Raw genomic sequence first — 576,716 nt, 5'->3', positions numbered from 1 at the left:
TTATAATATGGGAACAAGTAAATAACTTTTCCTTATTCACTTCATCCACACCACTTGTGATTTTATATACTTCTATCATATCCCCCCTTAGTCTCCTCTTTTCCAAGCTGAAAAGTCCTAGCCTCTTTAATCTCTCCTCATATGGGACCCGTTCTAAACCCATAATCATTGTAGTTGCTCTCTTGTTAAGACCTATGTGAATACTTGGAGCTAAGTAGTGACCCTCTGAACAGAAGGATTTATAATAAAAACACTGAACTGTACTGCTTTAAAAAAATGGAATAGAATACTAATTTTCACTTATTTTATTAGGGAAAGATATTGTTTTGTTATCTAGATTTAAAAGGATATTTTGAAGCACAAAAGAAATACCACATTAGCTTAATAAATGAACATTTTCTGGGAGCATGCTCCTTTAAGAGGGCCTGCTTAGCAGTTGTGAAGCACCCCAGTTTTCTCTTTCTCTCATACACAAAGGGAAAGCATGTAGGTCAAGATTCAGAATCCAGAAACAAACACAATCATCATTCTTGCACTGGTTATTGGGGGCATGCAGCACACAACTCTTATGTATTTTGTTTAGATCTACAGATGATTACCTATAAGGAAAGAACACACTTGTACATCAAAGAAAATCAAATATTGTCCGAACAGGTATATGAACATAAAGTACCTGGCTCCAGGGTGATTCGTGGAAGACTGGTTTTGCATAAGTAATTTTCTCTTCTCCTTGTCTAGTTCTGCCAAGATTGCAACCCTATTTTTATTCTGAAAACCTGGTAAGAATCAGAAAAATATTAGATTTGCCTTTTTACATGGGGCACCTATAACCTTATGGAATTAAAGTCACTGCACAGTATGACATTATGATGAATATACTAATCTTCAAAGCTTTGCACCAATCTGAAAGGCTATTAATAAATAGGTTTTATTTTTCACTCTCATTTTACAACATGAAATGGCTTCCTAAAGATATCATACATATTAATATATTTTAAAATATATTAGCTATCATCTCTAGTTAGGTTTTGTTCAGGAACCAGTTTTACAGCTATAGCCAAGAGGTGTATCTGCTAAATATTTGGCTTTTTGATAGTGTCAGAGACTAATTTTATTTTATTTTTTAAAGTGAATGGACATACAATTGAAAGCATGACAAGAATGAATGAATGCATTCATAGGGCATTACTCTTTATACCGGAGTCAGGGAGAACTCTGGAACTATAATGAGAGTTTTGCTTGAATAATGAGTAAATGATAAGGTCCATTTGCTCTAAAATTAGACACGACAAAATTCTCCTTTCTGATATATCTAGTCCTATCTCAGACGCAAGTATTCTGCTTTCTCTACACCACCATAACCTCTCACTGAAGTCAGGGAGTTCTGGCATGACTGGTAATCAGAGTATTGCAGTTAAGTTCTACTGTATAGATCTAAAAAATTTTTTCCCTTACTTGGTTCATTGAATGTTCTTAGGGAGCAGAAAGGAATCTTTGGCGCAAGGGATGGTTTCAGGAGACAGAATGAGTAAGGAGGGAAACTGGGACACACTTAAAATGGCTGCCATCTTAAGGAGCCACTATTTGTGTATTTTATATCTCTTTTAAAAGACTTGTACCACTACAAATCTGCAATAAGGCTTGGTCCACCGCAAGGACCAACTGTCAAGAAACTTACTGCCTGTTACTCTGATTTCTCTCACTGCCTCATTCCTAAATCACAAAACACCGTCGAAAAAAAATAGCCCCACATTTAGGCTTCAGTGACCAATGCAAGATCAGTTGTCAAGAAAATGAGAAACCATCCATCACCCGAAGAACCTGAGGTTTTCAGTATAACATCTCTCTAGATGACTCAGTTGCCCCTGCTCTAAGACAGCTGAGCCTTGGGAGAGAAAAAACAGCTGTAATTTTGCACTCTGACTCAAATATTTGAGATACCAGTACCAACCCAAGGACATTTTAAGTACGTCTACATATTATACAAGGTCTGAGCTAAATCCAAAATGTCAACAGCGTATCTACTACAAGTAACACACTAGATCAGGTCAGTGGAATGGGGGTAGGCTTTGTATAGAGAACCACCCCCACTGCAATCTGACCTTTCTTAAATACATGGACCAAATGCATACTTGAAAATCAGAGCACCAGGTGGGGTAAATGAGGGACACCTTTTTAACTGGTATTTTTAGCTAAGATTTACATTATGCCGGTTATATAAATTCATGGAATCATAGGACTGGAAGGGATCTTGAGATGTTATCTAGTCCAGTCCCCTGCACTTATGGCAGGATTAAATACTAACTAGACCATCCCTGACAAGTGTTTGTCTAATGGCTCTTAAAAATCTCCAATGAGGGAGATTCCACAACCTCTCTCGGCAATTTATTTCAGTGCTTAACCACCCTGACAGTTAGGAAGTTTTTCCTATGTCCAACCTAAACCGCCCTTGCTGCAATTTAAGCCCATGGCTTCTTGTCCTACCTCAGAGGTTAAGAAGAACAATTCTTCTCCCTCCTCCTTGTAACAACCTTTTATGTACTCGCAAAAGTGTGATCATATCCTCTTGGTCTTCTCTTTTCCCAGACTGAACAAACACAATTTTTTCAATCTTCTCTCATAGGTCATGTTTTCTAGACTTTTAATCATTTCTGTTGCTCCTCTCTGGACTTTTTCCAATTTGTCCACATCTTTCCTGAAATGTGTGCCCAGAACTGGACACAATACTCCAGCTGAGGCCTGAGCAGAGCGGAAGAATTACTTCTCGTGTCTTGCTTACAAACACTCATGCTAATACATCCCAGAATGATGTGTTTTTTGTTGTTGTTTTTTGCAACAGTTTTACACTGTTAACTCATATTTAGCTTGTGATCCACTATGACCCCCAGATCCCTTTCTGTACTACTCCTTCCTAGGCAGTCATTTCCCATTTTGTATGGTGCAACTGATTGTTCCTTCCTAAATGGAGCACTTTGGCATTGTCCTTATCGAATTTCAGGCTATTTACTTCAGACCATTCTCCAGTTTGTCAAGATCATTTTGAATTTTAATCCTATCCTCCAAAGCACTTGCAACCCCTCCCAGCTTGGTATCACCCACACATTTTTAAGTGTACTATTATCTAAATCACAGATTAACAGAATGGGACCCAGAACTGATCCCTGCGGAATCCCACTTGTTATGCCCTTCGAGCACGACTGTGGACCACTGATAACTATTCTCTGCGAATGGTTTTTCAAACAGTTTTGCACCCCCAATTAATCGTGTTTTCATCATGAAACTGGTTGTGTGCCTCAATAATTTTAGAGATGTAGGATAAAATAAGCTATTTTAAACTGCAATGCAAATGTCTGAAAAGGATTATGAATTAAGTATGATTAGCACATACTTGCCACAGTGGAAGATAGTGTTATATACTGAAAACACTACAGGGGAACAGCAGGGATCTTTGTCCTACTACCTCGTCTATTTCCCCATCCCCAATACTACAGCGTAAAGTGATTGTTTGCTCTGAAACTATATAGTCAGGCACAGCAAAAAGGGAGGAATAAAGCATTGGCAAGGCTGCTGTCCATTAAGCAATTGATTCAGTAATTATAATTTTAACTGTAAGTATCTGATTAATAGTATTCATGTAATTGAAGGGTGTTCTGTGGGGGAAAAATACCCAAACATTTATATAAAATCACAGGAAAAAGGTCTTATTAGAGAGAAACTGGCATCTTTAGGTAAATTCATTCTTATCAGATCTGGCAATACTTAAGAGGAAGACAGCCTTGCTTAAAAGCACTTCATTAAAGACCAACTGAAGAAGCTACAGAAATCCCATGCTGCAATTATAATGTTTTTAATTCCTCTGTTCTGCCTTTATACAATTCCTATACCAAAATGTGGTTATACAAGAAGCATATTACCGCTGTCACTAAGGGCCTGATTTAAACATAAAAACGCAAAGGGCTTTAGACTAAGAATTCTTCTAATGAAGAACTTTCAGTTCACACCTTCACTAATTGAGTAGTTTCCTTTTAACAGCCTTATAATGTCTACACTTTACCAAAATTTAACCTCAGAACATCCCTGTTATGTAGATGGGCAAGCAGTATTATTCCTCTTTTGCTGACAGGGATGGTGAGATGTGGCCCAAGGCCACATAACAAGTCAATGGCAGAGCTGGCTCTAAAACTCAGGACAAGATATTTACAGCTCAAATCTGCCCTTTTAAAAGTTTGGCTTTTTTAACTTCAAGTGCCACGTTCTGTACTCAGTGGGTGAGCTGAAAACCTGCTTGCATCATTTTGATTTTTCACATGCAAAACAAATGTGGCACATACCCTGAATTACATGAGAATCCACTTCAGAGAAGCAAAAAGCACAGTTTACTGAAACTGATGCCATAGAGGGCTTAGCTTACACAAGGGGGGGAATTCCTGTTCATGGAATTCTGGACTTGGGGCACCAAAGCAAGAGAAGCAGCATGGATTTCTTTACAAACTATCTTCTGCTTCCCCAATGGCCTTTTCTTTTCCCAGAGTGAACGTGACCCCTACCCGAAGGATATTTTTACAAGAAAGTCTGAAACAATAAAGCAATGACCTATGAAGAGTCCCTCATAAGACTTTACCAGGCTTGAACACCAAGTTACAGATTGTATAAATGTGACTGATGGCCGAACTTGGCCCACAAAACCATGTTTCCCCTACTGATGAGGCTATGGCAATATGGGGCAGATGGGGGGAGAGGGGGAGGAACGGGACACTGGCTTTTAGAAGGTGAGGTTGAGATAGCAGGGTTGGCAGTTAGAAGAATCTTTTTACTTGTAATCTGAGCACATGTGAACTGGAAATCACTGAGAAACAATGAAACTCGTAATGCCACTTTGACCACTTTTCAGAAAAGAGCCACACCTTGAACCCAGATGTAGATACATACTATACAGCGTCTCAGAGCATTTAAAAATATACCACCACCACATTCCTTGTCCTTTCTGCTCAATTCAGAATACATTTCAAAGTAATTTCTCTATCAAAATACAAATCATCATCATCATCATCATCATCATAATGGCGATCTTCATTCTATGAGGCAATATCTGAAACAGCAGAATCCTAACAACTTATGCAACATATTTTGGGTTTCTAGGCAATGTGTAAGTAATTATTCCACCATTTTTCATATGTTAATTGCGACTACTGCAATCACAAAATACGAGATAGCAGACTATTACACAATTTTTGTGGTGATTTACAGTCTATGGTCTCACATATGTTCTGCAGCAGTTAAGCAAAATGAATATTAGTAACTCATTAAATTACACTTGAATTATTAAAGGATTATTAATGTTTTATCATGACTATGGCCGCATATACATATGAATATAATTTGTTCATTAGGTTATGGATGCAAAGTCCTCCAGGAATGTCAAATCTACTAATGCCCCTCAAGGGCGAGGTCTTGCGTTTGGATCTCTGAAGAGTTGTACAATTGCTAGATGACTCCCTCTTGATTACATCATTCAAAGCAAAAGTACAATTTTCTTCTTTACACTGAATTGTGGCTTAAATTGGATTAATGATTTGCCAGTTTCTTAAGACTGCACTTGGCTAACATACATTTTTAAACCAATCCCTGCACCCTCTATATGAGGCTTTGTCAGCATGAAAGAAAAAAATGTTTAACCAAAAATCAGTACTACTTAAAGTGAATAAATAGCTAGAAGACATACAAGAGTACCTAACAAAGGGAGAATAACAGCCATTGAAAATTACACTTTGGGCCAACATCAGTGCCCTCAGAAGTTTATCTTATGTTAAATTGCAGAGATCTGTTGTGCAGGTCAGCTGGCAGAATTAGCTCTGTGAGAGAAAAATAGGCAGCACGTATTTCTTCCATTTCTCTGAAGTGGGGCCTAGAGGAAGAGTACTTTCTCAAAACGTAACTATTGTGTTGCTACCATCACACTAATGCTTACAGGAAGGTCACATGTAGAATAAAACCTATGATGCTGTCACCCAAGACAGATGCCTTCTTTGTTCCCAGCTTTGTGCATGAGTATATCAGCAGCAGCAGCACCAGTCCTAATAATACATGTAACAAATGGTTAAGAATGTATTACCATTTATTGCCAAGCACTCAGTTTACTTCTTGCTTTAAAAGCTTATTTCAAAGCCACCGTGGTCTGTAAACACTTCCTAAAGACACTGTACACCACACTAAAAGCTTTTCCTTTTCTTTATTAGAGGAAATTTATAAGGCTCCATGATATAAAAGCCACAAAGTAAGGCTTTTATTCAGAGTCCTATTGGCTTTTCAGTCCTCCTACATATCTCATCTTTGGAACTCTAATGAAGGAGTATTTTGTCATGTGTTCCAATGAAACTAAAATAAACCTGTTTAGCAAAACCTAACATTTATAGTTTGAGTTCACAGCTGTAAGGACATGGAGTTACACTGCTGATAAAATAATTTTTAAAAGTTTGCTCAATTGCTTGAAGCAAAAATATACAAGATGCTGTTTACTATATAACAAGTGTGTGTGTGTATGTTTCTTTTGGTAAGTCTGAATAAGTTACCTGTTCAAAAATTAAGCAGAATTGGGTGTGAAGTGAAGTCTTTAACCTTATACTTTTAATTAAGAAGCAACGCATCAAAGAATAAATTCCCTGAATAGCGTCAATATTTGTCCTATACTGCAAGCCTGATAACAACAAGCCAGGCATGAGCCAAGTGTGTCTATCAGTCTGCACCTAGGCTAGTCCTCTTGGCCAGGCAGAACTAGGAGATCATTGCTGAACCCTTCTGACATCCGATTTCTTCTTTTTGTCTTAGAGTCCTGTTCTTTTGCCCATTACCTTTTGGTTCTTTAAAGAGTTACGAGGCTTTTTGAATGCTTTTGTTTATAATATTTATACTATAAAATAAATATTCAGCCCCTTGAGTGATTCTTAAGGGAGTACTTGAGCAATAAAATTAAATAATTGCAGTTTTCCTTTCTAAGCTATAAGCTACCTAAACTTTAGGGGAGGAGGAAGAAGAAATAATCACGTGAGTCAGACTTGTAAATTGGTATTCAAATCTTGGGAGGTGAAGCTCTAAATTCAGCACTGGAATATTTGTTAGTCTCTGTAATGATGGAGTTAAACTGATTTTTTACAGCCAAAAACAAGGTTTATTATGTATTTACAAGTTTGATGTTAAGGCCAAATCCTACAAAAGTATGCCCATGCTGAATCCCATTTGAAGTCAATGGGACTATCCTTCCATCTTTTTTGCAAAATTCTACAAAGCTTTTTATAAGTACTTTCTTTTGCAGATCAGCACATCTGCCCCCCCCCCGCCCCATTCCCAAATCCATCTATTTGATACAACAATCTCTTTCCTTCATGTCCAATATTGGTCTGGGCTTATAAACAAGTCCTATGTTCCACTTCAGAGGTGGCTGTACTTCAGTGGCAGGTGAAGCAACTTCTGTATTTAAAAGTCTGGTATTGCAATGGGGCTACTCTCCCACATAAGTGTTTGCATTTGGGTGTACAGTTACTTGTGTGCTAGTGTTAACCACGTTTAGGGGCACAGACCACTACCTTGGAAGACATTCAGTGCAGGGGGCTGCTCATGGACTCTACCCACACAGGACAACTTGGAATTGGGGCCATACTTTGTAAACCACATTGGGATCACTGTGTTCAACAAACCAGTATTTCTCAATAACCAAGCACACTATTTTTTGTCTCCTGTTGCTGTTCTTTTATTTCAATCTTTGCCATGGTAATATGTTAAAATAAGCCAGATTTTCCATTGAGTTCTTTGGTTATTAAATTTGCACTTAGACAAATTTAAATATACAACAATTGTCATAATATAAACAAGCTTTATAAAATAGTTAGCATTACTTTGTTTTGTGTTTCTTTGTGGTCTCAAGCTCTTGTTATCTATTCTTGATGGCTAATATCTCTTCTCATCTTTTGTTCTCACTCGCATAACTGTGCCTCTTTGGACCTTCAGTATGCTCCCAGATGCACAGCTTGGCAACCAAGAGCCAAATTCAGTGTACAAGAGAATAGCAAAATAACTGGAACTTAAAAAAAAAAAAAAAACTACATCACTGTAAAGTCTCATTTGTTTTCTTTGGGATTTGAGTTTAAAGAGACATGCACTAACTCTGTGCTCCCAGTATAATTAGTAGTTTTGTATTTCTCTTACCCCTTTTCCCACCCTTAAAAAAGTTAAAACAAAAAAGGGAATCTAGTCCTATTGAAATCTTGCTTGTTTTCTGATCTACAATCTTGGAAATGGGATTCCTGCCTCAAAAATTGTTTCCCCTTAAGTTATACTTATAGGATGAAATCCTGGTCCCAATGACTTCAATGGGACCAGAACGTCACCTCTAATTTTTCTCCTTAAACACACCTGAACAATGAATGAATACAACGAAAGCAAAGTGTCTGCAGTTCAACAGATATCAACAAGAATACCTAGTTTAAAAATTACCTTGACTTGGAGGGTTTGCTGCCATCTTGCTACTTTCAGTAGTAATTACCCAATTGCCATTTGGAACTCTCAACTTAATGCAAATCTGCAAAAATGGACAAAACATAAAATATTAACATTCTCTGAAATTAAATCCTAGCTCTCATTCAATGTGGGTTATGAAAGAGACCGTACTTTTAGCACCTGTTACAATGTGTCACTCTGATTCAATGTAACAGTTGATCAGATTGTTGAATTCCCTATTATTGTATTGTTGGCTGAGTGTTATTTTGAAATCTGAGTTTTTACAAGACAGTCTTTTGTGACAGGAACCAACAGCGTTTAATATTTGTTTCTCCCACTCCTGTCTTCTACAGGGTTTACACCAAGAACATATTTAGGTTTATTAAATGGGACATTAAGTTTCACTTATATACTTTTCTATCATTAACTCATCTAGAAAGATTCCAAAGTGTTATTAGCTAGACAATTAAGTTCCTAATCAACGCATCATCTCCCTAAGAGAGCCAGAACCACTTTCTGACTCAGTCATGAGAGACTTGATTTTGCTCCCAATGAGTTCCGTTATGAGACTTGCATAGACTTCAGGATCTGATCCATACTTTAAAATCTGCTGCAGTACCTTAGTTGCATGCAGAAATTAATTTAAGAACTTGTACTGTGCAATTTTTTATTGTATGTTATTTATATAGCACCAAAACCCTATTACACACACTTTATGATTTATTATTTATATGAGGCCATCCAGGCAACACAATATGCACTGATCTCTCTCTCTCTCTCTCATACAGAAAATCCCTACCCTAAAACATTTTATTATTTAAGGTGCTGATTCTTCAAACCCTTATTACTGGGTTTAATGCTTATTACCTGTAAGGTAACAACAAGGTACTAAGGCTACACCTGGCAGTAAGTATTTGAAACAGCAGAACCTAAGGCTTTATTCCCTTAGACTTTATTCCCCAACATTGATGCCACTGGTGCAGGTCCACCAAGGAGGCAACAGTGGGACTGCTAGCACAGACTTAGGGCTTGATCCGTGTTGTCTAATCCTGCTCAGAGCAGGATTAGCTGCAATGGTAAGTGAAGTGACAAGGACTCACCAGTCACCTGATCTCACTGGTTGGTGCCAGTGATGGTAGCAACAGTGGGTTGTTTTAGGTAGAAATATTAATGGCAAGAATGGCAAAGGGAAGGTAAATACAGAGGGGTGGGGAGAGGAGCAGGTCAACCTGTGGCAGTAAGATCAGGTGGTTGCTTTGCTTCTCAGGGAGTGTAGCCAGAGCAGTGTAGGCTTGTTCTGGTGTGGTGTGGTGTGGTTCACAGGGGAGCCTCCAGTATCGAGAGGGACTCGGGAAGGAGACAGGAGGTGGGGGCTGCAGGTGTAGGAGGGATTGAGGAAATGGGGCAGACCAGGCCTGGAGATGTCAGGGCAGGTCCACAGAGGCTCCCTCCTCCTGACACAGCACCCCCCACTGGCTGCCAGAGAACCAGGCCGGGGCTCATGTCCAAACGGTCCCGGTGGGCCCGGGAGCCAGGAGTGCTCGTGGCCCAGATCCCGCCAGCAGCCTGGGCACACCCAGGCCGTGGAAGGCCAGTGAGTTGAGGGGCACCTACCCCCAGGGCCAGCCACCGCCCGCCCCAACCCATCGCTGAGTCTCACCCACCCGCACTGACACTGCTTAAGCCCCCGCCCCCCCACGCAGGCTGGACTCTTCCCTCCCCCCCGCGGTAGGCTTGGACTCTTCCCCTCCACCCCTCAGCTCCACATCACCCTGCTCTACCCCGGTCCTTGCTTCAGGGATGGACTCTTCTCTCCTCCCCTCCCGGGCTGCAGGCTTGGACTCTTCCTTCTCCCCCCCCCCCCCATCTGCCTCACGCCCCTCAAGGTCGCGCGCAAGGTTAGACTGTTCCCGCCCGCAGAGCTGGGCTCTTCCCCCTCCCTCCGCTGCACGGTTGGACTCCCCCAAAGCAGATGAACTCACCCCACACCCCGCTCATGACGCAAAGCACGGGCGACACTCACGCCCAGCCTCCGTTTTGTTCCCCGGGCGATACTGAAACACGTCACCGCTTCCGTGGGCGGAATCAAGCTTGGTTTGACGGGCAGCCTTTGGTGGCCAATCACCTTCAAGGCGTTCAAGCGGCGAGTCCGTTGCGCAGCGCCACCTTCCGAGCGTGCGGCGAGCTGGAGGGCGGGAGAGAGGGGTGGGTGGGGGCCTGTGTCTTGGCAACAGGAAGGGGGCGGAGCGACCGTGCTACGCCGTATCAGTGGCCGGGCTGCGCTTGACTCGAACAACCTCGGCCGCTAATAGGGCGCAGCGGACCGGGGCGGCTCCCCAACCTGGGGTAGTGGAGGGAGGGAGGGAGGGAGGGGGAGCTGGCTACGGAGGCTGGGGGGCATCTTGCAGTGGGGGACCTGGCAGTAGAGCCTCGGGGCCCCCTGGGGTGGGGGACCTGGCAGTAGAGCCTTGGGGCCCCCTGGGGTGGGGGACCTGGCCACAGAGCCTTGGGGGGCACCCTGGGGCGGGGGACCCGGCCACAGAGCCTTGGGGGGCACCCTGGGCGGGGGACCTGGCCACAGAGCCTTGGGGGGCACCCTGGGCGGGGGACCTGGCCACAGAGCCTTGGGGGGCACCCTGGGGCGGGGGGACCTGGCCACAGAGCCTGGGGGCACCCTGCAGTGGGGACCTGGCCATAGAGCCTGAGGGGCACCGTGGGGTCGGGGGGGAGTCAAGTCACAGTGGGAGGCAGCTGCTAGGGGAGGTCCCAGGCAGAGGCACATCAGGGCACGAGTGAGAGTGGCCTCTGACCTGAGGGCAGCTCCCTTTCTCTCCTTAGCTTGCGGGAGCTGCACCTAGTTTTGAAAATCCAGGCCCCTGATTTCCTTTTAAGTTATGTCTTTGATTTTATTGACCCTACGTTAAACCCCTTTTAATCCTTACGCTCCCCCTGTTTAATCTAACGTTCTTGATGCTGTCAGAACATTTAGAATACAGATTTTTCCTGTAACTGAAAACAAAATGTAAGGCGTTAGAGCCCTGGTCCTGCAATGTGCTTTGTGTGGTTCTGTGCCAGTGTGAACCCACAGAATGTGGGGTGCTATGCAGCGTCCCAGGACAGACAAACGGCAGAACTACAGCCATTATGAATCATTGTTTAAAGGTATTGCAGTGATTTCATAAATTCAAACAGACTGCAAGTGGCTTGTTGTCTGATTGCTTGTTTTTCCTAGAAGGTCTTGAAGTGAAATAGATAGTACTGTGATTTTGCAAATAATAATGCAAGCCCCAGAAAAATATATAGAGGAACATACATTCAGGGGCTACAACACTAGACCCTGATCTAGCACAGTAGTTGAGCATGTGCTTAATTGTAAAGTGATTTTCCTTACTGAAGTCAATGGGACTCCTGCTTAAATCCTTTGCTGGATTGAGGCTTTATTTAATGTTTAGAACCAGAGAATAGCTTACTTAGAGGAGGGTGAGTGTTTTCCTGGCTTACACTTATGCATGTTTATTTTTTTAAAATATGGCACTACAGAGTGTGACACTGGCAGATTAGGTGCCAGCTCTTGCCAAGGCTTTAGGCCTCAGTCAAGCACTGACAAATTCATTGCTGAAAACCAATCCAGCTCACCTGAGTGTTAAGGTGGGTATTGGACTTATAATAATGAGTTTAGACTTTATGAACTGCTTGTAAATGGCTACATCTGTTAATCCTATGTATAATACCATAGCCTGTGCTATAAGATAGTACTTGAGTGTGGCTATATAGCTGTAAATGTTTGTTCTGATCTATGTATCTTACCAAACGAGAAAACATACCCACTGTAAAATGCTAAATTGCCTAAGAAAGGTATCACTCTTCTTGCCTGTCAAGAAGGACTATCAAAACTAAATGGGCCATTGTGAAACATCACAATACAAAGACTTTACTAACTGCCATGCACAGATTATGTTCAAAAGGGCTTCTCCCATCTTAAATTAATTCTGAAAGAAGGAAATAAAGTAGCTGACTTGAAAACTGTTCATCTCTTTGCTGTTTGCACTCTCACAGGGCTGGAGCTAGGAAACAGAAGGAGGGATTCCCTGGAATCAGCTGGTTTAGCCATAAAAGATATTCAGAGATGACAGATTACTACCACTCTGTCATCTTTGGAACCACAGAATGTAACTCATTTGTGTGTATATGTTTGCCTGCTTTAACCTGTAATAATTTTCTAATTTCTTTTTCCTAGTTAAAAAATCCTTAGCTAGTTTCCTATAGGATTGTCTACAAGCGTTGTCTTTGGTATGAGATCTGATGTACAAATTGTCCTGGGGTAAGTGAGTGGTCTCTTGGGACTGGAAGCAACCTGAATCTTTTGTGATCATTGGTGTATGGCAATCGGCTATTGCTAAGTCCAGCTCGCCAGGGTGGCAAGATAGACTGAAATGCCCAAGGGGACAGTGTGTGACTCCATGGTAAGACTTTTATAGTGTTTCAGGAATTCACATTTGTACTAGGTTGGTGAAATCTAATTATAGACTTATACAAGCTGTATGGGTGTCTGCCCTGCCTTTTTGACAGTCTGCTCTGAGGTTGGCATGCGTGGTTGTGACCAACTCCAGGCAGCGTGATACAGAGCTTAAAACATTAAAAAGATTTTGAATGGTTTACATGTGACACACCAATATGAATACAGGAATAATTTATGGCAAAGTGCAAAGATCACAGATTCTGAGGGTATTTGGGGCATGCTGCCTCATAGCTAATTTTAAATGGAAAAAAATGTGGTCAAGAATTGAACAGACCTGTTTAATTTTTAATGATGGCCATGGATTCTAGAAAGACTATCTTGCATGAATTCCAGAAGAGTTTGTATATCCATGTTGTAAATCATTTTTTTAATTTTTATTTATGAGCACCAAGTGACCGCATTGCAGATAAGCACCATCCTTTGGTGGGAGATTAATACTAACCTGAAGAACAATCATCCCATCATCTACAGATTAATTGTTACCTTATTTGGTACCTAAAATACTTTAAACCCATCAAATCAAAATCAGTAATACTGTTATTTGAAGGTGGTTCCTTTATACGTGTAAGTTTGCTCACCTAATAAAACCTCTCAAGAACAAATAATCCGCTGCTAAAATATAAATAAATATTTTACCCTTAGGCTGCAACAGGTGTGGAGGGGGGAGTTAAATTAGCAAACCAAAAATAGAAGGTTTATATATTCAAATCTCTTTTTCAGGCTGATACCACATAGACTCTATTTAAGTTTTCAACTCCATTTTTTTAAAGCAGCAGCACGCTTTTTCATGAAGTAAGGGAATTTATGCAAATCAAGTGGAAAATATAAGTACAGAAAATGTTACAGGGTAATAATGGCAAGTGTCAGATCAAAGGCTCTGACCAGCCAAAGACTGGAGTTTATTACTGGCAGTCAAATCTTGTAATATTGAGGTTTTAGGAATCAGGTGATCTGAGTCAATTTATATGACAGACATCTTAAGAGTTTTACAAAAATGAGAGACTGTGTTTACAAACTATTTTATCTTACATCTTTCTCATTTGAGTGATTTTTAATGTATTAACCAGTGAGCTAGATGGCCCATGGCAACATCCAGAGATTTAAAAAAAGGAAAAAATGTTAAAACCTTTTTGTATGTTCATACCGTCTTGACTTGAACAGGTGTTTTGCTCTGGTTCACAGGACAGCTAGCATATCATTTGCACATTGTTGCTAAGGCAATCACGTGTATACCTGAAGCTTTGCCTGTTTGCTGAATGTGGTGCCTATAATAGAGGCAGTTTATGCGTGATGGCATAAGCAAATTCAACTCATGTGCAAATGCAACAGTAAAATTGTGCAATTAGGTGAAATAGAAAAAGTCTGATACATATGCAGGAATTAAAGCTGTGCGAGTCTAGAAATTCTCAGAAAGAAGTTCCAGGACTTTTTATTAGGTAGGAAACAATTCTGCATGTTGCTGCGTGCCTCAACCAAAATGCTAGTGTCAACACCCAGTCTGAATAGCATGTTGATGCTCAATACCTGTCTACATTAAGTGTTTACAAGACTCTAGTTTTACGGTAGTATCTGAGTATCTCACAATCTTTTATTATGTTTACTCTTACAGCACACCTGTGATGTAGGAAAGTGCTGTTATCCCTCTTTTACAGATGGGGAACTGAGGCTCAGAGAGATTGTGACTTGCTCAAGGTAACAGGGAACTGAACCTGATTATTGTACCCAACACTGTAGCATTTTTCCTTTCTATTGTTTGTTAGTGCTCATTACCTTGATGGATCAGGCACCAAACTGGAACAGTGGCCGTTTGGCCCTTGTCCACTTGCCAATTTTACTTAAGATGGAGGTTTCCTTGCTATCTATGCTATTCTTTTGTACAGTATTTTCCTATACTTACTATAGGAAATACCTGGAATATATCAAATACTGAGATTATCTAATTGCAAATACTTATTTAAGTAAGGTATATGGCAAGTTTTCAAGGTCCACCACTATAACCAGCTATAGAAAACAGTGAAAATCTACATATTTCTGGTGCACAAATATCCTGTCAATAATAAAAATAAGTGACTATTTTACATTGGGATGGACTGGACTGCATTTTGTTTTGAAATAAATTTAATTCAAAGTGTCATGTGCGTTCGGCCTCAGTAAGAGGAGGAGAATACTGTATCCTATTAACCAAGGATGCCCTCTGCCAGTGACGTTTGTACATGCTTTTCAAAACTTCAATAAGGTTTAAAACTGGACAAGTTCCCCACTATCAATTCATAACTTTTAGGTTTGTAGTTAGATTATGCAACCAAAATCAACACGTGAACAGCAAATAAACATCTGGCAAACTTAGAGCTGCCTTGCTGTTTGTTTTAGGACAGTTTAAAAGTTATGCTAATAACGTTCTACTGTTGAAAGTAAATGGCTGACATTACAATGGATTTCTGTTGTTTTCAGCTCTTTTCTATGACTATCTAAATGCTGTTAAAGTCAATGGAAAAAGCTCCCGTTAGCTGGGGAGCTGGATCAGTCCCTAAGGCAACAAGCTGACAATTTTTATGCTCCTCTCCCTTGCGCATCAGGGAGGGGAACAAAATTGCATTAGTGATTGTTCAAATGCAGTGGCATTCAGAGGGGAATGGTGGCTACTTGGCATGTCTCTTCCATGCTCTTCTGTGTAACTACTGACAGCTCCCCTGTGCCACCAAGATACGATGGAGTTCAGTGCATACCCAGAGGCAGATGCAGAGGCTTTTCCCGGATTTCACCTGCAGTGTCATGTCCCATAGGAAAGAATTATACTGTAGCAAACTGGCAGCGTAAATTGATGCTGAAAGTTTAAACATGAACTACTCCTGCAAATTTCATATGTGCACAGAGGGGTCAAGGGACAACCTAGATGGGAGAGCAACTGAAAGGCAAACAAAGGGACAGATATTATTCATGGCTGTAATGATATCTCTGTGGTTTGGCCCACATACTTCCAGCCACTGTGTGTCACACATTTTCAGGGCAAGGACTGCCCTCCTCTCCTTTCCTCTTCTAAACGAGTGTTGTTTTAGCAATTTGTCATCTCCTCCCTCATTTGTCAGTTTGCAATAGTTTGCTTTTCCTGGGGCTATCAGGTCCTCACTTGTACTTTTGATTATTATGTTACTCTGTTACCTATACTCAGTGATCTAGATCAGAGTATATTTTGGTTTTTCAATAAAGGTAATGAACATCACCTACAATTGTAGCACTGAGTATCTGGTTTGAAAGAAGACCCTATGGCTGCAGTTAAAATTATCCTGCAGCATTAAAAATATTTCTGTTATCACTGACTCATGTGATGTATCAGCATTAAAGATTGCTTCAAAAATATTGTTTAGGTGAAATGTTAATACTTGATTCTTAAAGATTTTGTGTTGATATTTGTCATGTTTCATGCAACTGATAGGTTATATTTTAACCATATTGTGATAATCCTATTTTTTCTAATTTTCTATAACTTTTACAAAAATTCATGACAAAATCTTAAGTTAGAAATGTCTTGAAACTCACCTAACCAATCTGACCATGTTTCTGCCCATCTGCTCTAGCTATCTATTTGTTAAAGCTCCTGTCACCATAGTATTGAACATAAATACAATGCTCAAAGCTCATGAGATACAGCCTTTCAGGGTGAGTTTGGCCAGCAGCATAAACATGTTACCCACTAAGGCTGCTGTGGCTGGAGGAAGTTTACATCAACAATTTACAGATTGCTTGGCATATGTGTAAATGGTATACATGATGGCTCACTGGGCTGTAAAGGCTTAGCAGGAGTTTGGGATGGATCCATTACTCATGAGTGATAATTCAGTGAGTTATAGAGGTCACTGCAATACACCCTCTTGTATTCTGTATTTGCCATGTGTATTACAAAACAAACAAACTATTCTGGGAATGTTTTAGTGAGTTAAACATTTTATTAAAGATATTTTCTATCCCTTTGCCTGTAAAGCCAGATGCCTTAGTTACCATGAATCCAACTGTGCAAGTTAAGGCACATAATCAATTTATTCTTGCTTGACTGCATTTTATTACAACCTTCCATAATTTTTCACATGCTTATTAGCGTCACACAAGTGCATGTATTACCCCACAGCTTTAAAGGCTTGAGCCCGGCAAAGATTCACAAACAATACTACATGCTTAACTTTATATGTACATCACTAGCCCCACTGACTTCAATGGGACTTCTCCCATGTATAAAGTTAAGCGTATATGTCAGTCTTTTTAGTAGGGGCGGGGGGGGGGGGGAAACCTTATCCTGCAGCTCTGCAGGACAAGAAACAGGAGCTGCATGCTGTTGGGAAGGAGCTATTCTGTCCTTCCAAAAGGGACACATGAAGTCATTGTACCTTATATCATGAGTCATTATGTACTTCATGATAATTTTATACATGCATATACACGTGTGTGTAAAATACCTACATAGATACTATGCCTCTCTGCAAATAGAACAATAAGAAAAATGAAGACTAAGGAAGCAGATAAGGGAGAGTGTCAAGGGAGGAGCATCAAAAAGAGGGGAGAGATTTCATTTGCAGACATGACCAACTGGCTAAACTTTAAGATACGTTTCGGACACACTCTAACTCACCTTATCTACAGTACCTTTACTGTAGGAAGCAGGGTGGATTTGATTGAAATCACTAGTCAGGAAGACTCGATTTAATGTATTTCTATATAAAAGTGCATTCTTATTGGTTGTTATAACCTTAATACATATTCTTCACAACTCAGAGATAGATGTAGGTTTCATTTTAAGAAGGTACATGCTATACATTTTTTAAGTGATTTATTTGGAAAACTTTTCAGATTCGTTTTACAGCTATATCAGAAAATGAATGATTTGGTAAATGAAACAACCAAGGTAATTGAAGCAGATATTTATGAAGTGATTGGGAGGTGAACTATCTCCAGTTCAACAGGTTATCATTTATATTTTGAAGGACTTTTTTGCCATGATGTATTAGGAGGAGAACATAACCAGACAGACGTTTAAATTGTTTTGTTTAACTAAACAACAATGTTATGTATTCTGGATTTTTTCTTCAACAGCAAACAATATTTTAACAAAACAAGCATGTAAATGTTTGAATTTAGTTAAGCATTCAAGGTTTTTAAAGCAGATTTGTTTTTCTTAAAATTAACAGAAATAGTTAAATAATTAAAAAAATTAAATTGACTACGTGAGCTAGGTCACATGAGAAACTTAAAATATTGGTTTCTGAAGCTCAGTCATCTTCACTTTCATTTTCCTGTTTGTTCATAATCTGGAAAAGAAAATCAAGCTTTCCTGCTTTTTCAGGTCCCAAACGATTTCTCAGTTTGGAATGAATAAGTCCAAAGGAAGAAAATATTCTTTCTATACGGGCAGAAGAAGCTACTGCTGTTAAAAGTGAGATTATCACTTCAACAGTCTCTGAATCCAAGTTGTCATAACAGATAGCTAAGGGTTAATGTCTCTTTACCTGTAAAGGTTAAGAAGCTCAGTAAACCTGGCTGACACCTGACCAGAGAACCAATAGGGGGATAAGATACTTTCAAATCTTGGTGGAGGGAAGTCTTTTGTTTGTGCTCATTGTTTTGGGGGTTGTTTGCTCTTGAGACTAAGAGGGACCAGACGTCAATCCAGGCTCTCCAAATCTTTCTGAATCAGTCTCTCATGTTTCAAACTTGTAAGTAATTGCCAGGCAAGGCGTGTTAGTCTTATTTTGTTTTCTCAACTTGTAAATGTTCTTTTTGCTGAGAGGATTTTACCTCTGTTTGCTGTAACTTTGAACCTAAGGCTAGAGGGGGTTCCTCTGGGCTATATGAATCTGATTCCCTGTAAAGTATTTTCCATCTTGATTTTACAGAGATGATTTTTACTTGTCTTTCTTTAATTTCTTTTTAAGAACCTGATTGATTTTTTCCTTGTTTTAAGATCCAAGAGGATTGGATCTGGACTCACCAGGGATTGGTGGGGGGAAAGGAGAGGGGATGGTTAATTTCTCCTTGTTTTAAGATCCAGGGATTTGGATCTGGTTCACCAGGGAATTGGTGAAGTCCCTCAAGGCAACCCAGGGAGGGGAAAGTTTTGGGGGGACAGAAAGTGCTCCAGACACTGAAATTCTGGATGGTGGCAGTGTACCAGATCTAAGCTAGTAATTACGCTTAGAAGTGTCCATGCAAGTCCCCACATTTGTACCATAAAGTTCAGATGGAGAAGGAACCTTGACACAAGTGCTTAAGTGACTTCCACCAGTTCATTGGTGTGACTTTCTTTAAACATCATCAGCAAACATATATTTCCTGCTGCATTATAGGTTTTCCAATCTAGTGAGAGAAGGGTATGGTAAATCTCAAAATCAATGAAGGCTACACTCAAGAAGACTTCTGGAATAGTTGGTATGGCTACTTCCACCTTTTCATGTTCTCTGTATGTATAAATATCTTCTTGCTGTATGTTCTAGTCTATGCATCTGATGAAGTGGGCTTATGCTCAAATAATTTTGTTAGTCTCTAAGGTGCCACAAGTACTCCTATTCTTTTTGCGGATACAGACTAACACGGCTGCTACTCTGAAAAATTTCACTTTTGTTTCTACTGCCTATCCCTCCCTTCTCCCATTTATCTGCAGACTTCTTCTACTTGTCCAGATCTATTCCATCTCCAACAATCTTCTTCTATTCATTGAATTTTTTGAAACTTTGCACCTTGAGAGAGGTAAGGGATTGATTCTGTGTACACAAATTTGCAGAGGTACAATAGGGTGGAGGTCTGTTATTTCTCACCTCTATATATTTATTTAAAAACATTTTTTCTCTTAAGCATGTTATCTCAGAAGACACAAATGCACAGTCTGAGAACTGTAAAACTAAGCATCTCTGATGGTATCTTCTAGACTGAGCATGGAGTCCCATTGGGTAGATAGAAAGATTAACCTAAGTAATCTATACACCAAGCCCCTGAAACCTCATAAAATTGGGTCCCTAATCCATGAACTCATTTACAAACTTTTCTTAAACATTACATGACTATATTGTCTCATACTATAGAATTAGAATTATACACTGGAGTAGGCTCCTAAATACTTATGTGTTAATGTTAATAACATACTAAACAATAAGATGTAGAGCTATGGCATCTCCTGTAGAGCAACAGCTGTTCTGGAAAATAAATTGAACCTCAGTCATTCCTCTCCCGGCTCTCTCCCTCTACAATTATAAGCCTAGGTGCCATTTTACACATTATCCTCTAAACAACTAGGTAAAGATGAAGGCAAAGAGACATAATCAGAAGAGTTCTTATGATTTATTGTAAGCCAATTGAGGGACTCCTCATCTCCCACACTGAGCAACTGTGATGCCATCTGCCATGGCAAATACATACTTGGAATAAATACCCAATGTCTGCAACTCCAGGGACAAATAGCAGTTTTGCATCAATGCCGGTTTATGGTGCCTACCCTTGGATCTGTAAATGGGCTATCATGCAAGTATTTCCCATTACTCATAAGAAGATTAATAGCAGTTGCTAGAATTCCTGCTGTGAATAAAAGCACCTTATTACCTGAATGTTGTGTTGCTGACTTTTGTTAGTGCTGGTGCTTGTTGCTGTTTTATTCAGTTCTCTTTTCTCCTCCAACATCTTTTAAAATAGTAATTATATATAAATATAAAAATGTGTAAACCTGTTAGGGATTTTGATTAGCAGTAAATGAAAGACCAAATTCTGCCCCGCAGGTCTGTACAGACAGCTGCTACCAAAGTCCCCTATGTATCTGAGGGTGGAGTTTGTCTATACTGAGATTTTTGCATATAAATTCCCACTCTTGCCAGCGTTGGCCCATTTCCAGCGATGATCTGTAGCAACCACGGGAGCTGTGGTGAAGAGGAGGCTTCTGTGGCTGTCAGTTTTTAACACTGTGGTTTAGACTGCTCTGAGGAGGTTAAGACAATATAGCATTAAACACCAAAAGCAGCACTGCCTTGTCTACACTAGTGCCCATGATTGCTGCCACCAGTGGAAGACCAAGAATGGGACTTTTTTTCCCAAACAATCTCTAGGGTAGACACCAGTATCTCTGAGTGAGGCAGATTTCCAAGAGTGCATTTTAAGTGTGTAGTTGGGGCAATGATGACCACATGCAAGAGATCTGAATTATGTCCAGGAGTTAATTGAATCGTGCTGCAAATCAGAATGTAGACTATAAGCTGACCTGGTTTTATACTGATCTTACAACCACCCTCTACATGAAGAGCTCCCAGGGAAGGCAAATGGAGTGGGTGCAGGATCAGGGCTAGGCCCCTAACAGACTGAACAGCTTCTCAGATTTTCAACAAATGTCAAGAAAAATGTAAGTGTCCCCAAGTGGACACCTGTCCATACCCACTTGCTCATTAACACAGGGGCCCCATTCAATTTGTGTTCTCATTTGAGCTGCAAGTCAGATTGTGACATTTAGCTGCATGTGTGAATGGAGGTAGTGCAGAGCTGAGCGCCCCAAGGAGCTCAGGGCTCTTTGAACACTAACCAGGCCCCTGTGTCCACACAGTATCTGTGATGGGTGGTGCACTATCCAGGCCAGTGTGTGCATCATCCAGGCCAGTCTAATAAATAGAGAAAGTCCTAGCCCCAGATTATCCCTGCCCCCTTAGGACCACACTGAGAAGCAATCCTTATGCTCCCCCAAGCAGAGAGCCTACCGTCACGTGAGGCTCTTTGCTCACTCCCTCCTCATACATCCATGTAAAGACCTATCACAGCCTGGCCCTGCTTAGACAGCTGCTACTGGATCTTTCCCCTCCTCATTTAAGCAAACAACAATCCTTGCAATAAATGGGGGGAAAAAGCAAAACAAAGTAGCATGTGAAAATTTATGTGAAGTGATGCAGAGATGAAAGGTTTTCTTCCAAAATAGTCATTGTAATTCAACATATACAATATCTGAAACTCTTGATCCCCTGAACCAGCTCAGAAACTAACCCTTTGCCTGTTTACCCAATTATAGCAGCATTAAAATGTCCTTTGTTCTGTTTGTTGTTTTTTCAGTAGGTATGATGGAAGAATGAATAATTGTTAGGATTTTGCTTAGCGTGTTTGTCAGCTTTTCATTTGGCATGAGAGAGAGAGAAATTGAAATTTAAGCCTCTCTTGAATTAGTTATTTGGCATGTCATTACTTAATTTTCATCTCACATGCTGTATTTTGATAGGGTTGGTTGTTTGGCAGCTGATTTTCAAACTTGGTAACACCCTAATTCAAAATAAATTAAAAATAAAAAGAGCAATGAAAACATTTTCTATATATGGTCACAATCAGACTCATAGCATGGTAATTTGACCTATAGGGAACAGAACAGAACATTGCAAACAGCACTTTTAAATCACAATTTCTTAAGTATGAGATCCCTAGACAAACTGTAGAAGCCTATTTCTGTACTCCTAACTATGTAGAAAATATACTTTTCTTCTTCAATACTTGGCTGTCACTCTCTAGGCCTGCTTGCATAGGACCAGATCTTGCAACTGGATCTTTATCCTAGAATTGTAGATTATTAGGGTTGGAAGGGACCTCAGGAGATTATCTAGTCCAGTCCCTTGCTTAAAAGCAGGACTAATCCCCAAATGGCCCCCTGAGTTTAGGAGGCTAATGCTCAAACCACTGAGCTATCCCTCCCACTTCTAAACAATTGAACACAGAGGCAATGAGATCTTATGAGAAGACCCATGCATCCCAGTCTCTGATGTAATAGGAGTGCTGTGTGGGTTGAGGGGTCCTGCCACCTGGATTCAGGACCTGGCTATATTTTTTGTTCTTTTATTTAATGCACAATAGGTTTTGGGCTTCTCAGTGCTCCCTGTTGAAAAATGTTGAAGCTCACACAAGTGCTTCCAATCAAGCTTATAACAGAGTGTTGCCAACTCTTGTGCATTTAACACAAGTCTCATGATATTGTGGGCTTTTCCTCAAAGCACCAGCTCCCAGAGTCAAGTGATTACATGACAACCTCAGTTCCCTTTAAAAAAAGAAGAAATGAAGTTCCTGTCTGTTTGTCATAAATAGATAGTTAAGAGTTAATAGAACAAAAGTACTTCATGTCTCTTTTGCCTGTAAAGGGTTAACAGTTCAGTGAGCCTGACTGTCACCTGACCAGAGGACCAATCAGAGGACAGGATACTTTCAAATCTTGAGGGAGGGAGGTTTGTGTGTGTGCTCTTAGTGTTTGGTTGTTGTTCACTCTGGGGGCTCAGAGGGACCAGATGTACAACCAGGTTTCTCTCCAATCTCTCTAATACAGTCTCTTATTTGTCCAGAATAGTGAGTACTAGGTAGATAAGGCGAATTAGGCTTATGTTTGTTTTCTTTATTTGCAAATGTGTATTTGGCTGGAAGGAGTTCAAATGTGTATTTTGCTGAAAGGATTTTAATTTGTACTTGTATACTTAGGCTGGGAGGGTATTCCCAGTGTCTATAGCTGAAAGACCCTGTAACATATTCCATCTTAAATTTACAAAGATATTTTTTACTGTTTTTCTCTCTTTAATTAAAAGTTTTTCTTATTTAAGAACCTGATTTTTTTTTATTCTGGTGTGAGACCCCAGGGGACTGGGTCTGGATTCATCAAGGACTTGGTGGGGAGAAAGGAGGGAAGGGGGGGAGAGAGGTTATTTTCTCTCTATGTTAGAATTGCTTTCTTTCTCAGGGAGAGTCTGGGAGGGGGAGAGAGAAGGAGGGGGGAAGGTGGATTTTTCTCTCTGTTTCAAGATTCAAGGAGTTTGAATCACAGTGATCTTCCAGGATAACCCAGGGAGGGGGAGCCTGGGAGAGGCAACGGTGAGGGAAAGGGTTTACTTTCCTTGTGTTAAGATCTAGAGGGTCTGGGTCTTGGGGGTCCCCGGGCAAGGTTTTGCGGGGACCAGAGTGTACTAGGCACTGGAATTCCTGGTTGGTGGCAGCGCTACAAGTACTAAGCTGGTAATTGAGCTTAGAGAAATTCATGCTGCTACCCCATCTTTTGGATGCTAAGGTTCAGAGTGGGGAATTATACCATGACACTGTTGCAGTTCAGGAGAAAGCTGGAAAGTGTGACTTGAGTCTCCGAGACCAGAAAGCAAAGAAAAAGAACCCAAGTGTTACTGTTATTTTTAAAAAGTCCCAGGATTTCTAAGCTAATTTAATGATTTTTTGAGGCCTAACTCCTGATTTTTGAACTTTTTGGGTTGGCAATGCTATGTTTTGTACCTGCAACTCAACCAGCTACACAAACATCACTGGAAGATTGGAGTGTAAAATATCTTTTAGATCTGAACCCTTCACCTTTAAGAGACTCATGTTAATACTAATCAGTACAAAATTGTGGATATTCAAGGTTTTGCAGAACACAATTTATTAAGAAAAAAGTTATTTGGCAAAGGTTCAAAATTAAATAACCCATGAATAATACAGCAAAGAGAACTACTGTACAATTAAATTTCTTGGCATTATAGTGAGGCGCAGAAAAATCAGAAATGTGTAAGTGAAGCATGGGAATAATTTCTGTCCCTCTGCACTGTAAGACATTAGAACATAAACAAGATAAAAAGCAAAGTGTGGTCATATAATCTGAGATTTGTATGAAGACTTGCAGCCTTCAATCTGGCAAAATTACTGTGGTTTAAATTTAGTGGTGTTTGTTTGTTTTCCTTAGTATGAACTGCAGGATCAAGTGTAAAGTTATCTAAAAAGGAGGAAAAAAACAAATTTTACTTTGCATTTGATCTGTTCTAACAAACCCAGTACACTGCACGATTTTCATAACATGTAAATTTAACAAAGCATATTCATAGAAAACATAGAACTGGAAGGACTTTGTAACCGTGCCTTAGTGGGTCATAACTGAGAATGCCAAATTCAGGATGAACTGCTGAGATATAGGGCAAATACAACCCAAAACTGGTGGTTATTCTTTTATAAAAGATATACCAAACCAGCCACAAAATTAAACTCCTGTTTGATCACACTGGCTAACAAGAAAACAAAAGCAGTTTCCTCAGGCAGGGCTGCCCGTTGGGGAGGCATGTGGGGCAATTTGCCCCAGGCCCCGGACCCCACAGGGGCCCCGCGAGCTCTGGCCCGGTGGCGGTCTGGGCCTTCGGTGCCATTTCGGAGATGGTGGCCCTTCACTGCTGCCGAAAATGCGGAGCGACTGAAGGGTCCCCCGCTGATGAAATGCCAACTAAAACCCGGACCACCGCTGGGTGAGTACAAGCGCTACAGCTCCCCTGCTTTGCCCCAGGCCCCCTGAATCCTCTGAGCGGCCCTGTCCTCAGGCATTCCAGTTCTTATATCACCGCCAAAAACACTGGATTCAGAGATGAGTGGTTCTTTACAACTGGTCTAGGGCCGGTGCTACCATTAAGGCAAATTAGGTGGTTACCTAGGGCGCCAAGATTTGGGGGCACCAAAAAGCAGTGCGCCCAATATTTTTTTACAGTGGTTCCTCCCCAAGCGTGCAGTCTCTGCTCCACTTCTCCTGCTTCCCAGGCTTGCAGCACCAATCAGCTGTTTGGCGCCGCAAACCTGGGAGGAGAGTTAGAGCGGATGTGGCGTGCTCGGAGAGGACGTGGAGCAGAGGTGAGCTGGGGTGGGGAGGTGCCGCACGGCTCCCCGGGTCGGGGGGTGGAGAGCTGCTGCAGGGGTGCCTCAGGGTGAGGACGGGGAGCTGCCACAGGGCTCCCCACCCCAGTTCACCTCTGCTCCGCGTCCTCCCTGAGCACGCTGCCCCCGCTCTAATTCTCCCACCTGCCAGGCTTGCGACGCCAAACAGCTGTTCGGCGCCGCAAGCCTGGGAGGGGAGGAGAATTAGAGCAGGGGCGGTGTGCTCAGGGAGGATGCGGAGCAGAGGTGAGGAGGTGCTGCATGGATCCCCGGGGGGGAGCTGCCATGGGGTGAGGTGCCTCAGAGCGGAGTGGGGGGCAGGGAGCTGCTGCAGGGCTGGGTGGGGGCACAAGGTGGAAGTTTCGCCTAGGGCGCGAAACTTCCTTGCACCGGCCCTGAACCAGCCTCATCATAGAATAGGTTCTGCTGATCCCAAACAACCAGCCCCCTCACCCAGGTCAATATATAACTTAGAGTCTAGGGGTAGGCAATCTATGGCATGCGTACCGAAGGCAGCACACAAGTTGATTTTCAGTGGCACTCACACTGCCCAGGTCCTGGCCACTGGTCCAGGAGGCTCTGCATTTTAGTTTAATTTTAAATGAAGCTTCTTGAACATTTAAAAAACCTTATTTACTTTACATGCAACAATAGTTTAGTTATATATTTTAGACTTATAGAAAGAGACCTTTTAAAAATGTTAAAATGTATTACTGGCACACGAAACCTTAAATTAGAATGAATAAATGAAGACTCAGCACATCACTGCTGAAAGGCTGCCGATCTTAACCCCTGACTTAGACCTTACCCAAAAATCATGCTGGTGCCAATCCTTTAGTAAGTAAAATCTACAGGTTTACTCATAAAAGGAAAAGTGAGAGTTAAAATTGGTTAAAGGAATCAATTACATACAGAAATGGCAAAGTTCTTGGTTTAGGCTTGTAGCAGTGATGGACTAAACTGCTGACTTAAGTCTCTGAAGTACGTCCACAGCTTGGATGGGTCATTCAGTCCATTGTTCAGAGCTTCACTTTGTAGCAAACTTGCTCTAGAGGTAAGAAGCAGGATTGGAGACAAAATGGAGAAAATGCAGCTGCCTTTTATAGCTTTTGCCATGCAGAGGGCATCCCATTGTTCTTACTGTTGAAAATTACAGCAACAAGATGGAGTTTGGAGTCACATGGGCAAGTCACATGTCCATTCATTTTATCTAGTCACAGAAGGAAATTCCATTAAGTGTAGATGGGCGTCTCCCGTGGTCCATTCAATGTTCTTTGGATGGTCCACTCAGTTTGAATAGTCCCTCCAAGATGTGCTGGCTAATTACTTTGTGGGAGTTACCCCTGGAGCAAACATTTCAAATCCAAGTATAGAGCAAATACTTATATCTTCACATACAAAAATGATGCACGCATGCAGATAGCATAATCATAACCAGCAAATCATATCCTTTTCATAGACACCTCACTCTACAACCTCTGTACAATATTTGCTACAAATATATAACTGGTTGCAACAATGATCTATATGGTCATATTTTAATCAGATAACCTCACAGACCTCAAGAGGTCATCTAGTCCAATCCCCTGCACTCAAGGCAGGTCTAAGTGTTATCTAGACCATCCCTGACAGGTGTTTGTCCAACCTGTCTTAAAAATCCCTAGTGATGGAGAATCCACAATCTCCATCCGCAATTTAGTCCAGTGCTTAACCACTCTGACAGTTAGGAAGTTTTTCCTAATGTCCAACCCAAACCGCCCTTGCTGCAATTTAAACCCATTGCTTCTCATCCTATCCTCAGAGGTTAAGAAAAACAATTCTTCTCCCTCCTCCTTGTAACAACCTTTTATGTACTTGAAAAGTGTGATCATATCCCCTCGGTCTTCTCTTTTCCCAGACTGAACAAACAAAATTTTTCAGTCTTCTCTCAGGTCATGTTTTCTAGACCTTTAATCATTTTTGTTGCTCTTCTCTAGACTTTCTCCAATTTGTCCACATCTTTCCTGAAATGTGGTGCCCAGAACTGGACACAATACTCCAGTTGAGGCCTAATCAGCATGGAGTAAAGCGGAAGAATTACTTCTCGTGTCTTGCTTACAATACTCCTGCTAATACATCCCAGACTAATGTTTGCTTTTTTTGCAACAGTGTTACACTATTGACTCATATTTAGATTGTGATCCACTATGACCCCTAGATCCCTTTCCACAGTACTCCTTCCTAGGCAGTCATTTCCCATTTTGTATGTGTGCAACTGATCGTTCCTTCCTAAATGGAGTACTTTGCATTTGTCCTTATTGAATTTCATCCTATTTACTTCAGGCCATTTCTCCAGTTTGTCCAGATCATTTTGAATTTTAATCCTATTCTCCAAAGCACTTGCAACCTCTCCCAGCTTGGTATCGTCTGCAAATTTTATAAGTGTACTCTGTATGCCATTAGCTAAATCATTGATTAAGATATTAAACAGAACCGGACCCAGAACCGATCCCTACAGAACCCCACTTGTTATGCCCTTCCAGCATGACTGTGAACCACTGATAACTACTCTCTGGGAACAATTTTCCAGCCAGTTATGCACCCACCTTATAGTAGCTCCATCTAGGTTGTATTTCCCTAGCTTGTTTATGAGGTCATGAGAGACAGTATCAAAAGCCTTACTAAAGTCAAGATATACCATATCTACCTCTTCCCCCCTATCCACAAGGCTTGTTACCCTGTCAAAGAAAGCTATCAGGTTGGTTTGACATTATTTGTTCTTGACAAATCCATTCTGATTGTTATTTATCACCTTATTATATTCTAGGTGTTTGCAAATTGATTGCTTCATTATTTGCTCCACTATCTTTCCAGGTACAGAAGTTAAGCTGACTGCTCTGTAATTCCCTGGGTTGTCTTTATTTCCCTTTTTATAGATGGGCACTATATTTGTCCTTTTCCAGTCTTCTGGAATGTCTCCCATCTTCCATGACTTTTCAAAGATAATTGCTGATGGCTCAGATATCTCATCTGTCGGCTCCTTGAGTATTCTAGGATGCATTTCATCAGGCCCTGGTGATTTGAAGACATCTAACTTGTCTAAGTAATTTTTGACTTGTTCTTTCCCTATTTTAGACTCTGGTCCTACTTCGTTTTCACTGGCATTCACTATTTTAGACGTCCAGTCGCCACCAATCTTCTTGGTGAAAACTGAAAGAAGTCATTAAGCACCTCTGCCATTTCCACATTTTCTGTTATTATCTTTCCCCCCTCATTGAGTGATGGGCCTACTCTGTCCTCGGTCTTCCTCTTGCTTCTAATGTATTTGTAGAATGTTTTCTTGTTTCCTTTTATGTCCCTAGCTAGTTTGATCTCATTTTGTGCTTTGGCTTTTCTAATTTTGTCCCTACATATTTTTGTTATTTGTTTATATTTATCCTTTGTAATTTGACTGAATTTCCACTTTTTGTAGGACTCTCTTTTGAGTTTTAGACCATTGAAGATCTCCTGGTTAAGCCAGGGTGGTCTCTTGCCATACTTCTTATCTTTCCTATGCAGTGGGATAGTTTGCTCTTGTGCCTTTAATAATGTCTCTTTGAAAAACTGCCAACTGTCTTCAGTTGTTTTTCCCCTTAGACTTGCTTCCCATGGAATTTTACATATCAACTGCCTGAGTTTGCTATATTCTCTTATGCAAATAAAACTACCTGTCGCCTATGTCAAGAGCTACCCAATGCTAAACTCCAGGCATGGGACAGAGAGGAAGAGAAACAGATATAGCACAAATAGAAAGAACAATTGATTTTATTATACAACAAATGCAGAATGGACCTACAACTGAGTCTTAACTGTAGCTGGGTTTGCCTGTTTGTCTGAGTCAGGGAGGCCCATGTTAAGTGCCTTTGCATTTCTTCCAACAAGACTTCAGCCTGTTTGTATCCTGGAGTTCGTAAATCTTCTTGCAGTTTGCATCTAGTGAGACAATTTATTACTTTAAAAATTGGTTTGGATCTAAAAGACTCCTTTCCCTCAGTAGTTAGTGTCAGATAGGAGGATAAGGATGACATGTATCAGATCCAGTTGGACACAGTCCAGGCAACTTACGGAAATGAGATTAGTAAGCAGAGAGGCAGAAGAATATACTGCTTGCACATACTACATTCTCTAGACCAATAAATAAATCATTGCGACAGAGCTCTGAGTTTTAACCGTGTGCTGGGAAATTATACTAAGTAGTGACCTCACAACATCATTCTACAAAGTGGTTGCTCAGGCATAGTGGTGGATGTGATATTAAAATATGCCTAGATAGATGGGTATAAATGAGAATGGTTTTCTGGTGTAATGGAGAGCAGAATTTTGCCCCAGAGAGGCAAGTTCTGAAATCACTGCTTGCATGCTTCATTTGGAGATTTGGTCTGGAGCTGGTAACAGTGGCTGTGGTTGAAGGAATGGATGAGAAGAACTGCTGCTAACTGGTAAGCCTCTGGTAAAAGAGGTATGGCATCCAAGGTTGCACATATCCTTCTTTGAGGTCACCCTAAGGAAACTAATTCCCAAAAAGCATGCCAGATGAGAAAACCTGCCCAATGGGTGATCACAGTGGTTTCCACATCATCTGTGTAGATTTTAGTTACATAGGAAAATAATTTAGAGAGTCTATTAAGATATGTGTAAGATGATTTGTGGTCTTGGTATTGGTTTTTTTTCTGAAACAGTTGTTTAAAAAATATAGCTAGCAGGGGCGGCTCCAGGCACCAGCACGCCAAGTGCATACTTGGGGCGGCAAGCCACAGAGGGTGCTCTGCCGGTTGCCGCAGGTGTGCCGCCGAATCCACGGGACCGGGGACCTCCCGCAGGCAAGCCGCTGAAGGCAGCCTGCCTGCAGTGCTTGGGGCGGCAAAATACCTAGAGCCGCCCCTGATAGCTAGCAAGATATATAGTACAACACACACAGCATTATGGCAACTGGATTCTGACTGGGGCCTTTTGAGTGCTATCACAACATAAATATTAAATAATAGTAAAGTTATTTATAGTAGGAATTCAATTTCATAGCTTTTTGTTCAAAAAACAGCACTTCCTTGTGTAATGATTGTGGATTCCTATATTTATACCTCTGCCATATTTATGTAGGGCCAAACCTGTTTACTCACATGCTTAACTTTACACAGTCAGTATGTACTACTCACATGCAAAAAATTACATACCTGCATAAATGCTTGCAGGATCAGGAGCCTAGGCTGTAATATTTTAAAGGGATTATAATCAGAAGAGTTTTGCTTAATAGTGATCCTCTCTCCATAACATACTACTCTATTACAACTAATTAGTGCTGAACAAATAACAATTTATCCAACAACTGTAGCTTCTTTATCTGCTCAGGGAATATTTGAAAACAGGCCGCAATTTCCCCCAATTTATTAATTATTCAAAAGCTTTCAGCACATTTTTAACTTTATGCATTGATGGCTAAATTCTCTCTGAGTTTTTGATACATGCTATCCAAATCGTGTTGGTTAGTTATGAAAGTTCACACAAATTGCTCATGGGTAAAGGTGCATAGGCATACAAAAAGGGCTGAGTTAAATAGTCCCAATTTAAGTTTGTTCTAAAAAGGAAAGTTTTTACAAAAACTAATATGAATGAAAAATATAAAATATATTTTCTTTTCAAATGTAAATTTTTAAAAAAATGTAAGTGTTCCTTTGCAGGGAAGTCAAAAATATGACCTGATGGTGAAACTGACTAGTGGTGACAGAGCTGCTGAGTGATAGAGCTTGAAAAGTCTCCCATCCTCAGGCCTAATTGGTCAGGAGATATGCCCCATTACTAGGCCAGAATGAGGTTTGGAAGTCAATGAGCTAATTAGCCAATTAACAGACAAGGGGTTTCAAAAGAGCACAGGAAGAGGAAGGAAGTGAGTGAGAAAAAAGGAGAGAGTGGGAGAGTTAACGGTCGGACAAGGGGTGCTCTCTGGTAAAGGCCTCAGCAAAGGTGTGCTGATATGTATTGGTGAGGGGAATTAGACACTGTAAATAAAGTACATTCTGATGTTTTCAAGCAAAATGGTTTCAGAGCCATTTGTGCTCATGGAAGAGATGAGCATAGTGGATGTACCCTGTCTTGCTAATCTAGTATCAATGTTCACGTGGAGTGAAAGTAAACAAAGGAGAAATATTGAAAAGGGCATTATTTGATTTATTACAGAAACACCTAGTGGCCCCATTTGTGCAAGGCTCTGTACAAATACACATCTCAGTGTTGGATACTCTACAGATACGGAGCTGGTTGCAACATTTCAATCTGGAATTTTCAGTGAAAAAAGGTGAAACATTTTCCTAGTATTTAATACCAGCTCCTTTTATAGTCTAAGGCCCAGATACTGTATATCGATGGAGCTGCCTACAGTGCATAAAGTTAAGCACATACATAAGTCTTTTCAGAATCGGGGTTAAATATACAAGATGGAGAAAGGAAAATTGAGGGGTAAAGTGACTTGCCTGGGATACTATAGCAACTCAGTGGTAGACTCTAGGAGTGAAATCCTGGACACACTGAAGTCAATTGACTTCACTGAGGCCAGGATTTCACCCAGGTCTCCTGAGTCCCTGAGCAGTGCCCTATCCACTGGACCACATTACCTGTAAGGGGACCTATTGCTACTCCCATTAAATTACATGGGATTTTTGTTGAGCAGAATTGAGTCTAGGGTATCATATATTGATTATGTTTTAGGAATCTGAAGTTTTATCCAAAATACAGAATAGGCATTTGTTAAATATATGATTTTTACCTTGATAGTGTCTCTTTTACAATTACTGGTGATCATAGATTAACATAATTTGTTGGGAAATAGTCAACATTTTTTTTTGTAAAGGGAAATCATGCCTCACCAATCTACTAGAATTTTTGAAGAGGTCAACAAAAATGCAGACAAAGGCGATCCAGTGGGTGTAGTGTATTTAGATTTTCAGAAAGCTTTTGACAAGGTCCCTCACCAAAGGCTCTTAAGCAAAATAAACAGTCATGGGGTAAGAGGGAAGGTTCTCTCGTGGATTGGTAACTGGTTAAAAGATACGAAACAAAGGGTAGGACTAAATGGTCAGTTTTCAGAATGGAGAGAGGTAAATAGTGGTGTCATCCAGGGATCTGTACAGGGCCCAGTCCTATTCAACATATTCATAAATGATCTGGAAAAGGGGGTAAACAGTGAGGTGGCAAAATATGCAGGTGATACAAAACTACTCAAGGTAGTTAAGTCCCAGGCAGACTGCAAAGAGCTACAAAAGGATCTCACAAAACTGGATGACTGGGCAACAAAATGACAGATGAAATTCAATGTTGATAAATGCAAAGTGATGCACTTGGAAAACATAATCCTAACTATACATATACAGTTATGGGATCTAAATTAGCTGTTACCACTCAAGAAAGAGATCTTGGAGTCATTGTGGATAGTTTGCTGAAATTATCCAATCAATGTGAAGTGGCAGTCAAAAAAGCGAACAGAATGTTGGGAATCATTAGGAAAGGGATAGATAATAAGACAGAAAATATCGTATTGCCTATATATAAATCCATGGTATGTCCACATCTTGACTATTGCGTGCAGATGTGGTCGCTCCATCTCAAAAAAGATATTTTGGAATTGGAAAAGGTTCAGTAAAGGACAACAAAAGTGATTAGGGGTATAGAACAGCCTCCATATTAGGAGTGATTAATAAGACTTGGACTTTTCAGCTTGGAAAAGAGACGACTAAGGGGGGATATGATAGAGGTCTATAAAATCATGAGTGGTATAGAGAAAGTAAATAAGGAAGTGTTATTTACTCCTCATAATACATGAACAAGAGGCCACCAAATGAAATTAATAGGTAGCAGGTTTAAAACAAACACAATAAAGTATTTTTTTCATGCAACACATTGTCAACCTGTGGAACTCCTTGTGAGAGGGTGTTGTAAAGGCCAATACTATAACGGGATTCAAAAGGGAGCTAGATAGATTCATGGAAGATAGGTCCATCAATGGCTGTTAGCCAGGATGGGCAGGGAGGGGTGTCCTTAACCTCTGTTTTCCAGAAGCTGGGATTGGGTGACAGGGCATGGATCACTTGATGATAACCTGCCTGTTCTTTCCCTTTGGGGCACCTGCCCTTGGCTGCTGTCAGAGTACAGGATACTGGGCTTGATGGACCTTTGGTCTGACCCAGCATGGCCATTCTTATGTTCTCTGAAATTCAGATTCCCCTTGCAAAGATTTGTGCATATACTTAGCAGTTATTCACTGTGAGTATTCCCACTGAAATTCTGAAAATACTTATGTGCATAATGGTCCTGACATGGTCTCCGGTTGGGCAAAGATTCATCTTTAAGTATGTTAGTACTCCCAAATTAAGCCAGGTGCAAATGTTTGCTAGATTGGGGCCCTAACCAGCCAGACAAGGACTGGTTTCATAGATTCATAGACTCTAGGACTGGAAGGGACCTCGAGAGGTCATCAAGTCCAGTCCCCTGCCTGCCTTCATGGCAGGACCAACTACTGTCTAGACCATCCTGGATAAACATTTATCAAACCTACTCTTAAATATCTCCAGAGATGGAGATTCCACAGCCTCCCTAGGCAATTTATTCCAGTGTTTAACTACCCTGACAGTTAGGAACTTTTTCCTAATGTCCATCCTAAATCTCCCTTGCTGCAGTTTAAGCCCATTGCTTCTTGTTCTATCATTAGAGGCTAAGGTGAACAAGTTTTCTCCCTCCTTCTGATGACAAGCTTTTAGATACCTGAAAACTGCTATCATATCCCCTCTGTCTTCTCTTTTCCAAACTAAACAAACCCAATTCTTTCAGCCTTCCTTCGTAGGTCATGTTCTCAAGACTTTTAATCATTCTTGTTGCTCTTCTCTGGACCCTCTCCAATTTCTTCACATCTTTCTTGAAATGCAGTGCCCAGAACTGGACACAATACTCCAGTTGAGGCCTAACCAGTGCAGAGTAGAGCGGAAGAATGACTTCTCATGTCTTTCTCAAAACACACCTGTTAATGCATCCCAGAATCAAGTTTGCTTCTTTTGCAACAGCATCACACTGTTGACTCATATTTTGCTTGTGGTCCACTATAACCCCTAGATCCCTTTCTGCCGTACTCCTTCCTAGACAGTCTCTTCCCATTCTGTATGTGTGAAACTGATTGTTCCTTCCTAAGTGGAGCACTTTGCATTTGTCTTTATTAAACTTCATCCGGTTTACCTCAGACCATTTCTCCAATTTATCCAGATCATTTTGAATTATGACCCTGTCCTCCAAAGCAGTTGCAAACCCTCCCAGTTTGGTATCGTCTGCAAACTTAATAAGCGTACTTTCTATGCTGTTGATGAAGATATTGAACAGAGCCGGTCCCAAAAGACCCCATGCGGAACCCAACTTGTTATACCTTTCCAGCATGATTGGGAACCATTAATAACTACTCCCTGAGTATGGTTATCCAGCCAGTTATGCACCCACCTTATAGTAGCCCCATCTAAATTGTATTTGCCTAGTTTATCAATAAAAATATCATGCAAGACCGTATCAAATGCCTTAATTAAGTCTAGGTATACCACATCTACTGCTTCTCCCTTTGCCACAAGACTCATTATCCTATTAAAGAAAGCTATCAGATTGGTTTGACATGATTTGTTCTTTACAAATCCATGCTGGCTATTCCCTATCACCTTACCACCTTCCAAGTGTTTGCAAAAGGGCTTCTTTGGTTTGATCATTATTAGCTGTGTTCCAGCAACACCCCTGCAGTCCCAACCAGGAATGCTGACCCATTGTGCAAGGTGCTGTACAAATAAAGAGCAAAATTTAGTTCCTTCCCCCCAGAGTTTACAGTCTAACCCCCTGACCCTGGGATTATGCCCTGCACATTGGTGAGGTGTCCTCCAAAATCTAACCGCACCTGCCAGCCCAGGGCCCCTCCCCCCGCCGTGGAGGGTGCAGCCACGCCCAGCCGGTGCTGGCAGAGGGCGCGGGCGGGCAGCCCCAGCCGGAGGAGGCGGAGCTCTCCGGGAGACCTGCCCTGGCTGCCGCGGCGGCTACATTGTATCTTCCGCGTCCGCCCCGGCGCTGCCCGCTCCCTGCGCGCGGCCGGGCGTGGAGCGAGTGAGCAGCTCACGGGCTCTGGCCCCGCCGGGCTGCAGCGGCCTCTGCTTCGAGCCGCCAGCAGCTGCCTGGGCCCGGGGTCCTTGCCCGCCTACTGCCGCCGCTGAGCGCAGCCATGTCGGCCGGGGGCGGCGGGCTGGGGACCCCCCGGGCCCTGCCCTCCTCCGGGCCCCGGGCTCTGCGGGACATGCCGCACCCGCTGGCCGCTTCCAGCAGCGAGGAGGCGGCCTCCGAGCTCACCCCCAGCCCGGACCTGCTGCTGCCCCGCAGCTTCGCTGACAAGGTACGGCCCGGCCGGGCTGGGGTGCGGGATTTGGGGTGGGGGATTGCGGGGCTTATTCTCCTGCCAGCTGCATCCCTGGTATCCCGGGGCTGGCTCCGCCTGCAGAGGAGCCCCCCCGGCGGTGCTACTGACCGCTCAGCAGGCGCGCTGGGCTGCTCCAGGGCGGTTGTCCCCCCCGCAGCCCACACACCCGCGTGGGTTCGAGTCGCGCCCGGGAGTGCGGTAGGAAAGACTTGAGCAGCGGGCGAAATCCCAGCAAACCCGCCTCGGTCTGTTGTTGGCTTGGCTGCTGGTTAAACGGGCAGGATGTGATCAATGCTCCTCTTCTGTTCAGTGTTAGGCCTTTATTGCACATGATGGATGATGTATCGATCCCTACTCGCAAGGTGTAGCCTGTAGCCCAAGGGGGAAAGCTCTGTGCTGCTGCTGTTCTTGCTTACCCTTAGGCTTGTCATCCATTTGAATGTGATCCTTTCCCCTGGAGCCGCTCTCCTTGCCACTTTCCCTTCTCACAATAATAATATGGCAAGTAGGCTGTGCTATCTCCACATCCCTTCTCTTTCCTGGCGTGTGTGCATGCATACTGTGAGTATAGGTGTCTTGAGAAGTGCTACATTTCTAAATACCCTGTGACTCTCTTCTCTCTCGGGGGAACTTGGAGCAACATTGATTGCTTTCCTGGGCAGACCTTGCTGGTGTGCTGGTTCCTGCAATGGTTAGGTATTCTTACTGAGTGTGCATGCAGGCTTTTTTTTTTTCTCTTTTTTTTTAGTTGTAGTTGAATAAAGAAATCTGGTTAGGTTGGGTAGTCATTATGTTTTGGACGGCTTGTGGGGGTGGGCCTGAAGCTTTCTCAAACTAAATTTCATTCAGTTAATTGGCAAGTATAGGGCCTGGTCCTGCAAGGTGCTGCAGTCTTCCTGAACTCTGAATGGCATCCTCTGCTCTCATTGACTTGTGCAGGATGGGGCTATGTGTCAACAGTTACAAATCTGCCGTCCTTTGTTCTGGAGGCTTTGTGGCAGCCCCGGCTTTGTCTAAAGCCACGTGAGTGGAGTTCTCTACAGGGCAAGACTGACGTGTTCTGGAGCCTAGGCATACTCTTTTTGCCCTGCCACGCTTCTCATTGCGGTGGCAGAGGTTCTCCCTCCACATACAAGAGCTATCTGGTGTCACTGCTCCTCTCCTTTATCCCTGATCCACCATTCCTCCTCTCTGAGGGGAATGGTGCCTCTCCTGGAGGAGAGGGGACTTGCCCACCTGAGCCGAAGACTCTGTGTGGCACCCTTCTGTGACTTGATCAGCAGTCAAATAGTTGACGTAGGTTATTGATGTTAGGCTTGGCAGTTGGCACCCTTTGAGATGGCATGGGGCAGCTCACACCTCAGATCTGCGTAGTAGGTTGTCAGTGCACTGAGGTGGATGTTACTGCCTTGGTTTACCTTCAGGTTGTGAACTAACATGTTGTTTTTGCATCCCTAAGGCCTGGAGGCTCCAGCCTTGTCTCCCCCGAGGAGATTTGTATGAATGTAACTGTAGTGGTGCAAACTCAATGTGCTGCACCAATATTGCTGATCCTGGTATGTTACTGATGTAAGTCGTCCTCTGAGACATAACTACACTGGTGTGAATTTCCCTAGTGTAAACAGGGCCTTAAACTCAGTCCTTAAATTAAAGCTTAAATTCTGGAGCACAAGCAGTGCACATCTCTTTTTATGAGGCAGCTGAATCAGGTGAGCTTTGTCACCCTGATAATTTTTTGGGGGGTGGGGGGATTGGGAGAAGGAGGGCTCTGCCCAACAGTAGCCTCAGGCCAGCTGACAATATGCTCGTAGGAAGCAGTGCAGGTGAACCCATCTGTGCTGCTGGAGTGATCTGTGTAGGGTGTGGATGAGTGCTAGCTGCTGAAATTGCTGTGTGTGTGATGGGGGAATAGATGCTCATAGTAATTGGCCTTATTCAAAGCTTGTCTGAGTAAAATATTCTGACACTAAAGCAGTGGAGAACAGCAGACTCAATTAGCTCTCTACCTGAAGGCCATATCTTTTGTATAACCTCTCAAATAAAAAGAGATTACCTGAGCCTAAAAACCCAGTAGGTCAGACATGAGGAAAGAGCCGAGATGCTCCAGTGCTTCAGAATCTGGGGGAGGATTTGGAAGTAAAATCCAAAAGACAGTGAATTTGAGAGCATCTCTTTGGGGTGTTCTGCCTTTCTGTCCCAGAACTCTCCCTCCTCTTTTTCCTGCCACTCCTGTGAACATTAAACACTCAGCTTCTCTTTTGCAAGAATATTGGGGCTTTCTAAATAAGCAATATCTCTGTCTCTAATCTTATGGTAGCAGTTAAGTTTAAACTGCTTGTGTGGCTAATGCCCTTTCCCAAGACACCTCAATAGGTTAAATTTAATGCCTGCTAGCTTGCCGACTGGCATGATTGTCTTAATCTTCGGCTGTGACTTTTTCATCTCTTGGCAGGTTAATTCACTGGTTTGAAAAAATGGGTAAGAAGATGCAAGTGTGGCTGAATTCTGCTGCCATTCTGGGCTAGGTTCATAGCTCTTTCCACTGCCTCTCTAACTACCATCTGTGCACAGAAACTACATTTGTTTGCTCTTTGCCTCCCCTGCCTCCAGCAAAATGCATTTGCCAGGTATGAAGAGCTATAATACTCTCCTCTGTACAGGTTGAGATTGGGGTCCCAATTCTCCCTGCTGTAAGTAGATATAAGCCCACTAACTGAATGGGGCTGTGCCAGGACTGAATTTAGCCTTGACTGTCTGCTCCATGTCAACCAGAAAAGCCCTGCAATCCTGATGCCTATTTAGTAGGGGTAGGACAGTTTACTGAGCCACCCTGATTATGGACCTGTTAAGGATCTTTCAAGCAATGCTTCCGAAACACTTTGAAAGTGCCAACCCTGCCGTGTTGGCTGGACAGCATAGAGGAAACTTGCATTGCCACTGTTTTGTGCCCCACCCCAGAAGGGATGTGTGCCCCCCATATTCAGCAATGCTGCCTTAAATGGTAAAGACAGACCTAGTTCTGTTTCCTGTAAGCAGGCAGAACTCTGTTCGTTGCCTTTATTTCCCCACAGTGCTCTTCTCCTTTCTTCTCTTTGGCAGAGCTGGATAAGGAGCCAGGCTGCTGACAGATAAAGCTTCTAGTGAATTCATTTCATGTGCAAGTTTCTGGAGAGTCAGTCAGTGGTAGTTAGTATACAGAGAGCACTGGGGTACCACGCCCACTGAAGTATGCAAAGTGACTTATATGACTAAATATGAATCGTGAACACCTCTGTGCTTGTGATTTGTAGTTAGTAGCAGCCTCGGGGTGTTCTCTCCCTGTGGCACACGTACAGACGGCACCATCAAACCTAATGAAAGGTAAGCCCCAGGGATTTTGAGTGTGGTCTGGAGTGTAGAATCTACGTGGGGCTGTTAGAAAGCCCTACAGCAGGCCTGCACAACTCAGTGGCGAGGGCCGTATTACTGCAAAGAAAACTGCTTAGGGCTGACCCCTGCCAGTGCCGCCAAAACACTACGACCCCCAGGCCCCCTAAACACAAAACCATGAAATAAGGGGAGGGGAAAAGGGGAGCAGTTTGAAGGAATTTTCTGGGGCTATGAACTATGGGGGAAGGAGGGCAGTGTGAAGGGCTTGGATGTGACTGTCCAACATGGGCCACAGGGAGCTGGGGTGGGGTGGGGGAAGTGTGATGGGGCTGCAGAGGGGGAAGGTCCCTGGACCAGGGAAGGGGCAGCAGTTGGGGCAGGGCAGGTGCAACACAGACACTCACACATCTCCCCCAGGTATTTCCTGGCTGCTCAGACAGTTCAATCCCTTCCCCTCCCCCCCATCACTATGGAGGCCGCCCTGGGAGCAACCAGCGCAGTAACCACCCCGTCCTCAACCAAAGGAGGGGTTGGGGGGGGGGTCTTGGCCCAGTCCCGTCCCCCAAGCTGCGGCTTGAGCCCAGGCCGGGTGCCCCTCCCCTTGCTTGGCACTTACCGGCTTTGCTCCGTGTCCCCTGGCTGCTCCGATCCTTTTCCACACCCTTGCCCCATGACAGTCCCCTCGGAACTCCCGACCCATCCAGCTCTCCTCCTGCTCCCTGACTGCCTCCCGGGACTCCCCTTACCACCACTGGCCCTGGGCAAACCTAACAGCCCCACCCCGCCGCTTGCCTGTGGGTTGCATAGTGAGCCCATGAGCGTCGCATGTTGTGTAGGCCTGCACAACAACAGTCACTGCAGCCTGTAGCTTGAGTGGTGAATCCAGAGCCTCAGACCCCACTCACAATCCGTGCAGCTTTTCTCCTATCAGACTTTGACTGTGGAGTCTGTAGGGGGGGAGAAACTGGAGGAGAAATGGACAAGAAGCTGCAGGAGGCTCTGGGGAAGCCAGGAATAAAGGCCAGATGGTCAGGAGAAGAGCCACCCTAGTGAACTGATAAATCTGTCAGTCTAGCCCTGGGGAGAGCTGGGGGAGCCCTAGGGGCTTGCGTGGTGATGAAGCCTCAGGGACTTGGGGCTAATGGCAAGTGAGGGGGAGGGGAGTAAGCTCCTGGGTCTGTGGAGAAGGGAGGAATTAGGGTGAAGAGAGGAGGGAGACCTCAGGGGCCAGGGCTGAGCATGGTAGAAGTTTGGGGGAAGAGGCCCCAGAGGTCTGGGACTAAGCAGGGAGTTACCCGTGGGGCTTTCCCACATTGTTTCTTTTACACTCACTTGCCCCAAACTTCACAAGCTGTCAATGGTCAGTGTGCAATTAGGGTGCCTCCTATGTTTAATTTACTGCTGCAGGAGCAGTAGTACTCAGTAGAAGGATGGCTTGCCTAGTATCTATATTCAGACTTGTGAACCTGCAATAATTTCTTCTTCTTTCTCTCCGCTTCCCTATTTGGGGTCAGCAACTTCTGTAGCCATCTCCCAAAACTCATAACTGTACGCCTGTCTGTTGTGCAGACTGATCTCTGTAAAGGCTGCTGATATGTGGTCCATATACCGAGTCTTTGGCCTCCTCCTTGGTCGTCTTCCATCCACGATCATAGCAAAGGCCATCCTACCAATATAACTTTCAGGTCTCTGCAGGAAATGTCCATACCAATGCAATGTAGCCTTCTTCAGCATGTCTTCACCTAGGGGCACCCTCATTAAGCCCCTCACAACTTCATTTCCTTATCAAGGAGCATCTAACTGTTTGACCATCTCAAGGTCTCTTTTCTTGTGTCTGGCCAAGTCTCTGTTCATAGGTTAGGATGGGACAAATTATAGTTTTATGCAGTCTGCCCTTTTGGCATCTTTTTCTCCCGGAGAATTGGGGTCAGTTCCCTCTATTTGCACCCGAAGCAGCTTTGGTATGATGTGCATCACTCAGGAGGCCACCATTGTCAGCAACCATTGATGCTAGGTATGTAAATTCTTTCACTCTCCTAAGCTCTCTGCCTATAATATCCTTTATGGTAGGTGGTCGTCCCCCAGTTACCTTATTAATGTTCACTCCGTGTCCTGCCTGCTGAAAATTGTGATGCTGCTGTTCAAAGTTGGCTTTCAGGGTGTCTCAGTCTTCTACACACATGACTGTTATCAGCAAACAGCATATTCCTGGGTGTCTCCATATATTCTCACTTATCACGTCTGTGGACAACTGCTAACAAAAAAGACTCAGTGCTAACCCCACAAACAGGTCAATGTTTACTGGAAACTCTGTTATAGTCAAAACCAAATGGGGCTACACTAGCTGCTCCTTTGCACATTTCCTGAGTAAGATAGACTTATCCCTCAGGCACACCTCTGTCTCAAATTCCTATTTGAATTCTCTTATACACAATCATATGCCCTCTCCATGTCTATAAAGATCATACTCAGATGCTGTCTCTCTTCTCTGAACTTCTCCATAAGAATTCTTAGAGGATTCTGACTGCAAGAAACTGGGACTGGATGACAGGATGGATCACTTGATGATTGCCCTGTTCTGTTTGTTCACTCTGAAGCATTTGGCACTGGCCACTGTTGAAAACAGGGTACTGGGCTAGATGGACCACTCATCTTACCCACTATGGACATTTTATGGTCTTATGATAAATATAGCAAAAATCATACTTCTTTCTGGCATAAATCCTTACTGACCGATTCAAACTTCATCCATTCCATGCAAATGCTTTTCAGTAATCATCTCATACTTTCATAGTATGACATCAGCTTAATTGAATGATAATTAGAACACAGTATATTATCTCCTTTGTTTAAAAATGGGCAGCACAAAGCTTTTGTCACTCATCCAGCATTTTCCTTCTTAAGAATCATTGAACAGACTTGTAAAATACTTGCTGCCTTCCCTTCCCAGTGATTTCAGTGCATCCACCCATACTTCATGTATTCCTAAGTGCCTCTGCAACCTCTCCCTTCTGCATGCAATCTGTCAAGCCTGGTTTCGGCTTGTGTGTTAGTTCCTTCCTTGGCTTCTCCTCATTCTGCACTCATTCAAAATTATCACACCAGGCTTTGTTGATTTGTCATATACCATGTTCATTTCTAATAGAAGCAAACTGATTCACATCCCTCATTATTTCTCTTGCCTTAATGAGTTTGTAGATGGTCTCTTCTTCCTCCTATCCTCCTAGTTGGTTATGTAGCCCATTGCAGGACAAATTTTTAGCTGTTGCAACACTTTGGCTGTGTTTCTTTTGCCTCCATATGCCTCTTATCCTTGCTCAAGCCACTGGCCTGCCATTTGTTGACCTTGTTCTTCTCAACTGAAGCTCCACCCCAAGTCTCCCTCCTTATCCTTTTCAGCATCGTTTAATCACTCTTAGGGCTTCATGTGCCGTTTCCAGCTACGATGATTTGTGAATCCACAGGTGCTGTTCAATAATGTAACCATGTAGCTTGTAAGAAGAAGCCTGGCTAGCCATGGTTGAAAGTCTTCTGGAGCCTCTCACACTTTGTCCTGCTTTACCTAGCATCGTCTCTGCAGTTTGGAGTAGCATAAAACAAACTTAGTTTTGCAAGTATCTTGAGCTATGTTGGAACAGGATTGCAGAACTGGTTCTCTACAGCCTCCAATGCCTATCTTGTTGGCACAGCTCCTTCATTCTGACTGACCTGTAGGGGGGAAAAAAATCTTGGCCCTTAAAATAAGGTCTGTAAATCTCTGCAGCTTCTACAGTCTTGGCTGTCCAGTACGCGTTTTCCTTTGTATGCTGCTGCCTCTATGACTCCGAAACTGGGCCGTTGGGCACCAACCATCCCTGTCTCTCTGCAGTGAATCCATCTAAACCAGACTCCTGCAGAAGGCTGGTTCCTTCAGGATGCAATGCACTTAGTAAGTATTTGCAGTGATATCAGGGAGCCTTTTCAAAACAAGGTCACAATTAGTTGGTCACCTGGCCTACAGAATCTGAAAGTCCTTAGGTTACCAGAGAGCAGCCCCTGATCCATGCTGCTGTAGAAACTATCATTGCTTCCTTTCTCTCTTTGTCTCTTTTGTCTGTCAGTCCCAAGTCAGAGCCCGGTGTCTGAGAGCTCAGTTCTTAACACATCACCTGCCACCTCTTGTCTTTGTTCTCTGAACACAGCCATGCTGTTTTCACATGTTCAGTTCCCTCTGCACTAAGGTGTATGTTTTTGGTCATTGGGATTGGTTCCCAGGGGGTGTCATTCAAATGTGTTGATTCCATTCTGGAGAGCCATAGCGTGCAGATTTCTCAAATATCTACCCTGATCTCTCATGTCCTAGGGGAAAAAAGGAATTCTTTCCCCTACAGTGGATAACGATGCCAGGGTCATGGGTACAGAGCAATGCATAGCACAGAAAATTCCTAGATTTGGCAGATGCATACTTAACTGAGATTTTGGCATTTTAAAGGTGCAGACATCCAGTCATAACTCTTCTTGCCACTCTTTGTGCATATACGTTTGAGGCACCCCCAAATGAGGGCCTGGTCCATCTTCTAGTACAAAACAGTGTGCAAGCTTGTAGTGCTTTTATTTGTCTGCCAGCTTTCATCCCCAGCACACTTGTAGGGTCCCAGTGAGTGGCACTTTCGAAAACTTCGTGGCTTTACTTCCAGTGGAATTATTGCTATTTAACTGACTTAGTAGGTTGTGGTTAGGTACAATACAGTCTCCATCCTTAAAACTGAGCTCTCTGCTCCTGTCTGTCTGTCTGTCTGTCTCTCTCTCTCCTCCCCCTTTCTTGGGTCTCTTGGTTTCTGCTGCTTCTCTGTGGAATTCTCCCCCCCAGCTTATTGGCTCTCCTTGTCATCCCTTGATCACTTGTACTGTCCACCTCGCATCTGACGAGAAGCTTTAGGGTGAGATTCTCTGGCTTAAGTCTGTTCCCATTGAAATGAACAGTAAAATTCCTATTGACTTCAATGGGAACAGAGTTATGCCAATGTGGAATGATTTTTATTTTTTTAAATACCACCCAAGAAATAGAAATTCTAGTAAACCTTAGAATCGTTGCCTATCAGGATTGGAAGGGACCTCAGAGGTCATCTAGTCCAACCCCCTGCTCAAAGCAGGACCAATCCCCAACTATATCATTCCAGCCAGGGCTTTATCAAGCTGGGCCTTAGAAACCTCTAAGGAAGGAGATTCCACCACCTACCTAGGTAACCCATTCCAGTACTTCACCACCCTCCTAATGATATTTTTTTTCCTAACATCCAACCTAGACCTCCCCCACTGCAACTTGAGACCATTACTTCTTATTCTGTCATCTGGTATCACTGAACAGTCTAGATCCATCCTCTTTGGAACCCCCTTTCAGGTAGCTGAAAGTAGCTATTAAATCCCCCCTCGTTCTTCTCTTCTGCAGACTAAACAATCCCAGTTCCCTCAGCCTCTCTTCATAAGTCATGTGCCCCAGCCCCCCAATCATTTTTGTTGCCCTCCGTTGGACTCTTTCCAATTTTTCCACATCCTTCTTGCACTGTGGGGCCCAAAACTGGACACAGTACTCCAGATGAGGTCTCACCAATGTTGAATAGAGGGAGATGATCACGTCCCTCAATCTGCTGGCAATGCCCCTACTTATACAAGTGCCTCTTCACTTAGCTACGCCTGCTGGGGCACATCAGATACAACATCAGAAGAAACCCATAACTAATAAGTTACGGCAGGTGGGGAAGAAAAAACTCCCCATCTTCTGTGCTCTAAAGGTTAACAGGATTACGCCTCTCTCTTGTGTATCTTGTTGAATTACTTCTCTATCCACTAAATACTTTACAGGAGTCCTCCATTGTATTGATTTTTTGCTTGCAAAGATAAGGCTAGACAGATGCTGAACTCCACCCAGAAATTGATCTATCACTTCACAGCCCTAAGAACATTTTAGGGCTTCCCCTGCTCCAAAGTGCAAGTATTAGAATGGATGAGATCCAGAAACCACTGCATATTAACAGAAATGAGTTACAAGCTATATTGTCAGTGTTGGCTCTTAATTATGGTTCCAGAGAAGCAATTCCTAGTTCTAAGGCATTTTTCAAAATGCTGATGAGTTTAGAGGGACAGGCAAATATTTAGTGGCTTTCTGTGTTATGCTATATCTCGCTAGATAAAACTTCAAAATCTCTCATTTCCATGACAGATCTATCTTCCACAGAAATAATCTCAGCTGCTGTAGTCAGAACTATATTTAAATGTGCATCTCAGAACCAAAAATCTGCTCTCCAAACGATCCCTTCTGTATAAAGGATTCTGTTTAAGAACAGTAGAAACTGTTGACTTCTTGTTTTGAAAAGCCTTACTTTCCTCCCCTCCTTTTTAACTGGAAGAATGGGACTCAAACCTTGGCTTCGGTCAGCACTCCTTCTAGCAGTCTTCCTTCACAACCAGGCTGCTAGTAAATCCTGTCAGCATTTCCTCTATATAACTTCCACACTCAATCTCTTCTTCTGCCATTCCTGCTGCTGACACCTTGCTCCACATCCTAGTTACCTCACCATCCCCAGACGGTTGCATCACACCAGATTCCATTCACTATGCTGTAGTTGAGCTTCCTTTGTGCAGATGACTCTTCCAAACTCAATCCTTGCATTGGCTCAAGATTTCTCTTTTGCACTATATTCTAACTCCTAATTTCCTGACCCAGCCTCAATAGAACCTGTCATGTTATGCATCCTGATCTTTTGCCATAAGGAGCTTTGACCCTTTGTCAGGATGCCCCATATTTCTGAAATCTCTCTGGATCCTGTCTTTTCTCTTTCAAACCCAAGGAAAACTGGAAGAAACAAATCAATGGTGAGCTCTGCTTCTCCTCTTATTGAACTCTGCTCTTACAAACTGACAAGATGTGGGCATACATTAGTGTCTTGTGCTCTTGTTATAACTTGTCTTCCTGTAACAATCTTTCCTTTGCTTTCCTACATCTAATATAGGGCATGATCCTGCAAACAAGATATAACTTTTACGCATTGAATTATTCATTGGCATTGCTGATCTTAAAACAATTATAGGGTTTTGGCTTCTTTTAACCACTGTCCTGAAAAAGCCTACCTAGACACTTCTAGATTACAACAGGACTTCATTAAATGTCCATCTCTATTTTGTGGCCCTTAAAAATTCACCAATAGCCCTACAGTACTGCATTTGAAGCTTGCTTTGGATTTTAAGGTTCACACACAGTAACTCCTCACTTAATGTCGTCCCAGTTAACTTTTGTTTTGTTGTTACATTGCTGATCAATTAGGGAACATGCTTGTTTAAAGTTGTACAGTGCTCCCTTCTAATGTCGTTTGGCAGCTGCCTGCTTTGTCTACTGCAGTGTTTCTGGGCTGGTCCACACTAGGGGGGGGAAATCGATCTTAGATACGCAACTTCAGCTACGTGAATAACGTAGCTGAAGTCGAATATCTAAGATTGGATTACTCACTTGTCCACACCGCGCGGGATCGATGTTCGCGGCTCTCCCTGTCAATTCCGGAACTCCGTTGGGGTTGATGGAGTTCCGGAATCGATATAAGCGCGCTCGGGGATCGATATAGCGCGTCTAATCTAGAAGCGATATATCGATCCACGAGCAATCGATTTTAACCCGCCGATACGGCGGGTAGTCTGGACATGGCCTCTCAAACTGGAGTCGCCAGTTGTGTAGGGAAAGCCCCTGGTGGGTCAGGCCAGTTTGTTTACCTGCCTTGTCCGCAGGTCCAGCCAATCGCAGATCCCAGTGGCCGCGGTTCGCCGCTGCAGGCCAATGGGGGCAGCTGGAAGTGGTGTGGGCTGAGGGACTTAGCAGCTGCCGCTTCCAGCAGCCCCCATTGGCCTGCAGCGGCGAACTGCAGCCAGTGGGAGCCGTGGTGGCCAGGCCTGTGGACGGGGCAGGTAAACAAATTGGCCCAGCCCACCAGGGGCTTTCTCTACACAACCGGCAACCCCAGTTTGAGAAACACAGATCTATTGCTTGCAGAAAGAGCAGCCTGTTGCAGCTTGCTGTTGGGGGCGGCGGGGGGGGGGCTTGGAACAGGGTGGACCAGCAGCCTCCTTGTCAGCTCCCCGCTCCCCAAGTTCTCTGTGCTGCAGCCACCCAGCAAGCTATCAATTGCAGCTGTCCCTCCCCTCACTGTCATGTGCTGCTCCTGCCCTCTGCCTTGGAGCTGCTTCCTGAGACTCCTACTTGCTGTGGGGGGGGAGGGGGGAAGGAAGAAGGGGGGCTAATGTCAGGGTGTCCCCCTGCTCCTACACCCCACTTACCCCATCTTCCATAGAGCAGGGGGGGACATACCAGGGCTCAGGACAGAGGGAGCTTGCAGCCACTGCGGGTCTCAGCAAGCTGATCTAATTAACAAGGCAGTGTGCTTAAAGGGGAAATGTGCGTATCTCCCTCCATTCCTGCTGTCTTGTAGAATGAGAGAGTTAATCCTTGAGGGCTCAGCCAATGGTTAGTTTATGATTTAGCAGTAAGGGAAATATCCCACCCTCTGACTCCTCCACCTCAACCAAGCTTCTCAGTCATCATCACTGTGTACCAGTATTAAATGTTTGTTTAAAACTTATTCTGTGTGTGTGTGTGTGTGTGTGTGTGTGTGTATATATATACACACGTCTTTTGTCTGGTGAAAAATTCCCTGGAACCTAACCCCCTCATTTGCATTAATTCTTATGGGGAAAGTGGATTTGCTTAACATCATTCTGCTTAAAGTCACATTTTTCAGGAACATAACTACAACGTTAAGTGAGGAGTTACTGTATACTCTTTTTCCCAGAAGTAGAAAGATTGGGGTTTCTTCTAATTTTATTGGGAAACTTTGCCTTATCCACATTCCATATGAGGAGAAATGGGGTCTTTCTTCAGAATTACGTTCTCTCTTCCCACATACATAGCTGTCTTTAAAAATTAGGTATAGAAATAACTGTCAATTTAAAAACTGAGGGCTGTGCAGATCATCTATCAGCTGACTTGGGGTGGGGCTTGCCTGAGTTTTAGGAGGCTGGCTTTAGTGTCAGACAGCTGTTGCATAACAAACTCAAAGATTGGAAGTGAGGCAAAAAAATTATGGAATATATGTATATAAAATAAACCTGATCTGTTTAACTAAAGGCATTATTTAGAATTTGTCTTCCTGACTGCATCTTAAAAGTTTTAGTCCTGGAAACATCTTGCTGTTAAAACATTGTGGGGAAAAAACTCACATCTTTAAATATTCCATTGCTATCTAGTGGTTGGAAGGAATTTTTAAGGCTCTTTATACCACATCTATTTGTGGCTGCATCTGTGTGGTGGGTTTTCATGAATATTTCAGAGTTAAGGCTCTCTTTCTATACAAGGTAGGTTAATTTTCATCTTTACTGGAGACTATGTACTCATTTTGCACACCTCCATCTTTAGTGTAGCTAACCTTATAACATCCTTATGAAGTGGGTCAGCATTGTTATCCCATTTTACACGAGCTAAAGTCACAGATCTGCCCAAAGTGACATAGGAGGGGGTCTCTCGTGGAGCAGGGAACTGAACTCAGGTCTCCCAACTCCTAGGCTAAATAGCTAACCGCTGGACCAACCTCCATCTCATTGTGGTTGGGTGTTATGTGTGTGCCTGTCTTGCACATGAGAGCATGTGGTTAGTTTGATGGGCAAATTCTGTAAGCTTTAGCTGGATGAGAGTGGAGGGTTTATATACAAAGAGGCTGGCGGGTGTGAGAGGGTGTCTCATCAGGCCGTGGCAGATAGTATTAAAACATCACTGACAGGCATTGAGGAAGTGAGCCGCTCTGCCAGGAGAACAGGGCCATTCTATGAATGTGGGCGTTGCTCTGGGCTGTAAAGTAGATGCACCAGATGGCAGAAAGACTGAGAGGGGAGGATTTGATTTGTTTAGGTTGGGGCAGGGAGAGGGCTGCACCAGCAAAAGTGGTCAAGAGTAAAGAGCCCATAGGAAGAGATCAGTCCTCCTTTGTTTCCCCCCTCCCCCAAGCACATACATTCTTCAAAGAGGAGACAAGCAAACCTTCTCCCCTCCCCCCCCCCCCCCCGCACCCCAACCCTGTTCCCTGGCTGGAGCACCAGGCAGGCAGACTCAGAACTAGTTGCTTTTCCGGTTCTTAAAAGCAGGAATTCTCAATGAACTAGCCGCTAGCAGCACTTGAGGGCAAATGATGCACTTATGGTAATCAAGACCTAGAGTAAATGAATGTAGAATCTGGCCAATTGTAACCTGAAGTTAGTTTTAACTGGCTTAACAAGCCAGCATTTTCAGTGCCACATCCTCGAGTTGTGAAGCATGTATTGATGCAGTGACTATATTCTGGTGAGCAGTTCCTGGCTGGGGGTAGGAAGTGGCATACTTGTCTCCATCAGTACTGAGGCATGTAGTTCCACAGTGGTTGGCCTACTTCCATATCCTACACACAAACTCTAAAAGGCCAGGAATGCCTGAATTGGCATATGGGCCGCATATGGAGGAAAAAGGTTTGTTAAATTCACACTAAATAGAAGAACTAACAATAATCCTGTGACTCTCTGGCAACTTTCTCGCATGTATGTAAAGGATGGTGTCTATGTTCCTGGAAGCACCTCTTCTCTGATGGCTTCTGTCCAGTTAAGGCAATGGTGAAATCTTAATGGATCTGTTTGTCACTTAGGCCTGGTCTCTACTAGAAAACTAGGTTGGCTTACTTTTGTTGCTTTGGGGTGTGACAAATCCGCATCCCTGAGAGATGTAGCTCTGCCACCCTTAACCCCTGGTGTAGACAGCACTAGGTGGATGGAAGAATTCTTCTGTTGACGTACCTACCACTTCTTGGGGAGATGGAATAACTGGGGATGGGAGAACCCCTCCCATCAGTGTAGGTAGCAGGGGCATGGCCACAGCCCACCCACTTAGCATCCAGGCCCACCCCTGGCTCTGCATCCGCCCAGTGCTCCAGATGGAGAGCTGGGTGAGTAGAGTGGGACAAGTCCTCATGCCCTAACCCTGCTCCTTGGGTGTCCTCCTGGGCCCTGGGGGGGGGCCCTGGCCAGCATGTCTATTCCCTCCTGCAAGGCCAGCTGGAGAAGGTGTGTGGGGGGGGGAGGGGGGAAGCAGCCCTGATCCCTCCTGCCCCCTGTCATTGCCCATCCACCTGAAGTTGGGGCCCACCAACTGTCCCATCCGGGCTACGCCACTGGTACGTAGTGTCTACACTGAAGCATTACAGCAGTGCAGATGCGGCACTGTAGCATTCAGTGTAGACATACCCTAAGAATGGATCTGACAAACCCTCAGGCAGTGAGGCTTTGAGAATATGTGTAGCACTCTGGTCCTCCAGAGGGCATGCTAGATATAACAAGGGGAATATTTGTGTCTGAGTAGAAGACCCACTCATGGCAGTGAATAGACTAGCCCTCATTCCTAGGGAGGACAGAAAGAAAGCCCAACCCCATCTTGCAGTAAGAGCATGTGTCTGGGTCACATTAAGAGTTAGTGGTGCCTGACTCTGCTTGTGTACTGAAGGATGTGGAGGTAGGATTAAAGCTGCTGTTTGCTTGACTCTTGGCTGACTGTCTTTAGTGTCGCATCCTTTGCATCAACATTTTCAGTCAGCTTCTTCAGATAGTAACACCTGTTTACAACCCTTCTGTACTGCATCTTTCATTCTGGAAGATGGGGCTTTTTAATGCAAGGCCATCCAGTCTTCTTTCATAGGGTCCAAAACACTGGCCTGAGGAAACTGAGTGACCAAGTTTGCTATTTATTTACATCTCCCTTGCAAGTTAGCTATTGAGATTCAGTATGATGTCCTAAAAAGGCCAACCAATATGACCTAAGACTACTTGGCAAACTGAATTTACTGAGCACTGCCTCATTGTTTTCTAAAGTATGTTTAGGGAATGTAATATATAAATTTATCTTCTAAGATTTGGGATTTGGAACTTTTTATTTATTCTCTTTTTGTCTTTCATCATCTCATTCTGGTCAGGAGGAGCAGGACAACCATGTTCTTCCACTGGCAGCAATGTTTTCTTCTCGTGGAGGTCCCAATAATAATCTCCTCTTCTCCCCCCCCCCCCCCCCAGCAAGAGGAGCACCAAATTCTCTGGCTACTGCTGTGTGCAGATCTGGGACAGTAACTGGGATAGGGTATCTTCTGTTTGTTCTGCACAGCAGCCCCTAATGGTGCAAGGCACTGCCACTCAGAAAATGGGCCAGTTCTTGTGGCTTAAGATGGCAATCAAGGCTGTAAATACTCGTGAATGGGTTTGCAAAATCTAGGATGGTTCTTGCCAGATTGGAGCGGCTGGAAAGTGCTTTGGGTTCAAGATTCTAGTATCCCAGCAAGATATTAGAATCCAGAATGTTACCAATAGTCAAGCAAATAAAAATGCACCTGTCTTTAAAAAAATAAAAAAAACCAGAAAAAGCTTGCGCTGAAATTAATTTCCCTTGGCAATAGATGAGAAGCACTGCTATTCTGCATAGGTCTTCTAGGACTAATATACTATCACTTGTTACAGACCAACTTGCCCTCAGATCAATGTATTTCCTTAGCCCGTGGTTATGAGTGGGAAACCACAGCTCCTACCACAATGGCTCTGCCAGGAACTGGATGCATATACAGAGGCACTTTTCCTGATTGTTAGGATACAGGTGGGCCTATAGTCTGTCTTGTCAACACAGACCTTGTTAATCTCTAAGAAGTGGTGAGGCAGTGATTGGGATAGCGTAAGGAGCAGTCCTGCAGCACAGAAACAAACTTTATTTTGTTGTCTCGTCTCTCCCGCTTCCCCACCTCCCCATGGCGCGCTTCTTCTCACAAAAAAAAGACAGTCTTGTCAGAAGCATTGCAGACAATTAACAGAGGAGTTGCTTGGAGTCTCTCTCATCTAGTGCTTGTCTTTCCATGCAGTGATGCTATTCCTGGATCTCCCTTGCTCGTGTCTGTACCTGGCTGGTAGGGAGTGAGGTGGTATAAAGTGTCCTTTCAGTTTGTTTGCAACTGGCCAGCTTAGGTCTTGCTCCTGTCATGCCTTATCCAAGCTGGGAGAGGTATTGCTTCAGTTACTGACTCCTGCTGGAACTGTGGGTGCTGCCCCCACAGGCACCAGAAGGGATCATGCTCTGTCTGCAAAGCACCCCAGAAAACTAGGTCTTGACAGAAATTTCCTCACAAGCCTAAGCTATCAAGATGCCTTTCTCCAAGTATTCGTTAGAATAGCAATTAGCACTAATTTGCATTCCTACAGCTCTTCCTTTCCGAGGATCTCAAAGCATTCAAACACTCCTGTGAAGTTGGTAACTAGTGCCTTCATTTGCCTTCTGTGCTTCAGTTTCCCCATTTGTAGAGTGACTAGCCCAAAGTTGATGTAGGGCAGGGGATGTAACCAAGCTCCCTGACTCTTTCCTGTGCTCTGCATTTTAGCACTGTGATAGTGTAGAAGTGCCTTTCATTCTGTAAACATAGCGCTGGGTGTGGTATCCTGCTTGTCTCACTGATATTTTTCTGAGTAGCATCTTGATTTGCACCTGCCTTCTCCTTACTCTTGCATAACCCCTAATAAAGCTGACTCCACTGACATGTAGTTAGTATGAAATTGAGAGTTAACCTAAAATATCTCAGGTGGGTCAGTTACAGGCAGTGGAGCTGGAACAGGAATAAATACACCAGGGGTTGGCAACCTTTCAGCAGTGGTGTGCCAAGTCTTCATGTATTCACTCTAATTTAAGGCTTCGCCTGCCGGTAATACATTTTAATGTTTTTTAGAAGGTCTCTCTCTATAAGTCTATAATCTATAACCAAACTACTGTCATATGTAAAGTAAACAAAGTTTTCAAAATGTTTCAGAAGTTTTACTTAAAATTAAATTGCAGATCTTATTAGTTTAGTGTGATCCTTTCCCTTGCTTTTCCTTGCTGAGTTTTCCAATATCTGGTGGCACATATTTGGATACTTTAAGCTGCACACAGGCTTCTGAGTTATCAGTTGATAACTGGCTGGCAGGAGGTCAGCGGCTGGAACCCCAGATCCGCAGCTGAGGTGAGTGGAGCAGGGGGCTGCTAGGGCTGAGCAGGGCTGGAAGCCTGGACCCTGTCTGGTAGGGGGCCTGTGCTGGAACTCCAAGTGGAAACAAGGTGAGTGGAGCTGTGGCGGGACCCTGGCTGGCAAGGGGCCAGCAGCCGGGACCCAAGAGCGGCAACGGGCTGAGCAGGTCAGCCCACCCAGCTCTGGGGCTTCAGGGGTGGGCTGAGCGTCTCTGTCAGCCCCCCTCTGGGGTTTTGGCTGAGGGCTCCTGCCAGCTGGGGACTCAGCCCGCTGCCAGCCTGGGGTTCCTTTCCCCAGGCCAGCAGCGGGTGCTGAGTGGGACTGGTGGCGAGACCCCTGCTGGCAAGGGGCCAGCAGCAGGAACCCCCATAGCAGCGGCGGGTTGAGCGGCTCAGAGTGGCGGTGAACCAATTTTTGATGGCCCACGTGCCACCTTTGGCATGTGTGACGTAGATGGCCGACCCCTGAAATACACAATGACTTCCAGGTCCCAAATTTTAATTTGTAGGCTCTCTGTTACATGGAGATGGGCTATGTGGTGGTAAAACCATTGAGTAACTGCCACTTTTCTTTCTTGAGCCTATTCCTAAGAAAACCAACTTACACCCACACACACACACACGGCTGACTTTGCATTTTTAAAATGCAAACTGTTAATGCTTCATTTACAGAGTCTGCTCTCTGGAAAGCCTCACTACTTCAAAAGTATAGTAGAAGGAAGTGCGCTTCAGTTCTCAGACCAGCTGCCCATTTCCCCACTTCCTTCTCTGTACTGGGAGACAGGATTTTGCCCCTGAGGTATGCAAGTTGTGCGTACTAACAGCTTTCCCTCCCAGTAGAGCATTGAGGAGAAGTGGGAGTGAGGGTATGTCTAAACTGTCCACATTACAGCTGCCACGGCCGTGCTGTTGCATGGGCAGTGTAGTCACGCTTTATCCTCCTCCTCCAAGCAAAAAGGAAGATACCAGTGACTCAGATACTTAGTGCAAAATGCTAGTTATTCTCTTCCAATGAAAGAAAATAATCCCACAAAGCATTGCAGTGAGGGGAGAGGGAAACCTCTGCCCTCCCTGGAAGATGTTTCGCATAGACAGGATTCACATGTTCACAATAAAAGGCTTCCTCCTGCAAAGGAAGGGCCGGTGTTCTTGGAGTAGTTTTATGTATTGGTGTCAAATGTTCCTGTGGAATTCAGAGCACTCTAGGGGTATGTCTACATCTACAATTTTGCAGCGCTGGTTGTTACAGCTGTATTAGTACAGCTGTATAGGGCCAGCGCTGCAGAGTGGCCACACTTACAGCAACCAGCGCTGCAAGTGGTGTTAGATGTGGCCACACTGCAGCGCTGTTGGGCGGCTTCAAGGGGGGTTCGGGGAACGCGAGAGCAAACCGGGGAAGGAGACCAGCTTTGCCACGGTTTGCTCTCGCGTTCCCCGAACCCCCCTGCAAATCGCAGGGAAGGAGACCTGCTTGCTCGGGGATTCGGGGAACGCGAGAGCAAACTGCAGGGAAGGAGACCTGCTTGCTCGGGGGTTCGGGGAACGCGAGAGCAAACCGGGGAAGGAGACCTGCTTGATTACCAGAGGCTTCCTCAGGTATGCTGGGATACCTGCTTATTCCACGGAGGTCAAGAAAAGCGCTGGTAAGTGTCTACACTTGATTACCAGCGCTGGATCCTCTACACCCGAGACAAAACGGGAGTACGGCCAGCGCTGCAAACAGGGAGTTGCAGCGCTGGTGATGCCCTGCAGATGTGTACACCTCCTAAGTTGCAGCGCTGTAACCCCCTCACCAGCGCTGCAACTTTGTGATGTAGACAAGCCCTAAGTTGTGTAAGTGTGTCTTAATTCTTCTGCTAACTTGAAAGTTTTAATGAATTAGCTTTTCATTGCTTCAGAACCATCTGATGGCAGGATAGAGCAAACTATCTATGCTGTATGTGGGTATGTATAGACGAGGGGTTCTCAAACTGGGGAATGGGACCTCTCAGGGGGTCGTGAGGTCATTACATGGGGAGGGATCATGAGCTGTCAATCTCCAGCCCAAACCCTGCCTGCCTCCAGCATTTATAATGGTGTTAAATATATTTAAAAGGGTGTTCAATTTATTAAGGAGCTTGTACTCAGAGGCTTGCGATGTGAAAGGGGTCACCAGTAAAAAAGTTTTGAGACCCACTGGTATAGACTCTGGGGGAGTGGTAACTGTTTCTAGCTACATAGAAATGTAAACAGTCCTTCAAAGAATAGAAGTATCCAGAGCAGGGGTCTCAAACTGAGTTTACCTTAGGGCCAGTGCCAGCCCTCAGATCCTCCCAGCGGGCCAATAATGTCACTGCAGATGGTATTCATAAACATTTTCTTTTCTGTTGTATTTTTTTTTGAATTTTTTAGAAATAAAACTGTCATACAACTTTATACAATTCTCCTGCCAGAGGATTTTTAGTGTTTGCCAGACACCTGGCAACTCTTCAGTTCTGTCAGTTTGTTCATATTTGGCCTCAGTGACTGAGCAGTTGAAACCTTCAGGATTGCAGCAAGGTGTGTGTCAGACAATTGTGTTCGGTCTTTTGACTTGTTTATATTCATCGTGGAAAAAAGTAACGTTGCTTCTGTGGCTGACTGCCCGGCAACTAATGATGCTGACTCTGCCTGGTCACTAGTGATGGTATCTCTGTCCCTGTCCACCGCCAATGGGAGCTGTGGGGGGTGGTGCCTGCAGCAGACAGAGCTAGCAGTGTGGTTGCATGCATTTCTCCTCCATGGGCTCAGCAGCGGGGAGGTTCTCGGGCTGCAGATGACCCGCGGGCCGGGACTTTGAGACCCTTAATCCAGAGTGTTGATCTGTGGGATTTTCAGTGCGGGACTTCTGTGTGAAGCGGAGCAGCTGCTTGTTATCCCTTGGAATTTTTCTGTGTCATTTAGTCCACTCCAGGTGAGGCAGGTCTGCCTTTCTGCAGCAGCTGTCAACTTCCGCTGGCGCTGTGGGAACTTCTGGAAAAGGGCAGAACCTCTGGGGCAAAAAGATGGCAGGATATTTTGGCTCCAAAACTTTGTTTTAAAGGCTGGATACTCTTGCATCCTGATCCTTATTTTGTAGGAAAAGAGACCCCAGTGGCTCAGTTACCTGTTAACCTCTGCCAGTGACATAGCTGCTGTTCTGGGTGGTGGCAGCTCCCCAACTGGAGGCAGCATGGGAGTGCTGAACTGTCAGATGCTAGTGGGTGGGTTTTTGCTGGAGGCTACTGAACTGTCCCATGAGCTGACTCAGGATTTAAATACCAGTCTCCGAAGTTAAAAGGTCACTAGTGCGTAAGCCTCCTTTGAGTTTGTGGTTTGACATTTTGCAGTGACCCAATACGCTACAGCAAGGTGTGCATTCGTGATCTAGTCATCAACTCATCGTGAGGCCTAAGGTCAAGTGCAAGAAATGAACACACTGTTGTGACCCTAGGGTGTAGCTGCTGCAATTTAAATAAGCTGTCCCCTGCATCCTGGCCCCAACAACTGGGATGAGGAGACATGGGGGTTGGGGAGGGTTTCTCTAGTCAAGAGGGTGCTCACCAAGGACAAATAAGGAGGAAACATGCTGTCAGCGAACACTACTTGGCCAAAAAGGGAATTCAGGGTGTGTTGGCTCTTCTGGAAAAGGTGTGGTTTAAGAAGGGGCTTCAAGAAAGAAAATCATGTGCATAGTAGACCAGGGAGGGGGTTCTAGGTAGATGGGGCCACTTGGGAGAAGGGCATGCAACTTGGCTGTTTCACAGCTAAAACTTTTGCTGAACTGTACTGGACAGAAATAGTGTTTTATTTTTGGTCTTCCTCCAGGATCTCAGTCTGCCCAATGGTACTCCTGTAGATACTTCCAGCCCAGCCTCCTCCTCCTCACTGCTCAACAGACTGCAGCTGGATGATGACTTGGATGGGGAAACTAGAGACCTCTTTGTCACTGTTGATGATCCCAAAAAACACATCTGTACAATGGAGACCTACATCACGTACAGGGTTACAACAAAGGTACCAGGCAAAGTTTGAATGTGTTACCCCTGAAAAAGGAAAGCGCTTGCTATTTTTTGAGGGGAGGGAAGGTCTCTTAAACTCCAGCATAGAAGTAGTGACTTAATTTGTCCCTTTTGTCAGTTAATGTGCCAAGGATGTGATTGCTTTCAATAGACTCATTGAAGTGTGGTGTTTGTTGAAACTATGCAAAATTGTTAACATCCCCCTAGATTTTATCTTTAGTGGCTTTTTAAAAAATTGGTTAACAATTGGAGTCTTCAAGAAACCCTTGATTAACTCTCTTAGACTGAATTCATTAGTTTAAAGAGTATCAGATTACCTCTTGCATAACCTGACTGGGGTGTATAGAATCATGTTTCATATAGCTCAATTTTGCTCTCTGTAGCAGAGAAATATTCCCTCACTGCTGTCTTCATAATCTCTTATCTTCAGCACTGTGCCTCCTATTATATTGCTTCTGCACTTGGCTGACAATTAAATGTCTCCATGTGTGCGCTCCTCTGAATGCTTCTTAAAATTCACTCTCTTCCTTTCTGTAGTCTCCTCTGGTGTCCTAAATATTAGCCTTCCTTTCACTTTTCCACATAGGTCTTTGTGATGTGTTAGAGGTAATGGATGGTATTACATGAGCTACTCATAACAAGTGTGGTCCAGGAATGCTCCTGATTGCAAGGAAAGAAGTGTATATACTGTGGTGTTGTTTTTCTCTCTCTCTTTCTCTCTCTCTGTGTATAGCGCATTCATTAGTTAGATGTCTATACGCTAGTGAGAAGAAAAATACACAGTTAGACTAGAAGAAAATGGGAATGGAACCTTCTATAGGATTGAGCGGCAGACTGCTACAGGTGAGACAACAACTGGAATCTTCCCAGTTGTCAGGTATCAGAGGGGTAGCCGTGTTAGTCTGGATCTGTAAAAGCAGCAAAGAGTCCTGTGGCTCCTTATAGACCAACAGACATTTTGGAGCATGAGATTTCATGGGTGAATACCCACTCTGTCAGATGCATGTAGTGGAAATTTCCAGGGGCAGGTGTGTGTGTGTGTGTGTGTCTGTATGTATATATGCAGGCAAGCTAGAGATAATGAGGTAGTTCAATCAGGGAGGATGAAGCCCTGTTCCAGCAGTTGTGTAACTCCCAAGAGTCAGCCAATCTATCTCCCAAATTATGGGTAGGATGTGTCCTTTGTATGGTATGAAGAGACCTAAACCAATACAGTACTATGGCTAGATAAACTAAGGGCGTCATGCCTTCATGAGAAGGAGATGGCTAAGTGATCTGAAGAGGAGTTTCTGTATTTTTTTTCTCTTTTGGGGAACATCTTTGGCACTGCCTTTGGTACTTCAGTGGTGGCACCAAGAGGAAGGCATATGCTACTGGAAGTCACTTGGCTGTGCGTGTAGAGGGGAAAAGCGTGGCCTTGCATTGACCGCATAGACCACCTGAGAGCCAAAAAGCTGCTGCCAACTTTAGAGGGTATAGAAAGAGGCTCCTTCACTCACCAATCAAAAGTTTTGGCAGATGACAGCACAGGGTACCCTGTACCCTTGATGTATCTGCTGGTGACGAATCAGTCTGATTTACGTGATCTACTCCTTCTGCTAGAGGACAAATTTTTGGAATTAGTCTTAATTTCCAGCTGAGGAGTCTCATGATTATTTCCTGAATATTCTGATCCTGTAGTTGAAATTTGTGTACATGTATGGGCACAGCAAGATTTGCATGGAATAAACCAATCCCTTGAGAACTATGTTTCCAAAACCTAAAACAGCCACTAGGCTTGTTGCTGTTGATCTTACTTTGAAGGCTCTCTGATACTACCATGATGGACAGCAGTATAGAACTCAGAGCAACAGAACTACTATCAGAGGCGTTTCTAATATGGTTGAGAAACTTGGTTTACCTGGCTGAAAGGCTAGCTAATAGAAATGCTACAGACTACAAAAACATCAAACCCATATAGTTTCAGTACTTCAGAAGCACTCAAAGCTTTAAGTTTTAATTGCAAGTAGAAGGGTATTTACCTTCACTTTACTGATCATGGAGAAAAGTGAAGCACAGAACATGTGTGAGCTCCAAAGTCACGTAAGACGCTTGTGGGAACAGAACCCAGATTTGATTCAGTCATGTGCTTTATTCCATGTGGCCGTATCTGCAATTGCTGCCTTCTGCTCTCCAGCTACTAAGTACATCCTTCCCTTAAGTAGCGTACACCTCACAGAGGACTTGAAAAGCCATTCTTGCAGCACCAGATTGAACTCTTTCTGCCTGGCTGTTTTGAAAAATTTAAGGCCTTGTCTACTGGAAGGGCTAACTGGAGAACTGCTGAAACCTGAGAAGATGGAAACTGAAAGCTAAACAAAGAGGAATGGGTATCTTAGATTGGTCAAACAACAATTCTTTCTGCTAAAACTCCTTTTTAAAATTCCAGTGCCTAATGCATTGTGGAGACGGCATGCCTCTTAAGAGTCAAAATCCTCATGCCTTCAGTTAGGGTGAAAGGTTTATAATGCACATTTTTGATGATGAGAGAAAATGAGTCTCAGACCTCTAGTAAATCCAGGCTTGACCTTCTTTCTGAGGCTTTAGGGGAAAAAAGCAGCAAGCCTATCTCTTCTCTCTAGGTCATAGGCAACCTTTCAGTTCTTTATGCACTATAGAGAAATGACGACATTGACACCAGATTTATAGACCCTCTGTGGACCACCTTTCTGATACGTGTGTCCAAGAATAAGTGCTGCTCATAATGCAAAAAGTCCTTGAAATACTAAAAATGCTCACAGACTAGTGGTTTGAAAAACTAAACCAGGCAGCTAGTTCTTATTATAGGAATTTCACTTTAGTGGTGAAGCTGATACACTGGAGGCTAGAGTTGGCAAATAGAATTGTTCTAAACAAATCAAGCTGGAGTCCATGTGACTGTTACTAATTTAGAATGTGCTAGAGAGGAGTGTTTACCTTACTGATTTCTTTTTAATAACTTGCTGGTTAGAAGATGCCAAGGTGGCATAGATATATGAACAAATGTGTTTTACTGCTTAGCTCTAGAATCTCTAATATGTTTCTCTCCTTTAGCCTGACCAACTTATTGAGGTTGCTTAAGACTGACACTTACATGAAAAACTATCTTCCAAGGGTTAAAATGTTCCCAGTGGTCTACTAGACAGCATGCATGAACTGAAACATTTTACTGTGTCCTGGATAATAAAATCAGCATAATGATAGAATCATAGAAGATTAGGGTTGGAAGAGATCTCAGGAGGTCAGCTAGTCCACCCCCCTGCTCAAAGCAGGACTGACCTTGACTAAACCATCTCAGCCAGGGCTTTGTCAAGCTAGGCCTTAAAAACCTTTAAGGATGGAGGTTCCACCACTTTCCTAGGTAACCCATTCCAGTGTCTCACCACCCTCCTAGGGAAATAGTTTTTTTTTCCCCCTAATATGCAACCTAGACCTCCCGCACTGCAACTTGAGACCATTGCTCCTGTTCTGTCATACCCCACCACTGAGAACAGCCGAGCTCCATCCTCTTTTGGAACCCCCCTTCAGGTAGGTGAAGGCTGCTATCAAATTCCCCTGCCCCCCTTCTCCTCTGCAGACTAAATAAACCCAGTTCCCTCAGCCTCTGCTCATAAGTCATGTCCCCCGGCCCCCTGATCATTTTCGTTGCCTTCCGTTGGATTCTCTGGTTTGTCCACATCCTTTCTGTAGTGGTGGGGTGCGAGGGGCAAAACTGAACACAATGCTCCATATGTGTCCTCACCAGTGCCGAATAGAGGGGAGTAATCACTTCCCTCAATCTGCTGACAGTGTTCCTACTAATGCAGCCCAATATGCTGTTAGCCTTCTTGGCAACACAGACACACTGCTGACTCATATCCAGCTTCTCATGCACTCTAATCCTCAGGTCCTTTTCTGCAGAACTGCTGCTTAGCTAGTTGGTCCCCAGCCTGTAGCAGTGCATGGGATTCTTCTATCCTAAAGGCAAGACTCTGCACTTGTCCTTGTTGAACCTCATCAGATTTCTTTTGGCACAATCCTCCAATTTGTCTACATCACTCTGGACCCTATCCCTACGCTCCAGCATATCTACTTCTCCTCCCAGCTTCCTATCATCTGCAGATTTGCTGAGGGTGCAGTCCATCCCATCATCCAGATCATTAATGAAGATGTTGAAAAAAACTGGCCCCAAGACTGACCCCTGGGGCACTCCACTTGATTCTGGCTGCCAACTAGATGTCAAGCCGTTGATCGCTATCCATTGAGCCTGACTGTCTAGCCAGATTTCTGTCCACCTTATAGTCATTCATCCAATCCATACTACTATAACTTGCTGGCAAGAATACTCTGGGAGACCGTATCCAAAGCTTTGTTAAAGTCAAGGAATATCACATCCACCGCTTTCCCCATATCCACAGAGCCAGTCATCTCGTTATAGAAGGCAATCAGGTTGATCAGGCATGACTTGCCCTTGATGAATCCATGTTGACTGTTCCTGATCACCTTCCTCTCCTCCAGGTGCTTGAAAATGGTTTCCTTGGCCTGCTCCATGACTTTTCCAGAACTGAGGTGAGGCTGACTGGTGTGTAGTTCCCCGGGTTCTCCTTCTTCCCTTTTTTAAAGATGGGCACTAATTTGCCTTTTTCCAATTGTCCAGGACCTCCCCTGGTTGCCACGAGTTTTCAAAGATAATGGCCAGTGGCGCTGCAATCACATCAGCCAGCATCCTCAGATGCATTGGATCCGGCCCCATGGATTTGAGCATATTCAGAAAAGCTGGACAGTTCTTAACCTGTTTTCATCACTGAGGGGGCTGCTCACCATGCTCTGCTGCCCAACAGGCTAGAGCTGGAAGGGAAAAGGGCATTTTAAAATTGGGCGAGTGTAAGTGATTATATTAAATATCCTCTTGGGATAAATGGGATGTGGCTGGAAAACCTCTGTTTTGTGTACAGGACATGTACAGCGGATTTACTGTCATAAAGTAGCATTGACCTTGGCAGAACTATACTCCTGAAGACAATGACTTAATCATAATTGATGATAGGGGATAGTGGGAGACTGTATCTCTAGATCTGCCCACTTCCTGACCATGAAAACTGACTGTACTAACACTATTACAGCTAATGCTGTTAAGATAACACATTGATCTGATCTCTTCCACGCTGGGAAAGTTTGTCTAGTTAAAACCATATATTCATTAGAATGTTTTTTGAAGTATTTTAGGAGAGGCACTTAAAATTTGCCACAGACATGAATGGGTAGGGTATGGACGGAAAGAATAGTCCTTAAAAGTGGAAAACAAAAGTTAACCTGACCTGAGTGGGGATATTGTATCCACTAAAAGCGGCTTATCCCCGTGCTCTTGTAGAGCTTGGATCTTGTCCTGATATGTATAGATTCCTGGCTACCCTGAGACGTGTCCCTGTTGACATTCTGACACTAGGCGTGATGAATGTGCTACAGGGCATATCTCCCCCCGCCCCCTTTTTCCCCCCCTCTTATCCATGCCAGCGTTGGCAGAGGAGTTCACACGTGTTTGAAAGTTTTTTAAAACTATCTCCTAGAATGCCCCATTGTAGACACCACTCGGGAATGGCAAGCTCCTAGGCATGGGACTGGAAGGGACCTCCTGGGTCTTAGAGTCCAGTCCCCTCATATCCCAGGCAACCCTATTTCCTCCCACTTGCATAAGTTTGGGTTGAGGTTTTGAATCCTTTTCAAAGTACCCTTGTATCCCTGTGATACAGGAAGAGCATTTCTAGTTTGTCTCAAATATAAAACAGGTGCCTGGTCAAGGTTAAACACTTAATTGTTCTGAAAACTTATTCTTCACTACCCAGTGATGGTCAGGACATTCTATTACTGTCTTGTCTTGCTGTGTTAATATGCTATATTTTGTGTTAGTATTCATCAAAGGACACAGCCTGCCATCCCAAACACACAGCAGAAGCTGCAGGAATATCTTCCTGGGGCCTTGGTTACACTTGCAAGGTAGAGCACATTAAATCAACCCCCAGCGCCCTAACTCCTGAGGGGTCCACACTGGAAAGGCACGTAGAGCATCTGGACTCTGCAGCTGGAGCGCTCCTGGTTATCCACCTCCACGAGAAGCATATAGCTTGTTGTGCCCCGGCCGAAATGCCCAGGTGTCGGTGTGGACGATGGGTTGCATTACTGTGCTCTGGTTGTCCTCTGGAAACGTCCGATAATCCCTTGAAATGAAGTGGCCACTTGTCATTGTTTTGAACTCGGCTGCAGGCATGAGGATATTCCCTTGCAGAGCTCCGTTTCTGACAGCTGGCGTGCTTATCTGCTCTGGGACAAAGCAAACCATTACTGTGGAATGCTCCTGCTGCAGAGGGGTGTAAGGTGGGGATGAGGGCTGATGTTGGGGATTCCCCTTCCCCCTGCTGCTGTCCGAACTTACGTAACAGCATGCTGACAGTCTCTTCCACCCCCCCCTTCACACACATCCCTGTCACACTCCACCACCACCCCATTTGAAAAGCATGCTACAGCCACTTGCACACTGGGATGGCTACCGCAATGCACTGCTCTCTCTGGCACTGTAAGAGCTGCTAATGTGGCCATGCCACTGTGCTTGCAGCTGACAGTGTGAACACACAGCAGCGTTTGCCTTGCTGTGGTTGCCGAGGGCTGGTTTAATGCCTAGCGCTCTACACTGGCAAGTGTAGCCAAGCCCCAGCTGCTTTACTGTTTATATTTTTATAGAATATCAGGGTTGGAAGAGACCTGAGGAGGTCTCTAGTCCAACACCCTGCTCAAAGCAGGACCAGTCCCCAGTCAGATTCCACCCTCCTCCCCTCAATCCCTAAATGGTCCCCTCAAGGATTGAACTCTCAACCTTGGGTTTAGCAGGCTAATGCTCTAAACCACTGAGCTATCGCTCCCCCTCCCTGCTTTTCCCTGAACATAAACAAGGTCCCCTCTCCTGTCTAATTCTCTCCAACTGGTGTTTAACCAGCCAAATGCAAATATATCTGGTCTTCCCAAGCCATGAAACAACAAATGACTTCTGATGCCACTGAGTGAGGCATCAGACACCAACTATAGGGGAGGTGCCAGTCAGAATGCATGAGCTTCATCTTAAGTTTTAAGCATCTTGGCTTCGAAGAGTTTAAAAAAAAAAAAAAAAAAAAAAGCTTTCACCCATTCAGACTCTCTATCTGTGGAGCAATTAATGTAGCAGCTGCAGAACTGTTGCAAAGTCTCAAAGTGGAATTTGCAAATCCTAAACAATTTAAGATGAGCTCCCAGTGTAATGCTGTGGCAGAGAGCACAAATGGATATGTAAATCGTGAAGGTGGGGGATAAGAGTAGGTGCATGGTTTTGTTTTGTTCTTTTCTTTTAAATATCTGCAGATGGAGTTGGTGAGACTGATGCTGGAATACAGCATCCAGTTCTGGTATACACTTGAAACAATTGGAGAGGGGGCAACGAAGATCCACAACTGCTTGCATGTCTTAGCGAGACTTTGAGGGGGCAAACAGATTGAGCTCTAAGATTGAGAGGTGACTTGTTTACAGTATAGAAAGTACATTCATAGGGAGAAAACATTAGGTCTTAAAGGGCTCTCTAACGTAGAAGAGAAAGGTATAACAAAAACAGAAGCTAAAACCAGACACCAGGTGCACACTGATGGTGGATTCTCAGTCTCATTATGTCTTTAAATCAAGAGCAGATAATTGGACACTAGTTACTGGACAAAATAAAAAACTAACTGGATGAAATTCTGTGGCCTGTGTGATGCAGGAAGTCAGACAAAATGATCTAATGATCTTGTCTGGCCTTAAAATCTATGCATTACCGCAGTGCGCTCAGACATAGCCTGCGACTCTTTCCAGCTGACTTTTGTCAAATGGAACTTACTGACAACCTGTAAATGTGTGTTCCAATGGCACTTCCAACACTCTTCTCATTGAAATGGATCAGTCTGCAGGCTCTTCAGTGGGGGGGTTCTGTACTTTGCCACATGTGGTAGCCAAATAACAGGCTATGGCTTCTAGTTTCTCCTTTGGTAGCCGATCTTCTCTCATCAGGGCATTGAGTTTCTGTTGGAAGATCAGCAAAGTTATGAGAGCCCTCTCTGCCTTATGGCCCAAGGGAATCACTAGATACTTGAGCTCCTAGCGCACACATACCAAAACCACAAACAAGGCACTGATCAGTGCCTGGGAGCTGGGACTTGTGAATAGTCTGGTAGATGCTGTACAAGCAACTCCTGGCTTGCTTACTTGGCTGCAGCCTATCCAAGGAACATACTGTATGCATTATCTATTTGTAGTTTTGCTCCAATGAAACTAAACTTGGCCGTTTTGCAGCGAGGAGTTTCTCTGGTTCAGGACATTTCTTGCCCTTACTGTTAATGCCTTCTTCATTAGTGGTTATCTGAAAATTGATTATTTTTTTTAGCCCCAAAGTACTACAAAATTATGGCTTAAGTTGGAATTGTCTTTGGTGCTGACTTTATTTTGGAGAAATGTCTGCCCAAGGACTGTTAAATTGAGCGAGGGTTTTAAGATATCTAATTTCTCAGCCTTGCATAGAAATGAAACTGTACTAAACCTGGGGCTTTGGCAGAGCCCAGCAATGACACATGCATGTTCTCGCCCACGATTAATCTGTCTCTTGAGTAAACAAGTCATGAGTAATCTTGGTGTGTTTTAATCTTCTGTTGCTAAAAGTATTTTGCTCTCTTGGAATGAGAGAAGATTTCATGGAATTCCCCCAAATGTGTATGTTTCAGTGGGTTTTTTTAATACTGACTTATCAGCCCCACACATTTTCCCTTAAGGAAATGTTCTGCTCTGCTAACTCAAAGTAGACATTAAATAGAAGCCTTCTCTAACTAACTAAACTGAGTGTGTTTCCAAATATTTTATCAGTGGTACTTCCATGGCCTGAAGCTGAAAAATAATTTTTTCTCCCATACTGGCATTCCAAGGACTCAATTTGAGGCATGAATTCTGATTGCCAGGTTTTTTTTTTTTTTTTTTCTTCCTAGTCTTTTGCTATACGTCCTAAAATGAAAAGAAAAGCATTGTTTACTGTATCTCTCTTTAAATTTTCATTCGTTTTCTATGGGATACTGTCTAATCTCTTTTGTTACTATTTCCAGACTACACGGGCGGAGTTTGACTTGCCAGAATACTCTGTACGCCGACGGTACCAGGACTTTGACTGGCTGAGGAATAAGCTGGAGGAATCTCAGCCAACACATCTCATTCCCGTATGTAGTAAGCCAGAGTCAGTTGTTGCTGAACACTTATGTGTTCAGAGTGTCTGCTTAAAAACAGTTAAACTTGTGGTTGTTTGGCAGTTAAGGATTCAAGGCGTGTAAAAAAGCAAAGCCTCGTTCTGTTGTCTTCTAAAGTGGAATGTTCTAACTTCAGAAAGCAAAGCAGCACAAAAAGGGCTTACCCTGATCTGTCCCAGCCAGCTTTGAAATGTTATGGCTCTTAAATACCAAGCACTTGCCCATATGATGCAGCCTAAACCACTAAAAGTCACTCAGGTTTAACTCTGGTTGAAAGGACACCAGTGGAGGTGGCATCTTCCTAGTTTGCCTTATAATATAACAAATGTTTAGCCATTTGGTTGGTTAGATACCCTATTCCGTTTGCCCAGCTGTTGGCTTCCAACAGCACTGTCCATTGCCAACGCATTCCCTCTATAGCATCACTCCTCTGGGTTCCCTTTGAGTGGGAACACCCTTCCCTATGGCACACTTAAAAGTTATAATATCTAGTATTTAAACTACATGCTCTCTCTGATTTGCATGTGTAAGGGGTTATAAAGAAAACTCCCTGCTAACTCTGTTTGGGCTACTCATGCTATTTGGAGGACTTCTCTTACAGGGAAAGGAACTAACTGTTCCAAATTTTAGAGGAGGCCTGTGCCTTGCTCATGCGTGTGCATTCAGTGCTTGGGCAGACGGCTGGGCCTCTGTCCACTGAAAAATTGGCTAAATAAGGCCCTAAATCAGGGGCAGGCAACCTATGGCATGGGTGCCGAAGATGGCACACAAGCAGACTTTCAGTGGCACTGACGCTGCCCGGGCCCTGACCACTGGTCGGGGGGGGAGGGGGGCTCTGCATTTTAATTTAACTTTTAAATGAAGTTTCTTATTTACTTTACAAACAACAATACTTTAGTTTATATATTATAGACTTATAGAAAGAGACTGTCTAGAAACATTAAAATTCTATTACTGGCACGCAAAACCTTAATTTAGAGTGAATAAATGAAGACTCAGCGCACCACCTCTGAAAGGTTGCCAACCGCTGCCCTAAATAATTATCCTTTTTCTCTGAAACGGACAGCTCTGTGTGTGTGTGTGTGTGTGGTCTGAAAGGAGTGGTGTCTCCTTTCTTCCTCTTAACATAGTAGCTGGTCTTCACTCTGGGCCTTTGAGGCTTATAAGTAAGGTTCCATGAACTCCTAGCCACAGGGCAGACTGAAGTAAAACATCACTCTTGGTGTGTAGAAGGCACAGTTAGCAATGTGTGTATCCATGTGCTTTGTTACTCATAAAATTTAAAGGGAAATCCTCCTGGAGCTAGGCTGTGGAAGATGCTGAGTGAGCCTTTGTGTACTTAAGAAAGCTTGCTTGTGAAAAGGCTTTCCTTCTGATTATTTCCTGTCTTTTAAATAGTAGTAATCAACTCCCCTCTCGTTACCTAAAGGGCCGCTGGAACCACTCCTTGCATCCATTTATGTGATACCTCTATCTGGACAATGAACTAAAATACCAACGTTTAACTAAATTTAAAAAAATTTATCCCTCTCTTTTGCACCTTTTTTGTTTTTAATTTTAAAGCACTAGAATAATGCAAAGAAAATCTAGCTATATTGTATTGCATTTGGGACCAGTGCTGGCAAACCTGCATCACCGCTCCCCTTGTTCTTTCTGCGGCCATCTGAGACTCCACCAATGCTAGTGTGGTATGAAACTGTCCTGTTCAAGTCCTGGGCATGTTGCAGATCATCCTGCGGCTCTTCTTGTTTTTAGTAGTAAATCTCAATTTGCTGTTCCCCTAACCCCCTTTACAAACTGCCACTATTTCTGGAGACACAAGCTGCATCCCCTTGGTACTGAACAACTTTGGCTTAAGAATTCAGGGCAGGAAAAATAAGGAGGAAAAACCTCCATGCTGAACCATCAAGAAGCATGAGGCTTGCCTGAAAAAGCACTAAATAGACTTAGAATACTATTTGATTTCACTTCCCCAAGGACTTGTCTAGGAATATGAAGCCATGATGAACTTTCACTGATGTAAGAGTGCAGTTGGGACTAAGTCAGCTACAAAGAGGGATAAATTTTTTCCAAATTGGATACAGAGAATTACTGTATATGTTGCTGGTCACTCAGCTACTGGTGTCTTCTACACTGGATTCCTTAGCTGCAATATAGTAGCAGAAAATCTTTCAGCAATTCCCTCTAGGTGAGTTGAGTGTCAGAATGTAGCTGGGTTGGGGGCAGGAGGCAACAGCACTCGGTGCTGATTTTAGTGTGCGCACAGAATGATTTTAGTGTGCTGGTTTTTCGCTCAAGATACAAATGCATCTATCCGTGGTGTCTGTCGCTGCCCTCTTGTTGGAATTCTAAGCGTGAGTGGTTATTGTAGGCCTTCAGAAAGGAGTGACAGGGATAAAACAACAAACATGAATTAGGGTGATCATGCTGGGGTCAAATCTGGGATGTTGGCTGGGTGTGCTGACAGCTAGAGATGCAAGGAGGCTCATCGGGGTAGAAGGGTAGCTCCTCTCTGCCAGAGGTTTCCACCTACTGTCTTGAGTTCTGTGTTCTGCCCTTAGTCTCATGCATTTTTTCCTCCCCTCTCTGCCTCTGTGTAATGCCCAAAGCCCAACTGTCCCCCTCGACTGCCAGTCTCCTCACTCGAACCAGTAGACTTGCTCTGATATACCATATTATGGGGCATCTAAATTCAGTAGTATCTCACCATTGGGCTTCCAGGGCTTTTGAGCCCAAATGAAGTGTGTTGCCACTAGCCCTTTGATTTATTGTAGGCATGTGTTAAGTGGCACAACAGCAGAAGGACCACATGAAATTGGAGTGGGAGGAAACCCTCGGGTTTGTGTGTTATCTCACAATTGCTACACTTTCTCTCCTCGTGGCTGGGTGATGTGCTGGGTTCGTTCTTTGTGCAGCTGCCTGTGATGGAATCTAGGGCTTCACAGTTCAGGTGGCAGATTGTCAGAGTATTCCAGCATATGTCAAGAGAAGACCTCTGAAAGCAAACAAGGGTGTGTGGTACAGTGTAGGTGGCTGGATAGAGGTAGAGGGCTGTATTTAGGTGGAGTGGCAGGGAGGGCAAGAAACTAGAAGGGATAGGTGGACATATGAGTAGCTTTTTCCATTTAAGCACGAACAAACCAAGTTACAATACAATCTCTGGCAGCAAACTGGGGTAATCCTTGTAAATGAACATCTAGTCACCCTAGCTATAAAGCACACACAGCCTTTGCCTTAACTTTCTTTTTTTTTAGAGGTGATTTTTCATCGAGGTTAGAAATGAGGAAAATGTATTGCAGCTTCCTGTATCCCCTCGTGGTGGAGTTGTGTTAAGCTACAGCACCTGCCCTTCCTAAAAATTCTGAGTGGGGAAAATGGAGCAATTGCAGAAGCTCTCTAGTTTGACGCTGGCAAGTATGGAGCAGTGCACTTACAAATTACAGATAAATGGTTTCTGTGTTTGCATCTGCTGTCATGTTTGCTTAGATGTCTTTTATGCCAAGTACTATTGCATATTTGCCTTGGAAGCAGAAATTATTTAATCAGTTTGCGCTGTAAGGAAATATACTGATGTACTTGCACACACGTCTTGCATAAGGATCTTTGGTAGCAGTTGGAAAGGGCTTTCTCCTGACCGTCTGGTCTTGGATACCCTTTTTTCTTAGGGAAGGGTACAAAATAAACACATTAAGCCAATGAATAATTGAGTTCCCCCTCCCCAATCCTCCAAAATCCTACCAGGCCAAATTCTGCTCTTAAACCTGGGCAAGTCCATTGAAGTAATTATTTGCATAGATGTAACTGAAAGCACAGTTTAGCTCATTGTGCAATACTTCTGCAGTTCAGTATTGATCTGGTCCATTTTAATAGTTGGGGAAATCACTCTCATCTCTTATTTACAGACCTGTATCTTTAAGTCCTTTATGTAAAAGGTTTCAGAATTAAGACTACTTAATTAAAGAACGTGGAGTCAGTTTACAGATATCGGAGAATAGTTCAATCCATTAAAGAGCAATTGACTTCCAATATCTCTCCATAGGCCTAAATATGAAGTACTGCACTCAAGTGACTAAATGAAACTATCACAATTTGCTTATTTTTGCTTGTAATAAGATTCCCAGGATCTTTAGACTTTATTATATAAACCACCTTAGCTTTTATATGCATCTTCTCCATAAAATACATTTTTTCCACTTTATGGTATATTGGGCATTGCCAAAGATTCATTGTAATATTTGCAGGACTGTTTGGAAAGTGCTGCTGATTTGCTGTCAGAGTACTTGGCTTGATTTTTGTCACAGGCATTACTGGCTACACATAGTAAGTAGCATGGATCCCAACCATTTGTGTTTATAAATGACCAATTTGTTTGCTTCTTGGAAATTATGTAAATGAACTTATTGGGAGTGGTCAAGTAAAAATAAATAACATTTGTGGGGAAACATTAGGGTGACCAGATACCAAGTGTAAAAAATCGGGATGGGAGTGGGGGGCTATAGGCGCCTATATAAGAAAAAGCCCCCCAAATCAGGACTGTCCCTATAAAATCAGGACATCTGGTCATCCTAGGAAACGCAACTGACCTCGGAGTGCATTTTTTTAAATCTACCGTCATTTTAAAAAGTAAGGGTTTGTAATGATTGGTCGGTGGTTTCCCATTCATTTAATCAACACAACAAGAATCTATCAAAAGAATCAGACTGGTTCAGTGTCCCTCTTCCTCCCCTTTTGTGGGGTTGGTGAAGTTGTACAAACTTATTGCTTAGCTTGCATTGTCTCACTGCAGTTACAAAGTATCAGGAAACTCCCTTTTTTTTCCCCCTCCAAGTAACTCATGGATCTTAAAGAAGAGACTGTTAGGATCATCTAGTCTGACCTGCGAGAAACATTTCACTGCTCCAATATGCCATTGCATAAATCCAATAAAAATGTAAATTTATGGAATTTCTTGTTCAGATACTTGATGTAAACCATCAAAATTAGAATCTTTCCAAGTTCATGTCCAGCAGAAACACCTAAGCTTAGATTTGTCCTAACCATCTGTGGGATGGATCAACTAACCTTGGCAAATGACCCTTTTTTTTTTTTAATGGTAATGCTTACTTTGCTGTGGTCCCATATGGTACCCATTAAAATGCTGGATAAACTAAAGTGTTTCAAAACTAGTAATGGTCTGGCACTGTTTCCAGTGTGGAAGTCCTTTCACTTTATTTTTACCACAAGTTTCCTCTTTCCAACTTCAGATGGCAAGAAAAATTCTCTTCAGTGAGAGACTTCAGCCTAAGTTGCTGAGTTGATCTTTATTTAATGATGGGGCTATATTGCAGTCTGCACGGTCTCTGACATTCTTTCCACTCTGACAGAATAGGAAAGCAAACTTGGAACAAAACCATGGTGTGTGGCTTTTAAGGACAAACCCCCCCCCACCCCCAAAACCTGGTATCCCAGCTTTGGTGCCCAGGCTGCTCTACAGAGATGCTCCTAATGTCTCAAGTACAAAATGATCAAATTAATGCTTCCTTCAATTGCAGGCATGGTATCTAGAGGAGTGCCAAACTCTTGATTAGTATTTGGCTTTGGTCACTGCTTCTATTCATGCTAATCTGAATGAGAGGGTGAAAATGTGATTAGATGTTAATGCAGCTGTACTGTAGCTTGTGGTATTTGCCCTCTCTCTCAGTGCAGAAGGCTAAGTGAATTACCCAAGGTCCTGCTGCCTCTACCAGACCACAGTTCCCCACAAATGTAAAGCTTTTGTTGCATATTATGTAAATATAAACCCTAATTAATGGGAAACGAAACAGATGGCCAGTTCATGTTCCAGAATTAGTCATTCCAGAGCTTGTGATGGATATCTACTGCAGGGGTTAGTGCTCTTCACCCATCATGTTGAGGGAGGAGTTGAGCACTAGGGCATTGCAGATGTGTACAAGTGAAAAAGAACAGGCCCAACTGGCAGGCACTACTTTAAAGAAAAACATATCCCATACTTAACTTTCACTTTCGTTGGCAATGACCGCACACTTTACCATGGTACAGGCCTGATCTTCCAATGGGGCCTCTACCTGGCCTTCATTTAGTTGCACATGTTCTCTTAACAGTAGGAAGAAGAGAAGCTTAGAGGTTTTACCTTCAGCTTCTCTAGAGATGGTTGAGCCTAGAAGCTCAAGTAAGTGTCTTTGAACTGGTAAACTACTTTGTCACAATTTTTAAAGGAAAAAATGCTTGCAGAAGTATACTGCTTCTTCCAACCCACTCTGAAACATTTGAACTTTCAGATGGTTTTCCAAACTTTTTTAGGGTTTGCCTGAAACGTCTTAGCAATGAGCTGGTACAGGAAGGCATCTCTATTCAGAGCCATGCTTAAGCATGGGCAGAAGACCCACTGAGGTGAATGAGATTTAAGTACATAAAGTTAAGCATGTGTTTAAGTGCTTTCCTGAATTGGGGCCTAAATGCAGGTAAACTGGGTACAGTAGAGGGAAGTTTTATTCCCTGGTCCACTCCACCCCAATATGAGCTACATTTGTAATGTCTCTATGGGCCAGTTTTTTGTTTCTGCTATATTGATGTGACTTTGGAATGACACCACTGAGTTAAATTGAATTAGTCCAGATTTATTTCAGGATAACTCAAAGAAAATGCAGTTCCAATTAACAGTGTCTCTATTTACTCGTGTCAAGACTGAACTAGCTAATTAATGGAAACAAGGAAGTATTAGCAAAAGCAGTTGGCTTTTATTCTACTGAAAACAGAGTCTCTGTCCGCCTTTATTTCACAGCCTCTTCCTGAGAAATTTGTGATGAAGGGAGTTGTCGATCGCTTTTCTGAAGAATTTGTGGAGACGAGGAGGAAAGCTTTAGATAAATTCTTGAAAAGGATTGCAGATCATCCAGTACTTTCTTTCAATGAACATTTCAATGTGTTTCTCACAGCAAAGGTAAGCATATGAACTTAAACGTACAAAACCTAAAGAGATCCGAGAAACACGAGCTGTTGAAAATGAACATGATAAATGAGACTAAAGATAAGAAACACAACACATCATGTTAGACCTAGGACAAGTCCATGCTCAGCATAGCAGAGAGAGCTGCTGCAGATGCAAGGGCAGCTGTAAATAACCTTTCTGCCTTCCCTCTATAGACATTCAACCCTATGAGCTGCTCTAACTTTGGGGGCTATTACATCAGTAAGGATCTCCCAGTGTGCTCTGGCCCTGTTTATTTCACACCCCTGTGTTTGTAGGCAGGATTCCTCTTCTGCAAGGGTGTGGGGCTGAGGGTCTGGCTAACTCTCTTCAAAAGCATATAACACCAAATGGTTATTAACAGTGACAAAAGTGTGTGTTTTTATATATACAATATAAAAGTTGCACTTACGTTCTCTGTGGTGTGCAAATATGCCACCTATGCAGGAACTGTTGTGAAAAGGAAGGGGTTCATCCACAGAGGTGTGGGTGATGGAAGTCTGCCTGTTGGCACTGGCTCCTGGGAATGGGGTACACTTACTGTACCCCTGAGTCATCCTTGAACAGAGACCTTTCAGACATTTTTACTTTTAAACACTGTTCTTTAGTATCTCAATCCCTCCACCAATACATTGTTTTCCAGCTTTCTGGCCCCTTCTCTAAAGGTTGGGGCTGTGTTTGGGGTGTGTGTGTGTGCGTGTGATGGGTGCTGTGGTGTCTTTACTCAAGCTGCTCCTCATGTCAGGCTCTCCTTGCCGCCTTTCTCTTCCCCCTTCATTCTTGAACACTTCCTTCCTATGTTCTCTTTAAGCTTCCCTCCTGCTAATAGGCGGAGTAGCTCGGTAACTTCCTAACCCTTGCTACCCTAATGTACAAGAGGGTGGCAAGGCTGTAAAATATCTCATTGTTTGCAGATGTCTGATGCACTCTGTGTGCCTAGCTTTATGTGAGAAGCAGAGGTGAGCTTTTGAATCAAGTCCTGCATCTAAATCCTAACAGCCTACGTTCAGAAACTTTCTCTGCTGTGCTCAAATTGAAGCATGACTCTTTAGACCGGGGGTGGTACTTGTTTTTTTTCTACATGCAAACAATATATTTCTTGTCATTGCCAGGATCTTAATGTCTATAAAAAACAAGGAATGGCATTGCTCTCCAAGATGGGAGAGTCTGTAAAATATGTCACAGGCGCTTATAAACTCAGAAGTCGACCGTTGGAGTTTGCAGCCATCGGAGACTACCTAGATACATTTGTTCTCAAGCTTGGAACCATTGATAGAATAGCACAGCGGATTATCAAGGAGGAACTGGGTAAGAACTCTGGATATTTCATTATGCAGATGTCTTGCACACTACAAGCTTCGTATGAGGCAGTACACTGGTGGTACTGCTGGACTTACCTGCATTTAGTGATTCTGGCCTATTTTTTTTAAGTGGGTGCATCAAAAGGAGGATTCTGTAAAGACTCGTGTCATTTTATGACAGTTATATAATGCGTATGAATTGGGTACTTGTTAAGGTGCAAGCAAAAGGGGGTATTGTGTTGATTCCCAGTGTTTTTTAACTCTGTTGGATCGCTCTTTAACTGTTAGAAGAGCAGGTTATTCTGTTTCTCAGCAATAAACAACAAAACAGAGTAGGGTAAATAATGAAGAGTTAATCTCTTGCAGTCCACCAAATTAAGTATAATTGCTGACCCCTATGTCTAATTCCAGGATTAGACAGCTAGAATCTATAGACTTTGAGAAATCCCTACTCCAGTATAGTCTGATGTACTCATACTTGGTTGTCTCAAGCTTCTTTGACAGGACTAACTAGAGCCTATTACAAATCAGCTAAAATTCTCATTTTAGGCTGTGAAGGGAAATAAAGCTCACCCGAGCTCAGGGATCGGAAACCTTTGGCATGTGGCCTGCCAGGGTAAGCATCGTGGCAGGCCAGGCCAATTTATTTACCTGCTGCATCTGCAGGTTCAGCCGATCGTGGCTCACACTGTCTGCGGTTCGCCATCCCAGACCAGTGGGGGCTGTGAGACGCCACGGCCAGCACATCCCTTGGCCTCTGCAGTTTCCAGCAGCCCCCATTGGGCTGGAGCGGCGAACCGCGGCCAGTGGGAGCTGCGATCGGCCAAACCTGCGGACAGGGCAGGTAAACCAGCCCACCCCATCACGGTGCTTGGCACACAGCCCATCAGGGTAAAGGTTGCCGATCTCTGCCCTAGCTTCTGCATAGGTTACATGTAGAAGCTCATACAGTAGCTCTTGCCTGGCCTAATATTATAGAAGCAGTAAAACAGGAGGAATCCTACATACTTTGGTCCCCTTACACTTTGCTCTCACTAATACTATCCCATCTTTATTACTGGAGTTCTTTACTACCAGTTCAGATCAGACTTTTGGGCTTTGTGTGATTCTGTTTTGCTGCTTTGAGGAAAGCAGCTAATCTAATGCAAGCGCTGATAAACCTGACCTCTGTCTGAAGAGGCTTGGTGGGTAATGGGGATTAATATCCATTTTATGTTCACTGGGAAAGAAGGGTGCTTTGTAAAGTCTAGAGTTTTTCTCGTAAAATCTGCCTTACTTACCACTGCTCTGCATCTGGTTGCATGCATCGATTAATGGTGGTGAGCTGATTAGCCCTTTGAAACGTTTGAGTGGAGTATGATGGTTAAATCAACATCTCTGCTTTTTTAAACCAAATTGCCTAGAACGTCACTGTAGAACTGAAATTTGTTTCCTGTTAATGTCTCTTCCAGAATACCTGTTGGAACTGCGAGAATATGGACCAGTTTACTCCACCTGGGGTGGGTTAGAAATGGAGCTAGCAGAACCCCTGGAAGGAGTGTCTGCCTGTATTGGGAACTGCTGTACCGCTCTTGAGGAACTGAGTGATGACATGACAGAGGACTTCTTGCCTGTACTCAGAGAGTACATCCTGTACTCAGAGTCCATGAAGGTAACGGACCATTTGGCAGAATTCCACAAGTGTTCAGAAACTGGGAGTGTAATAAGGATAGAGAAACCGAGCCATGAAGTGTCATCTCGTAGGGATTGTTTCTCCTAATAAAGATAAGCTTTTTATTCGTAGTCGTTTTTAACCAGGATCAGACAAATGTTATGCACATAAAAATATTAAATTTGTTTCAGTATTTTTCTGCCTAAATAGACGTAATGTGCATTTGATCTAAATTTTAGAATTGTTCTATTGGTAATGGCAATGTTCTTGTCTTTCAACATGCTGTGCTTTTTAGGAGTCAAACTTGAGTCTTGGAGAGCCCTATCTAAAACTGTTTATATGAAAGCCCGATACTACCAAAACGTTACTAAAATATGTGACTGTGATAAGCTGGACTCTGCATGGAACCTTCTTACAAATCTATCTCCCTTGGGTGTCTAGCATTTAAATTCTGTGAACCAAAACAGTGACATAACTTTTAAGTAATGGTGTTCAATGACCTAGCTTTGGTGTGGCTTTTTTTTTCCCCTTACAAAACCAGGAACATCTTGGATAAAATCCTAGCATACTACTTGGACATGGTACAAATCTGCATGCATGTTCTGTACAGAATGTGCCTCTTCAGTGAATAAGAGCATTGATGCAGTCTGTTCAATATGCAGGATCAGTTAATAGGCATTGCTTTTGTGCTTTAAATTATTCTTAAGTCTCACTTGGGATATTAAGGAGTTAATTGATACCCTCACTAAAACTCTCTGTCATGTGCTTGCATAAGTGTTAAACTCCTGCATTACAAGTACATTTCTTTCTGTTCAGATTTGAGGCACGTATTAGGTTTTTTGTTCAATGAAGCATGCTTCATTGAATTGGGTTAATCATGTTGAGTGCTGAAATTAATCGCTCTGGTTTTGGCTTGTTTGAGTCTGGGGCAAAGCTTTACAGAACACAAGCCAACATAGATGCAGAGCATGACACTTTCAAACATGAGGTGGAAGTAGAAGAAGACAGTCTTTTCTCGTCTAGAGAGAGCAGCTGTGGTGAGCCCTTAACCAGGCAATGATATGCTTATCCATTACATGTGTTTCAGTTGCTGGTTCTGGAATTACAATCCTCCTTCAAAATGTTTTAAGTTCTAGGACTTTTTGAGGACAAAGTAGAAACACTAAAGACTGAATTTTAGTCCTTTTCCATCTTTTTCTTTTAAAAGTAAAACCTGTATGCAAGCTATCTAATGAAAAATTTAATTACATATGTTAGTTGGAGCACAGTATTTTAGTACAACAAGGCGAAGGTCTGACTTCAATCCGCAAAACCTTGGAAGAAAATTCCTTTCCTATTGAGTGGTGAATCTCTCACCGTAAAAAAGAGTTAGAAAGATGGTGGTGATTGTAATAGCAGTTTAAATACTTACTTTACACTCTGCTGTACATGAAGGCATGAGACCTCTTCCAAAGAGCTTGGTGTTTCTTCAGGTCAGTCAAGGATGGAAAAACCATCTGTAGATGGCAACTTCTTACTTCAAATAGCTTCGGCTGGGAGTGTTGTCATGCTCTGCTTATACCCAGGCACCAGTGTGTCATGATGGCATGTTTGCCTTCTCCACCGGACTGCTTCATGAAGCATGTAGGAGTGGGAAGCTAGTGATCACAGGAGAGGACTATTAAAGTACGAGTAACAAACTTTAGACTTTTTAGTCTCTTTGCACCGCTCATCTCAAAACCTCAAAGTTCCTTACAACTTCTCCACCTTTTGTCCTTAATTTGCAGATAGTGGAACTTAGCCACAGAGAGGTTAGGCAACTGCCCAAGGTCAACTAGAGAGCTGGTGGGATTGTCAGGAATAGGGCCTGTCAAATGAAGTCCAGTCTTTTTTCTATAAACACTAGTCTTCCACATGCTAAAGCACCTTGCTTCCATGACTAAATGTGTTCTGTTGTAACATGAAAATTTTGTAGATAACTTGGTAGCCTTAGAGGTTTGTATTTTCTGTCTTAAATCTTATGATTAAATCTAAACCTTTAATTTTTTTAACCTGGTTTTGCTTCTCTTCGCCTTTGCCTCCTACATGTTACTCACTTGTGCCTTAGTCAAAGGACTACCCATAAAATGACAACCTTTTAAACTCCTATTAGTATCAAAGCAATTGTGCACCAGAGCCATCCATATCTGACTGAGAAGAATGGGTCAGTCTCCCTTTGGAACTGCTCAGATCTTTTATCTTGGATTGATGGACAGGGACTGCTATCTGGTGAAGTGAGGAATGCCACTGCACATGTGCAAAGCTCCAAGCTTAGAGGTTCTGTTAGCCCAGTGGTTCCCAAACTTTAACAACCTGTGAACCCCTTTCACTAAAATGTCAAGTCTCACAAACCCCCTCTTAAAATTAATATTTCCAGGGATTTTCTCCTTTACCTGAGTATAAAATATAAAAGCAGTGATCTTGGAAATACAGTTTGTTTTTATGACATGCTTATTACACGCTATTATTAATTGTTATTTATTATTATAGTATTTTAATTAGTTATGAAAATGGCAACGCTATTCCAAGATCTCACTTTCATAGCTCGTATCACTTTGAATAACCCTCTTATAAGACAAGGCTGCTATGTTTCATCAAGGAGTATCAGATGTGAAACAGCAGGAAGGTATTTTAAGAAGCCAGCTCAAAGAGTTCCTCCTATACAAGCATTCAGGTCTTGAGCAGTCCAGGCAAACAACTCACATTATAACAAAGCTTAAACTTGTTGTTCATAATCATTTTAAAAACAACACTAACTGCCTATTTAATTTTAAAAACAGCAAAAAAAAATCCACCTCCCTTTCCATTTCTTAAGGGAGTCTTGAAGTTTAAATCTCCTCAGTGTGATAGATATGCTTGCTTTGATCTGGTTAGCTCTTGGAAGTCCAGGGGTTCTGGGCTGCTGGCCCCATGCGGCCCGGGGTCCCTAAGGACAACTCTGTCTGCCATTGAGGAATTTTTTCTTGAGAACCCCCTGTAACATTTCACAAACCCCAGTTTGGGAACCACTGTGTTAGCCTGATCATATCTAACAATTGAAAAGGAGACTTGCTGCTAGGAATTGTAACAGAGTAGTAGGAGCGTGTGAAAACATTGACTATAAGCATACACCGGGCTTTTGTTAACAATTGGTCCTGATTTGAGCAGGGAGTTGGACTAGATGACCTCCTGAGGCCCCTTCCAACCCTGATAGTCTGATTATTTTGCTATAGGGAAGTCTGTCAGGTGCCCTTCGCTTATAGCTGCTCTTATTCAGTTTTAACCCAGACTCAATGACTAAACTTTAATTAGAGGAGAGATTGTTTCTTAGGGCACCCTCCTAGCTGGAGCTGAACAGTTCCTGAGTCTTCGAGAACTAGAAGAACTAGTTTGACACAAGACCTCAAAGATCTGGAGAGCAATGAGGATGTTTAGGAGGCTTGTGTTTAAAACAGTTGCCATATTTGGAATGTCCCAGCAGTAACTGAACAATCATGGTAAAGCTCTTCTCGTAAATAGAAGTAGCTAACCTGCCTTGCTTTCTGATTGCAGATATGCTATATTCCATGGGGAAGTGCATGTGAAGGGTAAGAAACCCTGTAATATGTAATTTATACTGACTGTTATTAAAATGTTGGGATTAAACAAAGGCATATTGGCAGCATTAGTACATGCCATCCCCAACTGTATGCTTGGATATTGGGTCAATGGCATAGCTCTAAAATAGCATTATAAATATTTAAAGTACCTGATGGTTTAAAAAAAAAATTCCATGATTGGGTTGGATAAACAGATATGTCATGGGAATGAGTGTTTGAAAAGACCTTCTCTAGGATGTCTGAACAGTTGTTTGTGAACCTACTGGGGTGTGCTCTGGATTGAGTGAGTGGAAAGCCACATATAGGTCTGGAAGCTGTGGACCAAGGTAAAGAATATTATTTCAGTATGTAAAAAACATTTGAAAGACCTCCTAGAAGGGGAAGGGACCTATGCCAGCATTGCCTTCTATCCTTTGAGAATGGCCTAGCACAGGACCAGGAGTCAATTTGGGTTATGTTCCCAAATCTGCCATTGATGTGCTGTGTGCCTTGAGCAAGTCCCTGAGCTGTAAGTGCCTCGGTTTCCCCACATTATTAAATAAGATCCCTATTTCACCGGAATGTTGTGCAAATAAGTGTGGTGTACTCTTGGATCCTTGGCTGGAAGGTGGTCCAGAAGTGTCAAGTAGTTAATTCCCAGCAACTGTAAAAAGAATGCTAAGTATTTTGGGCCATAGTTGAGAACAGATAACACGGTGATGCTAGAGAAATTCCTCTTTCTCCTGTACCTTTATTTGGTGGGATGTTTTGCATTTTTTTCTTTATCTGCTGGAAAAATATTAACTGGCACCCAGACCTGCGCAGTCAGTTAGCGTATGCTTCTGACTACATTGTCTTTCTTTTCTCTCCCTCCTTCACCCCCAAGTGTCAGTACTCTCCAATCACTTTTCCTGTGAATCTGCTTTACTGATACAGTGCCTGTTAATCACTGGACCTTGCTGGTACAGGTCCAACTTACTTGACTGGTTCCAAACATCTGTACCCATGCTGTGTGCTGGCCAGTTACTACAAGGCAACTATTAATTTAAAAAAATCCTCAGTAAGATTTACTTTCTCCCAATATCCCTTTTTTACGTGAGCGGAAATACCTGTTAAATACCAGTCATGCTTTTGGGGCACTACAAATCTCAAACAACTGCAGGGAAAAATTTTACCTAGTCTCCTATTGAGAACTGATGTCTCTCATTTTGCTGCAGGCAAATGTAGCCAATAACATGCTTAATTTTAGAAACTGGAACTAAAGGGTTTTTGATGTATCAAACTTTCTCTCCTTTATTGCCCCCGTGTCCTGGGGGAGATTGTGTGGTATCCTCTCTGGAGCAGAGATATTGTCCTCCTTTGTCATGCTCAACTCTGAGTATGTGCTTGGCATTTAAAAGAAGTATAGTCCTGGAGGTTACAGTACTGGGATGTTAGTCTTTAGGAACATGAATCCTCCTCTGCTACGCTTCAAACTGAAAAAAACAGACTCTGGTAGTAATGGTTGATTCTTCATGTTTCTTAGTCTCCCAGGGCATCAATTACTCCCCTCTCAAGCAAAAATTTTTACAAGTCATTGCCCAGTATGGATGTCATGTTTAATACAGCAAGCAACAGCTACCATAGACAAAGACACAACTACTTCTCTATGACAAACCTCTATGTAATTGGTTACTCCCTAGTCTTGTTAATATTGTAACTATCCTTACTGGATATCTTATACTGCTTGTAAAGTAAAATTAGCAGTTTTCTAACTTTATTAATATATCTGGAGATACTTATTCAGTGACGGCTAGTCAGTTAGAAAGCATAAACTTTAGTCATTCAAAAATTGAACGTTTCATGTAGAAAAGTGGTAACCTTTTTCACCATTACATAATGCAAAAACAAGGGAGAGGAGGATTTTGTCTAAAATTGACCTTTAGTCTGAGACTCAGCATGGAAATTCATTTCAAAAGGACTTTTCAGCAAGCTATGAGTGGGTGGGCTGTAGTAGAAGTTCATAGCTTTAGGAGCAACGGTGCCTACCAATTCATTCCTTCCTTTGTTGCTTGGGCACCTTGGAAAGCTTTACAAATTAACCCTCTCGGTGTTAATGTTTATCCTTGTCATCCTTTTCATCTTCAGGAGAAGATCAGTGACTTGCCAAAGGTCACAATGAAGGCATTCGCAAAGCTTGGAGTTTTGACTTTCTCTATTCAACAGCTACAGACGTCATCTGACATCTGCTCACAGGCTAAAGCATTCAGCCTTGAGTATTTTTTTAATTTTTTATTCATAAGTTTCTTCATAAACTCCTGTAAAACAGGAATGGCTTCTGAAAGACAGACCTGTGACTTTAGTGGCACTTCAGTTGCTGAATCCAGTCTGCAGCTATTGTGGGGTGAGGAGGAAGGGGGAGTCAAAATTTCGTACATTTTCAGTCTGATGATTTCGGATTTTTTCTTTCCTAGAACGTACTAAAGAAAAGAGACCAAGTTCAAGCAGAGTATGAAGCAAAATTGGAAGCTGTAGCTTTGAAAAAAGAAGACCGCCCCAAGGTTAGCATTTGAAACCACTTCATAAAACTAGTGGCATATTTGTCGTTCAGTCCCTCTCAACTGAACACTCTCTGGAGAAATGGAGATGATTTTTGTTTCTAGATCTGTATTCAGTCTCGTGCCTTTGCCAAAAAAAAACAAAACAGTGCACGACAGAGCAATGTCTTGTCACATAGCTGCAAGCTGGCTTTAGAAGGCGAGCCAAGGAGAGTGCGTTAACAGCCAAATTCAGTGTAGAAAGGAGTCAGAGTAAGGGGAAGATGAGTTGAGTTAGAAATACTTTATAAACTACAGATATACCACTGCAGTAAATGGAATTCCTTGGCTGTTCCACATGGGTGACACTTTGTCCCACTATAACACCTAGCTGCTATAGGTCTGATCCGAAGCCAATGGAAAGACTCCCATTGATTTCAGTGGACTTCAGATCAGGCCCTTTAAGAACAAGTGATCTTTCTTACGTAATTTACGTTGGACACAAATGTGTCCTTCAGTAGAAAAACAGCCACTTCCACTTATGCTATATAGGATTTGAGACATTCAGTGCTGAAGAGTTTAATACAACATTGTGTTTTTAGTAGCTATTTTCATTATCTTGGCCCTTTCGTGTTTTCCAAAATAGCAAAGTTTTTTGCTTCCCTTTAAATGGTGACCGCTTACAAATTTAACTTAACAACTTTCCAGCTAGACTTGTGCAAAAGCCTTCCAACACAATGAGATCATCCTAGTTTGTTTCCTTAAGCACTCAAGTACAGCTGAGCAAATGGACATTCTAACATTTTCTGTTCAAACAATGCTGCCGGTGCTTCCTAGAACCTGGGACAAGTTGGAAGTTTTTTAAAATAGTTAAGTCTTCTAAACCTTTGAAACAATTTTAAAATGAAAAAGCTGATTAGCAATCACTGCTATACTGGGCAAGGTTATCATCTGATCTCCTGGCTTTGTCTTGCTTTCACTGAACTCTTTTAGCTGTTTGCATGGTCTAATGCAGGGGTTCTCAAACTGGGGGTTGGGACCCCCTCAGGGGGGTCGCAAGGTTACTACATGGGGGGTCATGAGCTGTCAGCCCCCACCCCAGACCCCGCTTTGCACCCAATATTTATAATAGTGTTAAATATATTAAAAAGTGTGTTTAATTTATATGTGGGTGTCACACTCAGGCTTATGTGAAAGGGGTCGTCAGTACAAAAAGAATCACTGGTCTAATGGAATGTAGAAACGAAACAAAAAACAGGCCAGAAGAACTGGACTTTGCAGTGAGTTGCCACATTGCAGTTGTACTGTTCTGTTTGTTTTTGGATCTGTTGAAGTTAATATGTCGTCAAGATAATTCTGTCAAAAATCTTTCTGGTGGTCTAGCTGAAGTTTCTTTGCTGGTGATTTAAAAAGGATCCAGGAAATATTTTCTTTCCTTCACCACTGGAGGGCATTCTAGGATTTGCTGTACTTCATAACCTGACCTGATTCCCAACAGACTCTTGAGTCCATGTGCAAATTCTAACAGTTTGCCTTGATAGTCTTTTTTTAAATTATTTAAGCTCAACAAGTGTGTATGTATTATATCAGATTCTGTGATTAAAATAATTCTAGTGTTTAAGCCAGCAGATACTAAATCAGGATATACTTTGCTTAGCTTCAGATAGTCCTCATATGTATCCAATATAATTGTATTTGGTGTGGCAGTCCATTTGCTATCTCTGCAGTGTTTTGCCTTCAGAAGTTGCAGGTATAGAAGGATCTCTCCCATTCTCTCCTAACTTGGCCCTGGGATTCAGTATTAGAAACATTGTATGTATTGAAATCTCTATTACTAATGTAATAGAAGTAAAATAATAAACTCTGAACTAAAGGGACTTAATGAGCACTAAGCACCAATTGTGGCATCTGGCTTTGTCCCAAAGCTTAGAGGCACAATGAATCTGTGGGAACAGTAAATAGTCTGATTATACAGAACTTCTGGTTGAATTCAAGAAAGCAGACTTGAGTTTTCACATATTATTGGCAATGTAAACTGAATTGCACATAGTCAAAGTACACCCATAAGAAGGAAATGCAAATTCCTATCCTTGAGTAGCTCGCAATGGGTTAGTTCAGGGATCGGCAACCTTTCAGAAGTGCTGTGCCGAATCTTCATTTATTCACTCTAATTTAAGGTTTTGCGTGCCAATGATACATTTTAACGTTTTCAGAAGGTCTTTCTATAAGTCTATAATATAGAACTAAACTATTGTTGTATGTAAAGTAAATAAGGCTTTTAAAATGTTTAAGAAGCTTCATTTAAAATTAAAATGCAGAGCCCCCCAGACCAGTAATCAGGACCCGGGTAGTGTGAGTGCCACTGAAAATCAGCTTGCTTGCCGCCTTTGGCACCTGTGCCATAGATTAGGGACTAACCCAGGGGTAGGCAATCAGTGATCATATGTGCATGGGATTTTTAGCCTTAATTCTGATTTTTTTTTTGTTTTTGTTTTCTATCTCTTAAGGACTAAACCTACTGCCAAACTCATTACACATTAATGAAGTGCACCATAGAGAGCTAGACAAAATCATCATGTCCATTGCTGCATAAATGGAATTCTAGACATGGTACCAATTCTAAACCCAAAGTCCTAAGGTTACAGAGAGTATGTAGAGTAGGGATTTATTCATACAACTTCCATTAGTGCTTAAATCATCTTGACTATCTAATGAAGAATATCAGCTATATTTTTGATCACTCAACTGGATACACATTTCCACTTTCCTCATTCCACATATACTTAATGTCAGAGTTTGTCACAGCAGCACATTTCTTCTTTCCCCATGATGGTATCTTTGCTGCCAGAATTAAAAGGCTTAAATCAATAGTTGGTTGAATTACCTCATTTTTAGGCTAATGAAAATTTTAAAATACTCAAGCTCTACTCACATCTTGAATTAGAACAAGATTACTGAAAGCAGATGCATGTAAAAACTAATTCACAGCTGTGTCAGTTGGCTTCCTTGCAGTGGGTTAAAATATTCAGGGGCCAAAAGGACACATTGTAATTTAAGCCCCAAATTGGACCCAGTTTTATTCTCTTGCATTCACAAATTCAGATAACATTTTGGTAGTTGCTGCCTGTCCTGGGTGTATGTTCGAGTTACTGTCCTCTACTGGACGCACACCCTTCTTGCCTGGCCTTCACGAGATGGAATCTGTCTTCCAGGCTAAGCACCTCAGCTCCCATTGACTTCAACAGGAGCTGCAGGTGTTTGGTATCTCTGGAAAACCAAGGGTAAAACCTTGATCCCACTGAAATAAACAGAAGTTGACTTCAGTGGAGCCAGGTGTACCTGCAAAAATTATACACTGGTCCATTTACCTCATCCCCATCCATAATCTCTACCAACCTACAGTTAATGGAGAACAGCTTTTCGGTCAGCCCATAGAGTTTTTGGCTATGATCCCTGATGTAGAGCACGCATGGCTTAGCTGGTGACCTTCGGTGTGTCCTTGCCACCAGGGATTTGTTATGGGACAGGGATTCTGAACCTCTGGGTTGCAAGACCCTCTCTAGGAAGGGGCTGGTGGTAGGCTCACCAACAGGTCTTTCAGTGGAGTTTTGATAACCTTCCCTATTTCTCCTTTTCATTTAGGGGGAAAAATGTGTATACAGCCCTTATGGTTTCAGAGATCCCTGCCTGAATCTATGGGCAGCCTGAAATAAAAGATCTGAGGCGTTAATTGTCACACCAACCTCCGTCACAGCGATGTCCATTCAGTGGCAATGGAGTTTGACTTTTTTTCCTAGTATGCCTTGAAATTTGGTCAAAGTTGTCTCGTCTCTGTCTTGGGTCTGCCTACAGCTGCATCTTGCCCTTCCCTCAGGGGTGTTAATCGTGTTTCATGGTATGCTCCCTGCACTGTTTATGGAGTGAGGTGGCAGGCTGGTATCCTCCACTCTTCCCCCTTTGTATCTGTCCCTCTGTGGGCTCAGACCCACGCACGCGTCAGAATGCTTGTTAGCTATTGTGATATCTCTAAGGCGTTCTCAGTAGCTGGCAAAGAATTCTGGGGTTTGTATATGGCCACTAAAAGAGAGAAGCACTGAAGCAAGAATTATTGTTACAAAAGAAATCCACTGAATTCCCCCAAAAACATATGGGTTCACAAAATCAGAAGCCTGTTTTACTAAATGGCAACACTATAATCATGAAGTCCTCCAAGAGTCAGACTTGCTATCGCTGTGAACGGTGAAATCAGACAAGCCACATGTAACTGGGGAGACACTGATTGTGCCCCGTCTTAAATGTTCTGTTGGGATCTACCAATCAAATAGAAATAGACAGTCTCTGCACCAACAGTTCCTCTTCCAAGTTCAAGTGTGACTTTCATGTAGCAAAGTTCTGAATCCATTCCTGAGCTCAGAACGCATGAGATCTCCTTGCTGACATGGCTCTGCTCCTGCAGAATATTTCCCTGACCAGCACTGGCTTGCTCTGAATGCTTCTCTCCAGGGAGGGACTGAATATGATGTGGATTCTCAACAAAAGGGGTGCAAACAAGTGTAAAAGTGCTCCTGAACCATGTTGAAAGAGCTATATCTCAGGGGGCTTGGGAGCATTACTCAGGGTATGTCTGTGCTGCGAAGTTGTCTAACAAAACTTTTTTGTCTTTCACGAGTACTTAAAAAAAATGTTGCTGATGCAAGTGGCAGTGTGAATGCGGCTTTGTCGGCAGGAGCACTCTCCTGCTGACAAAGCTAACGCCGCTCGCGGGGCTGGAAGTATTTTGTTGGCAAAAGCATAGGTGCCGACTCCATGGGTGCTCGGGCTGGAACACCCCTGGGGAAAAATTGGTGGGTGTTAAGCACCCACCGGCAGCCAAGCTAAAAGCTGCCTGGTGTAGACAAGTCCTCAGTGTTTGAGAAGCAAAGTATGCTCCCCCTCTGCCCCCACCTCTTTTCCCCAGAGGGGAAGCTGAAACGGGCTGTGATCTGCCGTAGGCCAGAGGGGGATGTCGCTGTCAGATGTGGTCTAAGCACAAGATTGGGAAACAAGAACTCAATGGATTTCTAATCTCAGCTCTGTCAGCAGGTAAGCATTCTGCCTGCACGACCTCACAATAACTAGCGTTCCTAGGCTCAGTGAATTCCGATAAGGAAAGCATTCCTTGTAATCTTCTGGAGGGATTCAAACAGGTGACAAACATTTTGAAGTAACAGAAAATGCAATGTCTCCTTTGCTACTTAAAACGTAAGCGAGGGCTAAAAAATAAACACTTACAGGGCAGATGTGTAGATACTGTGCTTTCTTGCCCTGTGCTTATCAAAATACAGCACTACTTGATTGTAGGGTGGGTTAGACATTGCACACTGATGATAAACTCATTTTCTTGATCAAATATTTAAACGTGTACAAAGAACTCCAACTTGGAGCAGGAGCTGGTTGCAGAAATTATTTGCTGGACTGTCTCTACATGGGAGCTTTCCCTGGCTTATAAACCTACCTTTTTCAAATGAATGTAGTCAAATCAGTACAAGTCAGTATGTAGACAAGACCATTGGTGGTAGATTTTAAAGTGTTCGATACTAAAATCCTAAAAAAATCATGATTACTAAGTATCTTTTATATTGATCCATAAATGGTAGACATAGTTCAACAGTAAAACTGAGCCATTGGAATTCAGCTGAGTTGCTGCAGAATTAAGTTTCCCTTTCCTTGCAGCTCTGTCTCCTGTTCAGAAGGGGCATGGCTCTCCCTGAAGTATCAAACTCCAGTATAATCCTGACAGTTACCAGTTTAGAGGAAGCTGGCAGATGTGAACCTCCTAAGATAGAAGTGTATCTTCTTGAAGAGACCAAAATGAGCCGCCTTGTTGGGACAGTGTTTCTGTTTTGGTGTCCTGAATATTGTACTCTGGAATGGTCATGGCTTATACTACGCACCTTCAGGTGGGCTCTGCAGAAGTGCCCAGTCTTCGGTTAATGTCTCTCACTGAAGTCAATGGTAAGATTCCCATTGCCTGCAGAGAATAGAGTTGGCCTCGCCAGCAATGAGTACTTCTGAGAACTCTAGCCTTTGTCCCTTTATTAGTTGGCTAGTTGCCTAGGGATCAGGTTGACGAGAGGCTGCTCTTCAGAGGAGCTGAGCATCCACATCTTCATTTGACTTCATTCAGAGTTTCCATCTCCTCTGAAAATTGGGCCTTTTGGCCCTTGTTCTGCCAGTTGCTGAAGTGATTAGCAACTTAGGAGGTATTTCTATCTAGCTGCCCTAGGTATTTCTAATGCGCCTGTTGCTGTAGCTGGCTTTTCTGGCTATCTGCCCTCTTCATTTCTGCATACAGAGCCAGGTTTGTTGGGAGTGGTGTGCACCCAAGTCACTGCAATCTGTGATGCAAAGAATTTCCAGTGTAATATATGCTTGTTTTTTAGTGCTGTTCCTGGGATCAGGGGACCTTAATGCAGATAGTGGAACCTGGAATGTTAAGGTCTTCACTTAAAATGCTGCATTGGCACAGCTGCAGCGCTTTAATGAAGACGCACTCCCATCGGAGTAGTTAATCCATATCCGCAAGAGGCAGTAGCTATGTCAGCAGGAGAGCTTCTCCCATCGACCCAGCTCTGTCTACACTGGCGCTTAGGTTGGTATAACTAGGTCGCTCCAGGGTGTAGATTTTTCACATGCCTGAAATGTAGGTATATCAAAATAATTCTGTAGTGTAGGCCTGCCCTCGGTCTGTTATATGTACACTTTGTTCCAGACTTGTGCCTTGTCTGGCCCTCAACTTCTGCCTTCGTAACTGCACATTGGATGTGCTACAGAGCAGCCTACTTGTAATTGTACCTCTTAATCCACTGGTCACTAAGCAGACAGTATGTATGTACCCAGAATTCTTAGTTGCTGCTTATGGATATAGGCAGGAATACCGTACATCTGGACTATTCATCTGGAGCTACATTAGTATGTGTAGCCTCAAGGTATTAAAAGGAATATGTAAACAGACAATCCTTTTTGAGAGAGATCTTCAGATTTTGTATGGAGTTGTCAGACATGGAAAATCAAGGGGGTGGCTTACCCTCTGTAAAGAACTAACACTGCTGAGAAATAAGGTTGATCTCTTTTCAAGGAATTTTTCTCATGAGGCTTAAGTGCTTTTTGTTTTACTTGTGTCAAATTCCCCTAGAACTTGCTGTCTATTGATGCTGTGTACGCTGGTGCTTGCAGGGGCCCCATCTCTGCCCTCTGTCCTTTGTGCTAGGTGCGGAACAGACAAAGTTTCTGCCCCAAAGATCGTACGGTCAGACACTCGAGAGAGAAGGTAGAGGAAAGGAAGCACTGTCACCATTGCCCAGATGGGGAGCTGAGGGACAGTCTTGCCCAAGGCCACAGTCAGTTTGTGGCAGAGCCAGAAATTGAACCCAGATGTCCAGAGTTCTAGTCTCTAGTGCTTAAAGCACAAGACCATCTTTCCATTCACTGTAGCTTGACTAAGCTTCCCTTGGCCTAGCTTTGTGCCTGGCGCCAACTAAAACTTAGGGAGTGTGGAGACACACAAAGCAACCTACATTTTCCCAAACTACTCTGGATGGAGTAAATTTGGGTGCAGGTGAGGATTTGGCTCTACCTGTTGCTTTTTTCTTCTGCTCCTTTCAGTAACTAAAAGTGTGTGTGTGTGTGTGTGTGTGTGTGTGTGAGATAGAAGGTAAGGAAGTGGAAGGATGAAGTGACGCTAATATATTTTTATTCATAATTTTTTACCTGTTTAACATGGTCTGGATAATTCAAATTCATTAAATGAAGGGGGACACATGATTGGGTGGGAGGGGAACCATTATTCCCAATAGCCATTATCTTGCTGAAAAATTTGCTTCTTGTTTCAGGTGCCAGCAGATGTTGAAAAATGTCAGGACCGAGTGGAATGCTTCAATGCTGACCTGAAAGCCGACATGGAGAGATGGCAGAACAACAAGCGCCAAGATTTTAGGCAGCTGCTTATGGGAATGGCCGATAAAAACATCCAATACTATGAGAAGGTATTGCCCTGAGCTGCAGCCACAGTGGATGGTCTCATACAAACCCCTTTGAGTGACTTAGTCGGGTGGCTTTCCAAAATTGCAAACCCTGCATTGCAGTAAAGAACTAGTGCTCAGTGTGAGGACTTCACATCAGGTGTTTAAGGTTTTTAGGTTAGCTGCCGAATCAGTAAAGGCTTTTGATCAGCCTGTGGCTTCCACAGAAAGTTTCCGGTATTACCACTTCATTATGGCTTGAGCTGTAAATCATTAGACAGTGGCTAAATGTAATGGGGCAATGGAGTTACACAAGGGAAGGAGTTAATCCAGTAATTGACGTTTTCTACCTGATGGAGATTTTTTTTCACCATCCCTTATGTTTTGCCCCCTATTTGTCTGAACCTGATGCTGCTAGACTTGTCTGACAAGTAGGAGCATGTGTACCAGATGCTGCCCCTGCCGCCAGGTTAACTTGGTCCTGCATATACTTACTGTTGAGCTTATTAGAGTAAGGAAGGAGTCTGTGCCCCGTTCTGCTTCTGACTTTCACTGAGTCACTGAAGCAAGAGCCAGATATGCTACATGGTCCTATGGGAGGATTCCTTATATGTTAAGGAAATGGAGGTTGGGGAATAACAATCTTAATTTTACTCTTGTGCATCATGATTAACTTCTGGCTTCTTGATGTACTGTTTCTGAAATCCAATATTCTTTTCCCCTGCAGCCTATGCTGCATGTGTACCATAATTTGCCACAGTAAACGGTCTCTTGTTATATAAGGTCATTGATTCATCCTCCGTGTTATGAGATTACTATAAGGTGAATGTGGGTGCACAGATTTTTGAAAAATCACACTCGAGTAGTTATCAGTCGTTCATTGTTAAACTGGAATGATGTATCTAGCAGAGTCTGTCCTGTGTCCAGTACTAGTCAACACTTCAATCAGTGACTTGGGTAATGGAGTGAAGAGTACATTTAAAATTTGTGGCTTTCACTAAACTCGAAGATATTGCAAGCGCTTGAGGACAGGATTAGAATTCAAAGAAATGTTGATAAATTGGAGACTTAGGGTATGTCTACACTACGTGATTATTCCGATTTTACATAAACCGGTTTTGTAAAACAGATTGTATAAAGTCGAGTGCACGTGGCCACACTAAGCACATTAATTCAGCGGTGTGCGTCCATGTACCGAGGCTAGCCTCGATTTCCGGAGCGTTGCACTGTGGGTAGCTATCCCATAATTCCTGCAGTCTCCCCCGCCCATTGGAATTCTGGGTTGAGATCCCAATGCATGATAGTGCAAAAACAGTGCCGTGGGTGATTCTGGGTAAATGTCGTCACTCATTCCTTCTTCCTCCGTGAAAGCAACGGCGGGCAATCATGTCACGCCCTTTTTCCGTGGATTGCCCTGGCAGATGCCATAGCATGGCAACCATGGAGCCCATTTTGCCTTTTGTCACTGTCACCGTGTGTGTACTGGATGCTGCTGACAGAGGCGGTATTGCAGCGCTACACAGCAGCATTCATTTGCCATTGCAAGGTAGCAGAGATGGTTATCAGTCGTTCTGTACCGTCTGCTGCTGTCATGGGTGCTCCTGGCTGGCTTTAGCTGAGGATGGCCGGAGGTGCAAAGACAAAAGTCGAAATGACTCCCCGAGTCAATCCCTCCTTTATGGTTTATCTAAAAATAGTCAGTCCTGCCTAGAATATGGGACAAGTGTACTAGAGAACCAGTGTATCAGAGAACCAGAGAGCACAGCCGCTCCATGTCAGATCCCGCAGAAATGATGAGCTGCATGCCATTCATGGGGGGGTGCCCCTGCAACAACCCCACCCATTGATTCCCTTCTCCCCCAACCTTTCTGGGCTACTGTGGCAGTGTCCCTCCATTTGTGTGATTGAAGTAATAAAGAATGCAGGAATAAGAAACACTGACTTTTTAGTGAGATAAAATGAGGGGGGGCAGCCTCCATCTGCTATGATAGTCCAGGAAGGACATTAAAAGGTGGAGGGGAGAGGAGCCCAGCATCCCGCTGCTATGATAGTCCAGGTAATACAGAATCTTTTCTTTAGACATAAGGGGGGGGGCTGATGGAACTCAGCCCCCAGTTGCTACGATGACGGTTACCAACCGTTCTGTACCATCTACCGGGAATCATTCCTATTTTTACCCAGGCTTCCCCGGCCAGCCTCACCTGAGGCCAGCCAGGAGCACTCATGGTCTGATGATGACGATGGATAGCAGTCATATTGTACTGTCTGCCACAGGGGAGGGGAGGGGAGAGGAGAGGATGTTGCTATTCATTGCCACAGCACCTCGTCTACCAGCAGCATGCAGTAGACATAGGGTGACACATAAAGTCAAGAAACTATTTTTTTCCCTTTTCTTTCACGGGGGGTGGAGGGGTGGGGGTAAATTGACGACAGATACCCTGGACAATGTGTTTGAGCCTACAGGCATTGGGAGCTCAGCCAGGAATGAAAATACTTTTCGGAGACTGCGTGGACTGTGGAATAGCTGGAGTCCTCAGTACCCCCTCCCTCCCTCCATGAGCGTCCATTTGATTCTTTGGCTTTCTGTTACGCTTATCGCACAGCACTGTGCTGTGGCCTCTGTCTATCACAGCCTGGAGATATTTTCAAATGCTTTGTCATTTCGTCTTCTGTAACGGAGCTGTGATAGAACAGATTTGTCTCCCCATACAGATCAGATCCAGTACCTCCCGTATGGCCCATGCTGGAGCTCTTTTTGGATTTGGGACTGCATCGCCACTCTGGGAAAACAGGAAATGAAATTCAAAAGTTCGTGGGGCTTTTCCTGTCTACCTGGCCAGTGCCTCTGAGTTCGGATTGCTGTCCAGAGCGGTCACAGTGGTACACTGTGGGATACTGCCCGGAGGCCAATACCATCGATTTGCGGCCACACTAACCCTAATTCGATATGGTAATACCGATTTCAGCGCTACTCCTCTTGTTGGGGAGGAGTACAGAAACCGGTTTAAAGAGCCCTTTATATCGATATAAAGGGTCTCGTGTGAACGGGTGCAGCATTAAATCGGTTTAACGCTGCTAAAATCGGTTTCAACGCATAGTGTAGACCAGACCTTGGTCTGTAATCAAGATGAAAGTCAGTAAAGACGACAAACTACTTTGCTTAGGAAGGAAAAATCAAATGCACAAACGCAAAATGGGAGATAACTGGGTAGGCTGCTGAAATGAATCTGGGGGTTGTAATGTATCACAAATTGAATATGATGCAGTTGCAAAACAGGCGACTATCATTCTGGGGCGTATTAACAGGCACATCATATGTAAGACATGGGCGATAACTGTCCTGCTCTTCTTGGCACTGTTGAGGCCTACGCTGGAATATTGTATCTGGTTCTGGGTGCCATGATATAAGAAAGATATGACCAACAGGAAAGAATTCAGAGGAGAGAACCAAAAATAATAGTTTAGAAAACTTCATTTCTGAGGAAAGGTTTTAAAGAAAACTGGGCATGAGATAGGACAGAGGGAGGACGCACATCTTCAAATATGTTAAGTGCTGTTAAAGAGGATGGTGATCGCTTGTTCTCCATGTCCACTTAAAGGTAGGACAAGAAGTAAACGGTTTAATCTGCAGCAAGGGAGATTTAGATTAGATATCAGAAAAAAACTTTCTTACTCTAAAGATAGTTGAACAGGTTGTGGAATTCCTGTGTTCAGAGGCTTTAAAGAACAGGTTAGACAAACACCTGTCAGGGATGGTCTAGGTATACTGGGTCCTGTCTCAGCACAGAGGCCTGGACTAGATGACCTCTCAAGGTCACTTTCAGACCTGCATTTCGATGGTTCTTCACTATTTATTATTTGTGTTACTGTAGCACATAGGAGCTCTTACAATATCCATGGTTCTTTACTTCATTCACTGCCCATCTTAGCAGTTGTGCCTTATGAGAGCACAGAAAAGGTATGAGATAATAGTGTGTAATATCTAAATGTCTGTTTAAATGCCGTTTGTAATCTAGATGCATGAGGAGGGCAAAGTTAGTTTTGGCACTTCTTGATTCGAAAGCTGAACCCCACAGCCTGAATGAAGTTTTTTAATAGCATTTCCTAGGTTTGCTTTAAAGGAAAATGATTCTGTTGTCCAACACTATTTAACTAGGCCCTGCTCGAATGCCATATTCTGAGCAAGGTGTGCTACTGAAAGTGGGAGTTGCTGACAGGTGTGCCTGAATGAGTATTTGGGTCTAAGTAACCATAAAAATAAACCTGGAATGAAAAGTACCTGTGTTGCTGCCCCCCATTCTGTAGCATCTACCTATGTTTGTAGGGATTGGGGGTGGTCAGGTTAGTCAGAAGCCTGGAATCAGTGTCAGGTGTTGCACCATGGGTCAAAGCAGGAGTGAGTGTCGGGAATAGGATGTGCTTTGTTACATCACCTTCCCCGTACTAGCTTCACTCTTTTTTTCTATGCAGTGTGTCTAATTACCTCCAAAGTATTCTCTAGCTCTTCTCTGGCTTTCTTCTCTTAGAATTTGCATCTCAGGGTTGTACCTAACTCATTAGACAGATTCTCTCTCCCATGGGACTTGAAAACTTTACCAGACATCAAGAGTTAGAGTTCCCTTTTCCTACCCCCAAAGAGTTCGCCCTGTTGGGGATTCACCTAGAAAATCTGGCATCACATTGGGAGCTCCTGGGATCTGAGCACTCTAAAAAACCTTGGCTCTTACTGAGATTCCTAGGTGGGAGTGGAGCTCTCTTGAAATTTTGGCTCCTAATAGCCAGTGGAGTGAGGTCCAACTTTTTTTAAAAGTATTTCGGCCTCACAGCGCTGTGTGTTGCAATGCCCAAGTCCGATCTCAAATGTTAATAGGATTAAGGCTCCCAATTGCCTAAATCCCTCTTGAAATTGAGACTTAGGTTCCTAAATCTGTTGGGTGTTGCAATGTTAAAGAAATGCCAAAATCTTTAAAAGGCTGGGCCCAAGCCTATTAGATCTGCATGAAAGATGTTGCCCTGGATGATGATTTTATTTGCATAAGAAACCCCAGATAGTTGGATTCCTATCCAGAGGTGTCTCTGGATCCTAACTAGATACTCCCTTTATTCTGCTAGGCAAAGGCTTCTTTGAACAATGAATCCCTCCCTATAGGTGCCAGAAGGGAAGTAGGAGTAGTTTCTCTATTATGTCTTTAACACTCTGCCCAGCCTCCTCTCTAGGGCATAAACCCAGTGACTGTGTCTCTGCTTAGACAGCTGTAAGTGGCTTACAGCTTTTAGAAACCGTTTTTGCCCTCAAAATAACATCTTGCAAAGCCACTAGGGAGCCTTTCCTTGCTACAAGGAGCCTGTAGTTGTGCCCGTTCATGCTTTCTAAATATTGTCTGACGTCCTTTCAGTTTAACTTCGGAATTTCTGAAGTTTCTAATCCTTTGGAATTTTTGATGACTAAAGTTCTTAGTGTCCAGCCTAGCAACTTTTTTTATCTGGGAATTTAGAAAACTATTTCTTAACTTCCTGTCTTTTGAGCTACTAAACTGATGGCTAACAAGACCACAGTTTGTGAGGCCTCTTAACTTGTATGCCTGGGTGGTGGGACAAGAATGAGGAGGCTGTGATATGTAATGTAGTCCTATTGTTTGGTTTTTTTGCAGTGCCTTACGGCGTGGGAGTCAATTATACCACTATTACAAGACAAACCAGAGACCAAATAAGAAGCTCCGTAGCCCACAGACTTCTCTACACAAGTGCACAGTACCACTAAACAACCTACTGGAGCTGTGTGATGCACTACTTTGTTGAGAGTTACCCTGAGAAATGCCAGCTATGCCCAGTGTGGTTTAGACCCATTGAAAAGCATTTGAACTACTTCCTCTTTTTTTGTGTTAAATTGGTATGTTACCTCTTTTGAGTTACCATAATGGTTCCTTCTCCAGCCTCTGGAGTGATCGTGAGCTTGTAATGGAAATACACAAGGATCAAGTTGCTTCTTGATAAAGAAAACGTTACCTCTTTATTCTAGAAGGAACTAATGAGTGGAATACGAAAAAGATGAGAATAAAACTCTAAACTGCAGAGTGCCAGTATGACATCTTTATTACCATCCTCCTTGTTTGCTAAATAAGGGTTGATTCCCATGAAACAGTGCCCACCAACCCACCCTTGTTTTTTTTGTGTTTTTTTTTTAATGGAGAGGGAATGGCCAGAAGTGGACCCTTACGATTTGTAAACTCTCTGGATTAAGCAATTTTGGAGCTGAATCTTTGTGTGGGAGTTTGGGCTGGTCCTAGATTAGAACATACTGACACTTCTGCAGAAAGCTCGTGATGCAAACCTGAACTGTGATTCAAGAGCATGGCATGCACTCTGTTCATACTCATTTGTTTACCTTTGGTGATATGAAGTAATGTAAGTTGGCTGCAGGACACATGAGAGATTTGGGGATCAAAGGAGGACTGGTGTGTGTGTGTGGGGGGGTGAGTTTATGATATGGCCTTACAAGTTGTCATGAGAACAAACACTAGCCTGTTAACATTTTATCCCCAAAGTGAGCGGAGAGTTCTGTGATAGGATTCTTTGATCCATGCTTTTACTTGTTTTCAGAGCAATATAAGCTAGATCGGAATCCCTCTGAACCTCTCTCTGGCCTCAGTCATTTAAAACATGCCCATGGTAGTAAAGATGGGTTCTTGATTTCTGCCCTTTTTCTTTCACAGCAGCCAAACCCCCCCAAACAGTCAAGAGCTTGCTGACACCAGGTATCATTGTGCATGTGTGAAACTTGCCGTAAACATGTCAATGGCAGATAATAGAGGAAATATCTTTTTCCCCATTATATACGTTTAGTGGTCATTCTTGTCTCTGATCCTCATTGAAAAGTCTTCTTAAGAGTTGCCCTTTTTAGGTATGAACCGTTTTTCCTACCAGGTTTTGTCAACCTTAGTCTGCAGAATCTTTTCTTTTCCTTTACTTATCCAGTCTCTCCAGTTCACGACCTTTTATTGCTAGTGGCTTTAGTACCTGCCAAAGGAAGGAGCACTGCCAAGACTGGTTACAGATACTTTGAATCTGTTAAGTCTTCGTTTGCTGCTTGACCAGCTTGTTTCCTCTGATAGGAACTCCAGGGTTTGTTTTTGTTTTTTGGGCAAACAGGAGTGTAATATTCAGGCTTCTAGGGTCAGCAAACAACTTTTTGTTGTTTTTTAATATCTCATTTTCTGTCAAAGCTATTGGAATGCTCAGTTGATCCCTGGCACAATTCTGGCAAGGAATCCAAAGTTTAATTAAAAAGAGAAAAACCAACTCATTTCTTATTGGTATCCCATTTACAAAGACCATGCAAATTCCATTTAATTTTTGGATTGTCCCCAGTTAAAATAAATGCTACAATATTTACCTGAAGTTTCTTCAGGTTTGCATAGTCTCTGTTCAAACAACTATTACATAAAAGTTGGGGCTGTTAAATTATTAACATGGGGGAATCACTGGGCATAACATTTGTCACGTTTAAGGCAGTTTTTCTACTTGACTATATCATTTTCATTGATGGAGTTTTGTGATTCTAAACCTGCAGTTCCAATTTCTCAGCATACGTTTGCTGGGTGAAATCAGGGATCTTGCCTCAGGTGGCTGATTGAAATTGCAGCATAGTAACAATATTGTGTTAGTAGAGCGAGGGGAGACTTCAGTAAGAAATGATTCTCTAACAATCACTGATTTTTTTTCCTCCGTTCGTCCTCTCTCCAATTGTTTGATATTAGGATTTGATAATTAAGGCCTAGGTGACTTGCTGGGGCATGTTGGATAGGAGTCACTCTGATTTGCTGTGCTGTGCTTTGTCATTAATTCATGTCATTTAGCTTATGAAAATGATAGAAAACAAAAGGTTTCTTGGTGAAACCAGCGAGTTTAACCCCTCTGAATACAGTTTCTACCCTGTCAAATTGGTTAGGTTTTTGAACATAATTGTCTCTGAAACATCAGCATAAACCTAGGGTCAAGTAAATTCGACTTCCCAATGAACAGGAAAGACTGATTAGGGGTTGAGAAATGATGGCTTTTTCTAGCACTGTTCTCTCTCACAATGATCAACTAAGCTGCATTTCTGCTGAGCATTTAAAAAAAAAAAAGGCACTTTTCCACAAGAGAACATTTGAAAAATGCAGTGGTTCTGTTTAGAGGCAAGTGAATTTAATCTGTTTAGTTGTTTCTTCTGAGTTCCCATGTTCCTGCCTTTTGCCTTTCAGGTTTAGTTAGAAAATTGAAGACCAGTCATAGCTTGTAGTTCCAGGGGCTTGGTTCTTTAAATACATTTGCCATTTCTCAGAAAATACATATTACAAGGTACTGTTAGCAAAGGACACTGCAGCATCAAGTAAGGATTTTCGTGAGTAGCAGGAGAGCTTTTAGAGATTCACTTAAGGCATTTAAGTATGGTAACAATTTCACCTTTTGCAAAGATGGTGGGGTTTCTGGCCTTGACTCCAGTCAACATACACCTAATGTTTTACCTAATACTTGCACTTAGTGTTAACATTGTTCTGCGGTACAGTCTCTGGAGCCAGCTGATCTTTACATTACTAATTGAGTGAATGAAGTGACTTGTTTGTTGTCAAGCAAATGCCTTTTGCGGCTAAGCCATTAGAAAGCTGGCACTTCCTCTATAACCAACCAAACGACTGGCTAGGAGGGGTTCACTGTAAGTACACATGTCTGGAACCCCTTAAAGGGGAGAGATGTGGACTGCAAGTTTGGGTCACAGATCAGAGGGTGCAGGCCCTAGTTCATGTTGCAGGTTGGATGTTGCTCTAGTGTGAAGCAGATGCCTCCTGCTGCTGTGCTAAAGAACATAAATCATGGTTTAAATTGGAAGCAAGCTTTAGAAACATGTTGCAAAAGGGGAGTTCTTACCTGTAACTGCAGTCAGACAAGTAGGCTACGCTGTGGTGGTTCCCCCTTAGATGCAACTAGCCTGTTGCTGAGTCTGTCTTAAGCCCTCACAATATGAACCATGTGACAATGGTGGCAAGCCAGGTATTGTTTCATGGTCTGGATGTGAGATTTTGTGCCACTTGTTAGTAGCACAGAGCAGCACAACTCACTTACAAAATGACAAGTGTTTTCAGGTCTGAATTCAGTTGTCACAAGTGACTTTTCCTGTTCATGCTGCATCAGATTCTACCCCTTTAAATGCAGGTTTAAAATTCTCTTGCAGTTCATGGTATGTGTGTGGCTATCAGGGTCTAAGTTTGGCAATGTGTAAATAGTCTCACTAATTTGTGTGACTGTAGAAAAGCAAGCCCTTCACAAATACTGAGCAGAAATCCATTGAAAGAGTAAATTTTGTTTCACTCTCTTCCCCCCCCCCCCAATCCCCATAGGCGTTTAAGCATCGTTCAGTATATCCCAATGGGCCTTTCTCTGTATACACAGATTGATCTGGCTCAAAAACTGAGTCTCTCCAATATGGGGCCAAACTCTGATCAACCCAGACAGTGGATATGTACTTCCCAGAGATGAACTTTCTGTGGCCTGGGCCCATCCATAGCTTTAAGGCGTCTTACGCTTCCTTTTAATAAATCTTGCTCCACAGCTGCCCTGTGCCACACACTGACCCAAGGCATGAGCAATTTCTTGCTGTCTCTCCATCAGTTCTGATAGAGGGGCAATTTGGAAAGTTGTGACTCTCTTGAAATGGCACCAGCAAATCCAGGCAAGCACTGTTTAGCTCTGATTTTTATATATAGTCTTAAAAAGGTGTAGCGGGGTGTATGTGTCTCTGTTCTCTCATCAGGATTTAACTGATGCAATAAACTTAGGAGGCTTAAGAAAATAAAAAATTATGGCCTTCTCAAGTAATCATTTTAAAACAAAAGCTTTCCAGGTCTGCTCCATTTCATAAAGCAGTCAGTTCCTTCTTTTACTATTGATAGTTACCAGAGGGTAAATTGTGCTATGTTTATACTTAAGTTCCTTGACAAAATCATTTTGTTATCACAATATGTGATAGTTGTGATAGAGGGAAGAAAAGAGATGGAACAAAAAAACCAAAAACTAGGAAAAGTTCAGCGAGGGTTTAGGTTGTGTGAATGTGCAGTTTGTCCATCAATGAGTTAATTCATTGGCCTTTCACCTCTGGAAACATGACTTCAGTGCCAAATGCAACTTGGTGGCCTCCATCACAAACCTTTGTCTGCATCACTAAAACACTGTGCACACATTGGCATAAATGGAAGGCCCTGTGGAGGTAGAGCTGGCAGTGTTGTAGAAGGAGCTCTGTGGTGGTCTTTTTGCATAGCCTGTCCACACTTACATACTTGTTTAGGACTTGGTTCTGCAAATACTTGTGTGTGAAGGGTTCAGTTCAATTCAGTGGGATGATTTGTGTATGTTTGCAGGATTGGGGCCTTAATCCAGTTTACCCATGTAACTCAAGAAATGATGCAAAATTAAAAGAAAATGGGCTGCAGACTATTAAATGGAAACTTTGTCTTCAATGGGTGGTGCTTTTGACTGTGTGTGTTTGTGTGCGTGCACACGTGCAAAACTGTGGGCCCAGATTCTGAGTTTTATTTAACAAGCTGTTTTGATGTTCAGCTGCCTTAAACACTACAAGGTAGGGAGACAGTCTTCTTCCTTTTTGGTTTTAACCAGATTTTTTTTTATTTTTATTATTTTTTTTACTATAAACAACTGAAGGTCATTCAAGAAGGGAAATAACTTTTTTTTTTTTTTCAGGAGAAAAATTACAAGTATTTGCCAAGTACACTTCTGATCATGTGAAACTGGGCACCTCCAGAATATTTTGGTCTTTTGGGAATATATGAAGGTTTAAATAAATATTGATATTTTAAATGTATTTTTGTCACTTTTTTTTTTAAATTTTGGTTGGAAGGAATAATAGACCATTATTGATAAATACCTGCTGGACACTATAGTTTTGGCAGGAGGTATATGTTATATAGAAATATTCACAATTAACAGTATTAGTTTGGGGTTAAGACAGACGGTGCTTATCAAAATCGCAGCTTTTTGAATAACTCCTTCTTGCTTAAACTATAACACCAAAAAACATAAAAATCAAGGGTGATTGTGTCCTCCTGGACCTGGATTGCTGAGGCCCTAAACTTACACTGTGGTACAGTGAGACACTTAGGTCAATAGTTGCATTGGGGACAAGGTTCTACCTACACAGATTGCAGGATCTGAGCCAGTCATCCACAGCGTACGACTCCGTGATGCTGGTTTTGTTATGCAACCATGAAGGCGTTACAGTATTTCATCTCTTTCATGGGTGGAGATTGGACAACATTGTCCTTTCATTCTACTTCCTATGTGCCTGCATCCATGGTCCCTTTAACATTCAGGGAAGTTTATGCCATGAGGCAAGTCAATGTTGCCATGACATTTAACTTCTGCCAGCATATTTTTAGGAATTCATCCCTTTTGTTGCTCTGCGCATGACACCATGAATGGAAATATTGCTGCCTAGGTGCCCAACCAGTGTACTGTATTTTTGACTTTTGTAAAATCAGTTTCTAGAAACTATTTTCATACTCTGGTCACCCTCACGTCACCTCCCATACCAGGATAAACCAAAATGAAAGCTGTGAAGACTTGTCGTTGTGTATGAATTAGCAAATGGATGATGTACAGATTGGAGTTTTTTTTCCTACACTCCCACCAAATGTAACTTTTTTGCTTTCCTTGTTAAGCTCACAGGATATAAAATGTCTTTGATTTCAGGTGCTGGCATGTTTCTATTCCTTTTCATTTAGCCCTGTATAAACATACTCTGTGCATTGTTACTATGGAACTAGTATTGATAAAAACACTTTGAGGTAAACTCTTTGTAATGCTTGATTATTAGTGTGTACATTTTTGTAAAGACAGTTTCTTTACCTCAATTAATTTAAAGGAATGGACCAATAAATGTATTAAAGGGTGACTTCTTTACCTAATTTCATTTTGTGTAGTCTTTACCACATCTACAGTATGATGCATGCACTTTTGCTCAAATGATTACTGTCCCCTTCCCCTCTCCCACACACGACTGCATGGATATGTTGGTTTGGTGGGCCTGGTGTTTGGCAGAGAATTTCTGAATCCTGTTATCTATGTCCTGCAGATGCTGTCTCCAACAGCACTGTGTCAAAGCATTTAGCACATACACCTGTTCAGTAATTCTTTATTGATGCATTGATTTACAACTTACTATTTATACATGGAGGAAGTCAGTTTAATTGCTAAATTCTACATATTGGGATTTCTGGGTCCTCATGCCTTTCAGAAATAGTTTAACACTGTTAATAGTGGCTGCTGATGAAGTAACAACTTCAATTTTGCATCTACAGTATGCTCTGAAAGAGTATCCTGCATGAGCTCTGCTCCTATTTAATTGCAGGTGCAGAAGCTGTGCCTGTCCTGGTCCTGTATAACAGTCCCTGATGGTCTATAATCCAGCTTATAAAACGTGTTGTGGTTTCTCAAGATGATCAATAGGTTTACAGTGGTGGGGGAGGTGGAGAGGAGAGAGAAGGAGTTAGGCTGTTCTACAACCACAGAATAAGACAGTTCAGGCCCTGAAGGGCTTGCAATCATCTCTAGAGTGACAAAACAGGATTGAGCTCTGTATCTTCCCTTCAGGTCAGCATCACTCTGAAAAGGGGTTTCCTTCTATAAAAGAGTTTGCCCCGTTTTATATCCCTCTTCTCTTTCTATGCCTTACCCTCCCCTTGCAGTTTAAATTGGAGGGTAGGTAAGGGAAATTTTTAGGCTTATGTAAACTGTACCTATTCTGACAAACCTAATCCTCCCTTCCAGGACTGACTTGGCAGCAATTCTCCTTCCCTCTTGCCTGTCCGTAAATTCCTCCAGGCAGTGCTGCTGCTGAATGGAGGTGGTTATTTCTATGGCCTGGCTCCAAATATTACCACCGCACTAAAGGTTTTTGGGACTAGCAGCCAGGATGGTGTCGTCCCCTCCACTGGCATAAATTTGAAATCAAGTACTGCTGGACTAAGTCCAGCAAAGATCGTCTACCACTTCTGTGCTGCAGATGCAGCAATACAAGCTCCTCTTCCCTCGGGTGAGGGAGATGGCATGCTCATTGGCCTCAGCCTATGGGCTACCCGGGAGAACAGTCTGTGGCATGGATACCTGTCTGCTGTCACCTAAACTAACATGTTTAATTTCAGCCTAAATCCATAGTGACTAAAACTAGTGTGGCGGGCGTGAAGAGCTGACTTCCATCAGCTGTTGTCTTGAGCTGCCTAGTACAGTAAGGTGCTCTAGCCTAATGCCTGGAGCTAAAACTTGCAATGACAGATCATCATTCTGCTAGGATTTCAAGGGAGCCTGACGTTGAGCGTTGCTTGTAGGCCACAATGCTGCAGAAAATAAAATGTGGATGAGAATGTGAACATCAGCTCAAAAGTCAGAAGCTTTGATGGGTTCTGGTATCACTATTCTAGTAGGAATTTGGCATAATGGGAAGTTGGTTTCAGATTGCTAACCGGTCTGCCTGGTTTCTCTCAAGTATTCGTACAGTCACTTTTATGCGTGCTAGCCATGCACTAGGTCACAGAAATTGCACGTTGTAAGCTAACTGCTACAGGAAGGAGCCATATGTGGTTCAGTATGTGTAATCGCCTTGAACCGCTTTGAGCAGTGGTGCTTGCTTAAAACTAGTTGGTAACTGGTAATTGTGCACAGGGAAAAGTCCCAGCTCAGTAACTGGCACATACAGGAGAAGGGATAGGTGTGAAGGTTGCCTCTCCTGATGAAGACCCAGTACTCACAGGTGGTGGATTGTAGTAGCAGCAGCCACCAGCATAGGATTCAATGGGCCATAAGAGTTACAGGAGCATCCTTTTGTAAGGATTCTCACTAGGGGCCAGAACTGCAGTTTCCACTTTTATTGCTGTTAATTAACTCATGGGCGTTTAGTTGTAGAGATGCCACTATTTGACACAATGCCCCAGGAGTTGCATGCTAGGGGGTGGCCTGGTAAGTGACCTCACCTGAGACCAGACTGCTAGGTACTGTGAAAGATGTAGATGAGTAAAGCCAGGGCTTTTTGTCTGGGAGCGGCCTTGTGTTGAGAACTAACACCCTGTTCCAGTTATGGAACCACATGCAGTGCTGCTGTGGTGTTAAATACATTGTAACTTCTTGCATGTTGTAACTACGCTGTCACCTGTACCATAGGGTTGCTGGGCTGATTGAGAGGGCACAGAATGATTAGGTGGCTATTCCTGTCTCCCTGTTCCCCCTCAGTCAGCATGAAGGACAGGTAGCCAGAGGAAATGTCACATGTTTTGCCCATACAAACATGTTTAAATTGGCTTCCATTTAAGAAGCATTTATTTTCTTTTTTTTCTAAATGCCTCTGCCTCTGCCATTAGCACTGCGTAATTACAAACTGAGGGGAAAATATCTCAGCATATTTCCTGTCTGTGTTCCATTCTGTGCATCCGAAGAAGTGGGCTGTAGCCCACGAAAGCTTATGCTGAAATAAATTTTAATCTCTAAGGTGCCACAAGGATTCCTGTTCTTCTTGCGGATACAAACTAACACGGCTACTACTCTGAAACCTGTCTCAGCATGGTCTCCTCTAAGGTAAAAATGGCTTTAAGTTGCTCATTGACTCAGCTCTGTCCTTCTAGAGGAAAAAATATCCAGAGGTGGGTACTGTACCTGGCTGTGGAAAAAACAATGATTTCCTCTTTGAGCCTATGTATTGCTATTGCATGTCATGCAGCTTGGAAAGGAATGTCAGGGTCCTGTTTCCTCTGCTAGGTCTGTTGAAGTCTAGGCTATGGCTGTACTAGAGAGCTTACAACTACACCCTGTAAGCTCTGTAACATAGTCGCTCTAAGCCGATCGTGGAGAGCTCTCCTGTCGACTTAATTACACCAGCCCCTGTGACCAGCACTAGAAGCTCTCTTGCAGCCATAGTGCTGTCCACACTGTGCTTAAGATGGCATAAATTATGTCACTCGGGACATGACTAATTCACACTCCTGAGCATCAGAGCTTATGTCGACTTATGCTGTAGTGTGGCCCTAGTCTTCCCTGTGGTGTGTTGGACTCACATTTCTTTTAACTGGTGGCTTTTTGCTGCTTTGATATGTAAAGAAGGCCAGAATGTTGTGTTTTTTGTTTTTTGTTTTTTTTCCCCTGTCCACCTGTTATCTTTTGTAATATCAAATCTGCTCTTGCTGGGACTTGCAGAGGATATCAGCGTATGTTAACACTCGCACTCCTTCGGGTAAAGATATCATTTCTCCACCAAGTGAATGACAGGTGCTAAGTGTGTTAAAGTATAAAACTGGCTGACTAGAAATCCTTCCTCCCTCTGTTTTCATTCTGTTGCACATGATGCTAGTTTAAACTCTATCCAGGAATGCTCCAATGCCTTTTTTTAAAGGAACAAGTTGGCCCAGGGTGCCTTTGTTTTTAGATATGTAATCTGATTTTTCTCCTTCCCTCCTTTTGCAAGTCACTTAAAGGGGGAAAAAAATATCCCTTAAGCAAGATCCTTCCCCCTCCTTACCTGATGGGGATGATACTTAAGCAGCCAGCGACACAAGACAAAATGAAACAGAACCCGCTGAACCAGTCCAGTATGTTTTGATAGATCTTGTTGTAGGCTGTGGAGGTCGCTACCCCGGTGATCACTAAAGACAGCTGCAGCAAAACAAACACCTTACCTGTAAACAAGCAGATAAATAGTTACTCTCTTAGCTAGAGCCTCAAAGAAAAGGAAAACCACTCTAGGTGGAGTTAACATGGACAGAACGCCACATCCATGTCTAGAGCCGGGCCCTTTGACACATAATAAATGTCATTGTGGATAACATGGAACTGGTACACAAGACCACCCTTGTGCCAGGTCTGAAGAAGGTGCCTCAGCTCCTCCCCAGTAGCTGTGGACCACCTCTGTTAAGAATCAACAAAAACTCATTTAAGTAGTTGCGATTTGTGTGGGTGTTGGAGCTTTCTTCTTTACTAATGCCCTAGTCATCCGTTCTCATGAAAAGCAAATTCATCTTTATAACTGGAGACAGGCCCTGAAGCAAAATCTCAGCACCACATGCTCTTGGAACAGTTTCATTTCAGTTGAATTTAGCTGCTAGGACTTTTCTTAGGCAGCTACTTAATCCCGTAGCTGCATATGCCCATGGCCATTAGGATAAGATCTGAATGTAGTGATTTGGATCTCTAATTACCCACAACCTTTCTGCAGGGTCAAACAGGAGAAGAAAAGGTAGGGGTAACTGGTTAAAGCAGGGGTTCTCAAATGGGGTCAGGACCCCTCAGAGGGTCACAAGATTATTATATGGGGGGGGTTACAAGCTGTCAGCCTCCATCCCAAACCCCGCTTTGCCTCCAACATTTATAATGGTGGTGTAGTGTACATTAAAAACACTTTTTTAAAAATATATTTAAGGGGGGTTGCACTCAGAGGAATGGCATGTGAAAAGGGCCACTACTACAAAAGTCAGAGGACCCTTGGATTAAAGCATTATTATGCAGGTCAAACTTCTGAAACATGCTGTCACAGTGCCAAAAGGTGACACTTTCCTAGGAAAGAATTAACGTGATTATGATCAGAAGGCTGCTTGGGGGCTGGGGAAGAAGTGGTGATGTGCTATTAAAACTCATCCCAGCTGACTTTCTGCAGTGTCAGTTAAGTGGTGATATTTTAAGCCTCATCACTAGGTTTCAGAGGCAATAGCATATTATGATGAATAGGTACAAATTATATTGGCCGTAGAGCTACGGTTTCATTGTGGCTTGGCTGTAGATTCTGTAAGAGAACATTTCACATGCGGAAGCTTTTATCTTGAGGACTGTGTGTGTGAGAAATCTAACTATTTTAAAGGGAAAACTTAAATTCTGCAACACCAAACAGGGTCCTAGCTATGAAGCACTATTAGATGCCATTGTTCTAGCTTGTGCTTCTGCTGACTATGATGGAGCACAAAGACTGATAACTCTAATCTCCTTCCTTCAGAGAGCAAAGAAGAATTGTAGCTGGCCACAGTTTAAGGATCCATTTACAAATGGTTTATAAATGCTTGTTGTTTTAATAAATGGTGAATGGTTAGCATCTAACATCTGCTTATAACTCTGGTTTCATCACTGTACTGCCTCTACTATCCGTGTCTAGAATATCCCAATCCTATCTATTAATTAGCCCTTTGTAAAGGGAACCTGAGCCTATTATGACCACTTAGACTTGTCCAGGGCTGTGATTAGGGCCTGGTCTACCCAGCTCCAATTTCAGCCATTGGTTGCCAGCCACTGGTGTGCTGATGTGGCTACACCCTTCTAGTGTAGACAGGGAAAACTTTCGAAAGGAGAAGCAACCCCGCCGTTGCAAACTAGTCTACCCTTGCGGCTCTGAGTACATGGGCAAAAAAAGGGTGAGTTAGCTAGAGTGGAACCCCCTCTTTAGGCCTGTTTGGGCACAGTTCTGCACCTTTAAGATCTCACAGTGCAACCAGCTCAAAGGTATTCAGTTGTTTCTACACAGCTGGGGGGAGGTTTGATTAAAGTAGCTGTTCAAAAAGCCTCTCCTCCCTTTTGCCGGTGGAGACGGTCTAGGTGTTTGCACTACCACAGCTATACTAGTGGCTTGTTGCCAATGGCTGAGACAACAGGCCTAGGGATCAGGGCCAACATATCTAAACATCCCTGTGCTAAGTAGCTCTGATAACTCTGGAATCATCAGTGTTTGAATGGGAAGGCAGGGTAGGTAGAGAGGTATTGGTGGTTTGTTCCAACCTTACTTCCTTTCTGTCCAGCCGGTAGGGGCATGAAGCTGAGCTGTGGCATAACTGCCTGCAGTAGTTCCTTCTCCTACTGCAATTTGACCATCGAGTAATGTCCCACAACGTGCTGAAAGAGCTGGGGTAGGGACAAGGACTGGATAAACTGAGGGGGAACGGTGACCAGCTCATCCTAACACTCCAAATGGTTTTCCCCAGTTCTAATTGTTATGATTTTACTAAGCAGATGGCAGCACTTGATACTTAACCGGTTCTTCCACCCGACAGTGAATGAGAGCAATAGTCATAATTGGGTTTCTGTCCCATTTCCTGAACCTCCTTCCCCGCACACCCACAAATCTTACTCACCATAGGATGATCCTTGTACATGTTTGGATAACATAGATCTGATGGTTGGTAAAGGGATGAGAGCAAACAGCATTATGGCCCGAGCTGTAACACAAATAAATGGGTAGCGTTCATCAGTACCTGTTGTCAAAACAGCAGCCTACTGCCCCTTATGGCGAGACCATAAATTGCAGATCAGGGGTGAGGAGGTGTTGAGCAAATCACAGGCAACAGCTGTTGACTCTAGGATTCAGTGTGTGTTGTGGGCAATATGGTTCTTTTGGTCGTAGCAGCTTTACTTGGTTTCAGTTCCTCCACAATATTAAAAAATAATCCTTGTGTTCAGGAAGGTCATTGTCCCATTCCAGTGGCTGGCCCGCATGAGTGGAGGGGAGTCTACCAGTCAGCAAAGAGCTCATGCCCTCTGGAGCCCATGCCCTTAGGGTCCTAGCTTCATGCACAGGCAGGATGTTTTATAGGATGATTGTTTTATCTAGGAAAGCGATAATTCTGCTGTTGGTTGGGCCTTAGACTGTAACCTCTGTGGGGCACGGCTTGTCTTTTTGTTCTGTTTGTGTACAGCACCTAGCACAACAGGGTCGCGGTCCATGTGACTGGGGCTCCCAGGTGCTATTGCAATACAAGTATTTAAATAACATCTTACAAACCATGCAGGATTAGAGGTTGGTGATGGAAGCTATTTAACCAAGTACCCTTTTTCCTACCCCATTCCCCTGAAACCTTGTTCCCTCAACATGTCTATGTTGAATGAGCAAAGCTGTTTAGAAAGTCCATTCCCCTTGTGTTTCTTTACTATTCCACCTTGTCTCGAAAAAGAATAATTTTCAGTGGACCTTCAGCTTCCATTGATACAGGGTACAATAGCATCACACAGACCTTCTGTTTGGTTTGTTTTTGTTTTGCTCTCCCTTAGTACTGTGTCCCTGTCGGGGTCTTTCAGCACGACGATCTTAAGCTGAATGGTAGAGGTCCCCCTCTCTCTCTCGCTATGTTTACCAAACTTTAATCTTGCAGCTACCCACTGTCACTAAAGGATACAGACTTTATGCTGCAGCAACTGCTTCCTACCGCCAAACTCAGCCAGACCCTCCCTCTCTACCCTGAGAGGGTCAAGAGGCTGCCTTGGTCTATCCCTGTCTAACCCTTGTCCATTTATGCCTGTGACCCACTAACCCCCTCTTTTTGTCCAGTGACTGCAGCAGTGTTAATGGGATACTCTACATGGAATGGTCCCTTACAATATGTGCGAACGACTTACGCTAAACAATCTGTTCCATCTGGCATTTGTGCTGGGAGTGCCTTTCCCAGACCTGAAGAAGAGCTCTATCTGGCTCGACAGCTGTCTCTCTCACCAACAGAAATTGGTGCACTAGAAGATAATTCCCCACCCACCTTGTCCAATTTGGCCATGTCTATACGTGCAGCGTCACAGCTCTGACAGTACAGCTGTACCTCTGCAGTGTGTGTGTAGTGAAGATGCTTCGGGCTAATGGGAGAGAGCTCTGCCATCGGCATAAAAACTACACCTCTATGAGCGACAAGCTATGTCAGCAGGAGAAGCTCTCCTGCCAAAATAGCGCTGTGCACATGAATGCTTATGTCACTCGGGGGGAGGGACGGGGGAATTATTCACACCCCCGAGCACCATCCATTTTGCCGGCATAGGCTGTAGTGTAGACAGAGTCTGTCTTACTTAAAGTTCAGGATTTCGGGTATGTAATGCTAATCTTTTAAACTGCTACACTAGCTCTAGTTGACAATTAGGCTTCCCACCTACCATAGCTGTTCCTTATTGTTAAACAACAACAAAACTTTGTCCAATCAGTTCAAGGCCCTAGGATGCCTCCATTTCATCTTTGCCAAGGTAACCAAAACTTTCTTCCTTCTCATCCACAGGCCTTTCCTTACAAGGAGCAATATTACCCATAGTTTGGACACTAAGTTGTTTGACCAGTATTAATAGCTGAAAAGGTTTTTTTCTCCTATGCAAAGCTGCTTTTCAGCAGTTTAGATCTGGGATATGATCTAATGAAAAATTATCAGCACTAAGTCTTTAAAACAAATGATTTTATAAACCCCCCTCCCCCTGGTAGGTAGAACACCCAAATCCCTCCTTGAAGCCAACATGTGACATGAAGTTTAACACTTTTCAGCAAAGATGGGGTAAAGATAGGGCTGACCAACACCTCAGAGCTAAGGGTCCACAAATTTAGGTAAAATTCAGAGCTGATCAGAGTTTTGCACCTTAGCTCAAAGTTGCTGCTGAGGTAGCAGACCCCTTGCTGCCATCTCAGGAGGAGCAGAGTGAGGAGTCACAGGTCTGCTCTTGATGGCCTTTCTGCTGCCCCCACCCCCACCCCCACCCCCACCCAGGAGAAGTAGGGACAACCCTGTAATGAGATTGCAAGGATGAGATATGCATGAGGGAGGACACAGAAGGAGGAAATTCCTTCTTACACTGTCACCATGCTGACCTTTTAATCTTTAAACCCTGATGTAATATGAGAATTCTGTGTGGGTGAATAATTTACTGGGGCTAGAAGAGCCTCTTTGGAAAGTGTCTCTCTCACAGTGTTTCCTACTCTGAGGTTTTCATTGAAGTGACCAGCACAGAGCCTTACACTACTGCTGAAGCATGTCACTTAATCATCTCCCTTCTCTCAGCCTGCCTGCCACCTAGGGTACATGGGGATCAGTAATTCTCACTGGCAGTGGCTGTGACCAATCATGTCACAGTTCGACTCACCCACGTAGAACAGGAATGTCCGTCGCACAAAGGCCATGATGAGAATGCCGACGCTGAAGGACAGTATCCCAATGATGATCATAGTCGTGTCCCTTAAATACTTGGAGAACACAAAGACCCCCAGGAAACTGGTAATAAAGATCATATAGCCAGCAGCATTGCCATAGCCAATCTCCACGGGGCCCCAGCTCAAAGGTTTCTTAAGCAAAAACAGCGGGAGCACATCCATAGCTCCCACAACTGCTAGGTCATACAAGACCGCCCCAGTGAAGAGCATTGCAATGATGAGTTTTGATGGTGGCAGGGGGCTGCGCCCCTCATCCTCACAGGAGCCTGAACTCCCTGCAGTTCTTTCATTCTCAGCCAGCTGGTTGTCAGGTTGATCTATGTCCTTGAGTTTGCTGTGAGCTGTGGAAGCTGGGCAGGTGCCTTCAGGCGTCGGGACTTTCAGAACGAAGAAGCTGTAGAGGAAGCAGAAGGCATAACAGCCAATGCTGCAGGCCACTAGCACGGTTCCCTGTCGATAACTTATCTGGGAATGGACGAAGATGTGCCCAGACAATATGCTTCCCAAGAAGCCCGCCATCCCATAGGTCAGCTCAATAACAATCAGCCGCAGAGACCTCCTGCGTTCAGAGGAGCCCAGAGACCCCAGAGCCATGACGCCAGCCCAGTAGGTGGTGAAACCTCCTGTCAGACCATTCAAGGCCGCAGCTCCGTACATCACCTCAATAGGCCACTCCAGCAGGATTAAGAGGAGCAGGAGGGACCTGGAGACCAGATAGCCGAGGAGAGGTAAGCAAATGGTGAACTTCCTGTTCTTCTTGTCGCCGAGCTTTGCCAGGCCGTAGGCCGTCAACAAGGGGCTGAGGCCCAGGACCAAGTTGTAGATGATGTAGAAGTCAGAGACAGCTTTCTGCTGCTGATCCTCAAGCAAGTGCGCCGGGGCGGTTGAGTTGGTCCGGTTGTAGTAGTTCTTCACCACAAGCAGCAGCCCTGTGTCGTAAAAGGAGCTGGCTACCTGGGCGCCGGCCACCACGGGCTCAATCCAGGTCCTCGCCGCCATCCCTCCAACCATGATGGCTACTGGCAAGGAGGTGGGTGGGGAGGGAAGAGGCACAGGGAGCTGTGCTGGAGCCAGCAGGTCCAAAAGTTCTGATCTTAAAACCGAAAGTCGCTAACGTCTGCAAGTTAGCACAGAAACAGAGTTGTGTGAGAGCAACGCTGGCTGCACCTCCCCTCCAGCCACACGCAGCCCCGTGCAGCAAATGACTCTGCTCTCAATCCTGCCTGTGCCCAGGAAGCTTTTGTGTGGATGGAGCACATTCTCCACTCTCTTCCTGGTGTGCATTCAGAAAGGTCACATGGCCCTGCCTTGGGGAATTTGTCTCACATGAGGAAGTGACTGTCCCCTGGTTGTGGCTTATGTTTCACCACCCCCGAGCTGAAGCGTGCAAAAGGAATCACAGCAAAGCAGTAGCCGTGTCTAGCTGTGGGGGTGGTGGAGAGGGCTGAGACCATGGGACAGTAGCCCTCCCCCTCCCCCACACTCTGTTGCCCCCTTCACGCACCCCCTGTTTGCTGCTGGTGGCTTTTGAACCTGTTTAACCTACTCCTCCCCCTGCAAAAAAACCAAAACAAAAACCCAACAACCAAAAAAACCCCTTTTCAACAATTTGACCAGCAAATTGAGGCAGGAAATTCAAACAAACAAAACAAAAACAAAGCTGTTGCACTGACCTGTCTCCACAGCCACTCCTGTGTGCATTCAGCTTTACTGTGCTTCTCAAATGCAGAAACTCCTGATGGGAAAGCCGAGTCTAGCAATAACCCCCCTTCCCACACTAGCTGAGTAACCAGTGAGATGAGGAGTTAGTAGCCGTGGTGAGTAACAGGACCCATACTGGAAAATGTGTGACAACATCACCCGCTCCCCTGCATTCTCCTGCGTGCTGAGACACCAGGAGCAGCAAGGCAACTGGAAAAGGGAGGCTGACTCGCAGGATACGTTCTGTGACCAGCTGTGCTTTTGCAAAATCGTCTTGCCCAACCCGTCTCCCAAAGCAGCCTCTTTCCATCAAATCAGCCCACCATGAGGGCTACACGCCAGCCTAGCTCCATTTCTGCTGCTGGGAAAAAATACTGACTCCATCTCCATGTCCCACCCCCTCTTTTCTTTGCCCTGAGGCATTGGGTCCTGCCTAGGGCTCCCCTGCCTCTTTGCTGCCTTGTCGCTGGGCTGGTGGGCCGAGCAGTTGTACGCAGGGAGCGTTTTGGCCCCACTGCTATCGGCCCCATGGGAGCACTGTGCTCATTGATCCAGGGAGCAGGGGAAGGGCCCATATTCTGCATACACTGCAGCATTCCCCAAGAGAGGGAGCTCTTATCCTCTTTCTCATCATCAGCAAGATTTGGCCAAGCAGGGTTCCGAATGGTTGATGTAGGGAAATGGAAAGCGACTTCGAGTCGCCTCCAGTGCTGTATCAGCTCTGGAAGCAGAACTCAGAGGCAGCATGTTGGTAAGAGCCCCTCGAAGTACATGCAAGACTTTGACATCATTGCCTTAGCCAGATCTGCCTGGTGCCTAGCTCCCAGGGTGACAGTACGCTAGAAATAACCAGGAGTGAGCCCCTGGAAGAAAGTAGCTAATGGTTGGTATCCAACCATCTGCAACACAGTGGAACTATCGAGTCCATAACGTTTTTAATGATAGGACTGGCTAAGCTCAACAACCATGACTGAGCCCCCCACCGATATCAGGGTGGGGAGAGGAAACAGGGAGGGACAGAAGGAGAAATAAAATCTGTGTCTAACCCTAGGCCTAGCCCTTGAGGGGAGGGGACTTGGACAGTGGGGGGGTGGTATTTTATACAGTTTCGTTCAATAAATTAACCCCTTGGGGGATTTTTTAGTTGCATCCTCCTACAGACATTTAAATCCAATGCAAAAGAGCAGCAAAATACCAGGGACTGATTGGCCAATGATTTCACTATTTGTCCCATTGCACTGGGAGGGGAGGGGTGTTGTGTTTGCTTTGTGTAAACCAGGATCTCTTCTCTCTCCCATCGCTAGAATTTCCAGTGTCTAAGAAACAAAAGCAGGTGAAATACACCCAGAAATGGCTGCAAGGACAGGCCCAGGGGCACCGCTATACCCAAATGACAGGTGATTAGGTGAGAGCAACCTTTAAGTAGCAGTAGGAAGGTCAGCAAAGGCAGAAAACTTAGTTAGCATGGCCTGTGCCTGGCAGCTCTTGCTCGTGGCTTTGCTATATACTGCAGCTATCCCAAAATCATGCTGATGCAGGGACAGACGCCGATCTCTAAACTTCAGTGGTGTTACTTGAGATCATGGGCAGTGCGTGACCCACCGGCTGGGGGGGGGGCTAGCCCCCAGCCCTGCAGCCACTAGCCCCTGTTCCAGGCTAGTGCCCCCCCAGCCCAGAGCGAGCACCAGGAGGGGCCACCACACTGGGGAGCTGCAGAGAGGGCCTGGGGGCAGAGCATGGGCATGGCCACACCTGGCTGTTTGGGGAGGCACAGCCTCCCCCTGCCTTTGATACCCACTGCCCATGCTTGAGATGCAGACCAGTTTTATGTAACACTTCCCCGTTGGGACCCAAACCTTTCTACCAGGCTGCACTATCATCTCTGAGTATAGCCATAGAGCTGCACAACATACATGAGAAATCAAACAGCATCAGCCACCTTTCTCAGCCAAATCACTTTGAGGCCAACGAAGCGGGGCTCTCGCAAGTCAAGGTGCTTAGGAAGGAAGGAAGGGAGTCACCCAGCTGACAACGCAGCAACTGAAACTGGCCCTCTCCCTTGAGCACCTCTGAGCACACTTGTGGCAGTCTGGCCTCTCATTTAGGCAGGTCTGAAATTATTTAGGCCAAGTCAACACCTTAAACTCCACCCAGAAACTGATCCAAAATCAGGCCAAGGAGATATGGTGTAACATGCTGTGTGGGTGAAGAACTCTTTACTGTAACAAAGCAAGAAAACCCTCAGTTTTCATTAAGGCAAGACTGCCACTGACTCCGATAGTTCAGACACCCCCTTACATGAGTATCCAGAGGTGAAAGTAAGCCTGTACGGCGAACTGGCAAGAGCCAGTACACAGCCAACTGTACCGGCAGGGGACAGCTTCCCCAGTCCAGCAATTTAAAAGGGCCCTGGGCTCCCGTAGCCCCTGGCCCTTTAAATTGCCACCAGAGCCCCAGGGTAGCAGCAGTGGCAGGGAGCCCCAGGACTCTGGTGGCAATTTAAAGGGCCTGGGGATTTAAAGGCCCCACTCCTTCTGCCAGAGGCCCTGCCCCTTCTGGTCGAGCCCCACCCTTGCTCAGGACCCCGGCCTTGCGTACCAGTAACTCCCTTAAATTACTTTCACCCCTGTGAATAGCTTTTTGACTTTAATGGAAGCAGCATGTATGTCTCCCTAGACTTGAGCACTCAGCCTGTAGGGCACCACAGCAGGAGGAGGAAATGAGATGGGTTTGGATACCTACTAGGAGTGAGTGCGTTGATCCTGCAGTGGAAAGTTATTCATGCCTTGTTAGCATTTGTAACCAGCTCTATGGGTTTGGGTCCCTGTGATGCAGAAGCTGCACTAGTGTTCTTGTAACACTGACGGATCCCGGTCATCGCTGGACAGGATCAAACCTGGGACCTTGGGAACCAAGTGCATGAGCCTCTACTGCATGAGCGAAAAGCCACATGGCTGCTGATGGACGGTATTGACTTGTCAAACATTCCCGGTGAGGAGGATGGACAAGTAGAACCAGAGCTAGCCTAACTAATGGTTGTTTTACTTCCCTTTCCAAACCACAGACCAGCTGAACAGCAGAAGCAAATATCTCCTGGTTTTTCTCTCCTGCCGCCTTTATTTATTTTTCAGTCCAGAGTTCTGTGCTGAGCCAGGAAACTCCTTGGGTTGCACTCAATTGTAGGCAGCTCTCTCTAGTGGAAAAATCAGAACTCTGCAACCTCCAGATTATTTGGAGAATTTTCTGCAGGATTTGGTTCTCCCTTGAGGAACTGGAAGTATATAGGCGACTAACGCCTCGTATGGTTAATGGGACTTCCCCACATTAATCCTCTACCTGTAGAGAGGAAAATATCCCTTTAGCATGTTGACTATAAGCTAGGCTTAATTGAGGATTAAATCTCATCACAATTCCTAAATAATCCCCAAATATTCCTCACTTTACGTATTGCTCTGTGCATCACCTGACTTTCATGTAACTTTTTGGGAAGGGGCAGATTTAGGCATGGAAAGGAGATGACACACCTCTCTGTCCATGCAGTGGCATACAAGAGGAATGTGATGACTAAAACAACAGCCATGTTAGGTTAAAAAATTCCAGGGCTGATAAAGTAAAAGGGGCAGCTGTGGCAAGCTTACAGCCATGACACAATTAAAAGAACAAAAAGGATCACTGTTGACTCTAAAGAGCTGTTGAAGCCTAATTTTAAAAAAGTCATTCAGAGACAATGCTCCTTATATACCGTGTGTCTGTATTTTATTTCAGAAAGCTCTACAAACGTATGATAACAAACAAACTAAAAAGACAGGCCCTGCTTTGAAGAGCCTACGGGGTTAGAGGTAGTAAGAGGACTGGAGAAAAGACACCAGAGAGGGGGAAGGGTTGTGATAAGATCATGTGAGTTACTCTGGTTAGGAGGAGACATCTTTTAATAGTCTTTGTGTGTTTGTTTCAGGGGAAGATGCAGCTGTTTAGGTTTCATGGATGTAAGCAGAGTCAGGATAAGCTCTACCCTGACATCTGGTGGAAAGAATTTCAGAGAGTGTATTTGCATAGGCACGCCTACCCTATCCCAGACTCCCAAGCTGTGGGACTGTTTGGTGACAAATTGCTCACCCTTAGTTGGGCGGTACTGGCTAGACATGGGACATGGGTTCCAAAACCCAGAGAATTGAGAGAGGCTGGGGACGGGTATGTGTGCCTGGTGGTGCAGTCTCCTTGTGGAGCCAGAAGCACCAGTTGCACCCCCTTCTCTCTCCACTGTGGAATGTCAGAGATGATTTTATTTTATTCCCTCAAGAATTTAAATACAGGTTACTGAGCTGAACTCACTTTGGGCTAATGGTGCACTAGCAGTGGGGCTCCCCTACTATGAGCTGGAATCACTAAGAGCTGAAAATTGCTAAAATCACTGAGCTGAGAGCACTGAGTATGGTGCTAACTAGTGGGGAGCCCAAAGCTATACTGTGGAACAGAGCTGCTGGCGGAGTGGAGCAGTTTGTGGGGATGGCTGGAGTGGATCATGGGACAGCTGGTGGCAGCAGAGTGGCTGACAGAGCGGAGTAGCTGTGGGACGGGTGGAGGGGCCCACAGACCGAGCAGAGCCGAGCAGTTTGCAGAGAGAACCGGAGCAGCTCATGGAGCAGAGCAGCTGGTGGAGCGGAGCAGTTTCTGAGGACAGCTGGAGGAGCAGCGTGCAGCGGCTGGTAAAGCGGAGCAGTTCGTGGAGAAGGCGGAAGCAGAACCCACGGAGAGGCAGGGCAGTTGGCCCAGGACCATGTAAGGTGCCCCTTTCTATCCAGGCTGGGGGGAGGGACCTCTACAGATAAACTCTCGAACTCTGGGGTGGCATTGACCAGAGACTTTTGGGTTGTTGGACTCTGGGGTGATTGGACTTAAAACCCTAAGGGGAAAAAGGACAGTGCCAAAAGTACTTGGAGGTGGGGTTTTGTTTATGGTTTGTGTTATAACCCTGTTTGTGGTGTTTCTCCAATGGGATGCCATATTAATTCCTTCCTTTATTAAAAAGATTTTGCTACACTCAGACTCCGTGCTTGCGAGAGGGGAAGTATTGCCTCCTAGAGGCGCCCAGGGGGGTGTGGTATGTGAGTGTCCCAGGTCACTGGGTGGGGGCTCGAGCCGGTTATGCATTGTGTTACTGAAACGGAACCCCTGGATACTGAACCCGGCCCTTGTTGCTGCCAACTCAGGGGCAGAAGGGTTACATGGAGAAAATGTGTCTTTAGCTAGGACCTGGGTGGTGAGAGTGGAAACATGTCAGGCAGGAAGTGGCCACACAGAGGAAGGAACTGAGGCTAGAGTGGGAAAACAAAGTGAGGTTTTTAAGGTTGGGCGGGTGAAATAGGAGAGTTGGAGCAAAAAGGGACTGTGGAAGGGAGGCTCAGGACCGTGACACCGATACGAAAGGCCGGGCAAAGGACTTGAAGAGGACAATCTGGACGTGGGCAATGCAGATGATTTTTGTGGATGCTTTGTGGATGGATGGAGACACGAGGAAGCGCTGATAGTTGAGGCAAGAGACGATTAGGAGCCGGGCGCGCGTTTGAGCAATGGGAATGAACGAATGAGTTCTAAAGATGCTGCCGAAGAAAACCTGGCACCAGGAACAATACAGAAGGAGAGGATTCCAGACTAATAGAGTTTGAGGGAGGATGGTGAAGTTGGCAACAGTGAAGAAAAGGGATTATGATAGGAGAGTCCAAGAGGAAAAATGAAGAGTCTGTTTTTCACTGTGCTCTGTTTGAGTTGGGGGCCTGATATCCAGGAAAAGATGCTGGGAAGGCAGCTGGAGAATACAAGATTGCCTGAAGGGGGAGGAAAGTAGCTCTGTGAGTCCAACGTATAGAGGGAGTATTGGTAACTGTAACCAGATGAGGTTGCCTGGGGGAAAGTGTGTATAGGAAAAAGAAGAGGGAACTGAGCTAAGAACAGTCACTGAGTAACTCCGTGAAGAAGCAGAATGGGGATGGAGAGAGAACCAGGAATATCTATAACTGTGACTATGATACCTAGGGCTGAAGTTACTTTCTTTCTTAATGACAAAAGCCCCAGGAGACACCCCACCCCTGAAAATCCATCACACAGTAAATTAGCAGAGACATTTCACTTTACCACAACACAGCAAGGGCTAACTCTGGATTTATAAGCCCCAATCTGCCTCGGCTGGCAAAAGGCACAGTGCTAGAGTCACCACCAGTATTAGGCACATAAACTGCAACAATTTCTAATGCCAAGACCAGCAAGAGCCTCTAACACCATTTGTTTCTCATGTGCCTGGGTATTATGCTGTACTAGAGCCTGAAACAAAAAAAAATGGCAGGAACACGACACTTGTTTCTAGTCATGGAGCTGTTTAAGTTTGCCAGGCTCCTCTCTGCTTCATGTCAAGTCAAACAAGTGCGCTTCAGTTGTAAAATTATCTACAGGTTCCACGCTAATACTGCACTGCTGGTGATGTTTACAAGTTTAATTGATCCCTTTTTCCACTCAACAGTTCTTCTCACTAGGGTGTGTTTGCTTAACACCTAGAACACACAAACAAAGCTTTTCTGGTATAAAGAAAGTCAACTGCCCAGAGCATGTCCGATGCCCTGCTTGTTTGTAATGAAAGCTGTGGGCTTCCACTCGGTCCACCCGAGTGGCAAATGTAACAACGGCAAATGTGTTATCACCGTGTCAAAGGGATCACAGAGCATTAGGCTGAACACATGCTCCTGCTTCTCAATGTGAACCCTCATGATTATGAGATTCCAAAGCTAATGGCAGGCTACCAACCCACCCATCAGCGTCTGCATCTCCAGTGATGCAGCCTCTACCAGCAGGTACATCTCCTAGTGCCTGGAAGAAATTAAGAGCAGCTGACTCAGAAGTAATCAAAGAAAGCTGGAAATGGCAATGCTAAGAAGAGGGGAGAAACTGACAAACTTGCTGTCACAATAATCTCACCTCAGTTGGGGGAAATCCAACCACCAATCATCGAGATACTACAGAGCCTTGGGGTCTGCTGGCCTTCTCACTAGTCCTGGATGTGCCGATTGCTTCATTGGGGACGGATATTTTCTCCATCCTTAGCTGGCTGGGGGCCTATGCCTCTGTGATCCTTAATTTAATCAGCACTGCCAGGTCAGGCTGTTGCATTCTGCTCTTGGAAGGTGATTGCCACTCAGAAGCTGCGAGGGGAGGTGCACCCTGCAGCCCACATATTGTACCAACATGAATGTTTTGCACCAGCTCGCTGCAAACTCCACTGACTCCCTAGGCCTTATTCCCACGACGTTAACATCCAAGTCCTAACCCACAACACCTTTCACAGGCTAGATTGGTTGTTATCAGCTCACGAAGCTGTGACCCACCAAGACAGCTGCCTGTCACAAAGCGGCCACCGCTAAATGGGCCCAAGTAAAGGCATTTGGGAGCATAGGTGCACGCCCTGGTTTGGAGTAGTTTCCATTCTATACAGAGTTTACAGTTTGGTTCAATGGCCCTCAGCACGCTCTACTATAAAACTTGTTCCATGACTCCTGCTTGGGAGCGGCTCTTTACCTTCCACAGGAGAACAGACTGAGTCTGGCTTACCCATGTTTAAATGCCACAACCCGTTCCTGCCACAAGGTTTCCCCCCTGGGCAGAGAGCGACCGAGAGGGGGCCAAGAGGACTCAGACAAGAGAGTCCATTTAGGGCATACTCACTATTACTCAATACTTGGACATGTCGCTTATGAGATTAACAGTGTATGTGTTGCAATAAATCCTAGGGCGTATATATCATGGTATTGTCCAGCCATTTCCTGAAGTCTTTTAACTAGACTGATTCAGGAAACAAAGGGCCAAGAGTTGAATCAGGGATAGCCTTGGCCCCCAAGATCAAATGTCTGCTTTAGAAAGCACATCAGACTTGTGCCATTTGAACTGCTTGGATTTCGCTGGGCTTGCGCTGCCCTTGGCCAAATGCATTAGCTGCTGTTTCTCTCTAACCCCTGTTCTGTGTCACATAACATGCAATTTCAGCTGGCTTCAGAACCTGTTCCCTCAACATCACAAGAATAAACTAGGTTAATAAGTCTTTCCTGGAATTATCATTCTGCCTGTCTTTTATTTCCTTTTCTGACATCACAGTTTTTCCACTGTTTACAACACTTCCCCATCTGTCTTACTTCTTGCTTTGAGTGTTTTCTTTCTTGATCTGCAGTGTCCCAGGACCTTTATTTTTTTTTACAAAGGTACGAGTAACTAAGTGTAACTTTCAAACATATTAGGCAGCTGCTTTGACTACAGTCAGGTTACATGGAAAATCACTCTGGCCCTTTTCCCCCAGCTCTTGCATTTTCCTTTGTCACACAGTTTTCATCTGCAAGGGGGGAAGTTGGGATTGTGGCTCTTGCATGTCCTTATGATGTACAGAAAGCTTGCTCCTTCCTGCTCTTTTTGTCCAAATTGTTTTATCGTCAAACTATCAGGAATATAAAGTTTCATCATGCCTGGTTTTGCTGAGGCCTCCTTGAAAGAGCAGATCGCTGGAGTGAGGACTTTTCCTGGCCTGTAACTGAATGAATGGGATGCTGAATCTTAAACTAACAGAACTTAAGTTTGTCAGGTGTTAGAGGCATGAACAGGTGTTAAAAGAACCAAGCAAAGCCAGAGCTTTAAACAACCTGGGTAAAAAATGTTTGTCCGTCAGAATCTCTGTTCTAGGTCTATTCTATATAGATTCTTGTATCTATAGTATCTGAGCACCTCGGGTTTCAGTTCCATGGTACCTGGGATATCGTACAATCATAGATTCACCAAGTACCCACAGAGTCTCCCAGCAAAAACATAGAACTGAACGGACATGAGAACTCCTTCACTTGCAGAAAGAGAGAGAAAAGATTAATCTGACAGGGCCAGGCCTGGCTGGAAACTGGTACAAGCAAGGAGCCCCACTCCTGTCAGTAATAAGTCAGGAGTAGTCGGTGAGGGGGTAGGGATGGGGAAGTGGGCTGGTGAGTGCAGGCTACAGCCTTCACTGCTCGGCAATATCTTTCCTTGCGTCAATGCGCAGTGAAAACAGGAACTGGGCACGGTGGTGTAAACAATTTCTGCTATAGAACCATTTTAAAAAGACCAAAAACAAATGGAGGAAAGGCTGAAACAGAAGAGCACATGGAGGTGAGGTGCAAGGGAGATGGCACCAGCACATCGTTGACAGTCTGGGACTGGCTCTGTGCTGATGCTCTGTCTTAGAGTCTTGCTGCTGAAAGCAAACTGCGTGAGCTACCCTACTTTCTTCCAGCTTTAACAACCTCCCTCTCCCCTTCCACCTTAAAGAGGGTTGGTTGAGTTCTCTCTGCCTCCTACACAGAACACCTGGGTAGCAAAACTGTGACATGCAAGTCATCACGGCATGTGTTGGGAGGCTCCACCTTTCTCCATGGATATACTTAACAGGAGGGCTGGGAGGCTTCACTGCCAATTAATGACTCATAATGAGCAATGTTCACAAGTGCTTTGAAAGCCTTAGCGGAATTGTGCTAAGTGCTACTCACTAGGCTGTTGCTCTTTGATCATAGTGCGAACTCCCTAGTTTGGGCATCATGTTAAACTATGGGGGCATTTAATGACAGCTCAGGCCTTTGCTCACCCCAGTGTGCGGCAGCTGGAGTTGTTCATTTACCATCTGCTGTAAATCAGCTCTGGCCTCTCTGTAGCTGCCAGCTTTGTCTAACCACGTTTAGCTGGCACCGGCCTGGATGCCCACTGCACTGGATTACACAGAATTCAGCCCTGCGTGACCCTAAGGGAGCTCTGAGGATGAGCTCATCACACTATGTCTACACTGCAGTTAGACATCCTGGGCTGGCCTGCGCCAGCTGACTCAGGCTCCTGGTGGTCAGGCTAAGGGGCTGTTTAATAGCAGTGTAGATGTTCAGGCTGAACCTCGCGCCTCTCAGGGCCTCAGAGCCCAGGCTCCATCCCAAGGTGGAACAATTAAATGGCCTCTCAGCCTCAGCCCGAGTCACCTGGCACGGGCCAGCCGCTGTTTTTTAGTTGCAGAGCAGGGTGGGGAGGTAGGGGTTCAGGGCAGGATGGAACGTAGCCCCTGGAAGTGTGAGTTAATCAGACTGGACCCTTGAAGTGAGGGGGTAGGGGCTGCACTGTTCTCAGGGGCCTTGTTTCCTGTGTGTTATGGCTAAAAGCTTCCATTTTCAAAAGTAATTAGTGATTTTGGAGGCCTCAACATTAGGACACCTGGACATATGTTGGCAAATGGCATTTGTCCAGCTCTGCCATGCGAACTAGCGATGATTAGTTGTCCTGAAAAGGTGACGAGGCTGAAGTTCCTAACCCATATTCAATAGCTATGGCCTAAGTTTTCAGACACAAGTTTGGAGGCCTCATTTTTGGGTGCTCAACTTGGGACTCTTTAGAGGGCCCTGCTTCCCTGACTCTAAATCCTGTGTTCTTTTGGAGTGGCCAATGCTAACGTTACTCTTTGTATTGCAATAGTGCCCAGGAGCCTCAGTGATGGACCAGGCCCCCATTGTGCTAACCACCCAGAACCAGAACCAAAAGACAGCCCCTACCTCAAAGAGCTGGGCTGAGAGATGCCCATAACTCTAACACTGATAATGACTTTTAACAAAGTAAAATAAAACCAGCTCTTGTAACTCTATTTGGTAACAGAAAATTACTTTGCAGGAACAGGGGATGCGGTGGCTCCCCACTGTTGCATAGACAGGAATTGTCACATAAAGCTACCCTTCCTTCTGATTGCTTTCGCAGGTAAACCCCGGCACAGAGGGTGGGCGAGTTTTGGTTGTAGACCATTCCAAGAGGGCACATCATGGATCCCCATTCAGCCATGTTAGAGAACTAACCTGATTTCCATCTTTCCTCACGCTTTGACCCAGAAACACGTTTTAGTGAAGCAGCCACAGAATGGTTTGACTTACCTGATGGCTCTTGCATGGCCTAGTGATCTGGCACCTAGTGAGAGAGAGTGAGAGAGACAGATTTTTTTTTGTTGTTAATCAAGCTGGATGCTAGGAATCCTGGGTGTTAAACCAAAACTGAGCCATACCCAGCATGGTCAGATTTCACGAGTGTGTGTTTTTGGCATCAGCAGTTGGCTGGCATAAGACACTCTTATTTCCATTTCCCCCACCAGGACAAAAATCCAGCCAGCTCATTGTTAGAGAGGAACAAAGGTGCTGCAGCTCTGCATTATGACCCTAATTACAGGGGCGCACGTCACTCCAGATTTTTCTTTCTTGCCTCTAGCTTCATAAATTTAGAGGGCCACATTCAGAGGCTGGCAAGGGGAATGTTGGACAGTGGGCATAACTGACCTGCCAAGGGGTCTTAGCAGGAAAAGCAGGTAACAGGCAAGTATAAACAACAGTAAGTGGAGGGGACACCTGTTTGTTCTTGTCACCTTCCTGTTCTTTGCTGCAACCCTACCTGCCCCTGTGGCAGGAAACTGATACCCAGTTACTGTTGTATAACTTACCCAACCTGTTACATCACTTACAAACACAGACCAATCCATCTGAGTCTAGTTTCAAAGTTGCATTCTGATGCTAACGCCTGTGCTAATATATTACACCAAGAGTACTCCGTGAGAGAGAGCAGGAAAAAATTAACTGAAAGCTGATTTTTTGTTTTGTTTTTGTTTGGGTCTGCTGCTTCATTGCCACTTAGTTCCCTTAAGAAATGTTGTTGCATGAAACTGCATGTAAGATGCAAGTCCAAGGTGGGTATATACATGACAGCCAGTCGCCGCATTCACCTACTTCCTAGGACTGGATGGCAGGGATATTTCTTGGGAAGTAAAACACCTACTTCTGTACAACCTAGTGTGCCCTCTAGATGTCACTGTTACTGCACACAGATCCATATGAGCCAGTCTGTTTGGCGCATCTGCCAGTAAGGGAGGGTTATGGGCCTTAGGTAGCTTTTGGGCAGTTCCATTCTTCTCTCATTGATTTTTCTGCCATTTCACTCTGTTATGGATCCGTCTATGAGAAGGGGATAGATATAGCAGCTGGGGCTGGCACAATACAACTGCTTCTGCTCTGAGATATTGGATACTGAGCTGTACGTGGGTATGAAACAGAACTCTGGCGCTGAATGCCCCCTGAAATCTGGGGAAATTCAGCTCTGGCTCCAAACTCTGTGCCTCAGCTCCAGCTCTAAGATTAACCCCAGGAACTGTCAGGATAGACTCACTCGTTAGATTTCTGAAGTGATAGGAACCAAGGCCCAGAGCCGCAAAAGTGGCAAACGCTCACTGAAATCAAGCACCTCAATCTTGTTGATGATCTGGGCCCAAACAGGCCCAGTTCCTCTCTTTGCCCACTCCCCAGCATGAGTCCTGCCACCCTGCTTGTCTTATCTGTAGCCATCCCATCGCTGCATATGGTACACACACAGTTGGCCAGCTGCCTCCGTCTGTGCCCACCTTCCCCATGCTACAGACCCCCCTCTCCCTGCTCACATGTATTGCTAACAACATGCTGATGCTGCCTACCTCCGACCTGACTACCTAATGTATACCACCCTTCACCTACTGCCTCACTGGCTGAGAGGAACTGGCTCCATGTCTGATGGTGGGTCAGGAACGCTTTGGCATCATAGCGGAGGCTGGCACCTCAGCCTGCCTTTGCCTCCCAGCCTCCAGGTAGCCTCCCTTCTCGCTAAGCAACTGGCTACATGAGTCTGTTTGGAGATTGCCGGCCATTACAATAGCTGTGCATGGACATTTTGCAGAATAAGGTGGCACTAGCCCGTCAGGTGCCAGAGGACTCTGCACGGTGTCTGGTGACTTTGAGGTTATTTTAAACAGGACTAGTTTAAATACCACAATGTGTAAAGGTCTCTGAGTCGGCCAGCGTGCCTCCCCGCCCCCCGAATTGGGAGCCAGTCCTCTGTACCCCCCAAAACATCCCTGCTTACCTGTACGCCTCTTCTGACAGAAAGTGGGGAGACCTAATGGTCTGTCTTTTCCTCCAGCAACTTCGGGGGCAACTCTGCCATCTGTCTTGCCAGGGTTTGGAAATGCTCCCAGCTGAGAGTGCTCTGGCCACAGATTCTGAAGAAGCCAAAACTGTTGTGTCACTGAGTGCTGAGGTTTTGGGGCAGGCCAGAGGCCCTGGAATGTTCACCCAGGAGAAAACCTGAGGTTAGATAGCTGTGAGCCGGGGCTCCTCCTCCGCCAGGCATGAAGGCAGTTTGGGGAGTCCTCTATCTTAGGTGGGTCTCTCCCCTCCCTCTCTCATCATCTGAATCCTAGACCTCCCCTCCCCATTTCCCTAACCATGTCCTCCTGCATCGTGTTCTCCTCATGTGTGTCCCCCACACACCCTTCAAGGGGGGGAGGCTTTCTTTTCTCATCTGCACCCCCCCCCCCAAGTGCTATCCCTCATTGCGCCACCCAGCCCTTAGTCAAGGCCCGGAAGGGATAGCAGAGATGCCCGCCCTTCCTCCAACCGCAATCCCTCAGGCAGCTGCCACCTGGGATCTGGTGGCTCACAGCTGAGCTGAGCTACCCCAAGGGACAGCAAGCAGCAAGCTGTCCCCAGTGGCACAAGGGTATTTGTTTTAAATGGAGCATTTGGGGGTCAAAGGGAAGCGATCATATTTAGTGCTTGAAAGGTTGGAGGGAGGAAGGGCAGTTTGGAAATGGGGCACAGAGCATTTCACTGGTACATCATATGATGACAGGGTGGAAGCCCTCGTGCATTAGGTGTTAGATGCTCTTAATGCAGCTCTCAGCCCATAGGTATTTACTCCAACTGGACCACTTTAGCCAAGACAGGTGTTGTCAGTGGCCATCCCAGCAGAGGCGCCGAAGAGGTAGAACAAATGAGCTGCAGTTTCTTTTCATGCTGTAGCACAGTGGTGAGGAAGGCTGAACAGCCAGTGCTTGTGCTGGGTCAGTTTTGCCAATTCTCATGACTTCATCACACCTTGGGTCTACTCTGCCCTTGCTCCAACTCAGTCTCTCTGCAAAGCCAGGCTTGATGGATCTGAGCATTCCCCACCAAGCCTGGGACAGAGGGGATGCAGTGCCCTTGGAGGTGCGGTTCCCCCTGCTTCTCAGTGCCTGAGATGAAGGGAGCAAAGAACCGAGTTGAGCTAGGGGTGCAGAATCAATGTGGGGCTGGCAGATGTGAGGACTGGAGGACAGTTAATGGAAGTGAGGTGAGGCTAGGAGTCCATAATTATTGGAAGGACTGGAGCCAGGCATAGAATTAATTAGTTGGCATTTGGGGCTTTGAGAAGTTGGGAGCCAGCTGAACCATCAGCAGAAGTGTTTACAGCTTGATGTAATTTGAGCTCATTTAGGTCTTCTAGCAAGTTCTCCTGCAGCTGGGGTCAAACCCACCATACTCAGTCACGGTACATCTGTGAGAGTGGGCAATGTCCCACATGCAGACTGGGGGAAGAAAGGGGGACTTCAAAAATCAGACCACCACCAAAAAAACCCCAAAAACAAAAATGAAAAAAAAAACCCAATAGAATTTTTTAAAATCTCATGATTTTTTCAACTGGTTTTTGAATGTTGGGGCTGGCAATAGTCTTGAGCCTTCAGACACCAGGGCTGCCCATCATGTCTCTTTCATGCACACTAAATGTACATGGAAAAAATTAATTCATACCTTGTGCTCCCCCATTGAGTCTTGGGTTGCAAACTCAGTGCAAACTGGAGATGGGTCCAGAGCTGAACACATTTGAATTTTTGCTTAAATTCAAATCCACATTTGTGGCTCACGGCCTACTCCCTCTGTTACTATGCGTGTTGGTTCTTCTGCCTTTAGGGACGTCTACCAGGCCCTGGCTGAAAGGGATTCTGCTACCTGTGGTGCAGGGTGAGGCGAGGAAGTGGCTACTGCAAAATCACAGAGGGATTGTCCAGGCCCAGCTAAATAGGACGATGGTGGGGAGTAACAGGAAAATTTGTCATCGCAACTAGAATACACTAGATTGGCCTTGTGCTGCATTGGTCCTGTGATTGGACTTGCTCAGGCCTCATTCAGCTAGCAAAGTAACTACAGGATGAATGGGAGTCAATCCAGGTCATGGCCACTGTCGTGCCATGTGGGCGGAGGTCCAGAGCAGAGCCAGACCAGCCCCTGGGAGAACTCTGCCATCCTCGCGCTATTCAGCACACACCTCTGCTGAGTTATCAAACAACAATGAACGTTCTCTGGGAGTAGCAAAGCCAGAACATCTTGCACCACTTCATAATGTTTGGTCATTATTAACATTATTCATATACGGTAACTGTGCAGGTGGGCATCTCTTAAAAATGCACCAAATTCCAACTGCTTTAGTGCATTAGTCAAGCCATACTCTGCAGTGGGCAGAAACATGATTGGGGCAGTGTTCTGATTTCACAATGGAAATGGTGTGGGACTGAAACCCTCAGGATGACTTTATGATGTAGAAAGATACAGATTTGGGTTCTTACACTCGCCTATTTAGTCCAGTGTACCCATTTGTTAGGATTGATGAACTGGAAGCTCCTTTAACAGTTGTCTAAAATCTATGACCATGTTGGGGGGGTCTCAGCTCTGGGCTTTGGTCTCTATTGACGTTACATCAGCCTTCATATATCGATATTCCAGCCACTCTGGATATATCATGTAAAAATGCTCAATATTCGACACAGAGGCATTCTACAGCTGGGACCAAAACATCTCTGACATGTTTCCTGAGATGGGCACATCCGTTTCCAAGTTGAATTGTGCAATTTAAACAAGACCCGGTGCCTTGTGCTTGTCTCTGGTTTTTGCAGGCCGTAGCCCAAGCAAACACTTAGCTAGAGAACACTGAAAAAAAACTATTTCTCATTGTGAGATATGAGGTGCCCAGATACTTTGAGGGCAGGTTGGAAAATCCCAATTGGTAGGTTTTGTAGGAAAGAAAACAGTAATTTACCAAATGTCTTTGTGTGTCCAATAGAACGTGGTGACCCTCAGCTGTGTCTGTCTTGCAGCATGGTTGGACCTGCAGCTAGAGCATTTTTTTGGTGTGTGCCTGGCTGATTTCCTATGATAAGGTCGGCGAGGCCATGTCAATGGTTAAGGCCTGATGCAAAAGCCCTTAGTGGGAGTCCTTTAACTGATTTCCATGGGCTTTGGGTCAAGACCTGGTTGGGAGATCTTCAGGGAACTCCAATAGGCACTGTGAGGTCAGTGATTTGGTGGGCATTGCTCATCCCTCAGAAGATACCCTAGCATTGTGTTAGGGGGCACGCTTGCTGCATGTACTTTCTTTGTGATGAAACAAAGTCGAGTTCTGTTGTGGCCATTGATGTTCCCATGGCACTTCTAGTGCCAATAAGGATAATGTTAGTGCTCTGGTCAGTACGGTGATTATAGTTTGACAGAGTCTGAGTCAATGCGGAGTTCTCCATTTCTATCGTGCAGCTGTTCTACCCCCGACATAGCTGCATTTCAGTGGTGGCTGAAGTAATGCCTTTCTGGGGGGGAATTTGGGACTGAGTGTGTGTGTTGGGGCTCATCCTGTGGTAATTTGTAAGGCTGGTAAGAGCCAAGGCATGGCCAGCTGGCTGCAGTGCACACAGACACAGCTGAGAGTGACTTACATATTGGACCCTGTGAACAACCCCAGGTTACAGGGCAGGGGTGACAAAATGACTCTTTAGTCTGGCTTGTAGCCTGGTGTGTCAGCGAGCGTTTTATAATCCTTAGCTACTTGTCAGGGTGCTCTAAGGCAGAGTGAATGTACATTGGACAGGTGCTTTGGCAGCTTTAGATGACAGCGATTTTAAAAATGCTAGGTGCTAGCATGAAACACAAACAGCTGGTAACAACCAGTTTTGTTGCACAACATCCTGATCCAGTGGAACAAATGGACACTGTAAGGTTATTTTAAATAGTGCGTAAACCTGTCCCACTGTAGCCTTCCAATGTGCTGTTACCCATTTCTAAATGTCTTAAAATTCAAAGATGCTGTGAGCTGGGAACACTGGATTTGCCACCCAGGATCCTGTCTCCTTTAGTGTGGTGCAATGAGGGGAAGATTTTCTTTCCTTTCTTTTCCTGTAGTTAAAAGCTGACAGCATTGTCCTGTTTTAGCTTGGATAACTACACCTATTGGTATGGAGAGTGAAACTAACCAGCCCCTTCTTATATCCTGTCACTGTACTTGATTAACATGTGACAGGAAATCCATACCCAATATTGACTTTTCTCTGCAGGAATTTTGGATAGTGTGTATACAAGTGAAAATACCTGCATCTACTGATAGGATGTCTGCATCAGCTCTTCTTACTAAGAACCTGCAGTCAAGAGGCCACATCTAGGGCTCTAGACAACTCTCATCGATGTCACAGGAGTCTTTCCCTTTACTTCAATGGGAGTTGGGCCCATAAATAATATGAATGTGTGGTATTTCCCGCACAGTACAGAGGGCCAGATCCTGAGCTGGTATAAAATGGCAAAGCTCCAATGAAGTCAACTGTGCTATGCTGATTTCCAGCAGCTGAGAATCTGGCTCACAATACAGTAGAACCTCATTGTTACCAACACCAGAATTACGAACTGACCAGTCAGTCACACACCTCATTTGGAACCAGAAGTACACAACCAGGCAGTAGCAGAGACCTAAAAAAAAAAAGCAAATACAGCAAAAAATAAAGAGAAAGCAGCATTTTTATTCTTCATTGTAAAGTTTCAAAGCTGTATGAAGTCAATGTTCAGTTGTATTTTTTTGAAAGAACCACCATAATATTTTGTTCAGAGTTATGAACAAACTCCACTCCTAAGGTGTTCGTAACTCTGAGGTTCTACCGTACTGTATTTGGTATTTACTTCTAGAAGACGATCAATAGGTGGCCTGGTGTCTGTGGATAGTCAGGCTGTACAAGGCAAGCTCAGCCACTGATATTTTAGCCAGAATGAAATGACTTTGTTCATGGCCAGGTTATATCCATTTGTTCTTGTAGGAAGAACATTAATACACATATTGAATAAGATGGGTCCAAAGACCAAACCTTGAGGAACCACTAGTAATCTCTCTCCAATCTGATAATTCACCTTTCAACACAACCCATTGCCTTGTTCCCATTAGCCAATTCCTTATCCCCATTACAATGCTTATACTGATCCCCATCTTCCCTAATTTAACTAATAATTTCCCACGTGGCTCTGTGTCACATACTTTACTGAGATCTACTGCACTTCCCTCAGCTAAAAAATCAGTTATTTTCTCAACGAAATCAGATTAGTCTGACTTGAGCTACCTTTGGTAAACTTATGTTGAATTACATTCCCTTTACTGTTTACCACTATGAATACCATTCTTTCCTTCACAGTTTACTCTAAAACCTTGCATATTCCTGAGGTCAGACTAACAGGTCTGTAATTGACCGAATCACTCTCCCCACAGGCCTCTTAAATACAGGTATGACATTAGCTATTCTCTAGTCATATGGTACTACCTCCCTCCCCCCAGAGATCAGACTTTCCGCTTACCTAGATGAAAAAAACAGCAAGACTGAGGCTGAAAACCGTGGGAAAAGAACAGCAGGTACACTATTTAGGACCTCATGCAACACATGTCTTTTAGCAGCTGTTTGCGTTGATGGGATAAGAGCATATTTCTCCTCCCCATGGTATCTACCTCCAATTTTACCATCCAATCCAGTTTGGGATTGGCAGCTGCCAATCCTATTAAAGAACATTGCAAGCATTTCTAAGGACCAGCCCTTATTATAGAAACTCAACACAGGTTTCTGTTTTAATAAGAAAATAACAATATACTTGCTTTGTATGCCTCACAGTCACTAGGAAACAAAAGCAGAATAACAACATTTAAATGGTTAATATATACAGAAAACCAGGGCTGGTCAGATTGGTTGATAAAACACGACAACAGCGCCACCTTTTGGCTGTAAAACAAATCACTGTTTTTGTTTTTACTGTCGCATAATCTGGATAAGGAGCAAGATGAAGCCAAAACTTGTTTCAAAAAGTTGCAACTCAGGAAACCTGCATTTGTAACCAAAAACTGGATAGTTACAATTCTAATGCTTAACTATTTTTCATTACACACTTGCACTAAAACCAGTTTTGTCACAGAAAAGGTTTTTTTTATAATTTCTTTTGCGGAGACCAAGTTAATTTGGCAGTAGTGTTCCTTTGTTACATTTGATTTATTTATATATAGAGACCTATGCCTGCCTATATTTATAGACCTATACGCTTGGTAGCATGCAACTGAAATAAAGAGGCAAGTAAACTGCATAGCATTTAAGTTATCATAGCACTGAACCATGTGCTGCTGCCAACAATGATTTTGCTTCCATAATTTCTGGAAGAGAAAGGGATGGGTGGTAGAGATTAGCTATACTTGACTGGTGCATGCAAACATTTTTTTATTGCAGGATATGTGAAAATGCTGCTTAGATTCAATCCCAGCGCAAAGGATTCCAAGATGGCAAAACCACACAGGTTTTATAGGCGATTGACTTTATTTTCACAGAAGGAGTTGGGGGGGGAAGGAGCAGACAAAGCAGGAGATGCCCCGTGACAAGCAATATAAAGCTGAAGAAGTGACATCCAATGTTTTATTTATTTATTTATTTATTTTTTACTTACAAAAAATAATCCCTCAAGAAAACAACAGATGCATGTTTCTTAAAAGGTAAGAGAGAGCCAGGAATTCCTGATAATGCCCTCAACTCTAGGAAATGGCAACCATGCAGAGGGAGAAGCTAATTCATTTCAAAGGGAGCAAAAGCTGTAAGAATCCAAGCATTGCAGTGAGAAGTTCAAATGTACGTGCCTTGATGTAAGACCATTTCTCAGTAATGAGCCACTTATGACATACAGCTTGATACTATGTAACATTGCTAGAGAAGTGGTTTCCAAGATTCATCTATGTTCTCCTCAAACCAAGAGGGATCGAAACCCCCTCTCAATACGGGTGTGCAACTCCTGTAAGTGTTACCACACACAATACCTGCCCATCAGCTGGGAAACAGACTGCTGAGTGTGTGGAATTATACTTCCTATAGTCTACTGGTAACACTAACACACCTTTATTGAACTGGATCAGAATTGAGTAGATTGGCATTTACAGCTGGTCTATGTGTATACTCTTAAGTATGACACACTTTAAAAAAATCAATACAAGACAATTGCCCAGTTCAAAAGAGTTTTCTTTTGTTAATAGGTAATTCACAGAACAGCTTTAATGAATGCTTATTGTCACTTTTACTACAATCCCTGAACACAGGCTTCAAAATCTTTGATCGTGTAAAGGAACCTGTGAGATGTGTGTCAAACCACAGGCTGGAAAGAAATTAAAAACAATAAATTGTTTTGGTTGCAGGCTTTATGTTTGCCCAATAAAAGCACCAGAATAATGTTCACAGTATCTAAAGCCATTTTAGATGAGCCTCGGAATAAAACACCATGTCAGGTCACAGAGCAGTATGAAAACAGAAAAGGGATTTCAGGGAGCGTCAGCCTCTTGGCTGATTTAAAAAGAAGTTAAAATAATAAATTTAGGTTTATAAAAACAATACATACATGTATATGTCTCCTAAACTTGGTAATTTCTAGTCCAGAAATTATGGTTCCCGGCTGTAAAATACGTATTGTATTGCTTTGCATGAAAAGAAAGAGTAAACCTGGCAGCCTCTATACTACGTATGAATACAAAGCACAAGAATAAATACATTTCTTTTCTAAATGTCAGATTACAAAACTGCTCAATACTTCGCAATTGTGATTCATGCAAATACCGTGTCAGGTCAAATTTTAATATTACAAATACTGCATCAGCTCAGTGCCATTTTATATCCCTTTTCATAAAAAAGAAATTCTCACTCACCCCCATAGCTGGCAAACAGCTTTGGAGAAAATAAATCTGTACACCCATAGCTCTTGTTCATTCTAGGATTCCAACCTCACACATGTGCTCGCTCACACCCAGACACACAACACCCTTCGTCACTGATTCCAAGCCTGCGCACAAACTAAAGGTTCTCTATTTTGCTTTTAGCTCTCAAAACACTGAACAGCAAAAATAATCCTTTTTCTTGCTTCTCTCTCACACACACTCTCTATTACCCTCTTTAAACTTTTTATTTTCTGGAAACCTGCATACTTTACATTAACTCCAAGGCCTTTTACACTGTACAAATATAGTTAAAGCCATAACTTTTTCCTTTATTTCATACCTCTGTTTGTGCCAGCATCTGGCTTGGTTAAATTATTGCCTCAAAAAAATTAAAGGTCTTTTTTTTGAGTGTGTTCCCCTCACCTTTCTGACTTAGGTTATTCAATCTTTATTCATTTTGTACATATGCCTCTGCCCACACCCATCATAAAAATAGGCATTGCCCGCTAAATACAGATTGTATATTTAGAAAGTTATGTAAATATGCACTGAGAAACTGGAGACCAGTTCATATTGCAAGTATACAGGATTCTAAAGCTAAGGTTATCCGTTTGGCTTGGCATTCCCCCCAGCTCTCTCCTAAACTGACAGATTGTGTTTGCAACAGACCAGGATACTTTATTAAATATTCTGACTGCAAAACATGGATTGTACATTTGCAATAACAGCCTCCAATTTTTAAAAGAAAAATTAAGAGAAAGGGGGAAAAAATCTTCAACCCCCCCACTCCGCAAATAAGAGCAAAAACAACAAATCATTGCATTTTATGGCTCTCTAGAGTAAACCAAAGTAACATTAACGCTCTTAATGCAGCAGGTGGAATGATGGAGAAGCTACAGGCAAGTCCAAAGGAAGCCCGGTGACACAACAGGCTACCCTGGGCCAAACTCTCTTGTTGATACAAAGCAGGACTGGAAATTTAGTTAGAAGGAAGCACATATATTTGCCCTGCCTTAAGTTTTTGCCAACTCCTTCAGCCTCTTGTGCTGATCTGTTGCAACGGGTCTGCTGCTGCTGCTTCTGCCAATGGCGATGACACCCTTCCTTGACCAGTCCACACCTAACATCCTCTCATTCTTTTTTGGGGTGTGTGTGTGTGTGTGTGTGTGGATTTTGTGGGTGGGTTTTTCTCTTTCGCTTAATGGTGCCTGGAGATGGCGCAATCCCGTCTCTGTGGATCAGTGAGCTTGCTGGATCTTTAATAAATATCGGATTAAATGATGCTGCTTTTTTTGTTTGTTTGTTTGTTTGTTTGTTTGGTTCGTCAGTCCGAAACACCCGTTTTATTGCAAGGGGATTATTCATTCTCTTCCTGGTTGGCATAAATTCCAGCCTCCCAGCGCAGTGCCAGGGCACTCTTCCTGCGATTCACCCTGGTAGCCTCAAGGACCTGGAAAAGAAAAAACACTGCTTACTTTGGTTCCCTTCTTCCACTCCTCTCTCCTACCCATCTTCCCCCCCAACCCAATTACTAGCACACACAGAGATTAATTATGCAGTCCACGCTCACCACGCCATCACACGAGCAACATGACAGAGGCTACTTATGTCTCTAAGGGCTTGCCAGTGTGAGCAAGGGTTACGCCAAATAGCTCCTAAGGTCAAAGCTGGACTATTTAAATCCTAATATTCATACAGCAGCCTAAGTTAGAAGTGGAGAAGTCAAGTCTAGCTCTGCAGGCCTAACTCAGGCTGCTGCATGCTCCCCATCCCAATTCAGACAGGCCAAGTGACAACCAGCAGGGGGAGGATGGTTACGAAGGATCAATTTTCACCTACGTGTGGGGATTACGTACAGCACAAGGTAACCATATACATACATGACACTCATCAGAGGCACAGTTCCAGCCCACTGTAGACAAGAGGAGCCTTGTCATTGACTTCAATCAGCTTTGGAGCTAGCTCTTTGTCTGGCAGATTGTTTTTCATTTAAACGTGTCATTACCTGTAGACACAAGGGTCCTTCACACTGGCTTGCTGTGGTGTTTGGATTGAAGCAAAATCAATGAAAAAGCCACTGCTTGGAACACATGCATGGAAGAACATAGAGTCCTCTGGGTGAAAGAACCACACATTACATGCCTAAAGAGGGATGATTTGATACACAGGCCCGGTCTTTGCCACCGGCACAAGGCTGAATTTCCCCCTTGGGGAATAAAAGGAAATCTCAGACATACTCCATCAGATCCTTCCTTCAGCATGCTGTTTGTCCTGACTTCTCCATGTCTCACCAAACCTTTTAGAACGTTCCTAGGCTTAACCAATGCCAGACAAGAACCACATGAGTGAGCTTAAGTTTGAACCTGATCCAAAGCCCACTGAAATCAATGGAAAATTGCTCAATGACTTCTAGGGGCTTTCAACATGAGAAACATTTTCAAGGGGATTATAGATTTAGGTTAAAAAAATCCAAATCAACCATGATGCCGCTAAAGCGTCCAGGTTAGCTAGTGCATGCAGCCCTGTATTCCTATTACTGTCACCCTCGCTGTCCCCCGCCCCACCAGTGTGTTCTACACATATATGGCACGTCTTGGCATTGCACAGACTGTCCACCCTCTGGGGCTGGGATTGTGTTATGGTATGTTTATAGACAGCCCAGCACACTAGGGTTCCAATCTGATTACAAATATCTGAATGTAAGAATGAGGACACTAGCTACAAAGAGCATCTGAAGGTAACCTAGCTGCCAGTTGGTGAGTGAGTAGAGGTTATTTGGTCTTGCAACTTGTAACAATCCATGACTGCACTCGTTCACAGATGTCAAGGTCTCTAGCTAGGCTGCATATATGCAGTAAGGCGTCTACAACTCCTGACAGCCAGCTACAAATCAATTGCTACGTGTGCTAAAGGAGTATATTCTCTGTGGTCTAACACTAGGATCCAAACGTTCATTTAGAGCTCAGGGACACTCAGCAGTTTGGGGAAAGAAGGGGTTTGGCAAAGCTTTGTGCCATGTAGTTTGCATGCCCTCTAAGTTCTTTTGAGCCGGTGGATCAACAAACCCCAAAACTCAAGGTGAAACTAAGCCAGCACACGCAGTATTGAGTTGAAACCGTATCACCTTTCCTGGCAGCAATGGGGAGGGACTATTTGTGCCCAAAACTCAGTCCAGGTTTACTGGAATGTTATATTACTGAAGATCTGCATAAAGCTACTTATAGCCTCTTTGTAAACCATTAGAAGGCAAGACCATTCAAATGGAAGCAGGTCTGATTCCATCCAGCAGAGGGAGGTGATGCTCACACGCCCACCAATATGTTTACAAGATAAAACCCCACACCATTTCTTGCATAAAACTCCACAGAGACACTACAGCCGCTAATGGCATATTGATTCTGCTGCAGCTACAAAGCTGGGGACTGATGGTTCAAATGAGGTGTCAGGGATTCTGATTGGATAAACCATGCCCTCGAAAAAGCTCTCAAAGGGGTTCGGCACCAGTGCTCAGGTTTTCTTGACAACTTGTTCAGAAGGACAAAAGGAACAGTCGCTCTTTCAGCGTCAGCACAATAGGAAATAAATGTTGGTGCTTTCTTAGCTTCAAAACTGGGGAATGTTGCTGAGCAGTGGCAGAAGCAGGGGAAAATGGGAATGAGGATGAAACAGAAGTGCAGGATAAAGGAAAAGTTACATTCTAACAGGATATGAAAAGTAAATACAAAAGACACCAAACTCAGGGCAAAAACCTGAGGCCCTTATCGGAGCAAAACCACCATGGCAGTAGAGGAGAGTTTTAGGGTATGGCTACACTTGAAATTTCAAAGCGCTGCAGCCGTGCTCCCAGCACTGCGGCACTGATTACACTGAGGCTTTACAGCGCTGTATCTTGCAGCACTCAGGGGGGTGTTTTTTCACACCCCTGAGCACAAAAGTTGCAGCGCTGTATAGTGCTAGTGTAGCCAAGGCCTTACTTAAGTAAGGACTGCACAACTTGGGCCTTAGTTTTAGGCTAATGTAAAACATAATGGATTTTGTTTGAGTCCCAGTGTTCTAGGGCCAGATCCTCATCTGGTGTGAAATAAACATGGTTCCACTGACTTCAGTGCTCGTTTTTAACCAGCTGAGGATCTGGCCCAGAGTTCGCATAGCTCCAATAGCATCTCCCGCTACAGCTTTGTTATTAGCATTTCTATAACCTTACAAAATTAGCATTAGAGATTGACTAGTCATTGGAGAGGATGAAGCAGGATATTTATTTTCCCTGTGTGAGAATTACCAACACTGTATTGAGGCATGATAGCAAACAACCATCATGTCTATTAGCTGGTCTCCAAAGCCTCTACTTAAGTTTTAACTTGGTCATAACTCTCATTGGGCCAAAGAATGAGAAGTGCGAGGCACCCCAGCTTCCAACGACTTTAATGTCTCTGTTGATGTACTATATTTCAGACTTCAGTCTTCATGAAAAATATTGTCAAGGCACACATTAAATGGATTAAAAACTGGCTAACTGATAGGTCTCAAAATGTAATTGTAAATGGGGTATCACCATCAAATAGGTGCGTTTCTACTGGGGTCCCACAAGGATCGATTCTCTGCCTTATGCTATTTAACATTTTTATCAATGACGTGGAAGAAAACAAAATCATCACTGATAAAGTTTGCAGATGACAAAAACTGAGAGTGGCAAAGAATGAAGAGGACAGGTCACTGATTCGGAGAAATCTGGGTCACTTGGGTAGACTGGGTGCAGGCAAACAATATACCTTTTAATATAGCTAAATGCAAATGTATGGGTGTGGGAACAAAGAGTGTAGACTCTATGTGGGAAGCAGACTCTGCAAAAGATTTGGCGGGGTGCATGACGACTTGATAATCAGCTGAATTTGAGCTCCTGTTGTGACACTGTGGTGAAAAGAGCTAATTTGATCCTGAGATACTAAACAGGGAACTCTTGAATAGGAGAAAAGTGCCTATACAGTTGGGACTGGTGCGACCACTGCTCGAAAACTGTGTCCAGTTCCAGTGCTCACAATTCAAGAAGGATGTTGAAATAATGAAAAGAGTTCATTGAAGAGCCACTAGAATGATTAAAGGATCATAAAACACATGATGTAATGACAGAGTCAAGAGCTTATCCATTTAGTTCAACAATAACAAGGATAAGGGGTGATTTGATTGCGTAGTCTATACATACCTAAATGGGGAACAAATATTTAATAATGGGCTCTTCAGTCTAGCAGAGAAAGGTCTAACGTGATCCAATGGCTGGAAGTTGAAGCTAGACAAATTCAAACTGGAAATAAGGCACAAATTCTTAACATGAGCGTAATTAACCAGGGGTCATGGCAGGTTCTCCATCACTGACAACTTTAAAATCAAGATTGAAAGTTTTTCCTAAAAGATCTGCTCTAGGAATTGTTTTGGGGAACAATGTGGCCTGCCAGAGGTCAGCTGAGGTGATCACAATGGTCCCAAACTGGCCTTGGAATCGACGAGCAGCAGTTCCATTGCTTACCTCTCCTCAGCATTTCACCTGTTAAAATCAATGGCAGCTTTTGCTGGAAAACTGAGCAAAGACTTCAAGACCTGGCCCCGCATTATTTTAGAAGAGGGAATGGCCCAGAAGGAAGGGACACTAAAAGGAAGAGTAGGATAAATCAAAGGAATTCTGGCAGAGAGGAACATGGAGTTAATTCTCTACAGCGCCAGCTCCAGGCACCAGTGAAGGAAGCAGATGCTTTGGGCGGCCAATGGAAAGGGGCAGCACGTCCGGGTCTTTGGTGGCGGGTCCCTCAGTCCCTCTCTTCCTCTTTGAGCTGCCGCCGAAGAGAAGAGAGGGAGTGAAGGACCAGCTGCTGAATTGCCGCCGAAGACTGAAGCGGCGCAATTGAGCTGCTGCCAAAGTGCCGCCGATCGTCTGGTTTTTTTTGTTTTTTTCTCCCGTTTGCCACTCGGGGCGGCAAAAAAGCTGGAGCCAGTCCTGATTCTCTATAAATCAATAGATTTACTGGTAACCAGCTTATTGTTAAGTTTTGATAAGATTTTCATAAGCTAACCCTTTAACTAACCACCACATTGGAAGCTCCCAATGAAGAGAAACCAAAGAGAAACCTGGCCCAGATTCACCACTACATCACTCCAGTTTTACACCTGTCCCTGAAACCAATAGGATTACATTGGTGTAAAATTGGCCTAACGCAGTGGTGAAACACGCCTTCTATATTTACCATTACACTCATCAGATACAGTAGAACGGTGGCGATACAAACACCAGAGTTACAAACTGACTGGTCAACTGCACACATGTAGTTTTGGGGAGCTGCGGGAGGGAATTGCCCCCCCAGTCAGAGCTAAGGCATGTGGGCGGCACAAGGGATCAAGTGCCACTGCCCTGCCGATTTCTGCAAGCACTGAGCAGTGCAGGGCTTGCTCTGCTTGGCCTGCTGGAGCAGAGGGGAGCTCTGTTGTTCCCATGCTGCATCTCCTCTTGGCATCTTTCTGGGGGGATGGAGCTGCCTCTCCTGCCAGGTGAGGGAAGGTGGCCACTGCCTCTGCAGCTGGATGCCATCTCCTTGTTCCTAGTGCTGGTCACCTTCCCCCTCTGTGTGTCTTGGCGCCCTGCATGACCACCACTCTGTTATGGAGAGTGCCTGCGGTGGGGCAGGGTCAGGGGAAATGAGGGAAGGGGGTCGGGTGGTGGGAAAGAGGCAGTGGGAAAGTAGGGGGATGGGATAGGGCAGAGGGAAGAGAAGAGTATAGGGGAATAGGACAGAGGGGAGAGGAAAGGGAGGGGATGGGGCAGGGGACATTGGGGAGTAAATTTGCAAAGCTGTATTAAGTCAATATGCAGGTGTGAACTTTTGAAAGAACAACCATATTTTGTTCAGCGTTACGAACAACCTCCATTCCCCAGGTGTTCGTAACTCTGAGGTTCTACTGTAAGAAGTCACCGGCCTAACTGGGAACGGCTCAATTTCTCTACTAAAATCTGTGACATGGACAGCAAAATGGACTCCAAACCAGTCCTGTGTCAGATATTCAAGGAAGCCTCCAAACAGGCTGAACTAGGTCCTTTTTCTTTTTTTTTGGAATGCCCATAATACACCCAGTTCTGGCCCTAAACACCTATTCCAATTGAGTAGCTATTTACTCCCACTGATGACCTCTGGCGTCTGTATAAGTATCCAGCAATGGAGTGAAGTAAATGGACTACTCGCTGGGGAAAACACATCAGAATCTGGCCCGCTACTCAGAGCTCTAAATATAGGCCTGGGTCCTAGCGTTAGACCATAGCAATTCTCATTTAGCAAAAGTAGCAAAGACCTATAATTTGGAGCACACAGTCAGGAACTATATGCCCCTTGCTGCATTTATGTGGCTTTGGGTGGCGACACTGGTGTATGCTGAAGTGTCCAGCAAGTGGATTTAAGTCAAGAGGACTATTCATGGAGTAAGATGCTAATCAATGCAAGTCAAGATATTGGAATCTTGCCCTCTGCTCTCGGCTACACTCATGCATGGCGTAGCATGAGTGGAGCTGACAACAGATTTATCCCTACAGGAGTTGGGTGCCTAACTCCCAGATAACTCGCATCCTGCATGTAAAATGCACATGCTGAAAAATAGGACTGGGAATGGACATCTCCTTTGCTGTTACTGCTCTCTGGGTTTTGTCACTTGTCTGGAATTGCCTCTAAAATTGGCACATAGGCTCCACAAAGATTATAATGTTAACAAAGCGAGGAGTGGTTCTCTCAGGCTTCGGCTGAATAATTGACAAGGCTTCCTCGTAATGGAAAGAGTTCTAAGGAAAACAGGGAAGTGATGTAAAAAATATATTCTGTTTGGAAAAACTAATTTGACCACAAAGTCACATTAATCAGAGAGATTTCAGATGGCAGAAATGTTGAAAGGACAGATAAATATTTGGAATGATTTAGAACTGTGAAAACTGTTCTTCACCTCTCTTACTACACACATGCTGGGGTTTCAGCTCGGAGACCTTAAGAGTTACAGAACATTGTTTTAATGCCAAGTTTTATTTTAAAGTAGATGGTTAACAGGATAAAAAAAAAATGACTGAAGCAGTCACTATAGTCAGGTAGAAGCTTTAGCCACCGGCCCCCTAGTGGAGGATAGAGAGAAACAAATTTAATGGTGAATTATCCCATACTTGCTTGCTCATTGGCACCAGCAGATGAAGAATGCAAGGGAGGACAGAATTCAGTTCCACTGCATCTCACTCCAGAACCTGTTATTAAATGAAACTGACTAGTATTCTGCAACCCTAGTTAATTTCTCTCCATAGCAGAGGCAGTATTGATGTGAACGAGCTGAATCTCTCTTGATGCTGCTGACCTGAGCTTGACAGAATTAAACACAGAAGGATTTCAGAGATGACATACAAGCAGAGAGACTGAAATCCTGGCACTCCTGAAGTTAATGGCAAAATCCCCAGGGACTTGTGTGGGGACAGGATTTCACATATATTGTCTAAATTGACTAGGAAGATTAGCTATATTCCAGCTAATTGTACAAGTGAATTCAAGAGAACTTTTGCCATCAGGAGTAATTCCATGAGCATGAGGGGTTTGTAAACTACAAAACAAAGTTAGATCTTATTTCCTCACCGTGGTTAGAGCTTGCCCCATTCTTTGGAATAATGGATCAACTGACTAGCACTCAATGCTAACAACTTCTTAAAGCTTACAGGCAAGTGAGGGGAAAAGCCAACAGGTGATGGTGGCATCCAGTTGTTTGTTTTTAAGTCTTCATGCTGATAAATATTGAGGAGGCTTCCAGCAAAATTCTCACAACTCTTCCCATGCAAACACTTGCAAATTCAATTTGTGTGCTCTCTCACCCATTCCAATTAAGTCTGAGGGTGTAAGTTCTACCAGCAGTGCGTACAAGGGACTGTGCACAAAAAACCTTTGCATGAATGAACTGTGCACATGTGACTGCCAGCACAAATGCAGTAGACAGGGTGGCCGCTCTTGAGAAATTCACCACAGCTGTCCAATAGAAAGTTAAATGCTTGAGTATTGGCCAGACAGACAAGATGCTAACAGCACCAGCAAAGAAAACTCTGTTTCTGCAGCATGAAGATATTTTATTTACAGTACATACTTAGTGCTAATTCCTGCTTTTACAATATATGCACATACTGGGCTTCTGCAGAGTGCAGTGGGAGCCTCGCTTACATCTGGAAACCCTAACAGAAGAACGTGTTATTGGTGCTGTGCAGTGTGTTGGAATGTGGTCATAGTCAACGGCAACCAAAACGAATCTGTCTTGCTATTCTGTGATTGGTAGATGTACAGTGGTCACCTTTACAAACTTTTCAGTTGCCTCTGTAACTAAACATTCCCAGAGTGTTCCTTATAGTATAGTAGGTGGAAGGAACGCTAAGAATTAGAGCTGCTGATGTAATGTAGTCATTCGAGACAAAACTTGGAAGTTTGCATGATAACCATACCGCAGGTGTATGCAAGCATGCAGTTATTAGCAGTCCTTTTAAAAAGTGGAACAACAAAAGAAGGTCTGGCATGCTTTTAATGTACAACCTAGGATTCTGAAGGATAAACCACAGCAGACTATGGGGAATATTCACAGCTCAGCAGTGTTACAGGACTCCAGTTAATACTGATCAGAGCTGTGTTGCTAAGGACCTCCACAATGAGTGGAGAACCTATTCCAGAAACACCAGGATTGAAAAGCTATTTCACAGGGTTGAGGTTTAGTGACAGGGATTACAGTTCGCAGATTTTCACCTTAGTCAATTTTCAACTCTCACTCCTTTCCCACTTATCACCTCCCTCCCCGCCCCTGCCCTTACTGTCAGATTATTACCCATGCCATGTGGGAGGCACAGAGACATCTCCACCCAAAGCACATGTATCAGAAATCTAAACTCTACTAGCTCTTACAGGCAACATATACACAGATATTATGTTGGCCATTCATAAATGACACTCAAAAGGAGGAGGAAAGCATGTGTGGTGAGGGGAGTCCTCTGCGCTGTCTACCTGGGGAGTGTGTGGGGGGGTCTTAGGTCCACACAGCTGTCTCTCTCAGGGATGCTTTGCAGAGGTAAGGGCTGTGCAAGCATCCCCTTAAATGCTTAGTCAATACACTTCAATCCTGACTTAAAATGCCCCTGCTTCTGCAGCCTTGGGTCTCTTGGCTGTCAATAGTGCGAACTTGCATGCTGGGAATGCTCATATTGTGAGGTGGAACAAACTACTCAGGAGAGGGACATGGATTTGTCTATGGAAGAAGTCACCAAACTCCTTTGTGACTTGGAACTGGGATTTGAAGCTATACTGTCAAAGAGGGAAATGTCAGTGAGTTTATCCTTTGTACAAATGTAGATATCTTTGAAGACACTATCACTAGAGAAGCGCAAGAATCAGAATATTTGGATCTGGGTCCATAACTTCTCCAAGGTTGGGGATGTTTGGATCCGAGGTTTTACATTTGCCCATTACAGAGGGTTTCATCTGGGAAGGTCAGAGCTGAATCTGGATGCTAACTCACCCAATGCTCAGGAAAGTTCCCATCCTGGGTTTTGGTTTGGTGCCTTCCCTCTAATCACAATCTTCATCACTCGAAAATTGTAATTAGAATCCAAGGATAAGGGGGGGGGGGAAAGGTGTCGCTGGATAAGAGGAAATATCCCCCTGTGACGCATGATCAGAAAGGGTTACACATCCTGCAGGATGAATGATTCAAATTCAACCCTTAAAAACATATGGGGAGACAATGTTTGTGTTTTTGGCTACGTCTTCACTACCCGCCGTATTGGTGGGTAGCAATCGATTTCTCGGGGATTGATATATCACGTCTCATCTAGACTCGATATATCGATCCCCGAACGAGCTCCTATCGATCCCGGAACTCCATCAACCTGAACGGCGGTAGCGGAGTCGACATGGGGAGCCACGGACGTCAATCCTGCGCCATGAGGACGGTAGGTAATTTGATCTAAGATACTTCGACTTCAGCTATGTTATTCACGTAGCTGAAGTTGCCGTATCTTAGATCGATTTCCCCCCGTAGTGTAGATCAGCCCTTTGTATAATTACATATATATGGGTAGAGATCAACAATGTAATCAACAATCCCTGTCTATGCTGTAGTCTGTTAATTCAGAGATCAAAAGAAATTCCTAACATTTAAATGAACTGCAAACCTAGGATATAGCTGTATTCATCTCTCTTTGAAATGTATAGCCAATCATCTGTGAATGGTGGAAAAACAAGCAATTGCCTTGTGTGGATAATTACCAACTATGCTTTAGGAAATGAGTGACTACTATTCATAGAGGGATTCCAGGCTGTCACAAGAAGGCCTGAGACTGCATAAAATGCAGGACCGGCTCTAGGCACCAGCAAAGCAAGCATGTGCGTGGGGTGACACAATTCCAGGGGCGGCATTCTGGCAAATTTTTTTTTTTTGCACTTGGGGCAGCAAAAAATATAGAGCCAGCTCTGACAAAATGGGCCTAGGTCCTGGTCCTGTCATCTCGGATCTGCTTGAGGCTTTATGCAGGGGAAGCCTAAGTCATAAGGACCGAGATCCCAGTGCTGACTGGCCCGCCCTGAATACAAACATTGGACTATAACCTATGGACTTAATTCTGAAAGAACTCTGCAACTACAAAGCTCCCCATCTCTGCCCTGAATCTGAATCTCAGAACTTTACTCATGTCTGTGTGTATACTGATCTTTTACCCAAGGTGCTCGCTCTTTTCTTTTTAAATACATTTTATTTTAGTTTATAAGAATTGGCTGTAGCATGTATTTGGGTAAGATCTGGAATATTCGTTAACCCGGCAGATAATGTGTCTGATCCCTTGGGATGGGTAGAACTTTTTACATGATGAATAAGATTTTCAGTAATCTTCATCATACTTGACTTGGGTATCTGGGTGGAGGCCTGAGGCTGGTTTACTTTAAGGGAACTGTGTTGTTGGCTTCTGGGTAACCAGTGAGGTATTATAGAAGCTGTTTTGTGCTGGGTTGGTAAATCTAAGTATTGGAATATCCACCAGCTTTGGGGATTGTCTGCCCCATTCTTTGCAGTTCACCCCAGTTGAGTGACCTCAGTTAGCTCCCCTGAGACCCCAGTCCCACCCCCATACACATCCTCACCCCTATTTTGATGTGAAAGAGCACCGACACTCAGTATGGAAATGCAAACTGAAACATCATGCAGGTGGAATGAGCATGCAAGAGAAAGCAAAGATAAGCAGTTGAAAAGTACCTCGGAAGTAACCTTGCTAGACAGTAATTGACAGGTGTACTGGTGGAAAGGAAGAGACCAGCATTAGTACATTGAAAGACGTGTTGAAGTTGGAAACAAAACAAAAAAACCGGGAGCAGAACTTGAAGCAGTTTGGACCTGTTTACAAGGTTAGTTTTTTAATGTATTTGTTTTTAAATGAAGTTGCTTAGCCAATTGCCATCATGTTTACTCTTATTGATCAAACTATTTCAGTCGTGCTGCTTGGCAGCGAATCAGGTATCCTCTTCCCATCGTCTCCCGCCCAGTGGCTTCTTCTTTGGAAGACACAGCTAGAGAAAGAGAACAACGTTTTCTCCCCTTACGGTGCGAAGTCTTTTAAATGGCAAATACACTGGATCTGACCATTGTCAAAGCAGTCTGCTCTGACCTGAAAGACAAAAGCTGACAATGCCGACAGGAGCTGCCATGTTGAACAACAGCACACCGAAATTAGAGCAAAGCAAAGCGCCTTTTTGTGCCACTGGAGCAGGGAGCACCAAAGGCCCCGACCCTGCAAACACTGACTTTACTATTATTTATTATGTGCTGCAGGACTTATGCCTGTGGTTAATTTTAAGCACACAAATAGTCCCATCTTGCATATGTTAGTGTTTGTAGGACTGGGACTGGAGTCTGTTCAGCTTTGCTCCCTTCTGTATTACCCAGCAGAAAGGAGCATTTGACCCAATAGAACTTATCTGCCAACAATTTAGAAAGTCTCTCATTTTCCTTGCATTCAAACGGGTGATCGAGCTAGAGGCCTGCTCTACACAATCAGATTTTCAAAATGGGAGCTGCCTCTTTGCCAGTTAATTATGCTTTTTTTCAGTATATTGCAGACGCTTGAAAATGGTTCAATGAGTTGCTCTCGTATGTAACTAGATCCAGAGATTACTCTCTTTTGCCTGAAACTGCATTTTAAAAGCCTCTGCTGACAAATCAGAACTAGTGGTTGTTTAAATAATTATTGCTTAGCATGGCACATAAAATATTGCCTCTAACTAAGGACGGTGCAAGCTTAGCGTGGCAAAGCTACATCTTTATATTGTAATATCTTATTCATCCTCCCAACCCCCCCTTTCAGAGTAGTTTATACAAGAGAAAAGAAAAATATAGGGAGGAGAAAGAAAACATTCCAGCAGTTTAGGGGAGGCTCACTCTGGTCTTACAAACACAGCCCTATGATAGGATTTTAGACAAGCAGAAAGGGAAACATAAATACATTTTTTTAAAACAATTGGCTCCAGATGAGCTTCCAGAACATGAGAAAGAAAATAAAACTGGGCCAGATCTTTAGTGGGGGTCAATCAGTGTAGCTCCTTTAATTTCAATGGAGCTACGTCAATTTAGCCAAGTGCAGGATCTGGTGCACAATTTGTTTGATGGTGCTAATTGTATGGCAGTAAAAATTCTAATTAACAGAGGCTTTTAATAGTATTATCATAACTGAGCCACCGTGATACGCAGAGTTCTGTCTCTATGGCATGATGCTCTTCATTTGGACCAAAGTTCTCAATCAAGACACAGAAGCGTGTTTCAAACACAGACAATCTTGGCCAACTTCTTTTCGAGAAGGCACCTGTGCAATCCCGCTGACTTCAGTGGAGATGCACTGGTGTAACTGAACAGAGAGTCTGGCCCTCAGCATCATGACATCTCTCTGAGAGTAGCAGCACTCATGCGTGCTACATGGTAAACCACATACAGCAGGGGACAATGTAATGACTGCAACAGAGAATTCCAGTCATAAATCATTGCTTGGTAAGTAACCTGCACCAACCAGTGCCACAAGGAAAAGGTTATGATAAGCGTGCAATCAGTCTTCATCTCTTTGCAAAGCAACTTCTGAACAATATCAAGATCTAAGGCAAAAAGGCTGATGGAAATAAACTCCAAAGTTATTAAGGCCACGTAAGGACCGATTCTCCTCTCCCATATGCTGGTTTTACTTCACTAACTTAAATGAAGTTACTCCTGGGTTATACCCAGAGAAAGTGAGAGAAGAATGAGGCCCCAAATCTCTTGAATGAAAGGTTTGACAGCATAATTCAACAGGCATTAGCACAGCAATACACACAAGGGGAAAATCCTAATAACGCCCAATGAAAACTATCCACTTGCACCCAGGGGATCGAGGCCATTGGACAGTCACCTCTTCTGAAAGAGGCAGAGGGCACTGGCGAGTAACTCATTCTTGAGACGTCCTCACTGTAGAAAGGCAACAAGCCAAGTTAGCAAAATTTCTTGTGTCAGATGAAGTCCATGGAAGCAGGTGAGCGGAGACTACTCACATCCTACAGGGGAAGCCTGCTTACGGGCTTGATCCTGCTCCACTGAAATCAATGGCAGTTTTGTCAGGCTCCGACCCTAACATCTGTCTGCACTTCAAAGCCACCCTTCTATTTTGCATTAATTTACAACCAAAAATGGAGTGGGACCTTTTTACATTTCACTGTTTCTAATCTGAAGTCTGATACTCTGTTGATATAATGTTGAACACCAAAGATTAAAATCCAGCATATTCTGTAGGCTACTGTTTGCAGTATGAACTTTAAAGACTATAGTCTTAACAGGGCTGTAACCTCTAGTGGAAGTGCTTAGAAGGTGGTTCCCTTCTATTATGAGCTCCTTGGATTGGGATTTCAGAGTAGGAGCCGTGTTAGTCTGTTCTTTTGGGATTGGGATTGGGATTGTTTTTCTGAAGTGTTTGAAGAGAGTCTGGCACATTGTGGGTGCTAGAGCAAATAAAAAACAACAACGGCCAATAGTAACCACTAACAATAATCATACACGTGTAAGGGTTTATACTACCCATTTATCCTACCCACACAGCATTTATGCTCACAACAGTCATGAGCGGCACCTTGATAAAGTCCCAGTGTAATGATGGGAGAACAGTTTGCTTACTGTATGCATCTGAAGTCTGACAGTCATTAGCCATGAAATTTATATCCATTCCCCTATTCTGATGACCATCTGAACATCAATGCTGGTAGTTCAAAAACTTGAACTGCAGGCACCTACATGAAGAACTCAGAGCAGAATTTTTGTCAATTTCCCCTTTCTGCTTGTAGGAAAGAACAGATCAGACTCAATGGGAAACAGCATTCTGTCCACTGTAAGTCCAGGATCCCATTCCACAAGTTCCTAACCAGATCCTGGAGCAACCCAAGAAGATATTGTCCTCAGGGAATCCATCCTAGGTCTTACACTGAACCCACAGCATACTGGGAGAGGACTTTGGGAGTCTAATGAGTGCTGGGTGAATACTTATAGTGCACAGATATAAGCCATAAGGCTCATCCTGTGGTTACATAGTTCATTGCAGGATTTCAGCGAGCAGTGAATTCACATGTGATCCTCTGATCACAGAGGGCAACTAGGCAGAGTTTATTATTATACGATTGCCATTATGATTGATTGATTTCTCCCCCTTCAGATAAACTGATACTGCAGGTTTTTAGGTTTTTTTAAATTCTTCAAACATCTTTAAGGCACTCAGCGAATCATTCTCAACAGAACAATTGATCTTTAAGAGGCCAAATTTTGTCCTACCAACCACAGCGATCTGCCTGTCGTGAAACACACACTGAAGAGGGGAAGGGAAGAGTGTACTTACACTGCTGTCATCCATCCTCTCACGCCTCTTAGTTTTGTGTGTTTCATAATCCTCCATGAGGGTCTGCAGCAAATTCTTGGGCCTCTGGGATCCTGCAGCCTCGTCAGGCAGTAAGTCAGACTGGGAGAGGGGACCTTCTGTTGTCGGGGATGGAGGAGGCCTGATCTTCTCTATCTTCCCTGAAACGACATGAAGGGACCCCTTTCTAAATGGACAGGTTCCCAAGTAGTTTCCAACTGAAGACACAGCTTGCAAAAGGAACGAGTTGGAGCAAAATTTCCAGTGTGGCTTGAACAGAGAGAAATACTGAAACGTAGTCTATAAAATAATGCATCGAAACAAACACGGCCAAAGTGACTTTCAAGTCCCTCCTTTTCCCCTCCCGGACCAGACTCACACAAACATTTAAGTGATGTTATTTCATAACACCTAGCAAAGCTGTCAAGTGATATATATACGAATCTACCCTATCACTGCTCATTACTAGAGCTCTGGTTAAACCACCCCACCCCCAACCCCTAATGTCTCACTTCTGTGCTCTGGACATAGATGCAAGCTTATGGAAATCGCTGGACTTATTTTTATTGAATAAGACACACAAAAAACTGCACAGTGTCACAGTGCAGGGGCCCCCAAACTGTGTTCCATAGAGCACCTGCAGTTCAAGAAGGGCTGTCCGGTTACATGGTTCTGGCTCCTTCTTGTTTCCAGCTGCTAAATTGCATGAAAAGAGCTAAAAATATCTTTGATACATTTCCTAGTATTTCTTTTCCGTGCAAGTAGTTGCTGGTCCATGTGACTGTGAATGGGAGGGGAAGGTGATCTGTGAAACACGCTCTCTATTAAGATGTAGTCCAGGTGAGGGAAGAGTTTGTGAACCCCATGTCAGTAGTTAGATGAAAAGCCTGGGAGCCAGGATGAATTCAGGCTGTAGCTCTGACAGGACCACTTGTTCACTAGGCAACGTGCTCACGCCTTAACTACCCTAGCTGGAGAACTGGGTACAAAGCAGGCACGTGGGGAAGACTGATCTTACAAGGAGACTATTGCTACTGCTCTGTATACTGTGTGACCCCACCCCACCCCAGATTCAGCTGTGGACCTGAGGCTTTCGTTCTCCAGGCTGGCAGATGCTGGAAGGTCTCCTGGGAAGAGAGATTTATCTTATGTCACCAGGCAGCAACTCCTCTGGCTGAGGGAAGGGTAGTGTCAACAGACTGGGAGGAAGCCCTGTCTAGCCTTCCTCATCTGAAAGGATGAGGACCATGACTGCAGGCAAGGAAACTGATGAGCTTGGAAATAAGGACTTCAGGGCAGTGAGAAGAGGGGGAGCCCCTTTTACAGGAAGCAAAACAAATAAAGGAGAATTCGTCTGTTTAAACCTAAATATAATCAGCTACAGCGGGAAAAGGAACTGTAGAGAAAGTCACACTAACTTTCCCTAGATGTGGAGGCTTTTTAAAACAAAACCATGCACAGACACAAATGGGTTAACTAGGACTGCGAATGGATTTTCAGTTGTTCCTTTGCAGAGAAAAATCAAAAAGCTAGTAACTTTTGAAACAAGTCACGGAAAGCTGCGGCCACCAGAGGTCACACACAGCAAAACAGTGCATGCTGTTTAGAAGCTATAGGCTCTCTTTTAAAAGAAAGAAATTAAATCTTAGCAAAGACCTTTAACAAGAAATCCCCTTGCTGGGCTTGGTTCATTTCTGACCCAACAGGGAAAAACCCAACAACACTGATAGATATAATGTTACAAATCTTGCTTAAATTCACAAATACAGAGATTCATCTGGAAACTCCATCCCCAGACCTACTGGGATGTCCCTAGAAATTGCAAAGGGTCTCTGAGGCCTGGTCTACACTACGCTGTTAAACCGATTTTAACAGCATTAAATCGATTTAACGCTGCACCCGTCCACACTACACTGCTCTTTATATCGATTTAAAGGGCTCTTTAAATCGATTTCTGTACTCCTACAAAATGAGAGGAGTAACGCTAAAATCGATATTACTATATCAGATTAGGGTTAGTGTGGACGCAAGTCGACGTTATTGGCCTCGTTATTTTACAGTAGCTACCCACAGTGCACCGCTCTAGAAATCAACGCTAGCCTCGGACCATGGATGCACATCACCGAATTAATGTGCCTAGTGTGGACGCGCACAATCGACTTTATAATATCTGTTTTATAAAATCGGTTTAAGCTAATTCGAATGTATCCTGTAGTGTAGATGTAGCCTGAGGCTTGTGGGATTTTCTATGCCATGGGAGCAGAGTCTCATCTTGAGTAATTCCACAGACATCACAGATTTGTCTCAACATAATAGAGCTCAGCATGAGAGCCTGGCTAGCTAGGGCTACGGGTATCCAAAAGAAGAGAATGAAAGAAACTCCCAACTACTGACAGAACTAATGGAAAATCGTGTCTGTGTTAAAAGTGAAAGGTTCAGGGCTTGATTCCCCACTGCATTACTGCATTTGAATGCTGGTGCACAAACTTATACTGCAGGGATGAATCAGGCCCTCAGTGTTCCCAACAAGGCCTTTTGTGATTTCTCCCTCAGGCATAAACAACACGTCACCTTAACAATCCCTCAGAACTGTACAAAATGCTCATAACTGAAGGCGGCTCCTTCCACCCCTAAACAATCTCAAACTCTGCGCCTGCTGGAAAACCCTGCAAGGTGGAGGCTTTGGAAATCTGATTAGAATTAAACAAAAGAAACATTGCCAGGTATTCCCCATCAAGGTGAGCCTGCCTCTCCCTTGCAAGGAGCTCCCCATAAACATCCACAAAGTCACTACAGTTTTTTCCTTCAAATCCCTCCTTAAAACTTTCCTTTGCAGTGGTGCCGACACAAATCCTGACAACAGTTAGGCTGCTGATCTGCTGTGACCGCTGTCTATCATGCTGACCAGTGCTGTCTCATTGTTTCCTTACAGAACGTTGTCTGTATTCATTTGCTGTCTCTTATTTTATACTTACATTGTAAGCTCTTTGGGGCAGGGAATGTCTTTTTGTTCTGTGTTTGAACAGCCCCTAGCACAATGGGGTCCTGGTCCATTATCAGGACTCCAAGAAGCTACGATAATTCCTATATTGCCGCTAGGAGTCCATCCAGGAAAGCGTACTGTTACATGTACATTTCACTGCAGTATCATCATTATTCCAGTTTTCTAGATGGGGAAACTGAGACAAAGAGGTGCAGAGACTTGCCCAAGGTCAGACAGTGGCTTTTCCAGTCCTTTTAAAAAGCAATCCAAGAAATCCAGAAAGCGTGCACTGCTTGTGATCCAACAATAACAAACCAGAACAACGGTATTTGCTGACACATGGGCCTGGGTTGCCAGCTAGCGCTCCTGTGACATGGCTTGGCCTCATGTGGCTCTGTTCAGTTCTTGTGCAAAGGCTGCAAAGTAAAATGAGGAATCTTGCTCCTAGAGGAAAAACCTGGGTGAGCCAACGAGGAGACTGGGAGTTAAAGGTTAGGAGTCTTCTGCTGCTCCCATGGCAGAACTCCCACTTCAAGAGAAATGGGACCAAGCACTCAGGGTGCATGCAAAATTGCTATCCAAATCACAGCCCATTGGCCACCTTTTTGGCCTAACAGCCTTGACATATCTCCCTTTGGATATATATTGTGTTCTCTAAAACCCATAATGCCTCCTTTGGAAGGGTTACAGGTCATCAAGAAAGGGCAGAGAGCAAACATCATAAACCCCTCTCTTCAGAGTTATGTTTCTCGAACTTGTCAACAGGACAAGAAATCGTATGTTGTGGTTCCTCTGTGGCTGTGATGATGGCTGACCCCCAGTTTCCTGGAACTGAGAAGTTACTGGGAAATGATTTCTCTCCCCCTCTCTTTTCAATTTCTGGGCAGCCACGCTTCCTGTCTCATGCACTCTTTGGAGGGCTGGGGATGCTCTCGTGAAGGCTCTTCCAGGCCCTGTAGGAGGGTGCTCAGCTGACACAGCAGAATTGCTGTTTCTTCCAAGTTTGGTGCTAGAAGGATGTTTCCTGGGACGCCTGTGCCAAGCTAAGGGGCACCAGGAGCCGAGACCCTTTCTTAACTCTCCAAACCTCTGGATGGGTCTGGGAAGAAATGTGAGCCTTGGTGAGGGAGCCCTCTCCCCTCCCTGGTTCTCCTCTGGGATCAGGGAACTGTTCTTCCCTCCCCTCCCTTCTACACAGGTGAGCAATAGAAGAATGGATTGCCCCCATCTTCCCTCACAGGATTAGGGAGCCCAGAGGGTAGAGCAGCAGGTGCTTGGGAAATGGGTTCTTCACTCCCTGAGATTCCTCTGCATGTCCCAGGGAGGAGTTTAGAATAAAGTTCAAGTTGACATTGTCCCATAAATAGAAAATGTATTTTCAAAGCACCAAAAGCAATCACATCACAATAGTGGATCTCTGGTCTAATATCTTTTAGATCAATAACATTTCCAGCCTATATTTTCCCTCACATGACTTAACACTGGACAAACTGTTTAACTTCGATATAGCCTTTAACAATGAAAACTGCACAACAGAAATAAGATGCAGGATGAGATTGTCCGCACCATTTCTACCAGGAGCGAATTATAAACCAGCCACATTATAAACTTCTGAAAAACAGGATTGATGATGATCATGCTGATATAAGCTGACCAGTAGCAGTGCTACTGGAGACCAGTGTATTTTAGGGAGGCAGGGTGTAACGGTTCCCCTGCAAACATGAACGCCTTCCATCGCCGTAGCAAGTGTCCACACTACAGTGCTATAGTGGCGCAGCTTCGTGCTGTAGTGTAGACAAGTCCTTAACCACATCCTGCCCCTGCCTTGGTCTGCAGCACAAAGCCAGCTGTGTTCAATGGCTGCAGATCCTTGCCCTCATGCTGAGGGAGAGTGTCCCACTCTCAGGGAGGGAGAGGTATCCATTCCTTTCACAGCTACAAACCACTCCTCTGAGATCAAGGCCATGACTCATGGTTAGGGCCCCTGCAGAAGTCATGGAGTCCGTGACTTTGTGTGACCTCCATGACTTCTACATGGGCCAGTGTGGCTGGCCCCAGGACCGGTGTCAGTCTGGTGTCACTGGCCCTAGGCGCCCATATCATCCTCCCCTGGTGCCCTCCCCACCAAAAGATTTAATCACAGGTATTTTTAGTATAATTCATGGACAGGTCCCGGGCCGTGAATTTTTGACCTGTCCATGACTTCTACTAAAAATACCTGTGACTAAGTTGTAGCCTCACACATAGTCCTCATCTGCCTTATATAATGTGGGATGCCTTCAGAGACAGTGCAGTGCTGATGTCTCAGCAGATGAGGGTTCCCCATGTGTGAACAACAGCCAGGACAACTGAGTGGGTCATACACCCCACTGAGTGCTGAAAGGGTTTCACTGTGCAGCCTACGCAAATCTGCGTCAAAGCTCTGCATTACTCCATGGAGTTTGGTTCCAAGATGGCGAGTCCTCCCTGTCCCATCTCTGGCCAGGGTTTCTCTGTTGGCTTCATCCCATGGCTCCCACCTTAACTGCGGTTCACCTGCTCCACTCCAAATCTGAGCTGAAATAGTTATTCCTGTAGTAGTAGCTGTCACATTTGTCCCAGGGATGTGTGGCCTTAGAGTTTGAACCTACACTCACTGAAATCAACAGCAAAGCTCCCATTAAAAACATAAGGCGATAAGACTGGCCATACTGGGTCAGACCAATGATCCATCTAGCCCAGTATCCTGTGTTTTGACAGCGGCTAATACCAGATCCTTCAGAAGGAATGAACAGAACAGGGCAGTTATCAAGTCACTCTCGCTTGCTGTTCAGTCCTAGCTTCTGACAATCAGAGATTTAGGGACAACCAGAGCATGAGGTTGCATCTCTGACCATCTTGGCTGATAGCCATTGATGGACCTGTCCTTCATGAATTTATCTAGTTCTTTTTGAACCCAGTTCTACTTTTGATCTTCACAACATCCTCTGGCAGAGTTCCACAGGTTGACTGTGTGTTATGTGAAGAAATACTTACTTTTGTTTGCTTTAAACCTGCTGTCTATTCATTTCATTGGTTGACCCTGGTTCTTGTGTTATATGAAGGGGTAAATAGCACTTCCTTATTCACTTTCTCCATCCCATTCATGATTTTATAGACCTCTATCATATCCCTCATTAGTCATCTCTTTCTAAGATGAACAGTCCCAGTCTTTTAAATTTCTCCTCATATGGAAGATGTTCCATACCCCTAATTATTTTTGTTGTCCTTCTCTGCACTTTTTCCAGCACTGACTTTCAAGGTGAAGGACCAGGGCCTTAATACACTTTACTTTGGTTCTGTAAGTCCCAGAATTTGCCATGTTATTTGACAGTGTAAGGGTGTAGGCAGTCCCTGTGCACAATCCTTGTGGTCTCGTGGTGTTGTAAGTGTTCCCACCTTAACTCCTCTTGCTTGGGGTGGCAAGAGATTTGCTTTTGCAGCCCAGGTGAAAGAATAAGCCCATACACACTAACAAAATAGCATATCCTCTTTTAACAAGGCTCCAGGACAGAAGCAATTACAGTTCGGTTGGTCTCCTAGAGCCTAAGAGAAAACCACCACTACTCACTGCAGCCTCTGTGTCTTCTGCTTCCCTCTCAGCAAGCATCCTCTTTGCGTTTATATAGCCCACTTCTGGGGGGGGGTGGGGGCCTCCTTGATTGCAACCCCAGCCAGTCCCTTAAAGTGGCAATACACTCCTTCACAAACGGGAAAATTCTCTCTCTTCCAGTTTAAGTGCACGGTGTTACACCCAGCTGGTGTGCTGTGAAATAGTGGGGAATGAAAGGAAGGCTGAGGAGAAACACCACAGACAGTACTGGCACTTGGGAAAAATTCAGTAGCCACCATTAAGAAGGCTGCAGCTACCAACAACCACCAAACAATGGTACCTGAGATACTAAGCGTGGGGGTGAGGGGGGGGGTGCATACAGGAAACAGTTGTATTCACTGCGTAGAAGCTGTTGTCTTGTTTTACGGTGACAGCTACACGTGAGGAAAACCATTTCAACAAAAGCTATTTCAACAAAACGGCTTGTGGCAGGGTTTTTTTTTGCTTCTTCTTTTGAAACAGTTGTCCTCATGGATTGTGGTTGCCATTAAAAAGGCAAATTTGCCAACAGTTAATAGACAGTTACCATTCTTCTTTCTTATTCTTTGAACTGGAGTAAATGACTGCACAACACCCACGGCCTCAGAAATACCTAAAAGTGCAAGCTGCAGCATTCTGACTGCGTCTGATCCCTAGCACCTGCCCAACCACCACAGCCGGGACAGCTGAAGTTAAGCCCTTGTTTCTGAGTTATGCATGCACACAAAAAAAAAAAAATGCATCTCCCTTTCTTTTTGAAGGGTCGTATTTGGTTCCCAATCTTCCCTTCCTCATGCTTGCACAAATAATAAAATGACTCATCCACTTTTGCTGAGACCTCCCCCTTCCCTTGCCTCCAAGTTAATCTTTGGAGTGAGACTGAAACTGAGAAATTTCAGCTGGATAGTAGTTTATCCGAGGGGAAAAAAGGGTGGGAGAAAAAGAGATTTTAGACTGAAGTGGTTTTTCTATGTAGGCTTATGGTAGCTGTGGTGGCTGTTATTCTGGCAAAGAGAAGTTCCCAAGTTCAGATTTCTCAGCGCTTTAGGGAAGTAATTATCTCAAATTTAGTGAAAGTACAATCATTATCAGCATTTAAAAACAACTGCCACAGACTTGGGTTTTTATTCTGTACTGAAATCTTCCAAACAAGTTAAAAATAGTCTTTGCAGTTCATTTCTAAGGAGGATTAATTAGCAAGGGAAGTCACAAAAAGGAAGGTATTTACACATCAGATACAGCCGAGTTTTTGCATGCAAGGGAGAAAGATACAACTTGATTTCTGCCTCATGAACATCAACAAGGAACATAAATGGCAGCTTAGGGAAAGCTATGACTACCATGAGGCATCAGTCACATCCTGTTAAGAGATTTCCCATATTCACTGATGAAACATCTGGTACACAGAGATGGTTTTGCTCTAACCAGCTTTCTCACTAAAAGCTGTGCAAAAGACGTAGCAGAATAAAATCTTGTGACTCTTAATTCTTTGACAGCTCAAATACCCATATCCTTCTATGGACAGCATGGTCAAGGTCAGAGAAAGAAACGTACATTTACAATGATGCTCGCAAGAAAGGTGTGAAAGATGCAGAAAGCAATTAATTTGTAACAGGGCCACCCAGAGGGGGGGGGCAAGAGGGGCAATTTACCCCAGTCCCCGGGCTCCGCAGGGGCCCCCACGAGAGTTTTTCGGGGCCCCTGGAGCGGGGTCCTTCACTCGCTCGGGGGCCCCAGAAAACTCTTGCGGGGCCGGGCCCCGGAGCAACTTCTGCTCCCGGTCTTCGCTGGTGGGGGAGTCCTTCCGCTCCGGGGTGGAAGGACCCCCCACCATCGCATTACCGCCGAAGCGGGACCTGCCGCCGAAGTGCAACCCGGTCTTCGGCGGTAATTCGGCGGTGGGGGGGCCCTTCCTTTCAGGGACCTGCCGCCGAAGTGCCCCGAAGACCCGCGGCGGGGGCCCCCTGCCACCGAATTACCGACGAAGAGTGGGCTGCACTTCGGCAGCGGGTCCCGCTTCGGCAGTAATTCGCCGGCGGGGGGGCCCCCGCCGTGGGTCTTCGGGGCACTTCAGCGGCGGGTCTCAGAATGGAAGGGCCCCCTGCTGCCGAGCAGGGCCGGCTCTAGACATTTCGCTGCGTGGAGGGCCCCCTGCCGCTTGCTGGTCCCACGGCGCTGGTGGACCTCCCGCAGGCATGGCTGCGGATGGTCCGCTGGTCCCGCGGCTCCAGTGGACCTCCCACAGGCGTGCTTGCGGATGCTCCACCGGAGCCGCGGGACCAGCGGACCCTCTGCAGCCATGCCTGCGGGAGGTCCACCGGAGCCGCCTGCCGCCGATGGCCCCAGCCCCTGGAATCCTCTGGGCGGCCCTGATTTGTAACAACACAAACCAGATTTTCTAAGATCAGCACCCAATCCAGAGTGTAGTTGGGACATGGCCTGCATTTCTGGGTCACAGCCTATATGATTAGCTAGTGCTTTTCGGAGAGCTACCTTGGCACCATTGCTGCTGCCCTTCAAAAGGAAGGGGGCACATACTTTGGATGGGGGTAGGGTAAAGCGAAGAGTGACTTCTTTAATTTATAGAAACAATATGTTTTGTTGAAATAGCAGCTTCAACCTGAGGGAGTCCATAACGCTACACAAGCTGCATGTATCCAGCACCAATGAAATGCAGCTACCTCTGGGATGGGGAGTGGGAAATCGTGTGGGGGACTATTTGGATAAAGAACACAAGGCCCCTTATTTTACAAAGAGGCCCCTGCAGTGGAAACAGGCCCTCACCCAAATTATCTGCATGCAACTTTGTATATCATTCCTGGAAGCAGTGCTGCCAATCCCAAGCATCGAAAAATTGTGAGTCAGGCTCTCCGGTATCATGAGATGGGCTTAAACATCATGAGCTTTTAAAAAAATGTTGAGGTTCTTTTCATTTTCCTGTTGCTCCTTCAGAGATCAAAGCTGTGGGCTTTACAAAAAAAGCTGAACTTCTTTTATAATCATATGACTCCAGAAGCTGGTGCTTTAAGAAAACCACCCAAGGACTGGTCCTCAGCTGAAGATCTGTCTCAAGGGTGAAATCCTTGCTCCACCTAAGCCAATGGTAAAAACCTCCTTTACTTCTATGAGGCCAGGATTTCCCCTAGGTATTGTGAGAGTTGACAGCATTTCTAGAAGGGCAAAGGTCTGAGCTCACCTCGCTTGGGTTATTTACCTTTTGTTCACAGTTGCCAACTTTCACGTGGTAAATAAGCACCCTGACTTTCACAGTAAGCCAAAAATCCAGCTAATCTCATTTCAAAACAAGGCCAAAACAAGCCAATCCCTAAGAACCCCAACACTCTATATGACTAGACCCCCCCCGGCATGCAGTCTGGGACTGTGGTGGGCCCGCTGTGCACCCCTGACACTCTCCCCGCCTTCCCCCTGCTTGCTGGGAGCTGATCAAAAAAAAAAGAAAAAAAGAAAAAAAAAAAGGCAACAAGCTGCAAGCCACAAGCCAAAAACTAGCCCAATTTCTGTGTTTTTTCCCGGGTTTGGCATGTCTGCTTTCATTCAGGAATGTGTAGGGCCTGATTCTAATTGACACTAAGGCCTATTTACATCATTCTGCCAGTGTAAGTTACATTGGCTCCCACTTTTCAGGCCCCTTTACACTGTTAAAGGTGTGTAAAGTGGCCTGAGTGTGTAAATGAGACTCAGGCCCACGGCATTTAAAACCAATGATTTAGATCACCCAAGCTCCCCGCCTCCCCTAATGTTATAAGACACAGAGCATACGTGAGCAAGAGCCAAGGCTGTTGTTTCAACCAGAGCATTTCAGTCAAGATGATCAGTTAATTACAGACATCTCTGTATTTTATGCTGCTTCTCCCAAGATTGCAGAAAAACCCGATGACAGTGCCTTTAGTCTGTTGGCTAACAGGGCAAGAAAAGCTAAAATGACCTGTCGGGATTCATCCTGGAACACCAACTTCAGGTGAGCTATGCTGATTTATACCAGCTGAGATTCAATCCATGCTGGTTAAAATACAGTTGATCATGGGCCTTTCAATGCGAGTTTGCCAGAGTTCTTTTTCCTATCTTTGTTTGGGGAGATGCTTATGCATTGGGGTGGATTAACTGCCCCCAAGGAACCCTCAATTCCCATCAATGCCGCCTATAACAGAGGCCTGATCGAGCAATGCAGGCGGTGCCAAAGGACCCGAGATCTTTCTTGAACTGTCAGTGCTAGGACACGCTTAGGGAACCCTGTCCAAACTGGCTCATTCCAAATATAAATGTCGTCTTCCCATAAAAATATAATTTATATTTGGCATCTCAACATTAAAAACAAGGTAACTATTTGTTGCCTGGAAAAATAAGAGCAAGAGAAACACACACTTTTCCAGCAGCACTATTCAAATAAATATTGGATTCAGCAGTCTTTCCAAAATACTTACAAATGAAATGCAACCAGCCCCAATCACATTTCTCCCACCTGGAGCTGCAACCGAAGCAGTTTTTCAAGGCAGGGGCCAACATGTCTTATCTTGTGAGGTGTTATCATATTCTTTAATATAGGTTAGGCAAACAAGTTACTGAGCTCACTACAGGGGTAACTGAATGAAATTCTATGGCCTATGCTAGGCAGGATATCAGACTAGAGGATCTAACGGTCCCGGCTGCCTTAAAACCTCAGAATCTTTGTTGAGTCTTTAAAATTAATGGGCCAGTTCCTCTGCTGGTGTAAACTGTCATAGCTCCTTTGGAGCAAATACAGCGGTGACAATTGACTCCATTTGAGGATCTGGTCCCACATTTTGCCACATGGGATAACAAACCCTGCAGGGTCATAGGGCAAAATATTCTATTTGGTTCAATTTATGGAGCTCCCTCTACGTACTGTTTTTTGGGATAATAATAGCACTTCAAAGAAGTTACCAACATCTGGTACATTTTTTCCTCAAGAAACACAGACCAAAACCACACTCTTTACATAAAGGAAACGAAAATAAATGTGAGCTATTTATGTTATGGATACCGTTCACATCTGGATTCACTACAGGAGTGCAATCTAAACCCAACTCCTGTTGAAGTCCACATTGACATCCATGGGAACAGGGTCCCTGGTAATGGGTTCCTCAAATGAGAATCCCCCCCTACTGGGAATTGGCCCTCCAAGATCTTTTCAAGTTTCTTGCTTCTGATTCCATCAGTGGAAAGGAAAACAAAATGTGGATCAACATTTACATCTTCCTACAATTTTAATGAAACTTTTCTCCCCTAGGATCTCTGTTAATGAGACATTTAGAATACTGTTGGACCATACAGAGTCTATAGCCATAAACAAGACCTGCAAAGAAAAAAAAAATTGGTCTTGTGTCATTTCTGTCTTTTTTATGATGTATGAAGGGGGCCTTTGAGTTTGTTTTTGTTTTGGAGAAGTTGGGGCAGGGAGGGAGATTTTCTGCTGCTTTTAACCATTAAAAATAGGAATACTGCTGCAATTACCACAAGAAGAAACAAGAGAGCAAAAGATGAGCCACCGAGACAGGAAGATATTTTTAGTCAGTCTATTAAGAACTTTGTTTACTTTTAATAACTAAGTCCAATACTCAATGCACCTTATCAGTTAAGGTGTAGGAACTCATAATATGTATCCGTGGAAACTCCTCTCCCATGTGAAGCTCTCCAGCAAAACCAGATTTGATAGATCTGCTATTTCCATGGTAAAATCCAAGCAGAATAAAACCTGGAGGTTAGGTGGTAGGGGCAAGACTCAAGAAACCTTTCAGGTCCTTAAACATTATAACAGCCAAAAATGGGCACAAGTGGAACTAAAAAAATCTTTGAAGGTTGCCTTTTAAATAGGCATACGGTTGCAAAAAGTACCGTTATTTTCTTCCATGCTTCATCTGACTGTCCTAAATTATAGCGCAAGATTCAAGCACCAGGACCACAAATGTTATGCTAGGAAGTGGCAAGGAATTAATCTATCTTCAGAGTTTTCTACAGACTTATCCTGGTAGTATCTAAGCCCTGTCCCTGCTACGCTTGGGGAAAAGAGTATATATCCACTTGCGGCAGGCATACACCACTCCCATTAAGTGTAATGGGATAATGTGCCTGCCTTGGATGAATATACACTCTGCTGTCTTTGGATATTGCAGTTTCCATTCATGCAAAGTCATGCAATAAACACACCTGAAGATGGCAGACAGGAAACCATATAGAAATAAAACTAACCTGACCCTACACCACATCTCTTATTCTGCCAGATATTTAACTTCAGGATCTTACCTGGAGCAGTTTTGTAAGCCACCGTTCTGGTAGGCAGTGGAGGTGCACTCTTTGTGATGGGACTCTGTGCCATCTGTAGACCTTGCCTCTGTCTCTTCAATTCCTCCTCTCGTTCCTGGGCTGCTCTGATCTCTTCTTCTATCATCGACAAAGTCCGCTGTTTTCTTGACCTTAGCTTAAAAGGACCCACGGTCACCTCGGGCTCTTGCGTAGCCAGGATGGAAGCAGTGCTTCTAAGCTCAGCTGCCTCAGAGTACTTGCTAAAATAGCTGACCTCCTGCCTGTTTTCCTCCACAATGAATGGCTGGCTGGTGGGGGATACAGAAGATTGCTGTGAAGTCTTCCCTTCCCTGAGTCCTGAGTCTTCATCTCTTGAAGTCTTTGGTATCGTGTCCTTTTTTTCTTGAACAGGAGAAGACACCTGAGGTGGCTCAAACATTGTGCTCTGCTCCTTCACAGAACACGGTGCTGTGCTGACTTCTTCCTGGCCTTTGACAGAGTTCTTCCGCTCAGCTTTGTCTGTCGCTTGTTTAGAGCCTGTCTTGTCAGCTTGCTCAGCTATGGCTTGTTGAATTGCGTTTTGAACTAGTAGGCCAGCATGGTAGTCCAGCTGGTCATCAACCAGCATGGAGTCTAGCAATGTAGAGGAAGGGGAGTAAAAGCCATGGTCACTAAATGACTTGGAAACACCTACCCGGCACTCTGAGGGGGTGTCCATTTGTGGGGTCTGTGGTAGAGAGAAATCTGCAAGTGAATTTTCTTGGAGGGGATTCATAGTCTCATTAGAAGCACCACTGTCACTGATATTATCCATGCTGAAATCATTGGAAAGAGTTTCCAAGACTGTGGTATCCTGAGATCTCACCGACAATTCATCCAAACCAGAGTCCAGCTCCTCTGGAGGAGAAGACACATTGACTGACCTCGAAAACTGATCTAAAATGCCAGGGTCGTCGTCCTTTACCACCATGAAGACGGCTCTCGCACTCATGAATTCACTGTCATCTGCCCACAATTTTGTGGTCTGTCCAGTCTTTGAGGTATCACCGTAAGACAATTCTCTTACTGGGTCTGTTGGACTAGTCTGAATATTTCTAGGGTGACCCTCTGAGACACAGGAGACCTTCTGAGCTTTTACAATGGTTATATCATTATTCTCAAGTGGTACAGAAGCAGGTCTTGTCATGGAAACTGTTGGCCTGTCTATTTGCGATGGGCCAATGGGTTTGTAGAAGGGTTTGATGGAGAACATTTTGGGTGCCCCTGATCTCTTTGGTGCAATCTGGCTGTTAGACTGACCTGAATTTTCCATTAACTGAAACTGTTTCCTGGCCGCTGAAAAATCTATCTGTTCTGTGACAATATCTTCTTTTTTAACACAGCCTGGCTCTGGAGGTACAAAGGAATAGGCCATCTGTTTTGGTGACGTTGGTGTTGTGTTTTGCTGCTGCTGCCTCTCCTTGCGTTCCTTGTACTTCTTGTGGGACTCTAGATGCTCTTCATCTAATTGCTCCTCCAGTGTCTTTTCTTGGGGTGGGTTCCACCATTTGGCTGCAATGCCAGGATTTTTCTTTACTGCTTGGCTTTTAATAAGCTCCCTTCTTTCCATTTCAAGTTCAATAATTTCCTCTGATGGCCTCACTTTCCGGACGCTGTACTTCTCCTTCTCGTTATCATTGTCAAAGAGCTTGGATGGCTTCTTTTCTTCCTGGAAGGCTCGCAGTTCAAACTTAGCTTCTTTCTTAATAGTAGTTAAGGTCAGTTCTCCATCCTTGGAGGATCTTCTTGAACTTGTTGAAGAACTTGGACTCAACGGCATTTTTAGATTGCCACAAAGCTCCTCTTTCTGTCCATCTGAAGAATGGCCATTGGGTTTCAGCTTCTCAGCCATTACACTGGTTTCATTCTGTTCAGTGATTGGGGATGCTTGCCTGCCAGCTACTATGGCGTCCTTTTCATTGGGTACAGACTCACTGTTAACAGGAACAGGTGGACCAGAGGCATCCACAAGGATTGCACTTGGCTCAGGGGAGCATGTCCCATTGAAGGTGTTATCTGCAGCAGAATCACAGCAGTTGGCCTCCAGCACTTCATCTAGATATCTGATCTCTTTAGCAACTTCACTGTCCAGGGATTCATGCCTGTCCTTCAGTCCATTGTGACTGGCAACAGGCGAAAAGAAGTGGGTTTGATTGTCTACAGGATGTGTTGAATCCACCACAGTGATGTTTTTATGTTCCGAGACTGGGACTTCAATTTCCATTTTCTCTTCCTTTGCAGCAAGTACACTAACAGGCTCCGGGATATTGGCACAGTTTTGGTCTTTGTCTTTTCTTAACCTGATGTCATTCTCAGGGATTCTCGATGATTTCTAAAAGGAAAGAGAACAAAACCATGGTAAAGTCCTATGAAGAGAGATTTTCTTTTATGCAGAAAGCCAAGAGCAAAAATAGTAAACACCATCTGGAAAGCAAATCCTAGTGTTTCCTAAAGTTAAGATTAAAGCAACCATATGTAGTGAAGGAAGGAAAGACAAATCAATAATGCTTTTATACTAAAGAATATACATCTTATAATAACTTGGAAGAGATATTGCAGCAACAGCAAAACCATCATTTAAATATCTCCCATCTGGATACCATACACCCCTTCTGATCATTTTATACAAGTGCTCAAGATTTTTGCTGAAATTTTAGCTTTGGGCTTCCAAGTCATCAAGGGCTTGACAGATTTTTTTTTTAATGCCAGCACTACCGCTTAGCATATAGTACCTTTCACCTCATCACTTGGAAGAGCTTTATAGGCATTAATTAAGTCTCACAATACCTCTGCTCAGTTGATTCCAGTTCCCAATTTACAGATATGTAAGTTAAAACATAGAAAGATCAGATGACTTGCCCAAGGTCACAGAGTGAGTAAGTAGCATAGCTGACATTAGACCTCAGATCTCCTGCCTCCCAGTCCCCCAAACTATGTCCACTGGGTCACATTCTTGCCTGATACAATGCCACTGACTTCAATGAATTATTTTAAAGAACATAATAAATACCATTCCTATTCTGGAATGGGCCAGATTCTGAATCTCTTCTTCAGGCAAGTATTCAACCTGAATTTCATGGGATTACTCACATGAGTAAAGTTTTCAGAAACAGGCTTTACTCATTTTTTAATTTTAGCAAATCAAGGGAGAATACATGAATTCCTAGATTTATTAAAAGCCAGCAAAACCCAGTAGGTGTTATCAAAAGCAGGGTATTTTTTAACTCTTCTTTTTAAGTACAGGAATTTGGCAAATCATCATTGCAATCTGAAAACAGACACAATCCCAAAGTGGCATTTCTGTTCCCTTTGTCTAAAATATTATACAGAAAAGTGACCTATTAGTGCCTTTGAGGAATCTGGCCTTTCCCCCCACTTGTGCTGTTGCAGAATGGCTGCTGAGGCAATGGTTTCAAAAATCACTAATAAAACTGTAGACCACAGTGCAGATCCACAATGTTCCCTATTGTCAGCTAGTCTCAGTGCTACTGCTGTCATTTATGATGTATGCTATTGATAAACAGCACAGCAGGAAGCGCTCAGCTTGAGACTCAAAGACTTGGTCACCAGGGGCCCAAATAACTGCAACACATATAGGCTGGAATGGGAGCTGCGGACAGCTGGCACTTTGCAGGATTGTGTCCTAAAAGAATAGCTCTGTTTTTCAAGAACCTTTGAAGGAGTTTTGTTCACAACAGGGAGCAACAAATATATGAGCCATTAGCTGAAAGTACATTTAGGGTGACCAGATGTCCCGATTTTACAGGGACAGTTCTGATATTTGGGGCTTTTTCTTATATAGTCACCTATTATCCCCCAACTCCCTGTCCTGATTTTTCACACTTGCTATTTGGTTACCCTATGTAAATTTTAAAGAAACTGTCGAATTTGGCTATTTGATATTTTCTGCTTTTTAACTGTATTTAAGTAGGAAGGAATTTTTTAAAAAGCTCTTTTATGTATTTATTTATTGTGCACAACCAAGTTTTACTGGTCTTACTTTCATTAAGTCTCAGTTCACTTTCTGAACCAATTTCCTAACCTAACTGAAAGATTTTAAACTGAAGTTTCTAAAATTCCTTTTTAAAAACTATTTTATTTTGTACATGTTACAAATCTAAACTTGCTTCTATAGCTTTTGACCAGTGCGATATAGTACTGGTATCCTAAAGAGGGGTCTACTTAAATCATGGCGAAATCACATTTTTCATTGGTTGGTCACGGCATAAAGAGCAAATTTTGTGGATGTGTTCATATGTATTCCATGCCACTTTTACTTCTGCGCTGCTGCCTTCAGAGCTGGGCGCCCAGGCAGCAGCCGCCACTTTCCAGCTGCCCAGCTCTAAAAGCAGCACAGAAGTAAGCAACAATAGCCAGATTTCATGGTTTGTGAATTTGGTAGGGCCCTAATCATAAATGCTGATTTGCCTCAGATACAGATAGGAGGGAGGGGTGAGTACGTTCGGTTGGAGCAGGATGCAGAGTCCAGAATGCTCCACATATCTGTTGGGGAATTCCTCTAACACAGGAAAATCCTCAAGTCTTGCCTCATAGCAGTTTGAAATGCCCTTGCATCACTGCAGCAGTGTAAAGGGGTCTTACAAGTGGATGGGGATCTGGACCTGACTTTTACCACAAAGAATATAGGCAGCACCAGTCTCTGGGACCCAATAAAGATGACTCCAAACTAACCATCTACCACACCTAACTATCAGTGAACTATGGGAAAGTCTGGATCCAGAACCGAATTGTGTGGCACTGGCCTCTCTCTACTCAGGAACAAGTCAGGGATCCTTTTTCTAAAAAAAGTCCAATCTCTACTCCTTGTATCAGCACATATGCCACAGAACATTTCTACAGCTTTTCCAAAGCTATAGCTCTAGCAATGGCATTTGTATTAACTCATAACTTTTGTTTCATCTTGTGTAACTATTACAGGTAAATTAACTTCCTAGTAGGGCTGTCAAACAATTAAGAACAATGAATTGTGATTAATCGTGCTGTTAAACAACAATAGACTACAATTTATTTAAAATATTTGTGGCTGTTTTCTATATTTTCAAATATATTGATTTCAATTACAACACAGAAAATAAAGTGTACAGTGCTCACTTTATATTTATTTTTTATTACAAATATTTGCACTGTAAAAAACAAAAATAGCATTTTTCAAATCACCTATTAAAAATAATGTAGAGCAATCTCTTTATCATGAAAGTTGAACTTACAAATGTAGAATTATGTACAAAATAAATAACTGCACTCAAAAATAAAACATTGCAAAACTTTAGATCCTACAAGTCCACTCAGTCCTACCTCCTGTTCAGCTAATCAAGTTTGTTCATATTTGCATGAGATAATGCTGCCTGCTTGTTTACAATGTCACCTAAAAGTGATAACAGGTGTTTGCATGGCACTGTTGTAGTCAATGTCTCAAGATATTTACATGCCAGATGCACTAAAGATTCATATGTCCCTTCATGCTTCAACCACCCTTCCAGAAACATGCGTCCATGCCGATGATGGGTTCTGCTCAATAACAATCCAAAGCAGTACAGACTGATGCATGTTCATTTTCATTATCTGAGTCAGATGCCACCAGCAGAAGGCTGATTTTCTTTTTTTGGTGGTTCAGTTCTGTAGTTTCTGCATCGGAGTGTTGCTCTTTTAAGACTTCTGAAAGGATGCTCCACACTTTGTCCCTCTCAGATTTTGGAAGGCACTTCAGATTCTTAAACCTTGGGTCGAGTGTTGTAGGTATCTTTAGAAATCTCACATTGGTACCTTCTTTGCGTTTTGTCAAATTTGCCATGAAAGTGTTCTTAAAACGAACACCATGTGCTGGGTCATCATCCGAGATTGTTATAACATGAAATATATGGCAGAATGTGAGTAAAACACAGCAGGAGACATACAATTCTCCCCCAAGGAGCTCAGTCACAAATTTAATTAATGTTTGTTTTTTTTTTAAATGAGCGTCATCAGCATAGAAGCATGTCCTCTGGAATGGTGGCCGAAGCATGAAGGGGCATATGAATCTTTAGCATATCTGGCAGGTAAATACCTTGCAATGACAGCTACAGAAGTCTCATGCAAATGCCTGTTCTCACTTTCAGATGACATTGTAAATAAGAAGCAGGCAGCAGTATGTCCCATAAATGTGAATAAATTTGTTTGTCTTAGCGATTGGGTGAACAAGAAGTAGGACTGACTGGACATGTAGGCTCTAAAGTTTTAAATTGTTTTGTTTTTTTGAGTGTTGTTACGTAACAAAAAAATCTACATTTGTAAGTTACACTTTCATGATAAAGAGATTGCACTGCAGTACTTGTACGAGGTTAACTAAAAATACTATTTCTTTGTTTACCATTTTTACAGTGCAAATATTTGCAATAAAAATAATAATATAAAATGAGCACTGTACACTTTGTATTCTGTGTTGTAACTGAAATCAATATATTTGAAAATGTAGAAAAATATCCACAAATATAATAAATTTCAGTTGGTATTCTATTGCTTAAAAGTGCGATTAATTGCGATTAATTTTTTTGAGTTAATTGTGTGAGTTAACTGCGATTAATTGACAGCCCTACTTCCCGGTAACATGAAGGGTCATAGATCACTGCCAGAGACATGCAGAACTCCCAGGGATCTGAAACAGACAGGGTAATACATGGCTTAAGGTTGTGACTCCATTCTTTTATTAGAGTCAATCTTTCTCTGGCTGACACATGGATGCACAGCCAGAGAAACTGCTTGCTGGTGAATCCTGCGCAAAAGGAACTCTATAGGGACAAGAGCAGGATTTCTTGCAGTGACTGGAGAGATGCAATGTGGGGCACATTTTGCTGCTCCTTTTAGCAGAAAGTATTCTCAATATATGCTTGCTTCTGACTACAGCATATATGCTAGCTGGCTTTCGGTCTCTACACACTCAACCACCAATAGACGATGCCTCTACTGGAGATAAGATGCACAAAATAGATCCAATCACCAGATAGATCACACACTCCCGCAGAGCTGAGACAAGGGCCAATTTACACTATGCCTTTCAATAATACCTCAGCACAATCAGTTAAAGGATCATTCACATGAGTGCGTTATATTGTCCAGACAAGGTTTACATTGAAGCAGGTCTATCTCCTTCAAGGTACAGTATCAGTTTGTGTTCAAATTTGATATATTGTTTCATATCCTAGTTTTGTTTGCAAATTATTTTTAGTGCATAGAACAAAAGGTCAAGAACTATTTTATTACCTATTTACATAAACTTAATTAGTAAAAACTCGTCCTCTAATCACAATCCACAACGCATAATTAGGTAGTTACATGTATTTGCAGTAATTAGGCATGCAATTACGGCATTATATAATGACCTAAGTACAACAGACTGTATAATTAGTACCATGCATGTAATTATGTAATATTGTATCTATTTACACACTAAAACAAGTAAGAGGCTATTCAGGAAAAGTGGTAATTTACAAGTCTTTGTCATGGATTAGTAGTGATGGAGGGAGAATTGGGAAGAAATGGCTGATTTTCAGCATGGAAGAGAAGCCAGTAAAAAAAAAAAAGTGTGTGTGGGGGGTGGGTGGGGGGGGGTTACAAAAAATTCTGATTCTTTTTTCTGCACTGTTTTCTCCACAGAATGTGGACAAATTTCAACCAGCTCTAGTTAACAGTGTGGTGTCCCGGAGATCCGTGTTAGAACCAGGAGTCAATATATTTATTAATTATCTTGAGGACACAGTGAATAATGGGCTGGCAAAATTTGCTGCTGACACCTGAGAATATTATGGGGAGTCCTGAAGGACCCAGTAAAACTCTTTGGGGATGAACATTTAGCAGACACCTGCTGGTTAGAGGCAGCTGTGGAAGAAGGGGAATGGGCAGGGAGCTGCACGGATAATGTCATACTAAGGCGCCCAGGACTGTTGCCATCTAGTGGACAGGAGGAGCAGCACTGGGATTTCCACCAGAGTAATGTCCTGACCCTGCTTGGGAGTCCTGACTTTTCAATCATGTGTGGGAAATGTGTAGCTCCATCACATTCTTGCTGCTGGAAGGGAGAAAGAGCTTTCTCTTTCTTCTACTTTCTTCAGAGCCTCCGGCTTCCATGAAGTAGGGAAGGTCTGTAAGTGGAGAGAGTTTGTGCTTGAACCTAACTACAGCCAGTGCTATAGCGTTAAAGGTCTCCATATACCGTTAACCAGACTTACACTTCTCAGGAGACATGCTAATATTTACTGGCCCTCTGCACGTGCCTTCCTTGTTTTCTCCTTTTAAACCAGATGTATTGGGGTAACCAGTGTCATTCCAACGGCGTTGCAGAACTTTGATGAAGTGCAATTATTAGCTTCTTAGGAAATCATTAGCATATTTCCTCCTTTGTTGAATTCCTCAACTACAAAGTGTAAGTGTTTGAGAGAGCAGTTCATTTAGGAAAAAAATGTGGGAGTAGAACTAGAGAGTCCCACTGAATATATTGCCAGCTCTTTCTCCCTTTTGTTTTGACTCAACAGAAAATCCTTCCAAACCACAGAAACATTGTCCTTAAACAATGACATTTAAGGCAAAGTTTAACTAGCACCGTAATTGGTCATGAACTACAACATTATTGTTAATTTATCTACCAGCTTAAAAGAGCTAAAACAACACATTTTCACCACTGAGGGTCTCTCAAATGGCCACTTCCTGGCCATATGTCAGAGCCTGTTCTCTACTTTCACCCTTCTTGACCTCTTGGCAACTTTAGACACTGTCAAACATGCCTTATTTCTTGAAATTTTGTCCTTTATTGGCTTTTATGGCTCTGTCCTCTCATAATTTTCCTCCAGCCTCTCTGGTCTCTCTGTCAGTGTCTCCTTTGGTGGGTCATCTTTAGGGTGCCCAGATAGCAAGTGTGAAAAATCAGGACAGAGGTGGGGGGTAATAGGAGCCTACATAAGAGAAACACCCCAAAATCAGGACTGTCCCTATAAAATTGGGACATCTGGTCACCCTAGTCATCTTCCTCCACTCACTCACCTTCTCTGCGTATCTCTTAGGCTCTATCCTGGGCCCCCTTCTCTTCTCCTTCTACACAATCACCCTCTGTACTCTTATCCACATGTATGGCTTTAACTGCCATTTTTATACAGATGACTTTCAAACTTACCGCTCTGCTGATCTCCCTTCACCTAATCTAGTTTCTTGGCCTGTCTTTGTAATACCTCTTTATGCATGTCCAATTATCATCACAAACTCAACAACGCCAACATTGAGCTCTTGATCTCCCAAACCCTTCCCTCTCTCACCTTCCTCTATTGCCATGGATACAATCACCATCCTCCCAGTCAGTTAGACCCATAACCTGGGCAACACTTCCCACTCCAGGAGTCTCACTGGGCCCACACATTAAGGCCATTTCTAAATCTTGTGACTTCCTTACATAACATCTCTAAAATTCAGCCTTTCCTCTCTGTCCACAACACAACTCTCAGCCACATCCTTGTCATTTCACATCTGGCTTTTTCCTCCTCCTTCTTGCTGACTTTGACTACTGCAAAGTTGCTTCAGTGAAGTCTGTTCAAAATGCTGCTGCTGCTAAAGTCACCTGCTTGGCTCAATGCTCTGACCACATCAGCCTCATTTTCAAATCCCTACACTGGATTCTCCCCTTTACTTCTGCATAAAATACAAGTTTCTTGTCTTTTCCCTTCCAGGCTCTTTGAAACTTAGCCCTGTGGTTTGAGCATTGGCTTGCTAAACCCAGAGTTGTGAGTTCAATCCTTCAGGGGTCCATGTGGGAAACTGGGGCAAAAAGTCTTTCTGGGGATTGGCCCTGCTTTGAGCAGGGGGTTGGACTAGATGACCTCCTGAGGGCCCTTACAACCCTGACATTCTATGATCCTATTTCGGTGATCTAGTAACCTATTGTAATGTTGACCCTGCCTTCCCTCAATCACCCTGCCCAGCCTTTATTGTCCACCAGTTAGCATCTGCCTTAAACGCTCCCAGCCTCTCTCCCATGCAGAGTCAAACAGAACTCGTCTCTCCCAAGTGCCAGTTCAGTGCCTTTACCACACACTACCTTATTCCATAGGCATGACGTTAAGCAGTTGCCTAGGCTTTCAGAGCTCCAGGGATAGTATTGAAAACACTAGGACCATTCACCACCAGGTCAGTCTCAAACTTTTATCTGGCTGTGGAGTTTCATTCCTCCCACCCAAATCCCTCTTCCAAAAGTCTGTTTCTGTTTTGGCTCAGCTGTGTGCAATGGGAACCCCTAGATCTCAGTGCATCTCAGACAGTGTAAAAGCATCTGAGGCCATGTGGAAAGTACTGGTGCTGACTACAATGAGATGTGCAGAAATAGGGCCCTTAATAGGAAGAGAAGATGACAGAGAAAGCTGAGTGGCTGCCTGAGCTGGAGAGGCTGAGAAGAAAGCATTGCAGGGAGAAACCCAGGACTGTTTTTGCTTGGGGTTGTTTCTGGGTGGGTTAACTTTTGTAGGATTTGCAGAAGGGTATTTTCATTCAAATTCCCCTCTTTCAAAGAGGGTAACTGCCTTGTGCATCACAGATGGGAGGAAGTTCCAAGCGCCTTCTAGAACATTATTAAAGCTTAGGATTTCCAAATATTTGGCACCCCTAAAGAGCACATCTCACAGTTGCCAAACTACTTAGCCATGCTTATTCCATCCCCACAGTTACATTAAATGTTTCTCTGAGCTGGTCTTCTTCATATGAACAGATCACTACACTGCACTGATGTACAAACTCCCTGGGTGCCATTCCTGTCTATTTCAGGAGCTCCTTGCCACACTCCCTTTCTGACACAAGGAGTTTTGTGTGCCCCAATTTCTCCCTTCATGTTTTCCAAATTTCACCAAAATCAGTATGGTTCTTCCTATTGATGTCTAGAACACACTGTTACATTTTGGAATTGATTGGATGCGGCGTTGAAAAGTTATCATATTGCAGCGAAACAAACATCCATACGCCATCAATTTGAGCATAGCACTGTGTTTCGCCCAGCCAATTAAAATACTCAATTATCAAAGCAGATATTTTAAATGCCAACTAAAAAGCTTAAGCTTTGTACCTTGAAAACTTATAGCAAAGTCAATGGGAATTTGGGGCACATAAGAAATGTAGGATCTGGTCCCTGTCCACTTAGAGGAATATAGGAAACCTGCCTCATTAGGGGAAACTCCTGTGATAAACGTGTTGCTGAATGTTTGCGGGAAGTGTTACCATGATCCAGCAGGTAAGGCACTCGACTGGGACTTAGACCTGGGTGTTATTCCTAGCTCATCGGTTCACCTGCTCTATGACCTTGGACATGTCACTTCACCTCTCTGTGCTTGTTTCCCTTCTTACCCCTTGTCTTGTCTATTTCGAATATCGGCTCTTTGGTGCCAGGCCTGATGCTTACTATGTTTAGAGTGCCTGTGGGTGAGAAAGCTTCAATGGCCAGCATGAGTCAGTGTTTGAACCAACAATGAAGGGGACAGAGTGCAATGAAACAAAACACATATGCAGGATTGGAACCACTGTCCAGACCATCTTGGCTGCTTTCAGCTCACAGCCACCCATCTACATAGGTTCTCACACCCATTCTGATGGTATCTGAGCACTGCCCAACATTCTGAAGTATACATGCTCTACCCTCTCTCCCAGCAGGGACTGGGCTGCCTTTGTCTCTGGTGCGGCTAGCGTGAAAAGGCTATTTTGAAGAAATGGGTTTGGCAGTTTGCTCTTTTGAAAGCTCTTCAGGGAAGCTGAAAATGAGCAAAGCGATAGGGAAAGCTATACTCCGGTGGTGGCGAAAAGAGCGCTGGGAGCTCAGAAGGAAGGAGCAATGGATCCTGGGGATTGTGGAGGAAGGGCAAAAACACTAGTAGAGAGAAAGGAATAGGGTAAGAGGTCTGCCGCTGACAACTATGAGGCACTCCCAGCCACAGGTGCTAGGAACATACAAACCTAGGCTCCTGAACAATGTAGTAGTTGTTTTTCAGTCAAAGAGCATGAAACTGACCTGTTTTTCATTTATGGCAACATTTTTTTTTATATCTTTTCCTGAAAACATTATTGTGAATGTTATAGAAATAGTTATTGAAGTTTTCCATTTGGTGAAAACTGGGTTAAACTTCTTTTTGAAAGGCATGAGATTTTTTGAAAAATACTGTGGTTTTGAAAAAGGTCACTTTTACACACACACACTCACTTACTTGGCCAGTTCTATTCCCAACTCTTACCACTGGGGAATGAAACCTAGAACTCTTATGTGGCAATGCAGAAAATCATTATTGCTATATCACAGGGACAGGCTGACACAAAGTCTTTTCATACAGTGATGGAAGCAACTTTTGATGACTAAAACCCACTCGATTTGGACGCCAAAAGTAATATTTTCTAGCAGTTAACCATACTCTTGATTGACTCAATTCAGTTGGCCAGACAGGCTTATTGGCAGGTTTCCTTCATAAACAGCAGATTTCTTTGCCCTCAGGAAACCAGAATATATTGCCTAAAACCAACTCAAAAACCTCACAAACCAAAACCAATTTTGAGTATGTAGATAGATAGATTAGATGTATAGGGTTTTCAAGGCACACAATGTATATACTGACTACTACCTTGGGGGCATGCTTGAGGAAATCTGTTCAACAATTCTTCAGCTGTCTGTCTATTAAAATGAAGGTGTAGTGATCCCATTTGCTTGGAAAGCATGCACACAGCTTAGCAATATTCCCCTTACTTCCAGCCTGAGCCACAGACTCCAACTTCCTCAGGGAGTACATAATACTATGCTTTTATCAAATCAGAATGTGATTCTTTTATTGGTATAATAAATAAAGGCTGGAGAACAGTGGCTCAAGAAAAGGAAAAAAAATATTCCAAATTCTCAACTGTCTACACGGTGGAACAGGATTTTTTTAAAACTGTCTCCATAGCTTAAATGTAAACTGTGACCTGAATGACAAAGCTTCTGTGGCACAGTCGGGTTTCTATTTTCTGAACAACAAAGATTAACTCCCACTAAAACCAAGGTACGCAAAATGGAAACAGTTTTCTCCAGGTAATTGGTGACCTGATCCTTTAAGCCAGTTATTTTCTCTAAAAATATAAACTTGTTCAGCCTATGAAGAATGTGTTACGCTATCAGATTAGATGTAATCATTGCTATGGGAACAGGTACAGTACATTTCTACCGTCTGTAAATTAAAGACAAAAGTCTCATGCAGCTGTTGAAAAGAGCCTAAGTAATTATTCATGGACTTCCATCCCTGCATAGGACTTGGATGGTCTGAAAAAGCTACACATGCAAGCGGATTTATATGAAAATGTATGATTTGAAATTCAGAAGGTAATCATAAAACATGCTTTTAACTGCTGGATTAGAAAACAAAATGCCGGCTATGACAAAAATAGATTGTAGTCTCTGTACCGCTCAGCTGGTACTAGTCGAAAAGTCACAGGTTCAAATTGTGTTTCAGGACTCCAGTCCAGTACCTCTGCGGATGTGTAGTATTCGGGGCTGCAAGAGATGTGCCTCTCTTAAATTCAGAGCCTTCCACTCAATACCTGGTGGAAGTTTATGTTCCCAAATCACTTTTTGTACAGGGTGGAAGAGGACAACCCCAGGATGCTACTCAACAACCTCTCTATCAATAAGACCAGTTCTAATGCCCTATGTGTAGAGGTTGCCAACATATTAAAAAGATATATTTCCAGGTAGAGCTTCCCAAATAAGATAGGGAGCTGCTAGCAGGGTTCATTCATTTGCACTGCCAGCTATCTTGACTCTTTATTCAGAGCTCAAAAGGTGTTTGGAAAAACATCCAGAAACAGGGATGCTTATCCAAAGCAATGGTGGCCTGTTAGCCTCCAATCATCCTGGCAGACCCCTAGTTGTTTGCTACTCTCTGTCCCGTTGTGTTCAGGAAAGACGGCAGCCCCATTCTCACCACTCTGGCATCTTTAGGGGATCTCTCCTCCTCTCTGTTCCTGAGGAATAATGAAGGGCTTCTCCCCACATCATGGAAGGGGCATGGATTTGGGTTTCTGTCCTCATGTTATGTGCCTTTCCCCTTGGCTGCATCTCTTTTGCTCCTGTTGCTTCCTCTCTCCTCTCACTCCTGTATCTTTCTTGCTATCGCCACCTCCCCTCCCCACCCCTTCTGGGTCACTGCAGCAGGGACTCTGCTGCCTGGGGAAGGCTGATGCTCCTGATGCTGTGTTGACTGGGTTGCTCCTTGCAGCTCCTCCATCACTCTTAGGCCTTGGCTACACTCACACTTTACAGCGCTGCAACTGGGGTGTGAAAAAACACACCCCTGAGCGCTGCAAGATACAGCGCTGTAAAGCGTCAGTGTAATCAGGGCAGCAGCGTTGGGAGCACGGCTCCCAGCGCTGCATGCTACACCCGTAAGGGATGTGGTTTACATGCAGCGCTGGGAGAGCTCTCTCCCAGCGCTGCCGCTCTGACTACACTCACACTTCAAAGCGCTGCCGCGGCAGCGCTCCCGCAGCGCTGCCAGGGCAGCGCTTTGAAATTCCAAATGTAGCCATACCCAAAGACATCAGCAGAAAGGTGACAGTGGCTCAGAGTGGGAATGAGCCATTTCGCCACCTGATTACCGTAAATCCTAATGGAGGACTATATAATTCCCCCAATTTCTCCCCGCACCATTTAAGTTATTAGATAAATCAGCAGCCAGCTTGAAACCAGTACCCAAATTCTCCATTATCCTGCATCTTGCATCTGTACAAGCTGAATCAAAATAATGACCCTTCTGATCTGGTAGCATTTACACTCACTGTGCCTGGTGTAACGCACAGGACCAGGTGCAGGGCAACACAGAATCATGTCACAGATCTTTAGCTGGGAGCATCAGCCACCAGGCCTTGATTTAACAGACCCAGCCAAAATGGGAAAGTTGGCAAGTACCTGTCTGTTAATGCATAATGGATACCTATATATTCCTGCAGTATCTGTGTTCCACCCATGGTTTTGCCAAGTGCTTAGACGTTCCTTGGATAGCAGAACCAGTAGATAAATCTCAATTCTAGTCTATCTGATGTTCCTTTGTTCTTTCATTTGTCTTCAACAAAATAGTCAAAATGCAAACCTGAACTTTCAGGAAGCTGTGATTCAACTTTTGTCTTCAAGAAATTGTGGAATTATTTCTTACTGGCACAAGTCAGCCCCATTTCCTACAGGTAGCCAGATACCTATGGCCTTCGAAGAACCCAGCAGCAAAGTTCCACACACCACTGCAGGAAATGGAAGCTTTTAATAGCCAAAAAGAGACGCAAAAGGTAATTAAGATGGTGAGGAGACTTGAGATACAAGAACTCATATTCAAAATTTATTCTCATTCTCCGCTCTCTTGCTCTTTCTTGTCACCTATTCCAGCCTGAAATTGAAATCGAATTATAGCAACTGTAGGAAAGAGGTTTGGCTGGAGCAGGTTTTTTTCAGCTCTCTCATCATACGTTTCATCAGTTCAAATTCCAATCCCAATGCTCCTTTGCCTCTGCACTGATTGCTGAGCAACTGAAAATGTTAACACATCATTTAGCATTATTGCCTGTTTGCCATTGATCTTTATTGCTCTAAGTGTAATGGCCAGTACAGGATGTGCTATGTGATGACAGGTCATAATCCAAAATGCTGTAGGAGAGACAGCATTAGCTTAAGGTTCATTAAAATATATATCTATATACTATGCACTGATGGCTATTGGTTACTACCTGGTAACACTATTCTTGTTACGTAGCTGTTGGCATTTCCGTTCTAAATTCCTATTTATGATAACTTGCCTGTAAAATCTGTATTTGAGCTGAAACTAGGCTAAAAAATTCCCAGGGATGGGGCATCTCATTTATATAGCATCTTTCATTCTGAATCACAATGAATACAAACTTCATACAGGACACACTCTACCGTAATGCAGCCTCTACGGGGGTGAAATGAATTGCAATTGTTTAGGCCAGGAAATGACAAATTCCATACTTAAGCGAAGCAATGGGGGGATTTAGAGACAGAATGCACTTACCCCTGTACAAATCTGGCCATGGTACGGGGGACAACATTCTGCTTACACCAAGGGCCATGGAATCTTTAATGACCAGGATTGAGGCCCTCCCTCTGCACATGTCCCAGTCCTGCATCAGGAGCCACTACTCTGTACTTACATTTGTGTAGAGTCCATTGAATCCAATGGGACTCCACATGGATGCAGAGGACCAATCCTAGTGGATCCTGATGCAAGATCTGGGCTTAAAAGAGCACCTGTAACAACACAGCCCTCAACACCATGCTGTGCCATGGAGTCAAAGGGGAGAATACGTTGCCTACTGAATCACCAACACCTGTCCCTAAGGGTTACTTATGCTCTTCGCAAGACCAAAGTTCCACTCTGCTCCAACCTGGCTTAGCTGGTGAGCTCTAAGGGGATTACAGCACATTTAAAATCTTTTTTAAATCACTCTTTAGGTGAAGGGGTGCGTATCCCCACACACAGCCCTATTATTTTTGTGCACTGAAATAACTTCTTTTAAAATATACATATATATTTGCTAGACAGTCTTATAAACTTACATCGACTAGGCCCTTCGGGTATTTTTAGTTGTCATGCAACAGAAAAAGCTTTCTTTGGTGTCTGCAAACAGAATGGTCTCCAGTTCCCAAGTCTTTCAAATGGTAGAGGGATCTCTGGGAAGAGCGGTGGAAACTGGAGCTTCCATAAAATGTATAGTGACTGCCAAAGATTGGATTACTACTTTTGTATGCAAATTCAGCTAGTTAGGTAGAATCCTTCCCTCACCAACCTGCATTACAGTGTTATCACTACTGTGTATATTAATAAATATTATGAAATATGGGCATGTTAAGAGGCCAGATTTGACTTTTTAATAACACGAGTATTTAAGATACCTTAATACCATGACAACCAAACAAAACTGCTCTATCCCCAATCCCTTTTTTCCAGACACATAAAACGGAGTAGGCAGTGTTCGATTTTAGGCCATTTTGTTATAAAATTTCATGGAAGAGCCAATAGAAATCTTGTACCCATCCCTGGATATAGTAGAAAGAACCCTCACCCCCCGCACACCCTTAAGAATACATGTTAAAATCCAGGTTCAGGACAGCACAACATGCTGCCACTGGATTTACCTGTATATCATCTATGTTATTTGGGAAACAAGGAGGCAATTCCCAAGATCGAGTCACAGCTTCTGAAATTATTATTGAGAATATCCTCTGCAAAGAGGAGCAGAGAAGAATTTAGGCTGAGATTTTCTAAGCTGTCTTGTGGATCATCAGGTCTAGTTCCCATGGGTGGGTGTTCAACTTCTTAGGCAACCTCTGAAAAATCTCAGGACTTAAATTCCAATGAGGCAAGCATGTCTCTGCATCAATGTTGCTGCAAGGCAACCTCGCTATCATAGCCAGCATTTGAGAGAGCGATAGCTCAGTGGTTTGCGTATTGGCCTACTAAACCCAGGGATGTGAGTTCAATCCTTGAGGGGGCCACTTAGGGACCTGGGACAAAATCAGTACTTGGTCCTACTAGTGAAGGCAGGGGGCTGGACTGGATGACCTTGCAAGGTCAATTCTGGTTCTGTGAGATAGGTATATCTTTATTTATTTACTGTAAAGGATGTTATGAGACATGCACATACAAAGAAACAGAAGGAAAATGGAAGGGGAATCACAGCATTATTTCTCCTCCTCAGAACATCATCTACATCCAGCAAGGCTATAGGAATAATCTGTGAACTTTTATTTCATTACTAAAAAGAAAATCATAATCTTCCCTTCTGCCTCTGTAATGAAGTTATAACATCCATAAAACAGAAACTATTTATGACATGTTTCTCCACCCACTCATGATGGGACTCATTGCTATATACAGATTCATCAATTTACCTTGGTACTTTAGAAGCACAATCTCTATAGGAAAGAACATTGGAGTTTAATATAGCTCCTGTATACACTTGGGCTGTGTGGCCTAGTGGAGAAAGCATTGGACTGGGACTCAGCGGACGAGTATTTCCATCTCTGCCATTGGGCTGCTGGGTAACTATGGGCCAGTACTTTGCCTCCATCTGCCTCAGTTTCCCAATCTGTAAAATGGGGATAATGATATGGACTACCATTATAAAGCACTTTTGAGGTGTACTGATAAAAGCACTGTATAAGAGCTTGGTTTTGTCATTGCTATTTATGGATGAATAGAGATTGGATTGCAATAAACGTAAGAATGGCCATACTCGGTCAGACCAAAAGTCCATCCAGCCCAGTATCCCGTCTACTGACAGTGACCAATGCCAGGTGTCCCAGAGGGAATGAACCCAACAGGTAATGATCAAGTGATCTCTCTCCTGCCAAATTATCATATGTTTCTGTATGCTAACTTTATAGTGCTTCATATGTAAATTAACATAAAACTGAATAATAAATAATGATGCCCTAGAACGTGGGCTCCATGAACAGCTTGTCAGTGTAAGAGAATACAGATTTACAAAGCCGTCTAGGACTAGTCTTAATTTTAATGAAAGATGTGTCTAAATCTCCTAGATTGCCTTTAAAATCTTAACCACATCCTCTCACTAAGTGTATATATAAAAATACCCATTCGGAAATACAAACCGACCAACTGAGAAATATTTCCATGCTAAATAAGCAGCATGTGGCCAAAATAACTAGCAGCATTTGACATATTGGTCAAACAAAAGAACAATGAAAATCTAAATAAGCAGCATTTTCAAAGAAATGAAGTCAGGCTGCACAGATTCAAGACAGGAGGTTTATTAGTAATAAATCAAATGTCTACAGTTTCTTGTAAGCAGTGACATGGCAGGATGCTGGTGAATGCGCCACACACTATTGCTGTCCCCAGGCTGCAACATATGACCTACCATGTGAGCCTAGCACCGTAAGCAGCTAGCAACTCCATCTAAGATTCCAAGTTTTGTTCTGATTACAGCCTAAACATTGCAGTCATCTACCTCACACCCCTAGGGAGATATACCACTGGAAACAAGACTGGGAAATTTCTCTGCTCCTTATTAGTGAAAAAGGTAACTGGGAAATCCTAATGAATAAAACACTCTCTCATATAACCCACTCTCAATTCCCACCACCTCAACACTCCTTTTCCTGCTGAAAAAGCCCCTGATGAAATGACCTGTGGCACATCTGGACTCTGTAAAAGGGTTATTTCATTAAGACAGTCATCACTTGTTCTTGCAGCAAAGCTGAGAATTCACATAACAGTGGAGAAAAAATTCAGACAAATGTTGTGAACTGATTATATTTTAGTACAAGTCTTGAACAGTGTGAACTCTCCAGACTCAGATAGCTGGTTGCTACAATATGAAGTTGAGGGTTTTCTTTTTCCCTAATGAGAGAGGACACTGAAGCAGCAAATAAAGGAAGCACTGGGCAATTCACTTTGCATTGGAATGATCGTTACCGCAAATCCCACCTGTTAAATGAAGAGCTGTCACCACATGCACTTCTCAGACAGTTCAATATTCCACTGAAAATAATTTGCAAAAGCAGTTTCTAAAAGGGCTCCCCATTAAGCTGAAAGCAGAACCTCTCATTTTCACAGCATTCTGGTTTACTAAAGCAATCTGAACCAGGCGACTATTGATTCAAAGAAAACCAACAGGCTGTACCCTCCAGCACCGCACCTCCTGGTCCACCAAAGTGGCTGATTGTATGCAAATAGTCCAGGATCTTATAAGTGACTTCTCACATCTAAAGCCAGTGATCAAAGCTTAGCGTTATGGAGTAGTGCATGAATGCTCCAGCACATACTGGGGGACAGTATAATGCTCTGAGTTCTTAGACATTTTCCCCAAATGCTCATTTTTCTTAAGTTCTTGGAAGTTGAAGCATGTGCTATCTCCGTGCATTCAAGAGACTCCAAGCAACCCGTCACAGCTCATAGGAAGCACTGTAGAAACCAGTAATGTGTCTGTTGCTAAATGTGACTGTCTGTGATGTTGTTTCAATGTATTTTGGTACTAAACAAATAAAAGAACAAGCAATATTTTAAACAAGCTCATTAGAAAGACTAAAATGCTTCATAGCCCTACGAAGTTGTTCTCTGAAATACAGTTTATACTGCGACAAGAGAACAACGTCTGAGTCACTGGAAAAGGTATGCAAGCAGTTAGAGAATGAAATCAGCTAAAGATGTGGGAAGTAGTGATAGCTCAGTGGTTTGAGCATTAGCCTTCTAAACCCAGGGTTGTGAGCTCAATCCTTGAGGGGGGCCATTTAAGTATCTGGGGTAAAAATCTATCTGGGAATTGGCCTGCTTTGAGCAGGGGGTTGGACTAGATGACCTCCTGAGGTCCCTTCCAACCCTGATAGTTTATGGTCCAAAGAGCACACACAGTGCATATATAACCCCTATGCCTCCTAGGGAGATCTCTCTTTTTAAGAGACCCACTGTGGGGAGGTAGGAGTGAATTGTGTCTGGGTCACTGTTGCTAGGCAGATTAAGCACTTCACATCCAGGAGCTTCTGGAATTGAGTGTGGACAGTAGTGTTGGGTCTGCTCCAGTAGGATCCCTGTTGCAGGGGTCGGACTCTGTGAGGGGGAGCAGGCAGGGCAGCTGCTTTGCAGGGGGCCATGTGCCCTGTGTGAGTTGGGAGAAGCTGAGCCAGGAGCAGGAAGCAGGCTAACTCTGAAGCACTCTGCAGCAGTTTAGTGATATTGTTACCCTCCAATGGGGAAGCCTGGGCAATGCTAATTATAGCCAGGGGAAATTGGGAGGGAAAAATAACCACCTCTATTTTAATTGTAGGCTTTGAAGGTTGTTTTGATTTTAGTCAAACTGTTCCAGTCATATTGTCTCAACTAGTACAGTTCATCAACTTTTCTTTAAACGCAGTAATGAGGAAAGAGTCATTTCTGTTTTGCTATTCTCACTTTTGTATGTTCTTGTAACAGGTTTTGTTTAAATCTATACAGGTAACCGAGTGGTTGGTTAATCAGTCAGCTGACTGGCTAGCAGTGATTTCAGCAGAGGGAGAGTCTGCATGGATTCCAGCTGAAGGTGCCTACAAGCCAGGGGAGGGAACTTCCAGTTTCTTTTCACTGTGTTTCTGTGGGGACTGAATTGTTCAGATTTTAATTTGTTTTCTTTCTTTATGTTTATGTATAACTGTGAAGTTAATGTCTGTGAATTATAAAATAGCCATGTCATGTTGTAAAAATTAGATTGTTTCTTTATCATAAGATTTAATAAAGTTATTTATTTAAATTCATTTGTTTACTTCCTTTTGGGACTTGAATGTGGGGAGGTTGACCCTGTGCAATCCTTGCTGAAAATCCTTAGAGGTTGAACTCTGGCTCTCCAGCTACTTTCTATGGGAGTTGGGTTTGGTTTTTTTGTTTTAAGGCACTGGACGTGGGAAATGAGGTGAATTTTAGCCCACCCAAGGTTACACATACATCAAATGATGTCCTGATTATCAAATATATTTCAAATAATCTCTTTTGTATCTGTAACCAGAACTAACCAGGATGCCCCTGGATTATGCAGAAGTGACAAGAGGCAGAGATTTCAGCAGTGCTGTTTGCGATCTAGAGCACTGTATAGAAAACGGCCCAGCCAAAGAACTACAAATTCCTCTGTGAGTTGTTTTCTCCTGTAATGGGATTTAAATATACCTCCCTCTTTTGAACCAGAAAGACTTAATAAAGGCACAAGCCCACAGGTCAGGAAACTTAGCTTATCCCCTCACCCCTCTCTATTTTGGTGCTTGTAAACTCTGAAGCAAGAAAGTGGTTTGGTTCCCCCCCCCCCCCCCCCCACAAAGCCTCCTTTTATTTTTCCCCCTCCATCTCATTAAGTCAAATGCCTTCCCTGTCTCCTTACAGGATGGTGATGTCATGGAGCTGAGGGCTTGTTTAAAAAAACCCAGCCCACCCTGCGAGGCCATTCACACAGTGAGCCCTTTAAAAAAAAAAAAAAAAAAAAAAGACAGGCCTCGGTGCAATAAAACAGCACAATTTAACTTAAAGACTAAGCCCTCCTGTCAATGTTACCTTCCTGCACTTCACGTGGGCAAGGTGCTCAATGAACTGCTTGCAGACAGCATTGGTAGGAATTTTCCGATCGTGTCTTTATGTGAAAAAAATTGCAGCAGGTCTCTTTGCATCAGCAAAGAGGCAATTAAAGGAACGGTCATCGTGAAAGACACTAGCCACGTGTGACATTTTACACCAAATGAGAAATAACTAACGGGTTGCCTTTATTCCTCCTACAAAAGGAGGCTTAAATGCCAACGGCAATGTTTGGGGCTAGCCTGGTGACCTCGTGGTTACTGCGGAGTTGGATTAAAGCGTGATGGGGGCCTGAACATGAAAAGCAGTATAAGCTACATTGCCAGGGTGCTCTCTGTGAGGGTTCTGGGACTCTGGAACTTGTTCCCTGCTTTGATCCAAAATAGTCTGTATTTGGTGATTTTCCACCAACGCTGCAAAAGACACCTGTCAGAGATGGTTTCTGGAGGGGGTTGAGAATATAATTCCCACGACGATGAAGGTCTGGAAAAGAGTGTCGGTAGGTGTCTGACTGGCTGAGTGCCTGCTAAAATTATTTTGATGCTGCTGGTATTTTATTCTCTGTGTTAACTAATGACCTTAATGCACCTACAGCCATGGATAGGCATCTTTTTAGTATTTCAGATTTAAATAAAATGTTGACTTAACACCATTGGTGCTTCTGTCTCAGATGTGTCTCCTGCCCCGATCTCCTTGTGGCTGGCACGCTCTTTGGGGGAAATGAGGATTAAAAACCCTGCAACTCCGTGCAAGGTCAAAACTCTGCTTTCTAGGATCTGTACTTCAGTGAGGACTGGTGCTTGAAGACACCTCCCAATGGGTAAGGACCCTTGGGATGTGCTCTGTTGAGGGTCAGATTAATTTTACCCATCTGTGGTGTCTGTCTCTCTATGGCAGTGGTCACCAACATTTTTGTGGCCAGTAGCACATTCATGTTTTCAGAAGTGTGGCGGGCGCCAACAATTTTTCAAGGCTTATTTTGTATTTGTACATTAAATAATATGAAAAACATCATATTTAATATTACATAATATATGAAACCAGAGAGAAGCTGGAGAGAAGCCCTGAGGACAGAGAACATTGGAGTCTGCAGCACTCTGTCCCCAGCAGGCGCAGGGCCACAGCTTCTCTCCCCTGCTGAGCACTAGGCGGGCGCACATAAATGCCCCGGCGGGCGCCATGGCACCCGTGGGCACCGTGTTGGGGACCACTGCTTTATGGTATCTGCGTGAGGTTTGCCTAAAGGTACCAAAGGCAACAGGAAGTGAGTGCAGGTACTGATCTAATCTGGCCTTTAGCTGCACTGTGCTTTGCCAAGTGGGACTCCCCGCCAACTCAGCTCCCAGCAGAGGCTAGAAGGGCTGCGGAGCGACCCTGTAGGAAGCAGGAAGCTGTATCATCCCATGTCACTGTGCAGCTGACCCATCTGATCTAGCAGCCATGCTGACGGGGTCCAAAAGGAGTCTGAACCAGTGCACAGCTTGAAAGAGTCGGACGGTAAACTAGGTAATTCAGAAATCCCTTCGGTACTTGTTACCTGCTGAATGAATCTGTGGAAAATGGGCCAATGGGAAGCAGAGGATCCATCTATGTTAAAACAACATCAGTGTATGTCTTAAGTGAAAATTAAAGCCGTCCTTACTGGGTCTACTATTGCAAGGGTTTCTGAACAATGAGTGATTTCACATTCTGTACTACGAGTGGAAACACTAGCAAATTTAATAGAAATGACAACTTTTTTTGTATGGCTATTTTCTTGGATCATCCTAGAACTCTATAAAATGGTTAAAAAAAAAGCTTATCAGAGAGAGGTTTAATTCTCTATTAATCTATACAGGTTTTAGGGTGATTTCCACAGTACCTTATTGGTTTAATCATCGGTAAATTGTATAGGATGTTAGGGTAGGTAGAACCAGCTGAGATTAGAGGTGGAATATTAATAACACATGTCATCTGGCCTTCATACACCATTTCACTTATTACATCAGTTAGATTCTGCTTAATAGCAACTCAGGTCTTAACAACTTCAGGTTAACAGCAACATTTTGTTGTTAACCAATCTTGTTCCCCTGACTCTAATGTGATTGGGATTTGGATATTGGCAGCAGTATGCTGCTTATCAAGAATATTTTTTGCAAGAAAGGGCCCAGCTACAGGCAAGTTTGTGAAGCTGCAGCAGGGAAAGCAGCTCTGGAATGTACTTTCCCTGGCTGTAGCCCTGCAAACCTGCCTGTGCATCTCAATACTTTCTAAACCTGCTTTTGCATGGGCACTGAACAGGGGGCAAGGGACGGCAGGCTGGGAGGGAAGGCTGTGGGCAGAGCAGTAGTGGGAGGAGAGCTACCATGCTGGAGCTGCATGGTACCTCTCCCTGCGCGCTCCCAGCTGTGCCATGCCTGGGGCCATACTCAGGGAAGGAAGGGCTGCCTGAGACTTGCTGAGCTCAGAGCCCCGGAAAGTGCAGGGAAAGGTACTGTGCACTCTGGTTTACAGACCCCTCCCTACAGGCAGGTTTGCAGAGCTGCAGCTAGGGAAGGTAGGTGCCAGCGCTTCCTTCCCTGGCAGCAGCCTTGCAAACCTGCCTTCTGCTTATTGCAACTGCATGATAATGGCAACTTTTTGCTGGCAACAGAGGGGTTGCTAATAAGTGGGATCTCTTGTACTTCCCAACACCTCCCTACCATCACTCTAACCCAGAGGGCTCCGTAACACTGCTGTAGCCGTGGCATCTAGAGGAGTGGAATCTCAACAATGTCACAAGACCTGAATCTTAAGCAGCTTCCCAAAGCCCAGTTTTCAGCAGCAGACATGCCCAGGACATCAATTTGCAGAGATGGTCCCAGCTCCCATGACCAGAACTCATTGAATTTGAGGAGTGGTGCAGTGGTGTGGAATTCTGGTCTGGTCCTTCAATTCCCTACTCTGCCACAGACTTCCTAGGTGCCTTTGGGCAAGTCATTTAGTTCTCCATCTGCATAGTGCTGGTAACAGCACTGCCCTATCTCATGGGGATGCTGTGGGGAGAACATAAGAACAGCCACACTGGGTCAGACCAATGGTCCATCTAGTGCAGTATCCTGTCTTCCGACAATGGCCAATGCCAGGCACTTTAGAGGAAATGAATAGAAGAGACAATCAACAAGTGATGTATCCCCTGTTGTCCACTCATAGCTTCTGGCAGATATCCAGAGCACAAGGTGGCATCCTTGACCATCTTGGCTGATACTTGCATGAACTTAATCTAATTCTTTTTTGAGCCCCATTTTAGCTTTGGCCTCCACAACATCCTCTGGCAACAAGTTCCACAGGTTGACTGTGCATTGTGTGAAGAAATACTTCCTTTGTTTGTTTTAAACTGCTGCCTGTTCATTTAATCAGGTGACCTTGGTTCTTATGTTAGGTGAAGGAGTAATTAACACTTCTTTCTTCACTTTCTCCACAGCATTCATGATTTTATGGACCTCTGTCATATCAGCCCTTTAGTCATCTCTTAGTCATCTCTTAGTCATCTCTTTTCCAAACTGAAAAGTCCCAGTCTTAATAATCTCTCCTCATATTGAAGTTGTTCCAGATTCTTAATCACGTTAACCATTTTTGTTGCCCTCCTCTGTATCATTTCCAATTCTAATTTTTTTTTTGAGATGAGATGCAGTATTAAAGGTGTGGCATAACGTGGGAAATACATTAAAGATTGCAAAGCATTCCGATACTATGGCAACAGGAGTCATACGTACTTAAGACAGAAGGTATATGTTGCCCATTCCTGTAACACAGTGATTCTCAAAATTTTGTGCTGGTGACCCCTTTCACACAGCAAGCTTCTGAGTGCAACACTCGCCCCCTCCAACTCCCCACAAATTAAAAACACCTTTTAATATATTTAACACCATTATAAATACTGGAGGCAAAGCGGGGTTTAGGGTGGAGGCTGACAGCTCACCTCCCCCACATAATAACCTCACGACCTCCAGTCTGAGAACCCCAGCTGTAACACCACCACTGCCCTAAAGAAAAGAAAGAAAGAAAAAAGGCTTCTAATTAGTAATGCTAGATTGGCCAGTGTTGCGAACTCATGATTCTATCATGAGTCTCATGTATTTGGTGTTTGTTTTTCTTAAAGGTCCATCCCCATAGATACATGCTAACTGGAGAAGCTCAGCTTTCTTTTAAAAAGCAATTTCTATCCTCATGGTTGAAAACAAGCTTGAATACATGAACCCTAAAGGCTCAAAGACCAGAAAGCAAATCAAAGCTGTATTGCCTTATTTTTGGTTGGAACAATTTCTGTTCTAATGAGGTTTCTCATCCACAGCATACTGAAAAAGTAACTCAATTTACACAGTTATTAACATGTATCAATTCAAATCTTCTTAAATTATTTAAATATAGACTATTCTTTATGCTAAATCTTCCAAAGATGGAGGGCTCCAAGGCACTACAATAATACTAATAAAAAATAATCATCACTGTCAAGTAGGGCTATCAGTCGCAGTTAATGCATGCAATATTAAGACATAACAAATTAACTAGATTAAAATAAAACAGTCACGATTAATCACAGTTTTAATCGCACTGTTAAACAATAATAGAATACCAATTGAAATGTATTATAAATATTTTTGGATATTCTACATTTTCAAATATATTGATTTCAATTACCACACACAATACACAGTGTATAGTGCTCACTTTATATTATTATTTTTATTCAATATTTGCACTGTAAAAAGATAAACAAAAGAAATAGTATTTTTTAATTCACCTCATACGAATCCACTCAGTCCTACTTCTTGTTCAGCCAACTGCTAAGACAAACTTGTTTGTTTACATTTACGGGACATACTGCTGCCTGCTTTTTACTTACAGTGTCACCTGGAAGTGAGAACAGGCATTTGCATGGCACTGTTGTAGCTGGCATTACAAGGTATTTACGCGCTAGGTGTGCTAAACATTCATATGCCTATTCATGCTTCAACTTGTAGGCTCTAAAGTTTTATGTTACTTTGTTTTTGAGCGCAGTTATGTAAAAAAAAAAGTAGTAATAATTCTACATTTACAAGTTGCATTTTCATGACAAAGAGATTGTACTACAGTACTTGTATGAGTTGAACTGAAACATACTATGTCATTTTTTACAGTGCCACTATTTGAATAAAAAATAATATAAAGTGAGCACTGCACACTGTGTATTTTGTGTTGTAATTAAAATCAATATATTTGAAAATATCAAAAATATTTATAAGTTTAAATTGGTATTCTATTATTGTTTAACAGTGAGATTAAAACTGATTAATCATGATTTTTTTAAATCTTGCGATTAATTGCAATTTTTAAAAATGGTTTGACAGCCCTAATATAATGCAATCCTTTTGCCTTTTTTGAGACTCAAAGCTCCTCCAGGTTGAAGCATAAATTCATATGATAGCTAGGAATGCTCGATTTTGCAGATGGATCTTTGATTTAGCTGAAATCCTTGTTAAAAACTCTTGTAGCCAGACAGCTCCTTATTGGCAGCAGATCTGAGGATCCTTGTGGTAACCGTGTGGAACAAAATCTCTCAGTAAAGTGACTCTGAGATGTCTGTTTCAGACAGCAGACTATGAATCGCTTTTGTAAAGTTAAGAGGTTAGTTTTGAACTAGAAAGCCCCAAATGGCCTGGGACCTAGTTAGCTGTCAGACTGCCTCTCTACCCATGCCAGATTGACACAGTTTCAGTCAGCAGGGGCACCTGAGCTAGAGCACAGCTGTTTCAAGAGAGAGGAAAGCTGGCAAGCTGTTCTCCATGAGGGTCCTTCAGCTCTGACACACTCTCTCTCCCTGGGTCCAAAACAGTCCTAGTTTGCTGACCTTCAAGACATGCTACAAGGTGTGAACTGTGAGTGACAGGGAGGGGGTCGCACACAGATTTTGTACTGGTATAACTGTATCAGTCAAGGAGTTGTTTTTTAACAAAATATTTATACCAGTACAACCCCTAGGGTGGACGCAGTTATATCTGTGCAGAGTCAGTTTAAGTCCAGAAGGAATCACCAGGTCATCTAGTCTGACATCCCATATATCCCAAGCTCCTAGTACCACCCAACAGCTGCGCACTAAATCCAACAACTGAAATTAGACCAAAGTATTAAGAGGACACTAAACTATTATGTGCCACAGGCAAAGAATAGGTGGGACTGCGGTGTACCAATGCCTGAGGCCCCTGCAATGGCAGGGTATCAATTAAGTGAGATGCATCTAAATAATCCTGGCAAGTGACCTAAACCCCATGCTACTGGGGAAGGCCAATAAACCTCAAGGTCACTGCCAATCTAACCTGGGGGGCGGAATTCCTTCCTGACCTCACATATGGCGATCAGTTAGACCCTGAGCATGTGTCCAAGAACCAGTCGGGAATATTCTACCAATACAAGTCGTTTTATACTGGTATATACCAGCAGGTGGGTTGTACTGATTTATACTTGTACAGCTAGAGCAATACAACTTGTGTGTGTAGACAAGGCCTAATTGTATTTTTAAAATGTATTAGGGAAGGCCTACATCAAATGAAACAGGAAGCAACTCAGGTACATCCTCCTCCCTCTGCAACTCTTTGCCTGGTCACTGGATAAATAGATGGCTTTGTCTACCTAGCATCTCTTCTGAGAACTCAAGTCAAACACTCAATGGTTAAAGAAAACAAACATCAGAAATATGTCCCCATATTCTTTGTATATCACCAACCCTTCTAGGACATGTAGCTGTCTCTCATTGGAGGAGTTAATGTCTCTCTTCTAATGTCCCCAGAACAGACGTGCTGGAACATACGTGCCGCACCCTCTGGCTTGAAGTGGTTTCCCTCAGAGTTTTTACAGTTTGGTTCAATTGCTCTCAGCACCCTGTAGCCATGTCTGTAGCCTTTATTTTATTGCAAGTGAATTTAGTAATGTATTACAACAACCCTCACTATACAAACTCTTCCAGCTTCACTGCCCCAGAAAGCTGTTTGGATATTAAAGGAACACAAGTGGTACCATAAAGAAGCCCTGCTGGTTTATCATCATGTTAGCACAAATGAGCCAGGGATTGGTTTTCAGGCCATCCAAACTTTGTGGGTCTCTCCTCTCAACCTTTTATGCAGCTGTGCAAATGGGCAAGTTTCAAAAATTGTAGATCACTTTAGGTGCATGCTAAATAAGTGTGGAAATTAAGATTTGCAGAGTGAGCAAGAGGTAAAGTTTTCACTGGCGAAAGCTTTAAGAATTGCTGTCCAATTTGTTAGCACGTGTTCTACCATGGTACTTTGCCAAGCTGACAGAAATAAACATAGCCAAACCAGGTCAAAGAATATCCTGTCCACGAGAGCCCATGCAGCAAAGCACTAGGTTAGAGGGCTACAAGACAAGGAATTCTTCAGTTCTCATGGCAGCTCTGACACTGACTCTCTCTGTGATCTTTGGCAACTCACCTAATCTGTGTGCCTCAGATTCCCCATTGTGTTAAATGGGAATGATAGGGCTTCCTGACCTCCCAGGATGCATGTGAAGATTAACTGGTTAGTATTTGACTGAACAGTGCTTTGAACAAGGGTAATTATTAAAATGTAGGTTTTGGAAATAATACACACAAGACCTGATTTTCATTTGAGCTGAGCATGTGTGGCTTCCACTCCGATAATCAGGCCCAAGCAGTAAAAGGGGAAAAGGACAGACTGCTAATTTTCATTGGAAAGAGGAGAACAGGGGAAATTAAACTGGCACAGCGAATTTGTTCTTATAACAAAAACTACCCTTGGGTGCTTCCTTGAGTTTAAAGGGCTATTTTATAATCAACAATCGTTACAAATGTAATCCAGTGAGCCATCTTAATTGTTGTTCTCCTACTGTCTCACAAACACAAAATTTAAATCCAAAGACCATTTGTATTTATTTTACAAGAACAAATGCACTTTGTCAGTTTCATTTCCCCTGTCGGCCTAACCAGACCTGCTGCTCCACTTATAAAGACAACTGGAATTAAGCAGAAATAAAACAACTTCTGAAGCCAGCCTGCATTAAGAGCTTGTCTACATTTGGAAATTTACCAAACCAGGGGCATGGCTACACTTGCAGATGTAGAGTGCTGTGAGTTAAACCCGTCTTCGGGGAGCGCAGTAGGGAAAGCGCTGCAGTCTGTCCACACTGACAGCTGCAAGCGCACTGGCGTGGCCACATTTGCGGCACTTGCAGCGGCACTGGGAGTGGTGCATTATGGGCAGCTATCCCAGCCTGCAAGTGACTGCAACATGCTTTTCAAATGTGGGATGTGGTGGAGTGTGACAGAGAGTGTGTTGTCTGTGGGGGGAGAGAGAGTGGGTTTTTGGGGGGCTGAGAGCATGTCAGCATGCTGTCTTATAAGTTCAGACAGCAGGAGACCACCCTTCTCTGCCCTCCCCCCAGCATTCCACAGTAATGGTTGCTTTGTCTCAGAGCAGATAAGCAGCCGGCTGTCAGAAACGGAGCTTTGAAAGGGCAGATCCACATTCCTGCTGTGATTCCAAAACAATGACAAGAGTGGCCTCCTGACTTAAGAGGATTATGGAATGTTTCCGGAGGCTGATCAGAGCGCAGGAACGCAACTCTCCATTCACACTGGTGCCGCGGCGCTCCAGTGGGGGTACATCAAATGTTATTCCTCTCGCGGAGGTGGAGTACCAGGAGCGCTCTAGCAGTGGAGTCAGAGCGCTCTACGTGCCTTGCCAGGTGGACGGGGAGTGAGCTAGGGCACCCGGGGCCGCTTTAATTCTCTCTAACTCATAAGTGTAGCCAAGCCCTAGCTATTCCATTATAACAGCCCCCTGAGAACACTCACTCCAGAATAAGAGTGCCTTTTTCTGGTTTCGCTTAATCCACTACTGGAATAAGGCTTGATCTACGATTAACATTTATACTGACATAGCTATATTAGCCGGAGTAGTGAAAAACCCACATCCCTGACCAACATGCTATGCCAATAAACCCCCCCCGTGTGTAGATGCAGCTATGGCAACATAAGAGTGCTGCTGCTGCTGCAGCTAGTCATTCGCAGCAGTGTAACTCGGGGGGAGCGGGGCAGCGGCTGCTCTCCCACTGAGCGCAAGTGGTGCCTTTTAAATTTCTTGGCACCTTTTTAATTTTCACTCGCCTGGCGGCGCTCTGGGTCTTCGGCGGCATTGCGGCGGCGGGCCCTTCACTAGCTCCGAGTGTCTTCGGTACTGACGGACCTGCCACCAAAATGCCACCAAAGATCCGTGCAGCGAGTGAAGGTCCTGCCGAAGACTCGGAGCGCTGCACCGTCAGTAAAAGCGCTGCAGCGGGTGGTGCCTTTTTTTGGGATTGCTCCCCCTGTTCTCTCTGCCTGGCTACACCACTGGTCATTCATGAGGTGGTGCTCTTAGACCAGCAAAACTCCTCCTTCTGTCGGCGTACCCTGCATCTACACTAGAGGGGCTATGTCCGCAGATTCTCGGTAGTGTAGACATAGCCTATACAGGGGGAGTTATACTGGAATAACTGTTCCGGTAAATTTTTAAGTGCAGACAAGCCCTTTCAGCACAGTGATGTGCAGGCCTCAGGATCTGTGAGGCCTTACATTTCAGTACTGAGGGGAAGGAAGGAGTGCCACCCCTCGCTCCAGACCTGATGCTGGAAGGTGAAGTTAATTCCCTTGCTGGTCCTGTTACAGAGGAAGAGACTGGGCTCATTTTATGCTACTAGAAGAGGTAGCCAGGACTGAGATTTGTCAAGTCACGAAAGGCCCATGGGCCCACCAAACCAGAGGGCCTCAAGCAATCATTGGTTTTACTTGTTCCCGCGGGTAGGCCTAAACTCTGGAGATTATACTGGTCTAGCTAGGCCAGCATAACCCCTAGTATAGACACATCCCACATGAAGGGAAGGAGTTTTTTTTTCCTTGGAAGAGGACCACCACCTCCCCAAGTGATGGAAGCTATGTCGACGGAAGCATTCTCCCATCAGCATAGCTACGTCTACCTGCGGATTAGGTCGGCATAGCTACTCTGGTCAGGGGTGTGGATTTTTCACATACCTGACCGACGTAGCTATGTCAACCTAACTTTCAACCTAACTTTCACCAAGGCTGGCCTTGGTGAAACAAGCAGCCTGGACCAATAATTCAGAGCAACTTTAACGCATCACGGTGGAAATGGAAGTTTAATTTTCAGAATGGCTCATAGAACACGTGGGAGCCCCTAGTCACTATCTGGGTTGGAACGGATTTCCAAGGATAACAAGCGGTGTCCATGATCCTAACCGCCCACAATCAAATCTCGTAAAAGGTGTATTTATACTTGACTGCCCTGAAAACCATATCTCAAGAGGTATTTTGAATTCAGCTCAGACAGAAAGCCAACCTGAACACCCTTACTATTACCAGAAAAGGAACTGTAATTATTTTAAGATTTTTAGTGCTGAGGTCATCTGTCCATCAACTGATATAGCAAAATTTTAAAAATACTGGTGGTTAGAAAGACATGATGGATATGCTATAGGAAACACCCTTCTTGGAGCTGTTTCCCAAATATATTTGCATTTGCGCTTGTTTGGTCATGTACAATCATACTGTGGCAAGGAGCGTGGTGTAAATAACTGAACATGAAAGACACACACACACACACACAGAGTTGTAACTCATTTATGGAGGGGGACATTGTTTCCCCCCACCCCCTAATTCTGATCCTCAGAAAACCACAGGCTCTTCAGTGCCTTTTAGAGAACGGAGGATGAGATGGGTGAAAACTATAACCAACAGAAACCATTGCATTTGATAGCAATTATAAAAGTACATACCAGCAAACTTGTAACATGTTTTTAAAGGTATATATACAAAACGCAAATACACAGGGAAGGTAAAGAAAATAGAGTGGAGTATTACCTGACTCTAGGGAGTAAAAAATATTTGTTTGCAATAAGGATGTCCTAATGCATCCTGCCTAACTACCAATAAGGGATTCTAGGAAAGCTGATCAATCTATATGGACTAACCTTTGAGACCATTTCAAAATCCATTTTAGGATTCCTTCACCTAAGTATATCAGAAATGTCTGCCTTCCCTAGCCCTATAAAAAGGCATGGAATAAGTAATACATATAGGATAATATAATCCCTTCCGCAGCATGAACTTTGTGTGTATTTCAACTTAACAAATCATGGACATGGGTGAAACTGATCACTCTGTACTAATACTGTCATTTCCATTGGCTTCACCTCACAATCTGCACAATACCACTGACCTAATGGGAAAGGAATTATTAGGGAGCTGTTGAGCAATTCTGAAGTATAAGACAAACAGGTTGCTCTAATCCCCACCATTGTTAATTTCCCAGCATTTTGAAAGAGTTATTGAAAATCCCATTATGGAATCTGAACAACTGGCCTGTATCAAGATATTGGCATTTCTTTTCAGTGATTACTAATTCCTTTGTGTTTATTGTCATAACATTAAATTAAATTGAATTCCTTGTATGAATATGGTCCCAGTATGTAATTCTATGAAAACTCAATGTTTTTAGCATAAATTCATGTCCACTTTTTGAAAAGTTTATCTCTGCAGCTTCCCCAGGATGCAGCATGAACTCTGGGGTTATGCAATCACCAAAAAGTTCTGTTAGTTTATGTGAGACAGTGTTGAACTATTAAACTAATTAGGAGAACAGAGCCATGAGCCTGACAATAAAAAACAATGAAAGCAGCACATTAGTTTCCATTATAAACACACTCCTCTTGGTGCAATAATATTTCCTCATTAAGAAATGTTGGAACCATCAGAACTGACTCAAGCAGTGTGGAGGCTGGTGTTGGGACTTTAAGAATAGTCGATAACGTTTTTCCAAATTGTTGTGGAAATGCGATGCATAGACAAGAAAGCAACCACAGCAAGCTCTTCTAGGCCCTGCTCTAGAAAGGCATGTGTTTAAAATTCAATGCGTGAGTAGTCCCACTGAAGTCAATTAAGCATGTGCTTAACGTGCTAAACCGTACCAAGGACTTAAATAAAACGAGGAAATGTTGGTACACTTTAAAGGAAAACTCAGCTGTAATGAAAGAGATAATTCCCACATCTCATTACAAAGAAGAGTAAATCATAGACTCATAGGTCAGAAGGGACCAATCTGATCATCATATACTCAACAAATTTAGCCTATTTTTTCTTATTGGGGAACACATTGACGCAGGCTTTTTTTCTTGACTTTATTCACTATTCAATTTTTTTTTCAATTTTATTTTTTCCTGTCTATGTATTGATTGTCAAAAGTTCTCTATGGTGCATATTACTCCATATTCGAAATTTAAGCACTCTTGGTTAGCTGTTATCGGTCAAAAGTCATGTGGCATTATTACCAATACCAAGTTAGAGTCAGATGCAATGGTTGTGTCTCACTCGGCTGCCTTTTTTCCCCTGCATATGCAGCATATGTGAAAGAGAGGGCCTATATCTGGTGTTAGAAATGCAAATCTGATCTTTCCTATTAGCAGAAAATACTGGATGTTGACAAGCCACAAAGTTGTTATAAGGCAAGTTCTCTACTTTAAAACTATCTTACGAGTTACTTGGGTCAATTATTAAATAAACCTTTCTTTTTTTTTTTAAATTGAGAGGGTTTCATTCTGATTTATGGTCAGGCTAGGTGACATCACTCTGGCAGTGTAAAGAAACATTAAAGGGGCTGTAAATGCACTTTCCATCTACTTCAAAGCCCCTTCTTATTGCCAGAATGCTATATAGAGGACTTTTTATGTCCATGACAATCAGGCCCATAGAGTTTTACTTAACTATCTTTGAAATATTCCAGTTTCTCATAGTTAAAAATGAGAAACCAATTCTGTCAGTCCTCACGGCATCCTCAGGCCTGCTGAGAAGTACTGCTAAAATGGCCATCCTCACTGATAAATGTCATTCACGGGACGGCTGTCCTGACACAGTGACAAACATTTCTAACAACACTTTGAACATTCCTTTTACATAATTCTTATTTAGTAAACGTTGTTTGAGCTACCTGAGCATTTACAACTAACCCCTGTAGTTGCTCTTTAGGAAAACCCACAGTAAAATTCCACAGTTAGATTTAAAAAAATGACTCTCATTTTACTTCCACATCAGCTTGACCCATAAAAGGAGTTATAATCTATGCACCATTTTTTCATATCAAACATTTGTATTAATAATACGATGAACTACCACTGCGTATGGTCAGATTTTAGAGTACCACACTTGTCTAAGCCTCTCTCATTTATGTCATGATGCACAAAGAACATCCATCTAAGTGAACAACTAAATGGAGAGGTTAATTTGTCCTAGTCTAGAATGAATTTAAATGGCTTCATTCAATAACTTTTTTTGTTTTTATTACTATGATCCCTGCATTTATAAGGTTCCCATTACTCAGGGGCGGCTCTATGTATTTTGCTGCCCCAAGCACGGCAGTGAGGTGGCTTTCAGTGGTATGCCTGCGGGAGGTCCGCTGGTAATGCGGATTTGGCGGCATGCCTGCGGGAGGTCCGCCGGTCCCGTGCCTTCGGCATACCTACCGCCGAATTGCTACCGAAACCACAGGACCGGGGACCTCCCGCCAGCATGCCGCCGAAGGCAGCCTGACTGCCGCTCTCATGGCGACCGGCACGCCCCCGCCACCTTGCCACCCCAGGTACACACTTGGTGTGCTGGTGCCTGGAGCCGCCCCTGCCATTACTGCAGACACAACCATCTAACTGAATTTACATTTGTTTACTTTGCTGCCCTGAGAATTATAAAGAAGAGCTGTTTGGCATTTTAAAAACCAAACCTACTTGCTGTTCCCCATACAAACATGGTTGGGGTTGTGATTTGAATTAAAATATACAATAAGTAACAGATGCTTTCCTTCATAAATCTGGCTTTACTTCTTATTTTGCAGAGTTGCAAGTTTCTGATTAAGCCTCTTCTTGTCAGATAGGAATGTCAACTTTTATCCAGTAAAACTGGCATAAATTGGCTTGTTTGCTAACATTTCAAATGCCTGCATACTGTCATCCCATTAACCCTCCACCCCCTTTCCTGTACAAGTTTCTGTGCAGGCATAGCCCCCCTCCCCAACGCACTCTATGGCCATGTGTACATCTAAAATTTTGCAGCGCTGGTTGTTACAGCTGTATTAGTACAGCTGTATAGGGCCAGCGCTGCAGAGTGGCCACACTTACAGCAACCAGCGCTGCAAGTGGTGTTAGATGTGGCCACACTGCAGCGCTGTTGGGCGGCTTCAAGGGGGGTTCCGGGAACGCGAGAGCAAACCGGGAAAGGAGACCCGCTTAGCCGCGGTTTGCTCTCGCGTTCCCCGAACCCCCCTGCAAACCGCAGGGAAGGAGACCTGCTTGCTCGGGGTTCCGGGAACGAGAGAGCAAATCGGGGAAGGTGACCAGCTTCGCCGCGGTTTGCTCTCGCGTTCCCGGAACCACCCAGCACACCGCAGGGAAGGAGACCTGCTTGCTCGGGGTTCCGGGAACGCGAGAGCAAACCGGGAAAGGAGACCCGCTTCGCCGCGGTTTGCTCTCGCGTTCCCGGAGCCACCCAGCAAACCGCAGGGAAGGAGACCTGCTTGCTCGGGGTTCCGGGAACGAGAGAGCAAATCGGGGAAGGAGACCAGCTTCGCCGCGGTTTGCTCTCGCGTTCCCGGAGCCACCCAGCACACCGCAGGGAAGGAGACCTGCTTGCTCGGGGCTCCGGGAACTAGAGAGCAAACCGGGAAAGGAGACCCGCTTCGCCGCGGTTTGCTCTCGCGTTCCCGGAGCCACCCAGCACACCGCAGGGAAGGAGACCTGCTTGCTCGGGGCTCCGGGAACGAGAGAGCAAACCGGGAAAGGAGACCAGCTTGATTACCAGAGGCTTCCTCCTTCCACGGAGGTCAAGAAAAGCGCTGGTAAGTGTCTACATTGGATTACCAGCGCTGGATCACCAGCGCTGGATCCTCTACACCCGAGACAAAACGGGAGTACGGCCAGCGCTGAAAACAGGGAGTTGCAGCGCTGGTGATGCCCTGCAGATGTGTACACCTTCAAAGTTGCAGCGCTGTAACTCCCTCACCAGCGCTGCAACTTTCTGATGTAGACAAGCCCTATGATGATATCCCTCCAGTGCATACAAAGCCAGCATGAGAGCACTCTGTTTTTGACTCTAGGCTTCTCTTTGACTGCACAATGGGGCTGTCGTTACCCTAGCACTTAAACATGCAATGCTGGAGCCATTTCTACAGCCTTCATCCAGAGCGTTTCCTAGGTGTTTAATTTAGAAGCGACTTGGGCCATGCTCCTGAAGGAGAAAGGAAACACTTCAAGCTCAGAAAGGGCCACAGCATACTTCCTTACCCGGATCTGTTCCTGCTAACAGTCACTGAAGTTAGTGATAGAGTACAACACTTCATAGCCCCAATGCTTAATCAATCCTGGAATAGACTGGCACCTTTCTAGCTACAGAGCGGGAGCGGAGAGCAGCTAGAATCAGAGATGCTGGAACTAGGGGTGCTGAGGGTGCAACAGCATTATGCACAGGGTTTACTGTTTGGTTCAATGGCTCTCAGCACCCTGCCTAGAATTGTGCTGAGGCTAGGGTGACTAGATGTCCCAATTTTATAAGGACAGTCCCGATATTTGTGGCTCTCTCTTATATAGGTGCTTATCCCCCCTCCCGATTTTTCACACTTGCTATCTGGTCACTCTAGCTTAGGCGACCACACTCCATTTACTCCAGGCCTGCCCGCCTCAGGAAAAACATACAGGGTTTTGTTACACTCCCAGCACAGGTGCCAGACACAGAGGACTAGATGAATCCACTGAGATGCCCAGCTGTGTCCCTCACCTTCCACGCTAGACATTCACAAAATGCAGCTCCACCCCATCCTTTCAAAGGCAACAGCAGGACTGTTCACCTGGGTAGCCCTGAGCACAGCAGCTGCTCCACAGGGGTCAGCAACCCTTTTTTTTGCTCAAGAGCCACTAACAAAATACTTAAAAAACTGGAGCAGTATCTTTTTGCCACTGACAGTCCTTGAAATGATTTCTCAGACACGCATTCTCCTCTCAGACTTTTTCTGTTCATTCCCCCAGCCCCACGCAAGTCTTTTTACGCTGGATTTCTCTTTATTTCTACTACTTCTTCCGCCCCGGTTGCCCACTTGACCCAAGGAGCCAGGCTGCACAAGTGCAAGGGATAGTGTACCAGCTCTCGTGATTGCTTCCCAGGTCTCACTATATTTGGTGTTTTATCTGGGGCAAGCCACACAGATTTACACCAGCTGAGATGATTCATTGTCCCCATTCCGGGTGTGCTGGCTTCTATTCAGGGTCTCCGAACAGATTTCAGCCAGTTCAGCAGTGCGTAGCATTGAAACACTAATCATAACCCAGCTCAGCATTCCTCTTTGTTTTACACCTTTCAGGATCAGGCTACACGACCCAGTGCATCATCACCTCTCCTGGCAAACATCAGGACAGAGCATTTATTTTCCTCTGCAGTCTCACGTTACAGCAACAGCTATCAAGCCACGACATTTTATTTCTTTGACCCAACTGCCTTGCATATTAAGGCCCTAACCAGGGCAGGACTGCGGGGATTTGAGAGAGATTTCCCTGGGATGGGGATAAACTGTCTGATTTACTTGCAGCCCTCTGTAGGGGGCAGCGCAGAGCTGACCGCCCAGTGAGGAGCTCTGGGGGCACAATCTCTGCCCAGACTGCTGGTCGGGCCAATATGGAAGAGAGGTGTCAGGATCCCTGGTCCTACCTCATCCCTGCCATCTTGGGGGTCCACAGCACCCCAGGGATGCACAGAGGGAGCAGTCCTTGAGCTCTCCCAATTGTTCCTTATGCGCGGGGGAGGCTGTCCGCTTGCTGGCCCTTTGCCTCAGACAGGTAGCAGTTAACCCGACTTTAGATCTGGGTACGCAGCTTGGCTCAGAATCTCTTTCTAACCCGCATTCACACATGGTTAACGTAACCATCTGCACAAAGGCAGCTGGAAGAGCATGCGATGAAAGAACAGAGTCTGGAGAGAACAATGACAGCAGATTTTAAGCAGCTCAGCAGCACATCCGTACTTCTTATTCAAACAGGTGACAGACACGACAACACTTTGCACCTCTAAAGACCCGCCACATAAGGATCTCAAAGCACATTTGCATTAACCAAGCCTCACAGCACCCCAGATCTGGTCTCCATTTTACAAAGAAGTCAGAGTCAATATATTCTAAAAGCATCCTCTAATTTTGGGTGCTTGACCTCCCACTGATTTCAACTGCTGGTATGGCTGCTCAACCCCTCTGAAAACCAGGTCCTATGGGCCTGAGGCTCCCCATACAAGTGGATAAACTTCCTTCTTTCACTTTCTTTAAGATTTTCTGAGGAACAATCAGAGCTAACAATTTCCCAGACAACGAGTGCGAGTGATCTGAGGGCTTAGACGTATGGTAGAATCGCAGAGTTACGAATACCAGAGTTACAGACTGACCAGTGGCACCCAAAATTAGTGGCCACTTGAAAACATGAGCATAAGTGACTTGGCAAAGGTCATACAGGAAATCAGAGGCAGACCCAGGAACAGAATTTAGCTCTCTTGATGCCCAGGCCCTGTGCTTTAGACACAAGATCTTGCAGAAAGACTCTCTCTCTCTTGCAAAGAATGCAATGTAAAATGTGCTCAAAGTTTCGTGCCCAAACTGTAGACCTGTTGTTATGGGCTACCTGCAAAACGACTCCCTTTGCAGTTCACACTGATCCTAATTTTGTCTGCAATTCCCATTTAATAAGATGGATTCGGAAATGTCACCTCTGCCCCGATTGCTTGGGGGACAAAAAAAAAATGTTGGCCTCGTAAGTTCTCAATATTGCAGAAAAGTGAACCTCTGACTTTAACTCAATGGTAGAAGCTTGCTGGATGAAGTGAGAGAAAGGGAAGGCCCAGAGGTTTCTCCTGCCCCAAATTCCTCTTTCGTTTCACAGCATGTGAGCAGTTTGTGTGAAACCTCTCAGAGTATCAACTCTTCCTCTTTTCCTGATGCAGTCACAAAGAGGACTGAGATATCACTACAGAATTAATTCTGGGGAAGGGGGATGGTGAGCAGGGGTACAGATAGAGTAAAACTGAGCCTTGGAAACCTCTGGATTATAATCTGTAATCATGGCCAAATGAAATACAGTACGAAGAAAAAAAGAAACAGAGACAGCACACTGCCAAAAATAAAAGGACATGATCGGACTTTACTCATGTTGACATTAAAGCATTCATATATTTTTTTTCCCCAATCATTTACTTGCAGATGATTCCAGTTTTCTTAGAGACCCACGGTGGGGGAGTGTCAGGATCTCTTGAGCCGCTCCAAGAGCTTCAGACGTTGATGGCACCTGAAGCTGGCTAGGGCCTACACTGCTATCTGGGGTCGCAGGCGAAGCATGGGATGAGCTGCACCGCTCGACTTGAGCTGGGCTCCGACTTCTCGAAGGGGGTGTTGAGCTGCCCGGCATGGGTCGTGGCTCACCCCCAGCCCTCTCCTTTCCCTTGCAGGAGGTAGGAGATCTTCCCCACTCAGTTTTTTTTGGCTTCTTCCCCAGAGCCATGGAGGGGGACAGGTGCCGGCTCGTGGATGGCGCCGGTGGAACACTGCGCATGGAGGCCGTGTGCTTGGTGCGGAGCCGGTGCTGGAGTGAGTGCCGACTCCATTAGGAGCACTTCCATACGGATATCGCACTCCTGCTTCATCCTAGGATTAAAGGACTTGCAGATATGGCACTTGTCACCTATGTGCCCTTCACCTAAGCACCTTAAGCAGCTGGTATGTGGATCATTGATGGGCATAGGCCACTTACAGCGATTGCAGGGCTCAAACCCTGGGGACCAGGGCATGCCCCGTTCCCTCGCTGAGTGCCATTTGGGACTAATGAAAAGTTGAGAACCACTGCTAAGGGTAACTAAGAAACCACTAACTATATACAACTATATTACAGGTTTTCATAGTTCACAAGAACAAAAAGCGAAAGAATGCTAGCCAAAACGGCAGATGTTCCAGCACCATCAGTGGCAGCAAGAAGGAACTGAGGGTGGGGTGCCACTCCAGCAGTTGCCAGAGCTGGTCCCCTACGGATACTTGCTGAGGGCAAAACTTCTGCCCTCAGTGCATGTGGCGAGCACACACACCTACTATGGAATGGACGTGAGCAAGCACTCAAAGAACAAAAAGTATCACCTCATCCATCTTGTCTCTCTAGTATCCTGGGACCAACACGGCTAAAACTGGGTCCAACTTTTTGGAACACAAGCCAGGTTAAGGGCATGTGAACAGTAAAATGCAGTGGTGCTCCTGAGCAGTTTTTCATAAGAATGAAGAACCTGATGATAGCCATATGAGCACCCAAATATAGCACTTTGGCAAAGTATTGTGAGCTCTCTACTCAGTTCCTGTCTGCACAGGGTAGGTTGACCAGACGGCAAGTGTGAAAAATCGGGACAGGGAGTGTGTGTGTGTGTGGGGGGGAATTGGAACCTATATAAGAAAAAGACCCAAAAATCAGGAGTGTCCCTACAAAAACGGGACATCTGGTCACCCTAGCACAGGGATACTCACTCCCTCTCTCTGGGGTTGTTATAGCAGATGGATAAGGTACTTATGGTACTGAAGCAAACCCAGAGTGGGCATTTTTAAGGTGTGTGTGTGTGGGGTGGCAGTTTGGTGTTGGTGGTTCTGAATCTACTTGTCAATCAGAGCAGTTATCCTTTCACCTTCTCTCCAGAGACCCAAAGTTCTCTCCTCATTTATCAACCTAACTTAGGGTTTTATACTGCTGTTTATCCCTGTCGTGTCTTAGTGACTCCCATGTAAAATTAATAGCAACAGTGAAATCCACTGTGGATTTCATGCAGTCTCTTGGTCCTTTCTCCCTTTGGGGGTCAAAACTCTGCGTGGGGGAGGTTTTTTGTTTTTGACTTTTTTTAAAGACTATTAATTTCCTTTTTCCTCATTTGATTGGTAGATAAGAATTTCAGAGTAGAACAGGGTTATGGAATCACTGTAAATATGCCGAAATTGTAATAAATGTTATTTAGACTGTAAGCTCTTTGGAGCTGGAGCGGTCTTTCTGTTAGGTGTTTGTACAATGCATAGTACAATGGGGTCCTGAGGCTCCCCATACAAGTGGATAAACTTCCTTTTTTCATTTTCTTTAAGATTTTCTGAGGAACAATCAGAGCTAACAATTTCCCAGATGAGTGTGAGTGATCTGAGGGCTTAGACGTATAGTAGAATCGCAGAGTTACGAATACCAGAGTTACAGACTGACCAGTCAACCACACATCGAAAGTACACAGTTAGGCAACAGAGGCATCCCAGCCCCCCAAAAAGCAAATACTGTACAGTACTGTGTTAAACATAAACTACTAAAAAAAAAAAGGGAAAGTAGCATTTTCTTCTGCATGGTAAAGTTGCAAAGCTGTATTAAGTCAATGCTCAGTTGTAAACTTTGGAAAGAACCACCATAGCATTTTGTTTAGAGTTACAAACGTTTCAGAGTTATGAACAACCTCTATTCCCGAGGTATTCATAACTTGAGGTTCTACTATAGTGAAATTACTTCTTGGAATCCCGCCTTTGGAATTTCTCCTTCTTAGCTTAGGCTCCAGTCCTGCAGTACTTATAAGCACATGTCTAACTTTACTCATATGAGCAGCCCCATTGACTCTCTGATTTTGCTCTGTTTAAGAACCCAGAAGATGCCAGGGAAGTCCTACTTTATTTTCCACTTCCTCAGGATTCTGAAGAGATCTTCAAGCTGATTCTCTAGAATGAAAGGGCCAATTAGAAAAAAAAAGAATTCTATTTTCCTCATGGCTCCCTTGATAGAGTGACAGGTTAACAAAGGGGCAAACCCAGTTTACTAAATTCTCTGACCAGATGATTCAGAAAAGGACTTTTGTGATCAGGGAAAGTGCATATTTTATTCCTCTTAACTCATGTAATGGCAAACACCAGAGTGGCATGCAGTCCATGAACTGTCTATTATTTATTGAATTGCTTGAAGGTTAAAGAATAGATTCAAAATAAACTGAGGAGGTAAAGTATTCACAGGCTACCTCAGGGGTCAGCAACCTTTCAGAAGCGGTGTGCCGAGTCTTCATTTATTCACTCTAATTTAAGGTTTTGCGTGCCGGTAATACATTTAAAAAATTTTTGAAGGTCTCTTTCTCTAAGTCTATAATATATAACTAACCTATTGTTATAAATAAGTAAATAAGATTTTCAAAATGTTTAAGAAGCTTCATTTAAAATTAAATTAAAAGGCAGAGCCCCCCGTGATTGGTGGCCAGGACCGAGGCAGCGTGAATGCCGCCGAAAATCACCTCGCGTGCCACCTTCGGCACGCATGCAATAGGTTGCCTATCCCTGAGCTAACTCATACAATAAAGAACAATTTTTGTGCATCCTTATGATTTATATCTTGCAAAACCAATTATGTGAGATCTTTGGGTTATAAATAAACCTCAGCTAAGAAGAAATTAACGTTTTTTACATTTTTAGCTGAATGCACTACATTTTTTGGCAGAACAAACAAAAACACCAGGCCTAAACCATGTCTCATTTTCAACAAACAAGAAGCCAGTAAAAAAGAAACTCCATAAAAGGAAGTCTCCCAATCCACAAGTGCAAAGAGCCAAAACGGGCTCTAATTCTCTCCACTCAGTATAATAGGAAAGGAAACCAGGCCATCAGGAAATTTACACGCTAATGCAATTATGGGATGGTTCATTGAGCACTGAGGTCCTGCCCTCCGGTATTTGAGCTCAATCTATACAAATAAACCTTTCCAACCTTATCACAAAGCTAAATTCTCATCCACAAGTTAATTAGAAACTATATTTTTGTAACAGAGAGTAGAGCTTGATTGGTAAAATATACAAAAGAATCCTTTAGGACATTTTGGTACCTTCGAAAAAAATTCCATTGGAAACATTAACTAACTGAATAATTGGATTTACCTATAAATAACAGACACAGTGAGTATCTCTCCTTACATCATCAGGTGAAACAAATGGAATCGTATTAGTATGTCTAGTGCTGAAAAGCAAATCAAATTAAATTTATGATTATAGCACCATTCTGAAATCGTCATGAAAGTGTACCAGCCCAGGCAGAAGTGTTTAACCAGCCCTATGATTATAAGGATAAGAATGCACGATACTTAATCTACTCATTAACAAAGTTACTTGTCCTAGGCACAAGGATTTTTTTCAAGGCTGCCTCTCCTTCCAAAGTTGCTTTGCCATCTATACCTGGGGCGTTAGAAAGCAGCTTCTCTCTAGGAATAGTGATCCATAGCCAGTATACTGACCACAGTACTAGGGAAGAGAAAGGGGTTTGTCCAAAGCTTTCCCTACTCTTAGAAAAAGGATCATCTGTTTTTAGAAGCTCAAGCAAAGCACACAGGGGGGCCCATAAGCTAACATTTTAAAACCTGCACGACCAAAGTCAGGCTCCTAAAAAATAATAAAAAGAAAAGAACAACAAACTAAATATGGATTTAAGTGACCTGATTTTGAGTAGGCATTGAAGCACCCCAACTAACTTGCAGGGGAGCAGCTGGGTTCTCAGTACTTCTGACAATCAGGCTACTTCTTTAGAAATGGAGTTAGGGGCTTAGTTTGGGGCACCGCGGTTTAAAAGTTTTGTCCTCAATTTTCAGCTCTCTTATCCAAATGAAAAAGATTATAATGTTTTTGTGCATGTCCATTGAAAGAGTGAATCAGAATTAACAATACTAACTTCTAACTTCCAAGATCCTCCAAGGAAAGCTGTTATATAATGTAGAGGATTAACACCACCTGAACGTTAATGCTGCATAGATAATTAAGAAGTGTGGTGACAGCCTATGTTCAAATACACAGTACCTGGGTACAACATTCCAGAGATGACATCTCAGTGAGCTGGGGACAAACATCACCGTGTCCAGCATATGGAAAGAAGTCAAGGTGCAGAATGAGAAGGCTCCATGAACTTGTTACAATGCAGAAGCTGTCTGGTTGTTTAGTAAAAGCATACCCGAGATGTATTATCACTGCCTTCAACGCATATGTGTTTCACAGCATCCAGGAATGTTTGGCTTGGCCTTTTAAAAGCCAGACTTTCTATAAAACATCTCTGGAATGAAATTAACACTATTGTCTGATAATCTTCACTTCCAAAAACGTAACCTGACAGAGCTTTTCGCACAGAATGTAGCTAAAGCAGAAATCTACCCAAAGGCAATATATGTCTTCAATTAGGCAATTGCTTCTTTGTGAAGGCTTTGACCACAGACTAAACAATAACATGGCTAAGGTGCTTACTGGCCATTTAGCACCGACATCTTCTTTTCTTATCAATTAGGGTGATCTTAAATGGGATTAGGAAGAGAGCATGACTTTATGAGGTGATGCTGCAGCCAGCTAGTGCAGAAACACTGCAGAAACCTAGGGATAAATCAAAGCACATGGTCTTCACTGCAGAGTTAGGCTGGTCTCTTACCCACCATCTTCACACACGAAAACCTCTCACATGCATTTGGTGGTACTTTCAACCCAGGCTCGGTGGTGTGTGTTAGTTATAGCCCAGGTTCCACTTTCACTAGGGCTGGTAACCTGCCCACTTTGGAGTAAAGCCGCAGGCTGAACTATTTGAGTGCTGTTAGTCCTCCAGTGCCTTCCAACGATTTCCCTGTATGCCCAGAAGGACAGACACATTCTCCCAGAATTCAGTGGGAAAGATTCATAGAGCAGCTCAGCTTACTGCAGCCCAAAAAGTTATGGGATATTGCCCCAGAAGTCTTACTGACACACGAGTGAGTGTAGCACCCATGAGGGCCCAATAACTTGGCCATGGCTTTGCCATGTGGCTGTTCACACCTGGGCTAAGCTATCCCAGATGCTGATCACCCAGGCTAACAGCAGTGAGGACAAACCTTTTAAAGGCTATTTTATCAGTACCCTCTGACTTCTGCTTGAGAGTGGATTACAGTGTGACAGATTATGATGGTGGTTCTTTAAAAGCTACAGGAATACAACATACACCACTGTTAGGGGACCCCATTTACAACACATGTGTCCCCCACACAGTTCTATTTTGTAGTGTAGACCAGCCCTTAAGCATGTCCCCAAATGTGCAAAAGCTTTGTATTGTCTATTAGCTGGGCATCTCTCCTGAAGGACTACACCATGCAGTGATTTGGGGTTTCGTCTGACATACTGATAAAATCTGGATCAAAAACACCAGATTTGGTGTTTCAGTGGTGTGAAGTGTTAGATAGCAGTGCGGCCCAAACCAAAACCTAACATTCACCAGAGTATTAAACAGCTCTCTAGGAAAACCTCTGGCTAACACATCCCCAAGCAAGCAGAGTCTTGAGGACAAGTTGGGTGTTTAATTCCCTAGCTGGCTTGCACGTGCAATGTCATCGGTTGCAATCTCTAATCAGCAGATATGGGGCACGCACGTTACCCCTGATCAGAGGAGGAACAGAGTGAGTTCCAATAGCCCATATTACACAAACCCCTTCCCTACTCTGGAAGGATTCTCCGTTCACAGAGGATGAGTGTGCCAGCATCTCTGCTTCATGTAGGTTGGTGACATCAGAGCAGATTTTGTACTATGGTGGGTTCCCCGCCCCCCAAAAAAATCTTAATTAAATCTGAACTGCCCAGTAAAGACCAAATTCATCCTATGCCCGTCCTTATCGCCCATTTTATGAACTAGACCACAATTTTACTACGTGAGCAGTTAAAGAAGAAACAAAAAGAAAAGGTAAAAACCAGCAGATAATTTCAATGTTCAAGGTCAAATGGATCTAATAGCTTAGGCCACGCACTCCAGAGGGCCTCCATATTTTTTAATAAATCCCCTCCACCAACACATATACATCCAAATTAGTTTAAGGCTCTGACTTCTTCTTTTTTTTTTTGTCAATGAGGGACACATCACCCTTAGGTCCACCCCTGTGCCATATATTTTTAGAGACACAGTACAGCTGCATAGCACTCAGTAAGTACTGTGGTACAAACGTGAGCCTTGCCCTGGAAGCAAACAGTTTGTTCTGACAGATTTTGTACATTTATTTGATCATTGTTCATTTTCAGAGCACAATGAAAGAAACAAACCTAGCCTTGTTGCTGAAAGGGGCATGTAGTTCCATTGCTTCCAGTGCAGCTCAGTACAACTGTAACAAGAACATGATTCCATCAAAAATGGCATTTGAGGGGGCTCTTGGCACCCTACGCACAATCAGTGTGAAAGCAAAACTGCCACTGACTTGAATGAGAGTGTCACATAGATTACAAGCTGTGGGAGGTAGCAGAGAGGGGCTAAATCTACACGGAGGTTAGTCCTAACATTTCCCACCACTGAATCTCTGCCAGCCAGAGTGATGGCAGAAGCTCTAATGTAGACAAAGGCCTTCTGAATAGGACAACTTGGTGATGTGCACCAACAACACTATCCAATGAGGTGACTGGATTCTACTTCCCAAAGGAATTTCTCTCTGCAATATCTAGCCGAGTGGAGACAGGGTGGCAGAGAGGAACAGGAGGTTACTGTTAATTACATATTTTACTATGGCTTCATTTGGATGCTCAGTCTATTCCCCGTTTATTGTTATTTTTTGCAATGGCTTTTCCTCCAGCTTTTATGGCAAATGACATTTGACTTCATGTCTGAAGTAGGAAGCACCAATCTGGTAAGTCACGCGCTTACTGTATGTTCCTAGAGCATAGGGTAAGCAAGGATCTCTTGGTGGGGACTCGGCATGAATTGCACTCAGCTAAAAGTTACCCCTAAACTGTGCCCAGAAGGAAATAATGACAGCATTGTCTGCCCCTGTCCTGTTCCACACTCCGAAGACACCCGATAGGAAGGTTACATATAGATCCCTTTTTAAAAGTAGGCAGCGTCAGCCTGAGAAGGGGCATTTTGATTTTAAAGCAGTTGAATGAGGGAGGCTCCTTGAAGGCCAAATTAAAATACATAATTACAATGTTATTGGAAATATTAATTCTTGTATTTTTGGCTGCTGAAATCTGAAAGGAGTTCTCACATGTTATTACTTTTGAAGCTGCAAATGTGGTTTAAGGTGCGTTTGACCCGCAATGCATTTAAGGATTTTAACACTTCAAGTAGCCAGATTTTTACAAAATAGTTTGATGGGTACATCTGCCAGCTGTCAACGAGAACTTCCTGCTCTGAACTTTCTTCCTCTGCTTGTTTCCACGTCATCCATCCAAGTCCCTGGAGAGCAACAATTCAACTCCCATCTCTACAAACCTTTTCTCTACTTCAGAGAATGAATAACTACACTCCTAATTATGTTGCTCTGCCTAATTCAGCACCTAATACGTGGATTACAGGGGATGAGTTAGGACGTACTTCAAAGTGGAATAATCGGTTTCAGCATTAGCTCTACTAAAATTTCAATCTACCTTAACTTGAAAGGAGGTTAATGACAACTGTTCACATCAAAATAACTAACTCCCCGAGCCATTTTTAAGGTGAATATAGTATAATCAGTTAATTAATCTAATAGTAAACAATCAAGGACTAAGAAGGGAGCTATTCTGTTTTAGTGCTACCTTGGTAGTATTTATGAACCGATTGATAAAGCCTCTAAGGAACTTGTTAACCAGGCTCCAGGGAATATGGCTGGATTAGATGGGAATTGTTGGATATTCAGTGACACTAGAGGTCAAATGAAAGACATTGACTAGCTGCAGAAAGATTGTGTTAAAAACATTTTACGGAGGTATGAAACTATGATACCTAAACTATGTACCTGATGCACAATACACAGAACACATGGTTATTTTGAATGCATAACACTCAAGCGTATGGCACTTGCGAGATCTAAATCTGTAGGCTCATCTTATCAACCTTCCACTCCCCCAATAGATTTACTCCTTCCCCCCCCCCCAACTGTTTCCACAGGATACTGACTAGATAATATAAATGAAGTGGAAGGACTAAAGAACTAATCCCAGATAATAGAGAGAACATTGATCAATGAAAATTGACGTGTTACAATACATCTACTTTAAATGTCAAAATTCCTCAAAGAAATATCAAAGACAATAATTTACCAGCTATTAAAAACATAAACCAAGAGAGCAACAGAATTGTAGGCACCTTACTTAGAAAAAGTAGAGAAAACAACAAAATGGTAAAGGCATAAAAAATGACCAATTTGAAAGAAGATAGCACAGGTCATAAAAGAGTGAGTACAATAAACTAAAAGTTTAAGTGAAATGATTGGTTCTCTTCATTCTCACAGGAAGCTGAGTCTGTTTGAATCCTGGGAAGGGATCACCATAGCCCTATTCAAACTAAAGCCCTGCCCCCTCAAATGAGGGGAGGGACCATAAAGCTCAAAAACATTGAGTACAAAGGACAATAAATAAAACGATTGTGACAGGAGTGGGGAGTTTTCATTTTGGTGAACTGAGGTGTTCCTCTTAATACAGCAGCATTGTCCAGCCCAAGTGCTCAAAAATCACAAGTCCAAAGCCCCAACACCTCATGAAACTGGCTTAAAAGTCATGAGACTTTTTAAAATATAACACGTGGGATTTTTTCTTTTATTTCTGATCCTTTAGACATAGTAGTCACATCACATTTTCAAGCTTTTCTCTACAACCACAAAGGCAAGACACTTACATTTTGTTTTGTTTTTTAAATGAAAGCTGAAATTTTCATGTAATTTACTTGACTTCTTAAAGCTGAGAATTTATGGAAAAAACATTAAATATTGCAAGAATCATGACAGCAGCTTTCAAGAGAAGGATGAACTCATCTCTGGCCTGATCCAAAGCCCACTGAAGTCAACGGGAGTCTTCCACTGACTTCAAAAGGCTTCTGATCAGGCTGCTAGAGCATGATACTCAATGGAGGATAGCTTCACTAGGATTTTTATTTTGTTTGTAATTATTGGTACACAGAATAATTTCTTGTCTGGAATCCATTACAATCCTAGAACACTGATTATTCTTCTCCGTGTACGGATATTTATTTGGTAAGAAGCGATCTCAGAGACTTACATCAGATATTTACTAGATTTACGAGAAATTTACGTCAGATATTATTTAAGAGTCTCTTTTCTGAGAAACATAAGGAAACTGTTTTGCTCTGTACTATGAAAAGAACGAACCATCAGTTAATTTGGTGACCAAAATTTTATGGGAATCATTTACAATCTATGTAAGAGGGATTTCAATTGCACATGACAATGTCCTTAACTATAACACTTCAGTTACAGCTAAAATCTGAGATGAGGCTATTAGAAATTGGTTATCTGAATTTAGTCACAATAGAAGTGTTCTTCCAGAATTCGCCAATACCAAGTCATCTGATAATGTACTAAAAATCTGGAGATGCTATAGGGAGCAATTATTATGTAAAAGGGAACAAACCTGGCTGACTACTATCCTGATCAAAATACAGTGGCATTTAAGTGCAAGGATTATACTATACATACATGATAAAAATAAATTGTTATTTCAATTATTTTATTCCACTTTATATGCCAAACAAACTCTCCTGCAGTTCTTCCTTCCTTGCTACAGGCTGAGCACAAACTAAAGCCTTTAAAAGTGAGCGCTGGTAAGAACAATATGCATTAGATGAAATTATTACATTCCAACAGCATTGCTAAAATGTGTCCCTAATTAATCTTGTAATAGTTTTGCTGCATAGAGGGAGACTAGACGTGGCTGTCCTCTGTCACTAATTTTATTTGCTTTACCTATGAAGCCCCCAGCAATAAGGGTCTCAGAAGGTTTCTCTAACTTTGGTATCACTATAAATAGTACATCTAATATTATACCAGTGTACTCAATCCCGCTCCCATTGAAAACAATGAGGGTCTGCTATTAACTTCAGTGGGGGCAAGCTTTGTGCCTAAATGATGGTAACAACTTACCTTATGTGTCAAAGTTAAGATGGACATTCCCCAAAATATAAAATGCTAAATGGTGATTCTGTCTCATGGGTAGGGCCCTACCAAATTCACGGCCATGAAAAACACATCACGGACCGTGAAATCTTGTCTTTTGTGTGCTTTTACCCTATACTATACAGATGTCACGGATGGGACCAGTGTTTGTCAAATTGGGGGTCCTGACCAAAAAGGGAGTTGCAGAGGGGTCACAAAGTTCTTTTGGGGGGGTGGGTGTTGTGGTATTGCCATCCTCACTTCTGCGCTGCCTTCAGAGCTGGGTGGCCGGAGAGCAGCAGCGCAGAAGTAAGGGAGGAAATATCATCCCATGCCATCCTCACCTCTGCGCTGCTGCTGGTGGCAGCTCTGCCTTCAGAGGTAGGCTCCCAGCAAGCAGCTGCCACTGTCCAGCTACCCTGTTCTGAAGGCAGCAGCAGCAGCGCAGAAGTAAGGATAACAATTCCACCACCTCCATCCCGCACACACAATAACTTTGCGACCTCCCCCACAACACCTTTCTGGGTCAGGATCCCTACAATTACAACATCCGTGAAATTTCTGATTGAAATATCTAGAATCATGAAATTTACAATTTTTAAAATCTTATGATCATGAAATTGACCAAAAGGGACTGTGAATTTAGTAGAGCCCTAATCATGAGCTTACATAACAATTGGTCCTTTAAACAATGTTACAAGGAGATCTATTTGATTTGCCATTTATTGAGTTATTCAAATCTAATCAGTATCTTGGTATTAAACATGTGGCCATCTTATAGATCTTTTAGAAGGATGCCTAGTGACAGAACTAGCTATTTTGGAAAAGTTAATGGTGTTAAAATTAATAGTGCTGATTCCCAATATCTATTACAGCATTGCCATCTCTCCTGATTTTCTCACAAGTCTCAGGATATTTGACATCTTTCTTCAGGGCTTATTTACTGTGGTCAAGTAAGTTCATGAGACTCGTAACTTTCATTATTTTAAAAACTTCTAGCCCACATGGTTGTGCAGGAAAGCTTGAAAACATGAAAGAGATGCACCCTGAAAGGCTCGAAAAATACCCAGAAGGCAAATAAAAGGAACCCAACATTGATATTTTAACTTCTCATGATTTTTACGCCAATCTCATGATTTTTGTGGACTGCACTCATGATTTTTCAATGCTTGGGATTGGTGATACTCCTATTATGGAGAAAAATGTCTCTAACTCAAGTGAAGATGCTGTCAAAACTGCTATATGTGTTTTGAACTATTCCAATTATACTGCACAATAGTATGGGGGGTGGGGGAGTGCTATGTATGAAAAGGCATCTGACAAAAGCATATGTGAGACTAACTGAGTGAAGCTGGGAACTAATGCTCAAATTCAGGGCCAAATTCTCATGTGCTTCTTCATGTCGAATAGTATGACTTCAGTTGGACTAACCATGGAGTATGGTGCTACTTCTTGCGAATGAGAGTACTAGACATCAGGCCCATAATGAGGATGGACTAGTCTGTTACTTAGCAAGCCAGATCCTGTTCATCCCCCCTGTGGTAGTGAGGAAATACTTTAACATCCCTTTGCAAAAGGCAGTTGTGCACCCTCATCAGCTGTCTAACTGAATACACTTTAATAAGCATTCATGTATGAAAGTGCCTCAATAGACAATATGCTAAATATGTCACTGCATTAATTACCAATCCAAAAAGCATCACTGTGGAATTATTCAGGGCTATCGGAGCGCACACACTGAACAGCAGAATTAAAAACCAACATGCTTAGAGATAGGGATAACTGTAACACACCACGCTCCAGATAATGTATATAACTACATGCATAATTTGACATTTGATCAATTACAAGAAAATGCGAACTAAAAATTGCTAATTTCTAAGTATATACAAGAAAAATACAAGAGACAATATGGAACAGCTTGTTCCACAGAGTGGCCCATTAGGTGTAAAACAGGTCAACGGTGGGTGGCAGCCTATGATCTCATATACTTGGGTTGACAGTGTAAACATTAGGGGCAGACCTCCCTTGCCTGTTAAAGATTCTGGGTAAGTAATCTAGGAATGGACACTGAATCATAGGCTCACTCACGTATAGGCAACATCACTAAGGATGAATTTAAGTGTAAGGACCAGATTCCATGTCCACAAAAGTAAACGGGGTCTTTTCATTGACATACGGGATACTGGATTGGTCCTGTAATGAAGTCCCTGCACAGAGTTAATGTCACAACTGTGAGTTTGTATTGCAAGGATGGGAAGGGTTTTAAGTTCTTTAATATGTGTAAATCTAAACTGGGCACTTAATTTTATTGGATAAAGTTCCCCAGATACCCTGTTTAGGTTTTGGCTCAATCAATAGATCAAATATATAGAGCCCTGCGTGGATACAAAAATTTGGATCTACATCCGCGATAATTGACTTGTATTTGACACGTGATCTGCATTCCACCTTTGATATGTACCCGTATCACATCTCACTGTTAGGACCGTGCACAGATACAAACATTTGGATCTGCGTCCGAGCGGCAAAGATGGTAAACAATACAGCCGCATCTGCAGCTATAAAGCAGATATCCATGGATTTGCCAGGCTCTACAAATAGAATTCTACAGACTGAACTGGAGACAGTGTTTGTACACTGCTTGCCAACACCTTAATGTACTTCCTGTCAAGCATTCTGAATGTATTAAACTGCTTTGTTATGTATGCTTGTGAAAATCTCACAGTGCACTGAGCTGAAAGAAGAACGTAGTGCTTTTAGTGAGGCCAAATTCTCCTTTCATTTATAGTTGCCCAAACTATATGGTGCAACTACAGAATAGACTCTACGTAAAAAGAGAACCAATATAAAAATATAGCCCAGGACTTTGTGGGACATCTCTTTTTTTTAAAAAAATATAATGGAAGTACATCTTGATTATATAAAAATTATACCAAAAAATCTCCCTTTCTGAATAAGGCCTTGAGTCAACAAGCTACTTAATCATTTGCCTAACTCTGAGCATGAGTATTTTCATTGATTTCAGTAAGACTACTCATCTGCTTAAAGCAAAGCACACTTGTAAGAGCTTTGGTGGCTCCGGGACAGAGCGCTCAGCACCTGGCAGGATCGAGACCTAAGCATCCAATTTTAAGCCATCACAGGTATTTCATTCCCTGGATATGATGAATGTGCATATTGTTATTTATGACAAGAGTTTGGGGGCATATTTCATAGACTCACAGGACTGGAAGGGACCTCGAGAGCTCATCTAGTCCAGTCTCCTGCACTCATATGCACTATTTTGTAAAGGTTTAGCTGATACAGAATATTTCCTTTACTATAAAAAATGTACAAGGTTAAATTCAGTATGTAATTATATTTGTAATAATAAAATATACAACCATCACAAAGAGCCTGCCATCTTTACACTCTGTAAAACACAGGGCATGATGCTAAACACCATTTGAACTGGATGGATGAAAAAGCAGGAGACTTTCAATGTTATTCACATCTCTTAATTAGGGTGACCAGGTGGCTGGTTTTGAACCAGAACACCAGGCCGAAAAGGGAACCTGGCAGCTCCAGTCAATGCTGCTGACCAGGCCGTTGACTGTCCAGTTGGCAGCACCGCACAGCGAGGCTGGCAGGCTCCCTGCAAGCTTCTGCACCACACTGCTCCCAGGAAGCAGCCAGCATGTCCCCGCTCTGGCTCCTATGCGTAGGGACAGCCAGGGTGCTCTGTCTGGGAACTGTGGCCAGTGGGAGCTGCGTGGGCAGTGCCTGTGGATGGGGTGGTGCGCAGACCCACTTGGCCACGTTTCTGCATAGGAGCTGGGGGGGGACATGCCACTGCTTCCGAGAGCTGCTTGAGATAAGTGCTGCACCCCGGGTGCCTGCACCCCTGCACCCCTAACCCCACCCGCCCCATGTCCCAACCCCCCCAGCCCTGATCCCCCTCTCGCCCCCTCAGTCCCAGTCCAGAGCACCCTCTTGCACCCCAAACCCCTCAGCCCCACCCCAGAGCCTGCACCCCCAGCTGGAGCCCGAACTCCCACCCACCCACTGCCCCTGCATCCCAACCCCCTGCCCCAGCCCTGATACCCCTCCCTCTGAACCCCTCGGTCCCAGCCCAGAGCATCCTCCTATACCCCAAACCCATCACCATCAGCCTCATCCCAAAGTCTGCATCCCCAACCAGAGCTCTTACCCCCCCACACCCCAACCCCAGCCCTGATCCTCCTACTGCCCTCCAAACCCCAGTCGCAGAGCACCCCAAACCTGCACCCCAAACCCCCCATTCCCAGCCCCACCCCCAGCCAGAACTCTTACCCCGCCACAGACACCCCAACCCCCTGCTCCAGCCCTGATCCCTCTCCTGCCCTCCGAACCCCTCGGTCCCAGCCTGGCGCATCCTCCTACACCTCAAACCCCTCATCCCCAGCCCCATCCCAGAGTCTCCACCCCCAGCCAGCACCCTCACAACCCCCTGCACCCCAACCCAGAGCCCCCTCCTGCACTCTGAACCCCTCAGCCCCAGTCTGGAGCCCTCACCTATACCGCTAATCTCTCATCCTCAGCCGCACATCAGAGCCCACACCCCCAGCCGGAGCCCTCAACCCACAACCCTCTGCCCCAACCCCCTTCTGCACCCTGAACCCCTAATTTCTGGCCCCAACCCGGAACCTTCACCCCCAGCCCAGAGCCTGTACCTCCTGCCACACCCCCAACCCCTTGCCTCAGCCCAGAGCCACCTCCCACACCCCATATCGCTTGTCTCCACCCCCCAGGCCAGAGCCCCCTCCCTCTATGTGCCCTCACCCCCTCCTGCACCCCAGTCTCCTGAGCCAGCCCAGCAAAAATGAGTGAGTAAGCGAGGGTGGGAGAGCGAGCGACAGAGGGAAGGAGAGATGGAGTGAGTGAGGGGGCAGGGCCTTGGAGAAAGGGCGGGGCATGGATGGGGCCTTGGAGGAGGGGTGGGGCAAGGGTGTTCAGTTTTGTGCGAGTAGAAAGTTGGCAACCCTACTCTTAATGCACTAATCGCAGGCATTGAGCTAACGCATTAATGAGTGTGGTATAAGAGCCTGAACAGATGTCTTTGTAAGGTAGGAGAGTGGCATTTCTGAAGGTGCATAAAGGTGGTATGGGAGTTGGGTACCTAACTCCCACACGCGCTTTTGAAAATCCCACACTTGGCTTTTAGTACTTTTTTTGGCCTGGACCCCAGAAACAAAACCATGTGGGTAGATCTCTGCTACCACACAGATTTTAATGGGGCTCTGCATGAGTGCAGGGATCTGCCCACGTCTGCATAATAAGTCTTAGCTAAAGTGGTTGCTATGTTAACAACACTGCTTGTATATCTGAACTTCAATTTTTTCAGAAGACAGTGCCAAACTCTATCCCTCAGCCCCCCAGCTACCACCTCCATCATCACATTTACTGCTGAAAGAGGGTATGCAAAAAGGCTAAAAAAACCTAACCTCCTTCCACTCCTCCCCTTCCCTTGTGTGAGTCACTTAAACCTTCTCCAGTTTTACAGCTGTAATGTGATCCACATGGGCAGACCCCATGTCCCTGTTGAGCCCCCCAGATACCTCTTAGGGGTAAGAGTCCACATGGATCAGGCCAAAGGCCTGAGTGGGGGGGTTAGTCTGGCTTTCCTACTGGGCAGAATCAGAAAAGGAGGGGGGATCCCAGTGGAAGAGTCATGCACAATTCCAAATGATGTCTCAAAAGCTGTCTTTTAGACATAAAGCAGACTAAGGAACCCCAGAGAGAGAGGGAAGTGCTCCCGCAGGCAACAGTGCCTGGACTCCCTATCCCTGTAGAGACCAGGCACAGGCTGTGTGCTTCCAGGACCATTCCACCAGCAGCCCAAGGCACAGTGTGTGCTTCTTGAGCAGAGCCCCATTGCCTGGTGCTTAGGAGTGAGTGAAACCACGGACATACGCATATACACACGGACAATCTCTGCTGGCCTGGTCAGTTGCTGTCCATGCTCCTCCAGCCCAAGCTTGGACAGTGAAACCAGACAGATTATGGCTGTCTCTTGCACAGGAGCACTAAGTGGGAAGGGGTTTCCTGTACTCTTCCCCTGCCCTCCAGCACCAAAGCTGGGGCAGCCATAATATGGCCCCAATACATGTTTAGAGTTCAGATTTTCACTGTCGGCCAAACTCTGACCCCCTCGCATTATAGTCAATGAGCGTGTTACCATTGGATTTTAATGGCAGCAGAGTTCGGCCAATGTTGAGAATTTTGGAAAATTCCACCCGAGGTGTCTATGGCCTACAATTAATGGTCTACAATTAAACATTGCCAATTTCCTTTAGAGTTACACTATGTGCACAGAAAGAGGGAAATCATGCAGAGTACCCTGCATAAAGCTTGCAAAGCCCACAGACCTAACCCAGCTTCTCCCAGTTTACACACCGGAACTCCAACAATGTCAAGATGCCTCTAAATGTATAATATATTCCTTAAAAAATAATAATTATAGGAATAATTAATAATAAATATAGGAATCTCAAATTAAGCTCTTTTAATCCATATGCAATCACCAAAGTCAGAAGTTTGAGGTGAATAGAGCTGCTTATCAAAGTCAAGCCTTGAAGTGATTAAAAATAGAAACAGGAGAATGGCTCCCATTTAAAAAAAAATCTTGGCCTTGTTGAGCATCTGTTCTGTTGCTCCTTCAATATTGTGTTATTTTAAATTGGGTTCTCTCCTATTGCTTGTGTGAAATATACATATAGATTCAGAGATATAAGCCCAGAAGTGATCATTAGATTATCCATTCTGACCTCCTGTAGACTTCTCTGAACCAATTCCTGTTCGAATTAGAGCATATTTTTCAGACATGAACATTTGAGTTTCCTTCATCTGCTACCCTTTTTAATTTTTATATAACTCAGTATAGAGTTTACACCAGATGGTACAGAGTTAACGAAATCAATGCACTCAAGTCTGGATACATCTTACTATAGCAAAATGAAAACAGTCTTAATTGAGTGGGCCTAGCATAATGGAAGATTGAGAATCCCCCAGTAGTAGCACAGAAGGGATAATTCTTATCCTTCCTGGAAAAAGTTATATACTTTTGTTTCACTTCCTTGAACTTCCCACCAGGCTGTGCAATCCTTTGTAGGAAGAAAAAGTCTTCCTGCACATATTTATAAAACTTTTCCATGGACCACAATCCTGCAGACACTTATGCATGTGTGTAACTTTAAGCATGTCAGTTTACTGAATTCCAATGAAGTATGTGCATAAACATTTGCAAGTTCGGGGCCTGAGTCATTTTAGAAAACACCAGGAAGGAACAAAGTAGTATTTTTTAAAATATTATTTGTTGCACCAATTTGTGGGCAAAACACGTATTCTCCTATAGCAGTGGCGGGCAAACTACGGCCCTCCAGTTGTTTTAATCTGGCCCTCGAGCTCCCGCCCTGCTCTGGAGCTCCTACAAGGCCTTTATCTTCAATATGAATAGTTGCATTGGTCCTTGGAAAATCAAATAAAACAAATAAAAAAAGGCTCAATAACAAGCAGTTTCAAGGGCTTTTTCGTTTCTGCCCATGTGCAGGGTACAGACTGTAAGTGCTCTAGGGCAGGGACTGTCTTTTTGTTCTGGGTTTGTACAGCACCTAGCGCAAGGGGTCTTGGTGCAGGAGTGGGGCTCCTAGATACCACTGTAATTACTACTGTGTAATTACCACTGTCATACAAATAATAAAGAAGAATAGTATCCATAGGGTCATAAGAGGAAATCTAATGTATTTGTTTAATCTTCAATCATTTATTTTTAAAGAAAACAAAACCAAAAAAATTAAACGCCCAAATCTAAATCTGTGCTAGTGCAGTATTTTCCTTGAATTTCTACATGCAAAAACCCAACTTATTTAAAAAGTTAATGTTTTTCTCTTTGTGCATATAAAATTACAAGCTTCAGGCAGTATAAATTTGCAGTATTTTTTTTTTTTTTTGCATTTATTAGGTTAAATGCTAGGTTAATAAAATGTGTGAAGAAAAGGACACATTTTGTATATTCACAGAAAGCTGGATTCTAGATTGGGTACTTAAATTAGGCCTACCTAAAGTTCCCCCATAATTTCACATGGAGAAATTATTCACTTTTTCTTCTAAAAAACTCTGTTATGCAGTCTGGGTAACAAAATCCTACAGTTTACCCCAAGGTGGTTACACAGGTGCTGATAAGTAATCTCAATCTCTATGAAATCTGCATAGATCAGATCCTTTAAGATCAAAAGGACTTTATTGACTTTGAAGGGCCTGAATGCAAGCCATTACTGGAAGGATTAGCAGTGTTAATCTATAATTTTTGCCATAAAGAAGCCTTCAACAATTGTATAACCAAGTCTGCATTTGCTACAACTGATGCAGTATTGTTAACCCCAACCATTCAAATATCATGAGTCAGGTACTCAAAATTCATAACAGTTTTGAAACTGAGATTTTTAAACAGGGCCGCCCAGAGGATTCAGGAGGCCTGGGGTCTTCGGTGGCCCCCCCGCTTTGGAGGTAATTCGGCAGCGGGGGGGTCCTTCCACTCCGGGACCACTGCCAAAGTGCCTCGAAGACCCGCAGCAGGGCCCTCCGCCCCCGAATTACTGCCGAAGCGGGACCTGCCGCCGAAGCACTGGGTCTTCGGTGGTAATTTGGCAGCAAGGGTCCTTCCACCCTGGGGCAGAAGGACCCCCCAGCCGCCGAAGACCTGGAGCGGAAAAAGCTCCAGGGGACTGGGCCCCGTGACAGTTTTCCGGGGCCCCTGGAGCAAGTGAAGGACCCCGCTCCAGGGGCCCTGAAAAACTCTCGTGGGGGCCCCTGCAGGGCCCGGGGCAAATTGCCCCACTTGCTCACCCCTCCCCCGGATGGCCCTGTTTTTAAAAATACCATACTTGGGGGTCTGGTTTCAGAGCCATTAAGATTCACGTTTCCAAACTTTTCCTTGCAACTACAAGGATTAGAAATATAACACGTTTAAAAAACGAAAGCTGAGATTTGCACACATACACCGATTCCTTTGTATATGACCTTAGGAGAGACCACAAATATTGCAAGAATCATGATAGAAATCATGAGAGTTGGCAACACTGCTACTGTTTCAGGTATTTTTGCAATATAAAAAAATCATAATGCTTCACCTAAAGCTCCATAATTTAAAATATCTGATGGAGATTGCTTTCAAGGAAAAGGACGACCACACTACAATGTGGGAATCATTATGAAAATCACTACAAGCCAAGTGAATTTAAACTGATTCCAAAGAAGTTTGCTTCTTTTCATATCCTTTTTAGATTTCAAACTTTCGAAGAAAAATAATTCTGTGGCAGCAATTCATCTTCTTACATTCTCACAGCATCAAGAATAAAAAATGGCCTCAAACAGAATCCAATTTAGAAGATAGCGAGGGAGCATTATACAGTTGAAGGGACTCGGAATCTGAAGATCTGGATTTTATTCTCATATATATCACTGACTTGCTGCATGATCTTGAGCAAGACATTTAACCCATCTGAGCCTCGGTTTCCCACTTTAACATGTACCTCAGAAGGATGTTTGTGAGGGCTAATTCTTTAAATGTTTTTAAACCCTTTTGAGAGCCTTGGACAGAAGGTGCTATAGAAGTCAAATTTACGGTATTTTTCAGAATTCATTTGCTTCTCTTTTGCACTGTTCTTTCCAGAAATCAGCTTATCAGCACAACTGACATGTCCAAACCAAAAATACATACATATATATAACCTCACAACAATGGGAGTGAGTTCTCTTTCATTTGCTAGATAATTTTGACACCACACACACACTCATACAAAGACACTCCTAAGTATTAAAATAATAAAAGATACTTTCAGACACCATCATGAAAACAAGTTTTCTTACCCTTAGCCCCTGTTCCATGGACAGGAAGAGGACTTGCCAGGGCGCTGTGTACCTGAACATCTTTGGCCTCTTAAGCAGACACAATAAATGGCAAAAGGCACTCTAATCTCTCAGCTTTCTTGGTTGCTTTTCATTTGGAGATGCTTAAATTGAGAGAAATCCTTTATTCTTCAAGGGCCTCTTTAGTAGAGTCTAAACAGTTACAGCCATCCTATTTGCAACCAGAGGAACTGAATAAGTAATTCACTAAGAGGCTTTCTTTCTTGGGAAGAGCTCAGCTCAAACTCAGTTAGCATAACAGGATGATAACCTTTGAACCTTCCACTTCTGCTGTAGGCTGCTGTTTTGACAATGGACGGCATGTCACTCACAAGTCCCTAGTTTGGAAACCTTGGCTTTGTTCCTTTTTTGTTATGTTTTTCACACTACTGCTATCTGATTCTGTTTTCCAAAGTCTAGAAGTAGCCATCAAAAATAACCTAGGTTGTTTCTGAAGCATTCAAAGACAATCAGATGCACCTGAAGCTTTATTTTTGCTGCGATCCCCCAGGCTAGCCTTCCTGGTCTGAAAGCCTCAGAGATCACTGCCTCATGATTATATAGCCCAGGGGTAGGTAACCTATGGCACAGGTGGCAAAGGCGGCAAGCAAGCTGATTTTCAGTGGCACTCACACTGCCCGGGTCCTGGCCACTGGTCCAAGGGGCTCTGCATTTTAATTTAATTTTTAAATGAAGCTTCTTAAACATTTTAAAAACCTTATTTACTTTACATACAACAATAGTTTAGTTCTATATTATAGACTTATAGAAAGAGATCTTCTAAAATGTTAAAATGTATTACCAGCACGTGAAACCTTAAATTAGCAGTGAATAAATGAAGACTTGGCACACCACTTCTGAAAGGCTGCCGACCCCTGTAGCCCATAGATTTCACTAGAGGGATTTATAACTGTTCAGAATAGCTAAAAATGCTATTATAAAGAGCACTGGACCAAAACATCATCAACTTAAATGAGGCTGAAATATTTCTCAAAAATACATTAAAACCATCTCTTTGAAACACCCAAAATATGCTCTGCATTTACCTGTGATCTAAAACTCCTTTCTTTAGCACCTGTGGATTGCACATTCATATGCAGAATCTACGGCCACATCTACACTACAGCCAGGATCCACGCTCTGAGATCGATCCACTGGCAGTCAATTTAGCGGGTCTAGTGAAGACTCGCCAAATGGACAGCAGATCACTCTCCAGTCGACCCCTGTCCTCTACCCCCACACCCCAACAAAAAGAGTAAGGTAAGTGGCCCCGTGGTGTAGACCCCGCGGTAACTCGACCTAAGCTATGGACGCTGCACAACATAGGTCGACTTTCTGCAGTAGTATTGACATAGACTAGGCCTAACTTTGGCTATGGGTGACTAAATGAGGAGAAGAGTAAAACTAATATTAAATGTATTATGTGATTTTTAGGTTGAACGGTTATTTCTTGTATTTTACTACTTGTAAGGAAACATGCCCTGGATATTGTGTACACAGTCGTGGCCAGGATTCTAAAAAGAATGTTTTCCTTTTTTATGGGAGCAATTTGTGCATATAATTAATTGTGAATGCAAATCTGACCGTTTAGACCAATGTCTAGTCTATACCTGGAGTCATTCTTAATTAACACCGTGTGTGGACACCTTGACTCCAGAAAAAGAGTGGCTTGTTCCTGGTTAGCTTAACACACAGAATGGTTTTCAATTTGTTTTTTGTGCATGAAGGAGCAAAGCACTCTTGTTCTAGAACAGTGTTTCTCAAACTGGGGTCGCTGCTTGTGTAGGGAAAGCCCCTGGCGGGCTGGGCCGGTTTGTTTACCTGCCCCATCAGCAGGTTCAGCTGATCGCAGGCTCCCACGGGCCATGGTTCACTGCTGCAGGCCAATGGGAGCTGCTGGAAGCAGTGGCCAGTAAGTCCCTCAGCCCGCACAGCGTCCAGCACCTCCCATTGGCCCGGAGCAGCGAACTGCAGCTAATGGGAGCCGCTATCAGCCGGACCTGTGGACGGAGAAGGTAAACAAACCGGTCCGGACTGCCAGGGGCTTTCCCTGAACAAGCGGCGACCCCAGTTTGAGAAACTGTTCTAGAATGAGAGCACCCATACACGGAGTTAATCAGGAACAACTCTGTTTAGACAAGTTTGAAGTATTGTATTTGCCTCAACAATTTTTTTTTTGTTTTACAACAGAGCAAAAAAAAACACCCCAAAAACCATTTTAAGATCACACAGGATCAAATCAGGACCTATAATTTCTTTTATTTCAGAGCAAACTCTTGCATTTTTGCAAAATAAATTATAAGAAGACACAGAGAACTATGAAGGATGCTGTATTGCAGCATTTTTATCACAGAACTGGGAATTTAGTGCACAGAACAGCTACAGGATCAGACCCATAATATTTACAATAAAATAAAATGATACAAAACTCACTGAACAGGCAAACTGGTATTTACTGTAGGTGAGATTCAGATGTATTACATTATCATGAATTACAACAAAGTTTTAGAAATACATGATAGTATTGTGTGAAACTACTTTGAGGAAATCTCTCTCTTTGTAAAATGTATTTCCATCTTGATACAGTGTTTAGACACACACAGTTATAGTTTGATTACTGAATATACACACACCATTTCAATACACAGAGTCCCAATTCTTCTGGCTTAAATTACTTAGCAAGCAAAAATAGCAAGTCATATAATGCTCTCTCTCGCTGGCTCTCTGTTTTGCCCTTCTGGAGAAATGATTGCGCTATGACATTTCTCAAGTTCATTTTGAGTTTCTTTTGGATGCAATATATGTCTCTGTTTATTTTTTTTTCAATGGCCAAATAAGATTGGCTTAAACTGGAACGCAGCTGCTATAAAAATGCTACACAGTGGTACAGAACTGTATCCATTAAAAAATTCTTAGACTGACCAGAAAAACAAAGGAAACCTTTTGCACCCTAATCCTGTCCCTAAGGCTCTGTTGGCTCTCCTGCTGACAAAAAACTACCCCCAAGGAGTGGCTTTTGCTCCTGCCGACGACGCCCTGTTCACACTGGCACTTGCCGTGGCAAAACTTTTGTCTTTCGGTTTTGTTTTTTTTTTTTTAAACACTTCTGAAAGACAAAAGTTTTGTCATTCAATTACCAGTGTAGACATAGCCTGAGCATCTAGCTAACAGTGATGTACATGTATTACACACCCAGTGTACAGAATAGATTCATTGTAAAGGTGGTGTCTGCTCTAAACTGAAAATATTGCTTCTGAGATGAGAATGCCTTTGCATTATAACCAGAATATCAGAGAAGTGGGGCGTGGTCTCTAGCATAACCCATGCACATACTCAAAGGCTTGAATTACCCATATGATACCATCTGGAGAAAAGTGCTAACAGCTTCAAATGAAAGTGTAATCATCAAGAAATCTGGTGTAACTGAAGGATGTATATGTGTGCAGCAGATGAAGAGATGTTGCTCAAACACCGGCTCCATTGTACCTACATACTTCATGGTTGTTTATCGGCCATCTCACAAAGTGCCAACAGCAAGTGAGAGCCCCTTATCATTGATGTAGGCTCCCAAATCTTTGGGACCAGTCTTTCAAACGCCACCTAGCAAGAATAGATGTGGTTTTGACTGGTGTCTGAGGTAAGCAACAAACAAGTTTATATGCAGTGTTGCTGTAGCTGAGTTGGTCCCAGCATATTAGAGAGACAAGATGGGTAAGGTAATATCTTTTATTGGGCCAACTTCTGTTGGTGAAAGACATGCTTGCGAGCTTACACGGAGCTCTTCTTCAGGTCTGAGACACAAGATGGGTGAGGACCTGTAAAAGATATTACCTCACCGACCTTGCCTTTCAAACAAGTTTGTGCCAGCTGTCACCTCAACCACCATTAAGGAAGCACTCTCGCAGTTGGAGCAAGGAAGAAGGCAGACAGAACTCCTGGGCTCTATTCCTGGCTGTCTCACTGACTCACTCTGTGGCCATGGGGCAATCCAAAGGTGTTTATCTAACCCAAACACCCCCCCCACTAATATCTCTTTTAATTTATGTGGGGATCTGAGACAGCACTGATTGCTTTGCAGATGGGAGTGTGGCCCTGGTAGAAACAGGACTATTTGGGAGATACAGCTATTCTATGCATGAGCATTCCCATGACCAGACGTGAAAACACTTGCTAAGCATGGAATGGAAGGAAGAATCTGGAGCCGTTCCCATACCTCGGGGCTCACCCACAGAAATATATAGCTTTTGGCCTCGTATTGATCTTTTTAAGGCAAAAGCAATGTTTGGCCTTTTTCATACAACACATATAGAAGTAAATACAGCAGAATAAAATGCTGAAGATTAAAGAGAAGATGAACAGATTAACCTGAGTGCTAAGTATTACATTCTAGAGTCAAACAAATAGTGAAGGAAAGTATGTCTTCATTATAACTGAAAACCAGGAGACCAAAGTAATGTCAATAGGAAATTAGTCCAATATAGAATACCACATACACCTGCTCCCTGAAGAGATGGCTTCTGATCCCTGATTTGGCTGGTAGTTGAATTGAATGCCCTTGTACAGCTGAAAATCGATGTGGGGATTACCAGAAATACTACAGTAGATCGATTACACATAGGATAATGACTTTGGTCTTGTCTACACTGGCACTTTACAGCGCTGCAACTTTTTCGCTCAGGGGCATGAAAAAACATCCCCTGAGCACAGGATCGGCGCCATGGTTTTTGCCGTCCTAGGCGGCAGCGCTTCTCCTCTGAGCATTCAGCAGCAGGGGTCCTTCCACTCCGCGTTTTTGGGGCACTTTGGCGGCGAGTCCCGGAGCGAGTGAAGGACCCACCACCAAAGACCCAGAGCGGAAGGACCCCCCACTGCGCATTGCAAAGTTTCAGCACTGAAACATGCCAGTATAGACAGTGCACCAGCGCTGGTAGCTACACTCCTCGTGGAGGTGATTTTTTAGAGCGCTCGGGGTGCTGTAATGTGGCCAGTAAAGACCTGCCCTTAGCTAGAGCAGCTCATTAGGACTGCTCTCACCACTCAGCTCTAGGAGAGGTTCAAACAGATACATGAGTTAAAAGCAAAAGCCCAGATTCTTTAAGTTCTTATCTTGTAATGACAGGATGTACAAACTGGTTTTTTTTAATAGTTAACTCTCTTTCTTTCAAGTGTTTTGTTTTAGAGAGGCAAGGTTTTGAAACAACACCCCATATCCTCTTCTAAACAAGGTATCACAAAGCCACTGATGTCAGAAGACAAATACACCCAAACTGAGATAAAAAAGCTAATTAATACACAGTTGTTGGCGTGTGGACAGGGAGAAGCAGTGAACAAACAGATGCTCAATAGTAACCATGTGGAGTATTACTGTATCATCTGGTAGGGGGTCTATCTACCCTGAACGAGCATGCTAATGAATGCCTGCTGTGTTTGAAAGCTCAATCTCTCTCCTCTTATCAGAAATCATTAACACCACAAGATGGCTTTCCAGGATTCAACCACAAATCAAAGCACCAAACACAATGGTGCTTTCCAGCTGATTTTCAAAATGGGTCTGCCCATAAATCTTCCCAGAATGGCTGGTATTCACAGCAGCAATGAGCAATGCAGGCAGGCTTCCATACAGAACTCAGCGCACATACCAGTACAGAACCACACTCTCATCTTGTGGTTTGTTTTATTTAGGATTAGCCTGTGATGACCTGTTTCCCCTGAGGCAGATTCTGATTTTAAGGGACTACCAATACTGCCTCTCTACATGTTATCTCTAGTGAAGACAAGGCCTTAGAATAAATTGAAGGATTTGCTCAAGCTGATGGAGCCATGGCATTCTTGTAGATCCAATCACCTTCATTCACCTATCCTACCATGTATAAGAAAGATGAGACATAATGTGACAGATGGTGAAATTCTCCCATGTGTAGAAGCCTAATACAAAGCCAGAGTGTGACTAAGACATTGGACTAGAACCTAAGAGATCAGAGTTCAGTCCCTGGCTCTGACAGTCTTTCTGTGCCTCCTCATCAGCAAAGACTTCATAATATTATTTTGTGTTGTGTGTGTTCACACATGCATGTGCACAAAACATACACTGCTGCCCATCTCTTTCAAGACACATTCTCCACCTCCTTGGTGGAATGGTTTATATGACGTTTCAGTTTTCCTGAACACGTTGAGGGAAAGTAGTAGCAGGGCTAAGTCTGATTTGATTGCATTATTTTAAAACCCCAAATGGAAAGATTTGAGCTAGATTGCACCCCCTCCGTCCCCGCATGTTCTGAACATAGGATCTGACAAAGGAACTAGCTTGTTTACTAATTCCACAACAGTAAGATTCTTCTGTTTGATTTGTTTGTGGGGTTTTTGTCAACTCTCTTACTGCTCCCAGGTGCATTTCCTGGCTTGTGCAATGAACTTCATTGTGACCACCAACCCCAGAGGGTTCACATATTATAAGCTCTGTGTCCTCCCTTCCCCGCACCTTCTTGTAACCCTTGCTGCTCTCACACAACACCTGATGCAGTTGAAAGTGGCTGAAACTCCTTTGATTCCAGTTCACTAAAACCGTGTACTTGAACTTTCTGTTGAACTGCAAACACGGGATGAGTAACAGAACACCAAGCACTGATAAAATGACCACCCTTATCCTCATGCTGGGTTTGTTTTGCACCAAACAAGGCAAAAACTGGATTAACAGCTCACTTACAGGACACTCGCTGGTTTTCACAGGATTGGGGGAGCTTATCAACTCTCTTGCTAGAATATGCATTAGAACTGGTTTTAAGATGAACTGAAACTCCTTTGATTCCAGTTCACTAAAACCGTGTACTTGAACTTTCTGTTGAACTGCAAACACGGGATGAGTAACAGAACACCAAGCACTGATAAAATGACCACCCTTATCCTCATGCTGGGTTTGTTTTGCACCAAACAAGGCAAAAACTGGATTAACAGCTCACTTACAGGACACTCGCTGGTTTTCACAGGATTGGGGGAGCTTATCAACTCTCTTGCTAGAATATGCATTAGAACTGGTTTTAAGATGAACATTCTGTCTTTAACCATTTGTGCTCCAAGAGGAATTAAAATTTTTTATTAAAGTTAATGTTTAAAGTTAAATATACACAAGTTAAGAGGGAAGGTACTGTACATCTGGGGTCTGGTTTGAGTTATGAGGGATTACAGGTATCAGTTGCAAGGATCATGAGATACATACATATCACCTAACCAGCATAGACCCAGATTGGAGTGTAGAGGTTTTTAAAGCATCAGTGGATAAGTGGGCTTGGACTCTTTCCATGGGTGGCGAACCCAAGTTAGTATCAGTGTCGTGAATAAATACCACTGTACTAAACTTGGACCATGTGATAAGGCTGGCTAAAAAAGTCTAAACGTACAAGCCTGGAGAGCATCCAGTGTAGCACTGGGTGGTATTTAGGACATTCCACTAATTTGTAGCGGTTTTTTGTTACAACAATTCTGTTAGAATGATGACCAGTCCTTCTCCATGGTTTGAAATGGCAAGACACCTACGAATGGAGCAGCTCTACCACTCTTACCTTCTGAGGGTGAGTGAACTGGGATGATGATATCTCTAACTTTCTTTGACACAACGCAGAATCAATTTCGTTGATTTACAATCATTAAGCCTCACTCGGCTCTTTTCAAGAAGCATTCTACACATGACACAGAGAGACAGATCCTGAGCTTTGACAATTTGTACCAGCTGAAGCGTTGCCCCTTAGAGCTTAAGTTTCTTCCCCAAGGGGTGTCAATGACAGCACCCCGGATCCTTCTTTCCAATCCACTGTACTAACCACTGAATACACTCCCCCTCCCTGCTGACGTAATGCGATCACTGGAAGAACAGAGTGTACACTGCACTGTTGCATACACACTAGCAACTGGCTAAGAGGGAAAGTTGCATGTTAATATGTTGCTTCTACCCACACAATGAATGCAGCATTGCTATGCATAAGGAGGGGTATGGACCCCTGTGGGAGGGAAAAAAGGTGACTTTTCAAAAAGAGGTTAGCCAAGCAATCACTCTGTGCAATTCTGAACAATTTTTTCTGTATTCAGAGCAACTTTCTTGACATACTCCCTTGCTTACTCTGATGAGGAAGCCTTTCCCCTGCAAAGAGTAATACAAAGCAAACTAGATGGACTGGCTTTTTATGGAAGCATAAATCTACAAAACTCTGCAACTGAAATCTCAGGAGAACCACTTTTCACAATAAGAGAGAGAGAGAGAAACCCAGCCAAATACCCTTCTCAACAGCTGTGTGCAAGTGTAGCTCTTTCACTACATTTCTCAGAAGGAATGTATGAGGTCATGAAGACCAAGACCTTATCAACCGTTGGATATTTTACTGAGGCAAAACCTCCTCCTTCCACATCCTGCTGTGCGGCGCAAAGAACTCAGGATAACAAGTAGGCATGCTTTATTTATCACTCTTATAGGCGATGGTTTATAACTTTAGCCTTTTTAAGGGTATGTCTTCACTACAAACATTAAAGCGCTGCCGTTAACATGGCTGTGTTGTGGCAGCAGAGGCCTGGGAGAGAGCTCTCCCAGCACTGTAAACCCCCCCCCCCCCACGAGGGGAGTGGCTCCCAGCGCTGATGCACTGTCTACACTGGCGCTTTACAGCACTGAAACTTGCATGGTTCAGGGGGGTGTTTTTTCACACCCTTGAGCGAGAAAGTTTCAGCGCTGTAACGTGGCAGTGTAGACAAGGCTTTAAGTGCTTTGAACCAAACACAGCCTGCCACCAAAAAGCAAGAAGAAAACACTTTGTTTACTAACAATGCCAGGTCGCAGCCTGGATGGCAGATAGCATCTCAATGACCGAGAGACTTTTTCCATTGGACCATATGAAACGGAACCATAAACTCACTGAACATTAAATCTCACCAAACAAGGGTCAATCCATCTTCATCATCATCTCCACACCTGAACGTAGCCGTCATATGAAGAACATACCGTCCTAGCTCACTGTCTGTACATTGAACCTTTAACCGTTTACCCCCAATCGGGGCTATTGCAGATGACGTATTCCTTACGCCACCCGATCTTAAACTGGACTTCGCACCCCCTCGGTAATCTGTACGTTATTCCCTGATCACCAGAAACTTCTACGCCTAAACTCTGCACCATTCTCTTTTTTTTTAAAAAAAATCGTCTTAATAAAATGTTGACATTTGTTTAGGGCTGCAACTTCAGCTGTCGGATGCTTTTTCCTTAAACTCCTGGTTCACAACCCATTGAAGTCAATACAAGTCCTTTCATCAAATGCAATGGATTTTGGATTAGGCCCTTATGCTAAGAGTCCTGTGGCACCTGATAGACTAACAGACCTATTGGAGACTCTTCGCTGCTTTTACAGATCCAGACTAACACGGCTACCCCTCTGATGCTTGAGGCCCTTATGCTAATATACCAGGGCTCTCTGCAAGCAGGAAATTCCAGCTTCCAAGTTGTATTCTTTCCAAAGCAAGTGGGACTGCTGCTTGCTCACCTTTTAACCTCTCAAAGACCAAAGTCAAACTTTTTTTTTTTAAACAAGTGGGACAGCTGACAAAAATCCTGAAACAATCAGAAGAACAGGAAACTCCCACAAATTCTTTAGTGCCATTAACATTTTCTACTTACAGTTTTCTAATTCATTACTTCTTATGTCCTTGTTAACAAATGCAGAACAAGAAGAATCCGCCCATGTCAACAAGACGAATTTGGGATGGGAGCGAAGAGCAGACACTTTGAGCTTGAGTCAGAAGAGTACTTAATAGCTGTTTAAGAGTCCTTATTCCTACCTTATATAATGATTCTTTCATCCTGAAGAATTGCAAAATTGTTCCCAAACAGCAAATAGAAGGGATTACTCACCACTGAAATTTTAGTAAGATGATGATAAAAAAAAAAGTGAATGGTACAGAGTGTAAGCTTAGAAGTTTCTGGTTACCAGGGAATAACATACAGATTATCGGGGGTGCAAAGTCTGGTTTAAGATCGGGTGGCATAAGGAATACATAATCTGCAATATCCCTGATTGAGGGTAAAAGGTTGATGAGTCAAAGTACAGACATTGAGATATGAGGGTATGAAGTTTATAAAGTGGCTACATCTGGGTGTGGAGTATAATGAGTGGATATGATGATGAGAATGGATTGACCTTCATTTGGTGAGATTTAATGTTCAGCGAGTTTATGGTTCCAGTTCATATCATCCAACAGAGAAAGTGTCTTGATCCCTTTCTCTTAGTTGAAGAATGATGTCACTCTGGCTCACGCCTCCTGGTACTGTTGGTGGCCGGTGATGTGCTCGATGTAGATGTCCCTGAACCATCAGATGGTGTCTGAGACCATGAGATGCTGCATGCTACATCCACTCTACATACTTACACTTGGAGAAAATACCATGAGGTCTTTGAATGACCACAAATGATCAGAGCCTTGCTTGCTTGCCATCTCCCAGGAGATGGCATCTCCAACAGCCCAACATCATCTAAAACTATGCTGAGGCACTGGTTCAATATTGACTCAAAAAGAATTGTCAGTTGCCAACACCTATCAGTGATGCCGTTTCCTACAACCCAGAATTTTCATTGGATGGTGTCCCATCAAACTGCTGACTAGACCAGCCCTTCTCATTTTATGAAATCTGATGAGCTCATTGTTCAAATGTGGTAGCCTGAAGAATTCAGATTAATGAAAAAGGTTCCCAAGGGCGAGGGCCGGCTCCAGGCACCAGCTTAGCAAGCAGGTGCTTGGGGAGGCCACTCCTGAGGGGGGTGGCACGTCCAGCTATTCGGCAGCAATTTGGTGGACGGTCCCTCACTCCCGCTTGGAGCGAAGGACCTCCTGCTGAACTGCCACAGATCGCAATTGCAGCCTTTTTTTTTTTTTTTTTGGCTGTGTGGGGCGGCAAAACCCCTGGAGCCGGCCCTGCCACTGGCATTAAGTCAGGGTTTACAGAAGTAATTCTGACAGAACTTCAACAGAGGACGTTGTGAATGTGATGCTATAACTTAGAATAACCCATTACTAAATGAAGAGGTGGGGAATCCTGGGTCCTTATATGTATTAATAATGGAGTCTTTAGGGACTCCTGGAATACATAACAAGTAGTATTTGATACAGTATATAGCCACACACCTCACTAGGTCCCGGCAGGTCTACTGTGAAGTGGAACTCTGCCACCTCACAGTTATTCAACTCCTCTTCTCTGACAGTCTCATCCTAATTAAAACATGACAATAGCTGTAAGGTTTTAGACCGGCATTCCAAGGGCAGCTATTTTCTCCACGGCTGGTGGCAGCAGCAGCTGCACTTCAAAACTGACGATGTGGTGCACGAAGAATACTAGAAAGTGCAGTGACCTTGTTCAATTCATCTTAGGCATACTCCTCTGAGATGGAGTGACACAGTTTCCTACCCTCTATTTGTCTTTCAGGCACAAACCACTCAACGCTAATGAATGAATGATTAAATGCCAGCTCATGCTACTGTATGCCCTGGATACAGTTACCAAGCTGAGGACATATCGCTCATTTCCTTGGCATTAAATGGTACTAGAGTGGAGAACTGACACTCAGAGATGCTTTGGTGATCACTGTGCTTACAACCAAATCCTGCAAATACTGAGTGGTGAAATGCAAAATGAAGAGTCTCTCTCTGCTTTGTTTATTTTAATTTTTTGAGTGGGATCAGCTAGGTAGTGCAGAAAATAAGCGTTCACGCTTCAGACAATGAGAATTTTCCTTATCTTTCTACTGGTATTGCATTTAAAGTGAAGTTAAAGAGGAAGCCCTGTACATCTTGTAGTGGGACGTCAGTGCCCTGGTAGATAAAGAAAGAGCCTTCTCCCTACTGAAACCTCTCAGGACATCTAAACGTAAATTTTACAAAGTTTTGTCATTAATACGTCATTTGCTCTACAACTGGCCAGGTTCCCCAGGCCTGAAAGCATCAGCAGGAAAGTACCTGTCTGCTTTCTCTGGGTATGGGAAACCACCCAAGATAGTCAAGCTTGATCCACAGCCTTTCCATTGGCTTCAGGCCACTTTGGATCAGGCCTTAATAGGGCATGGACCTGATTCTGATTTCACTTACATTGTTTTTTACACCAATAAAATTCAGTTTACATCCACTGAGTTGCTCCAGCTTAACACCAGCAAGAGATGAGAATTGAGACTCAGGAAGGGTAAACAGGGTTAAGAACTTCACTGGTATCTTAAAGGGGACACTAGCAGAACGAAGCTAGCTCAGCACACGTAGGGCACTCTGAAAAGTACAGTAAATAACTAAAATAAAATAAATGTCAGCTGTAGAAAACCATACTGGAGCAGGCGTGTTTACCTGAACAAATAGGGATAGCTTCAAAACAACTTAACATGTCTTCTGATTTTAAATGTCAGGAGAAGGAGCTGGATTATGGAGGACAGTTAAAAAAAAGGAACAAATGGGTGGTATCTGAAATACATTTTAAAAGGGCTGGACAGATGCGTTTCCTGTTCCTACTATTTTTCTATTCTTACAATGAGAGTAGAAGTGGGAACAGCCAGCTCCGGTAGCTGAATTCTAGTGCCGCCTTCCACTCTACTGAGCCCTGACATTTCGGACTAAAGAATAAACCAGGCTGCAGCTAGAGACCCAGAGATGCCTGGGTGTGTCCTTTGAATGTGGTTGCATTGTCAGCGAAGGCACTTCAGGGCACCGGTCTAAGTCTCTTATTTCTGTTTGCATTTTACAGATGGACTCCAAGATGGTCAGTGGCGGCATGCATCACAGTAAAAGAAAAGGGTGCAAAAGCCTGAGACAAAAAGATGCAAACTATAGAAAGGTGGAGGGTAAGGAAATGAGCGAGATTAAAAACAAGAGACAAAAGTGAAAAAGATTTCCCACCGCCCCTTTCCCTAATAGTCTACAGAAAGTCCTAGTGATATTTGGCCAAGATATCTTGATATCATAGCTAATGGGCTTTTATATTATGGTTTCCATTTTAAACCCTTTTTCTCTAGGAGATTAGAGTCAGGCTATAAGCATCTGCTCCAAATAGTGCGCCAGATCAAGCTCCCCATGGAAAATCCCACAAGAGGAAACCTCATCTAGGGGCCCTTGCAGGAGCTCCTCCCCTATCCACCGGGGTGGGCTGAGTTTGCACCCTTGTATAGAAAAGGCTACAGGACGTCTCCTAAACATATCCTGAGAGATCATGGGAAATCAGGGCTATCTCCACTGAGGTCCAATGCTTCCGCACCAGCCCATCTACTCCCAGCTCGTTGGAGCACAGCACTACCAAAGATGTGCTACTAGGGTCTTCCCTGTGCTATCCTCCGGATCTTAGGCCAGGTCCACACTACAGCGTTAAATCGATTTAAACAGTGTTAAATCGATTTAACGCTGTAACCGTCCACACTACAAGGCACTTAAAATCGATTTTAAGGGGTCTTAAAATCGATTTCTGTACTCCAGCTAAACGAAAGGAGTAACCCTAAAATCGATATTACTAAATCGATTTAGGGTTAGTGTGGACAGATATCGAAGTTATTGGTCCTATTCTTTTACTGAGCTACCCAGAGTGCACCGCTCCGGAAATCGATGGTACACTGGGACCATGGACGCACACCACTGAAGTAATGTGCCCTAGTGTGGACGCGTAAAATCGATTTTATAAAACCTGTTTTATAAAATCGATTTTACTAATATCGATTTAAAGCTGTAGTGTGGACGTAGGCTTAGGGTGGACAGGGAGATCCTACAGGAAATAGAACCCAGTTGAAGGCTGAATTATCTTCTCCACATAAGCTCCACAGAACCAGAGAGAGAAATATGGACATCCTTACTCCCCAGTCTGTCCATTCAGTTTATAACCCCTGCCCCAGTGAGAATCCAGAGGTGTAAAGAGTCCAACGAAAGGTGTCACGAAGCATCTGAGAGAGGGCACAATCTCTGTCAAGATGTGGCTCTCTTAGCATAGGACTGAAAAACAAACAAACAAAAAATATCTGTTCCAAACAAATGAAGTGTCATTCAATTTTTTGCCCCACAAAGTTTTAAATTGTTGCTATTTCAGATGCACTAAAGGAACTCAGCTTTTGATGTTATGGCTTTTGTCACATCACTGGACTCTAAAGGGATACCATAAAAACACTCTTTTAAAAAGTAGATTTTTGAGGGGATTCTCCATTGTCTATAAGGCCTTTTATTGGCTCGAGGAAAGGATGTCTTTTCCTGACATTTGCATCCTCTCTTATTTTGTAAAGGTTTACTTTCCCCTTCTTCCTCTTTCCCCCAAAATGGTGGTTTTTCTTCTTGGCTAAATCCATTCCCCAGTGCACAGCCAGAATGAATGAGCTGTGTCCAGGGCTGGTTCAAGGATATTTTGCGCCCTAGGCGAAACTTCCATCTTGCGCTCCCCCGGCCCCCAAAAATCACATACATTATACACAATACACGGTCACAGAGTAACACTTATAATTTAGAATTTATGTTTCCGCCCTTTAAGTTTAGCAAATTTAGAAGCAAGTTCCTCCAAGTCAATGCTGTGAGCAATGTCATGTTCTAGTGACAAAGTAGATAGCCCAACAAGTCTTTGTTGCAACATTGATGTTCGCATATATGTTTTTATCAACTTGAGCTTCGAGAAGCTTCGCTCACCACTGGCCATAGAAACTGGGAGAGTCAAGAGGATGCGAAGAGCAATAACTGTGTTAGGGACACTATCTGTCAGCTTATTTTCCCATATGAAGTTCAATACATCTTGTGGTGATGAACTCCTTTGGACTCGTCTTGCAATAGCTTCAATTCACTGCACAAGTCAAAGGCATCAATATCTTTGGATTCACCATGTTGCAAAGCATTCTCCAGATTCAAGCAATGTTCCATAATTTGCTTTGGTGTTTTATTTTGCAAACTGTAAACATCATATATGAAGCCAAATACTGAACTAATTTGCTGCATCAATGTGAATCTTTCTTCAATCGAATGTATTGCTGTGTCAATGACTGCAAAGTAAAAGTTCACTTTGAATTTTTCTTTCGGATCATAAATAGGTTCGTCATCTGCTTCATATGTGAACTGCTTCCTCTTCTTTCTAATACGGATTGGATCTGGTTCAAAAAGTGCCGGTACATCCAACTCCTCCGCAAGTTCACCTGCATCTACCAATGTTTTCTCAAAGGCTGCGTCACTTCTGTGGCCCACAAGAAACTTCTTGGTTTCTCCAAGCTGATTAATGGCATCACATATATCAAATTCTTTTGCCTGAAGTTGTTTGCTAGTTATGTTGATCTCAAACAATATGTCATACCACAAAACAAGAGAAACAAAAAACTTGAAACTAGAAATGGCTTTTGTAAGAGTCTTTGCATCAACTTGTGATGTATTGCCAGATGATCCTGTCAGAGTATTGTCTTCATAGATGTCTACAGAGCGTCACAGATGTCACCAATGAAAGCAGGATGGAAAAGCTCTCCCCCAAGAAGACCTAAGACATGATGGCTGGATACATAAACAGACACCTGTCCCTCACAGGCACTACCTCATAACATGCCAATTGTGCTCAGGACAGAACATCACAGAGGAATACTATGCATTCAGTGGTCTCTACACTGGCCAAGCAACAGCATGACAACTAACCTAACCAGTCCATCCAACTTTTTTGACTGCTTCTTGGGCACTGGTGAGGGGTAGCGGTGCCAGACTGAGCCCGGTGATGGGTGCACTACAAATCTACAAACTGAGGCAAGGTGCTGGGCCTAGAGTCCTGCTGAGATTGCTGTCCTGCACCAAGTGGAGCACAGCCTCCATGAGGAGAGAACTCAAACAAATATCACGCTCCTTCTGCATGATTCCCCCAAGCACTTCTTCAGGCAGCTGCTATGGGGGTCACTCACAGGCTTAGGCCTGCCTGTTGCAGGCAAAACACAGCAGCAGGGCTTAAAACTCAGACAGGGCCGCCCAGAGGACTCAGGGGGCCTTGGGCAAAGCAAAATCGGGGGCCCCTTCCATAAAACATTTGCAATACTATAGTAACATGTATTAGGAAATGTAAAAAATAACTAGTGAAATACATTCAAAAATTAATTTGTAATAATTTGAAAATAAACTAAATACATCATTTAAAAACATTAAAAGCTGTAATGGTCTGTATACATTTGCAATTACATAATGGGCAGTTGCTGGGTGATTGTGATAGTTGGTACCAATGGGCTGTCGTTGCCTGGGGGTGGTGCTGTTGTTGCCCACGGCTGGGTGGGGAGCTGGGCGCTGGGTTCAGCTTACAGGGGCTGGGCTCAGGGATGTGGGGAGATAGGGTCAGGTGTGTGTCCAGCTCAGAGTGGCTGGGCTCACAGCTGGGGGTCAGGGCTGTTGGGGGGATGGGGTCGAGGGGGTTTCCAGCTCAGAGGGACTGGGCTCGGAGCTGGGGGTAAGGGCTGTGGGGGGATGAGGTCGAGGGGGTTTCCAGCTCAGAAGGACTAGGCTCGGAGCTGGGGGTCAGGGCTGTGGGGGGGATGGGGTCAGGGGGGTGCCTGGGGGCACTGGGGCAGCTCAGCTCTGCACGCTGTTGTTCTCTCCAGCCGTCCAGGCACAAGGGGAGCAGGAGCAGGGACTAGCCAAGGACCAAGGGGGCAGGAGCATAGGCACCTGAGGCCGACCTGTGGGGAGGCACTTGCTTACCTTGCCCAATGCATGAGCGTCTGGTTCCTCTTTCTTCCTCCACTCCACCAGACCACCGCTGAGGCTCTTTTCTTCTCCGTGCCCCTCGCTGGGGCTGACGTGGAGGCTGAGCCAGGGGGTAGCTGTGGCTTTCCTCCAAAAGCGAAGCCCTGGTGTTGCGCTGCTGTCGCAGGGCCCCTGCCATGTGCCCTAAGCAGAGCTGTGCAGCTCTGCCCAGCTGCCAGCGCCCCCGCCGGCAAGAAGAAAAATAGCAGAGGCTGGAGCCCCTGCTCTGGGAGGGAGAGGGATTCTGAGCCTCTGCCTGCAGCTCAGGGATTCCCCTGGGTCAGCGCAGCCGCCGTCAGCCCGAAACTGTGGGCTGCCGTGGCGGCGTGCTGACCCCAGAGGCGCCCTGGGCTGCCGAATGCCACGGCGGTGCCCTGACCCGGGGGGCACCCTGGGCTGCCAGGCTGCCGCAGTGGCTCCCTGACCCCGGGGGCGCCCCGGGCTGCTGGGCTGCCGCGCTGGCGCCCTGACCCCGGGGGGCGCCCTGGGCTGCCGCAGCGGCTTCCTGACCTGGGGGGCGCCGTAGGCTGCTGCAGCGGCTCTCTGACCCGGGGGGCGCCGTAGGCTGCTGGGCTGCCGCGGCAACGCACTAACCCCGGGGGCGCCCTGGGCTGCCAAATGCCACGGCGGTGCCCTGACCCCGGTGGCACCCTGGGCTGCCGCAGTGGCGCCCTGACCACGGGGGCGCCCCGGGCTGCTGGGCTGTCGCGGCAGCGCGCTGACCCCGGGGGCGCCCTGGACTGCCAGGGTGCCGCGCCGGCGCCCTGACCCCGGGGGGCACCCTGGGCTGCCGCAGAGGCTCTCTGACCCGGGGGGCGCCGTGGGCTGCCGGGCTGCCGTGGTAGCGCGTTGACCCCGGGGGCGCCCTGAGCTGCCGGGCTGCCGCAGTGGCGCCTCGACACTGGGGGCACCCTGGGCTGCTGGGCTGCCGCGGCAGCGCGCTGACCCCGGGGGCGCCTTGGGCTGCCGGCTGCAGGCAGCTGCTGCCGGGGGCAGCTCAGACTACCTCTCCAGCAGCAGCGGCTGCAACCATTTAAAAAAATTTTGGGGGGTGCCACTTTTTGGCGCCCTCAAATCTTGGCGCCCTAGGCAACCGCCTAGTTCGCCTAAATGGTTGCACCGGCCCTGGCTGTGTCCCAGGGAGGTACGCAGGAGATGGAATCGTATTCCCTAGCCTGCACAACTGCCAAAGTAGCCCAGGCAATGGATACTGTAAAGGGAGTTGGCTGGAGGGATGATACAGCAGCAGACCCACAGGCCTCAATAAATAAATTACAAGCCTCAGTTTCAGCACCATTTTATAAAATCTTGGACGTAAAGCATGTACGTTTTAAGATGCAATAGTTAAAATGATCATACCATACAGCAGGGGTCGGCAACCTTTCAGACATGGTGTGCCGAGTCTTCATTTATTCACTCTCATTTAAGGTTTCGCTTGCCAGTAATACATTTTAACGTTCTTAGAAGGTCTCTTTCTATAAGTCTATAATATATAATTAAACTATTGTTGCATGTAAAGTAAATAAGGTTTTTAAAATGTTTAAGAAGCTTCATTTAAAATTAAATTAAAATGCAGAGCCCCCTGGACTGGTGGCCAGGACCCAGGCAGTGTGAGTGCCACTGAAAATCAGCTTGCGTGCCGCCTTTGGCATGCTTGCCATAGGTTGTCTACCCCTGCCACACAGTAACCACCTCATTTGCAGAAGTGCAGAACACAACTCCAATTCAAGTCAATGGGAGCTGAGAGGGCTGCGCGTCTTTTAAAATCAGGCCTGTGTGACCAAGTTTTGCTCTTAAGAGTCTTAGGTGCTCATCTGTCATTGGATTGGCTCAACATTTGTTAAGTACTTTGAGATGAAATACTCTTCGGGAAAGATTTCCAGTGCTCTCAGCATTGGTCTAACTTCTGCTGCCATCGCTAGATTATTATAAAAATGAGAACTTTCATCAGATTTTGCATCTCAACAGCATGGAAGTATCCAATTAAATATCATTTATAGTATGTTAAATTACATCAGTGTCCATTTTTTCCTATCATTTTAATTCTAATACAACGATTCTTTTCTTGGGTCCATTAATCTGATCCATGTAAAACAGGGAGAGGTTTTATAATAGGATTTGTTTAAATGCCCTCTGCGTTCATTAATTAGTTTTGATAAGACACCGTATGTAGGTAGTTATGAAAGCTACTGCAGTGCCTACTGACCCACTAAAAATGCTTCTTCTCAGTCTGAAGAATGCATCTCTATGAAGATAACCACAGCAATGTGCACTGCATGTACTCCTTCTCCATTTTTGGCCGCTGAGAGCAGGTGTTATTCAATAACCTCCACAAAGAGGCCTAGCTCTCTACCACATTCTCTCTTTGATGGTATTTCCAGCAGCTAGTCAGATGCATGTTTTCTCTGTGGCAGCTAGAGAAGTATGGTTTCCTGACAAATAACTGCGCTTAACGGGTGTCTGTCCAGGGCAGGCTAAATCTCTCCCCTGCCAGATGTCACCATTGTAAGGAGCAATTAAGGCACATAAGCTTTTCAGGAATAGAGAGGAAGGCAGGGCACTGCTCCAGTTAATACATTTTTTTTTTAAATCGGGGCTCTAGGCATTTTAGCAATAAAACTCGAGATTGCTTCTGTATCCCCATCAACTTCAATTAGCCAATATCAGGACTAACAACAGCTGCTACAGCACAAGATTCTGACTTAAGATAGGGGCTCTTTTCAAGGATGGAAGCATTAGCAACAGCCTGGGGATCAGTCAGAGTAATTCCTTTAACAGGACCATATCTAGGGTTGCATTTGTTACATTCTACATTGCCTGTTTTCCTGTACTAAGCAACCACAGTGCATTAGTATAATAGAACTACCAGTGCTATTCAATCAGCAGCCAGATAGGTATTGCATCAGCACCTCCCATCCTAACAGCAGAGTCCTCTCCATGTACATGAACTGCCATTCACATAACAGACTTCTGTTACAAAGGCTTCTATTGTCATGCTGCTGAGACCTAAACATAAGCTAATGCCTACAAAGCTATTCTGCATAACAGTAGCTCAAAACCACCCTCCCCAGGCACCTGTAGGATTTTATTTTTTTTTTGCACAACAGATACTGTACACTCAATAAACATAAAATCATCTGGCTGCAGATCAGTATGTGACACAAATGTACAGAGAAATAAAACTGCAAAAAAAGAGACTTCGTAACATACTGTTTTGGTTTTCACACCACTGCTTGCAATCACCAATAACTATCATTCCAGGTAACGTGCTCAGATACCACCGTGATGGACACAGTAGACAGAAAAACAGGTCGGATGGATAGATTGATATTGCGTGCTTATCCATGCAAACACACACACACACACAAATGGGATTCAAATTATCCGGAGCTGCTTAGAGCAGCCACCACAGAGAAGGGAGTTCTCATACTGAACTGACTATATTTTTACTCAGAGGTGTTTTGAGAGATGCAAGAACAAATCTCAGCTAACAAGCAAAGCTAGAGAGGTTAGGTTTTGATAACTAACCAATCAGCTAGCTGTGCGGAATTCAGTCTATTTCCTACAAAGCCAACCTAAAGCAGCGTTATGTGTAGGCTTGAAAGGAGTTGATCTAAATAGTTAGTCGTCGATAAACGTCATTTCACCTGACACACAGAAGTGGAAGAAAAAAAATCCCTCTATAGTAACTGGCAAGCCCAGCCTCCTCCTCACCTAGCACCCTCAGGGATCCAGTATCCTGGCCCCTTGAGTGAGCAGTGTCAGTGGGGTCTCTAATCACTGGCCACAAGTCTGCTCCCCACAGGCCGGAGCTTGACAGCAGCAGTGTGGCCTCCCCTGTGGCCAAGGGTTTGTCCTTCTCGTCACCATCCTGGCCAAAGGTCTCTGCTCAACCCAGCCAGGACCACTGCGTCCCCCACACAAAAAGCCCACTTTTTTTTCATTTTTGTCTTTTTTAAAGTGCCAGCCTTCTAGCTGTAAGAACCGAATACATTATGAGCAAAATCCTGTGATTAAGCCTTTTCAGTTAGGCTTGTTACAAATAAAAGAAGCTTTAACGTTTTGAGTTTCAACATCTACTGTCATTAAATAATTACTGTCTGACACTCCTGTGACATTCTGTACATTGGGGATGCACCCTGTAACCCACACATTCCTCATTTATAGATAACTGTGATCTTGCATATAAAGCAGGCCATGTGAAGTATCAGGGGAAAGGTTGATCTGCTGAAAGTCATTTTTCTATCCATATATGTGTATCCTTAATGTATATGAAGTTATGAGAATTGTGTTGTATCGTTGTAACTAAAGCATGCTGTTAAGTGGGGGAATCAGCCAGATATTAGCTTCCCAGACACAACAGCAAGGAAAGTAACCAACGCCCGAGCATGATGTCAAACAACCATTCACAGCCACTGTCCAGCAAGGGAGCTACAATGCAACGACTCACCTGCATGAGGTCACACCAGGGGAATTGCTCAACTTTGTCTAAAGACTCAGCAATGCCCAGGAGACATGGCTGGACTTGTGTTCTCCAAGCACATGGGACTGAGGGTATAAAACAGAACATAGGAGCCTCCTGCCCCCACCTATGCTGCAAGCAACAAAAACACTCACAGAAGACTGAAGACTCCAGCAGAGGAGACTGGCCCAGCTTTTAAGGGTGAAATTTGTATATTAATCTGCAATATCATAGAATCATAGAATATCAGGATTGGAAGGGACCTCAGGAGATCATCTAGTCCAAACCCCTGATCAAAGCAGGACCAATCCCCAACTAAATCATCCCAGCCAGGGTTTTGTCAAGCCTGACCTTAAAAACCTCTAAGGAAGGAGGTTCCATCACCTCCCTGGGTAACCCATTCCAGTGCTTCACCACCGTCCTAGTGAAAAAGTTTTTCTTACTATCCAACCTAAACCTCCCACACTGCAACTTGAGACCGTTACTCCTTGTTCTGACATCAGGTACCACTGAGAACAGTCTAGATACATCCTCTTTGGAACCCTCTTTCAGGTAGTTGAAAGCAGCTATCAAATCCCCCCTCATTCGTCTCTTCTGCAGACTAAATAATCCCAGTTCCCTCAGCTGCTCCTCATAAATGATGTGCTCCAGCCCCCTAATCATTTTTGTTGCCCTCTGCTGGACTCTTTCCAATTTTTCCACATCCTTCTTGTAGTGTGGGGCCCAAAACTGGACACAGTACTCCAGATGAGGCCTCATGTTGAATAGAGGGGAATGATCACGTCCCTCAATCTGCTGGCAATGCTCCTACTTATACAGCCCAAAAAGTCGTTAGCCTTCTTGGCAACAAAGGCAAATATCCAGTGGGGTGAGAAAAACTGCTGAATCTAGATGTTGCCCAGTATAATAGGGTTGAGAGTTTAGACTGGATGCTTATATTTCTTTTCTTTGGGTAACTAACTCTCACTTTCTGCCTATTACTTATCTATCTTTTGCAGTCAATAAATTTGTTTAATTATTTATCTTTACCAGTGTTTGCCTGAAGTGTTTGACCACTGTGCTAAGGTTTCACAAAGGCTGCTCCGTGTCCACTTTCCACTGATGCAGTGGTGAACTAATTAATAAATTTGCACCACTCATCTTGAGCAGTGCAAGATGGTATATTCCTGAGGTACGAGGCTGGGAGCTGGGGGGATCTGGCTGGTGACTTTCCCCGTGTGATTCATGAGTGGCTCTGGAAGCATTCTTGCAATCTAGCTAGGTGTGGGGCTCCACACACGGTTGTGCTGAGTGATCAGAGCCTGGAGGGGTTTGCTGCTGGTCACTAGCAAGGCACTGTGAGAGACAGCCCCACCTAGAGAGAGTTAAGGGGACATACTGGTCCCAGAGTCCCAGGCTGCACCCCAGGGATCCCGTCACAACTCCATGCCATAAATTTTCCAAATTTGGCAAAATTCAAATAGATAAAAAAAATTTTTAAATGCTTTAAAATAACTATCAATATTTGTCAAAATTACAAAAGAATAAAAATCCAGTTCTGCTATGTCTAATGCTATGACTTTGGCAATAAATATTCTATTCCTAAGAGAGAGAGAAAAATTTGTGGCAAGCAGAATCCATGTGCTGTTTTGTTTTCCAAACCAATGGGTCACAGTTGTGGAAAAGATCCATCCACTGAATTACCCTCCTTAATCCCCAAGTACAGTACTGTGTTATTCGGGGTAACTTATTAACTGAAGGATATCTGTCTATTTCATGGCCATTCATAACATGCAGACATGGATGAAAATTCATTTTTTCTCCACTAGCATGGCCATTTTTTTTTCCTTCAGATATAGCTCCCTCTCATTCCCAATCTCAGCTGGATGGAAGTCTCCCTGAAGAAAAAACCCAGCAGCTAGCCTTGCACGCCTGTATAGATACATCTGTCATTTCAAAAACAAAAACAGGCCAGTAAGGGTGAGACTGTTGTATGGAAAGAGCCCGTTAACAGATTACATGATGTTAGAGAAATATATATTCCTACTAATCAAGTAATGTGGCACTTCTTAAGTGCACTGGTTTTACCTCTTTGACTCTTAGGGCATTAAACGCTTGCATTTAAAAGGAAACCCCGCCACTGTTTGATTAGTATTGTTTAAGAAATTCTTGCTGAGCCAGAGAGGAAGTGCTCATTTGGTTTCTAAGGCGCACCACCAAGCAAAATACCATCAAAACAAGATAAACCCCGCAATATGAGCAAGTTTCTCAGCACGTAACTCCACCTAGGAATTTTTCTTAGGAAGTAGCCTTCCGCTGTTCTTCAGTGCCTGTTCACTGAGAGTTTGAAAATCAGGCTTAGTTGTGCCTTCACTGTTGCAAGAGGCCTTAATTATTTGAAGGTGCCTTGCTGTTGTCTGCAGGTTTGCTGTGATATTTATTGTATGAGAGATGCTCTAGAACAAACACTAGTGAGAGACGCTATAGTGTAAGCACTGAGTCAGGGCCTGAGCTAGCTCCTGTCAGCGACAGGCCCTGGCAGGGGTCACCTCGGAGTCAGAAAGCCCTTCCAACGGCAGAGTGTGCCATGTCCTCCCCTCCACTGGGAACTGCACAGTATTAGCTGGGGAGGAGCGGTGGCCACGGCAGCAGTGAGATGTGCCAATTCAGTCTATCCCCACTGCGGCTTCCACCAGCACTGCACCTGTAGTGATGAAAGTTTCTTTCCCTGATGAAACCATGCACTCTCCTAAGGATTAACTCCCCTCCTCTTCCCACTCTCCGTGGCCCTTGCTGGCACAGTTCATACACAGACCCATGGGTGTGGATTTAGCCCAGTGCTGGAAGCAGTTCCCCAAATTCCAGTCCCAGAATGACTGGTCTTGGCTTGGAAAGATGAGCACAAACACTGGAGCGGTATAATCACAGGCTCTGCCTTCCCATATTGTCACAGACCCACCTGGGCTACACTGCAGACAACATGTTCACAGGTCCAAGTGGCTAACAGCTCCTCTCCTCTATCAGGTTAATGGGCTTCCCCAGTTCTGTTTCCACCCCATCCTCAGTAAGGTAGGTGTCTTCTCCCTGCATCACGTACCAATACATTTGGCACCACATGCACACAGGCCCAAGTTCAACACTCTCACTGGCCGGCACAACTCCAGGGAAATAAGAGCACTTACAGCAGGGCTGAATATGGCCCAGATACTCAATGAACTCTGACTGAGTACATGGAGAACCGACGACAGCCATGCAATGTCCCTTCCTTTTCCACAGCCTTCAGAACTCACCCGTACCTCACCTGTGCCTTGTTTTAATATGGTTTTAGCTCCACTGTATTTTGTATACAGCGAGGGAACAGCATATCAGGAACATCACAGGACTTTTGCTTATGGTTAATTAACATACTTGTCTATGACATCTGACTCCTGAGGTCAGAGGAGCCACCAAAAAATAAAAATTCCCCTCCAAATTGTGCTGGTGGAGAACAGAAAAGACCAAAGCAACTGGGTAGTGGGACCCTCCGCAAGGCGGCCAGCGTACATGTCATACCCCCCTTTCAGCCCAGCAGAAGTATTCCTGCTTTGTGCCTTGCAAGGGAACAGGAGGCAGGTGACGGGAGGTGGGGGGTGGGAAGGGAAGTCAAGAGAGAGACTGCCTTCTTCATGATCTCTTTCCCAGATTTTCACCCTGTCCCTCTGGAGAAGAAGGACTTCATGGGCTCAGAATACTATGGAAACCCTCCTGACCCCTTTCTATGCCTCCTCTTGGAGTTTTGATCTGACTTTGGTCCCCTCCTGATGGGAGGCTGATTGGGCCCAATGTAACAAGCAGCAGTGAGGAAAGATCCAAAATGTTACAGAAGTGGAAGATGCAATGCAGGTAACAGCTCTGATTTAGAGACGACGATCCAATAAAAGACTAAGTCATTCAAAACCAGGAAATACAAAAAGCAAAAGGGAATATAATAAAGAGTATATTTTGGACCTCTGGATTTTGTTGTTGTAAGATGTTCATAGTTAAGCGATTTCACTCTTAACTGAAACCAGACAGATAATAGAGAGAAACACATCCTACTTTATTTTCTCTGGCCAAGCTTATTATCTTTGTGGGTTTTGTAAATTTCTCCAACAATCACATTATGGTTTTCCTGACAACTGCATGAGCTGAGACTAGCACGTCTATCTGACAGGGGAGAAGAAGCGTACAGGTCAGCACTAAAGGTTACACTGTTGGCAGGCTCTGAATGCAGAGTGACTGGTTAGATTCCAAATTTTTGCCTGCCCTCCATGGATTTAAGAGGGGAAAACCCTCCCCACCGCACCCCACATCCCCTACAACAACTGACCCACATGCCGCCAGCAGACGCCAGAATTTTCCCCTGAAGAACCACAACAGATGAGCAGCATAATCAGATCATACATAATAGCTCTGTAATTGGCATTTTTTGGCTTTCATTAGTGAAGGTTAAGAACATGGCGAGACAGCAGATACAGAAGATAACCAGTCTGGGGCTCTTTGTGGCTGTATGACCCCTGCAAGGGGTCCAGAGAAGCCACACCAAGCTGATCAAAGACATAAAGGGCTAAATGATGCCTCTTCCCAGGCAGAGCGACCCTGTAGATGGGAAGGAGTTACACCATCTGAGACATTGCATCAGGAAGAAATATACCTCTCTGTAGGGTTTAGTATCTCCTAGATGCTGAGTAGACTTGCTAAACCTTTGCAAAGGCACAGGCAGCACCCCCAACTTCTTCCCTCTCCCATTGTAGCATCGTTTCAAGGAGAGATCGGTTGGGCAGGATCATGGTCCTACCTTTCCCCCATTTCCTCTTGAGCAGTATTCCTTAGCACTGGCATGCAAACGATGGCTGCCTCTGGTCTAGTTGCACTGTGAGCAGGGAGGGATTCCCGACGCGCTCTCTCTACCCTAGCGTACATGCATTGGGACAGGCATAATTTGGCACAGAGTGTCTGAGATATACTGTTCAGTCAGTCAGCCTAAGCAGAAACAGTTTGGAGAAAAGGAGAGGCCTACTATATTAGATGGTTTATTACATGCACCTAAAACAAAGACCTAGGGAAGGATCTCAGCGGAGTTACACTAATTAACGCACACGGTGAAGATCTAGTTTAGTATTCATTAACTGTTCATTCTTAATCCACCGCAGTGCAAAGGCCTCTTCAAACCTGCTGAACATTTTGGACAAAGTACTACCATGCTTGACCAAGCTATGACATTGTCTCTCTTGTTAACACCCTACAGACAACCCTTATAGGGTCCGTTTCTTTTACTCAGGCTGAAAAGGCCATTCTGTTTTATTTGTATGGGAAAACCCAGCTTGGATTTTAAAATAAAAAGTTCATGCAAAAGCCAAAGCATTTATTTACCTCACAAATGCATACTGAGATCCCCAGCTTCAGGGCACCATAGAAGTGCTATTAAGTATTTGCTAGCAATAATTGCTGCCTTGCTGGTAGTCTCTGCAGACAAGGCATAGGGGGTCCCTCCATCTCCAGAGCTGGCCTCCACTGGAGGGACAATGCAAGGGAAGCTTGCGTTTCAGTTGCCTGACAGAACCTGTTCTGTGGATGTACAGATGTTATTCTCCAGGATGGACCTGCACTCCTGTCTTCTGATTATTTCTCTCCCTCTCCCCCAAGTTAGTTGAATCCCCAGGTTTCTTTAGTCCTTCTCCACTGTTGATGGTGAGATCTGTATTGTTTTTGTAGGCAGACACCCCACCTCCCCTCGGGGAATCTGTCATGGAGACCAAACAGGCCAGCACATGATAGGAGCACTGATGGTGGGATTTTCAGCATCGGCTTAATTCCTCTTCCATTGAAATCAACAATAAAATGTCCATTGACTTTAAGGGAAGCAGAGATAGATTCTCTAGTAATGCTTCAGCATTGCCCTATCTTAAATTCACACCCAGGCTGTGTCTACACTTAGCGCTGGGGGGAGAGGGGGGTGACTCCCAGTTTGAGTAGACATCCTTGCACACCAATTTAATGAGAGGAGCACGAATAAGTCGATGCAGGCTGGAAATCACACCCCTAACTCCAAGTGTACACGTAGCTGCAGTTTTAAAAGGAAGGAACGTGCAAGCCTGGGAAGGATAGATAGCAATATATGTTTAGAATTGCTTACAATACTCATGTCCTAGGGATTAGATGCCATCTTGTTTGTTTCCATTCCACACAAACTCCTGAAGCAAAGATGTTAAGAAGATCTACCATGAAGAAAGAGACTGCATCCAAGCAGCAGCTCTGACGCTGTTTGCATGCCTCCTTGGGTAGGGCAAGCTCGATCGTATTTCACACAGCTTCGTTTCCCCTTGAGTTTTCCTCTTCATAAACAACAGAGCACACAAAATATGCATGGGCCCCGTGCTAAGCGACAACAGATTTAGTTTTATTTAATTTGTATAATGATGGTAGATTCCCCTCTCTCCCCGCCACACACACCCATCTCAGCAGCGTGTGTGTTCAGCTACACAGAAAAGTCTCCCTCCCATTCCCTTATAGAGAGTACGTGATGTTAAATGACCAGCCTTTCCTCCTATTCACTAGCATATTACTAAACTGTGTCACTGACTCCAAAGGCAAAAGAAATGAGACCAATTGGATTGTAATTAAAAATATATATATATTCGACATTTTAGTAGATTAATGATAACGTCAATGTGTTCCAGAACACAGGGGCCATTCTTAATCAGAGTCATCCCAGAGTTCACTGTTCTAATGCTGCATTCTAACCTTCAGACTTCTTCTATCACTCCTTGAACTGCAGAGGAACAGTTTAATGTAAATACAAGCAAGGTTTTTCCCCCTTGTACTTTTAGAAAGAAAAAAAAAAGTAGCCTTTTTAAACAGAATGTGTGTGTCTTCTTGTGAGTGGGTGATAATGTAAAAGGGGGGGAGGGGGAGGAAACCTTCCTGGAAGGGAATCCGATCATTTGAAATGAAGTATTGACATAAACATTCTGGCATAAAAGGAATGCTGAGGAGAATCCTGAGCATGGAAAAGTCTGCACTGTACAGTTGTTTATGTTAAACCCTTATGCATTCTGCTGCTTATTACCAAAAATAGCCCAGGAAAAGGGTGGATCTCAGAGATCTTCATTGCTCTGAAACCATGGCATGCTACAGACTGAAATGGCTCACTAGAACTAGTTTTCTTTTCTGTTTTTCAAATATTTTTAGGCTTTTGCACCAGTAAAATTAAAGACCAATTGCTAAATCTAATTAAGATGCTTATAATCTATTTTATGGTACCATCTCTGTGTTCATCTGGATCTTCCCCAGAGCTCCTCAGCTCTGCTAGCAAAACCATTTTCACCCTCAATTTTTAATTCTGACCCTTTACTCATGGATCTGTTTGCACCAATTTCAATCTGTTTATAAACATATTTCATCCCATTTTTCCTGCCACACCACTTACCCTATTCCAGGGACATTGCATTAGGAAGTGAAAATGAACATAAACTTAAAAAGGATAGGAGAAATTCCTTGTCCATCAGCTGAATGCCACTGATGATTCTTCCTATCTGTCCAAACTCTCTTTTCAACCACTTCTCACCTTGTGGTAGTGATAGCTGCATAAATCAATTGATTGTCTTCTACTTCCTTGCTATCTTCCTTGATGACTTGAGAATTTTCCTTTAGCTTACACAGACTATATTCTTGCATCAGCCTTTGATAGTGAAGTGTGAGTGTTTGAAGACAGACATCACTTGGAATCCAGTGAAGGAAAAGCAGAGATCAATATATGTGTCTAAGCCTCATCCAGTGACCATCCTCAGAGTGACTGAAGCAAAGCATCAACAACCAGGGAGGAAAAGAGGGATGACCTAACCTTTTTGTCCCAGAAGAGAATCTAACAAAGACAGATTCAAATCAATACTCCTCACAATAGTCTCTTGCCTTGAAGAGCCTTTCGTCAGCACAAAGCTAATCAAGGCTCCTTTGAAATCTCCATGCTGGCATCTGAGCAACTTTTGGAACCAACTCCATTTACTTTTCTGGTATATTTATATTCTGATCCTTTTGAAGACTTCGGAGTTTGCTTGCCAGCCCTTCCCCTAGCTTGCTGCTACACGGAAGTATTTGTCTGCACACAAACTGACAATGAAATAACGTAAATTGCTTTTAATTCACATCTTCTGTTATTTCAGTGGAAGCCTGTGTGTGGACATTCACTTCATAAGAAAAGTATCTTATTTTGATTGAACTTATGTTAGTAAAAAAAGATTTGAACTAAAACAAAACAGGATAGTCTCCACCTGAGTTAAAACCATCCATGTTCAGAAAGACATCGGAAGAACAGATGGTGGGAATTACAATCCTTTTCTGTGTCAGTTTGTGTATAGAGCAACTCTCAAGACTGTCAAACAATGCAAATCGCAATGATTGCAGTTTATTCTGATAGGTCAACATCCTGGCCTCGTTTGCACAAGAGGTAAGGACAAACATTCACATAGAATGACACAACTTAAAAGCAAAACCAAGTACTACGACAGGCTACCGCCTAAATTACTGTTTAAAGCTGGATTTTTGCAGCCTCTTTAGAAGTCACAGAACAATCCAGTCAGCCTGAAAATTGGCAGGTCGGGTCGGGGCCAGGAGACACTTTGTGGGGAAAATTTGAGGTCAAAAGATCAAGTGGTTCCCGTGACACAGCACTCTAGAAATGAAGTGTTTTGAAGTTTCGGAAGGTTATGGGTTTTTTTGTTTGTTTGTTGCGCGCACATCTACGAAAAGACAAAAGGGTGAGAGGCACGAGACACTTAAAATTCTTATAAGACCTCAGTGAGATCTAGTGCATGGTACCAAAACAAAGCTATAAACATGGCAATATAAAAGTTGCAAATTGTTAGACCTTCTTTTGGAGCTCTGAAGTGGAACACTGCAATGAATGCCATTAAGAGATCATTTGCATAGTACTCACACACCTTATCTAGCTTCCGTACCAGCTTTTTTCCTCAGCCTAAAGAGGGGCAAGAAAAATGCTGTTTGCTTCCTTCTCAGAGAAGAGTTTGAAAATAGAGAACCCCACCATCTCTACCAGGCTCTTTTGCAGAACATCTGTTAGAAAGCATATCACACACAATGGATTACACTTATTCTGCCTTCAACCCCGGATAGTTATCTAGGGGGAAAAAATATTAACCACCTTTTTACAGGCTGGGTAGCTAAAGACAACAGAGGTTCCAGAACGTCACTTCTGATAGAGTCAGAAATAGGCCTCTGGTCTATAGAAGGAAGGGGGAAGAAAATAGGCTGAAAAAAACACACTGAAGTGACTGGAAGACACACCACATTATGTTGTTGCAGGGAGGGATTAGTGTCAGAATAGGTGGTATAGGGATGTGGTCTTAAAAGCACATGGATCCTGAAGATTCATAGAGAATCCCAGCCCCAGGCCCAGATATATGGACCCAGATGAGGCTCTGATCCTGGGTGATTAATATGAATGACCAGAGGGGATACCAGTGGCTCAGAGTTAGGGAAGGGGTATGTAGCACAGCTGCTAATTACTAGCCACAATTAAGTTGGTAGGTGTTTATGACTCCTCCCCAATATGGTGCAGAATTAACGGGGGAATCTGCCTCTTGATTTTTCTTTTATTTTCAATATAAAAGTGTCTTTTATATGACCGAAACTGAACCTCAGTCTTAACATGCAGAAGGCATAATGTGCTGGCCACTGCATGCTCCGCAGCCAAGGGCTGAAATGAATAACTACTTGTGACACAGTTGTTTTGCCTCTGAGTCCCCCATACACAATGACCACACAACAGTTTTGTTGATGAGCTCAAAATGGCATTCTGTAGCTTTCACAGCAGCCCCTAGACACGGGTACACTGTATTCTTTTAAAATATGGCAAGGATAAGAGAGATCAGAAACCCAGAGAAGGGATTCTCAGAGGACTAACGGGTTATATCAAGCCGTTTAGGCAACATTCTCCTCTCAATCCCAACCTGCATTTTTGTCCATTTAAACCCTTAATGGAGCTTTACACCAAGTGGGTAACAAATTCCAAGCGTTCCAAAGCATTTTTTAAAGTTTCCAAATGACTGTGTCAAGCTGGCAGAGTTCTGCTTGTTTTTTCCTATACAAAAGAAAGAGAAACTGGACCACTGAAATATGCTCATTAAAATGAAGGGCCAGATTCTCCTTGACATTCAAGACAGGTCCACACTAGGGAAAATGGTGTGTTTTTACCATGTTAGCAAACGCGTGGCATAACCCAACTGTGGTCAAGGCGGAACACAAGGCTGTTAGCAAGGCTACATGTTCTCTGGAAAAAAAGATTTTGCGATAGGTATCCTAGTATAAAATCCTCATGGAGACAAGGAGCTGTAATGTTACCTTGACCTAGTGGAGGTCAATCCCAGGTGGGAGGAATAGGTCTCGCTGCATCACTAGTTACATCCAGGTAAAAACGACCTGCGCTGTATCTCAGTGTAACTTGCATTGGCGCCAACTCCATGGGTGCTCCAGGGCTGGAGCACCCATGGAAAAAAATTAGTGCCCACTGGTAGCCAGTCCCCCCTTCCCGCCCTCCTGGGCTCCCACCCACCACGGATCAGCTGTTCTGCAGCATGCAGGAGATGTTGGGGGAAGAACAGGGACCAGGCGCTTGGGGAGAGGCAGAACTGAGCTGGAAGAGGCGGGGCAGGGCGGAGCAGGGGCAGGAAGGGGTGGAGTCGGGGCAGGACCTGGGACTAAATTGGGGTTGAACACCCCTGGGGAAAGGAAGAAACCAGTGCTTGTGGTAACTTGAGTTAATTCTCACAACGTAACATCATACTTTTTTCTCTTCTGTGGTGCAGACAGCGTACGTCAACCTGCTAACATATTAAAACAACAGCTGCCTTGTCCATGCTAGTTTACCAGGTGTTAGCTAACGCATCTAATCTAATCCACTCTCACAATCCTTTTTTCTTAGTGAAGACAAGGCCTAAAGGTATCTTTAGACAACTCTGCCAGTGTAAAGAGGCCTTAAAGTAGGTGAAATTACATTTACAGTCACTTCAAGCTCCGTTTACACCACCAGAGCAATGTAAAAGGACCTTTGTGCAAATAAGGCACTCCAAAAAGTCTTTGTGGGATGAAGAATCAAGACTGGTACAATGGAAAGCAACTGGACATGTTGCAATTATCTTCTAGTGAATCAATGTCACTTACTATTGAAATAGAAATACTGTGGTTTTAAAAAAACAAAAACCAAAACCAAAACCATGACAACTTTGGGGAAAAAAAATTGGCTAAGATTTTCAAAAGTGACTAGTGATTTTATGTGCCCAACTTGAGATGCCTATCAGAAAATTCCAAGCAGCCATCCATGGAATTCAGACAGGACACCCAAAAACAAAAGCCCCCCCAATCACTAATCACCTTTGAAAAATCTTGGCTTTCGACCCTACAATGACATCAGTTTATGAGCGCATCTCACCTTAGGCCATGTCTACATCTAAAATTTTGCAGCGCTGGTTGTTACAGCTGTATTAGTACAGCTGTATAGGGCCAGCGCTGCAGAGTGGCCACACTTACAGCAACCAGCGCTGCAAGTGGTGTTAGATGTGGCCACACTGCAGCGCTGTTGGGCGGCTTCAAGGGGGGTTCGGGGAACGCGAGAGTAAACCGGGGAAGGAGACCAGCTTTGCCGCGGTTTGCTCTCGCGTTCCCCGAACCCCCCTGCAAACCGCAGGGAAGGAGACCTGCTTGCTCGGGGGTTCGGGGAATGCGAGAGCAAACCGGGAAAGGAGACCAGCTTTGCCGCGGTTTGCTCTCGCGTTCCCCGAACCACCCTGCAAACCGCAGGGAAGGAGACCTGCTTGCTCGGGGAACGCGAGAGCAAACCGCGGTGAAGCTGGTCTCCTTTCCCGGTTTGCTCTCGCGTTCCCCGAACCACCCTGCAAACCGCAGGGAACGAGACCTGCTTGCTCGGGGGTTCGGGGAACGAGAGAGCAAACCGGGAAAGGAGACCAGCTTCGCCGCGGTTTGCTCTCGCGTTCCCCAAACCACCCTGCAAACCGCAGGGAAACAGACCTGCTTGCTCGGGGTTCCGGGAACGAGAGAGCAAACCGGGAAAGGAGACCAGCTTCCCCGCGGTTTGCTCTCGCGTTCCCCGAACCACCCTGCAAACCGCAGGGAAGGAGACCTGCTTGCTCGGGGAACGCGAGAGCAAACCGCGGCGAAGCTGGTCTCCTTTCCCGGTTTGCTCTCGCGTTCCCCGAACCACCCTGCAAACCGCAGGGAACGAGACCTGCTTGCTCGGGGGTTCGGGGAACGAGAGAGCAAACCGGGAAAGGAGACCAGCTTCGCCGCGGTTTGCTCTCGCGTTCCCCAAACCACCCTGCAAACCGCAGGGAAGGAGACCTGCTTGCTCGCGGTTCCGGGAACGCGAGAGCAAGCCGGGGAAGGAGACCAGCTTGATTACCAGAGGCTTCCTCCTTCCACGGAGGTCAAGAAAAGCGCTGGTAAGTGTCTACATTGGATTACCAGCGCTGGATCACCAGCGCTGGATCCTCTACACCCGAGACAAAACGGGAGTACGGCCAGCACTGCAAACAGGGAGTTGCAGCGCTGGTGATGCCCTGCAGATGTGTACACCTTCAAAGTTGCAGCGCTGTAACTCCCTCACCAGCGCTGCAACTTTCTGATGTAGACAAGCCCTTAGAGAGGTTAAAAAAAAGTTTACAAAATTTTGCAGTCCATGGCATTTTGTAAATCCCAGATCTATGGCCATGGCTACACTGGCTCTTTACAGCGCTGCAACTTTGGCACTCAGGGGTGTGAAAAAACACCCCCCTGAGCACTGCAAGATACAGCGCTGTAAAGCCTCAGTGTAATCAGTGCCGCCCCAGTGCTGCAAGCTACACTCATAAGGGATGTGGTTTACGTGCAGCGCTGGGAGAGCTCTCTCCCAGCGCTGGCGCTCCAACTACACTCACACTTCGCAGCACTGCCGTGGCAGCGCTTTGAAATTTCAAGTGTAGCCATACCCTATGTCTCTCCTCCTCTTTGCACTGAGCCAGTAACTGGAGGCTGTAGAGAAAGAGTTTCTTTAAAATATACCTGCCATAGCAGCAGCACTCTCTGCTTTCCCTTGCCTCATCTTGCACATATTTCTTCTTTAAAAGCTGAATGGGACTTAGCAGTCATCTCTTACTTACACACCTGCCCTCCCTCCCTCTGTCCCCCAATGTAAACCTCAGGGGTAAACTCTCAGCAACTACGTAATAGCTTTCAAAATAAGGTTTGGAACAGAAAATTCCTCAGGGGACACAGTCCGTGTCTTAAACTACAAGATATGTTCTATCTCTGATGAATACCAGTCAATACAAGGGGTGATAACTTCCTTCCTGCTTACACAAAAAATTAAAGAATAAAACTCAGACCTTCCTCTTTCAGTTTTCTGGTTTGATGACTGTTTTGCAAGTATGGGCCTGTATTCTCACTTTATGGAGGCTACATGCAGAGTATTCCTACCAAAGCCAGAAGTAATCTGCACACGGGACATGGAATGGAGTGCCTGGATTATGGGCCTCAACCCTTGTCTTCCGGCATTCTATCCATAGCTCTGTCCATGGAGAATATGCAAAGGACAGATTTTGGGTCCCACTTGGATATCTTTTCCCCCACATGTACATACACAGAAAAGGTGCCCTGAATTTGGCACATAGGTATTTGGGCTTAAACAAAGGTTTTGCAAAAAGGTGTACAATACCCCCACACCTCCTTAAACTCCTGAAAACCCCAAATCTTTCCCCCACACCCAGTCATCTGAGATTGCTTATACAGCAATTGTTTGCAGTGAAAAGACATATGCAATAGCTTGTATCCTATTGTACCCTTTTGTGACTTTAGCATCTGCATCATGGCACAAGGAGGATGTATGTACTTGTGCGGTACACTGACCAATGGTAAAGCAACACATGCAACTGTGGCACCATATAAATGATTGATGGTGATCACTTGTGCATGTCCCCACTGTGTCATGCTGTGAATTAGATTATCATACTAACCAGGAGCCCCAGGTTTTGAGGGACTGTCCTGCTTTGACTGTCAAAGCCCCTTCTCTTCCCCCCGTCCTGCGGGGCTGGCTGGGCTCCGCTCCACTCCTGGCATTGCAATCTGGTGGGGGGTGGCCGGGTCACATTTCACTGAGTGGCACTGCAACTGGTCGCAGCACCACTCACTCCAATTTGGCTTGGCCACCCCTCACAGCAGAGGAGATGGCCAAAACCCAAGACACGCTGCAACCCCGTGTGCCAGGGCCAGGTTGCAATGCCTGGAGCAGAGAACTGAGCCCTGCCAGTCCCCCAGGACAGGAGCTGCACAAGCTGCCGTTGCAGGGTGAACACACAGAGGGTTTGCTCTGCAACTCCCTGGGCCTCCCACCCACTAGGGCAGCACCAACCCCTCCCAACCCTGGGTCTCATCCCCCCAGGGGCAGGATTTGTCCTGCTTTAGCCACTGGAAATGTCGGGGGGGGGGAAACGGGGTGCATTGTTAGAATCATTTGGGTCCCCCCAACACACACACACGCCTACCGTAGGCTAAGTAGAATACTGATCAACAAGTGAGTCCTAACAGCTCTTCCCCTCTGCCTATAACCATTCTCCCTCCCCTGCTCCCTTGAGAATGAAGAACTTGAAAGCACTTCCTATTCACTATGCCTGACCTGACTCCAGCCTCACCTACTACACAGAGAGTCAGTTATCGATTAGGTAGATTAAACTAGGAATGGCTCTTACTGCAGATGGTATGTAACAAATCCAAACATGTGAGAGACTCACAACCCCTTTAAAAACTGATCCAGTCAAAGTGATTCACAGATTCATGTGGAAACACACTTCTTTTGGTCTATAAAGGACAGGTGTCACATTCGTTAAAAACATCTCAAAGGCAAAAAGGCCATTAAAATCCTTATGTAAACCCAACAGTTTGCTCAGACTAATAAATCCCCTTTATATAAAGTAAATACATAAATAAAACAGCCCTACCTACAGGCTAGTTAAGCCCTGCCTTAGGAGAGATTTCCATCATCCATTTATTTCAGTGGCATGGAAAAGGGAACTTTGAAGAATTTAATGGATTTTATAATTCATAGGTTTAAATCTACTGTAATAATCAAATCATAAATCCTGGGGCACTTGGTGAACAACTAAGGAAATGGGTTCCGCATGAAGAGTCCAAATTCATTCTTTATTTCCAAACACAGAAGAGTTTATCTTCAAGGTCAGTTTAATGACAAATTACTCTGTTCCATGTACTCTGCTCCAAAACTGCTTGTTCCTAACCCTTTATTTAGGCAGAGAAAAACTCTTCTCCGGTCTATGATTTAAGTATACTGTACATTTTAGAAAATCGGAAGGACTCATTAAAGGTCTGATCCAAAGTCCATTAAAGTCAATGGAAACCAATCCACTGGGGAGGTTTAGGTTGGAGGAGGTTTAGATTGGATATTAGGAAAAACTTTTTCACTAGGAGGGTGGTGAAGCACTGGAATAGGTTACCTAAGTAGGTGGTGGAATCTCCTTCCTTAGAGGTTTTTAAGGTCAGGCTTGACAAAGCCCTGTCTGGGATGATTTAGTTGGGGTTGGTCCTGCTTTGAGCAGGGGGTTGGACTAGGTGACCTCCTGAGGTCCCTTCCAACCCTGATATTCTATGACTTCAATGAAAATTGTGCGTGTATGTCATCCAAACTCCCTATAGGGCCTGTTCCAAAAGCCCATTGAAGTTACTGAGAATTGTGCACACTTTTTGGAGAGCAGAATTTGGTCCAAAGTCTTGAAGGGTGACACTATCCAACTGCAGAGAACAAGCATAAGATGACCTTAGGCACAACTTAAGGCCCATGTCAATGGCTTCAGAAGTACATAGGGTCTTGAGGGCCCCCAAAGACCACTCTTAAAAGTCTAGCATCTGAATTAATAAAAGGAATCACCGAATCAGTATGGTCAAATGCTAACCAGCTGGGTTTGTGAACTGAGGCAGGAGTCTGCTGTACACAAAAGAACGTGCACTTATTTTAAAAGTTGTTGTTTCATTTTTGAGTCTTTTGCATCTTTCATCTTTGCTGGACCCTAAAGCCAGGATGAGAAGGGGCAAAACGACAGTTAATGACTATAATTAAGTGGAAGTGAACAATAGCAGCACCATGGTCTCTAGGACATAAGGGGAAGCTAAAATGCACGCACTAGTTAGGACCTAATACTATAGTCCCTGAACAAGAAAAGGCCTGTTAGCTTCACTGGCAGTTTTGACTGTGTATGACTGCAGGACTGGGCCCTCATATTGTAACTACATATGAGCCAAGCAAAACGGAGCATCCTCCAGATTTATAATGCTCCACAGATGCAACAAAACAGGCTGTAAGAATGTTTATTGGGAAGCCAAAAACACAACAACACTTGAGCTCGCTCAGTTTCCTAAACATTGAATTATTCTCAACTACACTTTTCCTGAGAAAGGCTTGTTGATTTCTGCAATAGGAATGACCTAGTCATCCTCCGAACCCTATTTGAACATTGTGAAATTTACAAGCTGACATGGTATTCTCTAAGTGGCAGAGATAGGAACCAGATTGACCATATCATGATCAATGGCAAATGGCGACACTCACTGACAGATGTGAAAGTGAGAAGGGGTACAGATGTTGGCAGCGACCACCACCTCGTGACAGCCTCCATCAAGCTAAAACTGAGAAGAGTGGGTCCACCAAACAAGGGACATAGACTTTATGATATTGACAAGCTGAAGTCCCTTTAAATAGAGAAAGCCTTCGTTCTGCAGCTAAAGAACAGATTTCATGCACTTGCAGACCTTGATGAAGAGGAGGGGAATGCAGATGAGGAGATCAACAAGAAGTGGGACAAAGTAACAGTAGTTTATAAACAGAGCAGTGAAGCCTGTCTAGGCTACAGGCAGAAGAAGGAAAGAGTGGATTACACCCAGCACATGGAACGCCATAGAAACCAGAAGAGCCCCGAAGAAAAACATTTTAGACACAAAATCGCAGAAGCTAAAAGGACAAATACCACGAGCAGTATAGCAAGGCACAACGAGAGGTCAAATGTCTCGTGAGAGAGGACAAACGGCATTATAGTGATAATCGGGCAACACAAGCAGAGGATGCAGCTACTCGTGGTGAACAAGGAACCGTCTACAAAATGATGCGGCTTATCAGTGGTAAACGGCAGACACCAACAAACACTCTCATCAGGAACAAACAAGACCACCTACTAACCACCGAAAAAGAAAATAAATGCGCTAGATAGAGCATTTCAAATAATTGCTGAACAGGGAGCCACCTAAAGAGGAAACAAACATCCAGGAGGCAGAAGAAGATCTTGATATCAACACAGACACCTCAAGTAAGGAAGAGATCATTTGAGCCATCAAATCCTTAAAAAATGGGAAAACTACTGGCAAGGATAACCTGAATGCAGAATTGCTCAAGGTAAATCCTAAATTAGCAGCATCTATTCTGGTGCCTCTATTTACATCCATCCAGGAAAGGGGAAAAGTGCCAAATGAGTGAACCAATGGGGTTATAGTGAAGATACCAAAGAAAGGAACTCTCAGTGATTGCAATAACTGGCGTGGTATCACACTTTTATCTGTGCCAAGCAAAGTATTGTGTAAGATCATAGACCGGCGTATATCAGAGGCAGTTGACAGCGTTCTCAGAAAAGAGCAAGCTCGTTTTCAGAAAGGGCGTGGCTGCACAGACCAGATCTTCATTCTATGAAACATAATAGAACAGTGCTTAGAATGGCAATGGCAACTCTACGTAAATTTCATAGACTTTGAGAAGGCTTTTGATAGCATTCACAGGACCAGCCTATGGCATATTCTGTGGGCATATGGAATTCCTTTCCGTATCATCGATGTCATCAAAAGCTTCTATTTCAACTTTACATGCAGTGTTGATTACAGAGAGCTCAATTTTGAAGTTGAAACAGGAGTACGTCAGGGGTGTGTCATGCAATCCTCTTCAACACTGCCATTGATTGGGTAATGTGGTGTACAACAAAAGACATGCCAAGAGGCATTAAATGGACACTCTTTTCATCCCTTGAAGATCTGGACTTTGCAGATGATGTCACTCTCCCATCACATACTCAAGACCATATACAAGAAAAAACAACTCAACTCAATGCATTCAGCCAGCAAATTGGACTGAAAATCAACCAGAATAAGACAGATATCATGAATTTTAAATTGCCTCACCATCACCAGTATGGATAGAGGATTGTTCTCACCAATGTAGAAACGTTCACATACTTGGGCAGCACCATCAGCTAGGACATCCAAAACAAAATCAATAAAGCCAGGAACACCTTCAGGAGCTTAAATACAGTTTGGAAATCATCAAAATACAACACCAAAACCAAACTCAAGATTTACCAGAGCTGCGTACTTTCAAGACTACTTTATAGTGCAGAATGCTGGGGACTGAGAAAGTATGACATGTCCAAACTGTTTTCATTCCATACAACCTTAGAAAAATCTCCCGTATCTTTTGGCCCAGAACAATCTCAAACCAAGATCTATTAACACAGAGCAGCCAAGAGGATCTGAGCACCACCATTGCCAGGAGTAGCTGGAGATGGATTGGTCATGTCCTTCAGATGGAAACTGAGTCCATCACCAGCATAGCAATACGAGGGACATCCAAAGGCAAGTGAAAACGAGGCCGCCAAAAACAACATGGTAAAGAGCTGTGGAAGCCGAAAAACCTGGGGCACAGCTGGGGAAACACTGAAAGACGTGCCAGAAACAGACAGGAGTGGAGGAGCTTCGTCACTGCCCTAAATGCCAAAGGTGTAATAGGAACATGATGATGATGATGATACTTTTCCTTCTGGCTGTATCTGCTTCAAGCAAGGTTTGGGAACACAGTCATGTCCCCTACCCCTTTGGTCTCCCATTTCACAGAACGAAGGAATACAGACATGCCAGTAGTTTTTCTGATAGGGCACCTTGACAGCAGTTCACACCACAACTGCTGTCATGACCATACATACTTCAACAAAGTTATCCATCAGGATTTAAGGAAAAAATGGTATTGAGAGGGAATTACAGAGGTTTGTTTAATCTCATGAAACAATTATAAACCCTTATGGCAAAATTCACCTCTTCTAGTGTGCAGATCTCTATTGTATATTCTGCACTGTATCAGAAGGAATCAGTAGGATGACATCATGGCTGCCCAAATCATTTCAGTGTAAAATAGCTATTATTCTATTGGCTCTTGAAACCAACTGCGCCTGTATTTTTTTGATCTTGCAAACACTGAACAGCAGAAAGATCCATCTTTAAATAAGAAAAGGAAAAAGAAGTTTTAAAAACCATTGGGTCCAAGTTCAGTTTGTTTGGAAAATGTCTCAGAGATCTAGGCCTGGTTTCCAATTTCTCATCCCAAGCCTCTGGCTTTCCGTGACAGTTTTGATTGTTCCATATTCTCCCTCATTGCGCTCTCAGTCTTTAAGAGGCATTCTGCCCATCCCATGTAGATGCACAGGATCCCAGCTATAGTGGGATAGAAATGGGTCTGCTCGGGGGGGAGGCAAGCTTTTTGGAGCCCTCACCTGGAGCGTGCACTCCTTGCATGCTGCTAAACCCAGCTTTTCAGAGTCTGCCTGTACTGAAACTCAAAGGGTAGGTCAAAACTGCACATGGCTTATGGTAGCTGTCATAAACAGATGGTTAAGGGTTAATGTCTCTTTTACCCGTAAAGGGTTAAGAAGTTCAGTGAACCTGGCTGACACCTGACCAGAGGACCAATGGGGGGACAAGATACTTTCAAATCTTGGTGGAGGGAAGTCTTTGTTTGTGCCGTTTGTTTTGTTCGTTGTTCGCTCTTGCGGCTAAGAGGGACCAGACGTACACCCAGGCTTTCCCAATCTTTCTGAATCAGTCTTTCATGTTTCAAAATTGTAAGCAATAGCCAGGCAAGGCGGATTAGCCTTATGTTTGTTTTCTTAACTTGTAAATGTGTCTTTTGCTGGAAGGATTTTTACCTCTGTTTGCTGTAACTTTGAATCTCAGGCTGGGGTCAGGAGGGGAGTCCCTCTAGGCTATATGAATCTAAGTACCCTGTAAGCATTTTCCATCCTGATTTTACAGAGATAATATTTACCTTTTCTTTCTTTAATAAAAGCTTTCTTTTTAAGAACCTGATTGATTTTTCCTTGTTTTGGAATCCAAGGGATTGAGTCTAAACTCACCAGGCATTGGTGGGGGGAAAAGGAAGGGAATGGTTAATTCCTCTTTGTTTTAAGATCCAAGGAGTTTGGATCTGTGTAGCTTCCCAAGGCAACCCAGGGAGAGGAAAGTCGGGGGGGGGGAAAAGGGGGGGATGGTTTATTTCTCCTTGTTTCAAGACCCAAGGGGTTTGGGTCTTAGGTTCCCCAGGGAAGGTTTTGGGGGAACAGGAAGTGTGCCAAACACTATATTTTTGGCTGGTGGCAGTGTACCAAATTTAAGCTAGTAATTAAGCTTTTTGGACACTAAAGTTCAAAGTGGGGAGAAACCCTTGACAGTAGTGGATGAAGTACAGACACTGCATGCCTTCTTAGCACAGGTGCAGACAGCACTGTGGATGGTGAGGCACTGCTTAGGTGAGTAGAATACCAACACAACAGAAACCTTAGGGCAGTGGTTCCCAAACTTGTTCCACTGCTTGTGCAGGGAAAGCCCCAGGCGGGCCAGGCCGTTTTGTTTATCTGCCGTGTCTGCAGATTCAGCCAATCGCAGCTCCCAATGGCCGCAGTTCGCTGCTCCAGGCCAATGGGGGCTGTGGGAAGCGGCGGCTAGTATGTTCCTCAGCCCGCGCCGCTTCCTGCAGCTCCCATTGGCCCATTGGCAAACCGCGGCCACTGGGAGGCGTGATTGGCCAAACCTGCAGACGCAACAGATAAACAAACCGGCTCGGCCCGCCAGAGGCTTTCCCTGCACAAGTGATGGAACAAGTTTGGGAACCACTGCATTAGGGTACGTACCCTACACGGACCTCTACACGCCCAAGCACTGCCTCCCACACCGACCCTGCTATTTTCAGCAATGTAGCATTCTGCTGCTGGAGCCTTTCTCTGCCTCAGGGAGCTGCTGGAGCCTTCCCCTGCCTCTGGGAAAGACTCCAGTGGTGGGGAAAAGACTCTGGCAGGAAAGATGCAGCTAGGAAAAGCGCTGGTTGCCTCCTCCTGCCAGAGTCTTTTACTGCTGTGTGTACTGTACACACCGCAGTTTGTACACCATCTGCTTTTCACTGCAGCGTGTAGCTACGTGTACCTTATACTCCATCACCCATGGTGTGCCGTACAGCCATAGCCACACACACACCCAGGGCTGTTTGGGGACAGAGCAGGAGTGAGCATGTCTGAATTGCTGTTCCAGACCATCTGCAAATTCTGGTAGGCCTCACAGCACTTATTCATGTTCAGTCCACAACTGCAAGGTTATCATCATAGGCATAAGAGGCAGAGATTTATTCACTGTTGTGTAAAATGAAAGCTTAGCTTCTGGAGTAAAAGATGTGGGCCCCAATTAAAAATACCAGCTCATCGAGATTTCAAAAGCTGGCCAATCCAAGCCTTGGCAGCAGTGTTTCTATATACTCCAAGAGAGGCAGAAACCACAGAACACAAATTGCTGCTGCAAAGTAGCCGTCGCTTACATGGGGCTTCCCATCAGAAAAATGCATGGAGCCTTGAAGAAAAACTATGACGATGAAGTTTGCATCCCTTGTTTAGTAAGGGCAGCTCAGTAGCCAGGATTGTGGAAAGCAATAAGAGATGGACACATGACTCAGCAATGACTGAATATTTGCATATTTCCCCCCTGGTCTGCTTTTGTTTTGATGTGTTTCTATGGACTTGCCAACTTTTTGCTGGAATAGGAGTTATATGGAATGCAATGCACTGAGGTTATTGCCAACTTATGGAACAGCTGTGGTAGAGATCTCCAGAAGAGAATGTAGCATGCAATTCCATGGAGGAACCCAGATGATATGGGATGTTTCTTCATTTTCTCTTGCCACTGAATTGTAAGTGGGGATAACCAAGCAAGGTTGATTTTCCTTTGCAAAACCTCATTGGTCAGATTTGAGTTGTTTAAAACCAAACTTGGGGTGACTCTGATCCCAAACCTCCCAAAAGTTCAGGAGGTTCAGATAAATGGTTCCAGGTCTGACCTCTCTCAGTTTCAAACACCAACAGATAAAAACCAGGCTTGGGACTAGGTAAAACCTTGGTGATGGGTGTTTTGTTGTTCTGAATATCAGCTTCTGAATCTTTCCAGTTCTAGTTTACCTGAAAGCCCCAAATACCAAAAGAGAGGGGCAGTTCAGCTAAATAGTTCTGGATTTGGTACAAAAGTAACTACTTAAAAAAACAAAAAAGGATCTAGAATTTGGCATGAGTTTTCGGAATCTTAATAAAAACCTTTTTTTTTTTCAAATCCACCAAATTTCTTCTAAGAGGAAGGTAAGCTGCACAGCGCGAGGACTATCTTCAGTCTGTTTTGGCCAGTATAAAATACATTGTCTGTGGATAACAAATGCATGATAATAATTTGTTCTTGCAGCTTTTATCTTGTATCTTCTTCCTTGTGTAAGAAAATATTTTTATTTTTTCCTCTCACAGGATGAAATTATTATTGTTGAGGTGTTTCTAAAAGACCTTCTATGTGCAAGAGCTATGCAGCGCGGCAACCCACGCAACAATAAACCGATAAATAGCTACTAAAATGTAATAGGTAAAATCCTGGCCCCCTGAGGTTAATTGGAGCATTGCCATTGATTTCAATAGGGCCAGAATTTCACACAGTGTTTCTATTTGGATGTCAAAAATGTTGAGAGAGTCACTGGCACAGAAATCACACAGAAAGGGAACAGCTGGGACCAAACTGCTTTGTAACCATTTGCAGATTTTGACTCTCGGACGATAAAGGTGCTCTTTGTACATGTTCATCTTGAAAAAGAGGTGAATATTTTCCAGAACAAAACAGCTTAATTTTAAAAGAGCCTGGGCCTGACTCTATACCTTGCCTTTTAATCAGCCTGACTGCAATGAAGAGACTTGTATCAGGGGTTACTCAGCATAGAGTTTGGCCCTGTTTCTTCAAGCTAGAGATTTCTCCAGTACACAGTACTTGTTGTGGCTTATACCATATCCTTCTCTTGAAATCCTACTTTCCACAGTTCTGGTCCTACAGTCCATACTCAGACAAAAGTGCCCAGTAGAAGTCACAAGAATAAGAACTGTACAATCGGACCTCATACTTCCTCCATTTTAGTCTAGTGTTGAAAGTTACCCAAGCACTTGTATTCCTCTGTACAACACATTCCATTAGTTTCCCAGTCTTCCCAGTATATTCAAATTTGGGAGATTGGTTTTGTCCTTTCCTGGGTACAGTTTCCTTGCATGCATCAAACAGTAAAATTGGCAAGGGCCATTCAATTGCAAAAAGGTTTTTAGAGCAAGATCATTGGTGATCATTTTGCGTCCCAGATAATCTAAAGTCTTTATCTCACAGCTTTGTTACTGTAACAGCATCCTGTTGGCATGAGGGTAATTTTCATCAAAGCAGGATGTTTCCTCTGGGATTCCTGTTGCCCACGCTTTGATTAAAAAGAAATCTCATTAGAATCCTTCAGTGCCACAAGTGAATTAAACTAATTAAAATTATAGAAGATGAGACAAAATTATTTTCAAAAGGAAACAACTGTTCCTTAAATCACTGCGTTAAATCGTTCTGTTTTAAATATATAAATTAATACTAGGACTTGGAACATTTTTGTCAGGGTTATCTATCCCCACTAGGTCTTCTCTAAGTATTACTACATAAATACCGAGTAGGACAAATTCCATTCTCCATCACACCCAAGAAACCCACTGAAGTTAATGGATGTAACAGAGAGCAGAACTTGGTCCATGAAGTCTTCCTTGAGCTAAGATGAGTTCACCCTTGCTAATGTTCAGGACATATACTGGCTGTTATCACGGGTCACTTAAATATACTACTGTATATAGCTTAGCTGCCAAGTGTTCACTTCTTTACAGAAAAGCTACTGCTAGTTATTTGAACAATTCCATTTTAAATTATAAATCTAATGATTGGCAAAATATTTATGGTCTGGGTGGCTGGGGGAGGGAGGGAGGAGGGGGCGAATAGCCTCCATCTACACGACACACCACTGGCAGCAGCGCATAGGGCGTACGTAGCTACAGACTTCAGTGAAAAGCGCACTGTGCCCACACTGCTGTATGTAGCTACATGTGTCAGTGAAAGGCTCTGACTTACAGGAGGAAGCGAGCGGGTTTCCTGGCAGCTGGGAAAGGCTCTGGCAGGAATGGAGCTGGCCGATGCTTTACGCGCTGTTGGAGCCTTTCTCTGTGGTGATGAAGGGCTCCAGCTGCAGGCAGCTGGTAGAAGCTTTGCCTCTTTCTTCTCCCTGTCAGAGTCTTCCCCACAAAGGAAGGATGCTCCAGCAGTGGAGAGCTGGTGGCCTTTGCCTGCTGCCGGAGGCTTTCCCTGTAATGGGGAAAGGATCCAGCAGTGGCAGCTTCCCCACTGCTCTCCCCCACCACTCTTGGAGCCTTTTCCTACAGCAGGGAAAAGCTCCACAGCAGGGAGCTGCTGGAGCCTTTCCCCACTGCCAGTCTTTTCCTGCAGAGAGGAAAAGCTCTGACAGCAGTGGGGCAACAGGATACTACACTACTAAAAACAGCAGTGTGGATGTGGAGAGACAGCTTGGGCAATGAGAGCGCTACAAAGGGTATATGTACTTGCACACATAGCCACACCCCTCAGGCATGTATTTACTCTACTGGCCTAAATGGTGCCTCAGCAGCTACACTGTTACTGATACCCATGCAAAAGGGACTAGGCAGGTATGCATGCTACACACCACCAGAATAAGGGTGCAGTGTAGACTCACCCTGGGTGTTGAACTATCTCCTGTCACACTGTTCTTGTGTCTTGCATTCTTTGACTGCCAACACTTTAGGGTGGGAAATGTCTCTCGCCATGCTCTAGGTCCTGTACAAATGCAGTGGGGCACCTATCTGAATTACAGCCTCTAGTTGCTGCCATAACACAAATAATAATAGCAATTCCTTGCGGATTTTATTTGGAAATTTTCACACTAGTCTAAATTCTCATTACCAAACTCTGAGGGGTCATACATTTCATAGTTCTGCTGCAAGCCCTTGGGGCAATACGATGAGCAAATGGATGTGCTTCTTTGTAAACAATCCTGGTTTGGAAGTCAGCTGTAGCACAGCTGTGGTAATTTATCCAGTCCAACAATTGCATTTGCTTGCACAGCACCTCTGTGCTGAAGTTAATAGGGCTCTGTATGGGTCTCTGTGCAGAATGGGGGCTTGGGGTCTCCAGGTCCCCCCATACATCCTTGATTTAACTATGATCATCAATCGAGAGTGAATTTGTTCAGAGTACTAATCACAACAAAAAGTACCTTAAAACCCCTTGAGACAGCTTTTAAATATTTCATAACTACACACAAACTCATCAACCCCACCTACTAAATCACCAGGCTGGGCAGGTTGGGTGGTTTGATTAGAAAGATATGAGATAAGATGGGGGAATTGGGGCCAAAATGGTTCTCGAACTTGTGCTATTTTCTCATTACTTGTGCAGTGCAGCTGGTTAGTTACATTTATGATAATATTCTCGAGGAAGCAAAAAAAAAAAAAAAAAAAAAAAAGATTATTATGCCAAACATAATAAAGTTGAATGGCAAGAGACTTCCGGTCAAATTCTGCTCTTAGTTACATCAGTGTAAATTTGGAGTCATTCCACTGAAGTGAGTATGAGTTTAGCCCATTGTAACTAAGAACAGGATTTGAGTCTCTTGGGTTACGTCTACACAGCAATAAAAAAACAACACAGGACTGAATCTCAGAGCTACAGGGTTAAAAACTGCTGGAGTCTGGGCTCTGAGACCCTCTCCCCTCATTGCACCTCAGAGCTCAGGCTCTAGACCGAGCCCAAATGCCTATACTGCAATTTTACAGCCCTGCAGCCTGAGTTCCAGGAGCCCAATCTGCTGCTCCAGGCCAGCTGCAGGGCTTTTACTGCCATGTAGACGTACACTTGGTTTTTAAAGCCTTCACTATCTGAGGTCGGGCATGTTTGTTTTTTGTTTCACACTATCAAGAAATATAAGTTTGACCTATTCACTGCTGTTGACCTTAGAGAGGGCTAGGTGAATGCTAGTAGAAGATTAGACATAAATTGTCAGTGGCCATGATGAGTAAGAAGTCCAGGTGCTTAAGACTGAAGTTAAAAATAAGCTGAAGAGAGGGGGAAAAACACATGGCAGCGTTAATGGCCAAGTTCTGCCCTTGGTTACTTCCATGACTGGTGTAATCAAGGTCAGAACTTGGCATTTAAGTGTTTAACTACAGCGTGCAGAGACAAGGAGAAAACATTTTAGAAGTTGCATGAGAATAATTTTTAAACTCTTCTTGATACTGGGTGTGATTGTATCTAACCCTGTGCATGGGTGTGGGAAAGCAGTGCTGGGAAAGGGGCTAGAACGCTTCAAACCGGCACTCATGGGCAGGAAGAGTTGCCAACTTTGGTTGGCTGAATTCCTGGAGGTTTCATCAAATGACCTTATCTTTAATTAAAGATTAATCTTTAATGTCTGGGGACTCCAGCACAATCCTGGAGGGTTGGTAACTCTATGGGCAGGATACAGGTAACAGTCTTTGGTGAGGCGTGTTAGCACTGTGCCCCGCTAGCACCAATTATCCCACCAGCCTCCTGAAAAACAATGGATGGGACTATTGCCCTACATCTCCTCTGCAATGGAGAGAAGATGTAGGGCAAAAAGAAGAGGGCACCTATCCTGCAGCAATAGCTGGTGCTTTGCCACAGGGAGAATTCTGGCTGTTTCTGGTAGAACAGCGATTCTCAAACTTTTGTACTGGTGACCCCTTTCACACAGCAAGCCTCTGAGTGTGATCCCCCCTTATAAATTAAAAACACTTGCTTATACATTTAATACCATTATAAATGCTGGAGGCCAAGTGGGGTTTGGGGTGGAGGCTAATCACTCACGACCACCCACATAATAACCTCACGACCTCCTGAGGGGTCCCGACCCCCAGTTTGAGAGCCCCTGTGGTAGAACTGCATGCAACTCCCCATGGCTCCTGCTCCCGTTTCTCCAGCTTAAATGCGAGTCATTGCTAAAAAGCCACCCTCTAGCTTTTTGAAGGGGAAACAAAAAAACCCAAGTCATGTACTGTTACTGGAAATGGATGTTTGGAGCAGGAAGAAAGAGTTCATGTCACAGCATTCTTGCTGGAGAGTTGCCTCAGGAACTTTGGCAGTGCTGTGTCCTGCTTTGAGCAAGCTCCAGGCATTCCCGCCCCCCAGCAATGTGTCAGTTACATTTCCAAGTCCTACTCCAAACCATGTTTGTCATTACTTCAGCCTTATCTTCCCCTGCCTTACTGGGTGGTATGACACCCTGTACCTCAAAGAAGCACCCTGGAATCCCATATTCACCAATGGGATTAGGAAATGTTTTGTATAAAGTATGCCTTGTGAGGTATCATTTAAAAAGCCTCGATCTGTTGAGCCTTAATAGCCTGTATGGGAAGTTATGAAGTATTGCTATATGTATGACTGAAATATGTTGTGAAGTTGGAAATGCCACCGGCCAGCCGGCCAGTCTCCAACAAAGGCGTTGATAGCCAATCAGGAAGAATTCACTATGCCAGAGGCTTCTCAGAGAAGGCACATATGCAATGGCTGGCCCAACCCAAGTCACAGCAAGGATCGTTCTAGCAGCTGGAAGAAGGTATAAAAAGAGACCATGACATCATCACTTGGCCTCTCTATCCCCCTCAGTCTCAACCCCTGGAAGATCATCTGGCAGACAAAGACTAGGGAGATTGGTCCCAGGCTGGAAGGGGGCCCAGTCTGTGCACTGAAGAACTGTAAGCTGCCTGTACCATCGGTTAAGGTGAGTGACTGATTAATTCTAATATACACAGAGTAAGCAAGATCTGAGACTGCAAATTTATTTTTCTTTCTTAGGAAACCAACTTTATAAGTAGCAAGCATTGAGATCAATCACTTACAATCTATCTTTCTGCAATTTATAAATCTGTTTTATATTTTACCTAAAACAGGTTGTTTTTTGGTTGAAGTGCTTGGGGAATCTCAGCTCAGATTACGAAAGCTGGTGCATGTCCACTTTCTTATGAAGAAGTAGTGAACTTATTAATGAGTTTGCAGTGTCCAAGGGAACTGTGAGCAGTGCAAGATGGTACAGTCCTGGGGTGCAAGACTGGGGGGTTGGAAGGAATTGGCTGGTGCCTTTCTATTGATGGTTCATGAGTGGCTGGAAGATCATTCATGTGACCTAGTTGTGTGTGTCCCTGCCTGTGGATGGCTGTGTAAGGGCAGTGCCTGTCAGAGGCTTGTAGCTTGGCATTAGCATCACAGTGTGCGGGACAGCCCAGGCTGATGGGTTTGGAATGCTCAACAGGCCCACAGCCCATGTTGCACCCTGGGGACCCTGTCACAGAAGGCTTTAGGCATAAACTGAATAGATCAGGGGTCCCCAACATGGTGCCTGCTGGGGAATCCATGTGCACCTGCCGGACAAGCAGCAGCTGAAATGCCGCCGAGAAGTGGCAACGTCAAGAAGCACTACCGCCAAAATCCTGCCGAATTTCGGCGGCGACGCCTCTTGATGATGCTCCTTCACGGCGGCATATCGACGGCTGCTTGTCCAGCAGCCATGGTCCTCAGCGGCTAGTCATCTGGCGCCTGCCCCACAGAAAAGGTTGGAGACCACTGGAATAGATGGTCCCCTAGGGCTCTCCATGTGGAGGGCACCATTGGAAAAGTACTGAGACTGCTGGGAGCATGCCCCACCCCAAATTCCTCCTCTTCAGATGTGGAGTTTCTGCTCATCCAATCCCGTCCTGGAAAGAGATGTCCTCCTTTCTGCTTAGTTATCCGCAAGAAGCATGTTCAGTGTTCAAATATGTCCCAGAATTTTGTGCTAGCCAACGGCTGTGGCACTGCCTTCTAGGCACCTCTGTAAATGGTACAAATGATTCTGGGGCATAGCTGAGAATTAGAGACACCCACCCCAAACAAAGCTGAAATGGGGACTCTTCTGGAAGAAGACATGACAGGTGGACTGACTGACTTGGTGGATGAGGTGCAGAGGTGAAAGTAAGCCGGTACGGTCCGGTACAGCGTACCGGCAAGAGCCAGTACGCCGTGCCGAACTGCACTGGCTTCCATGGTGGGGATTTAAAGGGCTCTGGGCTCCCCACCCGGGAGCCCAGAGCCCTTTAAATCCCGCCCGCAGCTCGGCGCCCAGGCTGGGGCCGGGATTTAAAGGGCTCGGAGCTCCCACCACTGCAGGGAGCCCCAAGCCCTTTAAATCCCAGCCCCAGCCCAGCTGCCGGAGCTGAGGTGGCGATTTAAAGGGCCCGGAGATCTGCGGCGGCCGGAGCCCCAGGCACTTTAATTTGCCTGAGCCCCAGGGGCTCCCAGTCACCTCTGCAGCTGGGAGCCCCGGGTTGATTTAAAGGCTCTGGGGCACCCAGCCACAGCTGGTGCCCCAGGGCCTTTAAATATTGAGAGGCCACGCCTCTTCCAGATGAGGCCACGCCCCCTCAGGACTCCAGCAGTGCCGGTAAGTCCTGTAAGTTACTTTCACCCTTGATGAGGTGGAGAAAGAAGAAACAAGAAATAGGAGGGGATGCCAAGCCAAATCTTTTGTTTGGCTAGTGAGTGAATGCCCCAGGATCCACAGTTGATCCTAAGGACTCCATGTGTCATGCAAGCTTGCATGGTGGTTCTTTCCCATCTCCCCCACCCCGGAAGCATTCCTCCTATCCATCTCTTTCCCAAGGGTTTTATTAGGCACAAGGAATAAAGTCAATGCTGCAGTGAGGAGCATTAACATATATCTCCCAGCTTCAGAGAGCAGCAAGCTGCCCAGAGTGCCAGTTCTACCTCTCCCACCCCGGCATCCGCACACCTTGAAATCCTGTAGAGGGAGCATCCTCCTGTGCAGGAGGGCATCCACATCTTTAGTGGAAAGCATGTGATATTGATTACACTCCTGCCCTTTCCGCTATATTAACATCTTGAGTCCTAAATGCATACGTCTGAATTTTTTATTGCAGTCAGACATGTAGCATGACACTGAAATGTACAACTCCTCACAGTTTGATGAGGAGTCCTTTCTTACCAGATCTGTTCTCCGTGTGACTCAGAATCGTATCTGCTGACTTTAAAGGGAAAAATAAAGGGGTCCCACCCAATTTGACTTTATTAGCTCTGCAGCACCAAGAAAGCTATGGGAGAGCGAGCTGCATTTTAGTCTGCTTCCAGCTTCACCAACAGGATTGTTAACTACGTTCAAACTGCAGGGCTAAATTTCAACGGGAGTTTCACAGGTATAACTGGAAGGCAGAATTTGGCCTGCAGAATCTTTATTACTGGTAATAAATAAAGAGGGGAAAGAACCCTGCCTAGCCTAAGTTTCAAATCTCAGGGAGCGCTAGCAATTAGGCAGAGGAAACGGGAAACACTTTTTACTTGCAGACTGACCAAATGTCACCTAGATTTGAGACGACAAACATGAAGCCTCTATTTTGCTCTAGTTACAGACTACCCTGGAATGTTCTAGTTCATTGCTGTCATAACCTTAGTCCCAGATTTGGACCTTAGCGTCCAAAATATGGGGGTTAGCATGAAAACCTCCAAGCTTAGCTACCAGCTTGGACTTGGTACTTGCTGCCACCACCCAAAAAATTAGAGTGTTTTGGGGCACTCTGGTCCCCCTGAAAAACCTTCCCTGGGGACCCCAAGACCCAAATCCCTTGAGTCTCACAACAAAGGGAAATAATCCTTTTTCCCTTCCCCCCTCCAGGTGCTCCTGGAGAGATACACAGACACAAGCTCTGTGAATCCAAACAGAGTGACTCCCCCTTTCCGTTTCCAGTCCTGGAAACAAAAGTACTTTCCTCTTCACCCAGAGGAAATGCAAAATCAGGCTAGCAAATTCAACACACACAGATCTCCCCCCCCGATTTCTTCCTCCCACCAATTCCCTGGTGAGTACAGACTCAATTTTCCTGAAATTTCCCAGTAAAGAAAACTTCAACAGGTCTTAAAAGAAAGCTTTATATAAAAAGAAAGAAAAACACATACAAATGGTCTCTCTGTATTAAGGTGACACAATACAGGGTTAATTGCTTAAAAGAATATTGAATAAACAGCCTTATTCAAAAAGAATACAAATCAAAGCACTGCAGCACTTATATTCATGCAAATACCAAAAGAAAAGAAACCATATAACTTACTGTCTGATCTCTTTGTCCTTACACTTAGAAACAGAAGATTAGAAAACAGAACTACTTCTCCAAAGCTCAGAGAAAGCAGGCAGACAGAAAACAAAGACTCAGACACAAAATTCCCTCCACCCAAAGTTGAAAAAATCCGGTTTCCTGATTGGTCCTCTGGTCAGGTGCTTCAGGTGAAAGAGACATTAACCCCTAGCTATCTGTTTATGACAATTGCTTTCTGAGGACTATAACCCCCATGAAAAAACAGCATTCAAGCAGGAGGAAGTAGACATGGTCTATTAAATCTGCCTACTGCCAAACATTAAAGTCCTACGTACTGCAAGAGAAGCATGTTAACACCACCGATATAGGGTTTACAGGCCTATGTAGTCATTTGTAGTGGGTACCCAAGTTTCCTGTAGGCCACGCAGCAGCTTATTAAGTGCCACGCAGGCGCTCAGGGAATCTGCCCCGCTGGGACTGGCAGGGGGAGGGGCACCCTCCCCCAACCTGCTGCAGCCAGGGGAAGGACCCAAACCCAGTCTGGACATGCTGTGGCTGGGGCACCCCTCGCACAGCCCCAACTCAGCCCCAGACCTGCCAGGGCAGCCAGGGGAGGGGCACCTATCCCCTCCCAGCCCATGTGATGCTGCAGGGAAAGAGAGCTGTGGGGGAGTCCTCTCTCCCTACCGTATCCCCAGGGCAGCCTGCACCCAAAACCCCTCATCCCAGCCCCACCCCAGAGCCCACAGCCCCAGCTGGAGCCTCACCCCCTGCACCCAACCCTCTCCTCCAGCCCTGAGCCCCTCATCCCTGGCCCCCACCCCAGAGCTCACACCCCTGCACCCAACCCTCTGCCCCAGCCCTGAGCCTCTTATCCCTGGTCCCCACCCCAGAGCTCATACCCCTGCACCCAACCCTCTCCTCCAGCCCTGAGCCCCTCATCCCTGGCCCCCACCCCAGAGCTCACACCCCTGCACCCAACCCTCTGCCCCAGCCCTGAGCCCCTCATCCCTGGCCCCCACCCCAGAGCTCACACCCCTGCACCCAACCCTCTCCTCCAGCCCTGAGCCCCTCATCCCTGGCCCCCACCCCAGAGCTCATACCCCTGCGCCTCAACCCTCTGCCCCAGCCCTGAGCCTCTTATCCCTGGTCCCCACCCCAGAGCTCACACCCCTGTGCCTCAAACTTCTGCACCTCTTGGCCCCACCGCCACCCAATGAAGGTGGTGCACATAACAAAATTCATTCTGCACATGTGGGGAAAAATTAAAGGGCACATTGGTCCTCTCTCCCCGCCGTAGCGCCGGGGCAGCCTGCACCCCAAACCTCTCATCCACAGCCCTACCCCAGAGCCCGCACTCCTACCTAGAGCCCTCACATCACTGCACCTAAATCCTCTGTCCCAGCCCTGAGCCCCCTCCCACACTCCGAACCCCTCGGCCCCACCCCACCACATGAATTTTGTTATGTGCACCAATACGAAGGGGATGCTTAGGCTCCAGCACAATTTGACTCCACTGCTTTCCAAAGGTATTCCAAATCATCATGAGTGTGTGAAATTTGTTAATGTTTTGTGTAAATCCTTTCTCAACTGCAGTTCAACCACCACTTGAGGAACACGAATGACAAGGCAGTTGTACGATTCAACCATGAGGATTAAACATTAGCCGTTAGCGCACATACAGAGCTAAAAACTCAGAGATGACGTAAGTAGGCACAATTCCACTGAAGACAGTCTGGTCTTCAGTCTCTTCCAGTTGACGGACCAACCACTTGCTTCAGAGTACATCCTAAATAACTGGCTCCCGTTATAGCAACTCTGATTAGTCTCTGTAAAATTTGCACAAATTGTGGAACTACTTTTGTTAATGTTTTCTTCTGATCATTTCCCACCTCTGTTATGCAGGAAAACTCAACTGAAATGTGACATCTGTGTTTCAATGAGGTTCCAATTTCAAAGGGTTTTACAGCTGGGTTGGTTCAGAGACAAGGAGGTTAGATGGCTTGCCAAGGTCACACTATTAGTGGCTGATCTTAGACTGTTAGACAGTTATTGAGCACGTTGTATCAAAATATTAACTTGTATACGCAAAGCTGAAAAGAGCATTGAATAAGAAATCACATTTTGTAGACTAATTTCCTAACAGGAAAAAAGTCCATCTATGTCACACTAGGGAAAGGACCTGGAAAGTCAAATTGCCCCAGAGGAATGGGATTTGAAATAGAAAAAACAGGACCAGCAACCTCAGTTTGCAGGGCAATAAAAGAAAGTTTTAAGATACTGTTTCAGTGGTACCTCACTCTGGTCAGGTTAACTATACACACACAGACTGAGTAGGGATAAATGTTAGAGGGTCAGCATGGTCTAAAATGCAGAGTAAATAGATTTGGTGGGAAATGTCCATTACCAAAATAGACAGGCTTCAATCTTCACTCACCTGGCAGTTTTGTGATTAAGGACTCCAGGGTCAGGCCCCTTAAACTAATACTCAAGGTAAGATCCAACCTAGATAGCTTCCTTAGGGAATTGTTCTGACTACATAGTCCAAGGTCCTTTTCTAAACCATTTTGATTTACATCTGGGCCATTCACAGCTGTATTTAGGATTTTTTTTTATATTTTATTAAGGCAAAATTACAATAAAATGTGAACATGCTACATCATTCATTACTTATTGCTTCTTTGAATATTAATCTGATCCAAATAATGCAGCTAAAGATTCTGGATAATCACGTCCGTGAAATGCCATCACACATAGTTTTCATTAAGTTTGTATTGGCAAATGTCATCCCTTTAGATTTTTTTTTCCTGATGCCTGTTTTGTATTCACTACTGTCCTAGTTCTGCACCATTAGGGAATTTAAGAAGTTTGCCAGTAGGTAGTTCTAATTCATTCAAAACACTAATGGGTCAATAACACTCGCTGACCTTAGGAAGACACTGCACACCACCTCCTCCTGGTTTGACATTGTTGCTGTCACTGACTCATTTCTTGATCCACTCCCACTCTGATCTATGCCGATGATGATTTGGAAAGGAAAAAATTACCTCAGATGGGATTTTAGAACAGACAGCCTCTCTGTAATCAATTAAATCTAATTTCAGTTTCCAGATTTTAGATCAGGAATGCCATGCTTAACCACAAGCCAACAAAACAGACAATGTACATTTTTCTGCACAGAAAGCTTGGTCTAAATCCCATTACAGTCCATAGAAAGACTCCCATTGGCTTCATTGGGCCTTGCCCATAGACTCTGGATTGTGTCTATTACCTAGCAAGAGAGGGTTGTAAGATTCCTTTAGAATAGGGCATATCCCCAGAAACTGATTGTTATGCAGTGCACAGAAAGTTCTCCTTTAGTACAAGATGGGCTTTAACCCAAAAAATAAATGTAAATGGATACTAAATCAAGGAATCTATAAAAAGCCTACAAAATGCTGCAGTTTTGGCTAGTCAAAAGGTCCTGAATAAATATTGCTGTTCAATAAATGATTGCTCTAAATGTAGAAAAAAAGTAGTATACAAGGCAGCTTTAACCTGGGGAAAGGTGCATTCAAACCAAGTAGTCTGAATACTGTTCATCTTAAGCTTTCTTGTGAGAGAATTCAAGACTCAAACCATTACGAACAGCTGAATAAAAAGGGCAAAATTAACACTTGGGCTTCTTTATGAAGCTATTTGTGGGATTTCACTCTTTTAACATGGCTCATTTCATTCAGCGGAGGGTTCTAGCTAGATGGCAAGAGACTTGGCAATTTTTATGCTTGGGAGCAAAGCCAACCTCTAACTAGAGGGCTAAGAGGAAACATTTCTGAGGACAGGTTATCCTGTAATTATCTACTACGGAGTGTCTCACACCTTCCCCAGAACCATCTGGTGCTGGCCACCATCCAAGATACTGAACTCAACGGACCTTGGTTCTGATCCCGTACATGTTCCTATGCAAAATGTACCTGAATTGAAATCATCTATAGAAATCAGTGTAAACTTTAGTGTATTAATCACAAGAAATAGATTTTAGTATACAATTATTAAAAGGGCAAGGCATGTACTGACTTGAACAGACACAGTGTACGTTCCACAAATTATATACAAATACATCATGAACCATTTCCCTAATATACCAAATTCTTTTAAAATGTCTGCAGTCGAACACTCTGTTGTCTAACAAGGGTTACTAAATACTATTTACATACGTTTCAAGATCACTTGCCTGTACTAAGTTAAAATCTTCTTAAATCACTGCTATTCAATACATGTTTCACAAATCTACCTAAAAGTTTGAAAATAATCTCTAGATAAATTTAACCCTGCTACTGCTCTATAAAGCAATGAACTCCAATTCTGTTCTGATTAACTGCTCGCATGATGCCTTATCTAAAGCCCATTAAAGTTGGTAAGTCTTTCCACTGACTCCAGTGGGCTTTGGATTAGGTCCATGAAACACTTTTAAAATCATCCTCACATCCTTCAGGATAAATGAGCTACGTCCATACCCATGACCTTTGCCTCATGCTTCAGTGCCGCTGTGATCTGCGGCATTCTCCCCATTCCTCCACCCATGCAAGTGAGGTTACATGATTCAGATTGGTAATTAAAAATACAAAACAATTCCTTCCTGCCATCTCACTCTCAGACTGTGGGAGAGTTTCCTTGCACATTTCCTCAGCATGGTTTCCCCTCCACCCCCTCACGAACCACATTTTATCATGATTTTAGAATGGAGGCACTAAAGCCCAAACACACAATTAATTCTACATCTGTGAAAACTATTGATATTTGCTCCACACAGGAAGTGTGTGATTTCAGCAACACAAAAAGCCTGAAGCATTATTGTTATAATAGTAGCAATGGCTTATCCTAAAGGTACATGCTTGTGACTAAAAGGTTGATTATTTTGATATGTCTGAAGGCTGTAAGAACAAATCAAAGACAACTGATTGAAATTAAGAGACAACCTGAAGGATTTCCTGCCTTCCTGTTTCATTAACTTTTTTCTCTCCTCATCACCCTTTCTACTACAGCTGTTCCTATATCTAGAGTCAAGCCAAACGTTAGGGTGATCAGACAGCAAAGCTGAAAAATCGGGACGGGGGTGGAGGGGTAATAGGAACCTATAAAAGAAAAAGACCCAAAAATCGGGACTGTCCCTATAAAATCGGGACATCTAGTCACCCTACCAAATGTGGTGTTTTGAGAATAACCAAATCAGATTTCACAAACACCTCAAATATACACCTAGAAAAAGGACAATTGTAAGATTTATTATCTACAAAATCATAATTATGTAAAGTATTTCAAACAGGAATTATACTAAGATCTGTATATAGAGAGGCAGTGTGGTTGGGCTGGGGTCCTACCCCCACCTCTGTCACTGATTTGCTGTGTCACCTCGAGCAAGGCACTTCAGATATCTGTGCCTATCTTTCCCTTTCCACCCATTGTCTGTCTTGTTTATTTAGCCTGTAGGGCCTTTGGAGCCGGGACTCTCTCTTACTGTGTGTGTGTTTGTACAGTGCTGAGCACAATATGGGTCTTGGTTGGTGAAATCTAGGGGCTAATGTAATACTAAGGGCTATATGCTGCCCTTGGTTTTTCATTTGAACAATAACAGGAAGGTGTTCAATGGCATCAGGAAAAAAGTTAAAAAAAAAATTCAGAAAGAAAAACAGCAGAACAGGACTCTTGGGCCCCGATCCTGCCACGTCCATATGATATGTAGTATACATTTCAAACACACCGACCAACAAAAAGTATGCATTTATGAAAGAGGCATATCTGAAACCTGTTTTTAGGCATCCTGCCTACTAAAAACAAAAGTAGGGCCTGATCTAATTACCACTGAAGCCAACAAGAGCTTGTCTGTCTAGTCAATGGGAGTTGAATTGGACCTATAAATAATTTCTGCTACTAGATGTGAGGAGCTAATACTCTTTGGTTAAAAGGTTTGTAATAAAAAGGCAAAAATAAAAATCATTGCCACAAACAAAACACCAGGCTGTATTTGTACTTCTGGAGAGCAAACATGAGAATCAATAATGGGACGCTTAGTGTCCCAGACCAAACTCAGCACATCTGTTAGAATAATTAACCAGTTGCTTCATGAGGAGCTCCATAAAACATTAAATTTCCACTGAACCATGAAATAAAGAGGTCAACACTTTAATCCAAGAAGCACGTGCTTCTTGGATTAATCTAATTGAACTGCTTCTCCAGTAAATAAATAAAGTCCTGCATTTCTGAAACCTTTTGGGTGAGACTTGTCATTTTTGCCGTTTTAACTGAAAGCACAAAACGATATCCTGAGGAAAACTGAGACCTTGCTATTTTTTCCCCTTCTTAACAATATTAACTTACAGCTTAGCAACGGCAAGGGTGGAGGAGGAAATTCCTCTATTCTCATCTCCCCCCAGCCAAAACAACAAAAAAAACCTTTTTAGCAGACTTTTGTACAGTGAGTTTGCTATCAATTGTTTGGAAGAAACATCTTATATTTTTGAGTAATTTATGTTTTTCTTCTGAGTAATGAGTTTGATCCCAGCAGGTCAGTTTAATTTTATGGCAGAAAAAAAGCCACATGCATATTACAAAATAAATAAATAAATAAATAAAAAAGAGGAAGGACCTAGACCAAAGCTGAGCTAAAAACGAAGAACTCTCATTGACTCCAGTGAAAAGTACTCCCCCCAGATCAAAGCATTACGCTATCTGCTCCTAAAAGTAATAAATGTTATCAAATAATTACCTACAGTAATCAGTAGGAAGGTGGCTATTTCACGGTATGAGGTCTAGTGGCAAGTTTACTTGTGTAAGGGGTACAGAAATATTTGTTCATGGGCAAAATTTCCATTAAGGGACGTAGCTGTTTGTGCTTCATAAATATAGAATGAGCCACCTTCCAACCGACTGCTATTAGGTAACATTATTTGGTAGAATCGTTATGGATAACCTACTTGATCTGTGGCACTGTAGCACACAAGAGCACATAAGTAAAAATATAAATGAGATGGCTCCTCTGCTTAATAGTTTCCTCAAAAGCTTTTCCAGTGAAAGATTTTCTTTATCTGCATTTACTCAATAAAAAAGTACGGAGACTATGGGCCACATTCTGATGTCTGTCACTTTTAGAACTCCCACAGGTGTCAAAGAGCATAGATAAAGGTATCAGTGTGTATGGCCATAGAGGGAGAAAAGTCATCCATGATTCTTGCTTAAAAAGTTGTGTGTTTTCATCGACAAATAAATTCCCAAAGTGACACTGCAAGTAACAGCTGTTTCGTAGCAGCACTGTTGAATGCAATCTAGACGCAAATGGAAAGGAATGGATAGGTTTATGGGTGGACATGGTTCTTTATGTACTTTGTATAAAACAACTGCAGAAGATTTGCTCACTTTTAGACTCCATGCTTCTCCTGAATACAGATCGTAATACATGCCCAGCTTCCTCTGCACCAGAACAAGGTACTTATTCCTTGTTTATGAGTGGGAGTTTGGTCTCTGTAAAAATTACAGGATCAGGCCTTAAAAGGCATCACATTTTTGTGTTTGCATACTTTGTATCAGGGTAGCTGAAAACAGAATTTGGCTAAGCTGAAAATTCCAGCATTATGAAGACTTAGTTTCCATATTGCTTTTATACTGGTTTAGCATCACACAAACTTCTTGTTTTCCATTGTTAAAATGTTTGATATCACAAAATGCTTTGCAGAGAGATGCTCATAAAAATGGATAAGCAAGGTTTTAAGATGGGATTCAGAGAAGGAAGATGGGCTCAAAGTATAGAGGTTGTAGTCTAAAGTCATGGCACCACAGAAAACAGAACAGTGGGCCGTACATACGTGTATACAAAAAAGGGAAAGACAATATGTACAAATCATTGGTCATTTACTGCATGAGAGTAATTAATTAGCTATTCTAAATTCAGAGGAAAATAGAACACATTGTCACAGGATCAGATACATGCAGCCTAACCTTCTGGTCACTGACTTCAATGGAGCAGAACTGGGTCAGTAAACTGCTGATTTTTCATGCTTTCATGCCAACACTTCTCATTTGGAATATTGCTTAAATAAATACTTCCAGATTTTGCCCTTCATCACTGTTTCACCTGCCCATTGATCTGTGTTTATTAATAGCTCTAAATCTTGACTTTCACTTTACCAAACAATGGGTATGTCTACATCTACAATTTTGCAGCGCTGGTTGTTACAGCTGTATTAGTACAGCTGTATAGGGCAAGCGCTGCAGAGTGGCCACACTTACAGTAACCAGCGCTGCAAGTGGTGTTAGATGTGGCCACACTGCAGCGCTGTTGGGCGGCTCCAAGGGAGGTTCGGGGAACGCGAGAGCAAACCGGGGAAGGAGACCAGCTTCGCCGCGGTTTGCTCTCGCGTCCCCCGAACCCCCCTGCAAACCGCAGGGAAGGAGACCTGCTTGCTCGGGGATTCAGGGAACGCGAGAGCAAACCGCAGGGAAGGAGACCTGCTTGCTCGGGGATTCGGGGAACGCGAGAGCAAACCGCAGGGAAGGAGACCTGCTTGCACGGAGGTTCGGGGAACGCGAAAGCAAACCGGGGAAGGAGACCAGCTTCGCCGCGGTTTGCTCTCGCGTTCCCCGAACCCCCCTGCAAACTGCAGGGAAGGAGACCTGCTTGCACGGGGGTTCGGGGAACGCGAGAGCAAACCGGGGAAGGAGACCAGCTTCGCCGCGGTTTGCTCTCGCGTTCCCCGAACCCCCCTGCAAACCGCAGGGAAGGAGACCTGCTTGCACGGGGTTCGGGGAACGCGAGAGCAAACCGGGGAAGGAGACCAGCTTCGCCGCGGTTTGCTCTCGCGTTCCCCGAACCCCCCTGCAAACCAGGGAAGGAGACCTGCTTGATTACCAGACGCTTCCTCAGGTATGCTGGGATACCTGCTTATTCCACGGAGGTCAAGAAAAGCGCTGGTAAGTGTCTACACTTGATTACCAGCGCTGGATCACCAGCGCTGGATCCTCTACACCCGAGACAAAATGGGAGTACGGCCAGCGCTGCAAACAGGGAGTTGCAGCGCTGGTGATGCCCTGCAGATGTGTACACCTCCTAAGTTGCAGCGCTGTAACCCCCTCACCAGCGCTGCAACTTTCTGATGTAGACAAGCCCAATGACAGACTCTATGCTGATGAGTCCACCATCACTCCTACACACTTATGCTTGTCATTAGGTTACAAAAAAATTCAATAGTTTTCAACCAGCCACTAGAGGCAGAAATATAGCTTTTCTTCGGAACTTAATTTCTTGTTTAATTTAGCCCGTTAACATTATTGAATGAAAGGAGGTATTTGTTTTGGTTTTGTAGGTTTATATAATTTTGGAGCTTTTTAGTAGCTGATTAGAGTCCAAGCTTTTAAACCAGAACAATAATAAACAAAGCACCCAGAAAACAATTCTTTTGACTCTTCAGATCTTTACAATCTTTCTTAAAATCTACCTTTTCTTGTTTGTTTTTAATTGGTCAGGTAAGGGAATGTTTTGAAATCTTAAGATTAAAAATAGTAACAGCTAGTGAGCCAAAAGCTTCTCTCAATGGAGCCATTCTCTGCGTACACCCAGGGGCGGCTTCAAGCACCAGCATGCCAAGCGCATGCTTGGGGCGGCAAGCCGCAGGGGGTGCTCTGCCGGTCGCCACAAGGGCGGCAGGCAGGTTGCCTTCGGTGGCATGCCTGCAGAGGGTCTGCTGGTCCCGCGGCTTCGGGGACCTCCCGCAGGCAAGCTGCTGAAGGCAGCCTGCCTGTCATGCTTGGGGCGGCAAAATACCTAGAGCCGCCCCTGCATACACCTCATATACAGGATTTGGCCTACCTGCCCTTGGTTACTTGCAGGAGGAAGGTAAGAGGGATTTGACCCATTGGGTTCACACACTATTGAAAATGGCTCTTTTAGGGCCTGCTGTAATGCCGACTGGAGACAGCGGAAAAACTCCCACTGACTTCAGAGAGCTTTGGATCAGGCCCTTAACGGCCAAACACTCAGTTATGGAGGCTGAAGAAGTGAAATTGCCAGCCCCTCCCTGCAGCCTAGGGCCAGGACTGCAGTAGCAGCCACAGCCCATCTGGTGCAATAGGACATGGTGTTCACCAAAATGTGGATTCCGGGCCCTGCCCCTCTCACATTCCTGACTTCCACGACTGCCCATGGGGTGGAGCACGGACACTCACTCTGCAACACTCTTTATTTGTGTTACGCCAGTGCCTAGCAGCCCAGGTCATGGACTACGAGTGCTAGGTGCTGCACAAGCACAGAATAACACGGTGCCTGACCCAAGGCCCTTACAAGAAGTGCAAAACAAGAGATAACTTGACTGTGGCTTTAAAAGCCTCCACCTGGCTCTTGGCTTAATAAATATTGGTGCAAATGACCCTTTCTTCGGCTTGGTGAGCTGATTGGTTTATTTTAATGCTGTGTCTGGGCTAGCAAAAAACTAGCCAAAAAAAAGGCAGGGGGAGGGACGGACACACAGTTGATGTATTAATATATTTTTGTGCCTATTTCTCTATATTATTGTAATTACACTTTTTTATTCTTCAAAAACAATGGCATGAATCCCATAGACATGAAGACAGGAGTTCTAGCAGAGATTTTCAGCACAAAATCTTCACACATGGGAATTTGTGAGTGGATTAATATCTTTACTTCAAGTCTAGTAGTGTCATAACCTGAGGCCTTGTCTACACTAGAAAAGGTAACTATATCAGCTTATCTACGAAGTGTATAGCTATACCAGCAAACCCTCCAAGTGTAAATGCAGTTTATATCAATTCTCCAAACAAACTAAGCTATACTGGCAAAAGCACTTGTTGCCTGTACAACTGCATCCACACTAAGGCTTTTGTTGCCACAACTAGGTGGTTAAAAAACAAACAAACAAACAAAAAACATCCCATCACCTCCAACTGACATTATGCCCCAGGAGAAGTATCTAGTGCATCCTTGGGATGATCCCTCTTCCTTAGGGCTTCACTACACTCGAAAGTCCAAAGCGCTGCCGTGGGAGTGCTCCCGTGGCAGCGCTTTGGAGTGCGAGTGTGGTCGTGGCGCCAGCGGTGGGAGAGCGCTCTCCCAGCGCTGCAGGTACTCCACCTCCCCGAGGGGATTAGCTTGCTGCGCTTCCAGTGCTGGGGCACTGTTTACACTGGTGCTTTGCAGCGCTGTAACTTGCTGCGCTCAGGGGGTGTTTTTTCACACCCCTGAGCAAGAAAGTTGCAGCTCTGTAAAGCACCAGTGTAGCCAAGACCGTAGGTTTTCTGACAATCCAGAGTTTGGAGGCATTTGCTAGAGCAGCCCTCCAATTTTTGTCTCAGAAGAAGAAACCATTGCTTCAGCAGGACAGAGTCTGTTGTAAGTTTTGTCCAGCGCATAACCATGGGAGTCCTGTCGTTTGTGCAGCCCAGCAGGGTGCACTTACGTGTCAGAGTTGGCAAGAGATACCTGAGATCTGAACTTGTGTTTCCCAGATGTCCCAAGAGAGAACTCTCTCTCTCTGTCAAAGGGTTTGACCAAACATTTGCAATTATAAAACCAAAACCACGAAACAAGGAAAAGGCCCAGAAAGAGCACTGGAAAGAGGGAAGGGCCTGCAAACAATTTACAGAAATCAGGAGACAATTGGAGGCATCTGATGTAAATTTAAACGCTTGAGGGGAGCAGAGGGGAGGGATGCACTTAAAACACACCTGCGTTCAATCAAGCTCATTTTGAAAGAACGCATCATGTACCAAAAGACTACTAGCTCAGCCAGTCACAGAATGATGAGTGTGATACCAGATTCTGATACCCCTAGTCATGCTGAATAGTACCTTACTGAAATCAATGGACGCACTCATGGAGACAGATAGATTGGCTGGGTCTGGCTCAATGAGTATGTTTCTCTGAATCTGGCTCCAAGAATTAGTAAATATGATCTAATCTCTTGCCATCTTTTCAGTCACAACTCCAGCTCTAACACTGCCCTCAGAACGTTCCTCCTTAGAGTTATTTCAACGTGATGTAAACTACAAAGGCTTTCAATGATAAGCTGTCATTAGAAGCTGCAGTGCCTTCTGAGCAAAGAACTCAATTAAATTTTACCCCTAATTTTTATTGAAAATTAAAACCGTTCTCCAGGACTCTTTGGCAATGTATCCTCACTAAACTACAGTGCCCTCTCAGTTTTAGTCCTGTTCCTCTCCATCAAGCATGTCAGAGTACGTGATACGTAGTGCTTATGTGGCATGCCGAATGTGGGGCTTTATCAGTAGGTTAAAAAAACCTCCAAACACAACAACCAAAGCCAAGATTTTCAAAAGTGAGACGTTTTCATCCTGACATATATTAAAGTGGCCTCATTTTCAAAAAGTGCTGTGCACCCGCCCTCTACAAATCAGGCCTCTTTAAGGCATCTCAGGTTGGACACACACAATCACTAAATCATGTCTGAAAAGCTTGACCAAGGTTTCCCTCAGAGTTTATATCTACAAGGGAGTAGAATGAGACCATCTATGTCGTTTCCACTAGATGACTGAACAATCTGGCAATGGCCGAGTATTTCCCTCCTACTTCTAAATTCTATTAATCTTATGACCAAAGTCAGGATTTGAACCCAGGTCTCCAGAGTATAAGATTAACACAATTAATACAATTTTGTCTGATGAAAATGGAGATCAGGAGCATGGAATGGATGCCAGCATAAAGCCAGGCTGCAAAGGGCAAAAAATAGCATTAAAAGGGGGCAGGAGAGAGCTACTTTTGTGCCTACTTTAGTACTGAAGTGTGCCACCAGACACACTGTACTATACAGAGAAGAAAAGTTGACTAATGTGGTTTTTCAGAAAAAGGTTTAATTAAGACAATTTGAATAATATTTACTCAAGTGTTTTTCAGAAGATTTTTTTTGGTCAGTTTAACTGTAATTGGCAAGAGACTCCAATGAAATGATCCACTCTAGCCATTGCTTTATTTAGTTTTTTCTCCTGATAATCCTAAAAAGCAGCAGCAGCAGCCCAAGGAGCAGGAATGTCTTATTGATCCTTAATTAAAAAGGAACAATTTACTACTATTCTTTGAACATATTTTATTAGGCCAGATCTTCATCTGACTTGGCATTGCTCAACTGAAGTCAATGAAGCTATGTCAATTTATCCCAGCTGAGGATATGGTCTGGTCTGTCTTTATCATGTGCTGCAAACAATTTAAACAGCTACATTTTGAATCTTGACTGCATAAAGTTAAAATTTTGTTTGAAAAGTTGTTATTTTTCTCCCTACATATATCTGATCTTTCTGCAAGTGAATCATGGTCTCTCTCAAGTCTGATACTTTTGCCTGCCACATTCATGCCTGTTCCTCTCCAGATGAAAATAAGCTGTGTTGTACAACTCACATTAAAAACATATGAAGAATTGGATCTGCATATCTGTGACACATCCCACTATTTCCTTGTCACTTTGCTAGCAACTAAGTGTTTTAAAATCAGGTCAAATTAAATCTATGAAATCACTGATAGTAGTTTCCATAACAACATGGGAGTATTGTTCCCATGAATGTATCCCCAGGAATCTTTTCTTGTGCTTACTTTCCAGGGGGCCTTTAAAAGGTGGAAGAAAGTGACCTATTTACAAGAAAACATAATAGAAGTATGCTTGAGATTTAAGGCTCTTTTGACAGTTCTGGTTCTCTAATGTATTTGGAATACAGTTCTATATTTCAACAGAATGAAATATGGTAAAAATGATGGCACAATAATGTTTGGTCAAATCACTCTTTTTCCCTAACAAAGAAATCTCTTTTTATTCACAGCAAAAAATGACATTAGTGCATTAGCGCTAATTATTGGCTTGTAATGCTAGGTCTTGCTGTCAGATGCTGGTTAGGCTCAGGCGGATCTACTCATGTCAATTCCATGTGGTTCCTTACCCTAGTGTCTTCCCCAGGTCTGCACTAAAACAGTTACAAGAACTAGGGAAAATCTTGCAAGCAGGGCATTTTTCTGGTGGTGATGGTGGTGCTAGGTCTCGGTAACCCCTTGGCCTAAATTTGTATCACTAAACATGCCCTGATGCCAACGAGGCAAGGAACTTAAGACAATCTGAGTGCGTATGTACCAATTTAAATACATTTTTTCATTGCAATCATTAACACAGTACAACCTCTAATGTGAAGCCAGCTACACCGTAGAAAGATGTCCTATGGCTCACTGTGACTGACTTAGGGGTATCCAGAAATAAGTGTCATTTTGTCCTTCCCGCCTCCCCCTGCCCTCCCGTGACAGGGACACTTGCTTGCGCTTAACTGCATATCAGCTCCCTGACACCTCCAGCCTGTTAGCTACCCAGACAATCCTCTTCGGGCTACACCAACCCTTACTTTGCCTTGCAGGCAGGGCCGGTGCTACCATTAAGGCGACCTAGGCGGTTGCCTAGGGCGCCAAGATTTGGGGGCACCAAAAAGCTGTTCGGCGCTGCAAGCTTGGGAGTAGAATTAGAGCGGGGGCAGCGTGCTTGGGGAGGACGCAGAGCAGAGGTGAGCTGGGGTGGGGAGGAGCTGCACAGCTCCCTGGGGTGGGGGGGAGCTGTTGTGGGGCAGTGCCTCAGGGCGGGGGGGGGAGCTGCCGTGGGGGTGGCCCTCAGGGTGGAGGGGGGAGGGGAGCTGCTGCAGGGCTGGGGGGGGCGCAAGGTGGAAGTTTTGCCTAGGGCGCGAAATTTCCTTGCACTGGCCCTGCCTGCTGGTTAACAATAGGTGCATGTCCAGACCCTAATCCACTGAACACTCAAAGAAACAGGTTTGTTGTCTTAAGGGATGAGTGTACACACCTGCTTGGGTGATTCAGCACCTATCTTACTATCACAGCATTTAGATATATTTATGGTGAAATCAAGGATACATTTATTATTAAACGTTCAAGAGTCAAAAGACTATGAATAAGGATAATGGAAACAAAAGAGTTACATACAAAACAAAATTGTAACACACTTTCTAGGATCTAAACATAACAGGCTGACCTTCCGTTTAAAGAAATCTTATCTCAGCCAAGTCTTTTGCAAAGTCCAAGAAAGCAGAGAGCTCATTTTCATGAACATAAATGTGCCATCCATTTACTTCCTTGATGCAGGCTAAAGTGGGGTCTTTTTCCGTTCTACTTATATCCCCAAAGTTCATTGTTTTTACTCAGAGCCAGGATAATCGTTGTGGCTTATTTTCCTGGAGATTTCACATCTCCGTTGACTTCGCATGTAGGTAGGCCGCCATTGTGTTGGCTTACAATGCTTAATTTACATGCAGAGAGACAGAGAAGCGAACATCTTTTCTCCGACAGAAAACTTGTCAACTCTGCCTTGATATAGACTTTAAAACACATTTTCAGCATATATACATAACTTCTTCCATTGAATCGCTTCATACATTTCACAATAATATGAATGGCCAATGGGACCCTGGCTTTCATTCAAGACCTCAGATAACACTTTTTGGTGAACCAGAATGTACAATCCCAGAATAAGGATATTCTTGTAATCTCCTTGCCAGCTGGAATTGAGGGGTTTTTGGATCACTCTCTCTATACACAAAAGTTAGATGTCTAACTATTCTGTCCTATACTGATATAAGTCACCTTTATATTGGTATAACTGTGTGCACATTAGTGTACCTCTATAACCATTTCATACAGAGATACAAGTAAAACCAGTACAAAAGCTATTTGAAGTCAAGCCCTTAAATCAAGCAAAGCACAGGGACATTCCCTTCTTTCCCATGCATATTTCACTGAAATGAATTTAATAATTTACCCTACCCTCCTTTCTTGCTCTTTAGCCCCCTTCTCTATTAGCTGTCACTAGGGAGCTTTTATACAGCTACATTTGCTGACCCTCCCACCCAAACAAGTCTAGGCTAAATCCTCAAAGAGTTGCCAAGGGGCTTAGCTGGGGAAGTTCCTTCATTGACTTCAGTGAATGCCACGCAGCTAAAACCCTACTCAAAGCTCTGAAAAAAGTAAGAGAGTGTGTGTGTGAGAGACACAGACAGACAAACATTCTCACCTGTACCACGGAATGATGTGATTTTGGATGCTGAGGGCTATCTTCATCAAGGCCATTCTGGGGCATGAAGATGGGTATGTATTTTTCCAAAAGAGACGTATTTGAGAATAACTTTACTTTTGCCCTTATCTTTGACTCTCTATGGCTAGGCTGAATGTCAGCCCTTCAATTGCTCTGTACTCAGTCTCACTTTTTACTGTATTTCTGAGTGTTTCTTATCACTCACCATGGCATCTTAACCCTCTCTCTCTCTTGTTCTGTACAAAATATCAAGTTACTTCTCACCATAAAATCTCTTCAGGGTTCCCCCCCCGCCCCCTTTGGCTCTGTAATGCATTTGGGGACAATACATAAAACTTGCTTACTAAATACTCCGAAACAGATCTTTAAGCAGCATATTCTATTTTAACCCCTCTTTTGTTCTAGGCTCCCAATATCATGCCTATCACTGAGAGATCTGAGTGTCCATTATGTTCTCCCCTAAATCCATACTGATGTTGATAATAACTCCTTGTTTATAGTGAAACAACACTATGTACCTAGATATGAAATACCTCGCACTAGAGACTATTCCTGTCCAGTAGTTTTGTAATGATACAGCCCTGCACGCAACAGAGTCCGATCCCGATAGTCGTCTACGGGCAGCAGCATGATGTTCAACAACACCCAAACCAGATCCCAGTTAAGTTAATAAGAAGCTATCAAAAAAGGTATTAGCTTCAGGCAGGTTACTGGATTTTTCTACATACAACATTGCACCACAGAACACAGATATCTAACTAGCATTTTTGTGCTTCTGTATTTAATATTTATTGCCCTTACCATTACACAGCTCATCCTGTAAATGTGGTTATGACCATAAATTTAATTAAAAGTTAGCAGAGCATAGTATTAAGTCCTTGAAATGCTTGTTACATTTATATGTAGAAGATTTCTGTGCTGGTACAATACTTGATTAGGGTGCAGCCTAAAGCAAAGAGCAACGTACACCTCTACCCCGATATAATGTTGTCCTCAGGAGCCAAAAAATCTTACCGCGTTATAGGTGAAACTGTGTTATATCAAACTTGCTTTGATCTGCCGGAGTGCGCAGTCTCACTCCTCCCTCGGAGCGCTACTTTTCCCATTATATTCAAATTTGCATTATATCGGGTCGTGTTATATCGGGGTAAAGGTATATTACATTTTACCTATATTATTCATGATACTTTTGCTTTTGTTGAAACTATTTGTGTTTAGATAAAATCTCGCCTTCTCAAAGCCTAGATTTTATTCTGATTGACCCCCATAATGGAATCATGTTTTGCTTATAACATCACATATTATGATGCCACAGAAATAACTGTGATGTCACAAGTATTACATGACTTCACTATGAGGATCGATATAAAAAAAACTTTACTGTGATAGCGCCTTGGTTTACAAAGAAATACCTTTCTAATTATTCCAGCAGCTCCAGGGGTCTCCGTCCGAAAATATGCTAGGTACCGTACATATAGTTCCTGCCCCCAAGAGTTTACAATATAAGTAGACATGACAAAGGCAATATTAACATTTCCATTGGTACAACTGAATCTCTCTGAAGCAGAGAGATTAAGTGACTTATCCAAGTCACAAAGGAAGTCTGTGGCAGAGCCAGGGACTGAACTCAAATCTCTAGTCCCAGTGCAGTTTATTAACAAAGACATCATTCCTCCTTAGACCACAATTCCTCTCTTTAATCAATGAGCTAAAGTTACAAAGGAGATTCTAAAACAAGTGTGAACAAAAAACAGATTTATGTTTTAATGGAATATTTTAAAGTTTTCCCAAGTGATCACGTCCATTTTTAACGTAACCCTACTGACACTTCTCAAGATTCAGTTAATGTTCTTTCAGGGAACCTGTCCTACTTAAAATGCATTATTGGTTTTCCTCGTTATTAATGAGGGCCCAAGGAAATCATTCGTCCTGCTCAACAGAACTCTAGGGGACCGCTCACTTTTGGCCTCATGTCACATAAAGATGTAGTGCAGAGCAACACGTTTAAAGCAGAATCATTATTCTTTTAGATTTAGTTGTTTTCTACTACTTCTCTGAAGTTATCCTGCACGCTTTTTCCTCTCAGTCGCAGTATTGTTTCCACTGTTTAAACAGATAAAGGGGAGAATCCGAAGCCCTTAGTCAGCCAGAACTCCTACTGAAGTCAATGGGATTGTTATTGGGTGAAGACTGCAGAATACTGAACTCTGCAACCATAACTGAATATCAAGGTTTGTTCAGAAGATGAAATTGTCTAATTCTGAGGGGGCTTATCTGGAGTTACACTCTGACAAAGTGAAGCAAAAAAGAGGATACATTTTGCAGAGTAACACAAACTTCTCATTTAAAACATTGTTTAAAAAAAACCCTGCAGACTGTTATGCCATCATTTTGGACCCAAATTGCAGTACGATCTTTTTATTAGGATTACAGTCTTCAGGCACCAAATGAGACTGGAGCCCCTTTGTACTTGAAGCTGTGCAAACAACAGACAGTCCTGCCCTGAAGAGCTTGCAATCTAAATAGAGAAGTCAGAAAAGCCATTATCTCCCTTTTACAGATGTCCCGAGGCACAGAAAGATTTAAGGCCCCTGTTCAAAGGTATTCAATCCTCATGCAGTCCCACTGAAGTTGGATGGACTGCTCATATGATTGAAATTATGTATATGGTTAAGTACCTTGTTGAACTGGGGTCTAAAGATGAGATTTTCAGATGCACTCGGGACTGATTTAACACTTCTCCCACTGAAGTACGTGGGAGTTCTGTGATTGGTTTCAGTGGAAGCAAAGCTAGGTCCTTGCTAAGCCCTTATGACAATTCCACCCTAAGAATTCACCCAAAGCTACACTTGAAGTCTGTGACCTTGGGCAACTGAATGTGAACCCCAGTCCAATGCCTTAACCCCCAGATCACCCTTCTATCTGCCACCTCCTGACAGAGGTGAACGATCTGAACTTTCCATGCCAGCAAAAGAATCCAAGGACAGGAAGGCAGATTTTCTATAGCTGTGATATATTTTCTTAATGCTGTTCGCATATGATTTAGATGAATGTGAACTTTGCTAATCTGCATTTGTCTTGCTACAAAATTAATGAATGACTTATCCTTTGGAAGGATGGGGTGGACTGACATAGAATACTAATTTGCCATAGCAATACAGTCATGAAACATATACAAGTCTTGATTTAAAAATACTTTTAGGAGAGAGCTTTTAAAACTCTTGAGATATTGAAAACAAGTATCAACCATTTTGGCACACTGGTAGATAGGAATTATACCAATTGAAGACCTACTGCATTTTTTAGCATATAGTCCAGGGGTGGACAAACTATGGTCACGTTTAAGATCCGGCCCACAAGCTATTTTAAGCTGGCCCACGAGCTGCACTACACGGCTCGGCCCCACTACAGTGGTCCGGCCATGGCGCTGGGTCAAAGCCTCACCATGCGGCTCCCGGAAGCCACGGCATGGCCCTGCTCCAGCTCCTACAAACTCCAATGGGAGCTGCAGGGACGGTGCCCGTGGATGGGCAGCGTGCAGAGCTGCCTGGCCATGCCTCCACGTGGGAGCCAGAGAAGGGACATGCCACTGCTTCTGGGAGCCGCTTGAGGTAAGTGCCGCTCGGAGCCTGCACCCCCTGAGCCTCTCCCCATGCCCCAACCTCCGTCCCATTATACTATGCTATGTTTACAGACGCAGCTGCACTGCTGTAAGATCTCCCATGTAGCCACTCTAAGCTGATAGGAGAGAGCTCTTCCGTTGACATAATTAAACCACCCCCAAAAAGTGGCAGTAGATATGCTGGCAGGAGAGTGTTTTCCACCAACAAAGCAATGTCCACACCGGTGCTTCTGGCGGTGTAATTTATGTCAGCTAAGGGTGTAGTTTTTCATATCCCTGAGCAACATACATTTTACAGACAAGTGTAGACATAGCCAAAGTCCAGTTCTTCACTCACACAGTTTTTATCCCAGGATTAACTGCACCAACTTCAAGAGATTTACCCCTGATTTACACTAGTGTGGGAAGCAATCTGGGCCCAGTGTTTCTCAAATGTGGCCACTTTTCTTGCGACCACAGCCTCCTGGGCTGTGATGGAGGGGCACAAAGCAGTGGCCACTTTCCCAGGGCAGCTAGCAGCCCTGCCTCCCTCCAGAAACACAAACGCTGGAGGTGCATGCAGATGGTGAATTCCCCACTTTTCCAGGGGTAGGGGAGGCAGGCTTCAGCCACGGAGCTCTGGACTCCATCCACACAGTGGCAGGCTCTGGTTCCAGGCTTCAGCCCCAGACTAACCACCCACGCCATCGTCCCTGGGCCCCGCTGCCTCCCATTAATCTGTCCCAGGGCTTGCCAGGGCTCAGTACATTTTCTGGGAAAAGTGATATTAAGAAACATACAAATATCACTTTTCACAGCAGAAGACTTACCAGCTAGCAAGTCTTACGGGAAAGAGAACAAAAAAAGCACAATCAAAAAAGCCCAAGAAACAACAACAAAAAAAGACAAGAACATACAAAGTGCCTTCTTTGTGTTTTTATTCTGTCTAGGTCCAGTAAAGAACAACAACAAATGTAAATTATTTTTATTACTGAGTCTGAAAAAACCCTACATAAATAAATGACAATGCTTTGGACCTGTATATGTGCATGTTTATTTATTTTTTCTAAAGTTAATTAAGTATTTTAGGAAAAATTGTCAGCGTGGCCACCAGCAAGAGTTGGTAGCTGCACTCTGAGGCCACCAAAAAATTTGTTGAGAACTCCTGTGCTAAACAATCTGTGCCACCCTTTATTTAGCTGTAACTTTAAGCCCTTTCCCCAGACCTAAAGAACATCTCCATGTTGAAAGTGTGTCTCTTTCACCAGCAGAAGTTGGCCCAATCAAAGATATTACCTCACCCACCTTGTCTCTAATATCCTGGAACCAATATGGCTACACACTGCAAACAACTTCTTATAACCTGGCAGGTGGCATAGCTGAGAACACGCAGACAATCCTGTATATTCATCTGGCAAAGGGAGCAGGATATTCTCAGTGCAGAGTTCTTGACTCTGGAACTTATTCCCCCATTGTTCTGATAGCCCAACTTTGTTGACCTTCAAGGCCAGCTGCATAGTCTGTTTATCCAGCCTTTCTGCACCGTGTTGGGGTGAATTGGTTAAGTGGGAAGGGTTTAGTTCTTTGTGGGCTGTGGAGAAGTATTTTATTGACGGCAATGGGCCGAACTAAATGAAGATGCATGCGTATTTTTAAAGAAAATTGTCCATTCATCCAGATTTGCAGGACAAATCTATTCTTCGGTTATTTTATTGTGTACAATAAATTCCTCTCATAAACCTCCAGTCATTTAATATTCTCACATGTAGTACTGCACCATGCAAATTAAGAAACATTCCATCCGTACAGACTGCTAGCAGAGAGACAGCCAACGTACCAGTAAAATTAATTAATTAATTAATTAAAGAATCTCGGCAGCTTGAACTCAAGTACTGCAAATGTGCAAATTGCTGGTCAGCTGAAGTCAGAGTGGCCTAGCTGCAAATGAACAGTTCAGCATGTTGAAATGTCAAAATCACAGTGAGAATGGTAATAGTAGGGATAACAGTGGATGTTGCATTATGCATGTTACAAAGGCATTTTATTTCCTGACAAAGCTTGCCACAAATACAATATCTGTATAGCTTACTAATTCAGAGCTGTGTGTTCCTAACTGCAGGAGTGACTTGCTTCAATGTTGGAAAGCCAGACAAAAACTGGAATGAATTAATCCATCCCACTCCCGAAATACACATCAGCTTCTCAAGATTCTAAAGCAAGGTCTTCTCGGTGCTTCCGTTCCCAGGGGCACTTTTAACTCCTTAAGGGGCCTGGTCTTATGTTCCTTGTACATGGAATTGAGTGGGCAAAGAAAGCAGAATCAGGCTCAAAATGTACGCATACAGCTCTTATTAGTACTGAAGTTGCATATATATTGAGAAAGGGAAAAATCATCAGTTTATACAGACACCTCCATGAACTACTGCTACTTATCTGTGCTATTAAAAGACATCTACATGGTTTAATTTACTTAAGAGCTCACATGGGTCAACATGTAAAACAATCTTTGAGCAGGTGTTCTAAAACTAACAGGAAATTTTTTTTACTGTTTATCTCAAAATGGGAGCAGGGAAAGAATAGCTTAGTGGTTTGAGCATTAGCCTGCTAAACCCAGGGTTCTGAGTTCAATCCTTGAGGGGGCTACTTAGGGATCTGGGGCAAAATCAGTACTTGGTCCTGCTAGTGAAAGCAGGGGGCTGCACTCAATGATCCTTCAGGATCCCTTCCAGCTCTATGAGATCGGTATATCTCCATATATTTATATTATATCTGCATTAAAAATTTCCAATTAGTACAGAAATAAAATCAGATAGGGGCTATCAAAGTAAAAAATACAGGCTGACACAGCTGTGCAATGAAATTAAACAAAAAACTCACCCATGCACTGACTTTTCAAGAATGTGCACAATGAATGTTAAACAAATATCTTAAGTGTCCCATGGCTTCATTCTCAGCTGTGTGCAGTGACTTAAAACATCATGAGCTAGTAAGATATGAATCAACTCGCACTTGTTAAAAAAAAGTTAAGCAGCCTTATAGAGCTCCCAAGGCAGCTGAGTCAACACAATATAATTGTGGAAATGAAATAAATCCCTATCAGCTATGCAAAACCCTTGCAAAGCACTCACCAGCCATGAATATCAATGGACATACCTGAGCTATGAGATAATGCTAGAATCCAGCATTTCATTACAATGCTGAAATGTTAATCACCTCTCAAAATAAAAACACTTCCATTTCACTAGCAGAATCAGGGAATTCATTGAAACAAGCTACTGCCTTAACATACATTTTCTGCCGTTGATAAGTGATTATAGCTGAAAACCAACAAGGCTTAACACTGCTACTGCTCATTCTGGCCACTGATTAATTCCATTAAGTAACTCAAGTGGTTGCTCGTACACAGCGGCTCTTAACCCTCCTACACAGATATCTGAATATCCTTCAAAAGTGACAGGCAAATGGGGGATAAAGTAGTGGGGGAAGTCTACACTATAGGGGTGTTAAATCAAACCGGCAACATTTCAAATGTGCAACAAGTGTGCTTTGTTATTTCACAATGACCCAGGGATGGCATCATTTGCCAAGCAGATAAAGATAGTTTGGAACACTTGAGAGAAATAACCTAATTCGAAAAGCTCCCAAATCATCATGTAAAAGCAGCAAAGAATCCTGTGGCACCTTATAGACTAACAGACGTTTTGGAGCATGAGCTTTCGTGGGTGAATACCCACTTCTTCAGATGCAAATCATCATGGGGGCTACCGAGATTTCCCATCCGATAATTAACTCATTGCCTCCCAGTCACCATTGTACCTACATGTGCAAATATTAGTCATCTGTTCCCAAGAGCCCCCTGGTATTTCGTGGAGGAGGACTGCTAAGAATTCCCACGGATTTCCACTTAAGACTTTTCGGAAGTTCAAAGGAAGCCGGGGCGCCGAGAAAAGACTGAGGGGTCCTGCTAGCTCAGCTCTTAAAAAAGGAGCGAACTGAACTGGGATTTGCAGCTTCCCAGAGAACAGAGTGGGACCCGCTCCTTGCAAACGCCAGTACTGAGCATGCGGAGGATGTGCGGGGACTTGAAAGGAGGAACTGCCGAGGGACCCCCAGCGGGAAGGCGCTGTGTGGTGGCTGTAGGAGTGAACGCCACAGGACCCTTGCTGCATGGATTTCATTAGCTAACCTCCCCCACGGCCTACGCCCTCCAGCCTTTAAAACACTAATAAAAATAGCTGGCTGGTGAGTGCCCGCAGCAGCAGCGAAACACGCTGGTGCAGATTAGTAGCAGGGAGTGTTTGACATTCCGCACACATGGAGGGTTCAGCCACTGGCGGCTCCCCTCTCTCCACTGCCTCAAGCCATGCCCCCGGCCCCACGCCTCTGAGCTCTGCTCCCCCGGGAAGCCCCCCGCACCCTCTATCGACACTCAGCGATCGCCCTCCTATGGCAGGGCCGAGCCGAGCAAACACGAACTGCCCCTAAACAGAACCTCCCCTCGAGCCCAAACCGAATCAGCTTTCCCCAGCGGCAGGGAAACACGGCCCCCAAGGGTGCCTGCCCGCCTCCAGCCCAACCTCACTCCCTCCCGCAAACCCCACTTGCACACACACCCCCTTTCCCCTTCTAGGCAGAGCTGGAGGTCACAGCCAAATGCAGCCCGCGCAACTTCCCCTCGCTTAAGCCACGCAGTCTTTGCACCCCAAAGCCCGGTGCTGTGTATTCCCCCCGACAAGACGGCCCCTGCGCTGCTCATGAATCCCTTACAAACACCCCGGAACACAACCCCTCCCCCAAAGCCCCCAATATCCAGCCCACGCCCCCTCCCCGCCACCAGCACCCCGCCACAGCGACTGCCCCCCAATGCACAGCTTACAATACCCCCCGCCCCCCTGCGGCATGGAGTCCCGCGCCCCGCAATCCCTCCCCGCTTGCGCGGGGCCGGGAGCTGCAGCAGCCACCCGGGGCCAAGCCCAGCTCCCATCCTGGGGCACCTCCCGCCCGCCTCCCGCGCGCACCCAGGGGGGCAACTTACCCGGGCTGCAGCGACCGCCCCGGCTCCGGCTCCCCGCGGCGAGGCTGCGGGCTGCAGCGCCAGAGGTGCCCCAGGAGGCTTCGGCTCCAGCCCAGCAGCTCCACCGGCGCTCCGGCTCCGGGAAGCCCTTCAGCGAACTGCGGCAGCCCCCTGCGCGCCGGGGGTGGGAGCGTCCCTCCCTCTGCCCCCCGCGCGGCCGCTCACCCTCTGCTGCCTCCCTCCGGTCCCTCCTCCGCGGCTGGCCAGCAGCAGCCTCGCTGCGCCGGCGGAGGGGAAAGGAGCGCTGGCTCTGCCGCGGAGCACGCAGCAGCCGGGCTGAGGCCGCCACCACGCTCCGGTTACAGCAGCCTTCTGGCCATTAGCCCGGCCGACCCCTCCAGGGGCTGGCGGGGTGGGGTGGGGTGCGCTGAGCCTGAGGCTGAGAAGAGTGGCCATAATCCGGGCAAGTGTGGCCTCCTGGCTGCTAGTCCTGGTGGCATTCGGGGGGTAGGGTGACCAGACAGCAAATGTGAAAAATCTGGATGGGGTTGGGGGGTAATAGGAGCCTATATAAGAAAAAGACCCAAAAATCAGGACTGTTCCTATAAAATCAGGACGTCTGGTCACCCTAAGGGGGAGATGCCTGGGCAAAGGTCAGGGTTGCCACTCAATGCTGGCAGTCAAGGGGAGAAGGCAAATTCATGCCCAAGTGGCTGGGAAGTCTCAGGCCAGGGCTGCTGCAGGGTGGAAGAAAGTACATGTAGCTGTTAGATGTGTTTTAAACCTAAATCCTACCCTAGAGTCCTGATGCCACAAGATCTTTGCCACAGGGAACTGTGCCCCTCCCTCTGTCTGCATCCAGCTGTTGGCCCTTGTTTTATAATTAGGATATGGCTAGGCTGTACCCACCATAGGAATATACTCACAGGTCTAGTCCACACAAGTGCACACTACTGCAATTCCTTGCTCCCTGTCCCAACCCAATGGACCAATCTGAGTGTGGTTACTCATGCTGCAATCCCACACTTCCCCAAAGAACACCCTAATCACATCCTGCGCTTGCAGCACAGACCGACCCTTAGTTTTCTTTGGGACACGGACCAGCTTTTTGTTGTGTGTGTACAGTGCCTAGCATAGGGGGATGCTCCTCTAGGGCTGAGGCTGTTAGGTACTAATACTAAATATACTACATTGCAGTATGAGAATACATCATGGGCGAGATTGATCCTGTAGGCCGAGACCGGAGGAAGCAGTAGTCGAACTGCACCACTCCTGAAGGCACCTTGACTCATACACCCCTCAAAGTAGCAGTTCCTCCCCTGCTTTCTTCTTGCTGTGGGGCACAGAGTGGGAAGTTGTAATTTACTGCTGGGTCATTCACATCTCTCCCCTCTCCCACCCCTATCCACCTGTGCCGGCAGTGAATGGGACAGGTAGAACTAAGCCTGTACCCCTCTCTGCTCACCTGATTGCAGCAGGAAGTAAGCGGGCACACAGTCCATGCCTACTGCTTTCTGCTTGGATCAAAGGTCTGGATCGCTCACACAGGTTTATAAGAGGAGGTCTTACCCTCCCTTACTCCCTTGTATAGCTGTGCAGGCCAAGTTATGACATGTGCATAGACACATGAGGCTCATGGACAAAAACGATGTTGGAGGAAGATAGAGGAGAAACATCAGATGTTGCCAACTGTCATGACTATATTACAAAGATTTGGTGTTTTTCTTAACACTGCAGCTGCTGGCATCATAGAATCTCAGCTTTCATAAAAGAAACCCACCAAGTAAAGTAGTAAGTTTCTAATCCTTGTGGTTGGAGAGAAAAGCTTGACAACATGATGCAAGTGTGCCCTAAAAGCCTGGAAAGCAGAAGGTGAATAAAAAGAACTCAAAAGAAAAGTGTGACCTTTATAAGAGCTGAAGATGCTGCAACTCCAAAGAAATTAACAGATATTTCTGAATCTTCAGTACAGCACCCCACCCTATCCCCATTTTACTGCCCCAGTACTGAATTAGATTAAATTGTACAAGTGCAACATGGAGTTTTGTTTTATTAGCAGAAGCAATATAGGAAGTAACCCTGATGCTGTTTCGATATTTTACTTCTTACAGCAGGGAAGCATTTAATTAGTATTAATGAAGTAGGGCACAGATAATACATACAGAGGAAATCAAGTGATATTTCATCACACATATTTCAAATGAGTTCTGCCTGTTGTTTTTAATTTGCATTTGTAACAGTTACAACAGGGGAAGAAAATGATGTCTTAAAATTTTGATTTTAAAGATGCATTTTGTTAATATTATACACCTTGCTTGCAGAGATTCAGATAACTGCTGTAGCTGATGCTAAAGGCAGGAAGAAGAAGAGATGACTCTTTGCCAGATTGTAACCAATTCTAACTTTTTCTTGGAAGGCAAATGAGAATTTTGCCTGACAAGTGAATGAGGACATCAATGCACATTGTCCCAAAAGTGCCTTGGAAGGTAAAAAGAATATATAATGTCTGCAAAATTAGTCCAGTGGTCAGCAAGGGCAGATTTTTTTTCTTAAGTGACTTTTTTTCCCGCAGAAGCCTCATGCTTACTTTTGGTCCTTCAGGGTTTCGGAAGAGATGTAGCACTATCCCTGCTATTGTTCCCCCTTAAATCAGTGGGCATTTTACAGGCCCAGATAATGCTGATTTGCAAGAAATATTGGCTTTCCTCATTCCTGTATGCTTTTGGAAAGGGATCTTGAGACCCCCATCCTGCACTTGGCGAGAGAGAGGCTGGGGCAGTCCTATGGAGCATCTGCCTGAATGCCCTGGAAGCGCATCCTCTGCGGAGGTCTCCAAACATGGAGGATTTTCTTATGGATATTGGGATATCAGCAAATCAGGCCTACCTGCCCAATGTATAGGGATGGGGAAAATCCCATTTTGCTTCTGACACGATACTCCCATTGAAGTACCCCAAATTAAAAGTAGCATGGCTTTTTGCAGCTTTTCCCACAGAAGGAATGACTCAGCCCTGAGTAAGGACTGTAGGATTTAGCCCATTTTCAATAACATCACACGATCAGGCAGAGGTGATACATGGGGGGCAACATGTGGGGTCAGATGCTCTCCCCCGCCCCTCAGATATGCTGCTTGGCATAGACTGAGCATGCATAGTAACACTGCTGAAGCCAGCTGCCCTCACTGCTCCCGCGAATGGGCACACACACACTGAAGGCAGGTCTGGGTCATCTCTGCTCTTAGGGAAATCAGATCATAGTAGCTCCTGGACATCCGAAGTCAATGGGAACTACAGCTACAAAACCTCCATTAGTTCTATGAGAAATAAGGGCTTCCTTTTAAATACGTAACAGTGCTTACTTCTACTCACTTTCTCTCTGCCACATCAGCTGATCTAGGTCATAATCAGCCTGTCAACAGCTGTGGCCTCAGCCATTGGTAGAAACAGAACTTAGTAACAGACTTAGTAACAATGATTTCCTCAGCTTGGGCAGGGTGAAAGACAGAGGAAGGAATGGCAAAGGAAGTGAGAAAGGGGCAAAGCTAGGGTGACCAGACGTCCCGATAAAATCGGGACCATCCCAATATTTGGCTGGTTGTTCCACGTCCCGACTAATCTTTGGTCGGGATGCAACTTGTTCCCCATATTTCGCTCCACCGGCAACTCAGCGTTTTTTTTCCCCTCCACTAGCAGATCTCTCCCCCCGCCCCAATGTGTCCCAATATTTTCTTCATCTCATCTGGTCACCTTAGGCAAAGAAGAGATATCCCTCCTCCATCCTGGCAGTTATTGGCTCACACTGCCATGCCGCAAGATTGAAATCTTGACATGACTATGAGCCCTCCTTTCGGTAACAATGGAAACATTTCCTGACACCACAGTGTCTAGTTTCAGTGAAGCACATTTTGTTCACATGTACAATGATTACACCAAGACCGTACCTTCAGTTTTGAACAATTCTGCTGGGCAGGCAGGCAGGCATGCCCTTAAAATGGGGAATATGTTGGGAACATCTCAAAGGAAAAAATTCTTTCAGTACAACTATTGTAGGGCCCAGTATTGGGCTGAATACTCAAGGATGGGAAAATGCCCTATTTATGACTCATGTGGTCATGAAAGGCCCTGTATGCTCTGGACTAGTGTGCAGGGCAGCACTGTTCTGCTGTCTTCATAGTAGCCAGGGAAGTGCCCTAGTGCAAGAGTGCATTTCCAGTCAGGTTTGGGGAAGAGTGGATCTCAGAGACCTACATGGGAGAGGGTGCACACCACACCCACACAGGCTGCTGCATCCTTGACTGTAATCGAGTAACTGTAGTGATCTGTTGTAATGATAGGGCATTGAGTCTCCGTTTACTTCTCAGTAAGGAGCAGGGACCTCTTTTCTCCTGTCTTCTACCATTACAAAAGGAAAGGAAAAGTGGCAATGAAATGTGATACCGTATCTGTTTGTCTCCATCCTCAATTTTCAGGAAGAAGAGGAACAGGTTTTTCTTGTAATGCAGATTAAAAATCTTAAATTAGCTACCAGAAAGTTGGCAATTAGAATCTCCCCGCCCCCACAAGCTCAGACTGATATGGTGATAATTTGAGTGAAGGAACACATGGTTTTGCAGTGCTATGGATATGAAAGGAAAATGGAACTCCTGCGTGTTCTCTGTACGTTCCCTAAGAGCCCAATGAATTCAGTGATCCAGTCAGTTAGTTAGCATAAGTGCTGTGAGAAATCTGGAGGTCACATTCATAAGTGCTTTATATTCAACACAAGTGTAGACTGCTTAATATTACAAAGAAGCGTTATGGTCTGATGGATACAGAACAGGTGTGGGAGGCAGGAGCCCTATTCCTGACTCTGTCATTAACCTACTACACGACTTAAGGAAAGTCACTCTCTCTTCTTGTCTATTGAGATATAAAAGACAGTCTCTGCCCTGAAGGAATTACGACTCCCACCTTTTCACGCTCTCTGTATGTGTATATATCCCCTCAATATATGTTCCATTCTGTGCATCCGAAGAAGTGGGCTGTAGCCCACGAAAGCTTATGCTTAGCAGACTAACACGGCTGCTAATCTGAAACATATCCATCTTACTGCATGTTTGTGCATCACAAAGCCTGATCATGTAGCCAGGTACAAGTGGTCCCATTGACTTCAGTGTTGTGGGGGTAGTGAACCCATCAACCATCAAGTTACAAACCTAATCCTAACTACAGCATATGGATGTGTAAACAGTCCCAGAGTGGATAACTATTCATAGTGGGATCCACCAGAATGAAGTTACTATTCTGCACTTGACATCAACGTGAAATCATTTTTTCCAGAGGGCAGTGCCACCATTCAGCCCTCAGCTTCCCTCTGCCTCCAGAACAAATAAGCCAGCCAACCAACCCACCCCGAGAAATCCATAACACGATGTGGCATGATACGAGTTTTACTGCACCTTGTTTGGAAACAATTGCATACCTCACTCATGGCAATTCCCAATTTTGGGTAGTGCAGTCATCACACATCCATGGCAATAAAAGTTATGTAAATCTCTGCACAATTCCACTCCAGCCTATGCTCTGACTTATTCTATGCCTCTCTGTCACTCCTTCTGTTTCCTTCCCCCAGTGTTGACTTTGTATCTTTTATAACATTCCTGTCCTCGAGAACCGGCAATTTCCCCTTCAGCCAACAACCACCTCCCTCCATCCTTCCAAGCTTGCTTCTTCCAAGAGCCCATCCTATGCTGATGTCACTGAGATGTCTCCATCTTCTCTCCCCAGCTACATGTTGCATACATGCCTAAACTAGTCTGCAAGCTCTCTGTGGGAAGAAGTGAATTTGTGGTAGAGTTTTGAGTTACCACCTACCTAGATAGCACTATATAAGCACAAAAGCATATCACACCATACTGCCACGTATTACAGAACACACATCACCTCTCCAACTTGGGCAAGGTATTCACAAACATCAATATTTCGCCAGTTCTGTGCTATCACACATTGTTCCTCTATCTAATCAGCTCACAAGAGATTTTTAAAAACATTTTTAAGAGAGTTCAGTAGCTTCTCTACACTATATAAAATATATTGTTACAATAGGTGTCAATCATTTGTGGACAGAGGAGCTTATTCAAAGCCCAATGGAAGTCTTTCCATTGACTTCAGTGGCTCAAGTCCCTATTGAAACAAAGATGGTGGATTTCAGTCACTGTAATCACTGGCCGGGGCAGGGGAGGGGAGAAGAGAGAGAAGAAAAGATGTAATATAAAGTTGTCTACAGGGGATAAAGCAATGTTGTCCTGGAGCAGCCAAAGTGTATTAGGCATTATGGTGCAAAGGAAACGCTGGGGGTGGTTGTTTTTTCCCTTCCTTCCCTCCCCTGCCCCCACCACACACACCCAGTCCCCTCAGGGTTTTTGATATTTGAAAGTGCTGGAGTATAATCACAGTCACCAACCCCTACTACTGCAGGCAAAACAAGAGCAGTTTATTACCATTATCATAAACCCTTGTAGAAGGGGAAGAGAATGATGGATTATAGACACATTTAAAGCAAATGGTTATAAATGAGAGATTTGAAAGATGAGAGTCTTAGCCTGACAAATGAGTGAGGTAAAATATTTTATTGGACCAGCTGCAGTTAGTGAGAGAGAAGGTTGTGAGCTTACACAGAGCTCTTCTTCAGGTGTGGGAAAGGTAGATACCCTAAGGCCTGTTGTACACAGATGAGGTAGGTTGGTCCAGCTACAGCGCTCAGAGGTGTGAAAAAATCCACACACAGCCCTTGGTGTAGTTAAGGTGACCTAACCCCAACGCTGCAGATAGTACTAGGTTAATGGAAGAAATCTTCTGTTCATCTAGCTGTTGCCTCTGAAGGTGAATTAACTACGTGGATGGAAGAACCCCTCCTGGAGGTGGAGGCAGTGTCTACTATACTAAAAAGTGCTACAGCAGAATTTTAAGTGTAGACAAGCCCAGAGTGTCACAGCTAAATACAAAGTGGAACAGACTGTTAACTAAATTTGTTTAACATGTTGCAAGACACCATTCATGAGGTTGGGGCAGGAGGGAAGAGGTGTTTGAAGAGAGAGAGAGAGAGAGAGAGAGATTTGGGAAAGATTTCTGTCTGGATGGGATCACCATCCAGTATGGGCTGTAATTGTTTAATGAGATCCTCTATGAATTCCAGTGACAATTTGAGGTGTGGGGTCTTTTTTCCTTAAAGCAGGTTCTCTGAGAGCATTTAGGTGTCTCATTCCATATGTGATCTGCTTTTTTGAGGAAGCAGTCTTGTTAGTGAAGTGTGTTTTGAGTGTGACATTGCATCTTGGACTGCCTCAGAGCATATTTTGTGTATAAAAGATTACCTCATCCACCATGTATCTCGAATCCTGGGACCAACACAAGTACAATTCTACTTAGATTGCAATTTCTGTGGGGCAGAGACGGTCTTGTTATGATGTGTATTTACAGCACTTAATACAATGAGGCACTGATCCCTAATTGGAACTGTTATGTGCTCTCTCTGTATAAATAATAATGAGAGCAGAGTTATTGACTAGACTAAGTGGTGGTTCCAAGATTAAGGGTCACCCTGAGGGAAGATAGAGGTCACAGAAGTAATTGAAAGGATGGAACTTTGGCAGGATTCTGCCAGTTATGGAGCTTTGGCAGGATCAAGTAGGGAAAATTACAGGAAATTAAATGAGGGGTTTGTAGGAACTAACAAACTTCAATTGACTTGAAGCATAAGCTATTGCCTCTATTTGGTGTAAAAAGTGAGGGGAAGCTACTTAGAGGCTTTGAAGAGTTGGGATGTGATTAGAGTAGCACAAAAGATTTGAGAGGAGGTTGCAATAGTTCAGGTGAGAAAGTCCTTCTTAGTGATCAAAATGGAGAGGAACAAATGGATTTTGGAAGAGGTGTAGCGGAAAAACTGGCAGGATTTAATGCCAGAATGTGGGATGAGAAGGAGAGTGCATTTAAGTTAAGACAATGGCTAGGCTGAGGAACAGGGAGGTTATCAAGTCAACAGCAGTGACAGAAAGGAGAAAGGGAGAAATAAATACAGGTGTGACATAGGAGGAGTTTATTTTGTGCCATTTTAATTTTGGCATGGTGGTAGGGCATCTAGGAAGACAGAGGCAAGGGGAGATGTGAGACTGAATGGAAGGGAAGAATATGGGGTGGAGCGCTAGATCAAGAATTCATTAATATAGGGGGGATAGGCAATAGCTGAAGCAGTGTGACCAGATGAAGCTGGCTAAGGATAGAGTGCAGAGAGAAAAGGAGATGGTCAAAGAGAAAACCCCAAGAGACACCAGCAGCCTGGAGGGCCAGAGGAGAAGGAGACAGAATTTGGAGGTAGGCCTTTAAAATAATGCCCATATGGCTGCATAATAGACCATTCAGACAACATTTGAGGTGGATGAGCTCAGATTCTGCCTGGGTAGAGGCATTATTCACCTTTACATTACTCAGACAGAGGGTAACGGAGCCTTTGCTGTTGCAGGAGCTGGCTTCGCCACGCTGAAGAAAAGTGCTTATCCTACACATTTATATGTTCTATTAGCTTTGAGAAATGAGGGACTTCAAAACCTTTCATATCCAAGGGAATTCTTCCATTTACCTCCACCAGCACTGAAATAAAGACTTCAGGTTGCAAGCTCTCAAAATCCTCATAGGTTTAAATATTTGCAATATTATGCCTGTAAGCTATTAGTGAAAAATCCTTCATTGATCATGGAATGTTTATCCTTATTGTAACCAGAGGACAATTTTGATTCATCAACATTGCTGACCTTGGCCATAACAGGAAACAGTTGCACACGTTAATTGATTCTACATTATTTATGTCTTCAAAGATGAACAGTAAGACCCTTAATATATCATTTTTTAAAGTGTAAGCCATATCACTAACCTTTTCTGGCTTCATGCTGCTAATCTCAAATACTTCTATAGCTCCTGAATTTTACATACTAAAATACAAATCTTCATAAACGAAGCTGTCTTCCCTATCAATAGACATCTACATCTAGCCTTCCCCATACCCAAGATATATACTATGAAGATTGAAGATGGTCCCCACTCTCACAATGATGCTAGAATAGTCACAAGCACAGGATATGGCATTGGTTATGGAAGAAAGGACAAGACTGATCACACTGGAATAGTTAAGTGAGGAAACCAAGTCTTCCCAGAGCTTTAGTACTTCTGAAGAAACTTGATATAGTCAGAAAATAAATTATTTTCCCACTTCTCCAATGATAAAAACAACTGGTAAAGAAAAACAAACAGCTCTTTTCTTGAAATACAAAGGAAAGAGTCCCATTGGTATCAGGTGTCTTGGGATCAGGCCGTTGTTGGATAAGCACAGCTTCTCACCATATAAAGTAGAAGGCGGAGATCTTAAATTCACTGCATTTCCAGCACATCATAAGTGAAATCATGCAAAGTGTAACTATGATGATACAATAGGACTAGTTGGGGGGAGGGATAGCTCAGTGGTTTGAGCATTAGCCCCCCCCCAAACCCAGGGTTGTAAGTTCAATCCTTGAGGGGGCCATTTGGGGATTGGTCTTGCTCTGAGCAGGGGGTTGGACTAGATGATGATCTCCTGAGGTCCTTTCCAACCCTAATAATCTATGATTCTAGCATCCAATTGTAGACCTGCTAATTAAAACAGACTGCAATCTATATGGAAATCCAGTTCTGCACTACCAAACACTTGTTGCATTTTGCTCTCTCATTAGAATACATTCTGAGTAGGCAATGTTATTTATCTTTGGATCTGAAGCCAGGTGGGTACATTTTACCAAAATGACAGTTTTGTTACTTACCTTTGACAGTTCCCAAGCTGAGGCACATAAATAAAATTACAGTGCCACAGGTCAAATGTAATGGCTGTAATAGCTTTCGACAACTCACATTGCTTTCAGCTCCCCTATCAATGCTGCATTGCTCAATATCAGTCACAGTACTTATTCAGGAGCAATTAGCAAAAGGCATAACTGTAAATGAATACTTAGTTTTGCATTCCTCTGAGCAAATCGAATAAATGAGCCAGATTCTCCTCTCCATTTCATCACTCCAGGCCTATTGACTTTAGCATGAATGTGGCTGCAACCAGTGTAACAGAGGAGAATTTTGCCTATGGACAATAAGAATTTGAACAGGCAGGAGTCAACCAAGGATGGCTTTAGTGACCTAAAATAGATTAATTTTCTCTTGGAAATTGACCCATGCCTTGCCTTTGGGGTTTTTTTAAATGCAGAATGCTCATGGGATTTTAACAGACTTCCATGCTGGGAATGATAGCAAGATCTGAAGCCAATTAGGAGGGGAAGTTTCATATCCCACATGCAGTCTAAATTTTAAAAAATGATCAGGGATTTGGAGTGCCTAACCCTCTGAGGGCTGAACATCCCTCCCTGGAAGTTAGGCTTCTTTAAGAGGTCTCAAACTGAGCATCCAAAATAGAGGCACCTGAAATCATTGGTCACCTTTGATGTTTTAGGCCACACTGTGTAAGGGCCAATTCCCGCCTCTTTACCCTGTTCTTGGTGCTCTGGCTTTTGGTTTTGTTGTAGAAGCAGCCCAGCGATATGAATGAAACTTTCCAGAGTTTATGGGACTAATTTTCATCTCCTATTGGTGTATGTTAACATGAATGCAGATTCAGGGCCTGGGTCTTCAGTAACTATTCTGGCAATAAAGCAGAAGCAATTAGACTAGTGGTTAGGGCAGAAACCTGGGAGCCATGGGTTCAGGTCTCTGCTCTGGTCAGGCTCTGTATGACTTTGGGTGAGTCAATTACTTTCAGTTCCTGTCATAAACAGATAGCTAAGGGTTAATGTCTCTTTCACCAATAAAGGGTTAACAAACAGTGACCTGCAAACACCTGACCAGAGGACCAATCAGGAGACAGGATACTTGCAAATCTCGTGGAGGGAAGCCTTTGTTTGTGGGTTTTGTGTTTGGCTTTGTTCTCTCTGGGTCCTGGATGGGGCTAGAGGTGCAACCAGGTTTCTGCCAATCTCCCTGCTACAGTCCCTTATCTATTCAGAATTGTAAGTAAGAAAAGGCAGTCATAGTCTTTTAATTTGTTTTTTCCATTTGCATATGTGTACTTGCTGGAAGTAGCTTAAATTGCGTTTCTGCTGGAGAAAGTTTCTTTCTATTGTTTATAGGTTGAAAGACCCTGTAACTGTTTACCACCTAAAGTGAAGAGATAAAAAGAAAAAAATAAAAAGGTTTATTAAAAGTTTTGCTTTTAAGACCTGTTGATTTTTCTCTAATTAAGGCTCAAAGAAATTGAGTTTGTATATACCAGGGAATTGGTGGGGAGAAGGGAAGGATACATTTCCTCTTTGTGTTAGATTCACACAGCTTGAATCTGTATTGCCTCTGGGTGAGGGGGAGAGAGAGAAACTTGATCTCTCTGTGTTGTGTTTCAAGGAATTTATTCACGGTATCTCCTAGTGTACCCAGGCAGGAAAGATCTGGGAGGAGGTAAAGAGGTGGGAGGGAATGGTTTATTTCCCTTTGTTGTAAGACTCGGAAGTTGGGTCTTGGGGTCCCCTGGGAAGGTTTTGGGGGGACCAGAGGGTTTCAGGCCCTAAAAATTCCTGATTGGTGGCAGCGCTACAGAATCTAAGCTGGTAATTCAACTTAGAGAACTTTATGCTAGTACCCATATTCTGGACGCTAAGGTCCAGATTTGGGAGTTATAGTATAACAGTTCCCCACCTGCAAAATGAAGATAATAGCACTTCCCTACCTCACCAGGGTGTTGTAAGGGGCTCCCATACAATGGTAAAGGGGGCCACACAAGTACTTAAGATATGTCATGAGTGTGCTTGGTCCTTTCAAGAGTTTATTAAAATATGGGGTTGCACAATTATGCCTCGTCTACACTTGTGGCAGCATGTAGCCAGGGGTGGCTCCAGGCATTTTGCTGCCCCAAGTACGGCAGATAGGCTGCCTTCGGTGGCTTGCCTGCGGAGGGTCCGCTGGTCTCGCAGCTTGCTGCCCAAAGCAGCCTGCCTGCCACCCTTGCGGCGACTGGCAGAGCATCCCCAGAGGCTTGCCGCCCCAAGCACACACTTAGCGTGCTGGTGCCTGGAGCAGCCCCTGCATATAGTGCACATGCTGCAGTGAAAGGCTCTGGCAGGGATGAGAGAAGGCTTTGGAAGCTCCAGGAGTGGCTAGAGCTTTTCACTACAGCTGAGAAAGGCTCCCTGAAGTGAAACACTGCACTTCTTGGGCACATAGAGAACCGTGTAGTGTACATACGGTAAGGTTCTGACCTGTATTGATCTGCTTGCTTAAGCAGTACTATCTACACTGCAATTTATACCCATGCTGGGAGGGTGCAGTGTTTGACTCGACACGCTGCCATGAGCGTAGATAGCTTAAGATGGTCACTGACCCACTCCAGAACTGCTGATCAGAGGTGTGGTCCCTGGAAAATACTGTACTTCCAAGGATACCCACTGCAGCACAGCCAAAATGGTGGGCTAAAGGGATAATCTGAACTGCCTGCTCTGGTTTATGTGGGCCTCTTGAAAGATATCCTAGCCCGTGGATTGAATGATCAGTTATAACTGAAGCTCTGACTCCTTACAACCTACCTATGGACCAGACATTGCTACAAAATCTGCAATTGAAATTACAGGTTGTCCACAATGAGCCTCCCAACTGCTTGTAAGGCAAATATTGCAGAGGACAAACAGAATGGCATACACAGATGTCAGCTCTCTCCCATTAAGCAGTAACAAAGGGTGGAAGAATAAAGAAAGCAGCTGTAGTTTACATCACCCACCTACAACCTCCATTTTGAACTACAGCTACAAGAGAGTCTCAAACAGCAGGGAACATGTTATTCTCACCATCAATGAAGCATTGCACATGTATAATAGGATATTTAAGTAGATCAAGAAAATATTGCAGAACATTAAGATTTTTTCTTTCATTGAGTCTTCTTGAACTTTGTCTTGGCTCATGGGCCTGGCTGGCCCTGAAGACATGACACGTAGCAACTATTCACGATGGCCATGTTTTGACTTTGTCAAAGAAGATGGATACTACACTTGATTTTAGTCACAAGGCGCAGCAGTTTAATATCCGATGCTGTACATCCTGCATTGGGGCCTCTACCTTGCCCTTCGCAGGGAATGGATGTGGTGATCTACCAGGTCTTTATCATCTTTACTGTGAGATTTCTATGCTCTATTAACCTGCACAGAAGTCCCATCGACTTGAATGGGTGTGGCAAAGTGCATAACCTAGAGCACAATTTGATCCTACGATCCTAGGTTTCTTTAGGCCAAGAGGAACTTTATGGGCCAGGTCTTCAGCTGATGTAAATGAACAAGTGATATCAATGGAGCTACGCTGATAGACACCAGTTGAGCAACTAACCTCTATGGTTATCATCTAAAAATGCTCTAGCTATATCTGTATCCAGCTTTTTGGACTTTATCTAAATGGGGCCCATTCATGCTTTTCTGTATTACGTTGGTCATTTCATTGTTCAACAAGGAGAATTGTGTTAGGGATTCAAAAGGACTGGGTTTGCCCCTCTCAGCATATTGCAGCTTAGAGATGCAGATGCTATCTAGTTGTTTCACACTCTAGCACAGAACTAGTTACAGTTTAATCTTTTCAAAAATATAACCTTTAAATTTCACCATGCCGTATGTGAAGCTCTGCTAAACTTAGCAACTTTTGAGTGACTATTTCAGCTCGGGATAGCTCGCTCTGATCCATTTTGGTTTATTGGCATGCCAGTAATGGTGCTATAGTGTTCATTATTCAGTTTCCTGTAACAACGTTTTGCCAATTTTGTTCACATAGTGACACTGATAACTGAGTCCGCCTTCCTATTACAGAACTCTGCCTATGTCATTAAGCCTTTTCTTTTGGTGTGCATGGAATCATTTTAAGTGAAATTTTGTTTTAGAAAATGAGAAAGATTAGCTCTCACTCTTCTGTGTTTCTGTACATCTCCTAATATGGGGAGCACTTTTGTGGTTCCACAAAATTTTGTCCAACATATTTAGATTTGTAGTGATTTTACTGGTCCTACTTGAAGCCACAGGAACTCAGGAATTAAGACTCTAGTTCACATAGGGTCCAAGATATGAATGTTTCACATCAATAGGCCTTGAACACAAGTCCTTATTTTACAATATGCTTGTTGCTTCCAACTCCCATTAACTTAAGTCTTTTCTTTTTGCTTCCAACTCCCATTAACTTCAGTCTTTTCTTTTTCCCACCTGCATCTTTTACTTATTTCTTCAAATTTTTGAAGAGACAACTGTATGTGCCCAGACCATACGTTAGAAGTCATAGCAGGAACAAAGAACTGCCCAGGAATATATCCACTTCCAGCTATGCCACTCCAACAGCTGAGGGTACTCAACACATCTCAGGGAGTCATCAGCACCTTGCAAGCTGAGTCCAGAGACGAAGTGGTGTGTAGGTATAAGATGGGTGTCTGTCTATACTCCTTCTCTACATTTCTGTGCTGTTCCACATGCTGTTTTCCAGTGCTTAAAAGGGGCTGATGACACTGGGGACCACAGACCTGTTCCAGATGACTAGAGAGCTCTGAGGAGGGTTGACAAGAGAGTAAGCTGTGGGGGTGGGAGGAGTCTCAAAATTCAAAGCAGCAAGCAAAAGCCTAGTTTTGCTATGAACTGCTGAAAACATTTTACTGGTCAGCAACAGATCTGGCACTTGTTTGAGAACACTTTAAGAGTCGCCTGTTTTTCAATGTTTCAATCTGTGTTGCTGTCATCTCTGCTAGAATTCAAATATATCATAAAAACCAGTTCTCCCAAATCTCACTGTTGCATCAGGTCTTGCAATATTTAGGAAAGGACCCACCTGAGGCCAGGTGAGTAGCATGGAACTTACTGATCAAATTTTCCTTGGCAGGAATAGCTTGTCATCACAGTGGACAATGTAGGCTGTCTCATGCTCTATGGAAACCAATTGTAGGTGAATCCATACCTTGCTGACAAGTGAAGGGTGAATATAAACTTACCATCCCAGTCACTGCTGTTTCAGGGCTCTCACATGAGCATGATCCTCTTCCATCCTTAGGCAACACAGCCATTCCCTTCTCTCCTGCGAACAAAGTCAGGGAGAGTATTCTTATTGAAATGTTTGTCTGGTTTGGCTGCAGTACTTGCTTTGTTTCAGTGACATGTTACAGTTGGCTCAATGTTTTGTTAGTTTTATTGAGAATATTTTTAAAAGGACAAGGTAAAGATATTCCCAATAAAACTAATATTATTAGGGCTTCTGGTTTTAAGTTCTAACTGCTGAATACCAACAAAACCATCCCTAATACAAAAACATGAAATCAGCGTTTATCCAGAAATAAGGGTCTACACAACAGAAAACAAACAGGGGCATGTTTTATAAAGTGCACGAAGGTGTTGCATATTAATTGATCTGTGTAGAGCCTGCTGATGAGCACTAAAAAGGGTCTCTAGTGTGCTTTAACATGGTGCTGTTTGAAACAGTACAATGTTAATACCCACTGGGAAACATTGCAAAGATTACTTATTATAGTATATACACAAAAATCCCCCAACCTCCCTCCCATTTTTGGACATAGAATCGCAGGACTGGAAGGGACCTTGAGAAGTCATCTAGTCCAGTTCCCTGCATTTATGGCAGGACTAATTATTATCTAGACCATTCCTAGCAGGTGTTTGTCCAACCTGCTGTTAAAAATCTTCAATGATGGCAATTTCACAACATCCCTAGGCAATTTATTCCAGTGCTTAACCACCCTGACAGTTAGGAATTTTTTCCTAATGTCCAACCTAAACCTCCTTTGCTGCAATCCATTGCTTCTTGTCCTACCCTCAGAGGTTAAGCACAACAATTCTCCCTCCTCCTTATAACAACCTTTTATGTACTTGAAAACTTATGTCCCTTCTCAGTCTTCTCTTTTCCAGACTAAACCCTCCGCCCCTAATCTTTCTTCATAGCTTTGTTTTCCAGACCTTTAATAATTTTTGTTGCTCTTCTCTGGACTTTGTCCAATTTGTCCACATCTTTCCTGAAATGTGGCACCCAGAACTGGACACAGTACTCCAGCTAAGGCCTAATCAGCATGGAGCAGAGCAGAAGAATTACTTCTCGTGTCTTGCTTACAAGAACTCCGGCTAATACATCCCAGAATGGTGTTAACATTGTTGCTCCACTCCAAAAAAGTGACACTGTTGACTTATATTTAGCTCGTGGTCCACTACGAACCCCAGATCACTTTCCACAGCACTCCTTCCTAAGCAGTCATTTCCCATTTTGTAAAGAAGGAACAGTCAATGGCACACAAAGTGGAGTACTTTGCATTTGTCCTTATTGAATTTCATCCCATCTACTTCAGACCATTTCTCCAGTTTGTCCAGATCATTTTGAATTTTAATCCTATCCTCCAAAGCACTTGGAACCCCTCCCAGCTTGGTATCATCCACAAACTTTAAGTGTGCTTACTATGTTGCTATCTAAATCATTGATGAAGATATTGAACAGAACCAGACCCAGAACTGATCTCTGAAGGACCCCATTTGTTATGCACTTCCAGCATGACTGTGAAGCACTGATAACTATGCTCTGGGAATGGTTTTCCAACCAGTTATGTCCCCACCTTATAGAAGCTCCATTTAGGTTGGATTTCCCTGGTTTATGAGAAGGTCCCGAGAAACATGATCAAAAGCTTTAGTAAAGTCAAAATATACCATCTCTACTGCTTCTCCCCTTCCCCACCAGCCACAAGGCTCATTACCCCATCAAAGAAAGCTATCAGGTTGGTGTGCTTAATTTGCTCCATTGTCTTTCTATATCTGAATAAAAAAAGTTAAATTGCCAAAAATAAATCCCAAAAAATGAAAATACCCCACAAAAGAGAAGCCTTAAATATACAAAATACTCTTGGCCATCAGTGCAATACAGCCACCTCTGGGACACAACACAGCAGCTGTTTAATAGTGCAAGATGCTACCCAACAGCTAAATGCAGGAAATGGAGAATAGTCAATCTAAATGAAACTGAAGAGACACTTATAGGCAGAATGCAAAATAGCTGGTGGATTATCTTGCTTTCATGTCAGGCAGTTAGGCATTCACTATTGTGGAGGAAAATTTTCCAACCTGCTTACAGAGCTTTAGGAGCACAAGTCCTTTTGCAAATCAGTGGAATTTGTGCTCCTAAATCCCTGTAGGCACTTCTGAAAATCTCCCTCCCCCTGCCAGTTTATATTAGAGACTTGGAGATTGTTTTCTTTGCACACACTGACATTAATGGCAAATGTTCACCTCTATGGGGAGCAGATCCAGCAGTAAACTGGAGATTTAAGGCCGGTTTTTCTAGAGCTTAGCACTCAGCTCTCATTTAGGAGCTAAACGAGTGGACAGTTTGGAAGCTGCTGGGTGATGAGCACTTTGAAGATCTGATCTTGGGTTTTTTTGAGCAGTTGGGCTTACAATCCACTAGGGCAGGGATCGGCAACCTTTGGCATGTGGCCCGCCAAGGTAAGCTGCCTGGTGGGCCGGGCCAGTTTGTTTACCTGCTGCGTCCGCTGGTTTGGATGACCACGGCTCCCATTGGCACTGGCCACGGTTCGCCGCTCCAGGCCAATGCGGGCCGCAGAAAGTGGTATGGGCAGAGGGATGTGCTGGCCGCCTTTCCCGCAATCCCCATTGGCCTGGAGTGGCGAACCACGGCCAGTAGGAGCCAGGATCAACCGAACCCGTGGACGCAGGTAAACAAACCTGCCTGGCCCGCCAGGGGGGCTTACCCTGGCGGGCCACATGCCAAAGGTTTCATATCCCTACACTAGGGGCCAGATTCTGATCAGTTACATCTCTTAGGACCAGCTGTTGCTCTCCCTCGCCCATGCAGAGCCTGAGTCCATACACTGTAGTGGCTGCCTGTGGAATTAGCCTCTCTGCAGTGGGTTGAAGCCGATGTACATGCAGGATAGCTGATCTTGGACATTGGACCCTGGTATTCAGTAATAGCTGATCTTGGACATTGGACCCTGGTATTCAGTAATGGGCCACTTCTGAGATATGGTGGTCCATGGGGTGGATTTGTATTAAGGATAGTGTAGTTTTGTAGTCATACAAGGACTATAGAGAAACCTAAATGTATGCCATTCAAAATCACCTAAATGGCTACAGGTAACACCACTTCACGCTACCGTTACTGCCAATTTTCTCTCTCTCTCGTCATATGCCCAGGCAGCAAAGATGAAGTAAATCAGCCATAAGCTGCAGGGCAGCTCCACCAACACTATCTGGCTCGGAAGCTTTGGATCCATGGCTGTGCTTTCTAGCCCTACTTACAAAAGACTCAGGGCTAACTTGTTTCCTTTTATTTGCTGCTGAGTTCAACAGAGAATAGCATTTGGTGGTTGCTGGGGGTTTAACAATAAGAAAGAAGGGATAACATAATGGAAATAAAGCTGAGCTAAGAGTCCCTCCTCTTAAGAGATGAATACAGGCAAAGTTGGAGGGAAAGGAAGTTGCAGTAATTGAAGAGGACAGATTTGCACTGGCAGTTAAACAGGAACTTTGAATGTGCAGGAAACAGAGGGAGACCTGGATTTGTTTTAACAAAAGGAGAAAGGATGTTAGTACTTGAGGAACGGGTTTTAGTATAGAAAGCAGCTGCCTCTCTCCTTGGTGGTGCAGGATTCAGTGAACATAGATCATCTGTGCTCAAATCAAGGTGTTCATCAGCTTTAAAACCCAGAAGGATCTGGGACCCATGTATCCAAACAGGTGTCTCCCCATTACTCTGTGATGCCTACCCAAGAACAAACCTCTTGACAATGATTAAACTATTGGTGTGATAAGATCACTACTTATCATACTGACCAATATTGGCTCAGTTTCCCTGTATTCCTCTCTATCAGTCTTTTGGGTAATATTTAGATTGTAAATTCTTTGTGGCAGGGACTGTCTTGTGCTCTGTTTGTACAGTACCGAGGTGCTCCAGTAATGCTAACAAGAAATAGTATTCTAGTGCTGCAGTTCATCTGCTGGGAGACTCTAGCTGTTGGTTCCTCAATTTGAATGCTTCATGATCACCACCGTGGTTCTCAGAGGAGACATCTTGCCTGGTCTATCTTATATGCTCACCCTGGCAGGTCTAGTGACTTTAGAGGCATTGACTTTAAAAACTATAAGTGTGTGTGTGGGGGGGGAAATCTGGTCTTCGCAAATGGCATATCCAATGATTGCTTAAATTTGGAGACTGTAGCACCGACCTGCCCGACATTAAGTTGTCAGTTGTGGTATCTGGTTATTTGTCTTCTAACTTTGGGATAGATTGACTTCAGAGGTCAACTTTGCCGTACAGGCCTCTACAAAAATGCCATTTGATGCAGCCAGCCTCTGAGGCTCAGGTCACAGTGCAAGAACGGACAGCATAGGACAATTTTAGAAAGAAGCTGTCTCTTCAGATAGGGCTTGTCTACACAAGCATGTGCAAGCACAGAATCTACAGAAGCACTGCTATGATGCTATAACACCATAGCACAGATGCATCCTACAGCAACAGAAGGTTTTTTTTCATTACTGTAGGTAATCCACCTCCCTGAGTGGCAGTAGCTAAGTTGAAGGAGGCATTCTGCCATCCACCTAGCTGCATTTACATAGTGTGTGTGTGCGCACACACACACACACGTCTGTTTAAACACCCTGAGCAATGAAGCTATGTCAATCAAAATGTTAAAGTTAGACCAGGCCCAATTAGTGGGCAGGAACAATCCTGCATCTTGCATGGAATGAACCACATGACCTACAGAATCAGGTCTTTTTCACCTCTCTTTATGATGGACATCTTATCTACTGTTACGTCAGGGGTTCTCAAAGTTGGGGTCAGGAGGTTATTATATGGGGGTCACAAGCTGTCAGCCTGCACCCCAAACTCCACTTTGCATCCAGCATTTATAATGGTGGTAAACATATATTTAAAAAGTGTTTAATTTATAAGGGGGGGTCGCATTCAGAAGCTTCCTATGTGAAAGGGGTCCCCAGTACAAAAGTTTGAGAACCCCCCGTGTTAAGTGTTATGTAGCATACAAGCCTTGAGGTTATATTTTCTGGTGGTAGGCCTGTTACCTTCCTGCACACTGAATCATCTAACATGATTGTTTGTGCATACTCCTACTCTATGTCCTTTTTTTCCCCGATGTGTTTGGGCCAATCCATTTTATATCAATTACTCAACCAGCTCAGTACTGTCTCAAATGTTAACACCTTGAGTCATTAAAGAGAGAGAACCAAAATTTGTGATCATGTCCCTCTCTTGATAGTATCAGATTGAGCCTGAAGCCTTGGAAACTGTTAAACCACAAAACAGATTATGCGAGACCACCTTGAAATTCCTACATTATGCCCTGCAGGAAGAATTCAGTTCAATATGGAGTTCCTTAAGAAAAAAAAAAAGCAAACAAAAAACCCAAACCCAACACTTCTTTCCTGGACAGGAGGAGGATTTTGTTTTAGGTGCTTCTGCTAGGGTGACCAGATGTCCTGATTTTATAGGGACCGTCCTGATTTTTTGTTTTTTTTCCTTATATAGGCCCCTATTACCCTCACCCCCATCCCAATTTTTCACACTTGCTGTCTGGTCACCCTAGCTTCTGCTCAAGTAAGTGTAATGTTACTTCCAATAGATTATTCAGCTTATAGAGGTCTGTGTCACAAAGATCTAGGCTGGGTGTGGTCCCTGGTAAACCAGGAAACCAACTGCAACTCAAGCTGCATGGAATGTCATTGATTTAGTTGGTAGCAGTTTGCTTTAATAAAGGCTTCTTATTTAAGAGATTGATTCCATGCATCATGGCCTAGGGACTACTTCTAGGCATATGTCTATAAGGCAGTCGTCATGGAGTGTGATGCAACACATGTAGGCATACCATAGCTAGCTTTAATGAAGCTAGTATAGTGAAATTGTGGCTCCTCAGGCTTCAGAAGCAAGCCTGGGACCTGGTGTCCTTACTCTGGTACTCACCGGGGGCTAGCTGTCTAAGTCATCCAGCCCTAGCTTCACTACTATTGGTACCCACCAGGGGCATGGCTTTGGGGCAAAGGAGGCAGTTGCTCCTGCCACAAGTTTCATGTTCCATTATGTCTTCTACTGCCCCGCCAGGCAAGGGCAATGCTAGTGAGGGGCATGAATGGTCTGGAGAGGCACATTCTAGAGGGGACAGAGCGAGGGGAAGCTGTCCCTATCCTGTCCCTCCCTGTGCTCAGGTATGTACCTGGACTAGAGTAGCCTGCCTCAGCTCACTGGAGTCACTGTCTGGTGAGTGAGGGTCTCAGGGGAGGGAGGAAGAAAGGGATCAGGGAGGAAGGGTGTATGTGTGCGCACCAGGGACACTGGGGATGATCATGGCTGGGACAGGGAGGCAGCATAGGTCAGACTTTGCAGGATGAGTACATATGTTCTGTAAAGTTGACACAACTTGGTTCCCTCCCCATTTCCAAGAATTTTTTTGGAAAGATGCCTCTGGTACCTGCACTAGCTAGATTAAAGCTAACTCAGGTATGCCTGGATGTGCTTCAGTCACATCCATCCATTGCAGTGTAGATGGATCCTAAGTCTTTAGGGTAAGGTCAGTCTCACTGCCCACAAGTCTTTGCCCTCCATGCTGGGGTTATGTGGACGTCCCTCCAATAGCAATTGGTTTAAGATCACCAATGCACTTCCCCGGCTGCCTGCCTGCCGCTGACAGTGTGGTATTCCATCAGGTGGTTACAAATTCTCCCTTGATATTGACAGTTATACCACTATAGCTTAGGCCATGTCTACCACTATATGATGTTCAGGGGTGTGAAACAGATGTGCTTGCCAGCCACTCATTGAGCTGGTCTGATGATGTTGATGGGAGAGCTCTCCCCCATTGGCATAACACAGCTCCACGGAGGCTTGTAAGCATAGACATGGTTTCTGATTCAGGAACCAAAATAATCTATCCAGATATAACTTCATGTACATACTCAGCCTCTGGTTAGCAGAACAAAACCCAAACACTCAGCTCACAACCGTAACTGATATGTGCTATTAAAACGTTTAAAGTGGAGACCAGTCCTAGGACTGAAAGTGAAGGTTAAAAGATTCAGTGAGTGCCTTGTGCCAGAGTCCACCCACATAGTCACCAGCTCGCCCTTTCACAATGCACAGCTCTTGACAGTGGAGAGATGCAGTGAGGGGTTTGAAGAAGAATATTGGGAGGAAGTAACTAAAACTTTAACATGTAAAAAGGGGCAAAAATCCTTGATTGTAGTTTCTTCTAATCAAATAGATAACCAGCCCTCAGAATTAAGTAGAACATTCACTGTTCATTTTTACAATTCTTTTTAAGAGAACAAAGGAAGGGAAACTGCAAAGAGTAAGGGGAAAAAGATCACGCCATATGGAAGAGGAAAAGTAAAAAAAGAAGGGAAACTCATTAAAGGTTTGGTCACAAACCCACTCCTACTAAGCCAATCTTGACAGCTCCCATAGATTTCCAGAGAGGTTTGTATTCGGCTCAATGGAAGTGAACTCTGGGGAGGATTACGGGTATGGAAGAGAGGAAAGTCAGTGAGAGATGGGTCTGTAGAAAGGAAAGCAAGATAAAAAGGCATTTACAGCAGCAGCCACTTCTCCCACCATCATATGCTTCAGGGAGATGGGTCTTTTTTGGAGCAAATAGCAAACTTTTCTGCATTGAAGAGTCACAGAGGTAAGCAAAGGGGTATAGAAAGGAGCAGAAGTGTAGCATTCCTACTAGAAACCTGTAAGTAATTACAAGCAGCGGTGGTTCTTAAAATGGAATAATTGTATGTGGCACTGTTGCACTAGAACAGGAGGGAGGCATAGCTCAGTGGTTTGAGCATTAGCCTGCTAAACCCAGGATTGAGAGTTCAATCTTTGAAGGGGCCACTTAGGGATCTGGGGCAAAAACCAGTGGTCCTGGTAGTGAAGGCAGGGGGCTGGACTCAATGACCTTCCAGTTCTAGGAGATAGGTATATCTCCTATTATTATAATGTAACTGGCACAGCATTACAGGAAGCTCCCTGAGCGACTGATGAAGAATACAAATTACTCATGCAACTTGTGTTTATGATATTAATTTCAAGCCCACCCAAAAGAAGGTAGCTACATCCATGCAAATCTTAATGAGACAGATACAACTCAGGCTGCTAGAGTGAATGAGCTGCTGAGGTAATCAGAGGCTGATAATGGACAGCTGGGAGAAGGAGGCAGAAACAGAGCTTATGCAAATGGTGCACATTTGCACATTCAGAGCTTATGCAAATAGTGATGGAAGTTACACATCAGTCACTGGACATAAGTGGGCCAGATTCATCCTTGCTGGCCCTCTGCTGACTTTACCAGAGTTGCACTGAGGATGAATTTGGCCTACTGGGTGTATGAATGGCTGTTGCATTCCATGCCTAATAAGTCTTCAAGTAAGAGATGGATGTTTCTTAGGGACTTGGTGAAGAAATAGTGAAAGCGCTGGTGCAGGAAAGGAACATTGCAGCCTTGCCTTAGGCTTGGTAGGGAAGCATAGTCTAGTGTGTGGAGTACTGATCCAGAACCAAAAAGGGGATGTTACATCCTGTTCAAAGAATGAGATCCCCCCCCCTCACAAAAAAAACCCCAAACCAAAACTCCACACCACACACAACCACATTCAAAAATGTGCAAAGGCTTTGTACGGTCAGAATGTGTCACCTATTCACTCAAAGTAGTAGCCATTTACTGCCACTTCCCTGTGGTTGTGCCTTTTACATTGTCCCTGTTGCTATCTATTTCCATTGTCTAAATGTGGGGTCAGTTAAGGAAAAAAAGGGTACATACAGTGTAAAGTGTATTTGATCTTGAGGTCAGTGAGACCACAACACAAGTACTGTGTAGGGTGCTTCTGGATCAAGGAAAGTTTTAACTTTCACCAGTGAACTATACAATGATGAATAAGAGTCAGTTTTAAATGCAACCCATGTTTACCCCCAATTTTGACATACTAGGGATCCCCAATATGGGAATAGTTGGGTGATATTTGGTCCAATAAGAGGGTTAAACAGAAGCAGGGGAGGGGATTGAGTTATTTGGGAGTTGGGTGGGATGTATTAGGGCTATGAGAGAAGGGTTGGTTGGGGGCAGACAGCTCCTTGCATTGCCTGGTGGTGCCAGTGACCACAGCTGGCTCTCTTCTACAGACTGTTCCCTTTCCTGTCCCTCGGTCTTGCTTGTACCAGCCTGAGCTCTGCTTGCAGGCACAGCAGAGGGCCAGGCTCTCTGCAGCCATGCTAGGGATGGGGCTAGCTGTCTGGGGACTGGCTGCACTTAGGATGGACTCTGCCTCCAGCACCAGGCTGGGTCCTCAGAGGCTCACTTTATCACCACCAGGGATTCTCCCTGCTGCTGCCGCCGCTGCCCAGCAGCTCAGTGCCACGCTGGCCCTGGCACCACTAGAGACAAAGGTTCACCTGCAGAGCTGGTGGCTCAGGTCTGGGAAAGCTGAGCCCTTTCTAGCCCAAGACACCTCTCTTTCTTTAGATTTTAAGTTCTTGAGGGCAGGGACTGTCTCAGTGTGACTGTTCAATGTGGGGCCCTGCTTTCAGCCATGAACTCTAGCTGCTTCTGGAATACAAATGAAGTTCCAAAGTTTAAATTTAACCTATAAAATCTAGTTTCCGCTTCAGAGAACTTCAGAAACAGAGTCATGTGGCAGGGTACAGGTTCTCTTTGAAGAAAACACTTTGGCGGTGAGCTGATTGTTTATGATGAAGAGTGGCCTTACTGTAAGGGCATCCTGGAATCAGAGGAGTGTAACCTTACTACCTTTTTAGATTCCTACTTCAAAGATACCATTCTGTTTCGCTCCTGTGGAGAGCAGCCAGCCTGGAACAATACAGGCAGACTTATATGATTAAGGGGCTCAGTGTCAGATGGTAATGAAGGAGGAAGATGATCATGTGCCATCAACATGCAGATGCAGATAGCTAAGTGTTGCAAAAAGGACCCATCTGTGTCAATTTCTCATCTCTTCAGGTATGGCATTCTACACCTGGTTTGCAGTGTCAGGCCTAAAGAAAATGGCAGGAGAGGTATAGTGACAGAAACAACATACCTCCATGTTCGCTCACATAGGGCCAGACTGAAAGCCCATCGAAATCAGTGGGAGTATTTGTATAGACTTCAGTGGGCTCTGGATAAGGGCCATAGTTTATCCTGTGAGGTTGCCTCCGTGTCCACTACACACATCACTGTTGGCTTTGCATAGTGTGGAAATGCAGTAAGTAAAGGACTGAGTTCGGGGAGCAAGGGAAAGGGCCTTGTCTGAGTAGAGGGGTGGTTCCCTTAAAGGAATGCTTCAGTCCTAGAAGAGGAAATAGCAAAGTTTGATCAGAATATTCAGCCACAGATGGGTGTGACAGTGGGCCAATGGAGTACCAGGTCCATGACAGCTCAGTAATGGAATCAGGATAGCGCATTGCAAAATAAGGGTTTGGACAGGTTGGCATGAGTCAAACTCCAGCCTCCAAGAGAAGCTCCCACAGTTGGTTTGCTTGCACCTCTAGTGCAAACTGCACTCTGTGGAGCTGACATCTCCAATGGTCAGTGGTGCATTGAGCTCACAGTGCAGACATTTCTGCAGAAATCTGCACATTTTCCTTCAAACAGGTGTGTGTCAAAACGGAGACAAGTGATAGCTGACAGTTCTTCCCTAGATTCTCAGTTGGGTTCCATACACACATCTCTGTACTCTGGTTATATGCTGGAGGCCAAAGTTGTTCCCATGTTCAAGAGCAAGATGCACACCACTCTCTCCCCACTCATGGGTCAGACTAGGCACTTTGCACTTTGTTCATTTAAGGTTGTATTCTGCTGCCAGTCTTACATTGAGTATTCCCTTACTCCTTGAGTAGTTCTACCGAAATCCATCAGATCAGTGAGTGATATAAGTACTGCTCCATGCAAGGTTGGCAGAATCTGGCTTTTGGTAAACAGGGATCAGAACTGATCCTTAGAATCACATGTTGCCACCCTTATTCACAATGGATCTTAGTCCAGTTTCTTTTAGTGGGACTGACACTGGTAGACTCAGACTTTAAGGTCAGAAGGGACCATTATGATCTAGTCTGACCTCCTGCACAACACAGGCCACAAAATCTCACCCACCCATTCCTATAACAACCCCCTAACCTATGTCTGAGTTACTGAAGTCCTCAAATAGTGATTTAAAGACTTCAAGGTGCAGAGAATCCTCCAGCAAGTGACCCATGCCCCATGCTGCAGAGGAAGGCAAAAAACCTCCAGGGCCTCTGCCTATCTGCCCTGGAGGAAAATTCCTTCCTGACCCCAAATAGGAAGATCAGTTAAACCTTGAGCATGTGGGCGAGACTCACCAGCCAGCACCCAAGAAAGAATTCTCTGTAGTAACTCAGATCCCACCCCATCAGAGACCATTGGGCATATTTACCTGCTAATAATCAAAGACCAATTAATTGCCAAAATTAGGCTATCCCACCATACCATCCTCTCCATAAACTTATCAAGCTTAGTCTTGAAGCCAGATATGTCTTTTGCCCCCACTTCTACCCCTTGGAAGGCTGTTCCAGAACTTCACTCCTCTAATGGTTAGAAACCTGTGTCTAGTTTCAAGTCTAAACTTCCTAGTGTCCAGTTTATATCCATTTGTTCTTGTGTCCGCATTGGTACTAAGCTTAAAATTCCTCTCCTTCCCTGGTATTTATCCCTCTGATATATTTATAAAGAGCAATCATATCTCCCCTCAGCCTTCTTTTGGTTAGGCTAAAGAAGCCAAGCTCTTTCAGTCTCCTGTCATAAGACAGGTTTTCCATTCCTTGGATCATCCTAAAAGCCCTTCTCTGTACTTGTTCCAGTTTGAATGCATCCTTCTTAGAAGATGGGAGACCAGAACTGCACACAATATTCCAGATGAGGTCTCACCAGTGCCTTGTATAACGGTACTAATACCTCCTTATCTTTACTGGGAATACCTCACCTGATGCATCCTAAGACCACATTAGCGTTTTTAATGGCTATAGTATCAGAAGGGTAGCTGCGTTAGTCTGGATCTGTAAAAGCAGCAAAGAATCCTGTGGCACCTTATAGACTAACAGACGTTTTGGAGCATGAGCTTTCGTGGGTGAATACGACATGACATGCATCTGACGAAGTGGGTATTCAACCACGAAAGCTCATGCTCCAAAACGTCTGTTAGTCTATAAGATGCCATGGGATTCTTTGCTGCTTTAACGGCCATATCACATTGGTGGCTCAGTCATCCTGTGATCAACCAATACTCCAAGGTCCTTCTCCTCTGTTACTTCCAACTGATGCGTCCCCAGCTTATAACAAGAATTATTGTCATTAATCCCTAAATGCATGACCTTGCACTTTTCACTATTAAATTTCATCCTATTACTATTACTCCAGTTTACAAGGTCATCCAGATCTTCCTGTAGGATATCCCAGTCCTTCTCTGTGTTAGCAATACCTCTCAGCTTTGTCTCATCTGCTAACTTTATTAGCACATTCCCACTTTTTGTGCCAAGGTCGGTAATAAAAAGGTTAAATAAGATTGGTCCCAGAACCGATCCCTGAGGAACTCCACTAGTAACCACCTTCCAGCCTGACAGTTCACCTTTCAGTACAACCCGTTGTAGTCTCCCCTTTAACCAATTCCTTATCCACCCTTGAATTTTCATATTGATCCCCATCTTTTCCAATTTAGCTAATAATTCCTCATGTGGAACCATATCAAATGTCTTACTGAAATAGAGACAAAGGAAACACAGTGGATATAATTTGTCTAGAAAATCTGTTTCCTTCTTAAAGAAGGAGATCAAGTTGGTTTGGCATGATCTACCTTTTGTAAAACCATGTTGTATTTTGTCCCAATTACCATTGACCTCAATGTCCTTAACTACTTTCTCCTTCAAAAAACTTTTTCCAAGACCTCGCATACTACAGATGTCAAACTAACAGGCCTATAGTTACTCGGATCACTTTTTCCTTTCTTAAAAATAGGAACTATGCTAGCAATTCTCCAGTCGTATGGTACAACCCTGAGTTTACTGATTCATTAAAAATTCTTGCTAATGGGCTTGTAATGTCATGTGTCAGTTCCTGCTCAGGCTATAGGCATCAGCTGAGCATTGACCAAGTCATAGCTGGAAACCAGACCAGCTCATTTGTATATAGGGTGACCAGATGTCCCAATTTTATAGGGACAGTGCCAATTTTGGGGGCTTTTTCTTATATAGGCACTTATTAGCCCCCCTACCCCCATCCTGATTTTTCACACTTGCTCTCAGGCCACCCTACTTGTATGTTAGTATTGTTCAAGATAGGCGCTAGACTTGTAAAGCTACATTTAGACTCTAAAATGCTTGTAATGGTCCCTGATTTTGCAGCTTGCTGTTTTACTATAGCCATGCAACTAAAAAAAGTTAATCTTATGCTGATAAAATGGGATACTACTTGATCTACTGTTGCTTAATGGCATTTTCAGCCACTGTTTAAGGCATATTGATTGGGTGGCTGCTGCTGTGGGGGTACTCCTACTGAAACATCAGTGACTCAGCTGATCTGCACTGTGGAGTTTTATTAGTTCAGAATGGGTTGCCACAGGAGTGCAAAAGAAGGGAGAAAAGAATGGGGGAAAATAGCAGGGGTAGCCCTTGAAGCATTTCTGACTCTTGAAAACACATTTCTAAATAGTAAACAAGAGGTTCCCCCTTCTTCCCCACTGCTGGTACTTAAGAGGTGGATCTCCAATTCCTCAGAGTCAGGATGCTGCTTTGCAATGGTCACACGGTGGCATTTCCCTCCCATCACATATCAGTGCACCACAATGAGATAATTGAAAATGGCAGGGGATTATTTTGTGGCTCTGCACAAGTGCATTGTACAAAACTGGTCAGCCTTACAAAGTAGGGAGGTTGTTCACACCCTTATTAAATCCCCCAGAGCACATTGGTTGGGTAGCTAGCATGGTGGTGAAGCACTAGATAGTTGCTAGGCAAGGTGTGTTAGAGGGGCTGAGGTTGCAAAGTTAATTGAGGGGAGGTAATTGTGCACGGCTCTGTGGGGCTGTAATTTTTCCCACCCATGCAGAAGCTCATTGCAGTAACTTCCGTGGTATAAGCTTCTAACTGGAAGATTTAAAGAGATGGATTCAACACGAATAGTTCTGCTGGTACCCTGTATCTGAAGTGAAGCATTGACTACCAGGGGTGGGGGCGGGGAATCCTTGCCAGACTGCATACAAGGATATGACAGTGGGCAGGGTTTCTATTTTGAATCAGTGCTTAATGCAGATGGAATGTTTCACAGGGACTGCAACAATAAAGAGCTGCAGTAGCCTATACTAATGTTTAGTGCACCACTTGGATTCATGCCATTGCAAGCGCTTTGGGACAGGGAACATCCTTTTGTTCAACACCTAGGACAATGGAGTCTTGATCCATGATGGGGGCTCTTATGCACTAGAGTAAATATCGTAATAAAGCCGCCACTGCATCAAAGTCTGCCCAGGGGGATTCTTTATACAGCTACTTCAGATAATGCCATATGAATTACTGCATTAACTCCCTCCATCACAAGGGCATACTGTTGATCTTTACAAGCACGGCGGAGTAAAATCAATGCAATTTGCAACGAGACGATAGCACTGATGAGGGTGGTTGCTGCATGCATGTGCTCATGTCTCAGCGGCTTCAATGGAATTTAGGCAGGTGCTTCGCTGAAGTGGGGATCTAAATGGTACGGGAACTCAGAGCAGTGATACTCAGACTGAGGATCAGGAGCTGCAAGTGGCTCTTTAATGTGTTTCCTTTGGCTCTGTGCAGCACATATGAGAAATGTGTGATTATAAAACCAATGTAAGTTATTAGCCACTTGTAGAATTACTTGGTCAGTCATTTTGCCATGAGAATTATATTCTATAAAATAAATGAAACAATGAATCCACAGCACCGTGGCTCTTTTGGGTAATGATCGGTAACTTGGCTGCTCTACGGGGACTCCTTTGTCCAAACCACTTCCATGGGAAACAATCTTCTAGATCAAATAAAATCTTAGGTGCACTTGCAAATAAGGATGCAACAAGATGACATGCATGTTTGTGTGTGCCCATTATATCAGAGAAATAATTCAAAAATTCTTAATGCACAGATCAGGACTATCTCAGGGATACCATCAAGGTCAGACACCCTAGGCTATATGTTATGTCAGCTTTCACTTGCACATGCTGCTATCTGCAATGTTTTCTGAGCTTTGCTTGACAAAATGATGCTTAAGAATCTCCCTCATTCTGAATCTGCAGATCAGATAAGCAGACTGGTGAAAACAGCTTCTAGGCAGACAAAAACAGATCATGCAACCTTTACATGGGAACAGTATCTTCAGCCACCTGTCTGCTTGAGGTAGGTGTGTGTGTGTGTGTGTGTGTGTACACACACACACACACACACACACACACACACACACACACAAATAATATTCTTCCTCTCACACTAGATCTTCAGTGTTAATCTCTCACTAGCTAAAAAGAGTTGGAGTTTGGGTTTGTTTCAGGTAATTGAGGAAGTATGATCTAGTGGCTAGAGCACCAAGACTTGATTTCAATTCCCTGTTCCACCACAAACCTTCTGTAGGCTGTAGATGCAGTCAGTCATTTTGCTATTAGCTATATTATATTGTTGCTGGCATATACAGGATTTCTGAAGATTATCTAAAACTAAGGTATGTCAGACATCAGAGAAGACTCTTTTTGACAGCTAGCTTGGATTTACTACAGTATCTTGAGTCTATATGCTTTGCCTGCACCTGTAAATTAGAAGGTATCAGTTTTGTCTATCCATTTTCAAACATCATTATCTTCTGCTGCCAGATTTATATGATTTTTGATGAGACAGTTCTTGATAGTCTCCCAGGTCTTCAAATCCACTTCTAACAATCCTTCCTATAGTGCTCTCTTTATCAAGAGAGCATCTCTTGTCCAGTTCGCCTAACTCTGGCTGTAAACTCTTCAGGGTCTGTCAGTGTTACACTGACATGCTCCATACCCTGGGCAGTGGCAGGCGGGATCAAACCTGGGACCTCTAGAGCTTAATGCATGAGCCTCTACCGCATGACACTTACTAAGGCTGTAGGGCAGACTCATTCATCTCTAAGTGGTCTTGGTGCCACTAGAGGGGACAAAACACCACACCTCAGAGGTGTGTGGGTTACATCAGTCTATGCCTTACTGTTACGCACACTTACAGTACAATACAAGTGACTTAATTTTGCTGCCATTAGAGGTAAAAGTGGAATCAGTTTACCTTAAACCACCCAAGTACACAGTAATAAACTCACAGAAGTGGTCCTAAGCCCTGATGTAGAGAATTTGAACCTGCAGGATCAGAACGTTTTAGAACTTAAGCCCTGATCTGTGCATGCTCAAAACCCATCCCTCCACATGGAGATCATGTGTACAAAAGCTTATATTTTTCACAAGTAAATGCCATTTTAAATATCTCATGTTAACACCTATCCCCTTACTCATTGTTATATCCATTATCCCTTTTTAAACCTTTGATGCTCAGAACATATTTTCTTCTCATCTCTTTTCTAACTGGGATCTGACACTGGTCATATAAATGGATTTCTAAAAGCACATCTGCCAGGAAAGCTTTACCAACTATATATAAAACAGTCAACTTCCCATGGGGGCACTCACTGTAGAATAAAAATGGGTGTTTCTCATGTAGCAAAAACCCTTCCAACGCAACCTAAACCAAACCAGAAAAGGGCCCTCTTCTACTAGAGTAAGAATGTCCACACAAGCAGCTATAGTGTTTTATTTCACACCTTCACTTTTATAACTTTCCTGTGAGATCAGCCTGTAAGGTTGTAAGTTGCTTGGGTCCTGATCCAACAGTCTCGGGAATGTGCATAACTTTATGCATATTAATTGATCCATTAGGTAAAATCCTAGCCCCAATGAAGTCAATGGCAACACTCCCATTGATTTCACTCATTAACTTCAACGAGACTACTGACGTGTGCAAAATTGAACACACATGTTGACAGGATTGGAGCTGTAGGTTGTAAATGCTTTAAAGCAGGTTCTGTGTCTTTCTATATGTTTATACAGCACCCAGCATGTGGGCACCAATGCCATTATAAACAAAATAAAGCAATTCCTGTCTCTGTGAGCAAGTCAAAAAGCCACAATGCAGATACTAACATAAATGCTAAGGGCTGAAAATCCAAGGCAAATTTTCTTTTAGAAAAAACCAGTCTGTACTATAGCCTCTGGCAAGGTGGGGTACGTGTGATGTGTTTACACAGGCAAAGAATGTGAGCATGTTTATAGGAAATATTTAGAAATGTGGTTGTGGGGTGAAACTTATCTCGGTGCAGCGAGATCTAGACCAAAATCACTTAATCCCAATGATTTAGTTGGTGCTGGGCCTGCTTTGAGCAGGGGGTTGGACTAGATGACTTCCTGAGGTCTCCTCCAACCCTAATTGTCTATGATTATGCTTACATGGTACAAAGGACTTGTGTTGAACTTCACCTTTGCAGAGTTTTATGCAGAGGTGGAGAGTAAGAAGGAAGTGGGCTTATATCTGGAAACAGGTCTGAACTACAACTGATGCATCTGGATTCTGGCAGATGGTCACGGTTAGTTAAGGGTAATGATATGGGAATGTGCTGCAGTTCGGAGTGGAGAACAGGGCAAGCTATGAAGTTCTGATCTGGAACTGGTTTGGATTTAACTTTTCCCAAAGTAAAGGTTCAGGTCTTGGTTTGTGATTAATGCTAACCAAAATGCAGACCTAATTCTCCATGCACTATGTTAGAGACATGGCCCTGCATGTACTAGAGATGAGTCTGAACTAGGGCTGTTGATTAATCACTGTTAACTCATGCGATTGACTCAAAAAACTATTCCATTAATTGCAGTTTTAATGACACTGTTAAACAATAGAATACCAATTAAAATTTATTAAATATTTACAATGTTTTTCTACATTTTCATATATATTGAACTCTGTTGTAATTGAAGTATATTATTTTTATTACAAATATTTGCACTGTAAAAATAATATTTGTCAATTCACCTCATACAAGTACTGTAGTGCAATCTGTCATGAAAGTTGAACTTACGAATGTAGAATTATGTACAAAAAACTGCATTCAAAGATAAAACAATCTACAATTTTAGAGCCTACAAGTCCACTCAGTCCTACTTCTTGTTCAGCCAATGGCTCAGACAAACAAGTTTGTTTACATTTACAGGATATAATACTGCCCTCTTATTTACAATGTCACCAGAAAGTGAGAATAGGCATTTGCATGGCACTCTTGTAGCTGGCATTGCAAAGTATTTGCATGCCAGATATGCTAAACATTTGTATGCTCCGTCATGCTTTGGCCACCATTCCAGAGGACATGCTTCCATGCTGATGACTCATTAAAAATGCATTAATTAAATTTGTGACTGAATTCCTTGGGGGCGTATGTCCCCTGCGCTGTTTTTCCTGCATTCTGCTACATATTTCATGTTATAGCAGTCTCAGATGATGACCCAGCACATGTTCATTTTAAGAACACTTTCACAGCAGATTTCACAAAACACAAAGAAAGTACCAATGTGAGATTTCCAAAGATAGCTAGAGCACTCAACCCATGAAGGGCCTTCCAAAATCTGAGAAGTATGAGGTGCGGAGCTTGCTTTCAGAAGTCTTAAGACCAACACTCCAATGTGGAAACTACAGAACCCAACCACCAAAAGAGAAAAATCAACCTTCTGCTAGTGGCAACTGACTCAAGATAATGAACATGCGTTGGTCCGCACTGCTTTGGATTGTTATTGAGCAGAACCCGTCATCAGCATTGATGCATGTCCCCTGGAATGGTGGTTGAAGCATGAAGGGACATATGAAACTTTAGCACATCTAGCATGTAAATGTCTCGTGACACTGGCTACAATAGTGCCCTGAGAACTCCTGTTCTCACTTTCAGGTGACATTGTAGATGAGAACCGGGCAGCATTATCTCCTGCAAATGTAAACAAACTTGTTTGTCTGAGCCATTGGCTGAACAAGAAGTAGGACTGAGTGGACTAGTAGGCTCTAAAATTTAAGATTGCATTCAAAAATAAAACCAGTTTTGTATATAATTCTACATTCGTAAGTTCAACTTTCATGATAAAGAGATCACCCTACAGTATTTGTATGAAGTGAATTGAAAAATACTCTCTTTTGTTGTTTTACACTGCAAATACTTGTAATATAGTGAATGCTTACGGGAAGAGGGTAGGTTTAGAAGATAAAATAAAAAAAGAGCAAGTAAAAAAATCACTTAGAAAAGTTAGATGCCTGCAAGTCACCAGGGCCTGATGAAATGCATCCTAGAATACCCAAGGAGATAGGAGGTGGTATCTGAGCCTGTAGCTATTATCTTTGGGAAATCATGGGAGACGGGGGAGATTCCAGAAGACTGAAAAAAGGCAAATATAGTGCCCATCTATAAAAAGGGAAATAAAAACAACCCAGGAAACTACAAACCAGTTAGTTTAACTTCTGTGCCAGGGAAGATAATGGAGCAAGTAATTAAAGAAATCATCTGCAAACACTTGGAAGTTGGTAAGGTGACAGGAAATAGCCAGCATGGATTTGTAAAGAACAAATCATGTCAAACTAATCTGATAGCATTCTTTGATAGGATAACAAGCCTTGTGGATAAGGGAGAAGCGGTGGATGTGATATACCTAGACTTTAGTAAGGCATTTGATATGGTCTCGCATGATATTCTTATAGATAAACTAGGAAAGTACAATTTAGATGGGGCTACTATAAGGTGAGTACATAACTGGCTGGATAACCATACTCAGAGAGTAGTTATTAATGGCTCCCAATCCTGCTGGAAAGGTATAACAAGTGAGGTTCCGCAGGGTCTGTTCTGGGACCGGCTCTGTTCAATATCTTCATCAACGATTTAGATGTTGGCATAGAAAGTACGCTTATTAAGTTTGCAGATGATACCAAACTGGGAGGGATTGCAACTGCTTTGGAGGACAGGGTCAAAATTCAAAATGATCTGGACAAATTGGAGAAATAGTCTGAGGTAAACAGGATGAATTTCAATAAAGATAAATGCAAAGTGCTCCACTTAGGAAGGAACAATCAGTTTCACACATACAGAATGGGAGGAGACTGTCTAGGAAGGAGTATGGCAGAAAGATCTAGGGGTCATAGTGGACCACAAGCTTAATATGAGTCAACAGTGTGATACTGTTGCAAAAAAAGCAAACATGATTCTGGGATGCATTAACAGGTGTGTTGTAAACAAGACACAAGAAGTCATTCTTCCGCTTTACTCTGCGCTGGTTAGGCCTCAACTGGAGTATTGTGTCCAATTCTGGGCACTGCATTTCAAGAAAGATGTGGAGAAATTGGAGAGGGTCCAGAGAAGAGCAACAAGAATGATTAAAGGTCTTGAGAACATGACCTATGAAGGAAGGCTGAAGGAATTGGGTTTGTTTAGTTTGGAAAAGAAGACAGAGGGGACATGATAGCCGTTTTCAGGTATCTAAAAGGGTGTCTTCAGGAGGAGGGAGAAAACTTGTTCACCTTAGCCTCCAATGATAGAACAAGAAGCAATGGGCTTAAACTGCAGCAAGGGAGATTTAGGTTGGACATTAGGAAAAAGTTCCTAACTGTCAGGATAGTTAAACACTGGAATAGACTGCCTAGGGAAGTTGTGGAATCCCCATCCCTGGAGATATTTAAGAGTAGGTTAGATAAATGTCTATTAGGGATGGTCTAGACAGTATTTGGTCCTGCCATGAGGGCAGGGGACTGGACTCGATGACCTCTTGAGGTCCCTTCCAGTCCTAGAGTCTGAGTCTATAATAAAAAATATAAAATGAGCACTCTACACTTTGTATTGTGTTGTATTTGAAATCAATATATTTGAAAATGTAAAAAACACCCCAAAATTATAATAAATGGTATTCTATTATTGTTTAGCAGTCCAAATAATCACACAATTAGTAGCAATTAATTTTTTTAATTGCTTGACAGACCTAATCTAAAGTACAACTTTAGATCCAGACTCTTCCAAACTTTGGGAAAGTTTGAATCCAGGTCCAGCTTTAAATTTCATGGTTGTCCCTTATCCCTACAGTGGGTTCAACCCATACCTGTCTGTTGACCACCACTGAAGTCTGGAATTGAATGGAATCCTGACCTTTGTGGCATGGGCCCATCTTTATTATGAACTACACTCATACTGAGCAGAGACCACATACACTGTTCTACATAATACTTTGGCAGACCCAAGACAGCCTTTGTCAATAGACTGCAGTGAAAAACACAGTCAAGTCACAAACTGGTAGTTGTATTCTAATTTTATTTCATTGCAAACTGGACAAGTTTGTTATTCAAAAAAAATGAGGGTTGGATAGCTGAGTGGGCTGAACACTTAGTTTATCAGATAGATGGAATATGTTGTCTGGTTTGAGCCAGTATTTGTGCTTTGGGGAGTTGGCTACACTCCATCCAGTATGCTGCTTTCCTCAGTGTTCATAGCAGCAAACCTGAGCTGGGAGCAGCTAATCAATCCTTCCAGCTTTGCCAGTTGATGGCATTTGGATTGCTGTCATCCAGATGTTTCTACATCTCCTGACCAAGCAGTAAGAGGGGAAGAGAAATACCTTGATGTTCCCCATTTCTCTTCAGATCTCCAGGGGAGTGGAGGGAGGGTGCCTTTGATGCTCCATTCTCATAAGGCTTGAAGAGGGAAGAGAAGATGGCCCTTATCTCCCCCTTTCCAGGGCTCTGGGATTTGAAGATCCCTGCTGGGACAGGGACCCCAAAGTCCCAGAGAGTCTGAGGAAGAATCAGCCAGCTGGACTGAGCTAGCTCACCATCTACCCACATGACTCAATATCCCCAGTAAATCCAAGGTTCTCCTCCAACTTACCTCTCCTTGTCTTTGAGAAGGCCAAGCAGTTTTCCCTGTTCCCTACTGCATGCTGGGATTTACCTTAGCCTCTGATGTTGAAACAGGACCTGCCAGCGAGCTTCCAACAGGATGTCAGGGTAGGCAGACCAGCCCTCCCAGAAAGAATGCCTATGAGGTAGATTTGGGGAAGAGGGGGCCTACTTTGAAGCCTCACACTGAAGAAATAAATGGCCCATCTGGTCACCCCCCATGATCTGGGAGGTGGTCAGCCAGCCACATACTGAAGGTGAGAAAGGGAGATGTAGACACCAATGGACCTGTCTTTAAAAGACAACTAAAGATAAGTGCTGGTTGGGAGGATCAATGCTTAGGGCTGGTTGTGTGAAAGGGGGGGGGGCTTCTTAAAAGCTTAACTGGATCAGAAGAAACCTGTTCTCAGATACGAATATCATGCGCCTACAGAGGTTGTTGGACTCTGAGGCATTCACCCATCCCTACTGCCAGCACCAGCTAGAACCAGGAATGGGAATGTAAAAAGTTTGCCATACTAGATGAAATCATTGGTCAGTGTAGTCTGCTATCCTGCCACTGGGAATTGTAGCCTATAGGACTAACCTGCTTGCTTGCATATATCTTTTCTTATAGTTTAAGAATTTGCTTTATTATAATAGGTTTACAGATTTGCATTAAAGCAAGTTTGACTGTAATGCAAGAGACCTACAAGCCATATCCTGTATGTTAAGCTAAGGCGAAGTTAGAATATCTATGTCAAGACCTTTTACTCAGAAAGCAAAGTTTACCTATATCTTGTTACCTAAATAGATGAGTACCCATGCCTATGTCCATGACTTTTTATTTAGGCCAATAGACAATGGAGGATGGCAGGGGAGGGGGGTTTCAATGTTGTACCCACAGACTTAACAAGTACACCACAAGAGACTGATGTGTGTACATACCTATCATCAATATGCAAATACATATCAGCCTCTGGGGCAAGTGTACCCTAACACTTCTGTGGGTGAGGAATGATATTTGGGCATAAGAATTTCCAGCATTTGCCCTATAAGAGAGGTAACCCACTTCAATAGAGTGCTCCAGTTCTCACTTTATTCTCACTTACAGCCTACTAATAGCAGCAGTCATCATAGGTAGAGAGAATAGAGTGGAGGAAGTACTTGTTCTTCTTAAACTTAAAGTTTCAAGGGAACTAGGCTAAGCTTGGTTTCCTTAAGTTTTCTTCTTAGTTTATTAGGTTTTGATTTAAGTTTGTCAAGTAAACCTAGTCAGCTTTGATAGCTCTTAGCATTTTCTAAGCACTGCATCCCTCACTCAAGAATTGAGAAACCTGAACTGCAAGGCTGTTCCTGTGTCTCTTACCACCAAGTTATCAAGGAAGGGCGAGTGTATGTTAATATAGTATTGTATGCAACAAAGCTTTGTTATCATATGTATCTACGGAATAGCAGTAATGCAATTGTGACTTTGTAACTCTGGTTATTTTGCCATTTACTTATTATTGATTTTAATAATAAGTCTTTAAGGCTTTATCTGTCTCAGCATGAGCTTCCTATCATACCCCTGAGGGTCCTTTGTAAATTCTGTGAAGCCTGAAATCGGGACAAGAACTTTTATCTTCTGATCAAACAGATTAGCAAGCCTAAAACCCATACTGATTATTATTATTATTAAAGTCAAATAAAATTAAGTTCCCATATTATCCAAATTAATATTATCAGTACACCCTAAATCTGGCTACAGAGTGGCCAGTGCTTAATGTTTCTGCAGAAGGGGAATCTTCTTCCTTACATAATGCAGCCAGCTAACTTGTTCAATGCTGGGAAATTCCTTCTAGTCCTTTCCTAGTGTGGGACTGGTTAAAGCGAAGTGTGAGGTTTGAACAGCCTTGCAATAGTATCCTAGAGCGTCCAAGCTTGCTCATTTATCCCCACCAACCACAGCAATGCTCCTGCTATTCCACAATGGGAATTCTTGGCAGGGAAAGCACCAGTTCTCCTGAACAGAGCTGTAACGTTTGTGTAGTGTGGACAAATCGTTCAGTCTAGAATAGGATGAGGCCAGTAGGCTCACTTAATTTGTGACTCAAGATGCGATTACTTGGATTTTTTTTTTTTAAAACTCTCTACAGGCATTAGCCAATCCTCACATTAACCTCAGAGGGGGAGGAGCCCCACATCTTTTCAATGGATGGGGAAATTGAGGTGGGACATTTAAGTGACTTGTCCATGGCAACAGTGGAGTGTCTCAGCAGTGGGATTAGAACGAAGGGGTTCCTGGTTGCAAGTCTTATGCTTCTCTAGCTGGGATATGTCTGGCTGCTCCCAGCTCTCCAGGCTAATGCGTTCAGAGAACAGACTAAGCCATTACTTTGTTGTACAACGGGTTTGTCTCACTTCGGTGTCTACAGCAGAGAAAAGGAGAACGTTGAAGAGTCACTGAGGAAAAAGCCTTTCTAACCCTGAGAACGGCTGCCCTGTGGAAGAGGTCTCAACGTTCCCTAGGCCTTGTGTGTGAAATGAAGGCACATGCTACTGTTTCTCCTGACCTGACAGTGCTCTGGGGAGGCCAGGCTTGGCAACAGCAATGGCTGATGCAGCACAGCGTGTGAGGTGACAGCCCCCAAGTCTCCCATTTGCTCACTCGTGATGTGATTCAGCTTCTATTCAGGAGAATGAAATGATTCCCATTTGCTATTGTGGGAGTTGGATCAGACCCTCAACTCTTGCCAATGGGGCTAGCTGAGCTCCATCCTTCCCATTCCAAAGCTGGGTCTGTGTGTGTCTTGGAGTAGCAGCATGCAGGCATGCACGTGTGAAGGCAAAGAAGGGGGCTGAAGCCAGGAATGGAAGGAGGAGGAGAGGTGAACAAATGGAGGGAAGAAAATTGCTACTTGAGGGTCGGGGTGCAGCCAGGCAGTTAGTTTCACATTACCATGCAGAGAGTAGAGTTCGAATCTTGGGTTTAGCTCCTGGACTAAGGATGCTGTGTGGCTAGCATGCTCAGTACCCCCACCCCAAACTAGGAGCCCCACTTGGCTGAGGGCTGCTGGCAAGAAGAAATCTTTGGAAACTAGCCAAGGAAGGTGCCACAACATCAGGCTACAGGGAGGGGTATTAGTGAGAAGAACTCCCCTTCCCCCCATAATTCAGGGCCCAGCCTAATCCAATTCATTCTGGGGACTTGAGAGCACTGCTCCCCATCACTGCCCCAGAAGCATTTGTCTCTTAAATCTCAGCAGCGCTACGTTCACTTGAATGCCTCACCATTTGAGGGTTTAAAAAAGGGTGTTTATACTGGCCTCTGGGGCGCTGGTGACCCCTGGCAGATAAATTTTTCCCTCAGAGAAAGTGCTGTGCCGAGCAATCGCAGAAGCTGTTGAGAGGACAATGGTGCAGCTATTTTCAGCCATATCATCACAGGGCATTGTGACAGTACTGTTTGCTTACACACCCCAGGCCCAGGGAAGCACCTACAAGTATTCGGCCATTTTTGTTCACAGTGCAGTTAAATTTGTAGGCAGCCTTCTTGTAGGCATGAGTCCTATAGAGCGTAATGAGGATGAAACCAAGGGTGCTGTAAAAGAACCATAGAACTATATTTCATCAAGGAGTATCAGATGTGAAACAGCAGGAAGGTATTTAAAAAGCCAACTCAAAAAGTTCCTCCTACACAAGCATTCAGGTCTTGAGCAGTCCAGGCAAACAACACACGTTACAACAAAACTTAAACCTGTTCTTCATAATTTTAAAACCACTAGCTGCCTATTTAATTTTAAAAACAGCAAAAAATATCCACCGCCCTTTCCATTTCTTATAAGGAGTCTTGAAGTTTAAATCTCCTCAGTGTGACAGATATGCTTGCTTTGATCTGCTTAGCTCTTGGAAGTCCAGGGGCTCCGAACTGCTGGCCCCATGGTGCCCAGGGTCCGGGTCCCTAGGGACAGCTCTATCAGCCATTAGGGAATTTTTTCCCCTGAGAGCCCCCTGGGGAGTTCACGAACCCAGTTTGGGAACCACTGCTTTAAGCATATACTTAGCACAAGGCCAGAGTGCTCAGCATCTGACAGAATCAAGCCCTAGAGGATGGATATAAGCCCCTGTCATAAACAGATGGTTAAGGGTTAATGCCTCTTTTACCTGTAAAGGGTTAAAGAGTTCACCTAGCCTAGCTAACACCTGACCAGCGGAACCAATGGGGGAACAAGATGTTTCAAAAGGAAGGAGGGAAGTTTTTCCTTTGCTTAGAGTTTCAGTTTCAGCCAGAGTGAAAAAGATCAAGGAAATAGCCTCTTATCAGAGTAGTAAGTTTTAGAAAGGGATAAATAGGTTTATGTTTATTTCTTTGTAACCTGTTTTATGCAATTAGAGGTAGAATCAAATTGGGTTTTTTTGTGTAACTAAATTTGTGCCCAGGGGGAACATCCTCTGTGTTTTGAATCTGTTGTCTGTGGGAGTAACTGGTATGCTAATCTCTCCCAGAGGGTTTTCTTTTACCTTTCTTTTCTTTAATTAAAAGCCTTTTTCTTAATATCTGATTGATTTTTCCTTGTTTTTAGATCCAAGGGGATTGGATCTGGACTCACCAGGGAATTGGTGAAGGAGTCTCTCAAGGCTACCCAGGGAGGGGAAGGTTTTGGGGGGGGAAAAGGGAGTGATCCAGACACTGAAAATTCTGGATGGTGGCAGTGATACCAGATCTAAGCTAGTAATTAAGCTTAGAAGTGTCCATGCAGGTCCCCACATCTGTACCCTAAAGTTCAGAGTGGGGAAGGAACCTTGACAGCCCCAATTTAGCATATTACTTTAGCTTTAAAGTTAAGCACAAACAGTCTCACATGACTACCCACATGCTTAAAAAGTTAAGCACATGGCTAAATACTTTGCTGGATTGGGGAACATATTTCTTACATTTTATGGGAGGGTTCAATAACCCACACAAAGGTTATCAGTTTCCATTAATGTTGCTCACATTTCAGTAAGGATTTGTCTTTGGAAATATCCCTTATCCTATAGATTTTGCCTTTATCCTATTGGTACTCTAGTAAACATCTGAGATAGCCTGAGAGGCGCTGACATTTAGGGACACTGAAATTGTCAGGCTTCTTATTTTGCTACCCTGTCACCTATTACAAATAACTTTGCCAAAAACAAAGTGTACTAGCTTAGGCCTAAGCTCAGGAGGCCAGCCCTTTACCAAGATAATTGCACACATTCCCTAGAGCAGGATTTTTCAAACTGGGGGTCATGAGGTTATTGCGGGGGGGGGGGGGGGTCACGAGCTGCAGACTCCACCCCAAACACTGCTTCACCTCCAGTATTTATAATAGTGTTTAAGACTTTACAAAAAAAGTGTTTTTCATTTATGGGGTGTGTGTGTCACACTTAGAGGCTTGCTGTGTGAAAGGGGTCACCAGTACAAAAGTTTGAGAACACACAAATACCCCTGGCATTGCAGCATATGCTATTACAACAAGCCTTTTAGTTCAAAGTATAGTAATCATAGAGTCTCTTACCTTCTAGGCAGTTCATACAATGATTTTTATCCTCACCCCCACACCAGCATCTATGCAGATCAGATCCCTCACTAGAAGTAAAGGCCTCCCCCTACTGCTCCAAATGCTTCCTTTTAAAGGCTTGCATACCAAATGCAGACCAGCTGTCAGCCATTCCCTCCAGGACATTCCATCAAAGTCAAGTGGGACTTTCCCACCAATATAGCTCAGTTCTCCTGTCTACCACATTGCTAGGGCTGGCTACATACATCCTATCTCAAGAGCATCATACTTCACTTACCCATCAACAAACTGTTACTTGCTCTGAGCAAATACAATTTTGCCAGACTCATTTAAATATTAACTTTCTCTCTCATGGGTCTAATTTATTATGTTCTGGGGCAAATTCTGCCCTTTCATACTCCCCACACAGCCACATTAAGTTCAGGGGGTTGCACAGAGGTGGGCTGGTGGTGTGATTCTTGCTTATGGCCTCAGAGGACCAGGTTGCAAGCTCTGGCAGTAGAACTGAACACTGTTAGAACATAAGAACAGCCTTACTGGGTTAGATCATAGGCCCGACCGCCCCCCCCGTCCCTTCTCCGCAAGCCGGCTGCACGACCTGCAGCCGGTACGTTTCCAAACCGCGCCGAGGAAACAGCTCTACGCGCTCGTGCTCCACACCCTTCACCTCCTCACCCTCGTGTCCCGCCCTGATACGAAGTGGCGGGACCTCCTGCCACCTCTGGAGGGTGAGGAGCCCCGGTGGGCCAGCCTCTACTCCACCCTGGTCCCACGGCCCACTGGGGATATCAGTTGGCGGCTCCTCCATGGGGCCGTGAGCACGGGCGTGTACTTGGCGCGGTTTACCCCTGTCCCGGACACCTGCCCCTTCTGCGGCGTGAGGGAGACCCTGGCGCACGTGTATTTAGAGTGCACCAGGTTGCAGCCCCTACACCGGCTCCTCACAGCCATCCTCTTGCGTTTTTGGTTACACTTTTCCCCTCACCTCCTTCTGTATGCACTCCCTATCCGTGGCCCCACGAAGTCCCGGGACCTCCTGGTCAACCTCCTCCTCGCCCTGGCGAAAAAGGCCATCCACGCGACCAGGGAGGGGAGGTTGGCCGACGGAGACTCCGGTGACTGTGGGGCTTGCTTCCGCTCCATGGTCCGATCACGCATCCGGGCGGAGTTCCTCTGGGCGGCGTCCACTGGCTCCCTTGACGCCTTCGAGGAGCAGTGGGCGCTGTCCGGGGTTCTCTGCTCGGTGTCCCCGTTAGGTTCCCTCCTTCTGACCCTTTGACCTCACCCCTGTCCCTGTTCTTTTATTAGTTGTCCCCCGCACTCAGTGGGTTCTGTGGCCCTGTGGTTCCTCCCCTTAGGCTGGGGGAGGATCCTTTAGCAGTGGGCGGGCTTTGCCTGCCCACTTCCCAGACACCCAATAGATAGATGGGTTAGATCAAAGGTCCATCTAGCCCAGTATTCTGTCTACTGACAGTGGCCAATGCCAGATGCCCCAGGGGGAGTGAACCTAACAGGTAACGATCAAGTGATCTCTCTCCTACCATCCATCTCCACCCTCTGACAAACAGAGGTTAGGGACACCATTCCTTACTCATCCTGGCTAATAGCCATTAATGGACTTAACCTCCATGAATTTATCCAGTTCTCTTTTAAACCCCGTTATAGTCCTAGCCTTCACAATCTCCTCAGGCAAGGAGTTCCACAAGTTGACTGTGCGCATTTGTGAAGAAGAACTTCCTTTTATTTGTTTTAAACCTGCTGCCCATTAATTTCATTTGGTGGCCCCCTGGGAATGAGTAAATAACTTTTCCTTATCTACTTTCTCCACATCACTCATGATTTTATATACCTCTATCATATCCCCCCTTAGTCTCCTCTTTTCCAAGCTGAAGAGTCTTAGCCTCTTTAATCTCTCCTCATATGGGACCCGTTCCAACCCCTTAATCATTTTAGTTGCCCTTCTCTGAATTTTTCTAGTGCCAGTGTATCTTTTTTGAGATGAGGAGACCACATCTGTACACAGTATTCAAGATATGGGCGTACCATCAATTTATATAAGGGCAATAATATATTCCCTGTCTTATTCTCTATCCCCTTTTTAATGATTCCTAACATCCTGTTTGCTTTTTTGACCACCTCTGCACACTGCATGGACATCTTCAGAGAACTATCCATGATGACTCCAAGATCTTTTTCCTGATTTGTTGTAGCTAAATTAGCCCCCATCATATTGTATGTACAGTTGGGGTTATTTTTTCCAATGTACATTACTTTACATTTATCCACATTAACTTCTGTTGGACCTTTAAGGTCAGATGATCTGATAATGGTTTCTTCTGGCTTTATAATCTATGAAGTTTCCTGTTGACTTTGGATCAGAGCAGACTTTGATTTTCCTTGTGTTCTTGACTACATCATATATTTCAAATGCTCACCAAAGAAAGAATATTTAAAAAGATGGCAATAATCACAGAGACTGAATTTCTTTCCCTATAGCCGTCCTACAAAGTGTGAGATCTACTCTTGGGGGGCAGGTTCTGTATTTGCATACATATTTGAACTGTGTCCAGCACCTTGTGAGTCATAGCAGGATGCAAATAATAAACAAAACAATACCAGGATTGCCAACTCCATGTTCAAAAACCAGGAGTCAGGCCCCCACAAAATCACAAGTCAGGCTTAAAAATGATGAGATTTTAAATAAATAAAATGTGGAGTTCTTTTAATTTGCCTTCTGGCTTTTATGTTGTTATTATTTATCATTTGTATTGTGGTAGCATCTAGGAGCCACAGTCATAGACCAGGACCCATTGTGCTAGGGGCTGTACAAATACATAACAAAAAGCCCCAGGGACCTTACAAACTCAGTTAGAATTCATGTTTTCCAGTTTTTCCCTGCAACTCTGAGAGCTAGAAACTTAGTCTTTGTTTCAAATGTGAGCTGAGATTCTCCTATAATTACATGACTCCAGGTGCTGAGGCTTTAAGAGACTTGCAACACTGTAATACCACAGTGAATGATTTCTGTTCTCTCCCCAGTTTGGTGTGAATGGAAACCGATCTGGGTTATTTCTCCTGATCCATTAATCTCCCTTGTGTTCCAAAGATGATCAATAGCAGCTTTTGTAATAGCGGTGTAGAGCGAAATAGCAATAACTGTGTATTTCCGGGGGTGTGTATCTTACACCGCACTTCTGCACATTTGGCACAGTTAATGCACTTGCTATTTGACTGTAGAATCACTTCTCACCATTTGCCTGGAAATTTAGCTCTAGCCAAAAAAATCGCATAGATCGGTCAGTAGAAGGAAATATTTTCTCTGCTTCACTGATGAATTGATTGGGATCCTGTCAGCTTCTCCAGTGGTAAAAATGTTACTATTCTTGTAACTCCAGTTCCACGTGGGCATATTTTATTTGATCTAACGTTACAGGAAACTTTAGCTAATGCAGGTTTTTTTTAATTTTAATTGCAAGGAGTTAATAGCAGCAATATGACAAGATTAGAATTATATGCATCGGGCCAGATCCTCAGCTGGTGTAAATCAGGATAGCTCCATTGCAGGCAGTGGAGCTACACCAATTTACCCCAGTTGAGGATCTGGCCCATTATGGATTCCAAAGGGAGACGAAATCTGTCTTTTTTCTTGTCCTCCTGCATGCAAACAATTCCAGAGCCCTTCTTTGTCCAGCAGTACCAAACAGGCTGCATCTGATTGCTGCATGCTGCTGAGTTCATTTTTAATAATCCATATTCCATAATTTGCAATGTTGCTTGTGGGGAGAGAAAACTGCAAGGAGCTCACTCTGGGGAGGAGTTCGGAGTCTCTGATCCTGATTACTGGCACTGTTTTTTTACACGTGGTTTTCTAGTTACCTTAGGTACTTGTGGGGCACCCATCTCTGTAATATCTCCTCGCAATCTTTAATGTAGCAGGGTAGATTTATTATCCTCATTTGCAGATGGGGAATATGGGGGCCAGAGAAGCTATGTGATTTGCCCAAAGTCACACAGGAATTCTGTGGTGGAGCAGGTCTCCGGAGATCCAGACTTACACCTTTGTGTGCTCGATGAATTCAGATATGAAGCATTTCTTATATCGATGGAGCGAGAGCTCAGCGTTTTTTAAATGAGGAAGCTCTTTTCCCTCCCTTTCATTTGGAAACCATTCTTTCCCCCAAATTCACATAAGCTCCCCTTTCCTTTGGAGTGACAAAGTATAATTCTCCATGCCATCTGTTCCTCCTGCTCCGTACACTGGGGACTCCCTTCCCTTAATAATCTTGGGGCAGTGACACCCTCCCGCCCACTTTCCCTTTCAAACATCTTCTCCAACCCCACATCATTCGTGAAGTCTGTTTTTTGTCAGTCACCTCCACACCCAATGGTCTGTTAGTTGCCATTAAGCAAAAGATCCTCATTCTGTCTTGAGTGAGTCCTCCACCGGTCCCCTAAGAGTCCATGTGTCTGTGCTGTATTGTGCTTCTATTGTGATGGTGAACTCCTCAGGGAACAGACTATGTTTCTACTATCTTCTGTACGGCATGGAGCACACTGTCAACACATAATACATAATATATTGGAAACATGGACCAAGCCTTTGTGGTAGCTGGAAAAATTATGTGGTTTAGTCTTCAGGGGGAAAAAAATCTCACTGTTCTCATTTCACTTTTCCCCGAAGAACTACACAGTGGAGGGAACAGAATGTCCAGTAGCACCCAAAATGCTGCTGCGACTGTCATCCTGTGTTTTCTCTCTCCTACAATTACTAGCGGATGATGCTTCCCTTTGCAATGCTAAGAACGTCAGGACCAAATTGCATGGTGTGAAGTACAAAGGGTCCTGATGGAATCAAGGAGTCAGTGCAAGACCTGATTGTGCAAAGCAACAGAGGGGCAGGCTGTGAGTGTGCAGTAACAGCTCACCAATGGAAGTTGTGCAGTCCCACCCTGACAGCAGAGGATATCTAAGAACGGTCTCCCATTTTTACAACCAAACCAGTCAAGATGCTTTTACTATATTATTAACCAGTTGTAGTTGATAAAATAATACTTGGTCAGTCATTTTGACACACACACACACACACACACACACACACACACACACACACACACACACACACACACACACACACACACACAAAATGAAACTCTCATAAATAGATAGTTAAGGGTTAATGCCTCTTTTACCTGTAAAGGGTTCAGAAGCTCAGTAAACCTGGCTGACACCTGACCAGAGGACCAATAAGGGGACAAGATACTTTCAAATCTTGGTGGGGTGGAAGTCTTTTGTTCGTGCTCTTTGTTTTGGGGGTTGTTCGCTCTTGGGACTAAGAGGGACCAGACGTCAATCCAGGCTCTCCAAATCTTTCTGAATCAGTCTCTCATGTTTCAAACTTGTAAGTAACAGCCAGGCAAGGCGTGTTAGTCTTATTTTTGTTTTCTCAACTTGTAAATGTTCCTTTTTGCTGAGAAGATTTTACCTCTGCTTGCTGTAACTTTGAACCTAAGGCTAGAGGGGGCTCCTCTGGGCTATATGAATCTGATTAACCTGTAAAGTATTTTCCATCCTGATTTTACAGAGATGATTTTTACCTTTCTTTCTTTAATTAAAAGCTTTCTTTTCAAGCACCTGATTGATTTTTTCTTGGTTGAAGATCCAAGGGGATTGGATCTGGACTCACTAGGAATTGGTGGCGGAAAGGAGGGGGAGATGGTTAAATTCTCCTTGTGTTAAGATCCAAGGGGTTGGATTGGTATTCACCAGGAACTTGGTGAAAAAGCCTCTCAAGGCTTCCCAGGGAGGGGAAGGTTTTGGAGGGACAGGAAGTGTTCCAGACACTGAAATTTCTGGATGGTGGCAGTGTTACCAGATCTAAGCTAGTAATTAAACTTAGAAGTGTCCATGCAGGTCCCCACATCTAAAGTTCAGAGTGGGGAAGAAACCTTGACAGAAACAATGAAATCCTAGTACTGTGGCTCTTTTTCATAATGTTGATTGCTAATTTGGCTCCTGAACCATTAAGGTCTGAGTATCACTACTTAAAATATTCTATTGTATCAGTAGTAATCCATACTGCAAGCAAGCAAGTTAAACCAGTACTTTGTTTACTGTTCTGCTTCCTTCTGGTTATAGATATACATGAATTACAAGGGTCAGATTGTGGTAACCCTGCTCACGCGGAATGCACCATGAGTAATCCCACTGAGGCCAATGGGGCTACTCAAGAAGAGTAGAAAGAGTGTCGCCCAAATCAATTAGAAGGTGTAAGCATTTTCTTTTCTCCTACTTGTTATGAGAGTGAAAAAATGTTACTGTCTTTTTAAGGTGACTTGGAAAGGGGAAAATGTGGTGTGTGCCTTTTGCTTGTCTGTTTTTTGGCTTAAAACTTAGTACCAACAGGAGTGCCAACTATTCTTTGGTCGCTTTTGTCAGAGGACTTCTTCGATGCCTCAGATATGTGGACTCAGAGATTTCTCAGGCCTTAACTGAAGAGACCATTTCTTATAGATGTTTGTGTTAAACGGGTTTGCAAAAACAAAGCCTTTTTAATACGGTGACCAAAAATCACTTTTCCGTTAACCAGATCTTACTTCTTTGATAACTCAAATGTCCTAAACGTACGAGTTCTCCAGCCATCCACAGAGCCTTCCATGGTAGTCCAGATCTAAATGTCTCATGTTAAAAACAGCACAGGATAACCAACTTAAAAAAACCTCATAACCAAACCTTTCTGGTCTGTATTATAAAGCAGCAAAAAGGGACACAAACCCTTTCCCTCTCCCCCTTCAACCTACCCTTGAAGTTCAGCTTTTATCTATCAGCAGTGACCACAGGGAGCCTGGTAAAGGTCACAGAGTCCATTTTATCCCTCAAATGGAAATTGTAATGTGACACTAAGGGACAAATAAACACCCGCAGTGTTGCAAGACTCATCTTTTCGCCCAGGCACTTGAAAACAGGGATGGGAGAGTGAGGAGGTCAAGGATTGTAGTTGTAGTGGTGGGGAATAAGAGGAGAGGATTACTTTAAATTGCAGTGCTTAGGTGCTGCATTCTAAAGTCATATCAAGGAGACCAAAAGCATGTGGAGAAGGCACCCTCCTGAGCAATTTTATAAGTCTAAATAAGAAAAACGTGGTGTTGAGAATAAAACAAGGGGTTGATTTTTCATCTAAAAATATGGTGGACATGCTCATGGTAAGCCCTAGAAGAAAATAATAGTCTACTGATTTTGACACTGCCCAAGTCCTGTTACCGTTTATTCTTGGGACTTAAATATATTGTATGGAGAACATTCCCTGGTCAGGAAATTGACTTATGATGTACATCTCTACCCCGATATAACGTGACCCGATTTAACACAAATTCGGCTATAACGTGGTAAAGCAGCGCTCTGGGGGGGGAGAGGCTGCACACTCCAGCTCGATATAATGTGGTTTCACGTATAACGCGGTAAGATTTTTTGGCTCCTGAGGACAGCATTATATCGGGGTAGAGGTGTATTGCCTCACTGATTAAAATCGAGTCTTTATCTTCCACAAACAGGGAAATGCTTATGTGATGTTACAACCAATAGGGTCTATGGAGTTTTAGGCAAAGTATCTTGTAAGAAAGAAAAGGGAAAAGAAAAATGCCACAGTAACAGGTTCGACGAGTTAATTATGTGGTGAAGCATCAAAGAGGAGTAGCAGGAGCAGCGGCAGGGCACAAGAGGGGAGAAAAAACCCACCAAGGTGGGGTTAGTACTGAATTCTTTTAGTGAGCGAGGCTGCTCCGCTGCAGTATGTTCTGGAGATCACAGAGTGTCATGAAGAGTTAGGAGTGAGAGAGAAACACAGCACAAAGACACAGAGGTAGGCGCAGTGGAAAGGCAGATTTATTTACTAGTAATACTGTACAGAGAGAAAAAAAAGAGAGAAGCCACAGTTACAGCCTGGCTGTTGCTGGCAGTGTTCTTGGTTTATTTTTTGTTCTTTTTTTTTTTTAAATCTGAAGAAAACATAACAGTCAAAAAAGTACACTTCAGGTTACAAAGTACAGCAGCGATCCCAGCAATTCTAATCCAGCGTTAGCACAACAGTTTCCCCCCCAACGAAATGGGATTTTATTTACATTTGCTCACAAAGAAAGTGGGCAACTAAAGCTTTGGGGGAGGGGGGAGGCTCATCCACAACCTACATTCACTATAAAAGCTGCATTTTACACAACATTTTCTTGGACCCCTGAAATAATAATGTATTTATATGTGGGTGTGGGGCGGGGGGAGGAGAAGCAGGAAATATGGTTTGTCCTTGTTCTGACCTGGCATTGCTTGTCTGCCCTGAGACACAGTTGTCACTGAAAAGGAAAAAGCTTTTAAATGGATTTGTGTCCTGCATCTGCCTATAAGCAGTACCCACATCCTTAATTACAAAGTACAGGACAAAATTAGAGGCCTGATTCAGAAAAGCCCTTGAGACTTAAGCAGGCGCTGAACTGAAAAATGTCCTTAAGTCTGTCCCTATTCAGCAGTGAGCTTAAGCATGTGTTTAATTTTAAGCATGTGCTTAAGTCATAAGCACTCTGCTGAATTGGGGCTTTCGACGGTTGCATAGATCTTCTCTGTTGCATAGCTGCCCGACTCTGACAGCAGTGGTAACCATTTCGAATACCGGTGCTTGTTAGAATCAATGACTGGGTTTGGGAGCAGGGCCTTTCACAAGTTGGATCAGTCAGTGATGGATTTTAAGTTTTACTTTTGCTTCTTCCTATGACTGACAATATCTGCAGAACTTTCCAAGGCGCAGTGTGGGGCCAGATTTTTCTCTCCTTTCTAGTGGGTGGCACTAATATGCTGACATTCAATACACCAGGGTATTGGTTTGTACAATGCTATTTATGGCATTCTCTAATTAAGAATGGGTAAAAATGGCAAGATTTTAATGGTACCCACTGTCCCGTACACGCTTACAACCCCATGGACTTCAATGGGATTGTACATATGTAGCTGAGGTCAGAACTTACCAAATTTCATTTAAGGCTTTGTCCACATTAGCACTTTGGTTCGTAAAACTTTTGTCAGTCAAGGGTGTGAAAAAACTCCCCCGGACAGACATACTTTTAATTGACAAAAGCACCGGTGTGGACAGTGCTATGCTGGTGGGAGACGCTCTCCCACCACCATAGCAACTGCTGCTCATTGCAGGTGGTTTAATCTCTCTTGTTGGCATAAAGCGGCTGCATAGGAGACCTCACTGCAGTGCTACAGCTATGCCTCCATAAGGTCTGTAGTGTAGACACAACCTAAGCACTAGGGATGGGCCCACGCCATTCAGGACCTACTTGAACAGCATGGGGGTTGGATTTTCAACTCTTAACTTATTAGGTTCTCATTCTGCTTAGAGAAGACTGTGAACAGAGAAGGCGGGCAGGGGACGGGAAGAGGAGGAACAACGGAGGAGAGTGACACAGAGAGAGTGGGGAAAAAGAGCAGAGATAGTGAGAGGGAACAATCTAATGGAAAATTCCCAACTCTCTCTCTCGATATTTTATGTAATGCTTTTGTGTGTATTTTACAGGCCCCCGTTGTATGACAGCGTAACTTTCTGAGCTGGGCTCAGGGAGAAGAAGGAATTCTAACCTCGATACGTAGTATAGACTTCCTGCCAGCTAAAAGGACATGTCTTAGGCCTCGTCTCTACTAGAAAAGTAAACCAGTTTCCCTAAATCAACGTAAGAATCAATCTAGTTAAAGCAGTGCAGATACCTGCAGTAGACACGGTTACACCAGTTTAACTCTTGCTCATATCTCTATAGCTTAAGGCCCCAATCCTGCAAACATTTACGCAAGTGCTTAAATTTTACTCCTGCGAGGAATCTTATTAAACTAAAGGGGACTGCTTGTGTGCATGAAGTTATGCTTGTGGGTAAGTCTTTAGGCCTTGGGACCTATTGGGTAGCTTGTTAGGATCAGGGCTCAAGTCAGTAATTTACCAGTGTAAATTAAATTGATATAGGAAAAGATTAAATTGGTATTAGTGCATCCAAATTGGGGTTTGCACTGGTTTAGATCAATTTTTAAATAGATTTAGTTAAACTGGTTCACTTTCTCATGTAGACAAGACCTTAAAAAATCTGAATCATCCTTTGAGAAAATGTGGTTTTAAGTAGCAGGAAAAGTCGATTTACAAACAAAACCTTCTTGTGCAAACCCAAGAAAGGGTTTAGAAAAGTCTGAAATCTCACACGCCAGGAAGACTGCCCGCTCCTGCTAGACAGGGCGCCTTTGTGGGAGATTGGCATAACAGTAAGATTGCTGATCTTCAGGCCTTCTTCAAGCAAATGTATATTGGCAAAGGGTTCTCTTCCAGAAAGGAACAACAAAAATAGGGAACACAGAGGTAGGCTGGGGTGGGGTGAAAACAGAGTTTATCTGAAAACTTGTGGGTTCAGCATTTTTGTCTGTCCTTTTAAATACAAGTGGGATATTTTTAAGATCTCATGCATTCCTCTCAATATATACAAGCTGTATATTATATTATATGTTTATATTACATGATGGATTTACACTCTTTTCAGTTTAAATGATAATCCATTCATAGTTTAAAGCTTTATAGCAATCATAGTTCACAACTTTCTGGTTTACATACAAAAATTAAAGTCGAACATTATGTTTTTTAGTGGGTTCCACTGCCAGTGACCTACCATTGAAACTCAGTGCTAAAAGTCACTACTGACACCAAAATATCTGACACGGTATAGACTGAACAACTCCTGAATTTGTCGTTATACAGAGACAGCTGGTCAAAATTTACTGAATTTTGAAAATTCAACATTCAAAAAACAAATGGGAAAAATCCATATTTTTCTGAATTATTTCTCCCCACTTTTCATGGTCAACATTTTTCAAGTTTTTGACATTTGGTAAATGTCAAATTTAGTAAAATGGGGAAAAATTGAAAAAAAAAGCACATCCTTTTTGTCCTTTTTTCAATCACTTCTTTCTCATTCTTTAATAACAGGGAGTTATTAGCTGCTATAAGGGCTCACTAGACACAAAATATGAGGTTGTAAAACATCTCTTTCATCTAGTTGTTGAAGACCTGGGGTCATATTTGTCTATGGTATAAACTGATTGATTTGATTGGGTTTATAACAGTCCCATAATGTTTACTAGATTCTACCCACCATTTCTCTTAAAAAAGAATTGGTGACCTGCTTTCAGATCTAAGAGTGAGGTTTGCTCTACAAAAGATCCCAAGAAGCTGGGCAGTATCATGAAAAAGGTTCCAAGAGACTCAGTAGGATGGGTATGACTATATTCTGAAATTCAATCCCCATTCAGGATCTGTATTTCTTTATAAAAATATGATTCCTTAAAAAAATACACAAATGTAAAATACGACGTTTTCTATTATATTGTCTCTTATTTTCAGAATATGCAACTGGAAGGTGAGACTAAATGAAGAGGTAATGCACACCTAAGTAAGAACCCTTCATTTCGCAAGCACCTTTGTACGCCATCATTATGCTCCCACAAAGTCACTTGCTCACAGTCTATTTTTCAGTATTGAGATAACCTTTGAGCCATTGGTTAACGTGAATAGAATGGGGAGAAACTGTCAGAAGAGTCTTCAGTAAAGTTCCAGTGGGTGTTAATTCAACATTACAAGTGCAATGGCAGCAATATCATACAGTGCTACTGAATCAGGACATGATCCTATGAGATTGTGAACAACAGTTTTTGTCAATGGGAGCTGTAGCAGTCAACACATCTCAGGATTACACCGTTAATGGGTCATACTGCAATGCATAAAACGGAGTGAGTACACAAATAATGCCCAACCTATACCCTGTGTTAACCTTTTAGGCCTGATCCTGAAAACACTTAGGCACGTAAGTAATTTTACTACGGCAAGGAGTTCCATTGATTAAAAGGGGACTCCTCACATAGAAAAGTTAAGCGCATGCGTATGCGTTTTCAGGACTGGGGCCTTATATTGCACCTCTATGGACTGGACTCCAGTTGCTTAATTGAGAAGGGCTTGTATACTCTAATAGGACTATGGGGATTGAAAGATAATGTTGTGTTTTATACAGCTTTGGAATACAGCCTGCAATGTTGGGAAAAAACTGTAAAGACGAAGAAAAATGGAAGAGTGCTAAGGCAAACTGTCAAATGGCACATCATGCCTCTTTTGTCATTCATTTAGATAACATCACAAAGGCAGAGCAGAAGAGTTCTGTAAATATATAGCATACAGTACATCAGCCACAGGAAATAAAAAAAGAAAACAACCCTGTAATTCTTTCCTTTCTGTATTGATGTCCTTATAATTAAAAGGAATTGCCTGGCCACTAAGAATAATGTGTTTCATGATTTTGTATGTTTTTTCTTCGTTGTTAAAAAAAGTTGCAGTGATTTGCCAGGCAATAGTCCCTCGACAAAAACTAGGCATGACATGCAAAGTAAAGCTGTAGAAATTTAGAAAATATAAAATATAAAAGAGTTCTACAGGCTATATTTTTGTTTGTTCATTTTGTGTTTTTTCTCAGTCTAGGAAAAGATACACTGAAAAGGATTTTTTGTTTTTCTTACAAAAGTTAAGGCGAACAGTTTATTGTGGCAAAATGTTGTGTCAGAACCATTTCCAACTCTGTTTGTAGATATCTTTTCATGCTGGAATTGCAAATGAACACAAGCCTCTTAAGTTAATCAGAAACAGGGAGCTTGTTTAAAACAAAACCAAAAACTCCTGTCATGATCCGTATGAAGTCTCAATATGAAATATATCTCTGCTTCTTTCAGAAAGTCGATCCTTTGCTTTGTGTCTGATTGTGCACATATTTCCGCAGGCTATAGAATATCTGTGTGTGTGTGTGTGTGTGTGTGTGTGTGTGTGTGTGTGTGTGTGTAATAAACTAGTCTGAAGCTCAAAGAAGCCATGGAAACCCTATTTACATTCATTAGCCTATGTTAACTTGTTGCACTTCTCGACCTAGGCTGCAGCTTAATGAAAAGAGGTTAAAATGAAAAATCCAGCAGCCAGATGATGCTGTGAGATTTGCTAAATAAGATAATGCTAAGAACTAAAAATATTAGGGCCGGCTGGGGTAAATCAGTATAGCTGAAGATTTGGCCCTATGAGTTTAGAGGGAACATTTTTTTCTCTCTCTTTTTTTCCCTTTCTTCTTCTTTATTCCCCTCAGAGAGGGAAGCAGTTTTGGTCAAGAAGTAGAAGACCCTTCTAAGTTATCTACAAAAAAGTCCTGGCTTTTCTACTTTAACACTGGCCCATTAACCACCATGTCCACACGAATGAATGCAACACAACTGGTCTTTAGGGGCATTAAATATTAGTTTGCAATAACTGAACAATAGCTTTTTGGCAGTATGAGAAATAAATAGGGTGACCAGATGTCCCGATTTTATAAGGACAGTCCCAATTTTGAGGGGTTTTTCTTATATAGGCTCCTATTACCCCCCAGCCGCTGTCCTGATTTTTCACACTTGCTGTCTGGTCACCCTAGAAATAAAAGTCCAAAGCTTGTGCTCTACTTCTAACCAATAAAGACTCACTTCTCTCTTTCTTATATACCTGTAGCTCCCACTGACTATGTGATTATAACAGTGCACTAGTCCTGGAGTACATGCACGCCCCAGCGTGTCTGGACTTTCAGGGGAATCACATCCCAGGTAATGGGCACAGGAGGATCATGTGATGAGGGAGCATGTGACTAAAGATGCCTGCAGGGAGGTATAAGGACAGCCTATATGAGTTCGCAGTCAGACTTGAGAGTGATTAGCACCTCTGAAAAACGAGGCTGTCAGGTTTCCAGGACGGAAAAGTTAGCCACCAGTCATGCTGATGTACTCACAGGATCACCACAACTTTTTTTCTGAAAAAATTACCTGTTAATCATGCAAGCTTGCTGGAGCTCTAGAGTAATACTTTACAGAATTCCAACATTTCAACCTGGTTGCGATCCATATGCTCACTGAGGTTAACGGGCATCCAGTGAACTTTACATCAGGCCTTTGGTATATTCCCAATACCAGCAGTGACTATGTCAGCTACTATGATTTCAGCAGGAGCCACGTGTCAGTGACTATCATTTGCTAGTCTCCACCTGCCTTTCACTAAGGGCCAACTGAATGGCTGTGAAAGGTTACGTAAGAGTTTGCTGTTAAAGGCTAATTGGAATAGCATAAGTCCCTTTTTTTCTTTTCTTTTTTCCTTTCTTTTCCTTTTCCTTTTGTTTTTTTTGTATGTCTCATATAATAGCTACCACAAACAAATGTTTCTTACTGGCACAGAAAGAAAAGAGTTCAGAGCAAGAACTGTTTAATCAGATGTTTAGAACGAATAGTTAATGCGGTAAAAACACCATCCAAAAAAGAGTAGAAATATTATAGAAGCCATCTCAACCTGGAAAGAGGGGTGGGTTTTTTGGGATCGTTTTTTTCTTTTTTTTCCTTCTTTTTTTGTGAGGGGGGAAGTCTGGTAATTCCAAAGATACTTTGACATAATCACCATGCTTGAAAATATTTAGCCACCAAAAATTATAGGTGCTGCTTTTTCTCTCGCTTGTACTGGGGTAGATCAGGAGTAGCTCCCCTGAAGTCAGTGGAGTTACACTGGTGTAAAACCAGTGCAAGTTAGTTCAGAATCAGGGCCATAGTCTTGCTATGAAAAAGTTGACTTATTTTCCGCTGTAGATAGTAGAATCTAAAAGCCAGGACTTTTAGAACCAATCAGTGATTTTGGATGCTTCAGTGTTTTTGATTCTCTATTTGAGATGCTTGAGAAGGGTCTGAATTTTCAGAGGACAGATGAACAGTTTTTGAAAACCAAGCTGCTTTAAGGGGCCTCAAATAGACCACCCACTGCTCCACCCCCCAAAAATGAGGCATCCACAATCACTAGACACTTTTGGAAATCTTGGCCTAACCAACATAATCCTTCCTTCTGAAATATCTACTCAAGTAAAGCTCCAATGTGTTTCCATGGGAACCTCGCCTGAGTAAGGACGGTAGGATCAGGTCCTAGGTCTGTACGTGTATAGGTTTACTTTGATTACACATATCAAGAAATACTTCTTTGAAAGGAAGTACAAAGTGAGAACCCGTAATTTCTCCCATTGAGGTCAACGAGTACTTTTCCACTGACTTCATTGGGAGCAAGATCAGACAGTAAAATGATTCTTATTTGAAGGAAACAGAAAAATAGTATCTCTCATATGCTGGTGTTCAGCAGAAAAATCTCATAAATAAACATAGGCAGAGTTACTAAAAGGCAAGTAATTAAATCAGTAACTACATTTCACTTGTGGTGACAGCTGGATGTTTTTGATGTCAAGGTAATTTCCACTGTAATTTAAGGAGATAAAGTAGATGTACAATACTGTAATCTGGAAGATTTATATAAGGCAAAATCATCATTTGTGATTTGTTAGAAAGAATAATTAAGGTCCACTTTTGGTTTTACCAATAAGCAGAAATAGCCTATGGCATTTTTTTGATGCCACAAAATGAACTCCAAAGTTAATATACAACAAAATTATGCAAACATTTTGAGAAGGGTGTGTCTGAGTTTTAGCAAATTAAAATGATAAAATGATCTATGCTCCTTCCACCCCCAAAAATCTATAAAATAATGTTAAAATATGATTTTTTTAAGGCTCTCATACCTGGCTACTGTGAAATTCAGACTCCCACAAAACACTGCGAATCTGATCAATCCTGCCAGATATATAAAGTAAAATATAAAAAGTGTTTTCTTTATATATATATATTTATATAAAATCAAATAAATACGAAAACATTTGTTCACGTTCCCATTTCTCTCTCACTCTAAAAACTAAAAAACAAACAGTATGTTTGGTGGGAAAATCATATTCATGTGTGCATCTTCCTGAAGAACTAGAAATCAAAGCAACCCATCTGCAAGGCAATGGAGGCATTCACTTCCAGTTCACAGTATTGCAATTAGAAGTACAGTGAGGTCTAAGGAAGTGATGGAGCAGGTGCTGCTCAGAACAGGGAAGGAGGAAGTGGTCACATGATAATACAGCACTGACATCGCTTTTTCTTTTGTGTACCTGGGACTGGTTCCATGGGGAGAATTTCTTCTTTCCCCTCTGAAGAGGAGGGCTCTGTTGTGTCAGACACAGGCCTTCCAGAGACCAGTTCGGCTGCATTTCCATCCATGGTAGATACGTCAGTCACGGTCTTCTCACGCAAGGACTTTTCATCATCTTCATCGATGAGGACCAGTTCTGCCTTGATAGTTTCATCATAGCCCAGCACTTTTTTTGTCTCCTCTTCATCATCAGTGTTTTGGTAACCCATAAAAATCATTGTCACTGGTTGATCCATGCTGGCCTCTGGGACTTCATCTCCAGAGATTTTTGCTTGGTGTTGAGGATTCCCAGAATTCCCCTTGCTAGGTTTATGTACCATTTCTAATTTTGCCTCTTTGAAGAGCATTTGTTCCTTCACGTGGCTAAGGTTTCCATCTGCTATCACATTCCTGGCTGACACAGTCATTTCATACCCTCCTCTTACACTTGATTGTCCAGCTTTCTGTATAAGTTCATCTACATCCTTTGAGCTTAATTTATGTACTCCATTTTCTACCACTGTGCTTCCAGAGTGAACCTCATAGACTACCTTGGTAGCATCATCATAGACTTTGAATCCTCTTTGATGGGTCCCCTCTGGGCCAATAGGTGATGCAGAGAGAATCTTGGTCTCTCCGGTCAGTTTGTCTTTCTCCACATTAATTTCCATGGCGTACAAAGCTTGAATGAAAACAAGAGAGGAAGTGCATGTTACAACAAAAAAAGCCAGTGAACGGTTAATTGCCAAACAGACAGAGAAAACTACTGTGCCCATTTCCTATGAAGCTATTTCTAAAGAGCCAAGCATTCTACGTTAGAAGTGAGGTGCGTACTGCGAACAGAGCTGGTTATTACAATACAGTACTTTATGTAACTGGATGCTAGGCACTCCTGTTGTAAACTAGAGATACTCTTCCAACTAAATCTGTGCAAAAAGGGGTTCTAGTCAATTAGAAGCATGAAGATCATTTAGGTTAAGTGGGCTCATGGTGTACTTTTGACAAAATGAGATGACAACATGCAAGTCTACCACAGCCTTCCTTTCATCTTTGTGCTTGCCTCAGGTTCCAAGAAGAATTGATCTCAAAGCTCTTCAAGTGCTTCCCCTCCTACCATCCAGCCCACAAACAGCCATTAGAAAATTTAGTTTGGGAAGGAATAAAATGCCCCTGACAGCTTGTTTTATTATTGAATACTAACTCCTATGTATGTCTTCCATCCATAGCTCTCAAAGCACTTTACAAAGCTTGGTAATTATCATTATCCCCTGCTACACAGATGAGGCACAGATCACGTAAATGACATGCCCAGCTCACACCGCAGGTCAATGGCAGAACTATGAACAGAACTCAGTTTTCCTGGCTTCCTATCTAGTCCTCTGTCTATTGGATCAGTAAGTAACTTAAGGAAGTTAGATTGTTTTCAATACAATCAAAATGTTAAAAAGTACATATTTAAAAAGAAAAAGAAAGCAAGAAGTACCCAAGCTGATTCTTTTTATGGATTCCTAAACATTGTTTTCAAAGGGGAGACAGTATAGGGGTGAACTTGATTTCAAAACTGGACCAAGCAAAGGGTAATAGACACACATGAATTCCAGACTAACAAGGAAAACATTCCCCAGCATGAAAGAGTTAAGAAAGGTGCAGTAACAACAAGAGCATTGTGATCACCACACAGTTGGGGAGACAGGCAGCCCACATACAACTATATCCCTCATTTTGAGGTCATGGTGCAAACTTTAGAGCTCAATTTTCAAGGCACAGTTGTAAAGGTCTCTCAGCTTGTCTGAACGTAACTGTCTATTTAAGTGCTCCTTCTATGAAGATGAACACATTTTGTCTCCTTAAAAGGTACTAACACACTATTAATTGCAGTTGCCATGGTGGGAGTTGTCACCAGCTGTTGTGAAACTTACCACGTTGTCTCATGAAAATTCCAATTCAATGGACCACAACAAAATTACGAGGATTTCTCTTACTAGAGGAGATCATCACTTGATGAATACAAAAAACCCCAACCCCATGTAAATTGTTACACTGTCCGTTAGCAGTGCTCCATTTCCTAGGACGGATCTTCAATACAATCCATATACATTTTTCTTGAAAATAGTGGTAACATAAAAATTACCTGAGCGTGGTTTCAATTCTCCCTACTCCCTCACCTTATTATCAAGCTTCTGTATAGATTCCTAGGGCCAAACACTGTCATAGCATAGGGAGCATATAATATTGTGCATAATAGACTTCTCTTTGCATATCTAGAGAAATCCACTGCTGCATTAAATACTTTTGAGACACTTTGAGCTATGCACCATGCATCTGAGATTACAACCAGCAAGATTCTGAGCAGCCACAGTGAAGGTTTCCTAGATCCCTACTGACTTTATAAAGTGGGACAGTCCCATTTTATTTGCTTGTATGTATATATTGATTTACACTTCAGTGCTTAGTCAGCTTTCTCCCATCCTCTTCTTCAGTTCCCTTATGCTTTTGCTCACAAAGACAAGAGCTGAGTTTAACAGGGGGGTGGTGGACTGCTAGTTCTTGGTCCTCCTACATGGGACCCCTTGAGTGAGGCAGTTAGTGGCTCACCAGCTGCTTTCTTCCAAATTTACCTTTCTGTCCAGTGCCCAGCAGGTAAGCAAGACAACTGTCTGAAACAGGAATTCCTATAGCTTATTGACAGGAAAAGACATGACTGCCTGTATCTACCCGGCCGGTGCCTTTATGAATTGCTAGATGAGAGTGCATGCCAAGGGGAGCTGCTGTGGAGCGCCCTTCAGTGCTTCTCCAAGCAGGAGGAGTGCAGTGTGGTCCTGTTCATTTGCTCGCCAACTCTTGCTCCTGAGGGCAACACACATTTGCAGACTGGAGTGGGTTTATGAGCTCCCAAGTTACGGGCCATCACTTTAAGCTGCCATATCATTCAGTGCTCTGCCTAGTGTTATGAAGGGATCATGCCCTGCTGCTTGTGCCAGGACTGGATGTGTGGAATAAGAGGCCCCTATGACAGCTTCCTGCACTTGTGTACAAGTACACCCGAGGGCTGGGCTGAAGTTAGCTCGGAGCACTTAAAGCAGAACGGTGGTTTGTATTCTTTGTTGCCATTTAATTGGCTGATTGGTTTTAGTGTCTCCATGTGTATCATTAGGGATAATACATGACAAGTAGCAAGTTTCTGTTGTTTGGTTTGTCCCCATTTTGGGATCTCTGAGACTCGTGTTTCTAAAGTCTCATCTAGTACTTATTATTTGAACCTTAAATCCAAGTTACAGAAACATGAAGATGATTAAACAAGAGAAGAACCCCATTATTACTGTGCAGGAGCCTGCTTGTTTTTGGCTGGGATTTCTGGGAGGAAGTGTCATCTAGGGGCTAGGGCCTGGGGCTGGGAGTCAGAACCTCAGGGTTCCAGTACTGGTTCTGCCCTGACTTTGATTTCTGATATTGAGCAAGTCACCTGATCACTCTGAAATGCTCAGGCTCCTAGTGAGCAAACACTTCCCCGCTCAGTCATGGAAAAGTTGCTGTCATTTTCAAATGGAGTGTCTGTTTCAGCTGTGAGGCAGTTCAGATTGTTTAATGCAGAACAGGGCTGTGATTTTCGAAGTCTTCCAAGTGCGGAACACCCAAATGAAGTCAATGGGAATTGCACCTATGGAAGGCTTGAGGACTGTGCCAGCATCTATATCTGACCTTGCAGGACTCAGAGCCTCCACCCTTTTGGAATAAGGTCTCCAGAAATACAAATAAGTACTGACTTGTCCACATTTAGAAAGAGTTGCAAGATGCATCTTTGTCCAGATGTCCACTCTTGATGTACAATGATCTCCTAGGCATTTAGAGTCAGAATTTCAAAAGAATTCAGAACACTTGGAAGATTGCCATTCAATGACCATTTAAAACACTAGTTGGAAGGAAGGAACTGTTTTCTCACTGCTCATCTGTGTTAGAAATTAACAGATGGGGTTATATCTTTAAATATTAAGGCACTGATTTGGGAGCTTATTGTCATTGTTACAGATTCCTTTATTCCCTTCAGCTTGATTTCAGAATGTCGCACCTGGGACTCTTACATTAGTTAGCTCTTATTCACAGAAATAGTGCCAATGACTTGATTAAAACTACTCCTATGAGTAAATGCACATTGATATAAGCAAATATTCCACAATTGGACCCTTTATAAGCAGACCCTTGCTAAAATGTATCCCCACTGGAAAAGCAGAACGAGAGAACTTTGCTAACCTTTGCTTTTGTTAATCTTCTTGCAGATGAAATGGGAATCTAGCATAATACTTCCAAAAGTTGTTGAAAAATAAACCATGTGATTAATTTTTGTTTTTGCAGTTCTTATCAAATAGCAAAAAGCACAACTTATAAATATGGCTGGAAATTGGTTGATAGTGAAGCGTTGAAAGTACAACAGTACTTGAAGACGAGAGCCTGCATTACAGTTAGTACACTTTCTGTACAAGTTTAATTATAGACTCATAGACTCATAGACTCTAGGACTGGAAGGGACCTCGAGAGGTCATCGAGTCCAGTCCCCTGCCCTCATGGCAGGACCAAATACTGTCTAGACCATCCCTAATAGACATTTATCTAACCTACTCTTAAATATCTCCAGGGATGGGGATTCCACAACTTCCCTAGGCAATCTATTCCAGTGTTTAACTACCCTGACAGTTAGGAACTTTTTCCTAATGTCCAACCTAAATCTCCCTTGCTGCAGTTTAAGCCCATTGCTTCTTGTTCTATCATTGGAGGCTAAGATGAACAAGTTTTCTCCCTCCTCCTGATGACACCCTTTTAGATACCTGAAAACTGCTATCAGGTCCCCTCTCAGTTTTCTCTTTTCCAAACTAAACAAACCCAATTCCTTCAGTCTTCCTTCATAGGTCATGTTCTCAAGACCTTTAATCATTCTTGTTGCTCTTCTCTGGACCCTCTCCAATTTCTCCACATCCTTCTTGAAATGCGGTGCCTAGAACTGGACACAATACTCCAGTTGAGGCCTAACCAGCACAGAGTAAAGCGGAAGAATGACTTCTCGTGTCTTGTTTATAACACACCTGTTAATGCATCCCAGAATCACGTTTGCTTTTTTTGCAACAGTATCACACTGTTGACTCATATTAAGCTTGTGGTCTGCTATGACCCCTAGATCTCTTTCTGCCATACTCCTTCCTAGACAGTCTCTTCCCATTCTGTATGTGTGAAACTGATTGTTCCTTCCTAGGTGGAGCACTTTGCATTTATCTTTATTGAACTTACAATGTAACCTGATTTAATATTTCATAAGAACAACATCCCAGAGTACATCTTAAGGCGTACTGCTTCTTCCTGAACTATCAAGTCTGTTACTTTTTAAAAAGATGTTTTCAACAATCTTTAAACATGTAATAAAACAAAGCTTATGTTAAAGAATCTTGACTGTATGAGCTGCTTGCCCTATCCTTTAAGCTGTTGCAGTGCATGAAGTCCAGTTTCAAGGAAATACACAAGCAGGCCGAGCTTTTAGGATATGTTATGGAGGATCGCAGAGACTATTCTTTTCGTGTTTTTGACACAATGGAGCAAGAAACACACAGACAAATGGGATGTATCAATCTCTGTCTAAGGCGGGTCAGATTTAGCACTGAGATGTCCTTTCTGGGTGCCCTGAAAAGAGGAGCTCAATCAAATGAAGGGTCCCCATTTGTGGATAGCACCTCAAATTGATACACTCTCTTGCTGCATGAAATAACTGGAATGCCAATGTACCCTCTTTCGTTATTGCTATTCTGGGATGGCAATGACGTATCGAGCTGCCTGTTGGCATTTAATGCATGGAGCATACGGTTTTGAATAGAATAATATTGAAAAGATAAGTAAAATCAACAGCTAGGATCTTGCTCATAAATTGCTCCAGTTTAGAAACGCATTGAGGCTGAAATTCTGTAACCCCAGCCTAAAACACACAGGCATGTAACATCTTTTTTTGCCCCCTAAAGTGTTAAGCATTGTGCTGAAATAAACAGCTCCTTTCTGTTCTGTAAGGTTTTACGCACATATTGAGTCGTGTGTGTGTGTGTGGGTGGATGTGTCTCGTTCATCTCAATGGAAATTGTGTGGGTGCAGGACAGGTGCTATTATCATGGCCCACATTCCACACATTTACATCAGCAGAGATGGAGAGAGAATCAAGCTGAATGCTTCCATTAAAAAGAAATCTGCCAAGTGTACAATGCTATTTTTTAGGACTCACAAGCTATGTAATATAAATAAATGTCTTTGAAATTGCTTGCTGCTGTTCAAAGAGCCTCGACTTGTTCACAAAATAAAAATCATGTGGCATTTAAACTATATCTGGGCACCAGTCCCATTAAGGTTAATATATATATATAAACAGAAGTTTGGATTGACTAATAGAATACAGATCTCCTTGAGACTTACCAGTTACCCTGCTTGATCTGTCCCACCCAGGAACTGGCTCTGCTGTTTGTGAATAGAGGGTTGGGAGTTCGGGGATCTGGGAGTAAATGTAATTTACTGCATCTGGTGTCAGAGAACAGAAAATACAGTTAGATAATGTTATGAGCCCTCGTGGCTTCATTGCTTAGACAGCAGAGTGTTAATTTATCAACCCAAACAATAGACATCAGAGCTTTGTACTGGATAATTGGATCAAAGTAAGCAAAGTGCAAAGTCACTGTCATGTGATTGCTGTTCAGTAGACTAGCTGAGGTAGGAGGGAACACGTCTAGATGACTCAAATGTTGTGTCAGCTGCACACATCAAACTATTTGTCAGGCGCTTCTGGATTTTATCAGGTCAGTGACCTCAACAGAAGAATGAACCCCATGTAATGGGTAGAATAAAGGATGTTTTTATAGAGAAATACTCATATAACATGAGGTTTAAACACTCTGGAGGTAACTGAGTGATCAAATGGCATGACAGGCCAGCTCCTCTATATCAGTCATGCCTTATATCAGTCATATTAGTTTTGTGTTTTATAGGTTGGTGAGCTGGCATTTGGCTGAAGTTTAACCTGTAAGGGAAATACTGTCTCCATGCTGGTTGATCCCATGCTCACTTGACATTCGGTGGGAATATAACACCTTCCAGTTCCACAATGCCACCCTTCAGCCAAAGTCCTCTGGCCCTGAGTCAACAAGAGCCTAACGTGAAGCATTAACTTCAGTAGAACTACTCACATGCTTACAATTGGGGACATGCTTCAGTAACTTGTTGAAATGGGACTTGAAAGTGGTCAAGAAATATTGACTAAACCTCACAACAGCGCTGCTGGGAGGTAAATTAAGGGAAATGCTTACAGATTCCTAAATTACACACGGATAGGTTAAGTGACTTGCCCAAGGTCATGCTACCAGCCAATGGCAGAGTCAGAAGTTCTCAGGCTTCTGCTCTAGGAACTTGTTTCTGGGTTTAAGCACACAAGACAAAGTAATTATCCAGGATGTTTGCATGCTAGACGGAAGAAGAAATACCATATTTTGATTCCTGAAGCAACACTGATGTATGGACACAAGGTGTATTTCCTGTGGTTTGTTAAATCGACTCCATATTTCCAGGCACAGCTGTTTGTCTCACTCTGCTGATCGCTGCATTGATCCCCTGAAATCCTATAGTCTAGTGATTCCTGGTCCCGCAGGGAACAATATGTATAACGATCCTGGAGTGAGGCCCCCATCTCACTCAATTACAGAGACAGAAAGATGTCTTTATTGCTATCTCCAGTCAGAAATGTGCCTCCCTCACAGCCTCTGGTAAAAAAATAAATCTTATCTATGGCATGGTACATTTACCGACCCCACCCCTACTGAAATGTGACATATAGAGACTGTTTCCTGGGGTCCCTGATTTTCAATCTCACTTTGTACTGCAAGGTGTTTGGCATTATAGATTTCATGATAACTTCTTGATCTTGGTTTATTTCAATCAGAATGGTCCACCTCTGTCTCTACATTGTGGAACTTTCCACCTCCTCTGGTGACAAGTTCTATCTATCTGAGGTACTCAAATATCCCTTCCTTGAAGTAATACCTGAGTGCCTCACAGCCTTTAATGTATTTATACTCATAACACCTTTGGGAGCTAGGAAAGTGATACTATCCCCATTTTATAGATGAGGCAACGAGACAGCACGGGACTAAGTGACTTGGTCATGGTCAGACAGGAAGACTGTGTCAGAGCAGGGAAATGAACCCAGGTCTGCCAAGCCCCAGGCTATCATCCTATCACTGGACCATTCTTCTGAGAGAAGCTCAGGAGCAAGACAAGGCAATTTTCTCTGCCACTCTCAGAATTTTGCCAAAATCTATAATATTCACCAAATGTTATGGTAAATAAGAAATTCTGAATTCTCTGTTCTCTCAAAACAGAAATCTTCCAGTCCTTGGGGTTAAAAAATATAGATGATGTTGTTTCTTCTAAGTCTGGCGTATAATAGCCTTGTTAAAACAATAAATACTGGAGGGGAAAAAAATCTGCCTGCTTTGGTCTCTCTCATACGTATAAACAGAAGAGATGGGAAGGTCTGTGCAGCGTCTGTCTGTGTGTGGACCCATGCAGGAGTGGGAGAAATCAGGATTAAGAATTCATTTGGTGGCTGCTTCATCTATTTCTTTGTGCGCAAATGTGCACCTCACAAAACCCACCATCACAATTGTTGGTAGACTCAGTAAAAAGGTGAAGCAGAAAAGGGGTCTGAAGGCTGAATTACGCTCTGATCTCTGAAGCGGTGTCTGTGCTAGGAAAGTCAGGACGTGGTGGTAAAAGGGCCTGAGGTCTACACTAGAGCCTCCATCACTGGTATCATCAGTAAAGCTGCACAATTGGTGAATTATAATCATGGGCGAGTATTATGGAGCTGACAGCCTAGAAGTCTTCCTCCCGCTCTTGGCTGTGGCGCCTTAATTGAGTGAGGAAACTTCCATTGCCACTGCTCATGCAGTATCCATTGTGGGTGTAAATGGAGAATGGCATTATCTAAAATGGCCAGTCCAGCATCAGTCACCACTACAGAACCCACATTCCTCATAGAAACACATATATGCGATTTGTACCAAGTGCCTTTGAAAGCAAGAGCTGGGTTTGGGAAATATTCTTTATTTCACACCTCAGCAGGCAAACGTAAGCCTCCCGAACTGGGCTTTCTGTTTTAAATGCATAGTGCCATCTGAAAGCTTTTTTGTTTTGCTGCAATAAGGCCTGAGAGAAGCAATTATTTAGGACACAGCTCACTGAGCAATGGACAGTAACAGCTGCTCTCTCTTTTACAAGGTTTCTTGCTTTTGAAACACGAGTACCATTCCTTTGTGCAGTGATTCTGGGAATCTGCATCAGCAAGTTTCTGAAATCCGTTTTCCAAACGCAGAATGGCTGGCTCTTTCCTATGTGCCAGAACATGAAGCAGTTTGTTCTGGAAGCAATGGAAATCCAATAAACGGTTGTTCAACCAGACTATGGAGGGTCTAGTTGGAACAGAAAACTCGGTACCAGGACATCTGTGTTGCAATTCCTTCTCCAACAGTAAATCTCTCTAGGGCCTTGGGCAAATCACTTCATTTCTTTGCTCTGCTTTCCCCATCTTTAAAAAAGGAATAATAATTATCCTAACGACAGGGTGCTATGGGGGTTAGCTAGGTTTATATTATACAGAAGGGGTATTAAACACTGCGCATCAGGGCTTAAGCCAAGCTCTAACTGTCAAAGACTAGGATGAGATCTAATGTAGCAGGCAGATTATCCACATCTGTTACTGTGGGGTTCTTACTCCTTCCTCTGAAGCAGGTGGTGCTGGCCACCATCTGAGATAGACCATAAGAATTGCCAGTGTGGATGAAAACCATGTTCCTAAAACAAACTGAAGATGAAAAGAACGATGTTGTTATAGAACTGCTGCCACCTTACTGTCTGATCTTGGTCACATCCCTCAACCTCTTTCTACCTAACATTTTACTTTGCATCTTTACAATGGACACAATGACCTACTTCACAGGGGTGGTCTGAGGTTTAATTAATGTTTGTTCAGATAAAAGGTGCTACAGTGCATAAGTGGAAAAAATATGAATCAATTTGTTTCTTTAAGTGGATGGGGATATTTTGCTTCCTACTTTTGGTGTGTTTAGATTATTTAAAACATTCTTAAAATGGGAGCCCTGGTATTGCGAATTACTTACAACAGATTAAACTTTAGGATTAGGGCATTTTCCACACCATCAGCCAAATGAGTGATTAGGAAAACATATAGAGCCACATCTCCTAAGAGCTCAAGGCAGGTTTTCAAGGGCTCAATACCCAGAAACCGGGCCAGGCTTGCAAACGAGCTCAGCACTCATGAAGGCACATATGTTAGGCTAGATTTACAAAAATGCTCAGTAGCCTGCAGCTCCTATGGAGATACATGTGACTAGATGTTCATGTCAGCTCCTCACCCAACACAGTGAGTTCTTTTGAAAATCTGGTTGCTTATTTTGGTGCCTAAACACGAGCAGAGCTCTTCTGAAAATTCCAGCCCTGGGGACCAGAGTCTGTTCACAGTTATACCTGTGCCACCCTCTAGAATTCCATGGAGCAGAACTGGCACACGTAGATACATCTAGAGCAACTCCATGCAGCTACACTGGATTTACAAATATGTAATGGAGATCAGAATATGGTCCACAGGGTGTATATTTATGTCCCTATTTCCAAAGGATTAAAAATCAAGTTTGGCTGAAAGGCCTGGATTTCATTACGCTTTGGTTTGGCTGTATATCTGAGTGACCAACATTATTGTAAATGTGGCATTTGGACATTTTAATGGAGATGGAGCCAATAAAAAGATTAATAAAAAAAATCTACAGCTGAAAAGCAATGAACAGGAGGAATGAGTTAAAGATAACAAAAATCCACACAACTCTTTTGAAGATCTCTGCGTCCATCTTGCTAATTTGGTTTTAGACCTCTGACTGTGAACAGGGCAAAGGAAATGGTAATGGATCCTGCTCTATCTTTTCCAAGCATCTCTATGTGAGGAACACGGTATGAGTCGGATTTCCAGGACTGTCGTTTTGCCAGAAAAACTCTGATTCATGTCTAATCCACCCACAGGTTTGTGCCTAAAGGCAAGTCTACACTAGAAGCGCTACACAGGTGCAGCGGCGTTACTACAGCATGCCTGGTGAAGATGCTCTATACTGAAGACAGAGCATGCTCCCGTCGGCATAATCATCTCCACAAGAGGCAGAAGCTGTTGCCTGGAAAGCGTCTCCCACTGACATAGTGCTGGAGTGGACAGCGCTTAGGTCGCTGTAACTTGCGTTGCTTAGGAGGGCATCTTTCTTAAGCGACAGTGTAGACATGCCTTAAATCTATTGCAGGCCATGTTCATTCTTAATGAAACTCCTCTGAAGCCAATGGAATTATGCCAGCAATGAATATGGCCCAGTGTGTTTTCCTTGTCTCTTCATACTTGTCTCTTCATGTCCAGTCTAGTAGCATCTTCTCAATCATTCCGTTTATTAACGGCAACTTGCAAAACCCATTGTGTCACTGCAATTGTGCTTACTGTTCTATTGGTTAAGACAGCAGGCTGTAATGAGCTTAGTAAAAACATGTACGGCCAAGAGATACTAGGGTCAAGTTCATTCCTGATGGAGCTCCAATCCAAGGAGTTCCACCAGATCTGAATGTGGCTTATACTTAGTAATTGCTCTCTGTAATCCTAGCCTAATCGAGTAAACACAGTATACATCGAGCCCAGCTCTATACCGTGTCTCCAATGTCCATTGCAGCATTGTGCAGTGAGAGCTGTTGCATTTTGTAGCACATCTCATGCCTTGTTTAAATTAAAGGTTTGTCAGCTCTTTGTCTGCGATGTGCCACCAGGGCACTGATATGCTGTGAGCTGGCTGTAGTATGACAATGTAAGAGTCAGCATGTGACAGGCCTGCTGTCCCCAGCCTAGTCATTTCCCTTCGGCGTCCTCTCACCGGGTGAGCTGAAGCAGTCGGTCAAAGTGCAGTTAGGCTGTGGAAAGTGACAACATGGGAGTGATGTTTATTTGCCTCATTGACTTAGAGTTCAAAAATGGTCATTTAGAAATAGAAAAGATGTCTTTTTCCATCTTCCAATTCAACCTGATGTCTCTTTGATCCATGAGTCATTTTTCTGATGTTTGAATTAAAAGGAAGATGTTCAACAGCCAGTGTCTCAGGTAGAAAAAACATGAGCACAGAGCAATTTATTCTCTGGTTTATGGACTCTGCAGCATGGGGCATGGGTCACTTGCCTGGATCATCTGGGCATCTCTCACATGAACGTCCTGCCGGTTTATGGGCCTGGAGCATTGGAGCACTTCAGCCCCTCTTTTTGCAGCCCGTGGCACATACTAGTTGTGTCTCCTCAGGGCTGTAATGCTTTTGTCTGATGTCAGGTGGCCTGAGTGTGGATGTTGGTGGCCTGTGCTGTACAGGAGATCAGACTAGATGATCTGGTGGTCCCTTCTGGCCTTAAACTCTGTGACTCCAGAGAGTGCAAGCAATTGACATGAGGGTCATGAGTGCTAGATGGCCACTCGGCTCTGTGCTTTAGCAGGTTATTCCTTCATTGTCCATCACAGGTTTCCTTGCCCTTTCCTGAGTGATCTGGCAGTGGTGATGGTCAGAGAGATGGCTGGGCTGCAGCAGTTCAGCTGTTTCTATTTCCTCTGAAAGATGTTTAAAAATTTACATAACGAGACAGCTCCCTATTGGCCACATACCCGTTTCTTCCTACTGAGATCAGCTATAGGTTGTTTTTACTAACTTGTCTCCTGTTCAGACGGCAGAAAGAAAAAAGATTATTAATTTTTGCCAAACACTGATCTTTGGTCAAAGATCCTCCATGTGGCGGGCTTGCAACATGTACTTTCTCTGGGAGAGCAGAGCACAAGCGGCTTAATGGTTCATTCGTGATATCATGTATAGGAAGATCTGGTCCTTGCCCTGAAGAGTTTATAATCTAAGGACAAGGAACAGATGAAGGGCGAGGAGCAGCAATATAACATACAAGTGAAGCGGTTATGATGATGGTAGGCACACGTCTCACCAGCTGTATTTTTGCTCTGATTATCTATTTATATTATAAAAGCTTAGTTTTAGTTTGCAGCAGCTTTGAATTGGGGAAGGGATAGCTCAGTGGTTTGAGCATTGGTCTGCTAAACTAAGGGTTGTGAGTTCAATCCTTGAGGGGACCATTTGGGGGAACTGGGGTAAAAATCTGGGGATTGGTCCTGCATTGAGCAGGGGGTTGGACTAGATGACCTTCTGAGGTCCCTTCCAATTCTATGGACATTCTTGTCGACCTCTGCAAAATCCTGCTTCTTGCTAACTTGGGAGGAAAGTCAGTCTCATGATGTAGGTAAACTTTAATGAAAGAAGTCACTTTTGGATCCTTGAGAAGCAGCACTAGAGAGGGTGCTATGATAAACCCGGAAAATACCCCAGCCACCATTTTATAACTGGGGTTGCCTACTTTGAGACACTTAGGATCAGTTTTAAAAAGGCATTTAGGCACACAAAGGTGCAGATAGGTACCAAATTGTATTTACAAAAGTGTCTAAGTGCCTAGCATCCATTGAAATCAAGCAGAGCTGGGTGCCTAACTCACCTAGGTGCTTTTGAAAACTATCTGCGTCTTTGTGCCTAAATATCTTTGACTATCTGGCCCCAAAATATAAGTAGCCAGGTTTTCAAAGGTGCTGAGCACTTGCAACTGCCACTGACTTTGGTACCAGAAAGCAGAAAATCAGGTCACCCGGTATATAGGTGCCCGCCTATGGATGTAGGTGATTAACGGTAAGAACCCATGTTAGAAATGTCTGGGCTAAATGTCTGGCTGTGGCTGGCCCTGCACAGGTACATGTGGGGGATGGGTGGAGTAAGAAGGAATGCAGAGAGCCCTGCCCCAGCTTTCACAGTGCCTGTCACAATCAGCAGCATTCACCCTAGGAACAAAACATTTGCCTTGCTGGATTTGTCTTTATTCTGGTGTCCCTCCTCTGGCAATGGCCAATTCCAGATGCTTCAGAGCAAGGCCAAACAATAACAATTGTATAACAAAGTCTCCTAACTGGCAAAGATGTATCCTGCCCTGCAGGTAGAATTCCTTTTGGACACCTGTAGGCAAGATAAAGCCTGACATATGTTAGGATGACCTCAGGAATGTCTGATGGCCTCTTACTCTTACAAAAAAATCCTCTCACCACCAGCAGCCTATAAACGTTTCCAATAAAACAGCATTTAAAAGAGGAGAGAGAACTGTAGCCTGCATCAGTGAAGGGAGGCCCTTTGATTTAGTTCTGCTGGCACTCTTCCCCAATGCATATTTTAATTCTTCCTGCTGGGCAAAGGCAGGCTCAGGTTCCTTCTCTATCCCTGCAGCAAAACTTAGATAACTTCTCTGCCTAAAATAGGTATTTTTGTTTGAGGTGCCCCGCACGTGGTATTTTTGTTTGAGGTGATCCAAGTGACTCAATCCCAACTGCCTCATCAAGAAGGACCATGTGAGCCAATAAACACACTGCCAGGGACACTGGCAGCAGAGTGCATGTTGCCACCCATTGTGTAAAAGCAGAAATTACCACGCTTCTCTGGCTGAAATTTACAGGAATCCCTTCAGTCCATTCCTCCCCACCGAAAAAAGGCAGCCTTGTGATCCCTTCTGACTCCAACTCAGGGCTTGCCCCACAATCTAGGTTTAGTTGCATTTGAAAATACCACTACCTCGATATAACGTGATCCGATATAACATGAATTTGGATATAACGCGATAAAGCAGTGCTCTGGGGGGGCAGGGCTGTGCACTCCGGCGGATCAAAGCAAGTTCAATATAACACGGTTTCACCGATAACATGGTAAGATTTTTTGGCTCCCAAGGACAGTGTTATATCGAGGTAGAGGTGTAGGTGGAAAAACCTGTAGACATGTTGATAATACTATTTAAAGACCCATGGTTTGAGTATCCTGTTTTATGTTGTATCTACTCAGAGGCCTTTGAGTGGAGACACATTGTTTGAGTGGAGACACATTGTCTTGACTGACAAGTCCCTCCTGTCTGGAATCTCAGCGTATCATCTTGCCAATGCCCAGCAAAAAATGCTACTGCTAAAATCATCTTCCTTCTCTTCCCTCTGCAGAGGCCAGATCATCCTCTGCCTCAGGGCAACTTTATACTGCTCCAGTAGTGCAAGGTTGCTTTAAATACAGTAGACCAAGCCCCTGGAGGATCTGCCCTGCTTGGGGGGGTTTCCTTGCAGAGCTTTGGTAGTAGCTTCTACATCTCTCTTCCCATCCCGGCAACTGGAACAAGGGGCATGGCTGGGAGGAAGAAGATGTGGCCACGCTGCCCTATATACTCTGGTAAAACCTGGGTGCAATCGGGGACCCTTGAGGCTGTTGTCTCAGTGCAGAGCAGCATCAGGATGGGAGGGGTTCTACAGATGAGCATCTGGCCCAAAATATCTCCGTTAGGTCCCTCTCCTCCTTTCTGTCAAGCTCAACTTCTAGGCTTTACACAGCTGCAGTCCTGTCTACATCTCTGTCATCGATTCCCACTAGTCATTCTTTTCCTGCTGCCTATACTTCTCCCAGGCCTGCTTCCTCAGGCCTGATCCTGCAAAGACTAGCTCATGAGCTTACCTCTGTGGACTGTGAGTAATCACACTGAGCTCAATGGGACTACTCACATGAGTAAAGTTAGACATGGGCATTAGCCTTTCTACAGTTGGAGCCTAAATGTCCCTTCTGTATTCCCTCCCCCCCCCGGTTTTCTCATCTTTCCTCCATGCTGTCCCTTACTCTGGAAACACGTCCAATGACCTCTTTCTCTTCAGCCTTTCAGCATAATTTAGTTCCTATGGGCAAGGATGGTGCCTTCATCTATTGATGAACAGCATATAGTACAGTGATTTATAACTCATAGACTTTAAGGCATGATGGGCTATTAGATCATCCATTCTGACTTCCTGCATAGCACTGGCCTTAGAATCACACCCAGTTACTTCTGCACTGAGCCCAATGAATAATAATAATAAAACACTAATGGAGGACACTGGTCTGCTTGGGTATTTTATAGAGCATGGGGATGGGTGGGCTGGTTAGGTAAAGTCGGGCTGGAGCAACACAGGCTAGTTTTTTTATTAGTGGTAGTTTACATTCTATTGAATCAGAAGCAAAAGAACCAAACTACTACAAGGAAAGCTACTCACGCTGGTAGTGTTTCTTTTCCAGCTGAGGGAAGCTCATTAGAAAACCTGGTTGCCAAACAAGTCCAGAGAAGCTTTGGCTGAAGGCTGGAAGTATTTGGCTGAGGTCTGGAGTAGGTTCTTGAGACAGTCAAGTCAGTTTCTCCATTCCTAACCAGAAGTACTTACTCATGTTAACCAGGGCCTGATGCTGAGCTTGGGCACTACTGAAAAGTGAATTAATGTGTTCCTTTGGGGAGAGCACAGCAGGATGAGCCTTGGTGCAAAGCCCGCTGATGTCACTGGGAGTTTTCCCATTTACTTCAGTAGTCTCTGGATCAGTCCCCGACACGTGTTACACTGTAACTCTGTACACAGCCGCAGTGCACTAGTCCAAAGACTATGTCTAAGGGGTCTGTGAAAGGCTCTCATTGAATCCATAAACTAGTTATTATGTAGACACAGCCGTGAAAGTAATCTTTTCCATTGGTGAGAGTATCACACAGAGAATGTACTTATTCTGGGAAGTAATCTAAATGTAATCAACACAAGTTATTAATCTAAATGAAGAGTAATCGTCATTTTATTGAACTGCTTATGAACACCGTGACAGCACACCACACAAGGGGGAGTGTCTCTAAGTCTATGGTATGTGAAAGGAATTTGCAGCATTTGGTAGCATGTGACAGCGAGGTCTAGGATATGAATATCGTAGGATGCCCTGTTGGCTGCATAAGCCTTTGCTGGCTTCATTTCCCTAGCATGCATATAGAGTTGGTTGGAAATTTTCTGAAGGAATGTTTTCCTATCAGAAAAGGATGATTTGTGGAAAAAGAAACATTCCATGGGAATAGGTCTATTACGATTAAACCTTTGATGGAAACCAGGCGTCATGGAGCAGGGCATAGGCAATCTTGCCTAGTGGTCAGAGCTGGAGTCAGAGGCAGAGGCAGGAACCGAACAGAGTTGGAGGGGACTGGAGTAGAGCAGGCGCATGGCTGGAAACAAGGCAGGCACAGAAGAGATCGCAGCCACTGGCCTTAAGAGCAGGTCTGGTGATGCCCAAACCACCTGAGTGACTGAAAGGCAATTAGAGTGTTCAGCTGCAAGGCAGCTACCTGGCCTCAGGCTCAGCCGCAGGCCCTGATTCCTGACACCAGGCACTTGACAGAAACTTGCCTTGTTTCCTGTCAGCGAGCCTGCCTGCCCACCTGCCTCCCACAAGCTTTCCTACTCCTCAGCAGTCCAGGCTCCCAGGTACACTGCCAGATGGGCTGCCATGGAGGCAGGGCTTCCAGGCTCCTCCACAGCCCACCTGGAGGTCGACTTGGGAGTCTGGGCTTCCCGACTCCTGGGTTTTTCAGCAGCCTGACTCAGTAGGCAGCCATAGTAATAACAAAGCAACCCCCTCCTCACCCCATCTAACAAATTATAAAAACAATAATCTCCACCCTGTAACACTTAGCAACAATTGTTATTACATATCACCAGTTAAAACTGTAGCTATAAGTAGTGGTATAGAGGCACTTACCACCATCCTGGTGTGAGAAGCTCTGTAAAGACACAAATATGGGGGTCGGTTAGGCCTTCATGTGATGCGAAGTCTCCAAGTTTTTACTCTAGAATTATCTTGGGTTTGCTGTGTACCTCTTTGAGGCTTATAAAGCGGGAGAGAACTACTGAGCCCTGAGGCTATATGTCTACACAATGATAGCAGCAGCAGATAGGGAATGGGTAGCTACATGCCGCCATGAAAAGCAGGCTATGTGCAGCAGTATGTGAAAGACTCAGGCAGGCAGGAGGCAGCGGGGAAAAGACTCAGCCCCTGCCAGAGCCTTTCCCCCACCATTGCAGTCTTTGCCTGCAGTGGGGAAGAGCTCCACTCGTGGGACACCACGCTGCTAAATCCAGTAGTGTAAACAAGGAGTTATGGCTTGGGTGAATAGAGAGCTGTGCAGAGTATAAACTCTCCTATGTACCCACACCCTTCAGGTGTGACTTTCCTCACCCATGCCGTGTGTTGCCAGCTACACTGCTATTCACACCAATGCTGGGAGGCCACGCGTGTGCATAGTCTACGCACTGCCAACAGAAGTGTGCAGAGCAGCTGTACCTTGAGGGCAGCTGGGTGGTGAGAGGAAGGGGATACTTAGTGTCATTGACATGACAACACCTGCTGGTCAAGGTAAAAAGAAATATTCAGGAGTGTGGCATGTGGTCTGGATCCTCCGCTGGAGGATACCACAACGGAGTGACCCCAACAAAGGGAAGAATATGCACCCAGTGGCTATAGGAGAGATTCTCTATGTACGGGTGCGCTTCTGGACTGGCTGAGGGGGTCATTTCTCTCCAACCAGACTTTTTATTATCTGGCTGCTGTCTCCTTAAGTATGGCTGCAGGGTTCCTGCACTTTCACTCCAGTGAAATGGAGAGACCCCCAGCGATCCCCGAATACCAATGGCACACCCTAAAAAAGCCTAGGAAGTCCAGCACTCTTTGGAAAGGCAGATGAGTAGCAAAATAACCTGCCCTAGATAGGTGGGTTTGAAAGCACTGGAGTTATTTTGATCTTGCTCAGTGCACTTCTTATTAGACTCTCCACAGCTATTCTCCCACTGTGCAAAGACACATAACACTGCAAATGCTGCTTTCAATCACACCCAGTAATTCAATCAGTATTACACTTTGGCTTCACTTTCTTTTAGACTGTATCTTTTTTTGTACCTTTTGAAAGTCCTCAAAGGATTTCTCTGTCTCCTTTAGTTTCTCCAAGATGATTTGTTCTTTGGCAGATATCTGGGATTCTTCACTTTCTAGCTTCTCTATTTCTTGTTCCAGCCTGGAAGACATGGGAAAACCATCCATAATTTATTTCAATGGCATACTAGATATCTGAAGGCAGCATCACCCCAGTAAGTGAGCACTGGCTTCCCAGCTGTGAAGGTATTAATCAGGATCTTAAATAGGTCAGGAGACAGTGGGGGAGTTTCAAAATCTTGTTCAGAAATGGTTTCTTGGCATAGGCAGAGGCTAGAGGGAAGACAGGGCTTACAGCATTTGTGGTATAGAAAGGTCTATGTCAGAAAGATGGGAATTTTGGATGTGATCAACTTTTCTCAGAACCTTTGTCTGTTAATGTAACATCCCCCACTTCCTGCTCCATTTTGGAAATCTCAGTAGGGCAGGTATATAAACATGCAATAATACTTGGAGGAATAAATATCTCCAAATCCTTCCACACTAAAAAGGACGGAACCGGAAGCAGCTGCTGGAGATTGGCAGGGCACCAGCCCCATTAACAGGATTTCCTGAGCCTGCGTGGTGCTCACTTCCAGCAGACAGGACCTTCGCTCGGGTCGAATTCTTGGTTTCATTTTTCTACCTTTCCCATTGTTTTTTGATGGTAATGGGGGCAGAGCCCTATCAGCCTGCAGGTAATACATACCATGACCTGCCTAGAAAAGCCCTGGAGAGTGATCCTTAGAGATGCAAAATACCCACAGTGCTCACTGATTTCATTCAGAGTTGTGGGCTCTCAGCACTCTTCAAAGTAGAGCCAGAATGATGTTATAGTGTAGCTATCTAGGGCCAGATCCTCCACTGGTATAAGTCAGCCTCACACATTGACTTCAGTGGTTTACACCAATGGAGGATCTAGTTCAGAATTTTTCGGGAGATGACATACCTAACTGATATACAACATTATCACTATTTCTGCACCATCCTTAAAAAATTAATTGCCATATTGAATGTTTGATTTGAGCAAAAGCCAAAGTTTCAAAACAGGAATGTCTAAAGTTCAGAAAACCTCCTGACTTCAGTGAGAGCTATGGTTGTCCATCCAGCACCTTTTATTCAAGTGCCTCAGAATGGATGTAGGAGTCTCACTTTAGGCACCGAAATGTGAAAGTTTTGGCCTCTATTTCTTTTCTCGCCGGGCTACAAGATAGACAGCATGGCCGAGAATACATTACACAGGAGAGTCAGCCCATCACTGACCAAAGAGCACTCTTTAGAAGACTCCTAACTCAACAAATACATTGGAAATGGGCATCAGCAGAACCAGAGTACTAGTCACAAGATGGCTAGCTCCTGTCCTTTCTTTTCCCTTGGCAATCAATGCTCAGTTATCCAGCCATGTTTATACCTCATAGATGAAGATATATGAATTCCTTTTACCTTGAGGCCTGATGAATTTACACTGCAGAAATGGGTGCACACATATTCGTTTTTTTGTGAAATCAGTGGTTTGCAGCATTCCATATTACAAAGTCTGTAATACTGTTTTGTGCTAGCCAAATGATTTCAGGTGGACTGGTAGGTAGGGAAAAAGAATGTGCATCTGACAAAGCCAGAAAATTGCAGTGGGAGAATTAACTCCTTTCCCCTTTTAAATAAACCAGAACTAGTCAATCTATTATCCTACTGAAGTTAATGGAATAAGATGTTACTCAAGTATGAGTAAGGGTATCTAAATATGACCCATAATAACGGAGAGTGGTGGTAAGTGCATCATTTCCTGGATACCAGTTCAGATCTTTGAAGAAGAAGTTTGTCATGGTTGATTCAAGCCAGAAGAGAAAGTTTCTTTCAACCACAAATAAAAAAAAATAAAAAAAAAAGCTCTCAACCTTTGCTTTGATTTTCTTTTATTGCTTAGTGGGCTGTTCGCTGTCGCAGTTCTACTCTGTGATGTCTTTTTCCCCCCTCCTCCCATTCTCTCCCAAAGTCCCTACTGCTTTCATGCCAGACTGCCTGCCTGCTGTCCCAGTTAAAAGAACAATCAGGCAGATGCAACAGTAGATCAACCTCTTTCTGACAGCACATATTGTTCTCGGCTTTCTTTAACCCCTTCTTTGATTCTCTTAAGAAGCAGTAAGAGCAACAAGAGGGGAGAAAGAAACTAGGGGGAAGCTATCAGGGGAGATCGCTGAAGATGGAGGGACATGGATTTTTAGTCTAACACTAAATCAGAATGCCTGTAACCGTGGCCACCAGTATAATGGCACAACTCTATTAAAGGCAATGGAGATATGCTGATTTACACCAGCTGAGGATCTAGCCCTAAACTGGGTACTCTGAAGAGCTGGTCCACTCTTGAGAAAAATCTGTCTGGTCAGCTGAAATGCTAGACCTCCAGTCCCTGCTCTTCCTCACTACGAACGATATGAGCAGTTCTGGCCGTTCCAGGAATGTCCAAGTAAGATGTACCCCATGTGCTGCTAAACGGGGCAGATACATTCAGCGCAGTGACAGTGTGCCACATTCCTTGCAGTACCCAAGACTGTGAGGCACCTCTCTACCACCTGCTCTTAGCATGAAGAAGTCTAGTCTGTACCCGCCACAGGCAACACAAGAACTTCCCTCCAGGCTTCTGCAGGCCTTGTTCTCTGATGAGTTAGTGATAGGGTCACTCCCACCCCGAGTTCTCCTAGCATCCCCAGTAGTGTCCAGCCCCTTCTCCACTGGGCATTTACAGCACTACCAAACCCATTGTTCCCAAAGGAACAACTTATTAGTTACACCCTAGAACACAGCTTCTGCATAACACACGGCACTTAGATAGGTTTATAGTGAAAACAAGATGAAGTTTATTTAACAAAGAACATATGGTTGCAAATAGGTATAAGGGAAACAAAGGGTATGCATAAAACAAAATTATACTACACATTCTAGAAAAGGGGTGGGCAAATTTTTTGGCCCAAGGGCCACATTTGAGTGGGGAAATTGTATGCAGGGCTATGAATATAGGGCTGCAGGAAGGAGTGCGGGGTGCAGGAGGGGGTGCAGTATGCAGGAAGGGGCTCAGGGCAAGGGGCTGGGGTGCAGGAAGTGTGCGGGGTGTGGCAGGGGGCTCAGGGCAGGGGGTTCGGTGTGGAGTGCATGAGGGGGCTCAGAATAGGGGGCTGGGGTGCAAGAGGGTGTGGAGTGCAGGGGGGGCTCAGGGCAGGGATTCAGGACTCAGGGCAGGAGGCTGAGGTGCAAGGTGGAGCGGAGTGCAGGAGAGGTCTCAGGGCAGGGGGTTGAGGTGCTGGGTGCAGGGTTCAGGAGGGGTTTGGGTTGCAGGCTCCAGCCCGGCACTGCTTACTTTGGGTGGCAGTGGCTTGCAGAGGGGCTAAGACAGGTAGGGAGCCGCTCCTGGAAGTGGCCAGCATGTCCGGCAGAGGCTACTGGGGGTGGGGTGCAGCAGACACCTCTGCCACATGCTGCCCTCGCCTGTGGGTACCCCTGAAGCTCCCATTGGCCATGGTTTCCCATTCCCGGTCAATGGGAGCTGCAGGGGGCGGTGGCTGCAGGTGAGGGTAGCACACAGAACCCTCTGCTCTCCACCCCTCCCAGGGGCTGCAGGGATGTGGTGCCAGCCAGTTCTGGGAGTGGTGTGGGGCCGTGGCAGGCAGGGAGCCTGCCTTAGCCTTGCTGCACATGGGGTGCACAGTCCCACGGGCTGGACTGAAAGCCCTGTCAGGCCAGATCCGTCCCACGGGTTGTAGTTTGCCCTCCCTATTCTAGAGCCTAAACTTAGCTAATGAGGTGCCCTCTTCTCCTCCCACTCAGAGCCGCATGGTAAGGGGGCGGGGCTGTGAGCTCTGGCGGGCTGAGCGGCAGGAGCTCAGGTCCTGCTGGACCCACACTGCTGCAGTGCTGTCCAGAGCTTCTCCTGGATGCAGTGCGCTGAGGCTCTGGGAGATGGGGGAGGTGGAGGTAAGCGGCATGGTAAAGGGCCGGGGCCGGGTGGGTTGGATAAGGGGCAGGGAGTCCTGGGGACAGTCAGAGGACAGGGAGCAGGGGGGTTGGATGGGGCTGAGGTTCTGGGGGTGGTGGTCAGGGGATGGGTAATGGGGGGTTGGATCGTGGGCATTCCAGGGGTCTGTCAGGACTCGAAAGGGGAGTGGATAGGGGTCGGGACAGTCAGGGGACAGGGAGCAGGGGGGGTTGGTGGGGGGTGAGGTCCTGGGGTGGTGGTTGGGGAGGGGTTTCGGGGGGTGGTCAGGAGCAGGATGACTCAGGGATTCTGATGGTGGGAAGTCAGGGGGCAGGAAGTGGGTGAGTGTTGGATAGGGGGCAGAGCCAGGCTGTTTGGGGAGGAATGACCTTCCCTACCTGGCCCTTCATACAATTTTGGAACCTCGATGTGACCCTCGGGCCAAAAAGTTTGCCCACACCTGCCCTAATGTCTCAAAAAAAAAAGTGGCTTTGCATTTTAATTTAATCGCATGATACACTTTACATAGAAAACCCGCATTCGCTCGCAGCATGCATCCCCACTACTGCGGCACCATTGATCCTCCCCTCCCCTCCGACTACCGTTCTAGAAAATTCTTTGACCTATATAAGCGGCCACGTCAGGCATGCCCAGCGCAGCGTCTATAGTGTTTGTAATCTTTGTCCCATGTACTCTACTGAAATCACATAACAAGGCCGTGGCTTTACGTTTTAATTCAATCGTATGATACCCCCTTTTAATTTTAAAATATGGATTGGTTCATTGTTAAGATAAGAAAAGGAGCAGACAAGCTGTTCATGTGAAAGAGCCTTTTGGAAACAAGCACATGTAAAAAACAAACTAAAAAGTACAATGTTCCAACAGTGCCTCGACTCACTCATGATTTTATACATTGAACAAGAATTGGCTTTGTCAGTTAATTACAATGATGTGACTGAGGAATTTAAATCCACAACACCTGGTGAGCGACATCTCATTCTCTAGGACAGGAAGATGAAGAAACCTTAATCTGTTTTGGTCAATTTGAGTTAGCTCATTATCTGGTTAAAGATAAAGATCTTGAAAATTGTATCTTTGTATATGCCTGGTTATCACTACAGCAAAAATTTTGTATTTTGTCTCATTTTTTAAGTAAAGTTTAGTTGTTAATTTAAAAAAAATTAAGTTTAGTTAAGTTTTAGTTTCTTTAGTTTGTTTGATGAATAAAAATAATGTCCTTTATGATTGAGAATTCAAGAATCGTTCATCTTAAAAAAGAAAAATTCCCTAGGTGCACACCCTAATGAAATGTGCTGCGCACGTCTATGTGGGCAATGCTTCTTGATGTTGCCAAAGCATAACAAAGTGATATAAAGTAAAATTTAGAGCATACATTTTGCAAGATATTCCCCTCCAGTGCACGATGGTCGTGACAGGTACTTCAGCATCTATTTTAATTTCTGTTGCAGTTCAAATTGTTCCGCAACACACGGGGTACATGAGGAATTTTTCAAATTAACTACCTGTGATGGGCTGGATCATAGAAACCCCCTGGGAGCTGCCACCTGAGGTGCCCAGGCTACTTCTACCTCTGCTTTCCCTGCCAGCTCAGGACTCCAACATCCTGTCTAGCTGAGCTGGACATTCCCATCTGCTCCAACAAAGACCCAGGGTCTGAATTACTTGCCCCAGAGCTGCAGGTTTACCTGAAAGCAGCTGACAGAAGTGTTCCTGTCTTTAACACTCAGATGCCCAACTCCCAATGGGGTCTAAACCCAAATAAATCCATTTTACCCTGTATAAAGCTTATACAGGGTAAACTCAAACTGTTCGCCCTCTATAACACTGATAGAGAGAGATGCACAGTTGTTTGCTCTCCCCTCCCAGGTATTAATACATACTCTGAGTTAATTAATAAGTAAAAAGTGATTTTATTAAATACAGAAAGTAGGATTTAAGTGTTTCCAAGTAGTAACAGACAGAACAAAATAAGTCACCAAGCCAAATAAAATAAAATGCACAAATCTATGTCTAATCGAACTGAACACAGATAAGAGCCTCACCAGTTGCAGAATGCTCCCTTTTACAGACTAATCTCTTTTTAGCCTGGGTCCAGCAACCACTCACACCCCTTGCACACTATCCTTTGTTCTAGTTTCTTTCAAGTATCCTGGGAGGTAGGGAGGCTCTCTCTTTAGTCAGCTGAAGACCACCATGGAGGGGTCTCCCAGGGGTTTAAATAGACTTTTTCTTGTGGGTGGAGACCTCCTCTTCATTTCTATGCACAGTCCAGCTCCAAGATGGAGTTTAGGAGTTACCTGGGCAAGTCACATGTCCATGCATGAGTCCCAGTTTTTACAGGTAGCATCCATTGTTTACATGCTATCTTGAACATCCTCAAATAGACTTCTTATGTGGATTGGAGCATTCCAAGATTCATTGTCCTTTAAGTGTCTCTTGATTAGGTACTTAACTTCAACATTCCTTTCTCCAGGAACTAACCAAATGTTCTACTAAGGTTATTTAGAAATCAAGCCAGTACACAGCCAATATTTATAACTTCAAATACAAAAATGATACATGCATGCAGATAGGATTAATAGATTCAGTAGATCATATTCCAGTTATGTCATATGCCCATAAAGCATTATGGGGTACAGTGTCACACTACCTAACAAAATGAAAGATACCAAGGGAATTAATTTGTTTGCAGGTATCATCACATAGCCAATGATCGTAGGGGTTAGAAAAATGAAACGTACATATATTTCAGGATTTGAAAAGAGAAAGCAGAAGAAAGCTAGAAAAGAAGAAAAGGGAAAAATAACTCTTCACAAATTTCTTCAGGCACAATCCAAGTCAAGTCAGTTGACTGAGTTGAGCGATGGTGACATTCAAGGCTCTTCAGAGGTGGGAAGTGAAAGTGTGTTGTAAGAGAAAAAGAAAAGGCTCTCTGTGAGGAACCAAAATATTACCACATTCAGAAAACAATGTTTTGGTTGTTGTGGAGGAAGAGAAGGAAATCCAGACTCTTTGGATAGACAATGGAGAACACAGCGGTAACACTGCTACAACTGAGATACTGGTACAGTCGACTAGTCCTGCTGCTATAGATGGGAATGACGAAGAAGAGTTGTGCAGAAATGACCCAGTCTCTTGGAAGTATCTAGATATAAAGAAAAGAGATCTTATTGTATTGAAGGGTCCACCACATAAGCCGGAAAACTTTCCTCATGATTCTTTTGGCAGGAAATTGCCGATAACAGTTTTTTCTAAACATCTGACTAATGGTGAATGTATTGAAAGAGACTGGATGGTGTGGAGTAAAGATGCTGCAGCAATATTTTGTTTTCCCTGCAGTCTCTATAGAAGTGAAACTCAAACAAACCAATTGCATCATTCAAAATTTGTCGAAGGCGGAACTGCCGATAATTGGAAAAAGGTTTACAAGAAAATCAAGAGTCATGAAGAAAATGCTTTTGAGCAATTACATTAAGTGGAAGGAATTATTTCAGAAACTCAGTGACAAAAGAGGCATTGAGCAGCATTACAGCACAGTATTAAACAGGAGGAGGAAAAATGACATAAAATATTAACTGTCGTTGTTGCCATAATACTTTTCCTAGCAAAGAATAATCTGCCATTTCATGATAGCCATTCTACTGTTGATTATGACGACTGTGGGCTTTTCTTGTCAACGCTGAAGCTTGTGCAGGTACAATAGTGAGGTGAAACAACATCTAGAGATGGTAACTCAATGCAGAGAGTCTGGTCGAAGAATGCAGGCTCACTACCTGTCATGGCGTAGTCAGAATGAGTTCTTGAAACTGTGTGGGGAGAAAGTTTTAAATTCTATTCTTGACGAGGTAAGAAAAGCCCAATATTTCAGCATCGTCGTTGATGGTACACCTGATGTTTCACACACAGAATGGTTAATTTTTATTCTCAGATATGTGATGCAAAAAACCAGAAATTGGGATGTGCGTGAAAGATTTGTTAAACTAGTAGATTTTGAAAAGAAGACTGGGGCAGATACAGCAGAACAGAAAGAGAGGTTTTTTAAAGACTGTGACTTAGAACTATCTTGGTGCAGAGGGGAGGGATACGACAATGCCTCTAACATGTCAGGAAAAATTTAGGGAGTAAAGACAAGAATTTTGGAAGAAAATGTCCAAGCCTATTTTTCTCCATACAACGCTCACACGTTGAACCTCTGTGGCACCCATGCTATGGAAACCAGTGTAGAGGTAAAAACATATTTTGGAAATGTTCAGAAACTCTATAAAGTATTTGCTCTTAGCCCTGCGAGATGGAAAATTTTGCAGACCCCTGCAAACATCTCTATTCACTCTGTATCTAAAACTAGGTGGAGCGCAAGAGTTGATGCTGTTCGCCTCCTAATCATAAATCACACCGGTATGCTGGAAAGTTTAATTAAAATAGAAGAGGAGCTTCATTTACCTCCCAAAATCCAGGCAGATGTTGACTTTTTGATTAAGTGGCTTAAGTCATTTGAATTTGTACTTCTTACTACAATATGGTTTAAAGTGCTTCAGTGTATTGATGATAAGAACAAGGTTCTACAAAGTGCCAAATTAACAATGGAAGAGGGAGCTAAACACGTAAGCAACTTAGTCAAGGAAATTCAGACAATGAAAGATTCTTGGCCAATTTTTTTTTGATGAAGCCAAACAAGTCGCTTCAAGCCTCGGCATTGACCTAAAAATGAAAAGTGACTCAAGGATCTGGAAGAACAAGCGATTCTTTGACGACACAGGGGATGCGTTGCACTTTGAACTGAATATTGAGAGAGTCAAGGTGTTCTTCCCGACAATGGATTTGCTTCTATCAGAGCTAGGAGGTCTTGGTGAAAGAATGGCTGAAATCTCAAATTTATTTTCATCCATTATGTGTCCGCCAGATAAAGTAGATGAATCTTCTATAGAAAATTTTGTTGACATTTTGGCCACAGCATATCCAAAAGACCTCCAGAGAGAAGATCTTAAAGAAGAACTTAGAATCTTTTACAAAATAAAAGGAGATTCCAACTTAAGAGTTGATGGACATATAACTTACACTTCTTAATGCTCTCTTCAAAAAAGGATTGGAAAATGTGTTTCCACAGATTTGTATTTGTTTATGTCTACTAACAGTGTTGCCAGTGTCGGTAGCATCGGGAGAACATGCATTTAGTAAGCTAACATTGATTAAAAATCGTTTGCATTCAGCCACCAGGGAAGAAAGGCTGAACCATTTGCTCACTTTGAGCATAGATTATGAAATGGCCAAAGACATACATTTTGATGATATTATTAATGAGTTTGCCAAAATGAAAGTGAGGGAAAAAATTTGCAGCTGTATAATTAATGTTCAGAATAATTGTAAAAAAAGATTTCATAAGAGCATTATTTAATTGCAAATGTATACATACCATTAAAGTATTTAATGTTTTTAAATAATGTATTCATGTATTTTCAAATGATTAAAAATTACATTTTTGAATGTATTTCACTGGTTATTTTTTACATTTCCAAATACATGTTACTATAGTATTGTAACTTTTTTATGGAAAGGGACCCCAGAAACTGCTTTGCCTCAGGCCTCCTGAATCCTCTGGGCAACCCTGGTGAATGGGCTTCCATTGTGAACCATACAATACTCACTTTGCATACACGACCAGCCAGAGAGAGAGAGAGAGAAACATCTCTTCCTGTCTGCCTGCCAAGAATATGTGGCTCACTTTTTGGTGACCTGCCTTAACTCTCAGACCTAGAGAACATAATTTTTAGTACACACACACACACACACACACACACACACACACACACACACACACACACACACACACACACACACACACACTTCCTCACCTATTTTCCATACATACATCTAACAATGAGTCTGGCAACCAATGCAACACAGTCTTTCATCATAGCCCTTACAGGACAGTAGTTGGCAAACCAGTATGCAGATCCTAGACCCAAGGGAATCCTGTAACCCTTATGCACCCCTGGGACCTCTGTCAGTTGGTACAAAGAGGTTACCGAATCATGCTATTGAGGGATAACAGCAGCACAGAGGTGATCTACCTTGTGTGAAGGCCCATGTTAAGTTTCCAGTTATGCCTGAAATAGTGTTACTTCATTATTTGCGGCATTCTCTATGCTTACTAGAGTGACGTCATGCTACCGAGTTATCTAAGGCAATTAAAAATTTGAAGGGAAACCAGAGAACACATGTATTTATTTGTAATGTGCACTTCACTGTATTATCCAGGTGTCACATACGTTATGAGAAAGCAGTCATTCTGCCACAGAGGACTGCATTCTCTTGCTTAAGCCACATTCTTAGCTGGTGACCTATTCTTGAAGAGCCAGTAGTGAAAGGGTTAAAGTGCGGGACAAGCCTTGCTTTGCAGTCTGTATTTCTGTGCTAATTCCAAGGCTTTGGAAATGGTGTGTACGCGCGTTTGTGTGGGGTCTGTATTCTTTTGTAGTTCATGCAGACCTGAATTTAACAACAAAACAAAAACACACTTACATACCATTTGTGATCTGATTATAATGACCACAATCTAAGCTGTAATAAATCCAGCTACAGTACACGCATCCCTTTTATACTATAAAATTATATGATGGCCTAGTTACTGCCCTGGTCTAACATGGTTTGAGAAGGATTGTCTAGGTAACAGTTGGACTGGGAACAACTGTATTAGTTAAGAACTGCATCTGCCCATGAAAGAGAAGAGTTCCAGCCCCATCCCTGAGCAAGGGGAGAAGAGACACTTCTACACAGGTACCACATTCACCTCTGGGGTGACAGCCACCATCTTGGCCAACACACCACAGACCTGTAGAGTTAAAAGCATGGGCTGATATAGCTTGAGCTAAAGAGGCAGGCTGTCAAGCTGAGAACTCTAACAGATCCATATCCCCTGGAGGCTGAGGAGGCACATAAAAGATGCAGTTCTCACTTCAGTGGACTTTACTCCTGCTTATCCCAGGGTCTCTCTACAGTTAGCTCAGCGACTATCCTTGGTTCTAGTCCCGACGGGGCTTTGGCCATCTCATAGAAGCAGATAAAATGGAGGAGTCTGTTTTATTCTATGCAGATTCTTGTATCGTTCTGGCAGAGCGAAGCATTGAATCCTTATCGCCTATATCCCAGGTCGCTGTCGTAACCACAAAACTACCTGTCTGCTCTAAGAAATGTGCTGGTCCCATAGCAGGGTTAACACCAGAGCCACACAGCTGGAAACCAAGAATCTTAAACTGCTCGACCATTTATCTATGCGCCACATCCACTAATAGTGCCTTCTCTGCAGTGACCTCAGACAGACCAGGAGAGGTGCATGGGTTTGGGGCAGTCACTTCTTAGTAGAACGCCCTCCATTTTGGGGGAATACAAAATATAAAAAAAAACCCTCACTCCACACTGGTGACTCCAGCAGCTCCTGTCCCTTGGGCTGGGACTCCAGGCATTGCATCCTGGTGCAAGGAGTTCCAGAGCCACTCAGGTTTGGCCCAGCTGTCCCTCTGCCCCATCATGACAGAGGGGCAGCCAGGCCAAAATGGAGTGAGCGGCATTGCAACCTGGCGCATGGGGTCACATCACCTCTCACTCAAATTTGGCTTGGCTGCCCCTCTCTCATGATGGGGCAGAGGGGCAGCTGGGCCAAATCTGCATGGCCCTGCAACCACATGCACTAGGTCACAATACCTGGAGCAGGAAGCCAGGCCCACCCCCACAGGTCACGAGCCACAGCTGCAAGGTGAGTCCTGGATGGATCACTTTGCAATCTCCCATCCCATCTCATCCCTTGAGGAGGTACAGAACCTGACCCCTGCTCATGGATAAAATGAATAACATGAAATTCCTGAAAAATAAATTAGGAAAATTATAAAAATTAAAAAGAATTCCATGGGGCTCTACTTATTAGAACACAGACATGGTTTAGCTTCTACACTAGCTAGTTTCCCCAGCAAACCTTGTCAGTTGTGCCAAAACCATCAGAATCCTTTGTAGAGATCAATACAGTCCATCGAACAGCCAGTAGAAAGGATGAAAGCTGCTTGATTCCATAGTGAGCTCGAATTTATGTGCCAGAGTTGAGGAGTCTAATGTATCCTAACTTAGCTTTCAGCGCCTCTGCAGAAGTTCTTCCTTTTGATTCTATCCTCCTTGGAAACTTGATGCTATGCACCTTATACTTTCCAAAAGGATGTTGTTTACTGAGCAAAGCTGCTAATCAACAGCTGCAAACTTAATTAGCACTTGGAGAAGGGACTAAAACCTCCAGGAGAATACAGTATCACCAATCAGTGCTTGTAAATTAGATACAGGCACAGCATTGGACAAGTAGCTGTGGCAGCATGTTTGTAAAGTTTCTTAAATGCATAGGGAGAGTACCTTTCTCCTATGACCAAGCAAAAGATGGTGTCTGGTCTTCATTAAAAAAGAATTTGTAGGGGACAGGGGAAAGGGGAAATCTAGATTAAAATCAATTATCATTAATTAACAATCATGCACGCTTGTAAAGCTTTGCATCAAGGGTGAAGAATATTTGTTTTGAGTCAGTTGGTAAAATGCTGCCTGCTCAGAAAATGGAGGGTTTTGTGATAAGCTAATGCAAGATCCTTGACCTGGAATTGCAGAAGCTGGAGATGGATAAAGCTCATACATAATTGAGTCCCTCTCCTTGCCCAGGCAAGAGGGTCTGTATGCTGACTTTGTCTACTGTTTTGTCCAATGTGAAATCTTAAATTTCCCAAGCCATGGGACTTCCACCATTTCCCAGGGAGACTAGTCCACCGTCTGGCAGTACTTCCTTATACTCAGCCTGAATTTTCTCTTTCTTAATGTCATTTCCTTCTCCTAGTTTTATCTCCTTGGCTCACCCTAAACACCCTTGTACCATTTCTTCCCGGTGTTTATACCCTCCAGACATATGGAGCCTGTTACCAGGGCTCATCTCTTTAGAGTTCCCCTCACACTGTATATACATAGGGCCAGATTCTGCCACTCTTGCTCCAGTGGAATAATGCCTGACTTTGGGCTAGATTGTATGCACTGTTCTTGTAGCCCTGTTGGTCCCAGGATGCTAGACAGACAAGGTGGATGAGGTGATATCTTTTATTCAGCCAACTTCGCTGGTGAGAAAGATGTGCTTTTGCGTGTACACAGAGAGAGCTCTTCTTCAGGTCTGGGCTAGATGGTAAGCTTACAGACTGCCCTGAGTCAGGGGGTGAGTGTATAACTGCATGGACTCAGGAACAGAGCAGACACTGAATTGCAACTCAGAGAGTCACGGTTCCTCTCCTGCTGCCCCTTCCTCTGGGAAATGTAAATTACTTCACCCCTTTTCATGAGACAGTCTGTCCCGCACTCGAAGCCCAGCCAGACACTCCGGCCAGTCAGTGAGAGCAGAGTAGGGCTCCTCCCACTTTCTGATCACAGCTGGGATTTTCAGACTCCCCTTGTCATGGCCAGAATATGGGCAGGGCCTTAATCCCCCCTCATTCCCCTGCACCCCTGAATAAAGGCTGTGACAGGCTAGCTCAATCTGGCAGAGTCTAGCTGTCTCATAATCCAGGCCCTGGAAGCACCTATGCTTTTAAAAATGGTAATATCCTCATATGGTTTCCCCAGCCCAACCTGTTATGGAAGATGAACTCTTAAGACTTGCTGTAAGACCATAGCTCCTGTGTGTAGAGGTGGGGCTTTGTTTTCCAGTTGTCTGCCCATTTAGAGAGATAAGGAATCTCTTACGTGTGGGATTTCTTACATCAAACATCTGAAAATAAAATAAAGTAACTGACTCTGAAGCACTCGAGTAGGTTACTTAGGGAGGTGGTGGAATCTCCATCTTTAGAGGTTTTTAAGGCCCGGCTTGACAAGGCCCTGGCTGGGATGATTTAGTTGGGGTTGGTCCTGCTTTAACCAGGGGGTTGAACTAGATGACCTCCTGAGGCCTCTTCCAAACCTAATCTATGATTCTCTGAATAGCAGCTGATGCAAAATCTTTGCACTGCAACAAACTAAGCATGTAGCAATCTAAATCTGCGATAGATGTGGAGCTGCTCTGTAGCAATTTATGAATAACTTGTGTTGAATCATCAGGGCTGTTGGGAAACAAACAGGAAGGCAAAACAATGCCTCTAGACAACACCCCTCAGCAAACCCCTGAGGGTTGTCACAGGACCATGGGAGACCATTGTCCTGGAGGAGATTGGCTCAATCAACTGATTTTAGACAAGCAGGGCCCAAACCGCAGAAACAGAGAGAACAAAGAACTCTGGCTAAATGGGTAAAATGGGACTCTCTCTAAGCAGGGAGGCAAGTGTTGGGGAACTGTTCAGCTAGAGTGACACCCGCTGCGTGTCTGAAGAAGCTAGAGCTGCCTGGCCCTGTTACCAGATGGTAGGACTTTAGACAGAGTTGCATGCAGAAAGTTTATTGCTTTAAAATACTTTTTCTCCAGGTGAAGGAGGAGCGATTACGTGACCCTTGGGGTATGTTTGTTGCCTGTTGTGTGTGTGTTTGTGGTGTACTTGCTGCTTGACTGAAATATACCGTGTGGTCTGTTTGTTTGAGGGACCATGTGCTGACAGTGTGTGTGCTGAGCGAGGGAGCTTAGAGGAGGGAGTGTGAGCGGGGACTAGATACACTTAACATTCCTTAAACTTTTTTAAATGTAAAGCCAAAAAACACCCCCAATAAAAAAGAAAACAACAACAAAGGAAAGAGCTGCAGGAGTTAATAGAGAATGCTGGCAGAAGTCCAGCAACAGAGTGGGCCCTCCATAGTTTATTGCACCCAATGCAGCATGTATGATTACCTGCCCTATGAGCAGGTGGCGTACGCGTGTATTCGATGCAAGGAACTCCTGGCCCTCAGAGACCGGGTACCAGAGTGGCTGAACTGAAGGAGCTAAGGGAGACATATATTATATAGCCATATTTTATATATATATATCAAATTAAGAAGGCCAAAAAAATAATTTGAATAACAGCTAGCCAAAGACTCAAAAATAGCAAAAAAAAATTTAAGTACCTCAGAAGCAAGAAGCCTGCTAAACAACCAGTGGGGCCACTGGACGATTGAGATGCTAAAGGAGCACTCAAGGACAATAAGGCCATTGTGGAGAAACTAAATGAATTCTTTGCATCAGTCTTCACAGCTGAGGGTGTGAGGGAGATTCCCAAGCCTGAGCCATTCTTTTTAGGTGATAAATCTGAGGAATTGTCCCAGATTGAAGGGTCATTAAAGGAGGTTTTGAAACAAATTGATAAACTAAACAGTAATAAGTCACCAGGACCAGACGGTATTCACCCAAGAGTTCTGAAGGAACTCAAATGTGAAATTGCAGAACTACTAACTGCAGTCCGTAACCTATCATTTAAATCAGTTTCACTACCAAATGACTGGAAGATAGCAAATGTGACACCAATTTTTAAAAAGGGCTCCAGAGGTGATCCCAGCAATTACAGGCCAGTAAGCCTGCCTTCAGTACTGGCCAAACTGGTTGAAACTATAGTAAAGAACAAAATTGTCAGACATGTAGATAAACATAATTTATGTCAACATGGTTTTTGTAAAGGGAAATCATGCCTCTTCAGTCTACTAGAATTCTTTGAGGGGGTCAACAAGCATGTGGACAATGGGGATCCTGTGGATATAGTGTACTTAGATTTTCAGAAAGCCTTTGACAACGTCCCTCACCAAAGGCTCTTAAGCAAAGTAAGCCTCATGGGATAAGAGGGAAGGTCCTCTCATGGCTTGGTAACTGGTTAAAAGATAGGAAACAAAGGGTTGGAATAAATGGTCAGCTTTCAGAATGGAAAGATGTTAATAGTGGTGTTCCCCACTGGTCTGTACTGGGACCAGTCCTATTCAACCTATTCATAAATGGTCTGGAAAAAGGGGTAAATAGTGAGGTGGAAAAATTTGCAGATGATACAAAACTACCCAAGATAGTTAAGTCCCAGGCAGACTGTGAAGAGCTACAAAAGGAACCCTCAAAACTGGGTAACTGGGCAACAAATTGGCAGATGAAATTCAGTGTTGATAAATGCAAAGTAATGCGCACTGGAAAACATAATCCCAACTATACATATAAAATGATGGGGTCTAAATGAGCTGTTACCACTCAAGAAAGAGATCTTGGCATCATGGATAGTTCATTGAAAACATCCACTCAATGTGCAACGGCAGTCAAAAAAGCGAACAGAATGTTGGGAATCATTACGAAAGGGATGGTAGTAAGACAGAAAATATCATATTGCCTCTACATAAATCTATGGTACACCCACATCTTGAATACTGCGTGCAGATGTGGTCGCCCCAAAAAGATATATTGGACTGGAAAAAGGTTCAGAAAAGGGCAACAAAAATGATTAGGGGTTTGGAATGGCTTCTGTATGAGAAGAGATTAATAAGACTGGGACTTTTTAGCTAGGAAAAGAGACGACTAAAGGGGGATATGATTGAGGTCCATACAGCCATGACTGGTGTGGAGAAAGAAAATAAGGAAGTGTTATTTACTCCCTCTCCTAACACATGAACTAGGGATCACCTGATGAAATGAATAGGCAGCAGATTTAAAACAAACAAAAGGAAGTATTTCTTCATACAACGCACAGCCAACCTGTGGAACTCTTTGCCAAAGGACGTTGTGAAGGACAAGACTATAACAGGGTTCAAAAAAGAACTAGATAAGTTCATGGAGGATACATCCATTGATGGCTATTAGCCAGGATGGGCAGGGATGGTGTCCCTAGCCTCTGTTTGTCAGAAGCTGGGAATGGGCGACAGGGGATGGATCACTTGATGATTACCCCTTCTGTTCATTCTCTCTGGGGCACCTGGCAGTGGCCACTGTCAGCAGACAGGATACCAGGCTAGATGGACCTTTGGTCTGGCTCAGTATGGCCATTCTTATGTTATGCTTTGTTCCTACCCTTAAGATTAACCAGTACTTTAATTTAAGCAAGCTATCTGGTCACTCTGTTCCTCACTGGTAATAGGTTCCTAAAGGGAAGAACTGTAGGTGCCGAATCCAGTTGGATCTATTGGGTGAGCACAGCTGAAACATAGGGTACTGGACCACAGGGCCTATACTAAGAGAGGTAGTATCCCATGATTCCACGTCAGGAGTGGTGCAGACATGAGTCCTGATGCTGGAATGGGGACAGATAAGGGGCAAGCGCTGTAACAGTGAAAAGAGCACATTGCTGCTATGCACTTGAAAAAGTCATTTAGGTTTATTGGCAGATGTTAGTAGTTCTGCTGTATGCGACACGCTGTTATTTATAGATTGGGATAGAGCCAGATATAAAGAGAGAGCAATCCAGGGATGACTTCTGAGAGCTCATTCTGCAGTAATGTATCATTACTGGCTACCATAGTATTACCCAATGTTGGAGCATTATACACAATGAAAAAAATCGGTTATGTGGCAGTGGTTGTCTCTTCTATTCAACAAGCTGCCACTGTGGCTCCATTTAACTCAGGGGTGGGCAAACTTTTTGGCCTGAGGGCCACATCGGGTTTCAGAAATTGTATGGAGGGCCAGTTAGGGGAGGCTGTGGTTCCCCAAACAGCCAGGCGTGGCCCAGCCCCTGCTCCATCCAACCCCCCCCGTTCTCTGTCCCCTGATGGCCCCCCCGGGACTCCTGCCCCATCCACCCCTCCCTGTCCCCTGACCATCCACAGACCTCTCACCCCTGACTGCTCCCCGCCACCCTATCCAACCCCTCCTCTCATTCCTGACTGCCCTCTGGGACCCCCACCCCATCCAACCACCCCTTCTCCCTGACTGCCCCAGAACCCCTGCCCCTGACTGCCTCCTGCCGACCCATCCAACTCTTCCTGACTGCCCTCCTGGGACCCCTGCCCCCATTCAACACCCCTGTTCCCCACTGTCTGAGCGCCCTGACCCTTATCCACACCCCTGCCCCCTGACCACCACCCTGAACTCCCCTGCCCTATGTCCAACCACCCCCGCTCCTTGTCCCCTTACTGAGCTGCCTGGACAGAGCACCAGGACAGACAGCTGCACCGCCCAGCTGGAGCCAGCCACACCATCGTGCAGCACAGGGTCAGGCTGGGCTCTGCAGCTGCGTTGCCCCAGGAGCTCGCAGCCCCGCCGCCCAGAGCACTGCGCTGGCGATGCAGTGAGGTGAGGCTGTAGGGAAGGGGGAACAGGGGAGGGGCTGAGTGCTAGCCTCGCAGGACAGGAGCTCAAAGGCCGGGCAGGAGAGTCCCGTGGGCCGTAGTTTGCCCACCTCTGATTTAACCACTTTCAGGCCAGATCTTTTCCATGCAGTTCAAATATATAAAGATATGAGTCCAAATTCACACCTGACAACAGTGGGCTAGACTCCATTGGCCTCCGGGGAGCTCAGCTTACTGGGCTAATGCTGATTTGGCCTTGGGATTATGAAGGTGTAATAAGGAAGCTGTCATGGTATAATTCCGCACTCTGAACCTTAGGGTCCAAGACATGGGGTACCAGCGTGAATTCCTCTAAGCTTGATTACCAGTTTAGGACCTGCAGTGCTGCCACCAACCAGGAATTCCAGTGCCTGGTACACTCTGGTCCCCACAAAACCTTGCCTGGGGACCCCCAAGACCCAGACCCTCTGGATCTTAACACAAGGAAAGAAAACCCTTTCCCTCACCGTTGCCTCTCCCAGGCTTCCCCTCCCTGGGTTACCCTGGAAGATCACTGTGATTCAAACTCCTTGAATCTTAAAACAGAGAGGAAAAGCCACCTGCCCCTCTCCTTCTCTCTCCCCCTCCCAGACTCTCCCTGAGAGAGAAAGTAATCCTAACACAGAGAGATAATTAATCTTCCTCTCCCCCTTCCCTCCTTTCTCCCCACCAATTCCCTGGTGGATCCAGACCCAGTCCCCTGGGGTCTCACTAGAATAAAAAAAACAATCAGGTTCTTAAACAAGAAAAGATTTTAATTAAATAAAGAAAAAACAGTAAAAATTATCTTTGTAAATTTAAGATGGAATATGTTACAGGGTCTTTCAGCTATAGACACTGGGAATACCCGCCCAGCCCAAGTATACAAGTACAAATTAAAATCCTTTCAGCAAAATACCAATTTGAACTCCTTCCAGCCAAATACACATTTGCAAATAAAGAAAACAACCATAAGCCTAACTCGCCTTATCTACCTAGTACTCACTATTCTGAACTTATAAGAGCCTGTACCGGAGAGACTGGAGAGAAACCTGGTTGCACATCTGGTCCCTTTGAGCCCCCAGAGTGAACAACAACCAAACATTAACAGCACACACAAAAACTTCCCCCCCTCAAGATTTGAAAGTATCCTGTCCCCTAATTGGTCCTCTGGTCAGGTGACAGCCAGGCTCACTGATCTTGTTAACCCTTTACAGGCAAAGAGATATGAAGCACTTTTGTTCTCTTAACTCTTACTTATCTATTTATGACAGAAGCATTCAGAAAAAGTATAATTAACTTCATGAGAGAGAAAGATTAAGAAATAGTGTAGTAGCTAAAAACCTCTTCCTGAGAAGGGTGAAATATTTGCACCACATAGCTAACAGCTTTTAATGTTGTATGCGGTGTTGCTGTAGCTGTGTTGGTCCTAGGATATTACAGAGACAAGGTGGGTGAGGTAATATCTTTTATAGGGCCAACTTCTGTTGGTGAGAGAGCAGCTTTTGAGCTTCAGGTCTGTGTAAGCTCAAAAGCTTGGATCTGTCACCAGCAGAAGTTGGCCCAATAAAAGAGATTAGCTCATCCACCTTGTATCTCGAACAGCTTTTAAAACACTTCAGTGGTAATAAGAGTTCCAGTGGGGATAAAAGAGTTGGGCCTGTGTTTCCCATCACCACTTATCATAACTAGTAGTATTATCACAGCTCTAGCGGCCCAGCTGAGGTCAAGGTCCCACGGTGCTAGGGGCTGGACATACACATACTGAGAGACAAAGTCTGTTCTGAAGAGCTCACAGTCTAAGTAGGCAAGACAGAGAGTGGCAAAAGCATTTAAGCCTCCATTTTACAGATGGGAAGCGTGGCTCAGAAAGATCAATTGAATTTTGTTCAAGGTCCCCACAGGGAGACTGGAGCAGAGTCTGAAACAGAACCCAGGTCTCCCTCATCCTACCCCAGTGCTTTAACACTTCCCCTCCCTGCCCCTGCTAAACAGCTGTGACAGGCCAGCCGGTGTGAGCCCAGGAAGTGAACCTGCACAGGAGGGCTTTTCAACAGATGTTTAATCTCTGTCCTTATGGAAAATTACAGCTTCCTTCCGATGGGGCTATATAGCTGAGTAGTCACCCGCTCCGGCCGCAAAGGGCTTCAAACAGCCCAGGAGAGGGCTGTGGCTGGGAGCAAGCAGTTCCCAGGCTGACTGGGAAAGCAGGCTCAGCTGTGGCCACACCCCAATCAGGGCTCAGGGGGCCCTTATAAGAGGGCAGTTAGCTAGGAGCAGAGTCTCTCTCTGCCTCTAGAGAGGGAAGGGCCTGGCTGCTTAGGAGCTCACAGGGTACCTTGCGTGGAGCAGGGCTGCGGGAAGGCTAGAGGAGCTGGGGAGCTCCAGCCTGGAAACCCCCCAGGCTGCAGGCCTTGTTAAAGGCCCAGAAGGGTACTGGGGTTGTACCGGGCAGCCTAGGGGTAGGCCAAGGCAGCAGGTCCAAATCCCCCTTGCCTGTGATGAGTGGCTTGTACACTGCAGTCTGCCCCAGTGAATGGAGGCTAGATGGTGACTGACAGCAGCTTGATACTGAGGCGAGGTGGAGCTAGTGGGTGGGGGTTCCCCTGGGTGGGAAGAGCCAGATACTGTGGGAGTACTGCCAGGGGGCAGCCCCCAAGAGAAAGGGCACCGGAGTCTGGGAGGGACACGGGGGCCAGCGAAAGGCGAGACACCGGCCAGTAGAGGGCGCTCTGGAGGCTGGCAAGCTAATTCCCTGGGAGGCCAGCGGGAGGCACTGCGGAGATGAGCATTGCCCCGTTACAGACTACAACAGAAAAGTAATGAGCTTCTGGAAGCCCCAGGCCCAAAAACTACAGACCTGAGCTACCTCCAGCACAAAGCCAAACAGATGGAAGCTAGTAGGGAAACATGTCTATTTGCCCTAACCCCAGGTGGTAGCAGAAGGGTATTCTAAAGCTGCAATAGGAATCGAGTGGCACTCTATACCTTCCCACTACCCCCTGGGGGAATCAGGTACCCGCTGCTAATTAGGCTTGTCAGCATTTGCCCAAGGAACTGCTCTTTCCTTAAGTCTTAATAGTTGGATAGCTGGAAGTGGCTGCAGACCGTCTGGATACCTGGTAGCAGGTATTTAACCCTTTGTTTGCTGGACACTCTGTGAGGTTCATCCCGTCACACACCACAGGAAGATAACTGAATTATCTGACCGCCGAGGAGCCAGCTAAACTCTGAAGTTGATTTAGTGCAAGTGAAAGGTGCTGGCTTGAGAGCCCTCGAGACTGAAGTTTTCTTTACCCCTACAACAGTTAAAGCAGGGAAAGTGGCAGGGCTTCTGTAATGATGAACACTCAAGTGGGCTGTTGGCAATGGGGGTCACACCTGGGACCTCAGGCTCATCGACCCCCAGTTATGACCTGCAGGGGGACAGAGCAGCCCTCCAACGTGCATGGACTGTCTGATTTTCCTAGTGGGGAGAGGCTAGGACAGCATCCAGAGCTCCTTTTCTCATTGGTATCTTCTGCTGAGCAGCAAGCTAGATGTAAAATCCTGACTATGGGGAGATGTGCAAATGATTCATCCTCTGTGTAACGGAGAATGGATCAAAAGAATCTTTCAGTTCCAGCCCCTGGATACTAAAGGCTTTGCCCTTCTCCATCGAGCAGCTGTTCATGTTGGACTTTGCTCCTTTGATGTGGCACTGGCTTGGCGCAGGAGCTGATTTAGGCAAGACAAGAGAAGACAGACAACTCCCTTCCTGACAGCATGAAATAATGGCCTGCTCTCATGGGGGGAGGGGCACACAATGCCACTGCACAATGGAAAGGGAGATGACTTTGCCACCACCTGCTCCTGCCTCTTGCTCTTTTCATTTGACAGAGGAAGGTTTGTCTGCTCCCTCTTGGCTCCATTCTTGGGAGCTGGCTGGAGACTGCAATCAGAGTCTTGCATTGCAAGCACTTCAGAGAGCAGCAATCTTATCAGTTTCCATCTTCTACTAGCTCACAACAGTAGAGCAGGCAGGCAGAGAGCAAGCGCAAGGGGACAACACAAGGTGCATGTCCTGTGCCACTGGCCATAACTAAGCCAGGGTGTTGGCAGTGGTGATAGCTCAGCTAAACAGCTGGGATTTTAACAACTACTGGCAATGTTCTAGTGCTTTTCAACAGAGGATCTTAACACTATGGGAGGAGCTAATAGGGAACTCAAGCTATAGGATATTTTAAGACAATCACAGTTATTTCTTTGGTTGTGCATGGTGGGATATGGGAGTTAAAAGTCTGGGCTACTCAACCTTGATCATGCCACTGTCACTTTAGGGGAGCGGCCAGGGCTACTTTACATATCATCACCCTCTAAGTTTGTTTTCCTGAGCCTCCGTTGCTTTCTTTTTAAAGTTTGACACTTCCATTCCCTGCAGTGTTGGTCAGGCCGACCGCTCCTGCCCCCAAATTACATCTCCTCTCAGGTCACAAATGGCCCAAGATTCTCCCTCCTGCCCAACTTAGGTTCAAAGTGTATGTTAAGTTCCCCCTTTTCTGCTAAGAAAATACACACAACTAGGGAAAGGAATAGGGAAATACATTCCTAATAAAGTCATGCATCTTTTGTCTCTGCTTCCATTTCTTTTCCTTTCATTTGTGCTCTCCTTCCACCTTCCATTTTCCTCTTCAGACCATTTTCTTTATTCTTCCACTGTCTTTCTGGGGGTTCCCAATTCCTTTGCAGCCATTCCGTTTCCCAGCTCCCCCTGTTTTCTTGTACATGTCCTTCCTTTCCTGGCTGCCTCAAACCACCCAGTCTCTCATGCCTTCTCTGACTTCCCCCATCTCTGTTAGTTCCTCTGTATCTCATTCATACTGTAGTGATACTTCTTCCCAGGCCCCACCCCACAAGAGCTGGTTAATTTCAGTCTCAAGAATGTAAATATTTTGGATGTAAATTCTTCCTCTAAGGTACCTATTATTTACATTGCCTGAATAGCCACTGGAACACAATGTTCTTGTAGTCACATCAGTGTTTTTTTGTTGCACTGCTGTGCCAAAGGTTTAAATGGTCTTTGCACAAACTCCGGATATCTACTTGTAAATAAATAGACAGTTCTCTTATTATGGAGAAATAGAGTTTAAAAAAACCCAAACAACCCAACCAGTTCCTTCTAATTTTCTGGGTGTGTCAGTAAGGCTGCAAAAGTTCTTGTCTGTTCCAGGAGGCACTTACAAAATGTCTTCATGGGGGACACTTCTAGTATTGTTTTTATGAAAGACCCAATTTCAGTGGAACCATTGTATGTATTTTAAATCGCTCTTGGTCGTTACTGATGTAGCAAATCATGTCTGGTTAAATGAGGGTACCCAAAATAATACATATTACCAGTGCCTGGACAAGTCAATGGAAGTCTTACCATTGACTTCAACAGGCTTTAAGGTTGGACCTTCTGTAACCAAGGAAAATGAATGAGACGACATGAAATGTATGCAGTGTCTTATATTGGATCAACTTCTGTTTCAAGAGCTTGTCTCTCTCGCCAACAAAAGTTGGGCCAATAAAAGATGTTACCTCACCCACCTTGTCTCTATAAGATAACATGAGAGAGAGTCTATATACACACAAGCCAGTATATCTACAGGTATCAATACATTATAATTTAGGCTATATTTTAGTCACGGGTATTTTTAGTAAAAGTCATGGACAGGTCATGGGCAGTAAACAAAAATTCACGGCCTGTGACCTGTCCATGACTTTTACCAAAAATACTGGCCCTGACTAAAACTTGGGTGGGGGGCTGAGCGTGCTGGGGAGTGAAGGGGGTTGAGCGCATGGCCCTGGGTTTCCTACCTGGCTCCTTGTCCCTGCAGCCCCTAGGCGGCAGAGGCAGGGGCCAGGGCAGGGGCTCCCCTGTTCCCACTATAAGCGCTGGCTGCTGCAGCTCCCATTGGCTGGGAGCTGCAGGGGTGGGGCCTGTGGGATGGGACCTGTGGGGGGTGGGCAGCGTGCAGCACGGAGACCCCCTCCACCACCCAGGAGCTGCAGCAGGGCCATGCCAGCGGGAACTGGGAAGCACTCCACCCCGCACTCCTCCTGTCCCTAGCCCTGACCCCCTCCCACACACCCAAACTGCTGCTGCTGACCCAGGGGCTACCCGGCTCAGGCAGCCCATGAACCAGCACCAGGTGCTGGAAAAGTCATGGAGGTCATAGAATCCAACACTTCCATGACCTCTGTGACAGACTTGCAGCCTTAATTATAATCAAAATACAAAATATTAATTTGTAAATGTATTATTGGTGATTAACCAGGACCATGCTTAGTACAGCACTACCATGCAGTATCAGGGTGTGAGCTAAATCACTGAAGCCAATGGGGAGCCTCCCTCTCACATCTTGCACCAAAGAGCTGACATCTAAAGGGAGCCTCTGTCTGGAAAGGAGATTTGAAGGCGAACAGGGGCCTGGCTTTGTGAGTTAAATTTGGGAGGGTGTGCCGAGCATACGGGGCAATGTGGAAGATGATGGGAAGGTGCTTGTGGGAGAACCGGATGAACGCGTGATGGCAGCTGCCAATGCTGGCAGAGATGAGGAGGATAAAACAATGGCTAAATAGAGGAAGGCTGAATTGTGAAGGGCCTTCAAGGTATGGACCAGAATTTTGTGCTTGCTGCAGTGTAAGTGGCAGAAGCCACTGGAGGACTCAAAGGAGATGACTTGTTCAAAGCAACAAGCCAAGATGGGACTGTAGCAGCAGCCTTTTGAATGGGGTGAGATGGGTGTCAGGAGGTCTGGGGAGAAGTGGGTTCCTTTAGTCAGGGCAGGAGATGATAAGGACCTGGGTCAGAGCTGTAGCTGTCTGGACAGAGAAAAAGCTGGATCTTACAGTTCTTATGAAGGCTGGTGTCTCAAGAGCCAGATACCACGTGGATGCGCAGGTCTAGAGAGAGAGGTAAAGTTGAAGATGACAAGGAACTTTGACAGTGAAGATGGTGATGTTATGAACAGCGACAAAGAGAAGGGAGGCAGGGAAGATTTGTGGGTTAAGGAGCTCAGCTTTAGAGCCATATTGAGTTTAAGCTGCTGGCAGGACTTCCATAAGGAGATGTCTGAGACTGGACTGGATGGAGAGAGCCATGTCAGGAGCAGAGGGGCAAATTTGTGAGTCATCAGCATGGAGACAATAGCTGAAGATAAAAGCACATAGTGATAAGGTGTACAGGGCAGGCCAAGGACTGAACTCTCTGAGACTCCTGATGAAAGCAGGACGAGAGGGTTCTTAGAAGCAGGAAAACAGTGTTGTCTAGTGGTGAGTTCAGGAGACTTGACTTGTACATGTAGAGCTGATTAAATGGCATTCTTAGTTCATCAGTATGGTGGTGATACCCACACCTACCATCTAGTACCACATCTCCTGATTACAGCATTTCCTTCCTTGTGCTCTCACCCTCCTGACCCAAGACTGCAGATCAGCTGTCTCTTTATTAATATCTATACCTACACACACATTACAGTAACGTAGAAAACTCATCTGATTAATTTAATGATCATTTAAATTTAATGAAATGGCATGTGAACCTAAAGACCCATACACAAACGCACAGTGGACGCGTATATATGTCTGCGTATATATGGACACAGGAAGTTGGCAGTGGCAAAACTGACAAATGAGCACCTTTGGAAACACACATATTCATGCCAAAATTAATCTGCAAAAATTCCCTGATTCCAACATAGTGGGGAGGTGAAGCTAAAAGTCAATATAATTCTCATGCAGTTCTACATTTACATAATAATCAATTTTGCCACAGCAAATTAAAGTATTCTAGATTAGATCCTCTGATATTTCCCCATGCAATTTAAATGAAGCCCTTTCACTTGGTTGTGGCTTCAGTTACCAGCAAGCTATGGAGTTGGAATCTAGCACTTTAAAAACATATATTATACATATACCCCAAATGAGGTTTCCCTCTGCAAATGCAGACAAGCCTTTCCTATTAAATCATGGCTTTTTATTCAAATTGCTATAATAGAATTAATGTATCAGACTTTTTCAGAATGGACTTCCTGTACACACAACTTAGGAAATTATTTCTACTTGTTTTAACTCCGTTGGAATGAAATCCCAATCCTCCTGAAATAAGTGTGTGTTTTGCCGCTGATTTCAATGGGACAAGTGTTTCGCCCATGGTGTGTTCCTTATTTGAGATGTTTTTAATCTGGGGTTAAAAGGCAGATTCCCCCCTACAACATCTTGGGGAGAAATACAAATGATGTATCCTAGAAGAACAGCATATTACTCCCATTACCACTCAAAAGAGAGGCAATCTGCAACTGTGGTCCATTAGAAAAGCAGTGTTGTCTAGCAGACTAAGCATGGAGAACAGGTGCCAGGCAGTATGTCTACACTGCATTGTAAACTCAGGTCTGTGGTACCCGGGCTTGTGGACTCTGTGGGTATGTCTACACTGCAGTAAAACACCAGCAGCTGGCCCATGTCAGCTGACTTGGGCTATAAAATTGCAGTGTAGACATTCAGGCTAGGGGTCGTGCCTGGGGTCTGAGACCCTCCCACCTTGCAGGGTCCCAGAGCCTGGGCTCGAGCCCAAGCCCAGACATCTACCCCCAATTTTATATGCCACATCTCTAGGCCCAGGAGCCTGAGTCAGCTGCCCTGGGCTGTAGAGACTCACTGTTGTGGGGCTTTTATCATAGTGTGGACATACCCTGGGTTTCCAAGTTTGAGTTTGAGCATCAACACTGGGCTTACAGTTGCTGGACCTGGGTCTCACAGCCATGCTAATGCATCCATACTGCTCTGTGAAGACCTTCTGACTTGGGTTTTCAGCTTGAGCTGTCTCCACACAGCAAAATGACAGGGCTTGGACCTGAGTTTCAGCAGCACTCTGGCTCTGACCCCCTCCCCCCATCAGGATCTTAGGAGTTAGGTCTTTAGTGCTTGCTGACATATACATGTGTAGATGAAAGGGAGCTTGGGCTCAAACATGAGTCAGAGCCTGGGCTTAGTGTGCAGTGTGGCCATGCCCAGGAAGGCTTGTGTTCTAAGCTCATCTCCACTACTGATTTGCTGTGTGAACTTAGGCATGTCACTTAACCTACCTACCCCAGTTTCCCCATCTTTAAACTGAGGGATAATTGAGTATAGTGAATTTTGCCTGTTCATGAGTATTGCAAACACAAAATGTGATTTTTCTCTATTCACTATTCAGAATTATTCATGACAGATAATTATTAACCTAGATATTCAAAAGTGATTTGTTATAAATATAACATTCAAGCTATTTTGACTGGGCACAGTTCACATGTGATGTTTCTGTTTCCTGACTGGGTGAACATAACTCTTAGAACCAGGTTTCTGGTACAAATATTTGCAGTCATGATTTCAATATGCACATGTTTTGTGAATATTCTGTAGCAGTTACTTAAAACTTGCTGCGTCAGGGAACCATCCACCAGTAAGCCCATTTTCTAGTTTGTTTGTGGAAAGTGATGCATAATGCCTGTGATCTGACCTGGAATATTCTAATTTACTGGGTGAATAGAGTCAAAAATAATTTATGGGGTTTTTTAAAATTTGAACCGGTTCTGCTATTTTGACTCCTTCTCTGTATCCTGACAGCCATGTGATTGTAATGGTCTGTTCTAAATAATGCCAAGACTGGCTTAATACCAGGGAACTGTGCAATTTACAGCCTTTTTACCAACCTTCTTTGCCTTTGGTGTGGCACTATGCTATTAGAATCCCTGGGACCTTAGGTGGAGGCTTTGTCAAGGAGTCTCAGGGTGCCCAAATCCTATTGAAAGTCATTGTAGATTGGGTGCCTAACTCTCTTAGGCCCCTTAGGCCACCCACCCTTAGACATTCCTTTGGACTGACTCTCCCTCGCCACACACACACACACACACATCCTGCTCAGCTTGCCAAGGCAGAGATCAAAAATCAGGGACATAAGTGAAACGGCCGGGCAGGAAGCGTGACATGATGTGGATTTTGTTTCTTTAATATAAACATGTTACTTGACTTCATCTTCATGATTAGGTATTTCGGATTTAATTAATTTCCTAGAATCAGTGGGCTGTGGCACCCTCTTTGGATGAAGGACAATGCTGGTGATGTAAAGTGAGGAACGTCTCTGGGGATGAAGGTCTCTCTCTCTCTCACTCCCTATCCCCCATCATTCAGTCTAGGGCAGGGCTACACTTGTGAGTTTGCAGTGGCACAGCTGCACTCTCCAGGCCCGCAAACAGCAGTAGCTACATCAGTGGGAGCTCTTCTGCTGACATAGCACTGTCCACACCAGCATGTATGTTGGTATAACTTATGCAGTTCAGGGGGTTATTCACCCCTCTGAGTGACATAAGTTATTCTGACATAAGCTGTAGCGTAAACATAAGAGACTGCCTAAATTCAGTCCTGATCATACCAATGGTAGCATCCTGCTTCTACTTTATCACACTGATCTTCCTTAAGGCTTTTGGTTTTTGCAACAAAAGCTTTCCCTGTTGCAGCCTAGTGTGTGGCGAATTTAATGGAGAGATATTTCATCCTGGTGGGATTATTTCAAGGTTATTCTAAGTGTTCCTGCCCAGGCAAATCAAGCCAATCAGGAAGCTCCTAGAACTGTGGGCTGTGCTCAGTTTGTTGTTCCCACCCTTAGGCATTTCCTGCCATTGTTCTTGTTAATTTCTCTCAAGTTTTTGGGGGAGGCCTCTGATATTCACAGACAGATGCACACAGAACTTTTTGTTTTTCTTTTTCTGTGGCCTGCCCTTAGATTTCCCCGGCTGCCCTTGAGTTCTGGGAAGATGGGTTGGCAGTGATAAATGGATGGGAGAAGCCAGAGAGGCAGAGTGGCTTCTTCCTTTGTCTGTGCTCAGACAAGCAAGGATGAAATCATGCTGCCAAAAGCTGAATGCATTTGCCTGTTTGTCAGAAGAAGCTGTTTAAGATCTTAGTCGAACCGGCTGGGTGGGTCAGTGACAAGGTGCTATTACCTCCGAGCTGAAGAATTCTAAGAAGATTCCTGGGGGTGATGTACTGTTTTCTAGAAACTGACATGTGTGGTTTGATCTCTTTCATTTCATACCTGATTTTCCCTTGTCCCGGTTAGATGAGTCCTTGTAGTTGTATGTATTATGGCTGGAGCACGGCATATGAGGGTTAGTCGGGGACAGTATTAGTCCCTTGTTTTAGATTCCTTTGGGATGCAAAATTATTTCTTATTTTCCCTGAAGCGACCTCTGAATTTTTCCTGTCTCTAGAGGGAAGAGAGGGTTTATCACCCCCAGGGTGTTGTAATGTAGCAGGTAACAGAGGATTGAGAGTCAGGACTCCTGGCTTCTAATTCCCAAATCTGCCATTGATTAACCATGTAAACATGGGCATGTCAGAGAGCATTTGTGCCTTAGTTAGCCAGTGCAGCTACTGTCTGTACCTTAGAGAAATGGTGAGTCCTAATTTATGCTTCTTACGCACTCAGATCTCCAACCGATAAGATACTACAGACATGCAAGTATTAAATCACTTCTGAACCCTCCTGGTCCAGGCCAGTCAAACAGAGGAAGCTATGCAGCTGTAGGCTGAAGAAATGAATGAGAGAAACAGCACTGAGATTGCTCAGAGGTGAAATTTCCAGCCCTTTGCTCCAACAGTATCTAAATCTGAGTCATAACTGTTTGATCACAGATGGTGTTTGAACCCCCACAAAAAGAAGCACAGGTTTAGTAATGTGACAACATCCTTTTCTTTCACAATAGATAACAGCAGAAATCCCCCTGCTGCCTCATGGAAAATTGGAATGAGGCAGGATTTAATTGTGGGAAGCTAAAAAATTTCACATTCATTTAGGGCTGAATGTTTGTACCAGGAGTCAGCTGACGGCTTCCTGTCCAAGTGGGCCTCAGTCGGGTGAAATTCTTGACCTCTGGATATTCAAAGTGCTGTAGATGTTCCAAGTCAGAATGAAGCAGACATCTGGTCTGATTCAAGTCAGAGGGTAAAAATTAGTCAGGCCAGCACCTGCAGTCCAAGGGCGTGGCATGGGCTAGAAAAGGCTTTTTCTTTTATTGAAGTCCTTTAAAAGGACATTCTGGGCTCTGGTTTGTTAGATGGGTCACTTCCAGATACAAGGGAAGGCCGAGGGATGGCAAAGAGCTACATTATTATTTATAAACATTTATGTTACAGGAGGGTGAGCCATATTTTCTAATAAACCACTGGTGCTCTTTCTGCACCAGACTCAGAGGTCAGAAAGGAATCCCAGGTCTGGGTCTTGCTCATGCTCAGTTCAGTTATGGTACGTGCAGAGTGTCTCACCGAGAGGTTTCTAAACTCTTCTGTGCCTAGCAGAGGTCCGTAGAGCACTTGCTGTGATCCACAGAGAGCTGGCTCTGCCTCACTGGTTCCAGCTGATAAACTGGCAGTAATAGGAGCTAAAGTACATCAAATACCTTCATCCTAATACTTATCCATGGGAACAACTGCTGCACTTTGAGGAGCGATACTGCGTAACTGGGACTATGTGGGTAGGGGGTCCATGTGATTGTGTTAGCGGTGGGCGGGGGTCCAGGAGAGGCTCTCACTACAAGGATGTGAAGCTTGGCAGTGTCTGCTTCACCTATATAATCACTACACATTTAGTGAGAAGAGAAATACGTTCAGACTGGAACTGTGCAAGCCTTTCCTAATAAAACCCCAAAGCAGGTGTTTTGCTTGGTTTTGGGTTTCGCTACAAACCTGCTACTCAACCCAGGGTTTCTAACCTTTCCAGCAATCCTGGCCCAGATTCTGGGCAAACCTGTGAATATTTCCAGTTTTGACCCATGTAACCCTTGCTAGCTTTCACTTGGAGCTTTGGCATTTGAGCAAACCCTCAAAGTAAAACAATGCTTCCCTGAAAAATGTGGGATCTAGCCCATGACCCCGTTAGTAAAAGGAAAAACTAATTTTCACACAGGCTCAACATGAAACCTGAAAATCACTTTAGGTTTACAACCTGCAGTGAACATTTTGAGAACGTGGTCTACATTTTAAGTTTGTAACGAAATGAGACTCTGGGTAAAGTTTCCATAAACACCTAAGTGACTTGGAGACTAAGTCTCATTTTCAGAAGCGACATAGGCCTTTAAGAGACTCAATCCCAATGAAGTTTGACCTCCCAAGTGCCTAGGAATCACCTTGGTCTCCTAGGGACCAGATTTACAAAGGGATTTAGGTGCCTAAAAGTTCAGATAGGCACCTAGTGGGATTTTCAAAGCATGACATGAATTAGGTGCCTAATTCCCATTGATCTTTTAAAATGGGGTTTAGATGTAACTTCCCTGCCACTTGGGGTTGTGCTGTGAACATTTTGCACAGCTGTAGCAGGCTAATCGACAACTGAGAAGGGATGCGGCTGGGGATTTCTACAACAGAGTTGATGGGTGAGATGATGCTACTTTGAGACCCCGATTCAGGAAGTAACTTAAGCACATGCCTAATTTTAAGCATGTGTGTAGCTCCATTGGTTTGACTGGGAAAACTCACATGCTTAAATTTAAGCAGATGCTTAAGTATCTTCCTGAATCAGGGCCTAAAAGAACAATCAGACAAATCTACAGACGGAAGTATGGCAGGGGGAGGGGGAGGGTAGACACCTGGCCCTTTGGAAAATGTAGACTCAGAGTAAGACTTTTAAGAATAAACCTTATATACTTACATCATTAAGAGTATGTGGGGAGGAGAAGAAGCAACAAGCAGGCTATATAATACCCAGGGGCGGCTCCAGGCTTCAGCACGCCAAGCGCGTGCCTGGGGTGGCAAGCCACGGGGGGCACTCTCCCGGTCACCAGGAGGGCGGCAGGCAGGTTGCCTTTGGCAGCATGCCTGCGGAGGGTCTGCTGGTCCCGCGGCTTCGGCGGACCTCTCGCAGGCTGCCGCTGAATTCGCGGGACCGGGGACCTCCCACAGGCAAGCCGCTGAAGGCAGCCTGCCTGCCATGCTTGGGGTGGCAAAATACCTAGAGCTGCCCCTGATAATACCATCCCTCTGTAAGAGCAGTTAGCCCAGCATATTGTCAAGACAACCAGCCACAGGGCAGGAGGGTTAGTCGTTAAGCACCGGATGGACACAACCAACTCTCTAAAAGTTTTCTTCCTCATTTGAAACCTGCATTCGTTTGTGGTTGAGTTTTCCCTGGCACCATTTGCGGTGCCCCAACACCACTGTCAGAGCAAAATTTACTTTCAGAATTCCTCCTGTAGTCCACACATCTGGTCTGTTCAGCATGACAGCCCATGTGGCCTCCAGGCATAACACTTGGTCACTCCCTGCAATAAAATTTGCCTTGCTGGCAACATGAAGTGTCCATGAGCTCCATCTCTTCATTTTCTATCCTCTTTAGGAATTCACTTTTGGTTTTGTCTTGGCACATACACGTCAACTTTTTGTAGTCATTTATAAAGAGGCATTTGGCAGCACCAGTCTGGGATTCCAAATACAGAGAATAACGTCAAGAGAGCCGCACCTGCAGTCTTACAGAGAATAGCCCTCCGACACCCAAGTGGTAAAACAGCCTAACCCATGAGATGATAAATTGTCACCCAAATAGAGTCTGAGTGTTGGCTCTTACGAGTCAAGGGATGGGCATCAAATCTAGCTGTGGAGGACAGTACTCTCTGTCATAATTGTCCAGAGGGCTTTTAGCTATGGTTGGTCATGCACCCATGGTTCCTGCAGGGCTCTGTGCACGATGATTATGCAACCATCAATCCACAAAGGTTGCCCTTGTCCTGTCACCCTCCAGATACCCAGCTTTTCTGTCTGCCATTTTGCCTTCCTCTTCTGAGTTCATGGTTTTTTGTGCTTGTTGAATGGGTTGCCTGAACATGGCCCAACACTGAAGACCCTAAAAGGACACAGTAGAGAGCAGCAAGAGGGAGATCCTCTGTTATTTCGGTCACCAGCAAGACTGAAAATGAACTGCCTGCCTCTCCACAACTTCTCTCTGAAATAGCCAATCTGGTAAGCACGGGCTGGGAGACGGGGGGAGGAGAGGGTGCTGGAAGTGGTTGCTGCCCTGGATGCCTTTCTCTGAACAGGTAAGTACAGCCTCCAAATATGTGTCAAGAGGTCTAACTAGTTAAGAGAACAAGCATGGTCCAGTGATTGGACACTAGCTTAGGATTCAGGAGATGGGCTCCTTGCTCTACCATATACTTACTTCCTGTGTGACCTTGGCACATCACTCTTAGTTTCTCTGTGCCTCAGTTCTCCATCTGTAAAATGGGAATAATAGCACTGCCCGACCTCCCAAGAGTGTTGTGATGATAAACACATTAAAGGTTGTGAGGTGTTTAGATCTGCCGTGTGGGGGTCGTATGACTATCATAGGCAGATACAACAATTTCTGGTGGAGCCCTAATCATTTAGTGCCTCCGTGCCCTTCCGTCATGAGAGGGGGTAACACATTTTACATTTCATCCTAAAAAATCTTCACTTTCTCTTTTGCTTAGGATTGACTTTTTCCATAACAGATATTATGCTTTAAAAGAAACTCGTTTAATTTAGAGTTTTGTGCCCTGAAAACAACCAGTTAGAAAAGGGTAATACATACATCAGGGTGGATCTGAAGGAACCCCAAACAATCCCTTGAAAATTTACTCAGAATGCAAAGGCTCAGCTGTGCCCTCCATCATCTCATATAAGGCAATATAATCATGAAGGTCACCAACTAACTTCCCTTTGCTTCCCATTCCGGTGGCATCCTGTGGACAACCTGTTTAGATAATAGGGAGTGATTGCTTTGTACTTTGGCAGCATCTGCTTGGTGAGTAAGAAAAGCTCTGGCCCAAGGAGGAAGAATGAGGAAAAGGTATGAAGCTGCTTTAGTTCAAAAGACGGGGAAGGTGAAAGACTAGCACGGAAGATAAAAGGTGAATTTCTGTGTCAGGGAAGGATTTTGATGCAGTGTATGAGGACACCTAGTGGACTCTAACATTATGACAGTCTCGACCTTAGGCCACCTCACCTGTCCCAGCCTCTCCTCGTGGACTACACACCCCTGTTAACAGGAGGCCAAACAAACGTTTTCAAAAACTGCCCCTGATTCCTCACCAGCACCACCACCACAGGAGAAGAGGGCAAGTGCCACTGGAAAAGGGACATGATGACAACAGCACAGACAACGTTAAACTCAGAGGGTTTTGCATATTTAGCTTCTAGTGCAGTGGAGGCTGTGGGGATGGAGTGGGGAACCATAATGCTGTGTTAGAAGTTTTTGTGGTGAACAAACTGGAAAGTACATTTTAAATGAATCCTGCCCGTAGGGAGGAGTGTTAATGATGGCAAGCCACACCCTTGGTAGGTGTTGTATAAAGAGAATGCAAAGCAATCGGTGCTGTCATCACTTTTGACAAACAATGATGCATCAGCTCCCTGGTGTCGGGTGGAGGTTCACGATGATGAAACTGAGAAGAAAAGCCAGGATCAGTTCTACACAATTTCCAGAAGTAAGAGAACTGGACTCGATGCTGTTGGGAAGTTCTGGCTTGACAGCTCTGGAAAGCGAAGTCTTGGTTTACTCACAGAGCAGGTACAACATGGGAAGCCACAAGCAAAGCATCTCCACATTCCCCAGCCAACATCCCTTAACTCTGACTGGAGGGACAGCCTGCTTTGGGATGAAAAAGTAATCCAGTCTCTGTGCCCATTCGTTTCCCGCTTCTCTGCTGAGAGAGGACAGCTGCTTTGGTGAGGGGGACGGACATCTGGTTACTAGCTCAGTGCGCAGCTACTGCACGTAGTGAACCTTCAGCCACTCCTGACTTGAGCTGGATTTGAACTGATCATTAAGCCTGTTTCCTACCCTCTGAGCCATCCAGTTCTTACACAAACTGTCCTTGTTAATAACCCCACAACACAGCTATGGAAATATGCTTACAGTCAGCGCGCAAATAGCACTGCTCTCCACTAACAACACTTGTCTTTTTTAACATGAGTCAAAAGAGCTTTTAATAAAAGCTTTCCCCTTGGTTCACCAGATAAATCAGAGAATGTGGGAAGGGGAGGAAGCAGATATTGAGCTGGTGTAAATCAATGTAATTATATTGAATCAGTGATACTACATCCATTTACACCAGCTAAGGATATGTCCCAGTGCTCCACAGTTTCAGCAGGGATAATATTTTTGTTTGGTTCTCTCCCTAATGTTCATTTCCAGAATATTTAGCAACTTACAGAAATATGTGCATGTTTAAAGAGAAATTGTGGGTGCAAATTTGAATTTGCCTGGAAGCCTCCAATTGAATATACTGAAAACGGAATCTTCCTATCAAAGTTTCTGGGGTCATTGTGTCTGCTCTTCAGTAAGGCCCTGATCCTGCAAACACCAAAGCCCTCGTTTAGCCTTAGGAACCTCCGGATCAATCCAGGTGAATAAAATTAAGCCTCAAAAAGTCCTGTGGCACCTTATAGACTAACAGATGTTTTGGAGCATGAGCTTTCATGGGTGAATACCCACTTCGTCAGATGCATGTAGTGGAAATTTCCAGGGGCAGGTATATATATGCAGGCAAGCTAGAGATAATGAGGGAGTTCAATCAGGGAGGATGAGGCCCTGTTCTAGCAGTTGAGGTGTGAAAACCAAGGGAGGAGAAACTGGTTCTGTAATTGGCAAGCCATTCACAATCTTTGTTTAATCCTGAGCTGATGGTGTCAAATTTGCAGATGAACTGAAGCTCAGCAGTTTCTCTTTGAAGTCTGGTCCTGAAGTTTTTTTGCTGCAGGATGGCCACCTTAAGGTCTGCTATAGTGTGGCCAGGGAGGTTGAAGTGTTCTCCTAGCCACCATGGATATAGAGGCTCTCTACACAAACATCCCACACACAGATGGAATACAAGCTGTCAGGAACAGTATCCCTGATGATGCTACAGCACAACTGGCTGCTGAGCTCTGTGCCTTTATCCTCACACACAACTATTTCAAATTTGATGACAATATATATCTCCAGATCAGTGGCACAGCTATGGCACCCGCATGGCCCCACAATATGCCAATATTTTTATGGCCGACCTGGAACAACGCTTCCTCAGCTCTCGTCCACTCACGCCCCTTCTCTACCTACGCTACACTGATGACATCTTCATCATCTGGACCCATGGGAAGGAGACTCTGGAAAAATTCGACCACGATTTCAACAGCTTCCACCCCACCATCAACCTCAGCCTGGACCAATCTACATGGGAGGTCCACTTCCTAGACACCACGGTGCAAATAAGTGATGGTCACATCACCACCACCCTATACCGAAAACCTACCGACCGCTATGCCTACCTTCATGCCTCCAGCTTCCATCCCAGGCACATCACACGATCCATTGTCTACGGCCAAGCACTGAGGTACAACCGCATCTGCTCTAACCCCTCAGACAGAGACCAACACCTACAAAATCTCCACCAAGCATTCTCAAAACTACAATACCCGCATGAGGAAATAAGGAAACAGATCAACAGAGCCAGACGTGTACTCAGAAGCCTCCTACTGCAAGACAAACCCAAGAAAGAAACCAACAGGACTCCACTGGCCATCACATACAGTCCCCAGCTAAAACCTCTCCAACGAATCATCAGGGACCTACAACCCATCCTGGATAATGATCCCACACTTTCACAGACCTTGGGTGGCAGGCCAGTCCTTGCCCACAGGCAACCTGCCAACCTGAAACATATTCTCACCAGTAACTGCACACCGCACCATAGGAACTCTAGCTCAGGAACCAATTCGTGCAACAAATCTCCATGCCAACTCTGCCCACATATCTACACCAGCGACACCATCACAGGACCTAACCAGATCAGCCACACCATAACCGGTTCATTCATCTGCACGTCCACCAATGTAATATACGCCATCATATGCCAGCAATGCCCCTCTGCTATGTACATCGGCCAAACTGGACATTAGCTTCGGAAAAGGATAAACGGACACAAATCAGATATTAGAAATGGCAATATACAAAAACCTGTAGGAGAACACTTCAGCCTCCCTGGCCACACTATAGCAGACCTTAAGGTGGCCATCCTGCAGCAAAAAAACTTTAGGACCAGACTTCAAAGAGAAACTGCTGAGCTTCAGTTCATCTGCAAATTTGACACCATCAGCTCAGGATTAAACAAAGATTGTGAATGGCTTGCCAATTACAGAACCAGTTTCTCCTCCCTTGGTTTTCACACTTCAACTGCTAGAACAGGGCCTCATCCTCCCTGATTGAACTCCCTCATTATCTCTAGCTTGCCTGCATATATATACCTGCCCCTGGAAATTTCCACTACATGCATCTGACGAAGTGGGTATTCACCCACGAAAGCTCATGCTCCAAAACATCTGTTAGTCTATAAGGTGCCACAGGACTCTTTGCTGCTTTTACAGATCCAGACTAACACGGCTACCCCTCTGATACTTGAAAATTAAGCCTGTTTGTGTTTGCAAGATCAGGGACTAATCCAGTACTTTATATAACCAAGCTGGTCAGTTACTCTTCTTTAATGACAATATCAAATCTGTACAACAATTTTTTTTATTGTACTATTGTTATTATAGTTATGTATGTAGTTACGTATAGCACCACCTCGGGGCTCTAGCAAAGGTCAGGGCACTAGTATGCAAGAGGCTACACACATATCACACTCTGTCCAAAGAGTTTATAATCTAAAGAGTCAAGACAGACAAAGAGTGGGGAAAACAAAGTATTATTTATCCTATATTGCAGATGGGGAACTGAGTAGAGAGCAAGTAGGAAATTTGCCCAGGGTCAGAGCGGGGATCTGTGGCAGAGCTGGGAACTGAATTCAGATCTCCCAAGTCCTAGCTCAGGACGTTAACCACAGGGCTGGCTTCTTTGCAAAATTTGTGGCATTTCTAGTCCCACCTGAACATACTGCACAAAAAGCTTCTCTCAAGAGGAGTCTTTCCCTGCAAAAGCTACAAGTGTGTGTGGGGTGGGGAGGGGGCGGCGAGGGACTTCTCAGAATCTCACAAATATTTGGGGTTTTTTAGATGCAGCCCAGCTCAGCAGTGTTTCCAAGAACGTCCATGAGCGGCCTCCTTGCAGGTGCAGCTGATGGCCTTAGGCCAGCCCTGCAGACAGCCTCTTGACTCAGTTTCTCATTTCCAGGGACTGCCTCAATAATTTGGAAACATTTTTGTCCACTCCTGCCCTTTCTCAGGCTCACAAAACATTCAGAATAAAGATTTCAAGTCCATCTGTTCTCCCAGGCCTTTCCTTCCTGTTGTCTCACTCCCCAAGTTTCAGGTTTCTCTGCTGGAGCTGACATGCTCCCAGCAGCCTCTGTATTCCATTCTGTTAGCCTGGAGAACTCTCTGCAGCTATAGGGGAATCAGTTGATCCCTGTTCGGTGGCTTCCTTAGTAATAAGGGTTGACTGGCCCCAGGATTCAGCTCTTTAAGGGCAAGCCACCCTCTTACATATGGCTTCAGCCTGAATCTCTATAAGATCCTTATTTTAAGTGCTAATTTTTCCTCCCAACTGATTTAGAACTAGCTTTCTGAGCCTTGCTATTAAATGTTCCCACCTTTAAGGCATCAATCCTGCAAAGACTCAGGTGTCTGCTTACCTTTGGCACTATGAGTAGCTCAGTGGGATCACTCACCGTAAATGAAGTTATGCAGATGTGTAAGTCATTGCAGGATCGGGGCCTAAAAGAGTAAGCGCATATGAAGATGGCAGAGCCATGCGGTCTGCAAAACCTAGTCTGGCCACCAATATCCTACAAGAAATCAGCTTGAACTTGATTGCAATCATAGAAACAGAAATCCAAGTGTCTCTGCCATCTTCCTTAGAGCAACTCGGTGAACAGGAAGACGGAGTTCAAAATGAACTAAGAGCAGCATCTCTATCAGCTCAAACAACAGACATCCCCATCTGCAGCTCTTGGAAAACAATCAACTACTTAGACATTCAACATCCCAATCAAGATATCGAGTCCCACCTCTGATCAGCCAGTGATGCCAGAGTCTATCATCCACTTGTTTTCAAATGAGGATCTGTGCACTTTCTTCCACGGTGCCCCCTCACATCTGGAAGAAACTCTCCATACACATCTGCAAGGCTACCTTAAAACTCTCCTTTGCCATGATGTCTACAAAAAACTTGACAGTGGTTAGGCTGCTGGTGTGCTGTGACCACTGCCTATCATTCGAATCAATATTGTCATATTGGTTCCTTGTACTCCTTCATCTGTCGTCCTTTGTCTTATACTTAGATTGTAAACTCCTTGGGGCAAGGGCTGTCTTTTTGTTCTGTGTTTGTACAGCACCAAGCACATTAGGGATGTGGTCCATGACAGGGGCTCCTAGAGCATATTGTAATACAAATAATAATTAATAATAATAATAATAATAACCCAACCCTAGAGGAATGGTTTAAAAAACAATGGGAGGTTGTGGCTATGGAAAAGTTACCGCACCAGTTATGTACCCAGCAGAATAGGTATTTGGTTACCTTTTATGCAATACTCAGACAAAGTACAGTCACTTGCAAAAAACCAGCACACCTGTCCACGTTTTTTGAATATTAACATCTAATAGATATGCCTGGTCTGTTAAATATGTGCATGTAAAGATTTCACTTCATTTAATAAAATCACTAGAAACTACACATTATAGGTGCTGTAATGATGCAGATTCGGTAATATGGTAACACTGTTAAATCAAAAGATCTGATGGCTATATTTCTATATAATGTCTCTTCAAACAAACGTTCACTGTAATAATGATTGTTTTGCTTCTGATATTTACATGGCAAGGATTTGTAAACTTGTTAAAACTTCCTAAATAAAGAACTAAATAGTTAAAATAATAATAATACTTCCAGATTTCCCTGAGGGAGTGGAAAACTCAGATCCTATGAACATTTTTATTCTTGAATGTATCCCAAAACCAGAGGTGAAAGTAAACTGGTCTGGTCCGGTGTACCGACAAGAGCCAGTAAGCCATGCCAGACCAGACCGGCTTCCCCAGGCTGGCGATTTAAAGGCCCTGGGGCTCCCCTGCAGTGGCCGGAGCCCTGGGCCCTTTAAATCTCATGTCAAGTCCTGCTGCTGGAGCCCTGGGGTAGCGGCGGCAGGGCTCTGTCGGAGATTGAAAGGGCCCGGGGCTCTGCTGCGGTAGTGGAAGCCAAAGCCCCAGGCCCTTTAAATCACCCCTGAGCCCCACCTCTGCAGCTGGTAGTTCCAGGGGTGATTTAAAGGGCCCAGGCATTTAAAGGCCCCGCCTCTTCCGGTTGGGGTTCTGCCCCCTGCTCAGGACTCTGGCGTATCAGTAAGTCCTTTAAAGTTACTTTCACCTCTGCCCAAAACTACCAGCTGTCCAGCTCAAAAGGAATATGTTAAACATAGACCCCCAGAGGCACCAAGCATGGTTGCAAGAGCCAGCCTTCACCTGGGCCTGTATGTATCCACTTGCAAAATGCCAAAGATGAGCAATCCCCATTTCACAAGCTTCCAAGGAAAGGAGAGACCAGACTCACATGGGGCAAAGCTAACCTTTCCCCAGGATCTTCCTTAGCTTTTGCAGCAGCAAACTGCCTTGAGGCCAGCAGGGAGACGACCTAGATATCAGGGTTTCAGATATACTACTTTGTCCCCAGAGGCCAAATCCTTCTTCAAAGGAACATAAACCTTTGTTCTTAGAAGCCCTGAAGCAGCTGTGATGGTTCAAGAGCACAAAACCTTAACTAAAGACACAATCCTAAGCCACGTTTTTCAGTTAAGTTAATACTGGAGTGTTGTTATAAGGGCAGCAGTATTTATTAAATGAAAGAAATGGTCAATTATTACATGTTAATTGATAAGAACGTATTCTGTAATAATTTTAGGACTAGTTAATCTTTTATTCATCCTGACTGACAGCAATCTACATTTTCCATGTAGTTTACAGACTGGAAACTATATGAAACACCATTTGTCATTTGCATGAAAATAGAACCCAATGCCTGAATGTCCTTTTTCCTTATGGGTCTGATACTCCCAACTATTGATCTTTATATTGGCTTAGTCCAGCAAACACTTAAGTGTGCGTGTAACCTTACTCAGCTGGAGTAGCTCACGTAATTAAAGTCACGTGTTTTTACAGGATAGGGCCTACGGGTACTAAATAAAGGAAAACCCAAGTTCCTGCTCTCACTCAAGGACACATCCTACTTACTGATCAATCATTCACATACCCAGTTTAAAGAGGTTGGAGGACAGATTTTGCAGGTTTTTTTTGAATTTGGAAATAAAAACATGTGCTTTCAAAAATATGAGACTTCCCACTAGTGCCTGGATTGTTATACCCACAACCAGAAGGGAAGAAAACAAAAGAAAAATAAAAAAAACCCACAATGCAAAATGTTAGGTTCTACAAAAAGACACAACAACAACAACAACATTTTTCACCCTTGGAAACTCCAATGCCCCCTCTAAAAATCCTGCAGATTATTGAAAAAATAAAGAATACAACCTGGAGCAGAGATTTCAACAGCAAAAGTCCAAAATGCAGTCAAGGACCTTCCAACTGGCAAATTGTCCATGGCTGCCTGGCTTTAGCAGTGTGTCCCATAAATCTTTCCAGGAGCTTCCACTGCTTAGAATACTTAAAAGGTTCCATCACGCCCCTTAAATAGAAAAAAAAGCTTCATTCCTGTTGGAGGCCAGTGTAACCACGCTCCTGAAAAGCAATAACTGTCCAGGAGACTTTAGATCATTACCAGCCAGTATCATTAATCTTTCTAGACAATAAAATAGTGGGACAAGTTGTAGCAATCCATATCTCTCTAGCCCTATCACCAGTAATTCATGCTGACTGGCTGACCTGGCTTTATTCCACGGACACCCACTAATATTAACATTCCCTGAAACATATTCATTGTATTATAAACAGACAAATGTAAGCAATCTTTTTCTTGCACTAGATGCAGAAAAGTCACCCGGTATGGGGCCTTTAAGATTTTATTTTTGGGATACTGGGGAAAGTTAATCTTGCACATCAGTTTATAACCTCGATCTAACTCTTCTAGAATTGTCCATGACACTCCAGTATTTGTATGCCTTAAAGTCAGGCTTTCTCCTTAAAAATTGGTCCAAGGAGAGATTGTCCTTTTTCGCTGTGTCTGTTTGCTCTGGTCACTTAACTGCTTGCAATAACTATCAGAGGTTCTCTGGAGATTCAGGGCATCACAATCCACAATAAGAACCTGAAATTGCTCCTTTGGCAAATGACATCTCACTTGAACTCAGTGACACACAAGCCTCCATCCAATGCCTTCAAAGAGTCTTGGAGGCCTGCAGCCCTACATCTAATAAATATCCCAGGGAAATACGACTAAGCCAGAAGTGATGCCCTTAGGAACCCATCCAAAGAGGCTGTCTAATTGCTGGTAGTCCCTTGGGAAATTCAAATACTGAGGTTACAAATCTCACCCAATCATACCTAAAAAATGCTAAATCTGCAACTCCATTTATATATATGCAAAGCCAGCTCCTCAGCTGGAAACACCAGAGTCCAAGTTCCGGGAGCTAGGCTGCCTGACACCTGCTGAGGAAGAGACCCACCCTTATCTCAAGACCTTCCAAGGTGTCATAACTTACTATTATCTGTGTTGGACATAGTAAACTGGATAGAAATTAATGTCCTTTCCTGAGCTTTGTATTTCTGATCAGGCCTTGCACTGCTTGGTATAAAACAGCCTAGAGAGAAGAAACATTAATTTCATGTGGCATGGAAAGATTCTGAAAATCAACCAGTTGATGCTTTAGCAACAGAGAACAGAATGCAGCATTAAACTCCCCAGCTGGAAATTCTATCACTGGGCAGCTGTAGTTCAAAATAGGAACTGTTATTTTTCCCATCTACCGTGCATTCCGGGAATCAACCCACGGGATAAAATCTTTGGCACTGACATAAGCGTGCAGATCATCAGATCTATAGTGGACATAAAACTTATCCTAAGTCTGCTCACTGTAACAATGAAGCTTGCAGCAATCTGAAGCCCTAACCTAGCTGCAAACACCACGCTGTTTCAATCCCAAGTAAGTTTCCGTAGATTGTGTGGCATGTATAAATACTCTGGGACTGTACTGAATAATCAATTGACTATCACTTTGGATCCTAGAGATACAAGAGTTATGTTCCAGTCAGTTAATCAATCTGTTTTACTGTCCTGAATCAAGGCCTTTAACTGGCTAGCCACAGTAACCCATCTGAAAGGGTTTCTCATCTGCTGGGGGCTAGGAAGCAGATGGATTATTGCAAGGGCTGGAGCGACAGCGTTCGTGGTAGAGCTATAATGTCATTGCAACTCAGCCTGTTCCCATGCTGTGCTGGTTTATAAGTGACCTGTTTGTCCCATGTCTGAAAATAGATGTGCAATTGCTCAAGCCTGGCCCCCGCTGTCTTATCAACGTATCTTGGTGACATAAAATTCCCTCCAGTGGCAGGAAACAGAATCTTCCCAGGGATGCTTCCTGATGATGAGAAGCAGCTGACCTCCCACCATCCCCCTTGGGGGTTTGTTACTGAGAAGATTTCAATAGCAGCTGACGATGGAGGTCCCAGCTTTTTGACTATTATTTGTATTAATGTAGAGCCTGTCCCCTGCCCCACCTTCCCCAGTCAGGATCAGGGCCCAGCTATGCTATTAGCAAAATAATGTTGATTAATAAGAAGTGTTCATCCTCAGTGGCATTAGAATTATACAGCTGTTTGAAGCAGATTGAGCGCCAGGCTGAGCTGGTTCTGTGCAGGTGTCTTGGGAAGGCTAGGAGCATACAGCGGGAGGAGCCTTTGTCCTGCACCAGGACTGCCCAACAGTGAGCTGCCTCTGGAGCTCTTCTCTTCAAAGGAAAGAGTGAGTGTGGAATGTGAGCCCCACTGCCTTCACACCACAGCGGGTGAGAGTTCTGGGAGAGTAGGGAGGAAAAAGCACACACTGCATCCTTCCAAAGGGTGGGCGAGTGGCCAGTGCAGCATGTGGTTGCAGGGGACTCCAGGAAAAATTCTGGCTAAAGCAGACAGTATTCCTCCATTGGTACCTATAGCACCCCCATCACACTGGCTGGGATATTCCATGGACCCTCAAGGAGTTGGGGAATTTCAAAGGGACTTGGGCACCTACCTCGCTTACTCCCATTGAAAACCCAACCCCGAGACAGCAATCTGGCCTGCAGCGTTTGTGAAAGGTATCAGATTGAGAGCCCTGAAAAGTTAAGTCCTCTTTATTCACAGAAGTAAGCGGCACTGCAAACTTTTCCCACACTGCACTGCCCTGCTACCATGACATGGAGCAGCAGGGCAGATTCACTCTTCACTGAGAACATCAACAAGGGTGACAGCTCTGATGGTGGGTTTTGCCATGTGTGTTCTAGGACCATTCAGGTGTTCGCTATACAGACCACAAGCCATTACAGAACTTAGCTAGATTCAAATCTCTACACAGGAGGCCAAAGACTCCATGTGCCTTTACCATTCTCTGAGTCATCAGTCATTCTACTCTGCCATGAAGACCACAGTGTGATCAGATTAAAAAGGCAGAAACAATGCATGGCAAGGACAGAAAAAGACAGCAGGAGAGAGATAATGGGGGGGAGGGCATGGATGGAGACAATTGAAATAGTTGGAAGCAGCATGGTACAGTGGCTCGAGCACTGGACTGGAGTAAGGAGACCTGGGTTCTATTTTCAGCTCTCCCATAGATTTATTGTGTGAGCTCATGAACGTCTCTTCACTAATCTGTGCTTCTGTTCCCCCTTCTACCTTTTGTCTGTCTTGTCTATAGACTGTATAGTCCTTGGGGGAAGGACTGTGTCACTCTGTTTGCACAGCACCTTGCACAATGGGGTCATGATTTTAGCTGAAGCCTCTAGGTGTCAATAATAATTATAATAATCTGGGAAATCCGTGAAGCAGGGAGGTGAAACAGAACCAGCCATCCATCAGTGACAAGATTAGCTCCTCGCACTATTAGACAGGTGAAGAAACTAGTTTATTACATTCCCTAATAACCTGGATATTTAAGATTCCATACCAATAGTGAGGACTCTAAAAAGCTCTTACTGACTGCAAATGAAATACCAGAAACTTAAAGATGTGACATGGATGGGTTCAGAAAACAACATCAGGAGAATGCAGTACTCATCACAAGCTTGATATCTACACTGCTTAACTGCTATTATAGAAAAAAGTATCTGGCCAGTGTTCCCTCTAAATTTTCCCATCTATGTGCAGAATGAACTTTGTAATGTGCACCATATCGAGGTCATGTGTGGATGTGTGCCACCAGTAGAAACCAAAAACCTAGATATGATATATATTTTTAAAAAGTTACCATAGGGATAATTACTCTACCCAGGATAGGTTAGACATTTTAGAACTCACTAGTCAAAGAATTAAATTTAACTGTAAGAGAGAAATAAAAATTACCAAATGCATAGACCAGTCAAAAAACGAAAATAACACACTTTGAAAGAAGTATCAAGAAGTAACAACACCACAAGTATATGTTGGGAGGTGAGTGTGAAAGACAGTGTGTCCGTGTGACATAGAGCTTGCTTGTGCCAGCAAGCTCCCTCCATCCTGAGCCCTGTCTTGTCCCCCACCCCTACTCTGTGGAGATGGGGTACAAGGGAGGAGAACACCCTTACATCAGCACCCCTCTCTCCTCCCCCTCATCCTTGCTCTGCACAGCAAGCAAGAGGCTCCTCGGAGTACCTCCAAGGCAGAAGGCGTACAGCAGTGAGGGGAGCCCAGCACTTGATAGCCTGCTGGGCGGCCTCCCAGCCATGCAGCTTACAGGGAACTTAGGTATCTGCCTACTTAATTCCTCTTAAAGTTACCATTTGATTCCCTCCAACATGCAACATCAGATTAGGATGATTTGGACATACTTTTATATGAGCCAGCTATTTTTCTCATCTTACAGTTTAGAAAGGATGCTCCCTACTGGACAGAGCGGGTATTACTCTAGTCAGGTACATGGTAGAAACACGAATAGGATTGTTTACAATGTAATAGGGATATGCCATATATTTTGGTTCAGATAGAAATACACACAAACTATTTCTTCCTCCCCCTGCAAGCCAGACATGACTTTTTTAGTACTAAAGAATACTGAGCAATTCTGAATCCAAAGAACAAAGAGAGTTCCCTTCCCACCCACCAAAAACTTGCCTTCCAATGTAGTTTTAAAAATAGACACTAGGCCCAAAGCTGATATTGACCAAGGTTTTGAAGAAGGAAGAAAATCTTCAAAGGGGCAGTGGTGAGAACTGGACAAGAGGCCTTTCGTGCTGACATTTCCTGATGTGTTTACATCTAGTTTCTATCCCACCTAGGATCTGGGCTTCTCACAGTCAGTCACCGGAATCGGGTCCAATCAGAACCAGTTTTATTTAACCAAGTGTTTAGGCAAAGTTGGTTTTGTTTGAAGGCTGCTCTGGTGACTGCTTGGAAACCGTAGCCTTTTCGATGTTTGGGAGCAGACAGATGCAAATGGATGTGATTCCATCTTGTAAAAGTAAATGCAGTTGAGAGAGAGGGAGACAAACACACACACACACAGAGGGAAGTGGGTTCTGGACACTGTATGGCCCCAGCCACCAGAGAAGTTTGATATGCAGAGAAATGAAAAAGGATACTGGAATAAAGAGGTCAGGTATGAGGCTTTCTATTAAGTTTAAGCATCAGTTGTTTTGATGAGGGAATGGTATAGAATAGGTTAAGGGAACGCCTGGTGGGCAGCTGGTATTTGTATCAAAGAACTGGCTCCTCATATCAAAGACAATAGATATATTTTAGCCTCTCTGCATGTACAGTCCCCCTGCATAAATAATTATTTGGCTTGGTCACCTTCTCATGGGGCAGCAGTACGCCTCCCAGCAGGGGCACTGATCTCTCTGTAGTGTGTGTACATCTGCCCACATAGCAGAGATGGTGCAAACCTCAACACAAACGAGTGAAGGGTGATTTGCCCATGACAGGTGCATGAGTCTGAAAGTTATGCAGAGCCATATTAGCCCCGCCTGCCCGCCCATGGCTTTATGACAAACTGTTGGCATTTAATTTATAGCCTGCCAATCCAATTATGCTGTTGAGCCACAGCCCCATCTGGCAATGGTTTACTGATTACTTCATCTTAAAAGCTGTCACTGGCTCCCCGCATCCAGCTCCACTGTTCCTACCCTGTTTCTTCCCTGGAGCAGGCCAGCAGCTCAGCAGAGATATCAGGCACAGAGAACACTGTCAGGGCTTGGCAAATTGATGAGATCCCTACTAGCCAAAGGAAAAGTCAAGAGATGAGGGCTGAGGAGTGTCACCCTCAAGGTACAGAGGAAATGTCTGTGGTGAAGGGGCTGGGATTTCTATCATGGGCCCTCTTTGAAGGCTCCACATTTCATATACGTTTTTGGCTCTGTGTTTTCAGGGCCCTGCTGGGGCGGGGACGCTGGGAACACTGCTCTGGCCCACGCTCAGCAGGGACTCTAGCTGGGACACATGTTGGAGAGGCTTTTCTTTTTTAAATTTACAGCTTGCAGTTCAGCAGGAACATCAGCAGAGGGAGACCAAAGCTCATTCTAGCATCAGCCTCTCCACATTTCTCTGTCCTTGGGCCCTGTCTGTTCCATGTTAACAAGGGAAGGGCTGAGGGGCAGGCGCTAGCTACGGAAACACATGGAGGGAGCTGGGCTGAGTGCTGTCTACCATGGCGGGCGGAGTGAAATCACAACCTGCAGGAGGGGAAGAGAATTATCACCCCAGAAGGGATCAGGGTACAGACAGCCTAGATGTTCTTGGCTCCCATGAGGAGAGGACAAGAGTGCTCCCTTTGAAGCCCATAGGGAGAGGACTGTGTAGGGTGAATGAAAGAGGTGTGCAAGAGATGGGTGAGTGGGCATATGTAAAGTGTGATTGGCAGAGTGGGTGGGCTGCAGGGGGTGACGACAGAGTGGATGGGGTGCAGTGAGATGATAGTGACAGAATGGGTGAGGTGTGGGCTGGCAGTGGTGAGGGAGTGGATGGGGCACACAGCAATGGTGTGAGTGTGGATGGGGCACATGGGGAAGGTGGTGACGGAGTGGATAAGATAAGGGGGATTAGAAAAGTGAGTGGGGTATGTACAGTGTGGTATGAGGTGGTAGCAGGGATGAGTGGATGAGGAGAATGGGATACGTGTGGGGAGGTAGTGGGTGGTAGTATCTCATTGGATTGAATGTGCTATCGATGTGTACAAAGTTATGAAGTTTGGCTATGTATGTGTTACTGAAACATGTTGTGAGGTTGAAAACACCCACAAGCAGCCTTTCAGGTACGACAGTATAAAGGCCAAACAATGTTAATAGCTTATGAGGAAATGCACACAAGCACAAGGATTACCCCAGGAACTGTGTACAATAGAAACCTCTCAGCGATAGCACTACACAATGGGAACTGTTTGACCCAGGTCACATCAAAAGAGTTTTCCAGCAAGTGGGAAGAAGACATAAAGATATAAGGGGACAATGACATCATGATGGGACCTCACTCTCTCTACAACAATACACTTGAAAACATCTGAGGGGCAAGGACTGAACTGTGGGAAGTGATGGTCCCAGGCTAGAGGGATTTTTAGTGTGTGTATGAAAACCCGGGAAAGCCGAGGCAACTTGGGCCTTAAGAATCTGACAGCCTGTTTATTCCTCAGGGTGAGAATTTGCTAATTCATATGCTACCTATCTAGTGTGTTAGGCTCATTTTGTGGGTTTGTTTATTTACTAAGGTAATCTGCTTTGATCTGTTCGCTATCACTTACAATCACTTAAAACTTACCTTTTAAAATTAATAAGCTAGTTTTTGTTTTGTTTAAAACCAGTATGTGGAACTCATAATAGGGGTAGAAAGCTGTTGCATATCTCCCTCCACAATGAGGGAGGGGGTGAATTCCATGAGCTTACGCCGTACAGTTCCCTGTGTAGCGCAAGACAGTACAACTTTGGGTTTACCCTTCAAAGGGGGGTGTGCACTTGAGTAACGGGACACCCTTAATGGAGCCACCCCATGCAGAGCTGATCTCAGCATCTGTGTGAAGCTGCAGCTGGGTGTGTCCCTACCTGTATGTGTGTTGGAAGGGGCTTGAGGGCCTGTCACAGCAATACAGTGTAAAGGGAACCAAGGTTGGTGGGTCAGGCAGGCACAGTGGTACCCCAATTCCAAGTGGCACCCCAGGGGGACCCTGTCACACCCACCTTTAAAGAAACAAAAGTATTCTGCATCTGGATAAGGTCCAAGATGTACGTATGCACATCAAAATAATCATTCAGTATGTCATTCACAGCTCTGGAAAACAGGCCTTTGTACGTAGAATAGCATGACCTTTTCTCCAAGAAAACTTAATATAGTAATTTAGAAAGAGTCCAGATATTCCACAGCCTGTTTTACTTTCTAACAACCAGCAGAGAAATCTTCATTCACTAAAAGTAGTTCTAGGCCCAATTTTGCCCCTCAGACATTGGTGCAAACAACTGAGCATAGCCAACACCAAAATTAAACCCAATGGAGCTAGGCTCATTTATGCCAGCTGAGAATCAAGCTACACAATTTTTGTGTTGATCTGTAAACTCTTTTACTCATTTCAAAACATTTTAAAAAGAGGAATCTCAGATCACAGTTATGTGACTATACCATTACTGTTACATTGCATGTTCTTTTCTGGTTACCCTTTTAAGTCATGTCAAGTTTCTCTAAAAACCCACATGCAACAATACCCTTTTCTGAGTCAGATTCAGCCCTTGTACCCTGCATAATCATTTGCACCTGTGCAAAGCAGCTACTAACTGCAACCACTGTTATGCATGAGAAGAGAATTCTGATGTGCTAGCACATTTTACACCTGCTTTTACAGGCGTCACTGTCCAAGGCACTGGAGAATCAGACCCTCATGAGCGCACACAATTCAATAAAAGGCAATTTAGCAAGGGACTAATTAATGAGCACAATCACCCCTCTTCCATCCAAGGCAAGGGAGAGCCAGGATTTCTCACACACCTTATTGTTTCGACTTTCTCTCATGCAAGAGTTTTCTGACAACTGCCTCGTTGCTTTGGATAGTTTTTCCTGATAAATTCAAACATCTTTACAGTTAGGGGGACTGGATGGCTCAGTAGTTTGGTATTGGGATTGTACAATATCAACAATGATCTAATCTCTTTATAAAGCAGATACCAGTGTGAATTCTGCAGCCTTTAATGCTCCAGAAGCTGTAAACCAACCCACCTAATGGAGCTGTGATGTCATTAAATAACATTCCTCTATTGCTGTCAGCAACCTGAGAATCCTGTAATTTTGCAGTCTCCTCCTAAAGATATGAGGGATGATGAAAAAGTACCAAACCTAAGAACATACAAAAATGTTTAATCCTTTTTTTTTTGGTTGACAGCTCTTCCTAATGAAAGGTGTTATGGATCTGGGAAGCCTCTGACAAGAAGGGCTAGATTCTAATCTCACTCGCACCAGTGCAAATCTGGAGTAACTCCATTGACTTCTCTCAAATTACTCCATATTTGCACTCATGCGAGTGAGATTAGAATCTAACGAAGAGAATCAATATGGCTCCAGTTCTGCAAGTAACTCTTCGTGGACCAACCCCTGTGCCAACGCAAAACCCAAATGCAGGAGTCCCTGCCCATAAAGTCATCAGTCACCCACACGACCACGCCCTTTGTGTATGTTTGGGTTTTTATAATTTGGTATATAATTGAGCAAATGGTTCCCCTACCAGAAAAACACAGCACCACAGGATGCCCTTGTCTCTGGTTAGTGTTGCATCGTACCCCATAGTAAGAGAAGAAGCTGAGTTTCAAAGAGAAGGCAAATGTTTTTTTCCTTTGAAATATCATTTTAGAGTGAAATTAGTGCCTGCGACATGCAGTCCAACAGCAATAATACACAGCAGTATTTAGGTCCAAAGCAGACAGCGGAGAGTTACAAAGGGATCTCACAAAACTGGGTAACTGGGCAACAAAATGGCAGATGAAATTCCATGTTGATAAATGTAAAGTAATGCCCATTGGAAAACATAATTCTAACTATACATTTAAAATGATGGGGAATCTAAATTATCTCAAGAAAGAGATCTTGAGTCACTGTGGATAATTCTCTGAAAACATCCGCTCAGTGTGCAGCAGCAGTCAAAGAAAACTAGCAATGTTATGAACCATTAGGAAAGGGATAGGTAGTCAGACAGAAACTATCATAATGCTTCTATATCAATCCATGGTACGCCCACACCTCGAATACTGTGTGCAGTTCCGGTTGCCCTATCTCAAAAATATATATATATTAGAAACGGAATGGTGCAGAGAAGGGGAACAAAAATTATTACGGTTATGGACCAGCTTCCACACGATGAGAGATTAAAAAGAATGGGACTGTTCTGCTTGGAACAGAGACAACGAAGGGAGGATATGATAGAGGTCTATAAAATCACAAATGGCATGGAGAAAATGAATAAGGAAGTGTTATTTATCCCTTATATAACACAAGAACCAGAGGGTCACCCAATGAAATTAATAGGCAGCAGATTTAAAACAAACATAAGGAAGTACTACTACACACAATGCACAGTCAACCTGTGGAACTCATTGCCAGGGGATTTTGTGAAGGTCAAAGCTATAACTGGATTCATAAAAAGAATTAGATAAGTTCATGGGGGATAGGTCTTCCAATGACTATTAGCCAATATGGTCGGGAATGCAACCCCATACTCTGGGTGTCCCTAGGCCTCTGACTGCCAGATACTGGGACTGGCTGACAGGGGATGAATCACTTCATGATTGCCCTGTTCTGTTAATACTCTTTGAAGTATCTGGCATTGGCCACTGTCGGAAGGCAGGATACTGGATCGGTCTGACCCAGTAGGGCCGTTCTTATGTTCTTAACTATCATCACTGAGGACCAGAGGATGATTTCATCTGGGACCACTTGAGGAGTAAGGTGCTTCTCATCATGCATCAGGGTGGCAGAATCTGGCCTTCCGTTCAATCTGGACCCTATATATAGCATTTTTCATCTGTGGGTCTTAAAGCATTTTACAAAGGTGGACAAATATTATTCCTATTTTAGTGAGAGAAAAATGAGGCACTGACGAGGCCTAGGGCATTCTCAGGGAGGACTTTTACCTCTGCAACACAATTCCTTCTTGGGTCCGCCAGGGCATTGATTTGATGACATTCAGGTGACTGCAAAGCCTGTCTTTTTTCCTCGACTCTTCAGGCGGAGAAGAGTCTAATGGATGGGCAGCTGTGGTGGAAGATGGAATACTGGCTGGAGGGGCATTTCAAATGGTTTTTAGGTTTTAGACATTGGCCCAATACATGTGCAAGAGGTATCACTATTTTGCACATTCTCCTGTAGCTTTGGGTGGGGTGGGGATGCATTTTATAAAACAGAAAAACCAGCTGTCTGATAGCAATGACTTGCAGTTACACTGATTTGGGGTGGGCTGTGTACTGCCTGTTTTAATTGATATTATTTTAATTATACAGTGCTTCAGCAGAGGGAGGAATGAATCTCCTATCAGGCCCTGCCTTAGAGTGTAAGCTGATTTCTGCAAGTATCAGAAAGAAATCTCCTTCCCCACCCTGTCTTCACGTTCAGCATTCCACAATTGGATCAGCACACTATAGGGCTTCCTCTGGCTAGGACCAGGGTCCTGATGCTATGGTGCTGAACAAGTGCTCCATTCCTAATGCTGAATTGGAGCCGCAGTGTGGTCCAGAAGACAGAGCACTGAACTGGGCCTCCAGAAACCGGGGCTCCATTCCCAGGTCTGCTGCTAGCCTGCTAGCAAGTCACCTCAAGTCTCTGTGCTGCTTGTTTCCTCTCACCCTGCACCTGATCCCGTGACCCTGATGGGAGTCTTTCCATTGACTGCTTTGGGTGGAGTTCCTCTTGTCCGTTTAGATTGTAAACTCTTGTTTCTTAGTGGGTGTCTGTACAATGTTACTGTAACATAAATAATACTGTGGTTAGACAGTGCCAATACCAAACACTAAGCAGCACTAGAGTCAGAGAGGAGTTATTGAACTTACACGCCAGTGTGGACACAAGAACAAATGGATATAAATTGGCCATCAACAAGTTTAGTCTTGAAATTAGGCGAAAGTTTCTAACCATCAGAGGAGTGAAGTGCTAGAACAGCCTTTCAAGGGGAGCCTTGGGGATAAAAACCTAACTAGCTTCAAGACTGAGCTTGATAAGTTTATGGAGGAGACGGTATTATGAGACTGCCTACAATGGCACGTAGCCGATCTGCGATTGCTAGCAGCAAATATCTCCAATAACCAGTAAAGGGACACTAGCTGGGGAGGGCTCTGAATTACTAGGGAGAATTCTTTTCCTGGTGGGTCTTGCCCACATGCTCAGGGTCTAACCGATCGCCATATTTAGGGTTGGGAAGGAATTTTCCCCCAATCAGATTGGCAGAGACCCTGGGTTTGTTTTTTTTTGCCTTTCTCCGCAGCATGGGACAGGGGTCACTTGCTGGTTTAAACTAGTGTAAATGGTGAATTCTCTGTAACTTGAAGTGTTTAAGTCATGATTTGAGGATGGCAGTAAATCAGCCAGAGGTCAGGGGTCTGTTACAGGAGTGGGTGGGTGAGGTTCTGTGGCCTGCAACATGCAGGAGGTCAGACTAGATGATCATGATGGTCCACTCTGACCTTAAAGTCTATAAGTCTATTTGATGGTCAGAAGAAGGGGATTTTTCATTAATTTAAAGTGTTTCCATTAAACTATTTTTAGAAAAGTTGAAGTTTGGTGGTTGCTGCCCCTTTGAGCAGAGGCAGGGCATCTTTACATGAAACTGAACTCTGAACAATTACAAAGGACATTTCCTGATAACCTGGTAGGGAAACATGAACCTTTCATTACGATATGTGCAAGAGCTTAGGGTGATTGGGTTTTCCCACTTGTCATGCTACCCCCACATTGAGTGCAAAGACAAAAGCATTATGGCGTTTTCTTATCTCTAGGGTGATGGCCCTGGAAATCATTTCCTAGAAGATGAGCCTATAATGGAGTCTTGGCTGCTCCTACCAGGAAAGCATTTAGTTCTGCCAGGGTCTTAAAACCGGGTTGTAAACTGCTGTGATTTTTCTGCCTACGATCAGTTGCATTTGCACAAAAAGAAAACACATGGTAAATATTTTTACAATCTCCAAAGAACTAGAGCCCTGACCCTGTAATGAATGATGTGTGAGCAGGATCTTGTGCTTATGTGGAAGTCAGTGGGACACAGCAGTTCGCCTGTGTGTAAACTCTCAGCATGGAGGTGTAAACCACCTTTATTGCCTACTTGCAGAACTATTGGCAGAGTCGGGCTTGAGCACTGCAGAGCCTTCATTAGTCCCACTCTTGGAAGTTAATACAGTGATAGTGCCAACACACACAGCTAGGGCTGAAAGCGTAATAGAAAAAAACAGGACACATTTTAATACCAAAATATGTGACGGGCACCCCATTGATGACAGAGGTGGGGAGTGGCTGATGAGTCCATTTGTGCCACGACCTAGTGGCTTCCCTAACACTCCAGCAGAGAGATGTGGGGTGATGCTGTATATCATACCCGGTCTGCCATTCATTGGTACTGCTGAATTTGCCTGCACTGATGTGCAGGAGAAGGAGAAGGATGAATGGGACATGGACGGAGAGACCCGCATCAACTATTTGGATCCACTGGCTGTTCCCACTCAGCCCCACTCTGATAGTAGGGACAACTGACCATCCTGACTTTATTTTAAAGTGACTTTTCAGCTTCTAGGACAGCTCCTTGCTCACAACCTCCAGCCTCAAAAACACCAAGGACTTTTTGAGGTTCCTCACTGTTTGGAGTTTCAACGCACTGTTGATACACACACACAAATGTGGAGTTACTGAGGATAATAAAGCAGAGTTGGGGATCAAAAAGGCAACACTCTGTATCTGTCTCAGTCTGGCATGTGGCAATGGACCCAAACAACAACATTTAGCTCCTGTTCTCCCCTACGCCAGATCTGATACGCCCCAAACTTCTAGAGTATTCCAATTCAAGGCTTTGGGTGGACCCTCTGCAAAAGTTCCCCTCTGCAAACTAGAGTGGAAGTTTGTAATGTATCTGTAGTAGTTCCAACATTCATGTGAAATATTCATACAGCATATATTTCATGCTGCCATCGTTTCCAAAACTGGAAGGCTATTTTACTGGTCCTAGGTTGAGGACTTCTTTTTTGTTCACAGCTCCTAGCTGAAAATCCCCTGGCAACAAGCTGGAATCTGAGTGTAACAGATACGAGCTGCCATTCCCAGAGCTAGGAATGGTGTCAACTTGATCCACTGCTAAACATCCAGGACTATGAGTATGAGAGTGGGAGCTGGAGTAACTCGTGAATAGTAAGCTTGACTGTCCCCATAGCATCTGATCAATGACTGACTTCCATGCAATCCGCCTGGAATGGCATTTAGAGGGGTAAACTGGTTCTCTGGCTTCCTGCCTTCCATTTCAGCTAAATGAAGCTTACAAGCACAACTCCATTGGCTGCATGTTATTGAAACATGCCTGCCTGAAACATGCATCTAAGTTTGGGATTGACATTGCATTCCAGGTGTGCCAGCTTAAAAATAAATGCTTATGTACACTCATAGGAATGGGACCACTCATACCACAGTGTCCTGAAGCACATTCCTCTCTCCTTAGTTTTCTGGGAAATTTTATTAACATATGATTTTTTTTTCTATATCCTTTGGAAAGCAGGAGGTTTAGCTTTATCTGAGAACCTTGAAACAGATCAGCTTCTTAAGGCTATAGTTATGACTGGATCTCTGTCATAGGAATCTTAGAAATACGTATCACTGGGCACCAGAACTTCACTCTGACTCTCAAATGCAATGCAGGCTGTTGCATAAAATTGTCTGTGGTAGTCTGCAGTTTATACTCTCCTCCAACTTTAAAGAGATAGAGGATGTTTTGTATCTCATACTAGGATTAATGATTATCCAACTGAAACCAAACTAAACAATTGATTTAGTCCAAGACAGCACAGGCAAATCAGATCTCGAGCTTCAAGTCTTAATTTAAAGTTCAGTCTTCTCTGGTTATTTCTTTGACCACCACAATACAGCTACAGAGAGGACAGCGCCTCTAACCAACATCAATACTGTAGATTGCTGTGAATGTCAAATTTGTACACATTTTCTGAGAGATGAGATTCCATGAGCAAATTCATGTTTGCCATGTGGGTCTCCTATCAAACAAATCAATCAAATGGCAAAGTACTAAAACCAACACACTGTCAGTGTTTCAATAACGATTTACGGAAGGGATGCTATCAAGCTTTGCAGGATCTGTATTTGACTTGCCTTGTTCCTCTGATATCTGTTTGCAGAGACCATGGAATTCTTTATAGAGCATAACTTTGATTCAGCTCATTCCAGTGAAGTGTAAACCTGACAATTCTCACCCATCTTTGGTCCAGTTCATGGTAGAGCACTGGGCTGGGAGTCAGGAGACCTGGGTTGTAGTCGCAGTTCTGCCACTGACTTGCTTTGTCACCTCAGGCAAGTTACTTCACCGCCCTGTGCCTCAATTTCCCCTCACACCTTTAGTTTATTTACATTACAAGCTCTTTGGTGACTCGGTGTGTGTGAATAGCATCTGGCTCAATGGGGTGCTGATTTCAGCTGGGGACTCGCTGCTACTGTATTACAAATAATAAATGATAATCTTGATGTTGCACATTGTCTCTGCATGACACAGAGGTCATGGTCGGAGGTGGGGTCAGGACAGACCAAATCAGGAGTGGAGGAGCCAAAAAACAAAACTGCATTTGTTTGCATTCCGAATCTTCAAAATACAGTCCTAAGCCCACTCAAAAGCAGCGTGAATTTAGGAGGCTCTGCTGGATCTGCTCCTCCCCTCCCCTAAGAACAAATGATTGAAAGACATTTTTTTTTGCTAAAAAGAAAACAACATCAACCATTAATGAGCAAGTCTAAGAAAAACACCAGCCTGTGTGGGGGATGGAAGAGAGTCATATAGGAAACAGATTTTGGCAGCCTAATTTTAAAAAAAACCCAAGTAATTCTAGACAACAGCACTCTTTGACACTATAGTCTGTGGGGGAAAATGTTCATCGTGCCAAAGTGATTTAGGAACTCAGTCCCACTGATTTTCAATATGACTTAGGCTCCTGAGTCACTCAGGTGCTTTTGATCATATTAACCTCAGTCTGTGTGTCTGCTAGTCATTGGAGAGGCTCCCAGACATCAGATAGATAAGGCAGAACGTTTGCAAAGTAATTCACACACCCTGTCCCCACTGTATTGCTTGCACTGTCTGTCTTTGGCATGTCCAGAGGGGTTTAGGTTCTCAAGATCTGGATTTACATGCTTAGCTGGGAGCACATACCCAACATAGTGACCAGTTAAAAATTGAAATCTTATTCTCTTTTCATACGGCTCACAGCTGTTCTTCCTTGCTCTCTCTAGCAGCGCAGTTGATTTGTGCTCGTGGCCATAGGTGCCGTCTCCATGGGTGGACCACCCACTGAAAAAAAAGTGGATGCTCAGCACCCACTGGCTACAGCTGTTCCCCGCCCCAGCTCATCAGTTGATGGGGGTGGGGGTGCTGCCACCCAACCACTGTTTGGTGGCTCGGGGAGGGGCTCTGGGGAGGGCAGGGCCCCAGAAAGGGGGCAGAGCGAGGTCAGGGCCATGGGAGAGGGGGCAGAGCAGGGGTAGGAAGAGGCAGATCAAGAGCGGGGCTTTGGGGGAAGAGGCGGAGTGGGGGCAGGGCCTTGGGGCAAAGCATGGGTTGTGCATCCCAGGGGAAAAGGAAAAGTCGGCACCTGTACTCCTGGCCATCTATTTCTTCTTACAGTGTTTCATCACTGCCATAAACTGCAATGTCATGTTATTACCAACATTAGTGTAGACCTTTATTATTCAGCCCCAACTAAGGGCTTGTCTACATAGCCCCACAACGCTGCCCATGGGGGAGTCAACTGCAGGTGGCGCTAACTGGTTGCACTGTAACAGCCCTGGTGTACTGTAATGGTGGGGCTGTGTAGCCAAGCTCTAAGAGCAGGACCCCACTGGGCTACACCCTCTGTAGACACAAAGAAACAGCTCCTGCCTCAAAGACTTTGCCGTCTAAATAGACAAGGTAGAGAAGGGTGGGAGAAGGAGACCCAACATACAAATAGAAGTTTGGGAGCTGAGGTCCAGGTAGATCAAGGGGCTTGCCCAAGATTTCACAGGAAGTTTGTGGCAGAGCTAGGAACTTAACCCATTAATACTTTCCGGGCCTCAAGCTCTCATCACTGATAATCTCCTCTGGAGCAGAAGCAATTCCAAAAGGACAAGCTGAGCCACTTCCATTGCACAGATGGGTCCCGAATGTTTTAAATTAACTGGTTCCTGTGTCCAAGGCCAGTTCTACACTAGGAACTTTTCCTGGTATAACAACTTCAGTTAGGGGTGTGATCTTTTTACATTTTTATACTGCAGATATGCTAACAGAAAAGTCCCTTTTGCTCTGGGAACTGGTCTAAACTATATAGCAAAAGCACTTTTTTGGGTGTAGTAGAAGCTGCATCTACAATAGGAGGGTTTGTTGGCACAATTATCCCTGTATAGATTTTCCCGCAAACCTTTTCTGTTACTGACACCGCCTACCTCTACTTTGTTTGGCGTGAAGGACCGAAAATCTTTTTGCTTGGCATGGCAATATTTCTTCGATGGTTGGCAGTGGATAACATGAACACTTCAGTGCTGTGTTGAGGTCCTTTGGATCAGTGCAGATCTGTACCATGCCTGTGCTTTCTAAATGCCACTGTACTACTGATCCAGTCAATCAGAATCACGTTGACTCTTTTCCATATGCCTTGTCCTGCAAGGCTGTCTCTTTCTGCCCTGTGCTCTGCTTCGAAAAGTTCTGGTACTTCAAAATCTGATTATGTACTGGCTCAAACGTATAGTCCACCTACAGTGGTACTCGCTTAGCATCTCTATAAAATAGATCCCTATTTCAGCCATGACCTAGTCACACCTCAAAGGCATCGCATCACTGGATAGTTTTGGCCACTTCACACAATGGATTTTTGATTTTTTTCATATCCATAGTAACTAGACCCATTTCCTCACATTTCATCTATGTTGAGTGATTTCCACTGTTTGACCATGCTCCTGTTAAGTCTGATGAATCACTGTTTTCTGGTAGTTCTAATTGTACCTCTGTGTTTTAAAATACCAAATACTCATTAGCTCCGGCTACTATGCATGCCGATGGCCCCCTCTGGTGCTCCAATGGGAGCTGCAGGGGCGGTGCCTGCGGATGGGGCAGCGTGCAGTGCTGCCTGGCCGTGCTTCCACGTAGGAGCTGGAAAAGGGACATGCCACTTCTTTTGGGAGCCGCTTGAGGTAAGCACTACTCGGATCCTGCACTGCTGAGCCTCTCCCCACGTCCTAACCCCCTGCCCCATCCCTGATCCCCCTCCCACCCTCCAAACCCCTCGATCCCAGCCCGAAGCACCCTCTCGCACCCCAAACCCCTCATCCCCAACCCCACTCCAGAGCCTGCACCCCTTCCTGCACCCCTCCCCAGCCCTTATTCCCCTTCTGCCCTCTGAACTCCTCAGTCCCAGCCCAGAGCACCCTCCTACACCCCAAACTCCTCACCTCCAGCCCCACCCCAGAGCCCACACCCCAACCCCAATTTTGTGAGCATTCATGACCCGCCATACAATTTCTATTCCCCAATGTGGCCCTCAGGCCAAAAAGTTTGCCAACCCCTGATCTAGCAGAAAAAAGGTATAACATGATCCAATGGCTGGAAATTGAAGCTAGACAAATTGAGACTGGAAATAATGTGTGATTTTTTTTAACAGGGAGGGTAATCAACCATTTGAACAAGTTACCAAGGGTTTGTCTGGATTCTCCATCAATGGCAATTTTAAAATCGTGATTGGATGTTTTTCTAAAAGATCTGCTTCTCGGAATGATCATGGAGAAATTCTATGGTCTGTGTTACACAGGGGATGAGATTAGACGTGGCCACAGCAGCATGAGCGGCAGGCAGGGCTAGTTGTCTTAGTGTATCCTTAGGGTCTCAGATGGGATTTTATTTGGTGCTGCTAGCCAATCCTTAGGCTGGCACTGCCATGGCTACACTCTGCTTTCGGTGTGACTGGTGCTACTGCGGGTATGTCTGCCTGAGCTGGAAAGTACACCTCCAGACCCAGTGTAGACATACCCTGAGAGACAGAGATCAGCATGAACCTAACTGGTTTTTAAAAGCTGCTTTTGGAAGACTTTAGCTTACTCCTTGCCACTACCCTGTCAAGTCCTAAAATCTATTTTATCTGCCCCCAGCTGGTAGACCATTATCCCTAGCCAGGATAAGAGCAGAGATTGTGCACAGGGAGATGTTTACCAAGGCAAAACGAATTAATATGGCTTCTGGTCAAAGGAAAGGAAACAAGTAGTGTAAACAAGCAAAGAGATGAAGTGCCTCAGGGTATATTGCCTAGTTCTATGCCATTTGTAAATGCACCGCAGAACAATCATCTGCTTCTAATGTTTAGAGGGGTGAACACGCACATGTGTGTGAGGGAGACAGACACTGTTCTTAGACTCTGTTTGAGCAGTCTCCTTGATATTGTTTTTCCTGCCCTGTTAAAAAAATCATTCTCTGGGTCAGCATTCAACTGAAAAGATAGAGGGAGCTTTTCAGATGCTAGGACTGGCCTGCAGCTTGTTACGCGGAGGCTCACTTGTAAGGAGAGTTGGCAACTAAATAAACACACACTAGGACGAATGTAGCAATGAAAGGAGAGGAGTTGGGGTCAAAATCCTGTTTGCCATGAGCAGCAGGGATGGGGTGGAGGGACAGACAGACTTAATGGAAGTAGTATAAAGTGAATATCTACCAAAGCCTCCCATATATGAGGTACCACAATTTACAGCTTTAGGAAGTCAGAGTCAGTGTAGCTAGATGTAATAAGGGGCTAGAAGATTTTAGGTAGTTATACACACTAAGAAAGGGGTCACTGAGTGTCACGTTTCAAGGCATAATATCAGCCTGAGCATGAGGCAGGAATGTTGTCACCTCATGTACAGCATAACGTTATTAGCCACGTGCTTTATAGTTTCATATTTTCTCTGAAGCATCAGTGCAAGCAGAACATAGAGGTATGAGAGGTGATGGGTAAGGCTGCGAGTTTGTCATGGAGTCTGTGACCTCCATGACTTCTGCAGCAGCAGGTGCATCTGGCTCTGGGGCTGCCCAAGCAGCTCAGGCAGTTCCTGGGCCAGTCACACAGGCTGCTGCTGGGGCAGTCTTGGCCACTGCCCCCACAACAGCAGCAGGAAGGGTTTGGGTGTGGCAGGGGGCTCAGGGCTGGTGTGTGTGTGTGTGGGGGGGGGTGATAGCCCTGGAAGGGGCTTACTTGGGGGAGGAGGGGGGCTTCCCGGAAGTGTTAACATGTCCCTCAGCTCCTAGTTCCACGTACTGCCTCAGCCCGCAGGCACCGCGGCCAATGGGAGCTGTGGAGCTGGCAGTACATGGAGCTAGGGAGGGACATGTTGCCATTTCCCGGAAGCCAGGTAGGGAGCCTGCCAGCCCTGCCAACCCTCCCTCCAGCACCAGAGGGGGTCCTGGGCTACTCCCATCCGAGCATCCACTGCATCCCTGGACCACCTCTCCCAGCACCTGCGGCTCCCCCCAGACCGCCTCTCCAGCACCCTCATCCTCCCCTCCCTTCAAGCACCCGCGGCACTCCCAAGATTTAGTCAGGGGTATAGTACAAGTCCTGGACAGGTCACAGGCCGTGAATTTTTGTTTGCTGCCCATGACCTGTGCATGACTTTTACTAACAATATCTGTGACTAAAATGTAGCCTTCGTGATGGGCAAATGGTCCGATCCAGTAGGGCACAGCCTAGATACATGTACCTATGCTGCTAAAAGCTACTTTTAAATGATCTAATAGCAGCTGTAATCTAGATGGCTCGTCTATCCGAGTCTGGCCAAGAGGTTGCAATTTGTTCTCACTGATGAAGCTCATGGTAACAAGAGCCAAGCCTCAGTCATCTCCAGCATATGCTTTACCTGAAGCTACAGCGTCAGTCCATTTGGAAGCTTGAGGCTAGTGTAAAATATGGCAGCCTGCTTGTTAAGTGAAGTATCATAGCACCTGTGCTCTGGCATCTGCGCTGGCTGCCTTTGGGCTTGGGGACGGTGCTCAAGGTGTTGGTTCTGATTTTAAATAGCTGTTCTGCTTGAGGGAGCATGCTCACTTCTTCTCTAAGCAGCCTCTCTCTCTCACTGACTGTTGGAAATGGTGAGAACACCACAGAGTATGAGCCTCATTCAGGGTTCCCAGTTTAAGATACATCTGAATCCTGGCATGAGGAAGGGACCAAGGGAACAAACAACAGAACGAGCTCACCAGCAGGAGAGCACATGATGTGGGGAAAAGCAACAGGAGATACTATGACAAGAATTAGCTTAGAGTTCACGTCTGCTGGGAGACGTGAAGGCTTCAATATAACCTCAGGCTGGAGCAATTGATGTGGGAGGAACTTGGGTTACAACGTCCCCCAAACCTATGTGCATTTATTTTTGTTAATAAGCTTTTCTTTCATGCATCTTCAGCAGGGGTTCTCTCTTCGTGAGCCTATCCCAGCCACTAGGACTCCAACAGTGCCAGATTTGAATATTCAGCAATAAAGGCTACGTTAACTCTGATGTAAGGTGGATACAATTCTGTTGGCTTCAACAGAGATTCATTTCCTTCCATCTGATCTGGATCTGGCCCACTCCAAATTGAGAGCTCCGCCTGCCATCTGTTAGCTAGACACCAATCAGTCAAAGCCAAGCAGCAGACAACTTCCCATACTCCGTGCGTCTCTTGCTACCCGAGACCGGCATGGCACCTCATCTGTGACTCACATTGGTCAGTTCTACAAGATATGCTGAAGGGAAGCCTTCCCTGTGATCGACCTGGTAGGCACAGTGCTCAACTCTTCTCAGTGGGAAATTGCTCTTACCTGCAACATACCTATTGGGAGCGTCCTCCGTAGGTATTAAATATGCTTGTTTTATAATCTCCCAAACAAGCATGCTATCAAAAGAGTCACCAGCAAAAATGTACACCAGTCAGAGGGAACAACTCATGCCCTTTGTTCCAAACCACAGACCTGAACCCTAGAGTAAAGGAAGACCTCCCTTAGCTATAATAGGCTAGTATGAGGCTTTTCTTTTGTGAGGCAAGTCACTGGAGGACAAGAAAAGTCACAATTTAAAATCAATCCTGCTTAGTGTGCTAGCGCCCACATGCCCACCCACCCACGCACACAGCTTCATAACCTCAAAGGACTTTTACAGACAATGAATGCACATGACGCTTGAGTAGCTCTGAAATTCTCCAGTAAAGGGCAGGGGACATACACATTAGCCTCTGCATTTCAGTTTTTCCACCCCAAGCGCTGTCAGAGTGCCACATTTCTGTCCCTTTTCCTTTGGTGCTTTGAGACCCTCTTCAAAACCAATGCACTATGTGTGCAGCTCGCATACGCTCCAATCCAGCTCTGAAAGTGTAAAGAACCAGCTGTGATTTGTCTCCCCTTTGGAGATGGTGGGCCAGATCCTCAACCAGCATAAACTGGTGTAGCTCCATTAACTTCAATAGAGAGACACCAATTTACATCAGCTGAGGATTTAGCTGAGTGATTTTCCCCCCAGGAGCACAGTGTTATAAAAGCAAGTCAGAATGTCAAGCAAGTCTCTGGGAATAGCATTCGTCCTCCCAAAGAGTTCATGGAAGTCCCACTGGTTTTGTGGTGGGTCTGTGAAAGCTAGGTACAATCAGGGAAGTTACTAGCCATGTTAACTGGCTTCAGCCATCAAGTGATGAAATATGTTGTCATGGAGGTTATTACATGTAAACATCTTGCATAATGGTTTCACAGCAAAGAAAAATCCTCCGCCCTTTGTAGTAAATGTAGGTCTCTGGGACACTATGTAACAATCTCATAAAATAAAATAAATTTGGAAGCCTTTCAAATACTGGGATGGAACAGCAGGCTGTGGGTGGGCTGTCATACTCTGCGAAGGTCGGCTGTTAATACCCAGATGTCGAATGCCAATTTTCCATTTACTGCTGTAAAATAACAGACTGTCATGTGGTAAAAATAACCACTACAGGCAGACATAGCATTCCAATGTTTGTTTCACCTACAGCACTTTGGCAAGAACGTGTCTGCAAAAGTTCATTACACATTTATCACGCTGCTAGACCAAAGAATACATTTCATGTTTGTGATTTGGAGAGAAGAGGGGGTCAAATATTATTTACTGCTCAAAATCAAATGCAACTGTATAACCCAGGGAATATCAGTCAGGTGACAATGGCAAAGAATCACAGAAAGAGTTACTTTCTTCCAACCCTGAAGAAGAAACCTTATAAGAAGAAGGAAAACAGCATGATCCCTAATGCTTCTCTTCCTTGCTCTCAGCTGCTCTGTAGCATTCCTGCCTAGAGCATTCCCCTACCCACTTCTGCCTGGCATTCTGCCACAGATTTAAAGAAACAGTCCACACAATCTTGCAATCCTGTTTGCTGAATCTAATAGTTAAAGAATGCTTTTCAACCAAGTTCCGTCTGACTTCTGTTTAGACCCAATCATACTCCCATTGAAGTCAAAGTCAACAGTCTAATGGGACTTCAAAGCAAGATTAAACTCACTATATATGCCAAAAATTTCAGCTAGTGATTGGTGCAAGTGTTTAGAAGAAAATATCTCCTCTTCCCTCAAAATGAATCTTTACCCAAATCTAGAACCGAATCAGCATCCAGTACTAGATTATCTGACACTAGAGTAAGATTCTTGTAGGAGAGGGATAGCTCAGTGGCTTGAGCATTGGCCTGCTAAACCCAGGGTTGTGAGCTCAATCCTGGAGGCAGGTGCTTAGGGATCAGGGGCGAAAATCAGTGCTTGGTCCTGCTAGTGAAGGCAGGGGCTGGACTCAATGACCTTTCAAGATCCCTTCCATCTCTAGGAGACAGGTACATATCCTATTATTATTTATTCATGGGAAGACATTTTCTTCTAGTGTAAAAAGCAGATTTTCAGGCACTTATGACCCTACAGAGCAGCTCGAGTAAGTTTGACAAATCAGACAGAACACCCTCTTATGCTGCCAGACTATCTCTTCTCCAAAAGCCAAACAACGCCAAACTCCAGTCACTTTGAATTAGGCTTAGTCAGTCTTATTCGGTCGGCTAGGTCAGAACCAAATCCCTGGATGCAAAGATCCCTCAACTCTGTGTCTCTACCCATCTTGCCTTTTCTTTCTTGGTTAATTACGCTTCTAATGCTCCTATGATTCCTCACTCTCTAAGCAAATTAAAATAATCTCAAACATCAAGTGGTCACTCTGCCTGTGATTTTTACTGCAAGGCTCTTATTCTGCTTATATTTTGCGATAGTCTTTCTTTCCCTGCTTTGTCTTTTATGTATGTTTTGTACATCTGTGTGCCCTTTGTCGGTAATTATCTGCTTAATTATACAACAGTATTTAGTTATTTGTAATGGCTTCTATATTATGGACTGTTGTACTTTACTACGTTTTGTTTGTGATGTCTATGAGACATACTGACTTTCTGGATGTGCCTGGGATTGTGTAGACAGAAATGCTGACTAAGATAGGCCCAGATCCTGCAAACACTTGTACAGGAGTGGTCGTATTAAAGTCGCTGGATTACTCATGTGGATAAAGTTATTCACATATGTAAGAGTTTGCAGGATATGGGCCCTAATTTATGGTTTCCTATCTCTTGCATTTCATGAAAATCTAATAAAGAACCGGAAAAAGAAAAAGTTAAACATTGTTTGCCTTGATTTTTTCAACTCTTTTCAGCAAAGGATCAGATTCTGATACCCTCTCCTCCCGTGGGTGGGCCTTACTGTATATGTGGTCCTAAAGACTTCAGTGGGTCCACTTGTGGGTAAGTTGCTATTCAATGTGAGAAAACGTGTCAGTAAATTCCAACTCTTAACAACAGTGGTCTGTGTTAAATTATGGCTGTGAAACATGGACATTCAAATAACTGGCAATAAAGAGACTACTAGTCTTCAAATTATGAAGTTATAGAAGAACTCTGAAAACATGATAGATAGCTTATGTAACCAACAAAAAGTATTGGAACTCAACAAACACTGGTCAGAGATCTTATGAGGAGAAACGTTCAATTTGCAGGACAAAGAGGTTCACAGGCGATGTATGTTTATGGGCACTGGAAGGGAAAGCTGGTGGCAGAAGAACATGAGGCAGAAAAAAAAGACCTTGGATGGAGGATGGGGATCAAAAGGACTAATCATCCACAAAGAGATTAGCAGGGGATTGTACAGAATGGGCTACTATGGTTGCAAACCTCCAGTAATGGAGATGCCACGTTAGAAGAAAAAGAGAGATGTCAGACTCTGAGCTGTAGGCTGTAAGTGGCCATGCAATTACCTTGATAATATTAGTGTCGTCTTCTACCATTGAGCTCCATGCATACATGCTAAGTTTGCTTCTGATGTAAGGAGAGGGACAATCCTCCCCAATGATCTCTCACTAGACCTTTTCCCACTTCCTTAGCTGTCTCCTGTCACAAAGGGAGAGACAGCCCTCCCCAAATGCCTTGTTCCTCATCTCATGTAAAAGGATGAGATTCCCAGATTTTGGTCCTAATCTTCCAGCTAATTTAAAGTAAAACGGTTAGATTAAAAATTGTAGTTTTTAGAAATGTTTAATTTCCTTTGTTGCAAATAACATTGTGCTATAAATTTGCACAAAGGGAATGGCACTGACTTAACGGGAGAGGTTTAGGGTGGGATTTTCAGTAGCACTGAGTGCTGGCCTAAGTCTGCTCCAATCGAGCAGCCTGGGTTCTAGGCCCCAGCTTTTACAGGAAAATCCAGAGCTAGCTCTAACACTGCCCGAGGGCAGAGATATATGCCACCCCCTGACATCACAGGAAAACAGACCCGTGTGGGACTGTAACGTCAATCTGGGTTGCTGCAGTATCTATTCTAGCGCTGTATTTGGAGTGCTTGCCAAGCCTTGGTGTTTATTTCTGACCTGGAAAGGCACAGTGAAATCTCTTACAACATAGTGGCTCTTATTTTAAACAAGCAATAAGTAGTAGTAGTAGTAAGAGATAGGTTTCAGAATAGCAGCTGTGTTAGTCTGTATCCATAAGAAGAACAGGAGTACTTGTGGCACCTTAGAGACTAACAAATTCATTTGAGCATAAGCTTTCGTGGGCTACAGTCCACTTCATCGGATGCATAGAATGGAACATATACAAAGAGTATATATATATATACAGAGAAGATGCCATACCAGCTCTAAGAGGCTAATTAATTAAGATAACCTGTTATCAGCAGGAAAAAGACTTAGTAAGAGAGTGACCCTGATGAACATGTTAACCCGTGTGAAAGAAACTGAATGCTCAGTAAACAACAGGCAGGTTCTGCTGCAAACTGGTGGGGATGAGCGGGTGCTTTTCATTTGTTAAAGCTGGCACCTGAGGCTAACTACCAGTAGATGACAATAACCCAGTTGCCCTGTTCTTTGCCCTGAACTTTACCTATTCTCCAGTAGAACTCTGCCCCGCACTTCACCCCCGGCTAAACCTGTGTGTTACAGGATTCCTTTCACAGATGCCTCAATACTGCAGCTGTTCAGCACTCACACATCAGACACAGCTCAAATCTCTACTGGAGAACCAAGGTCTCTGGCACACTGGGCATATGGTGCAATGACAGTCTCACCTCTCTGGTTTGTCGTATAATTAGCAATAGTTTTCCCCTGCTTTTGGGTATCTGGTTAAGCCAAACTCCAGTCTGTCTAGTTAAGTGGTTTGGGCCAGCTCCATCCACAAAGGACAGGGTCTCTCTTTAGTAGCAAGCTTCCAAGGGAAAAAAGGCCCTGATTCAGCAAGGTACTTAAGCTTGTGCTTACCTGTAAGCATATAGGTAGTCCTATATGAAGCCATTGACTAAGCATCTTGCTCCAGCGTATTACCATGCAACTCCTCCCATCGCTCTCAAGTCTCTAATGTGTTCTGGCTACTGGGACATATCCTGGGCTAAAGCCCAGCATCTCAAGGCTCTCCCCTGGCTGGGTGGCAACACAAAACCGAAATCAGCATTTAAGGATGTTTGCAGTTCTTTCTGCTTCCCTCCTCTAGCTCACATTCCTGCTGTCTCCCCCTTTCTCCACCACTCATAAGAACATCCATACTGGGTCAGACCCAGTGATTTCCCTACACCCCCTCTGAATTTCCCCAATACCGCCCCCCAGTTTTTTGAACTAGCTATGTGCCAAACCTGGTAGCTGAACTTTGCGACTTTGTCCTCACCCACAATTATTTCACATTTGTGGACAATATATACCTTCAAGTCAGCGACACTGCTGTGGGTACCCGCATGGCCCCATAGTATGTCAACATTTTTATGGCTGACTTAGAACAATACTTTCCCAGCTCTCATCCCCTAAAGCCCCTACTCTATTTGCGCTACACTGATGACATCTTCATCATCTGGACCCATGGAAAAGAAGCCCTTGAAGAATTCCACCATGATTTCAACAATTTCCATCCCACCATCAACCTCAGCCTAGACCAATCCACACAAGCAGTCTGTTTCCTAGACACTACTGTGCTGATAAGTGATGGTCACATAAACACCACCCTATACCAGAAACCTACTCACCGCTATACTTACCTACATACCTCCAGCTTCCATCCAGGGCACACCACACGATCCATTGTCTACAGCCAAGCTCTAAGATACAACCGCATCTGCTCCAATCCCTCAGACAGAGACAAACAGCTACAAGATCTCTATCAAGCATTCTTACAACTACAATACCCACCTGCTGAAGTGAAAAAGCAGATTGACAGAGCCAGACGAGTACCCAGAAGTCACCTACTACGAGACAGGCCCAACATAGAAAATAACAGAATGCCATTAGCCATTACCTTCATCCCCCAACTAAAACCTCTCCAGCGCATCCTCAGAGATCTACAACCTCTCCTGAAAGATGATCTCTCACTATCCCAGATCTTGGGAGACAGGCCTGTCCTTGCTTACAGACAACTCTCCAACCTGAAGCAAACACTCACCAGCAACCGCATACCACAGAACAAAAACACTAACCCAGGAACCTATCCTTGCAACAAAGCCTGATGCCAACTCTGTCCACATATCTATTCATGTGACACCATAATAGGACCCTATCACATTAGCCACACCATCAGGGCTCATTCACCTGCACATCTACCAACGTGATATATGCCATCATGTGCCAGCAATGCCCCTCTGCCATGTACATTGGTCAAACCGAACAGTCTCTACGCAAAAGAATAAATGGACACAAACCTGACATCAGGAATCATAACATTCAAAAACCAGTAGGAGAACACTTCAATCTCTCTGGCCATTCAGTAACAGATTTAAAGGTGGCAATTTTGCAACAGAAAAGCTTCAAAAACAGACTCCAATTAGAAACTGCTGTACTTGAATTAATATGCAAACTAGATACAATTAATTTAGGCTTAAATAGAGACTGGGAATGGCTGAGCCATTACACACATTGAATCTATTTCCCCATGTTAAGTATCCTCACACCTTCTTGTTAAACTGTCCTAAATGGGCTATCTTGATTATCACTACAAAAGTTTTTTTTTCTTCTGCTGACAATAGAGCATCTTAATTAATTAGCCTCTTAGAGTTGGTTGGGCAACTCCCACCTTTTCATGTTCTCTGTATGTATCTATATCTCCTCACTATAAGTTCCATTCTACGCATCAGATGAAGTAGGCCCAGGAGTACTTGTGGCACCTTAGAGACTAACAAATGTATTTGAGCATAAGCTTTCGTGGGCTCTAGCCCACTTCATCGGATGTAGCCCACTAAAGCTTATGCTCAAATACATTTGTTAGTCTCTAAGGTGCCACAAGTACTCCTGTTCTTTTTGCGGATACAGACTAACACGGCTGCTACGCTGAAACATGCCAATTTAGTGACTGTTTGGAAATTTGAAATAAAATTGAAACATTAATACACACTTTAAAAGCATATACAGTGTATGATAAAATATGTGTATCTGAAAGTATAATAAATTCGAAAAGTATGAACATAGACTAGCTTCCTTATACAGCCGTTGTTTTTTATGACAATGTCAGTGCATTCATTTTGGTGATGTTGGCCAACCTAATAATTTCAAATGATGATTTGTAAGCAAAGTCTAAATGAGCTCTCCCTGACAGCTAATGATAAGCTGAGGCGAAAGGCTTCAGGACCAGATTGTATTTACATTCACACCTAATCTACCTAGGTATCCAGCAAACAGAGCTGTGATAGATTCTGGCTGGGGTTGGATTATAAATCACTTGAAAGTGGGGAGCCCACAATGTTGTTGTTCTTATTGTATGAGTAGAGGGCAGTTGAACTGTACTTAGCCTGTGCTGATTGAGGGTATCAAGAGAGAGAGTGGGGACCTGTCCCTCTCCACTGTTTAAAGACAGAGCTGATTAGGCTCCATAGATAGTCTTTTGTTCTGTTAAGTGACCACTGCAGCTGAAATCACTGATAATCAGGTCTACGGGCTTAGTCCTGTTGTGGGGACAGTGTTCCTGTGAGGACACTGTTTCTGTGGAAGAGACAGCCCAGACTGCACTAGCAGCAAGGTTGCCCCAATGAGAGCTCAGCTGAAATGACTGAGAGCTGGTGGAACCTCAAGAGACCAACTCACAGAGGTCACAGTGGCAGGTGGCAGCAGAAGGTGACTGTGCAGGGCCATTGGCAACAGAGCGGTGGAGTGAATGGTGGCACAATGAACAGCCGTGGCCAGAGCGAGGGGTGAGCAGCTGGAGAAACGATCAACGTGCCTTCTTCCCCCCACCTGGGAGGTGAACTCACGTGAAATCACTTCTGAACTCTGAGTCTTCACTGACCAATGACAACACTGGTGAGTGGGGTGCAGTGCAGGGAAAAGTGAGGGGCACGTTAAAGAAACATTTTTTTGTTGGACTATATTTTAGTGACTTTGCTCCAGAATGCTAGATTTGTGACTGGGAATGGAAACTTACATAAATATGTTCCTAGTTGGTCAAAATTTTTAAAATGCATTATTTGCCAAGGTTGTTATCTCACATTGTTGCTATTTTGAGAGGTCGTTATGTTGGGGAGTTTCTTTACTAAACATTTTTATTATTATAATTAATTTTTACATAAGAATGGTCATACTGGGTCAAACCAATCGTACACATAGCCCAGTATCCTGTCTTCCAACAGTGGTCAAGGCCAGGTGCTTCAGAGGGAATGAACAGAACGGGTAATCATCAAGTGATCCACCCCCTGTTGCCCATTCCCAGCTTCTGGCAAGCAGGCTAGGGACACTCAGAGCATGGTGTTGCATCCCTCCCCAGCCTGGCTAACAGCCACTGATGGACCTATTCTCCAGGAATTGATCTAGTTCTTTTTTTAATCCTGTTATAGTTTTGGTCTTCACAGCATCCCCTGGCAAAGAGTTCCACGGGTTGACTTTATGTTGTGTGAAGAAGTACTTCCTTTTTAAAAAATACACAACTGATGCCTATTAATTTCATTGGGTGACTGCTAGTTCTCGTGTTATGTGAAGGATTAAATAACATTTCCTTATTCATTTTCTTCATACCAGTCAAGATTTTATAGACCTCTATCGTATCCCCCCTTAGTCATCTCTTTTCTAAGCTGACAATTCCCAGTCATTTTAATTTATCCTCCTGTTCATACCCTAATCATTTAGTTGCCCATCTCTATAACTTTTCCATTTCCAATATATCTTTTTGGGATGGGGCAACCAGATCTGCACACAGTATTCAATATGATATTTCTGTCTTATTATCTATCCCTGTCTTAAAAAAAGAAAAAGTTTCAGAGTAGCAGCAGTGTTAGTCTGTATCCACAAAAAGAACAGGAGCACTTGTGTCACCTTAGAGACTAACAAATTTATTTGAGCATAAGCTTCTGTGGGCTACATCCGATGAAGTGGGCTAGAGCCCACAGAAGCTTATGCTCAAATAAATTTGTTCGTCTCTAAGGTGACACAAGTACTCCTGTTCTTTTTAAAAAAGCAAACAGAATGTTGGGAATCATTGATCGCTGCTGCACATTGAGTGGATGTTTTCAGAGAACTATCCACAATGACTCCAAGGATCTCTTTCTTGAGTGTTAGCAGCTAATTCAGACTCCTTCATTTTGTATGTCTAGTTGAGATTATTTTTCAATGTGCATTACTTTGCATTTATCAACATTGAATTTCATCTGCCATTTTTGTTGCCCAGTCACCTAGTTTTGTGAGATGAGATCCCTTTGTAACTTCGCAGTCTGCCAGGGACTTAACTATCTTGAATAGTTTTGTATCATCTGCAAATTTTGCCACCTCATTGTTTACCCATTTTTCCAGATCATTTATGAGTATGTTGAACAGTAATGGTTCCAGCTGACCCCTCAGGGATACCACTATTTATCTCTCTCCATTTTGAAAACTGATTATTTATTCCTACCCTTTGTTTCCCATCTTTTAACCAGTTACTGATCCGTGAGAGGACCTTCCCTCTTATCCCATGATGGCTTACTTTTCAAAGGTCAATTTAAATTAAATACTTTTTTTTAATTTATATTTTTTTAGAAATCTAGACCTGTTATGTGTTTCGGTGTAACTTGCATTATTCTTATGTTGAATTTGCATCATCCTAACAAAGCATTTACTTTATTCATAGCTCTTTTAAATATCTCATTGGTCCTGACACTCCCCCTGTAAATTCGAACACCCCCCCAATTTCAATTCCTGGGGAAACCACTGGTCAGACCAACGGTCTGTCTAGCCAGTATCCGCTGATGATGGTCAGTACCAGAGCTTTGGGGGAAGTGTACAGAACAGAACAGAACAGTTGGTGCGATCCACCCTTATCTTCTGGCAATCAGAAGTTTAGAGTCACCCCAGGCATGGGGCTGCAGCTCTGACTATCTTAGCCAGTAGCCACTGATGGACCTATCTTCCATGAACTTCCCCCTTACACCTGCGTCAATGGGATCTTCTGGGAAGAATCTAGTTGTCAAAGGAACTTGTTCTATATATTAAGAATTCAGGTCTTCAGAGAGGTCTTGATCCTTGTTATCCCTTCACTCTAGTGGCCAGGTGTCGCTGTGGCAGAGGAGGGAACTGGTGCACACAGAGGCTAAGTGACTTACTCATGGGCACACTGGAAGGCTTGTGTCAGAGCAAGGAATTGAAACTAGGTCTCCCACCTCCTAGTGCTCTCAACTTCAGGATCAAGGCCACTCTGCAGACCTGAATTGCAAATGCATGAAGGCTGTGGGGCAATCTTATGCTGGCTCTGCGCTGACTTCAGCGACTCAGGATTTACACCGGTATAACCTGACCGAAGAATGTGGCCTTTGAACTTGCTCTCCAGGAGGAAAAACATTTGCTCTTCTTGGTTTTAGAACACATCATTTGAAACAAAAAAAGCAAATCGATGTAATGAGAAATTGATTAAAAAAAATGGGTAGGGGCCAAGTTCTGCAGCTGAAGGCACCCATCCAATTCCCTGGGCGAGATTCTCTGTGTAGTCAATTACACCTGTGCAAAGCAGAATAGTGAGCAGTGTGTACACACTTTTTGCACTCACTGTGCACTGATGTCATGACTACAGGAGGTGTAAGGCAATGGAGAATCTGGCCCAGTTTATGGGAAGTCATGCATGCACAACAGAGGGCAGAATTTACTCCTGTGAAAGTAAAGGAAAACTGCACCTACCTGTGGATGTTGCCTTCAAGCTTTTTCACTTTGAGCTCATCCTCTTCTGACTGCCTCCTTCTGGCTTCTTCTTCTTCTGCTGAGCCAGCGGGAATACCCTGCAGCAGCCATTTTTCTCGAAGCGCTTTTGACTACATGGAAAATAAAAGAGAAGAGTCGTAAGAAGGAAAACTGTATTCCCTGACCTGGAGGAGAAGCCAAATCTGCTTTTAAATATTTGATAGCCCTCACTGAATCACTAATTAGCAGGCTTAAATATATACACATCCCTACACACTAGCTAATCCTTGAGGGGTTTATCCAGATGTCAGGTCAGCCAGGAAGTCAGAGTGGTCAGTTTTACAGTATATACAATTGCGCCACTGATTTGTTAATCTGAAGTTATTTTTAATTGCTAATGAAAACTGAATTTCAACCACTCAAACTATCCACTCCTAGAAGAAATGAAATCCCAGCCCAGATATAGGCCATCTTATGAGCTATAAAGGAGAGGGCTTGGAGGGATAGCCACATAAAATACTTACAGAATCAAAAGCAAAGAGCGATGCTCCAACAAAAAACAGTGGGAATCTAAACATAACATGCTTTAGAAAAGTGAAGATGATTAAGGCTATGGATGTTCATTGTAATTTTTTAAAATATATTTACCAAAAGCAGTGCCTATGGAAATGCTCACAATCTCCTAGCCAAACCAAGACAAAAAAAATCTTACATCAGTATGTGCTAGTTTAATAGCAGCTGGGTAACGAACAGCACCCCAGGACTGTGGTAACAAGTGGCAGTAGCACACACTCAATAAGACAGTACATTGGATTCTCACCATATTTTCCATATATTTCCCCCTCAGCCTATCAGAATTAGCACAGTCTCATCCGGAGTGAGCTCCTACCCGGTAGCTGTCATCCAATGAGACACGCTGGTGAATCTACGGGTGGAAAGATACACTTAGGGTGTCAGTACGCCTAAAGCACACCAGCCCATGCTTTCTCACTAACCCCTCTCTCCCGCTGGTCTCCGATATACATGTTGTAGAAGAGGAACAAGATGGAATGCCAGGACAACAGCACCTTTAGGAATGAAGGCTAATTGTCCAATGCCAGCCTCTGGGAAAGAAAAGGAACAAGGAGGAATGGAGCTGCCATGTTTACTATTGCTACTGTCAGTCAGTGCGTCAACAAGACATCAAGATCAGTGGTATCAGAGACAGCGTATAGATCTCACTTTATCAGCATGGTCACAGGAGATAGAATTTTCAAAAGCACCAAGTGATTTAGGAGCACACGTCCCAGTGACTCTCAAAGGAACCTTTTTGCTCCTAAGCCACTTCAGTGCTTTTTCACCTCAGACTCCCCGTTAGTACCCGGCCAAGCTGGGGAAGCTAATGATCCAACCAACAGACCAAATTCGGTGATGAATCCTGGTCACATGCCACTGTGGCATATTGCACATATGCTAAGAAGAAGTGCTTTTAAAAATCCCACCCTTAATCTTCATCCATTGCCAGCAAGAGATCATTTACCAAACCCACCAGTGCAGTTCCTGTTCCTATACCCAGGTCTGTACCCACACTAACACGGATCAAGAAGATCTGAGGCATCTCACTATTCAGAGTCATCCAACAGCCTTAGACTCATAGACTTATAGACTTTAAGGCCAGAAGGGACCATCATGATCATCTAGTCTGACCTCATGCATATTGCAGACCAAAGAATTCACCCACCCATTCCTGTAATAGGCCCATAACATCTGGCTGAGTTATGGAAGGCCTTCAAATCTTCATATAAAGACTTCAAGTTACAGAGAATCGCACCATTTACTCTAGCTCAAGCCAGCAAATGACCCTTGCCCCATTCTACAGAGAAAGGCAAACCCTTGCAAAGTCTTTGCCAATCTGAACTTGGGGAATATTCCCTTACCATCCCCCAATATGGTGATCAGTCAGACCCTGAGCATGTGGGCAAGGTCCACCAGCCAGACACCTGGAAAGAATTCTCAGTAGAAACTCAGAGCTTTCCTCACCTATTGTCCCATCTCCAGCCATTGGAGATATTTGCTAATAGCAGTCGCAGATGGGCCATCTGCCAATTGTAGGCAGTCTCATCACGCCATCCACTCCATAAACTTATCAAGCTCAGTTCTTGAAAACCACATTACATTTTTTTTACCGTGCTCTTATGAAGGCTGTTCCAGAACTTCACTCATCTGATGGTTAGAAACCTTCATCTAATTTCAAGCCTAGACTAGTTGATGGCCAGTTTACTATCCCTTTGTTATTGTGCCACCCCTTCTCTGTTTCAACCAGATTAGATACAAAAATATAGTGAGCCGGATTGTCAGTATCAAGTGATGGTTTCTTCAGCAAAGGTTACACAATAGCCTGGCCACCTGCACTACCGAAGGGCCAAATTTCTCTAGCTCACAGTGAGAAGCGCTGACTCTGCGTATAGCTCAGCAGAAGTCAATGGGATGGATTTGAGTGGAAAATTACTACCTGGCATGCGTAAAGGTATCAGAATGCAGCCCTAAGGGCTGTGCTGACCATCTCCACCTGAAATGAACCCAGACTTTTCCAGGGCTATTCACTAGCTAGGCAGGATAGGAGTCCAAAGAGCAGGTTTGCAGAATGAAGCATCCATGGCTGATTTTGTTAGCCTCATGGCCTTAATCTACCCAGAGAGACTTAATATTTGTCCACTCCAAGTACCACCCTGCATCTGATTTTATTCACAACGTAACCAGCAATTTCCTCACAATGAGAGAGGTTTGTGTCAGTCACCCAGTGAAAGCAGCGTGGATTGCTCTGCTGTCTACCGTTTCAAATCCCCTGAACTAATGGAGGGGGTGAAGAATCTCTCTTGCCCCTGCACAGCTGCAGTATAAACATTAAAACCCCCTTAATTTTGTAATTGGTCAGCTTCCACCTGAAACGACCACTGCTGGCGTTCCAGCTCTCGTTTCATTTGTACTGGTCATCTATGACCACAGATAACGTGTGTGGGTGAAGCTAGACAAGACGGTGCTTATTAATGGCCAATGATTATTTCTGCATCTTGCCAAATACGCCAATGTGGTTTGCCAGAGAAACCTATTCTGTGACTTTGGGAAAAACTCCATGACACAGGGCTAATTTCAAATCTGAGTCCTTACACCTGGTCTAGAAAGTGATCCCTTCTGCAGTCTACAAAGTGAAGCCGTTAAAGGAAATTGACAATTCAGATAGTTTAAATTCAAATGGCCAAACCTGCCATTAGACTTTTTACTGTAGTGCTGAGGTTCTAGGTATTACAGAACCAGATTTGTGGAAGCTCAGTATAAAAACAAACAAACTGCTTTTTGGTAGTAAAGAAAAAGATCATTCATGTTGTTTGTGGCCAGCCAGCCAGACGCACATGCACACACAACCTGTGCATCAGCTATTTGATATCCCTGGGTGATCTACTGCATATCAGAGAAGCAGATTTTAATATGACAGCTTGCACAGAAGCAATGTAAAATGAAAAAGCAAATGAGACTTTATAAAGAACCCCAACTCCCATTAGCTTCATTGGGCTATGGATCAGGTCCCTTACACCTTAAAAAATAACCCCTCCCATTCATAGAACAGATGATTTCCAATGCTGTAAATGGGGTGTCAGATACAACTGAATGTCACGAGTTTTGCCATTGACATGAATTGTTCTCCAGGCCACTAATCTACCTTCTAGTTGTGCCTTCCTCCAACAATAACTGATACTTTATACTTCAGAAGAAAGTAAAATCATCAGCTCAGTTGTGCCATGCTATATATGGAGTGAGAGTGTTTAGGGGTTATTTTCTCCTAACCCTGGTGGTAAATCATTCTGGTCCTGATTTAGGAAAGTATTTAAGGACATGCTCAAGTGCACTGACATTAGGTACAGGCTTAACTGCTTTACTAAATTGCCCTCAGGTATGAGATTATATTAAAAGTGCCTCACTAGCTATTATTAATAGACATATAATTATCCAGCCCTTTTAAAAAAATCCAGCTTCCAATGAGTAATGAGTTCCACAGGTTGGCTGTGCTTGAGATACTTCGCATTAGTTCGCGGTGTACTGTCTTTTAATTTCATTCCTCTTACAAACTGTGGGGGGGAACTGGGACTCGAACCCAGACGGGACTCCCGATTGCTGTGCTTTAAGTGATGGGGCATGGTGCTGTGAAACTGTTCGACATGTCACACTATCTAAAACCAGCGCCATCTTTTACAGCAATGCATACATCTTAAAACCAGGCACAGGTGCACAGAGATTAATTATAATGAAATGCTTGAGTGGTTCTTAGCCAGGGGTACATGCACCCATGGGGGGTATGCAGAGGTCTTCCAGGGGCACTAAATTCTTTTAGATCAGTGTTTCTCAACCTGGGGATTGCAGCCCCAGGGCAGGGTGGGGTCATGGGACAGGTTTAGGGGAATGGCAAGTGCAGGGCCGGCATTAGAGGGTGGCAAGCGGGTCAACTGCCCAGGGCCCCCCACCACAGCGGGCCCCATGAAGCTCAGTTACATGCTTTAGCCCTGCCAGCTGGGGCTCAGGCTTTAGACAAGGCTCACAAATGAATAACAGGCTCAGGTACCATATTTATATGCCAACTGATTTATTTTATAATGATACGGTAAAAATGAGAACTAAGCAATTTCTGAGTAATAGCGCGCGGTGACATCCATGTATTTTTATGTTTGATTTTGTAAGCCAAGTCGTGTGAAAACCTGGGCAATGCAAGACAAATCAGATTCCTGAAAGGGGTACAGTAGTCTGGGAAAGGTTGAGAACCAGCGTGGTAGAGGTAGGGTTGCCATTTTTTGTTGGACGCATTCCTGGAGGTTTCATCACATGACATAATCTTTAATTAAAGATTGATCTTTAATTCCAGGAGACTCCAGGACAATCATGGGTGGTTGGCAACCCTTGGGAGAAGAATGACTTTAAAATAGGAGAGATTTTTGATAGGGTTTGATCCATCTTGTTTCCAGAGCCTGGGGCCCACCCTAGGGCTAAATGCAGATTAGTAGCTGCGAGTCAAAGGCATGGAGGGAGAGGCATCAGCGGGGGAGACTCATGGTGGAGGACACAGCACTCCCTGCACATCGTCTCCACAGTTCTCTTTTGGGGCAGGCTGGAGGTTGGATTTCTGTTCTGAGGGACTGCCAGGGTGGGTCTGTCCACTGGTCGGAAACTGTGCATGGGGGAAGCATCTTCCCCATGCTCTGTGGCTCACAGCCCAGCTGTGTCAGCATTCCAGGTAGTTGTGGCTGAGGATTTTGGCTCTCAGTCCGGGACTCCTTTTGTGGGCTTTGCTCCATTCGTCCAGTGTTCATCAATGTGATACATTAAGCCTGTCCTGGATACAGTGCAGTATAATAAAGACTGTCCGTTTTCTAAGATGCTTCCCAAGAGATCTAGTTAGCCTAATAATAGTGAAAGACAACAAGGACTGCTATTGTAATAGTCAAAACTCTGCCTAATAGGGATGTGTTGCTACAATGCAGGCAGTTAAAGAGTGCTTAATCAAATGTTGAATAGCCATAAAAGTTTAAGATCCCCTCCCTTAATAGAGAAGTGGCCAGTCACAGATTAAGGCCCTGACTCAGCAAATAAGGACATGGTTAAGGTTAAGCTGTGGGATTTAAGCATGTGCTTAAGTGCTTTGCTGAACCAGGGACTAAAAGAAGCAATAAAGTGAAAAGGTGAGATTATTTGGATTCAGTTTAATATTTAATTTTAAGCCTCTTTTAATTAAAAATTAATCAGGACAGCTGCTAGCGGAGAGAGTAGGTATTTGAGTGTTTCTATTGAGAGGACTCTATAATTGTAATATGATTCTCTACAGCAGTTTGGTTTTTGACACATTTGATGAAAGTCGGTAATTTAAAAATCTGTGTAATCAATTTGCTATTTTATGTTAATTCTTTAAAAATACGTCTTGTTTTGCTATTAAAAAAAGCAGGGAGGAAAAACTGTAGTATCCCCCATTCTCTTGCCTTTTCTTCCCTGCTTTTTTTTAAATAGCAAAACAAAATGTATTTTAAAAAGTAATAATGGGTGAGATTTTCAAAAGCTCCTTCGTGATTTAGGAGTACAAGTCCTGAAGTCAACAGTCCTTGTGCATCTATGTCACGTATATACTTTTGAAAATTCTAACCAATAATGTTAGAGAAATATCAGTGGATCACTGAGAACTTTGGCATGATGGGTTTGCCCAAGCTCATTACCCAGCTGAGCCTGTCGTCATTATAATCAGTTTGGGGTTCGTACAGCATTACTAATGATAATCTTCAACCACAACTGTCACAGACAATAACTGCCTTTGTTGGTGGTGTTTTGCAGATTCTTCCTGAAGAATTGCATCAGCTGTTCAGAGAGCTTCCTTGGCTGCTATTTCAGTTGTCTATTCAAGCCAGAGAGCAATGCTGGCCATGTTAACATCTCACTTGGTTCAATGAGACCCAGAAACAGTAGTGCGAACTATGGACATACAAAAGTGGTAAACCAGGTTCACAATGATTACATGTCCCAAGAAATGAAGAGGGAATAGTCAAAGTGGGGCCTACCGGTTATGAGATAACACCTGAATAGTGCTGATCACTCTGGCCCCATTCCAGTAAAGCACTTAAGACTGTGCTTAACTTTAAGCATGCGAGTAGTCTCACTGACAATGTTAAGCATGGGCATAAGCGATTTGGTGGATTGGTGACAGAGTGCTCAGAACTTTGCAGTCTGGAACGAGCCCCCAGTGAGGACCACACTGTTCTTCAGTCCAGACTGTGGCTGTCCTCATATTTAATACAGGAGTGCGGTTACTGCAGGATGGAATACGTAGCCTCCACGAGCCACAACTCTTGTTTTAAAAAACAGCGATGGGCTCAAATCAAAACTCCAAATATGGAGACTCCTACAATTGGGAGACATTCAGATCCAGCACCTAACTTTGGGAAACAGGCCACACTCTAATGATAAAAGGCAGCTACAACCTACTCCATTTAAAGTCAAATAGATATGGACCAAAGTTCCTAATGCAGCCTTGAAGAGGGCACAATTTGTCCCTTCTGAAGTAAAGCCCTTACTTAATAATTGCTCTGTATTTACTGTCAGCTGAATCCCACTGTTTTTACCACGTGCATTTACTGAATCTCTATGCTGAAGCCTGAAGAGGAAAAAGTCAATCCCTTCAGGGTAACAATGTATTTTAACAATTAACAATGTATTGTAACAATGTATGTTAACAATGTATTTTAAGCTATTCATGATATTTTAATGGCAAGTTTCTTCTGTTTATATGAAATGGTTAAGCTACAACTCGCATTGATTTGCCCCCTCTCTCAAACTAAAACCACTGCTTGGAAACTGTAAATGGAATGAATGTGGAACCTGTAATTGGAAACTGTAGCTGTGACTTCATTAGGATGTATTTAGGAACAGGAATGTCATGACGTGTTAGAAATCCTCTCGCCTTGGTGAGACCATCACCACATTTTCCTTCACGTGTGAGAGGCGGTGGCTGAGATGCAGCTGGACTGTAATACTCGGATTTCTTTTCACACAGAGAAAAAAAAAGGTTACATATTCGAGGGAACTAGCAACAGTTACTTAATATCACACGGGGAATCCAAAATAGGATGCTCTGGGAAGTGAAGAAACTGAAACTTTGTTCAAAATATGGGTGACCTGCCATGCTTGAGAATATCTGAAAGTATATGATTTATATACATGCACACATCATGTACATATAAAACAAACACATACCACATGTCCATGTAATACAGGACACACACTCTAGGATGCATTCTCCCTCCTGCTACAGCCCCTGTACAGTGATGTGGCAGTGTCTAGGGACAGAAGAGCTTCTTAGCGGGCTTGTGCAGGATTCCACCACAGCAGACATTTTGTTAGGCAGCCACAGGCTGCCCTAGGTACTCCCCTCCACCCCCCCAAAAGTCCCAACCTATGGGGTTGGGGGCCAGAGCTGAGAAGGGTGCATTGGGGCGGGTGGTGGTGGGGAGGTGAATTGCAGTGCTAAGGCCATTCTGAGCAGCTGTGGGTTGTGGAGCTTCACACAAACAGCCCAGCCAGATATTTCAGCCTTTGGTGAGGCCTGGACTCAGGGGAGTGCAACGAGCCACCTTTGCCTTGTGTCTCCCATAGCTGTGATATTTGTGCTGTGCCTCTTAGAGGTACAACATCTCACCCTATATAGTGACACCAGATAGAAAATATTAAGAATCTCTTAAATCTGCTACGTGAAGCACTCAGAAGCTAAGAATTGCCACAGTTAAGGCTGCCAGGGCAACCTTAACTTAGCCCCTTGTACATATGCATTGCAATATAATCTCTAAATTACATGATCACATGCTATAATTTCCCTAGGACTCCTGAGGAGTCCTTATAAGGCCTACTATGAGCCTTAGCATCTTAGGGCTTTTCTGCATACAAAAGTTGCCCTGCTTGAACTACACCAGTATTCTTAAAACAATACAATCTCCCTGGAGTGGACACAGTTCTACCAATATCAATGTGTTTTAGGTTAGTACAGCTTATTTCTGTACATGAGGAGAGTAAGTTATCCTGGCATAAGTCACCTTTATACTGGTATAACTACACCCACACTATGGGTTGTACGGATATAACTATTATTAAATTAAAAAATCACTGAACTAGTTATAACAGTACAAAAATAACAAGAGGGCCTAGTAGTCTATACCCAGTTAATTCCAGTGCACTACTTACTCAGGGCTAGATCATTCAATGGAAATCAAATCATGCCAGTGGAAATACTCCCTTTGGCTTTAATGGGAGGAAGATCAATCCCTCAGTGTTCCAGTTTAGTACAGTTCTCCTCAGTTAGCTGATTTTGGCATGCACAATTCAGTCCTCTTACATTCACTATAAATAAATAAATTCAATCTTCCTTATAATGTACAAGGAAGGGGTACAACTTACGTTGGGTGCTAATAGGCAGATGGGAGAAAAAATGGAAATCGATATTACAAAGAATCAAACCCCAACAGATACTGTGTCTTTAATAAATACAGAGACATGGGACAAGGCTTAATTTAATTGTGTTTATTGTAATCTCAAGGTTTGGCATTTAGGACACTAATTCCTTCAAGGATTTCAAGTTGTGTACTATTTGTCCTATAAAGGGACCATTGTGCGACCCCATGAATGCACATACTGTAATTAAAGCCCCATTGAAAATAATATACCTTTGCTTACAATGTTCTGTTTGATTTTAATACTATATTAAATGTTCATTTAATTAATGTCATTTATTTTGACAGCATTTTCACGTGCTATTATACCCTTGAAAGCGACCCTATAAAAATGTCATAGCTGGGTTCAATGTATATTATATTTCAGTGATCTCATCTAGAATTTGCTGAATTAGGACCTGATTCTGCAGCTATTACTCAAGGAGAGTAGTACACATTCATATATGCAGTCCCATTGGAGCCAATGGCACAGCTCCAGGGCCAGCTTTTTACATCTTTACTCTTGAAGATAAAATGTTGGTTTTCATTGTTATTTTAAATTCAGTTAGTGCTACAACATGTTAAATCCATTTCTTCAATCTCATTTTGATTTTTAAAAATAATTTAGAAACACGCTCTTGCTAAGGTCAGCTATATTTGATGCTCACCATTCCTCTGGCTGCCAAAGATATTTCCAAGGAAAACTGATAGTCTCAGGAGATCAAATAAAGGTCAAAAGGTGACCCCAGAAAGCCCCCTCCACTAAAATGTTATGTTTGCTCTTGAGAAAAAAGTAATGAAAATGGAACAATACATGCCATCGATGTTCTTTCAAAATACAACTAACGGGACGTATCTTCACTGGTGCAACTCTACTGAAGTCAATGGCGTGACATCAGGGTTGACTTTGGCCTGGAATATTTCTCAGTGACAAACAGCATTTGAGACCTGCAACTTGTTGGAAATACTATCAATATTACGCCAGACTAGAAAACTCTGAGAAGAGTTGTTTTATGCTGCAAAATAACCATTTCATCCTATACAAACATCAAACTTAAAGGGATGCTATCAAGGCTTTCACCCCTGAAGTTTACTTAAATTAATAAAAAGTACCATGTCACATATAATGTTAACATGTCAGCCACCCCTCCTACCTAACTGAGGGCTGTAACACAACAAACAAAAAAGGTCTTCTCTGCTCTTCTCCATAATAAATCCAGAGTCTCTCTCTTCAGAATCATGGGTGTGCACTGTGGGAATATGGTCTCCCATTGTGTTACCCATCTGCCTTGCCTCTCCAGTCTCATGAGCAGGTAGAGTACAGAGATGTAGAAGAAATCCCATCTCCGGCTGTGTCATAATATAATTCCCAATTCTGGACCTTAGCGTCCAAAATATGGGTATTAGCATGAATTCCCCTAAGCTTAATTACCAGCTTAGATCTGATAGGCTGCCACCAATCAGGCCTTAGGGTAGAGCGCCTGATCGACTCTAGTCTCCCCCAAAAACCTTCCCTGGGGGTCCCAAGACCCATATTCCCTGAGTCTCACAACAACGGGAAATAAACCATTTCCTTCCCCCTCCCTCCTTCCTCCCCAGCTCCTTCCCGCCCTGGGAACACTAGGAGATCACCTGATTCAACTCCGTGAATCTAACACAAAGAGGAACTTTACCATTCCCTCCCTCAGGCAATACAGACTCAAGCTTCTTTGAGCCTTAATTAGGAGAAAATACTCAAACAGGTCTTAAAGCAAAGCTTTTAATACAAAAAGAAAGAAAAAAATAACAGGTTTATCTCTGCACTTTAGATGGTAAAAAGTTACAGGGTCTTTCAACTTATAAACAATAGAAAGAAACATTCTCCAGCAGAAACACAATTTAAGCTACTTCCAGCAAGTACACATATTCAAATGAAAAAGAAAACAAATTAAAAGACTATTACCACCTTTTCTACTTACAATTCTGAACAGATAAGAGACTGTAGCAGGGAGATTGGCAGAAACCTGGTTACACCTCTAGCCCCTTCTAGGACTCAGAGAGAACAAAGCCAAACCCCGAACCCACAAACAAAGGCTTCCCTCTCATGAGATTTTAAATATCTTATCTCCTGATTGGTCCTCTGGTCAGGTGTTTGGGGTCCCTGTTTGTTAACCCTTTACAGGTAAGAGAGACATTAACCCTTAACTATCTGTTTATGACAGGCTGAACGCAGGATTCTTGACTATTTCAGGCCCCTGTCTGCCCGAAAACAGAGTAGACAGTTGTGGAAAGAAAACTGCACTGTGTGAACAGGTGCATCTCCAGACCAACAACCAGCTGGTGCACGTTTTATACCTGTCAGCTTTAATCTCTACAAACATTTCCTGAAAGGGTGAACAGTTTTGTTTCATCGCGGGTCCCTTTAAAGATGCATTTACTGACTGTATGTCTCTCTGGGTTAAGTTAACTTTTAGGGTAATATTTTAAATAAAATGAAGCCTTAGGACTCCATGCACACTTTATGTTTGTGTCCACTTTCACATCACCCCACACAGGGAGGGCACTGGTATATTCCAAACACCCACCTGAGCATGCAGTTATGCAAACTGCACCTAATGTGGGTGTCTACCGCTGCTCCAGAAGCTCTGGGCTCATTTTCAAAGCTCGGCACACGCTGCCAATCTGGTTTTCCAGAAGCATGAGCTCAAATGAAAAAAAATCAGTTTGCTTTAGCCATTGTCATGGCCTTTTAGTTTCAGTGCTCAAGGCCCTGGGGTTTACTCAGATGAATGTCTGCAGAAAGCAACTGTTCCACAAATGAACTTAAGTACCGGTTGGCAGGGGTATATTTTTTATGGGACAGGGACAGTGCTGGAGACAGTGTCCTCAAATTCCATTTACAATCCTGACACAAAGGCAATTAAACAAACTGTATTTAATGAAGGATGTGTCTGCAACTATCCCAGCTATGGTTAGGCACACAGATAGATGGGGCACTGCTTGACACAACACGGGAAGAGGATTCCTAAATCTCCTTGCCAGTGCCTTGCCACAAAGACAATGAAGTCAGAAAAGGATCTGACCTCAAAATTATGACTGTCTTCTCTTTCTCTTTCTCTCACACAGTTAATATGATGAGAGAAAATTAGCTTTAGACTCTATATCCAAATCAGGGCTGCCCAGGGAGGGGGACAAGTGGGTCAATTTGCCCCGGGTCCCACAGGGGCCCCCACAAGAGTTTTTCGGGGCCCCTGGAGCAAGGTCCTTCACTCGCTTCAGGGGCCCCAGAAAACTCTAGCGGGGTCTGGGCCCCCGGAGCTTCTTCCGCTCCGGGTCTTCGATGGCAATTTGGTGGCGGGGGGGGGGCTTCTGTCCCGGGACCTGCCGCCGAAGTGCTTGGTCTTTGGCGGCAATTTGGCGGTGGGCACCCCCCGCCGCCGAAGATCCCAGGCCTGCTGAATCCTCTGGGTGGTCCTGATCCAACTAATAAATCTTTGTGATCTAATTTTTCTCAGAATGATGCTTCTGGGAAGTCCCATGTAGACCAGAGAGGACAAGACTTTTCGTTTAACAAAAAATCCCCCAATCATGGAGTAGGACAACCGAAACCTCATACAACACTTTGACAGTACAGCCCTTCCATTGAATTAAGTGAATGCAATGTATCAGAACACCAGTATAATATGATGTATGAAAGATAATCAGGAGCATTCAGATTTGCCCTTTGTACTTCAGAAATCACCACCAAGCAAACACTGTGGAACTGATGATGTCCAAGAATGAACAAAACCCAGCTCTGTTCTTTGCAGCTAAATGGGCGTTACAGCACTGACAGCCATAGCATTTTTGTCAGTCAGCTAAGCAGATGAGACTCAGAAGGCACACTGGGAGTATCAGAACCTGCTTGTGCATGTGAACAGAACAAGCATCTGCCTAGGGTGGCAAAACTTAGGTGGCAGCAAAAAACAAAACAAAACCAAACTCACCAAGCAGAAAAATAAAATAAATCTGGGATTCCTCTCATTTCCTTTCCACACAGCACCAGTGAGTGCTCTGAATTGCATGTTTTAAGTTTCTCTCCCACTAGCCCTGCCCCAGCCTCCAAGGGGGAGAAGATGGATGGTTTCTCTGGATGCAGTGTGAGCAGGTGCTTTGCTGATCGATACCATTAAACATTCCTTGATAAATCTGCACATGCAAAGAGGATTTGTGGACACACGCTGGATGCAGCAAGGCAACTGTATCTGTGCAAGCGGATACACAGGCTGCTTTTGAACGCTTGGTCCTTGACGCTATGGTACTTGTTTCGCGAGTGAACAGGCTAGCCTGGCTGTGCTCCAAAAAGCACACGGTGTGGCTCAGACTTCAGAGTTATTTTGCAATCTGCAGTTTTCATGTGAAATTTGAGTGCTTGAGGAGACTTGTAAAAGAGGAGCTGGGTGGTCATTTGCTAAGGGAGCAGAACTCAAATTTCCTCTAACAAATAGTTGGTGTTGACGGGCATAACATGAAAGACTCACTCCAATACAGGGTTTACTGGGTTTCGCGATGCTAATAGGACCTGGGACACAATTATTTGTGTCACACAAACTCTCTGCCATGGTAGGTTAACTGCCACGTAACATGCTTGTTCTCTTCAAAAGCGAGCATTAAATCAGCCTTGTCCTGATTAGGAAATGAAGTTGTGTTTGAAAGCATATTATTTAACATGATTTTAATCACAACTGTGCACCCAGTGTCGACAGTTTAATACCTTGACAACATATTACAGTAAAACCTGCCTTAGAGACCACCCTGGAAGAGGGACCACCTGTCACGAGCGATTACTTGCAGAGGCCACAGAACACCACCGCTCTCTAGTGTGCAAACCATTAAAGAAAGACCAGCTCTTATAAGCAACTACTTTTGCTAACTCTCAATAGTGGTCACTCTTGGCAGGTTTTACTGTAGCTAGTTGAAGGCATAGTCAACCTTAGCCTCCCACTTACAATCAGCACAGACCAGCTAACCCGTTTAAAGCTGTTTAAATAGAGTTAATTAAAGATTTTCACATTAACATTTTTTTTTGACTTTTTAAAAATGTTTTTTAACCCATGTAGAGAGCGGTTGGATTTTTTTAAAACGAAGATGACAAAGTTATAGCAAAAAATGTTGGACTTTTTCCAACCAGCTGTAGTGTTAAACAGTGCCTATACTAAGTGCAAAATTGTGATTAAAATTACATTAGCTAACATGCTTTCAAATACTACCTAATTCCAAAATTTTAGGCTTGGTCTACACACAGATTTTGTACCAGTTTAGCTATATCAGTTAGAAGTGCGATTTTTTAAAAAACTGGAATGGTTGTACTAGTACAAGCATTAGTCTGGAAGCAGTTATACTGGTGTAATGGTGCCTTGTACATTATTGAATATTTCCCTTCCTGTATGGGAATCAGCTATACCAGTATAAACACATCGCTATCAGTATAATCCACAGTAGAGGGGTTATGCTGCTGAAACGATACTGGTATAGTTAAAGTAGGGCAATGTTTGCATGTGAGCAAGGGGCATTAGTGTCTATTTTGGCAGCAGGGAGAGTGTTTTGGGAAAATAGATGTGCACGAAGCAGTTGGTACGTGTGATGTTGGGGCAGGTCTCATGCACAAAAATAACTGTTTAAACATCACCTGCTGTTGTTACTTGTAACACCCAGAATTACTATAACTGAAAGAGATTAGAGAAAAGTCTTTCTTTTTCTTGTCTGTTTGTTATTAGCTGGTGCATTTGACAGCCCTTCAATTAACTAGTCAGTCAATCACTTATCCCTGTTTGCCTTCTACACACCAATAGGGGAGAAAGAAAGAAAGAAATTATTTAAGTAACAGGGAAACGTGATTGTAAATATTACAAAAATTGGCCGGGAGACTAAGACGTAAGAATAGAATCTGAAATTATTTATGTTATTTTCTTGATATTGACTACTGAACTGATCACAGAAAGGGCCCTTTCTTGTCCCAACTCAATAGAGTAGACTTATAGGTTCAAATCAGATGCAACAACTATACCTACACACAACTTGACTTGCCTGTACTCACAGCAACATCTGAGAAGTCTGGTGGTTGGATTTCTAAGGCCAGGTCCACACTACAGCGTTAAATTGATTTAAACAGCGTTAAATCGATTTAACGCTGTAACCGTCCACACTACAAGGCACTTAAAATCGATTTTAAGGGGTCTTAAAATCGATTTCTGTACTCCAGCTAAACGAAAGGAGTAACCCTAAAATCGATATTACTATATCGATTTAGGGTTAGCGTGGACGGAAATCAAAGTTATTGGTCCCATTCTTTTACTGAGCTACCCAGAGTGCACCGCTCCGGAAATCGATGGTAGCTTGGGACCATGGACACACACCACCAAAGTAATGTGCCCTAGTGTGGACGCGTAAAATTGATTTTATAAACCCTGTTTTATAAAATCGATTTTACTAATATCGATTTTAGGCTGTAGTGTGGACGTACCCTAAGTGATCTACACATTCAAGTGCAGTTTGCTCACATAAATCTGAGGTTTTGCTCATGCAAACACATGGGTGAAACAACTGTAGCTGTCTTTCTAGTGGCTGGATTGGGGCCACTTTGAAAATGTGTCAGTTATATTGCAGTTTCACAGTAAATTTCCCATGGACAGCTCATACATTAGGGTGAATGCCAATGTAAATATTTTTGCATCACAGCTAAATTGCTCATGTCTCATAGTTAAATATCATGTTGCTTTCTAAAATATGTAAACTGAGTGGACAGTTATGATTTCTATACAAAGAGGAAAAGAATCCAGCCTCTTCAGTCTAGTTGACTTATTTTAGATTAAGAAAAACCAGAAAGTAAGAGCTAATATAAAATCTCCATGAGACAGAAAGCAGAGTTTGTGTCTCACTCACTGAGATCATTCATCCAACCCAAAGGCCTGCTCTAACTAGGAGATTACTTAAATATTAAGTGGACTACATGTAATGGAATCATAGTTACACCACAGCAAGAGGTTTTTTTAACATTTACATCAGGGCTTAAAATTGCAGATTTGAAGTAAATCTAGCTAAAAAAATGTGACCTGACAGCTCTGTATACGTTTTTTAAAGTTAAAAAAAAGTTTGAATGAAATCAAAATTGTTTGTATTGAAATCTAATTTCCAGCCAGGTTCTCGGTGTCTAATTTTCAGCATGTCTCATGGGGATGGGGCAAAGTTGGCCTACACTGTCATGCTGATGTATGCCAAGATGATGATAACATGTCAATCCCAGTTATTCAGAGAGATGTGGGTTTTTAAAAACAGTGGTTAAGTCATTTCAGGAGAAGTAATTATGGGCAAACCTGGAAAGTTTGAATTCAATCAGGATGCGCACAGAAATGTTCAAATGCCAGAGCTTCAGCTGGTTTACATTGACACAGATCCACTTAACTCCCTTAAGCAATGCTGATTTACACCAGCTGATGATCTGGCTCCTGTGAGATGTTTATCCAAATCGTAGCTGAACTAGCCAAAGTGGAGATGGTCTTGACCTCAAATCCCAGAGGTAAACACCACTGGTTTTTGATAATTCCAGATCTGGAGCAGTCCTATCTCTAACCTCGCCCTCTTTACTCAGCACAATTGGACTGAAAACTTTACTGCAGCCTCCCTCACAAATTATTTGCATTTCTGCTTCCACTGTGAGCCAAAAGTTTGTTTACTTTTTTAATCCAAATACTAATTCCAGAGTCACTTCTGGAAAGAAAATGAGCCAAGTTTTCTGGACCAGTTCACCATCCCTTATACAAAACTGCAGGAGCTTTTAGGAGAGTCAATAGTCTCCACTATACAAGGACGATTTCTAGAAAGAAGAGTAGCTCTATTCAATGTTCAAGCTTCTGGATGCCCCGAGTTATCATGTTCCTGCCTCATTCAATCACAAAGTGCTAAAATGGGCTGCAGCCCAAGGGTTAACGTCTGTAATTCTCTTGTGAATAATTATACTCACTATTTAAAAAAGCTAAATCTGGGTCATGTGGACTCTTTCTAAAGCAAATATCAGGTCAGTGGGAGGGGGAGATCATGCATATGGGATGCTGAGTTCCCCTCAAGGATTTTTCTTTCAAACCTGTGCAGGCATCACTTGATAAGTATTCTAGAGGACTCCCCCAGGTTGCGCATGACGGTGTCAGGCACGGCGCAGATAGACAATGAATGGACATTCTCTACACCAAAGAGATTACAATCTAAAGTAACTCAAACGATAATGTTGTATAGCTGTATGCTCCTTAGGAGAGTGCATTGTAATTCCAGTGGTGAACCTTTCTGATATACAGAACCATAGAAATGTAAGACTGGAAGACACCTTGAGAGGTCATCAAGTCCAGCCTCCTGTGCTGAGGCTGGACCAAGTAAACCTAGTCCTAGACCATCCCTAATAAGTACTTGTCTAACTTCTTCTTAAAAACCTTCAGTGATGGGGATTCCACAACCTCCCTTGGAAGCCTGTTCCAGAGCTTAATTGCCCTGATAGATAGAAAGCTTTTCTTAATATCTAAATTGCCCTGGCTTCAGATGAAGCCAATAACTTCTTGTCCCACGTTCAGCGGCCATGGAGAACAATTGATCCCCATCCTCTATCTATTCTTTATATAAAACCGTGTACAGTACATTGAACACTCTGTAGTAATATTTTAGTACAGGGCCAAATTCTGAGTTACACTTATACAACTCCATACAGAGCATGGTCCAGGGGCTAGGGCACTAGCCAGGGGATGAGCGTTCAATTCTCTGCTCTGCCAAAGACATTCTGCATGACCCTGGGCCAATCACTTAATCTCTCTGTGTCTCACTTCCCTATATGTAACTAAACAGGATTTGGCTCATTACATGTACGAAAAATGACTTCACTCTAGTTATATTGTGGTGCAGACCATATGAACTTTGCTTTGGAACAGTGAGTGAGTGGTCATGCTAAATAGAGTATGTAATCGTTGACAAATATTTGTAGTGGCTTTTTTTTTTGCTGAGTTAAGGTTTAATTTAAAGAATTTAATTTTCTAGCCTAAGTAGGCATTCCTAATTATTCATTTACAAAAGTTAGCTTCCTATTTCCAAACTGTTCTATATCCAGAGGCAAGATTAGAAAGGCAAAGGCACAAAATGAGCTCAAACTAGCTATGGGAATAAAGGGAAACAAGAAGACTTTTTATCAATACATTAGAAGCAAGAGGAAGACCAAGGACAGGGTAGGCCCACTGCTCAGTGAGGAGGGGGAAACAGTAACGGGAGACTTGGAAATGGCAGAGATGCTTAATGACTTCTTTGTTTCGGTCTTCACTGAGAAGTCTGAAGGAATGTCTAATATAGTGAATGCTTACGGGAAGAGGGTAGGTTTAGAAGATAAAATAAAAAAAGAGCAAGTAAAAAATCACTTAGAAAAGTTAGATGCCTGCAAGTCACCAGGGCCTGATGAAATGCATCCTAGAATACTCAAGAAGTTAATAGAGGAGGTATCTGAGCCTCTAGCTATTATCTTTGGGAAATCATGGGAGACAGGGGAGATTCCAGAAGACTGGAAGGGGGCAAATATAGTGCCCATCTATAAAAAGGGAAATAAAAACAACCCAGGAAACTACAGACCAGTTAGTTTAACTTCTGTGCCAGGGAAGATAATGGAGCAGATAATTAAAGAAATCATCTGCAAACACTTGGAAGGTGGTAAGGTGATAGGGAATAGCCAGCATGGATTTGTAAAGAACAAATCGTGTCAAACTAATCTGACAGCATTCTTTGATAGGATAATGGCCTTGTGGATAAGGGAGAAGCGGTGGATGTGATATACCTAGACTTTAGTAAGGCATTTGATACGGTCTCGCATGATAGTCTTATAGATAAACTAGAAAAGTACAATTTAGATGGGGCTACTATAAGGTGGGTGCATAACTGGCTGGATAACCATACTCAGAGAGTAGTTATTAATGGCTCCCAATCCTGCTGGAAAGGTATAACAAATGGGGTTCCGCAGGGGTCTGTTTTGGGACCGGCTCTGTTCAATATCTTCATCAACGATTTAGATGTTAGCATAGAAAGTACGCTTATTAAGTTTGCGGACGATACCAAACTGGGAGGGATTGCAACTGCTTTGGAGGACAGGGTCAAAATTCAAAATGATCTGGACAAATTGGAGAAATGGTCTGAGGTAAACAGGATGAAGTTCAATAAAGATAAATGCAAAGTGCTCCACTTAGGAAGGAACAATCAGTTTCACACATACAGAATGGGAGGAGACTGTCTAGGAAGGAGTATGGCAGAAAGAGATCTAGGAGTCATAGTGGACCACAAGCTTAATATGAGTCAACAGTGTGATAATGTTGCAAAAAAAGCAAATGTGATTCTGGGATGCATTAATAGGTATGTTGTAAACAAGACACGAGAAGTCATTCTTCTGTTTTACTCTGTGCTGGTTAGGCCTCAGCTGGAGTATTGTGTCCAGTTCTGGGCACCGCATTTCAAGAAAGATGTGGAGAAACTTGAGAGGGTCCAGAGAAGAGCAACAAGAATGATTAAAGGTCTTGAGAACATGACCTATGAAGGAAGGTTGAAGGAATTGGGTTTGTTTAGTTTGGAAAAGAGAAGACTGAGAGGGGACATGATAGCAGTTTTCAGGTATCTAAAAGGGTGTCATCAGGAGGAGGGAGAAAACTTGTTCATCTTAGCCTCCAATGATAGAACAAGAAGCAATGGGCTTAAACTGCAGCAAGGGAGATTTAGGTTGGACATTAGGAAAAAGTTCCTAACTGTCAGGGTAGTTAAACACTGGAACAGATTGCCTAGGGAAGTTGTGGAATCTCCATCTCTGGAGATATTTAAGAGTAGGTTAGATAAATGTTTATTAGGGATGGTCTAGACAGTATTTGGTCCTGCCGTGAGGGCAGGGGACTGGACTCGATGACCTCTCGAGGTTCCTTCCAGTCTATGAGTCTATGAGTCTATAAGTTGATGTTTGACAGATATTTTTATATGGGGGGAATAAGTTGAGGATAGCAGTACTATCGTGTCATAAAATTGAAAATTTCTTATTAGCTAAAGAAGTTTCAGCTAAATCCATGTGGTAACATAACCTCTACATAATAAAACTACCCCCTTCTAGCCAAATAAAAGCTATAATTACATTGTAGACTAAGTGTTCATACACTGTGGTTATTAAAAAAAATACATATTAACCCCCAAAGGGCCATAATATTGATAGCCTTCAGGTTTAAGAATTGCGTGATAAATTCATGTATTGTAACAACTAATGGAAGTATATTGAAAGAATTTTTTTCATTCAGTTTCATTCAGTTTAATATTACAGTGTTGGTTACTACAAACTTATTGGCAGTCATCAAATAACATCATTGTAAGCGGTTTTATAAATTCCGGTTAGCTGAATATAGAGGCAGTTAGATCTTGGAATACAGATCTTATTAGAAGTTGTGGATATCATCCATAAAAATAGAAGACTGATTCTACTAAAGACTGATGAAATAACGTCTTAGATGCAGCTGCCGCCTACAGGATATAACCACACAAACAAACAAAACCATTACATGGTGTCAAAACATTCAATAGTTAATGTACCCGAATAAGGTGAACAAAGTCAGATTTGTTTTGATCGTCTTTTTGAACCCAAATTCTAATTTAAGGGTCTTGTAAAACTTCAAATTCCATCAGGTTTAGCCACCCCTGCTCATGATGTTATATAAGTATGCATCTGATGAATTGTGAAGCATGAAGTTAAAGATATAATGAGACATCCTGCAGTATGTAAAAGAGGAAGGATTGTCTTGCGGCTATGGGGTAAGCTTGGGGGTGATATTTTGTATTGTGCATCTAAAAGGAGCAGCACAGAACTTGCTCTCCAGGGGAGAGGGCTTTAAGCCACTTTTATGCCTTCCCAATCCTGGGCTGCTTTTGGGGCCTGAAGAGGCACCCCAGTGTAACTTATCCATAGGACTGGAAGGCACCTCGAGAGGTAACAGAGTCTAGTCACCTGCATTCATGGCAGAACTAAGTATTATCTAGACCATCCCAGACAGGTGTTTGTTTAACCTGCTCTTAAAAATCTCCAATAATGGAGATTCCACATTATGGCTGTCTCCCTTGGTATCTGTATTAGGGGAATTCTCTCCCAGCCAGAGCTGGAAAGTTTAAAGCCCCTTCTTACTCCACTCTGTCTGTCACTGTTACCTGGCTTAAAGGGGCCAGAGAGGAGGGCCAGGATCTCACTCTAGGAGTCTGGAGATCCATCAATTGTTTCCTGCTCTGCGCAGACATTCTATGGACAAGTCATAGACTATATCTGTGCCTCAGTTTCTTCATCTACAAAACAGGGAAAATATTTATCTAATAGTGAGAAGTATCTGTAAAATATGTAGTGAAAGGCACCATGCTAGCATGCATCTACTAATTCTAACCTTTGTGAGATAGACTGCATACTATACTGCCTCAAATCATAGTCAGCTCTCACATCCGGGTCCTCAGCCTGAGCCGTGTTTAGAACAGGGGAAAAATGAATGAACTGAGCATATTGTGAGGCATTTAGTCAAGGACTAATTGCTCTCAACCACTTGTGAACTGCAAGGAATGCTTGTGGAAAGTTATCGCTTTTATATATTTTTTCAGTGTGCTTAATTGTATCAGGGTATCCAGATACCTGTAGTATTCCAAGTCTTATTAGGTAATCAAACATATCATTTGATACAGTATATTTAATAAAATATTATAACAACATCTCACAAAAATGAAGCAAGCACGTGCCATTATGATGGAGGCTAAAATTCTGGGATAAACATCCCAGCTTTTATACTTACAGGATCAACCCAGCTATTACAGTCGTAGGATTAACCCAGATATTACAGTCAAAGGCTTTTCCAGAGCAAAGTCTGCTAATTTTAACAAAGTCCAAAGCAAAGTCCTTTTGCTCTGCACTGACATTAATGATCCCGAGGCACTTTTGAAGGTTTATTTAAACCAGCCTGCAGTACTTCTGCAGCATGGACAAATATCCTCTAAAGACGGGTCGAAGCTCATTTCATTTATGACTAAATTAAGTTTCTGTCAAGAGCCTCTGAAACTGAGATGCTAACATACTTACCTACCTCTATGCCACAGCTGAGGTGATTCACAGCTGGTATAAGATTAGATTCACAGCTGGTATAAGTTAGCCTAGATGGGTTCCAATCGAGTCACACTAATCTCCACCAAGTGAAGGTCTGGCTCTGAGAGTTTAAGGGAGGATATCATGGCACCATGGCATTGAATCTTGAAGACTAACAGACAATTAGATTTTTTCCCCCTACAATACTTGACATGAGTCAGGCAGGCCAAATAACATTTTAGTTGGTTGCCTGCAGTTCCATATAATTGACCCATATAATTGAAATGAAAAGGATACCCAAGAGTCTCCTGGCTTTCTCTGCTCCCACACAAACAAACAAAAGTACGGTATCACCCTTCCAACAGGATCCATGATCAAGGATGAACCTCTGCTGCCAAAGCAGTGTTTTACCTGGCTGTGCTTTGCTTCAGGAGCAACCAAGTCCTGATTTGTCCAGAGCGCGTAAAACAAGCAGTCACCAGAAATCTTCAGGGTCAAAACACATAGAAAACAGGCTAATCATGTGCTCTCGGATCCCCCTCCCCACTCTCTAGGGTTTTCCTATCTGGGAATAAGATCTGTCTTGACCTAAGGTTTTGGTTTTTAGAGTCTCATAGCTTCTTCGCAATCCTTCGAGGCAGGGCCTAGCAGTGGTAAGGACCATCTGTGAAATATCAGGCACAGAGGTATGTGGCACAGAACCAGAATGGCTGGTTCTCCATCATCTCTTGCAAGAGGCCCCAGTTTAGAAGGCATGCTGGGGCCAGGAGCGGATGTGGTTGTGGTATTCCTACACCTCTTCTTTGGCAGAACAATGACCATAGAGACTGTTTCAGTGAAATCATGAACTGGGGCAGCTGTAACCTGTGTTGCTTGCTCCACTAGTGCTGTATAAGGGAAGCATAATGGTCTGTCCCTTGGTCATTGTGCCAGGCTCAGCACTGGTGCAGGGATGGATCGGGGCCGTAGTCTCAACCCATGTACGTTTCCTCACTCCCAAATGCAAAGATATGTCATGTAACCATATATTGTCTTAATTCTGACCTCCCTCGCTTTCCTTTGACTGTTACTGTTATTAGTCCTGGTCCATTCATGAATCAAATAATAAAGGGAATAGCATACGTAATTATCCCCTGCATCATTTGGGGAATATGTGCAATGGTCCAGATCCTCAGCTGGTGTAAATCAGCATGGCATCACTGATGTCAATATAGCACCACCACTTTACACCGGTGGAGTATCTGACCCAATAACACTGCCTTATACCAAACTACGCAAGGATGATGATATTCTTATACCTAACTATACACACACACACAACAAAAATACAGTGGAAAAAATGAGGTCATCTGAAACCAGCTTTCCAAACACACTAATTGATAGGATTTCATGGGAAGCCCATATTGGTGTGCTTGGAATCAGTTAACATGGCAAAAAAGATACCCAGCTTACAATAAGAAAGCATCAGAGATGCATGTTATCTTCCCAGCCAGAGTGTGATCCTGCATACTCTGTCGCCTTAGCTCATGGTAGCCAGAAGTAATTCTCTCTCTGGGATCTAATGGCAGCCTGAACAAAATGGCAACTCATGTTGCCCCACAGGAATGCAATCATGTTATCTCCGGATAATGCAAGAGACAACGTGTGTCACCACTAGGTTTGTGGTGACAGTGATGGAGCATTTGCCTAGGCTGCAATCAATTACTTGCACTTAAATTCATTATGTCTAAAACCCACAGCACAGTTTACAGATTATGATGGAGACTTAGAGATATATGAAAAGAATCCTGTCTGTAGCACAACTTGAAGTCTGCTCTTTGAGCATGTGTGTATATAGAATGTATTACACACACACACACAGAGTACCCCATATACTGAGTGTGTGTGTATTACACCCAAGCATTTATATTGTGTAAGTCTTATATATAATGCACACACAGAGTATAGTATAGTCATTTTAAAATAAACTCGAGCATGCTTGATGCAAGGACAGATCAAAAACTAAATCCTCCTTGTTTTATTCAGATGAATAATCCTATTGCATTCCAGAGGATCCCTTGACTGAGTTAGTCCAGCAAGATTTGGCCCCAAATAGAGAGTTGGATACAAAAGCATTGTGTGTGTGTGTGTGTGTGTGTCTTTCCCCCTCTTTCTTACATGCATACAGGTATAAAGGCAATCTTTTCTACTTGCAGCAAAAATAAAAATAATTGGGCTGATTTTCAATTAGGCTGCAGCTTTCATGGACTTCAGTGGGAACTGGGATTGCTCAGTGGATTGTAAAAAACAGGCCATATTTTAAAATATATACAGTATATGTAAAAATTAGATGCACATGTGTACATACCCTTTCTGCAGACACGTATGTATAAGATTTACAGTGCTATGTATGCTTTATAATTGCACATGGCAATTAAACCTTTTACCACACACACACACACACACACACACACACACACACACACACACACACACACACACACACACACACACACACACACACACAGTCTCTCTCTCTCTCTCAAAAGCTAATGCTTGTATGCTAGAGTGACCGACTCTATAAAAATCCAAGCCAGCTATGTAGACAGCAAGACCTCTTTTAATCCATGAAGTGCACACCCATATCAACAGCTATAGGCATCTTATCATTTTGTATAGTAAATGACAGCATTTAGTAACAATACACATGCACACCCTTCTGCCTTTCTGCTACCTACGCCATTTCAGTAACAATGTCCAGTATATGAGAAAGACACAGGATGAGGAACAGGCAGGACATGATTAGCTGAAAGAGATAGGCTTCGGCAGTGAAAGCTGCATGTCGGAGCAGGTTCTTCCCAGCTTCCAGACGTGTGATCTGCATGTCTAATAATGGACAGATTTAGTCAATCCATCATTTCTGGCATCAGTTCCTTACCTTGAAATGCTGTAGTTGAAGTATCTGGTCCTCAAGCTGTTGTCTCTTGCCTTCTATTTCTGTCTGCCTTTTCCTTTTTTCCTTGGGAAAATAAAGAGAGAGCACGTCAGAGCGATGGGTGTCTTAAGAACTGCGGATTCTCAAAAGAGAATTTAAGCAGCCAACCACATCTGTACAGATGTCACCAATGCCATCCACACAGACATTTCACCTGCTTCTCTGGCTGTGGGTATGCAAACAGCAGCATCCTTGCAACATGTCAGCTAAAGACTAGCTACTTGTTCACTGAGCAGGAGAAATTCTCCTCACTCAGATTCAGCCATAGAAGCAGCAACTGAGTACACAGCCCTGGAGAGGGAAAAAACCCTGGGGATTCTAGCTAACAATGGAGTTAGAGGGACACAGATACCCTTGAGTATATTATTCTACAAGGTCAAAATTAAGGCTTGCTTGGCGCAAAGAATGACAATAACCCTGTAAAGAAAGCGTGTGATTGCATAACTGATAAAAGAGGGATAATACTAAGATTACAGACCGCATCCTTCTCCCATTGAAGTCCGTGATAAGACTCCACCTGAGTTCAATGGGAACAGCTTCTCTTCAAAACACTGTATTAACCCACCAGCCAGCTTCAGTGCTGAGTCATTTAAAACACAAATGAAAAATATGTACTTTGAGCAACTGGCACCCTTCTTGGCAATCTTAGCAGAGAACGCCTAGGACTGAGTTGACCGAACCATTTTCTCTCCCTTAAAAGGGTTCCATGACAGCAGAATAAGTCCAATCGTGAGTGGCTGTGAGTGCTTTGCAAAATCTCACTCACCGAGACCCTGGCACTTCAGCAGGTCTATAGATGCAACATCTACTTCAGCAGGCAGTGGATCCTTCTTTCCCCCTGCAGCAAGGGAATAGCGGCCTCCTCTTCTCAATCCCTTGCTGTTGCGAGACAGTCATTGATAGTCTCTTCCAGCTTTCCCTCATACCATCAATTGAAGCAGGCTATTGGCTATTTCTTCTGCCCCTCCCTCCCCCTGGGTTGCTTCAGAGCAGTTCCCTCTTCACAAACAGTTTGGGCAATGGGGGAAATTGTGAGGAGATGGATGCAGAAAGACACAAATACCCACAAATCAATTTTTACTGGGTCTGTTTTTCATATCTGTGAACCACCTGTGAACCATATGTTTTAGTTACCATGAGCCCAACTTTACAAACCTTAAAGCAAGCCACTAAAAACTTCTAAAAGTGACCTCAAATAGTTTTGTTACACCAAAAAAGTCACAACTTTGTATCTTGGGGCTTTGCAGTGACAGACACCAGTTCTGGGTATCCCACTGAGATCCTGGGAATTCTCCTTTTTCGAGTGGTTTAGACCTCTAAGCCCTGCAGATATGTAGACAAAAGATGTCACTTGTCTGGGACTGAATCTTGCCCATCCTGGACCTTTGACGGGGTAATTTTGAGGAAAATGTCCATGTTTATAGCGTGGAGAAAACATTTTTGTAACAGGTTGATTAAAAAAATGGATGCTGCCTGGAACCACTCAGGGGTTTCAGATGTTAAAACAAACCATGAGAGAGCTGGATTAATGAACAGAGGACAGATAAGGTGGTCAAACAATTACGAACAATTGTTTGAACAATAATAAGTGACTTTGTAATTTATTACATAGATATCTCCTCTACATATATAGTGAATTATATACTTAAACACACACACACAGACTTAACTAAAATCTGTAAGTATATTAGGGCCGGTCAAAATTTTTCTAAATTTTTTTGATGGGAAACTAAGTTTTTACTAAATGAAATTTCTTGAAAAGAGCCTGCTTTCTGCAGAAAATTTATTTTTTTATTAAAAAAAATCAAACACCTAATAGAAATACTTCGTTTTATGGGATATCTTGCTGTGGTGCTTCATGAGAATTGTAGTTTATTTTCTTTCCATCCTCATTCTCCTCTACGATCTGGACATCATGGCCTGGGATTCCCATGATGCAACTGCCTCCCTTCACAATGGAAAGTAGGGTGCATCATGGGAGATGTAGTCCAATCCAGGAGTCCTGCCTACAATGAGATCTGGAGCATTTGGCACCCAGAGTAAAACTCCCATGATGTACAGCAATGGGTTATCCAAATTGTAATATTTACATTTATGGGTGAAATATTTTGGTTTCTGATTTTTCACTGAAAAGTAAAAATTTTCCACAGTAAAAAAGCCCATTTTCTGACCAGTTGTAAAGCATATACATACCTGCATTATCTACAACTTATAATGAAAGAGAGAGGATCTGACTCCTATGTACACTGGTCTAGCAATGTAAAGGAGTCTTCAAGTGAGTGTAAAGAGAACTTACACCCACCATAAGGCTCCTTTATTTTACCAGCACAATGTAAAAGAGTCTTAGTGTAAATTACAGTAGGCATAAAGGGAGGTAATTAGAGGAGCAGAAATTTCCAGAAATCTGAGTAGCTGACTGGAGACTTTCCAGACAATGAGATTTGTCAGGCCATGGCACAGTCTTCCAAGAGAAGTGGTAAAACCCCACTATTTGGTACTTTTGAAGCAGTTGCTCAAAGTACTATAAATAGGGTTGCCAAGCTTCTAATTGCACAAAACCGAAGACCCTAGCCCTACCCCTTCCCTGAGGCCATGCCCCCTGTCCTGCCCTTTCCCCGGTCCTGCCCCCCTTACTACATTCCCTTTCCCTCGGTGGCTCACTCTTCCCCACCCTCACTCACTTTCACTGGGCTGGGGCAGGGGGTTAGGGTGCAGGGGAGTGAGGGCTCTAACTAGGGTTGCAGGATCTGGGGTGGGGCCAGAAATGAGGGATTCGGGGGGGAGAGGGCTCCAGGCTGGGACAGGAGATTGGGGTGCAAGAGGGGGTTAGGGCTCCGGCTAGGAGTGTGGACTCTGGGGTGGGGCCAGGGATGAGTGGCATGTGGTGCAGGAGGGGGCTCCAGACAGGGGGTAGGGCAGAAGGGTTCAGGATGTGGGAGCGGGCTCTGGGCTGGGTCAGGGCTTGGGGTGCAGGAGGAGGTGGGGGCTCCATCTGGGTGTGCAGGCTCTGGGGTGGGGTTGGGGATGAGGAGTTCAGAGTGCGGGAGGTTCAGGATGCAGGTTGAGGCAGGCAGTTGGGATGTGGGAGGGTGTGAGGGCTCTGGCTAGGGGTGTGGGTTCTGGGGTGGGGCTGGGGATGAGGGGTTTGGGATGCAGGATGGGCATCTGGCTGGGACAGAAGAGTTCAGGGTGTGGGAGGGGGCACTGGGCTGGGGTAGGGGGTGCAGGTTCTGGGGTGGAGCCAGGGATGAAGAGTTTGGGGTGCAGGAGGGGGCTTTGGGTTGGGGGGGCTCAGGGCTGGGGCAGGAGATTGGGGCTCAGGGCTGGGGCATGCGTTTACCTCCGGTGGCTCCCGGTCAGTGGTGCCGTGAGGAGGCTTAGGGCCTGTCCTGGCTCCATGCTGCACCCCAGAATGGCCAGCAGGTCCGGCTCCTAAGTGGAGGCGCGGCAGGTGGCTCTGCGTGCTGCTCTCGTCTGCAGCTTCCTTTGGCCACGGTTCCCAGCCAGTGGAAGTGCAGAGCCGATGCTTGTAGTGCTGGGGGCTGTGCGCAGAGCCCTGTGGCCCCGTTTTGGAGACGGACATTTTTGCTGCTTCCAGGGGGAAGCGCGGAGCCAGGACAGGCAGGGACTAGCCTGCCTTAGCTCCGCAGCACCGCTGAGTGGACTTTTAACAGCCTGCTACGGTCCCTTTTTGATCGGGTATTCTGGTTGAAAACTGGACACCTGGTCACTCTAACTAGAAGACATATAATACATACAGAACAATCTCATATTGGCAAAGAAATGGACTCAGGGGTCTTTTCCATCTCTAATTTCTGTGATAATTGCATACAAAAAAAATGCTTACATAGTGCAGGCTCCTATACGTACACATTTTAATTTCATGCACTTTAAATGTTGCACATATAAAATCTGTACTGAGTAATTTTGCAACTACCTGAACTGTGGCATGCATATGCCCATTTGTGTCTGAAAATGGGTGTGCACAGATAATGTGCTCATGCACTTTTTGGGGGGTGGGGGAATGGCCCTCTGTATAAAGTGATATCCACTGGAGATTTTTTTTTCCTTTTTGCATTTTTGATAAGAACAGAAAACTGCATGGCTCAGGGGTTACAAAAAGAACAACATTCTTCATGGTGGCTGTGACATTATTGATATAAACTGGGACCATATAGAACATGGGTTGCAACCAAGGTCCTGTAGTGGTACCAAATCCTATGTAAAGGGGGTCATATAAGGTGTCTAAGACCAGGTTATGAGTTACTGGTTATGATTATGCTGTCTGTATGTCTGTATCATTTTGTAGTTGAAGTTATAAGTATTGGCTCTATACTGTCTATATTTCAAACTTGTGCTGTGTTACTGGGAAAGATCCCAGACAAGTTGGTGTCAGCTCTGTTTAGCCTGCTTGATGGCCCATTAAGGACCATCACCTACACAATTGTCTCATCAAGAGAAGGCAGTTACGCCCTGTGACTCAGCAGGGTGTGCAGAAACTGGCCCATGTGACTGCAAACTCCATTTTGCTGTAATTTTCCACAGTAAGAACAAAGAAGTGTTCTTACACCTGGAAGTGCCTATATAAGGCTGATGCCTCATCTCCATCTTGTCTTCAATCCTGCTTCTTACCTCTGGAGGGACTTTGCTACAAACAGAAGCTCTGCACAAAGGACTGAATGACCCATCCCAGCTGGGGATGTTCCAGAGACGTGATTTGACCCTGCAGTTTACTCCATCACTGCTACAAGCCTGAACCAAGAACTTTGCCATTACTGTATGTAATTGATTCCATTTAACCAATTCTAGCTCTCATCTCTATCTTTTTCCTTTTATGAATAAACCTTTAGATTTTAGATTCTAAAGGATTGGCAACAGCGTGATTTGTGGGTAAGATCTGATGTGTATATTGACCTGAGTCTGGGGCTTGGTCCTTTGGGATCAAGAGAACCTTTTTCTTTTACTGGGGTGTTGGTTTTCATAACCATTCATCCCCAGGATGGGTGGCACTGGTGGTGACACTGGGAGACTGGAGTGTCTAAGGAAATTGCTTATGTGACTTGTGGTTAGCCAGTGGGATGAAACCGAAGTCATTTTTGTCTGGCTGGTTTGGTTTGCCTTAGAGGTGGAAAAACCCCAGCCTTGGGCTGTGACTGCCCTGTAAGAGCAATTGGTCCTGAATTGGCACTCTCAGTTGGGTCCCGCCAGAACCGCATCGTCACAGTGGCTTCTTGCAATTTTGGGCACTGAGGAAATAACATTGTAGTTTTACAGAGCAAGGGACTCATCAGGTCCCATCCTGTATTCTCCTATCTTATGCTTTCTTTCCTAAAAGAGCCTGTTTGTCTATTTAAGATAGTAGATTAAAATGATTAGAGCTGCCTCTGTTAATGGCAACAATATTCTAATAATAAGGATAATTCCCCCCTGTTCTCATCCAGTAAGTTTTTCCTGTTCTGATTTGATTTGATTTGATTTGTGTGGGAGTTTGAATCCTGTTGTCCTGAAGCACCATGGGCTAATCTGAAATACCTACTTCCTAACACTTAATTGACCTATTTTTTTACTCATAGCAAAGAAAGCACTTAACAAAATATGATCTAAATCACCAAGCTATTTTCATTGGCTGGTTGTGTCATGCCTTATAATGGATATGACAAGAGAGCCTAATAAAACATAGCTTAAAAAAATGTCTTTTTTGTTGTTGTTAAGAAAACAAAGCACTTAGAGTATTTTCCCCTCAGGCAACAAGACAGAACATGCTAAAATAATTGAACCACTTACTAACTAGTGGGCATCTGTGGAATTAAATCACAATATTAATCCTGTTTCCACTTGCCCAGTTCTCAGTCAGCCTGACTGCATCTCTCCTTCCCCTGGTCTTTCGCTATAGACCTAGGCTACTGGATGAGGTATCTCATGTTAAAGATATTTTTCTTCTGAAGACTGTATGGCTCAGGGGGATTGGTAATTGGATATAGGAGACTGTCACCTTTAGGTCACTACTTCAAATCCAGCCCAGATTGCTCATAGTCAATGAAAGCTGTTACCCTAGCATAACTATTCAATGGCTCATGTGAAATGAATTTTGTGATATCAGTCCAGTTCCTAGTGGTGAGCAGGTTTGCACAACATAAAACCCACCTCTATAGTATATTGCCTTGTCATATAATGTACTTCAGTGATATGGTTAATAGTAAATCATAACACATTTATAATAAATTTGATCACAAGTGAATGATATTTAACCATTTTCACTGATGTACATTTTATAAATGCAAAATCTCTAGTAGTAATTGTAGCCAGTGTGGTGGACCCCAGTTCTAACAACGGGCAGAAAAGTGAAGTAAAATGAAACGCTCTAATGGGAATACATCAGCAATGCACAGAGTGCAGCTCTGGTTATAAGAAGTTATTCAATCACATGTCCGCATACTACCAATATTACTATCAAGCACCGGACTCACTGCTGTGTTCTGCACCTGGTGCTAGTCACATATAGTGAGCAATATGTTCAGTAGAAAGTCTTTTCAGGATTGGCCATGTTCTGAAGATGTTAGGTGAAATCTTGGCTCCACTGAAGTAAGTTCACATTCACTTAGATGCTTTCCTGAATTACAGCCTGTAAGAAAGTGTTCTACATTGTGTTTCCCTGAATAGAAAATATCGTTTTCAAGTGGGCCTATTATTTTAACAGATACTAATTTGCTAAGGTTCTTGTTAACAAGAAAATAAAAACACATGCTTTAAATAGGTTTATCCCAGGCAATTTTGTTTAAATGGATGTCTAATTTTTATTTTATAACAAGTAAATACTATATTATTATTTCAGACAATAGAGTTAACACTAATATCTTTTTTGATTGGAGTACAAGTTTAGTTGATAAAGGTAATATCATTGATGTAATACACTTAGGCTTCTATAAGGGTTTGATTTAGTACCACATGACATTTTGATTAACCCCCCCCCCCAAAACAATATAAAATGAACATGGCACACATTACATGGATTAAAAATGGGCTAACTGATGGGTCTCAAAATGTAACTGAAGATGGTGAATCATCATCAAACTGGTGTGTTTCCAGTGGGGTCCTAAAGGGATCAGTTCTTGGCCTTGTGCTATTTGTTAGTATCAGTGACCTGGAAGAAAACATAAAATCATCACTGATAAAGTTTGGAGATGACATAAAAATTGGAGTAGTAGTAAATAATGAATAGGATAGGTCACTGATTCAGAGCAATCTGATCAGCTGGTAAACTGTGTGCAAGCAAACAATATGTGCTTTAATACAGCTAAATGTAAATGTATACACATATGAAAAAGAAGGCAGGCCATACATACAAGATGGAGAATTCTATCCTAGAAAATAGTGACAGAAAGATTTTGGCGTTGTAGTGGATAATTAGTTGAATGCGAGCGCCCAATGTGAAAAAGTGGCCAAAACAGCTAACGTGATCCTAGGATGCATGAACAGGGGAATCTTGAGTAGGGATAGAGAGGTTATTTTGCCCCTATATATGATACTGGTGAGATGGCTGCTGGAATACTGTGTCCAGTTCTGGAGTCCACAATTCAAGAAGGATACTGAAAAATTGGAGAGGGTCTAGAGAAGAGCCAGGAGAAAGATTAAAAGATTAGAAACCAGCCTTATAGTGATAAACGCCAGGAGCTCAATCTATCTAGTTTAACAAAGAGAAGATTATGGGGTAACTTGATTACATGCTATAAGTATCTACATGGGGAACAAATATTTAATAATGGGCTCTTCAATCTAACAGAGAAAGGTATAACACAATCTAATGGCTAGAAACTGAAGCAAGACAAATTCAGAGTGGAAATAATGTGTAAATTCTGAATGGTGAGAGTAATTAATCATTGGAACAATTTACCAAGGGTCATGGTGGATTCTCCATCACTGACCATTTTTAAACCAAGATTTGCTGTTTTTCTAAAAGATCTGCTCTAGGAATTATTTTGGTGAATTTTAATGGCCTGTGTTTTACAGGAGGGCAGACTAGATGATCACAATGGTCCCTTCTGACCTTGGTATCTATAAATTACCCAGCATAAATAACTTTCTTGCATTATTCCTGATAATGGTATATTCTCCTTTCTGGATTGGAATGCTCAGAGACTAAAGCATCATGCACTGCTGGATGGAAATATGGTAGCTGACAAAGCATTTAGTTGTGTACAATGTTTCTGGCAAATGGTGATCACACTTCATCAATTACTGGAATTCTCCAATCAGTGCAGGACTGGCAACATCTGAATCAAGCAATTTTTCTATGATTGTTTCAAACTATGATTCTTGGGGACCACAGGCAGCATATCAGCTGCATGAAAACCAAGAGGGTAGACTTTAAGTAAGCAAGCTTGTTCAAAGAGTTTGCATCAAAATTATGAAACCCCCTGGCTTTGATGTGAAACTTGGTGGGTTTTGCTCAGAAACTTTACCCAAAACTCCAAGTGAAACTTGTGTAAACATGGGGTTCCACGTGAATTGGAACTGAAGGAAATGGTCACATAAACTCCAAGTAGGGTGACCAGACAGCAAATGTGAAAAATCAGGACAGGGGGTCACGGGTAATAGGAGTCTATATAAGAAGAAGACCCAAAAATCAGGACTGTCCCTATAAAATCAGGACATCTGGTCCAGGGCTGCCTGGGGGCGGGGGGAGCCAGAGGGGCAATTTGCCCCAGGCCCCCACGAGAATTTTTCGAGGCCTCTGGAGCGAGGTCCTTCACTTGCTCCAGGGGCCCCGGAAAACTCCTGCAGGTCCCGGGCCCCCGGAGCTTCTTCCGCTCCCCGTCTTTGCCAGCGGGGGGTCCTTCCGCTCTGGGGTGGAAGGACCCCGCCGGCAAATTACCACTGAAGCGGGACCCACCTCCGAAGTGCAGCCAGATCTTCGGCGGTAATTCAGCGGCGGGGGGCCCTTCCATTCTGGGACCCGCCGCCGAAGTGCCTCGAAGACCCGCGGCGGGGGGTCCCTGCCGCCGAATTACTGCTGAAGACCTGGCTGCACTTTGGCGGTGTGTCCCGCTTCAGTGGTAATTTGGCAGCAGGGACCCCCTGCCGCGGGTCTTCGAGGCACTTCGGCGGCGGGTCCCGGAATGGAATGACCCCCCCCCCCCCCGCCGCTGAATTACTGCCGAAGCAGGGCCGCCCGCTGCCCCAGACCCCAGGCCCCCGGAATCCTCTGGGTGGCCCTGATCTGGTCACCCTAACTCCAAGCAAAGCAAAGCTGCTAGGTTTTGCACACCAGTGATATTTTCCTACCCCAGCCAGCAGAGAAACATGACATGTGGAGAAAGCAGTCAAAAGTAGTCAATTACAGACTGCTCTGACCCCAGTGTGGCATAGCACCATCTTGTGGATGCTGTGTGTAGCTTTAAGAGGTAACAAGAAATAGGCTTGAGAGAGAGATGAAGAAAATACAGACGTTCAGTCCAGTTAGGTTGTGGATATGATAGTTAAATAAAAGCATTTCACTGAAAGCTCAGACTCTCTGCTTCTTGAAGAATACAACCCCCAGCAAGAGGTAGACTCCTCTAAATAAGATCTAGGCCTAAACCAAACCTCTGGATCTAAACAGGTCCTGAATGTTTGGGAACACTCAGATCTGGAATCAGATTCCAGCTTTGGATCCCCATCTCTACCCAAACTAATGAGACAAATGGCAAAGTTAGGGCATTCATTTACTTCTTCACATATACAAATCAGTTCTTAGCAAAAAGAAACAGCTTGCAGAGCGAGGTCACTCTTGTTGCCTCTGTATTTTGAAATCTGCTTCTTGAGAATGAGATTTAGGCCAAAATGTTCAACTTGAATGCAAGAAGTCAGGGACTCAAATAAAAATGGCCTGATTGTTCAGAGGTGCTGAGCACTGCTAGCTCCCACTGCTTCAGCAGGGGGCCTGGGTGCTCAGCACTTCTAAAAATCAAGGCACTTTTACTCAGGTGCCTAAATGTAGCTTGAGATCATAAATCTAAGCCCTCAAATATGAAAACATTGGATTTCGTGCCTGCTTATGATCTCAGTGTAACCCCACAGTAAATCCACTGACATCACTGGATGCACTCTGAAATAGCCTGGCTATAGAAGAGAGCAGTGCAGGCCACCCGCTTTTAGGCTCAGAGGCATTCAGCTCACTGTGCCACTTGGTTGGGGTATACCAACGTAATGCTAGATTGATCAGTTAGACTCAGTCCTGAATAAAGGCACCCAGTCGCAATGCCTTCCCTGTCCCGTCATTATCTCAGGCTGGGGCAGCAAGTTACAACAAACATCTGAAAAGTTTTCAGCATATTTCTCTCCTCAGACCTGGCCAGCTTTGCATGACTCTATCCATTTCCCGCCCCCTTCCGCCGCTCCATGCCTGTTTGTTCACAGAGGGAAATATTCAGATTGCAGGGTGTGTGTTCTACACCATGCCTGGAACCTCCAGCGCTGTTTGGTTTTACTAGGCAGAGCTGTGGCGGGTCAGGGCCTCATTCCTCCCCACCCTTATTTCACACCCAGGCCATGTAAAACAAAGGTGAAATCTAGACCACAGAACTAAGCCTGTGTATGCTGCTCCCACTGACTTCAATGGGAAATTGTGCACCTGAATCCAATGACAAAATCAGGGGGATGAAGAAGGTGCAAAAATGTTGTGGTGAGTAGGTGGGAATCACACCGCAGCTAACTGGCAGTATGGTGCTCCAAGTATTAGTAAGTCTCCGAGCACAGATTTCCCATTGCTTCATCACTGCAATATTCTAACGAGTTAAGGAGGAGCAGGTGGAAGGGGGAGGAACTAACTATGGTGTTAATTGGAAATAAATGCACAAAAAATGGCACTAACAAAAGAAAATTACAGGGCATGGTATTCTGCTGACAAGGACAGAAAATAATTGCAGAGAGATATGATCAAACAGCCATGTAGGTTTCTTCAGCAAGGCATTATTTTCTCTACCAAGCACAGTTGGTGGCTATTATTCCCTGTATATTTAAGCCAGGCTGATTTTATGGTAGCAAAAAAGGATTCTGACAGTTGAATTTTTTTTCTGGTTCAGGGGCATTCTGCACTTTGGGAGGAAGAGACCATCTGTGATTGTGCTAATGACTGCAACCTGCACTTACCACAATCCCAGAGAAACCACCCTTCATGGAACCTAATGCTCTGTTACAAGTTAAAACCTCTCTGATTTTTTTCCCCCTCAGCCAGGCACTTTGAAGAACAGAGTCTTCATTGTGGTGACTTCACCAGCTATTTTACAGTGAAATAAAATATGTAGAGGTTTTTTTTTTCTTTTGCTCCTACTCTCAGTGCTAGCATTTCACTGGAAAAAAAATACAGGCAACCAAGCTTAATTTTTTTAAGTGACTGGTTCTCTCATTCTCTTTCATTTCCACATGGCCGATCCTTTTATTTTCCTATTGTGTTTCAGGAGAGGGAAAAACTATAATTACAAGCAACCATCTCTGCTAGTTACAACAATGCAGCCTAGTACTGGATGCTCCTTGTAAACTGTGATTCAAAGCATCTTCTGCAATTGTAAACAGAATACAATAGAAATTACAGCACTGAGGCGGTGGGGGAGGGGGGTCTTGAAGATGTGCCATTAACAGAGTAGAATAAACATTCCTCAATGGCTGGTGGCAAGACGCCTGCTGCTACTTTGGAATAATCAATGCACACTTACAAAAGTAAATGCGCGTTCTTGTATTTACAGCAGGGAACGTGCATCTCAGCACATTGCCAAGTACATCAGATTATATCACATGATATGCCCACACATGACTGCACTTGGTGCAAATCTCATTGCTATGAGTAGCCCATATAATGCTTTCAGTCGCAAGTTAGGGGTTCGTTCTAGTCTCCTGCTTCCATCAGCATGTAATCTGAGATACCTCAGAACAAGGTGAAAACAAGTTTCCAGCCTGCTCCAAACAGGGCATATACACATGCTACTTATAGTCCATCCTGCCGCTCTCCTTGGGGTTTCAGTTTATTTGTAATTCAAACAATGACAAAACAAAAACAGCTTGGGCTTTTCCACCTAGCCTTGCTTTTCTTAGAGTTTTCCTGCAGCTTTCCACCTCTGTCCTGGACCCCAGCTCACTGCCTGGAGAGACACTCCAGCCTCACGTACACCAGTACTTTGGTTGGCTCCTGCCAGCCTAAGTCAGCAGTACTTACTCCATCTTTATACGGAGTGGCAGCATCACCCTACATACTGAATTCCTATGCAGGGTCCTAGGAACTACCACCCTGTTACACCCTTATAAACCACTTACCTCCAGATAGGCTTCGAGAACAAAATCCAAATTTGGATCTGGATTTCAAACACCTGAAGGTTTGGTGTTTGGGATCTGGGTCCAGCCCCAAAGAGGACATTGTGGCTACTCCACCTGTGGTGGCCTTGGAGTAAGAGAGAACACTGCAGGGAGCCCCTACACATAAACTACCTGCAGGAAATAGCTACAACAAAGATACGGATGCCTATTCTTCCTGGGTCAAGCTGTATTATTACTGTTCTTTATTAGTATTACATTTAATGCCTAGAGGCCCCACCAGAGAAAAGACCTCATCGTGGTAGGTGGTGTACAAACACAGTGAGAGACAGTCCCTGCCCTGAACAGACAATGAGTGAGAGAAAAGCAGGTGTAATTCCACAGGTGAGGTGGGTTTGTGGAGCACAAGAGTGGAGCACCAGTAGTGCTCCAAGCAGTGGTCAGCATCACAGATGGGATGTGCCTGGGCAGCGTGGGGCACAGTCATAGGAGTTCACACTACATCTGTGGGACAGGAGTAGCAACCACCTTTTATATAACCCATCTAAATGAGAGATGTTACTTTCATTGGCTCTCTCCCCACCCCTTTCCACAGTTCACAACTATTTCCTTGAATGATGGGAGGTAAAGGAGAGAATGGAGTCAACAGCCAATATAGCTTCTGCTGAAGTGTCCCATCCCTCTCTTGCTGAACTGGGACATTGGCTTGGAAGGATGGAGCTCCCTTTTGGAGCCACACCAGTCAGTCAGCTGCTGTACATGGGACATGCCTGAGTATTTTGCTCTTGGGCATGGAATAGACTCATTCCCTAGGGATAGACTCCAGCAAGGGAGCAACTAGGGATATATGGGAAACTCCAAACAGCCTGAAAGCCACAAAAGAATGGTGTCTCTGATCTCCAGAACAGGTTCTTATTAAGAAGCAATACTGATTCACCCAGAGAGAGCAGTGTCCTGAGGGAAAAGCCGAGCAGTACCCTAAGGCCGGAAATATGTGTCTGTATTTATTGTGTTCCTGAATCCCATTTCTCCAGCAGGGAGCACAGAGCACAGTGCCAAACATCATAACGGCCATACTGTGTCAAACCAAAGGTCCATCTAGCCCAGTATCCTGTCTTCCGACAATGGCCACTGCCAGGTGCCCCAGAGGGAATGATCAGAACAAGTAATCATCAAGTGATCCATCCCCTGTTGTCTATTCCCAGCCTCTGGCAAACAGAGGCTATGGACACCATCGCTGCCCATCCTAGCTAATAGCCATTGGTGGACCTATCCTCCATGAACTTACCTAGTTCTTTCCTGAACCTTGTTATAGTCTTGGCCTTCACAACATCTTCTGGCAAGGAGTTCCACAGGTTGACTGTACATTGTGTGAAAAAATACTTCCTTTTGTTTGTTTTAAACCTGCTGCCTATTAATTTCATTTGGTGGCCCCTAGTTCACGTGTTTTAAGAAGGAGTAACACTTCCTTATTTACTTTTTCCACACTAGTCATGATTTTATAGACTTCTATCATATCCCTCCTTAGTTGCCTCTTGTCCAAGCCGAAAAGTCCCAATCTTATTAATCTCTCCTCATACGGAAGCTGTTCTATACCCCTAATCATTTTTGTTGCCCTTTTCTGAGCCTTTTCCAATTCCAATATATCTTTTTTGAGATGTGGCAATCACATCTGCATGCAGCATTCAAGATGTGGGCATAACGGATTTATATAGAGGAAATATGATATTTTCTGTCTTATTAGCTATCCCTTTTTTAATGATTCCCAACATTCTATTCACTTTTTTTTTTTTTTTTTTTTTTTTTTTTTTTTACTAACACTGCACACTGAATGGATGTTTTCAGAGAACTATCCACAATGACTCCAAGATCCTTTTCTTGAGTGGTAACAGCTAATTTAGACCTCATCATTTTATATGTATAGTTAGTATTATGTTTTCCCATGTGCATTACTTTGCATTGATCAACATTGAATTTCATCTGCAGTTTTGTTGCCCAGTCCCCCAGTTTTGTGAGATTCTTTTGTAGCTCTTCACAGTCCGCCTGGGGCTTAACTATCTTGAGTAGTTTTGTATCATCTTCAAATTTTGCCACCTCACTATTTACCCCTTTTTCCATAGAATCATAGAAGATTAGGGATGGAAGTGACCTCAGGAGGTCATCTAGTCCCACCCCCTGCTCAAAGCAAGACCAACACCAACTAAATCATCCCAGCCAGGGCTTTGTCAATCCAGGCCTTAAAAACCTCTAAAGATGGAGATTCCACCACCTCCCTAGGGAACCCATTTCAGTGCTTCGCCACCCTCCTAATGAAATAATTTTTCCTAATATACAACCTTGACCTCTCCCATTGCAACTTGAGACCATTGCTCCTTATTCTGTCATCTGCCAGCACTGAGAACAGCCAAGCTCCATTCTCTTTGGAACCCCCCTTCAGGTAGTTGAAGGCTGCTGTCAAATCCCCCCTTGCTCTTCTCTTCTGCAGACTAAATAAGCCCAGTTCTCTCAGCCTCTCCTCATAAGTCATGTGCCCTAGACCCCTAATTATTTTCGTTGCCCTCTGCTGGACTCTCTCCAATTTGTCCACATCCTTTCTGTAGTGGGGGGCCCAAAACTGGATGCAGTACTCTAGATGTGGCCTCACCAGTGCCGAATAGAGGGGAATAATCACTTCCTTCAATCTGCTGGCAATGCTCCTACTAGTGCAGCCCAATATGCTGTTAACCTTCTTGGCAACAAGGGCACACTGCTGACTCATATGCAGCTTCTCATCCACTGTAATCCCAGGTCCTTTTCTGCATAACTGACGCTTAGCCAGTCTGTAGCAGTGCATGGGATTCTTCTGTCCCAAGTGTAGGACTCTACACGTCCAGATCATTTATGAATATGTTGAATAGGACTGGGCCCAGTACAGACCCCTGGGGAACACCACTATTTACCTCTCTCCATTCTGAAAAGTGAGCATTTATTCCTACCCTTTGTTTCCTATCTTTTAACCAGTTACCAGTTCATGAGAGGACCTTCCCTCTTATCCCATGACAGCTTACTTTGCTTAAGAGCCTTTGGTGAGGGACCTTGTCAAAGCTTTCTGAAAATCTAAGTACACTATATCCACCGGATACCCCCTGTCCACGTGCTTGTTGACCCCCTCAAAGAATTCTAGTAGATTGAAGAGGCATGATTTCCCTTTATAAAAACCATGTTGACTCTTCCCCAACAAATTCTGTTCATCTTTGTGTCTTGTAATTTTGTTCTTTACTATAGTTTCAACAAGTTGGCCCGGTACTTAAGGCAGGCTTACTGGCCTGTAATTGCTGGGATCACCTCTGGAGCCCTTTTTTTCAAAATTGACATCACATTAGCTATCCTTCAGTCATTTGCTATAGAAGCTGATTTAAATGATAGGTTACAGTAGTTCTGCAATTTCACATTTGAGTTCCTTCAGAACTCTTGAGTAAATACCCTTTGATCCTGATAACTTATTACTGTTTAGTTTATCAGTTTGTTCCAAAACCTCTTCTAATGACACCTCAGTCTGGAACAGTTCCTCAGATTTGTCCCCTAAAAAGAATGGCTCACGTTTGGGAATCTCCCTCACATACTCAGCCATGAAGACCAATTCAAAGAATTCATTTAGTTTCTCCACAATGGCCTTATTGTCCTTGAGTTCTCGTTTAGCACCTCGATCATCCAGTGGCCTCACTGGTTGTTTAGCAGGCTTCCTGCTTCTGATGTACTTAAAAATGTTTTTGCTATTACTTTTTGAGTCTTTGGCTAACTGTTCTTCAAATTCTTTTTTGGCATTCCTAATTATATTTCTATACTTCAGTTGCCAGAGTTTATGCTTCTTTCTATTTTCCTCACTAGAATTTAATTTCCATTTTTTAAAGGATGCCTTTTTGTCTCTCACTGCTTCTTTTACTTTGTGGTTTAGCCACGGTGGCACTTTTTTGGTTCTTACTATGTTTTTTAATTTGAGGTATACATTCAAGTTGAGACTCTATTATGGTGTCTTTAAAAATTGTCCACGGAGTTTGTAGGGTTTCACTTTTGGCGCTTTACCTTTTAATTTCTGTTTAACTAACCTCCTCATTTTTGTGTAGTTCCCCTTTCTGAAATTACATGCTACAGTAATGGGCTGCTGTGGTGTTTCCCCCAAGACAGGGATATTAAATTTAATTATATTATAGTCTCTATTACCAAGTGGTCCAGCTATATTCACCTCTTAGATCCTATGCTCCACTTAGGACTAAAGCAAGAATTGCCTTTACTCTGGTGGGTTCCAGGACTAGCATCCCGTCCTGAGATGACATGTACCCACTCAATATGGGGATAGTCGAAATCCCTCATTATTACTGAGTTTTTTATTTTTATAGCCCCTCCATGAGCATTTCACAGTCACTATCACCGGTCAGGTGGTCGGTAATATATCCCTACTGCTATATTCTTATTATTAGAGCATGGAATTACTATCCATAGAGATTCTATGATACAGTTTGGTTCACTTAAGATTTTTACTTCATTTGATTCTACACTTTCTTTCATATATAGTGCCAGTCCCCCAGCAGCACGACCTGTTCTGTCTTTCCGATATATGTTGTACCCTGGTACTACTGTGTCCCATTGGGGCCTTATATTCCTGTAATAAAGTGATTAAAATGCCTGTGCATGTATTGGTAATGCCTGCAATCTCACCTTGTAGAAAAAAAAATAAAGATGATTGACCATTATAAAAGTTTGCCATTGATTATCCTCATTCCACCAAGTTTCTGTGATGCCTATTATATCAATATCCTCATTGAATATGAGGCACTCTGGTTCACCCATCTTATTATGTAGACTCCTAACACTGGTATATAAGCACTTTAAAAATTTGTCACTTCTTAGCTGTCTGCTATTACTTGATGTAATTGAATGTGACTTTTTTTTTCATTTGACTGTTTCTCATCAGATCCTACCAGTATTTTATCATGTTCCATGCTCTACTCTTTACTAGGACATAACAGATCTCCATTAATAAATCCTCCCGTAAGGGATGTCTGTCCGAACCATGTGTTCCTCCGCACCTATCGCTTTCCCCCAGCTCTCAGTTAAAAAACTGCTTTATGACCTTTTTAATTTAAAGTGCCAGCAATCTGGTTCCAGATCAGCTGGTTGCATACAACCATACTCCAGGAACTATGTTTAAGGATTTAAAGGAATTTGACCTAATCGAGAGACTTCCATTAAAAAGAATAGAACTTCCTTTAACAGAACTTTATAGATCCACAACCACTAGAATTGCTCCACCCACTGGAACCTGACAGATTTCGTGCTTACATCACTCCTATGCAAGACAGCAAGTCACTCTCTGTGTAGGAGAAATATATGGATACAACTAACTGTTTGCATGTTGAGCGTGTACAATTTAGTCACATATCTTAGACTGGCAGGTTACAGAGGGTGCCACCTATGCACGCGCATCAACTGTTATGACTTGCTTAAATAAATTAATGCGTGTGTGCCTTTTAAAGCAAGTATCACACTAGATTTTATGTTAAGACCTACAGTAGTACTGGCCAGTATAGCAGACTGTCCAGTGACAGTCGACAGGTGCAGCTGAGTGAACCATATCAGCTGCCCAGCCCAATATGGTACACATGCTCCCCACAGAGCCCCTATAGTTCTTATAACTCCACCTTGCCTCCCCAGGGACAGTCTCTAGATGCTGGTACTCAGGCAAGTACACTTGGTCCTTACCCCACAGCCTAGCTGAAGGGTTATAACTGAGACTGAACAATGCCAAGCTGCCTATGAGTGGGAAAGTTGCTCCCGGACTGCTGGAACAGCTTACAGAGTGAAATATGAGCTATGATCTGATTGCCCTTAGCATGCGTAATTACAGGCACTTGGTCACAGAGTCTAGCGAACATGGTGCACCCGAAGAATGATCACTTAATTAAAATCACCGCCCACCTTAAGCAAAATAAAAGGATGGCGCTGCTCCCAGAGCAACAGCTCCTAATAAAAAGTGATGAATACGGGAAGGCATTTCCTTCTGAAAAGTTGCCTCATTGCCACTTTTGAAAAGCAACATAATTAACAAGGGTTTCACTGAAAAGCCTGGGCAAGATTCTTAGAGTGGATTCTTGGCTTCCTTGGAATAACTCAAAAGACTCCTATTGACTGGGACTAGGATTTCACCCTCAGTATCCTGATTTATGGACCCCTGATGCATAACTAGGGTTGAATGAAATGGTTAGGATAAAACAAACCCCAACCAGGGTCTCTGCCCAAACCACAAACCAAACTAAGCCCTTAGTAAATGGAAAAATTCAGATGACTTTAAGGGCTCGCCTAAATGGTGAGCCACTGCACGGCAAGCCAGGGTACGAATTTACAGCAAGCCAGCTTGCCATGTAGGAACCTTCCATGCAGACACTGCGACAGCGCAGTGAAGGTCCTGGAGTGTGGGTAGACACACTGCTGTAGACAAGCCCCGACACACAATTTTTTTTCTGTTTTTGTTTGGGCCTGAATATGGATGTACTTAAACATCACAAGACAGAACTTTCAAAGACTTCCAGACCAGATCTGCGGAACAAGGAACTTAAGTTGGTTTGGGCTGAACTTCACAGGAGTATCCAAATGTTTAGTTTCTATATGGCTGTCAGACTTCTGAATCTAGAGAGACTGTGGTTGAGAGGATCTAACTATGGAGTGACCTTTCAAAGGCAATCAGGTAAATCCACAGACTGCATGTCTTCAGGAAACACTGCAAAACTTTCCTCTTTGAAAACACCTTTCCATCATAACAATGACAATCGCACCACAGACACCCCTTTTATCCCTAAACTTTTACCATTTTCCCCCTCTACATCCATCCCCCAAATAATAAAAACTAAAACCCTACCCCAAGCAGAGTTCTAACCTTGAAAAAGGAGAAGTACCAGAGACTCCATGAAGTCCACTAGGGACTGTGCTGTTGCTATCAGTTTTACATGGCAGGTGCTCAGAACACTACAAAGCTAGACAGTGGTATTAAACCTAACATAGATTTGTCCATTATTACTGATAACCCTGAATACCACTCAAATAGGATAGATGAATACGTCACTCCAGTGCCTACAATGGGACACCTCCAGGATTATTTGCATTGCTTGTTAACTTTGACCTTGTTTCACTGTAACTAGAGTTGGTTGGGAAATGGCTTTTTCTGAGGGTTTTTTATTAAAATAAATGAAAATATTTTGTTTTTTTCAAAACTTTTAGTGGAAAGTTTCTGTTTTTTCCCCATTTTGAAAGAAAATGTCTGCAAAAGGTTTGATTTTTTCGAAAATACGTTTTTTAATTGAAAAACATTTTCACCCGTTCTAACTGTAACCTTGATCTGTACCCTCAAAAATGGAATTAGAGAGGAATGGTGACTGCCTTGTAGGTTGCTTACACTATGTTTGTAATCTAATTGTAGTAACTCCCTGTGCAGTCACATTTCCACTCATTGTCCAAGGTTTATTGTGCCTCTCTGCTGTTGGGAAGGAGAAATGTAGGATTTGTTTGGCCTTGGCTTTACTCAGTCATTTTTCCAAAGCTCTGCACATTCCCTTTCATGACTCTTTAAATATCTTTGTAGTAAGCAGGGTCTGAATGGATGCAGGATGGTGGTGGAGAGGCGTGACAAGCAGCCAGCAGGGCGGCGGCCACGAGGCGTGATGAGCAGCCAGTGGGGAGGTTGGTGGAGGGGCGTGGTGAGAGTGGTGAGCAGGTGGCTGGTGAGCAGCTAGTGGAGCGAGTAAGATGCCTCTTTACCCCACCCAATGGGGAGGTGAACTCTGCAGATGCACCTCTGAACTCTGGGGCTGCACTGACCAAGGACAGCAACTGTGAGTGGGGTGCAGAGAAGGGTCAGGCACGTTAAAGGGACTTTCATGTTGCTGCACTTAAGAACTTGAGGGGAAAAGGACACTGCCCAACCTACTTGGGGTGGGTCTTTTACTCATGATTTATGTTTATGAACCCTGTCTGTGGTGTTTTCCCAAATTAACTCTGAGTTACTTCCTTCCTTTTATTAAAAGTTTCTTTTCTACACTGACTCTGTGCTTGCGAGTGGGGAAGCATTGCCTCTCAGAGGCACCCAGTGGTGGTGTGTAATTTCCCCAGATTACTGGGTGGGGGCTCAAGTCGGTTCAGTGTTGTATCAACGGAAAGGAACCCCTAGATATTGAACCCGGCCCTGGTTGCTGCTGGCTCCACCTGAAAAGAAACAAGATATAAAAAGCTGACCTTGTTCTACAACTTTTAGATGATCCTAATATTATTATAATCACCATTAAGAATGTTGTGAACCTTAAAATACTGATTCCACTAGAGGCTTGGTTGAGTGATCACTGCAACCTTAAATTAGATTTGGACTCAGACCTCCAGAGGTGAAATGGAACTCATTTCCTCCACCTACTCCCTATTAAATACTGATTCCTGATTGGTGAAAACAAGGATAAGCATCAACATGGCTGCAATTTGGGGAAGTAAGTTTATTTTTCTTTTGTAGCCATTTTGATTGTACCCTGATAAACATCCCCCACAAGGCTGGTTAGTTTTCACTGAGAGACGGAAGTTCATTGGAAAGAGAAACGAGAAGCGCCCTGCTGCTGCTGAGTGGGTGCGTCCTGTTCTGTCCAGTCAGTTCTCAGCAACGACCAGGTATGCTGTGGGGAAACTTGCAGCATTAATTTGGATACTCGACTAGTGTCCAGTTTCTTGTTTACGTTTTTCAATATAAGTAAAGTCACAGTAGAGAAAACGTAAGTGAATCGCATCAGACATAGAGTCAGGTTTTGTGTTTTAATGCTTACAGCCTGGCTGGATTAGCTCACTACAGCTCCACATCAGAGAGACTTCCCCTTAGCTTTCAGATGTGGCAGCCTGCTTTCTGTGTGTGAGACATTCAAATGCTGATACAGATTGAGCACACTAGATTTCCCAGTGTAATAACAATACTTAGCAGCTGTTTGTATTTTCAAAGCGCTTTATGGACATTGCCTAACTCTCTATTCCAGTGAGGTCAACATTATCCTCACTTCAGACAGAGGGAAAAAAACAGATCCAGACTTGCCTAAGACCACAGAATGGATCAGGATGAGAGCCGGACTAGAACTCTGGATATCCTGGCTCTTGGCCCTGATTTGCTTTTGAAATGTATAACACAAATACACTTAGAAACTCAATGAACAGGCAAATCGTACCTCTGCTTTTATTTCCCCCAGGCAGAATTCTCCCTCCACTTTGGAGGTTTCCCAGCCTAAAACCTTGGAAGTCTAACATAGCCAGCATGATGCTAGGTAGGATTAGAAAGGATTCCTTCAGAGTCTATCACTGCTGCTCCATAGTCAGCTGACGAGATCACTGTTAAGACCCAAGAACCATATGGGAGCTGGGCATGCTGTCTCCATGGTGGTCCAAGCTTCCTGGCCACCCAGGAAGTTGCAAAGAGAACAGTGTCATGCTACTTGTTAGGTGGGACTATGTTAATAAGATGAGCTCTTAATATGATAGTAGCTATGCTAATAGACATGTTTAGCCAATTAACATGCCCAGTGTGGTCTAGGTGCATTAAGAAGCTCCTCGCTCATGCAGTCAATAAAAGAGGTGTGCTTGTTACCCAACCATCCTACTTTTGAATGCTCACTAAACATGACAAGAGTGAAAACACATGCTTGGAAATAAAACCTTGGATCTTCTGCATGGCCACATAAAGCACTGTTACTAAGTCATTCCTCCAGATCCTCTGTGGGCCCATTTTTGTCAAACCAAATTTTCTAGGCATAACAATTTCAGCTGACGTTCTGAACAGAGCACAGCCTTAATCAGCTGAGTGCTTGTCTACACTTACCGGGGGTTTGACATATGGTGATCAATGTCTCGGTGGTCAATTTAGCGGGTCTAATGAAGACCCGCTAAATCGACTGCAGATCACTCTCCTGTTGACTCCTGTACTTCACCAGATCTTGAACAGTAAGCGGAGTTGACAGAAGAACATCTCCCGTTGACACTGCGTAGTGTGGACCCCTCAGTAAAGCAGATCTAAGCTATGTCAACTTGAGTTACGCTATTCACATAGCTCAAATTGCGTAGTTTACATTGACTTTTCCCTGTAGTGTAGGCAAGGCCCGAGCCAGAACTTTAAACTATGGTTCCTAGTACAAAAGTACTAGTGAACAAACTAATGCCCAATATCAGCCTCTTGGGCTTCTGTAACAGCCCAGGGGCTACCATAACTTACTGCAGTTTTAATTAAGCTGATTGTTCAGCCCTGCTTTTATAGCATGCACTGGCCAAATAGCCACCTGGTACAGTATTTTATTATGTAAATGTCTTTTTTTCTGCACAATTTCTTTGCTTGTGTAACATTAAGTCATGTAGCATTTCATTCATAACAGGTCTGGTCCAAACCCCAAGATACTATGTGGGACATCTCTGATAGACTCCTATTGACTTCAACAGGCCTTGGCTCAGAGTCTTATGCCAGAACCAATCCCCATAGTAAGTGGAGACATATCAGGTGTGGGGTTCTGTACTATACTGACGACTGGGCCACTGGGAATGCCAAGGAGTATCTCTCTCTCTATCGTGCACGCACACATTCCACAATTCTGTTTAATTCAACATCACTTGATTAAGGGGGCAGTATATTCAGTGTTTTAGGGTTTTATGATTATACATCCCAATCTTCCATTAGGAGGGGACAAGAGCCCCCTCCCAGCCCAAAATACCATAATCACTCTGGTCTCACCGCTCGGGCTATGCAACTGGATTTAACACACTAGACCAAATTTCAAATGCTGCTCCTTCCCCTCCATTTTTTCCAGCAATAAAGGCTATGTCTACTCTGCAATAAAATACCCACGGCTCACCTGTGGCAGCTGACTCAGGCTCCTGGGGTATGGGCTACGAGGGTATAAAACTGCAGTACAGACAACTGGGCTCAGACTGGAGCTCTGGGATCCTTCCCCCTTGCAGGTGTGAGGGGCCTGGGCTCCAGCCCAATCGTTTACACTGCTTCCTGAGTCCTGCGAGCCTGAGTCAGGTGACATGGGCCAGCCCCAGATGTCTGATTGCAGCATATACATACCCAAAGAAACAGGAAAATGCACGAGAGGGAGCCACTGCCTAAACTTTCAAAAATGACTAGTGATTTGGAGTGTGCCAATTCTAGGCGTCGCTAACACAGACACCTTGAAGGGCCTTGATTTTCAGAGGGTAAGTGTTCAGCCCTCTGATAATTTGGGCCTTTCATGTTGCCTCAAGCTGAGCACCTCATAGTCATTAGCCACTTTTGAAAACGTTGGTCCACACCAAGAGCCAGACATAAAATCCTGAAACAAAAGATGGAGGGCACAGAAAATAAAGGACGAAGCTACTTCCGCCTAAGCTGCTATTTCTTTTGATTAGAGATGGGTCCAACCAAAAGTCCTGTGTCTACACCATGCTGAGATCTCAGTTTGGACCTATTTTGCTTTTGATCAGGCATTTGAGAACGAACCAGAAAAGAGAAGTTACATAGCCCAGACCACAGCAGCTTCTAATACATTTTATCATTCCCTTGCTTCGATTTTATTGTCTTTGTCTACACTGATACCGTGCAGGAGCTAGCCAATTCCACTCTGGTGGCATTACGCACTACTTTTCTAATTTAAAAATGGCTGAACAAGCCAACCCATACAATACTGGCTATATGTACCCTTACAGCTCATTTGATCTCCTAAACTAAGACTGGTGAGTGTTTAGATATCAGAAACCCAAGCTAGCATCTCAAGTAGCATAATTATAAAGGGGTGGTAGTGGAGTGAGGTGAAAATGCTATATATATTGTTTATACTTACCGTATCCCTGCATTCTAGTTTAAGGCCATTCTCAGTAACTAAAATGACACCCCAGTCAACATGCTATTTTGCTGCATGTACATAACAGATTAAATAACCCACCACTGATTCCACTTTCATTGTCCAATATATTTAATTACTTCCCACAACCTTTAAATATATTACCAGTATTAATTATAATCATTTATATTATGGCCATGCCCAAAGATCCCAGTCAAGATGGAGGCCCCATTGTGCTGGGTGCTGAATGTACACAGAGGAAGAGACAATCTCTGCATTGTGTAGAGTTTAGTATCCAAAAGCTGGTCTACCCTACAGAACTAGAGTGTGTTTGAATGTGAGCGAGGAGAACTGAGTTACCCAACGTGTTACTGATGATGACTGGGAGGTTAGTGTAGACAAAGGATAAATCACATCCGGCATCAAGTCAGTTCATCATAATTAAACCTTGAGGATCATTTCTCCTGGTTTACACCTCTTACAAAGTTATGGTCATCATCATGCTCCCTAACTCCATTCTCACAACTCTGTTCACACATGGTAACATTTTGTAGCGAAAACATGCCGTAAGAGACTCAAGAGAAGACAGAGGGGGTAGCACATTGGTGAACTTGGAGCCACTGGCAGAGTTTTGTCAGCTATGTAACTCACTTTAACATTCATGACTCTGTCCCACTCTAGTGGCAGGCCCACATAGAGGTTTACGAACCTGCTGTTGACTTTGCCCTAACAGAGCTGGGTCTCTCAAGCTCAGGTAGTAGGGGCTCATGCTTTTAGAATCAGAGATCCTGGGTTTGATCCCTGCTGCCAAAAAGCACCTCAGAGACATCGTGTTGCAGTTGCATAGGTTTTTTTTTAAATTTGGAGTAGAGACGGGGTGAGGGGAAATGGCAAGAATGGAAGAGTTAGGAAGAGAAAGTGTGTAGAAAAAACAGAAATACAGGGAAGGAGAAGTCTCAGCTCCTGACCTGCGCAGTCATGGCCAGCTGGAAGAGCAACGTAAGTGTCATTAGAAGATGACTTTTTTTATTGGTATATAATGCTATTGTTGCTTAGATCCACCAAATTATGTTTTTTCTTCTCCCATTTTCCAGAAAATTGTAAGCATTGCACTCAAATTATTTAAGCCTTCCATATGCACCTAATAAAAATGTGATGGCTATGTCATTTCCTGACATGCAATATCATTATGCAGCCTGAACAGTAAACAATTACAGGCTCAGCAATGAGACTGCATTACCTTAAAGTGGCTCAGCCATCACATTTGCATAAGAGAATTCTGGGAAAATTAACTGGGCTTTGGTGAACTGTTTTCAGCCCTTCTGCTATCACAGGCAGCACAGCAGTTAATACCCAAGCAACAATACTTTCATGAAGAGATGTGGGAAGTAGATTTTTTGGATAGTATTAAGCAGGAATGACCCTAGAGACCTGGCATTTAGTCCTGGCTTTGCCACCGACTTGCTGTTTGACCTTAGGCAAATCACTTCACCTCTCTGTGCCTGTTTCCTCTTCCATTCTTTTATCTATTTAAAGTGGAAGATAGTCAAGGCACTGATGGTCCCTCTCTACATATTTGTACAATACCTAGCACGATAGGGCTATAATTTTGGTTGTGGGCTCTAGGCATCACTGTAATACAGATAGTGACCAATACTACTATTACTAATGTTAAAATGACCACAAATGGATGCTGCAGTATGCTCAGCATTCTAGGTCAATCATTTAGGCACCCAACTATGGATTTAGGAGCCTAACTTTAGGCATCCATTTTTGATAATCTTAGCCCAAGGCCCCAATTGTACAAAGACCTAAGCATATATGTAACTTGAAGTCAGCAGCTCTACTCACATGCTTTAGGATTTCGGTCCCGCAAAGACTTGTCATTAGAGTATTTTAAAGCCATGTTGTACCATTAGACCTGCTTAAATTAAGCTGCCTTTGCTTCAGTGCCAGTGGATTGTAATGGAGATCTCAATCCCTTGTGCTGTGACAAGTACTGCACGGAACCTCTTTTAAGCATCTTTAGTGGAACACATCACGCTTCAGACTGCATATTACGCTCTGAGCTCAGATAAAGCACGCAAGGCCACAGGCGTTCCCATTTTCCTCTATCATCAGTTCTAAGAACCTGAAAATGTAAAGGGTGTAAAGAATGTAAGAAATAATTTTCTGGTTTTTGTTCAAAATTGCTGTGCAATAGTGCGGTGTGTTTGACCAGTTGATGTGTTTCACCTCAGGATGCCCATCAGTGGTGGACACAATGGTTACTTATCTACAGAGGGTGAAATCAGTCAGACTCAGCATGCTTTAGTTGGAGACTGACTTAGTCAAGACATACTTAAACACATGGTGAATCAGCATCAAGTACCAATCCAAAATGTACTTAATTCAGGTCCAGCTCCAGGCACCAGCACAGGAAGCAGGTGCTTGGGGTGGCCAATGGAAAGGGGCGGCACATCTGGGTCTTCGGTGGCAAGTCAGTCCCTCTCTTCCTCTTTGAGCTGCCACCAAAGTGCCGCCGAAGAGGAAGAGAGGGAGTGAAGGACTCGCCACGGAATTGCCCCTAAGCACAAAGCGGCGCGATTGAGCTGCCGCCGAAGTGCTGCTGATCGGCTTTATCTTTTCTTTTTTTCGCTTCGCCACTTGGGACGACAAAAAAGCTGGAGCTGGCCCTGTTTAATTGTAGATTTGCATGTTTGGCGCTTCAGATGACTCTGCTCCAAAGCAGAGTCCAATTAAAAGCAAATTTTTCTTTCCAAAAATCTGCTTAAGCAAAGTTTATGTCAGGGCCAAAATTTGAACCACCTAGTTCTGTAGTGTACAGGAACTGAGCAGAATCCCTGTACATAGCTTGGGGGCCCACTAGTGGGCTTCCCTGCCTTATAATGCAGAAGTCACCAAAATTGAACAGAGAAGCAATGTATACCTATGTAGGTAGGCCCTGTATGTTGGTATGTATTAGTAAACATGGGTATTTAGAGCTGGTTGTGTCCGGGGGAGCAAAAGACATGACAACTCACACTTTTTTTTTGAAGAGAAGGGGCTGACAGGAGTAGGCAAGTGGAAAGAGAAACCAAAACCTATGTCCCACAAACAAGGAAGCCCTGCAAAGCTAGTTTTAAATGGGATATGACAATAATCTCGAAAGAGGACTGGAATTTACTCCCTGCAGAGAGGAGAGAAACGTAGCCCAGGGAAACATAAAGCTCTTGCCTGTATCCCTGTACCTTGACCATAAGAAAGGGCTGGAACCCCACCTACGTGGAGAACTTAAGAGCTTCTGTAAGTGCAACGCAGGGGACAAATGATCTTTAGTGGTGGAGTTTGGCAAAATCAGCACCCATGCTCTAATAACATTTGTAAGGCATTTGGGGATCCATCTGGATGAAAATGTGCAAAGCATTTAGTGAATGTAAGATCATTAAAACAGTCCCACTCATGACTATTATTTTTCATAGGGCTGGTCCTTTTCTATATCACAATGACAGATACAATGCCACAAAGAATCACAGAAATATAGGGCTGGAAGGGACCTAGAGAGGTCATCTAGTCCAGCCCCCCAGGCCTAGGTATGTTGTGTAGTGCTTTGTTTCCAAATACGTGGCTCTCACAATGCTTAGCAGTGTTATACATGGGAAAGCAGTTCCTCTTACAGAGAATAATTATTTACATTGTAAGTTTTTGTTCATTGTTTGTTCAGCACCCAGCACACTGAGACCTTTGATCCATGACTGAGGCTTCTGGGCGCTACCACAATACAAATTAATAATAATTAGGAACCCTGCTTGAACCATAAAGCTTTATAAGTGCTTAACCCAAAGCTGATGAACTCTTTGATTTTCTGGAAATAGACCACTTTACCAAATTTTGGGTGTGAGCTTCGAGATGAAGAGAAAAGCATGCAACTGGCCATAGACTTTCACACTGGATTGAGCCTTCTTAGAGCGCTAGACTTCTTGAGTTGACAGCTCAATGAGATGCTGTCCAGTTTGTCAAAAATAAAAAAATTCTTAGCTTTCCCAAAGGTTAATGCTGAAATAACTCAATGTGTTAAATAGTCCTCTTCAAATTGCTACATTTCACTGGTGAATGATGTGTCAGTACAGCCCTTGAGAAGGCCAAAAGGACAAATATACTGTACTTCTGGTTAAAAGATAAGCAATTTTCAACATCCCTCCTGATTTGACATGAACGAAGCCAAGAGAGTCTGTAACCAGGAGGATTTAGTGCTCTGCTGACCTCTGGTTGGTATTTATAGCCTATTTTATCTGGTTTGCTTTCTTGCTGTACACTATTCTGTCACCCTTTACATACCACGGTTGGAAAATTGTTCTCAAAGAATAGTTATCCAGGTGGTTCAACAGTCATGCTGAAGGCACGAGTGGGGTTCTGCAGGGATCAATTCGGGGTACAATTCTGTTCAATGTCTTCAGTCAATGATTTAGCTAATGGCAGAGAGAGTACAACTTATAAAGTTTGCGGATGATACCAAGCTGAGAGAGTTGCCAGCGCTTTGGAAGATAGGATTAAAATTCAAAATGATCTGGACAAAACTGGAGAATGATCTGAAGTAAATAAGATGAAATTCAAGTAAGGACCAAATGCAAAGTGCTCCAATCAGTTGCACACATACAAAATGGGAAATGACTGCTTAGGAAGGAGTACTGCAGAAAGGGATCTGGGGTAATAGTGGACCACAAGCTAATATAAGTCAACAGTGTAACGCTGCTGCAAAAAAGCGAACATCATTCTGGGATGTATTAAAAAGAGTATTGTAGCAAGGACAAGAAGTAATTCTGTCCACTCCACTCCACGCTGATTAGGCCTCAGTGGGAGTATAGTGTCCAGTTCTGGGTGCCACATTCAGGAAAGATGTGGACAAACAAGAAAGGTCCAGAGAGAAACAACAAAAAATGATTAAAGGTCTAGAAAACATGACCTATGATGGAAGATTGAAAAATTGATTTGTTTAGTCTGGAGAAGAGAAGACTGAGAAGGACATGATACAATTTTCAAGTACATAAGGTTGTTACAGGAGGAGGGATAAAATTGTTCTTCTTAACCTTTGAGGATAGGCCAAGAAGCATGGCTTAAACTGCAGCAAGGGTGTGTGACAACTAGGGAAGTGCTTACTGTTCCCTCTGAATACTGTGGGGGGCTCAGTTCCTGGCCAACCCTCTGTCACCTAGCCGCTATGGCCAGGCCCTTCCCCCCAGAAGGGGATGCTAAAGGTATGGAGACAAAGAGGTCAGGTGACCTCCTGGCCAGGGAAAGCAGTTGGGGTTGGAGGGGTTTTGGGAGTCTGGGCTGGCGGGGACGAGGAGGGAAGTGCAGATGTGGGGGTCTGGCTCCTGTCCCCCAGAATGGACCCGGCGAGGGGTCCCGTCGCTGTACCTACAGCTCTGTTTTAGACCATGTTCCTGTCATTGAATAAACCTCTGTTTTACTGGCTGGCTGAGAGTCACATCTGACTGCAAAGTGGGGGTGCAAGACCCAGTGGCTTCCCCAGGACCCCACTGGGGCAGGCTCGCTGTTGAAGCGCACGAGGGGGCACATGCTGAATGCTCCAGGAGAGACCCAGGAGGTGAAGCTGTGCAGACAGTCTGCTCCAAGGGAGAGGAGGCTCCCCAAAGTCCTGACTGGCTTTGTGAGGAGCAGTTCCAGAGCATCGCCCAGGGACTCCATGACAGGGTGGTTTAGGTTAGATATTAGGAAGAACTTCCTAACTATCAGGGCGGTTAAGCACTGAAATAAATTGCCATTGGGGATTTTTAAGAGCAGGTTGGACAAACACCTGTCAGGAATGGCCTAGATAATACTTAGTTCTGCAGGGGACGGACTAGATGACCTCTCGAGGTCTCTTCCAGTTCTGTGATTCTATGACATAACAATTGTATTGTAAAATGGCAATAGCTGAAATAACCTTCTGGTGGCTTTTCAAAACTGTTGGTATTGGCCTCACTCTGCTCCTACTGAAATCAATGGTAAAACTCCCATAGACTTCAGTGGGAGCAGGATGAATGAATGCCCTTTGAGACACTCCACCTTATATGCATACCGTGTTTTTCTGAGGATCCCATGACATTTATAAAACTATACTGTGGGTCCTGCAAGCAATCCACCTTGTGGAGTCCCATTGGGCTCCATGATGCGCATGTGGTAACCAAGCTCAGATCTGATTGCAGGATCACGGCTTGCCAAGCAGACAGGAATAATTTCCCCTATTAGTGAAGTGCAGTCACAGCAGCTATTTAAGAGTGCCAGGCCACAACACAGAACAATGTAAGACAGGAAGTGAAAGAGAGGACAGTGCCCAACTGAAAGTGCCGGGGCAATTTAAGTAGCGTAAATGTATAAACTCGATTGGAATCTGATCCCAACACCAACTGTGACCCTAACAGCATCCTAATGCAAGAGAGCCAGGGCTCATTGGTCTCTGTTAGTGAAGTTTCAACTGGACTGATGGGTTGAATGTACCTCAACTCACTCATGTCATAACTGTTATCTAGAGTAGCGGCCCCTCAACCTTTCAGACTGCGTACCCCTTCAGGAGTCTGATTTGTCTTGCATACCCCCAAGTTTCACCTCACTTAAAAACTACTTGCTTACAAATCAAACATAAAAATACAGAAGTGTCACAGAACACCATTACTGAAAAACAGCTGACTTTTCTCATCTTTACCATATAATTATAAAATAAATCAATTGGATTAGATGACCTCCTGAGGTCCCTTCCAACTCTGATATCTATGATTCTATTCTATAATATAAATATTGTACTTACATTTCAGTGTATAGGCTATAGAGCAGTATAAACAAGTCATTATCGTATGGAATTTTAGTTTGTACTGACTTTGCTAGTCCTTTTCATGTAGCTATTGTAAAACTAGAACAATACCTAGATGAGTTGATGTACCCCTGGAAGACCTCTGCCTACCCTCAGGGGAAAACCACTGATCTAGAAGATGTTATGTAAAATATCACTAGAACGCTAATAACGTACTGATCATTAATATTATTGTGTGGTGTATATACAGAGGACAAATTCAAAATTACAAGCATATTGGAAATTGCATTATCAACATGTGTCTGCCGGGCAGGGCGAAAATTACCCCACCCTAGACACAGGAATTTGGTTCTGACACCTGGCGGGTATTTCCAAGCTACACTAAGAGACAATGGGAATGCAATTTTCACAGAAGTCAGACAGAACCATCAAGCCAGATGTGGAGGGATATACTCGTCAGCGCTTTGGACTCTGTGGAAGTTCTGAACCAGAGCAATTGGTCAGCCATCTTTCTGGAAGGTAGATTGGAAGGAACCTACCTTGAACAAAGGCTGGAGCTTATTTTGTTAGGTCTTTGCCCCTAGAATGCATAAACTTGAACTCACTTAAAATCCTATATCTTTTGTTAATTAACTTGTTTATTTTTAATCTAAAGCGGCCCAGTGCTATGTTGACTTAGAGGTGAACATTAACCCCAGTTAACATGGCAAGCTGCTGGATATTGTAATCTCTAAAGGAACAAATGAAACCATCATAGCTCTCTGAATGGTGCAGGAGAGGGCTGGATATTGCAGAGTACATGTTGTGGGAAAATTTGGGACTGGGTGGTGTTTGAGGTTACCCCTGCATAAGGCACCTGGGTGATAGAAACTAGTGGGGCAGTTGTGTTGTGGCAGGCAGCTGCTGGGATCAGAGCACTGAGCCGGGCTGCTTAGCAGACAGACACTCAGGATACTGCATGCTGGTCTGCTGGCTGTCAGGGCATCCTGGCTGTGAGCCAAAGCGCCCAGGACAGTTAAGGCACCCAGGGTACCAGGACTGGCAGTGACAACTCCTCCCTGGTCTCGATTGCAACCCCAGTATGTGACATCCGTGTCTACCAACCATTCGTGCAAAAGCATCACAGGGATCTTTAAGAAAATATACAAGGTCATACCAGATGGCACATCAAAATGCATAATGCCCCAAAAGTCACCTGCTACTGAATCACCAAACATCAGTTCCCTCAGCACCATTCATTTTCCTTAGCGATTCATCCCTCAAGCAGTGAGCAGTCCTGACTCTGATTGTTTATGAGATCAAACAAGAGCACAGTCCCAAGGTGAGATCTCTGCACATCATGTACCCTGGCATGCACACAATACAGTACAAAAGTCTTCTCTTTCCCCGTCCATACACTTCTCAAATAGGAGCAGAAGTGAAGAAACTGAGTTCCTGCATGCAACTGAACATAGCATGCAAAATGATCTCATTCTGTTGTCACTCTGGGGTGTGACCAAATGTGCCCCTGTATTCACACTCTACATATACAAAGATTATTACAATGGCAAACCATGCTTATGAGGTATCATTTGAAAACTAACAACTCACTGTCAATAATATCATGGTGAAATGTACTGTAGCAACATTAGATGTAAAGTTATGAACATTAGCTGAAATTCTGGTGGAAATGTGTTTACCAGACAGTCTGGAGGTGAGGAGCAGGCAAACCCTGTTTCTCAAAGATGAAAGACAAGCTGACAAATCACAGGCCCAGTGGCCAGTCTTTGGCAGCAAAGTGGACAGGAGCAGATTGATTTGCAATTTAACAATAAAATGAAACCTCTTTTACCAAGAGACTCCAGGCCTCCATCCTCACTGCTGAAAATACTTTATCTAGAGGTAATCCTCAGGAAAACACATTTCAGAAGGTGACTGACTATAAAAGTGAGGGGCAAAACACCTCTCTTTCTTTCTTTCCTTCTTGCCCCCTTCACCCAAGAAGACAAAGGAACCAGCCTTTGGACTTTGTGAGAGATCCTGACTTGAAAATTTGATCAGCATGTTGCTGAGAACCTGTGGTAAGGATTTTACCTTGTACCAAGTCTAGTTTATTGAATCGTAGCTACTAAGACAAGTTTATATCTTTGTTTTCTTGTGACCATTTCTGACGTTAATACCTGTGTTGGTACTTCACATAAACCAGCTCTCTTTATAGTTAAACTTGTTTTATTCTTTAATCAAAATGAATCCAGTGTGGTGGTTAAACTGAATTGTTTGGTAACACCAGGTAAAGTAGCAAACTGTTGGACATTGGACCCTTTACAAGAACAACAAACCTCTCATATCTGAACTGCCCAGGAGAGGGCTGGGCAGCACAGACACATGTTTTGGAGGAAAATCTGTGACTGGGGAGTTTTTTGGAGTCACCCTGAAAGTAATAACAGGGGCTGCTGGAACCAGAGCAAGGCTGGTGTGTAGTTGACAGCTGCCGGGTGGCTGGACCCAGGACTGCAGTTATACCCAACACTCAAGGTGTTACCGGCATGGCTGTCTGTAAGAGGTCACTGAATGCGAAAGCATTTCCCACCCACGTGTCTTTAGTCTCCTATGTTTGTCCAGCTAGGCTTGAAACACCAAAAAATCCCCCTCCCTTTCATCCAGTCATTGATAACGAAAAACAAACCTGGAGGTTCAAATTTCATTGACCCTAGCAAAGTCAGTACAAACTAAAATTCTATACCGACAGACATCCCACGAGACTGCATATGTTCTGGATTTTAGACTATTTATTTCAGTGATCTCTAAGGACAGCATGCACAGTGTTATAAAGGCTTTGTGTTTACTCGAGTAACCCCTTTGGCCAGGTACTGGTGACAGCAATAAAGGCAGTCATGTCCCATATTTTAAAACAGAGAACTTTTCATAGAAAGAAAATGTGGGACAGTCATAGATTAGCTTCAATAAAGGTTAAGTAAATCATCGTAAACTTGCAGGTATTTATTCAACTTCCCACCCTCACCTGTTGCCCCTACCATGGAAGGAGGTCAGGCTCAGGATACCCTTTGTCATCCAAGATGGCTCCCCTCTGCAGGTCCTGACTACTCCGTCACAGCTGTCCTGCTGTGTTCCCACCCTGAGGTTCAGTTAGCAAGCTCGCCTCTGTGGTTTAGCTCACCCTGACTCTGAATGGGTCAGACCTTGTAAGGTAGCTTGGCTCACTGGCCATAGCAACTGCACCATCTATGTAGTCACTGTTGGCCCTTGCCTGCAGTTCTTTTTTGGCCACTACCAGTTCAACCTATCTGGAAGCTGCACCCGTCTCTTCAGAGAATCAGCTTTGCTTGGCAGGTTTGGTCCTGGCCTCGGATTTGCTCTGTTTCACATCACAGCCACTGCCATTCTTCAAGCTGCTAGCTGTTCATTTGGGGACTCAAGGCCACCAACCAGCTACAGGTGTTGGATTTTTTTTGGGTCCAACTCCACTACCCCCTATGAGTTAGGGTGACATTTCCCGCAAGGCCTGTCCAGCACTGTTCTTATGCCGTTTGTCATACAATAAAGATAGCTGTTTAGCATTACTCCCACCTCAAAACTTAATCAAAATTTAAACATGACAAAACTCTTCAGGGTGGAACGGTGGGTAACAAAAGTGCAAATGAAGCTGGCCCATGCTGTCCTCTTCTCCCTTGACAACAGAATGTGTGTGTGTACGGGGAAGGGGGGAGGCGGTGGTAACAGAGCATGTATCACTCTGAGCTGTACCCCTGAGGCTATACTTTTACTTGGTAGTTCTTAATGACTGGGCAGTGTTAATCTCTACTGGCTGCCAATGGAAGATCAGGAGGAATCCAAATAACCAGTGCAATATTTTGCTTATAGACCGCACCTCTCCCTCATTTCTTGCATTTACAGAAGTGTATCCTGCTGCCATTTCACTCATTACCAGATCTCCATTTCACTTTACAAGGAGCAGGAGCAGGCTCTATGTAACATTTTGGGATTAGGGGCTACATCACACCCTGGATTGTGTTGCCATGTAGGGGAATAAGGGGCATAAAATGCCTCTTGACTCCCTTGCTCTAGACTATGCATACCCCGGGTAACTTGCACAGGGTGAGAGCAGCCTCCATGGGACCACTATGCTTTGCACATGTAGGGGGGAGGAGGTAGAGGGGGTGGGGTGGGGGAGAACGGACAAAGCCTTAGAGCTCCCAGGTCGGGAACTGGGAAGCAGAGGGTGATTCTCAGAGTCATGATCTGCGTCCCAGATCATGACTCTGAGAACGAACTGGCCCTTGCTTGGTCCTTGTGGCAAAGTCAAGATTTTGCCTTCAAGGAGTAGAATAGATGCTGTGATAGACCCAAACCAGTGGGCTACAGGAGTCTGGTAGAGGGCAAATATACTGGTCACTGGATGAGTAGTTTTCTGTTCCCTGAGTGACCAGAGCAGGGGCTGCACTAGAGTAATCAGGAACCCGCTAGAACCAATTAAGGCAGACAGGCTGATTAGAACACCTGCAGCCAATCAAGGCAGGCTAATCAGAGCACCTGGGTTTAAAAAGGAGCTCACTCCAGTCAGGTGAGGGGGAGCCAGAGGAGAGGAAGTGTGTGTGAGAGGAGCTGGGAGCAAGAGGCACAAGGAGCTGAGAGTGACAGTGAAAGGCTGTGCTGCTGGAGGACTAAGGAGTACAAGCGTTATCAGACACCAGGAGGATGGTCCTGTGGTGAGGATAAAGAAGGTGTTTGGAGGAGGCCATGGGGAAGTAGCCCAGGGAGTTGTAGCTGTCATGCAGCTGTTACAGGAGGCGCTATACACAGCTGCAATCCACAGGGCCCTGGGCTTGAACCCAGAGTAGAGGGCGGGCCCAGGTTCCCCCCAAACCTCCCAACTTCTGATCAGACACAGGAGAAGTTGACCCAGACTGTGGAGAAGATCACTGAGGTGAGCAAATCTGCCAATAAGTGCAGGACCCACCAAGGTAGAGGAGGAACTTTGTCACAATGCATAAATCAATGAAGTATAATTTCTCCCCAGTCCCTTCACCACATCATTATACGATGCAGTTTAGTAGACCAGGCAGTTCATTTGCAAGGCTTCAGAGCTGCAGCACACTGAGTTTGCATCAGAAACGGTTCATAAGGGCTGCTTAGCACCTCTGCTATTTTTAGCATTCTGGGAATTGGAAGTATGTTAATAAATATGCTGTCTTCTATGCAGAGTTAGGAATAACAAGTCAGCCTATTCATACTGATGTCACAACAGTCAGTCATCCTAAGCAAGCAGGAGGCCAAAGGGCTCTGCAGTGACTCTTTTCTGTTTGTTCCCAACAATGAATTCAGTTTGTGAGAGGCAATGAAAGGAACAGGGCAAATGCTCTGTCTGCTCTTTAATACCAATGCCATGGGTTGTGTTTTGGAGCTGGGCCCTTCCAAAAGATCATTGTTTTGTAATTAGCTCCCCCCAAGATGTAGGTGGACACCAGCAAACCCTGAGATTGAACCCAAATGCCTCCTGAAGCCATTGCTTGACCTGCAGTCAGTGGCCTCAGAGATGGACTCAGAATTGCCTAGAGTCAAAAATACAGTCACCATTCTACCGAGCAAAATAGAATTTGATTTGATACAGTGTCCCTATTTCTCCAGTACCTCAGCATGCTTTACAAGACAACAAGCTACAGTAGATTCCCAGTAATCGCTCACAGATAGGTGCTAATGGGCAAGCCTGTTTTACTGCCAGGGAGGTTTGGCCAGGTATAAAAATGCAGCACCTTGTCCTCACCATGTTGCAGTATCAACCCACAACATGATGATGTGGGACTTGAACCTACAATCTATTTTCACAGCCCCAGAAATCCTACCAGATAAACCAGCGCCTTTCTATAGGGCCATAGTTACTTCTTGGTTTTCTGTTCTTGAAATACTTTGACTAACCTGACTGAAAGTGAGCCGAGCAAAGTAAGTGAGACAACCAAGCTTCCTTCAGAATGCCACCCAGAATTAGAGATGTGACTGAACCAAAAACCCAGATCTGAACTTCCAAAACTTTGGCCCTGGATAGGGTTACCAGATAGCAACTGTGAAAAAAACAGGACAAGGGGTGGGAGGTAATAGGTGCCTATATAAGAAAAAGTCCCCCAAAACAGGACAGTCCCTTTAAAAATGGGACATCTGGTCACCCTAGCCACAAACCACAATTTTGCATTGAGCCCCATTTTTCTAATAGAATAAATCAACACTAAGAATGGCACAACCCTGAATTTAAGTGTTCACAATTTGGATCTGGACCAGATTTTCGTAGCTTGCACCCATCTCCACATTGGCTGCAAATGCAAAACTGGTGTGCATCCCTTGGGATAGCAAGGAAACCTACGATATTCTTACTAGGCCACAGGATGTCATTATCACCCAAATTATTACTGTCAGACTGGCATTCCTTAGATGCAAAACCCCCTGACTCTTAAGAGACAGCATTCAAAACAATAGCATCATGTTATCCTGACTCTTTGTTGCTATCAAAATCAGTCCCAGAGGTCAAACGAAAAATGTCTTGAAACATTACACAATGTTACATTACTTTTTACCTTTCCTGTATTTGAAATTCATTTAACAAATGAATATATGTGATGGACCAAGTCTGCTGTCAGGTTTGTGGGTGCAGCTCCACCACTCAATTACTGGAGTTGTAATTAACTGAAAGCAAATCGTGTTAAAGAAACACTGCAGTAATTGTCCCAATGATTCTCCTGTAATGGTTTGTGCATCAAATCATGGGGTTATTCTGGAGACAAAAGTTCCCACTGGAATCTGTGGGAATTTTGCCAAAGTATGGACTTGATTAGACTGGATCCCATAATAGGTGATAGCAAGTACTATGCCTAGTGTTACTTTAAATAGTCTCAGTGGAGCAGCTCAGTAGTAAGCATTTGCAGAATCAGGCCCTAAACTTGTATTGCACTGTCTTGTCTTTTTAGGAAAATGCTTTTCGTCTGGCTGAGTTTTATCCATATCACAAGTATATAATGATGACAGGGATTTTTATTTCTGTTTTGTAGGTTTTCATTTATGTTCCAACATCCGATGCTACTAGGAGATCCTAGAAACATGACTTGTCTCTCAAATGAGCTTCATGCAGTACCCAATTAGCTGACAGAAACTCCCTCTGAATGATGTCTTATTGTGCATCTCCTTTGGAGCAGCATGCAACTTCTCTGCAATATGTCAGTGGACTGCAGCCTCCACCCAACACTTGAGCTCTAAGCGTAATCCATTCTTTCAAATGAAATTACAGACTGGTTTGTAAGCCTGTGGCTCTTTTGTACATACCAGCATGACTAATTCTCTACTTCACTTCATATCACAAACAGGAAAAGCTGCCTTGAATTTAATATCCTCAAGATTGATGTTAAATCTGTATGAATGGCAGGCTTCAAAGTGTGAACCTGTCTTTCAACAACCACTTTTCCTGTAAAGTGCCAAAATCTAGGGGGGAAAAAAGGGAGGGGGTAAATAACATTTGAGACAGACAAAGGGGCCCTGTTCCTGAGCATAAATGAAACACAGCTGGTTTACAGCTGTGCTATTTTCCTCTATAAGTCAAAGCACCAGACAGAATGAAACTCAATAAATGCTTTCAGCACCACTGTTACGATGCTATGGAATTCCAGATAGCCCTGTGCTCCGATGTCCAAGGAACAAAGGATGTTGCTTCAACACCTCAGGAATTCTGAGACACAGATGCAGACAGGCAAAGGAAAGTATTTAGGTTTCCTTTTCTCTTTCAGGTCAAGGAGAAAGCACAGGTAACATAGTGAGAGACAAACTTTTAAAGGGCTGGAGGTTCAGAGGAACAATTATCCAAAGCCTGATTTATTCAAACCTCTTTGGTTTGGAAACAGGGCTGAAGATCTCATGAAAACATGTTCTGAGGTAGGGCCTGATCCAAAGCACATCGGAGTCAGTGGAAAGAGTCCCATTGACTTCAGTGGGCTTTACATGAGGCCCATAATCTCCTGCAGTCCATTTAAACTCAACATGGCAAAGCCCAGGCTCCTTCTCCTATTCCTCCTCCATGGTAGAGGATCCCGGGATCCTTCTGAACTGTTCTTCGCTCTCTTTCTTTACCCCTCAGACATTCAGGCTGGTGCAAAATCCTGTGGCTGCTTCATTTCCAGCATGCACAAAATCCATCTCTGCTGCTAAAAGCCTTGTCAGGTCATCTCCCATCTTAACTGCTGGAACATCTTCTTTCTGGCCTTCTCAGACAGTCAAGCTTGTCCTCCTCCAGTCTATCCAACCTACAGTCATCAAGCACATTTCTTACCTGCTGCTGTTGCAACCCACACGCCTCCTGGGTGTGGTGTTCTGTCCCATCTAGTGGCACTGAGACCACTTAGAGAGAGATTAATGAGTCTGCTCTACAGCCTTAGCTAAGGACCATGTGGCTTTTAGCTCGTGCAGTAGAGGCTAGTGCACTGAGCTCCAGAGGCCCCAGGCTCGATCCCGTCCACTGACGACCAGGGTCTGTCGGTGTTACGGTATGACCCCATCAGCTCTGCTCTACTAGCCCTGCATCCACTTCTTTATCAGTGTCCAGGCTCTGCAGAGTTCTCACTCTAGCTACATCTTTGTTCATCAGCTGTTTCCCTCTTTGGACCCTCCTTGGACAATTCCATCCCCCTCCACTTCTCCATTGAGCCCCTTCTCTGAGCATTTGCCCATCCTCTCTGCTTTCCCTCCATTGCCCTCCCTCAACCAGTATGCAATGTAGATTACTACTTCTCCAAACCCACCTTGGCCAATTAACCTAATATCCTACATTAAAAAAAAAGTTATGTCCTTTGCCCTGTGTCTGCATGTTGCCTGCTTCAGTGATGAGCTTTTTGGGGAGCAGGGACATCCCTTCAGGTATGTCTGTAAAGCACCGAGCAGACTTTGGGACATAAAGCTCTTCCAGGCAGGGACCGTCTTGCTGGTCTGTGATTCTTATAGCACCTAGGACAATGGGGCCCTGGTCTACAACTGGAGCTCGTAGGCACTGCTGCAATCACAGTCGTAAGGAATATTAAATAATCATGGAATTTATAATTGAATTAATCATTAATTCCATCTGCTAGGCAAATTCAGAAAGGGCAGTTGCTGAAACCCATACATGCAATTCTGTTTCCCCAGCTAGGGATATGTCATGAACGGCTCTGAGTAGGGATGTCAATGGCTCCTTTGCTGTGTTCCTGCCAGGGGACTTCAAGCTGGGCAAAACTCATAGACCTAACTTCCCTCCTCCAAAAAGTTATGCAAGATCTTTCAAAGTTCTGCTATTAGAGGAATCGCCTACTAACAGCATGTGCTGTGAGGAGCAATCTTTGCCCCAGATTAAGTGATACCTGCCCATCTGAATTTTATCAGGTATCTTCTCTGCTGTGTGAGATATGACTATGCACACTGGAGAGATGGGATTGAGCCAAAGTCCTGGAGCTGAACATCCCTAAGCTTGGATAAGTTCAGATTTGGATCACGACTTTGCAAATTGTGTCTCTTTCTGAGACACCTGCATTATCCATTATCCCTCCATTATTAGGGATATATTTTGTTTCCTCCATTTGATGTGAGAGAATTGTTTTTATTATTGTTTTTATTTATTTGTATTTATTTATGCCTTTAGTTAAAAAACCCAGAGCCTTACGCCATTTTCTTGTACTCTCAGTTCCTTCCCTTATTCCACAGTGTCTACAAAGCACCACGTTTGAGCTCTGAAGTTGTCTGATTTTTATGGGAGGGATGCACAGAATCTTGCAGCTTAATGGGAATTTGGGCAAAGTTAACTAGATATGAAATCATATAAAAACCTCCAGTTTTATTACAAAAATTAACAATGCTCCCCAAAATGAAAATATACAACCAATTCCCATTCATTTAGGTCCAGTGCAGCAGAAGAACACAATTCCTCTGGGGCTTATGTCCTGTGCATGAGGGGAACTTTGTGGCCAGTAGGGTTAGCAAGAGGAGTATATTACTCTATTAGGATTGAAGAAGGTAATGGGAGTGCCATATAAAGGAGATATCTGTATAATGTCGTTATAAAATGCATAATCTACTGTCACATAAGAATGTGTGTCATTGCTTATTGTGACAGACCCAAACCAGTGCGGTACAGGAGTCTGGTAGAGGGCAAATATACTGGTCAATGGATGAGTAGTTTTCTGTTCCCCGAGTGACCAGAGCAGGGGCTGCACTAGAGTAATCAGAAAACCTGCAGCCAATCAAGGCAGGTTAATCAGAGCACCTGGGTTTAAAAAGGAGCTCACTCCAGTCAGGCAGGGGGGAGCCAGAGGAGAGGAAGTGCGTGTGAGGAGCTGGGAGCAAGAGGCACAAGGTGCTGAGAGTGAGAGGCTGTGCTGATGGAGGACTAAGGAGTACAAGTGTTATCAGACACCAGAAGGAAAATTCTGTGGTGAGGATAAAGAAGGTGTTGGGAGGAGGCCATGGGGAAGTAGCCCAAGGAGTTGTAGCTGTCATGCAGCTGTTACAGGAGGTATTATAGACAACTGCAATCCACAGGGTCCTGGGCTGGAACCCGGAGTACAGGGCGGGCCCACGTTCCCCCTAAACCTCCCAACTCCTGATCAGACACAGGAGGAGTTGACCCAGACTGTGGGGAAGATCACTGAGGTGAGCAAATCTACCAAATAAGCGCAGGACCCACCAAGGGAGAGGAGGAACTTTGTCACAACTGGTGTTAAAGATGGGATTTGCTGTGCACAGCATGGCGGAAGGAGGAGGGTGATTAAAAAAAAAAAAAGGTAAAGGGTTTATTTTTTTTTCACCACAATGGATGACTTAGTACGGGCATTGATACAAGCTACGGCAGCCCAGCAGTAGGCTACTCGTGTCCAGGCAGCTGCCCAACAGGAGGCAGTGCGGCTGCAGCAAGGACTAATCGCCTGCTGATGGATCAGGCTTCTCAAGACCGAGCTATGTTGCGAGAACTGGTGAACCAGGTAAAGACCCTTACAGAGCTGAACCGCGGCCATGATAGGACGCAGATCATACGGGACAGCCATTGGCTGCAGAAAATGACCCGGAAGGATGATGTAGAGGCATACCTTCTGGCCTTTGAGAGGACAGCCCTGTGGAGGCCTGGCCTCGAGATCAGTGGTCTGGCATCCTTGCCCATTCCTGTGTGGGGAGCCCAGAAGGCTTACTATGATCTGCCTGAAGAGGCTGCAGCAGACTACCCCAGCTGAAAGCAGAGATCCTGACCAGATCTGGGGTAACGACTGCAGTGCGGGCCCAGCGGTATCACGAATGGAGGTGCCAGGAAAATAAAACACCCGCGGTCCCAATTGTATGACTCATCCATCTCGCACAAAAGTGGTGCGAATGGAGTCCCGGAGTCCCGAAGAGATTATAGAGGTTTTGGTCATTGACCGATACATGAGGGGACTACTGCCAGACCTTCGTGCCTGGGTAAGCCAGAATGAACCCTCCACCTATGATGAGGTTGCTGAACTGGTAGAGAGGTAAAGGACAGCGAGGGAGCTGACCCAACCAGTTAAGGAGGAGGCACCTCGGATTAAACTAGCAGCACCAAGCACTAGAGCTTGAGTGACTGGGCCATCAGGAGGGCCCAGGTGGAAAAAGAGAGGGGCTGAAGGCCCACCAGAGGCCACAAAGAGTCAGAGCATGGAGGGAGAAGAGGATCATGATGTTAGATTGCCCAAACCAAGAGACCAGGGAATGCCTAGGGCTCCATACAGATGTTATGCCTGCGGGGAGTGGGGACATATAGCTGCACAGTGTCCCAATGCTGAGGAGCCGATGCAGTGTAACCCGGGGAACTGGGCAGACCCATGCTCCCTAATCCACCTTTTGGAGGTCTCACTAACCCCACATATGTACACCAGACCAGTACAGCTAAATGGGGTAGAGACCACGGCACTGGTTGATTCAGGGAGTGCTATCACGCTTGTCTCAGGGAAGCTTGTGAAGTGTAGTCAGCTGCTGCGGGCTAAGCATACGGGGATAACATGCGTCCATGGGACAGTTGGTTATTACCCCACCATCCCAGTAAAACTCGAGATTCAGGGGAACACTACTGAGGTAGCAGCAGGTGTAGTCCCTAAACTCCCATACCCGGTGCTCATAGGGAGGGACTTCCCAGGGTTTGGAGACTTACTCCCAGTAGGAGGATTGGAGAAAGAGGGGAACCCTGAAGTTAGTGACACCTCCACAGTAGACGGTCAACCCCCTGTCTTCTCTGAAATATCTCCAGATTTATTTTCCATTCCTAGACAGAGTAGAAAGTCAAAAAGGGAAAGGAGGGCAGCTAAAGCTTTGGGAACCCGAATACTGACTCAAAACCAGCGGGTCGCTCTTGTAGGTAGGTGGACCCAAGCAGCTGAAAAGGAGGCCACCCAGGAGGGAGAAGCACCCGAGTCTGACCCCCCCCCCCCAACACTTCTGAACCAGTAGAGGCGACAGAGACTGGGTCCCTAGATCTTGGGCAGATTAGCCCCGGGAGAGGAAATTTTGGACGGGACCAGGCCGAAGACCCAAGGTACGACAACGTTAGGAAGGAGGTGACTGAAATAGATGGGGTCCCTGTGGAAAGGAAAACCCAGGGACTAGGACTCTACTTCATAATGAAGAAGAATCTCTTATATCAAGTTGCATCAGTACAGGGGCAGAAGGTACAGCAGATCCCAGTACCTCAAAAACACCAGAACGCTGTATTAAGTCTTGCTCATAGTCATCTTTTTGGAGGGCATTTGGGGGTAGAGAAGACCGTCATAGGACTTGTGCCAGGGTTTTTCTGGCCCGGAGTACATGAAGAAGTGCGGAGGTACTGTGCACCCTGCCCGGAGTGTCAGCTGCACAGTCTCCGTCCCCACCTGAGGGCACCTTTAGTACCCCTTCCCATCATAGAGGTCCCCTTTGAGCGAATAGCCATGGACCTAGTGGGACCCCTAGAGAAGACGGCTCGAGGCCACCAATATATACTTGTTGTTTTGGACTATGCTACTTGCTACCCAGAAGCCATCCCCCTGCAGAACACAGTCTCTAAAACGATAGCCAAAGAGCTGGTGGGGATCTTTGCCCGAGTGGGGCTACCAAAGAAGATATTAACAAACCAAGGAACCTCATTTATGTCAAAGCTAATGAAGGATCTCTGTAGGCTGCTTCATATACATACCCTGAGAACTTCAGTCTACCATCCGCAGACTGATGGGTTGGTAGAAAGGTTTAACCGAACCCTCAATGCTATGACAAGGAAGGTGGAAAGTCGGGACGGGAAGGATTGGGGCACCCTACTATCCTACCTTATGTTCGCTATCTGGGAGATACCTCAGGTCTCAACTGGGTTTTCCCCCTTCGAGTTATTATACGGGTGTCACCTCCATGGCATACTAGATATCGCCAAAGAGATCTGGAAAAGGAACCCAATGAGGGGAGAAATATAATAGAACATATAATGCAGATGTGAGACCGGATAGCCCGGGTCACCCCTATTGCACGGGAACATTTGGAAAAGGCACAGGAGGCCCAGAGAACCCATTACAATCGCCAGGCAAAAGTCCGACAGTTCCAACCAGGGGATCGGGTGGTGTTGGTACCCACGGCAGAAAGCAAGCTTCTGGCCCAATGGCAGGGGCCCTATGAGGTGGTTAAACCCATGGGGGAAGTAACCTACAAGGTGTGGCAGCCAGGACACCAAAAACAAGAACAGATTTATCACATCAACCTTCTGAAACCCTGGCATGCACAAGAGGCATGCATAACTGTCTAAAAAGACCTAACCCAGGAAAACAAGCCTTCCAAACAGGTGAAGGTGTCTCCTGATTTAATCTTCCGGAACCAAGATGTGTTCTCGACAAAACCGGGTCGAACAACTGAGACATATCACCACATTGTCACGAACCCTGGGGCCAGAATAACAATGAGGCCCTATCAGGTGCCAGCGGCCAAAAGGGAGGAAATAAAAGCAGAAGTAAAAAAAATGCTGGAGTTGGGGATCATTGAAGAATCCCACAGTCAGTGGTCCAACCCAATCGTGCTGGTGCCCAAACCTGATGGCACCACAAGGTTTTGAAACGACTTCCGGCCACTTAACAAAGTATCCCAGTTCGATGCATACCCCATACCTCGCATAGATGAGCTAGTGGATCATCTGGGGAATGCCCGGTATTTGACTACTCTAGACTTGACAAAGGGGTACTGGCAGATTCCTCTTGCGGAAGACGCAAAGGAAAAGACTGCATTCTCTACACCAGAGGGTCTTTTTCAATATACTGTCCTCCCTTTTGGACAACATGGGGCCCCAGCTACTTTCCAGCACCTGATAGACAAGCTATTATGTCTGCATAACAGTTATGCTGCTGCCTACTTGGATGATGTGGTCATTCATACCCCAGACTGGGAAACCCACCTAGACAAGGTGGAGGCAGTCCTTGATACATTCAGGCGAGCTGGTCTTACAGCAAACCCTGCCAAGTGCATCATAGGGTTTACGGAGGCAAAATATCTTGGCTACATTGTGGGAAAAAGTCTGGTAAAACCCCAAGTGAACAAGTTGGAGGCCATCCAAAATTGGCCCCGATCACGTCGCAAGAAACAAGTCCGGGCATTCCTAGGTGTAGTGGGGTATTACCAACGATTTATCCTCCACTTTGCCAGAAGGGCAAGTCCCCTGACAGACCTAGTAAAAGCTCGCGGACCTGATCTGGTAAGATGGTCTGACGCAGCAGAGGAAGCATTCACAGACCTACGGACTGCCCTCTGCATTAACCCTGTACTGATAGCACCTGATCTCACCAAGGAATTTATCCTGCAGATAGATGCATTGGAAGCAGGGTTGGGGACCGTTCTATCACAGATGGTCTGGGAGGAACACCCAATTCTCTACCTCAGTAGGAAACTTCTTCCAAGGAAACAAAAATATGCAGTGGTGGAGAGAGAGTGCCTCGCTGTAAAATAGGCCATGGAAGCATTGCACTACTACTTGCTCGGGTGCAGATTTGTCCTCATGACCTACCACGCCCCTCTTCAATGGATGCAGCAGAACAAGGAGAAGAACACAAGGGTGACCAGGTGGTTCTTATCCCTCCAACCTTTCCAGTTCCATGTGCAACATAGAGCAAGGAGCCGTCACGGTAATGCTGACGGCTTGTCACGTATGCACTGTCTGGCATCCCAAGCTGCCCAACCCCTTAATGCTGAGCAGGGGGGAGGGATATGTGACAGACTCAAACCAGTGGGGTACAGGAGTCTGGTAGAGGGCAAATATACTGGTCATTGGATGAGTAGTTTTCTGTTCCCTGAGTGACCAGAGCAGGGGCTGCACTAGAGTAATCAGGAACCTGCTAGAACCAATTAAGGCAGACAGGCTGATTAGATCACCTGCAGCCAATCAAGGCAGGCTAATCAGGGCACCTGGGTTTAAAAAGGAGCTCACTCATGTCAGGTGGGGGGGAGCCAGAGGAGAGGAAGTGCGTGTGAGGAGCTGGGAGCAAGAGGCCCAAAGAGCTGAGAGTGAGAGGGCGTGCAGCTGGATGAGTAAGGAGTACAAGCGTTATCAGACACCAGGAGGAAGGTCCTGTGGTGAGGATAAAGAAGGTGTTTGGAGGAGGCCATGGGGAAGTAGCTCAGGGAGTTGTAGCTGTCATGCAGCTGTTACAGGAGGCACTATAGACAGCTGCAATCCACAGGGCCCTGGGCTGGAACCCGGAGTAGAGGGTGGGCCTGGGTTCCCCCTAAACCTCCCAACTCCTGATCAGACACAGGAGGAGTTAAACCAGACTGTGGGGAAGATCACTGAGGTGAGCAAATCTGCCAAATAAGCGCAGGACCCATCAAGGTAGAGGAGGAGCTTTGTCACATTATAAATAGTCCAATAAAGCTGGTTTTGTTGCTATGCATTGCAAACGGCTTCTGGAATAGAGTTCTGAATAAAAAACAGTCAAACTATCACAGTAAGAGGGTCATATTTTGTTTATAACCTCTGTCCAATTCCATCTCATTCTTTGCTTCAGTCTCCAATCCAAACTTCCAGCTGCCAACAAACAAGTCTTTTGAACTCTGTGTTCCAGAATGTTCCAGACCTTAAAAAGATATGGTAAACCACATACACAATCCACCTAGTTCTTAAATCCATATGCCACTGTCCTCATCTGTAATTTGTAAAAGATAGATTTAGTCTTTTGGGAAGGCTATGATTCTGTTAGGAGCCTAAGTCTCGCTGAAACACAATGAAACTTAGGCTTCTAAGTACCTCAGTCATTTTTGGAAATGGGACTTAGGAACCTCCATCTGCCACAGGCATCTGGCACTGGCCACTGTTAGAGACTAGATACTAGGCTAGATGGACCATTGGTCTGACTCAGTATGGGTCTTATGTTCTAACCTAAATCTCTCAGAAGATTTTGAAAATTTTGCCCTGGTTACTATGTTTCTTCACTATTTCCATTTACCTCAGCCAGGTATGTAAATGGTCCTACTACTTTTCTTTATAAGAACCTTCCAGTGCCAATTCTGCAATTCCCTACCATTACCCTTTGGTCTAACTATGAAAATCTGGGAGCTATATGTAACCCACCCACCTCCTGGGTGTGGTGGTCTGTCCCACCTAGTGGCACTGAGATCACTTAGAGAAAGATTAATGAGTCAGTTCTATAGCCTTAGCTAAGGGCCATGTGGCTTAGCTCATGCATTTAGCTCCAGGGGTCCCAGGTTCAATCCTATCTCATAGAGCTGGAAGGGACCTTGAAAGGTCATTGGATCCAGTTCTCTGCCTTCACAGCAGAACCAAGTACGTCTCTGACAAATTTTTGCCCCAGACCCCTAAATGGCCCCCTCAAGGGCTGAACTCACAAGCCTATGTTTAGCAGGCCAATGCGCAAACCATTGAGCTATCCCTCCCCCCACCTACTGAAAACTGGGGTCTGTCAGCCTTACACTTATGTTGTGGGTTTGTTCCTCTATGCTATTTTTATCTAATGATTCAGCAAAATTTGGTCTATGCATAGTGAATATGATTTGCAACTATTTCAGAAATAACTCTGCTTGAGTTTTTTGCACAGTGGTCTGTGGTGTGGACCTATATAACAAAAGAATGCTGCTGGGTTCTACTTATTTCTACTTTAAGTGTCTGCACAGAGACTTGTGCTAACCCATTTCATGCTGGATAATAAAAAGCAGATGACCTAATGCTTTCTGCTGAATTTTCAAGTGGAGAATCTGAAATTCCTCAGAGGCAAACTGATAGCCATAATCTGGAATGATCTCTACAGAAAAACATATATTCCACAATGTCTCCATAGTCTTAGCAGCAGAAGTGTTTGTCATATTTTCAGTACCATTTCTAGCTACCTGGAAGAAACATCAACTACCACTAAGTACAGCCTGTAGTGTGTTTCAGTGAATACTGCAGTTTTCAGCATGACAAACTTCTCCTATAGCTTAGTCTCAGCAAATTAACGTCTAGCCAAACTTTTATCTTCATTTTGATGCTCATCCAGGTGAGATTTTCAAAGCACATAAGTTAATTGGTTGGATTTTCAAACACTTCAATAATTCATCCATCATGTAAGATTTTTGGTATCACTATCCTTGTATTCCACAGTAAACAATCATTCTCTACTAACAACTCCATTTTAATGAAATACAGAAGTAAGGATCAAATCTCTCTTCTACCATATGATTTGACCAAACAAAAAAAGAGTATATTTATTTATCTTAACCAAACCAGGATCTCTCTTAGTCACCATGGCACTCTCTTTTGCAGATCTCCTAAGAAAAAAATGCTGTAACAGTCTAGACACTAATCCTACTCCTGGTTGCACCCTTAGTTTCAGAGGCAACTACAACGCCTCATCAGCATTAACTTGATACACTGATCATCATATTGCTGTATAGCTAAGATTAAAGCCCACCGATGTGTTCTATCTGCCAGAAGCAAAATACTTTTCTTTGGATGCAACATCTTTACCTCAGGATTTTTGACCAGTGCTCAAGGTAGGTTTCAATCCAAATAAAAACAAATTAATTCAAAAATAATACCTCTCTCCTAAGTTAGATGGAATTTCTTTTAGTCATTGTTAATGTTCCTGAAGTCCCACAGAAACATGGACGTTCTATTGTCCATCTTTATCTATGTACAAATGTATACATAGTTCTTATCCCGACCCGAGAAGCACTACACGCTACTACCAGGGTAATAAAATGCACCAGAACATTAGAACTACTCAGCGTTGCTTCTTTAAGTCTTTTTACCCCCTTCTTTTAGGGCCTTGCCTGTTGCACATTTTCCTGTAATAGTTTAGACATGGGGCTTCTGTTTGCAGACCATTTTGGACTGAACTCTTCCATAGCAGGTTAACATAACCAAAAGTGATCTAATCTCTGAAACACTGTTGGGTAAAGAATCATTCTCACTAACATCTGTCTTTTTTTTTGCAGGGACGCATCTTCTCTGGATTGATGCTATTCAGTGGGTGTTTAAAGCATTTGCTCACAGCTGCAATAGCTCCTGTGCCTGCTTGTTCCCAGACTTAGACTCAGCTCAGCTCCCACCTTGCCTCAGTCCCAGTAACTTAGCTCTGAGTCTCAGCTCTGATTCCTGATGACTCTGGCTCTGACATCTAGCCTCTCACCCTGGGTTCCTATTCCTGGCTATGGACTCCTCCTTTGTCCCATAGACCTGCCTCCTGTTCTATCTACTAGGCATGGCTTCCTACATGCGGGCATCAGACATCATCCTGGTCTCAAAGAAATATTGGTTTTATATCTGAAGCATGAGGTTTAGTATCCCTTCCAAAATTTGTCATTACTTATGGTAACTTTGGCTATTCTTGATACTCAGATAAACATCCTAGCCCTTTTCAAATCATAGAATATCAGGGTTGGAAGAGACCTCAGAAGATCATCTAGTCCAACCCCCTGCTCAAAGCAGGACCAATCCCCAATTAAATCATCCAACAGCTTTTTTTCCTCATATCCCTAAATGGCCCCCTCAAGGATTGAACTCACAACCCTGGGTTTAACAGACCACTGTTCAAACCACTGAGCTATCCATCTCACCTAAATTTGTTAAGTTCTTGGTCTCAATGACTCTCTCTGGCAAAGAGTCACACAGTTTAATCACACATTGTGTAAATAAAGTCTCTTTTCTTTAGGTGCCTTCACTGATAGAAATTATTAAACAGGTGGCATTAGAGCCAGGTTTGATGTGCTTAAGACAAAGAAAGTTCTGCAAATGTCACCTCGTTGCCAGTTTAGCAAATAAATCTTGTGGTTTTGGAGTTAACACGGATCCACGTCAAGTCAGGGGTACATGGTGATTTTGTTGTCATCTCTAGAGATGGTGGGAAAAAACTGTGACTGAACCATTTTCCACTGGAAAATGCAGCTCCACCAGAATCAAAACACATGATGATACTGTTACAATTTCACAGAAATCTATTTTGGAGAAAAAACGAAAAAAAAGTTCTCAGAAGACATTTTCAGAACAAAACATTTCATTTTCTGTTTTGAAACAACTTTTCAGTTTACTTTTAAAATTTTTTGCAAATTATGGTTGTCAGGGTATACCCCCCTCATCTGAACTCTGGGGTACAGATGTGGGGACCAGCATGAAAGAATCCCACAGCTTATATTCTACCAGCCTAGGTTAAAACTCTTGTTTTACTCTTGTGCACAATCTTCTGCCTTAGACAGATATTGCTGCCACCACCAAGTGATTTTCACAAATATTCAGGGAAGAGTCACTTGGAATCCCTATCCCTCCCAAATATCCCCCCAAGCCTCTTCACCCCCTTTCCTGGGGAGACTTGAGAATAAAATATCAACCAGTTGCCTTAGCAATGTGAGCACAGACCAACCCCTTGTCTAAGGACTTTGGAATCAAAGGATTCTTTAAAAAAAGGTACATTTTAATAAAAAAGAAAGAAATATCTGAAAACTCAGGCTTTAGAGATTAAACACCAAAAATAACTTTCTTGGGGTTCAGCTTAAAGGTCACAAGCAAAACAAAAGCACCTGGAGTTATCACAGAGGACTCCACAAACCAAAATGACCAAAAAGGTTCCTAATTGCATCTGTCTTAACATTTCCTGAGCTATTTACAAATCTGGGGTTCTAGGTATGATGCTGATGATTTCCCATACCTGGCTTAAAGCTCACAGCTTATTGCTACCTTCCCCTCTCTCCAGCCCAAGATACAAAGAACCTCCTGCTTCCTCCCAGCAGTTTTTCCAATTTGAAAGGATACAGCCTCCTTATCGGTTCTATGGTCAGGTGCCAACTCAGGTTAAGCTTCTCTTAACCCTTTACAGGTAAGGCAATTAGGATACAGATGCTAAAGAGGTTTCTATAGCTACTGACTGGCTGGGTGTCCATAAAAGGGAGCTACCTCCCTCATTTATCACAATGGCATAACATGACATTTTAAAAAATCAAAGTCAAATTGAAATATCATCATGATTGTGTCAAAACAAAATTTTCGGATTGATCCAAAACAATTTTTTCCTCAGAGTTTTCCCCAATGGAAAATTTCAAAGTTTTCAGGTTTTTTCCAGTTTGAAGTGAACTCAAATTTCAAAATATGGAAAATCCTTTGGGATCTGGGATTTTCCATCCTCCACACAGCTCTAGGCATCACAAATTGTCACACTCCCTTCAGTTTTCAGAACACACGCAACCAGTGGAACTCTTTCACTAAACCGCATAGATGAAATTAATCTCTGCAAGTCTTCAAATTGCTCTTCCATAGGTTATCACAGAGTGACATTAATTTTTTCCACCCAACTGGAAAACCATTCAATTTTCCATGTGGTCGGTCGATCGGTTGGTCTGTCTGTCTGTCTTCCTTCCTGAAACATCTTCCTTTGCTACCATTTTATTGATCACTTTGCTGTTTCAAGGTCCTCATTAAAGAATATTCCCCCTTGTCACCTGTGATTTTCATGTGATGTCTCCCAAAATCTTGTCAGCCCATCAAGCTTTTAAATTTAACTGAGTCCGTATGCAAAGGAACAAAATAGTCACGATAGCTCAGTGAGAGGATGCTTTGCTGGAAGCTACATCCAGCTCTGCTTCATTATTGGGCTAGTCTCCAATACCAATTTCAGCTGCAATTGCTGCCAACTGAAAGTTTTTTGAATGCTGTATCCCAGAGTCTTCCACTCCTTGCAGGTGCTGTAGCTACACCATCACTGTTAGAATAAGGCCTTTTCCTATAGCCATATTGTAAGGCACAAGGCCTTTGTCTGCAGCCATATTAGGAGAGCAGCGACTATGAGCTAAGAAGCAGAAAGTCACATCCTCACATTCCATCTAAATTACATCAAAACAATGTAATGTTGGGCTATTAAGAAGGCGATCCTATCCTAATAGCACCCACCCACCAGATGAAGAAACAGATCTTAAGATGGTTAAAGAAAACTTAGTTTAGTAGCATTCTGTCTAGCAAGAAATCACTTATCAATGGCTGTGATTGTGAAATCCTCATTTCTTTATTGTTTTGTCTTTATGATCCCCACTTCTCTATTGTTTTTCTGTATGAGCTGTGTCTGGTTCTTTGATTGTTTCTGTCTGTTACATAATTAAAGTTGTTGGGTGTAAATTAATTAAGGTGGTGGGGTATAATTAGTTAAAGGATTGTTTTACAATAAGTTAGGATTGGTTAGAAAATTGTTTAGTAATATTTTAGTAAAATGGTTGGTTAAGGTACAGCTAAGCAAGACTCAAGTTTCATTATATAAACTGGAGTCCAAAAGGAAGTTCTTGAAAACCAGCTCCAGGACACAGCCCCAAGATCAGAGCTGCCAGACCTCACCGCTCTGCCAATGACACTGTGTAGAAACTGGAGTTCCCCAGATGACCTGATCCTGACTGGCCATCAAGAAAATTTCCTCTGCCTCATTGGGACAGGAAGTGGTGAGCATTGTATGCTTAGCATATGCATTCTTTTTTTTTTTTTTTTTTTTGGTAATTGTTAATAAACAGAGGTTAAGTAGGATATTACTGTGTAAGGCTCTTTCACTGGTAAAAGACCCCATAAACCCACAAAAGATTAACCCCTGAGTCCACAGGGAATGGTGTTTACTCAGAGCCTATGGAGGAGTAGAGCTCAGAGCCCACAGAGGGGTAAAGATAGGTGCCTTTTGCCTGGAGCCCTAGGAACTGGGAAAGGGTGAGGGTGCCTAAATCAACCAGGTTATGCCTTGAGCCCTAGGAAATAGGTAGAGGTGGAATATCCTAGAGTGTGCAGGCAACAGATTTTAAGATAAAGTTGGGTGCCTTAGTGTGTGTGTAATAAAGAATTTTGTGCGAGTAACAGTCACCCACAGTTCTCAATGTCCTACACCACAATCCATGTAGGTTCATCATCTGTAATTTGGAAAATTACTTTGAACCTTGCAAGAATATTATCAGTAATGCTATTAAATAATAACTGCTGTTAAGTAATTACAAAAGATTTTAGGGGTCACTAGATTTCAGACAAAGTCAATTTGCACTGGGAAAGTTCTCTCATTATATTTGTCAAAACATGGTATTTTTCATAGAATGAGCCCATTTTGGCTATAAGCCAATGACCAAGTTGAATGCACAAACAAAGGGCTTGTTAAAGGCTTGTTAAGTTGCCACTTGAGGATTCTGAGGGCTCTTCTTCATTACTGTACTAAATTGTCTGGTGAAGATGCACTAAATCGACGGGAGAGCACTCTCTCGTCAATGTAATTACTTCACCTCAATGAGAGAATCATAGAATCATAGAATATCAGGGTTGAAAGAGACTCAGGAGGTCATCTAGTCTAACCTTGCTTAAAGCTAGACCAACCCCAACTAAATCATCCCAGTCAGAGCTTTGTCAAGCCTGACCTTAAAAACCTCCAAGGATGGAAATTCCATCACCTCCCTAGGTAACCCATTCCAGTGCTTCACCACCCTCCTAGCGAAATAGATTTTTCTAATATCCAACCTAGACCTCCCCCACTGCAATTTGAGACCATTGCTCCTTGTTAAGTCATCTGCCACCACTGAGAACAGCCTAGATCCATCCTCTTTGGAAACTCCCTTCAGGTAGTTGAAGGCTGCTCTCAAATCCTCTCTCACTCTTCTCTTCTGCTGACTAAATATGCCCAGTTCTCTCAGCCTCTCCTCATATAGAAGTCTGAGGAGTCTGATGATGAGAATGCTGTGTGTGCTGCACAGAACTGCCAAAGGCCCTGCAAGGATAAGGTAGACTGGGTGCAATGTGATGGTGGCTGTGACGAGTGGTTTCATCAAGTTTGTGTTGGCATCTCTCCAGAAATGGCAGAGAATGAGGATTACATCTATATGAACTATGCAAAGAAACCAACGCAGGGCCCAAGTAGCCCAGCTCATGCATCATCTCCCCACTTCTTACTGAGCTACAAGCTACCAATGGAAGATCTCAAGGAGACAATTTAGCAGCTACTCAGTCTCTCTGGGATTTGGGAAAAATGGACCACCGAGACCCTACTGAAAGAGGGTGTTGGAAGCTAATGTACAGCCCTGCAGCAGAGATCGTCCCTTATTGCTGGCTTCCTCTGGACAATGGGGATGTCAGGGGCACAGTGGTTCCAGCCCATCAAGGCAGACACCACCTCTGTGGGAGTTCCAGCAAATATTTTAAATGGAAGTGTTTCCAGCTGAGTATGGGTGCTGCTTTCAGAGACTGAGCAGACATGAGGCTGTTAGATTAGACACTTGGGGGTGTTAGAAGTGCATCTGTGAAATGAGAAGAGAGAGAGAGACGGAAGATATGTCAATGAGAGAGCATCTCCCGCTGACATAGCACGAAGTAGACACCGCTTTAAGTAGATGTCAGTGATATCGCTCAGAGGAGTGGGTTTTTGACACCCGTGAGTGATGCAACTTACAACAACTTAAGCAGTAGTGTAGACAAGGCGGATAGTTAGGCCGACAATTGCCCAATTTCCATTTAACATACAGGAGTAATTGACATTGCATTATAAGGGTCACAGTGTTACCAATTTTTGCTTCTTTATTGCAAGTCTCACAATACGGGTTTTTTCTTAAAACCTCAGTTGATATGATTATAAGAGAATCTCAGTGTTGATCTGAATGTTACTAGTCCTCATGATCACAGAAAAATAACTTGAAACTGTGATCCAAGTGTACCATAAACACTCAAAAATCAAAAGGCAAACAAAAAAAGCTCAAAGTATATTTTTAAAAATCATTATTTTTAAAGCCAACTCTCAAAATTTTAAAATGTTTGGAGTTGGCAATGTTGAGCTCTTCCCCAGGCCAACCTCTAGCAGTATTATCGGTCAGCATGGAGATATGAACATCTTTCCATAGATAATTTATCATGTGTTTATCCCTTTAGGGGCAGTCCCAGCTGCCAGCTTTGGAATGAACCAAATAATCAAAGCTAGGTTACTTCAACTGGATTTCAATTTACTTTCTTAATCAATCATCTTTGCAGCCAACTCGAGCTGATCTGAGTAACACTTGATCACTAGCAAATGAAGCATTCCTATTAAATTATGTCATAGCTAATAATGAGCTGATCAGTCTAGGGCTGCCAAACACCTGCCTTGGTGTAAACGACAATTCCAGTATGCTCAAATAGACACCCCTCTCCTCTCCGGTTATTCATTCCTCCCATCCCCCTTATTTATCAGCTTATTTTCTAAAGGTGGAGAAGGTAAATCATTCTTGCCAAGGGATCCTATCCCTTCTCACTCTCCACAATTGTGGGCTACGGCCCATAAGTGAGAGTTTGCCAAGATATCCCCAGTGGAATAATTTATTCTTAAATGTGATGTGAAAAAGGATTTAGCTAGTAATAGATGCTGTAGGTGGTTTTCATCTAAAGCACATCTTGGCATTGACCACCCAAGAATGAAATGGTCCCATGGGATGGGATTCTAATGGAAGAAAGGTTATTGGCCTGTAAGTATATTATGAATACATCTTGTTTACCTTCCTGCAGCAGGGCATGCTCCGCTCCTGCGCTCTCTAGCAGCACAGAAACTGCTTCCACTCCACTGGTTAGGAATCCACAATGTGCAATTTATTTCAAATCCCTCCATCAGCACATTTACAGATCCATGCAGCAATATGATTTACAGTACCTTTCCTCAGGGACTGAGAGGAGAAGAGGTCTTTCTTTCTTGAGATCTCTCTAAATCTGGGCTCAGTCAGTGCTGATCCCCTCCCCCTTGCACTTCCTTTCTGTGTTATCAGTCCTTAGCTGATAGGTTAATTAATTAATTAGCTGATGCCTACCAGCCTGATTAGATAATACCTTCTACTCCTCAACCAGACCTCCCTGGGGGAACCCATTAGTTCCAGAGTGATCAGAGTGCCGGCTTATCTGCTAACTCCCAGTTCTCTATCACACTTTCCTTTCTATTCTTCACAGTCAAGCCAGGGAACAGCCAACTTCAAATGTTACAAGCTGGTACTTGAATTGAAACCTTGAATGACAAGCATTTGCACTCGACATGTTAGAATGGTTTTACAAGTATTGTCATATCTGAATTTCTATGTGCAGATATTTAAACACCACAGTCTCAATTGTTAGAATGGTCTCTCTGCTGCACCTTTCCATTTCTAAGGAGACTGCCTGTCTCCTGGAAAAGTTGTCATTTTTTGAGGCAGAGCTGCTGAAGCATGTTACAGAGTTACCATGGACATTAGGTTCAATGAAGTCTGCCCCATAAATAAAGTGCTCAACAACCACAACTGGGTCACATCTTCAATAGCCTAACTCCCATTTAAGCACCTAAATAAAAGGTCAGATTTTCAAAAGAGCTCAGCATGAAGGGAGCCGATCTTTTCTGAAAATCTATCCGATAACATGCATTTCATATGGAAGTTTTGCTCTGCAGGCTAAGGGAGGACAGAAAAGCCATGCGCTGAACAAAGTGATATTAACCACACGCTGCAGTTCTTACTAGTTTGGTCTTAGACATGTAATGAGAAATCTGTTCTGAGCATAATGAGAATATAGCATATAAAAACCAAGTCTTTTAAAGTGAATAACTAGCGTCCAGAAGTCCAAGCCACAGAAGCATGAACCTAGCGTCTGTCTCAAAGCCAGCCAGGATACAGGAAAAGAGATGCTAACAGAGCAGAAAATCCTAACCACAGAATCCAGAATTGTTTGAAATAGCATTCAACAGAGGAATATGGATCACTGGGCTCAAAATTCAGCTCTGAATTAGAATAATAGAATATTAGGGTTAGAAGGGACCTTAGGAGGTCATCTAATCCAACCCCCTGCTCAAAGCAGGACCAATCCCCAGACAGATTTTTGCCCCAGATCCCTACGTGGCCCCCTCAAGGATTGAACATAACCCTGAGTTTAGCAGGCCAATGCTCAAACCACTGAGTTATCCCTCTCCCAATTACATCCTGGGCAACTTCATTAAAGAGGGAAAAGATATTGAAACATCCACAGAAGGAAGCAGACTAAAGTGGTTAGGTTGCCAGCACATAACCCGCTCTGCTGAGCAAGAATATTAGCCATCAGCCTCTTAGGAATTACATCCAGCTTTGCACTAACAGAAGGAGCTATGAGCAAAAATCATATTTTTACTGTTATTTCTCTTTTCTGATTCATCTTTAATTAATATTGTTGAGATAAATTCAGCCTTAAATTATACTCCCTGCAGCTCCAGATTGAGTGGCGCTCTGGTATTTGTAAAAGGGAGCAATACCAGCAAAAATATGAATCTTTGCCCATTCTGGCTCATGTTGCTTGGACTGAGGATGCATCTCTGTTGAGCAAGTGGCTGGCTGACATTCTTGACTGGCAACAATGGAACAGATTCTCTGCCTTCCAAGAGGCAGGCTGGGAAACTGGCACTAATCCCCTTGCCCCTTCTGCTTTCCGTGGGGAGTCCTGTTCCTTTTTAAAAGTTCTCTCAAAGTTTCCTACCTTCTGTCCAAAATCATGGCTTGAAATTAAAGCGGAAAATTAGCCATTCCAGTTATATGATTTTCAAGAATACCTGTCACATGAAAGAAGTTACATGCCCCGTAATCTGATCTCAAGGGTGGGCTGGGGCAATTTTCTACTCTGGTTTAAAGCACTGTTGTGCATGCATCCCTTCCCGACACCGCCTGCACACGGGCATTTCCTCCTCAGTGCTCTTACTGATCAGGGGAGTATTGCTGGAGGAGCCCAGGAAGTGAGCTAGAGCAAGGGGAGAGAAATCAAATATAAGCATGGCTCTGGGATCCGCAAAAAGGAATTTTCAAGCTCTTTTATTTCCTAGCCTGACCTTGCCAGATTGGAAACCAGACAAGAATATCACTTCACATCTAGTTTGAGAGAATTATAAAAAAAATCATAACATTAATATGGGCAATGCCAAGCTAAATATTCCATAAATTGAGTGTCAATTCCCAAGTGCCATTTAAACTCTCTCTCTCTCTCTCTCTCTCTCTCTCTCTCTCTCTCTCTCTCTCTCTCTCTCACACACACACACACTGTTGTAAACCTAGTCCCAGATTTGGACCTTAGCGTCCAAAATATGGGGGTTAGCATGAAAACCTCCAGGCTTAGTTACCAGCTTGGACCTGGTAAAGCTGCCACCACCCAAAAAATTAGAGTGTTTTGGGGCACTCTGGTCCCCCCCAAAACCTTCCCTGGGGACCCCAAGACCCAGCTCCCTTGAGTCTCACAACAAAGGGAAATAAACCTTTTCCCTTCCCCCCTCCAGGTGTGCCTGGAGAGAGACACAGAAGCAAGCTCCGTGAATCTAAACAGAGGGACTCCACCCTCCCCGTTCCCAGTCCTGGAGAACAAAATTACCAAGAGCTAATCTCTCTTCCCCCCTCACCCAGAGGGAATGCAAAGTCAGGCTAGTAAATCTAACACACACAGATTTCCCCCTGACTTCTTCCTCCACCAATTCCCTGGTGAGTACAGACTCAATTCCCTGGAGTTCCCCACTAAAGAAAAACTCCAACAGGTCTTAAAAAGAAAGCTTTATATAAAAAGGAAGAAAAATACATAAAAATGGTCTCTCTGTATTAAGGTGACAAATACAGGGTCAATTGCTTAAAAGAAATATGAATAAACAGCCTTATTCAAAAAGAATACAATTCAAAGCACTCCAGCAACTATAGACATGTAAATACAAAACAACAAACCAACCTTGTACTCACAACTTGGAAACAGAAGATTAGAAAGCAGGAAGTAGAAAAATCCTTCTCATAGCTGAGAGAGCATACAGGCAGAAGACCAAGAACAAAGGACTCCCACACAAAGTTCCCTCCACCCAGAGTTGAAAAAATCCTGTTTCCTGATTGGTCCTCTGGTCAGGTGTTTCAGATACTTCTTTCCAGGTGAAAGAGACGTTAACCCTTAGCTATCTGTTTATGACACACACACACACACTTTTCTGTCTCTCTTTGTAAGGAGAACCGTGGAATCCACATATATCCTGCAAAATAGAACAGGATAGCACTAACAACGTTCTGATGAAAATCAGCGCATGCAGGAGCTGATCCAATTCCATTCCACTGCTTCTTATGTCCATGGATCTGAATCAGCATGCAGCCATCCCGCACAAATCCAAGCTGTAAACCCTTCTCAAAGATCTCTTTCTGAGCGAGATTTATTGATAGAGTTGCTAGTATTGAACTAAGCGTGCATGCAGAAAAGGAGGACACGGACACACGTTAATGAATCAATTACACGGGCTGTACTCTTCAAACAGAATATCTGCTGCAGCACTGTAACACAGCATTCTGGATGAGCCAGCAATTGGTTCATTATCCCATCTGTCTTTCTCCAAGCTCAAACAATGAAAACATTTTGAAAGTGCTACAGAAAACAAACCCTTGTTGAGATGGCTCAAGCATTGTTTGAAGAGCTCTAATGGAGAGAGGGTTTGGTTATTTTAGGGGTAAGAACACAAAATGCAGATTGATGGGGGGGTGTTTTAGTGCTTCTTGATGCAGGATTGGCACACTTGGCAAGAGTACAGAGGGCAGATACAGTCACTGAGGGGAGAGAGAACAAAGGCTAAAAACAAGGTAGTAATGTTGTCTAGTGAGCAGAGTGCTGGGTGGGAGTCAGGAGACCTACATTCTAATCTTGGCTCATCCGCTGTGTGTCTTTGGGCAAATTGCTTCACAGTTCTGTGTATGTTTCACGTGTCATCCTCTTCGCCATTGAGATGGGGGCTGTCACTCAATATGTGACTTCACACAGTGCCCAGATCTCAGCTGCGCTACTCTAAATAATGAACAATAGAGACATACTAAAGAACCTCTCCTATTGCCAAAGCAGAAAAAATCTACCAAGAAATCATTCACCATGTGCTTAATGGGCCTTCCTTTCCTTGCTCTGAGAGCTGAGTATCCTGCATTACTGGAAGCAGAATAATAGAGTTCACAGTAGCATTTATATAGCACTTTGCTTCTTCAAGGCATCATGCAAACATTAACTAACCAGTCTTCACTAACCACAACACGCCTCTTTGGTAGGAAACTTATCCCCATTTTACAGATGAGGAGACAGACATAACATTTAGGTGACTTGACTAAGGCCCAGAATGATTTTGTAGTAGTGCCAGTGTAGCACTTCGGCGTTCCTCCTTTCTGCTCCTTTGCTCTGTCCAACAGGTCACATCACCCTCCCAGAGTGACTTGACCAACCAATCTCTGACAGTAAATCCAACCTTTTGATTGTTGGTTTCCTTTCCTGTTTCATTAGTCAGGAGGAGGAGGAGGAGGAAGCCAAACAGAAAGTTATTGATTATTTTTTAATACAAAGACATTTCCCTTCTGAGCATGTTGCTGAGATCAGTGATTTAAAGGACACAGTTGTGTGATTTGTCCCTCATTACGATGTACGTCTTATAGTTCACAATGCAGCTTGCAAAACTAGAGGTTTATCAACCTCAGAAAAGTGCTTGATTTCTTGCCTATAAAATGATCTAACCTTTTCCCAGCTACAGTACTTCTGTGAATGCTTGAGCTGCCACAACAGGAATTTAGTTTCTCTAATAGTTTGCAAAATGGTGCAGAAGTCCATGCTAGTGAATCTGGATGCAGGACCAGGGCCAAGGAGAGCAGGAGGAGATAATTCCTGCTGCCGATCAGCGGTATCTGGAATACCACCAGAGGACGTCATTTGAAAAAAGGGACAGCTGAACCTGGGGTGTTCAAAGGTTTATGCAATCAGCAATCTGTTTTGAGGGTTCACAAAGCTTGTTAGACTTTGTAAACCTTTTCCTCCTAACCTTTCAGCTCCGCTTGTCAACAAGGGTGAAGCTGCTTCTTTAAAAATGTGAGTTTCTGGCTAAACAGACACCTGTGTTGCGAATAGACTCATAGACTCATAGGTCAGAAGGGACCAATCTGATCATCTAGTCTGACCTCCTGCACAAGGCAGGCCAGAACCCCACCCATCCAATTTTATAACAACCCCTATCCCAGGACCGAGTTATTGAAATCCTCAAAATTGGTTTGAAGACCTCAAGCTGCAGAGAAACCACCAGCAGGCGACCCGTGCCCCACGCTGCAGGGGAAGGCGAAAAACCTCCAGGGCCCCTGCCAATCCGCCCTGGAGGAAAATTCCTTCCCGACCCCAAATATGGCGATCAGCTAAACCCTGAGCATGTGGGAACAGAAGTGGAAGACCTGGCTGGCTCCTCACTTTTTTCCTTCTCACTTCAAAATAGCTAAGCGCCAGATCTGTAGATCTGCTAAGCGCTCAAAACTGCAACGGAAGTCAATGGGAGCTGTGCTTTGAACATATCAAATGCTGTATAAAGCTCAGTGCTTTGAAAACCCTGGGCCTCTAGGTGATCTCATGTTGGACACCCAAAATTAGGGGATGTTTCTGACAATTTTGGCCTCAGGTGTGCTGTGCTTCAGTTTCCCAGGTATAAAATGGGAATAATATCCCCTCATCTCACTGGAATGTATGTGAGGATAATTTCATTGATGTTTGTGAAGCACTCGGATCCTACGGTGAAAGAACCATAGAAACACGCTGAAGGAAATTAATAATTTTGTGTTCAGGGGAGGGTTTGGATGATGTGGACTAGATGACCTCCTGAGGTCTCTTCCAACCCTGATATTCTATGATTTTATGATGTGCAAGACATGGGACACACACTGAATGAGGAGGATAAAACGACTATTGATACTTACTCATTCACCTTTTTTACAAGATGTGCTACAGTCAAACAGAAATAACGAGCCTGATTCAGACTTTACTGGGTGAGGCCTGTGTTATACAGAAGGTCAGACTAGAGGATCTAATAGTTATGAAAAAACCCTTTTGTAGAGCATGTAAATTTGAGCAGATTTACTTTGGAAACCACTGAAAAACAATAAGCCTGGAACCCTGGCATGCCCTTTTTTACAGTTTCTTTTCAGAGAATAAATGCCCTTTAATATTTAAAAGATTAAACCATTTCCTGACTACCCAAAATTATTTTCTTATAAGGGGAATTGAACTACTTTTAAAATAAATACAAAAACTGATTGCGATCTTAGATCATAGACCAAATACATGTACTGTCTAGCCTTAAAATTATGAACAAATACAAGTACACTGAAATGAGATTCAATCTCTCATCTTTTTATTTGTTGGTGCAAGATTTAGTGGCAATGCAAATACCAAAGGATATTTCAAGCAGGAATTAATTCAGGGGAATCCTATGGCCTGCGTTAAACTTGGGGGCAGACTAAATGATCCCAGAGGTCCCTTCTGGTGTTATAATCTATGAATCTTAGATCTAGTCAGGAAGGCAGCTCCATGCTCTCCTTTAGGTATTTGTGATGACATTAACTTTCCAGGAGAAATACAGAGCCTGAACTCAAGTCTGGCAGGTCAAACTCTTTCAGGTTACTTTCAAATGTGTTTATACATAAAAAGGCTTTGGCCACAAATCTCATGGCTTTAGAACAAAGGCATTTCTTTGATGTAGCTTTCCTACAGCTGAAACTAAAATCTGCGAGAAGGAAGAAGATGAGGACAGGGGAAGGCAAGAAGGGAGAGAGAGAGCAAAAGAGAAGTAGAAAGAGAGATGAGAATGAATATATATAAGCTACATATCCATGACTATCTCAAGAAAAGATAGGGAGGGAAATTAGACCACTTTCCTATTGTGATTTGAATGATCATCTCTTGGGAAACAGATACAGAAGTAATGGGTGTCATTATGAAAACCTGGATGAACACATATGCATGTATTCGGTTTGCTCTGTAGTCATAGAATCATTAGGGTTGGAAGGGACCTCAAGAGATCATCTAGTCCAACCCCCTGCTTAAAGCAGGACCAATCCCCAAACAGCCCCTTCAAGGATTGAACTCACAACCTTGGGTTTAGCAGGACAATGCTCAAGCCACTGAGCTATCCCTCTCCTACTCAATCTCTCACAGGCATACTTTTCACCCCATGTGAATTTCACCCTGAAATTATAGTCTTTTTTAAACAGGAGGTGCTTCCTAAGGAAAAAAAAAACTGTAGACAGACAGGCTTCCACACAACTTGAATTCCAGCTTGGTTGCTCATGTTTACCAAAGCTTATGTGCAGTCTGGAATTCTATACAGTGCACAGACATCTAGTGGCTGAATAATATAACTGCAAGTAAACATACTATTATACTGTTTATGATGGATGATCTTAAACAGCTTTTTAAATATATAGTTTAAAAAAGAATTTCAGTTTGCATGACTGGCTTGTGAAACGCTAACATGTAGCCGTGAGGCAGAAGGTCAATAGTAAAGGCCACATCTAATCACTTTTCAGAATGTGATGTGCTTGACATTAAAGGCATGGAATGTCAAAAGGATTTGACTAAGAAGCTTTACTCTATTCCACACAGCAGCAAGGACTCAGCTACTTCACTTTAACAAATGTTGAAAAGTCTCTTACATTTACTAACTGAGACACAGTCACAAAACCCATCCCAATTTTTAATAACAATCAAAACTTTCCTAGCACCTAGTGTTGTTTGATGTCTTATCAGAACCTGCTGCCTACCCCACCAAATATACTCAATTCTTTCTCCAACTTAAAATGTACAATAAGGACCTGTGTGATGGGATGCACACACCTCACACTGGTCCAGAAAGGGTTAAAGGACAGTACTAGGCCTGGGTAGCCCCACCCTTCCAGTCCTGTGGAGCATGCGCCAACTGGAGCGAGGGCTGAAAAGGGAGCAACCCAGCTCAGAAGGAGAGAGAAGGACAGACCAACCCTGAAGGCTCATGACAAGGGTGCCGGAGAAGCCTCCCCATGGGAATAGGACTGTATGCTAAGCCTAGTTAGGACTGATAGTCTGGTTATCTTTTCTGTTTCTTTTCACCTTCTATCGGACTGAAGCTGAGGGAGAAGGGCAGGTGGTAGGAAATGACACAGGGAGGGTAACTCAGAGGGCATCTTTGGGGGCCAAATGCTGTTGACCCTTCTAGGGCCCTGGGTCAAAGCAGGGTGGAGTGTGCGGGCCTGGGTTCCCCTATCATTTCCCCTACTGCGGGGGGGGGACCCAAGTCACCTGACCACCTATGAATAACAGAGGGCCTGGACTGCGAGACCTACCCACTGGGGGATGGTGCTAAGTGTGCTAACCATTAGGCTACCTAACCCACCGAGGACTCTATTACAGCCTACAATGGAAAGACTCCCACTGTCTTCAGTGGGGTTTGGAGCAGGCCCTTAATGAATGACTCAGACATGAGTGAGATGGGCAAAGACCAAAGCTATTTTATCATCATCATTTATTATCATTATGCCCAATATTCTGCTGCCAGTATAATTTTATGCTCATCAGAAAGGCTCATTCCTACTTGATTTTCAAGCTGGACCATTAGGGAAGTTTGCACTGGTTAAGCCTTTGCAGTTTTACACCTCACAGTATCAACAGAGAAACCACACCCAGGATTCCCCTGAAATTCAAATACTCTTTCAGCCTGGGCAAATGAAGGCTCTTGCTCGTTTTTGCTCTGTTTGCACTGTTTCCAGCTCACAATTAAAATCCTGCTTTCAAAGAGAAGTTACAAGAAGAACAAGAAGGCACTGACGATGGGTTGAAAGTTTTTCCTAAGAAAATTCTTAAATGTTTCCATTGTGGTTGTCCCCTCCCTGGTGTGCACTAAAGTGGCAAAGGAGGAAAAATGCATAGAAAATAGCACTGAAGGTGGGGGAACAAGATTTTCAGTAGACCACATGAATGAGAACACAAACATATGAGAGCTTCTGGGTGCTGAGTGCTGTTGAAAATCTGGCCATTTCATTCAGCTCTAAGTGGGAGTTGAGCTTCTCTGAAAACGTAGCGTGAGGTGTATAACCCACATTAGCATCACCCTGAAATAATGGTCTGCATTACTAAAGTTACCTTGAAACTTCTAAGCATGGGTTGCAGAAGCACCCTTTGCCAACAAGCCACTGAGTGATCAAGACCACAAAGCAAAGTCTGGGAGTGAGAGCAAGGATGCCCAGAAATCACAGAACGTCGACTAACAAAAATAATACCACTGAGTTGTCAACACATTACCAAAAAAAATCCATCTAGCCCTTAAGTAAAACTCATCCACTCAAGAAGTCATCCTTAGCTAAAAGCATAAGCAAAATCCTGTAAGCAGCATGCCTCAAGGGTTAACATAATCCGGCCATGTCAGTCCAATCTGGGGAAGTGAACAACACAGTCAAAGGTCTCACTCCATATTTCTTGTCACTAGAAAATTATACTGAGTTAGAAGATGATCTTCAGGAGTTGGGTTAACTAATATGTAGGCAATGGCTTTTCAGTCAGTGCAGACAAGGGACAGTCATGTTCAGGACTGAGTCGGCTGGCCACACATAAATCCTTTGGGGGCACTAGCTGGCTCACAGCATGCTGACCATGACCTATTTGAAATGACGGAAAAGCTGTGCTTTTAGGGAGGATGGGAGCAAACCTGGGGAACATCTTCATTTTTTTTTTTACTATAGGTAAGGATGGAGGTGGCACCATTTGGCAAACAAACTGATATGCAGGTGTAGATGCTGGACGTGTTTATGCTTGCTCTTGAAAATGATACTGCATCTATTGATATAATAACACAGTGTCCACTTGTACAACTAGACATAGGGTGGGGTGACAAAGACCTCGTAATGTTGCCTGAGGTATCATTCCCAGGGAAAATACCTGCCAGTTGGTACAATTTGGTCCATTCCAAAGGCAATATCTTTGCTCTTAGAAGTGTTTTTGTGGGCCCCAGAGATATATCGTCTCAGACTGAGATCATTTAGCAGAATAAGAGTAGTTGAAGTACCTACGAGAGGAATGCCATTTAAGATTTGGTGTTGGTGAGCAGTGAGGACCTCGTATAAGAAATGGTGGTAGGGGACAACCTTGTTCGAGTGATCATGAGCTGATTCAGTTCAAACTAGATGGAAGATAAACAAATGTAGATCTGGGATTAGGGTTTTTGACTTCTCGAGGGCTAATTTTAAAGAGTTAAGGAAATTAGTTAGGGAAGTGGATTGGACTGAGGAATTAGTGGATTTAAATGCGGAGGAGGCCTGGATTACTTTAAGTCGCAGCTGCGGAGACTGTCGGAAGCCTGCATCCCGAGAAAGGGGAAAAAAACCATGGGCAAGAGTTGTAGGCCAAACTGGATGAGCAAGCAACTCAGAGAGGGGATTAGACAAAAGCAGAAAGCTTACAGGGAGTGGAAGAAAGGCAGGATCAGTAAGGAAAGCTACCTTGGTGAGCTCAGAACATTTAGGGATAAAGTGAGGAAGGCTAAAAGCCGCATTGAGCTGGACCTTGCAAAGGGATCAAACCAATAGTAAAAGGTTCTACAGCCACATAAATAAGAAGAAAACAAGAAAGAAGAGTGGGGCCGCTATACACTGAGGATGGAATGGAGGTTAAGGATAACCTAGGCATGGCCCAACATCTAAACAAGTACTTTGCTTCAGTTTTAATAAGACTAGTGAGGAACCTTGCGATGATGGAGGGATGATAACGGAATGTGGATATGGAAGTGGATATTACCGCAACTGAGGTAGAGTTGAACAGCTCGATGGGACGAAGTCGGAGGGCCCAGACAATCTCCATCCGAGGATATTAAAGGAACTGGCGCGTGAAATTGCGAGCCCGTTAGCGAGAATTTTAAGCAATCGGTAAAACTCGGGGGTTGTGCCGTATGACTGGAGGATTGCTAATGTCGTTCCTATTTTTAAGAAAGGGAATAAAAGTGATCCGGGTAATTATAGGCCTGTTAGCTTGACTTCTGTATTATGCAAGGTCTTGGAAAAAATTCTAAGGGAGAAAGTAGTTAAGGACACAGAGGTCAATGGTAATTGGGACGAATTGCAACACGGATTTAGTAAAGGTAGATCGTGTCAAACCAATCTGATCTCCTTCTTTGAGAAGGTGACGGATTACTTAGATAAAGGAATGCGGTAGATATAATTTACCTAGATTTCAGTAAGGCGTTCGACACGGTTCCGCACGGGGAACTGTTAGTCAAATTGGAAAAGATGGGAATGAATATGAAAGTTGTAAGGTGGATAAGGAACTGGTTAAAGGGGAGACTCCGAGGGTCGTATTGAAAGGTGAATTGTCAGGCTGGAAGGAGGTCACTAGTGGAGTCCCTCAAGGATCGGTTTTGGGACTGATCTTATTTAACCTTTTTATTACTGACCTTGCACAAAGAGCGGGAATGTGCTAATAAAGTTTGCGGATGACACGAAGCTGGGGGGTATTGCTAACACGGAGAAGGACAGGGATACTATTCAGGAAGATCTGAACCACCTTGTAAACTGGTAGTAATAGAAATAGGATGAAATACAATAGTGAAAAGTGCAAGGTTATGCCTTTAGGAATTAATAATAAGAATTTTGGATATATGTTGGGGGCGCATCAGTTGGAAGCGACGGAGGAGGAGAAGGACCTTGGGTACTGGTTGATAGCAGGATGACTATGAGTCCCATGTGATACGGCTGTTAAAAAAGCAAATGCGATTTTGGGATGCATCAGGCGGGGTATATCCTGCAAGGATAAGGAGGTATTAGTACCGTTATACAAGGCGTTGGTGAGACCACATCTGGAATACTGGTGTGCAGTTCTGGTGTCCCATGTTCAAGAAGGATGAATTCAAACTGGAACAGGTTCAGAGACGGGCTACAAGGATGATCCGAGGAATGGAAAAACTGCCGTAGGAAAGGAGACTCAAAGAGCTTGGCTTGTTTAGCCTGGCCAAAAGAAGGCTGCGGGGGGGATATGTTTGCTCTATATAAATATATCAGGGGGGTTAACGTTAGGGAGGGAGAGGAATTATTTAATTTAGTACTATGTAGGCACGAGGACGAATGGGGTATAAACTGGATATTAGGAAGTTTAGACTTGAAATTAGACGAAGGTTTCTAACCAGTAGGGAGTGAAGTTCTGGAACAGCCTTCCGAGGGAAGTAGTGGGGGCAAAAGACTTTCCTGGCTTTAAGACAAAGCTTGATAAGTATATGGAGGGGATGTTATGATAGGATCGTTAATTTGGGTAACTGATCTTGGATTACCACCAGATAGGTCTGCTCAATGGTCTGCGGGGAGATGTTGGATGGAATGGGAACTGAGTTACTGCAGAGAATTCCTTCTTGGGTGCTGGCTGGTGACTCTTGCCCACATGCTCAGGGTTTAGCTGATCGCCATATTTGGGGTCGGAAGGAATTTTCCTCCAGGGCGGATTGGCAGGGGCCCTGGAGGTTTTTCGCCTTCCCCTGCAACGTGGGGCACGGGTCGCTTGCTGGTGGTTTCTCTGCAGCTTGAGGTCTTCAACCAATTTTGAGGATTTCAATAACTCGGTCCTGGGATAGGGGTTGTTATAAAATTGGATGGGTGGGGTTTCTGTGGCCTGCCTTGTGCAGGAGGTCAGACTAGATGATCAGATTGGTCCCTTCTGACCTATGAGTCTATGAGAAAGGGTCACTCCATCAGATGCACAGAAATAACCCCAACTCTACCGTCAGTTTGGTGGCAGAATTTTAACCAAAGGGGTCCCCAAGAACTCATCACTGCTCTGCATCCTTCCTCTCCCAGTACTGGCCCAATCTTAAAATAAGAGAAGACATCTATCCAACTTAACCATGAGTCACTGCAGTGTTTTAAAATGTCCAGAGAAATCATCATTAATATAGAAATTAATTTATTCGATCTGAATCATAAATTCTTCTAAGCAAATGGCATGGCATATAAAGAACCTTCACTTCAAGTAAGGTTAAGCAAAAACTCTCGATGTCAGAATGATTCCTTCTCAATTCTGTCTGCAGTTTATATCTAAAGTATCTAAAGTATCTAGGTCAAGGATTAACCTCCCCACATACATGCGCACACAAAGTTGCCATTAAAAAGTCTCCATTTGCCAACACAACTTACACAGCAGTACTGTGGCAAAGCCAACGGACTGCAATGAAAAATTCAGTTTCCTTTGCCGTAGTGATATCTTAGCTGCCAATGACCCCCTACATTTACAATGGCTATACTGGTATACAGGGCTGGATCCAAAACCTATGAGTTTGGATCAGCCCATATACAACCACAGTATAATGGATTCCCTATTCTGATACAGGTTCCTTGGTGCTACTGTAATAATAAATACTAATGACAACTGTGTGTATCTATTAAAAAACATTTCCCTTTGGGGTATTGTGCAGCAGATAATTTAATTAAGGTGGCTGGTAACTGGATACATCTACCTTACAGCCTATGGTGCTCGGTTGGTTAATTTGATGATAACTTTTGTAGTACTGTCCATTCCCAAGTAATCTACACCTCTACAATCACTCTCGCTGCTGTCATAAAGAGACGGAAGCTGTGTGGCTTTCTGCAGAAGGCATCAAAGATGCTAAATTGTTCCTTCCCTAACAATAAATGACATGGCAACCTGCTTTTAATCTCTCTCCCAGAGTTTAAACCTCTTGCCTTTGAACGCATAGCCATTCCTTATTAGTCGTCAGTGCTTTATTTTAAATAAAACACTATACACCACTGTGCAGAAAATCTGAAGCACAGGGGGTTGATAACTGTGTAATATAGTGTCCCTCATGGGTCTGGAAGTATCTGTATACAAACACCATACACGTGAAACTTGGGGACTTTTTAACTTCACACCATCAGCTCCGTATCCCACCTCCCGCTGGCCTAAACCCTCTGCCCATTGGCAGCTGCTCTATTATTAGATCTCCTAGGTATGCTCAACTCCACCCACCCAACTGTTCTCTGAGGATCCTGATAAACGAACTTGGCACACAACAAGGCGCCCAAATTAAAATCATCTGTGTAAACGCATCAGAATGCTGGTTACATGCAACATCCCCAGCTTCACAGCTAATAGACTAGATCTGGCTGCCTCCAAATCCAGCCTCCCCAGCCCATTGATTTTTTGCTTTTTGCACTGCAGAGAGTTTGTTTTTATTGGAGGGGAAGAATAACTCCTCACTTGCTCCAGCACTGAACCCCACTGGCCTGGGCTACACTAGCGGGGGGATTAGAACTAAGATATGCAACTTCAGCTATGTAAAGCATCTTAGTTCAACTTACCTGGCCGTCCTCATGGCAGCGAGTCGACTGCCGTGGTGCCCCTGTCGACTGCCGAGGTGGAGTACGGGCATCAATTAGCGGATAGATTTATCGCATCCAGACAAGATGTGACAAATCGATCCCCGATACATAGAACACTACCCGCTGATCCGGCGAGTAGTATAAACGTAAGTAACAAAAAGCATATGTGCACCAAGAACTGTATATGGTCGCTGTGTTATTGCCAAAAGGTCATGCTCATTTCACTGCCACTAAACCATTTAAGCTGGGGTTAACCCTTGGAAGACAAATTATTCGATAACTTGGCTTTGTCACACAAATAACTTTTCTACACTGGGAAAACTCTGAACCGCATCAGTGATAGATCGGGGTCGCAATATTCCTAGTTCTTATGTTCTTGTCTGGCTATAGGCATTCCTGTGCGTCCATCATGTTTAGCCATTACATCCCTGAAGTAAAGCACAGTAGCTCCAGCCAGCAAAGGCTGAATTACACCTAGTAGTAGAGCCTGTCACCATTTTCCAAAAATTCAATCTTCATCTTCATCTGTTTTTACAGAACATTTAGAAAAAAATTCACCAAAATCTTTCACCAGTTTTCATCCACCTTTACCTAAAATTATTTAAAAGGGATACTGTATTAAACTGAGGGCAAGTTTTGCAGCTCCTGGATTGATTTCTATTAATCTTTGCATGGAAACAATACTAGGGCTGTGATCTTAGCTAGTGTAGGGCTAAACTGTGTGTTAGTGACGGGTCAAATTTAGATGGTTTTGTGTGGATAAATCCTGGAGATTTGGCGCTATCTGGAAACTGGGCTGGAAAATTCCTGTGAGCAGGTTTGTTTCTACTGCTTTCTAGCTTGTATTAAACATGTGACAGCAGTATTTTCTTGACATATGTCCATTTTGCTGCCTGCTTGTGTAAACGTTTTAAGCATAATACAAATTCAAACCCAGCAAAGTTAACCTTACTTTTTCAAACCCCACAAAAGTTGTGAGTTGTTTTAGGCTTAAGATTTGGGCAAAGGTTGCAGGGTTTGTTATTCAGTCCAAATGTTTTATAGGATCCAGAACCCAGGATGATACAATGTCTTGGTCCTATATCTGTTTTCTGTGGAAATCTTGACTGTGAAGCCAGCCAATGGATGCTATGCGTTACATTCCACGGAGATGTGCTCTGAAGGACGACTCATCATCCTTTATGAAAATGCAGACATAACACTTTCTCTCCCACATTCAATTTCCATGGAGGTGCACTGGCTGGGGCTTCGAGAGAGAATTATTCATTGAGATATGGTTTGTGATGGCAGTATGGTATACATACACCAAACCCATTCTTGGAATATTTGTAATAAGAGCATGTCATGGAGCCCATATCCTAACACCACCATGCATTTCTCATGAGAGAGTACCTCAGAAGGCTGTTATGTTCCCAGTGGCAATCCAGCTTCACTTCTCTGGACAGCAAAAATCACACACATCTCACAAAAGGGCCACTCCCGAGACAAAAAAAAAGATACAAATACAGAACATCTTCTGTTCCTAAGGTTGTCCTGGACAAAAAGAACTTATGGCTTGAAACCTGGGGTTCTAGAAGATTAGTTAGGATTAATCGGTGCAGTGAATGCATGTTGAAAACATGACAATGAGAGAAAAGAAGGACAGAGAAAAATGAGTTAAATGTGTAGCTGGAAGAGTCAGACTGAACTTCAGTGCTGCTTTGAGGGAGGGGTGTGTACTCATAGAATCACAGAAGATTAGGGTTGGAAGAGACCTCAGGAGGTCATCTAGGCTCAAAGAAGGACCAACTCCAACTAAATCATCCCAGCCAGGGCTTTGTCAAACTGGGCCTGAAAAACCTCTAAGGATGGAGATTCCACCACCTCCCTAATCTAGAGCCCTGATCCAGGAAAGCACTTAAGTACGTGCTCAACTTTAGGTACAGGTTTAAGACCCTTGGAAGACACTGGGACTTAAGCGCATGCCTAAAATAAAGCATACGCCTAAGTGCTGTCCTGAGTAGAACTGCTTTCCTGAATCACAGCTTGATGAACCAGCTTATTATTGATCATGATTAGACCACATTAATGATTAAGCAAAATTGCCAATTTAGGTCATATGACCTCAACCCCTGGGATTCAAATTTTTATGTACAACAACATACTCTAAAATGCCTTGAAAATTGAAAAGAGCATGAGCTCAGAAACAAAATCTACTCACCTAGTTTTTAGCAGGATGTAATAGGGGATGATGATGAAAAAAAAATATTTTGCTAGCCCATTAGGAAAGTTACTTGCCTTGGATGAACAGAAATTTACAAAGCTGCAAAATGACACTCTGAAGAAACTCTGAATTTTGTGTAGGTATGAAAAGGTTATTCCTAAAAACTCAGATTCAAAAATATGAATTCCAGACTAGAAAAAAATCACTGATTCCACTGGTATTCCACATTTAACTAGAGGGAATCTCTTTCAAACCAACCGACTCTTCAGAACAAAATTAACTTTTTTACAGGGCAGCCATCGCATATCTTTCTACAGTTTACATCTCTATACACAATCAATCTGACCTATATTTTTGGAAAAACCCTACAATTTCATGAATGTTATTTTAAAAAGGAATGTATTCTTAACTTAAATTCCATCTTTAAGGCTCAGGGTGCCTAAAAGCTCCTCCACAGGCTAGGCAGGCAAAGCATACACTTTCTCATGTGCAGTTCACTCAGGCTACCAGTTCATATAATCCCTTGAACACAAGGGAAGATGTGAGCTCCACCATCACAGTTCGTAGGGTTTGTAATTATCATGAGCATTACTGATGAAACACAAATCTCATTGAAGTTACAAGCCCATGGATGTATAGATTTTAAGGGCAGTGGGATCCATTAGATAAGCTAGCCTGATCTTCTGTGTAACACAGGGCCTAGAATTTCATCGTTACCCCTGCATTTAGCCCAATAACTTGCATATGACTAAAGCATATCTTCAAGGTATCCAGTCTTGATTTGAGCATGTCCACAATTGCTCTGTATGACTGTCCTATCCTCAGTGTTATTAACCATTCCACCAATCTTTGTGCATCCACACATTTTATCAGCAGTCACTGTATATTCACTTCCAGATTATTGATACAAATATTGAATGGTGTCAGACCTACTCCTGATCCCAGTACAAACACACTAGAAACATCCCATTTGATGGTATTCCCAGTTTTTGAGATTGGACAGTTAGTCAGTTCCTAATCTATTTAATGTGAGCTTTAAGGGCATTGTTTAGTGCTAAATCTTTAATCAGAGTGTTGTGCTGGACTAAGTCAACTGCCTTACAGAAATCTAAGTGTAACATATCAATATAGAAAACGTTATCAAACGTCTAATTGCATCAGAAAATATCAGGTTGTTTGACAAGACCTATTTTCCATAAAACCAGGTTGACTGGCACTAATTATATTCCTGTCCTATAGCTCTTTATTGAGGCCAGTCCCTATACGGGGATCTGCCCTCATGGACTCCTGCTGAGATCCATAGGATTCCACACAAGTACAGGAATTGTGCCAGTGGACTCCAATGTTCACTACCTTCTCAAGTAGGTAAGCATGACTAGACAAAACAAAACAAAAACCCTTGCCTCTGCACTGTAATAAAACACACACACACACACACACTCACAAATCAAAGGAAGAATTCAGGTCAGTAGTATAAAGCAAAGCTAACACTCTTACAGAAAAATCCTGTTGAATAAGGATGAAATAAATAGTATTCTATAGAAATGCAACAGCGTTCTGTAGAAATTACTCTAAAAACTGATTGAATTGAGAAAATGTAACCTTTCTCTAGTTCTTTTGTTTGTTTGTTTTTGAGGTATCCAGTGGAGATCTATAGCAGGAATATAATCTATTAAATTATATTAAATGATTCAAAAAGCAACAAAAATGTATCATTGCTTAAGACTCAATCTTAAAAGCATTTGCAAACAGGAATAATTCCATTTAGTCCAATAGAACTAATGGCATGCCAAAAAATTACTCACACGTACATGTGTGTGTACAGAATAGAAGCCTTAGATGGGGAGCTCACTGAGAGACTGTATTACAGTTTTACAGATGCATCTGAGGAAGTGGGTATTCACCCACGAAAGCTCATGCTCCAAAACGTCTGTTAGTCTATAAGATGCCACAGGATTCTTTGCTAGTTTTACAGATATTATATATTTTATCTAGCCTCACCTAGAAAGTGTTGATAGACATACTGGTTTTCTGTGGCCCAATCAGGACATGAAATTGAGTAAGATGGCCAGTATAAGGTGGCCGTTAGCCTAAAGCAGAGGGTGGATGGGGATAGAATTAAGTTTGAAAGTTTCATTGTGTCTTTCCTGTATTTCTAGCATTCAGGGTTTTTAAAACTCTCACAAGATCTTTATTCATAATTCTTATACACATTAAAACATTATTAATAGTAACATTTGATTTTGAGACTGGCCCCAAAGGGTAGATAGTTTCCAGGATGCACAGTATATATACATACACATTGTATGTATGTATATATATATACAGAGAGAGAGAGAGAGAGAGAGAGAGAGCGCAAGAACGCATCACTCTGTATCACTCCAGAGCAGTGGTGTGCAGCATGCAGGGTTACCTGTTAGGGTAATCCACTTGCGAGCTACCATACAGTTTGTTTATATTTGCACAGTCGCCTTGCAACTCCCAGTGGCTGTGGTTCGCCGTTCCCGGCTAATGGGAGCTGTGGGAAGTCGTGCAGGCGCATAGACCTGCTTTCCGCAGCTCCCATTGGCCAGGAACGGAGAAACCGCAACACTGGGAGCTACAGGTGGTCGTGCAAATGTAAACAAACTGTCTGGCGGCCTGCCAGCAGATTACCTTGATAGCCAATGTTGCGGCTGCAGAGACCATAGTATCTTGTCCTCCCACATATTAATTCATCCACCTTCCAACTAAGAACCAGTGAGTCTAATCTGTACACACTGCAAACTCCAGTATCCCTACTCTAGATTCCATTATTTTCACCCTTCAATATGTCTGCTCTAGACACATTATAGAGATTCCCCTTTTCTCTGTCCAATGTACATGCACCAGCTGGAATCCCCGGAGAATCTCATACACTGGAACAGGGGAGTTACTTCTGCTCCTTTCTTCACAGAAGGCAGAGAGAAGCTTATTTACAGGAAGCCTCTGTGTGACAGCCTTCTCTCACTTTAGGTAGTTTAAAAATTTCAGCTTCCACTGCCACCCACCACAACTTCGTCAAACCAGTCAAGAGCCCCATGTATATATGCACCCAATGCATCTCCTCTTTCTTCTTCCATCCATTCTGAGTCCGGCATGCTGACAGAATCGGCATCAATGATCATCCATTGACCAATTTGAGGGTCCTTCTCAGCACAATGTTCAAATCATGCCTTTAAATTATTCTGATTCACTCACAAGACCTCAATATACCAGGTATAGGCTGGAAGCATGGTTGCTAGGTCTATCATCAAGGAACTACATTTCATCCAACTCATAGGGCATACTTAAATTTCATGTGACAACAGATGATCATCTCCAATCTATAGCAGGGGCAAAAGGGAAAAAGACAAGGTTGGTATGGGGATTTACATAACAACCACCACTCTGGGTCAGACCAATGCTCCGTCTAGCCCAGTATCCTGTCTTCCAACAGCAGTCTGTGACAGATGCTTTAGAGGGATTGAACAGAGCAAAGCAATTATTGAGTGAGTCATCCCAAGTCGTCGACTCCCAGCATCTGGCAGTCAGGGACTTAGCCATCTTGGCTAATAGCCATTGATGAACCTATCTTCCATCTTTTTGGAACCCAGTGATGCTTATGGCCTTCACAACATCCCCTGACAATGAGTTCTACAGGTTGATTGTATTTTGTGAGAGAAGTACTTCTTTTTGTTTGTTTTAAACCTGCTGCCTATTCATTTCATTGGGTGACCCCTGGTTCCTTGTCTTGCATGAAGGGGTAAATGACACTTCCTTAATCACTTTCTCCACACCATTTATAATTTTATATAGACCTCTATCATATCCCCCCTTAGTCGTCTCTATTCTAACCTGAACCATCTCTATCTTCTTAATCTCTCCTCATATGGAAGCTGTTCCATAACCTAATTATTTTTGTTGCCGTTCTCTGTACCTTTTCCCATTCTAATACATCTTTTTTTGAAATGGGGTGACCAGAACTGCACCCAGTATTCAAGATGTGAGGGCATCATGGATTGATATAGTAACGTTATGATGTTTACTGTCTTATTCTCTCACTTTCCTAATGGTTCGTAACGTTCTGTTTGCTTTTTTGACTGCCACTGCACATTGAGCAGATGTTTTCAGAGAATTATTCATAATGACACCAAGAGCTCTTTCTTGAGTGGCAACAGCCAATTTAGACCCCATCATCTTGTATGTGTTGTTGGGATTATGTTTACTATTGTGCATTACTTTGCATTTATCAACACTGATTTTCATTTGCCATTTTGTTGCCCAGTCACCCAGTTTTGCAAGATCCCTTTGTAAATCTTTGCAGTTAGCTTTGGACTTAGCTATCTTGAGTCATTTTGTATTGCCTACAGTCTTTGCCATCTCGCTTTTTATCCCTTTTTTCCAGATCATCTATTAATATGTTGAACAGCACTGGTCCCAGTACATATCTTTGGGGGACCCCATTATCTACCTCTCCATTCTGAAAACTGACCATTTATTCTTACTCTTTGTTTCCTGTCTTTTAACCAATTACTGATTCATGAGAGGACCTTTCCTCTTATCCCAAGCCTGCTTACTTTGGTGTGAGACCTTGTCAAAGGGAAGGTCTACACTGAAAACGCTGCTACAGTGCAACTATGCTGTAGAGCTTCAGTGAAGATGCTACTATGCTGATGGGAGAACTTCTCCTGTTGGCATAGTTAATTGCCTCCACCAGAGGTCGTAGCTATGTAGGTGGGAGAAGCCCTCCCGTAGTACTGTCTACACATGAAGTTAGGTCACTTTAACTCAGGAGTGTGGATTTTTCTCAGTCCTGAGCAACGTAGTTATACCAGCATATTTATAGTGTAGACCTGGCCAAAGGCTTTCTGAAAGTCCTAGTACACTATATCGACTGGATGCGCCTTATCCACATTTGTTGAGTCCGTAAAAGAATTCTAAAAAATTGGTGAGGCATGATTTCCCTTTACAAAAGCTGTGTTGACTTTTTGCCAACAAACCATGCTCATCTATGTGTCTGACAACTCTGTTGTTTACTACTGTTTCAACCAATTTGCCTTGTACTGAAGATAGGCTTACCAGCCTGTAATTGATAGGATTGCCTTTGGAGCCTTTAAAAAAAAACAACAAACAAAAAACCCCCACAGTGTTGTATTAGTTATCCGCCAATCATATGATACAGGGGCTGATTTAACCAATATATTACACACCATGCCTAGCAGTTCTGCAGTTTTGTATTTGAGTTCCTTCAGAATGCTTGGGTGAATACCATCTGGCCTTGGTGACTTATTACTGTTTAAATTATCGATTTGTTCCAAAGCCTTCTCTGTCGACACCTCAATCTGGGACAGGTCCTCAGATCGCTCACCTAAAAAGAATGTCGGAGTGTGAGAATCTCCCTTGTCATCTCTACAGTGAAGAATGATAACGAAGAAGTCATTTAGCTTCCCTCCAACGGCTTGTCTTCGAGTGCTCCTATAGCACCTTGATCGTCCGGTGGCCCCACTGATTGTTTTGCAGGCTTCCTGCTTCTGATGGACTTAACGAATGTTTTGCTGTTAATTTGTGTCTTTTGTTAATTGCTCTTCAAATTTTTTTTGGCCTGCCTAATTATACTTTTACCCTGGACTTGCCAGAGTTTATCTTCCTTTCTATGTTCTTCCATAGAATTTGACTTCCAATTTTAAAAGATCCATTTTTTGCCTCTGACCACCTCTTTTATTCTCTTGTTTAGCCATGGTAGCATTTTTTTGGTCCTCTTACTATACATATATTTTTTATTGGACATACACATTTAATTTGAGCCTCTCTTATTGTGATCTGAATTGCAATCATTTTTGCCTGGCAGTTTATAAACAGAATATATGTAAGCATATGCATATATATTTATACCATTACATGATGATGACAACCATGTCATAGATTGTGGAACCATGTAATAAATTTCAGAGCTATGTGATTAATTTGTCCACCGTATGATAAATTGCTAGCCTCACCTGTTCTCTACCCACTAAATCCACCTCCTCTGGGATGACTAACATTCCAAACTTCTGAGCAGCATAAGGCAGCCACGATTATTTAAAATGCCACAAAAATGTTTCCTTCTTTCATCCAAATTTTACCAGTCCCTCTTCACAAAATATGCACTAATCCAAGACCAAGGATTAGCATTATTCAATAAAGTCTGAAATCTGCTGAATCATAAATAAATCTACTGTTCTAGCTCATATAAGGAGAAATCCATCCTTCCAACCTCTTGCTTTTTAAAGTACCTCCATACCATACATACTGCATACATTTCTGCTTCATTTGTGTTAGAAGACAGCTTGTGCTAGGCAATCGATTTTTGTCAGTCCCTTGAATAATCGCTTAAGAAAGGACTCAATATACATATGTACATATAAAAATACATGGTATAAAGATTTTATCACCATCTGTTTGGGAAGACCATGTTACTCACAAGTTGCAAAAATCACACAGAAGTTATATCAAAGGAGTGCTAAGAAAAGTTTCACATCCCTCCAGACCATCCTCTGTTCTCATTATGCCACAAGCAGTATTTTACAGAGAAAAACTGTTTTAGAAATGTTGTAGAGAATTTTAAAAAATGATTTCACCATTATATGGCCCCATAGTATCTGAGAATCTTACAATCTTTAATGTAGTTCTCCTCACAACAACCTGTGAGGAAGGGCAGTGTTATAATCCCCATATCACAGATGGGAAACAGAGCTAAGTAACTTTTCCAAGGTCACATCTGTGGCAGAGTAGGGAATTGCACCTAATCTCCCAAATCCTAGACTAGTGCCTTAACAAATAGACATTCTTTCTTCCCCAAATTGTACTCCTACCATGCTCACAATGCAGGATCAAGCCATAGAAATTTGTTTCTAACTTTGAGAGATCACAATAATTTGATTGATAGGAAACTATCGAGTTTCTGGCAGGCAGATTCACAATTCCAAATTTGAAATTTGTGTTCCTTCAATATTCTGCAATAATCACTTAAAAGTCACTATTTATGTGACTGTTCCACACAGTAAATTTGTTCATAGGATTGTCCATCTAAGCAATCACAAAAGGGATGTAATCATAGCCCAAATGAATTTGTTTAGAAATTTGTGGAAGGATTTTTTCCCCCAGCATTCACACAGCCCTAGTAATAATGTACAGTAGTAGGTCTTTGCCCACCTAAGACAGACTAAAACTTGGTTAAAATATTTTCTCCTGACTTTTCCAGTGAGCTGAACTGAAATCCTACATCCTTCTTTTCTGAGACACCATTTAAGTTGGGCTGATCCTCCTAATCATCTTAGATAGGCCCAGCAAATCAAGAACATTGGAGAAATGCCCTGTGACCCATCCTGATGAACCAAGCTCACATTTGAAACACACACTGATTGACATTATAATTGGAGACATACTTTTCTCCTAGAACTGGAAGGGACCTCAAGAGATCATTGAGTCCAGCCCCCTGCCTTCACTAGCAGGACCAAGTACTGATTTTTGCCCCAGGTCCCTAAGTGGTCCTCTCAAGGATTGAACTCACAAGCTTGAGTTTAGCAGGCCAATGTGCAAACCACTGAGCTATCCCTACCCCTATTCTGACAAACATTTGCAAATATTCAGCTAGAGCAGTAAAGTTCCCCAAAAACTTACATGGACAACTTGTTGACATGCAGAACCTTTGCGCAAACAACTGCTGGCTTGGGGATGAAGTCTGAACATAAAGCAAGACCAAATCTGAATACTTTTGTGGTTCTAGCTAAACTGTGTTCAATGTACTTTGAGTCACTGAACATATTCTTCTTCACCACCAGGGTCTTCAGCTAAAAGTATGCCACAACGTAGTGTATACAGACTATAGGGCTCCAGACCCATCATTGCCTGCACTTTGTGCAGTCGTTTACCAAATTATCAGGTAAAGATTTTACTCTCACTTTGTAGCGGTGCAAATGATAATACAAAGTGCCGGGCAATGGAAAGAAGTGTTGGGTTGATGCTATTCTTAGGCGCATCCTTTCTTACGTACAGTACCACCCACTACTGGGAGCATGGAACACTGGTTAGCTATGAATAATTCACTGATGGAATGAAGCAGCAGGAATATATTCCCCAGCCCTTTTCAGTTTGAAGACAAAGAAGGTTTTTAAAGATTCTCTCATGTACTTGCAATACATTTTGTAGCAATGCAGTGTTAATTCTTCATGGTTGGCAGCACAAAGATGCCAAGAAGAATATGTTAGTGGGGAAATCTGAGAATTAACCCTTTAATGGCCTATTAATACTTTGATCAGAGGAATTGTAAATGCCTATACTTGGAGAATACTTTGGCCAAGTATTTTTTTTTTTAAATCAGCTACTTCTCTCTGTTAAAACTTTCAGCATTTTACCCCATAATATCTCCGCCCTCCCCCTTAAATGAAAACATTTGATCTTTTCCAGGAAACATTTTAGAGGAACAAATATTTAGTTTATAATATTTCTGGTTATTTTAAATATACACGTGCCTATTAGCAGATTAACGGACCTAAGAAAAACAACTTGGTACTGCAGCAGCAGCAGCAGCCATTCCTCTGTCTACAAAGGAAATGTATAACCCAGCTGTGGCAGCTAGAGTAAAACACAACATCTGTTGATCACTGGCAACACGCTTGCAGGGGACCTTAAAATCGGAGCAGGCTCAGTTGGTTTGTGCCTCTTCACTTCAGACCTGAAACGTACAGCCATCTTCACAGATTGCACCACCCGACTCTACAGATCTGCTGAATTAGCATGTCGACCATACCAACCCCAGCCCCAAAACTCAACTGAATGTCATATTGAACAAGGGCAAGGTTATGTGGGCCTCGCGGGTGGACAGAGGTCATGGAAATGTGGGGCTTTTGATACCATTAATTCGCTTTAATAATACTGACCTGATGTTTTCCATTCTAAGCTCAATTATATTTTTGAAACACTGGGGCCAAATCCACAGCTGCTCTCATTGGCTGTAGCTGCACTGAAGTCAAATGGCACGATGCTCATTTGCATCAGCTTGGACTCTAGCTCGCTGTGTGTCTGATTTTAATACCAAAGAGGAAAATAAAAGTTTAGACTAAAATTGGGCCACAATTCTGCCCTAACTTTGTCCCAGCAGCCCCTCGGCATAGGTCATTGGAGAATTTCGCTGAAGGCATTTGGCATTAAGATGTGGCTTTCTGGTTTAATACCAGTAGAAAAGCTAGTTAAAATGATTAGCGATCACCTGCCTTCTTTACTTGATTCTATTTGTTTTTTTAAAAAATAAGAATTATTTTCTCCAGTAAAAGCCACCCTATGCTTGAGCCCTCTAGTTTAACTTCTTATTCTGCTTAGCTAATGCTCCAACAGTGTGATAATCTTTTTTAAAGCAAAGTACCAATGCTGTCCTCCAACCACCTCCCTCCTCCTGTTCTTTCCTTTCATTTGTCTTAAAAGCATGCCACAATGTATTCTAGAACGTCAGGATGAGAGAGCATCCTAACTCTCCTCATTACCAGTGAAATCGTATAAAAACAACCTTTAATCAGTTGTGCGATAAGGAGGAAAAAAGAGAACTGAAAACTTCTCCAAAACCACACTGGCTAAATGCTGCCCAGCTACTGTGCTGGAATCCTTGATCTTCATCAACTCACAGCTCCCTATTCACAGACAAAAGAGCAAGTAAAATGAAACCGACTTACTGCTATGGCTTGCAGCCTTTCCTTGTGCAATTCTGCCTCCGCCATCCTGGAGAAAAGGACACAGGGGGAAGGAGGGAAAAAAAAAAGGTGCTGCAGTCACCAAGGGAAGCTGAGTTACACCACAGAGTATTTGCAAAGAAAGCTGTGCTCTTTTGCAGGAGTCAACCACTTTTGGAGGCACTGCAGACTGGCTTACGAGAGGATCATTTTAGAAACTGGACCAGTGCCTGCCTGCCTGTCTCCCAGCTGTACTGCTAACTGCATTTCATTGCTGCTTCTGTGCACTGTTGCTGTCACACAAGCCATGTATGTGCTCCAAAAGCAGCTGAGTACAGGGATAGCTCGCATGGCTATAATTTTTTCCCTTGACGTCTCAGCTCATTTGCTCCTCCTATGGAGTGTTGGGTCATGACAGGAGCTCAACATCAATAGCATGCATAGTAATCAGAACCTGCATGAATGCAGCAGAGACAGCTGTACGGCAGCATGCCTTTAAAACAGGAACTCCGAGGCGAGGGGGATAGAAGGAATTCATCAATCAGTAGCTATTCAAGAGTTCAGCACAGCAAACCTAAAGTCCAAACTGGTTTGGCTAGAGAAAAGGAGATTGTTTGAGTGACTAGAGAGAAACAATACATGGGTAGACTTTCAGAGTACAGCATGCTAGTTTGTGACTGCCATTATAACATGGCATGTTTAAAGAGATGCTAAAGAGGTGACTCTCCAGGAGCATGTCTCAGAGGGTAGGGAATATGATGAAGCCCACATACTGTATATACAGATCACACACAGAACCACTATGTTAAAGAAAGTTACGGTTGAGAAGTCAAGCATTCAAAAGTGGGGGGCAAAGTATGTGATAATGTAATTGTTGACTGTATCATCATGCATATGCTCTAGGAGATTAAATTAAGAGTGTGCAGGCAGCCTTAATTCTCGCAATTCCTGATTTTTGCATACTTGACTTTGCAACCATTCAACATAGTTTTCTTTTACATGCGTGTAATTTCCTAAGTTGTTTTTTTTTAAAAAAAAAAAGAAAATCAAATGAAGAAATGGAAATTCCACTGTGTGGCATCAGTACTGTGGCTCCTCCCCATCTCCCCCCAATTCATCAGCAGGCCACAGACCTCTGCCACTTGAACGAATGGAGTAACTGATAGGCTCAGTAAATTGGCATACTTTATATGGACCAGCATCAGAGAGGGATGAGATGCATATTTTGCCCCTGAGTTTCACATATATTTGTTGACAGCGGAGGAATTTGGAGATGTAAACAAAAAAACCAAAAATTCAGCTTGAGGCAAACATCCTGCGTGGAAAATTTCAGCCCAACAATTAACATCTTGCAAAATTAAAAGCAGATACAAACAGACTCTTATAATGGGAAATGTCAGGCAGCCTTAAGCGTAGGCTGTGCTACCAGCTCTGCCTATGGTAGATCAGCGCTTTGAGCTGGGGTGTGATTTCCAGCTCAGGTGGACATACACTTGCTACCTCTGAATAAGTTAGGGCACTAAAAATAGAAGATAGCTGTGGCAGCTCAACCAGCGGGAGGGGTTATCTGCCTCGAGTATGTGCCCATCTGAGACCATGGGCATGTCCTTAGGGCAGGAAGCCTGCTTGCTAGCCCACTCATGCTGCCACAGCTACAGTCCAATTTTAGTGCACTGGCTCAATGAAAGCAATCATGAGAAAGTCTTCCCGAGCTGGGACTCAACCCTCTCCAGCTTGAAATGTAGACGTACACTCACTTACATTTAAGGGCATGTCTGCACATGGGTCTCGGGTATGCACGTATTTTCTTTTGAGGGCTTACAACCTGAAATAACAAAAATAGGCAACAGAGCAGGTGCCTCTATTTTTGGATGACCAACTTGCTTAATGATTAGATGTGCTGAGCCCCTGCAGCACAGCTACAACTTAGGGTGCTCAAAACCTCTGAAATCACCCCTAAGACGTACTCAGAGGCAGGCAAATTTCACAGCCACTGTTGAAATTGTGCTTGCTCACTGCATGTGACAAGGTGCACCTGGCTTTCAGAAAACATATCAGAGGCCGTAGCATGTACACACCGTGCTTCAAGATTAAATCCTCCTTAACTGAAAGGTTCTAGAACAACACAGTAAACAGAAGAATGACTTTTTGCTTAGCAGTAGCTCTATGAAATATAGCCCTTCAGATGGGAAAACGCAGTGAACACGAGATACTCTTGGTAACTTTTATATCCAATGAGCAAGGTTTTACTGCCCTCTCCCTTAAAACCAAACATTATATATCTACAGAGGTTACCTTTCAAACAGTCAGTAATTCCAGTTTAGTATGGGACTTGTTCCTGTTCAGACAATCTTTGCTATTAAGCACATCTCGGGATCTTAGAAAATTCAGCCTTTTTTTTAATTCTTCAAATCCTTTTAGCATCTTGTTTTTTCTCCAGAATCTCATCCTCAATATTCAATGGCACAATATGGGCCCTCACATGTTTCTGACATTACTACAGTCTGTTTTGCAATACCCTGTCATGCTGCAGACAGATATATGTCTATCTTCCCACTGAAGCACAGGGAAGGTACATGGGTAACTCCTGTTAACCTTACTCAAAGTAATGTGATTAAATCTTTTCCACCACCACTGCTGAATTTTGATGGCAAGCTTAGCCCTCAGGGAAGAATTCTGCTGTCAGTTATACTCAGTGAAGCCAACGGAGTTCACACAGGTCAGCTCGGTGTGGAATTTGAGAAATCAGATCTTCATCCACATGAAGCCTTGCAATTGGACAGAGTCAAATTAGGCTGCAAAAATATACCACAGGAAGCGCTCCTTCCCTTATAATCCCAGTTCAGCAAAGCACTTAAGCACTTACTTAAGTGCATTAAAATTAATAGTCTTGAAGCACATGTTTATGTGCCTGGATGAGTCAAGGCCTTCTTATCATCATCATCATCATCACGGCAAATCCCAAAGAGGCATAGCCTTCTTGCAGATTGGACACTGCCTGCACCTATCTCTACTTACGTCCTTAAATCCCATGTTCAATTTTATTTAAGTGACTGAGTGAGATAGGCAGACATTCTGCCCTGGGGTAAACACCCTACAGAAATAAATGTTACCGACAAGAAAAGCAAACAAGTACCAAAGCTTTATTTGCTTTTTTATATATATGGAAACTTTAAGGTCATTTTAGTAGCTGGATGAGTCTCTGCACAGACTCACAGAAGGTTTGAATATACTAGACCTTATTTTAGTAATTGAAGTTCTCATGCGAGCAGTGGCCATCAGTTTACAGAGACTGAGGTATCCTTTTGTTTTACACTATCCTCCTATCTGCAGCAGCAACCACATCACGTCTATCATCCTAATTAGTAGCAACATTATTGCTCTGCCTCTGGCAGACTGTGCCAGTCAGAGAGTCAGGCGCAAACAGACTCGCAAGCTAGAGAACCCCACCTTCTTCTGTTATGAAATGACAATCTTCATTACCCTCATTACTGTGATAATATTCCTTATTGCACCTTTTCACCCGCTTCCAATCTCAGATCTCATCATCAACAGCAAAGCATGATAATTGCAGCTCCGTCACTGTTAGGTACTCTGCTGTAGAATTTTTAGCCTCTGTTCCATCAAACCACATCCCATATATGTGGGGGAAAAGGGGGTTTGGAGCGGGGGAGTGAACAGTAGCGATTGCTGGAGTGACCCTGATCTAACAGGAATGTGCTGTGGTTTTATATACCCAGACAGCAAGCTCCCTCTAAACTGCAAGAGTGATAACCAAGAGGTATGCACATGTCACAAAATAAGATATGCCCTAGTGAGATTTCTATGAATTCTTGGCTACCCCTGAGTCCAAGTTGGATAATCTCTGCCTGATTAAGTCTTGCTAGAGAACTGGGCACTAATTAAAGCCGCTGATCAGAGTTTATTTAAATAGAGGAGAAGACAAAATTGCTTGCGAACACAGAACAGTGAAGACAGGGAGGGGAAGAATAAAAGACTGAATCAGCAAAGAAATAAGGCAGTGCTGATTCTGGTCAGATCTTCCACCGATGTAGTTTTTCAGAGTCTCACAGGGAAGCTTTCCACCTTCACATTCTTTCCAGGCAGAAATGTATCCAGAGCCAGAGGGGGAGATGTCCTCAGTTAAACCAGATAACACAGACAGCATTTTGATTATGAATATGTGGTCAAGTTTGGGTTGCTCTGCTCCAGGGCTGGAACCAGCAGGGTTCATTTTGCACATTGTTTTGCACAAGCATAGTGAACAACAGAGGAAATAGTAACACTTCAAGAGCATCCTCAACAGCGATTGTCACAGTGTTCAAAGAAAGGTATACAAATGCTTGGATAATAAGACTTAGCTCTTTTAGAACACCTTTAACGTATAGATCTCAAAGCACTTTGCATTGAGAGATACATAATCTTTTTTTAATATTGATTTTTTTTTTAAAAATCCCAGATTTTACAACAAGTATTTTTTTTCTGGATTTACCTCCTACTTTTGTATCATTCAAATATATAAAAATGATTTGTTTTATCAGGAAAATAGAATACATTACATGAGATCTATGTATTACTATAATACATTAGTCAGTGTGTATCTGCAAAGCTGCCTGTTGAAGCAAGGCTATGTATTAGTCTAGAAGGTACACACAATAAACAAACAGACATGCATGCTCTGAAGTGTGTGTGAATCTGAACGTACTGATGAATCTCATGCCTACCACGTACACATTTCAAGCTGTTAACAGATAACGGTTTAAAGATCTGACATCCTAAAATGGGAAGAAAATGAAAATCTGTATCAGAATGTGTTTCAGAACACGAGGAAGTATTCGAAAGTTAAAAAAAAATAAACAGGAGAAAAGGATGAAGTTGAGTGTATGCCCTGCAAATGATGTGGCCCAATTATTAAATATAAACATTTAAAGGCTAATAGTTCTAAGTCTACAACAGTAAACTCTTTATTCAAATGAAAAGTTGTATTTGGGGATTAAAGAGCTACTGTTTTCTTAAACTTTCAGGTGGCATTATGTTTTGAGTTCTGTTTTAGTTCTGCAGCAAACTGCACTGAATTCCATTAATCAAAGCATTAATCTACTGAATACTTTCTCCCCCAAGTCCTTCCATCCACCAAAATAAACCCTGATATTTACCCAGAAAAATTAATAGTTTTTCCACCGATTTTCACCTCTTTTTGTTGTTGTAGTAATAAACACCAATAAATTCCTGGGGAAAAATTTATTAATTAAATAAAATAAAAACCAAAAACCAAAGGCCCCTTCCATTCATTTTTACAGGACACTGAGGTTATGTCATCCGTCCAAGTTCACACAACAGGTTAGCGGCAGTACCAGGAAGGGACAAACCTTAACAGCATATTGATATGACTGAGTTCTATATATCTGGGTTTTTATACCACTCTTGAAACTCTAGTATCTGATAGAGCTGAAATTTTTCACTCAATTTTTTAATGAAAAATGACCTTTATTTTAAAATAACAACATTTTTGGGGGGCAGAGGGCAAAGGTAGGGTAGGAGATTCAAAAATGGATCTCTCAAAAGATATTCACAATATTTTTTAAAACAAAAATAAATTAGTCCATTTCAGAATGAAAATGACCATTTTTTTGCAGAATTGTTTTTCCTTTTCTTGACCATCTCTTATGGGATGACTAATTACAATACTAAAACATGAAGGATTTGGCCATTGACATCCAAAGAACCTTTTGTGCTGTACCCAGTCTAAACTTTTAATGAGGGAGGCCAATTAAATCATGAAAATCAGGTGCCTTTCCTTTCTGTACAACTGAGCTGGGTTAGGAAAAGTTCTGCTTTAAATAACCTACTTAAGATGTTTAACAAACAGTGTCATTCCAGTTGGCGTGTTACACACTGCAGCACCATCCTACACGTTGAGGGACAATTTTCCCTCTAGGTCAAACCGAAGCAGCACAAACCCGTGGACTTCAGTGGGATTGTACCAGTTTGACAGAGCAAACTTTTGCCCGGAGACTGCATCAAAATACACACACCAGAGGTCATGACTGATGTTTGCAATCGTCATAAATATTTTTGTGGTGACAACTTTTGAGTGGGCTCCTGAAAATGGCTGTCAAGGAAACAAAGAAAACAATGGAACTAGGCTTTGTGTCTCTCTGCATTTCAGTTCTGATTGTTTAAAAGAAGATGCCTCTGGCTTTTACAATTACCACATGCCAGCGGGCTGAACAGTGTAACACTAGGACCGTTCTAGCACCCCTAGTTTGCCCCAGTTTGCCCTTTTTGGATAACGTTAGTTTCATCTAAGTTGAAATTCTGTGGTGCGATTAATTTGCTATTTCTCTCTCTTGCCAGACTCTGTTTCTGTATTAAAATAAGCTAGAAATGAGAGTTTCCTCTGATCATTTAGAGCTCTGAATCAGGCTTGCTCATAGCTCATGTGCTTTTTAGACTTACTCCAGGACAACCATCTTGTGCAACATGGGTCCAGGTCCATAATTCTCCTTTGGATCCCATTCCTTCCTCAAGCTAGGGTGACTAGATAGCAAGTGTGAAAAATCAGGACAGAGGGTGGGCGGTAATAGACACCCATGTAAGAAAAAGCCCCAAATATCGGACTGTCCCTATTTAATCGGGACATCTGGTCACCCTACCTCCAGTGCACTCTACTTTCGTCTTTTTATTCCTTGTGGATATCTCTAACAAGCAAAGGGCAATTTTGGAAAAAAAAGAAGCTGGGGAAAAGAGAGCTTACTCTAATTAAGTGATTCTGATTCCTCTCTCTCTCTCTTTCTTACACCCCTCAGGTAAAAGTATCAGCGATTAAACAGTTATGCTGCAAAACATTTAAAGCTCTTGATTTTCACAGTTGCTGAATACCTACAATTCTCACTGAAGATAACTGGAGCTGCAGCACCTCTGAAAATTAGACACCGAAGTGTGGCTTCAGAGATAGCACCCTATGGAGGTGAATAAGGTAGTTGCATTCAGAAGGTCAGCACTAACTCCCCTGGGATTTGATAGCTGCTTTCAATGACCTGAAAGGGGGTTCCAAAGAGGATGGATCTAGACTGTTCTCAGTGGTACCAGATGACAGAACAAGGAGTAATGGTCTCAAGTTGCAGTAGGGGAGATTTAGGTTGGATATTAGGAAAAACTTTTCCACTAGGAGGGTGGTGAAGCACTGAAATGGGTTCCCTAGAAAGGTGGTGGAATCTCTTTCCTTAGAGGTTTTTAAGGTCACGCTTGACAAAGCCCTGGCTGGGATGATTTAGTTGGGAATTGGTCCTGCTTTGAGCAGGGGGTTGGACTAGGTGACCTCCTGAGGTCCCTTCCAACCCTGATATTCTATGATTCTATGTAGCACAGGTACCTCCTGGCTATAGCTCTCCTTGCAGTTGGTCTTACCATCCCCTGAACCCGTAGTTACCTTACTGCCAGGTGCTCCAATGAAAGGTGTTTCCATAGGTTGGAGGGAAGAGGAGTAGATACTGCTGTACTTTGGCTCTGCTGTCTTCTCACTAGAGCCTTTGGGATCAATGGGGTGGGATTCCTCTCCTGGATCTCCTTTGCACTTCAAGTGGAGAGGATGATATAGTCTTATGGTACAAAAGCTTCCCGACTTACGCAAACATTCCATTTTGGAACACCTTGCATAAGTTGAATTTTGCGTAAGTTGGGAATGTATCTCCAACAATTATGAAAAAAAAAAAAGCTTGTGGAACTTATGGAACTTTTTCCATAAATCCGGATATCCATAAGTTGGGATTGAGTAACCCGGGGAGCGTCTGTATAACAGTAATGCTTAGAGGCCCCATCTGAGATCAGGGACCCATTGTGCTAGTGGCTGTACAAACCCCAAACAAGAGACACCCTAGCCTGAAAAGCTTACTGTCTAAGGGTGGGATTTTCAGAGAACTCAGCATTGTCCTCAGCTTTGCTTTCAATGGCAGCTTTACTCTGGACTCTAATGGGTACAGAGTTTTGCCAACGCAGATCACTTCTGAAAATCCTACCCCAAGTAGACAAGAGACACAAAGGGTGGGAGAAGAGAAATTATGCACAGAAGGATTAGGTGATATGACCAATGTCACACAGCAGGTCAGGGGCAAAGCTGATAATTGAGCTCATATCTCCTGACTCTGTCTAGTGTCTCAACCACAAGACCATCTTTTCTCATTTTAAACATTAACAAAATAAGAGCGTTGTAGTAACTACAGGGTTTTTCATCACCATAGCCTTTACTATCAGTGCCTAGTTGAAACAGACAGCATTGTAGACAAAAGCCAAGGCTCAGGGCTTTCGTGTTGGACCGTTGCAAGACACCAGGCATCTGATTAGCCATCTTTTATTAACAAGTTCAACGTATGAGGGTCAATAGCATTTACTTCGTTTTGTTCTTTGGTAATGGAGAGTTCATGGTAGGAAATCCATTGAACAAAAGGAGTGCTGCACAGCCCAGGAAAGCTGCAGAAAGGACAGCATGGTGTCCTGGACTATTTGTATCCTTGCATTGTGAATGGCAGGGGACCAGTGAGGGCAGACACCAAACTGGAAACTCTTGGCCAATGGCTACAACTTTATTGGCCTTTGACATCCAGTATGTTAGCTCTTACAAATAACCTCTGCTGGCTGCAGAGAGAGGGAAGGAGGCAATACTGTCTCACATGACCTTCTCAAACAAACTAGGGAAATGCAACCTAGATGGAGTTACTATAAGGTGGGTGCAAAACTGGTTCGAAAACCATTCCCAGAGAGTAGTTATCAGTGGCTCACAGTCATGCTGGAAGGGCATGATGAGTGGGGTCCAGCAGGGATCAGTTCTGGGTCTGGTTCTGTTCAATATCTTCATCAATGATTTGGATAATGGCATAGAGCGTACATTAATAAACTTTGCGGACAATACCAAGCTGAGAGGGGTTGCAAATGCTTTGGAGGATAAGATTAAAATTCAAAATGATCTGGAGAAACTGGAGAAATGATCTGAAGTAAATAGCATGAAATTCAATAAAGACAAATGCAAAGAACTCCATTTAGGAAGGCACAATCAGTTGCACACATACAAAATGGGAAATGACTGCCTAGGAAGGAGTAGTACAGAAAGGGATCTGGGGGTTATAGTGGACCATAAACTAAATATGAGTCAACAGTGTAACACTGTTGCAAAAAAGCAAACATAATTCTGGGATGTATTAGCAGGAGTATTGTAAGCAAGACAGGAGAAGTAATTCTTCCGCTTTACTCCATGCTGATTAGGCCTCAGTGGGTGTACTGTGTCCAGTTCTGGGTGTCCCATTTCAGGAAAGATATGGACAAATTGGAGAAAGTCCAGAGAAGAGTAACAAAAATGATTAACGGTCTAGAAAACATGACCTGTGAGGGAAGATTTAAAAAAAATGTGTTTGATTAGTCTAGAAAAGAGAAAACTGAGCGGGGATACTATAACAGTTTTTAAGTACTTAAAAGGTTGTTACAAGGAAGAGGGAGAAGAATTGTTCTCCCTTACCTGTGAGAATAGGACAAGAATTAATTAGCTTAAATTGCAGCAAAGGAGATTCAGGTTGGACATTAGAAAAAAATTCCTAACTGTCAGGGTGGTTAAGAACTGGAATAAATTGCCTAGGGAGGTTGTAGAATTTCCATCATTGGAGATTTTTAAGAGCAGGTTAGACAAACACCTGTCAGGAATGGGCTAGATAATACTTGGTCCCTCCATGAGTGCAGGGGACCGGAATAGATGATCTCTCAAGAGCTCTTCCAGTCCTATGATTCTATAATAGCTACCCTGAATTACCTGCCTTCCCTGCTTTCAGTTCTCAAATACCAAGCATCTGAGCAGGCACCAAGTGAAAATGAGCCCACTTTAACCCTGGGGCTTACTGAACCTGCCTTATTTCAAGGCCTAATTTATGTTTGCTGCACAAGGCAAGCAGTTTAAGCCACCCTGACAATATGACACACATTTGCATGGATAGGCATGCAATCAATAGCCTGAAAGAAAGGGGAGAGGGTGGGTTTTTTATAGCAGAAGGCGGGTTTTTTATAGCAGAGGGCACAGAGCAGGAAGAGCCTGCTTCCAGGTTCCACCACCTCATAAAGGCAGTCAGTCGCCCCTTGCTGATTTACTAGAAGCACCGGGATTGACCAATAGAAGCAGCCCTTACAAGGGAGAGCTGTCACACTACCACTTGAAGGTGGGACCTCCCTGCCCCCACTCAATATTCCAGCGGCAGGAATGATGTCCAGCCTCTCTTCTCCTTCCGCTTTATTTAAGTGCCCTGGTGAACCCCAATTCTTTCTGCTGTGCACTGCTGACAGTCTGCTTCATGCTGTGACCCTGAGAATGACCTATTGTAGGAGCACGCCTTGGCTTCTGAGATGTCCTAGAAGAGTTTGGGACTCGCGGATGGGAGAGAAATGTGCAGACTTGGCATAAGTCACAGTGACATAAAAATACTACTAGTGCTTAGTACTTATGCAATGCTTTCCTCTCACAAAGCCTCCCTCACAACTTTATACACAGCTGGGGAACTGAGGCACAGGCAGGTTACATGACTTGCCCAAGATTACACAGGAAGTGAATGGTTAAGCTGAGGTCAGATCCTACTTCAATCTTTCATTGAAGCGCTAGAGTTAGACAATCTCTCCTACAGCATCTCATTGACGTCACACACACAGAGAACCCCACTACTCACTCTTTGGCTTTTCCCTCCATCTTGGTGTCTGAAATCAGTTTGGAAGCTTATAGGGGAAGGCTTCCCATCTCCTTATTACCGTGAGGAGGCTGGCATGTTTTTAGGCACTGCAAAATAACTACACTAATTGTTATTTATTATTTGTAATGCAGCAGCACCCAGGAGTCCCAGTAACGGACCAGGACCCCATTATGCTAGGTGCTGTACAAATGTTTGCAGTCCCGTGAGTAGTCCACTAGACCAGTGGTTCTCAAACTGGGGCTGCCGCTTGTGTAAGGAAAGCCCCTGGTGGGCCTGTTTGTTTACCTGCCGGGTCTGCAGGTTCAGCCAATCACGGCTCCCACTGGCCGTGGTTCGCTGCTCCAGGCCAATGGGGGCTGCGGCAAGCGGCGTGGGACAAGGGATTTGCTGGCTGCCACTTCCCCGCTCTAGGCCAATGGGGGCTACAGGAAGCAGCGCAGGACAAGGGATTTTCTGGCCACTGCTTCCTGCAGCCCCCATTGGCCTGGAGCAGCGAACCATGGCCAGCAGGAGCCGCAATCGGTCAAACTTGCGGACCCAGCAGGTAAACAAACCAGTCCGGACTGCCAGGGGCTTTCCCTGCACAAGCCTTATCTAACAGTATTAGTTTTCACTTCTTGTGCCCATTTCAGATACTCTTTCCTCAGTGGATAATAAATCTCATTGTTTCTCTGATATCAATTAGCATGTTCTGATTTACGAGTGTCTAAATAATTATGTTTTTCAACTGGATCAGCTTAAGTGATTATCTCTTGAAATCCATGAAACTCTTTAGTGTTAAGATGCTTGTTTGTATATCGGATTTTATTCAGCAGCTGATATGGTAGCAGAAGCTGCTGCCTGTGGCCAAATTGGCAAAAGCCAATGAAGAAATGTAAACACTTATTGACTCAAGGTACATCTACACTGCAGTTAAACACCTGCCGCTGGCCTGTGTGAGCAGACTTGGGTGCTTGGGGCTTGGGCTGCAGGGTTATAAAACTGCAGTAAAGATGTTCAGACTTGGACTGGAGCCTGGGCTCTCAGATCTTGTGAGTGGGGGGCTGAGGTGGGGGTGTCCCAGAGGGGAGCCGAACATCTATATTACCATTTTATAGCCCCGCAGCCTAAGCACCACAATCCCGAGTCAGCTGACATGGGCCAACAATGGGTGTTTAATTGCAGTGTAGACAAACCCATAGGGATACCATTGTGGGCTGGAAGAAAGGGCACCAGCGTCAGATTCTGGAGACCAGGTTTTATTCTGACTCTGGCTCTGGCTTTGGCCTAAGTCAAGTCACTTCATGTCTCCATGATTCTGCTTCCTCAGCTGTGAAAGAGAGAGAATGATACTTACCTCCTCTGTAAAGCACTTTAAGACCCAGAAGTGGTCTTGGTGGCCCAAATCCTACAGCCCTTGCTCAGTTAACACTCCCACTGAAGGTAAGAGTGTCTTTAAGAAGGAATGCAGGGTTAAACCTTATTTGCAGCAGCACATATACTATCTAAAGCAAACACAGGGGAAAGAAACCCATTTACTTCAAGAGCTTCCAGTGCTTTCATGTTTTCTGCCAAGATTAAGTAATTGATCTAACTTGAAATGCAACATCAGAGAGAATGACTTCTTCCTCGACAAAGAACTGCACTGAAAAATGGCTTCTTCAGCTCCCCACACACCTTATAAGCTATAATTTGCTTTATCAACAAGCTTGATCAACAATCAAACGGGGACTGATTTTGATCTCTCCCCAGTATAAATCAGGAGTAACTCCATCAATGTAAGTGGGTTTACATTACAGATGTAAGACAGATCACAATCAGGCCCACACTGTATGTATATGGCTCATCAGAGTTTGGGAATTATTTCAGGAAAGGAGTCAAGTAAGCTGAAAATTCACCATTCACTAGAGATAACCCGCAAAAAGTTCTGTTTAGCTAAGCTCCCACACTTTGGATAGGAAGCGCGTTAAGACCTATTGAGGGAAAAAATGCTATATAAGAGTCAGGTATTATCACTATCCAAATGTCTTTGGTGTCTCACCTAGAAGACCTGAAAATTTCACATGAATAGACTCTCTCATGGTATTTTGGCTTCTCCATTTCTAATCATGGAAGGAAGCTAGGAAGTGAAGAGACCATAAATATGAGAACTAATCAGAAAATAAATTACTTTTTTGAGTTTTGAATCAGTTCTTATTTCATCCAAATTGGTTGGTCCAACCTAGCAGTTATCTGGGGACAAATCTTTCTGAGCTTCAGACAGATGACATATCTCCGGAAGTCTGTTCAGATTGAACTAATTAAACATACAGAAGCACTTATTAGGCAAGGACATTACACTGCATGTACACAAACGAGATCTTCCAAGCACTGCTAAGAGCACTGTTGCTGTTTCATGGCACCACTTTCAGTGTTTATCTGGAAGCACATAAGCATATTCTAACGGCCCTTTTATAGGCATGGCATCCCCAAAGATCTCTTAACCAGAAGAGCTGAGAGATAAGCATATAACATTTCCTCAAATGCTTTTTAAGAGAAGCACTAAGCGCGGGAGAGATGGCTAGTAAGCAAAATCATAAACCAACTTGCTGGAGAAGATTAGAGTTCAAATGACTTCTCATCAGTCTGATTTTAATAGCATTAATTTATTCTCTAATGTTATTAACTATACATTGCAAAGCTAACCATGGTGTTTTGTATCCTATTATGTTGCATATCACATACAAACCTCCTGCCCCAAAACAAGGTTATTATTATCCTGATATCTCTGCTGCCCATCTTAATTATGAACATCCCCTTTCTATCATACTCTTAGATACACAAATGTCCCTTCTGATAAGAACTGCCTCAGAGAGACGGTGTTCATTGATCCTAGGAGGCAGGATTTACTGGGATGAAACCTATTTTGGGAATGAATAAAGTAGTAATCACACGAGCTGAGTGAAGAATTTATGTGAAATAATGTATTGGATGAATTCTATCCCTTTTGGTGTTGATAAATTATGCGTGAACATCATCATTTTCTAAATTTCTAGATGGGAAAAGCTCGTAGTCACTATGCTGAATTCTTTCACAGGTATCTGGCTGGTGGCTTTTGTCAACATGCTCAGGGTCTGATCACCATATTTAATTTTCCTCAGGTCAGATTGGCAGAGACTCTGGGGTTTTTTCCACCTTCCTCTACAGCATGAGGCCTGGGTCACTTGCTGGTTCAAACTACAGTTAACGATGGATTTGTTGTAACTTGAAGTCTTTAAATGAAGATTTTATGATTTCAGTAACTTAGCCAGAGGTCTAGCATATAATTGGGTGAGTGAAGTTTTGTGGCCTGCAGGAGGTCAGATGATATGTCCATGTCCCTTCTGCCTTTAAAGTCTATGAGTCTATTCAGAATAATTTACCAAATTTCTGCAAATAATTCCTGATCTGTGACTCATTTATGAGCAGCTCATTATGGATACTGGCCATTCAACATTCAAGCAGTGATTGGACATGCAGGCTGAGATTTTGAAAGCAGTCTGAGGGACTTAGATGCATATTTTCCAATTAAACTAATAGAAGATTGTGTCTGAAATTCTCTAGTCTGCTTTGAAAATCTAAGCTATAGATCTTATGGGGTATGTCTATGCAGTCCTCAGCAGCTAGCCCAAATCTACAGATGTGTACTATGTTTGCCTTTCTTCTCTCACTCTCTCTTTTTTCCTTCAGCCACCAGAAGAATGAAGAATGTGGCTCTAGTTGTCTGCATCAGAACTATTTGGATAATTTAGTTTTCTCCATATGTTAGACTGTGTTCCTATGATGTAAAAATAAATGAATAAATGCTTCTCAGGCACTGATAAAATCCTTGCTGTCAGCATTTGACAGAAGAGAAAGTGTTCAATGATGCCAATGTCCAGGTGGCCACATCTAGTGTTGTCTTCTACATTTGCCGGGACACTAATAGCCCACTTAACTCTTAGATGTGTAAATCTACTATACAAGCCAGTGATTACAATATCATACATGACAAGTGATGGAAGCGTCATCACCTAAACGTATGAGTGGCTTATTTTAACAAGACTGCAATCATATTTATCAGTTACTGCATTACTAAAATCTTAGGCCCCCTTTCTGCAAGCTACACTGTACAGGTGCACCCCTAGCCCCATGACGAGCTCTATTGAAGTCCACATGGGAGTGGACTCTGCAGGAGCGGAGCTCATTGAAAGACTGGGGCCTTAGATTGTAAAACTATGTTAAATACATCCACTTCTCACAACTTTAAAATATTTGGCATTATGCGTTAAATTATGGAAGGTAGTATACCATGTAATAAAACTTCCAATCTACTCCACGTGCAGTGCATAAGGATCCATTTCAATATCTAACAACAAATCTAATTCATATTCTTATGTGTCTTCCAAATTAATAGTAGCGCCGTAATATATATTTAATGATATATAGAGAGGAGCACTTAGAAAAAAAATGGAGCTAAATAAAACCAGACAGACAATCTGGTCCAGTAGAGGAGGCAACAGGCAGGGACTCAGACATGGGTCCTAATCGCACCTCTATCACTGCAGGACACCTGGGGCAAGTCATTTCAACTTCTCTAGTTCCCTTCTCACTCTTTGTTTTGTCCATTTAACCTCTAAAAGCTTCAGGGCTGGACTGTCTCTAACTTAGCTGTTGAGGAAGGGTGGTGATTGGTTGAATTACTTGTGATGGTTCAGTGACCCCATTTATGAGTTACCTGAGCCTGTTAGGTAATTAGGTACAACAATTATTAATAACTTAGCTCGATTACAACTCAGTTTCTTCATACATAGCCTCGGCACAAGATTTCACTTAATTTTAACTATATGCAAAGTTTGAGGAGTCTGCATGATTCCATTCTGAAGATCATTTGGGACAAAGGAAAGACTAACAGATACTAAAGTTCTCAAAGGACTTAACTTTTAATTAATTTTAATTTATAAAATAATTAACAGAATTACTTGTAATTTCTCCGATAATTATCTCTGCACTCAGCGTCCGTGCTGTGAGTTTGGGGAGGATATGATGTATTTTTCATACCAAACAAAAAGGCTGAATTGAATCTGTTCTGCAAATGCAAATTTGAACTTAGCTTTAACCATGGAGCTGTGGTCAGGGCCTCCTTAATAACTGAATATTATATCCCTTCTAAATTTCCTGTTTTTCAATCCTTTTTACACCAGCTCTGAATACTCTTGTTATCAAAATACTTGTCCAGTCCTTTATTGAATCCTAATACATTCTCAGCCTCTGATATCTTCTGGCAGTGAGTTCCCCAAGGTAACAGTGCCAAGAATTACTTTTTAACTGCTTTATTTTTTAATTTTGTCTATTACATTCTTTGCAGCAGATGCCAAATATATCTTTTAGAATGTCTGCCTAATCCTTTGGGATGCCTACCTCACACTATGAAAAGGGTGCACCAGCTGTTAAGGTTTGAAATGA

At 43.8% G+C, this 576,716-nt stretch overlaps 4 protein-coding genes and 1 long non-coding RNA gene across 16 annotated transcripts in view; 1 reads left to right on the top strand and 4 right to left on the bottom strand.

The window, feature by feature from the left end:
• The window catches only part of INIP (INTS3 and NABP interacting protein), a 17,862-nt gene extending 7,289 nt beyond the window's left edge, over nt 1-10,573 (bottom strand). Inside the window, 3 exon segments of the mRNA XM_030566222.1 lie at nt 674-776; nt 8,488-8,572; nt 10,480-10,573. Of these exon segments, the coding sequence (XP_030422082.1) occupies nt 674-776; nt 8,488-8,572; nt 10,480-10,488 (197 nt within the window). The 5' untranslated portion in view covers nt 10,489-10,573.
• Nucleotides 10,574-35,793: 25,220 nt separating this feature from the next.
• On the top strand, nt 35,794-102,790 carry SNX30 (sorting nexin family member 30). Of its 6 annotated transcripts, XR_004001028.1 has the most exons (10): nt 35,886-36,068; nt 57,352-57,540; nt 66,686-66,796; nt 73,605-73,763; nt 74,903-75,098; nt 76,543-76,742; nt 82,771-82,857; nt 90,705-90,857; nt 96,485-96,723; nt 101,568-102,790. XR_004001028.1 is itself a non-coding variant. In XM_030567613.1 (9 exons), the coding sequence occupies exons 1-8, from the start codon at nt 35,901-35,903 to the stop codon at nt 88,804-88,806; spliced, it is 1,371 nt and encodes a 456-aa protein (XP_030423473.1). In that variant the 5' UTR covers nt 35,796-35,900; the 3' UTR covers nt 88,807-88,827; nt 90,705-90,788. The 6 variants fall into 6 exon arrangements, 5 of the variants coding, with proteins under 5 accessions (XP_030423477.1, XP_030423473.1, XP_030423478.1 ...); XM_030567613.1 differs by lacking the exons at nt 96,485-96,723; nt 101,568-102,790 and adding an exon at nt 88,546-88,827 and having other exon boundaries at nt 35,796-36,068; nt 90,705-90,788; XM_030567615.1 differs by having other exon boundaries at nt 96,485-102,790.
• Nucleotides 102,791-103,005: 215 nt separating this feature from the next.
• SLC46A2 (solute carrier family 46 member 2) lies at nt 103,006-113,519 on the bottom strand. The gene is made up of 4 exons (XM_030566717.1): nt 111,723-113,519; nt 108,977-109,060; nt 106,387-106,543; nt 103,006-104,218 (listed from the first exon to the last, which is right to left on the bottom strand). Exons 1-4 carry the CDS (start codon nt 112,798-112,800, stop codon nt 104,161-104,163), a joined length of 1,377 nt encoding a protein of 458 aa, XP_030422577.1. The 5' UTR covers nt 112,801-113,519; the 3' UTR covers nt 103,006-104,160.
• Nucleotides 113,520-133,073: 19,554 nt separating this feature from the next.
• Nucleotides 133,074-560,870, bottom strand: PALM2AKAP2 (PALM2 and AKAP2 fusion). Of its 7 annotated transcripts, XM_030566709.1 has the most exons (12): nt 560,560-560,870; nt 478,111-478,191; nt 453,096-453,226; nt 379,019-379,133; nt 377,825-377,846; nt 366,516-366,617; nt 360,058-360,759; nt 316,471-316,553; nt 163,174-165,544; nt 150,281-150,459; nt 146,641-146,679; nt 133,074-135,817 (listed from the first exon to the last, which is right to left on the bottom strand). In XM_030566709.1, exons 1-12 carry the CDS (start codon nt 560,602-560,604, stop codon nt 135,725-135,727), a joined length of 3,963 nt encoding a protein of 1,320 aa, XP_030422569.1. In that variant the 5' UTR covers nt 560,605-560,870; the 3' UTR covers nt 133,074-135,724. The 7 variants fall into 7 exon arrangements, with proteins under 7 accessions (XP_030422569.1, XP_030422570.1, XP_030422573.1 ...); XM_030566710.1 differs by lacking the exon at nt 146,641-146,679; XM_030566713.1 differs by lacking the exon at nt 360,058-360,759 and having other exon boundaries at nt 560,560-560,868.
• On the bottom strand, nt 482,777-491,599 carry LOC115653417. Its single transcript, XR_004000917.1, has 3 exons — nt 491,511-491,599; nt 483,983-483,992; nt 482,777-482,788 (listed from the first exon to the last, which is right to left on the bottom strand). It is a non-coding gene; the product is annotated as an uncharacterized LOC115653417 (long non-coding RNA).
• Nucleotides 560,871-576,716: the final 15,846 nt, after the last annotated feature.

The sequence above is a fragment of the Gopherus evgoodei genome, chromosome 6, assembly GCF_007399415.2.
Source record: "Gopherus evgoodei ecotype Sinaloan lineage chromosome 6, rGopEvg1_v1.p, whole genome shotgun sequence".
NCBI lineage: Eukaryota > Metazoa > Chordata > Testudines > Testudinidae > Gopherus > Gopherus evgoodei.
This window is presented reverse-complemented; position numbering and strand designations above follow the sequence as displayed.

Excerpts from the sequence above, each read along its gene's own strand:
- SLC46A2 (XM_030566717.1), bottom strand. The coding sequence starts at position 112,800 with ATGGTTGGAGGGATGGCGGCGAGGACCTGGATTGAGCCCGTGGTGGCC. Across the intron at positions 109,061-111,722 it reads GACATTCCTGTTCTACGTGG|CTCGGGCCATAATGCTGTTT; the intron begins GTGAGTCGAACT and ends TTTGTGTTACAG. Across the intron at positions 106,544-108,976 it reads TGTACAAGGATCATCCTATG|GTAAGGTGTTTGTTTTGCTG; the intron begins GTGAGTAAGATT and ends GCTTGTTTACAG.
- SNX30 (XM_030567613.1), top strand. The coding sequence starts at position 35,901 with ATGTCGGCCGGGGGCGGCGGGCTGGGGACCCCCCGGGCCCTGCCCTCC. Across the intron at positions 73,764-74,902 it reads ATGTGTTTCTCACAGCAAAG|GATCTTAATGTCTATAAAAA; the intron begins GTAAGCATATGA and ends TGTCATTGCCAG. Across the intron at positions 76,743-82,770 it reads TGTACTCAGAGTCCATGAAG|AACGTACTAAAGAAAAGAGA; the intron begins GTAACGGACCAT and ends TTTCTTTCCTAG.
- PALM2AKAP2 (XM_030566709.1), bottom strand. The coding sequence starts at position 560,604 with ATGGCGGAGGCAGAATTGCACAAGGAAAGGCTGCAAGCCATAGCA. Across the intron at positions 377,847-379,018 it reads CCTTTGAGGACTTTCAAAAG|AGCTTCTCACACCAGGATGG; the intron begins GTACAAAAAAAG and ends GTGTCTTTACAG. Across the intron at positions 135,818-146,640 it reads CTAGCAAGGTTACTTCCGAG|GTCCTTGAGGCTACCAGGGT; the intron begins GTACTTTTCAAC and ends TTTCTTTTCCAG.